At 41.8% G+C, this 576,716-nt stretch overlaps 6 protein-coding genes across 14 annotated transcripts; 2 read left to right on the top strand and 4 right to left on the bottom strand.

The window, feature by feature from the left end:
* Positions 1-5,726: 5,726 nt before the first annotated feature.
* On the bottom strand, positions 5,727-47,565 carry allc (allantoicase). Its single transcript, XM_072251186.1, has 12 exons — positions 47,309-47,565; positions 46,646-46,781; positions 40,507-40,557; positions 34,439-34,526; positions 32,262-32,387; positions 27,175-27,254; positions 18,230-18,362; positions 16,245-16,400; positions 15,248-15,321; positions 15,005-15,113; positions 12,585-12,712; positions 5,727-7,609 (listed from the first exon to the last, which is right to left on the bottom strand). Exons 2-12 carry the CDS (start codon positions 46,733-46,735, stop codon positions 7,475-7,477), a joined length of 1,170 nt encoding a protein of 389 aa, XP_072107287.1. The 5' UTR covers positions 46,736-46,781; positions 47,309-47,565; the 3' UTR covers positions 5,727-7,474.
* A 17,608-nt stretch (positions 47,566-65,173) lies between these two features.
* colec11 (collectin sub-family member 11) lies at positions 65,174-108,598 on the bottom strand. 2 transcript variants are annotated; one of them, XM_072251166.1, is made up of 7 exons: positions 108,488-108,598; positions 107,215-107,370; positions 101,877-101,948; positions 90,519-90,590; positions 79,686-79,739; positions 79,494-79,589; positions 65,174-67,249 (listed from the first exon to the last, which is right to left on the bottom strand). In XM_072251166.1, the coding sequence occupies exons 2-7, from the start codon at positions 107,342-107,344 to the stop codon at positions 66,840-66,842; spliced, it is 834 nt and encodes a 277-aa protein (XP_072107267.1). In that variant the 5' UTR covers positions 107,345-107,370; positions 108,488-108,598; the 3' UTR covers positions 65,174-66,839. The 2 variants fall into 2 exon arrangements, with proteins under 2 accessions (XP_072107267.1, XP_072107268.1); XM_072251167.1 differs by having other exon boundaries at positions 65,174-67,231; positions 108,488-108,597.
* Positions 108,599-156,305: 47,707 nt separating this feature from the next.
* On the bottom strand, positions 156,306-168,329 carry rps7 (ribosomal protein S7). The gene is made up of 7 exons (XM_072251165.1): positions 168,300-168,329; positions 167,658-167,741; positions 162,681-162,752; positions 161,570-161,713; positions 161,410-161,474; positions 157,797-157,947; positions 156,306-156,422 (listed from the first exon to the last, which is right to left on the bottom strand). Exons 2-7 carry the CDS (start codon positions 167,730-167,732, stop codon positions 156,345-156,347), a joined length of 585 nt encoding a protein of 194 aa, XP_072107266.1. The 5' UTR covers positions 167,733-167,741; positions 168,300-168,329; the 3' UTR covers positions 156,306-156,344.
* Positions 168,330-176,117: 7,788 nt separating this feature from the next.
* On the top strand, positions 176,118-203,023 carry rnaseh1 (ribonuclease H1). Its single transcript, XM_072251164.1, has 8 exons — positions 176,118-176,270; positions 181,300-181,421; positions 189,071-189,217; positions 190,425-190,524; positions 194,444-194,498; positions 196,550-196,634; positions 197,328-197,452; positions 202,121-203,023. Exons 1-8 carry the CDS (start codon positions 176,167-176,169, stop codon positions 202,205-202,207), a joined length of 825 nt encoding a protein of 274 aa, XP_072107265.1. The 5' UTR covers positions 176,118-176,166; the 3' UTR covers positions 202,208-203,023.
* A 32,552-nt stretch (positions 203,024-235,575) lies between these two features.
* On the bottom strand, positions 235,576-398,220 carry trappc12 (trafficking protein particle complex subunit 12). Of its 7 annotated transcripts, none has more exons than XM_072251157.1 (13): positions 398,157-398,220; positions 389,524-389,638; positions 385,297-386,547; positions 362,997-363,113; positions 348,539-348,652; positions 347,242-347,380; positions 327,222-327,334; positions 318,839-318,911; positions 296,316-296,389; positions 274,484-274,582; positions 258,673-258,776; positions 253,720-253,807; positions 235,576-238,745 (listed from the first exon to the last, which is right to left on the bottom strand). In XM_072251157.1, exons 3-13 carry the CDS (start codon positions 386,539-386,541, stop codon positions 238,503-238,505), a joined length of 2,409 nt encoding a protein of 802 aa, XP_072107258.1. In that variant the 5' UTR covers positions 386,542-386,547; positions 389,524-389,638; positions 398,157-398,220; the 3' UTR covers positions 235,576-238,502. The 7 variants fall into 7 exon arrangements, with proteins under 7 accessions (XP_072107258.1, XP_072107259.1, XP_072107260.1 ...); XM_072251158.1 differs by lacking the exon at positions 398,157-398,220 and adding an exon at positions 397,943-398,113; XM_072251162.1 differs by lacking the exon at positions 235,576-238,745 and adding an exon at positions 252,227-252,315.
* Positions 398,221-398,239: 19 nt separating this feature from the next.
* eipr1 (EARP complex and GARP complex interacting protein 1) lies at positions 398,240-518,352 on the top strand. 2 transcript variants are annotated; one of them, XM_072251155.1, is made up of 9 exons: positions 398,240-398,411; positions 411,784-411,867; positions 427,510-427,642; positions 462,487-462,643; positions 486,201-486,300; positions 489,408-489,544; positions 502,035-502,202; positions 509,135-509,302; positions 518,052-518,352. In XM_072251155.1, exons 1-9 carry the CDS (start codon positions 398,370-398,372, stop codon positions 518,221-518,223), a joined length of 1,161 nt encoding a protein of 386 aa, XP_072107256.1. In that variant the 5' UTR covers positions 398,240-398,369; the 3' UTR covers positions 518,224-518,352. The 2 variants fall into 2 exon arrangements, with proteins under 2 accessions (XP_072107256.1, XP_072107257.1); XM_072251156.1 differs by lacking the exons at positions 398,240-398,411; positions 411,784-411,867; positions 427,510-427,642 and adding an exon at positions 449,185-449,266.
* Positions 518,353-576,716: the final 58,364 nt, after the last annotated feature.

The raw sequence follows: 576,716 nt of genomic DNA, 5'->3' as shown, positions 1-576,716 counted from the left end.
CCATCAAGTGATGACACCAAGAATCAGTGGCATGGAGATCAATGTCTGATTTAGTTTCTTGCTAAACTAGTAAATCAGATTTTCATATATAAAATAGTACTAAGGGAGAAATTGTCAAAAGCTTAAATTAGCTTGTGGAAAATTGATGAGAAAATCCACAAAGAACAATATAGCAAAATGGAGGCAAAATTATCCCAGTTATAGAAATCAACCTGGTCAATGGGTGCAAAACATTGTTGCAGGTGGGCTCACTACCATGTCGTGACTGTCACTAAAGCCACTTTCAGATTCTTTAGATTGTTTCCAGAAAAACATGACATAAAGATCTCCAGCAAAGGGGGAGAAGCGTGCCCCCTGTACAACCTATGTCCCAATGGCTACCTTCATCAAGCTGTGAATAGACCCTGGATAAGCAAACACCAAGTGCTACCACATGTTGAGGTTCTATCTAACAAAAAGTATGTTGTAAAGGATGGATTATTCCATTTTGCTGCACGTTTATTTTGTGGAAATATTTGGCCACAAATTAATGAAACAGCAGACTGCACAGAGTAGTCTCATGAACCAACAGGAATGAAGATGGTTGATCCTGTCAGATTATTCTCTAAACAGGTTTAGAGAGACAATAGATGAGTGCATTATTATTAAAATTTTTAACCTAGCTCCAATATCTTGCTTGACTTTTGGTGGGAAGAGCTTTCTCACTCAGATCCTTCACGAACAATCTGAGTCTACATCTCACCACATATTGTCACTGAGGCTATTGATATCATCCAGCAAAATGTCCATTTGCCAAAAAGATGTAGAAAGATGTGCCATGATCTTTGTTGAGGTCCATTCTGAACAGATGTGTAACACAGAACTCTCCGTACTAGGGGTTAGTCCCAGGAACACACATTGAGACAAACAGCAATTGCTGCTGGAAGATTCTTAATTTGGTGAAAGATGCACTTTGATCTGCTGGTCTTCCAGTGCATGGTGCTGTTCATGACCAAATGTGCAGATTGCTGTAGTAAAAGGTCCTCTACTCTGTAGAATCATATAACCATGAGAGCATTCAGTCCATCACATCAGTGCTATTTGAAAAAAAGAGTCACTCAACCTAATTCAGTCTTCCAGTTCTTGGCCTACAGCCCTGTGGGTCACAGATTTTAAATACATATCCTAGCATTACAGAGGTATGGATGAGAGTTTCTGACTCCATTGCACTCTCAAGAAATTACTTCCAACTTCTTTTTTTCATTTCCCCTTTAATTCTTTTAACAATCACTTTAAACAAGTGGTTTTTTTTGATTCCTTTGCTCAGGGAAATAGATCCTTCCTACTTACTCAATTTAGATATGTTGAAATTTTATACACCTTGGTTAAGTCTCATTTCAATCTGCCTTCTTACAAAGAAAACAAAATGCTACTCTATCAAATCCTTCCTCATTGCTATAATTTTCTACACCTAGAAACATTTCATAAATTTCTCTGGGTATTTTCCAGTGTAATTGTACTTTCCTGTAATTTAATACCAGAACTGTATGGATGAGGCTGTGGTCCAATTACTGTTATATTCTAGCGACATCTCTTTATGTTTGTATTTTTTGCCTCAGCTAATAAAGGAAAACATCTCTAGGCTTTTTTAACAATATTATCTACCTGGCCTGCTGCCTTTAAGGATGTATGGACATATAGTCTACAATCACCTGGCACTTTCCTTCACACTTGGCAAAATCATCCTACTTAATATATTTTGTTTCACCTCCCCAAATGTATTATTTCACATGTCTTTGATTAAAGTTTGTCTGTCAATTTTTCTGTACAACTGACCAACCATCTATATCTCCTTAAAGTCAAAATCCTTCATCCTCCTGGCAAACATAAGGCTAGGTTCCATACCACCTGCTGACTTCTTCATTATACTTCTCATGTGGGGAAGGTTGGTGTATTATCCACATAAGTTTGCTGATCTCAGTACATGAAGACCAAGAAGCCCACCACTTTAACTGGGACACTGTGGAAGTTTTGCCTCAGGCAGACATGAAGCATGCACAATAATTTTTAGAAACATGGTTGTCTTTTGATAACTCCATAAACAAACATAGCAAAATAAATGCCATCTACGGACCTTTAAAAGCCAAAGAAACATGAGCCAATAGAATTCAGAGCAACTGAAGGGGTAGCCAATCTGGACTGACGCAACCGTAAGGGAGCCTATATAAACGCGAGCACTTCCATGGAGAAACACCAACAACTGCACACTGAGGATGTCTCCTCAACTAGTGACGAAATGTCTGCAAGCTAATTGCCAAGCTCAATGAACACCACAACATCAAACACCTCAAACCAAGCTCCCAATATTCACCACCATCCTAAACATAAGTTCTGTGTAGAAAATCCAGTGTCTAGGATCCTCTTGTCATTACACACCTAGCAGCTGGAACCTATGCAAAACCCACTAACTGTTTGATGATAAAATTATATAGAGGAGATCTTGGTGACGTGCATATAAAATAGAAATATTGTACATTATTAGAGTGATCTGTCCTGCATTATAAATGATGGTATTTGAAGTTCTTGTATTATATAGAGTTGATTGCAGTGAAATGGAACACATCGGGACCAGTACATTTTGGGCCAATTTAGAGGCTAAACCAATTAGCCAAAGTATCATGGAAATAATTAAAAAGGTATAATAAAACAAAGTATGTATAAAATTAAATACAGAACAAATGATAACACTACCAATATTACTACAGTACTATTAAACTGTGTATTAATTCCTAATAGTTTTTGATGGAGAAATTCATCCAGTGTACACAATGAACAAAATCAGCAGATGCACCTAGTGCAGATAATAGACTGCCTTCATACAATGACTGCATCCTTAAAATCTTCATTTTCACTATCACATTCAAGAATGATTGTCAATACCTTCAAATTCTTTGTAGTTCCTAACTTGTTGAAGTAATAAAGTTGTTCACTCACAGTAGTTTCTAGAAGCTCCAAGCCTGAACGCTTGAAAACACAATGAACAAGACAGTTCTGAATTGTCTTACTGCTTATTTTTCACCAACTATCAGTGACAAAAATCACTGCTTTTTAAACACAAACATACGCAACTGATGTTACTTAAAAACTGTTTGCTCTAAGCGCAGTGTAGGGTCTAACAGTCACACAAGTGCGCGCGGCTGATGCTATTTAGTGTGCGCACACTTGTGTGACCAGTAGACAGTTCAGCAACAGTCTGCTGTCCTAATTAAGCAGCATGGTGTCCCAAATAAACAAAGGGAATCCTAATCAAGAATAACTTTCTCGATTAGTTTTTATTCTTTGTATTGTCACAAGTGTGGTTGCCCCAATTAACCGATAGCCCAATTAACTAGAATCCACTGTATTATAAAAAAAATGTGTATTTTTGATAACTGTGGCATTCTTAGTATCAAGAAGTCTTCCAGGAATTTGGGAGGATATCCCATTTGCAAACAAGTGTTTCTATTAATTAAAATGAATGGATAGGCATTTCTCTATCTTATGTGGAAAAAAAACATCGTCCTGAAACATCGAAGTTCTCAGTCTCCTACATATTCTGATTAACCTGCTGTGTGGCCACAGCAATTTTGTTTTTTTTTAATTTTGATCCTGAAAATATGCAGTATTTCACTCATCACTTGCTTTCAATTGCCAAGCCAGATTCAACACAGCAAGCTAAAGTGCATTTAAATCCAAGGTTCACTACCTTCTTTAATAGTTTGTGCTTGAGAACCTGATGAAATGTTTTCTGCAAGTTCAGGTACATTACACCCACTGGCAAACTGTGTTCTAATTTTAGTTACCTCCTCAAAGAATATCAGTGGATTAGTGAGGTGTGAGCAATTGCTTCAGAATCTCCGGTTGCCTCTTTTGGTTTCTCTGCTCTTTACAGGAATACTAAAATATCACATAAACACAAAAGCAATTTTCCACAGTTGATGTTTGTTATTCAGTACCTGATGCGGTTGTAAGTCTCCATTTAGAATAGTGCTCAAGGTTATTTCCATACATCGAGTCGGGGAAATTTCTTAATCCTACCAGATCAAATGTAGCTGATTAATTCTCAAAATATAGATGCAGCAACTTTTGTTGTTTGATATATATCCAAAGTGAGTTTGGCAGAGTGGTCCATTAAAGCTCCAGGATGCTGACTTCAGTCCTAATGAATGGTGCAGCCTGCAGTACGTTCTCCCTGTGGCTGCATAGGCATCATGGTTTCCTTCCACATCCCAAAGATGGGCAGATTGATAAGCAAATTGGCTGCTGTAAATAACTCCAGAATAGACAGGAGAATCAGAGTGGAGTTGACTACCATATGAGAAAGAAAAGTTTGCGGTGAAATAAATGAGGGATTGGGATTAATGAGATTGCTCTAACGGTGGGATGAATAACCTTTTTTATGTAGTGAGGAATGTGAAAGACATGTTGATCTTGAAATGAGCACTCTTAGCGTGCAAGGCGTCCTCCCAACTAATCTGGTTGTTACATTGAACATTCAGTCAAAGTTCATTCAAAACATGGTGACCATCCAGCTCAATATCTAATCTATGTTTCTTTTCATGTAAATATGCTGCTGAGATCTGGGACAAAATTCCTTCTAGACTCCTGAAAGCCACAAGAATAATTAAGATTCTGCATTGTTCTTCACCACTTAACACTGGATAACATAAATAAAAATCTATCTTACTTCACTTGGATGAATACAGTACAGTGCAGTGCAGTGGTTAAGATACTCATCTCATAATATTGAGGCCAGATGTATGGATCCAAGTTCCATCACAGTAGCTGGGGAATTTCAATGCAGTTTATTGATTAAATTAAATTAGATAACATCTAGATTTTAAAACCTGTGTAAGTAATGGTGATAGTGAAGCTGCTGGATTGTCATAAAAAATAATATAATTCACTCTTCTCCTGCTGGCATAGAATCGTGCCATCTTTTCCCAGCTCTGACCTATATGTGATTCTACTACCACTGCATCATAGTTCTCCAGTAACTACCCTCTAAAATCAGTTACTTAGTTCAGGAGTATTTAAATATTATCATTGCCTGTAACATACACATCCAGTGAATAAATCCTAAAATAAAAATTATAGTTCCTGCATTATTTAGCACAGCACACCCTCACTCAATAAATAATTCCTGAGCATACACTTTCCGAGGTTTTTTTTCCACCCTGGAGACAAACATGATATTTTTAGCATAAACAAAGGGAGCATCCAATTCTTCAGTAAACCTGAAACACAATCAGTGAAACTCCGCCTTCCATTCTTATTTTTAAAGATAAATCAGGCACGGACTTAGGTGAGCCTCACACCATGGAAAAAAATATATTTGATATGACTTCTCTCATATCTTTGTCCCTTTTCTTAAGTGTGAAATCCATTTGAAGTGTCATCATTGGTCTAATGTGGAAAATACAGAAGTCTCCCACAAAACATCAATGTGATAATGAACCAAATATCATGTTCATGTGTTAGTTCTTATAAAAGCTTTAACAACAACAATGCCTCTGCACTTCTTCAGAACAGTGGCATGGGAGTATTATGCCTATCTGTCAAAGTCCCAGTTCAATGTCCAGGTCAAAAAGCACCCATCTGAGATGATTTATCCCATCTTATTAATCCAGAAAACATTCACATAATATGTAAAACATCTTTAATTTAAGATAAATGTAAAAACACAATGGACTCTGAACTGAGATTTTTACTTTTTTTCTAATTTTCAAATATTTATTTGACTCCTCTCCCCTGCAATGGTACAGGGCTGGCATTTAAAGAGGAAAATAACACAAGTAACTAAGAAGTTTTACTACACAAATTTCCGCCACAAATTATGGTTACATACTCTTATAGGGAAGAAATAAACTAAAGTTGGTTAGAAATGTTTATTATTTCACAAACTCACTTGTGTAATTTTCTCTGATAGTTTAGTAGAGCCATTGGCGTTATCATCTCATATTAAATAACAGAGGTAACTTTGTTACAGGTACATTGCTTGTTCATATAGTAACATTACTGATAGCAATTATATACTACAACATGGCAAATTTATATTTTATATACATTACAGTAATTCTAATTGTGTTACTCAATCATGAGAAATTGTCTCAAAAAACTGCTGACTGCTCAACTCAATGCTAGGCTAAATATGACAACGGTGAAGAGAGGCCTGTGCTTTAAATAAAACTCTCAAGTCTATCTTTCACTTCCATCATGAATACAGCTCATTTAGGTATTCCTCAATATCTCCATGGATGGAAGAAAGGTCACCCAGACACAACATCTTCCAACAAGTAGAAGTGGGAATCACTGTGGAATTCTAGTCATTTGGGGATCTGATTTCTATGCAGAAGGTTTAATATTCCCATTCAATATTAAATTTAGAGGCAGGGCCAGTGTAGCCCAACTAAGCAGCAAATTCTGCTGCATTTACTTGTCCTTCTTGATGCAGGAGGTGTTCAACATGGCATAGATACCCCTTGGTTTTACTTCAATGAGGGAACTTCCCTGATACAAAGACTTCGTGGAGGTTCCCTCGTTATAAAGTGACCAAGAGGCATTTTTGGATTTTATTTTATCCAATAAGTACAAACACTATGAAATTAGAAAAAAATTGCTTTTTAAAACTATCTTCATCAATAAAGTTGTACATTGTCAATAAGTGTGAAGCATGCAGATTTACATTTTACTAGATTTTGCTTTCGGACTGCTGCATAGGATTTTCAAAGTGCTCATCTAGACATCCGACCCAAACCATTTACCTGTGAGATATGTTGGCCCATGATGATCTGATGGACTCAGATAAATATTAGTGCTGATGTGACTTTAAATGTGTATGCTTGGTTATTAATAGCACAATCAAGAGAAAATCGGCAGATGCTGGAAATCCAAGCAACACACACAAAATTCAGGAGGAACTTATATCAGGCGGCATCCATGGAAAAAAGTACAGTCAACGTTTCAGGCCAAGACCCTTTGGCAGGACTAAATTGTTTATTAGCACTTTCAATTTGTTATGCTTTATATAGACTACAAGCTGATACATTTCAGTTTCTAATGACCAAAAGAGACTCATTTTGTCGAACACCTAAAACAAACTGAGCCAAAAATTACAGTTCAAAATTAAAACCCTACAAAGAATTCAGCCAAGGCAGGGAAAATGCTGACACCAAGACATGCATCTGAATCTGGATCTTTGATTTATATTTAGAATCACAAGATCAGGTCTGCTAATGCCTGCATATAACATCAGTGCCTCCACAGTCCATATATTTGTAGAGGGTAAATGTCATTGATCAATTTATGAGAGAAGACTTTTTTCATAGCATTATTAGCGTCAATGACATAAGACATTCTGCAATAAAGATAAGTTTGTAGTCTATCATAGTCTAACAAAGCTGAAATGGTACCTAAGAGAAGAATTTACAAAATATTTATGAGAAACTTCACAGATTCATCGAGGGAAGGAACATGGGTGTCCCATTAGCCGCATCCTACTAATCCCACCATCTGGTTTAATCGTCAGCCTCACATGAGTTATGACATCTTGCATTTTGATGGAGAAGAAATGCTGCTGGTGTGGTTTCAGCTAAAATTGAAAGAGAAAGGATTATGAAAGGAAGGGACATTCTTTCCAAGGGAAACTGATTAAACACTTTTGTGGAGATGAGGAAGAACAGGAAAATTTCTTTCACCGTGTCACTCTCTGCAAGTGGAAAGTGCTTTCACACACAGTCAGTGAAATCACTACTTGGTCCTATATCCCTGCATTATCTCATTATCTTTTAATTTTATCATTATCCTTTACAAATTTTACACCAATAAACCAAAATGGTTAGTTAAAATATTTTACTGTTAACAATGCCCCATTAATTGAAATAATTGTATAGCAATGCTTTGATTTTACATAAATATAATGCTTTACATCATCGGCAATCAGAAGATCGGGGCTCAATTCCCAATACCCTCTGTAAGGAGCTTGCACCTTCTCCCTGTGACAATGTGGATTTCTTCACGGTGCTCCGGTTTCCCCTCATCCCTCCACATATTCCCAAAAAAACGTGCAGTTAAGTTTAGTAAGTTGTGGGCATGCTAAGTAGGCCAGAACCATGGCGACATTTGCAGGCTGCCCCCAGCATATTCTTGGATGGTGTTGGTCATTGACACAAACATCACATTTCACTGTGTGTCTTGATGTACATGTGACAAATAAAGCTAACCTTTCTTTACCAAAGGAATTAATGATGTTGAGTCACATTTCAGGGAGAATTAAAAGTGAGAAATTATAATTGTAGGCTTGGAACATAGACTATTCCATGTACAGTAGCTGGGGGACATGCAGGTGCCCATGGCTACTCCTTTGGTTTGGAGAAAGAGGGAGGAGCTGAAAGAGAAATTATTCAAGGGCAAGAAACAGTTCCAGAAGATAGAGGAGGGAGGTTGGGGGGGACTAGATAGGTCTATAATGTACAAAGAAACAGAGAGCTTCCTGGTGGGCAATGGAATTATATAGGGACTGGAGGTTCTTAAAGAAAATAAGGCAATCAGGGCCAGGAAACTGAAAGAAATTGGAGTAATGGAGACCATCCAAAGTATCCCAGATGGAGGTAGGAAGGGACTGAGCCAAGAGGGACAAAATAGACTCGAGGTATGTGGACACACATGCTGTAGGGCAACAGGCAGAAACAATGGGCTTCCTGGGGTAATTAGGTTTATGTGGATCTAAGGGTGGGAGGTAGAAACTAGCAGAGCACTCTCCATAAATGCTGCCTAACCTACTGAGTTCCTCTAGCTTTTTCCAGCATCTGCAGTCTCTCTTGTCCCTGAGAAATTAGAATAATATCTTAGAACAACAAGTAAGGAAACGGACATTAAAATTCATTGGGAGTAAACAAGCAGTAGACGAAGATGCTCAGAATGAGTGGCAAGCAGCGACAATATGGAAGTTCATTGTTCTGCCCCATCATCTTTCAGTGGATCATAACATACCAATTAATCAATAGAGGGCACAGATTGTGGAGGACAATGAAACACCTTCCTCCACAAACAATGTATAGACATAGTAATAGGTGACTGACTGCAAATTGATTCACAAACAGTTGGAGGCAATCTCAGGAAGTAGAAACTGAGCTCAGAGATGGCAGTACATATGAAAGAGAATTCTCTTCGGCAATAAAGTCCAGGAGCAGTGACCTACCACTTAAAACAGAAATAATTCACATAGCAAACCTGAACACTAAATAATTGACTATAGCTGATGTTGTTAAAACTTGGCCTCCAGAAAGTGAACAGTGGCCTGTGGTCTGTGGTTTGCCATAGAGTTTTTCAGTCTGTGCTGTCGGCATGAAACTGTAATGGTTAAAGGAGCTGTTAATCAAAAGCAGACTTTAACAATCCCTGGCACATCTGAGCTGAGTCTTGCTCTTCAAGGAAAGTGAAAGGGCATAGCCAAAGGGGAACAAATGCTAAAGTCATGTGAATTGAGCAGTTAGCGATTATATTTTAACAAAGCAACTGAATTCTTCCTTATTCATACTGATATAGAATTAGCCAAACTGCTGACCCCAGCAAAGTAAATTTATATTTTTCTAGCTCCCCCATCCACAATTATGGGAAGGAATGTTTATTTAAATATTAACCTGTTCCTTATATGAAACTAATCATTAACCACCTCAACTAACCAAATCAGCTTTACAGCCGTGAGGAAGACATAAATTTGTGAAAGCCCTTAAGTGCTTACATCAAGCAGAAACTTCCAAACAGAACAAACAACTGCAAAAACAATCTATTCTTATCCTGAAAAAGATATATTTTACACAGTTTAAATAAATCAATAATGTGTTACCTCTGTCAAGGATTCTCAATATGTAAATCAGTTAAAATTTGATAAGATTCTGAAGAATTTCTACTCTTTTTGTAATATGTAAATGAACTTTGAACCTTACAATTAGCCCATTAATGGGACATCAAAAACATTCCTACTGAGGATTGACAAAAGCAGGGCAGTGGACATTGTCTCCATCGAGTTTAGTAAGGCACTTAACAAGATCCCCCATGGTGGCTCCTGTTCAGAGCAGAGAAATTTAGAACATTGAACAGTACAGCACTGGACTCTGTTGTAGTGCCCTATTTCTCTAGAAACAATCCTTTGGCCCACAATGTTGTGCTGAACTAATTAAATTAGTAACAAAATGCAACTAAGCTAATCTCTTCTGCCAATACAATGTCTATATCACTCCATTCTCTATACATTCATATGCCTAACTAAGAGGCTAAATACGTCTATTATATTTGCCTCCACCACCACCTTTGTGAATGTATTCCAGGCACTCACTATTCCCTCTGTAAAAATCTTGCCCCTCACATCTCCTTTGAACTTACGAAAGAGATTCGGCAGATGCTGGAAATCTTGAGCAACGCACAAAAATTGCTGGAGGATCTCAGCAAGTCAGGCAGCATCTATGGAGAGGAATAAGCAGTTGATGAGTTGGGCTGAGAGCCTGAAGGAGGTCTGTCAGCCCAAATCATCGACTGCTTATTCCCCTCCGTCAATGTTGCCTGACTTGTTGAGTTCCTCCAGCATTTTGTGAACTTACCTCCTCTCATCTGAAATGCATGCCCTCTGGTATTAGACATTTAAACCTTGGGAAAAGGATACCAACTATCCACTCTATGCCTCTCATAATCTTATAAACTTATATCATATCTACCTCAGTCTCTGCTGTCCCAGAGAAAACAACCCAAGTTTGTCTAGCCTCTCTGTATTTGCAAGTATATCCCCTCTAATCCAATCAGCATCCTTGTAAAAATCTTCTGCACCTAATATACAATATAAAAATATACAGGAAACTAAAAATAAACAAATAATTAATTAAATATTTTTAAAATTCACATAAATGGGGGTCTAGTCCCAAAATTAAGGGGCCATACACAACGTGCAACAAGCTCCTTTGTTCAGCAATTTACAGAGCACCTTTGATTTAATGGTAAACCCAGCAGCAGAGAAACATTCAGATCCCGGTGTAGCCTAATCTGGATTGCTGTCAAATTAAGGTATCACACTGATTTCTTCTACGTAAATGGTTTTTGAGTCTTTCGAATATTCTACCCCAAAATACAATGGAAACAATCTTTGAACAAGGTACATTCAGATAGATTCTTGATAAGGGCCCTATCACTGATCCCTGCAGTACACCACTGATCACAGCAGCCAATCAGTAAAGCATCCTTCCATTTTATGCCAATTTATATTGCAATTAGCCTAAAAAATTCAACAAATTACTGAGGCAGGATTTTGCCCTTACAGGGTCCTCGTCAACTCTTGCCTTTCAAAATGTATCTAAATCTGATCCTTTAGACATTTCTGCAATAATTTTCCTACCTCAAATGTAAAGCTCACTAATCCTATAGTTACCTGGCTTATGCTAGCTATACTGCTTAAATAAAGGAATATTAGCTCTCCTTCATGCTTCTACCACCTTACATGTGGCCAAAAAACACACTCTAGGCTCCATCAGCAATCCAGCTATGGAGTACTAGCACAGAAATAGGCCCTTGGGCCCACTAAGTCCATGCTGAAGCATTTTAAACTGCCTACTCCCATCGACCTGCACTGGGACCATGGCACTCCATACCCCTTCCATCCATGTACTTATCTAAACTTCTCTTCCCCTATCTCCTCCCTTACTTCGCATAGCGTACTAGCATTTATCTCATCTGGCCCTGAGGGTTTATCAAATTTTATGCATTTCACATCATCTAAAACATCCTCAATGCTAACCTGCTCTAAATTATCCACATATTATCCACAAACTTATTATCTTGGTGAAGTCAGCTGAGAAATATTTAGATAAGATCTCACCTGCATTCTCTGGCTCCTCACATACTTATTGAATGGCAGGTCCAAGTGGCCTATTTATGTTTTTATGTCAAATGCTTGTACATTTGAACACACCTGCATCATACAGTTAACTTATTCCTAACTTCCAAGTTACACTGCAGAGGGGCAGGTCTGCAATACGTTAGTCATCAGCCCACTCTGGCTCTATGGTTCATGTAGCCATTGATTAATGGAACACAAATTACCCTACAACCAATAGGCTCCTGATCCAGCGTGGAGAACTTCATTCACCACTACTCTGAGCTGATTCTGTGACCTACAGACCCAATTTCAAGGACTCTTTACAGACTCCTGTTGTCAGTATTATTCTTATTCACAGTTTGTCTTCTATCTATGTTTATGTAATTTTTTTTCAAAAAGTTCTATTCTTTTGTAGGTACCTGCATGAAAATGAATCTCATGGTAGTAAAATCTCATGTTTTTATTTTGAACTTTGAACTTAAATGGTTCAGCCTATTGTGCCTACTTTAGTTCTTTGAAAAGTTAGACTCAAATCCCACTCCTTCCAAATAGCCCTGAAATGTTCTCCTTTGATCATGAATAAATACTAATTCATGTAGTCTTCACTCCTCCATGATCACTAATTTTGAGCTCCCATATAGCTCTATAGTCTTAAATGCACATCATTCTGAAGCCGACTAATTAAGGTCTTCACACCACATACCTTAGTAATTGGCAGCAGTATTTTCCATTTCAAGCTCGTGCAGCTTTTCCACTCTGCTTTGATGCTTTCTCTCTCCTTCTCTGGACTGATGACACACCCTTCAATTAGGCAACTATCTGGAAAGTTACCTAGTGACAGAAAGCTTTTTGCTTAACAATGCCATTCACGTTCATGTCCAATAAAACAATTCTACTCATCTGAGGTTAGCTGTTGAAATATATTGGAATAAACTTTAACATCCAGCTGGACTGGCGGGGGTGGTGGGGGTGAGGTGTTGGAAGAATAAAATCCTCCTCAAATTGTAACATTTGGTAGAGTTACAAATGCAACTCTACCAAGGTGAATTGGAGGTCAGGGAACTGGTCCATTCAGAAACACAAGAGATCCTGCAGGTGCCAAAAATCTTGAGCAACACACACAAAATGGTGGACAGCCCAGCAGGTTGGGTGCAGCATCTATGGGGGGAAGTGAACAGCTGACATTTCGGGCCAAAACCCTTCATCAACACTGGGAAGGTGGTGGGAGAAGCTAGAATATAAGGTTAGGGGAGGGGCACATGCTGGCAGGTAATAGGTGAATCGAGGCAAGAGGGGAAGATCAGTGGGTGGGGGGAGAGGGATGAAAGGGAATGATGTGAGAAACTAGGAGGTGATAGGTAGGAAAGATGAGGGAGGAAGAAACCGATAGGAGAACAAGGAATAAAGGAAAGGAGGTGGGGAACTAGAGGGAGGTGATGAGTACATTGTGAGGATGAGAAGGGGAAGTGAAGGAGTGAGAGGGCCACCAGAATGAGGGAAAACTGGGGGGGGGGGCGTGGCATGAAGCAAGGCAACCAGAGGGGAGTAGTTACCGGAAGTTAGTGGTTACCTTTTCTCTCACTACTATTCAGGGCCATAAACAATCCTTCCAGGTGACATGGTGACCTGAAAGTGTTATTTCTTGCATCCAGTCCTCCCAATATGGCTCCTCTCTATCAGTGGGACCATAAACATATTGGGGGACTACTTTGTCAAGCACCTTTGCTCAGTTCTCCTCAACAGCCGGGATCTCCCAGTGGCTGCTCGTTTCAATTCTGAATGCTCCCTATGTATTTCTGATGATTTGCTTGGATGAAATATCTAACTGGTCACATCTACCCTTTTAGGTAAATCGAAAGGACTCTATGAAATTAATTTCATGGTGTCAGCAGGATCCTTTCAGTGCCCTGGCCACCATGCATCTCTCAATCAGGTTAACACAGATTATTCAGTTATGTTGGGACAGAACCAATAAATTTAGCCCCCTGAACCTGGTCTGCCATTCATGACTGATCAGTGTCTCAATGCATAGGACTGGCTGACTAAGTGGTAGCACAATAACAACCTTACACTCATCAGTAAGTCCAAGGAATTGACTGTGGAGTTCTGGAAGAGAAAGTCAAATGAGCACACATCAGACTTCATTGATGGGACAGCAGTGGAAAGGGTGAGCAGTTTCAAGCTCCTGGGTGTCAACATCTCTGAAAATCTATCCTGGACCGAATATATTGCTGCAATCAGGATAAAGGCATGTAGCAGCTATAGTTTATTAGGAGTTTGGGGAGATTGGGTATGTCAGCAAATACTCTAGCAAATTTCTACAGATGTACCACGGAGAACATTCCAACTAGTTGCTTCATCATCTGGTATGGAGGGGTCATTTCACAGGATTGGTAAAAGCTACAGAGGGATGCCAGCTCCATCATGAGCACTAGCCTTCGTACATCTTCAAAAAGTGATGTCTCAAAAAGGCAGCATCCGTCATTAAGGACTCTCGCTATCCAGAACATGACCTCTTCTCATTAATACCATCAGAGAGAAGGTACAGGAGCCTGAAAATGTACTCTCAGCATTTTAGGAACAGCTTCTTTCACACCGCCATCAGATTTCTATATTATCTCACTATTTTTGCGCTATTTGTTTAATCTTTGTGTATATACTGTATATATTTCTCACTAATTTATAGTACATTTTATGTATGATACTATACTGCAACTGCACAATTTTCACTGAGATATGTCAGTGATAATAGACCTGATGCTGAACTATATTTACCCACTGAACCATCAAAACCTTTTCAGATTTTAGGAAATTGTCATCAGCAAGCAGTTGCCAAGTTACTTACATAACAAGAATTTCAATTCAAAACCAATTTACTGGCAGTAAAACTGCTTCAAGACATTCTGAGATCTTGGCAGATGTCCAATTAATATAATTCTATCTTTCATTAAACTGGAAATGAGAGAACATAATTATATAAAGTTTCTTTAAATGCAAAATAGGCATTACAGTTTTAAAGAAGTGTGTTGGTTAGGAAATATGATGCAACTTAAGTAGGCATGAAATGGATTTCAATATAATCATGGGAATCTTCTGGATTTCATTTTTGTCCTCTCATTATACCTTTAAAATGGTTTGTGTCAATCTCAATGTCTGTTATTAAGCCAGGATGCCCAAGCTTAAAAATGGCCCATTCACAGCCAGGTACCTGTAAAATACCCTGGTCATCTGCCTGGAAAACAAAATATAAAAAATCCAAATCAATTGATATGTATTTAGAAACTATGGGTCAGAAAATTACCTATGTGTGTAAAATGTCATGGGCTGCTATGAAGACTATCAACTGGCAAAATTTTGGTTTGCTACCTTTAATATTGCTGGTCGGTCCAGTCTCCGGGCAGTTTCCCATCCATCAGACATAACTTTGGATCTTCCAATACCTTCAAGTATAAGTCTTAAAATGTTAGGAATATTAAAATAGTTGAAAAAAATAAAACTTAAAATAGAGGAAGGATTACTTAAAACAAAAACAGAACATGCTGAAAAACCAGTAAGGCAGCAGCTGTAGAAACAGTTAATGTCCAAGTTCACTGACCATTTATAGAAGGCTTCATGTGAAAGATTAACTACCTGAAATATTAATACTGTTTCTTCCTTTACTGATGCTATCTAGCCTGCTTTTTGATAAAGGGTTATTTAATTTGCCTTTAAGAAGAGTATTACATGAAAAGTATGCCTCCAATTACGAAGTAACATGATGTTACATCTGCAAATTCTGCTGTTAATTTGTGTCATACACATTATTGCCTAATTATATCTGGATATGTCCATCTTATTATCAAAACAATAAAGAAATTGCTGCATGTACAAAAATGAATTTTTGGAAACTTTACATAATGGACACTGGATATTGGTTCTTTTAATGAAATGAATGCTTTGTTGATAGAACTAATTGCTACTATCGTTGATAGGATTAATTCTACTAGTAATTAGTTGCATAAAATTAAGCAAGTCATTTTAAATAATATAAATAGATATAGTGTAAGGTGCCTATTTTGTGTGACAAAATTGCAATGTTAAGGGCTGTAGCTCCAAACTTCCACCCCCTGCCTCTTATTATGTTTAATTTTCCAGACAGTAGAGCATCTACATGAAACTGATGATAATGTGAGTAAAGTTGGGTTGGGCAGTTGGGGATTCGATACTCAAAGTTATTCTATCTGAAAATTTCTTCTAAGAAGAATAAGAATATTAAATATATATCTCAGAACTTTAGATAAACATTTCATTAAACTGAATAAAGTAAATCATCCTGCTCCTTTAATAAAATTCCTTGAAATGAAATGTGTTGTAACTATATTACCTATAATGTTGTTAGGAAGTCCAAAATGAGCATTGCTGAATCCCATGCATACACCTCCGTTGGTCATTGCAACCAAATCTATTGTTTGCCCCTGTGAAATTGATGACCAATCATTGTGGCCTATGCCATAAACCCTCAGCCGTGCAATCCCGCCATCTAAAGAAAGAAAGTATAGTATTACATGATGTTTGCTTAGATTTACTGCAAAGCTGCCAATATCACCAAATAAAATTATTGCATGACAAATCTATTCGACAAAGCATGCCCTGCTACCTGTAAGCAAATTTTCCAAGTGGCACGCTATAAGTAAAGTTGGTATTTCCTATTTTTCAGAATGGTCAAGTCTCTGAGATGTCTCTGACCTTAGTCTGTTGCTCAATATCCTCCCTCATTAAGTTGCACTGTACTCAGCCAGTTGCCTGCCTAAAGTTGTATATGAAATGCCAATAGTATGCAACTGCTATCCTAGTTCTTTCACCACAGTCATCCTTCTGCTGTGGTGCTAAGACCAAGTGAGCAATTCTAATTCAAGATTGAAGTAGATAACTGATATATGGTTGTGCTGTGTCATGGTTTATGGAAGAGTCAGGATGATAATGTAGCTGTTTAGTCAACCGCCTGGCAGCAAACAATGTCCAGTGAGCTCATCATGTCAATCTTGCTGCCTCCTACAGCAGATAGAATAAGTCCTCTGTAACACACATCAAAGTTTCAGGTCCTGACGAAGGGTCTCGGCCTGAAACGTCGACTGCACCTCTTCCTAGAGATGCTGCCTGGCCTGCTGCGTTCACCAGCAACTTTGATGTGTGTTGCTTGAATTTCCAGCATCTGCAGAATTCCTGTTGTTTGCGTTTAAGAACTCTGTAAGCAAGTTTCATGGTAGATTGGATGTTAGAGTGGACGATGAGACTATTAAAATATATAAAGCAGTTTTAAAGCTGCTCATACAAGTCGCTATTTCTAGGGGAATGGTATCCATGATTAGAGTCACACCTATCCACTTTTAAAGGATAATTATGTGTTGAATTGCCGTGCTGTGTACTAAGGGACTTTTTTTTGTGCAGAAGGAGGAGGAAGAAATTAGATATCACTGAGAGTCCTGTGGAGCCACACCAGGGATTCTTGCTTCTGCTTTCTGCCTGTCTATTTAGTTTCTAGTTAGCCCTGTTGGAATTTACTATGTCACCACAAGAAAAGCCCTCTCACCATTGAGCACATCTACAAAGAGCACAGTCACAGTAAAGCAGTATCCATCATCAAGGTCTCCCATCGTCCAGGCCACACTCTCATCTCATTACTGCCATTGTGAAGGAGGTACAGGAGCCTTAGGTCCCATACCACCAGGTTCAGGAGCAGTTATTACCCTTCAACCATCAGGTTCCTGAACCAGAGTGGATAACTTCACTCACCTCAACACTGAACTAATTCCACATTTCAAAGACTCTACAACTCACATTATCAATATTATTTATTACTTATTTATTATTTTTTTTCTTTTGTATTTGCACAATTTGTTGTCTTTGGCACATTGGTTGTTTGTTATTGTGTAGTTGAATCTATTGTGTTTCTTTGTATCTACTGTGAATGTCTACAAGAAAATGAATTTCAAGGTAGTATATGGTGCTATATATGTACTTTGATAACAAATTTACCCTGAATTTTGAAGACTTGAGAAGTACGGTTTTGAGAGATACATTTCAAATCAAAGATGGTTTTTCGTTAACTTGAGAAACATTCAATTCATTGGAACAGGAATTTAAATTTTAGTTATGAGCTCTAATGCCTCATGATGCATAGCATTGCAGCTGACGCTGACAAAATCTCTTGTGCATCCTCAGACTATATCCTTTAAAAACACAAATTTGGAATCACCTACTTGGTCTTTTCTGATTTTACTTGCATTCTCATTTCAGCTTTGATATTCTAGGGAACACTGGATTACTCCACTACTGTGTTATTCAGTTAGAAAGCCTTTGAATGGTTACCTGGGTACATGTTAAGCCGGATATGAGTCCATCGCTTCTGCTGCTGAACAGGGAAGTAATGATGGCAGGTGTCAACATAACCTGGTTGTAGAATTGTCATTGGAACTAACTCAGTCCAGCACTCTGATTTCAACTGACATAGAAAGAGTAAAATGTGAAAGACTTGTCAACTTTTTCCTAATAGTCACCAACTTACTTGGCCTCTATAAAATGATGGTAAACCAAAAAAATATCAAATGAGCTTCCTAATATATTTCTGAACATAAGAACCCAAGAAAATTAGAGCAGAATTGGATCACTTATCTTTTCAGCCCTGTTCTAAAATTCTTTGCCAATCTGCCTCATTCTCCCCTTCTGCAACATTTCTCTGAAGTCCTCAGTTCATTGATAATCCAAAAATTTATCAGCTTCCTTTTTAAATACTACCAATGATCTAGCTTCTACAGCCCTCCATGGTAGAGAAATCCAGAGATTCTCTACCCTCTGTGAGAAGTACTTCCAATGTACCACACCTTTAAAAGACCGCCCTAATTTTGTAACAATGTTCCCTCACTTGAGATTCTCCCACCAATAGAAGCACCTCTACACCTATTCTGTCACAACTCTTCAAAATCATGTTTCAATAATGTTGCCCCTTATTCTTAAAAATTCCAAAGGAAAGAAAGATAATGGCAGAAATGTCTATATCTTTGTGGCAAAAGTATAACAGTTAAATAGTCAAATCAAGTTTATTGTCATGTGCAGTACAGTAAGGAACAAGTGCAACGAAAAATTTGCTTGCTGCAACATCACAGGAATATAGTGCTAGAAATGGTCCAAAGTATTCCATTGCTGAGGAATAATTTGGCTTTTGTAGGTTGGTTCAAGAAGCTGATGGTTTTTTGAAAACAGCTGTTCCTGAATCTGGTGGTGAGGGACTTCAAGTATCTGTACCTCTTGCCAAATGGTAGCAGAAAGAAGAGGGTGTGACCCAGATGGTTGGATTGCTTAATGATACATGCCACTTCTTGAGGCAGAACAACTCTACCATCTTGGTCAATAGAGAGGAGAGCTGTGCTTGTGATGAAACAAGCTGTGACTACTACTCTTTGCAGCCTCTTGTATAGAAAATGCCATAACACAATCAGTCAGGATACTGTCAAATGTGCCTCTGTAGAAATTAGAGCATTTGGCATACAACTGTACAATAATTTATATATGGCACAGACCTTGTTGTAGTGAGGCCTGCAACAGTTAAAGATTGAGCATGTTTCAGTCTCAATCTATATTGTGTGTTTGAAGGGATGCCAATGCTGTATGGTGAGGGGAAAAGAAAAAAAAGCAATAATTGTAAATTGCTTTGACTGATTGGATTGAGGACTTGAGAAATAAACAGCAAAAAGATTGGATTAAGATAAAGGGCAGAATATGAAACTATAATTGAAGGGAAAATCAGAGAAAAGTCTTAATTTTATATCTTTGTGTTTCCAGTAACAATTTCTGTAAGAATAAGTTTCCTCACCAGTTTATTTTCAATAACAGAGAAGTTGATTAACATAGCAATTGTCACATTTTTTAAAAATTGTAATGACAAGACAATTCACTGAGACATGATCATGTCAATAAAATATGCAAATGCAGGACAATTTGATACAGTTATGGGAGTTCCATTCTTATCAGGAATACTATTGTTATAAAGCTAATATTGCAGTAGTATAAATCAGGGAGACATTTTTGATATATAAATGTATTTGTGCAACTTTCCTCAAAGTGGATGTGCCATTTACTACTAAATGATCATGAACAATATTAACCTCACAGTTTCAAATCCACCCACTGATTTTGTGCTAATGCATCACTGAATTTGACAACTGGTTGAGGAAAGGGAGAGAGAGTTTAACAGAAGCATGTAGCGGCAGTCGGCACTTTTTGCATGCCACTGTCCCGAAGAGATACCAGATTGGGTGAACAGAGAGCAAGTTTAAAAGAAGTGAGCAGGGACAATTTTGCATGCCACAGTTCCTGAGGAGACTTTGGATTGGCATAATTAAGCACTTGGCAAGGACCAATAAACGAAGTTAGGTTTACGCAGAGCGGTCATTACGTGAGTGGGCCTTTGTTAGAGTGAGGAGCTGAACTTCAGCTCATCGAGGCTTAGGAGAGGTGAAAGCTAAAGGTAATTTTTTTTTCTTCATTATCTAGTCTTTACTTCTTTCTCCTTGCACATTTAGAGCAGTGGGGATACCAGACAGGATTCTGGAATCCTCCTCCTGTGGGATGTAGGAAGTCAGGGAGGTGTCCTGTGTCCCTGATAACTACACCTGCAACAAGTGCATCCAGCTGCAGCTTCTAACAGACTGTGTTAAGAAATTGATAAACTCCAGATCATTGGGGAGTCCGAGAGGTTGATTGACAGGAGATAAAGGGATGTAGTTATACTTGGGTGCAGGACACAGGTAACTGGTGACTGTCAGTAGGGAGAAAGGGATAGACAGCCAATGCATAGTACCTCTTTTGTTGTTTCCCTCAACAACAGGTATAGTATTTTGGATACTATTGGGACGAATGACCTAGCAGAAGAAAGCCACATGAGTCAGGTCTCTGTTACTGAATCTGGCTCTGTGGCTCAGAAGGGAAGAGGGGGAAGAAGAAGCGAGCTGTAATGATAGAGGATTTGTAGGTTAAGGGAAGAAAAAGGAGCTTTTGTGGACGAGAATGATGTTCCCAGATGGTTTATTACCTTCTGGGTGCCAGGATAAGGGACATTTTTGATTGAGTCCATGGCATTCTTAAGTGGAAGGGTGAACAGCCAGAGGTCATGGCCCATGTTGGTACCAATGACATGGGTAGGATGGGTGGTGAGGTTCTACAAAGTGAGTTCAGGGAGTTAAGTGCTATATAAAGGATAGGATTTCCAGGGCTGTGATCTCAGGATTGCTGTTCAGACCATGTGCGGAAGGGGCCAGAAGTAGGAAGATCATACAGTTTAAAACATGGGTAAGGAGTTGGTGCAGAGGGAGGGCTTCATATTTTTTGATCATTGGGCTCACTTCCAGGGAAGGTTGAACCTGTACTGAAGGGATGTTTTTCATTTCAATTTGGGAGGTACTAATATCCTAGCTGTAAGGTTTGCTGGTGCTGCACGGGGATGGGGAGTGGGTTAATCTAGAGTTGCAGGGGGATGGGAACCAAAGCAACAGAACAGATAGTGGAGTGGTTGTGAAGAAATATGTTGTTAGCCTCCATACAAAGTCAGGAATCAAAAGGACAAGCATGGTGGGATTAATGTTTTGAGCTGCGTATATTTCAATGCAAAGAATATAGGAAAGGTAGATGAGCTCAGGCATGGAATTATGACATTGTAGCCATTAGCAAGACTTGTTTGCAGGAGGGGCAGGACTGACAGCTCAATCTTCCAGGCTTCCATCGTTTTAGACCTGATAGGGCAGGAGGGATTAAAGGGGGAGGGGTGGTGTTCCTACTTAGGAAAAATGTCACGGCAATGCTCTGTCAGGACAGACTGGAGAGCTCTTCTAGTGAGGCTTTACGGGTATAACTGAGGAATAATAAAGATAATGACCACTTTAATGAGACTATATTATACACCACCCAACAGTCCGCAGGACTTGGAGGAGCAAACCTATAGAGAGATCACAGGCTGTTGCAAGAAACTTAAGATTGTGATAGACGGTGATTTTAATTTTCCAAATGTTGACTGGTATTCACATACTGTGAGAATGCTGGAAGGGAAAGTTTGTCAAATGTGTTCAGAAAAGTTTCTTTAATCAGTACATAGAGGTCCCAACAACAGAGAGTGTGATACTAGATCTCCTATCAGGGGCTGAGATAAGATAGGTGATAGAAGTTTGTATTGGAGAACACTTAGCTCTATTCATCATAATGCCATAAATTTCAGGATAATTATGCAAAAGGATAGATCTAGTCCTCAAATTGAGATTCTAAATTGGAGAAAAGCCAATTTTGATGATATCAGAAAGGATCTGGCAAGTGTGGATTGGGCCCAGTTATTTTAGGACAAAGCTGTACTTGGAAAGTGGGAGGCCTTCAAGAGTGAAGTTTTGAGAGTACAAAGCTTGTACATGCCTGTAGAATAAAAGGCAAGGACAATACATTTCAGGAACCTTGGTTTTCGAGAGATATTGATGCTCTGAAAGGAAAAAAGGAGATGCATAGCAGATATAGACAGGTAGGAACAAATGACTTGAAGAGTACAAGTAGTACAAGAGAACACCATAAGACCATAAGACAAAGGAGCAGAAGTCGGGAATTCGGCCCATCGAGTCTGCTCCACCATTTTATCATGAGCTGATCCATTCTCCAATTTAGTCCCACTCCCCCACCTTCTCACCATAACCTTTGATGCCCTGGCTACTCAGATACCTATCAATCTCTGCCTTAAATACACCCAATGACTTGGCCTCCACTGCTGCCCGTGGCAACAAATTCCATAAATCTACCACCCTCTGGCTAAAAAAATTTCTTCGCATCTCCGTTCTGAATGGGCGCCCTTCAATCCTTAAGTCATGCCCTCTCATACTAGAGTCCCCCATCATTGGAAACAACTTTGCCACATCCACTCTGTCCATGCCTTTCAACATTCGAAATGTTTCTATGAGGTCCCCCCTCATTCTTCTAAACTCCAAGGAATACAGTCCAAGAGCGGACAAACGTTCCTCATACATTAACCCTCTCATTCCTGGAATCATTCCAGTGAATATTCTCTGTACCCTCCCAATGTCAGCACATCCTTTCTTAAATAAGGAGACCAAAACTGCCCACAGTACTCCAAGTGAGGTCTTACCAGCGCCTTATGGAGCCTCAACATCACATCCCTGCTCCTATACTCTATTCCTCTAGAAATGAATGCCGACATTGCATTCGCCTTCTTCACCACCAACTCAACCTAGAGGTTAACCTTAAGGGTATCCTGCATGAGGACTCCCAAGTCCCGTTGCATCTCAGAACTTTGAATTCTCTCCCCATTTAAATAATAGTCTGCCCATTTATTTCTTCTGCCAAAGTGCATAACCATACACTTTCCAACATTGTATTTCATTTGCCACTTCTTTGTCCATTCTTCCAATCTATCCAAGTCTCTCTGCAGACTCTGTTTCCTCAGCATTACTGGCCCCTCCACCTATCTTTGTATCATCAGCAAACGTAGCCACAAAGCCATCTATTTCATAATCCAAATCGTTGATGTACAACGTAAAAAGAAGCGGCCCCAACACGGTCCCCTGTGGAACACCACTGGTAACCAGCAGCCAATTCAGAATAGGATCCCTTAATTCCCACTCTCTGTTTCCTGCCAATCAGCCAACGCCCTATCCACTATGTAACTTTCCCGTAATTCCATGGGCTCTTATCTTGTTAAGCAGCTTCATGTGTGGCACCTTGTCAAAGGCCTCTGAAAATCCAAATGTACAACATCCACTGCATCTCCCTTGTCTAGCCTACTTGTAATTTCCTCAAAAAATTGTATTAGGTTTGTCAGGCAGGATTTTCCTTTAAGGAAACCATGCTGAGTTCTGCCTATCTTGTCATATGCCTCCAGGTACTCCGTAACCTCATTCTTGACAATCGACTCCAACAACTTCCCAACCACCGATGTCAAGCTAACAGGTCTATAATTTCCTTTTTGCTTCCTTGCCCCCTTCTTAAATAGCGGAGTGACATTTGCAATCTTCCAGTCCTCCGGAACCATGCCAGGATCTATTGACTTTTGAAAGATCATTGCTATTGCCTCCGCAAGCTCCACAGCTACTTTCTTCAGAACATGAGGGTGCATTCCATCTGGTCCGGGAGATTTATCTATCCTTAGACTTCCTCTGTGAAGACTGATGCAAAATGCTCGTTCTTTTCCTCCGCCATCTCCTTATCTCCCATTACAATTTCTCCAGTATCATCTTCTATCAGTCCTATATCTACTCTCACCTGTCTTTTACTCTTGATATACTTGAAAAAGCTTTTAGTGTCCTCTTTGTTATTATCTGCTAGCTTCCTTTCATAGTTCATCTTTTCCCTCTTAATTACCTTCTTAGTTTCCTTTTGTAAGCTTTTTAAAAACTTCCCAATCCTCTGTCTTCCCACTAATTTTTGCTTCCTTGTATGCCCTCTCCTTGTTAACTTTGGCTTTGACTTCTCTTGTCAGCCACAGTTGCATCCTTTTTCCATTCGAAAATTTCTTCTTTTTTGGAATATACCTGTCTTGCACCCTCCTCACTTCTCATATAAACTCCAGCAAGTGCTGCTCCGCCATCCTTCCCGCTAGTGTCCCTTTCCAGTCAACTTTGGCCAGTTCCTCTCTCACGCCACTGTAATTTCCTTTACTTCACTGAAATACCGACACATCAGATTTCAGCTTCTCTTTTTCAAATTTCACAGTGAACTCAATCATGCTATGATCACTGCCTCCTAAGGGTTCCTTCACCTCAATCTCTCTAATCACCTCCAGTTCATTACACAATACCCAATCCAGTACAGCCGATCCCCTAGTGGGCTCAACAACAAGCTATTCTAAAAAGCCATCTCGCAGACTTTCTACAAATTCTCTCTCTTGAGATCCAGTGCCGACCTGATTTTCCCAATCCACTTGCATGTTAAAATCCCCCACAATTATCATAACACTGCCCTTCTGACAAGCTTTTTCTATTCCCTGTTGTAATTTGTAGTCCACATCACTGCAGCTGTTTGGAGGAACACGTAAGAAGGAAATCAGAAGGGCTAAAAGAAGTCATGAGGTTGCTCTAGAAGACAAGGTGAAAGAGATTCTTAGGGCCTTCTACAGATATATTAAGAGTAAAAGAATAGCAGGGGTCAAAATTGATCCTCTGGAAGATCAGAGTGGTAATCTATGTATAGAGCCAAAAGAGATGGGGGATATCTAATATATTTTTTGCATCTGTATTTACTCAGGAGATGGACACAGAGTCTATAGATGTTAGTAATCCAGCAGTGAGGTCCTGGACCCAATACAGATTACAGAGAAGGAGGTGTTTGCTGTCTTGAGACAGATTACAGTGGATAAATCCCCAGGGCCTGAAAATGTGCTCCCTTGGACCCTGTGGGAGGCAAGTGCAGAAATTGCAAGGAGATAACAGAGATTTTTCAAACTTTAAGAGTAAGAGTTCTAAAAGGAAAAGCTCTAAGAGTAAACTAGGGAATTGTACGCTGGTGAACCTGACAGCAGAAGTGGGAAAGATATTGGGAAGTATTTTAAGGGACCGAATATATGTGGGTAAATATTTGGACAGACAGGGATAGATTAGGAATAGTCAGCATGGCTTTGTGCATGGTAAGTTGATGAAGGCAAGGCAGTGGATGTTAAGTCCACATGGACTTTAGCAAGGCCTTTGACAAAGTCCCGCATGTGAGCTTGGTCAAAAGTTTCAGTCATTTGGCATGCAAGTTGAAGTGGTACGTTGGATTAAACATTGGTTTCCCAGAAGACTTCAGAGTAGCGGTAGATGGTTGCCTCTCTGACTGGAGGTCAGTGATTATTGGTGTGCTCAGAGATCAATGCTGGGTCAGTTGTTGTTCGTCATGTATATTAACGATCTTGATGAGAATGTGGTAAATTTATGAATTAAACAAATGGGGGTGTAGTGGACAGTGAGGAAGACTATCAAAGCTTGCAGCAGGATCTGAACCAGCTGGAAAAATGGACTGAAAAATGGCAGTGGCAATTTAATGCAGACACGTGTGTGGTATTGCATTTTGTGAGAACCAGCCAGGGTAGGTTTTAACCTGTGAACAGTAGGGCACTGAGGAGTACAGTAGAACAAAGGAATCTGGGAATACAGATCCATAATTCTTTGAAAGTGGCATCACAAGTAGATATCGCTGTAAAGAAAGCTTCTGGAATATTGGCCTTCATAAATCAATGTATTGAGTTCAGGAATTGGAATGTTATGTTGAAATTTTATATGATGTTAGTAAGACCTAATTTGGAGTATTGTGTGCAGTTTTGGTCACCTACCTACAAAAAAGACATAAATAAGATTGAAAGAGTGCAGAGAAAATTTAGAAGCATGTTGCCAGGACTTGAGTTACAGGGAAAGGTTGAATAGGTTAGGACTTTATTTCCCAGAACATTGAAGATTGAGGGGAGATTTGATAGAGGTACACAAAATTAGGAGGAGTATAGATAGGGTAAATGCAAGCAAGCTTTTCCCACTGGGGTTAGGTGAGAATATAACTAAAGCCTATTTATCCACTGTAATCTGTCTCAAGACAGCAAACGCCTCCTTCTCTGTAATCTGTATTGGGTCCAGGACCTCACTGCTGGATTACTAACATCTATAGACTCTGTGTCCATCTCCTGAGTAAATACAGATGCAGATTAAGGGTGAAATGCTTAAGAGAAACATGAGGGGGAATGGCTTCACTCAGAAGGAGGTGAGAGTATGAAACAAGTTGCCAGCACAAGTGGTGGATATGGAATTTTAAGTGAAATTTGGATATGTACATGGATGGGAGGTGTGTGGAGAGCTACGATCAGGGTGAAGGTCGACGGAACTAGGGAGATTAATGATTCAGCACAGGTTAGGTGGGCTGAAGGGCCTGTTTCTATGCTGTAGAGTTCTATGACTCTTCCTGGCTTGAGTATCCAGAAGATACGTTTCCTTCAAACTCTACACCAGTGACATTGAAAAATTTACAGCACTATCTTTTAGTGCTCTGCTTTATTAGAAAAGAAATATCTTGATGTTACAGAATATATTTTCTGAAGTTTAATGTGTGATAATGTACTTGACCCACTGGTTATACAGTGTGAATATTTGCAGACCATTCACGATATTGACCTACTCACACACACAGCAAAAAGGCACTTCAATGGAACAGTCTTTACTATTTTATAACTTGGTCAAGACTTTAACCAAGATTGCCAAACGGAGGTCATGGTTATCTACAATAAGGAGATTGCAAAAACATCTTTGACAAACCTTTCCAATAGCTTCATATTCCTCCTCTGAAGCTGCAGTTCCAATTTTCTCTCCTCTTGAAGGTAGGTCTGGAACAGCATCTAGTAAGATAGATAGATATGCTATCATATTGTAGACAAGATGCAAAGAACACATGATTCATAGGTGTAAGGTAAGGGAGATTACAGACCATGCCTAGTGATGGAAAATGGTAGCTCTGGACTCTTCTTACCATTCAGATTGACATCGGAGACTACTCATGTAAGGCTGAACACAGTAAAGATTTTCCCTCAAATATTTAATCCTATCATCTATTGTGCACATACAGATCAACACTACATATTTGAGGAGTTAAAGTTGGACATTATATCCATGTGGGTATAAGAAGCTGAGGAATTCTGAGGAACTTGGTGTGGAAGGGAACAATTGGTAATAACACATGCTCAAGGGAGCAGAGTTAGAAAGCTACATGTCAAACCACACTTTAGTACTTGCAAGTTAGACTGAGTGATACTGAGAACGTGAACAGGTAATCCCAGTCCAGTTTATTCTCTCAGGCAGACACAAAAGAAAATGGGTTGGTAGCTGTAACACTTTATTCTGCATTCTGTTTTCGTTTTCCTTAGTACGACCTCAATGCACTGATCTGGTGAAATGATCCAAATGGATGGGCATGCAAAACAAAGTTTTCACTGCACCTCAGTACATGTGGCAACAATAAACCAATTAACCAAAGATCCCACGGTTCCATTCAGAAAAGTGCAGGCAGGAGCTTCTCACAGTTCCTGAGCTAACGCTCACTAAAAGAAACAGATTAGTTTATTATTCTTGTTTACAGGACCTTGCAGTTTGCAAGTTGTTTGGGAAGGGCTTCCGACTGTTCTGCAAATGGAAGAAGCAATAAGCAGAATGCAATTTCTACTATTTTTGAAGTACAAACTTAATCATAGTAATTAGGAATTAAGAAAAATAAGCTATTATGAACATGAGATACATAATGTAGGAATGTGTGCCTGTTTAATTCTTTTTTCTGAAATTCAGTTCTTTTCACATTCCTGGAACTAAATTACAGAAGCAGGGTTCAAGGACCATATTTCACAACATCACATTAGACGAGGAGTACTTAGCATGTACAATGAAGGACATCAGCTCCCTGTGCCACATGTCTGCAACAGTGGAAGATAAATAAACTGGGAGAAGTGACAATTAATTGTAAAATCAGAAACAACTTGGGCAACGGAGGTGTAATATGTAAAATCCGCTCATACAAACCTGATTTGACCCTGACCTCAGATGCTATGTGGACGTTTTATTTTCCCTCTGTGATTGCATGAGTTTCCTGACATGTCACAAGTCTCACTGGTTGGTAGGTTAATTTGGCACTCTAAATTGTCTCAAGGCTGCGTGCTTTGCCTCCTCCACTATTTTTGAGTGGTGTTACTACAACAACGTCTTACTTAACGTCAGTACAACTAAAAAAACTGGTTGTTGACTTCAGGAAGTGGAAGGAGAGTGAGCATGAGCCCGTCTACATTAGCGGATTGATAGCAGAGAGGGTCAGCAGCTATAAATTTCTGAGCATTAACATATCAGATGACCTGTCCTGGGCCCAGAACGTACTGTAGATGTAGTATAATCACAAGTAAGGTGTGCCAGGGTCTTTGCTTTCTTAGAAGGTTCAGAATATCACCAAACACTATCAAACGTCTACATGTGTACTGTTGAAAGTATCCTGACTGGTTGCATCAAGGTACAGCAATTTGAATGTGCAGGAACATGAAAAACTGCAGAGAGAAAATGACTCAGCCCAATGCATCAAGACACATCCCTTCCCACCATTGGTATTATCTACACGAGGCACATCCCCACCAACTGGGCTATGGCTTCTTTTCGCAGCTACCAGGAGATACAGAAACCTGAAATGCCAACAGCTACTTCTCTTCAACAATTAAGTTCATGAACCAACCTGCACAAGATTGGAAAGGTCATGTATGGGCTGAACTGAGCCAATAGGGCCCAGGCCCGAGAGTGTACCAAAGCAGCAGGGCCTGGGACAAGAGCGAGGAATGACCAGCTGTTGTCCGATTTAAATGCCAGGCCAAATTGAATAGGTTGGCTATGGCCCAATCGAGGTAGCAGAGCCCGGGTCTGAGAGCAAGGAACAAACCCAGTTTGCCCGATTTAAGTGTCAGAGAAGATTAAAGAGGTCTGTGTGTCAGGGCCGGAGAGAGGGACAGGCCTGTATTCAGCTCGCTGCTCCATGAGGTTTACACATCTCTGCACTGAACCGAGGCTGTGGTCTGCAATAACAGGCCCCTGGATGACTGGCTACGAGCTGTGGGCTCACTTTCATGATCTTCAGTTCTGAATGTTATTTGCTTACTTTTACTGTTTGCACAATTTTTTTTCTGCACATTGGGTGTTTGATGGTCTTTTTTTCAAGCGGGCTCTGTTGGGTTTCTTTATTTTGTGGCTGCCTGTAAGGAGATGAATCTCAAAATTGTATACTTGATAATAATGTGCTTGAACTTTGAATAGTCCTAATCACTATGACCACTTTCATCACTTAGCACTAAAATGGACCTCATGATTTTTTGCTAATTGTGTCCTTTCTTTTAAAAATAGTGTATAATTTATGTTTTGCTTGTTAATGATGTGTATCTGATGCTCTGTGCCTGTCATGCTGCTGAAAGTGCATTTTTCATTGCACCTGCGCACACATGGACTTGTGCAGATGACAATAAACTCAACTTTGACTTTGTTTTTTTTGTGTAGGGTGAATTAGGGAAGAGTTGACAAGCATGTGGATCTATTGAACTGAATAATCTTATTCCATATGATATAACTCAGAGTTCCTTTTGGCCACATAGCTTTGCCATAGATGTCCCAGTTTCCTCCAATAAGCCAAGGGCAAGCTGACAGTTTAAATTGTCCCTTATACACTGGGCAACAGGGAGGTTAATGGATACGTGAAGGAGAACTGACTGGGGGAAATAAGCTGGGCAACTGGCCTGGCAGGATTTCTCCGAGAGCCTGCATAACCCTTCATGGCAAAGAGACCTGTGGGATGCTGGTGAGGCAACACCTGGAGCATTGTGAATGGATATGGTCATCCTCTCCCCTGCCATAGGAGTCATGTGATTAAGCGAGAGAGGGTGTTGAAAAGATTCATAAAGATGTTGTCAGGGGTTGATTTGCGAAGAAAAACAGGATAGACAGGGACTGTTTTCCCCAGAGAGCAGGAAGCTACAAATGAACTTACATAAGTTTGTAAAATCATGAGTGGATTAGATAAAGTGGATGTTCACAGTCTTTTTCCCAGGACAGGGAAGCCCAAAACTAGAGGGCATGGGTTTAACGTGAGAAGCGAGTGATTTAAACAGGATCAGAGCAGCAAGCGTGATAGGTGTATGGAATGAGCTGCCAAAGAAAGTGGTAGAGGTAGGGTACGATTACAACAGCAGAAAAACACTTAGGCAGGTGCATATCCGTCGATAGGAAAGATTTAGAGGGTTCAGGTAAATACACTCTTTGGCATGGACAAGTTGGGCCAAAGGGCCTGTTTCTGTTTTGTATAATTCTAGGACTCTATAACTGTTGGTTCATACGTCACAGAAACAAACCTTCAGTTCACTGAGTCTGCAACATCCATTAAACACTCACTTATACTATTTACTAGAGCACAGAACAGTGTACCACAAAGGATAGGCCCTTTGCCCACAGTGTTGAGCTGAACTGATTAAATTAGTGAATCCCAAACTAAATCGGGACTGCCTACACAATGTTTACTGTTCTCACATTCCTATCAAGATCTCCCAGTTTCTTCCACCCAGCTATACCCTAAGGGTAATTTACATGGGCTATTTAACCTGACAACATGCATATATTTGGGATGTTGGAGGAGACCCATGTAGTGTTAGAGAGAACATACAAACACCCACCCATTGAAAGTATGGGAGGCCTGGATTGAACTTGTGTTGCTGGAGTTGTGAATCAGCAGCACTACTAGCTGTGCGATTGTGCCGCTCACTGTCATAAGGAGAGCTTTAAAAACTTAGAAGGACATTGTATACAGCTCATTCCATATTGCAAGTAAGTTGTTAGTTGTTACAGTCGGTATCTTTTTTGATGTCTCAGAACTTGTTTTATGGTTATACATATTTGATTGTTCAGTATGTGTGGTCACATTCTGAAATTATTAAAATATTGACAAATAGTACCACTGAATGTTTATTTTGTGCTTTAAACCAAAAATACATTGGTCAAAAAGGTTAAATAGATACTTCACCATATGTGACATCCATTGTTGAGAATAGAAAATAACTTAAATATGTGTGAAGCACAGAAGTCAGTGGCAGATTTAAAATAAGTTACAAGTATTGTAAACTCTAAATTTTACCCATAATGTATCTAAACCAGTTCACTTGATGATTAAGTATACGCCAATGAATTAGGCAAACACATTGATGCACCATATCAGTACAATGATTGTCACAGCAGGAGTTCATGATTTCAAATGGTGAAGGTCTAGGAGAAGCAAAGGGGTATCTCAGAGTTCAAGTTCAAAATATTTATTATCAAATTATGTATACATTATACAACTTTGAGATTTGTCTCCTTACAGGGAGCCACAAAACAAAGAAACCCAAAAGAACCCATAAAAAAGACCATCAAGCACCCAATGTGCAGAAAGGAAAAAAAAACAAATCATGCAAATAGTAAGAGTAAGCAAATAGCATTCAGAACAAAAATGAGTCCATAGGCACAAAGCCCAGTGCAGATCACAACCTCAGTCTCAGTTCAGCGCAGAGCCAAGTACACATTGCTGAGCCCACAGGCACAAAGCCCAGAGCAGTTATAACAGGCCACAACTTGGAATCTCAGAGATACCTTGGGAAATCAGGCTGGCCTATAGTCTACCAGTGTCATATGCAAAGGTGTGTCTCTAACCATTTTCCCACCCATCTGCACAGGAAATGGCACATACTTTTTAGAGGTCCAAAACATAGTAAGGAATAAATGAAAACTATAATTAGTGTGCAGAACTTTCATTGCTTTTCAATGTCTTAAGACTATGTAGGAGTTTTAGTAAATTACAGCTTACTAACCAGTACTTAAGCACGCTGCTTGAATTGACATACGCGGCGCATAATTGCCAGTGAAGTAGGAAGTATCTACATCAATTCCATGTATGACTCCAGGCACACCCAGCTGGATAACACACCAGTCGTGACCTATGAAATACAAACATGTACTGATGTATAAAGGTTAGGCTTCAATACACTGGAAGGAAAAAAAGTCAAGAATATGCTCGGAATCAAGCACAGTTTGAAGGATTCAACTTTTTGAATGATGTGAACTCTTGGAAAGCCAGTATCAAGACACAACTTTCTGTCTGAAAATAAAATTGGCTACATGAAAATTGGCTATTACATTATTTACATATTGGAGGAAAAATCTATAAGATTGTCCAATTCTGATCAATTTTAATTAATAAATAAATATTTGTCTTGGAGGGCTTGTGCTAAACAAGTACAATTGTTCAACTTTACTTCCAAAACTAACTTACTATGACTACAACTGAACACATAAAAGAGCGCTTAGCACTGCTAACCAGAGCTGAATTTCTATTACATTCAAGTCAAATAGAAAAATAGTCCTTCAAGAAAAATGCAGTGCAGGTCATTGACAAATAAAAATGTGGAGAGTAAATTTAACCCTTTAAAATGGGGTACATGGTTGGTTAAGAAGTATAGAAATTACTGGCCTATTTCTGCTAAGCAGCTCATTTCCAATTCATTTTCCAGAGAGTGGTTGTTGAAAACTCTTTAGAGAAGCTCTTTTCCTTCAATTTAAGTGTTTCTACATCTCATTTGAAAAGAACTGGAACCATCATCTCAGTGCCGTACAGCTGTATTTTTGGGTCTGAAGGAACTTCCTCCTGGTCTGACAAATAAACTGGCAAAACTGGATCTCAACTTTCTAATTTCATTGTTCTTTTCTGGAGCATTCACCACCCAACCAGGAGCTAAATTTATCAATCAGACAAGCCTCCAGGCAGGGAATCAGCTTAAAGGAAAACATGTACATTGTGGAGACTTAGGTTTCCAGAAACTTCATAGCTGTTTTACAGTACATCAAAAGAACACCAGATGAAGTTGGACGTCAGGATGCCAGGGATGTGAATGCAGAGTAAGGGAAGGTTAAAGAAAGCAAAATGGTCAGCTGATGATCTGAACCTTCCTGAGGAGTGATGCACGACCTCCTACTGTCTTATGTACTCAAGAATTCAAGGTAGGATTGGAGTCATGGCAACAGGGCACAGTGTACTTGCCTTTCATCAGCCACAAATTCTCCTCATACTCACATTAATGTCTCTCCAGTTAACCTCTCACATGCACACTATGGATAATTTAAAGTTCCCAGTTAAACTGCCAACCCACATATCTTTCAGATGTGGAAGGAAACTGGAACATCCAGAGAAAATCAATCCAGTCACAAGAGGAACCGAAAGGAAGTACCCAAGGGCAGAATTGCTCTCGGGTTGCTGGTGTTATGACATAGTCACTCTCCTAGATGCACTACTGTGCCATCCTCAGGTTTATTCACAGGGACAAGAGAGAGTCTGTCTCTTCAACCAGTCTCCACCCCGAACGGCCTGAACAATTAGCTTCTGCCGTAATATGAGGCATCACCTTGTTTGAAGCTTTCAAAAACCATGATCCAGATTCAACTGTATTTCATTGGCTTTGTATCTGTACTTGGCACAATGACAATAAAGTTGAATCTAATCTATTCTAAAAAGCTGTCATTGTGATCAAATGTCCATTTGAAATGCAGTCATATTGTGCTTTACCAGAAGCAAAGAGCTCTGCTGTATTGATTGAAGATATTTCATATTTGTAATGCTAAATAGTATTTCTTCTCCGACTTCAAAACACTAGATCACACAATACTCCATCGTGCATTTAACAGATGACTGGAGCATGAATCTTTATTCCCGATTCTGCCTGATCGTTGTCTTTATATTCTACTTAGTGCCTACCCAAATGGGCCATAAGAGGCAATCTTTTCTCACCCCTGTACTTTCCGGCCTGTTATCTGCAAAGTCTAAAGCATTTGTCATGCTGCTGTCCTTTAGATTAAATAAGAATTCCTGTTTTATCAGTTAAATATACAGTATGTCAAATTAATGGGTCTGCTTTTACAGAGTTCTACCTGGTAAGATTCTAGTAGGATATATATTGATTAGTTTTAAATGTGTATATTCTAGACTTTGACCCACCTGGAATTCGCTTTCTCCTCGTTTCCCATCCATCCATCCATTTGCCAAAATTTGTAAATTCTTGGGCCTTCCATTGCGTTGCTTCAGGCTAAAAATATGTTTTAAAAATTAAGATATACAGTCTGAGTGTGTGGTATTCAATATATTTCCCTTGTACCCAGCTCTGCTCATAGAATGAAGTTATCATCTTTAAGAACTGTTTGTCCAACAGTTTGGTTGCCTGCTCCTATTGCAATAAATGGCTGGTGGACAGATGTCAAAGGTAGTCTAGGGGAGTACCCTCAGAAATTTTTGCCAATACTCCCACTAATCAGAGGCATAGAGAACAACAAAATCTTCATCTATATTGACGAGGAAGTATTGATGGGCATGGGGCAAGGGAATATCACTCGGGTGGGCTGTTCTCCTGAGGTGAATGTTCACCGTGTTCAATTTTAGTTTTGTGAGCAGAGGATTCAGGCCAGCACCAGAACAGCACTGACTCTCCAACGTACTTTTCTCAAAGCTCAGGTGAGTTATCCCTAGTGTCCATTCAGTCAGCATCACCAGTACATTTATTTGTTGCCACGCTCTAGATTTTGCTTCTGGTTTCTCGCCTAAGACTCTGAACTGAGGAGCAATTACTGGTTTACTCTGGGGTCACATACAGACAGAGAGTGTAAGGATGGGAGATCTCTGAAGGACATTAGTAACACAGGCAGATTTTTGCAATATTTTAGCAACTCCATGTTATTGAGATTAGCTTCTTGTTAATTCCAGGTTTGTTCATTATTTGAACTTAAATACCTGTGCCTGGTTTCACCAGTAGTTTTTGTTTTCCTCATCTGTTTGCACCTGTCACCTATCAGTCTGTGTCTTAACAATCCCCTCTCCGTATCCCCTACTATCTGTGTATCGATGTATCATTCCCGTATCTTGTCTGGTTCCACCTATCACCTACCAGCCTCTGTCACATCCCTTCTTCTCACATCTATATACTGGCTATCGTCCCTCTACAGTTTCAGTCTATATACAGGTCTGGATGAGAAACGTCAACTAGCTGATGTTGCTTAACATCCCCCACCCCCAAACCCAAATTCCTCCAGCAGTGCTTTTCTACTTCAGATTTCAGCACCTGCCAGTGGTGGAATTGAAACCGAACCTTTGAGTCAACTGTCCAAATCTCTTACGGCTCTTTCATTAACAGTCACTATGCTACTGTACCCAGTATTAGTATGTGTACAATATTATATTGATGTCCAATGAACAAAAATAGCCCCTATGTTTTCTGCACTTGTAAATATATTTCTGTGACAGTTGTTCCAATTTGATGTTTACATTTTTGTTCAGTGCTGAGAAATTGCTACAATGTCAGAAGTGCAGTTTTCTGAAAGCGATGTCATACTGGAATATTCTCTTTTTGTTCCAGAGATTTACGAAAATGGTAAAAGCTTCAAGGGATATTTTTCTTGTTAGAACTTGGGAAGTACGATGTTAAAACAGCCCAGGTCTTTTTTTTTAGTTTAGATGATTAATTCTGTTTAGATTAGTTTTTTTAGCGTTTTTTTTGGTTTTTTTTCTTTTTTCATGATTTTTGTCCAGATTTTTTTTGTTCTGTATTATTCATTGGTATCCTATATGATTAGGAGTTTTGTTAATTAAGTACTATTTGGTTCTATAATTATTCATGTTAAGTACAGCAATGTATTCCCAATAACTTTTTACTATTATTATGTTATGTTTATATTTTATGAAACTAATAAAAAGATTAAAAAAGAAAGAACTTGGGAAATAAATCATTGTACAGGGAGAACACTCATGAAATAACTGAGAAGTTTGGAATGCACACCTTTAATATATGCCACCAAATTTTTGGTCATCTTGAAACAATGAAAATCAAACTGTCTCTGTTACTGTCACTCTGCACTCATAACACTTTGGACAAATAGAGTTCATCTTAAATCTACCACTCCTTGTAGCAAAGAGGTAAGTAGATATGCTGAAGGAGGAACAATAGGTGGGTGCAAGTTTTAGGCACTATGGTTAACATAATGCTTCAGACAAAGTTAGGAATCAAAAGGTTGAGCCTGGTGTGACAGAATCGAAAAGAGTGAAACAGGACTGAAGGTGTTGTACTGTATCTGAATATGTGCAGAATAAGGTAGATGAACTTGCAGAACAGTTGCAGTTTGGAAGATATGATGTTGTAGGCATTACAGAATCATGGCTGAAAGATTATAACTGGGAGCTTAATGTCCAAGGATACACATTGTTTTGTAAGGATAGGCAAGAAGGCAAAGGGCACGAGATTGCTCTGCTGTTAAAAAATGAAATCAATTCATTAGAAAGAGGTGACATAAGATCAGAAGGTATTTAATCTTTGTGGATAGGGCTGAGGAACTGCAAAGGTAAAAAGACTCGGATGGGAGTTATACACAGACCCCCAAACAATAGTAATGATGTGGCTGACAAATTAAATGGGATATAGAAAATGCATGCCAAAAGGACAACGTTACAATAGTCATGGAGGACTTCAATATGCAGGTAGACTGGGAAAATCAGGTTGGTGCTGATTTACAGGAGGGGGAATTTCTAGAGTGCCTACGAGATGGCTTTTTAGAGCAGCCCGTGGTTGAACCCAGTAGAGGATCGACTATTCTGAATTGGGTGTTGTGCAATGAATTAGAATTGATTAGAGAACTTAAGGTAAAAGACCCCTTCGGGATAAGTGATCATAATATGATCAAATTCACCCTGAAATGTGAGAAGGAGAAGCTAAAGTCAGATGTATCAATATTACAGTGGAGTAAAGAAATTTACAGGGGCATGAGAGGAGTTGGTCGGAATTGATTGGAAAAGAACACTGGCAGGGATGACAGCAGAGCAGCAATGCCTGGAATTTCTGAAAGCAGTTCAGAAGGCTCTCGATACATACATTCCAGGGAGAAGTATTCTAGAGGAAAGATGACAACCATGGCTAGCAAGAGAGGTCAAAGCCAACATAAAAGCCAAAGAGAGGGCATATAATAGAGCAAAGATTCTTGGAGATTAGAGGATTGGGAACCTTTTAAAAACTAACAGAAGGCAACAATAAAAGTCATTAAGAAGGTACAGATGGAATACAAAATTAATACCCAATAATATTAAAGAGAATACCAAAAGTTTCTTCAGATACACAAAGTGTAAAAGAGAGGTGAGAGTGTATTTTGGACTGCTGGAAAACAATGCCAGAGAGGTAATAATGGAGGACAATGAAATAGCAGATGGACTGAATAAGTATTTTGCATCAGTCTTCACTTTGGATGATAGTAGCAGTATGGTGAAAGTTCCAGGTGTCGGGGGCATGAAGAGATTCTTTGGAAACTGAAAGTTCTGAAGTCACCTGAAACAGCTTGCTGTCCTCGTGACAAGACCTTGGTGGTGCCAGGGTATTCATTAGTCCCACAGCCTGGGGAAGAAGCTGTTACCCAATCTGGCAATCCTATGCTTCTGTACCTCCTTTCTGATGGTAGTGGGTGGGTGAAAGAGATTGTGAGATGGGTGATAGGGATCATCAACAATGCTTCCGGCCTTTTGTATGCAAAGTAAATGTCACAAGTGGGGAGTGGGGGATGAGAGAGACAGACACTGGTGATTTTCACTATCCTCTCTGGGGTCTTGTAGTCCAATACCTTACAACATCCGTGACGTACAATGATGCAGCCAGACAAGATGCTGTCAATGATGGTCCTGTAGAAAGCTGTTGGAATGTTGTCAGAAAGTGTAGACAAACGCTGTGCCTTCTTGTGCAATGAGGAGGTGTTGTGGGACAGTTAGATCATCTATTAAGTACACACCAAGGAACTTTGTGCTCTTCACTCCCTCCGCAGCAGAGCTATTGATGTGCAATGGAGCGTGGTCAACCTGTACCTCCCTAAAATACACAATTACCTCTCTTGCCTAGTCTATGTTAAGACTCAGGTTGTCGTCCTCACACTTGACAAGCTTCCCTATATCTCCCTATATGCCGACTCATCGTTGATGTTGATGTTGTATCATCACTGAACTTGATGGTGTGGTTTGAGCTGAATCTGGCAGTGCAGTCACAAGCAGGCAAGATAACCAGCAGCAGGCTGAGTACACAGCCCTGGGGGTGGGGTGGGGCAGTGCTCAGCAAGATGTTGCTGCAAGGTTGGACAATCTGTCAAAAAGTCCAAGAATCAGTTACAGAGAGGGATGTTGAATCCCACTGAGGACAGCTTACCCACCAGCCTCTGAGGGATGACCATGTTAACCCCGGAGCTGAAGTCAATGAACAACATCCTGGTGTATGAGGCACCATTTTCTTGGTGGGACATGAGAAAGTGGAGGGTCGAGGCTGTGGCATCATCAGTGGACTGGTTTAAGTGGTAGTAAACTGGAAAGGGTCCAATAAAGCACTGCATTAATGTCGAGGTCAGTGCAACTGGCTGGTAATTGTTTAGGCCAGTTGCCGTCCCTCCCTTAGGAACCAGAATGATGGTGGCTGCCTTGAAGCCTGCGGGGACAGTGAACTGTTGTAAAGAAATGTGAGAGATGTTTGTTAAGACCCCTTTTAGATGGGCCACACAATCCCTCTGCACCTGACCACAGCTAGACCCAAAACTTTGTGGGGTTTACCCTAGCTTGGATCCTCCTCACCTCAGCTGTGGCCTGACAGGAAGCCTGCCCCTCTGTGGGGGTGGGGATGGGGGGCTTTCCTCGACGTAAGACCATAAGATCATAAGATATAGGAGCAGAGGTAGGCCATTCAGCCCATCAAGTCTGCTCCGCCATTCAATTATGGGCTGATCCAATTCTTCCAGTCATCCCCATACCCCTGCCTTCTCCTCATAGCATTGATGCCCTGGCTAATCATGAACTCATCTATCTCCGCCTTAAATGACTTGGCCTCCACAGCTGCTTGTGGTAACAAATTCCACAGATTTACCACCCTCTGACTAAAGTAATTTCTCCGCACCTCTGGCTAAATGGATGTCCTTCATTCCTGAAGTTGTGCCCTCTTGTCCTAGACTCCGCTACCACGGGAAATAACTTTGTAATCTTTTCAGGCCCTTTAACATTCAGAATGTCAATGAAAGTCATGTCATTCATTGTGTCAAATTGTGCTTAGAAGGAATTCAGCCTATCAGGAAGGATGGTATCACTGTCGTTGACGTGTAGGGTGAAATTGGACTTCCACATGGAATACAGTGTAGGGAAGTAAATGGCCATGCACTTTGGCCGAAGGAATAAAGCCGCAAGCTATTTTCTAATCAGGGAGCAAATTTAGAAAATGGAAGTGCAGAGGAATGTGGAAATCCTACTGCTAGTTCTCTAAAGGTTAACTTGTAGGCTGAATGTTTAGTAAGGAAGGCAAATGCAATGTTAGTATTCACATCCAGAGGCCTAGCATATAAAAGCAAGGATGTAATGCTGAGGCTTTATAAGGAATTTGTCAGATAACATGTGGAGGACTGTGAGCAGCCTAGGCCATGTATTGAAGAAAGGAAGTGTTGGCATTGGAGAGGGTCCAGAGGAGGTTAACTAGAAAGACCCCTAAATGTATGAGGAACATTTGACGGCTTTGGGCCTGTATTCACTGTAGTCTAGAATAATAAGGAGAAATCTCATTGAAACCTACTGAATATTGAAAAGCCTATAGAGAGTGGACATGGAGAGTATATTTCCAATAATAGGAGAGTCCAGAACCAGACAGCACAGCTTCAGAATGAAAGGATGTTCCTTCAGAACAGAGATGAGGAGGAATTTTTTTTTCTTTTTGAGATAGCGGGTAGTGAATCCATGGAATTCATTGCCACAGAAGGCTGTGGAGGCCATGTCATTGGAATTGAAGGTAGACAGGTTCTTGATTATTTAGGGTGTCAAAGTTTATGGGGAGAGAGCAGGATGAATAATAAATCAGCCATGATCGAAAGGCAGAGCTGGCTCGCTGGTCCAAATGCTGAATTCTACTTCTATGATTTACTACCTCATTGTAATACAGGGCACAAAGGGTAAAGGAATTGCTTCAATGTACAGCCATTTCAGCACCATAAAATAAACCAATATGTTCCATGCCTTTCACTTACCTTCAAAAGATTCTCTGCAGCTGCGAACCAATCATCTGTTGCAAATAGGACCTGGAAGACAGAAAAGTGGAAAAAGTGAATTTGTCCCTAATGTATCAAGATTTTTTTAAATCTATCAACAAGGGAAGAGACTGAACAGGGTAAGACATTTTCCTGTGGGTGGTGGGAAGTATCTGCCAGAGTCTCTGCAGACTGTAACAAACAATCTGCTAGAGGGACTCAACGAGTCAAGCTGCATCCTTGGGAGAAATTAAATATCGACGTTTCAGATGTAGTGCTTGTCAGCATTGGCCTTCCTCCCATAGATGCTACTCAATCCATTGAGATCCTTCAGCAGATGGATGGTTGGTCCACATTCCAGCATCTGCAGTCTCCTGGATCTCCATTCCAAGCTACTCTCATTATAAGCACTAGAGCTCTCTAGGAGATTCTTGGAAAAGGTCACATGCAGACTAATGTGTCTTGAAGTTAGCAGTGAAAATTAAATGGACCAAAATAGAGAAAGGAAAAGGCACAAAAAAATGGGAAAGAGAATCAAAAAGGGTTAGGGTTAGGATTCAGGTTAAAATAATGGTTTAAGTAAGCTAATACAGCAGGGAGAATGGGAACCAGTATGATAGAGCTGAGGATGAGCCGGCAGGTTTACAAGTAGATGATGGGAGTAATATGAATGTAAAGGAGGACAAGCCAATGATTGGGTGCAAATGCAAACAGTGCAAGGGGTTAAGTTGTACCACAGAGGCATAATCTAAAAGGTTGACGAATGCAGGACTGAAGGTGTTGTATTTAAATGCACGTAGCACTCGGAATAAGGTGGATGAACTCGTGCCACAGTTAGAAATTAAATGGTATGATGTTGTGGGCATCACTGAGTCATGGCTGAAAGGAGGTCATAGTTGAGAGTTTAACATCAAAGGATATACTTTGCATTGAAAGGAGAGGCAGGAAGGCACAGGCAATGGTGTGGCTCTGTTGGGAAGGGATGGAATTACATCTTTAGAAAGAGGTGACATAGGGGCAGAAAATGTTGAATCTTTGTAGGTGGAGTTAAGAAACTGCAAGGGTAAAAAGCCATTTTGGGAATCATTTATGGGCCTCCAAATAGTAGCCAAGATGTGGGGTTGAGATTGCAAAGGGAGCTGGAAAGGGCATGTAATGGAGGGCTTATATGTAAGGGAATTGGAAACATTAGGTTGGTGTCAGATTGCAAGAGGGGGAATTTGTTGAATGCCTATGAGCTGTGTTTTTAGAACAGCTTGTTTCATGAGCTACAAGGGGAAAGGTGATCTTAGATTGAGTGTAGTGTAATAATCCAGATTCTATTTGGGAGCTTACAGTAAAGGAACCCTTAGGATGCAGTGATCATAATGTGATTGAATTCATACTGCAATTTGAGAGGCGGAAGGAATAAAGGGAATTGCAGAGGCATGAGAAAGGAGCTTGCCCAGGTGGATTGGATGCGGTACTGGCGGGGAAGAAGGCAGAAAAGAGATGGCTGAAGTTTCTGGGAATAGTTCACAAGGCGCAGAATAGATATGTCCCACAGAATAAGTTGTTCTCAAATGGCAGGGGCAGGCAACTGTGGCTGACAAGGGAAGTTAAGGACGCCAAAAAAGCCAAGGAAAGGGCATATAATGCCCCAAAAGTGAGTGAGAAGTTGGACAATTGGGAAGCTTTTAAAATCTAACAAAAGGCAACTAAAAAAGCCATAAGGGAAAAGATGAAATACGAGGGAAAACTATCCAATAATATAAAGCAGGATATTAAAATGTTTTCAGTTTTATAAAGAGTAAAAAGGAGGTGAGAGTTGATATTGGACCACTGAAAAATGATGCTGGTGAGGTAGTAATGGGGGGAAAAGAAATGGCAGATGAGCTAAATAAGTACTTAGCATCAGTCTTCACCATGGAAGACACTAAGAATGTGCCAGAGGTCCGTGAGTGTCAGGGAGAGGAGTGAGTACCATTGCTATTACAAAGGAAAAAGTGCTAAGCAAACTCAAAGGTCTTAAGGTGGATAAGTCACTTGGACCAGACTGATTTCATCCTGGAGTTCTGAAAAAGGTTACTGAAGAGATAGCAGATGCATTGGTTATGATCTTTCAAGAATCACTTGATTCTGGTATGGTTCCAGAGAACTGGAAAATTGCAAATATCATTCCACTCTTTAAGAAGGGAGGAAAGCAAAAGAAAGGTAATTATCGGCCAGTAAGCCTTACCTCAGTGGTTAGGGAAGTGTTGGAGTCCATTATTAAGGATGAGGTTTCGGGGTACTTAGAGATTAATGATAAAATAAGTCAAAGTCAGCATGGTTTTTGTAAAGGGAAATCTTGCCTGACAAATCTGAGAGCTCTTCGAGGAAGTTACAAGCAGGATGGACAAAGGAGAGACAGTGGATGTCATTTACTTGGATTTTCAGAAGGAATTTGATAAGGTACCACTCATGAGGCTGCTAACAAGATAAAATCATGTGGTGTTACAAAAAATATATTGGCATGAATAGAGGAATGGCTGACAGGCAGGAGGCAGCAAGTGGGAATAAAGGGGGCCTTTTCTCATTGGCTGCCAGTGACTAGTGGTGTTCTTCAGGGGTCAGTATTGGGACCGCATCTTTTCACATTGTTTGTCAGTGATTTAGATAATGGAATTGATGGCTTTGTGAGAAAGTTTTCAGATGATATGAAGATAGATGGAAGGGTCGGCAGTGCTGAGGAACTTATGCGATTGCAGAGGACTTAGACAAGTTGGAATAATGGGCAAGAAAGTAGCAGATGGAATATATCATTGGGAAATGTATGATTATGCATTTTGGTAAAAGGAACAAAAGTGAAGACCATTATCTAAATGGGGAGAAAATTCAAACATCAGAGGTACAAAGGGACTTAGGAGTCCTCATGCAAGACTTCCAGAAGGTTAATTTACAGGTTGAGTCTATGGTAAAGAAGGCAACTGCAATGTTGACATTCATTTCAAGGGGACTAGAATATAAAAACAAAGGAATAATGCTGAGGTTTTATAAGAATCCAGTCAGGCCACACTTGGAGAATTGTCAACGGTTTTGGGCCTCATATTTCAGAAAGGATGTGTTGTCTTTGAAGAGAGTCTAGAGGAGGTTCATGAGGATTATTCTGGGAATGAATGGTAAACATATGAGGGGCATTTGGCAGCTTTGGGCCTGTACTCAATGGAATTTTGAAGAATGTGGGGGGATCACATTGAAACCTACCGAATGTTGAAAGGACTAGATAAGGTGTATGTGGAGAGGATGTTTCCTATGGTAGGGGTATCCAGAACTAGAGGGCACAGCCTCAAAATTAAGGGGCAACCTTTTAGAACAGAGGTAAGGAGGATACTTTTAGCCAGAGAATGTTGAATCTGTGGAATGGTGGTGGCCGAGTCCGTAGGTATATTTAAGGCGGAAATGGATCATTTCCTGATTGATCAGGGTATCAAAGGATATGACAAGAAGGTAGGTGTATGGGTTTGAATGGGATCCGGGATCAGCCATGATGGAATGACAGAGCAGACTCGATGGGCTAAATGGCCTAATCCTGCTCCTATATCTTATGGGCTAGGAGCACCACAGTGTGTGGAGTTAACTTTCATTTATTAGGTGCTTTCAGTGTGGCATTTGTTTCACATAGTTTCACCCTTCTTCTATGCTGGAAATAATTTTACAATGAAAGCACCAGGAATAACTCAGTGTGATCTGAGGTCTCAGAACATCATTAATGTATCTTAAAACAACACATAGTAGTGCAATATTGTATAAGCTGGCCAACTCATCTAAATCTTGTCATTCAAATTATCTTGGAATTTTATAGATCATATATTGATATGCTGTTTGTGAAATTTAGAGTGAAAGTCTTAGAATCAGACAACACAGAAACATGTCATTCTGTCCAATAATCCATGCCACTGTCAATTACCCATCCAACTAATCCCATTCAAATCAATTTGACAATTTAATTCAATCATTGTCCTGAGGCTAACTCATTGGGAATGATAGAATGAATTGGCAATGAAATTACACACATAAAAGTTGCTGCCTGGCCTGCTGCGTTCACCAGCAACATTTATGTGTGTTGCTTGAATTTCCAGCATCTGCAGAATTCCTGTTGTTGGCAATGAAATTAATTGTATTTGTACCATTCTGAATCTGGTTATCTTGATTTTGAGAGATTGGGACCATAAACTCCAAATGTTCATTACAATAGAAACAACTTGTGTCTATGCACCATCTTTAACGTAATAAAATATTCAGGAAAAAAAACAGAGCCATAGGCAGATAACTAAAAGCTTGAGCACAGTGATAGATAATAAGGAATGTCTTAAAGTAGAGAAGTTGGTGCAAGGTGGAACGATCTCACATTAGAAAAGGCAAACAGTTACTGTGGACATTAAGAAGAAAAAAGAATGAAATGAAGTCTACTCAAGCTTATGTGACATGCTTTTTTCTGCAAAAAAAAACATTGCAAGTCATTATCTTTTACACGATTAATTATTGTAAATAATTACTGACAATAATTCCTCTGACTATTGACATAAATGCAATGAATCCTGTAAATTTTCAGCAATAATATAAACCTGTAAGAATTTCCATTCTCTATCACCACATTTGAATACATCAATTGGCAAACTTTCCCTTGTTGTCTACTGACTTTGGATTTACTAAAATTCTTGGCACTATACTCAGCCAACATCTGCTGTAAAAGCAAAGGCATTCAAGATCATCATTTCTCTGGAATAAAATTGGTTTTATCCACATTTAGATCACTTGTAATGAGTTCTGGGAAAAGTGCCCCAGTGAGACCCAGTGTAGGTTATATGGTGAATGTGCACTTTGAAAAAAATTGCTGTTAATTTCAGCTATCATTTTCCTGATGATTGACAGAGTATCAATTGGGATGAAAAGTCATTAGCCTGAAACATTAACTCCTCAGATCCTGAAACAAAAGATTGAAGATACTGGAATCAGGAGCAACAATCAATACACTGGAGGAACTCAGCTGGTCAAGCAGAGACTGTGGGTGGAAAGGAATTGTTGACATTTCACTGTTGATGAATCTTGATGCAGGGTTTTGACTAAAAACAACAGCAATTCCTTTCCTCTTACAGATGCCATTTGCCACTTGACGTTCTGAGTATCTCCTACAGATTGCTTGCTTCTCCACAAACAATGCCTAACCTGTAGAGATTTTTTTTTTCCTCATTTTCTGGTTTTGTTTCTGATTTCTGACATCTGCATTATTTTTATTCCTTTTCTGTTTCTGTCAATTCCACCAGGGCAATTTTCATATGGTCAATAATTATCAATGTTATTACTGATCGAGAACAACTTCACAGAAAATATGGGGTGCCTAATTCTAGGACACATGTTTCATTACTAGAGCCTTTTCCTCATCTTTGCTGTGTAGGCTCATTGTCACAGCATAAATTGGATTATCTAAATGTTGGCACCTGTGAAGATAAACTCAGAAGGTAAATTCTCTAAGCCTAAATTTGCCAAAGCTTCAGGCTTATGTTTGATCCTCATGTTAATTTAAAACTTATCTAAATTAAAATGTTGGTAGAAAATTTGCTTTATTGACAGAAGTGCTTATCTTTTGAATGAGACATTAAACCAAGATATTTAAATATTAAAAATTCCATTCCATAAATTGACCTATCCAACATTCTAATAGCACATTATTTAAAAATTTATTCATTGATCTGACATTAAGCTAAGTAGTTGACCCATTTCTCTATATAGCAATAAATGCCCTTCCACATTATTCCAGTTAAATCACTTTGGGAAATTGAGGACATGAAAGCACCTGTGTAAGTGCAACTTATAGCGCAGAATAGGCCCTTCCAGCCCTTCGAGCCATGCTGCCCGCCAATCCCCCGATTTAATCCTAGCCTAATCAAGGGACAATTTACAATGACCAATTAACCTACCTACCAGTATGCCTTTGGACAGTGGGAGGAAACCAAGGTGTCCAAAGGAAACAGACATGGTCCCGGAGGGAATTTACAAACTTCTTACAGGCAGCGGCAGGAACTGAACCCAGGTTGCCTGTACTGTAACGTTGTGCTAACTACTACACTACCATGCTGCTCTAAGTCCTTCCAAATTTCACTTGTGCCATGTAGCTTACCTTTGCTCCAGTTACTTCACAAGCCAAGTCATTCATATGGACAAAGTCTGGAAGTTTTTCGATGTTGCCCTGGATTGGACGAGCTGCCATTCTTCAATCTATTCTAACAGATTAAGTGCTGTTTTTTTTTTGTTTGCTGAAATACAAAGATTGTGACAAAGGAACCTTTTAAAAATGCATGGACACTTTCTGGCTGAGCATGCCTTTTATACAACCCTCTCCATGAAACAACTTTTCACCTTAAAAGTAGTATCCACATGCAGGCTTTCTTACCTAATATATCAATATCACTTTCCACAGTATTTCACAGCTGTTTCTAAGTTTTTTTACTCTTTAATTATGAATTAACCAAAATATGAAATGCAATTCAAATATAAGCTGTAATATTCAGCAGGTGCTGTTTCAAGAAAAATAGAATTCAAATAGTTTTTTACAACTTTCTATAAAAGTAGGGTGCTTATAAATCTAAATAAAAGTAAAACAAAGGAACAGAATTAAACAAAGGTTTTGCATCACTCAAAATCCTAAATAAAGAAAAATCACATCACTAGTTCAAAGCCTAGTGTTTAGTTATATTTGGATATTTGCAAATTGCAAGTCCACTCACTCTCAATTAAGTTATTAATCTGAAACTTGCAATTGCACATTTGATCAATGACTTACCAATTTTCCTTCTGACAAGCCAGTTTGCAGCTGTAGCAAGCAGCCAGTGAGTTTAAAGTGCAAAACAAATGTTGAACAGCAAAACTGTAAACCTGCAGATTGAACTTAAGATCACAAAGTTGATGACGTAAATGTAGCTAGCTGCATTATTGGGCATTTCAAATTTCTAAATGGAAAACAGATTAGTTTTCTTATGCAGGTTCAAAATGTATGCCCAGGAATTGAATGGGAACTCGTTCTGATAATAAAATGGCAGTTTTTGCCAAATCAGAAAACACCAATAAAATCTACTATGATAGTGTGAGTTATCCATCAAGGTCTTGAGCGGCAACCTTTGGATCCAATTTCTATCTATGAGCTATTAGTGTATGTTGATAACATTATCATGGATGACATACACAGAAGATGACTTTCACGTTCAGCCGAATTACACCAGGAAGTGACCAGTCCAGTTTCTCAACAGACAGGCTTCAAAATATATACAGTCACATTATTTATGCAATTTGCATATAAAAATTGGGAGTAAATGTTCTTCTAATACAACTTCGTCTACATAAGTGTATTATTAACCTTCATCAAATGATATGGTAGTAGCTTTGTATATGATAGGTTTATACATAAATATTTTGCTTACACATTCAAACACAGAAACTTCCATGATGCTAGGTCCCTCATTTTCATCAAATATTTTAATTAAAGTTGTGTGATATTAAAACTTCTCACCAACTGCCCAATTACAATGAAGAGGCAATTTCTCTGCAGCAAGATTCTTGCAGGGTTAATTTATCATTTAAACAAGGAGACTGTATCTGCATAATACCAGTCCTGACTGATGGTATCTGTTCAAATATTTCTGAAGCTTTTTGGAAGTTAGGGTTGAAATAGAAGAATTGGTGATACCTACATCTGATCAGCAGTTGCCAGGAAAATCATGAAATTTGGGATTTTCTTGCTTTAAGGAATTATTAACATTGGTTCACAGATTGAGAGGTCTGTGACCTGTGGTTATTAATTTACAGATCTCTCAGTCATACAATGACAGACAGCAACATAATTTTAGACAAGTGAAAGTTACTTGGCATCATTTTTTACACACAAAAAAAAAGTTTTATCTAGGCTGGGAAGAGAGAGTTCACTATTTTAACAGATGTACTCTTCGATGATTTTTTAGGGATTATGAAGTTCTAAGTTGTGAACTTTTGATCCAGTTTCTATATGCAAGAAATTAATGGGCATGTACACATGGTGGTTTCATGCACAAAGTATGATGGGGAATTATGCAATGTTTACATTGCACAAAACATTAACAATTTGTTGAGTTGAGAGTTGACAGATGTTTTAATGCCAAGAGTATTCATTTTGCAGTTCCACAAATTCCTAGGCTCTGCAAAATTAATTTTGTGTATGGGGTTCTAGTTTCTCAAATATGACAGTTAAAATCTCATGACTTTTAAAAGACATTTTATAATTAGATTTGTTTATTTAAATTCCATATACATGACCGGTTTATTTCATTTTTCAGAAACGTTATTAATCGTTATGCTCTCTGAGTTCCTAATTTCCTTATCCTTGAGGATTCTTCACAGATTGGCTGCTGAGTTTGTTTGATGGCTTCACTCATCTGACAACGGGGCTCCCATTAATAGGGCAGGAGTGACAGCCAGGTTAGAAAGGGGAAATTCTGTGGCTCATACATCAGAAAATCTCTGTGAATGGTGAAGAGCAGATTTAATTGCAAAATCATTGCCAAAATATTACGGCTGAAATAATAAGACTAGAAGGTATAAGAGCAAAACTAAGTCATTTGGCCCATCAAATTTGCTCTACTGATCATGACTGATTTATTATTTCTCTTAATCCCATTCTTCTGCTTTCTCCTCATTATCTTCAACATCCTGACTAACCCTGACTATCAATCTCCACTTTAAATAATTCCAATGACGTAGCCTCCACAGTTGTCTGTGGGAATGAACTCCACAGACTCACAACTCTCTGACTAAAGAAATTCCTCCTCATTCCTTCCATGTCCTCTCTATCATGGACTTTCAATATTTGATAGGTTTCAGTGAGCTTCCACCACCGCCCCCCCCCACCGCATTCTTCTAAACTCCATTGAGTACAGGCCTAGAGCAACAAGCACTCCTCATTTACTAGCTAAGTCTTTCATTCCTGGGATCATTCTCATGGATCTCTTCTGGACTCTCTCTAATGCCAACACATCCGTTCTTAGACAAGGGGCCCAAAACTGCACATAATACTCCAAGTGCAGCCTGACCAATACCTTATAAAGCTTCATGATTACATTCTTGCTTTTATATTCTAGACCTCTCGAAATAACTGATAACATTGTATCGCATACCTTACCGCCAACTCAACCTGCATGTTAACCTTTAGGGAACTCTGCACGAGGACTCCCAAGTCGTTTTGCACCTTTGATTTCCGAATTTTCTGCCCATTTAGGAAATAGCTTATGCCTTCTATCAAAGTGCATGACCAACCACTCTGCATTTCCCTACACTGTATTCCATCTGCCATTTTTTTGCCCATTCTCCTAATCTGACTAAGTCCTTCTGCAGACTCACCCCTCCAACTATCTTCATATCATCTGCAATCTTGGCTAAAAATACCGTCAATTCAATCATCTCAATCATTGGCACGTAACATGAGTAGAAGCAGTCCTAACACTAACCCTGTGGAACACCACTAGTCACCAGTCCAAAAAAGACCCCTTTATTCCCACCCTTTGCCTCCAGACAGTCAGTCAATCTTCTATCCATGCTAGTATCTTTCCTGTAATACCATGGGTTCTTATCTTGTTCAGCAGCCTCAAGTGTGATACCTTGTCAAAAGCCTTCTGAAAATCAAAATAAACAACCTCCACTGATTCACCTTTGTCTCTATCCTCCCTGTTATTTCCTCAAAGAATTCTAACAGGTTTGTTAGGCAAGATTTCCCTTTACAGAAACCTTACTGACTTCAGCCTCTTTTATCATGTACCTCCAAGTACCCCTATACTTCATCCTAAATAATGGACTCTAAAATCTTACCAACCACTGAAGTCAAGCTAACTGATCTATAATTTCTTGCTTTTTGACTCCCTCCCTTCTTAAATAGTGGGGTGACAATTTTCCAGTCCTCCAGAAGCATTCCAGAACCTAGTGATCATAAACATTTGATTCTGCAGATGCTGGAAATCCAGAGCAATATACTGGAGGAATTCAGCAGGCCAGGCTGTATCAATGAAAAAAATGAATAAACAGTCGACATTTTGGGCTGAGACCCTTCATCAGGACTGGAAAGAAATGAGAAAGATGCCAGAATAAGAAGGAAGAAAAGCTAGAAAGTGGGAGGTAAATCAAGGTGAACAACAGGAATTCTGCAGATGCTAGAAATTCAAGCAACACACATAAAAGTTGCTGGTGAACGCAGCAGGCCAGGCAGCATCTCTAGGAAGAGGTACAGTCGACGTTTCAGGCCGAGACCCTTCGTCAGGACTAACTGAAGGAAGTTAGTAAGAGATTTGAAAGTGGGAGGGGGAGATCCAAAATGATAGGAGAAGACAGGAAGGGGAGGGATGGAGCCAAGAGCTGGACAGGTGATTGGCAAAGGGGATATGAGAGGACCATGGGACAGGAGGCCCGGGGAGAAAGACAAGGTGGGGGGGGGGGAACCCAGAGGATGTGCAAGGGGTATAGTCAGAGGGACAGAGGGAGAAAAAGGAGAGTGAAAGAAAGAATGTGTGTATAAAAATAAATAACTGATGGGGTACGAGGGGGAGGTGGGGCATTAGCGGAAGTTAGAGAAGTCAATGTTCATGCCATCAGGTTGGAGGCTACCCAGATGGAATATAAGGTGTTGTTCCTCCAACCTGAGTGTGGCTTCATCTTTCCAGTAGAGGAGGCCGTGGACAGACATGTTAGAATAGGAATGGGATGTGGAATTAAAATGTGTGGCCACTGGGAGATCCTGCTTTCTCTGGTGGACAGAGTGTAGGTGTTCAGCAAAGCAGTCTCCCAGTCTGCGTTGGGTCTCGCCAATATATAAAAGGCTACATCGGGAGCACCGGATGCAGTATATCACCCCAGCCGACTCACAGGTGAAGTGTCGCCTCACCTGGAAGGACGGTCTGGGGCCCTGATTGGTGGTAAGGGAGGAAGTGTAAGGGCACGTGTAGCACTTGTTCTGCTTACAAGGATAAGTGCCAGGAGGGAGATCAGTGGGGAGGGATGGGTGGGGGGCGCGAATGGACAAGGGAGTTGCATAGGGAGCGATCCCTGTGGAAAGCGCGGGGGGGGAGGGAAAGATGTGCTTAGTGGTGGGATCCCGTTGGAGGTGGCGGAAGTTACAGAGAATTATATGTTGGACCCGGAGGCTGGTGGGGTGGTAGGTGAGGACCAGGGGAAACCTATTCCTAGTGGGGTGGCGGGAGGATGGAGTGAGAGCAGATGTGCATGAAATGGGGGAGATGCGTTTAAGAGCAGAGTTGATGGTGGAGGAAGGGAAGCCCCTTTCTTTAAAAAAGGAGGACATCTCCCTTGTGCTGGAATGAAAAGCCTCATCCTGACAGCAGATGCGGCAGAGACGGAGGAATTGCGAGAAGGGGATGGCATTTTTGCAAGAGACAGGGTGAGAAGAGGAAAGCAAGGAGGGTGAGTGAGGCTGGATGAAGTAAGAAGTTGGGATGTGATAAGTGGAAAAGACACAGGGATGATAGGAGAGGAGAATGAATCATTGGAGAAAGGGAAGAGGGAGGGTTGGGGGGGGCGAGGTGATAGACAGGTGAAGAGAAGCAGTGTGTGTCATATGGGGGGCATTGATGGTGGACCCAAATGCAAGACACAGACACTGAAGTATTAGGAACAGGACTAGGACTAGAGTTTGGGACGTGACTGGATGCAGACTAGGAGCTGGGACAAGAGCACAGACTTGGGCTCGGACTTTGGATAGGAAAGCAGGACCAGGACCAGGAACTGGGAACTAGGAGCCTGGGCATGGACTCCGAGCCAGAGTCCGGACAAAGACCCAGTACCTGGGTCTTGATTTGGACTCGGACCCCGGAACTAGGTGAGGACAAGACATGGCTACAGGACTAGATGCGGAACTCCTGCATAGGATGAGGCACATGGACAGGACAAGAACCCAAAGGCTTGACTTGGTCTTGGGAGAACAGGGAACACAGAGCCGAGATCTTGGCAGAACAGGAACACAGAGCCATGGTCTTGAGAGAGACAGGAACACAGAGGCATGGAACATAGAGCCAGAACCAGGACTTGGGAACAGGACTTGGGGCCAGGGCTCTACACAGAACACTGAGAGACAGTTCTCCACTCAAGGTAGTGGCAAACAGCCGGATCTACCCAGCGGAGGCGAGGGCACAAAGAGATGGTTCCCAACACAAGGTAGCAACAAATGGCCGGACCTACCTAGCGAAGGCGAGGACACAAAGAGACAGTTCCATACACCAAAAGACAATTCCTTATCTAGACACACCAAGGATCCGGTCTTGCTCCAGCGGTAGAACCTGACAGCGATACAGGCGAGGACACAGGCGAGGTTGCAGGCAAGGCTTCAGGAGGAAGGGGAAGGGAAGGGAACAGTCCAGCAACTGAAGCTGAACTCAAGAGCTGTTTATGTAGCCAGCCCAAAATGAGAATCATGTGCCACAATTAAGGCACACAACAGGACAAGGGAAAACCGGAAAACCTGGAATAAGGAACGATAGACCAGACCGCGAATCGGAATGCGGACTTCACGGACCGGACCACGACACTGTGAGGCCCAACTGGGGAATAGAAGAAGAGGGAAGGGGGAGGAAGAGAATTGCCCAATATTGGAAAATTCAATGTTCATACCATCAGGTTGGAGGCTACCTAGACAGAATATGAGGTGTTGCTTCTCCTAACTGAGATTGGCCTCATCGTGGCAGAAGAGATTATAAGATATAGGGACAGAATTAGGCCATTTGGCCCAATGACTCTTCTCCGCTATTTCATCATAGCTGATCCAATTTTCCTCTCAACTCCAATCTCCTGCCTACTTCCCATCCATACCCCTTCCTGCCAAGAATCTATCAACTCTGCCTTAAATATACATAAAGACTTGGCCTCCACAGCTGCCTGTGACAACAAATTCCACAGATTCACCACTCTCTGGCTAAAGAAATTCCTCCTTATCTCCATCCTAAAATGGCGCCCCTCTATACTGAGGCTGTTTCCTCTGTTTTTAGCCTCTTCCATCATAGGAAATATCCTCTCCACATTCACTCAAGATTCTGGAACCATTCCAGAATCTAGTGGTCATAATCACTAGATTCTGCCTTTCACAATTTGGTAGGCTTCAATGAGGTCACCCCTTATTGAATACAAGCTCACAAGCAATGAAGAGCTTGTCCTATGAATCCTGAAATCATTGTCATAATAGTGGACTGACGTGTCAGAATGGGAATGGGCATAGAGTTAAAATGGTTGGCCAACAGGAAATTCTGCTTTTTGAAGATGGAACAGATGTGCTCAACAATGTGGTCCCCCAATCCATGCCGTGTCTTACCAACTGAGAGGAGACTACATCAGAAGCACCAGATACGGTAGATAACCCCAACAGATTCACAGGTATAAAGTGTTGCCTAACCTGGAAGGATTATTATGGACCCTAAATGGAGATGCAGGAGGTGGAGAATGGGCAGGTGCAGCATTTCTGCTGCTTGCAGGGATAAGTGCCAGGTTGGAGATTAGTTGGGAGGGACAAATGGACAAGTAATGAAGGAGGAAATGATCCCTGCAGTAAGTGGAAAATGGGAGAGGGAGAGGTAATTTGTGTTTGGTGGTAGGTGTATAAGAAATAATATTAAATCATTAGAAAGGGAAGATACAGAATCAGAAGGTGTCGAGTCTCTATGGGTTGAGTTAAGAAATGGCAAGGGTAAAAGAACCCTATTTGCAGTTGTATACAAGCCTCCAAACAGCAGCCAGGATGTGGATTACAAATTACAGCAGGATAGAAGAGGCATGGGAGAAGGGCAATGACATGATAACCATTGGAGATTTTAACATGAAAGTGGATTGAGAAAACTAGGCCAGTACTGGACCTCAAGAGAGAGAATTTGTAGAATGTATAAGGGATGGCTTTTTAAAACAGCTTGTAGTTGAGCCCACCAGGGGATTGGCTGTGCTGGATTGGGTGTTCTGCAACGAGGTGATAAGAGAGCTTAAGGTTAAGAAACCCTTAGGGAACAGTGATCACAATATGATCAAGTTCACTTTGAAATTTGAGAAGGGGAAACTAAATTCCAATCTGTCGGTATTTCAGTGGAATAAAGGAAATTACAATGGCATGAGAGGGGAACTGACCAAGGTTAACTGGAAAGGTACACTAGCAGGAAGGACAGCAGAGCAGTAATGGCTGGAGTTTCTGCAAAAAGTGAGGGAAGTGCAAGAAAGATATATTCCAAATAATAAGAAATTTTCAAATGGAAGAAGGACACTACCGTGGCTGACAAGTGAGGTCGGAGCCAAAGTAAAAGCAAATGAGAGGACATACGAGGAAGCCAAAGCTCGTGGCAAGATAGAGGATTGGGAAGCTTTTAAAAACTTGCAGAAGGAGACAAAGAAGGTCATTAGGAAGGAAAAGATGAATTATGAAAGGAAGTTGGCGACTAATATCAAAGAAGATACTAAAAGATTTTTTAAGTATATAAAGGGTAAAAGAGAGTTGAGGGTAGATATAAGACGAAGAGAAAATGACACTAGAGATATTGTAATGAGAGACGTAGAGATGGCAGAGGAACTGAATGCATATTTTGCATCAGTCTTCACAGTGGAAAACATCTGGAGTATACCAGACATTCAACAGTGTCAGGGAAGTGAAACATGTGCAGTGAAAATTATGACTGAGAAGGTGCTCAGGAAGCTTAATGGTCTGAGAGTGGATAAATCTCCTGGACCTGATAGAATACAGCCTTGGGTTCTGAAGGAAGTAGCTGGAGAGATTGCGGAGGCATTAGCAATGACCTTTCAAGAATCGACAAATTCTGTCATTGAACCGGATGACTGGAAAATTGCAAATGTTACTCCGCTATTTAAGAAGGGTGGGAGGCAGCAGAAAGGAAACTATAGACCTGTCAGCCCAACATCAGTGGTTGGGAAGTTGTTGGAATCGATTGTTAGGGATGAGATTACAGAATACCTGGAGGCACATGACAAGATATACTAGAACCAGCATGGTTTCCTGAAAGGAAAATCCTGCCTGATAAACGTACTGCAATTTTTTGAGGAAGTTACAAGTAGGGTAGACAAAGGAGATGCAGTAGATGTAGTGTACTTGGATTTTCAGAAGGCCTTTGACAAGGTGCCGCACATGAGGATGCTTAGTAAGATAAGAGCCCATGGAATTACAGGGAAGTTACTAGCATGGGTGGGGCATTGGCTGATCGGCAGAAAACAGAGAGAGGGAATAAAGGGATCCTATTCTGGCTGGCTGCAGGTTACCAGTGGGGTTCCACAAGGGTCGGTGTTTCAACTGCTGCTTTTTACAATGTATGTCAATGATTTGGACTGTGGGATTAATGGATTTGTGGCTAAATTTGCCGATGATACAAAGATAGATGGAGGAACGGGTAGTGTTGAGGAAACAGAGAGCCTGCAGAGAGACTTTGATAGTTTAGGGGAATGCGCAAAGAAGTGGCAAATGAAATACAATGTTGGAAGTGTATGGTCATGCACTTTGGTGGAAGAAATAAACAGGCAGACTATTATTTAGATGGGGAGAGAATTCAAAATGCAGAGATGCAAAGGGACTTGGGAGACCTTGTGCAGAATACCCTAAAGGTTAACCTCCAGGTTGAGTTGGTGGTGATGGAGGAGAATGCAACGTTGGTAGTCATTTCTAGAGGTATAGAATATAAGAGCAGGGATGTGATGTTGAAGCTCTATAAGATGCTCGTGAGACCACACTTGGAATATTGTGTGCAGTTTTGAGCTCCTTATTTTAGAAAGGATATACTGCCATTGGAGAGGGTTCGCAAAAGATTCACGAGAATGATTCCAGGAATGAAAGGATCATCTGGCAGCTCTTGGGCTGTATTCCCTGGAGTTCAGGAGAATGAGGGGGATCTCCTAGAAACATTCCGAACATTAGAAGGCCTGAACAGATTAGATATGGCAAAGTTATTTCCCATGGTAGGGGAGTCTAGGACAGGAGGACACAACTTCAGGATTGAAGGACGTCCATTTAGAACAGAGATGCAGAGAAATTACCTTAGTTAGAGGGTGGTAAATCTGTGAAATTTGTTGCCCCAAGCAGCTATGGAGGCCAAGTCACTGGGTGCATTTAAGGCAGAGTTAGACAGGGTCTTGATTAGCCTGGGCATCAAAGGGAACAGGGAAAAGACAGGGGAGTGGGGATGACTGGAAGAATTGGATCAGCCCATGATTGAATGGCGGAGCAGACTTGATGGGCCGAATGGCCTACTTCTGCTCTTATATCTTATGGTCTTATCTTATGGGTCCCATTGAAGGTGTTGGAAGTTGTGGAGAACGATGTGTTGTTTGTGGCAGTTCATGGAGTGGTAGGTAAGGACAAGAGGAACTGTATCCCTGTTGAGGCGGTGGGAAAATGGAGTGAGGATCACATTAACATTGCTTCCTTTCCAGTCCTGATGAAGGGTCTCAACCCTAGGCATCAACTGTTTATTCATTTTCGTAGTTGCTGCCTGGCCTGCTGAGTTCCTCCAGCATTTTGTGTGTATTGTTTGGATTTCTAGCATCTGCAAATTTTCTCTTGTTTGTGATTTGACTCACTTCTCTTTTATTCCTTATACTATATCTGAAAACACTTTTGGTATCATCTTGTCATGTATTGGCTAGCTTGCCTTCATATATCATCTTTTCCCTCCTTATTGCTTTTCAGTTGCTTTCTGTTGTTTTTAAAATCTTACCAATTTTCCAGTTTTCTAGATTCCCACTAATTTTTGCTATTTATATGCTCTCTCTTTTTGCTTAAATGCTGTCCTGGACTTCCTTCATCAGCCACAATTCCCTTTAAGATAGTTCTTCTTTGAGATGTGCCTGTATCTATCCTGCATTTTCTCAACTGCTCCCAAAAACTCCAGCCATTGCTGTTCTGCTGTCATGCCCGATAATGTCCCCATCCCATCAACTTTGGCGAACTCCTCTCTCATGCCTCTGTAATTCCCTTCACTCCACTGTAATACTGTTACATCTTATTTTAGCTTCTCCATCTCAAACTGCAGAGTGAATTCTATCATATTATGATCACTCCTTCCTAATAAGCTCCCTCATCAAATCTGGTACACGACTCAACACCCAATCCAAAATTGCCTTTTCCCTAGTGGGCTCAACTACGACCTCCTCTAAAAAGCCACCTTGTAGGCATTCTACAAATTTCTTCTCTTGGGATCAAACACCAATCTGATTTTCCCAATCACTGGCATATTTAAAACCCCTCTAACTGTCACTGTGGAAGATACTAGCAGTATTCCTGATGTGATGTGGTGTGTTTAAGAAGAGATGTGGGTGCAGTTGCTGTTACAAGAGAGAAGGAGCTCAAAAAACTGAAAGACCTAAAGGCACATAAGTCACCCGGACCAGAGGAACTGCACCCTAGGGTTCTGAAAGAGGTAGCATTAGAGATTGTGATGGCATTAGAAATGATCTTTCAAAAATCATTGGACTCAGGCATGATGCCAGAGGACTAGAAAATTGCAAATGTTATTCCACTCTTTAAGAAAGGAGGAAGGCAGCAGAAAGGAAATTATAGACCATTTAGCCTGACTTCAATGGTTGGGAAGATGTTAGAGTCAATTGTTAAGGATGAGGTAATGGAGTACTTGGTGACACAGAACAGATAGCACAAAGTCAGCATGGTTCCTTTCAGGGAAAATCCTGCCTGATGAACCTGTTGGAATCCTTAGAGGAGATTACAAGTAGAATAGATAAAGGGGATGCATTGGATGTTGTATATTTGGACTTTCAGAAGGCACTTGACAAGGTGCCACACATGAGGCTGCTTACCAAGTTAAGAGCCCATGGTATTACAGGAAAGTTACTAAGTTAGAACATTGGCTGATTGGTAGGAGGCAGTGAGTGGGAATAAAAGGATTATTTTCTGGTTGGCTGCCTGTGACTAGTAGTGTTCCACAGGGGTCGGTGTTGGGACCACTTCTTTTTATGCTGTATAGAAATGATTTAGATGATGAAATAGATGGCTTTGTTGCCAAGTTTGTAGATGATACAAAGATTGGTGGAGGGGCAGGTAGTGTTGAGGAAACAGGTAGGATGAAGAAGGACTTTAAAAGGTTCGGGGAATGGGCAAGAAAGTGGCAAATGAAATACAACGTTGGAAAATGCGTGGTCATGCACTTTGGTAGTAAAAATTAAAGTGTGGACTATTTTCTAAACAGGGAGAAAATCCAAATATCTGAGATGCAAAGGGACTTGGGGGTCCTTGAGTAGAACACCCTGAAGGTTAACTTGCAAGTTGAATCAGTGGTGAGTAAGGCAAATGCCACGTTAGTATTCATTTCAAGAGGTCTTGAATACAAGAGCAAGGATGTGATGCTGAGGCTTTGTAAAGCACTGGTGAGGCCTCACCTTGAGTATTGAGAACAGTTTTGGGCCCCTCATTTTAGAAAAGATGTGCTGGCATTGGAGAGGGTCCAGAGGAGGTTCACAAGGATGATTCCAGGAATGAAAGGGTTATCATACGAGAAACGTTTGATGGCTCTGGGTCTATACTTGCTGGAATTCAGAAGGATGGGGGGAGGGTTCTCATTTAAATGTTTTGAATGTTGAAAGACCTAGACAGAGTAGATGTGGAAAGGATGTATCCCATGGTGGGAGAGTCTACGACAGGAGGGCACAGCCTCAGAATAGAGGGGCACCCTTTCAAAACAGAGATGCAGAGAAATTTCTTTAGCCAAAGGTTTGTGAATTTGTGGAATTTGTTACCACAGGCAGCTGTGGAGGCCAGGTCGTTAGGTGTATTTAAGGCAGAGATTGGTAGGTTCTTGATTGGAGATGGCATTAAAGGTTACAGGAGAAGGCCAGGAAATGGGTTTGAGGAGGAGATAGAAAAAAAGGATCGGCCATGATTGGGTGGCGGAGCAGACTCGATGGGCCAGATGGCCTAATTCTGATCCTATGTCTTATGGTATTATGGTCTTATCATAACATTGCCCTTTTTACATGTTTTTTTTTTAATCTCCCGTTGTAATTTGTGCCCCATATCCTGGTTACTCTTCAGAGTTCTGTTTATAACTCCCATCAGGGTCATTTTATCCTTGCATTTTCTTAACTCTATCCACAAAGATACTGTATCTTCTGATTCTATGCCATCTTTTTCTAAAGGTTTGATTTCATTTTTTGCCAACAGAGCCACCCGATCCACGCTGGCTACCTGCCTGTCATTTTGATACACCGTGTAACCTTGAATGTTAAGCTCCCATCTATGATCTTCTTTCAGCCATGAATCAGTGATGCTGATAACATCATACCTGCCAATTTCTAAAGGCACTACAAGATCGTTTTCGTAATCCCATACATTGCTTGCATTCAAATGTAACAGCTTCAGTCCTGTATTCACCAGCCTTTTCTATTTTGCCCCCATGTTGCCCTACTTGTATAATAATTGCCTTATCCCCTGCTCTATCACTCCCGTTCCCATCTCCTTACCAAATTAGTTTAAACCCTCCCCAACAACTCTAGCAAACCTGCCCGCAGGGCTATTGGTCCCACTCTAGTTCAGGTGTAACCCATTCTTTTTGTATAGGTCCTACCTTCCCCAGAAGAAATTCCAATGATCCAGAAATCTGAAACACTGTCCCCTGCACCAGTTCCTCAGCTATTCATTCATCTGCCAAATTATCCTGTTCGTACTCTCACTGGAGTATGACACAGTAGCAATGTAAATTACCACCTTTGTGATTCTTTTCAGCCATCTACCTAACTCCCTGCATTCTCTCTTCAGGACCTCCTCCCTTTTCCTACCCATATCATTGGTACCAATATATACCACAACTTCTGGTAATTTGCTCTTCCCCTTTAGAATGCTATAGACCCAATCTGAGACATCCTTGACCCTAGCACCTGGAAGGCAACATACCATCCAGTTATCTCTTTCACGTCCACAAAATCATCTGTCTGTTCCTCTAGTTATGGAAACCCCCATCACCACTGAACCCCTCAGGTCTTCCCTTCTGAGCCACAGAACAAGGCTCAGAACCACAGTCGCTGCAGCTTTCCCCTGGTAGGCCCCTCCCCTCCAGTACCCAAAGCAGTATGCTTATTATTAAGGGGAGGTATCACAGAGGTACTCAACACTGTCTTCCTACGCTCCTTCCCTCTTCCGAAAGTCTCTCCTGCAACTCGGGGCAGCTACCTCCCTGTTCCTTCTATCTATCACCTCCTCATTCTTCTGTATGAGCTGAAGGTCATCCAGCTGCAGCTCCTAGTCCCCAACACAATGGAGCTCCCACAATGGCCGCTCCACTTAAAACTAACTTCTTTTTGTTGGTCTTTGTAAAGTGCCTAATAAATAGTTATGATTGAAGACCACTGAAAAGTCTCAAAAGGCTCCAGGCTCTTTTTAAATTTCGTGTTGCTTCACCAGCAAGTGACTGCTCCTGATGATTGAAGTCCACGAAAAGTACTGAAAGGTCCCAAGCTCTGTTTAAATCTCATGCCGTCGCACCAACAAGTGTCTGCCCATGATGAACGAAGCCCGCTGAAAAGTCCCGGAAGCCCCCAAGCTCTTTTTAAGTCTCACGCTCACTCACCAACAAGCATCTGCTGGAAATGATGGAAGCCTGCTGAAGCAGACAGACTGATGAGGTCTAGGGTGAGGGATATTATGCAGGGGGGACAGGAAGGGGCTGAACTCAGAAGCTCATCAATAAAATACATGACAGGGGAATTGAAGTGTGATAGAATGGAAGTAAAACTTTAATAGAATATTAAAGTCAAAGGGTTATACAGCAAGAAACAGTCCCTTCTGAACATCCTGTCCAAGCTGACCACCAATTATCCATCCATGCTAATCAATTTACCAGGCTTTGGTTTATAGCCTTCAATGCACTGCTGATTCAAGCATTCATAATTCTTAAATATCAACAGTCTCTGGCACTTATCCAGATTTATGTTCATGAAGATATCTGATACTTCCCCTCTTTTCATGATAATATGCTCTAAAATCACCATTTCCCTCTTCAAATCCTCCAGCTGCAATGTCCAAATTCTTAGTGAATACAGAAGAGAAATATTCATTTAAGACCTTGCCCACTTCCTTTGTGGCTCCATGCACAGATTACGTCTTTGGCTCCTCATGAGCTGCACTCTTACCCTGGCTTGCTCCTTAGATACATAAAGTGCCTTGAGATTTTCTTTAATCGTACCAGCATGTGATATTTCATGGTCTCTATCTGCTCTCTGAGCTTCTTTCTTAAGCACACACCTACAAGTCCGTACTTCTGAAAGACCTCTCCCAGTTTTAGTACTCTATGCCCACGTGATCAGTTCTTCAATGCTCCTTGAATTCAGCACCCCCTGGAATTACCCGTCATCCTTATGGAAAAACATTGGTTTTCACTTTGAAAGGAATCCCTAATAGCTTGCTCTCCATATCATACTGCCCTGAATTGGGTAGACAGCTAGGAAGCAATATTCTTGGTTGACCCTGATCTAATTCAAAAGACTCCCACCTCCAAATATATATCTACCAATAATTAACTGCTCCCCATCTACATTTGCAAAGTGATATTTACTGATTTTGAAATTGATCTTTCCGATTCATTAATTTCTAGACCATCCTTTTTACTTACTTCCTCTGACACTTCAATCAGGGGCCCCAGTTTCATTCCCTTAGATTCAGTCTGGCCCCATTCCCACTAAGACTAGTCTATCAAGGTTGCACAGATGAAAAACTGCTGAATGTAGCTCTCTAGGTAATTCGATCCATCTTCCTCACCAGTATATATTGCTGTTGGTTACCCAAAGTATCCATCCATCCTCTGACTTTGTCCATACTTCATTTAGTTATAATCCTTCAATACCTCTATTGGACCTACTCATTTTGCAGTCTGCCCTTCTCATCCACTATCCCACAATTTGTACTCTCATTGTTCATTATTTCCTGCCTGACATTGTTTCCCCTCTTCTTTCTTTACAATCCAATGTCAAAGTATATCTACTGTATACATACTTGAGATTCATCTTCTTGCAAGCAGCCACTAAATGAGAAACACAATATAACACATTAAAAAAAAACCCTATGTAACAGACACTGTCAAACACCCAATGTGCAAAAAGAACAAATTGTGCAATCAATAAGAAAGTAGACAAATAACACAGAGAACATTAACCACGGAGTCCCCAAATGCAAGTCCACAACCGCAGAGCCGGTTCAGAGCTGAGGCGAGCACGAGTGGTTGAAGGGCACAGCTGCAGAATCAGTTCAGTGCCTCGCAAAGCAGAGAGCTGAACTCTGGTTTGTCCTTCACCCTCAGCCTTGATCAAACTCTGCAAATAGTGAAAAAATTGTCAATAAAGCACATGGGACATGAACTGCAGCGTCCCTGAAAGAGAGCCGGCAGCTGCGGACCCCTTCAGCATTAAGGCAAGAGAGGCCCATTCAGGAACCTGATGGCTGCAGGGCAAAAGCTGCTCCTGAACCTTCTGTCAGTTGCACTATTTGCAACTTTTATTACCCTTTACTATCTGCTTTAGACCATACACCAGAGCAGGTCCAAGCAGCACAGCTGAACATTCCACTGGGTCAGGGTGGAAAAAAAAAATGCAATGGAATTCCTGCTAGAACTTTCCTAGCCCTGGGATGTCCCTAAGTGATTCACAGCCAATGATGTATATTTTAAATATACTGCACTTACCGTTGTAATGTGGGAAAATATTTCAGCCTGCTTTTGCCCACCAAGCTCCTGGAACCAGAATGATGTAAACATCCAGAAAGTCTATTCTTGGTGACATTAGTTGGGGAATAAAAAGTGCTGGCCAAGACATCAGAAAAGCTCTTTTGCTCTTCTTTACCAAGTGTCATATGACCTTTAAATTCCACTCATGAGGACACTTTATTTGAGGCCAACTTGTACCTGGCCCACATCCAAAAAAAAACAAAATTTTGCTACTTCAAGCACAAGAGTGATGATTCATCCCAATAGCATAATTGTCACAGAAACTTCAAAAACATTTTCTCACCCTGGTTGAAGATACTGACTGTGCCTTCAGTATAGGAAAGGAGGCTGTGATTGCTAGTTGGTGTTATACAATAGCTAAAGGCTCCTCTGTGAAAAAGGTTCCAGAATCCTCTCTAATTTTTTCTTTCTTCTTTTAAGCTGCTTCTTAAAAAAATGCTTTTTCAACTTCATCTAACCTAGTAACTCATACACTTTCATGTCCAATTTTGTTTAGTAATGCCTCTGTTATACATTCTGTTTTCATTATCTTAAGTAAGCTGTGGTTCCCTCAGGTCATCACATTCAGTATTAAAGCCATAGTTATTTTCTGTTTGCTCCATTGGGTAGGCCACGTTGCTTGCTTGCCCAACACCAGCATCTGAAACCGACTATCTCACAGGAAGAGAGAACTACATGAACTAAGGAAGTATTCCAGTGTTTAAAGCGTCAAAGAAAGCACATCCTTGATTTATGGAATCCTCTGTCTCTGACAACTCAAACTGGAGAAGGATCATTTGGGAATGGTCCAGAGTATTTCAGATCCATGCATCAGGAGTTCACAGAAGCCTGCTATGCACCTGGAACTTACTGCACCATGCAGCATGTGGAAGGATCTCGTTCACAGATTGGTCTCTTGGAAGCAACAAATTCTAACTGGAATCAAATCATCCTCAGTCCTGAGAGGCTGCTTAAGAAGAGCAATATTTTTGTTGTGTATGCTTTTTCTTATGCATGCTACAATACATATTTCTATTAAAATGAATATTAAAAGATGATAAAGCACTTTGGCCGGCTGGTGGTGCAGTGACATCAGCGCTGGACTCCGGAGTGAAGATTCCTGAGTTCAAACCCAGTCGGGCTGCTCCCGGGCGCGCTTTCCATCCATGCTGGGTTGAGTGTCGAGCTTGCAACTTGGCCTCATAAAAAAAATAAAGACTGAGCTGTGAGAAAGACCTGGGGAACCACCCACAGAATCTTTCCTCCAATGTGGTCGCCGAGGCTCTGGCAGAGTATGGCACACAAAAAAAACACTTTGGTGAAGCACTTAAATGTCTATTCAAAGAACTGGGAATTATGAGGTGTCAACAAAAGCTCAATCTACTTAAAGAGATGCAGTTTGAAAATTCTTGGAACAATAACAAAAGATTTTCCAAACTTAGAACTATGGAGCTGAATTGAGGGTTGAAAAGAGAGCTAAATGAGTAAAGAGTGGAATGGGAACTCTCAGGGTGGGGTGGGAACAATAAAACAGAGGAACCAAGAAGGGGCAAAGACAGGTGCAAACAATTTCTACCAAAAAACTCTAGCAGTGTCTGCAACTCTTCTTCAAATTCCATCTTCCTCTCACCTGTCAACACAGCCCTTAATCACAGTAAACAGAAATAGCAAATTGATGCTGGCAATTTGAAGTTTCATCAGAAAGTGGAAAGTGACCTTGAAGGCAGCTTTAGCAGTTACAGGGTATATACATTTTATTTGAGTAAGAATACTAGTGAATGTAAGATGAAAAATTAAAAATCAATCTATCAAATAAAAGTGATGATAGCTGGTTGTGAACGCAGTGGAGTGTAAAGGTATAACAGTTCTGAGACAACTTTACATTCAGAAAGCATATAATAGTATTTTTCCACGTTACACAAAGTAAAATCATACATTTCTGAAAAGTATAACAATAAAAGAAAGAACAGCTTTTATTTCCATTTTTTGAAATAAATACAGAATAAAGACAGTATTTTAGTGTATTTATAGTATTCAGTACATGTTTCTTTTGCGTTTATTTTACCTTGTACATTTTGTCTTACCCAATTCTCAAATGCTATTGGACAATACAGATATAGTCTTGGCTGGATGTCAGTTTTTGTTATTCCATGCCCATTACATACGCTGAGCAGCTCTTGGTCTATTATGAATGCACCATAGTTTGTGCTAGTTTTTGATTTCTGGATTTCTTTGTTTGGATTGCAGTTCACATCTAATTAGAAGCATGTTTAGTTGAGCTATTTCAGTAATTGAGTAAACCACATCACCTCAATCAAATAATCTAATATAACAATAGTTTCAGCTGTGTACTAAATATTTGTTAGTATTGCTGGTGTAGGAGATCAGCAATGAATCAGTGGCACTGACCATAATGAAAGCGAGATTACATAATGCCAGCAACACAGTGGAATTTAGATAAAATGGAGAGATATCAAGCTGCCAAATCTTTTGCAGGAGTAGAGTGTAGGTGTATGAAGGGAAGTTCAATAAGAGATTTAATTTACGGGGGAAATGATGAATCTACATCAAGCCCATGATTGTCACGTGTATGCTGAGCTCTGAAGGTAAAACATGACATTAGAAAATTCAGAGGGAACAGATTTGAACTGGAGGAGGCCCAAGAACTGACAAACCTTTAATTTCCTTTTAAAAAGTTAATTGCTTATTGCGCATTGTGAGACTATAGAAGTTCACTGAATAACAAAATGGTTATAACACAGGATAAGGCCATACAACCTTCCTATTTTGCACCAGCTGTGGATAGAATTAATCCTATTAGTCTCACTGCCCTGCCTTTCCCCAATGAATTACCCTGCAAATCATTTCATTTTAACTATCTGTTCTCTTTTCAATGCTACATGTCAGACCCTAGCCATTTGCGCAGTAAAACAAATATTCTTTGTGACTTTTTTTTTCTGTTGCCATCTTCATTCCATGTTCCTCCTGTTCTTGAACCCTCAATGAATAGGCAAGTTTTTCTTGATCTACTCTGTCCATTCTCTTCATAATTTTAAATGCCCTTCCCAGATTTCCACGCAACCACTTCTGTTCCAAGGATAACAACTGCAGATTCTTCAGTCTGTTCACAAAACTAAACCCCTCATTTCTCACATTATTTGTAATACAAATTTAAATACCAAAAGTCGTACCATTTTGGCTACCTTTGTGTTTAAATTTGTATTACAAACAATACAATTAGTTATTTTAATGTATTTCAATAAAAAAGTGCTATTTTGACTTGATACAATATTGTGAAACAAATGATTTTATATCAGTCTCTGCTTATATGCACCTCTCATTTTTTATTACTTGACATTCCAGAAAGCTTTGCCGTTAAACACTATTCTGTAAAGTCCAAATTATCTTCAGTATTCTTTTCAGTAAGGATAAAGAAGAAGAAATCTGTTCTGCTAATAGTTTAATACATTTATCTTAGTTGTGCTGTATATCTAATAATAGTGAGAAACAAAATTTAGACTGAAACTCTGGTGGTTTTATCATTTTTCATTGAGGTATCATAGCTTATAAAACCAATACCAATTTATCCATTGCAGTACTACTGTACATCAGGAATTAAGGTGCATCTTTGTCAAATTCACAGACAAAATACATTGTAATATGACAGGCAACATCATTCCATCCCCCAGAAGATACCATTTCTGCACAATCTTCTTCATCGTAGGCATTGTTTGGCTCTCCATTCCGCCACTTGTTGAAGGACAGCAGGGGTGACCCATCTGAAAAGGTGAACTGGCCTTCCTCCTCCAGATCATTTATGCCAATAAATACTCTGCTGAGCCCTGCTTCTCTGACATAGGATGCAATCAGGCTATTGGTTGCCTCATCTTTAGGCATTGTGAGAAGTCCTCCTCGATCACGACAATACACATGGGCATCAGCGTACCTTTTCTCTTCCTTCACCAGCAGGTAAATCTTATTTTCTACCTCTCGTACTCCAGCAACAGCTGCAGGGGAGGGCAGTGCTGAAAAGTGAGCACTTTGATTTCTGTTATATTTAATAAGACATAAACAGCTTTATAAAGACACGTTTCCCCCATACAAATTATTACGTGACCTAACGTGACTACTCACGTGTTCAAATGAATTTATGCAAATGCTACTGGAGAGGTAATGTGAAAAGATTTCACCACCGTTGCAATGTTTGTTCATCTGTAATAAATCCAAACCTTGATGTTGCATAATTTTAATTGTGAATGAGATTAAGTATTAGAAACATAGAAAACCTACAGCACAATGCAGGCCATTCAGCCCACAATGCTGTGCCGAACATGTACTTACCTTAGAAGTTACTGAGGGTTACCCATAGCCCTCTTTTTTCCTAAGCACCATGACCTATCCAGGAGTCTCTTAAGTATCGTATCTGCCTCCACCATTGTTGCTGGCAGCCCATTCCACACACTCACCACTCTCTGCGTAAAATACATCTGACATCTCTTCCGTACCTACTTCCAAGCACCTTAAAACTGTGCCCCCTTGTGTTAGCCATTTTAGCCCTGGGAAAAAGCCTGACTATCCACATGATCAATGCCTCTCATCACCTTATACACCTCTGTCAGGTCACCTCTCATCCTCTGACGCTCCAAGGAGAAAAGGCCAAGTTCACACAACCTATAAGGCATACTCCCCAATCCAGGCAACATCCTTGTAAATCCCCTCTGCACCCTTTCTATAGTTTTCACATCTTTCTTGTAGTGAGGTGACCAGAACTGAGTGCAGTACTCCAAGTGGGGTCTGACCAGGGTCCTATATAGCTGTAACATTACCTCTCAAACTCAGTCCCACGATTGATGAAGGCCAATGCACCATATGCCTTCTTACTACAGAGTCAACCTGCGCAGCAGCTTTGAGTGTCCTATGGACTCAGACCCCAAGATCCCTCTGATCCTCCACACTGCCAAGAGTCTTACCATTAATACGATATTCTGCCATCATAGTTGACCTACCAAAATGAACCACCTCACACTTATCTGGGTTGAACTCCATCTGCCACTACTTAGCCCAGTTTTGCATCCTATCAATGTCCCACTGGAACCTCTGACAGCCCTCCACACTATCCACAACACCCCCAACCTTTGTGTCATCAGCAGATTTACTAACCCATCCCTCCACTTCCTCATCCAGGTCATTTATAAAAATTATGAAGAGTAGGGGTCCCAGAACAGATCCCTGATGCACACCACTGGTCACCAACCTCCATGCAGAATATGACCCGTCTGCAACCACTCTTTGCCTTCTGTGGGCAAGCCAGTTCTGGATTCACAAAGCAAGGTCCCCTTGGATTCCATGCTTTCTCAATAAGCCTTGCATGGGGTACCTTATCAAATGCCTTGCTGAAATCCATATACACTACATCTACTGCTTCACCTTCATCAATGTGTTTAGTCACATCTGCAGAAAATTCAATCAGGCTCGTAAGGCACAATCTGCCTTTGACAAAGCCATGCCGGCTATTCCTAATCATATTATGCCTCTCCAAATGTTCATAAATCCTGCCTCTCAGGATCTTCTCCATCAACTTGCAGATGGGGCCAAGTCATTGGGTGCATTTAAGGCAGATAGGTATCTGATTAGCCAGGGCATCAAAGGTTATGGTGAGAAGGCGGGGGAGTGGAACTAAATGGGAGAATGGATCAGCTCATGATAAAATGGTGGAGCAGACTCAATGGGCTGTATGGCCGACTTCTGCTCCTTTGTCTTATGGAACTTAGTAACCACTGAAGTAAGACTCATTGGTCTATAATTTCCTGGGCTATCTCTACTCCCGTTCTTGAATAAGGGAACATCCGCAACCCTTCAATCCTCCGGAACCTCTCCCGTCCCCATTGATGAGTCCAAAATCATCGCCAGAGGCTCAGCAATCTCCTCCCTTGCCTCCCACAGTAGCCTAGGGTACATGTCGTCCAGTCCCAGAGACTTATCCAACTTGATGCTTTCCAAAAGCTCCAGCACATCCTCTTTCTTACTGTCTTTTTGCTCAAGCTTTTCAATCCACTGTGTCATCCCTACAATTGCCAAGATCCTTTTCCATAGTGATGGTGACATCGCATAAAATCACATGAATGGAGGCAGCCATCTAGCACACTGTGACAAAAACCTAAAAAAATGGACCAGGTTATTCACATTTCCCAGCATTCCCTTCATAACCTTGAGGCTTATCACTTTTCAAGTGCTGATTTGGGTAGCCTTTAAACATAAAGAAAGTTTCTGTCTTCACCATCCCTTCAGTGGTGAAAATAGTTTTCCTCAGGACCCTTTGAATTTTTTGACCAATTGCTAGTTAGACCATAAGACCATCAGATATAGGCCCATCAAGTCTGCTCTGCCATTTTCCTTCTCAGCCCAGTCTCCTGCCTTCTCCCCATATCCCTTCATGCCCTGATTAATCAAGAATCTATCAACCTCTGCCTTAAATATACTGAGTTACGTGGCCACCTGTGGCAATAAATTCCACAGATTCACCACTCTTTGGCTAAAGAAATTCCTTCTCATCTCCATTCTGAAAGGATGTCCCTCTATTCTGAGTCTGTGCCATCTGGTACCGGATAGTAGTTTAATAAGTCATTGTAAATTCTCCTGTGATCAAGCTAGTTATTGACCTTACTGCAAAAGAAAGTATGTTTCTCTTATTTATCTTGTGTATCGCTGTCATAAACTTAAAAGATTTCTGCTTCAAAAATAAGTGAATCTGAGCCCAGCCATTTTTTTTCCACTCATCACAATTCACCAACTTTGCCAATATCCTCATATCTTTCTCTACACTATTTCCAGTGTTATCACATCCACCAATGTGGTGACAAACCTCTCACATATTTTGCAGTCTTAAAATACAGCATACAGTTTTAACCAGGTTTTAAAAGGGTTGCTGTTTATCATTTCCTTGATAAACAAATTTTTAAAAGCAGGATACTTTTCTTCCAGCCCCTTTGACTATATAATAAACAGAAAGTAATATTGAATTGGACAGCTAGTTAGACTGTGCAGGGACAATGTCCTGTTTGAAGTATATAACAAGTCCAAGGTCCAGCCTTTTATATTTAAAAAGGACAAAACTTCTTGCACGTGGCCACCAGTGGTCCCTAAAAATATTGTGGTCCAACAGCAATGTGGCAATGTTCCTCTTGCATATCAAGTGTAACAATCCTAGGCTTGATATCAAACCCTTCAATGGACATCAGTATCAAAACTAAGTTAAACATCCCTTGTCAGTGTACAATAAATGTAAACGATGCAAAGTGCCTGTGTATTTGGAGAGATGTGACTGAAAATTCAGAATTGCTGGAATTGCTCAGGTTTATGAACTTCACTCAGTAATTAGTTCTGGAGACGGAAGGGACAATAACAGGTAGCACATGCAAATACAGCAATACACAAGTATTTCTGGTTTGGTAAAGAGAATGAATAACATCCATGGTGTTTACAATACAACTCCTCTCCTCACCTCACCCTGGATGCTCTAACCATTTATCTTTTGTGCTAATCCCTGCATACAGACCACTCATTAAATGAGTCAAACCAATTCAAAGGGAGGTAAGGGCCTGACCAGAAGGACTATGTTGAATATATGGACTGGAGCATGTTGAGGGAGGCGGCTACCTAAGACCATCACATTAGCATCAATGAATATGCAGAATCTGTGACCGGCTACGTAGAGAAGTGCACTGAGGACATCACTATTATTAAACACATCTCTGTGAAGACAAATCAGTAGATAGGGTTGAGAGCAAAGGTCCAGGCTCTGCTGATACACTGGGATGCTGCCTTCAGATCAGAGGATAAGACAGCTCTCAGGTCAGCAAGAGTTGCACTTTCCCATGCCATCAGGAAAGCAAAACAGAGAATATGCAGCCATTTCTATGACACCAGAGACAGAAGGTGATGTAGCAGGGCATTCAGACTATTATGGACTACAAGTGCAGCCAGTGAATCAACGATAGAGGCACCTCTGTTCCTGATGGGCTGAATGTCCTTTACACACAGGTTGATGAACAGAATGATGTGCTGGTGAGCAGGGACCCCTCCACCCCAAGGAGCAGCATTCTGTCTGGGCACACACTTCTGGTTTAAGATGACACGATGACTTGCTGGCAGCAAAAACTATAAATGACTGTTAATTGCATTTTTTTTCTCAAAAATGATCATTTCAATCAATAGCCTGTAAGAATATAAGAAATAGGAGCAGGAGTAGGCCATCCGGCCCATTGAACCTGCCCTGCCATTCAATAAAATCATGGCTGATCTGTCCATAAACTCAGCTTCATCTATCTGCCTTTTCCCCATAACCCTTAATTCCCCTACTATGTAAAAATCTATCTAACTGCATCTTAAATATATTTAGTAAAGAAGCCTCAACTGTTTCCCTGGGCAGAGAATTACACAGATTCACCACTCTCTGGGAAAAACAGTTTCTCCTCATCTCTGTCCTAAGTCTTCTCCCCTGAATCTTGAGGCAATGTCCCCTAGTTTTAGTCTCACCTACCAATGGAAACAACTTTTCTACTTCTATCTTATCTATCCCTTTCAAAATTTCATATGTTTCTATAAGATCCCCTCTCATTCTTCTGAATTCCAGAGTATAGTCCCAGGCCACTCAATCTCTCCTCATAGGTTAACCCCTTCATCTCTGGAATCAACCTGGTGAACCTCTTCTGCACTGCCTCCAAAGCCAGTATATCCTTCCTCAAGTATGGAGACCAGAACTGTACACAGTACTCCAGGTGCGGTCTCACCAGTACCCTGTATATTTGCAGCATGACCTCCCTGCTCTTGAATACAATCCCTCTAGCAATGAAGGCCAACATTCCGTTTGCCTTCTTAATAACCTGTTGTACCTGCAAACCAACTTTTTGCGATTCATGCACAAGCACTCCCAAGTCCCTCTGCACAACAGCATGCTGCAATCTTTCACCACTTAAATAATAATCTGCTCTTCTATTATTCCTTCCAAAGTGGATGATCTCTCATTTACCAACATTGTATTCCATCTGCCAGACCTTGGCCCACTCACTTAACCTATCTATATCCCTCTGCGCAGACTCTCCACGTCCTCTGTACAATTTGCTTTTCCACTCAGATTAGTGTCATCAACAAATTTTGCTACGCTACACTCAGTCCCCTCTTCCAAATCATCAATGTGAATGGTAAACAGCTGCGGGCCCAGCACTGACCCCTGCGGCACCCCACTCACCACAGACTGCCAACCAGAGAAACACCCATTTATACCAACTCTGCCTTCTATTGGTTAACCAATCCACTATCCATGCCAATACACTTCCTCTGACTCCATGCATCCGTATCTTATTTATAAGTCTCTTGTGCGGCACCTTATCGAATGCCTTCTGAAAATCCAAGTATACGACATCCACCTGTTCCCCTCTATTCACTGCACTCATTATGTCCTCAAAGAACTCCAGTAAGTTTGTCAAACAGGACCTGCCCTTTCTGAATCCATGCTGTGTCTGTCTAATGGAACCACTCCTTTCTAAATGTTTCACTATTTCTTCCTTAATGACAGCTTCAAGCATTTTCCCGACTACAGATGTTAAGTTAACTGGCCTATAGTTGCCCATCTTTTGCCTACATCCTTTCTTAAAAAGTGGCATGATATTTGCTGTCTTCCAATCTGCCGGGACCTGCCTAGAGACTAGAGGGTTTTGGTAAATGATTACCAACACGTCTCCTGTAACCGCCGCCATTTCCCTCAGCACCCTGGGATGCATCCCATCAGGACCAGGGGACATATCTACCTTCAGGCCCTCTAGTTTGTTCATCACTATCTCTTTAGTGACAGTTATTTTATCAGGATCCTCACCTCCCATTTCATCCATAACATTATTCTCTGGCATATTATATGTGTCCTCCACCGTGAAGACCACACAAAATAGTTGTTCAATGTCTCAGCCATTTCCTTATTACCCAATATCAATTTCCCCTTCTTATCTTTCAGGGGACCTATGTTGACTTCAACCATCCTCTTCCGCTTTATATATTTATAAAAGCTTTTGCTACCTGTTTTTATATTTTGTGCTAATTTACTTCTATGGTCCATCTTCCCTTTCCTTATTTCTCGTTTAGTTGTTCTTTGTTGCTTTTTAAAGTTTTCCCAATCTTCCAGTCTCCCACTACTCTTTGTGACTTTGTACACATGAGCTTTTAATTTGATATTATCTTTTATTTCCTTAGTTATCCAAGGCTGGCTCTCCCCACACTTACTGTCCTTACTTTTGACTGGAATATACTTTTGTTGAGCACCACGAAAAACCTCTTTGGAAATATTCCACTGTTCCTCAATTGTCCTACCAGATAGCCTGTGCTCCCAATCCACATTAGCCAACTCCTCCCTCATCCTGTTGTGTTCTCCCTTGTTCAAGCATAATACACTAGTTTTAGATCTAACTATTTCATCCTCCATCTGTATGCGAAATTCAATCATACTATGATCACCCTTTCCAAGAGGATCCCTGACTACAAGATCATTAATCTTACCTGGCTCATTGCACAGGACTAGATCTAAGATAATATTTTCCCTTGTAAGTTCACTAACATGCTGCTCAAGAAAGTCATCACGGATGCATTTTATGAAGTCCTCCTCAAGACTTCCTTGACCAACCTGATTCACCCAATCTATGTAGAAGTTAAAATCCCCCATGACAACTGCCATTCCGTTCTTACAAGCCTCAGTTATTTCTTGGTTAATTGCCTCTGCCACTGCAATATTTTTTTATTAGGCGGCCTATAGACAACTCCCACCGGTGATTTTTTCCCCCTTTACTATTCTTAATCTCTACCCAGACGGACTCAACATTCTGCTCTGTGGATCTTATATCATCTCTCACAATCGCCCTGATCTCATCCTTAATTAAGAGCGCCACCCCACCTCCTTTGCCTTCCTGCCTATCTTTCCATATTACCTGATACCCTTTGATATTTAATTCCCAGTCATCTCCACCTTGCAAACAGGTTTCTGTAACTTTCCTTTTGGAGTTGAGATTTTGAACCTTCTATACTGACCTCAACAATAATGAAGAACTTGGTTGTGGATTGCCATAAATCCCATCTTCCTGCTACGTTGCACCCTTTTCCAGCTCGCACTGCTCAAATTGGTCCACTGATGATGACATAGCCTCTGCACTCCACTCTGTCCTGTCCCACTTGGAAAATGGTGCCTCATATGCCAGGATGCTGGTTATAAATGTCATCTCAGCAGTTAATACCATCATTCTCAGAAGCTGCTGCGTAAACTGTCCTCACTGGGTCTCAACACCCCTCTCCGTAATTGGATCTTGGACTTCTTGGCAGAAAGACCACCATGAGATCATGTTGACAGAAACATCTCTAACTCAATCATACTGCACACCGGCACTCCCCAGGGCTGCATGCTCAGCCCACTGCAGGTCAAATGGTTCAGAGAACATATAAAATAATCAACCTGAAATTCTTACTCTTCACGGAGATAGGTACATGGATCTTTGAAAAATAGAGTGCTATGGGTAAACCTAGGTAATTTCTAAGGTAAGGACATGGTCAGCACAGCTTTGTGGGCTGAAGGGCCTGTATTTGCTGTAGGTTTTCTATGTTTCTCTGGTTTCTATCCACAAAACAAGGGACACTAAAGAATGAATGATAGTAACATCAGAACCACAAAGCCTGACACATGACTGTACTGCTAGATTCAGTTCAAACCGAATCAAGTTTGCTAATGACACAACAGTGCCTTATCAACAACAACGATGAGGCGGCGTGCAGAGGGGCGGCAGAGCAGCTAATAGAATGGTGCAAGCACAACAACTTGAGTCTTAATGTGAACAAGACTAAAAAGATATTTGTGGATTTTAGAAATATACAGACTGACCATTCCTCACTCACCCCTTACGTGGAGAGAGTTAGGAGCACCAAGTTTCTGGGAGTGCGCATAACAGACAATCTCACCTGTCCCTCAACATCACCTCTTTAGCCAAGAGAGAACAGCAGTATCTCTACTTCCTGGGCAGATTGAGGTGAATGAAGCTCCCCCTTCCCCCACTTCTAACCGATTTTTACAGGAGCACTATTGAGAGTGTACTGACCAGTACTATCACTATCACCGTCTGGAATGGGAATTGCAAAGCATCTGACCACAAGACCCCACAAACAAAGGGTTGTGAGTACTGCTGAGACGATTATCAGAGTCTCTCTTCCACCCATCCGAGATACTTACCAGGAGCGATGCATTTCAGGCAGGGCCCTTAGCATTGTCAGTCATCCCTCCCATCAGTCCAACTAACTCTTTGCCTTTTACCATTAGGTAGGAGGTACTGTAGCATTAGGACAAAAACTTTTTGGATGGGAAAGAGCATCTTCCCCCGGCCATGAGAGTACTGAACTCCCTGCCACCACCCAGGTCTCACCATGTTTGAAGCATCAGTAGCATTATACTGTTTATTTCTTAACTTGTGATGTAAATGCACCTTATTATATGTTAATTTATTTGTTGTAATTTTACCTTGTGTTGTGTGCAAGTTATACGTACTGTGTCGTGCACCTTAGCCAGAAGGAACATTATTTTGTTTGGTGGTAAATATGTATAATGTTGAAATGACAATAAACTTATACTTGAACTTGAACCTAATCATCATGTTAATTGATTTTCAGTACAAAAGAAAAAGGCCAGACCACAATGTTTCAAAGTTCATTCAGTGTGGTATCAGGCTATGTGTCTGGAAGGATGAATAGGGTAGAGCTGCATTCTGGGGGGGAGAAGGGAATCAAGCATATGTCAAGGACTGTCAGAATGGGAAACAGTTTCTTCCCCAGGCTGTGAGACTATGAACTCGCTGTCACCGTCCAGTCAGGTCATGGCTCATATGCTGGCGCTGGGCCAAGTACTCGCTGGAGTTTAGAAGAATGAGGAGTGATAGAGGGAGTGAATGTGGAGAGGCTGTTTCCAATAGTAGGTGAGTCTAGGAACATAGGGCACAGCTTTAGGTTAGAGGGACGTCCATTTAGAACAGAGATGAGAAGGAATTTCTTTAGTCAGAGAGCGGTAAATCTGTGCAATTCCTTGTCATGGATGGCAGTGGAGGGAAAGTCATTGAGTATATTTAAAGCAGAGGTTGATAGGCTTTTGATTAGTCAGGGCATCAACGTTACAGGGAGAAGTCAGGAGAATGGAGTTGAGAAGGAAAATAAATCACCATGATGGAATCTCAAAGCAGATTTAATGTGCCGAATTGCCTAATTCTGCTCTCATGTTTTATGGTCTTATAGATTTAGAATATACTTACATTAGTTCTTAAGTTTCTCAGTACAATGACAATTATCAGGCATATTACAGATTAACTGAACAAAACATAGCTTTTCAAAAAGATACAATGGAAAATAAGATAAAGGAATGCCTGTTTAAATTGCCTCTGTAAATTTAAAATAGCATTTGATAATGTGTCTCATTGGCATCCTGATTTTAAAAAAAATGAAGGGATGTGACGCTAATAGAGTAAATAGATAGATAAATATAATGGACTGAGCTTACTGGAAAGTTTTCTTTGAATCAGTGTTTCCCAAAACACCAGTACTTAAATGTATACACATTTGCAAAGTGAACTTGGATATAGGATGCAAGACTAAATACTAAGGGTAACAAGCGTGAATGCAAAATTTCATTAAAAGACAATTAATGAAATATTTTAGAAAGAAGAGAGGGTTATTGGCATTGTGGATAGTGTAGAGGATTGCCAAAGGATACAACAAGATATAAATCATTGCAGATATCGATGGAGAAACGGCAGATGGAGTTCAACACATCCAAATATGACTTGCAGCATTTTGGGAGATCAAATGTAAAAAGTCAGTACGCTGTTAATGGCAAGAGCTTTAACAGTACAGAGGGATCCTTGGGGTCCAGATCCATAGCTCCCTGCAAGCAGTTTCCTGAAAGGTTGATAATGTGGAAGAGAAGGTGTACGGCACGATTGTCTTTATTAGTCTAAGCACTGAGTTCAAGAGTAGGAAGTTATGTTGCAGCTTTACAAAACTCTGGTTAAGCTGCATCTGGAGCATTTCATTCAATTGTGGGCACTCTATTGTAGGGCTTTGGAGAGAGTTCAGAAGGGATTTACCAGCATGTTTTCTGGATTAGATGTCATGTGCTATAAGAGGTTAGGCAAACTTAGGTTGTTTTCTCAAGAGTTGTGGAGGCTGAGGGAGATTGGATGGAGGTTTATAAAATTATGAGATCATAGACAGAGTAGACATCTGGTTTCTTTATCCCCAGTATTGTAATATCTAATATTAGAGTGCATGCATTTAAGATGAAAGTGGGCAAGTTTTAAGGAGTTGTGCAGGGCAAGTCTTTTTTTGATGCAGAGAATAGTGGGTGCCTGGAATCCACTGCCAATGGGTGGTTGTGGAGGTAGATATGACAGAGGTATCTAAGAGGCTCTTAGACAGGCACATGGATGTGCAGTGACTGGAAAGACAATAGACAATAGGTGCAGGAGTATGCCATTCAGCCCTTTGAGCCAGCACCACCATTCACTGTGATCATGGCTGATCATCCACAATCAGTACCCTTTTCCTCCCTTCTCCCCATATCCCTTCGCTCCGCTATCTTTAAGAGCTCTATCTAACTCTTTTTTGAAAGAATCCGGAGAATTGACCTCCACTGCCTTCTGAGGCAGAGCATTCCACAGAACCACAACCCTCTGTGTGAAAAAGTTTTTCCTCAACTCCTTTCTAAATTGTCTACCCCTTATTCTTAAACTGTGGCTTCTGGTTCTGGACTCCCCACATCAGGAACATGTTGACAGGCATATTATGTAGGTAGACTGGATTATTTTCATAAACCATTGAATTACCACTTTAAATAGTTTCGCACAACATTGTGGGTCAATAATCCAATTTATGTCCTGTGCTGTACTGCTATGATGAAGAAGAACATAAAAAGAGACAAGTATTTAACATAATGAATGGGGAAGCAATGTTTCTATTGCTACGGGCCATCACTTCAAAACTGCTTTACTGATCAAACAACATGGTAAATATTTGCATTTGTGAAAGATATTACGGCTGCAGGATGATATTCACTGTGTACACAAACCTTTTTAAATTGCAGAAACAAAGATTATAAATGATTATCAATTTTTTTGATTGCTGCATAGAATCCAAAGATAAAGAGTTAAAACATTAAACATATTCAGACAAATGATCAGGTCAGAATCAAGACATTTATTTAAGAAACACATGAGGTAATTCTTCAGAAGAAATAGCTTAGGAAGGCTAAAAGATGAGAGGCATGATATGTAGAGAAACTAAATATTTCTCATCAGACCAAACAAGTTTAAGTTAGGATTTGTTTGAGATATTTTAAATGATGGAGCTTCGTTTAGAATCAGAATCAGATTTATTATCATTGGCATGTGTCGTGAAATTTGTTAACTTAGCAGCAGCAGCTCAATGCAAAATCAAGTAAGATTGTTTGCAGAAATCAGCAAGTCTCCATTGATAAAAGTGAAGAAAAGAAGAGATTGATTTTACATATCCATAAGCAAGATATGGAATACGGGTCTAAATACAGCACCATGGTTAAAATGGAAGCTTCAGGTATCAGAGCTATGAAAGTGAGATGGATAAATAATTGAAACAAGCAAAAAAGGCTATGGCTAATCAGTATAGGTGCCAGTGTTAATGTATCAGGCCAAGTGGCCTTTTCTACGTTGTCACTTTTATTTTTTTTTCAGTGAGGAAAATTAATAAAATACCTCTACACTTAAATTCAACTTTATTGGCAATAGAATACACAAGTGCGTGATGAATATGGTCAAACTAATGGAAAGGAACATGGAGTGCTGAACATATTATATAGGCACATGTCAAATTTCCATAACCTTCAATCTTATTTAGAAAAATAAGTTTGAAGCAGATTCTATCACAAACTAGCCAAGACCTGAGGCTGAATAAATGAGTATGAAACTGCTGCAGGAAGTTCTTTAAGTTAATCTTAGTTACTAGAGTTAGGTCACTCAGCCATATTATAATGGAGTTTAAATATTCATAATTTCCTGATTTAAAATGGACCTGAATTAGTGAACACCTATTGAACTATTAAATGTGTTTGTATAATATTTTTGTTAAATCATTTTCAGTGATTCAAAATCAATTTACCTACAGCTAATGGAAAAGGAAATGAAAAATGTGTGAAATGAATTCTTTGTTAATGTAAATGATCAAACTTACCATTTTTGATGAAATTGAGTTCATTGGTTAGCTTCGTCACAAGGATATCCATTTCTCCAATTACTTTTCTTAGTTGGCCACATTCACAGGGTAAGCCTGAGGATATTATATAAAAAAGCATTCAGGCATAGAATAAAATCAACAGATTAAAATAATGTGGACTATAACCAAGAGAAGAATTTATGACTCTACCTGGAACACCAGCTTCCCCTTTCAAGCCCATATCGCCAGCATCCCCTTTGCTTCCTAATAATTGATTAAAAAATAAGGTTCGGAAGTTATCAATGTTCTAATCAGAACTACAACCTCTCAACAATAAGAGCACATTTTTTCTCAATTGTTCCTCAGCCATAACACAGCTCCAAGGGTTAATACCCACTCTAATTAAGGTGTAATCACAGCTGAATTTAAATGATGATATAGCAAGTAAAAGATCTATTTCTTTGATATCACATCTTCATACTCTTTCTGACTAAAAAGCTGCATTTCCTTTTGTCAACTTATCTCATCATGAGGTTTTTGTCCACATTTATGATGGGAACTGTCTTTGATAATGGGCACTGGGTACATCCTCTCACCAGCAGTGATATTCTGCCACCTGAGACTTCAATTTTGTTGTTCATCAATAAAAAGTGTTATGTTTTATAACTTAAAAACATTAAACTAATTCAAAAGAAGTCATGGGTATCCGGGAATGTGGGTCTAACTTCGAGTTTGCTTTTAGTGAGGTGTGCGTATCATGTGGTAGCGTGATGATTTGTGCAATCCACATATTTTTACATATAATCCATAATGAATTATTTAAACAAACAAGAATGCTTAATCAAACATTGTATATATTACTCAATTATTACTTAAATATTAAATACACAATGATTAGCTATAAACTCCAAATCAATAGAGAATAAATCACATAAATACATAGTATGTTATATTATACAACTACTATATACAGATATCCATAATAAACTGTCCCTTCAGAGCTAAAAGATTTAATGGCTGTGGAGGCTTTCTTGCTCTTATTGGATAACATCTTTTCTGACAAGAGTTTGACAGGCAAGACTTGTGGCTGTGAAAACAATCTCAAATTCTGGGCTTCCTCCGTGGTAGTTGTAGGAGTTGACCTTGAGACTGCAGGAACTGATTCTGAGAGCTTTGGACACCTTTCTTCTTCCTTTTTCTTCTAGTTTGGGCATCTTGATCTAGGTTTTTAGTTCACTATAGTATTCTCTTATTAATCCTTCTATTGCTCCCTTTATAATCTAATCTCTCCTCTTGGTATTTTAGATTTCGATTTTGACAAATCTTCTGTTTTGACATTTCCATTGACTCCTTTCTTTTTGGCCTCCCATTCATCCAGCTGGGCTTTGGTCTTTGTATCTACTTTACAAGCAGCTTTTTGTTTCCCACTTGAAGTTCATGCACACAGAGTAGATTCTGGTTCTTTATACTCACAAAAGCTGAAAGCTTTCAAGTTTCCTTAAGCTCCTTGAACTCTCTTCCAGCTTAAAACATAATCACATTTTGCAAGTAATTGCCTGATTAACATATCAGAACCTTTCTCAGATATGTTATCTACAAAAACTGTTGTAGCTGGACCACTGCTTTTGTCACTTTCATGATTCTTCTGAGCAGCATGGTCCTTCCTAGGGCCAACATCTAGAGACACGAAGGCTGGTACCAACACCTGTTTGCCCTCTGTTGGGGAACAGTTGATGGCGTATAGCATGGAGGCAGTTGTGGCATCATCCAGTGCCTTTCTTAATTACCCTTCATTGGGCTTCATTGTAGGGGGCATGGCATGCAAATGGAGGATGGATCTCCAGTCAAGTTGTAGTTCTCTCAGCCACTCACATCTGCACAATACTGGTCATCCCGTTTTTACAACATACAAGCCCAATGTAGCTTCTTGGTTGTTATATTTCACTGTTACAAATCTCATTCCCAAAGGAATTATCTTTTCTCCAGTATAAGTTCTTAGTTGGATAACTGCGGGCTTCGGTTTAGTATCTGTGAAATCCATAAGACCATAAGATATAGGATATAGGCCATTTAGCCCATCAAGTTTGCACCACCACTTCATCATGGCCGATCCTTTTTCCCTTTCAGCCCCAATCTTGTGCCTTCTCCCTGTCCGTTCATTCCCTGATTAATCAAGTATCTCAACTTCTGCCTTAAATATACTCAATGACTTAGGCTCCAAAGCTGGCAATCACTCTCTGGCTAAAGAAATTCCTCCTCATCTCTGTTTGAAAAGGACACCTCTGTATTCTAAGGCTGTATCTTCAGTTCTCAGACCACCCCCCCACCATAGGAAACATCCTCTCCACATCTACTCTATCACGGTCTTTCACCATCTGATCAGTTTCAATAGGTCACCTCTCATTTTTCTGAACTCCAGTGAGTAGAGGCCATCAAACGCTCATGTGAGAAGCCTTTCAGTCCTGGATTCATTTTCACGAAAATTTTCACAAATGTTAGCGAACATCATTTCTAAGTTAATAGACCCAAACCTGCTCACAATACTCCAAGTATTGCTTTATAAAATCTCAACATTATATCCTTGTTTTTATATTCTAGTCCTCTTGAAATCAATGCTAACATCGTATTTGCCTTTCTCACCACTGACTCAACCTGCAAATTAACCTTGAGGGAATCCTGGACAAGGATAACCAAGTCCCTTATCACCTCAGATTTTTGAATGTTCTCACCATTTAGAAAGTAGTGTACCATTTTATTTCTTCTACCAAAGCGCAGGAGAACATACTTCCCAAAAGTGTATTCTACCTGCCACTTCTTTGCCCAATTTCCTAATCGGTCTAAGTCCTTCTGTAGCCTCCCTACCTCCTCACAACTTCCTGCCACTCTACCTATCTTCATATCGTTCACAAATTTGGCCACAAAACCATTTATTCCATCAAAGTTATTGACATATAATGTAAAAAGCAGTCCCAACACAGACCCCGGTGGAAAACCATTAGTCACTTTGTGGAATGACTGAAACAACTGAACGAGTGTCCAATTCCAGTTTAATTAATTTGCCATTCATTTCTGGTGCAAGCCTTATTACTTGTCTATTGTTAGCATTCACATTATAAATTTCGAGGCTGTGCAGTTCTGTGACATTCTCATCATTGCATTTTTCATCAACAGCATGCACTTTTTGAAACTTGTCTTTTTATATTGTTCTCATCTGGGAATGTACCCAAATGCAAGGCAGACACTGAAGCACAAGGAACAGGACTTGACTAGAGTAAGGACGTGACAGGTTTCAGGCAAGGAGCAGGGACAAGAGCGCAGACTTGGGCTAGGGAAAGCGGGACCAGGGCTAGAAACCATGGGCTAGGAGACAAGGCTTCGACTCTGAGCCCGAGACTGGACAAGGATTCAGAACCTGGGTCTTGCCTCGGGCTCAGACCCCGGAACCAGGCAAGGTCATGACATGGCTTCAGGACAGGACGTGGCTGGGGTCTAGAGGCCTGAGCTTGGAGACAAGACAAGGCTCGGACTCCGAACCCGAGACTGGACAAGGACCCAGAACCTGGGTCTTGTCTCGGGCTCAGACCCCCAGAACCAGGCAAGGACATGACATGGCTTGAGGCTGGGATCTTGGCTTGGGGTCCTCAAGGCTTGGCGTCTTGGGTCGAGCTTGGCTTGGGCATCTTGGGTCGAGCTTGGCTTGGGGTCCTCGAGGCTTGGCGTCTTGTGTCTTGAGCTTGGCTTGGGGTCCTCGAGGCTTGGCGTCTTGGGTCTTGAGCTTGGCTTGGGGTCCTCGAGGCTTGGCGTCTTGAGCTTGGCTTGGGGTCCTCGAGGCTTGGCGTCTTGGGTCTTGAGCTTGGCTTGGGGTCCTCGAGGCTTGGCGTCTTGTGTCTTGAGCCTGGCTTGGGAACCTCGAGGCTTGGAGTCTTGGGTCTTGAGCTTGGCTTGGGATCCTCGAGGCTTGGGGTCTTAGAGTCTTGGAGCTTGGCTGAGGGATCTTCGAGGCTTGGGTTCTTGGAGCCTGGCTGCGGGATCTTCGTCTTGAAATGCGGAGGCTGATAACTCGGAGGCTGGAGCTGAGAGACAGACTGGGAACTGAACATCTACATAGAGCCAGGACTTATCCTTCAACAAGCCAGAACTCATCTTTAACACAATACAAAATGAGACAGGACAGAACATAAGCATAGAGCCGGGACTTTATCCTACGACAAGCCGGGACTCAACTTCATTTCCACACCAAGGTGGGACAGGTCCCCCTGTTGGGTAACAGCAGGACAGCCAGACTTACCCAACAGAGGCAAAGACAAGACGTGTCCCCCCCCACAGGGCAATGGCAAGATGGCTTGACTTACGCCACAGAGGCAAGGACAAGGCAAGACATGACCCCCCGCAGGGCAACAGCAAGACGGCCTGACTTACTCCACGGAGGTGAGGACAAGACATGACCCCCTCCCCCACCACAGAGCAATGGCAAGACGGCCTGACTTACCCCACGGAGGCGAGGACAAGACAAGACATGACCCTCCGCGGGGCAACAACAAGGCAGCCTGACTTACCCCACAGAGGCAAGGACGAGAAGAGACAAACACCAAAGAACAACAGACAGTTCCATCTCTGCTCCGGAGTAGCTCCAAGTCTCAGTTCGGCCAGCAACCTCAGCTGGCTACGGAAACAGCCAGATCCCTATCTAGTTTGGAGTGGCTGGCAGCCACTCAGCTGGCCCAGGAAACAGCCAAATCCATACCGCAAAGACAGCTCCAACTACTGACAGCAAGGCTCCATGAGGGGATGGTTCACCAACGCAGCCTAAAGATGGCAATTGGCTGTTTTAGCCTTCCACCAGCAGGTTGCTCCACGGGGGACTGACAAGACAAACCAGCAGCCCACACTCAATCCCAAGGCTACTTATATTGCAAGCCCAAAGATAGGAATCAGGCGCCATTGATTTAGTCAAACAAGGGACAGCTGGAAGACCCAGAGTCCTGAGTCCATGGACCGGACCGTGAACCGGAATGGGGACGTTACGGACTGGACCATGACACTTCTCTATGCAGTCCATTTAATTTTATCTGCCCGAAATGCCCTTTGTTCTGTTTATGTCCTAGTTTGTTCCACAAACTAAGCAATCTCCTAGTGTATTATTAAATCCCTTACTGAACTGATAGTTAAAAAAGGCAGTAAACAGAAGAATTCGTGGGTTCATAAAGAGTGAATACTGGGTGATAATAATCATAAATAAAAGCAGAAATGGCTGGCTACATTGGAAAGGTTGACAACGTGGATTACATGAGTAATTGGCCCATATATACTGAGCTAACTCAACAAAACTTTGAAGCAAATGAAACAGGCAATGAGAAACAAGTACCATTTTTGCTGAGTGCATTGGTTTAAAGGCATACAGTTTGCCTTGAAGATTAAATGCTCCAACAAATCAGCAGAAATGAGCTTTGCAGATATTGTTGAAATAATGCAGGACCATTTTGAACCAAAGCCATTGTTGATTGCAGAATGCCTTAGGTTTCAAAAGTGAAATCAAAAGAAGGGGAAGTCCATTTCAGCATATGTGGTTGAATTAAAATGATTGTCTGAGTATTGTCACTTCAGTAATGGGCTTAATGATGCTTTGAGAGATCAGTTAGTTTGTGGAATCTTACAAGAGGGCAGTCAAAAATAGATCCTAACTGAATTATTTTTTTGTTTGTGCATGTGTATTCAATAGGTCGGTGCTGTCTCTGGGTCATTTTAAAAATACCTTGTCACCAATGTTTTGTTTTGAAGTTACAAAACATTAAACTAATTCAAAGGAAGACACAGGAGTCTGGGAATGCAGGTCTAACTTCAATCTTACTTTTAGCAATTCACATATTTTTACATATAACCTGTAATTAATTATTTAAATGAACAAGGATGCTTACTCAAACAATATATGAGGGGTGATTGATAAGTTTGTGGCCTAAGGTAAAAAGAGGTGAGTTAGTAACTTCAAACTTTCTGCATAATCACTCAGAGAGTGGAACTGCATGTGCATGTAGCGAGAGCTGTATAACTCATCTCTTTCTACCGTAGGCCACGAATTTATCAATCACCCCTGCTGTGGACACTTTCTGGAGGTCCAAGATCCAATACGCTCCACTACTGTTGGACTAAGTGTGTAAATGTACAAGGGGACAATGTTGAAAAATAAATTTGCTAGGTTTTCTAAAATTGACTCCTTCTACCTTAGGCCACGAACTTATCAATCACCCTTCATATATCTATATATATACAAGCTTACCCAAATATTATTTAAATATTAAAAACACAACAGAAGGGCCTCATTCTTTAATCAACTCAGCTTTTCTTTCTAAATTTCTCTTGCTTTTATTCTTTACCAATAAATTATGTTGTAACCTCAAATCTTTGTATAAAGATAAGGCCAAATTGCATAGATTTTAATCAGGGCCAATTTTGATCTGTGCATCGTAGTCTGTTTTCAAACCTTTCCCCATCTGAAGATAGTATTTTGTCTTCACACCATGTGTGACACATAATCAAAGATTCTGCCCACCCTGGACGTTTTCTCTTCTCCCTCTATGCACTGGGAAGAAGATACAAAAGCCTGAAAGGACATAACACTATGCTCAAGGACAGTTTCTGTAATGTATGGATCTATTTCTTTTAGAGCAATGCTATGCGTGTGTCTTGATCTGTTGTTTGTGCATGTGTATAGCGCTCTCTCTTGCTGCAATGTGAATACATCAGTTAAAGCCATCTCCAGCATGTGTGCCTTTATTTAACTTAATATTGCACAGACACAATAAATTGGCAACAAGTATGAACTTGAATGTCAGAAAATATCACAAACCGTTACAGGACGAGACAGTGAGAGGTAAGTGTTGAATAGTCACAGATCCTAATAAAGGGACGCACGAGTACAGCACAGTAGACAGTGAAAGACACACAACTAGCAAAGGTAAAGTGAAAATAATGTGAAGATAGCTTTAGTTGAGTAAGTTGATGAATTTGATAGTGCTAATGAAGACTGGGAATCATATATTGAAAGGGTGGAACTGTGTTGTAATGTGAACAACATGGAGGAACAAAAGAAATCCCCCACACTTAGCTTAATGGGTCCTAGGACGTATGGACTCTCACACAACCCAGCAAGCAAGACATTCAACAAAATTGTTACAGTTTTACAAAATCACTTGAGCCTTAAACCATTGGTAGAACACTGGTAATGGCTGAGAGATGTAGATTCTGCAAAAGAAACCAGTCAAAGGATGAAACTATTTCTGAATATAACTGCAAACTTTCCCAGTACTGTGATTTTAGAGATGGCCTTCTGATGAATTAAGGAACAGCCCTTGTATGTGGCATGCCATAGTCAAAGCACTGAGAAGAGGCTACTGGCAAAAAGAGACCTAATGTTAGAATGGGCATTGGTCATAGCAATACTGTTAGAGACTGCAGCAGAATTACAGAAAAGGAGGTTAGTATGTGAAATGCACAAGATGTCCCCGAATGGTGCAAAGAGCCAAAAATGTTATCGATGGAGCAAATCTTCCCATGATGCAAATGACCAATGTTTCAAGGAAAAAGCTTGCAGAAAGTGTCACAGAGGAGGTCACATAGAGTGAGTGTGCACAATAGAAAAAAAGCATAACCAAGTGAAAATTTTGGAACTCAAAACTAAAGAAATGCATAAAATGACCGAATGTGAAACAGAATCAGACAAAACAGAGCCTGACGAATGTGATGTGTCATGTATAGTATTACTGAAGCAGATCACAATATAATATGTATCACAATAGATGTGCCTGGTATAAAACTGAAAATGGAGCTCGATAATTCCAAAGGCTGACTAAAACAGATTGTTTTCTAAGATACCATTAGAGACGATGTGAATGGTTGAGAAAAATCCAACTAGATTGACACTAAGTCAAAGCTCTCAGCATGGCATCAACAGGCAACTTCAGCCCAAATGTTAGCTCTAACCAGAGACTTGTCACAGCTGTGTGATGCTAATGAGAAGGTGCTTGAGAAGGGAATAGATGGGCCGGCTGTTGGCACAATGACATCGGTGCCAGACCCGGAAGCAAAGGTTCCCAGGTTCGAAACCAGTCGGGTCCACTCCCGAGTATGCTTTCCATCCGTGCCAGGTTGAGTGTAGAGATCGCAACTCGACCTCGTAAAATAAAAGGAAAAAATACTGCGAAAAAGTCTGTGTGAGGAGTGGTGTGCCACACAGTCTCTCTCTTGCTCTGCGCCTTATAAAAAGCCAGGAAAAAGATATCATCACGGACGACACACAGACTCGCACACACGCAGGCACACACAAAAAAAAGAGAAGGGAATAGATAAACAGATTGAAGACTTGGCCAAAAGCTGTTCAGGATGCCAAAAGGTTCAAAATGCACCCCTACAGTCATCGTTACACCCATGGAAGTGGCCAGCTTCACCATGGCAAAGAGTACATATTGACTTTGCTATTCCATTCATGGACTCCATGTTTCTGGTTGCTGTGGACCCTCATCCAAAGTGGCCAGAGGTGATACCAATGAAGTCAACTTTTATGTGTGTAACTCAGCAAAGATTGGTTCCACCCTGAGGACCATTTTTACCAGAAATGGCTTACCAGAACAAATTGTGAGTGACAACGAACCACAATACAAGTCAGAAGAATTCCAACTGTTCATGAAGAAAAATAGCATCAGACATTTCAAATCAGCTCCTCGCCATCCAGCAATGAATGGGTTAACTGAAAGGTTTATACAAACCTTCAAGAAGTCCATCCAAGCGATAGACAAGGCGGACATTTCTCTACAGCACAAGGTTGACATCTTCCTTTCTGTGTATCAGAACTCAGTTAATGCGATGACTTCCTTTCTGTTCATGAGCAGAAATCTGAGATCTCGCACAGTCCTCCAGAAACCAAACCGACGGGGGGAAGTACAGAATAAATAGTTCATCTAGTTGTCATGCATCAGCCAGGAGCTTTGAGGTTGGACGGGAAATCCTAGCATCTGATTACTGAGAAGACAAGTAGACACCAGATATGATAACTACAAGAACTGCACCACTCAGTGGATGTTGGAGATCACACATGGGGACATCATGTGGACCAGATCCTGGATGTTCAACCAAAGAACACACCTTAGTTGAGTGCATCCAACAAGATGGACACATTATAGCCACCGGACTTACCTCTCAGTGATGGCCATGTCACCGACAGCAACGTGACTCTGACAGCTGAGAACGTTGTCTGAGACAAGACACTTACTAAACCTGAGGCCACTCCACAGGTCCAGAGGCACTACAAGAACGCTGATGTTGACAAGACACCTTTCAAACCTGATGGCACTCCACAAGTCCAGAGGTGTTATCCTGGAAGAAACAGAGCACCACCCAGAAGACTGTATCTTTAGTATAGTGAAATTAGTTATGGACCGTAATTGTGAAAACATGTTTATTTGGAACATGGTTTACAAAAGGGAAATTCTAAGTTTTGTACATATACAGTTTTATGTTGCATTAATCTAAAGGGGAAGGAAGTATAATATATAGATCTATTTCTTTTAGAGCAATGTTCTGCATGCGTGTTGATCTGTTGTCTGCGCATGTGCATTGCTCTCTCTCTCTCTCACACTCTTTCTCTCTCTCTCTGTAATGTGAATACACCAGTTAAAGCCATCTTCTGTGTGCATGCCTTCATTTAATTGATATGTAGTTGTGCACAGACACAATAGTTTCCATCCTGGCCTGCTGAGTTCCTCCAGCATTTTGTGTGTGTTACTTGGATTTCCAGCAGCTGCAGATTTTCTCTTGTTTGTTATAGGACTATTGAACGTTTTTCTAGTACTACAAGGTAGACACTAGACCACATGAACTACCTTGATGTGATCTTTTACCTTACTGCTCAGCTGCACTGCATTCCTCTGTACTGTAACACCTTATTCTGCAATCTGCGGTCGTTTTACCTTGCATTACTGCAATTCAACATTGTAATGAATTGATCTGCATGGATGGTATGCAAGAACAATTTTTTACTGTACCTTGATACTTACCAATAATAAACCAATTTACCAATTTTAGAAAAATTCTCCGGATAACCGTCACAGATCAATCAGGATACTTTAAAATCTGACATAAAGCATTTTCATGGTTTTCTGAAAAAAAATTGATTGAAAAATCTTGGAAAACATAACAAGATGGAAATCATCCCATGTTGGATGAGAAGTTCCTTCATCTCAGTAAATTTGATGGAAAATATGCTTAAAGGTCAAGTCTCTAATTAGGACAGAGAGGGTCTTAAATTTATCCGTATTAGTTCAATATTGCATATAGAGGCGACACTATATAGTCTAATTATTATCAAACTGTCCTGTAATGACCCAGTACAGACCATTCCACATAGATTGAGAGAAGTCATGAACTGTTCCTCGTTCATATTAAGTTTAATAATCTCTAGGGTACTAATGTTGACAGCAGTATCATATCAGTTTCTTTTACAAGGATGGCAAGACATGCAATGCAAAAACACTTACAGAAAAAGTGTTTTTCTTTATGGAGGCTGGTGGAAGGAGGAATGAACTCTGATGGCACAATGGGGTTAACAGCCTCAAATACTCGAGGTTAGGCTTGTCATGAGAGGCAATTTGAATGAGATAGCAGAGAACAGCTGGTATCTTTCAAACAAAACTTCACCACAAGTGGAGAAAAGGATAATGTAAAAACTAGTGAGTGAACATTGCCAACAAGTGTCATCCCAACATAACTTTCACTCTGGGAACAAAGCTTAGCAGATTCTGTTTGTGTTTTTACACATCATTTTCACCAACTCCAGCCAAGCTATGAGTGAGACAGAGGTTTAATCATTAGAATGGATAGCAGTTGAGAGAGTGAAAATTGTCACTTTGACAGAAATAAATCGATGACCAATGTAGCAAAAATGATTTGAGAAAGTTTATAGCTAAGAGGATCACATCGCTTAGCAGAGGTAATAATATAGTCGGTGTTCAGCCCAATGTTGTGTCTATGACCTCGACGTAATAAATAAAGTACCTTTTAAGCCAGCTGGGCCAATTTTACCATGGCGACCAACCATGCCTTTAGAGCCTTTTTCACCCATAGGTCCTGGAAAGAAAAAGTCATAGGTTATTCAATATAATCTTTCCAGTTCAGGGGATTAAATTTCTTCATTCTTCAAAAATTTCAGAAATGTTTATCAAGAGCATGAAGAGATGAGGAGGAATCTCTTTAGTCTTTATGTATGTTTAAGGCAGAGATGTATATTTAAGATTCTTGATTGTTCAGGGCATGAAGGGATACAGGGAGAAGGGAGGAGATTGGGGCTGAGAGGAAAATTGGATCAGCTATGATGAAATGGCACAGCAGACTTGACGGGCCAAATGGCCTAATTCTGCTCCTATACATTGTGGTCTAGCATATTTAGTGTGTTTGTGCTTTTTTTTTTACAAAAACTCTCCAAGCTCTTGAGGTAAATTTGGAAGATAAATCTACATTTCTGATTACTAGCACCCTAAACTTCTGGGGTATGTACACACAGGCATAATCAATGAGATGGGTATTCTGGTCTTTACAAAGAATAGGTACATCACAAAACTAAAGTTGGAGGTGTCTGTAAATTATGTACATGAATATAGATTCATTTTAGAGTTATAGAGTCATTAAAAGGGAGAGCACAGAAACAGGCCCTTCAACTCACTTAGTCCGTGCCGAGACATTTTACTAACAATAAATCCTGTCAAAGCCATATCCTTTAAGTCAGAGGTTCCCAACCTGTGATCCACAGATCCCTTGCTTAATGGTATTGGTCCATGGCATAAAAAATGTTGGAAACCCCTGCTTTAGGTGATCTTAACTGACTCAGTTAAGAACTAATGAAAGATGTTTTCATAGCCAGACTTCTATTTCCCTTTCTTCAGTATGTGGAAAAACAACCCAATGAACTTCTCTTACACTTGTGCTGGAAGTGTTCATACAATTATAACAGAGGGAGAATTTTAGAACAATGACTTAGAAGAAACTGGAGTTGATGGTAGTCCCTAGTTCTTTGAAATGGCTAAACACTTTCACTAACAGTATCTTAGGACTTTACAGAAACAGGGTTAATGATCACGCCTCTGCCAGAGCCTCACCACTTCTGTTAAAAAGTAGCTATAGCTGAGGTTTGAACTTTTGTTCCAAAACTTTGGAGGTCCACACAGATTTAAACAGAAATAATTCAAAAACTGACATTTGATCCATAAATACAAATACATATAAACACATGGAATAACCAGCTAGTCATAAAAAAATTCATTCTCTGGCTATGTTAGTGACGACTTCCTGTCCTTTGTTTGAAACAGAGTGCCAGACCACTTACAAGCAGTGTTCTCTAAAACAAGCTCTTGTTATAGCTGGTGAGCTAATGACCTTTGAAGATTAATTTATGTTCAGATGACATGCAGTGGTGGTTAGACTGCTTGGGAGGTACAAACAAAGAGGCACAGTTTGTGGGAATTTGTTGATATATCAAAATTCAAAAGGCACTGAAAAATAATTATTTGCTAATGAACTAGGCTGCAAGTAGATTTAAATATCCCAACTCTTCCATATGTACGAAGGATTCATACTCATTCAGTGTAAATAGTTACAATGGGATCAGTGCCCTCCCGTTTAGAACATAGAACGTAGAATAGTACAGCACAGTACAGGCCCTTCGGCCCACAATGTTGTGCCGACCCTCAAACCCTGCTTCCCGTATAAGCCCCCACCTTAAATTCCTCTATATACCTGTCTAGTAGTCTCTTAAACTCCACTAGTGTATCTGCCTCCACCACTGACTCAGGCAGTGCAGTCCATGCACCAACCATTCTCTGAGTAAAAAACCTTCCTCTAATATCCCCTTTGAACTTCCCACCCCTTACCTTAAAGCTATGTCCTCTTGTATTGAGCAGTGGTGCCCTGGGAAAGAGGTGCTGGCTATCCACTCTATCTATTCCTTTTATTATCTTGTACACCTATATAATGTCTCATCCCCCTTCTCTCCAAAGAGTAAAGCCCTAGCTCCCTTAATCTCTGATCATAATGCATACTCTCTAAACCAGGCAGCATCCTGGTAAATCTCCTCTATACCCTTTCCAATGCTTCCACATCCTTCCTATAGTGAGGCGACCAGAAATGGACACAGTACTCCAAGTATGGCCTAACCAGAGTTTTATAGAGCTGCATCATTACATCGCAACTCTTTATCTCTATCCCTCAATTTATGAAAGCTAGCACCCCATAAGCTTTCTTAACTACCCTATCCACCTGTGAGGCAACTTGCAGGGATCTGTGGACATGTACCCCTAGATCCCTCTGCTCCTCCACACTACCAAGTATCCTGTCATTTACTTTGTACTCTGCTTTGGAGTTTGTCCTTCCAAAGTGTACCACCTCACATTTCTCCGGGTTGAACTCCATCTGCCACTTCTCAGCCCACTTCTGCATCTTATCAATGTCTCTCTGCAATCTTCGACAATCCTCTGCACTATCTACAACACCGCCAACCTTTGTGGCGTCTGCAAACTTGCCAACCCACCCTACTACCCCCACATCCAGGTCATTAATAAAAATCACAAAAAGTAGAGGTGCCAGAACAGTTCCTTGTGGGACACCACTAGTCAGGATCCTCCAATCTGAATGTACTCCCTCCACCATGACCCTCTGCCTTCTGCAGGCAAGCTAATTCTGAATCCACTTGGCCAAACTTCCCTGGATCCCATGCCTTCTGGCTTTCTGAATAAGCCTACTGTGTGGAACCTTGTCAAATGCCTTATTAAAATCCATATAGATCACATCCACTGCACTACTCTCATCTGTATGCCTGGTCACCTCCTCAAAGAACTCTATCAGGCTTGTTAGACACAATCTGCCCTTCACAAAGCCACGCTGACTGTCCCTGATCAGATCATGATTCTCTAAATGACCATAGATCCTCTCTCTATGAATCTTTTCCAACAGCTTTCCCACCACAGATGTAAGGCTCACTGGTCTATAATTACCCGGCCTATCCCTACTACCTTTTTTGAACAAGGGGACAACATTCGCCTCCCTCCAATCCTCTGGTACCATTCCCGTGGACAACGAGGACATAAAGATCCTAGCCAGAGGCTGAGCAATCTTTTGCAGCCTGGGGAATATTCCATCAAGTCCCGGGGACTTATCCGTCCTAATGTATTTTAACAACTCCAACACCTCCTCTCTCTTAATATCAACATGCTCCAGAACATCATCCTCACTCATATTGTCCTCACCATCATCAAGTTCCTTCTCATTGGTGAATACCGAAGAGAAGTATTCATTGAGGACCTCGCTCATTTCCACAGCCTCCAGGCACATCTTCCCACCTTTATCTCTAATTGGTCCTACCTTCACTCCTGTCATCTTTTTTTTCTTCACATAATTGAAGAATGCCTTGGGGTTTTCCTTTACCCTACTCGCCAAGGCCTTCTCATGCCCCCTTCTTGCTCTTCTCAGCCTCTTCTTAAGCTCCTTTCTTGCTTCCCTATATTCCTCAATAGACCCATCTGATCCCTGCTTCCTAAACCTCATGTATGCTGCCTTCTTCCTCCTGAGTAGATTTTCCACCTCACTTGTCACCCATGGTTCCTTCACCCTACCACTCTTTATCTTCCTCACTGGGACAAGTTTATCCTTAACATCCTGCAAGAGATCTCTAAACATCGACCACAGGTCCATAGTACATTTCCTTGCAAAAACATCATCCCAATTCACACCTGCAAGTTCTAGCCTTATAGCCTCATAATTTGCCTTTCCCCAATTAAAAATCTTCCTGTCCTCTCTGATTCTATCCTTTTCCATGATAATGCTAAAGGCCAGGGAGCGGTGGTCATTGTCCCCCAGATGCTCACCCACTGAGAGATCTATGACCTGACCTGGTTCATTACCTAGTACTAGATCTAGTATGGCATTCCCCCTAGTCGGCCTGTCCACATACTGTGACAGGAATCCGTTCTGGACACACAAACTCTGCCCCATCTAAACCCTTGGAACTAATCAGGTGCCAAACAATTTTAGGGAAGTTAAAGTCACCCATGATAACAACCCTGTTATTTTTGCACCTTTCCAAAATCTGCCTCCCAATCTGCTCCTCTGTATCTCTGCTGCTACCAGGGGGCCTATAGAATACCCCCAGTAGAGTAACTGCTCCCTTCCTGTTCCTGACTTCCACCCATTCTGACTCAATTTCAATTAATTTTATATTTTCTTTAGTTACTAACAAGAAACTCATGATTTTCTGCTCTGGCCCTGAAAAAATCGGGAACAGATAAAACGGAATTTCTGACTCTGCTTCTGACTCAAACTCTGTAGTTTGATCATGGCTGACACATATCTCAACTCCAACCTAACTTAGATTCATGCTTCCTAATACCTGGGACCTAACAACAAAAATTGTGTCAATCCTAAAAATTGGATTAGTGTAGAATTAGTGCAAATGAGTGGTTGACGGCCTGCAGACACGTTCAGTGAAGGTTCCAATTACCCCAACAAACCCAACTCTGCACAGGTTCCAGTGGAGATTCACAGGAATAACCCCAGAAATGAAAAACTCAAAATATGTGGAGTATTTGATGTCTCTGAGGATGTACTCGATGGAATTCAAACCAATGAGGGGGAAATCTCATGGAAACTTCCCGGGTACTGAAAGGCATGGATTGAGTGGATGTGGAGACAAGGTTTCCATTGGTTGGAGATAATAGGATCTGAGGGCACTACGTCAGAATAAGGGCAGATCCCTTTAAAACTGAGATAAGGAGGAATTTCTTCAGAGGTTGATGAATGGCTAATATGAGAAGGCAGCAGAATGAGTTAGAAAACATTGGGCTTGACTGAATAGTGGAGCAAAATTGATGGGCCAAGTGTCCTGGCTCTTTGGTTATATCTTAAGGTCTTATAACCGTTCATGGGGATAGTCTTCAGGGCCCAAAACTGTGAACTTCTATTCGATTTTGCAGAAGAAGGTATCCCTTTCTCTTTATTGATCTAATTCCAGTTTGATGATTTACCCCTCATTCCCAGCTCTACACCAGACAAAATATTTGGCAACTGTGTTATTGTGGATTAAAATAAACCTGAAATTGACTTGGTTTTCTTCTCTACTTTTGTTAACAATCATATACTTTATGTACACTTTATGCACACTTTATGCAAGTTAGGTTTGCGAACTCAAAAATGGCTACCCTCAGAGACGAGAAGCAACATCTTATATTCCGTCTGGGTGGCCTCCAACCCAATGGCATGACACCGATTTCTCCTTCTGGTGGTTTTCCCCCCCCCCCTTCTGCTTTTCATCTTGTCCCTTCTCTGGCTTTTTACTTCTTCTCTCCTGCTTATCAATTCTACCTGGTCTCCCTCCTCCTTCCCTTTCTCCTACGATCCACTCTCCTCTCCTATCAGATTCTTTCTTCTTTAGCTCTTCACTTTTCCCAACCACATAGATTCTAGCTAACTTCCTACACCTTCCCCCCCCCCACCTTTATATTCTGGTGTCTTTCCCGTCCTTTTCTGCCCGAAATATCGACCTGATTATTCATTTCCATAGATACTGACTGACACACTGAGATCCCCCAGCATTTTGTGTGTAATCTTTGGCAAATGACCACATTTGGAAGACAAATTGTTCCAGGCACTATTTTGATGAAGGTGTGTACGTAATGAATATCTGCCTGAACTAATGCTGATCTGATGCCAATTCTATCCTGGAGCTCAGCACTCCATAAGTACCTTCTGTTAACACTGCATGCTGGACAAAGCAGCACCACCAGTGTTTAAAGTACAATGTAGTTGTTGGTTGGGATCTTCTGGCTGTAGCTACTGTGCAACAGTCGAGTTTGCTGTGCATCAGGAAAAATTTGCTATTTTTGTGGGGATACTTAGATTTGCAAAGCTCTGCATCTCATGCGGATGCCAAGGCTTCTCCAGAAATGAACTGCTCCGGCTTAAGGAAAGCCCGTGACTGAGAAAAAGGCAGAACAATTGCACAGAGGAAAAGGTGGGAGATTGGTCTAGTAGAGGTATTCTCCACCGGCAACCACAACCACACAGCATGATTGCCAAAACTTCAGCTAGGAACATTTGCACTTCATTAAGGACAACCTTAGCGAGCTCTTCCAAAGGCCATAGTTACAAGGATCAATAATAGTCAGCTTTCATCTGGAATATGATATGATTTCATGGAGTCAGCAACAGGCCCTGGTTCGTGGAGTTTGCACCACACCAGTCCTACACCTGTATCATATTTTATTCCCTTCACATTCCCACCAACTCCCCCCACCCACCCACAACCCCACCGGATCTACCATTCACCCACACATAATTTACAGTGGCCAGTTTATCAGTGGTCTTTGAGATGCGGGAGGAATCCAAACAACTGGGTGGAACCCACACAATTAGAAGAATGTGCAAACTCCACAGAGACAGCGCCTGAAATCAGGGTTGAACCCAGCTCTCTGTAGAATGCGACAGCAGCTCTACTTGCTCTTCCACACTCATTTACACGTTCTAAGAAATAAATTTGCTTCGGAATATTTATTTGAGGTTACCTTTTTTTGTATTGTGACAAAACAGATGCTGGAGAGAAGTAGATCACAGGGCTGCTAGTGGCAGGGAAATAGTGCTGTTGTTCCTGCTATTACATTTATAATAGTCATTCAAAGATAACCTAGGCAAATGGTGCTTGTTATTCTACCCTTACTGCTTCCACTGCCAACTCTACCTCTTTGGCCTTCTCTCTGTTCCTCTTGTCTTCACTGCATCTGTTCTCAGGATGATGCTTTGAATTCAAGAATAACCAAAATGCCCTCTTTTTTCAAAGAACAGTGTTTCCCTTCTACCACCATGAGAGCTGCCTCACCCACATCTCCTCCATTTCCCACATGTCGTCCCTCAGCCCATCCACCCGCCATCATAGCAGGGACAAGGCTGCCCTTGTCCTTACCTACCAATCACGAGAAGGGTGCTATCACAAAGTAAATCACACACCCACCCCCACCGCGGCTTTTCATAGGGATCACTCTCTATGTGACTCCCTTGTCCACTCATTCCTCCCCACTGATCTCCCTCCTGGCACTCATCCCTGCAAGCATGACAATGTCACACCTGCCCCTACACCTCTCTCTTACCATCATTCGGCACCCCTAAAAGTCCTTCCAGATAAGGTGGCATTTCATTGCGAGTCTGTCCGGGTTGCCCACTGTATCCGGTGTTCCCATTGCAGCTTCTTCTGCATCGGTGAAACCCAACATAGATTGGAGGACCTTTGCGCTGTCTGTCACAAAAGGCGGGATCTCATGATGGCTACCCAATTGGATTTGTCTTCCTGTTCCCATTCTGACATGTCAGTCCCTGACCTCCTCTACTGCCATGATGAGGCCACACTCAGGCTGGAGGAACAATGCCTGATGTTCCGTCCGAATAGCCTCCAACCCAATGGCATGAACATCAATTCTCTGAGTTCTAGTAACTACTCCGCCCTTCTCTTTTTCCATTTTCCATTCTGGTTACTGTCTCACCCCTTCCCTTTCTTCTATGGTATGTCATCCTCTCCTACTCGATCTTGTCCTGTTTCAGCTCTTTACTTCTTCCACCTATCACCTCCCAGCTTCTTACTTTAGCTCCACCCCCCCGCCCACCTATCTTCCCCTTCACCTGGTCTCTCCCATCACCTGCCAGCTTGTACTCCTTCCCCTTGCCCCACCTCCTTATTCTGGCTTCTACCCCCTTCCTTTCCACTCCTGAGTAAGGGCCTCAGACTAATATGTTGACACTGTATTCCCTCCATTCATGCTGCCTGATGTGCTGAGCTCTTCCAGCATTTGTGTATGTTGCACAAACCTTTCTCCTGAACAGCACAAACAGTAGTTAATTTCAGTGAGCCAATCATCTACTTCACTACATTCTCTGTGGCTTTTGATGTATGCCATGGGCATAAGAGATGAAAATCAAATTCATCAGGCACACTTTCAGTCCTGGTTGCCCAAGAGCAGCCCTTTCGTTTGTTGTGCCAAATGAAATCAAGCTGGTCCAGTGTTCTTCCTGAGAATAAGGACAATACCCTGTGCCTGCACTTTGGTAATTGAGCTGCATTATCATCGGACATTATAACGCACCTGCTGAGTACACCGATAGAGGAATCCTTACCCTTTCCAGAACTAAGCAGTGTGGATAAACTCCCTATAATCCAGGTCCTCTCGTCCTGTCAACATCCTCATAAATATGTCCTGCACTCTGTCCGGTTTAACCACATCTTGCCTCTAACAAGGTGCTAAAACTGTAAACAGTGCTCCAAGTGCAGCCTCACTACTTGGTAATTTAGACAACTGCAACATGTCTCAACTCCTATGCTCAATGTCCTGACCGATGAAGGCCAGCATACAAAACATTTTTTGCACCAACCTGTCTACCGGTGATGTTGCTTTCAACAAAACATCCATTTGTATTCCTAGGTCCGGCTTTTCCATTACATTCCCTGGTGCCCTACTATTCATACCATAAGTCCTACATTGGTTTAGCTTTCCAAGATGCATCATCTTACACTTAACTGTAATGAAATCCATTTGTCACTTGTCGGCCCACTTCCCTAATTGATCAAGGCTCCTTTGCAATCAGTGATAACCTTCTTTGATAATCAAGGAACTTGGGACTGTATATTAGGAACTAGTATTCTCAGGGAAAGGTGGAGGTTGCTTAGGGAGCACTTGCATGGGATTACAGATAGGTTTGTTCCATTGAAGCAGGAAAAAGATGGAAGCATAAAGGAACCATGGTTAATAAGAGAAGTGGAACATCTACTCAAGAGAAAGAAGGAAGCATACTTAAGGTTTAGGAAACAAAGATTAAACATGGCTCTTGAAACTTATAAGGAGAGTGAGAAGGGGACATATGAAGGCTTTTTGAGGATGATTAAGAAAAATCCTAATGGTTCCTGCACATACATGGAGAACAGGAGGATGACTAGAGTGAGGGTAGGACCAAACAGGGATTAAAAAAAACCTTCTGGATTCAGAGGTTCTTACTGAATACTTCAATGTATATCTTGTTGACTAAACCAGTGAGTCTTACATCAATGGTGGGCAAAATATTGGAGGGGATTGTTAGATTCAGGATTTACAGGCATTTGGAGAAACGTAATCTGATTAGGGATACTCAGCGTGGCTTTGTGAGGAGCAGGTTGTGCCTCACGAGCCTTTTTTGACATTTTTGAGGAAGTGAAAAAACCTAACTGATGTACAATGGATGTGATGTATGTGAATTTTAGTAAGGTGTTTGACAAGCTTCCCCATGGTAGGCTCATTTAAAGTCAGAAGGCATAGGATCCAGGGAAACTTGGCTGCATGGGCTCAGAACTGGCTTGTCCACAAAAGTCAGAGGGTGCTAACTGATGGAACACATTCTGGCTGCAGGTCTGTGACCAGTGCTCTTCTGCAGGGATCTGCTCTGGAACTACTGCTCTTTCTGATTGTTATAAATAGCTTGGATGAGGAAGTGGAAGGGTGGGTTAGTAAGACTGCAGAGGACACAAAGTTTGGGGTGTTGTGGATGGTGTGGAAGGTTGTCATGGGTTACAGTGGGACATTGAAAGGGATGCAGAACTGGGCTGAGAAGTGACAGATGGAGTTCAATACAAAGAAGTGTGAAGAGATGCACTTTGGAAAGTTGAACTTGAAGGCAGAGTACAAGGTTAATGCCAAACAAGAGAAAATCTGCAGATGCTGGAAATCAAAGTAATACAGACAACATGCTGGAGGAACTCAGCAGGCCAGGAAGCATCCATGGAAAGGTGTGAACAGTGGGCATTTCAGGCCAAGACTCTTTATCAGGACTGGAAAAAAAGAGATGAGAAGTCAGAGCAAGAAGGTGGGGGAGGAAAGGAAGACGTACAAAGTAGTGGTAGGTCAATTCAGGAGAGGGGGAGGGGTGAAGTAAAGAGCCGGGAAGTTGATTGGTGAAAGAAATAAAAAGATAAGTTTCCAGCATCTACAAAATCTCTTGCGTGCCTCAAATTAACTCTTTGTTTTAAATTCCAAAAATAGACTTTATTGAGGCTGAATAGATGCAATGATTAGAACTACCTTTATGTGCTAAAATGTTTCCATACTCAGTTATACATTGTACATCATGGAATATACATTAACATGTTACATATTTTTTATATATATAGACAAATTTCCTGTCAATGTAGTTGGGTATGTTATGCCAAAATTGGAGAAATGAAAGTCCATGTATCAGTATTTAACTTCAAACAGGGAGAGGACCCCATCATAAGTCACAGAAATCTGAATGTGATATCTTATGTCCAGAAAATAATGTACCCTTCCATTGAAGTTGGCACCAACACTCACGGATTTCATTTTTAGTTCTCTGAATCTTTGATTTGAACCAGTTCTGCACAGAAAGGGTTATATTGTGTTTTCAGTTAGTAACAGCTTTAATAAAAAATAACAAATTTGCCCAGAGGAATTTACAACTCAATTAATTAACTTGCATCAACAATTCTGATGGCAACTCATTTTCAACAGACGGGGATAATTAACTTTCTTAATAAGAAAGACTTGCTCACAAATATTTGGATTTATATCACCTGTCAATCAAAACAAATCCTCCTGTCAATATGTAAAACAAAATCAATGTGTCTACAAAAGTGCAGACAATTTTATCTCATTTAAAGTGATGTATGTCGCATACTTATCCAGTTTTCTGGGCAAAATCAGAATGAATGAGTGAGCTTAAGGGAAATCACAAAAGCATTTTGAAAATCTACAATCTAGCCAGGTTCCAGATGGAATTTGATCTTACCCACACCACATTTGGATGTCAATGTGGGTGTGGACAATGATTTATGCTTAAATTTATACTGGAAAAATATTATAAGTTCCTCATCTTCTTCACTTGTTAGCTCTCTGATCATTCAATTGAACTTTCTTTGAGACTCGAGTTAGACAAACTTATCATTCATTCTTAGAGTAAAGCACACCCAAATTTTCTTTATTTACCCATGAGGCCAGTTACCCCCTCCACTCAGATCCCAACTGGAAACATGACAAAAGAAAAAAATTACAAGCTTGAAATTACACCCAGTTTCCTTTACACCTTTTGTTTCCTTTCTTGTTCTTTTTATTCCAATGTAAGTTTTTTACTAATCTTAGAGCAGCTTAAAAAGAAACAAGAATCCGTATCAACTTGGTATGATATTTCACTCCAAAGCAAAGTATTACGGTAGGGTAGCTTTGCATCAGATAGATTCTGGTAATTTTAAACTAGGTATCCAGTGTAATGGAGGCAGCATGCTGAATGATATACAGAGTATTTGTGAATTAATTATTCACCCAACTGCAGGTGAGCCGGTTTAATTACCTGGTTGTCCAACTGGGCCAACTTTCCCTATCCTTCCAGGTTCTCCTTTCTCCCCTTTTTCTCCTGGTTCACCTGCAACAGAATGTAAATAGTGATTGTACCCATTGTTTGTAGAGTCGCTGCAAGGAAATAATGTTCTTCCATATGTAGATGGAACTATTTCAACCTCTAACCCTGATGGACTACCAATCATTCCATGTCAATTCAAGCTGCAGCGTAGCCAGCCTGATGACTGACTGAAAATTCACAATAATACTGTTTATTTTCTGGGCTGAGGGTTGGATTCAGAATCAAATGTATATTGTCAAGGAAAGAGTATCAGGAACTTTACATCTTGAGGTAAAAGACTGATTCTGATTGGCCTTGATGCTGGCATACCCTACCTAAAAATGGAAAGAGCTCCATTCTCTAGTGCTGGGCTTCTTCACTTCCAGGCAATGAAAAGGAATAATAATGAAGATTTCGAAAGGTATGGATTAACTGGGAAGATGAATTGTGTAGCTGCAAAAGGCATTTGAATGGCATTCTCCAAAAGTGCTCCAGCTCTGCCTTTGTGCCTCAGTCAGATCCCAGCTCTCAGCACCAGACAGAACCACTGGTAGCAGTCTATGCTAAACACTTCCTTTCCACCACTAATAGTTTCCACAATCCATGGAAGTGCTTCCAACCACAGGGAACCATTTCCAAAAACACTTTTTCACTAGGAAACTATTTTATTTAGATTAGTGTGCTTAAAAAATGGTCTCTTAAATGAACCTACCACTTGAGAAATCTTCCCACAACATATTAAGATAACATGATAGCATTTCTACCTTGTGAAGTGAATTCCAAACAAAATGATATTGGTCAAAAACACTTCCACTTCATTTGGAAAATTAAAGTCCCTCTTCTTCTCATGAAAAGATAGCTTTAACTTTTTGCCTGAATGTCTCTTTTTGTTGATCTATGAATCATCTCGGGTGTTTATCATATAAAAGCAAGCTGCAATTTTTGCTTCAATTGTTGTTTTGCTTAGTCTTTCCTCCAAAGTGACATTGACTTTGCTAAGAGGCAGGATATTAATTCTTCTCTTTTTCAAGGAGCTGGATTTTGACTGGCCCGGAAACACTTCCTCACATCATTGGTGAATATAAATATAATTACTGCTAAATCTGTTGTTTACACTGTTCATCGTTTAAAGAGATAGCTAATACCCTAAATCAGATTTAGCTCTGTCAGTACCTTTCTATAGATTGAATTCTCTCTTTTAGATCATCCCTGTTGCATTTCTTTGAACTGTTCACCAAAGCATTTATATCCTTTCAAGGCTAGTGGTTTTGACTTGGATACAGTGGTAGCCCTTATTGCTTTGAGCTTAAGGACTTCAACTCAAGGTTTCTGACACTTTACTGAGTCATTACAGGAGAAATTTCAGAGGTGCTATCCTTCAGATGAAACATCAGTTTGCCCGTTCAATAGGGATTTTAAACACCTCATTAAACTATCTGAAAAAGCAGCCAATAACAGGCTAACTCATCTCATCAGTATTTACAGGACTTGGTTATGCACAACTGACACCCATCTCCACATCTGTCTTCCTTTCATCAACCACAAATCTAATTGCTCTAGCATCAGTCCCCATGCCTTCAGTTACCTAGGTCTGGAATTTTCTTTCTAATTCTTTCTACCCCATTAATTCCCCCCACCTTATAAAATGATCCTCAAAACGTACCTGTTGTCCAACTTTTTGTCATCTGCCCTTAATTTTTCCATGTGTTGCTCTGTGGCAAATGCTACTCTGAATGACTCAGGATGTTTCACTTCTATAAAGGTAAGGTATAAATATTCATTTCTGTTTTTGCTTTTACTAATGTAAGAATCGCTACACAAGATATCACTATCTGAAAATGAAGTTCCTTAAGATTTGTTGTGTATGTTCTACATAAATACAATTCCTCCCTTCGAGGGTATAGTAAACTACTCCATGAAACTTCTATGGTGAAGACTAATTTTTATTCATAATCGCTTGTACTTAAGATACAGTTATTACTCAATTACTCATACAATAATTTTCATTAATTGGATATTTTATTTTATTATTAGCGAACATCTTTCCAGTGCATTTCTACATTGCTGAAATACGTTTTCACACTTGAGTTCCAAAACACATTTGTACATGTTAAAATTCAGATTCAAAATACATTTATTATCAAAGAATATTTATATTATACAACCTTGAGATTGGTTTGCTTACAGGTAGCCACAAAGCAAGAAACCAAAAGAATCTAATTAAAGAAAAATAAAATAAAAATAAAAATACCAACACCTGATGCACAAGAGAAAGGAAAAAAAATACAAATCATGCAAACGATTGAAGCAAACAACAAGATTCCAAACTAAATTGCATCCTCAGATCCAACCCGCAAAGCAACCTAGAGTAGGCCCAAAGACTCGCGGCCAGGGCAGCCTTCATAGCCTCAGTGGCACAGAGAGGAGTGCCAATCACGGACAGCGAGTGAAATCGGCTCTTGTCCCATTCCTTCGTCTATTGTATAATAGTTCCAGGTAACACTATCTGGACCACAGTCATATCACTAGTCACATGATCTCACAGCTTGCTACGTGCAGCATATTTCATTGTGATAATAGAAAAGGGATGAAGAGAAGGAGCATAATTCCACTCAGTTACTATTAGCAGTGTAATTTTGAATGTATTAGACGAAGATAGTACTTATCTTCTATGGAGTACTATGGATAGTATGGATAGTACTATGGAGCCAGCACCATCAAACAAAACCCAAAAAGATTCAACCGGTTCCAGAGATGTGGTAAGAGAAAACTAAACAATAAACATGTCTGGTTTAAGCTCAATCTAATTGTTGATCTTCACTGGAACAATGAAATTTAAAGATTATAGATTACAATTCCTTGCACTGATTTAATGTACTCTAATCAATGTGCTAGGAATCAAATGAAAATTAGGAAATAAATTAGTTTACATATCACACCTTTCCACAATTGCAAGACTTCAAAATTACTTTATCAGCTCTGCATTTAGTGCTAGAGGATGTTTTTGTCCTTTTGTTTAGTTGCAGGACATTGGAGTTCTTTGTCACCTCTGTGGTGCTGTTCCAGTAGTATCAAAGTCAAATTATTACCATGATATAGGTCCTTGACTAATTAATGCAACCTATAGGTGTCATGTTGAGGATGAGGACTTGGGGCTATATCTAACATATGCCAGTTGTGCCAGTAAATGAAACTTTTCCTATCCATCACAACTCAGAATACTATTAGTACTAAGTCATGCATGTATGCAATCACAGAACACACACCATCATATGCATGAATATTCATGCGGAGTTCTATGGTGTGACAAAGCACGTAATCCATAGAGCGCAGTTAGAGCTTGAAAATTTGACTTTAAAATTGCAAGCTTCATGATCATGAATAATCTTACATGTTTGCCGGGTAGTAACTTCTGGATTGCTGCCTGTGCCACACACAAGAGAGTGTAGAAACAGGATGATTTGGCAAATAAATGCATGGCTGAAAAGCTGGTGGGGTGGCAGGGATCCCTTCTGGTGAGGTATGATTTGTTCAACAGTTATGAGTTGCTCCAAAATCCAAGGGGAGCCAATATTCTCATGGACAGGTTTGTTAGAGCTGTTGGGGAGGGTTTAAACTAATTTTGTGGGGGGCGGGTGGGAATTGAAGTGAAGGGACTCAGGATAGGACAGATTGTCAGGAAGGGCAGGCAGAAGATAGGATATAATTGCAGCCAGCAGGGTGAGTATCATTGCATTAGGGATACAGAATCAAAAAGGGTAGCAAATACAGCACTCAAAGTGTTATATCTCAATGCCTGGAGAAAAAGAAATAAGGTGGATGATCTTGTTGCACTTTTACAGTTTGTTGGGTATGATGTTGTGGCCGTCACTGAATCTTGGCTGAAGGATGGTTGTGGTTGGGAGATGAATGTCCAAGGCTTTATAAGGCACTGGTGAGACATCAGCTTGAGTATTATGAACAGTTTTGGTCTCCTCATCTAAGAAAAGATGTGTTAGCATTGGAGAGGGTTTAGAGAAGGTTCACATGGATGATTTTGGGAATGAAAGGATTATCAAACAGAGAATGTTTGATGGTTCTGGTTCTGTACTCGCTGAAATTTCAGATGGGGGGGGGGATCTCACTGAAACTTTTTGAATCTTGAAAGGCCTAGATAGAATAGATGTGGATAGGATGTTTCCGATGGTGGGGGAGTCTAGGACAAGAGGGCACAACCTCAGGAGAGGGGGCATCCATTTAAAACAGAGATGCGAAGAAATTTCTTCAGCCGGAGAGTAGTGAAATTGTGGAATTTATTACCACAGGCAGATGTGGAGGCCAGTACATAAGGCAGAGCTTGACCGGTTCTTGATTGAACATGACATCAAAGGTTACGGGGAGAAGGCTGGGAAGTGGAGCTGAGGAGGGGAAAAAACGATCAGCCATGATTGAATGGCAGAGTAGACTCGATGGACCAAATGGCCTAATTCTGCTCCTCTGTATTATGGTCTTATAATTTATGTTTTTCTTGTGAATGTTGTATATCCGATGCCATGTGCCCAGGTTGCTGATACAAGTCAGTTTTTCATTGCATCTATGCAAACATATACCTATGCCTATGACGGTAAATTCAGTTTTGATTTTGGCTGATGTTTCTTGTCTCAAGTAACTTTAATTTAACAAAGGCAATGCCCTAGTAAACTCACCTTTCCCTTATTAGTATTTGAGTTTATAGTCACTGTTTTGGCACTGCATCATTATACAAATGTGACTTTAACTAAACATTGCAGCATTGTAATTTTTTTTACCATGTTTCCCAATACTTTTACCTCAGATTAATGACTTACAGTATGATGGTCTGACAGAGCATCAATATTTTGCTCTGAGGTAAGCACCAGCAGGGTGTTCAATGTCGAGAGGGCCTTGCAGCTAATTAATCCTAGTCCTCATCCAACATGAATCTATCTTCCATCAAGCCTCATTGAGCAGTGAGAAGAAACAGGATTCAGCAACTTAACTAACTCCACGATGCACTGTGGTAAGTTTAAAATCAAATAATTCAGCACAGATAAGGAACTGGTGTGTTTAGTTTACAGATGGGCATTGAATTAACTAAACAGGCACTCTGATAATCTCCATCCATCTTGCTGCACCATGGAATAATCCTGCACCATTGTTAATTAAGTATTATATTGCACCCAATAAACTGCAAGGATAGCACTAACATAATTTAATGTAATAAAAATGTGCAACAGTAATAATAAGCAGTCTACAGTAATTCACAAATGATAAAGGTTTGAATTGAATCTACCTTTTAGACCAGGGACTAGGATCTGCACTGAGCATGATTCATCAGCTATGTGTTGAGATTCTCCAGATCTGAGCAAGGACAGGAACAGCAGGCCAATTAGCAACACCAGTAAAAACAGTCCACTGTTCATAATGTCCACAAGAAGTTCATTGACTCCTAAAGACAGAAATTCCTTTTATAAATAATTACAATTAAGACAAAACAATATTTCTTAAATTAAAAATAAGTAATGTGAAAAATTATGCTCAAAACTATGTCTTCCTGCACCCTCAATGTGTTAGGAATGAGACCATCCATTCCAGCTTCTGTTTCAATTTATATCCCCCACACCACCCACAGCTATCACCCAAAGCAAACTCAAGTCTCTTTTTAATCTTCCAGCTCTTGCTTGTCCAGTTTGAAGTTACCTAGTTCTGGGTTATGCAAGTAAATGTGGGAGAAGGAAGAAATGGGATTCAGTTTTGCTGGATCTTTATTCCAATTTCTTTCAATTAACATTCCAGAATAAATGTTGGCATTTTCTCCCTGAGCTTGGCCCCATCAGAGAAGATGTGACAGCATGAGAAAGGACTGGGGAGATGATGTCATCGACCAGAATTCCCGCTAGTCACACATTTAACCAAACCCCCCTCCCCCAGCCCTCCCACTCAGCCTTATCCAATGCTATGTGTGTCTGTACAACATGAACAGAAGCTCCGCACCACCCAAGACTGTGTCCCACAGGAGAATCTGTAAGGAATTTCCAGAGGCTAATAGTTATTCTGAATTTCTCTGACCTTAGCTCATATCAACCAGTGCCATGCACAATGGATTTCACTCTTCATGTTGAATTTAGAAAGAAATGCATGTTCGTGCTGGCTGGCAAACATTAATAGATTAATGATAATTGCTAAATTGAAGCCATACCTTAATCAATCTCCGTACTCCACTTTAAAAATTCGATGGTTAACAATCGCTACTTGCGATGCAGATCTGAATTACATTTTACTGATTAGAGTTCAGCACATTCCATTAGTTTGCTAAATGATTTGTACAATTGTTGAAAAAAATTAAGTCCATCATCAGTCAATTCTTGGTCAGCAGCTGATGCTTCAACAGAACAAAATTCTGAAGCATTTTAAGAGTTAAATGATGCACTCTAATACAGTTCATTTGCTGAGCTCTTTCTCCCCATTTATTAACAGATGGTAGTAAGGACTGTCATTTGGGATGTAATACAGCAGGGTTTTAACTAAGAATGGAGTCAAAAATCAGACTGAAAAATTCCCCTTACCTTATGATGGAAGATGGAACAGTGAGCAAGGAATCATCCTGAGCTTGTTCTCCCATCGCACAGATGAACTTTATTGCTGTTCTTGTTTACCAATGCTTGACAGATTTTTTTTAGGTTGACTGGTTGATATAGCCTGCCCAAGGAATCGGCTCAGCAAATCAAGAGAGAAAAATTGTAAGTATGACCCATAAATAACATCCTGTTTGACAAATGTCAGCTGGGGAACTTGCAGCTGTAAGAGATAGCTATGGGAAAATCCAAGATAGAATAGTGCAAAAATAAAATCCTCAATATTTGTTTAATTTTTGTTTTTTTTAAGAATAAAACAAACTTTTCTGCATGCAACATATAAAGGTCTCCAGCAATATGAACAGTAGAGAACTCTGAGGTTTTCCAAGTCACATGAGCTTTGAATTGAGTTTTTTTTAATCTCTCAGTAATCAAACTTTCTGGCTTTTTGGAACATTCTGTTATGATTATCTAGAAACAATTGTTTTGCCAGTATCTTATTTGTATGGTGTGGCTTCAGAACATCACACTGCAGCTGATCGATACAAACTACCTTTAAGAGAGCAGTGCCTCATCTCAATAAAATACCGAGAGGACTAAGAGGTCTGTGCTCTAGACTTCCATTTTCAGAAAGTTACTGAAGAATTTGCCCGTTTATTCTTCCTAAGACATCTGGAAAAATGCATACTTTGTGTATACCCTTTCCTGATGTAAAATTAATGTTCCATAACACAGGGATTGAAAATCACATACATAACATAACTTGAAATGTGAGACTCCTAATCCCAATCACATTCTGCAAATAATTTCTTGGTAAAAGGAGGAAAAGAATTGCACTCGTTTAGGCTCCCCAAATAGACATCATAAAAATCCATCATAACATCATAAAAGTCCAAAATTAAAGCATTCAGCCCCAAAGTTCTTAGCTTGATTCCTACTTTATTCTAATTTGGTTATAGAGTCATACAGCTGAGAAACAAGCCCTTCAGCCCACTAACGCCACACTAACTATCAACCACCCATCTTACACCAATCCTACATTAACCCTGTTTTTTTTATTCTCCCCAGATTCTACCATCCAGCTGTGAGCTAGGAACGATTTACAGTGGCTAACTAGCTAGAAAGCTTCTGGGGTGGGGCAGAAAACCAGAGCAGTCAAGGGAAAATAGGCACAGTCAGAGAGAGAGAATGTGCAAACTCCACGCAGACAGTGTGGGATTAAACACGGGGAAGTGGACCCGTGAGCCAGCAGCTCCACTAGCTGCACAATTATGCTGCAGGCTATACACTCCAAATTAAATCCTACAATTGATTTCTGCAGCTCACGCTGGGACGGGGAGAGATAATTGAAGGCTCTTGTATATAGGGATCGACTAGTAAGAGCCACTGTACTGTTAAAACTCAGGCATGACTGCCTTTCACAATCAAATAACCCACTGTCAGTAACTATCTATCCATTGATGAGGACTAGAGCCCAGTCGGAGTCCTTTGGCAGCTAAGAGGCAACACTTATATATATATATATATATATATATAGAGAGAGAGAGAGAGAGAGAGAGAGAGAGAGAGAGAGAGTATATAATCAAATATTTTTACTATATTTCCCAGCATGTTTGGCACCTTCATCATTCATGATCATTTGTGCAGACAAATGAAAGAAGAAAACTGTTAATTGTAGACAAATGATCTTGGTAAGATGTACAAAATCTACCCAATCTTGTAATGACTGCTTCTATTATATCTCTCGTCTTAGAAAGCAGAAAAGATGAATTTTCTCTGCTGTCAGACTGCAGGCATTCAGCTGAAGCAGTTCCGATCCATAGGAGAGTGAGAGACAGGAGAAGTAACTATGAACACCATTACCACTAATCAATGAACAGTCACCATAGAAACTGAACAGCCTCCATCTCAAAGCATAACTTCCACAGACATCTGGTCACATGTCTGACGTTACAAACAACACTCCTAATTGCTGAGGTGTTCTGAGACTAACCATAGGGGGAAAAAACTCAAGATTTCTATTCCTTCGGTGAGATCTTAGAATTTTCTTTCTTCTCATATTGTGCTCCTTGGTAGGCTCTTCTCCACACTACAAGTCTGTGTACATGCAAGTTGTCAGTAATTACTCTCTCTGGAACACACCCACTAGCATAGTTTAAATGTGACTGATTTAAACATTGATTTTAACAAATCATTAAACTCCTTAATTTTGTGTGTGCAAATTGACCACATACTAGAAATCTGTTTTTTTAAACACAACTTGCACAAGATAAGATTCAGAGAGGGGAAAATCAATAAAATAGTCTGGTAGGATTGGAGGGGAATACAGGACGTATAAAATAGGATTAGTGCAGATGAGTGCTTGATTATCTGTTCAAACTAGGTGTTCTATGGCATATGAATTAATAACCAAAGGATAAAGACAAAAGACTAAAAATAATATTGAAGGACAAGTTCAACTTGGATTGAATTAAATGTCAAGATAGGACAGAGGGAACCAGAAAAAATGCTGAGCACTGGGAGGACTCAGAGTATTAAAGTCATTGAGTATTACAGCACTGAAACAGGCCCTTTGGCCCATCTGGCCCATGCCGAACAGTTATTTTGCCTAGTCCCACTGACTCATACCTGGATCATAGCTCTCCATACTCCTCCTATCCAAGAGGAAATATATGGTCATAGAGTCATACATAGGCATGGCACGAAACAGGCCTTTCAGCACACTAACTCACTGTTGATCATCATCCATGGCTTTACATTCATCCTACTTTTTCTTTTAATTCTCCCCAAACTCACAGCAACTCCCTCCTGTTTTACCAGTCAGCTACACGCTAGAGGCAACTTACATGGCCAACTTTGGGATGTGGGAGGTGACTGAAGCACCTGGAGTACACCCACGTAGTCAGAGGGAGAAAAGTAATCTCCACACAGATAGCACCCAAGGTCAGTACTGAACCTGGCTCTCTGTTGCTGTGTGACTGCAGCTTTATTAGCTCTGTCACTGGTCTATTTCTACTTCCATCTTTCTAATAACTAAACACAAGGAAGTCTGCAGATGCTGGAAATCCAAAGCAACACACACAAAATGTTGGAGGAACTTAACAGGTCAGATAGCATCTATGGAAAAGAATGAACAGTCAATATTTAGGGCTAAGACCCTTCATCCGGACTGGAAAGGGGGAAGCTGCAAGAATAAAAAGGTTGGGGGAGGGGAAAGAGGCTGGCTGGAAGGTGGTAGGTGAAGCCAGGTGGGTGGGTAACGTCAACAGCTGGAGAAGTAAGAATCTAATATGAGAGGAGAGTGGACCATAGGAGAAAGGGAAGGAGGAGGGGACCCTAGGGGAAGTAATAGGCAGATGAGAAGAAATGAAAGGTCAGAGTGGGAAATAGAGGAAGGGGGTGGGAGGAGGGGTAGAGAAGTTTATTTACTGAAATTTATTTAATTGATTTTCATGCAATCAGGTTATGGCAATCCAGGTGGAATACAAGGTGTTGCTCCTGTGCCCTAAGGGTGGTCTCATCTTGGCACAAGAGGAGATCATGGACCAACATGCTGGAACGGGAATGGGAATCAGAATTAAAATGTTTGGCCACCAAGAAGTCCCACTTGTGGTGGATGTTGTAGTTTGATGAAGTGGTCCCCCAATTTACCCCAGTCTAATGACATACCCGATCAAAGCGTTTCCATAGAGGGCTTCCAGACCGTTCGAGCTGACCGGAATTGCACTGAGAACGGTAAGCGTAAAGGAGGGGGGCTGGCGGTTCTGGTAAATAACAGATGGTGCAATCCTGGGCATATTATGATCAAGGAACGTGTCTGTAGCCCGGATATTGAACTTTTTGCTGTTGGACTCCAGTCATATTATTTGCCAAGGGAAATCTCGCATGCAATTGTAGTTGTTGTGTACATCCCTCCCTCTGCCAACCCGACGTCGGCGTGTAACATCATTTACACCGTCATAGCACCGGAGTGCCTTCATTACCATCTCGGGTGACTTCAACCAGGTTACCATGGCTAGAACACTGCCCAACTTCATGCAGTATGTGAGCTGTACAACCAGAGGGGAGACAAGTCTGGATTTGATGTATGCTAACATTAAGGATGCATACAGTTCCTCTCCCCTCCCCCCACTGGGAAGGTCAGATCACAACCTGGTGCATCTAAAACCCTGCTCCGTGCCTCTGGTGAAGAGTAAACCTGCAACCTGGAGGACAGTGAGGAAATGGTCGGAGGAGGCTTATGAGGCGCTCCAGGGTTGTTTTGAGGTGACAGACTGGCAGGCACTCTGTGAGCCACATGGGGAGGATATTGATGGGCTCACAGAGTGCATCACTGATTACATCAACTTCTGTGTGGACTGCAGTGTTCCGACAAGAACTGTCCTTTGTTATTCAAATAACAAGCCATGGGTGACAAAAGACATTAAGGACATCCTGAACGCTAAAAAGAGGGTGTTTATGATGGAAATAGGGAGGAGCTGGGGGCAATACAGAGGGACCTGAAAGCCAGGATCAGGGAGGCTAAAGACCGGAGGAAGCTTGAGTGGAAACTCCAGCAGAACAACATGAGAGAGGTCTGGAGGGGGATGAGGACCATCACTGGGTTCCGGCAAACTAGCAACAGAGGAGCTGGGGGCAGTGTGGACAGGGCCAACAAACTTAACCTGTTCTTTAACAGATTTGAAATTGTGACCCCTGCCCATCCCCCACATGAGCCATCTGTTGTTGGCCCCCAACCAACACATATTCCACTCTCCCCTCCTACCACTCCTCACAGTCCCCCACCCTGCTCTCATGACTATACCCCTCCCCCACACAAAACCACCATGGTGGGCTTCATGGCTGAACAGGTGAGAAGACAGCTGAAACGTCTCAACCCAAGCAAGGCTGCAGGACTGGATGGTGTCAGTACCAGGGTGCTCAAAGCCTGTGCCCCTCAGCTATGTGGAGTACTTCGCCATGTATTCAACCTGAGCCTGAGGCTCTGGAAGGTTCCTGTAGTGTGGAAGACATCCCGCCTCGTCCCTGTGCCGAAGACGCCGCGCCCCAGCGGCCTCAATGACTACAGACCGGTGGCATTGACCTCCCACATCATGAAGACCCTGGAGAGACTTGTTCTGGAGCTGCTCCGGCCTATGGTCAGGCCACACTTGGATCCCCTCCAGTTCGCCTACCAGCCCCGACTAGGAGTTGAGGATGCCATCGTCTACCTGCTGAACCGTGTCTACGCCCACCTGGGCAAGCCAGCGAGTACTGTGAGGGTCATGTTTTTTGACTTCTCCAGTGCGTTCAACACCATCCACCCTGCTCTGCTGGGGGAGAAGCTGACAGCGATGCAGGTGGATGCTTCCCTGGTGTCATGGATTCTTGATTACCTGACTGGCAGACCACAGTACGTGTGCTTGCAACACTGTGTGTCCAACAGAGTAATCAGCAGCACTGGGGCTCCACAGGGGACTGTCTTGTCTCCCTTTCTCTTCACCATTTACACCTTGGACTTCAACTACTGCACACAGTCTTGTCATCTTCAGAAGTTTTCTGATGACTCTGCCATAGTTGGATGCGTCAGCAAGGGAGATGAGGTTGAGTACAGGGCTATGGTAGGAAACTTTGTCACATGGTGTGAACAGAATTACCTGCAGCTTAATGTGAAAAAGACTATGGAGCTGGTGGTAGACCTGAGGAGAGCTAAGGTACCGGTGACCCCTATTTCCATCTAGGGGGTCAGTGTGGACATAGTGGAGGATTACAAATACCTGGGGATACGAATTGACAATAAACTGGACAAGTCAAAGAACACTGAGGCTGTCTACAAGAAGGGTCAGAGCCGTCCCTATTTCCTGAGGAGACTGAGGTCCTTTAACATCTGCCAGATAATGCTGAGGATGTTCTACGAGTCTGTGGTGGCCAGTGCTATCATGTTTGCTGTTGTGTGCTGGGGCAGCAGGCTGAGGGTAGCAGACACCAACAGAATCAACAAACTTATTCGTAAGGCCAATGATGTTGTGGGGGTGGAACTGGACTCTCTCACTGTGGTATCTGAAAAGAGGATGCTGTCTAAGTTGCATGCCATCTTGGTCAATGTCTCCCATCTACTACATAATGTACTGGGTGGGCACAGGAGTACATTCAGCCAGAGATTCATTCCTCTGAGATGCAGCACAGAGCATCATAGGAAGTCATTCCTGTCTGTGGCCATCAAACTTTACAACTCCTCCTTTGGAGGGTCAGACACCCTGTGCCGATAGGCTGGTCCTGGACTTATTTCATAATTTACTGGCATAATTTACATATTTACATATTACTATTTAACTATTTATGGTTCTATTGCTATTTATTATTTATGGTGCAACTGTAACGAAAACCAGTTTCCCCCTGGGATCAATAAAGTATGACTATGACTATGTTAAGGCTGCCATTTTACTGGGTTTTTTGTATCAGTGTAAGATGGTTTGGGGTGCATGCTTGATTTTGACATCAGATTTCCAAACCACAAGATACCCCAGAACTTTTCATGGCAATTTCAACATGGTTATTATCTTAAATAGCCAGCTGGTGGCATAGTGGCATCAGCTCTGGACTTCAGAGTGAAGGCTTCCGAGTTCGAATCCAGCCGGCTCCTTGCACATTTTCCATCCATGCTGGGTTGAGTATCGAGTTAGCAACTCGGCCTCGTAAAAATAAGAAAGCCTGCAAAAAAAAAGCGCCGTCATGATGGCGTCCCAATGACTCCACTCGGAGTTAAGGGCTTTCTTCTTCTTCTTTCTTCTATTATCTTAAAAGAAAAACTGACACTGAAAGATGAGACCAGATTGCCTATGTCATTCAGAAGATGGTATGATTTCTTCAGGTTCTCTTCCTGACCTCAGACAAGTGACTGTTAAACAACAACCATTTCCAGGTCCCTGCTAACTTTGGCTAAAAGTTATCTGAGAAAATGTAATTGTAGAGTGGAAAAGAAAGGTAGGGTGAAACAAATCATCATCCCAACACCCAGTCTTTACCATAATCCTTGAAGAATCAGACTAGTTACAAGTGAAGACCTGTGTTAATGTTAACAACAGGAATGAATTGCTAAACAATGCAGAGTATTATATTCATACAAAGCCAAAATACAGTCAAGGAATCAAATCAAATGTGATATACAAAAAGGTGAATGAGCTTCAATCAAGAATTAGGAAATGCTAATTTGGAATAATTTTACAATATAGTGCCTATTGCTAATGTTGAAAAGCAAAGATATCTCAGATGGGTAGATTCATTTTATGTAATGGAGTTAAAAGTTATATGTTATATTTTTCAATTAGAGCTCTCCCGTGGGTCCTAAACTCCTATCAGCTTCAAACACAGGCAAGCATCTTATCTGCCAAAGCAGCCTCCTGACTGACTTACTGCCAATCATATTACTTAGCTTCCAGCTACTCCAGCTTCATTCTCAGGAGACCAAGTTGCACAACCACGCTCAGGAGATTACATGCAGCATCTCATTTAATTCTTCTGCTGATGTGTGTCGAGGAGTGGTGAAATGATGAGAGGCATGAAATGATCCAACACCACAAAAAAAAACATATGGTTACCAATAGAAAATATGAAATCACTGCACTCTTAGTGACTGGGCTTCCAGGAAAAAAAATGCAATTAAACTTATAGCAGTCTGCAAAAGCAATTGAAATGCAGCTGACCATGCATTACTAAGACTAGACACCAGAGGGCACACAAGAACCATCCCTTGACCTCAGGTGTATTTAAAGGAATTTTCACACTTTTTCTGTAACCCCTTTGTTTTCTTTCACCTTGGGGGAGCTTTGATTCTGCATTTACGTTGCCCTTGATATCCACTCTCTCTTTTATTTTGGCCCCTTATTTCTCTTTTTTTTCAGGGGAGGGGATAGGCTGCACACAACTGATTTTCACAATACATTTGGAAGAGCTTCAGGATATTTGACAATGCATTCTGGTCACATTGCAGAAAAACAAAAATATCAAACCAAAGTAGAAATCAACAAGGCCAATGGATTATTCAATCCATTCTGAGGGGAAAACAAAAGACTGAGGCATGATGCCTGAACAGCAGAGTGGGTGTTCACTCCATAGAAAGGATGTGACTAAGCTAGAGCAGGTGCAGAAAAGCTTCACAAGGATGCTGCCTGGATGGAGAGCTTGAGTTATGAGGAGAGGCTGGAGACTGTTTTCACCGAAACTAAGGAGACTGAGAAGTGAATTTACAGAGATCTTTGAAATTATTGGAGGCATAAATAGAGTATATGTATGTAAGGGGTTTCTTCTTTTATGTTACTGCTGAGGCTAATCAAAATGGCTTCTTTGTTATGTTAGAATAAAATGACTTTTCTGTAATAATAACTGCGATGTAAGGAGCTCTTGCTCTGCTTGTTTGGGTTATATTATTGGTAAGAGAGGGAACAAACCAATTGGGATAGATGTTATTCTTTCTTGTGTGTCTGTAAGCTATTGTGTTGTGTGGGCTTTGGCGCAGAAAGAACGATGGGGACAGAGAGAGGAGACGCGATGCTGTAAGCTAGGCAGTGGGACCGACCCTGAGCGGGAGTCCGAGGCCCAGGGTTTTCGGCGAGGAGAGGAGACGAAGACAGACTCGTGTGGAGCATCAGGTCGACCACCATGGTTGGTCCCAGGCGGTGGGTCGAGGGGGTTGGAAGGGATCGAATGGTGGAAAGACGCCGCCGTTAATTGAGCTCCAACTATTGTGCACGAAGTGGTTGAACTTTGATAAATTTGGCACTTTTTATTTTCCTTTTATATTTTATCTCTAATAATTACATAGTTCCAGCAAGATCTATAAAGTGTAATCATTTAATCACATATGGTGTATTGTCTGTTATTTGGCGTGGTGGGGTACATCACACAGCATCCACACAAACTTGATTACCCAGTTTGGCGGGGCCGGAGGCTGCTCCCCCTAGACAAAAGCGAGTTGAATGAGCCTGAGGCTTACCAGGGAGGCTACATGTATAGTCAGTCTTTTTCTAGGGTAAGAGAGTCCAAAACTATAAGTTTAAGGTGAAAGGAGAAAGATTAAAAGGAGACCTGAGGGTTAAACTTTACATACAGAGGGTAGTGAAAAGTTTCAGAGGAAATGGGACAAATCCAGGAAAATGGAATGACCTAGGATATGCATCTTGGTTAGCATAGACAAGAAGGGCTGAAGGATCTGTTTCCGTGCTGCGTAAATCTATGAATCTACATACAGAACATGAAAATGGGAACACATGAGGCATGCTTGCCTTCATTGGCTGAGGTATTGAGTACAAGAGTTGATGAAAATACACCTGGAATAATGAGTGCATTTCTGATAGGAAGGATGTAATTAACTCAGGAGGGTGCAGATAAGATTAATAGAAATGTTTCCTGGACTGGAGGCCTTGTCTGGATAGGCTGGGCCTGTCTTCCCCAGAGCAAAGGAGGCAGAGGGGTGACATTATAGAACTTTAATAAAATCATAAAGGGCATAGATAGGGTAAATAGTCACAGTATTATTCCTATGTAGTGGAGTATGAAACTCAAGGGCATAGGATTAAGGTGAGAGGGGAAAGATTTAAAGGGAATCTGAGGAGAATGTGCTTCCACACAGAGGGCGGTGGGCAGATGGAATGAGCAGCCAGAGGAAGTGATTGAGGTGGGTACAATTATAAAGCTTAAAAGATATGTGGGCAAGTACAAGGATAGGGAAGTTTTAATGGGATATGGGCCCAAATGTAGACAAGTGGGACCTCCTACATAGCTAGGCATCGTGGTCTGCATGGGTTGTGTTGAAGGGCCTGTTTGTATGAATCACTAGTGTCCTGCCAAACAAGAGGCTGCAGATGCTGGAATCTGGAGCTTCAAAGAAAATGTTGGGGGAGCTCAAAGCATCTGTGGAGGGAAACGGGCCATCAGTGTTTCAGGCTGACTGGAAAGATCATTGACTGTCCGTTTCCCTTCCCAAATGCTGCCTGATCTGCTGATTTCCTCCAGCAGTTTGTTTTTCATCACCAAAAAACAATTCTGGTCATAAAAATAGGAAGTGCAGGAAACATTCATCAGGTCAGTCAGCATCTGTGGAGAAAGAAACCAAAGGTTCCATTCTGAAAACTCCATTTGTTTCCAGAAATGCATTTCCTCTTTTTTTCATTTCAGATTTCCAACATCTGCAGACTTTTGATACTCAGCAATTCTGGTCAATTTCCACATCGTTCTTGGCTTAACACAGAATACACATCAGTGCATTTGCTGGAAGTTTAGATGAGCTCAAGGAAGACCTCAACTCCAGCCTTGAAAAAAGTATCATCTAAGCAAGGGATGCCCACATCAGTAGTGCTACAGGAGGCACTGATGGCGATCGGAGAAACAAACTAGATGCTGAAGCAACTTGGCCAGTCAAGCAGAATCTGTAGATGGAATCCAGATGAAGGGGCTTGATCCAATGTGGGTCCATCTCACCCCACAGATGCTGCCTGACCCACAGACCTCCTCCAACAGCTTACTTGTTGCTGCATATTTCAGCATCTGCAGTCTCTGTATCTCCATTAATGACTTCCAAACCACCAGTATTGCTCCATTCTATTATGTCCATCAATCAGATTTATTTAATTTTATTTTGTTTGGTGATACAGCATGGAGTAGGCCATTCCAGACCTTTGAGCCACACTACCTAACCTAACCGGTACATCTTTGAACTGTGGGAGGAAACCTGGGGAATATCCATGTATTCCACGGGGAGAACGCACAGAGACTCCTTACAGAGAGGTGCTGGAATTCAACTTCAACTCCGGAAAGCCCTAGGATGCAACATGTCCCACTAACTGCTATGCTACTGAGGCACCCGAATTGTAATCCAAAAACATTAATATGTTACCCCAAAAAAAAATCAAACTTGAAGCTCTGAAGAATCCTACAATGGTAGCTCTTCTCAAACAGCATCTTACTGTTGACTCACAGTTCAAAGGAGCTATAGTGTTGTCAGTATAAGGTGCGCCCTTGTTCACCATATTTATTATATTTATAGAAACAGCTCTATAGGCACCTGAGGCAGAGGTTCAGCAGAAATCCAGTCACCTAAAGAATAGATAGTGCAAGTTCATGTATTCAACCACACGAGGGGTGATTGATATGTTCGTGGCCGAAGGTAGAAGGAGTCAATTTTAGAAAACCTAGCACATTTATTTTTCAACATAGTCCCCTCCTACACTTACACACTTAGTCCAGCGGTTGTGGAGCATACGGATCTTGGACCCCCAGAAAGTGTCCACAGCAGGGGTGATTGATAAGTTCGTGGTCTAAGGTAGAAGGAGATGAGTAATACAGCTCTCGTTACATGCACATGCAGGTCAACTCTGAGTGATTATGCAGAAAGTTTGAAGATAATAACTTATCTCCTTCCACCTTAGGCCACAAACTTATCATCACCCCTGATGAGTGTTTAACCTCAAACTGCAGGAGATCTGACCAACCATTGGTAAAGCAGGCACCTCCAAAACAAAAATGAGGCACTGGAACACAGGATGAACCATAGCTCAACAGGCACACACATATGAAATTCCAAACTGAATTCAGAATGATGAGAAGCAAAAATGTTTTTCAAAAATGTTGGCTTTTGTGGTATGTGGCTACACTATCATATAAAGTTTCCTGGTCTTTGGAGAAGAGCCAAACTTCTCTTCATTGCATTTCCATCCTCCTACCTTGTTGAAAGTGGCTTCAGTGCAGTGAACCACGTACTCACAAAACAAAAAATGCTTGGATATTGTTACACTGTCACAATTTGAACCAGATATTTCAACTCCTGCTAAAAACTATCAAGCTCAAGGATCATATTGATATGGAAGCTGCTGTACTGCTCACAGATACTGTGTAAGCTAGGGTTAAAGACAAATAAAAATTTAAAAGCAGAATCATTTTTCTGCTTTACATGTTAGCATAAGGTAGACATGTTTTTACATTATGGGGTCACTGGAAAGTATGTACTAAGACTTTCGGCTGTTCACCCTCCCCCTTTAGAATGTTGCAGCAGTCTGCAGTCAAACACAATACAGTTTGCTTTCTTCCAAGCGAACACTGAGGAGGCAGCATCGACTCCATCTTGGCCACATCACAATGGCTCTGGTTGAATGCACCAAATCAGATGCTACTCTGTTGGGTGGCTGTAAACTGGCAACACAACAGCTTGAGGCCTAGTCCTTACTACGATCAAAGTGATGCAGCTTCCGCACCGTCGCCAATAAATCAGACTTGCTGCTTTCCACATTAACACATCCAACAGCATCTTGCAACCACAAGAAAGGCATTGTTAGACTACACACAGCCTTTGTACATCAACTCCTCCAAAACCTTTCTGACACAGGAGGCAGCACAATCTGCACCAAGTCCAGCTCCATCCCTTTCTCTGCTAATGAGCAACTCACTGATGGGGTAGACCAGCAGTACTTTCAGTTCCTAATGTCCAGCAGGGCCTTGTGATTGTAAAAAAATACATTTAAACAAGACAATAACACCTTTGATTGACCCCATAGAAAGCCACTGCAATTAAATATGCCACTATCTTACTGGAACAGTCGGTAGATGGAGAGACCACATTAAGTTCACTAAATCACCAAAGATTATGAAATGTACAAGCTCTCAAGCACTGTCAAGGTTATCAATAGCCCAGATATCCAGGACACCATTTCATTGAGGGTAAAGGATGGCAATGAATTTATCACAAGCCAATTAGCAATCTATCAAGGCTTGCTGGAAGGAATCTTTTATAACTTCCTTGATGCAATCCTGCCATAGCCTATTCAAACCAGCCTTGCTGCCATTTCTGATTGCCAAGTCAAAAAGATCCTACCCCAACTAAGAAATAAGTCTTCAGGAACAGGTGATACTCCAACTGAAGCTCTAAAACTCAGTAGTGAAGTTGATTATGTTTCTCTTCCCACAGTGCTGATGAGCATTTCCAGAACTTTCTGCAAAAACAAATGATGGGGCATCCACTGGTTAAGAACAGCACTGCATAATTACAAGATTTTCTTTTCACTATATTGTAAAACAAAGTTACAGTAAGTCCAAGTCAGACAAATCCTGATCAAACAGTAATGTTCGTATCAGAGCACTGAGACTATTGCACCTGTGGGTGCTAAAGCTGAATGACAAGGGAAGTTGAGTGTAGGTTCTGTCAACCCTATAGCAATATGTAAACGTGTTTGATCAAAACTGCGGTTAGTGGAGACCAAAAGACAATATTACAGCAGCTAGCAAAGTAAAAGATGAAAAGTGCTGCTGTTGAATTTCAATCATTATGGAATTCTTGCAGGAAGGTCATCAGACTATGTGGAACCACACCTTCCCAATTATTTTCAGCTTCTTCTTCAAGGGTTCGTAGCGCGCCAACGTTTAAAAAGAGAAATTTTCAATGGTTCTTGTTTCAGTCGAAGCAAGCAGCTAAGGAGTGGAAGAAATCGGGTAGAAAAAGACATTTTTTTTTTCTAAACACTGCTCGGGGAGAAGGGTCTGCACTGCGCAGGCGCGTGACGTAGCGCGCCAAGGTTTAAAAAGCAGACCACCATATACAGCGGCCATCGTTGGAGTGGACTGAGTCAGAGTGGGATGGCTTTGGCTCAAACAGGCTTCGACGGGAACAGGCAAAGGCCAGGGTAGGGTTTTCTGTTCAGGTTCTTTAGCGTAGAGAGAATGCCAGGCAGGATGTTGGAATGCTCCTCTCGCAGGATGTGGGAAGTCAGGGAGCCCTCCGGTGTCCCTGACAACGACACCTGCAAGAAGTGCATCCAGCTGCAGCTCCTGACAAACCGCGTTAGGGAACTGGAGCAGGAGCTGGATGACCTGCGGATAATTCGGGAGAATGAGGAGATTATAGATAGTAGCTACAGGGAGGTAGTTATGCCAAGGGAGCAGAGGACAGGAAATTGGGTCACTGTCAGGCGAGAGAAGAGGAAAGGGCAGGCAGAGCAGGGTTCCCCTGTGGCCATTCCCCTCAACAACAAGTATACCGCATTGGATATTGTTGGGGGGATGACTTACCTGGGACAAGCTGCAGTAGCCGGATCTCTGGCACTGAGTCTGGCTCTGCAGTGCAGAAGGGAGGATGGAAGAAGAGGAGAGCGGTAGTGATAGGGGATTCGATAGTTAGAGGTGCAGATAGGAGGTTCTGTGGTCGTGACAGAGAATCCAGGATGGTTTGTTGCCTCCCGGGTGCCAGGGTCAAGAATGTCTCTAATCGATTGCATGACATTCTGAAGTTGGAGGGTGACCAGCCAGATGTCGTGGTGCACATCAGTACCAATGACATAGCAAGGAAGAGTGAGGAGGTCCTGGACAGTGAGTATAGAAAGCTTGGTAGGAAGTTGAAAAGCAGGACCTCAAGGGTGGTAATCTCAGGATTGCTACCTGTGCTAGGTGCCAGTGAGGGTAGGAATAGGATGCTCTGGAGGAGGAACAAGTGGCTGAGGAACTGGCGTAGGGGGCAGGGTTTCAGATTTCAGGATCATTGGGACCTCTTCTGGGGCAGGTGGGACCTGTACAAGAGGGACGGGTTACACTTGAACTACAGGGGGACCAATATCCTTTCAGGGAGGTTTGTTAGTGCTATTGGGGAGGCTTTAAACTAGATTTGCAGGGGGATGGGAACCAGAGTGCCAGAGCTGACAGTGTGGCTGGGGTGAAAATAAATGATGTTGAAAGTTTAAGCAAATCCGTTGATAGAAAGGTTGTGACTGGTGGCAAAAATCTTCTGAGGTGTATATATTTCAATGCTAGGAGCATTGCGGGGAAGGCGGATGAGTTGAGGGCGTGGATTGACACGTGGAATTATGACGTTATAGCAATTAGTGAAACTTGGCTACAGGAGGGGCAGGACTGGCAGCTTAATATTCCGGTGTTCCGATGTTTCAGATGTGATGGAGGCAGAGGAATGAAAGGTGGGGGAGTAGCATTGCTTGTTAGGGAAAATATTACAGCAGTGCTCAGGCAGGACAGATTAGAGGGCTTGTCTACTGAGTCCTTATGGGTGGAGCTGAGAAACAGGAAAGGTATGGCCACATTAGTGGGATTGTATTACAGACCACCCAATAGTCAACGAGACTTGGAAGAACAAATCTGCAGAGAGATAGCAGGCAACTGCAGGAAACATAAAGTTGTGGTGGTAGGGGATTTTAATTTTCCATACATTGATTGGGACTCCCATACTGTTAGGGGTCTAGGTGGTTTAGAGTTTGTAAAATGTGTTCAGGAAAGTTTTCTAAATCAATATATAGAGGGACCAACTAGAAGGGATGCAATATTGGATCTCCTGTTAGGAAACAAATTAGGGCAAGTGACAGAAGTCTGTGCAGGGGAGCACTTTGGTTCCAGTGATCATAACACCATTAGTTTCAATTTGATCATGGACAAGGATAGATCTGGTCCTAGGGTTGAGGTTCTGAACTGGAAGAAGGCCAAATTTGAAGAAATGAGAAAGGATCTAAAATGCATGGATTGGGACAGGTTGTTCTCTGGCAAAGATGTGTTTGGTAGGTGGGAAGCCTTCAAAGAGGAAATTTTGAGAGTGCAGAGTTTGTATGCTCCTGTCAGGATTAAAGGCAAATTGAATAGGAATAAGGAACCTTGGTTCTCAAGGGATATTGCAACTCTGATAAAGAAGAAGAGGGAGTTGTATGAAATGTATAGGAAACAGGGAGTAAATCAGGTGCTTGAGGAGTATAAGTAGTGCAAGAAAATACTTAAGAAGGAAATCAGGAGGGCTAAAAGAAGACATGAGGTTGCCTTGGCAGTCAAAGTGAAGGATAATCCAAAGAGCTTTTACAGGTATATTAAGAGCAAAAGGATTGTAAGGGATAAAATTGGTCCTCTTGAAGATCAGAGTGGTCGGCTATGTGCGGAACCGAAGGAAATGGGGGAGATCTTAAACAGGTTTTTTGCGTCTGTATTTACTAAGGAAACTGGCATGAAGTCTATGGAATTGAGGGAATCAAGTAGTGAGATCATGGACACTGTACAGATTGAAAAGGAGGAGGTGCTTGCTGTCTTGAGGAAAATTAAAGTGGATAAATCCCCAGGACCTGACAGAGTGTTCCCTCGGACCTTAAAGGAGACTAGTGTTGAAATTGCAGGGGCCCTGGCAGAAATATTTAAAACGTCGCTGTCTATGGGTGAAGTGCCGGAGGATTGGAGAGTGGCTCATGTTGTTCCGTTGTTTAAAAAAGGATCGAAAAGTAATCCGGGAAATTATAGGCCGGTGAGTTTAATGTTGGTAGTAGGTAAGTTATTGGAGGGAGTACTAAGAGACAGAATCTACAAGCATTTGGATAGACAGGGACTTATTAGGGAGAGTCAACATGGCTTTGTGCGTGGTAGGTCATGTTTGACCAATCCATTGGAGTTTTTCGAGGAGGTTACCAGGAAAGTGGATGAAGGGAAGGCAGTGGATATTGTCTACATGGACTTCAGTAAGGCCTTTGACAAGGTCCCGCATGGGAAGTTAGTTAGGAAAATTCAGTTGCTAGGTATACATGGAGAGGTGGTAAATTGGATTAGACATTGGCTCAATGGAAGAAGCCAGAGAGTGGTAGTAGAGAATAGCTTCTCTGAGTGGAGGCCTGTGACTAGTGGTGTGCCACAGGGATCAGTGCTGGGTCCATTGTTATTTGTCATCTATATCAATGATCTGGATGATAATGTGGTAAATTGGATCAACAATTTTGCTGATGATACAAAGATTGGAGGTGTAGTAGACAGTGAGGAAGGTTTTCAGAGCCTGCTGAGGGACTTGGACCAGCTGGAAAAATGGGCTGAAAAATGGCAGATGGAGTTTAATACTGACAAGTGTAACGTTCCGTTATTTTGGCTCGTGTATGTCTAGGGGAAATCCCGCCCAGCACCTGCTTCAGCAGTCCCCTCAGGGTCAATCGTCGCCCGAATCAATCACAAACATCAATCATCAGCCAGCACACCCAGTAAATTTTAACACATACACTTTATAGATATTACTAATTCTAGGGCATTAATATACATGTGATACAGAGAGGAAAGTAATGAAAAAAAAAGGCGCCAACACTTATTCAAAGTCCAAGTTCTTCGCGCGCTACCGTTGGAGCTCAAGTTCGACGTCAGACGACCACCCGAATTCCGTCGACCCACGGCTCGGGACCACCCGAAGTGATCGACCGGAGCCTCTCCGCACGTCCGCCGTCCTCCTCGTCTCTCCTCCCGACTCCCCGCCAAAACTCAGTCCACAGTCATATCATACAGCATGGCATCCGAAAACAAAACGATACATAACCACCCATTGGCTAATAGCACCCTCTTATCACCCTCTAAACCACAATAAACTGCTAGCGCAAACTCTCTGCAGCGTTAAAACACAACAAAGCCGCATTCCACAGATTAACATAACAAAAATCGCCATTTTAAATGTAACAAAAGAAAGACCCCGTACACTCTCCCCCCACCTAAAAAAAGTCATGCCCTCATGACGTTAACAGAATTCACTAGTACTCCTTGTAAAACACAAAACCCAACCCAGGTGCATAAAGCAGTGACATAACTTTGCAGGGCAGTAGAGATTACACCCTGCTCTCCCGGCGCTATATAAGTGAGTCTTTCCGGGGGATGCCTACTCCTCTGAGGCCTCAGGACTTCCTCTGTGGACTCTCCCTGTTCAGACACCCCAGGTGACCCCTCGAGCCGATCTGTCGGACCTTCCCCTTCACCGGGATCCCTCTGCCCCGGTGAGCCCTCTGGCTCGGGTTCTGCCTCCACCCTCTCCTCCCCCAATGCCGGCTGTAATACAGGCGGCTCTGCAACACCCTCCCTCGGTCCCCCTGACTCAGTGATGGAAGGGCCAAGAGTCTCTTCTCCTGGCACCGGGGAATCAGCGAACGGAAGCAGGTACCACACGTCCGAATCATCATCTTCCGATGACGTATCCCTTCTCGAGGTGGGGACCGGCCCCGTTTTCTTCGCAGCGGCCTCTTCCCGCGCCCCGCGCCCTCGCAGAGTCCTCGTACTAGGAGTAAACTCCCATTCGGACTCTAGGTCCATCTTCACCTCTCGACCCAGAGGCAACAGGTGGTTCCGATGGAGTACCTTGACAGGCCCCTGCCCGCCCTCAGGTCTCACCCGGTAAACCGGGAGATTCGGCATCTGACTCTCCACCACATATGGGGTGGCTGCCCAACGGTCCGCCAACTTGTGCTTACCCTGTAGTCCTAAATTCCGGATGAGGACTCGGTCTCCCGGCAATAGCTGGACGAACTTTACCTTCTGATCATACCTCCTTTTATTCCGCTGGTTCTGCTTGGTGGCTGCTGCCTCAGCCAACTCGTACGCCCTTTTCAACTCTCTCCTCATATCGGACACGTACTTCAGACATGGCTTCGAAGGTATTTCCCCCGCTTCAGTCCCAAAACACAGATCAATGGGCAACCTCGCTTCCCGTCCGAACATCAGATAGTAGGGCGAGTACCCCGTAGCATCATTGCGAGTACAATTGTAACAATGAACCAAATGGGCGATGTGCTGACTCCACTTACTCTTCCGTCCAATCTCCAAGGTGCCGAGCATGTCCAGCAGGGTCCGGTTAAACCTCTCGGGCTGAGGATCACCCTGAGGGTGATAGGGGGTGGTTCTGGACTTTTCAACCCCAAGCATATCCAGCAATTCATGGATAAGCCTGCTCTCGAAGTCCCGTCCCTGATCACTGTGGATCCGCCGGGGAAGGCCATAATGAACAAAGTACTTCTCCCATAACACCTTCGCCACTGTAGTCGCTTTCTGATCCTTAGTAGGAAAAGCCTGCGCATATCTAGTGTAGTGATCCGTGAGGACCAAAACATTCGCGGTATTGCTGGTGTCCGGCTCAATAGACAGGAAATCCATACACACCAGGTCCATGGGTCCTGCACTCTGCAAGTGGGATAACGGAGCCGCCTGCGCAGGCAAGGTCTTCCTCCTGACGCAACGGCTACAGGTCTTACAGTATTCTTCCACCTCCCCCCTCATCCGGGGCCAGTAAAACCGGTCCTTGACTAATCCATAGGTCTTCTCTACCCCTAAGTGCCCGGAATCATCATGTAGAGCCTGAAGCACAGCCTTTCGATACTTCTCGGGCATGACCAGCTGCCAGCGCCGGGGGTGGTCCGGAGGCGAAGTGACTCGGTACAGGACGTGGTTCTTCAGCTTCAACCGGGGCCACTCCTTCAGTAGTAGAGGAACGGAGGCATGTTTCGCCTTCTCCACCTGCCCCATATCACCCTGGCTAACCGCGTACCAGATAGTGCCAAGGCTTGGGTCATCACGCTGAGCCGCCTGTACTTCCTGGTGACTCAACTCCGGCAGCTGCCGGTTCCTCAGAGCAGTCACATTACAGTAACCAGTGGGCAGCGCGTCACCGTCAGCCCCCAGTTGATCTACTGCCCGATCCGTTCCCATCTGTGCTCCTACTTCCCCGTCGCTCCCAACTTGACACATGGCCTTTACTCCCTGGGCAGGGACACTCTTCCACTCCTCGGCCGTGCCCGACTCGTCGTGCGCCCGACGAGACAGGGCATCTGCATCGATGTTCCGACTCCCCGGGCGGTACTTCAGGCTGAACTCATAGGCAGACAAGGCTGCTACCCACCGGTGCCCAGTAGCGTCCAGCTTCGCCGAAGTCAGGATATAAGTGAGGGGGTTGTTATCAGTTCTCACTTCAAACTGGGCCCCGTATAGGTAGTCACTCAACTTGTCTACCACCGCCCATTTCAATGCCAAGAACTCCAGCTTGTGAGTGGGATAGTTTCTCTCAGATGGCGACAAGCTCCGACTGACAAACGCCACTGGCCTCAATCCGTTTCCCTGTTCCTGGTACAGAACAGCCCCAAGACCCTCGTGACTGGCATCAGTGTGTAGAACATACGGCTTCCGGGGATCAGCAAAAGCCAACACTGGGGCCTGTGTCAGCGCCCTTTTTAGAGATTGGAACGCCTCCTCACATTGAGCATCCCACCTCACTCCAAAAGGCTCCCCCGGGTTCAAGTATCCTCCTACCTCCGACCCTCGGTCTCCCTTCCTCCTCCTCCCCCCCATAGGTGGATAGCCACACAACAGCTGGTTCAATGGATGACTCATTTTCGCATATCCTTTCACGAATCGCCGGTAATATCCGCAAAACCCCAAAAACGAGCGTAAGGCGCTCACCTTCTGAGGTCTCGGCCAGGTGGTGACTGCGGCTATCTTATCCGGATCGGTGGCCACTCCATTTCGCGAGATTATGTGCCCAACATAACTGACTGACGTCTTACAGAACTGGCATTTATCCAGGGAAAGTTTTAACCCTTCCTCTTTCAGCCGACTCAGCACCTTCAGCAGCCGCTCCTCATGTTCCTCCAACGTAGATCCGAACACTATCAGGTCGTCCAGGTACACCAATACCTCCAGCAGGTTCATGTCCCCCACTGTCCGCTCCATGAGCCGCTGGAAGGTGGCTGGGGCCCCCGAGATACCTTGGGGCATTCGTTCGAACTGGAAAAACCCCAGGGGACAGATAAAGGCTGTCTTCTCCTTATCAGTCTCGCTCATCGGAATCTGGTAATACCCACTCCGCAAATCCAATACACTGAACCACTGTGCACCACTTAGACAGGCCAATGCATCTTCCACCCTCGGGACCGTATATTGGTCGGGAACAGTGCGGCGGTTCAGGGTCCTATAGTCCACGCACATGCGTACCTTCCCATTTTTCTTCCTTGCCACCACTATGGGGGACGCATATGGGCTTCGGGCCTCCGCAATAATCCCGGCATCTTTCAACTGCCGCAAGTGCTGCCGCACATCCTCCACATCTGCTGGGGCCAACCGCCGCGACCTCTCCCTAAACGGGGTGTCATTTGTTACCCGAATGGTGTGCCGAGTGCTCTTGGAAAACCCTACATCAAACTCGCCCTGAGAAAAGACATCCCCTAACTTCAGCATCTTCTCCACCAGCCTGCTCTTATACGCCGGCGGTACAGGGGAGTTTTCAAAATTAAAGGCCTCCTCGGTCAGCCGCCCCCCGTCTCCCAATAGTTCTCTTCCAGTGGGCTTCACAGGGGCACTGGACATCACCGTCACCGGGAACAAGTGCGCGAGGGGCATCCCGCGCTTAAAGGTGATCTCCCTCTCCGTTATGTTCCGTATCATCACCCCCATCCGCCGTGCCTGTACAGCTGAGGGCCTCTGCAATTCAGGTCTCACCAGCGCCCCAGCCGGGAACCAGAACTCCCTTTCCAGGTCGTCGGGGGCGTCTACTAGCAGGGCCTCTCCCGGCGGCAATCCGGGGAATCTGGGGGTTCCCATCACTAATGCCGCCTCCCCTGGCTGTATCACCTTAGGCCTCGCCTGAGTGCACCACACCGTCCCTCGTTTGCACTCCGGGTCCAGCCCCTGGGGGTCACTCACTCCTTCGTACACTCCTCGGAACACGGGGTGTACCGAGAGGGTCTCCAAAAAGTTCTCCCCCCCCTTCTTCTTACAGGCTCCCAAGAGCCGTCGCACCAGAGGGGAGTTAGTCCCCACCAACAGGGCAGCACCACCGGTCTCCACCGGATCCGGACAAACCAACACCAGCGTCTCAAAGGCTTCCGATACTCCTACATCTCCCTCTGAAAATTCCACTCTCACTGACAAGTATCCATCGTACGGGTAATCACCATCACTTATGCCCCAAATCTCCAATGCGTTAAACGGAGTTACTGCCAAATGCTTCAGATATTGGTTGTAGAACGACCGGTACAGTAAGGTAACCTGCGACCCGGTGTCAAGGATGGCTTTCGCAAAGATCCCCTCTATCCGTAGGGACACGCTGGAACGGGGTCCCACCAGCCCATCAGGAATTTGGGCTTGTTTGTTCCGGGGTTCCATAGGGGTTTTCTGGGAACGTGTTCCTCCCGAGACTCCAGTCCGTTCCCTCACTGAGCCTCTCTTAAGTTTCCCGACACCTCTCCCTTCTTGGTGGCCTGGGGGCCCTCCCCCCTCGGCGCATTTCGTCTCTCACAATCCTTCCGTAAGTGGCCAGCTTCCCCACAGTGGTAGCACGCCCCCGGCCACTCACATTCCCGGCGGAAATGCCCCTCTCTCCCACAGTTATAGCACCCACTACTCGCCGCCTCTCTCCTCCCGATACGGGCCCCCGAGGACCCCTTGGATTTCTCTGGTCTCATCCCGGCTACCACCTCCTGAACCGCTGAAGACCGTCCCTGAGGGTCCGAGCCCCCTGGTCGGCCCAAAGCACACTCCTCGGCCCGTACCTCTCGGATCAGCCGTCCGAATGATGGAGGGGAGCTCTGCTTAAATGACTGCCGTACACTCCAAGCCACCCTGTCATCCTCCCGGGAACCGCTACATATCTGGCTCATCCTTAACTCCGCCACATCGTCCTCCCTCACTATACCTCGTCGCAGCAACCCCGTAAGCTTTCCTTCCAGCCTGAAAGCATAGTCGGAGAGCTTTTCCCCTCTTCTCTGCCCCATCCGTTGAAACTCTGCTAAATGCCGCCAGGGATCCCCTGACAGTCCAAACACTTCCTCCAAAGCGTCTAAACACTCCGATAGGGAAGCCAAGGGGCGTGCCGCTCTCAGATCGCGGACCACCCGGGCTGCCCCGCCCCTTAAGCTTTCCACCAATCGCTGTCTCTTTTCCTCATCCGAAACTGGCCACACCTCTAACAATTGGGATGTATCTTCAACCCAGGTCTCATAGTCATCCTCCCCTTCCGGGGTGGGCTTGGCTCCCGAGAAAATTCTCAGCTTCGGGCGGTGCACCTCAACCCTTCTCGCCAGGGAGATAATGGCAGCCGTTAACTCGGCAGTCTCCTCAAGCCCATGGGGGCGAAGCCTGGCCAAACCTTCCCACTCCGCACCTCTACCTCTTGCTACGGGCACCCGGCCGGGGGCCTCAACTAGCTCCTCCGGCACCTCCTCACTTGCGTCCTCGGGGAGGGTATGGAGACCCCACGGCCCCGCCTCCCCCTGGACATGGACTGTCGCTGGTAATTCTAAAGCCATGACGTCGGCACTCGCCCGCACCAACATCCAGCTAGCTTCCAGTTCTTTCCCACCCCTTCTAGCTACAAGTTCTACCTGCCCGATACCTTTAATCAAACTCAACCCTCGCACCAGTACCTCTGCCGGAATGCGATAATCGACCCCGCTTACCACACACGCATGATTCACCGGTACCTCCTCCATTTCACACCAACTTACAATCTTATCTCGCTCCATCTTCACACCACTTACCGCAACCACAAGTACAACTTTCCCGAAAAAAAAATCCAAATCCCGGACGGTAGCCCCCACTTGTAACGTTCCGTTATTTTGGCTCGTGTATGTCTAGGGGAAATCCCGCCCAGCACCTGCTTCAGCAGTCCCCTCAGGGTCAATCGTCGCCCGAATCAATCACAAACATCAATCATCAGCCAGCACACCCAGTAAATTTTAACACATACACTTTATAGATATTACTAATTCTAGGGCATTAATATACATGTGATACAGAGAGGAAAGTAATGAAAAAAAAAGGCGCCAACACTTATTCAAAGTCCAAGTTCTTCGCGCGCTACCGTTGGAGCTCAAGTTCGACGTCAGACGACCACCCGAATTCCGTCGACCCACGGCTCGGGACCACCCGAAGTGATCGACCGGAGCCTCTCCGCACGTCCGCCGTCCTCCTCGTCTCTCCTCCCGACTCCCCGCCAAAACTCAGTCCACAGTCATATCATACAGCATGGCATCCGAAAACAAAACGATACATAACCACCCATTGGCTAATAGCACCCTCTTATCACCCTCTAAACCACAATAAACTGCTAGCGCAAACTCTCTGCAGCGTTAAAACACAACAAAGCCGCATTCCACAGATTAACATAACAAAAATCGCCATTTTAAATGTAACAAAAGAAAGACCCCGTACACAAGTGTGAGGTATTGCATGTTGGACGGACAAACCAACATAGAACATATAGGGTTAATGGTAAGGCACTGAGGAGTGCAGTGGAACAGAGGGATCTGGGAATACAGATACAAAATTCCCTAAAAGTGTCGTCACAGGTAGATAGGGTCATGAAGTGGGCTTTTGGTACATTGGCCTTTATTAATCAAAGTATTGAGTATAAGAGCTGGAATGTTATGATCAGGTTGTATAAGGTATTGGTAAGGCCGAATCTGGAGTATTGTGTTCAGTTTTGGTCACCAAATTACAGGAAGGATATAAATAAGGTTGAAAGAGTGCAGAGAAGGTTTACAAGGATGTTGCCGGGACTTGAGAAACTCTGTTACAGAGAAAGTTGAATAGGTTAGGACTTTATTCCCTGGAGCGTAGAAGAATGAGGGGAGATCTCATAGAGGTATATAAAATGGGTATAGATAGAGTGAATGCAAGCAGGCTTTTTCCACTGAGGCAAGGGGAGAAAAAAACCAAAGGACATGGGTTAAGGGTGAGCGGGGAAAGGATTAAAGGGAACATTAGGGGGAGCTTCTTCACACAGAGAGTGGTGGGAGTATGGAATGAGCTGCCAGAAGAGGTGGTAAACGCGGGTTCTTTTTTAACATTTAAGAATAAATTAGACAGATACATGGTTGGGAGGTGTATGGAGGGATATGGTCCGTGTGCATGTCAGTGGGACTAGGCAGAAAATGGTTCAGCACAGCCAAGAAGGGCCAAAAGGCCTGTTTCTGTGCTGTAATTTCTATGGTATGGTTTCTATGGTATCCTTTGTTAGCAGGTAATGAAAGGATCTGCCACTGCTTGTGTTCAGCTCCCTTACCACAGATAATGAAGCTGCCCATACTAACGCATATCAGAAGCTGGATATCGTGAGCTGATAAGAAGCAATTAACACTCATACCACATTATTAACAAGTAATGGTCTTCTGAAGCAAGAGAAACCCCAGTTGTTTCCCAGTTTGCCGAGCACTTGTTACCAAGTAATCCACCAACAGCACATTTGGGGTGGTCAAGCTCAACTATCCTAACCACATCAGTGCTCTCCCATACCACCAGAGAGCTAAATAGTCTTTCAGAGAATGGCTGGCTCAGTAGAACTAGTCAGGTCACTTGTCTGAGTGCTACTGGTACCATGTAACCCAGTAACTACCTGTCGGGTGGTCGGCAACTAAACCGGCTCCCCCACCGGGCCTGCCTGTTGAGGAGGGTGGCTAGACACTCTGCAGGATGAAAAACAAGACCTGTCAAAGGGCGGAGGAACCCTCTCGTAGGGTCAACAGCCAACTAGCAAACATGTGCCGTGAAACATGGAAAAGGCATCCCTTGCATCGAAGCTTGGTCTGGCCATTCACTGCAACAGAACTTTCCCCAGCCATCTTGGACCGAACCATGCTGCTGGATCTGGGAGAGGATGATGAGAAGATGCGTCTGGGCCTGTGCAACTCCCTACTCACCTAAAATCCATCCACGCACACGCTGTTCCTTTCTGAGGAGAGGGGTATCCTCAACACACCCAAGACGGACGAGTGGCGAAGCGGTAGGCTTGACCAGCTGGGAGCCATCGTCACAAGTCTGCATGCAGGCGGCAGGGGGATAGTGGTGGCACGTGGATTACAGAGCGGAGATCCAGTGAGGCAGCACCCTCTGCGTCTGAGCAGCCCTGTTTAGGGAGGCACTGCTCACCCTATAATTAGGGAAGGGCCTAGAAAAGGTGGCTCAAACAAAGCCCACTCACACCACCCTGGCCAGTCTGCCACTACCACTAGAACTGAACGACCCGCCAGCCAAGAATCACAAGCAGAATCTTGTGAATCGTATATGCCTCATGGAACATATGAACTCTGTTGGACAATGCTAACTCAGATCGCCCAGAGAGACGCACTGCACTTGTTGCTCGTGTGCTCAAGGACTACAGAGTGGACATTGCGGCTCTCCAGGAGTCCCGACTCGCTTTGTGAAGAGAAAGGAGAGCACACATTCTTCTGGTCTGGCAGGCCTGAAGAAGAACGAAGAGAATCTGGTGTGTGCTTGGTTATCAAGAACTGCCTCGCAGCAAAGCTACCAACCCTGTCTGTTGCTGCAAATAGATTGATAGATAGATAGTTATACTTTATTGATCCCGAGGGAAATTTGGTTTCGTTACAGCCGCACCAACCAAGAATAGAGCATAAATATAGCAATACAAAAACCACAAACAATCAAACAACAATATGCAGACTATGCCAGATGGAAATAAGTCCAGGACCAGCCTATTGGCTCAGAGTGTCTGACCCTCCACGGGAGGAGCTGCAAAGTTCGATGGCCACAGGCAGGAACAACCTCCCATGACGCCCAGAGTTGTATCTCGGTGGAATATGGCCGAAGTCCAACAGCAAAAAGTTCAATATCCGGTCTACAAACACATTTCTCGATCGTAATATGACCAGGATTGCACCATCCGTTGTTAACCAGAACAGCAAGCCCCCAACTCCTTTACGCTTACCGCTTTCAGTGCACTTCTTGTCAGCCTGAACGGTCTGGAAGCCCTCCATGGAAACGTTTTGGTTGGGTATGTCCTCCTGCAGCCCCGTTTCAGTAAAACAATCCAGACCTTGCGTATACCTTTGCAAGGAAGATGCCACCTCACCATAGTCAATGTTTATGCCCCAAATCTGACTAATCCCAGTGAAGTCAAGGAGGCATTCTACAGTGAGCTGCAAACCACCATCAGTAGCGTGGTAACTCCCAATAAGCTGCTGTTGCTGGCAGACTTTAATGCTCGGGTTGGCAAGGAGTCCACTGTGTGGCCTGGTGTGATTAGTCACCAAGGGGTTGGCAACGGTAACGGTAACGGTCTACTGCTCCTCTCGAAGTGCACAGAATTCAAACTGTGCATTACTAACACACTGTTCAGATTGCTAGATGAGCTCAAATGTACATGGATGCATCCATGATCTAAAAGCTGGCACCTCATTGACTATGTCATCACCTGACAACAAGGCATCTCTGACGTTTGTATCACCAGAGTTAAGTGTGCTTAACTGATCATCAAATGGTATGATCAGATCTATGTCTATCGATCAAACCTCCATGCAGACTGAATGCTGCCAAACCACCCAAAAAGCTGAACACCACCAAATTGAAACATCGCGAGTGTGCTGATGCCCTGAAATCCTCTATGGAAACTGCTCTAAGCAAATGATATTACTGAGCACTGGAATGCCTTCACAGAAACGGTCTACAGCGCTGCCCAGGACACCTTGGGGAAAATCAAACACAAGCATCAGGACTGGTTTGATGAGAGCAACCAACCTGTGCAAGACCTTCTAAGAGCTAAGGCAACTGTACACCAGGTTTTCCTTCGACACCCAAACTCAAGTTCCATAAAACGTGCCTTTTTGAGTGCAAAATCAACTTTGCAGAGGCAGCTCAGAGCTAGGAAAGACCAGTGGTGGGCGAACAAGGCCAAGGAGTTACAAGCCTTTGCTGACTGTAATGACTCAAGCATCTTCAATGAAGCAATCAAGGTTGTGTATGGTCCCTCAAAACAAGGCACCTCACAACTCCTGAGCAAGGACAGTACATCCATCTTCACTGAGAAGTCAAAGCACATGAAAAGATGGCAAGAACACTTCCACAAGCTGCTGAACAGACCAGGAACCATCACCGATGAAGCACTGGGCAGAGTACACCCTCGACCCATACTGTTCGAGCTAGATGCTCCCCCTACTCTTCACGAAAGCCATCAAACAGCTAAAGCCCAACAAAGCACCAGGGCCTGACGGTATTGCAGCTGAGATCTACCAGTATGGTGGTCACACACTGACATCATGCCTGCACCAGCTGTTCACAAAGTTGTGGGGAGCTGCAGAACTACCACAAGACTTCAAAGACGCATCAATCATGACCATCTACAAGAACAAGGGAGACAAGGAAGACTGCAACAATTACCGTGGCATCTCTCTTCTGTCAGTTGCAGGAAAATGCCTCGTGAAGATCATTCTTAGATGCTTGGTATCCAACATCAGTGACAACATCCTTCCAGAAAGCCAGTGTGGTTTTCAAACAGGCTGTAGTACAGTGGACATGATCTCTTCACTGAGGCAGCTCCAAGAGAAATGTGTTAAGCAGCAAAGAAGTCTCTATGTCACATTTGTTGATCTAACCAAAGCGTTTGACACTGTTGGTAGAGATGGGCTGTGGAGGCTCCTACCAAAATTCAGTTGCCCCCCACGCCTAACCAACATCATCCATCAGTTCCACGAAGGCATGGAAGGCCGTATCAACATGTGTGGTGAGTTGTCAGACCCATTTTCCATCAGCAATGGCGTAAAACAGGGCTGTGTTCTGGCTCCTACTCTGTTTGGACTATTCTTTGCTGCTCTTCTTCAGGATGCCACATCAGACCTGAAGTTAGGGGTCTTCCTACAAACGAGGGCTGATGGCGAGCTCCTCAACCTCGCAAGATTGAGAACAAAAACAAAAGTCAGGGACATTGTGGCGCATGAGCTACAGTTTGCTGACGACTGTGCACTGGTTGCCCACTCTCTCGAAGACTTACAGGAGATCACCAGTCGCTTTGCCAGTGCAGGCAAAAGCTTCGGACTGACAATCAGCCTGAAAAAGACAGAAGTTTTGCACCAACCGGCTCCTGGCTGAAGCTACAAAGAACCAATTGTCCTCATTGATGACACTCATCTCAATGCTGTCAACAAGTTTTGCTACCTGGGCAGCATAACAACATTCTCAGCTTCTCTGGATGTAGAGATTGAGTCAAGAACCAGAAAAGCCTGCTTTGCCTTTGGTCAGCTGAAAGATTGAGCTTGGTCACAGAACATCAGGTTGGCCACCAAGTGCAATGTATACAGAGCCGTTGTCATATCAACCTTGTTCTTTCTTTCTTTATTAAACTTTTTATTGATTTAAAAAGAGCATATATACAAACAAGAGGAGAATTATCTCAAATATATATATCAATAACAATACAAACAGAAAGTGAAATAGACATTATCAAAATCATACATAGTATTAAGCTAATATGTAGTATATAATAAAAAAGACAGCTAATTCTCCTCTTATCAATTCATAGAGAGAGAAAAACACTTTAAATTTTTAAAATGAGAAGAAAAAAAAACACTACATTATATGAAAAAGGGAAAAAAAAGGGACTGGGCAGTCCATTCTGAGGATATGGCCAAAACAAAAGGAAAGACTTTCTAATCAAATCTAAAACTTCAAAAAAAAATAATTGGAAGAGTAATAAATCAAATCAAATGAAAATATTGAATAAAAGGTTGCCAGATTTGCTCAACTTTAAAGGATGTAACAAATGTCGGACTTCTTATTTTCCCTAAACTTAAACGGGACATAATGGAGGAAAGCTAATAAAAGACAATAGGTTGATTAGAATCCTTCCACTTCAATAAAATGGATCTCCTGCTTCCGATGGGATAATCCCAAAGATTGCCATAAGTAAATTAGGTTGTAGGTCCAGATCCAAGACTATTCATAGTGTTTTAAAAACATCTCTCCAAAAATTATGTAGCTTTATGCAAAACCAAAACATATGAGTTAAAGTAGCCACCTCACTATTACATCTGTCACAAATAGGATTAATGTTGGAAAAAATATGCGCTAGTTTATCCTTTGACATATGGGCCCGATGCACCACCTTGAACTGTATCAAGGAATGGTGGGCACCAATAGATGAGTTATTAACCAAATGAAAAATTTTACTGCGTTGATTATCTGAAAATGACTCTTGAAATTCCAATTCCCAAGCACGTTTAATTTTATTGTTAGATATCATTCGTAAAGTCAGTAACCGTTTATAAATTATAGCTATCAACCTTTTTTGAAGTGGTTTAAGCTGAAAGAGAGCATCTGTCATATTAGGTGGATGAGCAGAAGGGTAATTTGGCAGCAAACCATGTAAAAAATTCCTAATTTGTAAATATCTAAAAAAGTGTACATTAGATAAATCATATTTATCCACTAACTGAGTAAAAGACATTAAACAATTCCCTAAAAACAAATCCGAAAAATTTGATATTCCCTTGGTTTTCCAAATTTAAAAGGCCTTATCCAAAATTGATGGTTTAAAAAAACAATTGAGATAGATATTACAAGAAAGAATAAAATCATTTAACTCAAAAAATCTACGAAACTGAAACCAAATTCTTAATGTATGTTTAATAATGGGATTAAAGTCGTCCACTAATCTTAGAAAATAAAAAGGGAAGAGGAGCTCCTAGTAAAGAGGCCAAAAGAACACCTTCGCCGAGTTTTCCTCCAAATCCAACCATGAACGACATTCATGTATGAATAATGAATCCAAAAAGTAATGTATTGAATATTAGTTGCCCAATAATACATTTTAAAATTTGGCAAAGCCATACCACCATCCTTTTTTAATTTCTGCAATAAGGATTTACTTAATCTAGGAGTTTTATTATTCCAAATATAAGATAAGATTATAAGAGTCTATTCTGTCAAAAAAACATTTTAGGAACAAAGGAAGGAACTGCCAGAAATATATATAAGAATTTCGGTAGAACTATCATTTTAATAGCATTAATTCGACCTATTAATGATAATGTCATAGGTGACCACTTAGAAAGCATTTGTTGGGTGCAATCAATTAATGGGGGAAAATTATATTTATACAGGTCCTTAAAATTTTTAGCAATTTTAATACCAAGATAAGTAAAGTAATTTTTAGCAACACTAAAATGTACTTGATGATATTGATCCTAGTAATTATTAATGGTAAATAACTCACTTTTATGTAACTTTAATTTATATCCAGAAAAACTACTGAATTCAGAAAATATAGTTAACATAGAAGGAATAGTTTTCCTAGGTTCTGAAATATAAACTAACAGGTCATCTGCATACAATGAAACCCTGGGTACTTTGTCCCCTCTCTTAATACCCTGAACTGTATTGGAATCTCTAAGAGCAATAGCAAGGGGTTCTAAAGCCAAGTTAAATAAAAGGGCTAAGAGGACACCCCTGCTGAGTACCTCTGTATAATCTAAAGTAAGGAGATTTTTGATTATTAGTTATAACCACAGCTATAGGGGCTAGATAGATCATTTTGATCCAGGAAATAAATCCTGGACCAAAATTAAATCTTTCCAAAACCTCAAATAAGTAAGACCACTCCACCCTATCAAAGGCTTTCTCTGCATCGAGAGAAACAACACATTCAGATGCTTTGGATAGAGAAAAGTGAATAATGTTTAATAATCTTTGTATGTTAAAATGTGAATATCTATTTTTAATAAATCCAGTTTGATCATTGGAAATAACACTAGGTAGAATACTCTCAAGTCTATTAGCCAAGATCTCAAAAAGAATTTTAAAATCCACATTCAGTAGAGAGATTGGTCTATAGGAAGCGCATTCAGATAAATCTTTTTCTTTTTTAGGAATTAATGAGATTGATGCTTCATAAAAAGTTTTCGGGAGATTCCCAGAGGATATAGAATCAGTGAAAATTTGACATAAATGAGGTGTAGGTATTTCAGTGAAAGTCTTATAAAATTCCACTCTATATCCATCTGGTCCCGGAGCCGATATCAACCTTCTTATACGAATGTGAGACATGGTGCCCATATCAGAGACACTTACGCCAGCTTGACCAACTGCAGCAGCGTCACCTACGTTCTCGGATGAAGATCACCTGGTGAGACAAGGTCTCCAATACCGAGGTCCTCTCTCGAGCCGGAATGCCAGCTGTTTCAAGCTTGGTGATGTCAGCCCAACTGCGCTGGGCAGGACACGTAGTCGGAATGCCTGACGGAAGACTGTCCAAGGACATCTTGTACGGCCAACTGTCCAGTGGTACCTAAAAACGAGGAGGCCAGTGACTACGGTACAAGGATATTCTGCACAGGAGCCTCAAGAAAGCTGACATTGCCCCATCAGCATGGGAGGATCCAGTTCAAGATTGCTCACAGTGGAGGGACACCATCAGAAAAGGTGTGGACGCTGCTGAGAACAAGCTCAACGAGGCAACAGAGGAAAGGCACAGGAAGCACCACAACAGAGCTTCTGCCCCTGCTGCCCCTCCAGGCCTCACCTGCCAAGTATGTGGCTAGCAGTGTCTGTCAAAGATCAGCTTGTACAGCCACTCCAGGACGCACATATCAAACCCCACTAACTGACTGAGAACCATCATCATCCTATGGGATGGGTAGCCAGAGAGAGAGAGAGAACCTTGAAACTCTCACTGTGATGCATATATACTTTCCAGGGCCTAAGAGGCTTATTACTAACCCCGGTTTACCAGCGCAGCAGCATGACCCTTCCAAAGGGTCTGAGCTGTTTTTATTAAACAAAGTAAACAGTGAGATCTTGTAGGCCTAAATTTAATCAACGTAAGACAATGGGGTTATGTAGACTGTTCTGCATTAAAACCAGATAACACTGGCTAAGTTATTTGCACCATTGAGACTGAGTTCAAAAATGCTTGTACAGCAGACTGATTTTGTCACTTAACACATGAAACATGATCACATGTATACAGTAGTTGATAAATCCATAGTTGGGATATCTGTGTACTCGGAGTCAAACCTCACATTATCTTTGGGTGCCTGGGATCTCTGTCCCCAGAAACTTTTAGGCCACCTGTGTGAATTACTTTGTCCAAGCAAAAGTATTTGAAAAATGTCACTTGCAGTTTATGTCAACCAGCAGCAAAACAGTATAAAATGTTAGAAAACATTGGGGATTGTTCGGAAAGACTGGGAGAATAACAGAGATGGGGTGACAGAAAGATCTAGAATTCATTCCTCAACCTTCAGCTCCTGTGATAGATTCTTGCTCCTCTGCAACTCATCGGTAAGTTCTTCTAGTTCATATGAATTGTACTTGTGTTTGGAAATCATTTGTAGTTTGTAAATCTTTTGTAATTCAGAAATATTCTTTAAATCAGAAATCATCTGTAGTGTAAAATGTGTATTAAGAACAATGTCTAAATTCAAATATGCATTATCAAAAGGAAAATAAATTGTGTTTAAACAACTTTGTTCAACGGACAACTTTGTATCTCCTCCTTGGTAGGGAGGGGAGACCCACCACTCACATGCTGCATATTGGCCATTAAATTTCACCACAGAGTCTAGACAAGGAAAAAAGCTAGGCTTTGAAGAGTAGGTGGATACAGTACAATCTCCCTATCGGGATGGTACCCTTAGATATCTGTATCAGGTAGGGCTTAAAATCTTCTCTTGTTTAGGGCTTTGTGGACGATAAACCCAATACCATCACTTTTGGCATTCAACATGGTCGTATTTAACCAAAGATATTCTAGAAAGAATAAGTATTTAGTAGTAGTTCAACTCAGAACATGCTGGACAAGTGCTGCAGCACTTAGTACAAAAAAATGGCTGATGTTATGATGGTCGATATTATGAATGTTTTGATAGTATAACAGAAATATGAGTTAATACCCTGATGGCTCCTCAAATTGAACATAAGACCATAAGATATAGGAGCAGAAGTGGGCCATTCGGCCCATCGAGTCAGTTCCGCCATTCAATTATGGCTAATCCAATTTTTCCAGTCATCCCAACTTCGCTGCCTTCTCCCCATACCTTTTGATGCCCTGGTTAATCAGGAACTCTGCCTTAAATGCATTCAATAACTTGGCCTCCACAGCTGCTCTGGCAACAAATTCCACAGATTTACCACCCTCTGACTAAAGTAATTTCTCCGCATCTCTGTTCTAAATAGATGTCCTTCAATCATGAAGTCGTGCCCTCTTGTCCTAGAATCCCCTACCATGGGAAATAACTTTGCCATATCTAATCTGTTCAGGCCTTTTAACATTCGGAATGTTTCTTTGAGATCCCCCCACCATTCTCCTGAACTCCAGGGAACACAGCCCAAGAGCTGCCAGACGTTCCTCATATGGTAACCCTTTCAATCCTGGAATAATTCTCATGAATCTTCTCTGAACCCTCTCCAATGTCATTAAATCCTTTCTAAAATGAGGAACCCAAAACTGCACACAATACTCCAAGTGTGGTCTCACGAGTGCCTTATAGATCCTCAACATCACATTCCTGCTCTTATATTCTATACCTCTAGAAATGAATGTAAACATTGCATTCGCCTTCTTTACAACCGACTCAACCTGGAGGTTAACCTTTCGGGTATCCTGCACAAGAACTCCCAAGGCCTTTTGCATCTCTGCATTTTGAATTCGCTCCCCACCTAAATAATAGTCTGCTCATTTATTTCTTCCACCAAAGTGCATGACCAAACAATTTCCAACATTGCATTTCATTTGCCACTTCTTTACACATTCCCTTAAACTCAATGTCGCCAACTCGTCGATCGCGATCGACCGGTCGATCTTGAGACTTTCCCAGTAGATCCTGAAAAAAATCAAAAATAAATACACAAATGTTGTTGTGATGTGACCATTATAAAAATAAGTAACACTAATTAGGGTAATGGTAATATAGCAATACTTTTGCTACTGAAAGCTGTTTGTAAAGAGAGATTGTTTCCAGGTTGCAGGGTTTTTGTTCTGTTCTTTCTGCCCAGTGCACATGTGCATAGCTCCCCCGCCACGCAATGCATTTTCAGTGTAGCTTGTGCTGCATCAAAGTGACCAATTAGATTAGATAAGAGTACAGACTGTTGCAAACATCAATATACGGCAGTGGTCCCCAACCTCTGGGCCGCGGACCGATACCTTGCGATGAAGAATGCAGCAGTGCAGCGTAGTCAGGATGCACCCAGCACATCTTTAAGAAAAAAGCCGAAATAAACAAGCTAACTAATTAGGTGCCGCCCAGCACGTAAATGTCAGCCCAGATCGCCTCTGATCGACATTTATGTGCCGGGCAGCACCTAATTAATTAGCTTGTTTATTTCAGCTTTTTTCTTGAAGATGTGCTGGGCGTGTTCCGACCACCACTGCATTCTTCGCAGCAATGTATCAGTCCGCGGCCCAGAGGATGGGGACCACTGATCTACGGCACTCACTGTTGATATCCTGATAGCACAGCGGAGGCTCCATGAAAGAAGGCGAAAACGTACAAATTCCATCCAGAATGGGAAGAGGAATTTCTATTTACCTTGGTGAAAGACAAGTGTGTATGTATGTTGTGCCACCAAACACAAGCACTAACTAAAAGAGGGAATCTGGAGCAGCATCACAACACCAACCACCAGAAATTTAAAGACATCTACCCCCCAAAGAGCGCAATTCGTGCCAGGAAAGTTGAGGAGCTGAAATCGGAGTTGAAGGCCCAGCAATCATTTTTCACAAAACATGCTGCTCAAAATAAGGCTGCTATTGAAGCATCATTTCATATAAGTCACCTTTTGGCTAAACAAAAGAAGCCTTTTACAGATGGCGATTTATTCAAGGAAGCAATGGCCATTAACGCAGAGACTATTTTTAATGACTTTAAAAACAAAAACGACATCACTACTGTTTGGCCCTGCAACAGTGACAAGGAGGGTAGAGTCATTGTAGAAGACGTGGATCGACAAGTGTTAAAGGACTTGTTACTCTGTGAATATTTTTCTCTACAGTTCGATGAATCCCGGGATGTAATGCAAACAGCTCAGCTTGTTGTATTTGTCAGAATGGCTTTCCAGGATTTTACAACAAAGGAGGACTTCCTCACTCTTTTGCAATTAAAGGAGAAAACGAGAAATGAGGATATTTACAATGAGTTTAAAAAATGTCCAGGAAAATGACACCCCCATTCATAAACTGGTGGCAATTACTACTGATGGGGCCAAGCAATGCGCGGTGTGCGCGTTGGTTTTATAGCACTAAAAGTCAGTGCCTACTTCGGGTCAATTTATCTCTGTGAAGTTGTATTTTCACAGATGAAAATTATTAAATCTAAGTACAGGAGCTGTCTTACTGACAGACACCTCACAGAGTGTCTCAGACTGGCTGTCTGTAGTTATGAGCCAAATTTCAGGGAACTAGCAGAAAGTATTCAGCCCCAGTCATCACACTGAGAGCAACAGTCAATTTTTTTTCATTTATTTTTCATGTTGAAATAAAATTAAATAATGAAACAGAATTAAAGGTGTGAAGTGTTGCAATATTCTTAAAGGAAGACAGCTATGGCTTGTTTGATATGCTAGTTACGGTGTTTTCTTGTTTGAATTAATTTGAAAGTTTGACAAAAGTATTTTGTGTAATTCAAATACAATTAGCCCAAATAAAAAGCCTCAATTGGAAGTACAATCTGAGCTGTTTTTTCTCTAAACGATTTAGTAGGTAGATCTTGCCTTTCACTAAGGTTGAGGTAGGGGATCTTGGGCTTAAAAAGGTTGGTGACCACTACCCTAAACTACCTCAGTGTCTCTGCAGGCTCTCTGTTTCCTCAACACTACCCGCTCCTCAACCTATCTTTGTATCATCGGCAAATTTACCCACAAATCCATTAATCCCACAGTCCAAATCATTGACGTACATCGTAAAAAGCAGTAATCGCAACACTGGCCCCTGTGGAACTCCACTGGCAACCTGCAGCCAGCCAGAATAGGATCCCTTTATTCCCACTCTCTGTTTTCTGCCAATCAGCCAATGCTCCACCCATGCTCGTAACTTCCCTGTAATTCCATGGGCTCTTATCTTACTAAGCAGCCTCATGTGAAGCACCTTGTCAAAGGCCTTCTGAAAATCCAAGTTCATCACATTCAGTGCATCTCCTTTGTCTACCCTGCTTGTAATTTCCTCAAAATTTGCAGTATGTTAGTCAGGCAGTATTTTCCTTTCAAGAAACCATGCTGGCTTTGGCCTATCCTGTCATGTGCCTCCAGGTAATCCATAATCTCATCCCTAACAATCAATTCCAACAACTTCCCAACCACTGATGTCAGGCTGACAGGTCTGTAGTTTCCTTTCTGCTGCCTCCCAACCTTCTTAAATAGCGGAGTAACTTTGCAATTTTCCAGTCATCTGGTACAACGCCTGGAATATGTTGAATACTTTATCCTTCAAGTCAGATACTGGAATGATGTCACATATTATGGACACATGTTGGTGATAATAAACCCGATTCTGAAAGGATAGAATTAGTCAGACCAAACCCCACTCTATGACCTACTGGAGTCAGAGCATCGTTTGTACCAGATCCCAACAATGTAGCACAACAACCTTTAAAGCACTATGCTGAAATATGGTACTATGATGGGCCAGCAATGAAAATGCAGAGAAATTAGTCCACACAATTACAGACAGCAGGGATTATAAAGGGATTGATTTTAAATCAGAAATAGAACTTGAAACTCATGAGTTATAAGCTTATCCTTTAGGAAATCATACTGCTCAATTTACAGAGGCTAAAGCCCTAGAATTATGATTAAAACAACAGAACCAGTCCTATATGTACCAAATCTAATTATGCTAGAAATGCAGTAGAAAGATCTTCCTCCTGGTCAACTGCTGGATAGGTAACACACACAGGTAATCTACTTCTACCTTTGTCCACGTGGAAGGATATTTATGGATTATTATTGATTCTACCATTAGTGCAGATGTTACACATCTCCGGATATACTACAGGTCACTTACACATCTATGGTAACAGGCTCACTGATGAACAGGCAAAAAGCTGCTGGGATTGACTTTATGCAGTAGAGGAGGCTAGGGTTTTGGTAGTTACTAAGCAACAAATAAGAAATAACTAGAACGATGTTTTAAGAATTCTCCTAGATACTACTAAATCCAATCCCAAAAGATTTCCAACACAGTGCAAGTATGAAGCTGATGGTGAAGGTTTGATGGGGTTTGCCTAAAGGAGCAGTTAAAAGAATATACCAAAATTACCAATACAGGTACCAATTCTGCTGCTGCTACTACGTGGTCCAGAATCTCCGGAGGAGAAGGCCTCGAGTCCTCGGCTTTGCTTGTTACTCAGCAGCCGGGGCGGGGTCAAAGTGCTTGGCAGAGGATGGTGCTCGCAGAGGCTGTGTCGGAGGGGCTGGTCGGAGACTCGAAGTTTTCGAACAGACTCAGAGTCTGCTGCGGCCGGGTGCTTCCAATGGTGCTGCATCGGCAAGTTGGTGACGCTTGGAAGTTCATGGCAGGGAGAGTTTCTCCCTTCTGCTGCCTGCGTGAGATGATGAGTCTACCGGGACTTTGAGACTTTTTTTTTTACCATGCCCAGGGTCTGCTCTTTATCAAATTATGGTATTGCTTTGCACTGTTGTAACTATATGTTATAATCATGTGGTTTTGTCAGTTTCAGTCTTGGTTTGTCCTGTGTTTTCTTGTGATATCATTCTGGAGGAACGCTGCATCATTTTTTAAGGCATGCATTTCTAAATGACAATAAACAAGGACTGAGTGTCCTCATAATCTAAAAAAATCTAAAGTGTTGTTGCTTTCAGAATAAGAAAGGCACAAACTATAAACAAATGTTGTTCTAGCTATACTTTTTTATACTTATTATAATATTTTGCAGTGCTGCCTTACTTTTTAGCAGCCAAAGGAGCATCTGCAATGGAAATTGTTTTATCTGGCTTGGGCATTCCTGTACTTAATGATTCAGAAAATGTTAGAGTAAGGAGATCTGCATACAATGATGATTCCAATGTAAATATCATCAAATGGCCCTTACCCCTTGCCCATATGTGTACTAATACACTAGAACCCTTAATTCTTACCTCTGACAAAATGATTGATCCTGTCCAGTTAAACATTTACTCTGAGTGCATCGCAGAAGAAATGAACATAGAATCATGGGAAGGCAAAGAAGCACTCAAGAATGATTGATGACCCCTTAATAAACTGAAAGATTCCAGCCTAAATATTGAAGGTAAACTAATAGAGGAATCCCATAACATGGATCCCTCAACAGTTGAAGAAACATGACATTTACACAATTAGACTAGAACATTGCAAAAAATATTTTTAACGATGATTCTTCTACATTAGATGGATATCTTATTGCACTCTCTCTTTATGGTCAATAAGTACACGCGCAATTTTTTTACAAAGATTTTAGACGATTCCATTTTGCAGATTATGCCCACTATTCTACTCCTTTGTCAAATGTTGAGGGTAACATGACAATTTTCTGCACTACTGGTTTACATTCTAAATGGCTTAAAGGAGCCCTTGATCCAGTTTTATGCATGGGAAGATAAGATGGAAAGATGCACTGAAGCAGGAGGTAAGATAAAATGGAAATGCATTACTCCCTAGTCAACTGGAACTGACAACTCCAATAAAACTTCGAGATTTTACTCCCATGGACTGGTGTATCTACCTAGATTTCCTATTTACCCTTAATCAGACATGAGCAAACACAAACGTAGTTTGTGCCGTGGCACGGATCATAGCTTACAACAAAAATTACTTCCAAACTATTGGTGTCCTTATGAATCCAATTATATTTCAGATACATTACGATCACAAGTTGTAAAACTAGAAGACAAGCATATGACAAGTTTTACTGTTGGATGCCAATTGATAATACTAAATCTTTGGGGTTGCGTTGATATCAACACCCCAAGTGGCTAACATTACACACAAAGACAAACCTGTAATAATTGGTATGTATTCAATTAGTTGGTATTATTATCAACAGGGAAAGTAACTATTCAGCCTCAAAATTGTTTCATGTTTTAAAGATACAAGAGTAAATCTACCTGCATTGCCTTGGATTTATTTCTTGCTTGTCATTTTTGATATACAGTGCCTTGTACTAGTCTTTTGCCAATTCTCCCAGTTTGTCCTTGACCCCGGAAGAATGAATAGCAGGACTACTATTATCATCTTATCTGGTAACATGTCTGAATGAGGGGCGTCCTATTGCACTCCACTCAATAATAAGCAAATGCTTTGAGAGGCTGGTCGAGGATTACACCTGCAGCATGCTACCACTCACACTGGACCTCCTACAATTCACCTACTGACACAGCCGATCGACAGGTGACACAATAGCCACAGCTTTACACACCGTCCTTACACATCTGGAGAAGAGGGACGCTTATGTGAGAATGCTGTTCTTGGACTACAGCTCAGCATTCAACAGCATAAGTCCCTCCAGGCTTGACAAGAAGTTCAGAGACCTCGGCCTTAACCCTACCTTCTGCAGCTGGATTCTGGACTTCCTGCCAGATCACCAGCAGATAGTAAGAGCAGGCTCCCTCACCTCTGCTCCTCAGGGCTGTGTACTAAGCCCCCTCGTTTACTCTCTGTTTGCCCATGACTGTCACCACCCACAGCTCCAATCTGCTAATGAAATTTGCTGACGACACTACACTGATTGAAGCAGCCTAGAGAGGAAGTCATCACCCTGACACGGTGGTGTTAAGAAAACAACCTCTCCCTCAAGGTCGCAAAACCAAAGGAGCTGGTTGTGGACTACAGAAGGAATGGAGACGGGCTAACCCCTATAGATATCAGTGGATCTGGGTTTGAGAGGATAAACAGCTTTAAGTTCCTCGGCATAAACATCAGCAAGGAACTCGCGTGGTCTGTACATACTCGCGTGGCTGTGAGGTGAAAAAGGCTCATACGGTTGAAGAAGTTTGGTGTGGGCCCCCAAATCTTAAGAACTTTCTATAGGGGCACGATTGAGAGCATTCTGACTGGCTGCATCACCACCTGGTATGGGAACTGTACTTCCCCCAATTGTAGATATGAACTTCTCACTATTCAGTACACTTACAAAGACAGGTGCGTAAAAAGGGCCGTAGGATCACTGGAGACCCAAGTTACCCCAACCACAAACTGTTCCAGCTGCTACCATCCAGGAAACGTTACCGCAGCATAACAGCCACGACCATCAGGCTCCTGGACAGTTTCCCCCAGGCCATCAGACTGATTAATTTATGCTGACGCAACTGTATTTCTATGTTATACATAATATCATTTTGTACATATTATAAATTACTATAGTTGCACTTTTGAATGGAGACAAAGATTTTTACTCATGCATATTGAATCGGTGGACTGGACTGTATTCAGGGATTCATCTTTGAGTCTGGATGAGTATACTGCAGTTGTTACCGACTTTATTAAAACCTGTGTAGATGAGTGTGTGCCTGCAAAGACTTACTGTACACTCCCGAATCAAAAGCCGTGGATAAACCAGGAGGTGCATCATCTGCTGGAGGCTAGATCTGTGCACTCAACTCTGGCAACCCAGGTCTGTACCAGAAAACCAGGTATGATTTGTGGAGCAACACACATCAAAGTTGCTGGTGAACGCAGCAGGCCAGGCAGCATCTCTAGGAAGAGGTGCAGTCGACGTTTCAGGCCGAGACCCTTCGTCAGGACTAACTGAAGGAAGAGTGAGTAAGGGATTTGAAAGTTGGAGAGGGAGGGGGAGATCCAAAATGATAGGAGAAGACTGGAGGGGGAGGGATAGAGCCAAGAGCTGGACAGGTGATAGGCAAAAGGGATACAAGAGGATCATGGGACAGGAGGTCCGGGAAAAAAGACAAGGGGGTGGAGGAGGCCGTGGATAGACATGTCAGAATGGGAATGGGATGTGGAATTAAAATGTGTGGCCACTGGGAGATCCTGCTTTCTCTGGCGGACAGAGCATAGATGTTCAGCAAAACGGTCTCCCAGTCTGCGTTGGGTCTCACCAATATATAAAAGGCCACATCGGGAGCACCGGACGCAGTATATTACCCCAGTCGACTCACAGGTGAAGTGTTGCCTCACCTGGAAGGACTGTTTGGGGCCCTGAGTGGTGGTAAGGGAGGAAGTGTAAGGGCATGTGTAGCACTTGCTCTACGCTCTGTCCGCCAGAGAAAGCAGGATCTCCCAGTAGCCACACATTTTAATTCCACATCCCATTCCCATTCTGACATGTCTATCCACGGCCTCTTCTACTGTAAAGATGAAGCCACACTCAGGTTGGAGGAACAACACCTTATATTCCGTCTGGGTAGCCTCCAACCTGATGGCATGAACATCGACTTCTCTAACTTCCGCTAGGTCCCACCTCCCCCTCGTACCCCATCTGTTACTTATTTTTATGCACACATTCTTTCTCTCACTCTCTTTTTTTCTCCCTCTGTCCCTCTGAATATACCCCTTGCCCATTCTCTGGGTCCCCCCCCCCTCCTAGTCTTTCTTCCCGGACCTCCTGTCCCATAATCCTCTCGTATCCCCTTTTGCCTATCACCTGTCCAGCTCCTGGCTCTATCCCTCCCCCTCCTGTCTTCTCCTATCATTTTGGATCTCCACCTCCCCCTCCAACTTTCAAATCCCTTACTCACTGTTCCTTCAGTTAGTCCTGACGAAGGGTCTCGGCCTGAAACGTCGACTGCACCTCTTCCTACAGATGCTGCCTGGCCTGCTGCGTTCACCAGCAACTTTGATATGTGTTGCTTGAATTTCCAGCATCTGCAGAATTCCTGTTGTTTATGATTTGTGGAGGGCTATTTCAAAGGCGGAGGGCAATTTTGAAAGAGTTTGGAGGTGATAACAGATGCACAGCAACTCTGGTAGGGACTGCAAGACATTACTTCTGACAAAGCAAAACCCAGTAGTATGAACAGCAGCGATGCTTTGCTACTAGATGAACTCAATGCCTTCTATGCACACTTTGAAAGGGAGAACTCAACTACAGCTGTAAGGATTCCTGCTGCACCTGATGACCCTGTGATCTTCATCTCAGAGGCTGATGTTAGACTGTCTTTAAAGAGAGTGAACCCTCACAAGGCAGAAGGTCCCGATGGAGTACCTGGTAAGGCTCTGAAAACCTGTACCGACCAACTAGCGGGAATATTCAAAGATATTTTCAACCTCACTGCTACGGGCAGAAGTTCCCACTTGCTTCAAAAAGGCAATAATTATATCATTGCTTAAGAAGAATAATGTGGGCTGCCTTAATAACTTTGCCCGGTATCACTCACATCAACAGTGATGAAATGCTTTGAGTTGGTCATGACTGGGCTGAACTCCTGCCTCAGCAAGGACCTGGACCCATTGCAGTTTGCCTATCACCACAATAGGTCAACAGCAGACACAATCTCCATGGCTCTTCACAGGGCTTTAGGCCACCTGGACAACACAAACACCTACGTCAGGATGCAGTTCATCAACTATAGCTCAGCATTTAATACCATCATTCCCACAATCCTGATTGAGAAGTTGCAGAACCTGGGCCTTTGTACCTCCCTCTGTAATTGGATCCTCAACCTCCTTACCGGAAGACCACAGTCTGTGTGGATTGGTGATAACATATCCTCTTCGCTGACGAACAACACTGGTGCATCTCAGGGGTGTGTGCTTATCCCACTGCTCTACTCTCTATATACACGTCTGTGTGGCTAGGCTTAGCTCAAACACCATCTACAAATTTGCTGATGATACAATTGTTGTTAGAATCGCAGGTGGTGATGAGAGAGCGTACAGGAGTGAGATATGCTAACTAGTGGAATGGTGCCACAGTAACAACCTGGTATTCAACATCAGTAACATGAAAGAGCTGATTGTGGACTTCAGGAAGGGTAAGACGAAGGAACACATACCAATCCTCAAAGGGTTCAGAAGTGGAGAGAGTGAGCAGCTTCAAGTTCCTGGATGTCAAGATCTCTGAGGATCTAACCTGGTCCCAACACACTGATGTCGTCATAAAGGCGGCAAGACAGCAGCTATACTTCATTAGGAGTTTGAAGCAATTTGGCATGTCAAGAAATAGACTCAGAAACTTCTATAAGTTGTACCATGGACAGCATTCTGACAGGCTGCGTCACTGTCTGGTATGGAGGGACTACTGCACAGGACCGAAAGCTGCAGAAGGTTGTAATTCTAGTCAGCTCCATCTTGGGCACTAGCCTACAAAGTACCCAGGACATCTTTAGGGAGCGGTGTCTCGGAAAGGCAGTGTCTATTATTAAAGACCTCCAGCACCCAGGATATACCTTTTCTTACCGTTAGCATCAGATAGGAGATACAGAAGCCTGAAGGCACACACTCAGCAATTCAGGAACAGCTTCTTCCCCTCTGCCATCCGATTCCTGAATGGACATTGAACCCTTGGATACTACCTAATTGATTTAATTGTTTCTTTATTATGATGTTTTATTTTATTTATTATTTTTTCTCTCTGCTGGATTATGTATTGCTATGAACTGCTGCTGCTAAGTTAACAAATTTCACATCACATGGAATAAACCTGATTCTGAGGATGTAATAATGAATTTAATTCAATTTTCCTATTCATGATCAGCAATGTTGCTTATAGATGTGCATGTTTCTTAACTCATTTTAAGGGGGTTTCAGGGTGAGTCCCACAGAACAATCCCACAGAAAGCCAAGCGAATGAATATTTTTCATTCACGTATTTGAATATTATATTTACTTTCTAACTGGGTAACTCATACAATATAGTTCTTAAGACTTGATACAATGCACTTTGTAAATACGGTCATTATTGATGATGCTATTAATGTGGTTTACAACTTTGACTTTTATATTCAAACCAAATTGTCTTATTGTATCTTGTCTGTTACGTTAAACTCTGGTAAGGGACTTAACCAGGAGATAGGTGGTTATCCCTAAGGAATGCTATACTGTACTGTACTCCCGATAACCCTTCTTTAAACTACTTTGTTGCACCTTTTTCAGAAAGTGGTGTAATCCAGGAGGCTCCGAGGAATACAAGCATTATGTTGTCACAAGGTTGAACTATTTGGTTGTGTTTTGTTATTCAGTTACTATCTGGGTATAAGCATATAAAGTATTGCAACTTTGGTATTCCTAGAATTAGGACCACTACTGCTACCAATACTGCCATTTGTATTACATTTAATGTTATAAGAACAATCTATGTATTTGTTGGGGGGAAGAAAACCACATGGTCTGCAAGGACAGGTTGGGTAAATCTTGCTCAGTTACTTTTCTAGAAAAATAGTAAAGATGGGAAGATGTGACACTTCATAAGTCATAGGAGCAGAATTAGGCCTTTTGGCCCATTGAGTCTGCTCCACCATTCAATCATGGCTGATTCTTTTTAATCCCCCTTCTCAGCCCCACTCTCCATAACCTTTGATGCTGTGGCCAGTCAAGAACCACCAATCTCTGCTTTAAATACACCCAACGACCTGGCCTCCACAGCTGCCTGTGGTAACAAATTCCTCAAGTTCACCACCCTCTGGCATCTGTTTTAAATGGACGCCCCTCTATCCTGAGGCTGTGCCCTCTTGCCCGAGACTCCCCCATTACAGGAACCATCCTTTCCACATCTACTGTCTAAGCCTTTCAACATGCGAAAGGTTTCAATGAGATCTCGCCCTCATCCTTAATTCCAAAGAGTACAGACCCAGAGCCATTCCTCGTATATAACTTTCATTCCAAAATAGTCCTTATGAACCTCCTCTGAACCCTCTCCAATGCCAGCATATCTTTTCTTCGAAGACCAAAACTATTCACAATACTTGAGGAGAGTTATAAAGCCTCAGTATCACATCCCTGCTCTTGTATTATATTAGATTCAACTTTGTCATTGTGCCGAGTACAGATACAAAACCAATAAAATGCATGTAGCATCTGACCAGAAATGCAAAGAATAGTGTTATTTACAAAATAACTGTGAATAAGTGCTACAGCACACAAATATAAAAGTATTGAGACTGTACAATATGGGTGCAATACTGCTTAGTGCTGTGATATGAGGTTCAGCAGTGTCACAGCCTCAGGGAAGAAGCTCTTCCCATGCCTGCTGGTGTGGGAGTGGAGGCTCCTGTAGCTCCTACCAGATGGGAGGAGAGTAAAAAGCCCATGGTTAGGGTGAGATGCATCCTTGATAATGCTTTTCGCCCTCTCCAGGCAGCATTTATGGTAGATGCTCTCAATGATGGGCAATTGAGTGCCAATAATCCACTGGACAGTTTTCACAACACGCTGGACTGCTTTGTGGTCCGATACGGGACAATTGCCATACCACACTGATATGCAGTTGGTGAGTATGCTCTCAGTGGTACAGCGGTAAAAGTCCATCAGTATCCTGGGACAGAGGTGAGCTTTCTTGATGCTCCACAGGAAATAAAGGCACTGTTGCGCCTTTTTAATCAAGATGGAGGAGTTCAGGGACCAGGTGAGATCCACGGAAATGTGGACACCAAGGAATTTGAAGCTTGATACACGCTCCACTACAGCTCTGTTGATGTAGATGGGGACATGAGTGTGGCTCCTAGCGTGCTTGAAGACCACAATGATCTCCTTGGTCTTCTGGGTGTTAAGGACCAGGTTGTTGTCAGTATACCACACAGCCAGGTGCTGGACCTCGTCCCTGTAGGCCATCTCATCATCCCCTCTGATCAGGCCAACCACCGTGGTGTTGTCTGCAAACTTGATTATGGAGATAGGACCATCTACAGGAACGCAGTCATAGGTGAAAAGGGAGTACAGAAGAGGGCTCAGCACACAGCCTTGAGGCACGCCGATGTTCAGGGTGAGAGTGGTGGAGAGTTTGTCTAACTTAACATACCAAGCTGGCGAAGTTTGGCGATCACTTTGGAGGGGATCACAGTATTGAATGCCGAACTAAAAGTCAATGAACAGCATTCTGATGTAAGAGTTGGAGCTTATATGCTAGACATCTTAAATACTAACACTGCATTTGCCTTCCTCGCCATCAACTCTTCCTGCAAGTTAAACTTTAGGGTATTCTGCAGGACTCAAGTCCCTTGGCATCACAGATTTTTGGATTTTCTCCCTATTTAGAAAACAGTTTGCATTTATCTATATTACCAAAGTGTAGACAATTGGAACAAGACCTGAGAGAACATGGTCCTTCAAGAAAGCAGGATGGCAAGTGCAAAAAATGTTAACGTGTCTAAAATTACCCATTGCTAAAAATATAAAAATCTTGGAATGAAGTCAGACATGTGCCATGCCAATGACAGATGGAAATTGAGGCAAAGTTGACAAAATCTTTCATTTCCATGCAGCAGTAAGCAGCAAGGATAATACATCAAGAGCAAGATCAGAATAAGGTCAATCAAAACTATAATCAAAAATAACATACACATCCCACACAAAAAACACACAGAATTAGCCTCTCAATATTTACATTTCAGAGAAGGTGGATTTCTTCAATGCAACAACATCTTCGATCAAGCAGGACAGATGAAATGGCCCTCCATTCCACAGACCTCTTAACTAGCAGAGACCTAGGGTGAGGTTAGTTTGTTAGAATGAAGACCTTTAAATGTCAGTTTTGTGGCTCTGCAGGCCAAGGGAACCAGAAGATGGGCAAAAAGAAAACAAGACAATGGGAAGAATAGCTTTCCATGAAAAAAGAAAATGGAAACAATGAATCTCTGATCTGTTAAATTAGGGCCATGAGGTCAAGAAACAAACATCTTGAAACAAAGTTGGTAAGTTTCGGAAAACGTTGGCTTGATCTTCAGTGGTGAGGATTCATGAGGGGAAGTTACAAAGTGTCTGATTCAGCTGCCTCAAATTTATTTGCCCAATATCACCATGCTTTGAAACAGGTAGCAAAATTGATGGCAGAGGTGCAAATTGTTGCTAGTGTTAATCAGCAACTTGGAAAATTCTGATTTAATGATCATGATTTAACGTTACTTAATTTAGCATTAGAGAATGTTTACAAAGCTTCATTGACACAAGGAGAAACAAACAAAGCTCTCAGAATGAGGGGACAGCTACTGAATAGCAAGCGCAATCTTCTGGAGGCTGAGCAGTAATGCATCAAACATGTAGCTGCTGTATAAACAGGGTGGGCACAGGGAAGTCATATACCACAACCAACAATTCCCAACAAAACTTAAAATAAGCGCCAGAATCGACAGAATTATTCACCGCCAGTCCCCAATTTTTTTTAGCCTGCCGTCTCCATGAAAGAACAGCAATAAAGAAGTCAATCTCCATTCGAAGTTATGTCCAAATTGTTTTATTTAAATCATTCTGCAGCATTTACAGCTGGAACTCTGGGAATTCATATATAACATCTTTGCCTGTTAGTTTCTTGTATACAGCAGAAAATGTATCCACCTGTGGGAAGAGAAAAAAAGATGTTTCAAACCCTTTCAATACTTGTACACAGTAGTGCACATTACAATACAAAACTACCATTTCCAATGCAGACTGCAGGTTATAAGTTTGGAATACTCAAGAAAAAGTCTCCCAATTATCACCTAATATCTAGTAACTACCACCTTTGAGTGAAAGAAATTGAAAGGATTAAAATTTAACACCAGTTCTGTAGCAAAAACATCACATTGCAAATGCTCTGGAATACAAAAATACTGATCTCCAGATCACATTTTACTCTAGAATTAAATCAGTATTTTTCACAATACAGTAACAATTCAATATCAAAGGCTCCGCATTTAGAACATAATAGATTCATTAAGGAAAGTCTACAGGGCAGATCCCATCTCAAACTGAAATATTTGAGGAAGTGACAGGGATAGGGCAGGTGAATGCTAACTGTGTGGACTTTAGCATTTGGCTAATGCGAAAGATTGCAATATGGCTGATTAGTCACACGAAGATCAAGACAGAGGAACCTTTCTGACGAACTGGCTGATTAGTAAGTCTGCAGACTACACAAAAACTAGAATTGTGGATAATGAGTAAGGTTGTCAAAGGATACAGTAGAACTTAGATCCGGGAGTTTTGTTCCAAAGATATACAGGTTAATAAGGGTTAGTAAGTTTTACACATGCTACGTTGATGCTGGGAGAATGGTGACACTTGAAGGCTGCCTACAGCACATCCTTGGACTGAGTTGATTAACAGAAACGAAGCATTTCACTGCATGCTTCGATGTACATGTGACAAACAAAGCCAATTTTTATCTTTAGATGGAGTTTAATCTGGACTAGTGAGAGGAGCATGTTTAGTGAGGTCAAAAGCAAGAGGGTGTTGCCTGCATTGGAAAGCAATGGCTACAAGTTGCACACGGTGGATTGTTTTCTCTGGAACATCAAAGGAAAAGCAGTAACCAGATAGAAGCATACAAATACAAGTTTATTAGGCATGTGTAAGGTAGGTGGTCAGTATTTATGTCAACCATCAGATATTAAAGGATGTTAAATTTAAGGTGAGGGCAGAAGTTTGAAGATGAAGTTAAATTTTTATCATATGGAGCACTAATTGCCTGGAATGTGCTGCCGGGGTGGTATTGGAAGCAGACACAATAGCAACATTAAAAAAAAATTAAATAGAACAGAAACAGGAAGGGAAGAAAGGGATACAGACCATGTGCATGTAGATAGGATTAGACTGGCATTATAATTGGGACAGATATGGTGTGGCAAAGGGCCTGCTCCCAAGTTATTCTATGTTCATTTGCAACACTGCTGGGGGGATCCATGGTAATATAAGAATATCTTGCCATGCAAGGGCACAAATTAAACTCACTTTATGTTCTACATTGTTCTGTTGTGCCTTGTCCAAGTGGACTTTGATGAGCCTTGTTCCATCCAGTTTCACACGGATTCTTTTGCCCACAATTTCACTAGGGAATACCAGGTCTTCAAGAATTGCATCATGCACTGCAGTCAATGTACGGCTGAAAGTGAACATTAAAATGTTCAGAACAATTTTATTTTAGAACAGTTTGCATGCAAATTTGGCTCATTTGAACACACTTAAAAATTAGATCTTCAGTATACTGTTTATTAATGCACAGTATACCGCTCATTAATACAAGAGCTCTGTCACTTCTTGGTGCAATGTGCAATAACAAAGGTATTGCGAATTCTACCTGTGCCCAATATTGCAAGAGTAACTAATGCAACAAATACATTTTCTCTTTGTCTCATTTGTCAGAATTTTCAGTGGATACACCCAAAGACTGTAGAAAATAAAATTACTTCAGCTACAAGAACCTAAAACCAAAAAATGTGAACTTCACTTTTCCAACTGAACATTGGCATAACTGCTGTCTTTAGTCTTCAAATCTCTGCATACACAAATCTTTAAGATTATTTTGAAGACATTATGCAAGATTGGTCAACCATTTCTGTTTCAGTTCTATGCTCTTCAAAATGACACCATTCATTTTCTCTTCCCCTATAGTACCAGGCTGCTATAGTCAAGCAGAGGTGCAATCATGAAGATGGCACACCAGCAGCCTCTACTTTAAGAAACTGAAGCGATTTTGCACATCACCAAATACTCTACAAACTTATTCAGATGCACTGTTGGAAGTATTCCAGCTGGCTGTATCATTGTCCAGTACAATTTGAACACAGGAACGCAAGCACCTGCTGAGTGTGCAGAGGGCAGCACAGTCCATCGTAGGCACAGCCCTCCCAAGTTTCTACACGAGTCGCTGCCTCAATAGTTGAATCTATTATCAATGATACCCACCATCTAGTTCATACCCTCTTTGCTGCTACCAAGTAGTACAGAAGTCTAAAGTCCCACACCACTAAGTTCAGGAACAGCTACTTTCCTACAACTATCAGATTCTGAGCTCAATTACACAACATTCCGCCTCAGCAATGAAACACCATGGACCACCTTCTTGCATAACTATAAACTTGTCTCCAATTAATGCACTGTTTCTCTTCTTCACTGGCTTATAGAATTTATAGTTATGTATGCTGTCTGAATCTGTTACTGTGATGCTACAGTAAGCAAGTTTTTCCCACTGTCCCCAAGCCTCTCAGTACTTCATTATGACAATAAAATCAACTGTTTAACTATCACAAATAAATAAAATTTCCACAAAAGTTTAAAACTAAAATCCTTACTTAAAAACTTAGTGGAACACTAATTGAATGCAAACCCATATCGGTGTTTTGTACTCTACTGAGACGTAATAAGCTTTCTACCTGATCCAGCATGTTGATTTATCTCTCTCCTTACCAGAGCTTTCCTCCAAGAGGACAACCTTGTCGCTGGGTTTAAAGACTAGCATGCCTTAATGACCCAGACAGCCATGTTGGCTGAAGTCAGGGCCTTGTGCTTTGATTCTTGGTAGGCTCACCCATGCCAAACAGGTCAAAGGGTACAGGCCAGACTAAGAGTGGCCCACTGCCCTCCAGGTTTGGGGGTTCAGCTCAGGACCAACGACTCCATCTGGTGAAATAAATTGTTATGGAAACAGCAATGAAGTATCCTTCTATACCTGTGTGTGATGGTATTCCTAAGTTTCCACCAGGACTGACAGTAATGAAAACCATGAGGAAACTACTGACTGCCACAATGAAGGAAACCCTGAACCCAAGACCAAAATACCTTTTTTGAATGTACAAACCATGTGCAACAGTGGTAAGCTACCACAAGTACAGAAATGCTTCATTACAACCTTCATATTTTGGGCATCAATGAAAGCAGATGGACAGTGGCTGGCAGGCTAAAGGCAGCAACTGGTGAAACAGTTTTATACTCAGGAAGGGAAGCCTATCTGTCAGCATTATGGTGTAGCTGCCATTTTGAAGAAAAGCACTGAGAAGTGCTGAGTGAAGTGGAAACCAATCAACATTAGGCTCATGAGTCAAGACTGAAAGGAAAGCAAGTGAACATGACTGATCCAATACTGCACTCCAACTAATGATAGAGACATTGAAGAAAAGGATGTCTCCTATGAACAGCTGCAATCACAGGTAGAGTTAAGCTGTTATAGTATAGTCATGGGTATCTAACCACTGAAGAGGGAAATAACAATGCACTAGGGTTATGAGCACATGTGGATGGGGAACGATGAATAATAAGAGTGAAAGACTGTTGGGATTCTGTACCGTGAACAATCTGGTCATAGGAAGTACACTTTCCACACACTGAAATCCACAAACTAGCATGGTGCTTACGCAAGGACCATGACAAAAACCAGACTGACCATGGGATGATCAACGATATGTGCAGACAATCCTTGCAGGATGTAAAAGTGAAGAGAGGAGCACAGAAAGGAAATCACCACCTTGTTGTAGCAGTGACGAAACTCAAGCTAAGAGCACTGTGACCAAAACCTTTTGACGTTCAGAAGCTCAAGGATACCAGTGCAAGATCTGCCTTCACCATTCAGCTTAAGAATCACCATCTCAGAAATTTGAGATCCCTTCCAAAATTATTCAGGTTATCTAGAGTTTCTATGCTAAATTTACCTGCGCATTTGGGGACTACAATTTGAGCTTTCAAATCAAGACACGAGTCAGGCAAGGCTGTGAGATGTTGGTAATATTGTTTAATCCAGTGACTGACTGGGTTATGAAGCAGAAACATTAGGTGGTCTCTATACTCTACTTGACTTTGTGGATGACCGCATTACTATCACAAACACACCAGCATAAGCACGAAAGCATGTACCTTTGATGGACAGGTTTGACTTAGTCACTCAGAGAAAGACTGAGGCCATGATCCTCAATATAAGATTTTCCCCCTCCTATCAAGGCAAATGGCGTCAACTTACTTGGCACTGGCTGATTCACCTACGTGGGTAGCATCACTCAGTAAGATGGCAAGACCAAGGAGGACATCCAGTTCAGACGCAAAGCTGGAAATGCTTTCCATGAGCAACATATGGGGATTAACCAAGTACAGCACCCTCACCAAGCTGAAACTGTACCAGAGCTGAGTTCTGTCCACTCTTGCATTGGGCAGATTGCTGGCACATGACAAGAGAGCAACCTTGCTAAGCTGTCATCATTCCTTACCATGAGCTTCCAGAAGGTGTCTATTTTCTAGCCAATGAAGATCTCCAACTATGCCCTACTCTTTCAGTGTCATCAAGAGGACATGGCCTTAATCATCATGAGGAAATGCTGGGAGATGGATTCCGTACGTGATGAGAAGAGGCCAATTCTATCAAGACAGCACTTCACTGGACCCCCGAAGGGCAGAGGAAATGTGAAATACCAAAGACAACTTGGCAACATACTGTAGAGTCAGAAGTGAGGACCTTTATTGCTGCCCAAGTGCCAGCAGTGAAACGGGCAGGAAGTAATACCAGTTTTAAATCTTCCACATTAAGCCACAGATGTGGAACAATAAAAGCAAATGTGATTTCAGTATACAAGTCATTTACCTTCTGGGACGCTTCTGCTTATTCTTGTTTCTGCTTTTTCTGGTTGGCTTTGGTAGAATTCTCCTCTGTGTACAGAAACAAATTTCACATTTTAAAACAACACATGAAATACTAAATATTATAATCGAAGGATTTGTCATTCAAAAGAATCAGGTTTTACCTGTGCAATGAAGACAACGTGTTTACCGCTGAATTTCTTTTCAAGTTCACGCACAAGTCGCACTTGGATCTTTTGAAAGGATTTCAGTTGGGGCACAGGCACAAAGATGATGATTGCCTTTCTGCCACTGCCAACTTCAATTTCCTAAAATGAAAGCAAGTCAGTCCATAAATAATCTACTTTGTATTAAGATGTATTCAAAAAAGTCAACATGTATCCTTTTAAAAGATTGGTTATAAACATTTCATCTAAGGAAAACAGGTTTTCTATTTTCAGAATATACAATCTGCATTTCAAGTAAAAGCATTCTAAGCCACAAGATCTTCAATCAACAGTGAACATCAAAAACTATGGCAATTTTCCAAGGACACAGCAGAAACTCAACTCATTCTAAACAGATGTGGTACTCCCCATTACAACATTGAGTCAAAAGTGTCTTTAATGAAATCTACTATCAGTAACACATGATGGACAGGTGATATCCCTCACCTCTTACTAGTTCAATCTTTCAGTTACAACTTACCATCCCCTCTACTGAGAAGACTAAATTATAGAAAACCAATAAGATTGAAAAAGTAATGCAACTGGCCATCTACCATCAGACTGCAACCAACTAGCTCACGTTGGGAACCCAACAGACAACTTCAAGTTATGTTAGAGCAATTTGAACAAGCATTTTTGTTACCAGGAGGGGGAAAAAAAATCACAACTCTTTCTTTCAATGTGAAACACAAGCTTAGTCTAGTAAGTTTCATATCAAACCCACAGAACACTTCAGTTAGAAGGTATGAAGTTTTGACCACCTTACAGACAAGGACATAACAAGTTTACCAGGAAATGAGGGATATGTACATGTTTTATTCAGATGCAGCACTGATGAAGGGCTTTAAAAGATCAACCAAGACAATTCCCCGATGAGTCCATAGGGCAACTAACCAGAATTGTGTGCCTTTTAAAAAGATGTGACAGGGTTCTGTTGGCAGGGATACTGAAAACTAAAAATTTAAAACCTTGCATACTAGAAATTACCAGAACTTGCACTATACTGAAGGGTATGATTCTTTCTCCATCACAAGCAAAATCCCAGCCATAGAGATTGTAGAAAACTCACCTTAGCAGCTGTAATGTTCAATTCCCTTAACTGTGCCTTTAGGTCAGAGTTCATTTCTAGCTCCAAAAGAGCCTAGGGATACAAGATAAATCAAAGTTAAATTACCAATATTTTGGCAAGTCATAAACTACCCAAAATAAAAGAAAAAGCATTTTTTAATTAAAACACCTCCACATCAACACCACTTCCCATTATACACAACCCTGAGTTTGGTTAAAAAAAGCACCTGGTACCCACATCCAAATCGTGGTCAAAAAGGTAGGATATTATTTCAAGGAAAGCAGAATATTTTAAGGTAATTTGAGAAAATTCCTTCCGACTCACTTTACTGACAGTAAATGGTCAAATGTGGTAGGAGTGATTACATACAGCAGTATTCTCAGTTCACATTACCGAAAAGCAAACTGCTTGTGAAAGAGAGCAAAACAGGACTTAGAGGAACAGTCTAGGAATGCAAAAGACCTTGAGGACAAAAGACTGCAGATGTCAGAATCTGGTGCAAAACAGCTGAAAAATCCCACAGGGACAAAGGTATGGGCAACACTTCAGGTTCTGAAGCAGGGCCTCAATCTGAGATGTGCACCACCCATACAATGCCTGTTTAATGAAAGCCTCGATTGGCAATTCTCTAAACATAGCTATAACCAGTAATGGAACCAAGCAAATACAGTCCCACCCAAATTAAAGGATACAGACTCTGCAGCAGGATAACAAGGCCAACCATCTTAAAGACCACAAATTAAATATAGAACAGAACAACATAGTGCAGGCACTTCAGCCCACCACGTTGTGTCAACCTTTTAACCTACTCCAAGATCAATCTAACCCTTCCCTCTCTCATAACCCTCCAGTTTTTCTATCATCCATGTGCCCATCCAAGTTTCCTAAATGCCCCAAAGAGGAGACTTAGCAATGAAACCAAATCCTTGACCTTAATTTTTTTTAATTCACTATAATATTTCAAATTTAATACGACTATTTAACTCAGCTATATTTAATCAAAAGTCCATGAAACATTTATGGTTGAGGGATAAATCTGATAAATATTAAGCAAATGTTCCAGACACTCTTGGAAGAAGCATCCTCACAGGATTTATACAATACAAAAACCTCAGAATCTTACGGAGACAAAATTCTGAGGTGAGGAACAAAATCATGTCAAAAGCACCAATGGGGAGGGAAACAAAAGGTCAAAAGTGGCAAAACGAATCAGTTTTAAGTTGCAGAAAATAAGGAAGTGGTGAGACCAGAGGTAATGGCTGTGATATGTAAACAATGTACTTTTCAAAAACTACAACTGGACAGAAAAAAAACAATTGAAACAAATCTAAGGCCACATCTGTGGAGAGGAACAAAAACAAAAGAGCAGGTATCTTGGTAGGACTGACTAGAGATAAATGTGGGAAGATGTGCCTGGAGGCTGTGGAAGTGAGCGAGGTCCTCAATGAATACTACTCTTTGGTATTCACCAATAAGAGGGAACTTGATGACGGTCAGGACAATATGAGTGAGGTTGATGTTCTGGAGCATGTTGCTATTAAGGGAGAGGTGGTGTTGGGAGTTATTAAAATACATTAGGACGGACAAGTCCCCAGGGCCTGACAGAATATTCCCCAGGCTGCTCCACGAGTTCAGGGAAGAGATTGCTGAGCCTCTGGCTAGGATTTTTTTATGTCCTCGTTGTCCACGGGAATAGTACCGGAGGACTGGAGGGAGGCGAATGTTGTCCCCTTATTCAAAAAAGGCAGTAGGGATAGTCCGGGTAATTATAGACCAGTGAGCCTTACGTCTGTGGTGGGAAAGCTGTTGGAAAAGATTCTTAGAGATTGGATCTATGGGCATTTAGAGAATCATGGTCTGACCAGGGACAGTCAGCATGGCTTTGTGAAGGCCAGATCATGTCTAACAAGCCTGATAGAGTTCTTTGAGGAGGTGACCAGGCATATAGATGAGGGTAGTGTAGTGGATGTGATCTATATGGATTTTAGTAAGGCATTTGACAAGGTTCCACACGGTCGGCTTATTCAGAAAGTCAGAAGGCATGGGATCCAGGGATGTTTGGCCAGAATTGGCTTGCCTGCAGAAGGCAGAGGGTCGTGGTGGAGGGAGTACATTTGGATCGGAGGGTTGTGACTAGTAGCATCGCACAAGAATCAGTTCTGGGACCTCTACTTTTCGTGATTTTTATTAACAACCTGGATGTGGGCATAGAAGGGTGGATTGGCAAATTTGCAGATGACACAAGAGTTGGTGATGTTGTGGATAGTGTACAAGATTGTGGAAGATTGCAGAGACACATTGATAGAATGCAGAAGTGGGCTGAGAAGTGGCAGATGGAGTTCAACCCGGAGAAGTGTGAGGTGGTACACTTTGGAAGGACAAACTCCAAGGCAGAGTACAAAGTAAATGGTAGGATACTTGGTAGAGTGGAGGAGCAGAGGGATCTCGGGGTACATGTCCACAGATCCCTGACAGTTGCCTCACAGGTAGATAGGGTAGTTAAGAAAGCTTATGGGGTGTTAGCTTTCATAAGTCGAGGGATAGAGTTTAAGAGTCGCGATGTAATGATGCAGCTCTATAAAACTCTGGTTAGGCCACACTTGGAGTACTGTGTCCAGTTCTGGTCACCTCACTATAGGAAGGATGTGGAAGCATTGGAAAGGGTACAGAGATTTACCAGGATGCAGCCTGGTTTAGAGAGTATGGATTATGATCAGAGATTAAGGGAGCTAGGGCTTTACTCTTTGGAGAGAAGGAGGATGACAGGAGACATGATAGAGGTGTACAAGATAATAAGAGGAATAGATAGAGTGGATAGCCAGCACCTCTTCCCCAGGGCACCACTGCTCAATACAAGAAGACATGGCTTTAAGGTAAGGGGTGGGGGTGGGGGGGTTCAAGGGGGATATTAGAGGAAGGTTTTTTATTCGGAGACTGGTTGGTGCATGGAATGCCCTGCCTGAGTCAGTGGTGGAGGCAGATACACTAGTGCAGTTTAAGAGACTACTAGACAGGTATATGGAGGAATTTCAGGTGGTGTTATATGAACGATATTGTGGGCTGAAGGGCCTGTACTGTGCTGTACTACTCTGTGTTCTTAAAACTATTCAATTAAATATCAATTCCTAAGGACTAAAGTACACCCAGAAGTATCAGTCCTGCTCTTGGAACTTATGCTAGACACTGATGGAACGATGAAAGAGAATCAAATGGAATGGGTTATTGAAGTTTCAGTGATCGTGCACCCAACAGCAGTGTTCTGCAAACTGATTACCAAATCTGCTTTCAACCTCTCCAATTATGGATGTCATCACATTATGAACACCAAATACATCAAATACTGGCATTTCATCTGCTCTGCTTCTCTCCCTCTAATGCTGCTCGACCTGATGAATCTTCGTAGCATTCCTGTTCTTGTTTCAGATTTCCAACACCTGCAGTTTTTGTTGCAGATTCTGAAGGCAGGTGTCAAGATAGATCGTCAGACCTCACCTATGCAAGGTGTAAATGAGATGGAATTTCTTTTTTCAGGAATCAACCCGAGTTAGGATACTAAGACACTGATCTCATTTTTGAGTTTTTTTTTTGGACTGCAGAGAAATTAGTTACATGAAAATTGCAGGAAACTGGAATTGAGGTGAGGATCAATTATGGCCTTATTGAATAGTAGCCCAAGTGTGTAGGTGCACCTTATATTTTGCACATAACCACTTAGTTTCATTTCCAGGTCTCCAAAGGCACCAAATTTTTCACTGGTTACATATCAATGCAAGTTAGTTTGTAGCCAACATCTCATTTCCATCACATAACAGATAGAGGCAAATTATGAATTCTGCAATTAATCTTCTAGTAGGAATATCCTCCGATATTCTTTCCTTCTGACCTACAAGCACTGCTTCACAATCAGAGCTTTCAGTGCAACCCAAGTTTTAACATTTCACCAGCCTCTCAAAACTAATAAAACTTCACAAACTGGGCCTCTGTAGCTCCCTCTGCAAACGGATCCTTGACAATTCACACAGGTGCATCTCCAGGATGCACTGTCCGCTCTCTCCACACTCACGACCGTGTGGCTAAGCACCATCTGCAAACTCACTAACGCCACGTGGTAGAATCTCACTTGGCACAGAGGAGGCATACAGATGTCTGGCTGAGTAGTGTCTCAACAACCATCTTGTACTTAATGTCAAGATCCAAGAGTTGACGGTAGACTTCACAGAAAGGAAAATTCAGAACACACCAGTCCTCATTAAGGAGTCAGCAGTACAAAGGGTGACAACTTCAAATTCATGGGTGTCAACATCTGATGATCTATCTTGCACCCGAAACATTGATATAATCACCTTTGCCAAAATCACATTAAGCATTAGCAATGAATTATCAAAAGTTTCTCTACTGTAAGCAGTTGTAGAGGAAAGAAAACAATTTGAGGCAGTCAAGCAATAAATTCAGATAAGGTGGGCAGAAATACTTGGAGAATATAGGTCCTCAAGAATGCCAAGACAGGGAGGTAGGAGTGGGGTGCTGCATTATTTACATAGCTCAGCTTCACTTTTCTGAAGGCAGGTGATGATTACAATCCAGAACCACTTAAAATGACCAGAATCTAAAATAAGTTGAAGACAGTTAGATAGGGGAGCAAGAGCTAGGCATTGCATGCATTTCATCAACTTGACAAGCATGCAACAGCGTTGGACAAAATTTGAAAAACAGTGCAACTTTGGGACTAACAGATTATCAGTTTTTTTGTTAAACATTGAAGTTAGTTACTGGGTATGGGGAAGGAAGTAAAGCATATAGTGACAAATCTGTTTGTGTAGAAGTTAAGATTGTTTACAGTACAGAAACCATCACCACAGTGTTATAGCTCATAAATCTAAAAGATTAAGTCTTTAAGACCATTATAAATCCCAGAATACTTATAACTTCAATGAAAACTCAACATATGATCTATGATGGACATGCCTACCGACTTACCTGAGAAATGCCAGACTCGAATTCATCTGGCTTTTCGCCATTAGGCTTCACTATCTTGGCGCTGCTGCTAAACATGGCCTATCACTTAAGAGGAAAAAAAACAATTAACCACTATACGTGCCCATAATCAGCAAATTAGCTAAAGGACCGAATACCGCAGATAGGCATGCCGTGATGGGAAGAGTGCGAGATACAGCGCTTACAAGGCTGGAACAAAACGTGCAGCAGCAAATCATGGTTGAGTACTAGAGCTGCTGCTGGAAATGGCACTACCGCCCCATCACACTAACGGCCTACATGGTTCCGGGGTACTTCCCGGGGTCGGTCGCGGTAACAGGAGCTGCAAGCCTCACACCCGGTCACGGACAAGAGCCCCAGCCTGCACACAACAGAACACGGCCCGGAATCGCCAGCTTGAACCCCCAGGGTCAACCCTGCCCGCGCAGCCGCTCACAGCCCCCTCCCCGCCTGGCATTAAATAACCTTTCTCCCCCGTCATAGCCGCCATCCGGCTGCCCGACCACTTCAATCCGAACCATCACAACCCCATCGCCTGATGCCCGCCACCTTGCCGCTGATATCAGGTGAAAAGACGCCATAATTTGACAAAAACACCGAACCGCCACAAATGCTGACACCAACCTGAGCTAACAGCGGCCGAGGAAGAGGGTCAGGTATCGCGAGACTTGGCTTTAATAGAACGCCACCGCTCTCGCGCGGCGAAGCGTCATGGGAAGTACCCTGTGAGTGTTGCCATGGCAACCACGCGCCGCGAGTCACTCCATCAGCGAGGGGAACTTCGTGCATTCATTGTGACAAGGAGACAGAGAGTCCATGACGAAAGATTAACCGTGGCTTTCGCTCCTGTCGGATATGACCCAGGTTGTAGCACGTTGCCTATGAATCCAGAAGTCGCGTACTGTATTGACAAAATGTCCAGAACAAAGAATCAAATTAAAACACAATAAATTATGCAGATGCTGGAAATTTTGAACACCACATCCTGATACATTTTGCGTTCACCAGCAACTTTGATGTGTGTTGCTTGGATCCTGATAGATTTCCCATCATTTGGGGGGTTTTAACTGGGTCAGCTTGAAAAAGTCTCTAAATAATTATTACCAAGAAATCACTTGTATTAGCAGAGGAACTGAGATACTGGACCACTGTCACACTACCATTAAGGACACTGTGCTGTCCCATGCCCACACGTTGAAAAATCTGATCACCTGGCTGTACTTCTACTCCCTGAGTATAGGCAGAGACTGAAGACTGCAGCACCAGTTATGAAGACCAGGAAGATATGGACAAGGGAAGCACAGGAGTGTTTACAGGACTGTTTTGAATCAGTGGACTGGATTGTATTCAGGGATTCATCTTTGAGTCTGAATGAGTATGCCACAGCTGTCACTGACTTCATTGAAACCTGTGTGGATGAGTGTGTGCCTACAAGAACTTAATGTACATACCCAAAGAAAAAGCCATGGATGAACCAGGAGGGTTGTAGTCTGCTGAAGACAAAATCTGTGGCATTCAAGTCTGGTGACCCAGGCCTGTAGAAGAAAACCAGGTATGACTTGCAGAGGGCTATTTCAAGAGCTAAGGAACAATTTGGAGTGAGGTTGGAGGAAACATTAGATGCAAGTCAACTCTGGCAGAGTTTGCAGGACATTACCTCCTACAAAGCAAAACCCAACATCGTGAAAGATAGTGATGCTTCAATCAAGATGAGCTCAATGCCTTTTTTGCTTGCTTTGAAAGGGAGAATAAAACTACAGTTATGAGGATTCCTGCAGCACCCAGTGATCCTGTAATCTCTGTCTCTCTGACATCAGGTTGTCTTTCAAGAGGGTGAACCCTCGCAAGGTGACAGGCCCCAGTGGAGTATCTGGTAAGGCTCTGAAAACCTCTGTCAACCAAGTGGCGGGGGCATTCAAAGTAATTTTCAATCTCTCATTGTTACAGTTGTAAGTTCCCATCTGCTTCAAAAGGGCAGCAATTACACCAGTGCCCAAGAAGAGTAGGATGAGCTGCCTTAATGTCTATCCAGTAGCACTTACATCTACAGTGATGAAGGGCTTTGAGAGATTGGTTATGGCTTGAATCAACTCCTGTCTCAACAAGGACCTGGATCCGTTGAAATCTGCCTATCGCCACAACAAATGTGTACGGTGGATGTGATCTCATTTGCTCTTCGCTTGGCCTTGGGTCACCTGGTCAATACAAATACTTATGTCAGGATGCTGTTCATTTTCTACAGTTCAGTGTTTAACACTATCATTCCTACAGTTCTGATCAAAAAGCTCCAGGACCTTGGCCTCTGTACCTCCCTCTGCAACTGGATCCTCGACTTCCTAACTGGAAGACCACAATCTGTGCAGATTGGAAAAATAATTTCCACCTCACAGATGATCAACACTGGTGCACCTCAGGGATGTGTGCTTAGCCCACTACTCTACTCTCTCTACGCTCATAACTGTATGGGCAGGCACAGCACAAATGCCATCTGTAAATTTACTGAATCTCATTGTTGGCAGGATCTCAGGTGCTGATGAGAGGGGTTACAGGAGCGAGGTATATCAGCTAGTGGAGTGGTCTTGTAGCAGCAGCCTTGCACTCAACATCAGTGTCAGAGCGATTTTTGGGTTTAGCAGATCAAGCAACTGGCTTCAAACATCAGTCTTCAAATCTGAATAAACTATAGATTGTAGATTTAATTTAAAATGTACCTCTGAAAAATAGGTTCCTAAAAGCCTTGAATCAAAGACTAGACAATGCAGATTAAAATTCATTTAGATGTCTGTGGTGTGGGTGCAAATCGGGAGTTGGTGTGAAGTTTGGGTGTAGTTTTAAAGAAATCATTGTGGATGCATTGTAAAGCTGGAATTGGCCTTTGATATTTAGCACATAAAATAGCATGGGCCAGCCAGACGTTTCCACTGAACGTGTCTCCATATCATGTCTGCTGTATCCTTCATGCAACCCATTGTGTGGCCTGTGATCTTAGCAGTCTAAGTGGGTGAATATTTTTAAAATTAGTACTCACACTTGGATCTGTTCAGGTCTGTAATACATGGGAACACAAGGTATCATGAGCCCAGAGAGCTGAACTGGTAGATATAAAAGTGGTGTGTACACGTGCATGTGCGTTTATGCAGAAGACAAAAGTTTGTGTGTTAATTTGGTGAGATGAAGCCACCAGTTGTGAAGGGTAGTTATCGAAGGTCCGGGACATCAGTGGGGGTGTGTACACTCATTCCGGAAAATGCATTTTGTGAGTGTGATGCAAATGAATACAGCAGGCATCATGAGTTCAGGGAACCCCAGCAATGAAGAAAGATATTGGTCTTTTAAAGGGGAAGTGAGGGGACAGAATAACTGGGGAATGATAATAGCAGTGATTCAAAGAGCTGATGAGAAAGCCATGGATTATGCAGAATGTAAATATCGGTTGTATGAGGAGTATTCAGGGTTGGATAATCCAGGGAGGGATGACCCAGTCTTCCCGAAAATGATGAAGGAAGGCCTGAGCTCAGCTCTCCAGGAAGTTTTAGATTTAGGGATAATGGTGGGTCAACCAACTCAGTGATAGTTTCGTGGGTCAGTGAGATAGATCAAAGGAAGTACAAGAGAAATCATAAAGAGGCTATAGTGGATGCAGCTGCTGTGACATTCCCGAGAGAAAAAAGAAGATATCGGTGTGAAGGAAAAACCTCTGAAGGGAAGCAGAGGAAATTTTTATAGATGGGAAGCCACAGACTGGATGAGCCTTGGTGAAGGAAACAGATGAAGAATTAGCTTCAGGAGCACTACCAGGGGGGCAGAACTGGTGGCCCTGATAGAAGCACTGCACTACAGTAAAGGGATATGATTAAGTATATATACAGACAAGTAGTATGCCTTTGGGGTGGTGCATGATTATTAGATGGCATGGGCATGACGAGAATTTGTAACTTCAACAAGGGCAGGTATTCAGCACAAACACCTAATACAACAACTGCCTAATACAACAGTGTGTCTGCCAGCAGAGGTGGAAGTAATTAAAGTTAAAAGTGAGTGTAAGGAGCAGAAAGGAAATGAGTGGGTAGACATCAGTGTGAAGAAGTCAACAGAGGAACAAGAGGCAATTGAAATTACAAGTGTACAGGAAGAAACAACTGAAACCAATTTTGTAAAATTATGTGACGAGGTGGAGGCAGAAAAGAAGGAGCAATGGAGGAGAAGGGGGCAAAGGAGGGACCAGATGGGAGCTGGAGCCACAGGGAGGAAGGAGTCACAGTGGTTCCACCATGTATTAGGCAGAAATTATTTCATGAGGTGATGCAACAGGGAATGCAGAGCATAATCACAATCCTCAGGCAGGTCTGGTGGTGGCCAGGGATGAGCTGTGATATTGAGAAATTCTGCTGCTGTATAATTTCTGCCAAGCATAACCCTGGTAAGGGCATAAAGATGCAGCTGGCAAACTGGCCATAGCCAAGGGGACTCTTGGGAAAACATCCAGAGAGACTTCACAGGGGCCCTACCCAAAAGCAGGGGGAAAAGCAACTGTCTAGTAATTATGGATCACTTCACCCATGGTAGAGGCTTTCCCAACAAGGGACTGCACCACCAGCACCGCTGCATGGATCCTAGTTCAGGAAATCCTCCCAAGGTGGGGAACCCCTGTCCAGGTGAGCACATTTTATGGGAAAAGTGATGAGGGGAATGTGCCAACTGTGGGGGATTCCACAACGATTCCACATACCCTACCACTCTCAGAGTTCAGAGATGGTAAAAAGAATCAACTGAACAATCAAGAATGCCTTAGCCCAAGCTATAGCTGAGACGGGAAAGACTATAGGTTGATGTGTTACCAGGAATCCCGATGAGATTACAAGCAAGCCCAAACTGCAAGCTGGGTCTCAGCCCCTACGGATTATTGATGGGGTGAGCAATGCAACTCCCTTATGGGGTAATTACAGGTTGCGGTGAGCCTGGGGTTTACATGGATACAATAACAGTATGTGAAAGACCTTTGTAACCAACTTGTTATCAATGTTTTGAAGGACCAAGCAAAACAACAGTAGCACATTGCTGATCAGAGAAAGCCGGAGGGAAAGGAGGTGGTCCTTCCACAGCCCAGTGGCCAAGGCATAATGAAGGTGCTGCATGAAGTTGCCCCCAGATGGATAGAACCACAGGTGGTATTTTTAGAAAGTGACACGTGTCTGTGTGTAGACGTGACGAGGCAGCCAAAGCAAACACTGGACTCAGGTTAAACCATATGACTCACCTTTGCGTTGCTCATTCAGACAGAGTGGGGGATCAAGTGTCCCCAGTAACCATAGAATTACAGAGAGCCTAAGAGATGAACATTAGCCGGCCACACCAGACCTGACCACAGCTGATGAAAACAGACCCACAGCAAATGCGAAGGCAGAAGACACCAAAAGCATGACAGAAACCCATGAATAGCATGAGAAAGTGTGATGGTAACAGTACTCTGTAATGAAGGCTGGTTGCTGAAGGTAGATGATTAGCTGAATATCATAGAATAGAAAAGATATTGGGGAACATAGATGGGGAGGGATTTAATTTAAAGCAGATATCAGGTTCCACAACTTTGAAAGAATGTTTGACTGAGAAAGATCAGACATGCCATCCGATGGCAGTCACCCCCAACCTGAACAGGGTGTGAATACAAGTGAACTGGATCCTTTCAGCAGCTGAGGCCAATGATCGACTGGACAGTTTGGAATGGGGTGCCACCGGGGAAAGATCCTCACAGTCATTGAAATGGAGACCACCGCAACCCCTTCCTGTACATTGATGAGAGGGCCTGTGAGCCTGATGCACTTACAGTACCTTGCTGCTGCCCCTGGAAAGAGAGAGTTTTAGCTACCAGAGAATGAAGGGGTGAAGACAAACTGTCAGTCAGTAGGGAAAGAACCACCAGGAGACTGTTGTTCATATCTGTAGAACAATCTCTCTGCTGAGAATTTTTAGGTAGCAATTAGGGATGACAAGGTAGAAGTGGATTCACATAAAGTAATGGGGGGGGGGCGGTTGGAATTCCGGGGCAGGCTATGGATCCTCCCTAAGGTTGGCCTTTCCTGATACAAATTTATTTTTATCCAGGAGGGCCAAGAGAAGGGACTGTTAGAGTGAGTTTTGGGTTTAGCACATTTAGCAAATGATTTCGGACACCAATCTTCAAATCTGAATATAGATTGTAGATTTAATTTAAAATGCAGCTCTGAGCAATAGGTTCCTAAAAGCTTTGAATCACAGACTAGACAGTGCTGATTAAAATTCATTTAGATGTCTGCGATGTGGGTATGAATCAGGAGGCGTGAAGTTTGTGTGTAGTTCCAAAGAAGGCATTGTAGATGCATTGTAAATACTGTATGGAGTTGTCCTTTGATGTTCAGCACATAAGGTATCAAGTAGCGAGGGCCAGCCAGACCTTTCCACTGAAAGTGTCTCCATATGATGCTTGCTGTATTTTGTTTTGTCAAATAAAGAGGCTGCTTCAAATCTACCAGTACTTTTCTCCGGTGACTTCATTCACACAACAACAGTCATTAAGCCCAAAGAATTGATTGTGGACTTAAGAAAGGGTAAAATGAGGGAACACACACCAATCCTCGTAGAAGGATTGAGTGGAAAGAGTGAGCAATTTCAAGTTCCTGGGTGTCAATATCTCCGAGGATCTAACCTGGACCCAACATATCAATGCAGCTACAAAGAAGGCACAACAGCAGCTCTTTTCCTTTAGGTGTTTGAGGAGATTTGGTACGTCACCTAAAACACTCACAAATTTGTTCAGATGTACTGTGGAGAGCATTCTAACTGGTATGGGGGGGGGCTACTGCACAGGATCAAAGTCAGTTGCAGAGAGTTGTAAACTTAGTTAACTCTATCATGAACACTAGCCTCCATAGTATCCAGGACATCTTCAAGGAGCAGTGCCTCAAAAAGGTGGTGTTCATCATTAAGAACCCCCTATCACCCAGGACAGACCCTTTGCTCATTACTACCATCAGAAAGGCAGTACAGAAACCTGAAGGCACACACTCACAGTTAAGGACAGCCTCTTTGCCCCACCATCTGATTTCTGAATGGGCATGAACACTACCTCAGTTCTTTTTTAATTACTATTTTTTGCACAAGTTATTTAATTTAATTATTTATATAAACTTACTACAATCCGCATTTTTTCCCTCTATTTTTATAACAGAGGCAGCATTGTACTGCTGCCATAAGGTTAACAAAATTCACGACATACGCTGGTGATATTAAACCTGATTCTGATTCAGTATCTAACAGCGAGAGGAGAAATAGTAACTTTTCAACTCTTTAAACTCATCATATACTGGAAGTTTGCAGCAGAGAGATTATCTTACATGTGAATGCTGTAGCAAAAAACATTCCAGCATCAAAATCAGATTTATTACAGTATCACTGACTTAAACTGTATGTAGTTAAATTGATATTGAAGCAGCAGTACAATGCAAGATATACAATAACAAATAAAAAGTGCATCATGGATCTATGATGTATTCAGAGATCTGCTGGTAGACTGTGGGCTTTTACACTCATTCCCTCCTCCCCAATGATAGTAACAAGGTGTGTCCTGGGTGGTGAGGATCCTATGTGATGAATGCAGCCTTCTTGAGGCACATAATGTTAAAGAGGTCCTTGATGGAGGAGAGGATTTAACCATCTACAACTACAGCCACTTTTCATCCTTTGCATTGTAACCTCAATACCAGGCTGTGATAGAATCAGTCAAAATGCTATCCACACAGTTACAGAAATTTAAGTCTTTGGTGACATAGCAAATCTCTTTATACTCCAAACAAAATAAAGCCAGCACCATATATTTTTTTTTGCAATTGCATCAATGTGCTGAGCCCAGGATCGGTCTTTCAAGATGTTGACACACAGAAACTTGAAGCTGCCTTCTCAAGGAATTTTGGCATACAAAACTTCGAACATATTGGTTCGATAGGTATACGGATAAATCACGCAGCTTTCTTATTAATACAACAATCTATCTGCTGGAAGAATGCACTGGGTCGAGCAGCATTAACAGGAGGAAAGGGATTGTTGACATTTTGGTTCGAAACCCTGCATCAGGAACGAGCTCTGTCACGGGAAAAAGATTTTAAGGAGAATTGAAATGCCACTTCAAGAACGTTCTCGAAGTTCTTTTTGACTTTTTCTCTTGCACAGATGCTGCTCAACCTGGAGAGTTCCTCCAGCCAGATTCATTGTTTTTTTCAGTATCTGTAACTTCCAACGTAGTCGTACTGCTTTTCCCCGGACTGAACGCCGGCGCCAGAGAATCAAAAGCGGAGTGGGCGGGACGAGTACGGAGCGTCACTCGATTGACGTGCGTAGCTACCAAAAGGCTCTCCCGTGCAATATCGGCCAGCTTTCACTCGTCCTATCCGCTCGCGGAGTGGCAGCGCCTACGCGCTCCCGGCAGGCAATCGGGAGGGGGGCGTCAATAAAGGGCCGGATGTGGAAGTTGGGCGGTTTGGCTGTGCCGCTTATTTGTCGAATGAAGGGTCGGTTTTACTATGCGGTGCGGGCAGGGAGGAACCCCGGGGTGTATGGGACTTGGTGAGTGTGGGGACCGGGGTCAGCCGGGGCTTCCGCGGTACATTCCACTCCCCTCCCTTCCCCCTCCGCTCTGGCTCGGAAGTAGGTACTTCAGCCTTCGTCGAGTGTGGCTCTGTAGGATGACGGGTTCAGATACAAAGTCGGTGGGGTCGTTTTGCTCTCAGTCTGAGTCTGTGGGTTATATTGGATTGGGGTGAGGTTGGATTGCGTGGCCTGGTCATGTCGGAATAGGTGTACTGTTTGGAGACATGTTCCCACTCGGTGTTCACCGGGAAAATTGAAATAGGGGTATGGTCAACTTGGAATACTTCGATCATGTGAGAGGGTAAGATGAAAAGTGTTGCATACCAATAACCGGTAGTTGTTGTTTGCCATCTAAAACCTCATAAAGCCTTAGAATTTCAGTAGAAATACATCCAAAACTTAGTGGAAAGGAGCTAGTCACAAGTTCACACCTCTGTCAGGGAGTTCAGGTATAATCAGTTATTTTTTAGCAAGGAAAACAGCCAGTCCTAATTGCAGGGGTTGTTTGAACATTTGTCAATCATTGTTGTCACTGTGTTGATCAAACAGGTCCTCAGAGTTGCCAAAGTGCTGTAATGTGAATCACATAAACACCTATGTCAGGATGCTGTTCGTCATAGCTCAGCATTTGACACGATCATTCCTACAGTCCTGATTGAGAATTTACAGAACCTGGGCCTCTGTACCTCCCTCTGCAATTGAATCCTCGACTTCTTAATTGGAAGACCACAATCTCTGCGGATTGCAGGTAGTGTTGAGGAACCAGAGGGCCTGCCGAGAGACTTAGATAGTTTAGGAGAATGGGCAAAGAAGTGGCAAATGAAGTACAATGTTGGAAAGTATATGGTCATGCACTTTGGTGGAAGAAATAAATGGGCAGACAATTATTTAGATGGGGAGAGAATTCAAAATGCAGAGATGCAAAAGGACTTGGGAGTCCTTGTGCAGGATTCCCTTAAGGTTAACCTCCATGTTGAGTCGATGGTGAAGAAGGCGAATGCAATGTTGGCATTATTTTCTAGAGGTATAGGATATAAGCTGGGATGTGATGTTGAGGCTCTAAAAGGCACCGGTGAGACCACATTTGGAGTATTGTGTGCAGTTTTGGGCTCCTTATTTTAGAAAGGATTTAATGGCATTGGAGAGGGTTCAGAGAAGATTCACGAGAATGATTCCAGCAATGAAGGAGTTACTGTATGAAGAACATCTGGCAGCTCTTGGGCTGTATTCCCTGGAGTTCGGGGGGGAGGGCGGAATCTCATAGAAACATTCTGAATGTTAAAAAGCCTGAATAGATTAGATATGGCAAAGTTATTTCCCATGGTAGGGGTGTCTAGGACAAGAGGACACGACTTAAGGATTGAAGGATGTCTATTTAGAACAGAGATGTGGAGAAATTACTTTAGTCAGAGGGTGGCAAATCTGTGGAATTTGTTGCCACGAGCAACCGTGGAGGCCAAGTCATTGGGTGCATTTAAGGCAGAGATAGATAGGTTCTCAATTAGCCAGAGCATCAAAGGGTATGGGGAGAAGGCAGGGGAGTTGGGGTGACTAGAAGAATTAGATCAGCCCACGATTGAATGGTGGAGTGGACTCAATGGGCTGAATGGCCTACTTCTGCTCCTATATCTTATGGTCTTAACATCTCCTCGCTGACAATCAACACTGGTGCACCTCGGGTATGTGCTTAGCCCACTGCTCTACTTTCTCTATACCTGTGACTGGCTAGGCATAGCTCAAATACCATCTATAAATTTGCAGATGATACAACCATTGTTGGTGGAATCTCAGATGGAGATGAGAGGGTGTGCAGGAGCAAGATATGCCAACTGGTAGAGTGGTGTCGCAGCAACAAGCTGGCACTCAATGTCAGTAAGATGAAAGAGCTGATTGTGGACTTCAAGGAGGGTAAGACGAAGGAACATTTACCAATTCTCGTAGTGCGATCAGAAGTTGAGAGACTGAGCAGTTTCAAGTTCCTGTGTGTCAAGATCTCTGAAGACCGAACCTGGTCGCAACATATTGATGCAGTTGTAAAGAAGGCAAGACAGCGACTATACTTCATTAGGAATTTGAAGAGATTTGGCATGTCACAAATACACTCAAACTTCTATAGATTTACCGTGGAGAGCACTCTGGCAGGCTGCATCACAATTTGGTACGAGGGGTGGGGATGCTATTGCATAGGACTGAAAGAAGCTGCAGAGTGTTGTGAATTTAGTTGGCTCCATCTTGGGTACTGTCCTACAAAGTACCTAAGAGATTGTCAAGGAATGGTGTCTCAGAAAGGTAGCATCCATTATTAAGGACTTCCAGCATCTAGGGCATGCCCTTTTCTCACAGTTACCATCAGGTAGGAGGTACAGAAGCCTGAAGGCACACACTCAGCAATTCAGGAACAGCTGTCTCCCCCCTGCCATTGGATTCCTAAATGGACATTCAACTGTTGAGCACTACCTCACTTTTAAAATATATATTATTTCCATTTTTTTGCACAATTTTTAATTTTTTTTCTTCTACATTATGTAGTGCTTTGAACTGCTGCTGCTAAGTTAACAAATTTCATGTCACATGCCAGTGATAATAAATCTGATTCTGATGTGCATTAGAGGCATGGTGGTGGCGGAGAGTGTACTGATAAGTTGCATTACAGCCTGGTATGGAAACACCAATGCCCTTGAATGGAAAAGCCTGCAAAAAGTATTAGATTTCTCCCAGTGCCCTCTCCTCCAGTGAGCACATCTACAAGAAGCTCCATTGCAAGAAAGCAGCATCCATCATCAAGGACCCCCCCACCCCTACCACCACCATTTAGGCCACACTTTCTTCTTGCTAATCCTATCAGGAAAGATTAACAGGAGCCTTGGGACTCTCACCGCCAGGGTTTGGATACAGTTATTACCCCTCAGCCATCAGGCTTTTGAACTGGAGTTTGTTGTGTTTTGCATATTGTTTGTCTTGTGTGCCGTTTTCATTGACTCTGCTCTTTGCATTTACTGTGAATGCCCGCAAGTAAATGAATTTCATTGTAGAGTCCTGCTGAAGAGTCTTTGCCTGAAATGTCAACTGTATTCTTTTCCAGATGCCAGGCATCTCCAGCATTTTGTGTATGTTGCTTGGATTTCCAGCATCTGTAGAATTTCTCTTGTATCTCATTGTAGTATATGGTGACATATATAGACTTTGATAATAAATTTACTTTGAATTTGAAGTTTAAAAATTTGGACAGACTAGGCATGTTTCTACTGTAGTTCAGAAACATTGGGGGGAGCTAGTTTCTGAGGCATCTTCTCATGCATGGAGTGGGTAGGATGGTTTCCTTTTGTTGGAGAATCCAGAACTAGGGGTCACTTTTTTAAAAATAAAGGGTCACCTGTTTAAGACAGGTGTGGCAAATTTTCTGAGAACAGTAAGGTTTTGTAACTTTTTCTGAGGTCTGTGACTGAGTATTTTTAAAACCTGTGATAGGTGATATGCAAGGGGTTATCTGGTGGAATGTGATGTACAGTTTACAGTTATCAGCCATGGTGTAAATGGTGCTATAGGCTTGAGTTCAGTGACTTCCTCAAGCTCCTAATTGGTATGCTTCCTATACATAGGGTTTTTTTAATTCAAAATTGATAAAGTCTGACTATGTCATGTTGCTTGTGTAGCATTCCTGTTCTTTGGATTCCTGCAGAAAATCATCTCCACTGAGATTGAATTTGTTACGGACCCATCTGTTAGGATCTTTGTGAAGCAAACACAACCCTTGGTGGAGAATAGCTAAGGAAGGTTGGTAATATATAGACCATAAGACATAGCAGCAGAATTGGGCCATTTGGTCGTCTTGATTCTGCTCTGCCATTTCATAATGGCTGATCCGTTTTCCCCCTCAACCCCGTTCTTCTCCCTTCTCCCCATAACCTTTCATGCCCTAATTAATCAAGAACCTATCAACCTGCCTTAAATACACTCAATGATTTGGCCTCCACGGCCACATGTGACAGCGAGTTCCACAGATTCAACACCCTCTGGCTTAAGAAATTCCTCATCTCCATTCTAAATGGACATCCCTCTTTTGAGGCTGTGCCCTCTGGTTCTAGGCTGCCCCACCATGGGAAACATCCTCTCCACATTCAGCTTTTCAAGATTCAATGGGTTTCAATGTGATTTCCACCCCCCCCCGCCCCCAGTATTCTAAATTCCAGCAAGTACAGGCCCAAAGCCATCAGTCGCTCCTCAAAAGATAAGCCTTTCATTCTCGTGTACCTCTGAACTCTCCAATGTCAGCACATCCTTCCTTAAATAAGAGGCCCAAAACCTCTCTCTTAAGGAAACCATGCTGACTTTGGTCTATATTATCTTGTCTCTCCAAGTACCCTGAAATCACATCTTTAACATTTGACTCCAATATCTTCCCAACCTCTAACTTTTCTATAATTTCCTTTCTTCTGCCCCCTTCCCTTCAAGAGTTGAGTGACATTTGCTATTTTTAGTCCTCCAGAACAATTCCAGAATCTAGTGATTCTTGAAAGATCGTTACTAATGCCTACACAATTTCTACAGTTCTGCTGGAGGGTTTTGGCCCAAAACATCGACTGTACTTTTTTTCCATAGATGCTGCCCGGCCTGCTGAGTTCCTCCAGCACTTTGTGTGTTACAGTTCAGAACTGACATCATGAAAGCTGCCAAACGGGAACCGTGCTTTGTGCCATGTTCTCTGCTGCAGTGAGTTAGCAGGATGATGTGCAGTTTATATTGGCAATATCAATTGAATTTAAGAACTTCAATTGAAAGAAAGTTGGCTTGATTGTGGGGGGGGGGACATTTCGCTGTACATTGTGGATGCATACGAAGATGTAATTGGGGGAATTAAACAGGAGGAGAATTCTTGGAAAGTTCTGACGATGAGTGGATTGATTTCTTATTTGTACTGTTTCTTCTTGTTTTGTTTGCTCCAATTAATCTTTATTGAAGAATAAAAGTATTAGATTTTCTGAAATTAGATATATTCTCTTCCTAGGGATGAATGTAAAAAGCAAGTTGACAGATTTCCTAATGCCATTTTCAAGAAGTTTGCAACAGAAGATGAAGCATGGGCTTTTGTAGGTACTGCAGCTATAAATTCACAAACTGCATCATCAGGTAAAGTATAATATTTGAGTTGCATAATAAATGGATGACTCTAGGCAATACTGTAGAAGAATATAAGAAACTGACATTGTTCCTTGGGTGAACACATGGATTTTTATTAATGTATTGGCTTTTTAAATGGGCTAACTTGCAAATAGTGAGGGATTGGGGAGAGTATAAAGAATAAAAATTGCAGCTTAGCAAAACTTGTGACAGAAGTAAATGCAGGAGTGTGAAATTATGTGAGTTAAGTCGTGCATTATTCTAACATTTCAGTTGAGAGGGCAGCTGATGTATGTATCTGTGTAATCAACTCCTGCCTGAGCAGCGACTTGGATCTACTCCAGTTTGCTTATTGTCACAACAGGTCAAAAGTGGATGCTTTTTCATTGGCTCTTCACTCAAACCCTGGAACATCTGGACAATGAAGATGCATACATTAGGATGCTCTTCACTGACTATAGCTCTGCATTCATTGCTATCATCCCCTCAAAACAAATCAATGAACTCCAGGACTTGGGTCTCAATATTTCCTTCTGCAGTTGGATCATCAATATCCTCACTTGTAGGCCCCAGTCAGTTTGGATTGGTAACAATTTGAACAACCACTATTTCCATCAGTACAAGTGCACCAATGTGCTTAGCCCCCTGCCTGCTCACTTTATATGTGACTTTGAAACCAAACACAGCTCTATAGTATCATATTTAAGTTTGCTAATGATCCCACGGTCGTTGGCCAAATCAAAGGTAGTGACGAATCAGCATAAAGGATGGTGATTGAAAATCTGACTGAATGGTGCCACAAAACCACTTCTCTCTCAAGGTGAGAAAAGCCAAAGAGCTGATTATTGACTACAAGATGAGGAAATTGGAGGTCTGTGAGCCAGGCCTCATCAGGGGATGAGAAGTGAAGAGTGTCAATAATTTTAACTTCCTTGGCATTATCATTTCAGAGGATCTGCCTGGACCCACCACGCAATTGCCATTAGGTGGCAGCACCTCTTCTTTCTCAGAAGTTTGTGAACATCAGAATCAGGTTTATTATCACTGGCATGTGACGTGAAATTTGTTAACTTAGCAGCAGCAGTTCAATGCAATATAGCAGAGAGAAAAAAAACAAATAAATAAAAATAAAGCGTAATAAACAGGTAAATCAATTATGTATATTGAAAAGATTTTTAAAAAGTGCAAAAAACAGAAATACTGTATATTAACAGAATGTGCCAAAAACAGAAATACTGTACATGTGGCATGTCAACTAAAACTTTCACAAACTACTATAGATGCCTGGTGGAGAATATACTGACTGGTTGCATCATGGCCTGGTATGGAAACACTAAAGGCTGATTTATACTTGTGCATACTAGGCTACGGCATTGTGAGCATTTATACTTGTGTGTTGGTGTGGGTGTGTTTGCATTGCTCTGCAATTCACCACCAAAACACTAGTTGGCGGTGGGGTTTCTATGCCACAGTGTTGAGTTTCTTCGTGTTGAAACTCAACACGAAGGAACTCAAACTTCAAACAATGGTGACTGAAACTGAAGGAGGGTGAATTTTCTGTGCTTGTCCGGCCACTGAGAGACATGGAAGAGCAAATGCATTTGAAATATTTTCGGATGTCGGCAGGTGGATTTGACGATTTGGTTCATCGTTCCCAACCATTTATTTCGCATCAGTGTACGCACAATATATTAAGAGACTGGCAATCACCATTCGAGTTTTAGCTTCAGGTGGAAGTCAACAGACTGTAACAGCTAGCCACAAACTGGCGTTAAGCACAGGGTCCTCCATAATTTCGGAGGTCTGTAAAGCTTTTTGGAAAGCATTACAGCCAGAGTTCCTTCCCTGCCCTTCAGTCGCCCAATGGCAAGCTATTGCAGTGTTGGAGGAAATGCGATGCAACCAAGCGGACCAATCACAGTTGTTGAGGTCTGCGATGCCGCGACGCATAGTTACATTTTTGGGGAGGTGCGTATCAGGCTATGGCGTAGGGTACGCTGCTACGCCGTACCTACAGTGTACATTTGACGCACAAGTATAAATCACCCTGAATGCTCTTGAACAGAAAAGCATACAAAAGGTAGTGGACGTAGCCCAGTCCGTCACAGGTAAAGCCCTCCCCATCAATGAGCTGTCGCAGGGAAGCAGCATCCATTATCAAGGACCCTTGCCATCCAGGCCATACTCTTTTTGTGCCGCTGCCATTAGGAAGGAGGTATAGAGCCTCAGGACCCACGCCACCAGCTTTAGGAACAGTTATTACCACTCAGCTATCAGGCTTTTGAACCAGAGGAGATAGTTTCACTCAGCCCAATGGTGAGCTGTTCCCACAACCTATGGACTCAATTTCAAGGACTCCTTAACTCATGTTCTCGATATTTGCTTGTCTATTAATTATTTTTTCTTTATGTACAGTACTGTGTAAAAGTCCAGGGTGTGTATATGTACCCAAGGCTTTTACACAGTACTGTAGTAATTATATGTATTGCACTGTACTGCTGCCACAAAAAAACAAGTTTTGTGACATGAGTGATAAACCTGATTTTGACATGGGTCTTTATTGTGGACTGAGTGAGAAGGGAGCAGGGAGAGGGGAAATCTAAATTGAAGGAAGGGCTGGGAACACCAGAGAGATATTTTGTAACGATCAATAAATCAATTCTTTGAAATTGCATGATCTTGCCTCGGGTGTTTCAGGGCTGTGTGTGTCTGCCACCCCTGCCCCTGGCACTCCTTATCTGCCAACTGTCCCACACCCCTATCGCAGCACTCCACCTTCAGCAGTTCCAACATCCTTTGCCCCCACCAGATTTACAAACTACCTCTCTCCTGTCTGTAGTTCTATCTTCTTTCTGTACTCTGACTCAGCTTTTTTTTGTTACTTCAGAAACCTTGAAGGGTCAGAAACTAAATGCTTTTTTATCATGTGGTGAACATGACTGTTTTGACATTAAATTGGATTATATTGTCACACAAAGAAAATCAACTTTAAGACTAATATACTTTCTGTTCAAAATATGTCAAGTTTGACACAATATTTCAATTTCAGAATCAAGTATGATTCTGTTTTACCTGAAAAGCTCTGTCAAAATATAATAGCCTCATAGATTTTATAAAAATTATAACCATTTCTTAAAATGTAAAATCTCAAACCTGTCTCATTGTTGATACTTGTTTACAACCTACAGCAGCAGGTTATGTGGTGTATTCTGAAACACCCTTTTACTGCCATCTGTGAAGTAGCATTGAATAACACGAACCTTTTGAATAAATGAGAAAAAAAAGTTCTATTCTAACTCCATCAGTCCACAAGGCTTGTTTCCAAAATGCATCAGGTTTGTTTAGATGTTCCTTTGAACCTTTTGAATAGAATTTTTTGGCCACAATTAGCAAAGCTATGTTTGGAGGAAAAAGGGTGCAGAATTTCATGAAAACGGCCCCTTTCCAACTGTTAAGCATGGAGGTGGATCGATCATGCTTTGGGCTTGTGTTGTAGTCAGTGGCACGGGGAACATTTAGTGGTAGAGGGAAGAATGAATTCAATTAAATACTAGCAAATCCTGGAAGCAAACATCATCCCATCTGTAAAAATAAAAGAAGAAGGAAAAAAAAGCTGAAGATGAAAAGAGGATGGCTTCTACAACAGGATAATGATCCTAAACACACCCCAAAATCCAAGGTGGACTACCTCAAGAGGCGCAAGCTGAAGGTTTTGCCATGGCCCTCACAGTCCCCTGTCCTAAACATCATCGAGAATCTGTGGATAGACCTCAAAAGAGCAGTGCATGCAAGACGGCCCAAGAATCTCACAGAACTAGAAGCCTTTTGCAAGGAAGAATGGGTGAAAATCCCCTAAACAAGAATTGAAAGACTATTGGCAGGCTACAGAAAGCGTTTACAAGCTGTGATACTTGCCAAATGGGCTGTTACTAAGTACTGCCATGCAGGGTGCCCAAACTTTTGCTTCGGGCCCTTTTCCTTTTTTGTTATTTTGAAACTGTAAAAGGTGGAAATAAAATGTTTTCTTAAAATATTAAGGAAATGTGTCATCTTTAACTTTATGCCTTTTGGAAATCAGTTCATCTTTTACTCGCTTAGCTATTCACAGTAACAGAAATTTTGACCGGGGTACCCAAACTTTTGCATACCACTGTGTATGTGTATATGCGTGCGTGTGTGTGTGTGTGTGTGTATATATATCTATATCAATCACTGAATGAATCGAGCTATGGAATACATAGAGATCATTTATTAAGCTTGTTTAATTTGCTTCAGTTTTTAAACTAATTTTAACATAAATCTGGTATTTGTAAATAAAAATCATTGCTAATAAAGCAGAGTTTGTTTGGTGTGTTCACAAAAGCTTCTTAACACAATTTGTGGATATGCTGACCAGAGGAGAGGCCATTACTGGATCCAGTACCGTGCAGTAAAGCTGGTCAGGTGATAGAATCTCTTGGTGGGTAAGCATGTGGGAGACAGTGACCACAACTCCCTGACCCTTAGCATAACCTTGGACAAGGGTAGGAGCAGATGGCACGGGAAAGTATTTAATTGGGTTGGGGAGGGGGTGAATTATAGTGCTGTTAGGCAGGAACTTAGCATAAATTTGGAGCAGATGTACTTGAGGAAATGCACAATGGAAATGTAGAGGTTATTAAGGGTGCTGTTGCATGGGATTCTAGATGGCTTTGTCCCATTGAGGCAGCAAAAAGGCTGGCAGTGTGGAGGAACCATGGTTGACGAGATGTGGAACATCTAGTTAAGAGGAAGGAGGCATACTTAAGGTTTAGGACGCAAGGATCAGATGGGGCTCTGGAGAGTTGCACAGTAGCCAAGAAGGACCTGAAGAAGGGACTTAAAACTAGAAGGGCAAAGCATTGACAAGTTGGATCAAGGAAAACCCCAAGGTGTTCTACATGTACGTGAAGAAAAGTTGGATTACTTGAGTGAGGATCAGACCAATCACGGGTAAGAGGAAAGGTACGTGAAGTTGGAGGAGGTAGGGGAGTTGCTTAATGAATACTTTGCTTCAGTATTCATCAGTGAGAGGGATCTTGCCTATTGTGAGATCAGCGTACAGCAGGTTATTATGCAGGAACGTGTCAAGTTTATAAAAGAGGATGTCTGAAACTTCTGGGGAAAAAAACACTAGGATAATATCATGGGGTGGGACAGGATATACTCAGGTTACTACAGGAAGTGAGGGAAGAGATTGCTGTGCCCTTGGTGATTATCTTTGCATGGGCTCGGGAGCAGTACCAGAAGATTGGAGGGTGTCAAATGTTAATTAATTTGTTCAGGGAAGGGATAATCCTGGGAATTGTAGACCAGTGAGTCTTGCATCAGTGAGTGGGCAAACTATTGGAGAACAAGATGTATGAGCATTTGGAAAAGCATAGTCTGATTAGGTATAGTCAACATGCCTTTGCTAGGGTCAGTTTGTGCCTCACAAGCCTGATTGACCACTTCAAGGAAGTGACAAAACAAATTGATGGATGTAGTGTATATGGATTTTTAGTAGGGTATTCAACAAGTTACCCATTTTAGGCACGTTCAGAAAATCAGAAGGCATGGAATCAGTGGAAACCTGGTTGTGGGTCATCCATGATGTTTGTTGTTACACAAGGATCTGTTTTGGGACCCCTGCTCATTGTGATTTATATACATGGCTGGGATGAGGGAGTAGATGTGTGGGTTAGTAAGTTTGCAGATGATATGGAGGTTGTCATAGGTTACAGTGGGACATTGATAGAATGTAGAGCTAGGCTGAGAAGTGGCAGATGGAGTTTCATCTGGAAAAGTGTGAAGTGATACACTTCGTGAAAGTTGAACAAGAAGGCAGAGTGCAAGATCAATAGCAGAATTCTTAGTAATGTACAGAAACTGAGGGAAATTGGGATGCAAGTGCATAGATCCCTCAAAGTTTGTGTGCAAGCCAATAGGGTTGTTAAGGTGTTGTGTGTTGGTCCTCATTTAGATGGGGATTAAGTTCAAGAGACAGAAGGTAATATTGCAGTTCTTTAAATTTCTGGTTAGATCAATGTTCAGTACTGGCCGCCTCATTATTAGAAGGTTGTGAATGTAGAGGAGGTTTGCCAGGATGTTGTTTGGATTACAGAGCATGTCTTATGAGGCTTTTCACTTTGGAGTGAAGGATAATGAGAGATGACTTGATAAAAGTATATAAGACAGCAGTCCCCAACCACTGGGCCGCGGACCGGTACCGGGCTGCGAGGAACTGATATGAATCGGCTGCATCTTTCCTCATTCCCTGTCGCGCACTGTTGAACTCGAACATAGGGTTGCCAACTGTCCTGTATATTGGGTTAAACTGGTTTGTCCCATACGGGACCACTCTTGTCCCGTATTTACCCCGCTAATGTAGAGCATTCCTATGAAACCTTTCGTGCCGAAATGGCATGAAGCGAATAAACAATTACCATTAATTTATATGGGAAAATTTTTTGAGCATTCCCAGACCCAAAAAATAACCTAACAAATCATACCAAATAACACATAAAACCAAAAATAAGTAACACTAACATATAGTAAAAGCAGGAATGATATGATAAATACACAGCCTATATAAAGTAGAAATAATGTATGTACAGTGTAGTCAGAAAGATGAAGGCAAAGCCGATTTGTGGGGAAAAAATCAGCAGGTACGCACATGCGCACATCACGTGCAGTCACACGTGCAGTCACACATGCGTGCACAGATGCCCGCGCAGGGCTTCATGGTCATGGTAGTCTTTCCTGGGGTAAAGTGTCCCGGGATTTGACTGCTGCTTTTGTCCCTTATTTGTGAGTGAGAAAGTTGGCAACCCTAACTGTAAAAGACATGTTGAGGTGAGTGTAACCCTACTTGAACATCCCCCCCCCCCCCCCCCAGGTCGCCCGGTCCGCAAGAATATTGTCAATATTAAACTGGTCCGTGGTGCAAAAAAAGGTTGGGGACCCCTGATATAAGATAAGAGGTTCGTATTAGATTGGACAGCCAGCACCTTTTTCCCCACTGCAGCAATGGCTGATAAAAGAAGGCATAATTTAAGGTAATTGAAGGAACGTATTGGGGGGTACGGTAGAGGGAATGTCAGAGGTAGGTTTTTTTTAGAGTAAGTTTCTGGAATGCACTGCCAGGTTAGTGTTAGAAACAGATACATTAGGGACATTTGGGAGACTATTGATCACATGTAATATAGAAGCAATAGTGGGACTGGTGATGTGGCATATGGTTGCTGCATAGATACCAGAAAGTTGAGCTCAGACTTGTTTCAATCACATCTTGCATTCTCAGTCTGAGATACTCCTGAAATCATGGATAAAGTTTACTTGCTCGAGCTTGGGGTCTATACTCTTTGATCCACAAAATTTTGTAATTCACTTCCTTTTCTCTGCTTCATGATATTAAAATGGGGGTTGAGGCATGGCTGTAAGTACTCTCATGTACACTGTGATTATTTTATCGTTTTCTATAAATATCCTTAAAATGGTGGAATCTGCTGTTTATATTTTATGCCATTTATTATCACTATTCTGAACCTTATTTCTATCTTACAACTGAATTGTATTTCTGGAGAATCACATTTTGAAATGTACATCCTTTCCTTGACTTCTTAAAAAAAAACAATTAATCATTTATTTGAAACTTTTAGAATGCGGTGGCCAAAGTAAGACTGCTGATGAGTCTGATGATGATGATGACGACAGCAATGACGATGACAATGAGGATGAGCCATGCAGCAAAAGGTTCAAAAGTACAAAACCATTCATTGACTTGGAACATAAGTTCACATATATGGGTAGGTAAATGTATTGTGTACTTCATTGTATTGGTCATGTACACATGATTATATTAAAGTTGTTTCTCTGATTAGATGTTATCTTTTACGATGTTAATGTTAAAATTCTAAGAAAGTGTTTGAATTCCATTTACCAATGTGAATAATGAAAATAAGATGATATATGCATGCATATTTATTGCTTACCATTATTTGCAGTTTGTTTCAATGTTTTCTGTTTGAGTGACTAGTGAACTACTTTGGGAAACAAAGGGTATTGATATTGTTACCAGTTTGCCAGTTAAAACATTCTAAATGTTAGTACTTTTTCTCTTTGTTATGAAGCTGAAGTTGAGTTGATGGCTGTAAGCAGGTAGAGAGAATAAATTTAGTGACTCCTTTTAGACGCAGAATATCAAAGCAATTGGAAAATAGATGGAAGTGGTAATGGAAATGTTTTTAATCTTTTGGTAAGACTAGGATACTAAATGTATACAATTGTCTCTTGTTTTACTGTGATCTTGAGTGACCACAAAATACAAAATTCTTCAGTTATGTATTTTGTCCCGTCAGCCTGAATTCATTTTTGATTGGTGCGGATGCATACCCATAAACTGGCACTTGACAGCAATAAGCGTCCATTTGTTCATTCTGCAGTGCTATAATTTTAAAACCTATGAGCTGTTCATGGCAGTTTAGTTTATTTGAAATTAATTTTCTTTATCATTTGTTAAACAACGTGTAAGTAGGTGAAATCTTGAAACAGTGCCTGCTTTAAATATCTCACCAAATATAATTGACCTCAGTATCAAACTTTTCCTTGCTCAGTCATGGCAGCCCCTAGTTGCACAATGCTTCAGACTTAAAATCTCATCAATGTTTTAATTCATTGTCTCCTCATCTCTAATCTCATTAGCAGAACATTTTCCTGTTTTCTTGATCTCATCCACCTATGCAGACCTCGGTGCAGAATTTCTACACCAAGACTTTAATCTACTTAAGATGCTCCTTAAAATGATTTTTATCAAGGCTAGGGTCACCATTCCTAGAATTTAATCCTTCAGTTTGGATTGCGTTTTCACACTAATCAACTAATTTGATACAGTAAATTTGCTGGAATTTAGCTCAAGAAGTTTAACATTAATATTGGGAATAACTGAATAATATTGGTCTGTTAAGGTATCAAATATTCTTTGGATAAAATAAGTGCTTCTGCTTTTACGTCCAGGAGATGCTGTTGCAGTTTATACTGATGGCTGCTGTACAAGTAATGGGAAAAAACATCCTCGAGCTGGAATCGGTGTGTACTGGGGTCCTGGTCACTCCCTGTAAGTAATGAACTTCATTTATAAAATTCATTTTAAAATTTTAATGGTTTGTAACAAACTTTTAAAAGTTAGAAACACAGTACAGCAATAAGATCCATAGAGAAAGTCTTAACATTTCAATTCGGGTCTCTTCATCAGACCTGAAATGTGTGTACATGTGTTCGCGCGTGTGTGTGACAGCGATGGCAAGGTTCAGGTATCTTATATGGTAAGCACATTAAGGTGGTGATGCGAGAAGCTGGGAGGTGATTGGTGAAGAGTGAAATGGAATTGGGGAGGAGAGACAGTTAATGATGGAATAAAGGGAAGGAGGTGTGGAACCAGAGGGAGGAATTTGGAAATGATGGCCATGTCTTGAGTCCTAATAGGGGAAAGAGAAGGGGTAAATGGGCCACGGGGGGAGGGCAGTGGGAGCGGGAGGAAATAGAGGAATGGTAACAGGAAGTTAAAGAAATTGCTCCTGATATGGACAGGTTGGAGATTACCAAGATGGAATATGAAGTATTGCTCCTCCACTCTGCACCTGACCATTGGCTGTAGAGGAGGCCATGAGCAGCCAGGATCTCCTGGTGGTCAGATGTTTCATTTCCCTTTCCATTGTGGGAATGGGAAGTGGAATTAAAATGCCTAGCCATCAGGAGATCCTAGCTGTTGCAGTGGATGAGTGAAGATGCTCAATGAAGCAGTTTTTTCTTTTCTCCCTTCTCTTGCCCTCCACCCCCCCCACCCCCCGCCCCGGTGCTCTTGCCTACCACCCCACAAACCTCTGCATCCAACACATCATTCTCCACAACTCCTCCATCTCCAACGTTATCCCAACATCGGGCACATCTTTGCCTCCCTTCCCTTCTCCACAGCTCTCTTGTCCACTCTTCGCTCCCCCCTGATACCCCTCCAGGCACTTATACCTGCAATCATGCTAAATGTGGCACTTGCCCCTATTCTGTCTCCCATTCAAGGTCCTAAGAAGATCTCCCAGTGGCCAGCCATTTTAATTCCACTTCCCATTTCCACACTGACATATCTGTCCATGGTCTCCTCTCCTGTCACGTTGAGGCCAGATGCAGATTGGAGGAGCAACATCTTGTGTTGGTAGTCTCCAACCTGACGGTATCAACATGAATTTTTCTAATTTCGAGTAACCACATCCCTCTTTTTCAAACCCCTCTGCCCCAGTGGGCCACTTTACCCCCTTCTCTTTCCTTTTTCATCTCAGTTTCATGACCATCACCTTCACATTCCTCTCTGGTTCCCTACCTCCTCCCTTATTCCATGGTGTACTGTCCTTTGCTATAAGGTTCCTTTTTCAGCCCTTTGCCTCTTCCACCTATCATCTCCCAGCTTCCACCATCTTTCCCTTCCTTTCGTCACCCATCTGCCTGCCTTCTCTCCTCACTGAATTCACCTATCACATGTGAGCTCGTGCTCCTCCACTTGTTTTCCCAATGGCTTCTGCCCTCTTGCAGTCCTGATGAAGGCCTTTGACTTGAAATGCCATCTTTTTTTTTCCCCTCCAGAGATGCTGCCTGATCTAATGTGTCCTCCAGAAGTTTGTGTTGCTCCAAATGTCCTTGACAAGTAAAATAAAGAAAAATGCCAATATATTTAAACAAAGGGTAGCTAAGAAGAAGATAGCACCAAACAAGGACAAAGAAGGGAATCTATGCCTTGAGCTTGAGGAAGTGGCAATATACTAATTTAGCATTTTGGATCAGTATTCACTAAGGAGGTGTTCATTATTCTCCTCCCCCCCCCCCCCCCCACCCCACAACTCCATTCTTTCCCTTCTCCCCATAACCTTTGACATTCATGCTCATCAAGAACTTGTTAAGCTCTGCTTTAAATATGCTCCATGACTTGGCCTCCACAACCATCCATGGCAATGCTACAGATGCACCAACCTCTGCCTAAAGAAATTGCTCCTCTCTGTTCTAAAGGGATGTCCTTGTTTTCTGAGGCTGTGCCTTCTGGTCCTAGACTCCCCCACTATAGGTAACACCCTCTTCCTCATCTACTGTCTATGTCTTTCAATATTCAATAGGTTTTAATGACAACCCCCCCCCCCCCCCCAAAATTCTTTTAAACTCCAGGCACTACAGGTCCAGAGTCATCAAGCACTCATACTCTAACTCTTTTGTTCCTGGAATCATTCTCGTGAATTCTGTCTGGACCCTGTCCAATGCCAGAACATCCCTTATTACATAAGAGGCCCAATGCTGCTCTGCATATTTCAAGTGTGTTCTGACTATCGCTTTATAAAGCCTCAACATTACATCCTTGCTTTTATATTCTCGTCCTCTTGAAATGAATGTTAATGTTGCATTTGCTTTCCTCACCATAGACTCAACCTGCAAATTAACCTTTAGGAAATTCCGAGCCAGCGATTGGGAAATGAAACTATATTTGGCCATTGCTGCAGTGGACTTGGAGATGATTTGATGTGGCTGAACCAAAGCGAGGCAGAGTTGAGGCAGCAGGGCCCAGGGCCCAGGGCCTGAGAACAAAGAAAGACCCAAGCTTTGATCAATTTAAGTGCTGGGTTTAATAGGATAGGACAGGTACAGACCCAATCGAGGCAGCAGGGCCCAGGACTGACAGCAAGGAATGACTTGAGGTTTGGACAATTTAAGTGCCGGGCCAGATTGAAAAGGTCAGGGTGTCAGGGCTGGAAATGAGGGATGGGCCAGTTCAGCTTGCTGCTCTGTGAGATTTACTCATCTCTGCGCTGAACAGAACTGCTTGCAACTAGCTGGCTCTGAATCAGCTGCAGTGATGACTGGCTTTGTAGCTGTGGACGCACTTTTATGAGCTTCAGTCCTGAATATTTGGCAGTGTTTGCAGCTTCGTGCATTCCTGCACGTTCACATTACCTTGCCTAGACCATGGTGCAATCAGTCAGGATACTTGCAACAGTACTCCTGTAGAAGGCAGTGTCCAATGTCAAGCGGAGCCTCCTCACTTTCTATGAAAGTAATCTCTTCCTTATGATTGCATACAGTATATTGTATGTGCTGGGCCCAAGGTAAGTCAGCTAATATACTAAAGTTCAAGAATTTAAAGCTGCTGCTCTCTAAGTTCAAATTTAATTGTCAGTCAACCATTCATATGAATACAGCCAAATGAAACGGCGTTCCTCTGAAGCAAAGATCCACCGCTGATTTTCCCCCAATGTTTTTATTTCTCAAGTTTACACTGGGTTTTGTTGTGAGAGTGTAGGAGGCACAGACAGATGGGAATGGGATGATTAATTAAAATGGCAAGAAACTGAGGGTCGCTCCTACATATTGAGAGCAAGTGATCCCCAAAGTAATCGCCCAATCTAGAAGGGCCGAGATGGCCTGTTTCCGTGATGTAATTGTTATATGGTTATATATTTGGTTTCTCCAACTGTCTGCCTTTACCTTGTCTGTTCTTCAGCCTGTGTAGGTGTTGTCGGCCATTACTGTCTTGTTAGCCTGAAATATTTAGGCTTTTTGCCCAATTTAAGTTTTTGTCGTAGTCATGTGCAAGCTCCGATCCATGAGAAATTCGTTCTTGTTTGGAGGAACAACAGTCACTTTTTTTATTTTTCTACCTTTACACCTGTTTCTAATCCTACAGACCATATAATTCCATCAGGTTTCAACTTTGCTAACTAATCTCTTAACTGGGACTTTATCAAATACCTTTACCATGTAAGTCTTCAGTACTCATTTTTGGATTTGTTTGACAACCAAGATTACCTTTCCAGATGTAGACAACTTCAAAGGTGATCAGTATTATTTCATAATATCCATTTTAATTTCAGTATCCTGTGATTCTTAATGCACCACACCATGGATTCCACTGCAAAGTGCTTTTCTTTCTCATGAAAATATAACGGTATTCTGAAGGAAGCTGCATGGTGCTGTTTCCTGCTAATTATTCTTTCTTCTATCAGAAATTTGAGTGAACGACTTTCAGGAAGACAAACCAACCAAAGAGCAGAAATAGTTGTGAGTATTTTGTGTGAATAGATGTACATAAAAATGTTGCACAATCTTATCTGCCTGGTAAAAATAACACTTTTCATTAAGTAATACCTAACTTAAATATGATTACTCTGGGAATTATAATTAGAGGATTAAAATTGTCATTTAATGTTATTAAGAAAAATAAACATACTGAAAATCCATAAATTGCATTTAATGTATTCTCTTTAGGTAGGTATGTACCTTTGCACAATGCCATAGGATCGTAGAGCAGTACAGCACAGAAGCAAGCCCATCTGGTCCATGCCAAACCATTAATGTTGCAGTCCCTTTGACCTGCATCTGGACCGGAGCCTTCATCACATCGATGTACCTGTCCAAATTTCTCTCAGATGTTGAAATTAAACCTGCATCCTGTACTTGCACTGGAAGCTTGTTCCACACTCCAATTTACTTGATTTTAAAATGTTGAAATGTTTCAGGGTGCACCTCTTTCCGATGCGTGTAAGAAAGCAGTGCATTGTGCTTCATTCCTCTCCGCGCCTTGTGGCACATCGGGCAGCAACCTTGCCTTTTCTTTAGCACGTTAATGTAATTTCCAGTACACAAAGGTAAAAGAGAACAAAAGCATTGTTACCCAAGATCTAATGCAGCACAAAAAAGAACAATAAGATTAAAGAACACAAAATATAAATACATGGGATATCTTCTGTGCATTGTATGTCCATAAAATGATGCTAGGCACAGGAGTGCATAAGTAATTCTGACAGGAAATGATAAAGTGGTGGTGGAGGGGTGGATTAGTGTATGAGGTGTTGGTCAGTCTTGCTGCTTGGGAAAAGTAACTTTTTTTGAGTCTGGTGGTCCTGGCGTATATGCAACGTAGCCTCCCTGATGGGAATGGTACAAACTGTCCATGAGCAGGGTGGGTAGGAATTTCCACGATGTTTCTGGCTGTTTTCCAGCACATTTCTGTATACCTGTTTCAGACAGGCTAGTACCAGTGTGTTGGACAGTTTTGACTACCCATTGTAAAGCCTTTCTGTCCTTTACCCTGCTGCTTCTGTACCATGCAGTGATGCAGCATGTTAGGGTGCTTGCTACTGTGCATTTGTAGATGGATGTGAGTATAGATATGCGTAGTCCAGCTCTCTTCAGCCTCTTTTTTTTTTTTAAAAAAGTAGAGACGTTGGTGAGCTTTCCTGAATGTATAGGATATGATTTGAGACCATGAGAGGTTGTGTGAGATGTACACTCCCAGGAGTTTGAAACTGCTTGCATTTTCCACTGCTGTGTCGCCCATGTAAAGAAGGGTGCGAGTGGTGCAAGTTCTCCTGAAGTTGATAACCACTTTTTTTTTTTTCTCTCTTGTTAATATTTAAGAAGAGGGTCCAGGCCTTGTGCTCTTCCACCTTTTATCTGTAGGCCATTTATTGTTGATGACCCCCACCACTGTTAGGCCATCAGCGAACTTCACAACGTGATTACTTGGCTGTTTGGCTGTGCTCTCGTATTTGAGCAGGGTGTATAACAGTGGGCTCAGCACACAGCCTTGGGGACCACCTGTGTGAAGGATGATGTCAAGGAAAACTAGTTTGTAGAAGGATTGCATGTGCATATTATTCACAGGAAAAGCAAATTACACTATTTTTACCCAAAAAACAATTAAAATTTAAAAAAAAATAGAAATTCCATTTTAGTGCAAAGTCGCCATAAAGCTGCTAAACTGTAGTGATGAGAAATGTACCGGTTGGTTCAAGTACTAGGTGGCTGAAGGGACATAAATGTTCTTGACCCTGGTGATGTATCTTCTGCCTGATGATAGCAGTGAGAAAGTGGCGTGGCTCAGATAGAGGAGAATCTCGGATCAAAGTTTTGTCATTGAGGCAGTACCATTGTACGACCAGTGGTGTGTAGGGATATGTATTGGGCTGAGTTTGCTACTCTGCAGGTGCTTGCATTCCTGTGTATTCAACTTGCCCTACCAAACCATGATACTTTCAATTCTCCATCTGTTAAATATTTTAAACAAAAGCTACCACAATTTATTGTATTTTTAAAAATTCTTTTGTTAGGCTGCTTGTCGGGCGCTTGAACAGGCAAAGGAACTCAATATTGAAAAGCTGGTTATTTTCACTGATAGCATGTTTACAATTAATGGTGAGTAGCTAAAGACATTTAGTATACTATATAGAAATTTCTTCTGTGTACTTTTCACTGACTTCTTTTGGGAAGTTTGATCATGATTATGCTTCTGCTGCTTCCTAATGCTTTTGAATGGCCTGCTAATGCTAATTGCATTGTTGTCATGTTTGACCTGCTGATGAGGGAAGAGTAATGAAAGATTATACTCTTGGGTTGATTTAATGCTAAGGACTGCATTCCAAATTTGCTGTCGTGATTCTTGCTACGTTCAATGCTTCAATCGTTCCATTTAATATCAGAATGTATACAGTATACAACCTGAAATTCTAACTCTTTGCAGACATCCCTGAAACAGAAAAACCCCAAAGAATGAATGATAGGAAAAAGATTAGAACCCCAAAGCGCTCCCTCTCCCACCTGCCTCAACAAAAAGCATCAGCCGCCCTTCTCCACCACCCGCCATTCATGGAATAGCAAAGCCACCAAAGAGACTCTGACCTAGGGTACATTGAAGACCACTGTTTATTCCAGCAGTTCAACCTGCCACACACTCTCTGTCACTAGCAAGGGCGAGAGGTTTTGCTCGTGCCCCAATGAGAGTAAGAGTAAGCATGTGTGTTCACTTTATAAAAGTAATTCTCTGGCTGCAAAGGTGATGGGACATTAAGACCATGGAAGGTTATTAAAAATAAAAGTTTGTTCTTTTAGGTATTACAAAGTGGATTAAATCCTGGAAGACTAATGGTTGGAAGCTTAGTTCAGGAGGATCTGTAATCAACAAAGAGGACTTCAAAAGGCTTGACAAATTGACTTCTGGTATCAATATCGAATGGGTATGCAACTTTTAATTTCTGTGGACAAACCCCAAGAAAAATGATTCCAAATCAATGCTTTGTTTCACCTTTCCTGATGGGTTCAATTTAAGGGTGAAGTGAATATTAACAAAACTGGACATCCCTCAATTATTTGTGATACTCATTTGTGAATTTCCAAAATCCTGACAATTGAGTCATGAAGAACTAACTGATTGCAATCTGTACAAATTTATGCAATGTGTACAAATTTATGTAAGGTTGCAATGAGCTTTTGAAATGTTAATATTTAAATCTTATTATCAAAGTATGTTTGTTACCTTACACTTTGATTAGTTTGTTCAAGCATTTACAGGACGACTCCTCCTGACTTACAAACAGAAACTGAAGCAGAAGGTCATGGTGTCAAAAGTAGTGTCGCGTTGGACGGAGGAAACGGATGAGGTCCTCCATGACTGCTTTGAATCGGTGGACTGGTTAGTATTCAAGGACTCAGCAGCTAACCTCGATGAGTATGCCTCAGCTGTCACGGACTTTATTTGGAAATGCACGGAGGACTGTGTGTCTCACAAGACGATCCAGGTATTCCCTAACCGGAAACCTTGGATGAATTATGAGGTCAAGTCCCCTTTGAAGGCTAGAGCTGCGGCCTTTAGTTCCGGGGATACCAGTTGCTACATGGAATCCAGGCGTGAACTCTGGAAAGCCATTAAGGGCGCCAAGAGGCAATATCGAGCCAAGTTGGAAGCCCAGGCTAACCAAAGGGATGCCAGTAGACTATGGTAGGGTCTAAATGAGATCACTGGGCGCAAAGAAAAGGATGGGAATATCAATAACTGTGGCGCTTCTCTTCCTGATGAACTTAACGTATTCTACGCAAGATTCGAACAGAAGAGGAGCGTCCCGCTCCCTCTGGATGAACCACACCTGGTGGCATCGAGATTTCATTGTCACCAAGGAGGACGTTAGAAGGGCCTTCCTGAAGATAAATCCAAGGAAGGCGACGGGCCCGGATGGCGTCCCAGGACGGGTTCTCCGGGCCTGTGCAAGCGAGCTAGCTGGTGTGTTTGCTGACATCTTCAACTGCTCCTTGCTTCAGTCTAAGATCCCCTCGTGTTTTAAGAAGGTAACGATAATTCCAGTGCCGAAGAAGAGCAAGGTGGCATGCCTGAATGACTATTGACCTGTGGCTCTGACATCAATTGCTATGAAGTGCTTTGAGAGATTGGTTATGGCACACATCAACCACAGCCTACCGGTCAACCTCGACACTTTGCAATTCGCCTACTGGAGCAACAGGTCAACATCAGATGCCATCTCTCTGGCCCTACATTCCTCTTTAGGACACCTGGAGAATAAAGACGCATACATAAGGCTCCTTTTCATTGACTGCAGCTCTGCCTTTAATACCATCATTCCAAATAAATTGATTCCTAAGCTCTGGAACCTGGGCCTTAGCACTCAGATCTGCAGCTGGATCTTCAGCTTCCTCACAGACAGGACCCAGGCTGTAAAAATAGGGGACAAGCTCTCCTCTACAATCACTCTGAGCACCGGTGCCCCACAAGGCTGTGTACTCAGCCCCCTGCTGTACTCACTGTACACCCACGATTGTGTAGCAAAGTTTCCATCAAACTCAATATATAAGTTTGCTGATGACACAACAATTGTAGGCCGTATCTCGGGTGATGATGAGTTTGAGTACAGAGAGGAAATTAAGAACGTGATGGCATGCTGCGAAGCCAATAACCTATCCCTCAATGTTAGCAAGACGAAGGAATTGGTTGTTGACTTCAGGAGGAGTAGCGGACCGCACGACCCAATTTACATCTGTGGTGCACAAGTGGAACAGGTCAAAAACTTTAAGTTCCTTGGGGTCAATATCACAAATGACCTGACTTATAGACAATAGGTGCAGGCGTTGGCCATTCGGCCCTTCGAGCCAGCACCACCATTCACTGTGATCGTGGCTGATCATCCACAATCAGTATCCAGTTCCTGCCTTATCCCCCATAACCTTTCATTCCGCTATCTTTAAGAGCTCTATCCATCTCTTTCTTGAAAGCATCCAGAGACTTGGCCTCCACAGCCTTCTGGGGCAGAGCATTCCATATATCCACCACTCCGTTCTAAATGGCCTACCCCTTATTCTTAAACTGTGGCCTCTGGTTCTGGACTCACCCATCAGCGGGAACATGCTTCCTGCCTCCAGCGTGTTCAATCCCTTAATAATCTTACATGTTTCAATAAGATCCCCTCTCAGCCTTCTAAATTTCAGAGTATACAAGCCCAGTCGCTCCAATCTTTCAACATATGACAGTCCCGCCATCCCGGGAATTAACCTTGTGAACCTACGCTGCACTCCCTCAATAGTAAGAATGTCCTTCCTCAAATTTAGAGACCAAAACTGCACACAGTACTCCAGGTGTGGTCTCACCACGGCCCTGTACAACTGCAGAAGGACCTCTTTGCTCTTATACTCCAACCAAGGAGAGTTCACTGCCAAGAAGGCCCATCAGCGCCTTTACTTCCTGAGAAAACTAAAGAAATTTGGCCTGTCCCCTAAAACCCTCACTAATTTTTATAGATGCACCGTAGAAAGCATTCTTCTAGGGTGCATCACAACCTGGTATGGAAGTTGTCCTGTCCAAGACTGAAAGAAGCTGCAGAAGATCGTGAACAAGGCGCAGCACATCACACAAACCCATCTTCCGTCTGTGGACTCACTTTACACCGCATACTGTCGGAGCAGTGCTGCCAGGATAATCAAGAACAGGACCCACCCAGCCAGCACACTGTTCGTTCCTCTTCCCTCTGGGAGAAGGCTCAGGAGCTTGAAGACTCATACGGCCAGATTTGGGAACAGCTTCTTTTCAGCTGTGATAAGACTGCTGAATGGATCCTGACCCAGATCTGGGCCGTACCCTCCAAATATCCGGACCTGCCTCTCGGTTTTTTTGCACTATCTTACTTTACATTTTTCTATTTTGTATTTATGATTTATAATTTAATTTTTTAATATTTACTAATTCTTACTATTTTTAATATTTAATATTTGTAATCCAGGGAGTGGGAAGCGCAGAATCAAATATCGCTGTGATGATTGTAGTTTCTAGTACCAATTGTTTGGCGACAATAAAGTAAAGTAAAAGTAAAAATGAAATCAATTTTACAAGCTAAACACAAAGACTGACAAACAACCAATGTAGAAACAAAGACAAAACTGCAAATAAATTAATACTGAACAAGTTGTAGAGTCATAGCATCAATTTAAAGTAGTGGTGAATGAAGTTATTCACATTTGTTCAGGAGCCTGGTTGTAGCATAATTGTTCCTTAACTTGGTGGTGTGGGTCCTAAGGCTTCTGTACCTCTCATCCCAATGCTAGTAGTGAGAAAATGGCATAGACTGAATGGTGAGATCTTTGATGGATGCTGCTTTCTTGTAAATGCATTCAGTGGATGGTAGGACTTTGCCTGTGATGGACTGGGCTGTATCCACCACTTTGTATTGCCCTTTCCATTCCTGGGCATTGGTATTTCCATACCAGGCTGTGAGGATGTTAGGATGCTCTCCACTGTGCATCTATAGAAGTTTGTCAAAGATTTGGTGACATGCCAAATCTATGTGAATGTCTATGAAAGTAGAGATGCTGTCATGCCTTATTTGTGATAATACTTTTATGTGCTAGTCCCAGGGAAGATCTTCTGATATTGTCATTAGTTCATGATGCCATTGGATATCATTATCATTTTGTATAAGATTTTCAACTTCCTGCATTGAAAGTTAGATGAAGGAGCACTTTCCCACTGTCACATCGCACCCTTTTATTTGTTATATTTTGTACAACAGATGACCAGAATGCTAAAATCAGGTGGTAAAGTCTTATTTTCCTAAAACTCAAAAGGATCTGCCTTTTGAGGCATTTTGTTGTCCATACGTGCAGCAGGAGACTGTTACATTTCCGAAAACGTGATAAATTGGCACGTGATTTTAGATTAGATTAGATTCAACTTTATTGTCATTGTGCCGAGTATAGATACAAAGTCAATGAAATGCATGTAGCATCTGACCAGAAATGTAAAGAATAGTGTTATTTACAAAATAACTGCGAATTTAAAGAAAGTGCTACAGCACACAAATATAAAAGTACTGAGACAGTACAATACGGATGCAATACTGTTTAGCGCTGTGATGAGAGGTTCAGCAGTGTCACAGCCTCGGAAGAAGCTCTTCCTGTGCCTACTGGTGTGGGAGCGGAGGCTCCTGTAGCGCCTACCGGATGGGAGGAAAGTAAAATGTCTATGGTTAGGGTGAGTTGCATTCCTGATAATGCTTTTTTGCCCTGCCCAGGCAGGGTTTATGGTAGATGTTCTCAATGGTGGGCAATTGGGTGCCGATAATCCGTTGGGCAGTTCTCACCACACGCTGGAGTGCTTTGTGGTCCGATACGGGACAATTGCCATACCATGCTGAGATGCAGTTGGTGAGTATTCTCTCAATGATACAGCGGTAAAAGTCCGTCAGTATCTTGGGACAGAGGTGAGCTTTCTTCATGCTCTGCAGGAAATAAAGGCACTGTTGCGCCTTTTTGATATTTAAGATAATAATGAAGTGCCATGAGGTTAGTGTTTTTAATGCTTAAAATATGAATATTTCTTGTAATGCATCTTTTGATCTTCATTTCAGGTGCATGTACCAGGTCATGCAGGTTTCACAGGAAATGAAGCAGCAGACAGTCTTGCAAAGGATGGAGCATCCAAACCACTATGCTGATGATCACACTCAAGAATGCACTATCTAGAGTACCATTCTGCGATGCATATGTGTGTGCCAAATGTTTACCAAGCAAAGTTAATTTAATCGTTTCATTTTGGTAAAGCTTCATATTACTGACTGCTGGCTGTTACTGACAGTTGTTTAACCATGCACTAATGTAGTGTTCGACCTACTGTTGCATCCTGCATTGACAATTCATATTTATTGTATCTACTGGCCATGATTTTCGAACGATTGGTTCAAATTCTAGGTTACGTATCTGAATTTCCAATATCCACTGCTATCATAGAGATTCCTTGCTAATAAAATGTACTGATAGAAATATGAAGGTTGATTTAAAATCAGAATAACAAATTTACTTTTCATTCTCTCTGGACTGCATGTCTATATTTAGAAGATGTTCTTTAATTTTCTAAGACACTTGCTGTTTATTTGAGGTAAGTAATAACTAATAAAAGCTTTACCTCCTTGATCCTCTTGGTACCTGCATAACAAATGTTTCCATGACAGCATCACGTCTGGGATTTGATCCTTTTATCATAATACTGCAGACATTTTAGTCTTAATGTAAGTTGTACTCATAACTTTTTAATGACCATTTGCATTGAGCATATTGCTGCAGGAATGTCTCTGTACATTACCAATTCACACAAATTGAGTTGATTGTCTATATAGGGTGCAAGATATTTAATTTCAAGATGGTGAACCTGGCCAGAATAAGACTCAGTTTGTGCATATGATCGTTTTGTAAAGCAAAGATTACACTGAATAAATTTTGTTCCAGTTTTGTACATACATTTTAAGGAGTTTTTGCTCTATTTGTTCACAAACTCAATAACAATGAAGTAACTCAGCAGCACATTCTACTTTTGTTGTCTTAATTATTTCTGACACAATTGAAATATGATCCTGATATACCTTGTTATTAGTTTTCAAGCATTGGCTGGAAAGCTGTGTTTAAGGACAGATTCTTTTGATTTGGGTCAATTAATCCAAAATCTGATCCCAGTGTATAAATGAGGCTTGTATTTGATTGCTTTTTGACAAGATGGGAGAATTACTATAAAATTTTAATTGGATTAAATTGGCACACAGTTAAATCAGGATTATTAAATTGGATTTCTGGCAAATATAAATTTAATGTATACTCAATATTTATTATGATGTTAGAACTAACTCCTTAATCATGGACAAAGATTCAAACCTGTCACTAGTTATCTGCAGTTAGTGCATTTAGGTTGAATGTAAAAACCTCTCATCCTTCTTTCTACTGAATCCACACTGATTCTAGCTGTAAAGCATCAAAAGTATCTTTGTAAAGTCATCTTGGTAACATTCTACTGAATGGTGCTGCCTGGGTTGGGGAATTTTCAGTGATATGCTACAATGAAGGGAATAGATTTCTCCCTGTTTTGTTTCAGTTCGTCAGATGCATGCCTGTAAATAAAAATCAGTATTTTGAATGCTGAGTCATTCTATGGCAGCAAAGAAGGAAAACCTGCTGCAGTCTTGGCAGGTTTCTTGCGGGTGGTTCCTCAACAAGAACTTAGGTTTATCACTCTCCATTGTGGTCTTCTTCCACCCCAAGCCCTCAGCAAAATTTAGGGCCTTGCCTGCCGAATAAAATTCTATGTCACTAGCTGCATGTTCTCATGTAGATGACCCTTTGCTGGTGCCTGTTGAAACATTACGCTAGTGTATTTACTGAGTAAGTGGCACCTAATGAGGTTGCAGACAACGTGGTAGGCCCATCAGCAAATTAGGAAGTGGCCAAGACAAAGTTCAAAGGGGTTAATTTAAGGTTAACAATTTGACCAAGAAATTTAGGTTGCTTTTTCTGCCTGTAGAACAGGGGTTTCCAACCTGGGCTCCATGACCCCTTGCTTAATGGTATTTTAAAAATAAGGCTGGAACTCCTGATGAAGGTATTTCAATAGAAGATCATTGTGAGATTGGCTGAGTTTTTTCCCTTTAGCTTCATATACACTTGTTTTCAGTGGAATACAGATGTCCCCTGTTTTCTGAACGTTTGCTTTACGACACCTCACTGTTACAAAAAAAGGCAGGGCACGCCGGACAGCCAAGCTCCTCCCCCAGAACTGTGCTCTAGCCGGCGTTGCTTAAACACATGCTTTATCTCGATTTATTTTGTGCATCCGTTAGCAAGATGAGTTCTAAGGTATCAGAAAAGCCTAAAAGAGCTCGTAAGGGTGTTACACTTAGCGTAAAACTAGACATAATTAAGCGTTTTGATCGTGGTGGACGAAGTAAGGAGATTGTCTGCACGTTGAACTTGCCTGCGTCCACCATTTGCACTATTTATACGCACAGAGAGAGAGAATCCTGGAAGCTGCCGATGTTACCGTTGGTTCTGCTCGTAGCAAAGTGGTCTCTCTTAGTCAGCATCCAGTAATGGATAAAATGGAAAGTCTGTTGCTTGAGTGGATTGATGGGTGTACAAAGCATGGTGTTCCATTAAGTTTTCTTACACTTAAGGAGAAATCAGTCTTTTTAATAAGCTGAAACAGAAAGCACTGGCTGATGGTGATGAAAGTGTTGCGAAAGTGGAATTTAAAGGTAGTCATGAGTGGTTTGATCGGTTTCTGAGGCGAGGGTAGCTTCATAGTTTAAGCAGTGGTCCCCAACCTCTGGGCCGCGGACCGATACATTGCCGCGAAGGGTGCAGCGGTAGTCGGAACGCACCCAGCACATCTTTAAGAAAAAAGCCAAAATAAACAAGCTAATTAATTAGATGCCCCCCGGCACGTAAATCTCAGCTCAGATCAGAGGCGATTGCCAATTGCATCAGATGGTTATTTGTATAAGCAAGTGTTTAACTGTGATGAAACTGCAACTTATTGGAGTCTTCCCGATTCCGGTAAGTGAAACTGCCCTGTACATTATCTCTACTTTATATTGTTGTGTATTTTTATGTGTTATTTGGTATGATTTGACAGCTTCATAGCTTAAAGAGTTTCTGCTGAGAGCACTTCTGTGAGATTTTCGCTGTGCTAGACAGTGCTGCAGAAAAGTATTTCTACTTTATATAGGCTGTGTATTTATCATATCATTCCTGCTTTGGCTAGGTTTTATGTGTTATTTGGCATGATTTTGTAGGTTATTTTTTGGGTCTGGGAACGCTCAAAAATTTTTCCCATATTAGTAAATGATAATTGCTTATTCACTTTACAACATTCCAGCTTACGAACTGTTTCATAGGAATGCTCTACCTTCGGATAGCGGGGGAAATCTATATAGGTTCAGATGCCACTACCTGCAGGCCAGTAAAGAGCAAGAGAAAAAATGTGACTGGCAGTAAGATCTGGAAGACCATTGTCCCTTTAACTGAAGAGTTCTTCAAATCTTGCAGTACAAATCCTTGGGATGAAATGGCACAGGCTGTTCATTAACTATTAAAGTTATGGCAGGGATAAAGTTCAGCAGTTGGTTATGGGTGTCCCCCTCCAGCATGAGAGATGTTTGCGGAATGGAAATGTTACTCTAGCGATTTAACAAATCACTCACCAAAAATCTGATGCAGAGTAAAATCTGTTACAGAATTTAATATGGAAAAATAAATGCAAACGAAACAAATTTTGATATTTATTGTTAGTTACAATATTGTAGGGCAATAAGGTTTGAATATAACATCATGTTGATTGGATTGACAGTCACTTCTGAAACCCACCTTTGCCATGCCCTCTCCAGTCCAAGGACATGTGAATAGATGTCTGTGTTTAGCACTGCCAAGCTCATATCTCCAAGGCATTTTCTCTGATATCCATCATTATGGGGAGCCCCAGTAGCCATATCCAACTCACATCAGTTTCTTCAAGTCATCTTTTGGCCTTACTCCATTTCTAGATCATTTTGCTTTCATTCTTTAGCCCCTGAACACCTACACCATCTTTCTCCCATTAGCACTGTCCTCGTATCCTATCCTTCCCAAACTTTTCCTAATCCAACACCCTCGCCCATCCATGTTTAATGTTGGTCTTGTCTGTTAGACAATGATGGAAGTCCCTTTGTCAATTCTGATGAAATAGTTTTAATATGTGGTAGCTGGGAGTGGGGAAGAGGTTCATCCAGATAGAAAGGAAGTACAGGGATGAGCCTTTGAATTGCTGGCCTGGAATTTGCAATTGGCAGGGAAGTGGAGGCATATTGCTGACCTTGAAGGCAACAAACACCTACATATTTCTGGATTTCCCATTTCCAAATACCATGCATTTTTAGTTGCCATCAGTTCAATGGGATCCATTGATGTCCAAAACAGTAATTGTATTGAATAGCAAACCATATTGAAGAATTCTAACACAGTAAACCAAGAAGGTGGGGGGTGGTGGGAAAGTTTGAATTTCAACAATACAAGAGATTCTGGAGATCCTGGAAATCCAGAGCAACACACACAAAATGCTGGAGGAACACAGCAGGTCTGACAGCATCTATGGAAATGAATAAACAGTCAACATTTCAGGCCAAGCCCTCCTTCAGTAAAGGAAGGGGAAATATGTCACAATAACAAAAGGGGTGAGGAGAAGCTAGAAGGTAATAGGTGAAGCCAGGTGGATGGGCAAGGTAAAGGCTGGCGCAGAAGGAATCTGATATGGGAGGAGAGGACAGTGGACTATCGACAAAAAGGGAAGAAGGAACGGCACCTGGGGGGGGGGGGAGGTGATAGGTGGGTAAAGAGAGAGATAAGAAGCCAGAATAGGGATGGGGTGGGGGGGTGAGAATTACCTGATGGAGAAATCAATGGTCATGCCATCAGGTTGGAGGGTACTTGGATAGAAAACAAGTTACTGCTCCTCCACCCTGAGAGTGGTCTCATCGTGGCAAAAGGGGAGGCCACGTCAAAATGAGAAGGAGGAAAGGAATTAAGTTGGTTGGCCACTGGGGAACATCACTTTTAGCAGATAAAGTGGAAGTATTTGACAAAGCAGCCCCCTGATTTAAGTTGTGTCTCACCAATGTAGAGGAGGCTGCACCAGGAATACTGGAAACAATAGACAACCCCAGTAGATTTGCAGATGATGTGTTGCCTAATCTGGAAGGACTGTTTGGGTCTTGAATGGAGGTAAAGGGAGGAGGCGAATGCTCAGGTGCAGCATTTCTGTCACTCGAAGGGACATGACAAGAGCGAGATTAGTGTGGCAGGGTGGATGGACAAGGGAATTGAGGGAGCTGGGGAAAACAGCGGGCGGGTGGTTAATATATGTTTAATAGTAGGATCTTGTTAAAGGTGGTGGAGGTTGCAAAGAATGATGTGTTGGATGCAGAGGCTCATGAGGTTGTAGGTGAGACAAGGAAATCTATCCCTGTTAAAGTGGTAGAAAGATAGGGTGAGCAGGAAATGAAGGAGATGTAGGTGAGGACAGCATGAATGGTGGAGGAAGGGAGGACATTTCCAGTGTTCTGGATAGGAAGGCTTCATCCTGGGTACAGATTGGATTGAATTGACTTTATTTCTTGCATCCTTCACATACATGAGTAGAAATCTTTATGTTACATCTCCATCTGAATGTTCAATTTATAGTAATTTGTCATAATTAGTATGTACAACAGAATAGTCAATATAGCATAGAAGTACAATTGCATCTGCATGAATTAATCATTCTGATGGTCTGGTGGAAGAAGCTGTCCTGGAGCTTGTCAGTCCTGGCTTTAATGCTATGGTACAGTACCGTTTCCCAGATGGTAGCAGCTGGAACAGTTTGTGGTTGGGGTGACTCGGGTCCCCAATGATGGTTCGGATACTTTTTATGCACCTGTTGCTGTAGATGTCCTGAATAGTGGGAAAATCACATCTACAGATGTGCTGGGCTATCTGCACTACTCTCTGCAGAGTCCTGCGATTGAGGGAAGTACAGTTCCCATAACAGGCAGTGATACAGCTGCTCAGGATGCTCTCAATTGTGCTCCTGTAGAAAGTCCTTAGGATTTGGAGGGCCATACCAAACTACTTCAATCGTCTGAGGTGAGAGAGGCGTTGTTGTGCTTTTCTTCACCACACAGCCATGTTTGTACACTGCATCTATAACATATCTGGCATGTTATACATGTCCTCCACTATGAAGACCAACAGAAAATAGTCATTCAAAGTTTCTACCATTTCCTCATTACCCAATAACAATTCCCTTTTCTCATCCTCTAAGGGACCTATGTTCACTTTAGACGCCCTTTTCTGCTTTATGTAATTGTAATAACTTTTACTATCAATATTTATATTTTGTGCTAGTTCATTTTCATAATCTAGCTTCCCTTTCTTCATTGCTTGCTTACTGGTTCTTTGTTGCTTTTTAAAGTTTTTCCAATGTTCCAGTTTCCCACTACTCTTGACGACCTTGTATGCACAAGCTTTTAGTTTGATGCCTTTTTTTATTCATTTATGGGATGTGGGTGTCACCAGCTAAGCCAGCATTTATTGCCTAACCCTAGTTGCCCTTGAGAAGGTGGTGATGCGCTGCCTCCTTGAACCGCTGCAGTCCCTGAGGTGTAGGTACACCCACAGTGCTGTTACGGAGGGAATTCCATGATTTTGACCCAGCGACAATGAAGGAACGGCGACATGTTTCCAAGTCAGGATGGTGAGTGACTTGGAGGGGGATTTCCAAGTAGTTCCCAGGTATCTGCTGTTCTTGTCTTTCTAAATGGTAGTGGTCGTGGGTCTGGAAGGTGCTGCCTTAGGAACTTCGTGTTTTTGCAGTGCACCTTGTAGATAGTACACGCTGCTGCAGCTGTTCCTCAATGGTGGGGGTTGATGCTTGTGAAAGGGGTTGCTGATCAATTGGGCTGCCTTGTACTGGATGGTGCCGAGCTTCTTGAGTGTTGATGGAGCTGCATTCAGTCAGACGAGTGGCGAGTATACCATTACACTCCTGACCTGAGCCTTGTAGATGGTGGACAGGCTTTGGGGAGTCAGGAGGTGAGTTACATGCCACAGGATTCCTAGCCTTTGACCTGCTCTGGTAGCCACAGTGTCTATATGGCTAGACCAGTTCAGTTTCCTGTCAATGGTAACCCCTGGGATGTTGATGGTAGGGGATTCAGTGATGGTGATGCCACTGAATGTCAAGGGATGATGGTTAGAGCCTCTCTTGTTAGGGATGGTCATTGCCTTGCACTTGCGTGGCTTGGATGTTACTTGCCACTTGTCAGCCCAAGCCTGGATATTGTCCAGGTCCAGCTGTAATAGGGTATGAACTCCTCTATCTGAGGAGTCATGAATGGTGCAGAACATTGTGCAGCCATCTGTGAAAATCCCCACTTCTGACCTTATGATGGGTGGAAGGTCATTGATGAAGCAGCTGAAAATGGTTGATCCTAGGACACTTCCCTGAGGAACTGCTGCAGGAGCTTCCCCGAGGAATTCCTGATGTCCTGAGGATGAGATGATTGACCTGTGACAACCACAATCACCTTCCTTTGTGTCAAGTATGATTCCAACCGGCAGAGGGTTTTTCCCCCTAATTCCCATTGACTCCATTTTAGCTAGGGCACCTTGCTGCCATACTTGGTCAAATGCTGCCTTGATGTCGAGGGCTATCACTCTCGCCTCACCTCTGATATTTAGCTCTTTGGTCCATGTTTGGACGGAGGAGGTGATGAGGTTAGGAGCCGGGTGGCCTTGATGGAACCCAAACTGGGCAGTCATAAGCAGGTTATTGCTGAGTCGGTGTTGCATGATAGCACTGTTGATGACTCCTTCCATTACCTTGCTGACGATTGAGAGTAGGCTGATAGGGCGGTAATTGGCTGGGTTGGACTTGTCCTGTTTCTTGTGTGCAGGACATACCTGAGCAATTTTCCACATTGCCGGGTAGATGCCAGTGTTGTAGCTGTACAGGACCAGTTTTTATTTCCTTAGTTATCCAAGGCTGGCTCTACCCACTCTTACTGTCCTTGCTATTAACTGGAATACACTTTTGTTGAGCACCGTGAAAAATCTCTTTGAAAGTCTTCCACTGTTCCTCAACTGTCCCACCATAAAGCATGTGTTCCCAGTCTACACTAGGCAAATCCTCCCTCATGCCATTGTTTCAGCATAATACACTGGTTTAGACTGAACTATTGCACCCTCCATTTGTATGAGAAATTCAATCATACTGTGATCACTCTTTCCAAGAGGATCCCTAATTACAAGATCATCAATTTTACCCGTCTCATTGCACAGGACCAGATCTAAGATAGCACGTTCCCTTGTAGGTTCAGTAACATGCTGTTCAAGAAAGCCATCATGGATGCATTCTATGAAGTCCTCCTCAAGACTGCCTCGACCAACTTGATTCGCCCAATCTATGTGCAGGTTAAAGTCCCCCATGATAACTGCTGTTCCATTCTTACATGCCTCAGATATTTCTCTGTTTATTGCCTGTGCCACTGTAATGCTATTATTCAGTGGCCGATAGACAACTCCCAGCAGTGATTTTTTTTTTCACTTTACTATTCCCAATCTCTACCCAAATGGATTCGGCATTCTGCTCCCTATATCGTCTCTCTTTGTCACCCTGACCTCACCTTTAATTAACAGCACTACCCCACCTCCCTTACCGTCCTGCCCATCCTTCCGTATTACCTGATATCTTTGGATATTTAATTCCCAATCCTCTCCTCCCTGCAACCATGTCTCTGTAATGGCCACTAAATCATACCCCTTTGTACTGATATGTGCTGCAAGTTCACTGAGCTTGTTTTGAATACTACGGGCGATCAGGTAAAGTTCTATTACACTCATTGTGCTCTTAAAATCTTGTAATCTTTTACTCTTTTGCACTTGACTTTTCTTCACTCCACTCTTACTCCACTCTTTTTTTTTCTTTATCTTTATCCACAGTTTTCTTTTTTGCTTTATCCATACTTCTCCAATCTGTTGAACCCACCCCCTACTATTTTGTTTAAAGCCCTATCCACAGCCCCAGTTATGCGATTCGCTGGGATCCAGGTCCCATCATGGTTCAGGTGGAGCCTGTCCCAATGGTACAGCTCCCTCCTTCCACAATACTGGTGCCAATTTCCCATGAATCCAAACCCACTTCTCCCACACCAGCCACGCATTTAACTTTCTAACACTGCTGTGCGGAAGGCTTTGGGAGTGCTTGTGCATGAATCACAAAAGGTTGGTTTGCAGGTACTGCAGGCTATCAAGAAGGCAAATGGGATGTCGGCCTTTATTACTAGATGGATTGAATTTAAGAGTAGGGAGGTTATGCTGCAACTGTACAGGGTACTGATGAGGCCACACCTGGAGTGCTGCATGCAGTTCTGGTCTCATTACTTGAGAAAGGATATACTGGCTTTGGTGGTGGTGCAGAGGAGGTTCACCAGGTTGATTCCAGAGATGAGGGAGTTAGACTGTGGGGAGAGATTGAGTCGCCTGGGACTGTACTCGCTGGAATTCAGAAGAATGAGAGGAGATCTTAGAGAAACATATAAAATTATGAACGGGATAATGAAGATAGAGGCAGGAAAGTTGTTTCCAATGATAGGTAAGACTAGATCTAGGGGTCATAGCCTCAAATTTATACCATCCATAAATTTGCTGATGATACATCCATAAGAGGGTGTGCAGGAGTGAGATATGCCAATGAATGGAGTGGTGCCGCAGCAACAACCTGGCATTCAACATCAGTAAGACGAAAGAGCTGATTGTGGACTTCAGGAAGGGTAAGATAAAGGAACACATACCAATCCTCATAGAGGGATCAGAAGTGGAGAGAGTGAGCAGCTTCAAGTTCCTGGGTGTCAAGATCTCTGAGGATCTAACCTGGTCCCAACATAGTGATGTATTTATAAAGAAAGCAAGACAGTGGCTATACCTTAATAGGAGTTTGAAGAGATTTGGTGTGTCAACAAATACACTCAGTTAGTCCTGACGAAGGTTCTCGGCCTGAAACGTTGACTGTACCTCTTCCTAGAGATGTTGCCTGACCTGCTGCGTTCACCAGCAACTTTGATGTGTTTTGCTTGAATTTCCAGTATCTGCAGAATTCCTGTTGTTTGCACTCAAAAACTTCTGTAGTTGTACTATGGAGAGCATTCTGACAGGCTGGAGGTATAGAGCGGCAACTGCACAAGATTGAAAGAAGCTGCATATGGTTGTAAATCTAGTCAGCTCCATCTTGGGTACTAGCCTACAAAGTACCCAGGACATCTTTAGGGAGTGTTGTCTCAGAAATGCAGCGTCCATTATTAAAGACCTCCAGCACCCAGGGCATGCCCTTTTTTCATTGTTACCATCAGGTAGGAGGTACAGAAGCCCGAGGCACACACTCAGCGATTCAGGAACAGCTTCTTCCCCTCTGCCACCTGATTCCTAAATGGACATTGAATCTTTGGACACTACACCACTTTTTAATAAACATATACAGTATTTCTGTTTTTGCACATTTTTTTTGTAATCTATTCAATATACTTAATTGATTTACTTGTTTATTTTTATTATTTTGTCTCTGCTAGATTATGTATTGCATTGAACTGCTGCTGCTAACGTAACAAATTTCACATCACATGCCAGTGATCATAAACCTGATTCTGATTCTGAAAATTCCGGAGAGTAGATTTAGGACAGAGTGAGGAGGAACTGCTTTTCCCAGAGGGTGGTGAATCTGTGGAATTCTCAGCCCTATGAAGCAGTGGAGGCTACCTCAGTAAATATTTTTAAGACATTATTAGATGTTTGCAGAGTAGGGGAATTAAGGGTTATGGGGAAAAGGCTGGTAAGTGAAAATGAATCCATGGTCAGATCAGCCATGATCTTATTGAATGGCAGAACAGGTTGGATGGGCAAATGGCCTACTCTTGCTCCTATTTGTTATCATCTTATGCTCACAAGTAGTATCTGTGAGGGGAAATGGACAGTCCACCAGTCCTTTTTTTTTGTCCTGAGTGCCACTATCTTATGCTTGTTTGCAATAAATTGATCAAACCTGATTTCTCTTTCTCTAAACCATGTGGACCTATCTGATTACCTTGAACATTTCTTTGGGCCCTACAAAGTCTTCCCCAAGATGCTCAGATTCCTGGCTTGAACATGCTGTTGCTCCTTCATTGTCCCTGAGTACATTTTACTTTCGTTGGTCAATCCTGGAGTTGAATATTCGCGCAGGTCTCCCAACTTGAGTGGCAAGGAATTGCCAAAACTTTGGGCTCCCTTGCTGAATTCCATCAGGAGACCATTCAGAAGGACTGGGCAAACTTCCAGATTTCCTTGTTTCCTGAAGAGTTGTGGCTGAATATTCCCATCATCATGGTGGGTACTGCGAACATTAATGTATTTCTCAAAGCCAATTCTGGTTAATGAAGTTTGTACGTGCCACTTTTTAAATTTCAATTGATTAGTCACAAAAGGTTGCAATAAGCAATTGTAAATATTTGTTTTTTTTTCCGTTTTATTTTAGAACGGGGAACTTAAATGATATACACTGAAACAAACAAAATCAATAAAAGGCACAAACAGATAAGATTAGTGTTGCCACGCTTCTGGTCCCCACATAGTATGTCTACAACTTTCTAACCCTAAACCATACCATTTGGAATGTGGGAGGAAACTGGAGCACCTGGACGAAATCTATGCAGTCACAGGGAGAATGTCAAGTCAAATCAAGTCGCTTTTATTGTCATTTCAACCATAACTGTTGGTACAGTACACAGTAAAAATGAAACAACGTCCCTCCAGGACCATGGTACTACATGAAACAACACAAAACTACACTAGACTACATTAGACTTCAGGCCTACATGGGACTACATAAAGTGCACAAAACAGTGCAAGACGGTCCAATAATTAATAAACAAGACAATAGGCACAGTAAAGGACAAATTACAATATAATAATAAATGATGTAAATGTAAACAATGTTTTCGCAGGAATTGAGAAAGAAATGAGCAAAAATTGCAAAGGGAGTGGAGTAGTGTTCAGTTGAGTGTGTGTGTGTGTGTTGGTGTCAGACTAGACTCTGGGGAATTGAGGATTCTAATGCCTCAGGGGAAGAAACTGTTACGCTATCTGGTCGTGAGAGCCTGAATGCCTCGGTAACTTTTGCCAGATGGCAGGAGGGAGAAGAGTTTGTATGAGGGGTGCGTGGGGTCCTTCATAATGCTGTTTGCCTTACGGATGCAAAGCGTGTAGTGTAAGACTTCTTACAGATAGCAGTGGGAGTCGAACTCTGAACAGGGATGACTGGTGTTGTAAAGCAATTACACTAGCTACCACACTATCGTGCCACCCCCATATTATCTGATGCAGATCAGATCAGCTTATTGTACTGGACACCAGAGTGCAATGAAATATCTCACTAGTGTAAAGAGCTGTTTGTTTATTCCGAAATGTGTAAGAAAATTTCGCGTCAGGGAACATCAGCATGCAGACAGACAATAGGGTGTGAGAAGTATGACAAAGAAATTAAAGAGGTCATGCCCAGGATAAACTATTGTCATCTTTATAACAGGAGGCAATGCTTAAAAAGAAGCAAGATCAGTGAGGTTCAGCCTGGCATAAGCAATGTCGAACTTCCATTTTTCTCCACAGACTGTGCTCGACTCTGAGTTCCTCCAGCAGTTTGCTCCAGGTTCCAGCATCTGCAGTATCTTGTGTCTCCATATCCAGTTTCGCCCAGGCATGGAATGTAAAGTCTGTAAGTGTAAAGCCTCTCTTTCGTTATTCTCTTGGGCATGTGACCCTTCAGACATTTGGGTGTCTAAGTTCAGGTTGTATGGAATCCTGATATTTAGAGGTGTTATCGACTGGTCAGAGTGAGCCTGGGGTAACTGCAGCCACTTGGCGTAATTTACTGGGAGATGTGCATCAGGTGGTGCAGGGTGACCACTCGCTTACCACTGCCCAGTTCCTAATTCCTTGTTCCTTGTCCCCTCACTGCAGTTGATAGTTAACTCTCTCACCCTCTCTCTTGCCCCCCCCTTGCCCTCTGTCTCACCCTCTCATCCTCTCTCTCTCTCTCTCTCTCGCCCTCTCTCTTTCTCCCTCTCGCCCTCTCTTTCTCCCTCTCGCCCTCTCTTTCTCCCTCTCGCCCTCTTTCTCCCTCTCGCCCACTCTCTCCCGCTCTCGCCCCTCTCTCTCTCTCTCGCTCTCACCCTCTATTTCTTTCTCTCTCTCTCTCTCTCTCTCTCTCTCTCTCTCTCTCTCTCACTCTCTCCCTCTCTCCCTACCCTTTGCCAGTTTCCAGTTGAAAAGTCCTCAGTGTGCTTCACACAAGCTTGTTGGTTTTCTGTAGATCAAAGGGAGGATGTCCAGTTCAAAGCCATAGAAGTTTAAAAACATTGTAACCTGTTGCATCTTCACCAACATCCCTCATCTGCCCTGGTCCTTTTGATTGTTTTAACATCTCAGCTCCTCCTCTCTGTATCCCAAAGACGTGGGCTTAGTTGGTAAGATGATGGGAGGATCTGGAGGAGATTATAGATATGAAGAGAAGGGAACACAGGGAAAATTAGTGGGGAAATGGCAGAGGCTCCATGTCCCTGTGAGTGTGCTGTATGAGATGTGGAGACTATCTACAAAAAATGCAAAGTTCCTCAATTACAGATCAAGGCCCTGATGAGCAGTTCCCTCAACACCTTCATTTTTCCCCCTGTCGTCTTCCCCAAACTGCCACCCTGGTTTGCTTCTCCCCCCACCACTTGCTTAGTTGTTCTCCTTTCTGCCTCTGTTCATCCCTTCTCCCATAGTTCACATTCTATTCCTGTTTGCTTCCTTCCTCCAACCCCCTTCCCACCACTCTAATTCCTCAGTCCCTCTGCAGTGCATTCTGTCCTTTCCTCTCCCCATTTCTCACCACCTTCCCCCTCTCTTCCCCCCTTCTCCCTCTCTTCCTCTCCTTCCTTCTTCCTTTTGAACCCCCTCCCCCATCTCTGACGTTCTATCTCTTTCAATTTTTGTGTTTCTTTACCTTTCAATTCCCTGCTGTTTCCAGCTGCCAGCCGCTCTTGGTCTCAACCCATTGCCTGAGAGAGATGAGAGAGCAAATCCCTACCCAGCATGAAAGGTTATGATCAGATGGTCATCTTAAACCTGTATGTAAAAATAGAAAAAGCTTGCATTTATTTAGTACCTTTCACACTTTCAACATATCTCCAAGCGCTTTACAATAATGAAGTGATAAATCCCATTTCCTGAGAAGGATTATTTTAACAAAACTCAGCCACAAGGCAGCATTTTGTTAGAATGTATGTGCTGCCTGATACATTTTTACACTGTTTTTTTCACATAAGCCACTAAAGCCACCCACTGCAGTCCAGAAGACATGAGGGGAATTGTAAAGAAGAGAGAAAGATCGGAAGCTTATTGAAGGAATTTGAACCTGAAAATAATGAGAACAAGGATGAGAGTTTCAGCTATAGATAGATTATTGAAGTAAACCAAAATAAGAAACAAAACATAATGCTGGAAGAACTCCGTGAGTTGAACAGCACTGGTAGCGGCAAAAGATGTAACTGAACATTTTGAGTCAAGACTCTGCGTCTGGACTGAGAAGGAAGAGGATAGATTGCCAGTGTATAACAGTACAAGGGGGACAGAATAAGGCTGGTTGATAATAGGTGGAACCAGATGGGATCAGATGGTGGAGGGGAAGTGGGAGAGGTGAGCAAAGTGAGAAGAAAACTTGGTGGATTGGATGAGCGTGTGTGAGAGAGGGACGCCAGGAGTGAGGGCTACCTGCAATTATGTGCCTAGAGGACCGAGTATGTGTTGGAAGGTGAAGGAAATGGCATCAGCCTACTCAGCAAGTAATTGAAGCCCATCCAGGCACTGACAACAGAAACAGTGGTGGTATTCAGAACGTTAGTGGTAAAGTGAAGCTGGGTTTTGGAAGTATAATTGAGGAACCTGTTGTTAAACAGATGATGTCTCCATTTCATTCCAAACTTCCTATGTTGATGTTTTCCTCCACAAGAGCTGCAGCCCTAACCCTTTGTGTATGCTTTCTTGTCGTCTTATTCTCTGTTCAGCTATTTCAGTCATTATTTCTGGTACAATATTTTGTAATCTGAAGGCTGTGTAAAACTTAAATCTATCTTCGAATTCTGGTACTTAATATTATATCTGTACCCATTTCTCTAAACCCCATTCAGGGTAAAGTCTACTTGTGTCTTCTCCACGCCATTCCTTTAACTTTCTCTTTATTTTCTCATTGTTACTGAATTAAAAACAAAATGTCCTTTTCAGACCATAAGACCATAAGACATAGGAGCAGAATTAGGCCATTCAGCTCATCAAGTCTGCTCTGCCATTCCATCATTGTTGATCCCAGATCCCACTCAATCCCATACACCTACCTTCTTGCCAGATCTTTTGATGCCCTGCTCAATCAGGAAGCTATCAACCTCCGCTTTAAATATACCCGTGGACTTTGCCTCCACCGCAGTCTATGGCAGAGCTTTCCACAGATTCATCAGACTCTGGCTAAAAAAAATTCCTCCTTATCTCTGTTCTAAAAGATCAGCCCTCAATTTTGAGGCTGTACCCTCTAGTTCTGAATACCCCCACCATTGGAAACATCCTCTCCACATCTACCTTATCTGGTCCTTTCAGTATTTGGTAGGTTTCAATGAGATCCCCACGTATTCTTCTAAATTCCAGTGAGTACAGGCCCAAAGCTGCCAAACACACCTCATATTTTAACCCCTTCATTCCTGGAATCATCCTCATGAACCTCCTCTGGACTCTCTCCAATGACAACACATTCTTTCTGAGATATGGGGCTCCAGCACCCAGGGCATGCCTTTTCTCACTGTTATCATCAGGTAGGAGGTACAGAAGCCTGAAGGCACACACTCAACGATTCAGGAACAACTTCTTCCCCTCTATCATCGATTCCTAAATGGACGTTGACTCTTTGGACACTACCTCACTTTTTTTTAATATACAGTATTTGTTTTTGCACGTTTTTTAATCTATTCAATATATGTAATTGATTATTATTATTTTTATTTTATTTTATTTTTCTCTGCTATATTATGTATTGCATTGAACTGCTGCTGCTAAGTTAACAAATTTCACGTCACATGCCGGTGATAATAAACCTGATTCTGATTCTGAACTGTTGACAATACTCCAAGTGCGGCCTGACTCGTGTCTTATAAAACCTCACCATTAACTCCTTGTGTGTGTATATTCTATTCCCCTTGAAATAAATCCTCACATTGCATTTGCCTCCTTTAGCACAGACTCAACCTATAAATTAACCTTCTGGGAGTTTTGCATGAGAACTCCCTAAGTCCATCTGCACCTCTGATGTTTGAATTTTCTCCCCATTTAGATAGTAGTCTATAGTCTGCACTATTGTCCTTTTTACCAAAATGCGTTATCATACATTTCCCAACACTGTATTCCTTCTTTATACTTTATACTTTGTTGTCGCTGAACAATTGATACTAGAACATACAATCATCACAGCGATATTTGATTCTGCGCTTCCCGCTCCCTGGATTAAAAATCAATAGTAAATATTAACAATTTAAATTATAAATCATAAACAGAAAATAGAAAAATGGAAGGTAAGGTAGTGCAAAAAAAAAACCAAGAGGCAGGTCCAGATATTTGGAGGGTACGGCCCAGGTCCGGGTCAGGATCCGTTCAGCCGTACGAGTCTTCAAGCTCCTGAGCCTTCTCCCAGAGGGAAGAGGGACAAAAAGTGTGTTGGCTGGGTGGGTCATGTCCTTGATTATCTTGGCAGCACTGCTCCGACAGCGTGCGGTGTAAAGTGAGTCCAAGGATGGAAGATTAGTTTGTGTGATGTGCTGGGGGGTGTTCACGATCTTCTGCAGCTTCTTCTGGTCTCGGACAGGACAACTTCCATACCAGGTTGTGATGCACCCTAGAAGAATGCTAGGAAAATTAATGAGGGTTTTAGGGGACAGACCAAATTTCTTCAGTTTTCTCAGGAAGTAAAGGTGCTGGTGGGCCTTCTTGGCAGTGGACTCTGCTTGGTTGGACCGAGTCAGGTCATTTGTGATGTTCACCCAAATGCCACTTTTTTTGTCCATTCTTCCAATTTGTCGAAGTCCTGCTGCAATTGCATTGCTTGCTCAGCACTACCTACCCCTCCACCTATCTTCATATCATGCGCAAACTTTGCCATAATGCTATCAATTCAATTATCTCAATCTTTGACAAACTATCTGAAAAGTAGCAATCCCAATACTGACCCCTGAGGAACACCACCAGTCACTGGCAGCTAACCAGAAAAGGCCCCACTTTATTCCCACTTGCTGCCTCCTGCCTGTCAGCCATTCCTCTATCCATGCCAGTATCTTTCCAGTAATACCATGCTTTATCTTATTAAGCAGCCTCATGTGTGGCGCCTTATCAAGTGCCTTCTGAAAATCCAACTGAGTGACATCCACTGTCTCTCCTTCGTCCACCCTGCTTGTAACTTCCTCAAAGAACTCTAACAGATTTGTCAAGCAATTTTACAGAAACATAAGAACATAAGAAATAGGAGCAGGAGTAGGCCATCCGGCCCATTGAGCCTGCCCTGTCATTCAATAAGATCATGGCTGATCTGTCCGTAAACTCAGCTCCATCTACCTGCCTTTCCCCCATAACCCTTAATTCCCCAACTATGTAAAAATCTATCTCACTGTATCTTTAATATATTTTGTGAGGAAGCCTCAACTGCTTCCCTGGGCAGGGAATTCCACAGATTTACCACTCTCTGGGAAAAACAGTTTCTCCTCACCTCAGTCCTAAATCTTCTCCCCTGAATCTTGAGGCAAAGTCCCAAGCTGACTTTAACTTATTTTATCATTTGTCTCCGAATACCCTGAAATCTCATCCTTAATAATAGACTCCAACACTTTCCCAGCACTGAGGTTAGGTGAACTGGCCTATAATTTCCTTTCTTTTGCCTTCCTCCCTTCTTAGAGAGTGGAGTGATATTTGCAATTTTTCAGCCCTCTGGGCAATGCCAGAATCAAGTGATTCTTGAAAGATCATAACCAATGCATCCATGATCTCTTCAGCAACTTCTCTCAGGATTCTGGAATGTAGTCCATCTGGTCCAGGTGACTTATCCACCTTAAGACCTTTGAGTTTGCCTAACACCTTTTCCTTTGTACTAGCAATGGCACTCACTCCTGCTCCCTGATACTCATGGACCTCTGGCTCACTGCTAATGTCTTCCACAGTGAAGACTGATGCCAAGTTCATCTTGCCATTTCTTTGTCCCCTATTACTGCCTCACCAGCTTAATGTTCCAGTGGTCCAATATCAACTATCATCTCCCTTTTACTCTTTATCAAATTGATAAAACTTTTTGCATCCTTCTTTATATCATTGGCTAGTTTGCTCTCATATTTAATCTTTTCTCTTCTTATAGCTTTGTTAGTTGCCTTTCGCTGGATTTTAAAAGCCTCCCACTCCCTCCTGGTATTTTATATGCCCTTTCCTTGCCTTTTATGTGGTCCTTTACTTGTCTTGTCAGCCACAGTTGCCTACCCCTGCCATTTCAGAACTTATTCTGTGGGACATATCTATCCTGCGCCTTGTGAACTATTCCCAGAAACTTCAGCCACATCAGCTCTGCCATCATCCCCACCAGTGTCCTCCTCCAAGCCACCTGGGCAAGCTCCTCTCCAATGCTCCTGTAATTCCCCTTATTGCGTTGCGATACTGATAGGAAGTGCCTATTACTGCTGCCATCCTCCTCGGCTCCCAACCTTTCTAAGCCACAGGGCCAGATTCAGTGCCAGAGGCATGGCCACTGTTGCTTCCCCCAGGTAGAGCAACCTCCACAACAGTACTCAAAATGGAGTATTATTGTTGAGGAGGGGTGGCCACAGGGTGCTCTTCACTATCTGATGTTCTTCCTTCCCTCTCCTGACAGTCACCCATTTATCTGTCTGCTGTAGCCTTAGCATGACAACCTCCCTGTCGTTAACCATATTAAACTAAGACTTATTGTACATGCACTGTTTCTATAAATTAATCAATTGCATTATCAAACAATTTGTCTCAGATCACTCATTTTCCCCTGTTTTAACTTAGTGCTTCTGTTTTGTGTGGTATCTTCATCACATTGTGGTCATTACATCCAAAGTGCTCATCCACGTCTAATTTCTCACAACCAGATCTGGTAATGTCCATTCCTTTGTAAGCACAGAGCTGTCCCAATTTTCCATGAATTTGGCCAATTAAGGGGTCAGTCTTTGTTGAAGTTAGCCCTACCTAAATTTACAATTTTTTGACTCTTTTTCTTTTAAGGATAACATCAGTTGTATTATGGTCATTCTTAGGTAAATGACCCCAGACCAATAGGATCGTAACTATTTTTATTTTATTTTGAGATGCAGCTCGGTAAGAGGCCGTTCTGGTCCAACAATCCCATGCTATCTGATTACACCCTTTGAAACAATTAACCTAGTAGCTTGTACGTCTTTGGAAAATGGGGGGAAACCGGAGCACCAGGGGGAAACCCACGCACTCATGAGAAGAATGCACAAATTGTTTACAGACAGTGGCGCAAATTTAAATACGGGTTGGTGGCACTGCAATAGTATTCTACTAACCGCTAAACTACTGTGTCACCCCCAAGTTATATCTAACTCGGTGCTCATTACTATGTCCACTACAGCTTGTCTGCTGGTAGTTCTAGGATGTAATGTTGAGGAAAACTGTACCGAATACATTCAAGAGAAGTTTCTTTCTGATGTGAGCTTGTCAGCTTAGGTAAATGTATAAGGAAGTTTAAAAACCCCAAATAAAATCCAATGCATCTTTGCTGCAAGCATATCTGATCACTGAATTTCTGTACTCTGTCATTTCACAGCAATTACAAGGGGAAGATTTATACACAACTGCTGCTGTTGTTTTAAATCATATCTACTTATTCCACCCATAAAATCTTAAGTGTCTGCTTTCATTACTTGTTATCCTTGGCAACAGAATTAATTTTGTTCTCAAGTCATTAATTCTGCTCCTCCTACTCTGCGAGGTTTTCTTGTAGCCTTTCTGTTTCTTATTCATTATCCATTTCTGCTAGCCTGCCAGCCATACTCCTGTAATGCCAACACGTTTGATACGTAGAATTTGAGCCTGTATCTTAACAACAGCTTCTATTTATGTAACACCTTAAATGTGATAGGATGATATCACCGAGGAGTAGCGTGCGGGAAGGAAGTAAGGAGGATTGCTGCCAGAGCTTGGCTGAGCAGGAACTAAATGTGGGTAAGAATGAGAACAATGTGATCCCACCTAGCTGAAACAGGATACTCTGATCACTTGTGTTTGAAGGATGCATGAAAGCTGAGAGAAAAGTCAGTTTACCTTTATCAAATTAAAATTGGATGCCATTGTGATTTTCATTAGAGTGGCTTCCATGGCGTGGTTGTTGAATGGGAGGAAGACCTGAACTGAGGAATTCTAACATGAATTTGTGCTCTGCTTTGGAAGGAGAAAGCCATATTTGAGGAAAGGTTGGCAGGGGATGGGTGATAAACGATCCACTGAAGAGAGAGTCAGTATTTGAGGGAGAAGATAACAATTTCAGCCAATATGGGAGCCAGAGAGGTGTGGTAGGTGGGGAGCTGTTTAATTCCAAGAGAGCTGATAGTGGCACTTGTGAACCAGGTGAGATGGAGGGAGTTTGAGGGAAGATGGGAAAGGAACTGGGGAAATACAGTAGGTAATTTCCAGGCAGGGACTAGAATAACCTCAACGTTTGGAAGGGAACCAGAAAAAGGAGGGGGAGCAGTAATGAGTTTTACAGGGTGAGCTAATTTACCATTTTTGCTGCATGTCTCCTTTACCGAATAATTGTAAATAATGTGTCTCCTACAACAGTCTCTATAGATTTCTTTACTACTTCCACACCTGCTGTATCCTGCATCTTTATTTCTGCGGCTTTGTTTTTCAGTTTTATCAATTATATTTGGTAGATTCACCTTTCTCCAGATATCCCTGTGATCAGTACACTTCTGACATCCTATCTGTTTTTTGTATTTATTTCACTTCCAAACATTTCCCTCTTTGAACTTTTGAACCTTTAGTTTTGATTGATTATGTAATTATTTGTTTATGTAATTGTGTGTGTGAAATTTGTAGTTTTGGGCATCGTCTTATTTTGAATGACTCTGTGTAATGAATTGCTTACTACCGGCTGAGTGGACAGACTCTAAAAGGAGAGTTGAGGACTAGGGTGAGTTTGAAAGGGTGCCTGAGATTGGCACCATTTCTCATCAGGCATCTATCTTATTTGGAGTACTGAAGCAAGTTCCAATAAAAGGTGAAGAATGTTGAAATAATGGTTGAAATTTACATTGAATATGCTTTCAAATGTTGTTTTCCTGTTTTAATATTAACCTGTAAAATAGTCCTGTTATCGACATTTAGAGGCAGCTGTACAAATTCTGTTCTGTAATTACCAGCTGGTGCTCAGGACCATTTTGTAAATGAACATCAAAGAAAACCTGACATAACACATATTTTGCAAGTTTCTTCAAATTAATTTTGGACTGCAGTTTGCTTTCTAGCCACAATCAATTATTCCAGGCAGGTTTTTTTGGGTGTTTATAAATTTACTGGGTGATTGAAAGAGGATCTAGTGCTTTCCCGGTATGTACAACGAATGAAACTCTTGTTGGGCTTCCAGCCAGGTACAGGTACCCCTGTTTCCATCCAGGGGGTCAGTGTGGACATGGTGGAGGATTACAAATACCTGGGGATACGAATTGACAATAAACTGGACTGGTCAAAGAACACTGAGGCTGTCTACAAGAAGGGTCAGAGCCGTCTCTGTTTCCTGAGGAGACTGAGGTCCTTTAACATCTGCCTGACGATGCTGAGGATGTTCTACGAGTCTGTGGTGGCCAGTGCTATCATGTTTGCTGTTGTGTGCTGGGGCAGCAGGCTGAGGGTAGCAGACACCAACAGAATCAACAAACTCATTCGTAAGGCCAGTGATGTTGTGGGGATGGAACTGGACTCTCTGACGGTGGTGTCTGAAAAGAGGATGCTGTCTAAGTTGCATGCCATCTTGGTCAATGTCTCCCATCCACTACATAATGTACTGGGTGGGCACAGGAGTACATTCAGCCAGCGACTCATTCCTCCGAGATGCAGCATGGAGCGTCATAGGAAGTCATTCCTGCCTGTGGCCATCAAACTTTACAACTCCTCCCTTGGAGGGTCAGAAACCCTGTGCCGATAGGTTGGTCCTGGACTTATTTCATAATTTACTGGCATAATTTACATATTACTATTTAACTACTTATGGTTCTATTACTATTTATTATTTATGGTGCAACTGTAATGAAAACCAATTTCCCCCTGGGATCAATAAAGTATGACTATGACTATGTATCGATTACAACCGATGTTTCGATGACAAGCCCTGCCATCTTCTTCAGAGCTGATACAGCATCATGCCTGAAGAAGATGGCAGAGTTGGTCATTGTAACGTTGGTTATAATTGATACTTGTACCCGGTTGGAAGCCTGAGAAGAGTTTATTTGTTACTGGGTGATGTCCTGTTGCTTATCAACATAACTTACCTCTGTTACCTTGTTCCACAGATGGATGCTGATAGATGAGAAAATGATCCAGAGCTGTAGAAGATTCACAAGGAGAGAAATAGATGGACAGAACCAGCAGATGGAAAGATATGTTGCCATATAAGGTCAGTATTCATGTTTTGTAAGACTTGTTTTATGTAACTTAAAATAGGTGCTGGTGTAGGGCACATATCCCCGTGAGTGTGCTAAATTATTCAGTAAGATTGTACCTGATCCTTCACTTCCAGTCCACTTTTCTATCTAATTTTCATATTCTTTGATTCCCCAAGAGTCCCAAGCTGTGTTGGTTTCACCTTGGATTGACTCATCTGCTGGATGTTAAGAGTAAAAAGCCTCCCCACCATTTTTAATTAGATTCATTAGATTAGATTCAACTTTATTGTCATTGTGCTGAGTATAGATACAAAGCCAATGAAATGCAGTTAGCAACAGGAATTCTGCAGATGCTGGAAATTCAAGCAACACACATCAAAGTTGCTGGTGAACGCAGCAGGCCAGGCAGCATCTGTAGGAAGAGGTGCAGTCGACATTTCAGGCTGAGACCCTTCGTCAGGACTAACTGAAGGAAGAGTGAGTAAGGGATTTGAAAGTTGGAGGGGGAGGGGGAGATCCAAAATGATAGGAGAAGACAGGAGGGGAAGGGATAGAGTCAAGAGCTGGACAGGTGATAGGCGAAAGGGGATACGAGAGGATCATGGGACAGGAGGTCCGGGAAGAAAGACAAGGGGGGGCGGACCCAGAGGATGGGCAAGAGGTATATTCAGAGGGACAGAGGGAGAAAAAGGAGAGTGAGAGAAAGAATGTGTGCATAAAAATAAGTAACAGATGGGGTACGAGGGGGAGGTGGGGCCTTAGCGGAAGTTAGAGAAGTCGATGTTCATGCCATCAGGTTGGAGGCTACCCAGACGGAATATAAGGTGTTGTTCCTCCAGCCTGAGTGTGGCTTCATCTTTACAGTAGAGGAGGCCGTGGATAGACATGTCAGAATGGGAATGGGATGTGGAATTAAAATGTGTGGTGCTCCCGATGTGATATACTGCGTCCGGTGCTCCCAATGTGACTTCCCTTCCTCCACTATCAACTCTGCTCTTAAACGCATCTCCCCCATTTCACGTACATCTGCTCTCACTCCATCCTCCCGCCACCCCACTAGGAATAGGGCTCCCCTGGTCCTCACCTACCACCCCACCAGCCTCCGGGTCCAACATATTATTCTCCGTAACTTCCGCCACCTCCAACGGGATCCCACCACAAAGCACATCTTTCCCTCCCCCCCTCTCTCTGCATTCCGCAGGGATCGCTCCCTACACAACTCCCTTGTCCATTCGTCCCCCCCATCCCTCCCCACTGATCTCCCTCCTGGCACTTATCCGTGTAAGCGGAACAAGTGCTACACATGCCCTTACACTTCCTCCCTTACCACCATTCAGGGCCCCAAACAGTCCTTCCAGGTGAGGCAACACTTCACCTGTGAGTCGACTGGGGTGATATACTGTGTCCGGTGCTCCCGATGTGGCCTTTTATATATTGGCGAGACCCGACGCAGACTGGGAGACCGCTTTGCTGAACATCTACGCTCTGTCTGCCAGAGAAAGCAGGATCTCCCAGTGGCCACACATTTTAATTCCACATCCCATTCCCATTCTGACATGTCTATCCACGGCCTCCTCTACTGTAAAGATGAAGCCACACTCAGGCTGGAGGAACAACACCTTATATTCCGTCTGGGTAGCTTCCAACCTGATGGCATGAACATTGACTTCTCTAACTTCTGCTAAGGCCCCACCTCCCCCTCATACCCCATCTGTTACTTATTTTTATGCACACATTCTTTCTTTCACTCTCCTTTTTCTCCCTCTGTCCCTCTGAATATACCTCTTGCCCATCCTCTGGGTCCCCCCCCCCCCCGTCTTTCTTCCCGTACCTCCTGTCCCATGATCCTCTCGTATCCCCTTTTGCTTATCACCTGTCCAGTTCTTGGCTCTATCCCGCCCCCTCCTGTCATCTCCTATCATTTTGGATCTCCCCCTCCCCCTCCAACTTTCAAATCCCTTACTCACTCTTCCTTCAGTTAGTCCTGACGAAGGGTCTCGGCCTGAAACATCGACTGCACCTCTTCCTACAGATGCTGCCTGGCCTGCTGCGTTCACCAGCAACTTTGATGTGAAATGCAGTTAGCATCCGACCAGAAATGCAAAGAATAGTGTTATTTACAAAATAACTGCAAATAAAAAGTAAGTGCTACAGCACACAAATATAAAAGTACTGAGACAGTACAATATGGGTGCAATACTGCTTAGTGCTGTGATCTGAGGTTCAGCAGGGTCAAGGCTTCAGGGAAGAAGCTCTTCCTGTGCCTGCTGGTGCAGGAGCGGAGGCTCCTGTAGCGCCTACCGGATGGGAGGAGAGTAAAAAGTTCATGGTTGGGGTGAGATGCATCCTTGATAATGCTTTTCGCCCTGCCCAGGCAGCATTTATGGTAGATGTTCTCAATGGTGGGCAATTGGGTGCTGATATTCCACTGGGCATGGGTAAGTAAGTACAGTAAATTGATGTTGGCCCTGTCAGCTGTGTCTGTATCCTTAAAAAATAAAGTTTGAAAATTATTACAGCCCTCTGGGATGCAGAATTGCATTTGAGTGAAAAAGAAGTCTTTGATGGACTTTTCATCTGAGTCTTAGTCCTTTAAATCTGAACTCTCCAGCTTGGGAACCAGCCTTGAACATCTATCTACCTTGTACATCTTAGTGGGAATATATCTCATTTTTATAGGCACATGAAGTGTTTACACCTATCCTCTTCAAACATTACCTACAGGACAACTGCTTGACCTAGAATCCAACCTGGTGAGCATATATTGCAATGTCATCAAGTCAAGTAGATCCTTCCTTAGAGTTGACATCAAAACTCCAGTTCTGTTACCAGGACTCTGTGCAAACACAACAATTCCTCAGTCTAGTACTCCAGTAAAGGACAGCATATATTGTGCCTTTGCAATTAGTGGCAGTACCTGCACATTGACATGAGGGAGAACCATCAACTGCAAAAGCTGTTTTGGATGAAATTTAAACTGGAGACCCATTATTGTACCATTTACTACATTTCAATCACAATATACACTTTTAATTATCTTATTATTAATTGCCCTTTGTGGAGATCTTCTGTTGGAAAATTACCTGTTTTGTTCCATACATTATCAAAAGCACTTACTTTCCCGAGGTCAGTATTTATTGTCCATGCCCTGTGCCCTGGGTTGGGCAGCTTAGCTGGGATTTTTCAGGAGATAATTAAGAGACAATCCCATTTGAGTTGGAGTGATAAACGGATCAAGCATAGGTTAGGGTGGCAGCTGTCCCTCCCAAAATACCTTAACACCAATGTAGCAGGTGAGCTTTTGCAACAATTGAACTTCACCAGCTTTTATTCCCAGTTAATTAAACCACTGAGTTTCAGTTCCTGCTGCGGAAACATTGCAGCAGGTATTGCTGAAATAGTAACTTTAACATGGTACTGCCATGTTCATGTAAATCCTTAGAGACCTTTCAGATTGACCTGAAATGTTCGAATGTGAATGTGATCAGCAAGTTTGCGGATTTCACAAAATTAGGAGGTGTTGTTGATTGTGAGGAAGGTTATTGAAGATTGCAGGGATAGCTGGATCAGTTAGGGAAGTAGGTTGAGAAGTGATAAAAAGATTTCAATACAGAAAAGTATGAGGTGATGCACTTTGGAAAGTCAAACCAACGTATGCCTTGTATTGAGAATGGTAGGTGATAAAGGAGTGTAATAGAACAGAGACTCTTAGGTGTACAAGTGTATAATTCATCGAAACTGGTGACACAGGCTGACAACGTGATGACAAGGGTGCTGAGGATGCTGGTCTTCATCAGTCAGGATATGAAGAAGGACTGGTCTTTGTCAGTCAGGGCTGCCAGAGCTTGGGTGAGCAGGAACTAAATCTGGGTAGGAATGATATCTGTGTGATCCCACCTAGCTGAAGCAGGATACTCTGATCACTTGTATTTGAAGCATGCATGAAAACTGGGAGAAAAGCCAGTTCACCTTCATTAAATTAAAATTGAATGCCATTGTGATCTTCTTTAGAGTGGCTTCCATGGCGTGGTTGTTGAATGGGAGGAAACCCTGCACTGAGGAATTCTAACGTGGATTTGTGCTCTGCTTTGGAAGCATTAAGCATACTTGAGGAAAGGCTGGCTGGAAATGGGTGATAGTTGGCAAGGAAGGAGGGAGACATGATCCATTGAAGAGCGAGTCAGTATTTGAGGGAGAAGATAACAATTTCAGGCAGAGAAGTATGGTAGGTGGGGATATTTTTAATTCCAAGAGAGCAGATAGTGGCACTTGTGAACCAGGTGAGATGGAGGGAGTTTGAGGTAAGATGGGAAAGGAACTGTGAAAATACAGTTGGTAATTTCCAGGCAGGGACTAGAATAACCTCAACGTTTGGAAAGAGACTAGACAAAGGAAGGGGAGTTGGGGCAAATTGCAGTTCTAGTCATATGATGATGCTGCATTTAGGGTACTGTGCCTAGTTATGGTCTCCCTGTTATAGGAAAGATGTGATTAAAAAGGAAAGATGTGGTTAAACTGTAAAGAGAGCAGAAAAGATTTATGAGGATATTGCCAGAACTAGAGGGCCTGAGCTATAGGGAGACTCTTGCCAGTCTGGGTATTTATTTATTGGTTTGTAGAATGAGGGATGATTTTATATAATTATGGGGGTCATAGGTAAGGTGGATTGTAACAGTCTTTTCTCCAGGATAGTGCAGTCCAAATCTAGGTTTAGGTTGGAGGTGGGGGAGATTGAAAGGAGACTCTACCCAAAAGATTTAAAAGGTCTCAACACACTTCCTATGGCACCTCATTGCATACAATAATCACCCAGAGGGTGGTGATGGTATGGAATGAGCTGCCAGAGGAAGTGGGTTGATGCAGATGCAATAATGTTATATAAGAAGCACTTGGATTGGTATTTGTAAGGCATGGGCTGAATGCAAGAAATTTGGACTATCTGGGTGGGCACCATGGACTCTTTGGTCTGAAGGGCTTGTATCTGTGCTGTGCTGCTCTATGCCTCTATGATGTCAAGATCAATGAGCAAACCTTCAAAAACCTCCATGCATAGGGTGTTATGTATATGGAACAACCCACTCAAAATGATGGAGGAACTCAACATGTCAGGCACCATCTATGGAGGAAATAAACAGTTGACGTTTCATGCCAAGACCCCTCATCCGGACTGGAATGGGCAGAAGCCAGAGTAAGAAGGTGGAGGGAGGGAGGAACACAAGCAGGTAGGTGATAGGTGAGACCAGGTGAAGGAGAATGTGGATATAAGGGGAGGAGGGGAGATGGTGTGAGCTGATGGGAGGTGATGGTGGAAGATGTAAAGGGCTGAAGAAGAAGGAATCCAATAGGAGAGGATAGTAGACGATGGAATAAAGGGATGGGGATCTGGAGGGAAGTGATGAGCTGTTCATGAGGGTGGAGATGGGAGAGAAGAGGTGGAAAGGCCACCAGAAAGGGGGAAAATAAAGTGTTGAAACTAGAGGGGAGTGATTACCACAAGTTAGAGAAATTAATGCTCATACTGACAGGTTGGATATTACTAAGACAGAATTCTCTTCCAGTCTGTGTTTGGCCTCATCGTGGCAATAGAGAAGGCAATGGACAGACATGTCTTTGTGGTAATGGGAAGGTGAGTTGAAATGTGAGGACTTTAAGAGATGGATGGAAAGAAGGTGCCCAACAAAGTGATCTCCCAGTCTGTGTCACCTCCCATTAGTGTGGAGGAGGCCACACTGGGAGCACTGGATGCAATAAACAGGCCCAATGGTCTTGCAAATGAAGCACTGCCTCACCTGGGAAAGCTTTTTAGGGCCCTGAATGATGATAAAGGAGATGGTTTAGGGGCAAGTCTAGCACTTGTCCTGCTTGCAGGGGTAAGTGCCAGGAGGGATGCGTAGACAAGGAAGTCGAGAAAGAAATCCCTATGGAAAGTGGAGAGTGGATGGGAAGAAAATATTTACCTGGTGGTGGCATTCTGTTGGAGATGGCAGAAGCTGTGGAGGATGATGTGTGGGATAGTATGTGAAGACAAGGGGAGCTCTATATGACCAAAAGACATAGGGGCAGTATTAGGCCATTTGGTTTTTCAAATCTGCTTGCCATTCAGTCATGGCTGATTTATTATCCCATCCAACTGCATCTCCTGCCTTCTCCTTGTAACTTTTGATGTGCTGACTAATCAATAACCTATCAACCTTCACTGTAAATAAAATCAATGTCTTGGCCTCTACAGCTGTCTATGGCGATGAATTCCAAATGACTCCTTATCTCTATTCTAAAGGGATGTCTTTGTATTCTGAGGATATGTCTTCTGGTCCTAGACTCCCCCACAACTGGAAACATCCTCTCCATGTCTGCTGTATCTAGGCCTTTCAATATTTGAAACGTAGAAACATAGAAAATAGGTGCAGGAGTAGGCCATTCAGCCCTTCGAGCCTGCACCGCCATTCAGTATGATCATGGCTGATCATCCAACTCAGAACCCTGTACCTGCCTTCTCTCCATACCCTCTGATCCCTTTAGCCACAAGGACCATATCTAACTCCCTCTTAAATATAGCCAATGAACTGGTCTCAACTGTTTCCTGTGGCAGAGAATTCCACAGATTCACCACTCTCTGTGTGAAGAAGTTTTTCCTCATCTCGGTCCTAAAAGGCTTCCCCTTTACCTTTAAACTGTAACCCCTCATTCTGGACTTCCCCAACATCGGGAGCAATCTTCCTACATCTAGCCTGTCCAATCCCTTTAGAATTTTATACGTTTCAATAAGATCCCCCCTCAATCTTCTAAATTCCAGAGACTATAAGCCTAGCCGATCCAGTCTTTCATCATATGAAAGTCCTGCCATCCCAGGAATCAATCTGGTGAACCTTCTTTGTACTCCTTCTATGGCAAGAATGTCTTTCCTCAGATTAGGGGACCAAAACTGCACACAGTACTCCAGGTATGGTCTCACCAAGGCCTTGTACAACTGCAGTAGTACCTCCCTGCTCCTGTACTCAAATCCTCTTGCTATGAATGCCAGCATACCATTCGCCTTTTTCACCGCCTGCTGTACCTGCATGCCCACTTTCAATGACTGGTGTATAATGACACCCAGGTCTCGTTGCACCTCCTCTTTTCCTAATCGGCCACCATTCAGATAATAATCTGTTTTCCTGTTCTTGCCACCAAAATGGATAACCTCACATTTATCCACATTAAATTGCATCTACCATGAATTTGCCCACTCACCTAACCTATCCAAGTCACCCTGCATCCTCTTAGCATCCTCCTCACAGCTAACACTGCCACCCAGCTTTGTGTCATCAGCAAACTGTTTTGAGTTTGCAAATTTGTTGAGTTGCTGCATTTAATTCTCTCGTCAAAGTCATTAATATATATTTGTTAGGTTTCAATGAGACCACCTCCCCCCACTCCCACCATTCTTCTAAAATTCAGCAAGTACAGGCCCAGGGGATAAAACTCTCCTCATATGTTAATCCTTTCATTCAGGGAATCCTGTACTAGGACTCCCATTTCCCTGTGCTCCTTCATTTTCTAAATTCCCTGTTGTGTTGGGGAGGGGGTTGGGAATGGGTTGAGGGCAGTGCAGGAAATGGAGGAGTTATGGGTGGGGACAGCACTGATAATGGTGGAATTAAAACCCATTTTCTGAAAAAAGAGAAGACATCTTGGTATTCTTGAATGGAAAGCATCATTCTGACAATAGATGTGGCGAAGGTGGAGAAACTGAGAGAAGGGAATAATATTCTTACAAGTGACCAAATGGGAAGAGGTATAGTCAAAATAACTGTGGGAGTCAGCGGGTTTGTAAAAGATGTTGGTAGATAATCTGTCACTGGAGATGGAGACTTTGAGAGCTCAAGAAAGAAGAGACAGGTATTGGGGATGGACCAAGTAAATCTGAAGCAGGGTGAAAATTGGAGGCAACATTGATGAAATTGATGAGTTCCACATGGGTGCAGGAAGCAGCACCCCTGTGTAGGCTTGAAACATGGATTGCTCCACTTAGCTACGAAAAGGCAGGCAAAGCTGAGTCCCATGTTAATACCCATGACTACATCTTTAGTTTGGAGAAAGTGGGAGGAGCCAAAAGAGAATTTGTTGAGAATAAGTACTGGTTCTGTCAGTTGGAGGAGAGTGACATTGGAAGGGATCTTGTTAAGAAAGAAGCAGAGAGCCTTATGGGCTTTCTGATGGGGATTGAAGTATACAAAGACTAGATGTCCATAGTGAAAATAAGGTGATCAGAGTCAGAGTGCTGAAAGTTGGTGAAGCGATTAAGAGCATATGAAGTGTCATGGGTGTAGGTGGGAAGAGCCTGAACCAAGGGGGACAAAATAGCATTCTGATATGCAGATATGAGTTCAGTGGGGTAGGAGCAGCCAGAAACAATGGGGCATTTGGGTTTGTGGTTCTTGGGTAGGAGCTCATTTCAGTGACCCTCTCACTCCTTCTCTTCCCCTCGCTGACCTCATTATCTATCCATCACCTCCTTCTGGTCCCCTCCTTATATTTATTCAATCGTACATTATCCTCTCATATCAGATTACTTCTTCTTTAGCTTTTTGCCTCTCCACCCTTTATTGCCTCCTATCTTCTCATGTAGTTCCCTTTCAACCCTCCTTCCCCACCCACGTACCTTACCCCTCTCACCTGGACTCCCCTATTTACTGCTAGCCTGTGCTTCTCTCTTGTCCCCAACCTTTTTATTCTGGCTTCTGCCTCTTCCCAGTCCAGATGAAGGGTCTCAGCCAAAAATGTCGACTGTTCATTTTCCCTCATAGATGGTACCTGACCTGTTGAACTCTTCCAGCATCTTGTGTCTGTTGCTCAAGATTTCCAGCATCTGCAGAACGTTTTGTGTGTCTGAGTACATGGAACGAGGTGTCAGAGGAAGTGGTTGAGGCAGGTGCAATGGTATAATTTAAGAAGCACTTGGACAGGTACATTGAGGGATGAGGCTTGGAGCGATATGGGCCAAGTGCAGGGATTGGGACTAGCTGAGTGAACAATGCATTTGGCTCCAACAAAGTTTGGCTTATTTTATAAGGGATAATAAATTTGAAAATTGAGAGCTGGTGGCTTGAAGTGAAGAAGATTGCTGTTTCTTTGTGTGGTCAGTAGATGCCAGCACTCTGCTTTAAAAAGATGAACATCACACCAAACGTTGATGGCTTGTCAAACATTACGGTGCTTTCTTCAATGCTCTTTGTAAAAAGATTTATTTTGGCTGTTCTGAATTGGGGGAAAATAAGGTAATTGTTTTGAAAGGAAATATTTATAATAAAGGACACCTTTTTTACTGAAATGCTGCCTGTATGTTCATGTGTTTCACAAAATAAGAAGAAAATATAATGATAAAAAATTCCCAGAAGGGCCTGAATTACAGATTCACTAACACTTGAGCTGGCCTCTCCTCACTGGATCTGCATGGTTCTTAGGTGGACTTACGCACTACCGTGCTTCAAACTCCCTTCTGGGAAATGAAAAAGATGAGCTACTCTCCAGCCACACAACAACATCCTGCTGTCAGCACAATGTCAAAAGTGATTAATTCAGATTTTTGTACTCCTTACTGAGAAGACAATAATCCTGGGAAATTACTTTTTTTACACTCTATGCATTAGGAAGACTGTCATTAATAAATAAAATGTCTTTTTCGTTAAAGTGGCATTAGTTGGTACATTAGTGGCATTTGTTTTAGCTTAGATCCTTTTTCTGGGAACACATTCACTTGGATGAAGAGATTCACTACGTTCTTGATGGCTGTGGGTACTTTGATGTGTGAGATAAAGATGTCAAATAGATCAGAATTGCCACAGTAAAGGGAGGCATGATAACCCATCATGCAGGGATCTATCATCAATTCTCACTGGATGAAAATGGAAATTCTAACAGCATCTTTTGGGTTTATTGATCACTGCAGAGGTAAAGCAGGTGATGCAAATGCATTGATGGTGGGGAGTATTTCACAGGTCACATGTTACACTGGTATGCAACAGCTTTCTCACAAAAGAATCAAATGACCCACTTGTAAGTTTTCCCCATGAAACCGGTCTCCCCTATGGCCTGTAATTCTCATCTAAATATCTTTATGGATGCCCAATATCTTAAGGAGAGGGGAGCTGCAAAACGGGAGCATGATTTTACCATATGCAAGAGTGGAAAGACATGCATTTATTTTAGACACACCAAATCCATCTTGTCTAGTTTTACACAGTGTATTGAAACATACTTTTCTTTGCACCTACAAATATGGGAAACAAATTGGTGCTCCAAATTAGGACTCCACCACAGATAATTGCCAGCACTGTGGTTTTACATGACGCTGATATTGTTAGATGGTACACCCAAAACTGGAAACTCTTAATGATACCTTCGTCATCCATCCCTCCTGATTGATTAGGACAGTGGAAACGTGATTGGATGAGGACTAATCGATCAGGAGGGACAGATAATGAAGATATAAATACCACCGGACTAGACATGCCCAGGCATCAACCCTGATGAAGGTAGCAGTTATCAAAATGTCGGTTAAAATCCACACCTGTATGCAGATGGAAGTCTGAGAAGAGGTTATTCGTCATATACACCAGGAAAGCACGAGATCCTTTCTCTGTTATTTGGTCGACATGTAACTTAGTGGTGGCTGACCAAGACTGGAACCTCAAAGTACACACAGAAATTTTTTTTTAATCCTTTTGGAAATTGTTTAATAAGGAATAGATAATTTAAGACAGAGTTGAGGCTTTTTTTTCTTACAGCATATTGTGCATCATGGGCAATGGAAGCAGAGTCTTTAGAATTTTTAAAGTAAGGGTAGATAGATACTTGATTAAAGAATGAAATTTACAGAGAATGTAGAGTTACAATCAGATTAGTCTTAATTTGTATGTTCATATGTGTGTTTGTTACCTCTTAAGGCCTTAATCATGTGCTCTTAAAATCCATCGTTTTCTTACTTTCCCTAGTTCTGATGAAAGATCATTGACTTGAAACATTTGCTGTTTCTCTTATTTGCAGATGTTGACTGTACCTGCTGAGTATTTCTAGCATTTTATTTTGTTTTTCTTTTAACCAGTCAATTGTTTCCACACTACTTAAGATGTTAACATTGTAACTGAAAATGGATTTCCAACTTATACAACCAGATTGTATGGTAACTGGAGGTTTTATATTGCAGAAGTATATGGAAACCATGAGGCTGTCAGAAAGCTTGTTTGAACACTTTACAACCCAGCGGATGAAATGGAAGCTTGCCGAATTATGTTCAATTTCTTAACCAAGCAGCAAAAAATTCTACAAGTTTCAGTTAACTCTGCATTTTCAAGTTATGTCTTTCAAATTAGTTTTAATTTAATAAAGGGAAAGTAGCATCACTAAGATTAGAGTGCCATTACAGAAACTTTAATATATTCAACAATTACCTTAGAAAATCATTCATTATCTGTTGAAGAAAATATATTTATCTTGCAGTTCACTTCTGTTTAACTAAAATTTTATAGTGTCAAATTTTAATGCCGTCTGTTCCTCATGTATTAATTTACCATGTTCAGGAAATATGCATCCTCTTTCTAATCCTAAAATTTGTGCTGTAAATAAACCTTTTTAAACTACTCCTTAATCAAGGATACTTGTTCTAAATGTTCAACTGAAAACTTTATAATTTTATTCAGGGATTTGTAAGGATTTATTGAATTTTAAGGTGCAGCTGATCTGGTTCATTCTAGTTGATGTAACACAATAGATGAAGCTTCTAAAATAGAAATTTTACATACTAATACTCAAATAGTAACAAATGGGTGAAGCTTTTATATCATCAAAATTTTCATTGTCTTACTAAAATTTGATATCAGTTACAGGTTTATATAAAATGCAATCAAAATCTGTTACATGCTGTAGTTTACAAATATTCTGATTCTTTCTCATTCTTCTAAAGAATAATATTTGTATTTCTTGTGCAGAAAAATATTCTTAGGATGTTTGGATGTGAAAATTCTCTTGTCCTACTGTGTTTTAGTCCAGTTTCTTTCCTTCTGCTTTCAGCAGTACAGTTCAGGACGTTACTTAGCACACGTGTGACTGTCATGCAAATGATGAGGTCTACTCCCACTAGTATTTCATTTCTACTTTAGCATGTTATTCAGTACCATTCCTGGGTTTTTATAATCTCAATCTGAATGACACAGAGAAAGCTAGTCTCCATTTTTCTGAAGGGAGTGATTGGACTTATTTCATATTGATTAACTATAATCTAATTAATCAGAGTTCAATCTGATTGGCCTAGATTTTTTTTTCTAGTTCATGTACCGATGGTGTCAATTATTGAATTTCCAGATCTTACTGAAAACTTGATTGAGAAATACCAAGAAACCACTGTTGGTCCTGGAAATCTAGAAATAAGCAGAATATGCTGGGAATACTTGCATCAATTACAGCTTCTGCACCAATCATTTTTTCACCATAACTAGAAAGAGTTAGAATTAAAATTAATATTTTTGCTTTCTTTTAAAGATACTTTATGTGTAACAAGCTGCTGCAGTAAACTATTTTAGTTAATTTCATTTTACATTATCCACGCAGCTAACAGCAACATACAAAATAAAAGACCTAATGTGAAATTGAAATTCCTAAACAATTTCTATATTGTTGAATGCATTTCAATTTCTCACTATGCTGAGAGTTCTAGATGTTCTCAAGATACCAGATAAACTATCCCTTTAAATAGAAAATGCTGTTACAAGCCTGAGATGTTAACTCTTTTTCTCTTTCCACCGTCGTTGCTGATCTGTTAATAATACTGTCATTTTCTGTTTCTATTTCAGATTTCCAATATCTGCCGTTCAATGTTGGCTGGAACAATGGAGTAATATTTAATAAATTCAGAGTGTAACAGCAAGCAGTCATGTATATTTATAACAGGAAATGACAGACAGAGTCTCTATGGAAAGATGAAACTTTGCATACCTGATGGTCAGCTGCAGAGCATATGTAGAAAATAAGCTAGCAACTTGTGCCATGTATCCTGCTGTTGTTTGTGGCATGTGTAAACCTATCCCCTAAACACGGTGATGCTTCACAGCTCCTTGACCTAATACAATTTTGACCTCCAATCTTAACTGTGTGGAGTTTGCACATTTTTCGTTGACAGAATGGGTGTCATACAGTGCTATGCTTTCTTCAAACAGCATAAAGCTATATAGATTGGTGGGTTAACTGTCCCTGGTGTATTGCTGAATAGTGGAATGTGGAGAGAATAAACTGGGATTTGTGTTGATGGATGCTTAATGGGCAGTGGGGGAAAAAAGGCCTGCTTCTATGCTACATTATTCTAGTTTGCCTGTAAGCTTATTTCTGCTGCTTGAGTCTAATGTACTTTGGAATAAATAAATTCCATGTGATTATATGGGTTTATTTAAAATCACAAAACAGGAATCACATTATCTAACAGCTCTGGCCAGGTTGCATGAACCAGCAGGAGCAAAAAAAAATTACAATCAGTTGGGTTAATTGAAATTCATACTGTTCCCTTATCCCTAACAGAAGCAAGTTGTGAAAGGAAAAACAAATTATTTACTCCAAATATAGACACATTAAAGTTCAGTAAAATATTTACATATTTACATATTAAGTTACAATAATAATTACAAACAGGAGAACATGGATGGTTTCACAGTAGTTTTAGACACTGAATATTAAAGCTGTCTCCTTCACGACAGGCTACTGACTCCAGCAAGCTCTGTTTCTTCTGCATGCTGCGAGATGATTCAAGCTCATACATAGTGGTCAGGTTAAACAGAACACTTTCGTGCAGGTAGTGTTTTGGATCTTGCTGTACGAGTCCTTCCAGCTGCTTGAGGGAGTCTTTCAGTTTGCCCAAGTATAGTAAGCACACCGCAGCATTGTTATTTGCCTAAATTGGAGGGAGCATATTAGTTGATACATTTTAAATACCAAATACATATGTAGCCGTGTGCCTAAGCTGTCAAATAGCTGCCAAAATCAAAGGGCCAGTAGCTTGCTAGTAAATGCTGGTGGTTCTGAACAGAATTGCTGGCATTTCCTTAGTTTTTAATTATTTTTACATGCTTTAAAGTCAGAGACACTTAAAATCTATTACAAATCCAAGATGGAGCTTCCTGAGGGCACAATTGGAGGCCCTGCTTCTGCTCAAGCAATGCCCTTTGAATCCAGCTCAATACAAGTCAATAAGACAGAGTCTCTACATCCAAAGCGGCTATGTGTGAGAATGGGGGGACCTTGGGCTCTGAATACAGTCCAATTATATTTGATGTTTAGTTGCACAATGCTTCCAAAAAAAAACTACTTCAAAAACCTGAAGGTTTTCATTTAAACACAATCATGCCTTGCTTGAGAAATCTGTAGTCTGTTATCTGCAGCAATGTAACAGAGCTTTACTGTCAGCTTCATTGTGTACTGCAGTGTTTACAATGTAGCCTCTACAGTGGAGAAACCAAATACAAATCAGGTGTTTGCTTTGCATAGCACGTGTTCTGTCTGCAGTAGGAACCCTGACCTTAATTACTGGAAGTTAGAGAAATTAGCAGCCTCCTCTACTTTGGTCTGACTGATGTAGAGGAGGCCGCACTGGATACAAAAGAGACCATGACAGACTTGATTTACCTAGGACAATTTGAAGCCCTGAATGGTGGTGAGGACAGGGGCAGATGTAGCACTTGTTATGCTTGCAGGGATAAGTGCCAGGAGGGAAATTAATGGCAAGGGATAAGGGAACAAGTTGTCATGTAGAAACTGAGCTCTACAGAAAGCGGAGAGTGAGGGAAGCCAAAGATGTGCTTAGCGGTAGGATCCTGTTATTGATGGTAGAAGTTATAGAGAATGATGTGCTGGATACGGAGATTCGACAAGGGGAACCCTATCCCTGTTTATAGCAGCGGATGGCTTAAGTGAGTGCAGATGTTCGGGAAATAGAGGAGATGCAGGTGAAGGCAGCAACGATGGTGGTGGAAGGGAAGCTGTCTTCTTTGAAAGAGGATGATATCTCAGGTGTTCTAGAATGGAAAACCTCATCCTGAGAACAGATGCAGCAGAGTTGGAGAAACTGAGAAAAGGGAACAGCATGTTTACAAGTGACAGGATGAAAAGCGGTATAGTCGTTAACCATAAAGTTAGTAGTTTTGTAAAAGATATCAAAAGATAATCTGTCTTCATCTCTGGAAAGAGAGGGATCGAGAAAGGGGAGAGAGGTATCAGAGATGAACCAAGTAAATTTAAGGGCAAGGTGGAAGTCGGTTGCAAAGTGCCGTCCTTTTTACCTATCGTTGAAGATTTCCGGGATCATTTTAGTAGCAGAATACATTCCACCTCAGGCCAATGTCAATCAGGCTTTAGATGATCTGAGTAATGGGATCAACAGGCATGAAACAGTGCACCCTAATGCCTTCACCATTGTTTTGGGGGATTTTAACCAGGCCAGTCTGGAAAAAAATCACTATGCAATTACCTTCAATAGATCACTTGCAATACTAGGGGGAAAAAAAACACACTGGACCATTATTACATCACCATCAAGAATGCCTACCGTGCTAAATCAAAAATTTAATGCTGTGCCTTTTCTTAAATTTCTAAGCTTGCTGAATATTCACAATTACCTTCAATTTTCAGTTTGTTGTGATAGATCTTTGCTTGTTTTATGTTAAGTGGATATGTTCACTCCAAAACTGATGAATCCACTCTTTCAATACACTATTGTGATCTTCAATTTTCACTTTATGCAGTTTTTTCTATTGTTCATTAACTTCTCTTCATTACATTTGTGAAGGTCACTTCTCAGAACTGTCCGTGATGCACAGAGCCCTGCGCATTGCCTGGGAACCTTCCCAATGCTTTGTGGAATTTCCCATTTCTGACGTTATGTCAATACTCAAAAAAATTTTGGATTTAACAAGTTTTCAGATTTTGGAATTTCAGATAAGGGATACTCAACCAGTATATGTATCAGAACTTGCTACTCTTGACATCATATTCACTTGTTTTTTAAATTCTGAACATAGTGTCTGGTCTGCTGGGCAAGTCCTGGAATCTCACCATTTATAACACATTACAAAGATAAAGAAGATTATTTGCTGCCATCAAATCATTTGTACTCACTGCAGCAGATATATTCCTCTTGTTTTATATATCTCTTTCCCCCTTTCTCTGACTGAAAACACTGACTTGTTTCTTCCAGACCCAAACTACTTCACCTTTCATAAATGGTACATGACTGCTGACGGTTAATAAATTATGGGGACTTTAGGGAAAATAATCATATCATGATTTGAAGTGATTTAATTCCATATGAAACCAAGGCCTTAAATCTAAAAAAATCATACAAAGAAAGTATGAAGTGTGAATTGTCTATGGTAGACAGAGAAGCAACATAAAAAATTGCGATAGTAAACAATGGCTAACAGAAAGAATACATAATTTACAGCAAATAAATGTCCTTCAAAAGGCATAAAATTGTAACAGAAAGTGGCTGAAGTTCAACATTGTATTAGATTAAAAAAAAAATGCCAAGAAAGGGAAAATTCAGAGGATTGGGAAGGTTTCAGATTTTAAAGGCAGATTAAGAAATTGATATGGAACTTGTAGCAAGAAATCTAAGAGATTTGAAAGCATCAATAGGTACTCTAGATGAAAAGCCAATATGGGTCCCTTATAGACAAATGTACGAAGGAGGAATTGAATAAGGAAAAGACAAGTTTACTATGTTCATGGAAGATACAGCATCTAAAAAAGTATTCACCCCTCTTTGGAAGTTTTCATGTTTTATTGTTTTGCAACATTGAATCACACTGGATTTAATTTAGCTTTCTTGACACTGATCAACAGAAAAAGACACTTTCGTGTCAAAGTGAAAACAGATCTCTACAAAGTGATCTAAATTAGTTACAAATATAAAATACAAAATTATTGATTGCAGAAGTATTCACACCCCTTTAATATGACACACCAAATCAACACTGGTGCAGCCAGATGGTTTTAGAAATCACATAATTAGTTAAATGGAGATCCAATTTTGGAGACCTGTGTGCAGTTATGGTGTTTCAATTGATTCCGGTAAAAATACACCTGTATCTGGAAGGTCCAGCTGCTGGTGAGTCAGTATCCTGGCAAAAGCTACACCATGAAAACAAACGAACACTCCAAGCAACACCGCAAAAAAGTTATTGAAAAGCACAGAAGATGGATACAAGAAAATTTCCAAGTCACTGAATATCCCTTGGAGTACAGTGAAATCAATTATCAAGAAATGGAAAGAATATAGAAACATAGAAAATAGGTGCAGGAGTAGGCCATTCGGCCCTTCGAGCCTGCACCGCCATTTATTATGATCATGGCTGATCATCCAACTCAGAACCCCGCCCCAGCCTTCCCTCCATACCCCCTGATCCCCGTAGCCACAAGGGCCATATCTAACATATGGAGATGAACATACAGGGTATGTGGAAGACACTAGCAGTGTACCAGAGGTCTGTGAGTACCAAATGCATTACAAAGGAAAAAGTGCTAAGCAAACTCAAAGGTCTCAAGGTGGATAAGTCACCTGGACCAGATGGCCTACCTCCCAGAGTCCTGACAGAGGTTGCTGAAGAGCTGATGGATGCATTGGTTATGAACTTTCAAGAATCACTTGATTCTGGCATGGTCCCAGAGAACTGGGAGATGGTAAATGTTACTGCACTCTTTAAGAAGGGAGGAAGGCAAAAGAAAGGAAATTATAGGCCAGTCAGCCTAACCTCAGTGGCTGGGAAAGTGTTGGAATCGATTATTTCGGATGAGGTTTCAAGGTACTAACAGACTAATGATAAAATAAGTCAAAATCAGCATGGTTTCTGTAAAGGAACAAGCAGCGTGGGCAAAGAAGAGGCAGCGGATGTCACTTACTTAGACTTTCAGAAGGCATTTGATAAGGTGTTACACATGAGCCTGCTTAACAAGATGAAATCCTATGGCATTACGGGAAAGACACAGACATGAATAGCAGAATGGCTGACAGGCAGGAGGCAGTGCGCGGTGTCATGTGTGACACCAAGCAGAGGTACCGGACGGATGATGCTAATGAGAGAGATAAGAAAGACAGTGGAGAAACATCCAAAATGCTAATAAGACAGAAGAGAGGGATTAACGGGAAAGAAACACAATTCAGATATTGACAGACCGGTTGTTTTGAACCAGAGCTGTTTGAAGTTTAATGGACAGGTGATACCCCAGCAGGGGGATAAAAGGAGCAGGTTTGCTAAGGCACGAGACACACCACGAGACCCTGGAAAGAGCAGTGTGCCCCCACAAGTTGGTGGGAGTTTGGAGGACTGGTTCGCGGGAACCGACCAGAGGCTCACAGGGTGTAAAGGTATGATCGGTGGGAACCTGGGGTGTGTGTCCGCCCTTGCCTGGGTGCTGGGTTCACCATGGAAGAACGATCGTATCCGGAACGGAGGGGTCACAGTTGGTGACCACAGCAGGATTAGAAGACATCAAAATCATTAATATATATTGTAAACAGCTGTGGTCCCAGCACTGAACCCTGCGGTACACCACTGGTCACCGCCTGCCATTCCGAAAGGGACCCGTTAATCGCTACTCTTTGTTTTCTGTCAGCCAGCCAATTTTCAATCCATGTCAGTACTCTGCCCCCTATACCATGTGCCCTAATTTTGCCCACTAATCTCTTATGTGGCTTTCTGAAAGTCCAGGTACACTACATCCACTGGCTCTCCCTTGTCCATTTTCATAGTTACATCCTCAAAAAATTCCAGAAGATTAGTCAAGCACGATTTCCGCTTCATAAATCCATGCTGACTCGGCATGGTATATGGTTATATATATGATTTAGATGAGGGAATTAAAAGTAATATTAGCAAATTTGCCAATGACACAAAGCTGGGTGGCAGTGTGAAATGTGAGGAGGATGTTATGAGAATGCAGGGTGACTTGGACAGGCTGGGTGAGTGGGCAGATGCAGTTTAATGTGGATAAATGTGAGGTTATTCACTTTGGTGGTAAGAATGGGAAGGCAGATTATTATCTAAATGGAGTCAAGTTAGGAAAAGGGGAAGTACAATTGATCTAGGTGTTCTTGTACATCAGTCACTGAAAGCAAGCATGCAAGTACAGCAGGCAGTGAAGAAAGCTAATGGCATGCTGGCCTTCATAACAAGGGGAATTGAGTATAAGAGCAAAGAGGTCCTTCTGCAGCTGTACAGGGCCCTGGTGAGACCACACCTGGAGTACTGTGTGCAGTTTTGGTCTCCAAATTTGAGGAAGGACATTCTTGCTATTGAGGGAGTGCAGCGTAGGTTCACAAGGTTAATTCCTGGCATGGCGGGACTGTCATATGTTGAAAGATTGGAGCAACTGGGCTTGTATACTCTGGAATTTAGAAGGCTGAGAAGGGATCTTATTGAAACATATAAGATTATTAAGGGATTGGACATGCTGAAGGCAGGAAGCATGTTCCCGCTGATGAGTGAGTCCAGAACCAGAGGCCACAGTTTAAGAATAAGGGGTAGGCCATTTAGAACAGAGTTGAGGAAAAACTTTTTCACCCAGAGTGGTGGATATATGGAATGCTCTGCCCCAGAAGGCTGTGGAGGCCAACTCTCTGGATGCTTTCAAGAAAGAGATGGATGGAGATCTTAAAGATAATGGAATCAATGGTTATGGGGGATAAGGCGGGAACTGGATACTGATTGTGGATGATCAGCCATGATCACAGTGAATGTTGGTGCTGGCTCGAAGGGCCGAATGGCCTACTCCTGCACCTATTGTCTATTGTCTATTATCATGCACACAGCACACTGAATCAGCCTAGTGGTCACCTCTTCACCACTTCTCTCCCTCTCCAACTGTGGCGTAGTCTCCTCTCTCAGCCTCCTAGCCGAAGACCCTCGAGCCAAAAACTTGCACTTTTCTCACAAGGCACTTCCCTCGACAAGGCTGCTCCTCGACGGGACACTCCCTTAGAGCAAACCTTGCTTATGTTAGCTCATAATTTGAGTAACTAGCTTCACCTGCCGCGCCTCCTCCGACCTGGAAGGCCAAAGCTACACAGGAATGGCTTAAAAACAACAAAGCTAATGTCCTGGACTGGACTAGTCAGACAAGGACAAGATCCAAACACAATTCTCCACCAACACACGCAGATTATGGCAAGGTCTGGCAAAGCTAAGGGCAGTGGTGCTGCCAACATTGCTGCCTCTCTCCTAGATGTGCTAAATGTTTTTTTTTTACGCTCAGTTCGATGTCGCCAACACTGAGCCCCTGAGGAGAGTTGCCAGAGCGAGGTTGTCATGTGGTCTGTACATAGAGGCTGTGTGGTGAAAAAAGCACAACAGCTCCTTTATCACCTCAGACAGTTGAAGAAGTTGGGCATGAATCCCCAAATCATAAGGATTTTTGACATGGGCACAATTGAGAGTATCGTGACTGGCTGCATCACTGCCTGGTGTGGGAACTGTAATTCCCTCAATTGCAGGACTCTGCAGAGAGTGGTGCAGACAGGCCAGCACATTTGTAAACGTGAACTTCCCACTATTCAGGACACTTACAGAGCCAGGCGCATAAAAAGGGCCCGAAGGATCTTTGGGGACCTGAGTTACTCCAACCACAAACTTTTCCAGCTGCAACCATCTGGGAAACGGTACTGCAGTATTAAAGCTAGGACTAACAGGCTCCGGTTCAGCTTCTTCCACCAGGTTGTCAGACTGATTAATTCACGATGATACAATTGTATTTCTATGCTATATTGACTGTGCTGTTGTACATACTATTTATTACAAATTACCATAAATTGCACATTGTACACTTAGACGGAGATGTAAAGATTTTTACTCCTCTTGCATGTGAAAGATGCAAGAAATGAAGTTAACGCAATTCAATTCTTATGCAATTATTTTGTGTTTTATATTTGTAATTCATTTACATCACTTCGTAGGGATCCGTTCTCACTTTGACACGAGTCTTTTTCTGTTGATCAGTAAAACGGATCAGAGAATCGGAGCGGGAGTGCAGAGGAAGCCATTTTTGAATTTTTCGGCTTTTTTCCCATCGGCGTTCACAGAGGTGGGACTGCGCAGGCGTGTGGCGTCGGGCATTGAAGCGCGGAAGATTAAAAAGGAACAGAGCCTCAAACAGTGGGCAGCGTAGTTTGCGGGCGGCGGAGTGAGCTGGGAGCAGAGTGAAGGCTTAAGGGCTTCGGCTCAACGGGCTTAGGCGGAAACGGGCAAGGCGAGGAAGGTTTGGTATTCATTTTTTGTTGTTATTTGAGGAGAGGGGCAGTATGAGTGTGAGGGCAGTTTGTTGTTCTCGGTGCCGGATGTGGGAGGTCCTGGAGTCTCCAAGCCTCCCGGACGTCCACATCTGTGCCAGGTGCACCGAGATGCAGCTCCTAAGGGACTGCGTTAGGGAACTGGAGCTGCAACTCGATGACCTTCGTCTGGTCAGGAAGAGTGAGGAGTTGATAGAGAGGAGTTACAGGCAGGTGGTCACACCGGGGCCACGGGAGGCAGACAAGTGGGTCACGGTTAGGGGGGGGAAGGGGAAGAGTCAGGTAATAGAGAGTACCCCAGTGGCTGTGCCCCTTGACAATAGGTACTCCTGTTTGAGTACTGTTGGGGAGGACAGCTTACCTGGGGGAAGCGACAGTGGCCGTGCCTCCGGCACAGAGTCCGGTCCTGTAGCTCAGAAGGGTAGGGAAAGGAAGAGGAGCGCAGTTGTAACAGGGGACTCGATAGTAAGGGGGTCAGATAGGCGAGTCTGAGGATGCAGTCCAGAGACCCAGATGGTAGTTTGCCTCCCTGGTGCCAGGGTCCGGGATATTTCTGATCGCGTCCAAGATATCCTGAAGTGGGAGGGTGAGAAGCCAGAGGTTGTGGTACATATAGATACCAATGACATAGGTAGGAAAAGGGAAGAGGTCCTGAAAGGAGAATATAGGGAGTTAGGAAGGGAGTTGAGAAAAAGGACTGCAAAGATAGTAATCTCGGGATTACTGCCTGTGCCACGCGACAGTGAGAGTAGGAATGCGATGAGGTGGAGGATAAATGGGTGGCTGAGGGATTGGAGCAGGGGGCAGGGATTCAAGTTTTTGGATCATTGGGACCACTTTTGGCGCAGGTGTGACCTGTACAAAAAGGACAGGTTACACTTGAATCCTAGGGGGACCAATATCTTGGTGGGGAGATCTGCGAGGGCTACTGAGGTGACTTTAAACTAGAATGGTTGGGGGGTGGGAATCAAATTAAAGAGACTAGGAGAGAGGAGGTTAGTTCACAATAGGGGGATGGGAACAAGTGCAGAGAGACAGAGGGGTGTAAAATGAGGGTAGAAGCAAAAAGTAGTAAGGTGAAAAGAAAAAGTGGCAGGCCGGCAAATCCAGGGCAAAAATCAAAACGGGCCACTTTTCAACATAATTGTATAAGGGCTAAGAGTGTTGTAAAAGCGAGCCTGAAGGCTTTGTGTGTCAATGCAAGGAGCATTCGTAACAAGGTGGATGAATTAAAAGTGCAGATTGTTATTAATGAATATGATATAGTTGGAGCAACACACATTAAAGTTGCTGGTGAACACAGCAGGCCAGGCAGCATCTCTAGGAAGAGGTACAGTTGACGTTTCAGGCCGAGACCCTTCGTCCTGACGAAGGGTCTCGGCCTGAAACGTCGACTGTACCTCTTTCTAGAGCTGCTGACTGGCCTGCTGCGTTCATCAGCAACTTAGATGTGTGTTGCTTGAATTTCCAGCATCTGCAGAATTCCTGTTGTTTGCGGTGACATAGTTGGGATCACAGAGACATGGCTCCAGGGTGACCAAGGATGGGAGCTCAACATTCAGGGATATTCAATAATCAGGAGGGATAGACATGAAAGAAAAGAAGGTGGGGTAGCATTGCTGGTTAGAGAGGAGATTAACGCAATAGAAAGGAAGGACATTAGTCGGGAGGATGTGGAATCAATATGGGTAGAGCTGCATAACACTGAGGGGCAGAAAACGCTGGTGGGAGTTGTGTACAGGCCACCTAACAGTAGTAGTGAGGTTGGGGATGGTATTAAACAGGAAATTAGAAATGCGTGCAATAAAGGAACAGCAGTTATAATGGGTGACTTCAATCTTGATTGGGTGAACCAAACTGGTAAGGGTGCTGAGGAAGAAGATTTCTTGGATCGTATGCGGGATGGTTTTTTGAACCAACATGTTGAGGAACCAAGTAGAGAGCAGGCTATTCTAGACTGGGTATTGAGCAATGAGGAAGGGTTAATTAGCAATCTTGTCGTGAGCGGCCCTTTGGGTAAGAGTGACCATAATATGGTGGAATTCTTCATTAAGATGGAGAGTGACATAGTTAATTCAGAAACAAAGGTTCTGAACTTAAAGAAGGGTAACTTTGAAGGTATGAGAAGTGAATTAGCTAGGATAGACTGGCAAATGACACTTGAAGGGTTGACGGTGGATATGCAATGGCAAGCATTTAAAGATCGCATGGATGAACTACAACAATTGTTCATCCCAGTTTAGCAAAAGAATAAATCAGGGAAGGTAGTGCACCCGTGGCTGACAAGGGAAATTAGGGATAGTATCAATTCCAAAGAAGAAGCATACAAATTAGCCAGAAAAAGTGGCTCACCTGAGGACTGGGAGAAATTCAGAGTCCAGCAGAGGAGCACAAAGGGCTTAATTAGGAAAGGGAAAAAAGATTTTTGAGAGAAAACTGGCAGGGAACATAAAAACTGACTGTAAAAGCTTTTATAGATATGTGAAAAGAAAAAGATTGGTTAAGACAAATATAGGTCCCCTACAGACAGAAACAGGTGAATTGATTATGGGGAACAAAGACATGGCAGACCAATTGAATAACTACTTTGGTTCTGTCTTCACTAAGGAGGACATAAATAATCTTCCAGAAGTAGTAGGGAACAGAGGGTCCAGTGAGATGGAGGAACTGAGGGAAATACATGTTAGTAGGGAAGAGGTGTTAGGTAAATTGAAGGGATTAAAGGCAGATAAATCCCCAGGGCCAGATGGTCTGCATCCCAGAGTGCATAAGGAACTAGCTCAAGAAATAGTGAATGCATTAGTGATAATTTTTCAAAACTCTTTAGATTCTGGACTAGTTCCTGAGCATTGGAGGGTGGCTAATGTAACCCCACTTTTTAAAAAAGGAGGGAGAGAGAAACCGGGGAACTATAGACCGGTTACCCTAACATCGGTGGTGGGGAAAATGCTAGAGTCAGTTATCAAAGATGTGATAACAGCACATTTGGAAAGTGGTGAAGTCATCGGACAAAGTCAGCATGGATTTGTGAAAGGAAAATCCATGTTTGACGAATCTCATAGAATTTTATGAGGATTAACTAGTAGAGTGGATAGGAGAGAACCAGTGGATGTGGTATATTTGGATTTTCAAAAGGCTTTTGACAAGGTCCCACACAGGAGATTAGTGTGCAAACTTAAAGCACACGATATTGGGGGTAAGGTATTGATGTGGATAGAGAATTGGTTGGCAGACAGGAAGCAAAGAGTGGGAATAAACGGGACCTTTTCAGAATGGCAGGCAGTGACTAGTGGAGTACCGCAAGGCTCAGTGCTGGGACCCCAGTTGTTTACAATATATATTAATGACTTGGATGAGGGAATTAAATGCAGCATCTCCAAGTTTGCGGAAGACACGAAGCTGGGCGGCAGTGTTAGCTGTGAGGAGGATGCTAAGAGGATGCAGGGTGACTTGGATAGGTTAGGTGAGTGGGCAAATTCATGGCAGATGCAATTTAATGTGGATAAATGTGAAGTTATCCACTTTGGTGGCAAAAACAGGAAAACAGTTTATTACCTGAATGGTGGCCGATTAGGAAAAGAGGAGGTGCAACGAGACTTGGGTGTCATTATACACCAGTCATTGAAAGTGGGCATGCAGGTACAGCAGGCGGTGAAAAAGGCGAATGGTATGCTGGCATTCATAGCAAGAGGATTTGAGTACAGGAGCAGGGAGGTACTACTGCAGTTGTACAAGGCCTTGGTGAGACCACACCTGGAGTATTGTGTGCAGTTTTGGTCCCCTAATCTGAGGAAAGACATTCTTGCCATAGGAGTACAAAGAAGGTTCACCAGATTGATTCCTGGGATGGCAGGACTTTCATATGATGAAAGACTGGATCGACTAGGCTTATACTCGTTGGAATTTAGAAGATTGAGGGGGGATCTTATTGAAACGTATAAAATCCTAAAGGGATTAGACAGGCTAGATGCAGGAAGATTGGTCCTGATGTTGGGGAAGTCCAGAACGAGGTGTCACAATTTGAGGATAAAGGGAAGCCTTTTAGGACCGAGATTAGGAAAAACTTCTTCACACAGAGAGTGGTGAATCTGTGGAATTCTCTGCCACAGGAAACAGTTGAGGCCAGTTCATTGGCTATATTTAAGAGGGAGTTAGATATGGCCCTTGTGGCTAAAGGGATCAGGGGGTATGGAGAGAAGGCAGGTACAGGGTCCTGAGTTGGATGATCAGCCATGATTATACTGAATGGCAGTGCAGGCTCGAAGGGCCAAATGCCCTACTCCTGCACTTATTTTCTATGTTTCTTATGAAGGATCTTTGAAGTGAAATGTTGATACTGTTTGTTTATTCCATTGATTTCTTACATGCTGAATGTTTCTCCCATTTTCTGTTCTAATTATTGGCAAGTGAGTCTCATCTGATAGCAGGACCCACGAGCTTTCATCATTTTGTTGACGATCTGAGAGTAGGTTTGATGCAGTAGCAATTGGTCAGTCTATATTTGTCTTGCTTTCCACCAGTCGCAGTCTTCCAACTTGAGAACAATCCAGATGGATTTCAACCCAGATAAGTGTGAGGTAGTTCAGTTTGGTAGGTCAAATATGATGGCAGAATATAGTATTAATGGTAAGACTCTTGGCAGTGTGGAGGCTCAGAGGGATCTTGGGGTCCAAGTCCATAGGACACTCAAAGCTGCTACACAGGTTGATTCTTTGGTTAAAAAGGCATACAGTGCATTGGCCTTCATCAACCGTGGTATTGAGTTTAAGAGCCGATAGGTAATGTTGCAGCTATATAGGACCCTGGTCAGACCCCACTTAAGAGTATTGTGCTCAATTCTGGTCGCCTCACTACAGGAAGGATGTGGAAACCACAGAAAGGGTGTAGAGGAGATTTACAAGGATGTTGCCTGGATTGGGGAGCATGCCTTATGAGAATAGGTTAAGTGAACTCAGCCTTTTCTCCTTGGAGTGACGGAGGATGAGAGGTGTATAAGATAATGTGAGGCATTGATCGTGTGGATAGTCAGAGGGTTTTTTTTCCAGGGCTGCAATGGCTAGCATGAGAGGTGCTTGGAAGTAGGTACAGAGGAGATGTCAGGGTTAAGTTTTTTTTTTACGCAGAGAGTGGTGAGTGCGCGGAATGGGCTGCTGGTGGCGGTGGTGGAGGCAGAAACAATAGGGTCTTTTAAGAGACTCCTGGATAGGTACATGGAGCTTAGAAAAATAGAGGGCTATGGACTAGCCTAGGTAGTTCTAAGAAAAGGACATGTTCGGCACAGCTTTGTTGGCCGAAGGGCCTGTATTGTGCTGTGCTTTCTATGTTTCATTTGTTACACTGCTCAATGTCAGTATGTTATTCCAATATCAAATACTCTTAACTTTTTTTAAAGCCAATTTCTGATATAGTTTCTTATCAGAAAATAGTTGTGGCATTGGGTAGAGTCAACATGGACCCAAGAAAGGGAAATCATATTCGACATATCATTTTGAAGGTGTAGCGAACAAAACAGATGAGAGGAAACCAATGGTTTTGGTAGTTTTGGACTTTCACATGGCTATCAATGAATGCTGTAGAAAATGTTATTAAATAAATCATGGTGCATGGTGTATGTTATTCCTAATAGTAGGAATAAATAGATAAGATTATTTTTGGATTGGGTGTGACTATCAGGTTTCTGCAACAATTAATGCTGGACAATGATTTACATGAAGGGATTAGGTGCTCATTATAGAAATCTGGATGATAATGAGGTTTGGGTGGAGGATACAGAGAGGTTTAAGAGAACACAGTAAACAAGTAGTCAAGGATATGTCAGATGGAATAATGTGAAAATATGCGAGGTCATCCAATTTGGTAGGAAAAAAATAGAAAGATGCAGTTATTTTTAAATGGCGAGAGACTGAAAACTAATGGTATTCACTGAAATTTAATATAGAGGTACAAATAATTAGGAAGTCAAGTGGGATATTGGCTCTTAGTGCAAGAGCAGAAGAATAACGATGCACTACTGCAATTAAACAGAGTTCTGCTTCACCTGGTCTAATCTCCTTATTAATGAATTGATGTACTTACGATAGAAATAGAATGAGGGTTCACTGATTGATTCCAGAGACTTGTTCTTTGCAGAGAGATTGAACAGACCGTGTCTTTGCTTATTTGAAAAACTGAATGAGAAGTAATCTCACTGAAACACATAGAAGCATATGATGCTCAACAGAAATGATGTTTAGTTTGGCTGAGGTATCCAGAACTACAGTTTGCCATTCAAAGTGGAGAGGAGAATAAATTTCAGGTATGGATATTTGAATTTGTATTCACAGGATTAATGTAGACCATAAGATATAGGAACAGAAATAGGCCATTTTGGCCCAATGAGTCTGCTCCGCCATTTTATCATGGCTGGTCCAATTTTCCTCTCAGTTCCAAACTCTTGCCTTCTCCCCGTATCCCTTTATGCCCTGACCAATCAAGGATCCATCAACCTCTGCCTTAAATATACAGTACATAAAGACTTGGCCTCCACAGCTGCCTGTGGCGAAGAATTCTGCACATTCACCACTCCAAAAAACCCCTCCCCATCTTCATTCTAAAAGGATGCCCCTCTATTCTGAGGCTGTGTCCTCTGGTGTTAGGCTCTCTTACCATAGGAAACATCCTCTCCACATCCACTCTATTAAGGCCTTTCACCATTCGATAGGTTTCAATGAGGTCACCCCCCATTTTTCTGAATTTTATTGAATATAGACCCAGGGCCATCAAGCACTCTTCATATGACAAGCCATTCAATCCTGGAATCATTTTTGTGAGCCTCCTTTAAACCCTCTCCAGTTTCCGCACATCCTTTCTATGATCAGAGGCCCAAAATTGCTCTCAATACTCCAAGTGAGGCCTCACCAGTGCTTTATAACGTCTCAACATTACATCCTTACTTTTATATTCTAGTCCTCTTGAAAAGAATGCTAACATTGCATTTGTCTTCTTCACCACAGACTCAACCTGAAAATTAACCTTTAGGGAATCCTACATAATGACTCCCAAGTCCCTTTGCACCTCAGTTTTTTTTGTACTTTCTCTCCATTTAGAAAATAGTCAACCCTTTCATTTCTTCTACCAAAGTGCATGACAGTACACTTCCCAACACTGTATTCCACCTGCCACTTCTTTGTCCATTCTCCTAATCTGTCTAAGTCCTTTTGTGGCCTCTCTATTTCCTAAAAACTACCTGCCCTTGCATCTATCTTCATATCATCTGCAAACTTTGCAACAAAGCCACCAATTCCATCATCCAAATCATGTAGGAAAATAACACTGATATCAGCCATGATCTTAGTGAACAGTGGAGAATCAATGAGGGACAAAATAGGCTACCCCTGTTTCTATTTCTTAAGTCAGAAGTCTCAAGTCAAAAGAACCATTAACAATTGAGTCAGGAATGATTGAATGGCTGCATAAAAAGATTTGCAACTACATGATGAGTATTGGGAAAGCAACAGGAAAAAAACATGCAATATATTGAAAATGACAACTGTATTCTATTAAACTAGAACTACACTACATAATGGCAACTACGCATGACAAGGTTACTCACCACCGGATTGCTTGGATCTAATTTGGTAACTTCTGTGAAGAATTTATGGGCTTCAGCAAAGTTATTCTGACCAAGGTGCAGGAATGCCCTGATGACAGAAATAATATACTTTCAATTTCTTAATGCTGCTTGCTATAAATAATATGCACCTAAATTAAAACCAATAAAATGAAAACAAATTATTATCAAACTAAAATGAAACACAACATGCTATAGTCAGAATTAGAAGATATTTCTCTCAAGAGTGGAGCAAAATGTTTTCACTTTATGGATTTGCTTTTTGTTGTAGTGCCTACCCAAAACTGCAGGATGAAATACTTTAAAAATAAAGCACCTTCTGGGGCTTGAAACAAACAATATTCAGCACCATACAGGGCGATAATGTCATGTAATTACTTCAACCCATGCCCTACTGTGCACTGTCATTCTTTAGCTGTTGCCAAATTTTAAATTTATTTTAGTACAAAAATAGAAAATTCACAAGAGTAATCCAGAAATTGTTTCAAGCAGAGAGCAAAATATGGTTTAGGAGAACGGATTCCCCTGTGATGCTAAGATGCATATTGGGAGGTAGCCAGAATGAATTAATTTATTAATTTGACTGTTAAGCAAACCAACATCTCAAAGACTTTGTCCCTCCCTCAGGAAGATGATTTCTTGGGGTTGGACTCACATGTTCACACAAAGCCACATTGGCATTGAATTCTAAAAACCAAACAAGATTTCACATAGCTTTAATTAGGCATGAACAAACCAGCATTAATTTACAGTTAGGCTTCCCCCACACAATGATGGAGATAAACAGAATGCTGCTAGACCTTCACCAACACTCTTCATATATATGAAAAAAAAGCTGTCAAAATGAATTATTCTGCATGTTTCCTCCTCTGATGAGATTAGTCTCTTATCAGAAGACTGCCTTTGTGGATTTTATGTTTTACCACTAATTTGCAGAATGCAACAAACTACATTTACACGTACACAAGACATTCAGGCTGAAATATATTAAAATAAACATTATGAAAGATCAAAAAATCAAAATAGAAGAACAATATAGATAGAATCATAAAAAAAATAACTGTTTCAGATCTAATCTGCATCAAAGAACTGGTGTCAAAATATACTCTGACATGATGCTGTGTGCCACAGTTCCCATGAGATGTTAGATTACATAGCAGGAGAGAGAATTTAATGAAGCAAGCAGGGATGGTCAGGACATTCTGTGACACAGTTCCTGAGGAGAGGTTGGATTGCATAGCAGGGGAAAGAGTTGAGCGGGAGCAGTTGGGACATTCTGCATGCCATAGTTACCGAGGAAATGTTGGATTGTGCATAAGAAGGCTTTCCGCAAGGGCCAATAAAAAGAAGGTAGGTTTAAGTGAAATGGTGATTGTGGGAGTGGCCATAGTGTGAGCGGGCCAGTGTTAAGAGTGGGAAGTTTATGCTTTGGTTTATAAAGGTTTTGGCAAGGAGAAGCACAGGCTGGAAGTAGATTTTTTCCATTTATTTTTTCACAGAGTTAGAGCAATGGGGATGCCAGGCAGGATAGTGGAATGTGGAAGGCAGGGAAACTTCCTGTGTCCCTGATGACTACGTCTGCAAGAAGGAAATGCATCCAGCTGCAGCTTATTTCAGACCATGTTAAGGAATTGATGCTGGAGCTGGATAAACTTTGGATCATTTGAGAGGCTGAGGGGTTGCGTGACAGGACATACAGGGGGGTAGTTATACTTATGGTACAGGATACAGATAGCTCCTGACAGCAAAGAGAATGAAAATGGTTAAACAGATAGTGCAGAGTACTCCTGTGGCTATCACCCTCAACATCAGGTATACCACTTTGGATATAGTTGGTAGGGATGACCTATCAGAGGAAAGTCACAATGATCAGGTCCCTGGCACTAAGTCCGCCTCTGTGGCTCAGAAGGGAAGAGGGAGGGAAGAGGGGGAGAAGAGGCGAGCTATAGTGATAGGAGAACAGACAGGAGGCTTTGTGGATGAGAATGAAATTCCTGGATGGTATTTATCTCCCAGATACCAGGGTCAGGACATCTCAGATGAAGCTTACAACATTCTTAAGTGGGAGGAAGAGCACCAGAGATGGTGTTGTACATCAATATCAATGACATGGCAAGGAGGGGTGATGAGGTCCTGCAAAGTGAGTTCATAGAGTTAGGTGCCAAGTTAAAGGACAAGACCTCCACGGTTGTGATCTCAGGATTGCTACTTGTGCCAGAAGCCAGTGAGGTCAGAAATAAGAAGATCATACTGTTTAAAATGTGGCTAAGGAGATGGTGCCAGGGGTGGGGTGGGGTGGGGTGGGGGGGGGGCTTCAGATTTTCAGATTATTGGACCCTCTTTCAGGGAAAGTGGGACCTGTACAGAAGGGATGGTCAATGGTTGGGGAGGGGGCGAGGTGTGAGGTTAAAATAGAGTTACAGGGGAATGGGAACCAGATCACCGGAGCAGATAGTGGTGTGGTTGTGGGGAAAGATGTTAAGCCTACATACAAAAGCAGGAATCAAAAGGTTGAACATGGTAGGACTAATGTTCTGAATTGTGTATACTTCAATACAAGTAGGAAAGGTGAATGAACTTAAGGCATGGATTAGCATGTGGAATTCTGATATTGTAGTTATTAGTGACACTTGGCTGCAGGAGGGGCAGGACTGGCAGCTTAATATTTCAGGGATCCATTGTTCTTAATGTGATAAAGTGGGAGGGTCATGATTACTGGTCAGGGAAAATTTCACAGTAGTGCTCAGACAAGACAGATTGGAGAGCTCGTCTACTGAGGCTATATGGGTGGAACTGAGGAGTAAGAAAGGGATGACCACATTAATGGGATTATCTTATTGACCACCCAACAGTTTGTGCAATTTACAGAAGCAAATATGTAGAGATTGCAAGAAACACAAGACTGTGAGAGCAAGTAATTTTAACTTTCCACCTATTGACTGGGACACCCAGTCTGTAAAAACACAGGATAGAATAGTGTTTGTCAAATGTGTTCAGAAAAGTTTCCTTAATCAGAATATAGAGGTTCTAATTAGAGAAAGAGCGATACTAGATCTCCTATTAGGAAATGAGACAGAGGTGAGGTATGTTTACGTAGGTTAGATTTCGACATTTAAGAGAAAAGACTGGATAAGTACACGGATGGGATGGTTATGGAGGGCAATGGTTTGGGTGCAGGTCAATGGGATTCCACAGATTAACAGATGGCTGAAGGGCCTGTTTCTGTGCGACAGTAGTCTATGACTCTGTGATTCTATGTATCTTCATTGAAACAAAATAAATAGAGGAAGAAAGCAGTTAAGAGGTGTGTGGAATACAGAAAAGGAAAATCTCAAAAGTGCAAGAATGTGCCATGGTCATTTCTATCACAGGCTAAGACACTGGTGGCTTGAGCAACAAACTATTCACTTTTATCAAGGACAGTGGGATGGATTTAGTAAAATTAAACAGCCCTCTTCTGGGTCATCAAGCAGATTTATAACTTATCCCCTTATATCCTTCGGGAAGAATTTTTTTTTTTTATGGATAGCAGGTTAATGGTCCAGATTTAATTGTAGGAATAATGATTTAGTTTGACTGGAGTGTGTCAGATGGAAATCTCTGTGGTTAAACTTCGACATCAGAAGTTGATGTAGGATTTGCCCTGAACCTTTATAAGGAACTCAAACGCACGTTGCAGTTCTTACTATGAAACAAACTAGAATTCCTACCATTGCCTGTAAGGCGTTTGTACGTTCTCCCCGTGACTGCAAGGGTTTCCTCCAGGTGCTCCAGCTTCTTCCCACAGTCCAAAGGCATACTGGTAGTTAGGTTAATTGGTCAGTGTAAATTGTTCTGTGATTAGGCTAGGGTTAAATTGGGGTTGCAGCTTGGAGGGCCGGAAGGGCCTGTTCTGTGCTGTATCTCAATCAATCAATCAATCAATAGAAGCCTGGGCTTTCCATTTAAAGCCCAATTATATTTTTAAAAGCAAAAAACCTTAAAAGCAACAAACAATTTTCCTGACACTGAAAATGAATATTTTAAATATAAAAATACAGTATTTAATTTGTTTAAATATTAATTATTCTTGGAGATAAGTAAATAATCAGTTCCTTCTGGTTCTTCATCCTCTGTACTATTTTTCTTTACCTATCTTTTTAGAACATGACTTTATACTGGTGTTATAAATTAGCTTTAGAGTATTATTTTAAATACACTGCAATGATTATTTCATTGGATTAATTGAGAAGGCATGCTGTTGCTTTCCTTGCTTTAAAATCAGAATCAGAATCATGCTTATTATCACTGACATACTGTATGTCATGACATTTGTTGTTTTGTAGCAGCAAAATAGTGAAGTAGTGTTCATGGACACAAGGATTGTTCAGAAATATGATGGCGGAGTGGAAAGAAGCTGATTCTAAAACATTGTGTCTCCAGGAACCTGTACATCCTCCCTACTGAGAAGAGGGCATGTCCTTAGGGGTGGGGGTCCTTAACGATGGACGCTACCTTCTTGACGCATCATTTTTGAAGATATCCCCGATGGAAGCGGGAATATGCAGCCGGCTGAGTTTACAACCCTTTGCAGCTTTTTCCTGATCCTGTACACTGGTGCTTCCATACCCAATACTGATGTAAGCAGTCAGAATGCTCTCCGCAGTATGTCTGTAGAAATCTGTGAGTCTTTGATGACATAGACTTTATGTGTCCCGGATCTGTATCAGCAGTCTGCTACAACATAATCTGCTAGGCTCATACATCCTTCACACATGGTAGATTTTGTTGCCCAGCAGTTATGCCATCACTAGCCGCTGTGAAATAGGAAAGCCATAAGCCATACTTCATGATCTCCTCCCCATTTAGCACAAAGATTTTGAACACTTTGTGACAATGTCTGATAACAGCAACCAGCCAAATCACATATTTGAATATGTATTTTCTGTGTCTTACCTGTTCATGTGAATGATTATATTCTGCTGCAATTCATTTCCTAATTTCGGAATCACTTTCTCTACTTTTTGAAAATATTTCTCAGCTGTTTTGATGTCACCAATCTAGATATAAAGAAATACAATATTAAAAATTTTGAAGTACAAGCAAGTCTTAATTTAAGGAGAAAGTAGTGGGCAAGTAGTGTTAAGGAAGCAGAGGTTCTTCAGAAGGACTTAGACAGATTAAGAGAATCGGCAAAGAAGTGGCAGATAAAATATATCCAACATATAATTCCCCGTAACTTCCACCACCTCCAACGGGATCCCACCACTAAGCACATCTTTTCCTCCCCCCCACCCTGCTTTCTGCTGGGATCGCTCCCTACGCGACTCCCTTGTCCATTTGTCCCCTCATCCCTCTCCACTGATTTCCCTCATGGCACTTATCTTTGTAAGCTAAACAAGTGCTACACATGCCCTTACACTTCCTCCCTCACCACCATTCAGGGCCCCAGACAGTCCTTCCAGGTGACGTGACACTTCACCTGTGAGTCGGCAGGGGTGATATACTGCATCCAGTGTTCCCGATGCAGCCTTCCATATATTGGTGAGACCCGACACAGGCTGGGAGATCATTTCGCTGGACACCTAAACTCTGTCCGCCAGAGAAAGCAGGATCACCCAGTGGCCACACATTTTAATTCCACATCCCATTCCCATTCTGATATGTCTATCCACGGCCTCCTCTACTGTCAAGATGAAGCCACACTCAGGTTGGAGGAACAACACCTTATACTCCGTCTGGGTAGCCTCCAACCTGATGCGATGAACATTGACTTCTCTAACTTCTGTTAATGCCCCACCTCCCCCTCGTACCCCATCCGTTATTTATTTATTTTATATTTTCTCTCTTTTTCTCCCTCTGTCCCTCTCACTATACTCCTTGCCCATCCTCTGGGTTCCCCCCTCCCCCGTTCTTTCTCCCTAGGCCGCCTGTCCCATGATCCTCTTATATCCCTTTTGCCAACCAACTTTCCAGTTCTTAGCTTCATCCCTCCCCCTCCTGTCTTCTCCTATCATTTCGGACCTCCCCCTCCCACTTTCTAATCTCTTACTATCTCTTCTTTCAGTTAGTCCTGACGAAGGGTCTCGGCTGAAACATCGACTGTACCACTTCCTAGAGATGCTGCCTGGCCTGCTGCGTTCACCAGCAATTTTTATGTTGTTGCGTGATAAAATATAGTGTAGGATAGTGTGTACAGTAGAAGGGATAAAGATGCAGACTATTTTTTAAATGGGGAAAAAAATCAGAAATCAGAGGTGTAACAGGAATCGGGAATCCTCGTGCAGGGTTCCTTTAAGGGTTACTTGCAGGTTGAGTTGGTGTTAAGAAAGGCAAATGCAATGTTAGAATTCATTTCATGAGGACTAGAGAGGACCCGGCTCATGAACTGTTCGTTCCACTGCCATCAAGGAGGAGGCCATGTAGCACCTATGCCAGGACCACCAGACTCAAAAACAGCTACTTTCCACAAGCAGTAAGGCAGATCAACACCTCCACCCACTAACCCCCCCTTCCACGCCCCCACCACCACTACTTTATCATTTCCTATCAGTCATCTTACGTACAGACACTCCTATGCCTAGCGTTACTTTATAGACATACAATCTATGTAAAGAGATTATCTTATATGTATTTATAAGTTCCTTAAGATCGTTGAAGCTGGGGGTGGTAGTGGGGATAAGCTCCCACAACATATTAAATGCTACCAATGGCGTGTGTCTCAAATAGCCTCTGACAACCAAGTCCAGCTCCTGGCCTTTACATGTGGCTTAGCTACTAAGCCCGGTGGAACCGTTTCTACTGACAGAAGAAGGGGCAAAGATGGGTTACTGGCACCTTAAAACCAGTCACTTCAGGCAGAAGGGGCTCACCAGCTGTGGTTAGCAGCTCATCTAGGAGAAGGAAAACTCTGATCTTAAACTTCCGCTGCCTTGCGCCTATACCCTCTCATGGGGAAGGCTTTGGCAGTAAACCCCAAGGAAAAATCAGAGCTGGAGTCCCTAAGGCAGTTGTATATTGAGTTCAATGCTAACTGTTATATCCTGCAACTGTTATATCTTGAAACTGTATCGATCTCTGCCGCTCCTTTGGATTCGTCAGCCATGAGCAGATGGGGAGCCTGCTACATGAGCAAGAGATTGCTCTCCATATTGTACTACCCTGGCTTGTGTATCATGTAGACAGCTGGGAAGCCACATCAATGTGTTGACTGTGTTGCCACGCACAGCTCCAATCTGCTGATCAAATTTGCAGATGACACGAGATTGATAGACCTTATTTCCAACAATGGTGAGACAGCCTACAGAGGAGAAGCCAATGCCCTGACACAGTGGTGCCAAGAAAATAACCTCTCCCTCAATGTTGAAAAAATGAAGGAGTTGATCATGGATTACAAGAGGAATGGAGACAGGTTAGCCCCTGTTGACATCAATAGGACTGTAGTTAAGAGGGTGAGTAGTTTCAAGTTTCTCGGTATACACATCAAGGATCTCACCTGCACTGTACATACCGGCTCTGTGGTGAAAAAAGCACAACAGCAACTCTTTCATCTCAAATAGACAATAGACAATAGGTGCAGAAGTAGACCATTCGGCCCTTCGAGCCTGCACCGCCATTCTGAGATCATGGCTGATCATCTACTATCAATACCCGGTTCCTGCCTTGTCCCCATAACCCTTGATTCCCCTATCCATAAGATACCTATCTAGCTCCTTCTTGAAAGCATCCAGAGAATTGGCCTCCACTGCCTTCTGAGGCAGCGCGTTCCACACCTCCACAACTCTCTGGGAGAAGTTGTTCCTCCTCAACTCTGTCCTAAATGACCTACCCCTTATTCTTAAACCATGCCCTCTGGTACTGGACTCTCCCAGCATCTGGAACATATTTCCTGCATCTATTTTGTCCAATCCCTTAATAATCTTATATGTTTCAATCAGATCCCCCCCTCAATCTCCTTAATTCCAGCGTGTACAAGCCCAGTCTCTCTAACCTCTCTGCGTAAGACAGTCCGGACGTCCCAGGAATTAACCTAGTGAACCTACGCTGCACCTCCTCCACAGCCAGGATGTCCTTCCTTAACCCTGGAGACCAAAACTGCACACAATACTCCAGGTGTGGTCTCACCAGGGCCCTGTACAAATGCAAAAAGATTTCCTTGCTCTTGTACTCAATTCCCTTTGTAATAAAGGCCAACATTCCATTAGCCTTCTTCACTGCCTGCTGCACTTGCTCATTCACCTTCAGAGACTGATGAACTAAGTACTTCTAGATCTCTTTGTATTTCTCCCTTACCTAACTCCACACCGTTCAGATAATAATCTGCCTTCCTGTGCTTGCTCCCAAAGTGAATAACCTCACACTTATTCACGCTATCTGCCAAGTTTCTGCCCACTCACCCAGCCTATCCAAGTCACCTTGAATTCTCCTAACATCCTCATCACATGTCACACTGCCACCCAGCTTAGTATCATCAGCAAACTTGCCTTCCTCTAAATCATTGACGTAAATTGTAAACAGCTGTGGTCCTGTGGCACCCCACTAGTCACCACCTGCCATTCCCAGAAACACCCATTCACTGCTACCCTTTGCTTTCTATCTGCCAACCAGTTTTCTATCCATGTCAATATCCTCCCCCCAACGCCATGAGCTCTGATTTTACCCACCAATCTCCTATGTGGTACCTTATCAAATGCCTTCTGAAAGTCAAGGTACACCACATCCACTGGATCTCCCGCACCTATCTTCCTGGTTACATCCTCGAAAAACTCCAACAGATTAGTCAAGCATGATTTGCCCCTGGTAAATCCATGCTGGCTCGGCCCAATCTTATCACTGCTATCAAGATATGCCGCTATTTCATATTTAATAATGGACTCTAGCATCTTTCCCACTACTGATGTTAGGCTAACAGGGCGATAGTTCTCTGTTTTCTCCCTCCCCCCTTTCTTAAAAAGTGGGATAACATTAGCCATTCGCCAATCCTCAGGAACTGATCCTGAATCTAAGGAACATTGGAAAATGATCACCAATGCATCCGCAATTTCCAGAGCCACCTCCTTTAGTACCCTAGGATGCGGACCATCTAGACCTGAGGATTTGTTAGCCTTCAGTCCCATCAGTCTACTCATCACTGTTTCCTTCCTAATGTCAATCTGTTTCAGTTCCTCTGTTACCCTATGTCCTTGGCCCATCCATACATCTGGGAGATTGCTTGTGTCTTCCCTAGTGAAGACAGATCCAAAGTACTTATTAAATTCGTCTGCCATTTCTCTGTTTCCCATAACAATTTCTCCCAATTCATTCTTCAAGGGCCCAACATTGTTCTTAACTATCTTCCTTCTCTTCACATACCTAAAAAGAAAAATGGCTCTAGAAGTTTGGCACAAGTCCCCAAATCATCCAGACTTTCTACAGGGGCACCATCGAGAGCATCCTGACTGGCTGTGTTACCGTCTGGTACAGGAACTGTACCACACTCAACCTCAGGGCACTGCAGAGAGATGTGCAGACAGCCCAGTGCATCTGTGGATGTGAACTTTCCTCTATTCAGGACATATACAGCAGCAGGTGTGTAAAAAGGGCCCAGGGGATCATGGACTCCAGCCACCCCAACCAGAAACTGTTTCTGCTCACAACATACAGGATACTGCACCGTGTCGGATCTCACAACGTACCAGAGACTGCACTGTGTCAGGTCTCACAATGTACAGGAGACTGCACTGTGTCAGGTCTCACAATGTACAGGAGACTGCACTGTGTCAGGTCTCACAATGTACAGGAGACTGCACTGTGTCAGGTCTCACAATGTACAGGAGACTGCACTGTGTCAGGTCTCACAATGTACAGGAGACTGCACCGTGTCGGATCTCACAATGTACAGGAGACGGCACTGTGTCAGGTCTCACAATGTACAGGAGACTGCACTGTGTCAGGTCTCACAATGTACAGGAGACTGCACTGTGTCAGGTCTCACAATGTACAGGAGACTGCACCGTGTCGGATCTCACAATGTACAGGAGACGGCACTGTGTCAATTCTCTCCAACTTACACTAGGCTGCACTGGGAGCGCTGGATGCAATAAAATTTATTGAATAAATAACACTGATGGATTCACAAGCGAAGTGCTGCCTCAGCTGGAAGGGCTGTTTAGGGCCCTGAATGGTGGTGAGGGCAGTGGTGTGTGGGCAGGATAGGGTTACGATAGGAAAGATTTTAAAGGTTATGAACCAAATAGGACAAGCTTGGAAGGGCATCTTGGTTGGCCAGGAGCAGTTGGGCCAAGAGACCTGTTTTCATGCCATATGACTCCATGACATGCAAGTCAGTTTGATATGTAAATTTTCCTTTGTGGGTCAGACACCCTGAGCCAATAGGCTGGTCCTGGACTTATTTCCATCTGGCATAATTTACATATTATTATTTAATTATTTATGGTTTATATTGCTATATTTATACTCTATTCTTGGTTGGTGCAACTGTAATGAAACCCAATTTCCCTCAGGATCAGTAAAGTATGACTACGATTATGAAATGGCAGAAGCTGATGAAGCTTCAGTGGGGAGAATAACAAATGGGATTAATGCAAGAATAGTTTAAGCAGGAATTATTACCAAGCAGGAATATTTGGCAACCATTTCCACCACTTTTGTTTAAACCAAGTATTATTACCAAGACACAATAATCTTTTAGGTTAATTGCATATGCTATTCACCAATGTTTACCATTTCTTGTTATGTATTTGGACTGTAATTCTATTTTAGAGCTTTTTCCACTCTCTTTACCTAGTCCCAACTTCATATATTTTCCACTATTCTGTTCTGCAATCCGTCTTGTAGATTTTTTCTCCTCTTCCATGCTATCTTCCACGTGCTCCTGCCCCGATCTCATTACTATATTTCCATCTGGCATAGTTTGCATTTTGTTGTTTGATTGTTTGTGGTTTTTGTATTGCTATATTTATGCTCTATTCTCGGTTGGTGCGGCTGTAACGAAACCCAATTTCCCTTGGGATCAATGAAGTATATCTATCTATAAAACTAACCCCCCCCCCACCCTGGCACTGCCAAACTTTTTATCAAGGACAGCAATCCCATCTCTATTCAGGTGCAATTCTTCCAGCCTTCTCGTCCTCGCCTGCGCCACCCACTCTGGCACACTACTCTCTCTCGTGCCACGCTCTTTGACACACTGTCTTTCACAACTCTCACTTCTTTTGAAAGCAGCTGAAAACACAAAAAATCTACAACAAATTAAGAACCAAGAAATAATGCAAGTACTGGGAACAACCGAATGAAATCTAATGCAACTTGTTCATAAAAATCATAAATACAATCCAATCTCAGAAAAATGGCAATTAACGTGATCTCTGCAAATGAATACGGTCCTTTACTATACTTTGTCTGAGCATTACCTCACAAACTTAGTGCAGTTTGTTGCTTAGGACCAGTATTTTCTAGACTCAGTGAAAATTTACCATGCAAGTTGAAAAGGCACTGGAGCGTACCCCACATTTCAGTATTTGCTCCATTGGTATAGTTCTGCAGGTCACACCTTTAAGTAAACATTCAGGCACTTTTTTGATACAGTGAGAGCTTTTGGTATGCTGGCCTTTATAAATCAGAGCATTGAGTATAGGAGTTGGGATGTAATGTTAAAATTGTACAAGGCCAGATTTGGAGTATTGTGTACAGTTCTGGTCACCGACTTACAGGAAAGATGTCAACAAAATAGAGAGAGTACAGAGAAGATTTACCAGAATGTTACCTGGGTTTCAGCACCTAAGTTACAGAGAAAGGCTGAACAAGTTGGGTCATTATTCTTTGGAGCGTAGAAGTTTGAGGGGGGACTTGATAGAGGTATTTAAAATTATGAGGGGGATAGATAGAGTTGACGTGGATAGGCTTTTTCCATTAAGAGCAGGGGAGATTCAAACAAGAGGACGTGAGTTGAGAGTTAGGGGGCAAAAGTTTAGGGGTAACACGAGGGGGAACTTCTTTACTCAGAGAATTGTAGCTGTGTGGAACAAGCTTCCAGTAGAAGTTGTAGAGGCAGGCTCAATATTGTCATTTAAAGTAAAATTGGATAGCTATATGGACAGGAAAGGAATGGAGGGTTATGGGCTGAGTGCAGGTCGGTGGGACTAGGTGAGAGTAAGCATTCGGCATGGACTAGAAGGGCTGAGATGGCCTGTTTCCATGCTGTAGTTGTTATATGGTTATGGAACTGACACTCAGACTACTATGATAAAGCAATATACTCTTTTACCAACTACACAAAATTAGTGGGTAAAAGGGGAGTGCAATCTGGTCCACAAGCAAATGATTAAACTACGTAATAAATTGTTCTCTGCGTAGTTATGAAGGTGAGCAATGCAGCAAAGTTTTGTTACAAAAATAGAGTCACTTGATTTACAGATTTTAGGTCCAATCTGTTGAAAAGTGAATTATTACTAATAAAAGAACCAAGCAAACTAGATAAGTGGATTAGGTGTAATTGACAGCTATGTCTCAGACCTGCAAGAAAGAATACGATCAATGATTGGCTCTAGGCCAGGTTGACAGATTATTCTGTGATTGGCAGTACCAATTATAGGCATTTATTGATGCTCCTCTGGCTATAGACCAATTTCATATGCAGGGAGCCTAACAAAGAAGTCAGTTGTGGATAAGTTACCAGAGGGGATTCTGAGGAACAGGATCTATCAAACAGAGACAAGTCTAATTAGATAAAGTCTAATTAGGGATAGCCAACATGCCTTTGCGCATGGGAAATCATATCTTGACAAATTTCTTGGAGTTTTTGAAGAGATAACCAAGACAACAAATGAAGGTAGGGCAGTGGACATTTTCTATGGACTTCATCAAAACCTTTGACAAGATTCTGCGTGGCAGGCGAGTCTGAAATGTTAGATCACATGAGATCCAGAGAAGGATAGTGAATTGGATTGATATTGGCTGGATGGTAGAAAGTGGGAAACAATGGTCAAAGGTTGTTTGTCAGACTGGAAGCCTTTTACAAATGATCTGCCACAGGGTTGGTGCTGGGACTTCTGTTGTTCATTATTTACATGAGCAATTTGTACAAGGCAAGGTAGTAACTTTGTGGGTAATAAAATAGGTGGTATTGAAGACCGTAATGAAGGTTATCAAAAATGATAGGAGAGGATCTTGATCAGCTAGGTATGTGGGCTGAGGATTAGCAAACTGTTTCCAATTCAGTTAGGTATGAAGTGCTGCATTTTGGAAATTTAAACAAGGACAGGACCTCATACAGTGAACAGTTGGCCCCTGGTGAGCGTGGAACAGAGGAACCTAGGTATATACCTTGACCGCCAACATCTCCAGGCTGAGATTTTACGCACTGCTGCTGGACCTCCAGTCTTCCCTTTCTCCACCACCAATCTGCAACCCTGTGTCGCTCAGGCCACATCCACCCCGACTCCATCAGCTCTTGTGTCCTTGGAGCCTCCATCTTTTTCCCACCCCGCCTTCCCTGACACCCCGACCTTCCTCCCTCCTCTGACACCACCAGCTCGCTTCCTCCCTCTAGTCACAGCTCTCATCCATGGTAAATCACACTAAACAGTGGAGGAACACAGCATCTATGGAAAAGAGTAAACTGTTGACATTTTGGGCTGAGACCCTTCTTCGAGACTGACTTTTTCCACACAGAGAGTGCTACATATATGGAATGAGCTGCCAGAGAAAGTCATCTAGACATTTGTGATCAAAAGACATTTAGATAAGTACATAGACAGGAGGGATTAAGAGGATATGGGCCAAACACAGGCAAGTAGGACAGGTCTGCATGGATGAGTTGAACTGAAAGGTCCATTTCCATGTGGTATTACTCTATGACTCCAGTTGCTGGAAGAACACAAACACGAGGAATTCTGCAGATGCTGGAAATTCAAGCAACACACAGCAAAGTTGCTGGTGAACACAGCAGGCCAGGCAGCATCTCTAGGAAGAGGTACAGTGAACGTTTCGGGCTGAGACCCTTCGTCAGGACTAACTGAAAGACGAGCTAGTAAGAGATTTGAAAGTGGGAGGGGGAGGGGGAGATCCAAAATGATAGGAGAAGACAGGAGGGGGGGGGATGGAGACAAGAGCTGGACAGTTGATTGGCAAAGGGGATATGAGAGGATGATGGAAACAACAGGAATTCTGCAGATGCTGGAAATTCAAGCAACACACATCAAAGTTGCTGGTGAACGCAGCAGGCCAGGCAGCATCTCTAGGAAGAGTTGCAGTCGACGTTTCAGGCCGAGACCCTTCGTCAGGACCTGGGTACGAGGGGGAGGTGGGGCACTAGCGGAAGTTTGAGAAGTCAATGTTCATGCCATCAGGTTGGAGGTTACCCAGACGGAATATAAGATGTTGTTCCTCCAACCTATGGCTTCATCTTTACAGTAGTATAATGCCCCACCTCCCCCTTGTACCCCATCCATTATTTATTTATATACACACATTCTTGTTTTCTCTCTCTCCTTTTTCTCCCTCTGTCCCTCTCACCATACCCCTTGCCCATCCTCTGGGTTTTCCCTTCCCTCCCCCTTTTCTTTCTCCCTGGGCCTCCTGTCCCATGATCCTCTCATTTCCCTTTTCCAATCACCTGACCAGCTCTTGGCTCCATCCCTCCCCCTCCTGTCTTCTCCTATCATTTTGGATCTCCCCCTCCCCCTCCCATCTTCAAATCCCTTACTAGTTCTTCTTTCAGTTAGTCCTGACGAAGGGTCTCGGCCCGAAACGTTGACTGTATCTCCTCCTAGAGATGCTGCCTGGCCTGCTGCATTCACCAGCAACTTTGACGTGTGTTGCTGGAAGATCTCAGTGGATCAGGCAGCATTTATGAAATGGAAAGTCAAGTTTCAGGTCAAGTTCAATCATCTGGAATGCAACAGCAGAGGAGAAATAGCCAGAGCAAATAGAGGAGCGGGAGGGTGGAGCAAAAGTCAGTGATGAAGGTCTTAAAGTGCACCCACATCATAATCACAAGAGGTTCTGCAGATACTGTAAATATTGTGGAACATGCACAGAGTGGTGGTGGAGCTCAGTAGGTCAGGCAGCATCTATGAAGAGGAATAAACAGTTGATGTTTCAGGTCGAAACCTTTTATCAGGTGCAGACATAAGAAGTTCTTCAAATGAGAGGGGGTCTCGCAGAAATCATTTACCACAGAGGGGAGCGATTTGAGATGGTCCGCATAAGTACTGTGGCTGGATATTATGCAGCAAATGGCTCATCATCTGACATTTTAAACCCTTTCAACCATGTACAATATATTAGAAGCATGATAGGATACTTTCCACTTTCCCAGAACACTGTAGCTCTAACAACACTCGAGAAGCTTGATACATCCAGTACAAATGAGCCCAACTGTCTCGTAATCCCACTCACTATCCTACAGATTTATGCCCTCATCAAGCGTTGCACCTTGGGAGCAATGTGGTTTACCTACAAAATGTTCTGTAGTTACTCACTTCCAGTCCTCCAACAGAATGTATCAAACACATAATCTGTACTATTATGAAAGCTATGAGCAGCAAGCACAAGGGCATACTACACAACTAAAGAGTTCATACATCACTAGTCATTCAATGCTGCATTGACATTTTAAAATCCCCCACCCAGCAGCACGGTGGGAGTGCCGTCATCAAATGCACTGCAGAGTTCAAGGAAGTGTCTCACCAACTCTTTATCAAGGGGAAATGGGGATAAGCCCGAAATGCTGATGTTGCCAATTACACACACATCCCAAATTAATAAAACAGGTTTTCACATAACAACCATTTTAACTTTTATTCCACTGATATTTTAGCCTTATTATTATATTACTAATTTTTTAAAAAAAGATACAAACAGACAAAGAGAGAAGAGTTAAGCGGAAGAAATGAAAACAACAAATGAGACTTAGTCAGCGTGAAGTTGAAGAGATGAGGTCATACTAGCATTTGAGCATTTGGTCACTATTAGTGTGGGATTGCAGCTGCAGTAATTTTCCATCTGACAGCATGTAACATTGTTGTGTTTTCCCCCTACTATTACCAATACCAGAAAGATGGGAAATTTGGGTATCAAGGAGAGTATTGTACAAGTCTAAACTCTGATAATTATGGAGTAGATGGCTAAGGTGATTATGAAACAGACAAAGTTCTAAGTAGTTTAAAGTAAATGTATTATCAAAGTACACACAGGTCACCATTTACAATGAGATTTGTTTTCTTGGGGGCATACATAGTAAAGCCAAGAAGCACAACAGAATCAATGAAAGACCCCACCCAACAGGATGGATAAACAATCAGTGTGCAAAAGACAACAATCTGTGCAAATGCAAAAGAAAAAAAAGCAATAAATATCAAGAACATGTAATGAAGAGTCCTTGAAAGTGAGTCCACAGATTGTGGGAACAGTTCAGTGATGGGCCATTGAAATTGAATGAAGTTATCCCTCTGGTGCAAGAGCCTGATGGTTGAGAGGTAATAATTGTTCCTAAATCTGATGGTATGGGTCCTGAGGCTCCTGTAGTTTCTTCCTGATGGCAGCAGCTAGGAGAGAGCATGACCTTTGTGGCAAATCCTTGATGATAGATGCTGCCTTCTTGCGACAGCACTTTGTGTAGATGTGCTTAATGATAAGGAGGATTTTACCCGTAATGGAATGGACCACATCTATTACTTAGTATCCACTGCAGGAGTGTGAGTATATCAAAACAAGTACATGTATGGAAAAGCAAACACGAGGAAATCTGTAGATGCTGGAATTTCAAGCAACACACATAAAAGTTGCCGGTGAATGCAGTTGGCCAGGCAGCATCTCCAGGAAGAGGTACAGTTGATGTTTCGGCAGAGACCCTTCGTCAGGACTAACTGAAAGAAGAGCTAGTAAGAGATTTGAAAGTGGGAGGGGGAGGGGGAGATCCGAAATGATAGGAGAAGACAGGAGGGGGAGGGATGGAGCCAAGAGCTGGACAGTTGATTGGCAAAAGGGATATGAGAGGATCATGGGACAGGAGGCCCAGGGAGAAAGAAAAGGGGGAGGGGGGAAACCCAGAGGATGGGCAAGGGGTATAGTGAGAGGGACAGAGGGAGAAAAAGGAGAGAGAGAGAAAAAGAATATGTGTATATAAATAAATAAATAAATAAATAACGGATGGGGGAGGAGGGGCATTAGCGGAAGTTTGAGAAGTCAATCTTTGTGCCATCAGGCTGGAGGCTACCCAGATGGAATACCTAAGATGCTGTTCCTCCAACCTGAGTGTGGCCCCATTTTTATATCAGAGGAGGCCGTGGATAGACATATCAGAATGGGAATGGGACGTGGAATTAAAATGTGTGGCCACTGGGAGATCCTGCTTTCCCTAGCGGACAGAGTGTAGGTGTTCAGCGAAATGCTCTATGTTCCAAACCTATTCTGGTATCTGTCTCCCACTTTTTCTTTGCTACATCGACGATTGCATTGGCGCTGCTTCCTGCACGCATGCTGAGCTTGTTGACTTCATTAACTTTGCCTCCAACTTTCATCCTGCCCTCAAGTTTACTTGGTCCATTTCCGACACCTCCCTCCCTTATCTTTATCTTTCTGTCTCTATCTCTGGAGACAGCTTATCTACTGATGTCTACTATAAGCCTACTGATTCTCACAGCTATCTGGACTATTCCTCTTCTCACCCTGTCTCTTGCAAAAATGCCACCCCCTTCTCGCAATTCCTCCGTCTCCACCGCATCTGCTCTCAGGATGAGGCTTTTCATTCCAGGACGAAGGAGTTGTCCTCCTTTTTTAAAGAAAGGGGCTTCCCTTCCTCCACCATCAACTCTGCTCTCAAACGCATCTCCCCCATTTCACGCACATCTGCTCTCACTTCATCCTCCCTCCACCCCACTAGGAATAGGGTTCCCCTTGTCCTCACCTACCACTCCAACAGCCTCCAGGTCCAACATATAATTCTCCCTGACTTCCGCCACCTCCAACGCGATCCCACCACCAAGCACATCTTTCCCTCTTCCCCCCTCTGCTTTCCGCAGGGATCGCTCCCTACACGACTCCCTTGTCCATTCGTCCCTCCCATCCCTCCCCACCGATCTCCCTCCTGGCACTTATCCTTGTAAGTGGAACAAGTGCTACACATGCCCTTACACTTCCTCCCTCACTATCATTCAGGGCTCCAGACAGTCCTTCCAGGTGAGGCGACACTTCACCTGTGAGTCAGCTGGGGTGATATACTGCGTCTGGTGCTCCCGTTGTGGCTTTCTATATATATTGGCAAGACCCGACGCAGACTGGGAGACCATTTCGCTGAACACCTACGCTCTGTCCACCAGAGAAAGCCGGATCTCCCAATGGCCACACATTTTAATTCCACATCCCATTCCCATTCTGATATGTCTATCCACAGCCTCCTCTACTGTAAAGATGAAGCCACACTCAGGTTGGAGGAACGACACCTTATATTTCGTCTGGATAGCCTCCAACCTGATGACATGAACATTGACTTCTCTAACTTCCGCTAATGCCCCCCCCCCCGGCCCCCGTATCCCATGGTTATTAATTAATTAATTAATTAATTTATATACACATATTCTTTTTCTCTCTCTCCTTTTTCTCCCTCTGTCCCTCTCACTATACCCCCTTGCCCATCCTCTGGGTTTCCCCCCTCCCCCTTTTCTTTCTCCCTTGACCTCCTGTCCCATGATCCTCTCATATCCCTTTTGCCAATCACCTGTCCAGCTCTTGGCTCCCCCTTTCAAATCTCTTACTAGCTCTTCTTTCAGTTAGTCCTGACGAAGGGTCTCAGCCCAAAACGTTGACTGTACCTCTTCTTAGAGATGCTGCCTGGCCTGCAGTGTTCATCAGCAACTTATATGTGTGTTGCATGTATGGAAAAGTGGGGGTTAGTAAGTTTGCTGATGACACAAAGGTTGGGGGTGTTTGGATAGTCTGGAGGGTTGTCAGAGGTTACAGTGGGACATCAATAGGATGCAGAACTAGGCTGAGAAGTGGCAGATGGACTTCAACCCAGGTAAGTGTGAAGTGGTTTATTTTGGCAGGTCCAATTTGAAGACACAATATAATATTAATGGTAAGACTCTTGGCAGTGTGGAGGATTTGAGAGATCTTGGGGTCTGTGTCCCACTCAAAGCTGCAGTTTGACAGTGCTGTTAAGAAATCATATGGTGTGTTGGGATTGAGTTCAAGAGCTGTGAAGTAATGTTACAGTTATATAAGACCTCGGTCAGACCCCGCTTGGAGTACTGTGTGCAGTTCTGATCACCTCACTACAGGAAGGATGTGGATACTATAGAGAGAGTGCAGAGGAGATTTACAAAGATATTACCTGGATTGGAAGGCATACCTTATGAGAATAAGTTGAGTGAACTTGGCCTTTTTCCCTTGGAGTGATGGTGACCTAATAGAGGTCTACAAGATAATGAGGGGCATTGATCGTGCGAATAGCCAGAGGCTTTTTCCCTAGCGCTGAAACAGCTAACTTGACAGGGTATAGTTTTAAGGTGCTTGGAAATGGGTACCGAGGGGATGTCAGGGGCAAGTTTTTCCATACAGAGAGTGGTGGGTGTGTGGAATGCACTATGGGTGGCAGTGGTGGAAACGGATACCAAAGGGTCTTTTAAGAGCCTCTTAGATGGGTACATAGAGCTTAGAAAAATAGAGGGCTATGCACTAGTGAAATTCTAGGCAAGTTCTAGCATAGGTTATATGGTCAGCACAACATCGTGGGCTGATGGGCCTGTAATGTGCTGTAGATCTCTATGTTCTATGAGTCACTTACAACCAGGTGATTGGCTATAACATCAAAGCTACAGCTGGAAACTTTACAAAGTTGTCTCAGAAAAGAATCAATAGTAATAACTCTGCAGAGTAAACATTGCAGAAGATGGTTCTAAGTCTGACTCAGAGAGGAGCTCACACCTTGAAGCTGAGTGGGTAAATATCTGAAAAGTCTTAATCAGTGTTGGAAGCTGCGAAGTTAACTAAAAGAGTTGTGTAACTAAAAGTTTTTTTTTCTGGTACATAGTGAATCATTAGGTTGTTTGAACTGATCATGATTAATAAAGAAATACAGCTAATAGGAAAACTCATTGGTTTGTCATGTGCTGCATCTAATCTGATTAACAGTACTGTCCCAAAGTCTTAAGCACATATATATAGCTGGGGTGCCAAAGCCTTCTGTACAGTACTGTATTTGTCCATTTGGAGCACAGAGTGAGGTTGTAAATCTGGTGGGAGCAAAAAATGTTGGGAATAGCAAGGTGGTGCACAGTGGGAGGGGTGAGGGACAGGTGGCAGAGGAGGAGTGCCAGAGGTGGGGGGGGGGGGGTGGCACAGGTGCAGACACACCCAACCCTGAGACACCAGGCAAGGCCATTTGATTCCAAACAATTGATTCATTGATCATTACAGAATGTCTCTCTGGTGCTTCCCGGCCCCCTCCCCTCTCTCTTTCCCTTTTCCCAATCATGATTCCCCTCTCAATGTCCTCTTCCCACTATCAGTCCACAATCACAAAACTTGTTTTTCTTTTGTTATGTACATGTGCCTAAGACTTTTGCACAGTTCTGTAGTTGGCAACATAGGATTCATTCTCATTGCATTGTTTGAAAACATGAAAACCATGATTTTTGACCCTCCAAGTCAATACTACATAAGTTCAGCCAATACATTGTAAAACTCATTAAATTAGGGTCAAATGATAATGTCTAAAGGGTAAGACATTGAACGAAATACATTTGAGTTATCATAGTGATCATACCTGCAAAAGAAGCCTTCCTATCCCACTTAAAAGCTGTGGTTCTTGTTCTGGTTGGTACTGAATGACTGAATGATACATGTCAACTGCAAGCACATAGTCCTAGGAAGAAGTGAGAGAGGAGTAAATAGCTAGCTCATTTCAGCAAACTCAATTTTTTTTCGTTTTTTCTATTTGCAGTTTGTCGGTCTTACGTGCAGTTTTTCATTGATTTTATTGCGTTTCTTTGTATTTACTGAGAATACCAGCAAGAAAATGAATCTTAGGATAGTATATAGTGACATACATGTACTTTGATAATAAATTTATTTTGAATTTTTAGGTTGTGACCTAAAATGTCAATCATGCCTTTGCCTCCACAGATGTTGTTTGACCTGCCGAGGTCCTCCAGTATATTTTTCTTGCTACAAACTGCGGCAGCTGCAGTCTCTCATGTTATGACTCATTGCACATAACACCCAAAGTGACTGCAGATACTCAGTACTCAGGTTATAGCATGGCAGCTGGCCAAATGAATACGATACAGAATCACGTCTGGCAGCAGTGTTAGCTTCAAGAGTTACCCCACTGATTCCAAGCAACTTCAGTTTCACAGGGGCTCCTTACTAGAACAATAGGTAAAATGTTACCTTACTGTTGAGGGAAAGCATCACCTCTGGAGGACCAATGTCAGCAAGTAAATGAAAAACAAATTGTCATTACTGTGAATTTAGAATAAAAAGAGAAAATGCTGGACAGAATCTAAGAAAAAGAGGAACAGAATTACTGTTTAAAGATTCCATCAGTACTGAGAAAGTGGGAAAATAAGTTTGTTTCAAGTTACAAAATGAGTAGGGTAGGAATAGAGATGGAATTATACAGGATAAAAAGGGGCTTTTCAACAACATGTCCATGCCAATTATTTTGCCCAAATACACTAATCCCATTTGCCCACATTGGGTCTATTTACTTCACTTATTCAAATACATGTTTCATTGTACCTGATTCCACTAGCAGCTATCAATGCCTGTGCAAACAATCTTCTTAAATGTACATAAATCCTATCCCTTACTGGTTATGTTTCTTGGCTTGCTTTCCCAGTCCACCTTCGGCAACTCCACCATCAGACACAAAACTGGTTTTGGTCCTGTGGTTTTCACCCTCAAACTGTATTTTGAATTCTATCATATTGTGGTTACTACATCTTAGGGGATGTTTAGCCACAGGATCTCTTATTAATCCTTATTACTTATGACCTACTTTAAAATAGCCATGTTCCTTGGGAGTTCTGTACAATCTACTCTAAGAACCAATCTTTAACTTGTTCCATGAATTCCATAATATCCTCACCACTTTGGTTTGTCCAATCAATAGGAAAGGAAAGGTACGTTGCATCCAGAGTTTCTCCGGTTAGCAGATGATTTCCCTCCACGCCTTCGTGACGTAGTGGGGAACCGCGTACGAGGCAAGTTACAGCAGTGGTTTGCCATTGCCTTCTGCCAGGTGAGTTTCCAAAGAGATCACCAGCTCGTAACCCAGCACGGATGGAAAGCTAGATTCGAACTCGGGACCTTTCGCCCCAAAGTCTGACACTGATGCCACTACGCCACCAGCCGGGTCTGTAGATTAAAATCTCCCATGCAAGTTGCAGTTCCTTTCAAACATGCCCTAGATATTTCTCCATTTATGTCCCAATTTATCAAGAGGTCATATTTTAGGGTTCTATCTACTTTGCCCAACCACATCTTTATTACACCACTATCTTGATTTCAAGTCAAACCATGTTTGCACTACTATCTACTGTCCATATATCATACTCGACAATGCACTGATACTTTCTTTGATTGATAACACCTTCCCACTTCCTTTCCCTTAACGACACTTTTGATCTGCAGAAAGTTAATGGAGCTGAAGTTGTTCAATACAAAAATAAATTCATCGGTGAATGAGAAGAGGAGAACTGATTGGGCCTTTTAAAAGGAGGAAGCAGACAGTCTTCAGACCATCCTGGTCTGGAATGAAGCTGTCGAGGGACTTAATATCCAGGCTTTAGATGGTTGTGGCCTGGAAACTGTTGAAGAGGTGGAGGGCCTTAGGGCTGTCATGTCTTTAAAGAGGAAGGAACTGGACAAAAGAAAAAACATGAGTTACAGTTGGAGGAAATAATCTCAGTGGGACAAGAATGAATCTGCCCAGCAAAAAAAAAATGTTTGTGGATCTTGAGGAAGAGGTAGAAGTGAGCTGAGAAAAATTTATTGACTATAAGGCTGGAGGAACTTGGAGGATCACCTGTGTAAATGAGCTCAATGACTGTCTGGCATACAATGACTGTAATAGTGGAGGAGTCCTGATCCAAAGGACAGTAGAGAAAAGTCTGAAGCTGATGCTGGGCCACTGCAGAAGGCCACAATCACAGACCACAACAGTTCAACCCTCTAAAAAAAAAAAATCAGGTCTCATAACATTCTCAGGGTTGACTTTAGAGTGTGCTCTGCTGTAAATAAGGGGGTAGTTTATACTATCTATGGGGACATAGTCCTAAGGGGGTGTTGAGATGATCAATATCAAGCAGTCAGGTTTCATGTTCAGTAGCAGCTCTAACCTGCATTTCACAGAACAACACACAAAATGCTGGAGGAACTTAGCAGGCCAGGCAGCACCTATGGAAAAAAGTAGTCTAATTTTCTGGCCAAGACCCTTCCTGGCCCCAAACGTCGACTGTACTTTTTTTCCCATAGATGTTGCCTGGCCTGCTGAGGTCCTCCAGCATTTTGTGTGTGTTGCTTGGATTTCCAGCATCTGCAGATTTTCTCTTGTTTGTGGTTTCACAGGACAACACTGTCCTTTTGTATGTTGCCAATCTTACTGCTCTTATTAACTTATTAATATGATGGGGTCTCTAAATATTGCAATCACACGGGCAACCCTTATCTAGTTCTAAAAGAGATAACCCTTTTAACCTTTCTATTTCTCCATGTTCTCTGCAACTTAAAACTTAAAACAACTTAAAGCTAAGATGCTGGACCTCCAGGGTAGTAACTTCTGGACTGCTACCCGTACCATGCGCCAGTGAGGATAGAAACAAGATGATCTGGCAGATAAATGCATGGCTGAGAAGCTGGTGCAGGGGGAAGGGCTTCAGGTTCTTTGATTATTAGGATCTCTTCTGGGGGCGGTATGACCTGTACAAAAGGGGGGGGGGGGGTTCCACCTGAACCTGAATGGGACCAATATTCTCACGGGTAAGTTTGTTGGAGCTGTTGGGGAAGGTTTAAGCTAATTTGGCAGAGAGATGGAAACCAGAGTGAAGGGACTCAGGATAAGATGGATGGTAACAAAGCAAAGATAGCATGCAGTCAGAATATCAGGAAGGTCAGACAGATGATAGGACAAAATTGTAGCCAGCAGGGTGAGTATCAGTGCATTAGGGATACAGAATCAAAAACTCGAAGTGTTATATCTCAATGCACAAAGTACAAGAAATAAGGTGGATGCACTTTTACAGATTGTTTGGTATGAGGTTGTGGCCGTCACTGAATCGTGGCTGTAGGATGGTTGTAGTTGGGAGCTGAATGTCCCAGGTTACATGTTATATCAGAGGGATAGGAAGGTAGGCAGAGGGGGTGGTGTGGCTCTACTGGTAAAGAATGGCATCAAATCAGTAGAAAGATGTGACATAGGATTGCAAGATGTTGAATCCTTGTGGGTTGAGTCAAGAAACTGCAAGGGTAAAAGCACTCTGATGGCAGTTATATACAGGCCTTCAAAGAGTAACTGGGATGTGGACTATAGAATACAATGGGAAATAGAAAAAGCATGTCAAAAGGGCAATGTTATGATAGTTAAGGGAGATTTTAACATGCAAGTAGATTGGGAAAATCAGGTTGGTAATGGATCTCGAGAGAGGGAGTTTGTTGAATGCCTACAAGATGGCTTTTAGAGCAGCTTGTTGTTGAGCCTACTAGCGGATCAGCTATTCTGGATTGGGTGTTATGTAATGAACCAGAAGCGATTAGAGAGCTTAAGGTAAAGGAACCCTTTGAAGACAGTGATCACTATATGATTGAGTTTAACTTGGAATTTGATAGGGAGAAAGTAAAGTCTGATGTAGCAGTATTTCAGTGGAGTAAAGGAAATTACAGTGGTATCAGAGGAGTTGGCCAAAGTAAATTGGAAGGAGATGCTGGCAGAGATGACAACAGAGCAGTAATTGCTTCAATTTCTGGGAAAAATGAGGAAGGTTCAGGATAGGTGTATTCCAAAAACAAAGAAGGGGCTGAGAAGAGCAAGAAGGGGGCATGAGAAGGCCTTGGCAAGTAGGCAAGTAGGGTAAAGGAAAACCCCAAGGCATTCTTCAATTATGTGAAGAGAAAAAGGATGACAGGAGTGAAGGTAGGACCGATTAGAGATAAAGGTGAGAAGATGTGCCTGGAGGCTGTGGAAGTGAGCGAAGTCCTCAATGAATACTTCCCTTCGGTATTCACCAATAAGAGGGAACTTGATGATGGTGAGGACAATATGACTGAGGTTGATGTTCTGGATCATGTTGATATTAAGGGAGAGGTGGTGCTGGAGTTGTTAAAATACATTAGGACGGATAAGTCCCCGGGGCCTGACGGAATATTCCCCAGGCTGCTCCACGAGGTGAGGGAAGAGATTGCTGAGCCTCTGGCTAGGATCTTTATGTCCTCGTTGTCCACGGGAATAGTACCGGAGGACTGGAGGGAAGCGAATGTTGTCCCCTTGTTCAAAAAAGGTAGTAGGGATAGTCCGGGTAATTATAGACCAGTGAGCCTTACGCCCGTGGTGGGAAAGCTGTTGGAAAAGATTCTTAGAGATAGGATCTATGGGCATTTCGAGAATCATGGTCTGATCAGGGACAGTCAGCATGGCTTTGTGAAGGGCAAATCGTGTCTAACAAGCCTGATAGGGTTCTTTGAGGAGGTGACCAGGCATATAGATGAGGGTAGTGCAGTGGATGTGATCTATATGAATTTTAGTAAGGCATTTGACAAGGTTCCACATGGCAGGCTTATTCAGAAAGTCAGAAGGCATGGGATCCAGGGAAGTTTGGCCAGGTGGATTCAGAATTGGCTTGCCTGCAGAAGGCAGAGGGTCATGGTGGAAGGAGTACATTCAGATTGGAGGGTTGTGACTAGTGGTGTCCCACAAGGATCTGTTCTGGGACCTCTACTTTTCGTGATTTTTATTAACGACCTGGATGTGGGGATAGATGGGTGGGTTGGCAAGTTTGCAGATGACATAAAGGTTGGTGGTGTTGCAGATAGTGTAGAGGATTGCCAAAGATTGCAGAGAGACATTGATAGGATGCAGAAGTGGGCTGAGAAGTGGCAGATGGAGTTCAACCCGGAGAAATGTGAGGTGGTACACTTTGGAAAGACAAACTCGAAGGCAGAGTACAAAGTAAATGGCAGGATATTTGGTAGTGTGGAGGAGCAGAGGGATCTGGGTATATGTCCACAGATCCCTGAAAGTTGCCTCACAGGTAGATAGGGTAGTTAAGAAAGCTTATGGGGTGTTAGCTTTCATAAGTCGAGGAATAGAGTTTAAGAGTGGCGATGTAATGATGCAGCTCTATAAAACTCTGGTTAGGCCACACTTGGAGTACTGTGTCCAGTTCTGGTCGCCTCACTATAGGAAGGATGTGGAAGCATTGGAAAGGGTACAGAGGAGATTTACCAGGATGCTGCCTGGTTTAGAGCATATGCATTATGATCAGAGATTAAGGGAGCTAGGGCTTTACTCTTTGGAGAGGAGGAGGATGAGAGGAGACATGATAGAGGTGTACAAGATAATAAGAGGAACAGATAGTGTGGATCGCCAGCGGCTCTTCCCCAGGGCACCACTGCTCAATACAAGAGGACATGGCTTTACGGTAAGGGGTGGGAAGTTCAAGGGAGATATTAGAGTAAGGTTTTTTACTCAGAGAGTGGTTGGTGCGTGGAATGCACTGCCTGAGTCAGTGGTGAAGGCAGATACACTCGTGAAGTTTAAGACACTACTAGACAGGTATATGAAGGAATTTAAGGTGGGGGGTTATATGGGAGGCAGGGTTTGAGGGTCGGCACAACTTTGTGGGCCAAAGGGCCTGTAATGAACTGTACTATTCTATGTTCTATGTTCTAAATAAATACTCAAATAGTAAAACAGTAAAACTGTGGCTGACAAGGGAAGTCAAAGCTAATGTAAAGACAAAAGAGAGGTCACACAACAAAGCAAAAATTACTGGGAAGAAAGTGGATTGGGAAGCTTTTAAAAACCTACAGAAAGCAACTAAAAGAATCATTAAGAGGGAAAAGATGAAATATAATAGCAAGCTAGCAAACAGTATCAAGATGGATAGAAAAAGCCTTTTCAAATATATGAAAAATAAAAGAGAGGACAGGGAGGATGTAGAACTGCTAGAAAATGAGGTTGGAGAAATAATAACTGGGGACAAGAAGATGGCAGATGAACTAAGAGTACAGTGCTTTCCATCAGTCTTCACTGTAGAAGACACTAAAAGTGTGCCAGGTTTCAAAGGGTGTGAGGGAAGAGAAGTGAGTGCAGTTACTATTATGAGGGAGAAGACGCTCAAAAAGCTGAAAGACCTAAACGTACATAAGTCACCCGGACCAGATGAGCTGCACCCTGGGGTTCTGAAAGAGATAGCAGTAGAGATTGTGGAGCCATTAGCAATGATCTTTCAAGAAACATCGGACTCTGGCATGGTTCCGGAGGACTGGAAAATTGTAAATATCACTCCACTCTTAAAGAAAGGAGGGAGGCAGCAGAAAGGAAATTATAGACCGGTTAGCCTGACCTCAGTAGCTGGGAAGACGTTGGAGTTAATTGTTAAGGATGAAGTTATGGAGTACTTGGTGACACAGACACAATAGGACGAAGTCACCATGGCTTCCTTAAGGGAAAATCTTGCCTGACTAACTTGTTGGAATTCTTAAAGAGATAACAAGTGGGATAGATAAAGGGGATGCAGAGGACGTTGTATATTTGGATTTTCAGAAGGCCTTTGACAAGGTGCCACACATAAGGCTGCTTACTAAGTTAAGAGCTCATTGTATTACAGGAAAGTTACTGGCATGGTTACAGCATTGGCTGATTGGTAGGAGGCAGTGAGTGGGAGTAAAAGGATCCTTTTCTGGTTGGCTGCCAGTAACTGGTAGTGTTCCACACGAGTTGGTCTTGGGACCACTTCTTTTTATGCTGTATATCAATGACTTAGTTGCTGGAATAGATGGCTTTGTTGCAAAGTTTGCAGATGATATGAAGATTGGTGAAGGGGCAGGTAGTGTTGAGGAAACAGGTAGGCTGCAGAAGGAATTAGACAGATTACGAGAATGGGCAAGGAAGTGGCAAATGAAATACAATGTTGGAAAATGCATGATCATGCACTTTGGTAGAAGTAATCAATGTGCAAATTATTTTCTAAAATTCAAAAATCTGAGATGCAAAGGGACTTGGGAGTCCTTGTGCAGAACACCCAAAAGGTTAACTTGCAGGTTGAGTCAGTGGTGAAGAAGGCAAAGGCAACGTTAGCATTCATTTCAGAGGTAGAATAGAAGAGCAGGGATGTGATGCTGAGGCTTTATAAGGCACTGTTCAGGCCTCATCTTGAGTATTGTGAACAGTTTTGAGCTCCTTATTGAAGAAAAGATGTGCTGGCATTGGAGAGAGCTCAGAAGAGGTTCACAAGGATGATTCCAGGAATGAAAGCCCTGTCATATGATGAACGTTTGATAGTTCTGGGCCTGTACTCATGGCTTTTAAAGAATGAGGGGGGAATTTAATTGAAACCTTTGGAATGTTGAAATGCCTAGACAAGTAGATGTGGAAAGGATGTTTCCCATGGTGGGGGAGTCAAGGACAAGAGGGCACAGCCTAGGGATAGAGGGGTGTTCATTTAAAACAGAGATGTGGAGAAATTTCTTTAGCCAGAGGGTGGTGGAATTTTGGAACTTGTTACCACAGGCAGCTGTGGAGGCCAGATCGTTGTATGTATTTAAGGTGGAGATTGATAGATTCTTGTTTGGCCATGGCATCAAAGGTTACAGGGAGAAGGCCGAGAAATGGAGCTGAGGAGGGAAAAAAGGATCAGCCATGATTGAATGGTGGAGCAGACTCGTTGGCCAAATGGTCCAATTCTGCTCCCATGTCTTATGGTCTAATCATGTCCTCACTTTGCAATGGCATAGGTAGGAAAAGGGAAGAGGTCCTGAAAGGAGAATATAGAGAGTTAGGAAGGGAGTTGAGAAAAAGGACCGCAAAGGTAGTAATCTCGGCTGTGCCACGCGGCAGTGAGAGTAGGAATGCAATGAGGTGGAAGATAAATGCGTGGCTGAGGGATTGGAGCAGGGGGCAGGGATTCAAGTTTTTGGATCATTGGGACCTCTTTTGGCACAGCTGTGACCTGTACAAAAAGGACAGGTTACACTTGAATCCTAGGGGGACCAATATCCTGGCGGGGAGATTTGCGAGGGCTACTGAGGTGACTTTAAACTAGAATGGTTGGGGGGTGGGAATCAAATTAAAGAGACTAAGAGAGAGGAGGTTAGTTCACAACAGGGGGATGGGAACAGTGCAGAGAGACAGAGGGGTGTGAAATGAGGGTAGAAGCAAAAAGCAGTAAGGTGAAAAGTAAAAGTGGCAGGCCGGCAAATCCAGGGCAAAAATCAAAAAGGGCCACTTTTCAACATAATTGTATAAGGTCTAAGAGTGTTGTAAAAGCGAGCCTGAAGGCTTTGTGTGTCAATGCAAGGAGCATTTGTAACAAGGTGGATGAATTAAAAGTGCAGATTGTTATTAATGAATATGATATAGTTGGGATCACAGAGACATGGCTCCAGGGTGACCAAGGATGGGAGCTCAACATTCAGGGATATTCAATATTCAGGAGGGATAGACATGAAAGAAAAGGAGGTGGGGTAACATTGCCAGTTAGATAGATAGACAGATGGATACATAGATAGATATACTTTATTAATCCCGAGGGAAATTTGGTTTCGTTACAGCCGCACCAACCAAGAATAGAGCATTAATATAGCAATACAAAAACCACAAACAAGAGCGGAGATTAACGCAACAGAACAAGAGAGGAGATTAACGGAATAGAAAGGAAGGACATTAGCTGGGAGGATGTGGAATCGATATGAGTAGAGCTGCATAACACTAAGGGGCAGAAAACACTGGTGGGAGTTGTGTACAGGCCACCTAACAGTAGTAGTGAGGTTGGGGATGGTATTAAACAGGAAGTTAGAAATGCGTGCAATAAAGGAACAGCAGTTATAATGGGTGACTTCAATCTACATATAGATTGGGTGAACTAAACTCGTAAGGGTACTGAGGAAGAGGATTTCTTGGAATGTATGTGGGATGGTTTTTTGAACCAACATGTTAAAGAACCAACTAGAGAGCAGGCTATTCTAGACTGGGTATTGAGCAATGAGGAAGGGTTAATTAGCAATCTTGTCGTGAGAGGCCCCTTGGGTACAGTGACCATATTATGGTGGAATTCTTCATTAAGATGGAGAGTGACATGGTTAATTCAGAAACAAAGGTTCTGAACTTAAAGAAGGGTAACTTTGAAGGTATGAGAAGTGAATTAGCTAAGACAGACTGGCAAATGACACTTGAAGGGTTGACGGTGGATATTCAATGGCAAGCATTTAAATATCGCATGGATGAACTACAACAATTGTTCATCCCAGTTTGGCAAAAGAATAAATCAGGGAAGGTAGTGCACCCGTGGCTGACAAGGGAAATTAGGGATAGTATCAATTCCAAAGAAGAAACATACAAATTAGCCAGAAAAAGTGGCTCACCTGAGGACTGGGAGAAATTCGGAGTCCAGCAGAGGAGGACAAAGGGCTTAATTAGGAAAGGGAAAAAAGATTATGAGAGAAAACTGGCAGTGAACATAAAAACTGACTGTAAAAGCTTTTATAGATATATGAAAAGAAAAAGATTGGTTAAGACAAATGTAGGTCCCCTACAGACAGAAACAGGTGAATTGATTATGGGGAGCAAGGACATGGCAGACCAATTGAATAAATACTTTGGTTCTGTCTTCACTAAGGAGGACATAAATAATCTCCCAGAAATAGTAGGGGACAGAGGGTCCAGTGAGATGGAGGAACTGAGGGAAATACATGTTAGTAGGAAAGTGGTGTTAGGTAAATTGAAGGGATTAAAGGCAGATAAATCTCCAGGGCCAGATGGTCTGCATCCCAGAGTGCTTAAGGAAGTAGCCCAAGAAATAGTGGATGCATTAGTGATAATTTTTCAAAACTCTTTAGATTCTGGACTAGTTCCTGAGAATTGGAGGGTGGCTAATGTAACCCCGCTGTTTTAAAAAGGAGGGAGAGAGAAACCGAGGAATTATAGACCGGTTAGCCTAATATCGGTGGTGGGGAAAATGCTAGAGTCAGTTATCAAAGATGTGATAACAGCACATTTGGAAAGCGGTGAAATCATCGGACAAAGACATCATGGACTTGTGAAAGGAAAATCATGTCTGACGAATCTCATAGAATTTTTGAGGATGTAACTAGTAGAGTGGATAGGGGAGAACCAGTGGATGTGGTATATTTGGATTTTCAAAAGGCTTTTGACAAGGTCCCACACAGGAGATTAGTGTGCAAACTTAAAGCACATGGTATTGGGGGTATGGTATTGATGTGGATAGAGAATTGGTTGGCAGACAGGAAGCAAAGGGAATAAACGGGAACTTTTCAGAATGGCAGGCAGTGACTAGAGGGGTACCGCAAGGCTCAGTGCTGGGACCCCAGTTGTTTACAATATATATTAATGACTTAGATGAGGGAATTAAATGCAGCATCTCCAAGTTTGCGGATGACACGAAGCTGGGCGGCAGTGTTAGCTGTGAGGAGGATGCTAAGAGGATGCAGGGTGACTTGGATAGGTTAGGTGAGTGGGCAAATTCATGGCAGATGCAATTTAATGTGGATAAATGTGAAGTTATCCACTTTGGTGGCAAAAACAGGAAAAGTTTATTATCTGAATGGTGGCCGATTAGGAAAAGGGGAGGTGCAACGAGACCTGGGTGTCATTATACACCAGTCATTGAAAGTGGGCATGCAGGTACAGCAGGTGGTGAAAAAGGCGAATGGTATGCTGGCATTCATAGCAAGAGGATTTGAGTACAGGAGCAGGGAGGTACTACTGCAGTTGTACAAGGCCTTGGTGAGACCACACCTGGAGTACTGTGTGCAGTTTTGGTCCCCTAATCTGAGGAAAGACATCCTTGCCATAGAGGGAGTACAAAGAAGGTTCACCAGATTGATTCCTGGGATGGCAGGACTTTCATATGATGAAAGACTGGATTGACTAGGCTTATACTCGTTGGAATTTAGAAGATTGGGGGGGGATCTTATTGAAACATATAAAATCCTAAAGGGATTAGACAGGCTAGATGCAGGAAGATTGTTCCCGATGTTGGGGAAGTCCAGAACGAGGGGTCACAGTTTGAGGATAAAGGGGAAGCCTTTTAGGACCGAGATTAGGAAAAACTTCTTCACACAGAGAGTGGTGAATCTGTGGAATTCTCTGCCACAGGAAACAGTTGAGGCCAGTTCATTGGCTATATTTAGAGGGAGTTAGATATGGCCCTTGTGGCTAAAGGGATCAGGGGGTATGGAGGGAAGGCCGGTACAGGGTTCTGAGTTGGATGATCAGTCATGATCATACTGAATGGCGGTGCAGGCTCGAAGGGCCGAATGGCCTACTCCTGCACTTATTTTCTATGTTTCTGTGTTTCTTATGAAGGATCTTTGAAGTGAAATGTTGATACTGTTTGTTATTCCATTGATTTCTTACATGCTGAATGTTTCTCCCATTTTCTGTTCTAATTATTGCCAAGTGAGTCTCATCTGATAGCAGGACCCACGAGCTTTCGTCATTTTGTTGACGATCTGAGAGTAGGTTTGATGCAGTAGCAATTTGTCAGTCTATATTTGTCTTGCTTTCCACTGAGAGAATATGGTCAAGCTATTTTTTCCCCCTTGTTGGTTTGATGGACACATTACAGCTGAAACAAGTTGGTTGCATACATGGTTAACTATGCTGTAGTTGAGCACTACTGCCAGGATGATTTTTTTTTGGCCTCAGTAACATTTTCTATAAACAACACATTCAACCATTTGTTACTATCAAATGGAGTGAATTAAGTTGCATGAATACAGTCTGCTTTGGCAGAAACTTGAAGAGAAAAGGCATGCCATTTCCTACATTGCCATGCATGTGTTGTGGTTTTGCTAAATTGGTAGCTTAATTTTGGATATGCTTGATATTGCTCAATCAATGCTCACTTACACTCCTGTTGAACCAGAGTTGGTTCGATGGCTTAACGATGATGGTAAAGGGAATGAAAATCAAAAATAAAGCAAACGGCAGAAATTTGAAATAAAGGAATAAAATGCTAGAAACACCCAACACATCAGGTAGATCCATAGAAAGAAAAGCCATTGATATTTCTGGTTTAAGGTCCTTTATCATGACCTTAAGAAGAGAAATATGAAATATTAACTCTACTTCTCCTGCTAAATACTTCGCCTTAACTGCTGAGCATTTCCAGCATTTTGTTTTTATAGTAGAAAAAAAAGCATGTTTCAGGTCATGAGATTATAGATAAAGAAGACTACAATTTGGTTGATATGTCACTACCCTTATAGATGCCATGGTTTAAATAGCTATATCCAGTATTAATTGAACTCACTTGGCATTGGGTGTAATATTACAGACTCTGTGTGTTGGTCTTTTCTGCATAGATGGCAGATTGGTGAGCACATATCAGCTTGAAAAAGGATCTAGTGCTTCCCCAGTGTATATAATGAATAAACTCTTTGTGTTTCCAGCTGGGTACAGGTACCAATTATAATCGATATTTCAATGACAAACTCTGACAACTTTTTCAGGATCAATGCCTGGACATGTCTAGTCTTGGTACTTATAACCCATATTCCATTCCTCCTGATTGATTAGTCCTCATCCAATCAGGATTCCTATCTCCCACCATGCTTACAATCAAATTCCAGTTCTTTCTTAGAGAGAGACCTTCGTCTATGTTAAAATTTTTTTTCCTCTAGTTTTATTTCAATAGCTTTCTTTACCAGGTGGTTCCAAAGGCTATTGGCACAGTACAGTAGTTTTGTGTCGCAGTCAATCCTATGGCCATTGCGAATGCAGTTTTCTGCTACCGCCGACTTCTCTGGGTAATCCAAATGGATACACCTCCTGTGCTCCTTGATGTGGACTTGCACCGTCTGGCCAATACACGCTGCTCTGCATTCACAGGGAATCCTGTAAGTGCCAGCCGACTTGAGTCCCAGGTCATTTTTGATTTGCATAAGCTGTGACTTGAGTTTCCTTACGGGTTTGTGGATGGTATTAATCTGGCATTTCTTTGGGATCCTGGCGATCCTACCAGAAACCATGGAAATATAGGGAAGACTGGTGTGGAAAGTTACGCTTCACAAATCTATTAGAGCTTATTAGAGAGATAACAAAATGGTAGATGAGGGTAAGGCAGTGCAGGTTGTCTGTCTGGACTTTAGCAAGCTCTTCGCCGAGGTTCTGCATGGTAGCCTTGTCTGGAAGGTTAGATCCCAGGGAAGCCAGAGAGAGCTAGTGAGGTGGATTCAAAATTGGCTCCGAGGTTGGAAGCAAAGGGCCGTGGTTCAAGGTTCAAGGTTGTTTCTTGGAATTGAGGCTGGTGATTAGTGGTGAACTGCAGTGATCAATTTTGGGGCACTTTGTTACTCGTTATTTATACAAATAATTTGGATGCAAATACACAAGGCTTGACAGTAAGTTGCAGATGACTTGAAATTAGGTTGGGCAGTGGGCAGAAGAGTGGCAAGTGGATTTCAATACAGGAGAGTGAGAGGTATTGTATTTTGGCAAGTCAAATTAGCAAAGGATTTGTACCATATATGGTAAGGCACTAGGCAGTGGCACAAAGGGACCTTGGAGCACAAGTGCATTGTGGTTGAAAGCAGCATCATTAAAATTGTCATTAAATGTTTTCAGCATGCAGCCTTCATCAGTCAGGGCATTGAGTGTAGGAGCTGGGACATTTATGTTACAATTGTACAAGTCATCTGTGAGATTGCACTTGGAAATACTGTGTATAGTTTAGGTCATTGTTATCAGAAGGGGGTGTATGGGGCATCAGAGAGGGATAGCACCTCTGGTGGGGGAACATGTTGCGTCCTTTTCAGGGCGGTTTGTCCACCTTTGGTCCCCATCTGGAACTCAGCTCTCACCTATGGCTCCCCGTAGCTGTTTGCATGCAATAGCAGCTACACCCCGGGCAACGGCTTCATCAAGCCGGCTAAACCAGGTGAGGGTAGCCGACAGATCTCAAACCCTCAGTGAGATAGGGAGTTGTCTATCCCAGCATGTGAAGACAGACTCTGGCTGATTGAGCGGACGAGACCAATGGAAGGTCCAACGGTCAAGAAGGCAGTCTCTGCAAGCGTCGTGGAACGCGTAGAGCACGACAAGACACAGATGTCCTAGTCATCCACTGTACCTAGTCCCATCTCCAGCCATCTCGACTCTTGTCTTGCCACTGGATCCAGATGGGAATTGGGAAGGGAGAGTGAGGCTGACGCTGCGCAACTCTCCCTCACTTAAATCCAAACCAAGCGCTAATCTCGACACCATCAGTTGGCTGGTGGCGCAGTGACATCAGCGCTGGACTCCAGGAGTGAAGGTTTCCAAGTTCGAATCCAGTCAAGCCGCTCCTGGGCACGCTTTCCATCCATGCCAGGTTGAGTGTCGAGTTTGCAACTCGACTTCATAAAAAGTACTAACGGTGTCGAGGTCTTCATGGATGACAATGGACGAACCTTAGGAGAAAGGCATGCTTAAAGTGGTAAAGAGTGCAGAGAAGATTTAATTTTCCTCCAGGGTAGGGGTCACTAGCTTCCATGGTAAGAAACAACATTAAACCACCATCTTCTGCTTACTGCAGTGAGGGGCATAGGTTTAGGGCAAGAGGGGAGGTTTAAAAGGAACTTGTGGGGCAACTTTTTGACACAGAGGGTGGCGAGTACATGGAGTGAGCTGAGAAAGTAGTGGAGTCAGGTACAATAAATGTTATTTAAGAAACACTTGGATACGGTACACGGAGGGGCAGGGCTCAGAGGAAAATGGGCTGAACCCAGGAAGATTGGACTGGCTGGATACACACAGGAGTCAGCTTGAACTGGTTGGGCCGAAGAGCCTCTATCCTTACTATATCTCTCTATCACTCTACGCTTTGATTTATATCAAGGGATGGCAACTTTAGAAATCATCCTTAAGTAGCTAGTCTCTGTGGATCTGTCCCTCAATTTCAGGAAAGAAAAAGAACTACAGTAAACAAATCTGATAATGAATCACAAGGGGCCAGAATGTTATTTTTGTATTGGAACAGATTAATGGATCTGATCAGTGACAACACAAAGTAATTAATTCACTCAGTGGTGAATTAATTCAAATACTAATGACAACAATATTAATTCACATACCAGTGATAAGATAATAATATTTATAAAGTATACCTAGCTGCAAGATGAAAAGATCTTGATACATTTCTGAAGTTTTCATTATTCATTTTCAGGAGGTGCGCACCAGCAGCAAAGCCAGCATTTCTCTTTCCTAACTACCTTTTCATGATTGGTACCTTCATGCTTAAGTACAGCAACACTACTGTTTGATGGGGAGCTTCAGGATTTAGATGGTGGAGAAAAGATGATGGGATCTCTCGAACGGAATTGCACTGCTGTGGCAGCACAGATCCAATGAGCTAAGTTTGATCACATGCTGTTAGAGTGGAGTCCGCATATCCTCCTTGTAACTGAATCAGCTTCCTCCAGAGGCTCCAATTCCCTCCTAGATCTAAAAGACCGACTTGCCTTATAGTCTTTAAGCTCTTTGACTAAGGTTTTGGTCATATACACTAAGATGATCTTTCGTGTCAAATTTTGTTTGATATCATGAAGTACATTGAGAGACTTGGCTATATTAAAGATGCATGTTATCGTCTCAGTTTTCCCCATTAGCAAACATCATCTAACATTTATCTACGTAAAACTTAATTTGCCTTTTTAAGGTCAGGAGGGGGAAAAGGCAACAGGTAGAGAGGGCAGAGTACCCCTGTGGTTGTTTCCTTCAATAATAAGCATATCACTTTGGATACTGCTGGGAGAGACAACCTACCAGGGAAAGCCACAGTGACCAGGTACCTGGCACCGAGTCTGGCTCTGTGGCTCAGAGGGAAGGGGGAAGACGAGGAAAGCAGTGTTTAAAGGGGATTCAATAGCTAGGATGAACAGACAGGAAATTCTGTGGACATGAAAAAGAGACTCCCTGATCGTATGTTGCCTTCCAGGTGTCAGAGTCAGGGATGTCTCCGATGGAATCCACACAATTCTTAAGAGGGAGGTAGAGCAGCCAGAGGACATGGTACACATTGGTGCCAACAACATGGGTAGCAAAAGGGATGTTGTCCTGAATAGCAAATGTAGGAAGCTGGGTAGGAAGTTAAAAAACAGGACCTCAAGGGTAGTAATCTCTGGATTGCTGCCTTTGCCAAGTGCTTGTGAGAGTAAGAATAGGATGATTTAGCAGTTGAATGCATAGCTGAAGAATTGGTGCAGGAGACAGAGCTTCAGATTTGTGGATTAATGGGATTTCTTCTGGAGAAGTAATGATCTGAACAAAAGGGAAGGTTATTCCTGAACTCAAGGGGGACCAATGTCCTTTGAGGACAGGTTTGCTAGAACTGTTGGGTAGAGTTTAAGCTAGGTTTGTAGGGGGATTGGAACGAGAACAATCGGTCATAGGATGGAGCAGTTACTGTAAAAATAGCTATAAAGGGTAGAGTACCTAAAGAAGGATAGTCAATGGATTGGTGATAAAGGCTGTCTGCTGATTGATTGAATGCATTTACTTCAATATAATGTATCAGGAACGAGGGTGGTGAACTTAAGAGCATGGAAGAGTACTTGAGGTACGACATTGTGGCCATTACAGAGATTTGGCTATCATTAGCACAGAAATGACTGTTGGATATTTCGGGGTTTATAAGACCATAAAATATAGGAGCAGAAGCAGGCCGTTCGGCTTATTGAGTCTGCTCCGCCATTCAATCATGCGCTGATCCAATTCTTCCAGTCATCCCCACTCCCCTGCTTTCACCCCATATCCTTTGATGCCCTGGCTAATCAAGAACCTATCTATCTCTGCCTTAAACACACCCAGTGACTTGGTCTCCATAGCCGCTCGTTCCACAGATTTACCACCATTTGACTGAAGTAATTTCTCCGCATCTCAGTTCTAAAAGGACGTCCTTTAATCCTGAAGTCGTGCCCTCTTATCCTAGACTCCCCTACCATGGGAAGTAACTTTGCCGTATCTAATCTGTTCAGGTCTTTTAACATTCAGAATGTTTCTATGAGATTCCCCCCCTCATTCTCCTGAACTCCAGGGAATACAGCCCAAGAGCTACCAGACATTCCTCATATGGTAACACTTTCATTCCTGGAATCATTCTCGTGAATCTTCTCTGAAACCTCTCCAATGTCAGTGTATCCTTTCTAAAATAGAAAGTGTGCAGGGGAGCCGGCTGGCTGCATTTGAACTGGGATCTTTTGTCCCGAAGTCCGACGCCGATGCCACTACACCACCAACCGGGTCCTTTCTAAAATAAGGAGCCCAGAACTACACCCAATACTCCAAGCATGGTCTCACGAGTGCCTTATAGAGCCTTGACATCACATCTCTGCTCTTATATTCTATACCTCTAGAAAGGAATGCAAATATTGCGTTCACCTTCTTCACGACCGACTCAACCTGGAGGTTAACCTTCAGGGTATCTTGCACAAGGACTCCCAAATCCCTTTGCATTTCTGCATTTTGAATTATCTCCCCATCTAAATAATAGTCTTCTCGTTTATTTCTTCCTCCAAAGTGCATGACCATACACTTCTAACATTAGATTTCCTTTGGCATTTTGCCCATTCTCCTAAACTATCTAAGTCTCTCTGCAGGCTCTCTGTTTCTTCAATACTACCCACTCCTCCACCTATCTTTGTATCATCGGCAAATTTAGCCACAAATCCATTAATACTGTAGTCCAAATCATTAACATACATCATTAAAAAGCAGCAGTCCCAACACCGACCCCTGTGGAACTCCACTGGTAACCGGCAGCCAGCCAGAATAGGATCCCTTTATTCCCACTCTCTGTTTCTGCCGACCAGCCAATGCTCCAGCCATGCTAGTTTAGATGTTTCAAAAGAGACAGTGAAGTAGGTAAAATAGGTGGGGAAGTGGCTTTGCTAATCAGTGACAATATCAGGCTGCAGAAAAGTATCATCTACTGAATTAGTGCAGGTGGAAGTTAGAAACAGGAAGGGAGCAGTCACTCTTTCGATTATTCTAGACACCCCAATTGCAACAGAGACACCAAGGAGCAGATTGTGATACAGATTTCGAGAGGTGCAAAAATAACAGGGTTGTTGTCATGGTTGACTTCAACTTCTCTACTTGGCACCTCTTTATTGCAGAAGGTTTAAATAGTGCAGAGTTTGTTAGGTGTTTCCAGGAAGGGTTTCTGACACAATATGTGGACGGAGGAGGGACCATACTGGATCTAGTACTAGACAATGGACCTGGTCAAGTGGCAGATCTCTCCATGTATAAGTACTTCAGAGTCAGTACTCCCTGATCTTTAGCATAGCCTTGGACAGATGTAGGGGCAGATGGTATGGGAGGGTAATTAATTGGGAAAGGGCGAATTATGATGCTATTAGGCAGGAACTTGGGTGTGTAAATTGGGAACTGATGTTCTTGGGAGATGTACAATGGAAATGTGGAGGTTGCTTAGGGAGCACTTGCATGGGGTTCTAGGTAGGTTTGCCCCATTGAGGTAGGGAAAAGATCCTAGGCTGAAGGAATCATTGTGACGACATATTGTCAAGAGGAAAAAGGAAGCATACTTAAAGTTAAGGTAGCAAATATTAGACAGGGTCCTTGACAGTTACAAAGGTAACCAGGAAGGAACTTAAGAAGGGAAATAAGAGAGCTAGAAGGGGAAGGCTTTGATGAATAGGAATAAGGAAACCTCAAAGCATTCTACAGGAGGATGACTAAGGTGAGGATAGGACTGATCAGTGATAAAAGAGGAAACATGCGCCTGCAGTTGGAGGCGGCGGGAAGGTATTAAAGAATATTTTGCTTTAGTATTCACCAGTGAGAGGGACCTTGACAAATGTGAGGTCAGTGTAGAACAGGCTAATATGCCGGAACATGTCAATGAGGATTGCTGGATGAAAGAGGATGTGCTGGAACTTCTAAAATAATATTAGGATCGATAAATCCCTGGAATCATACAGAATATACCACATGTTACTGCAGGAAACGAGAGAAGAAATTGCTACACACATAAAAGTTGCTGGTGAACGCAGCAGGCCAGGCAGCATCTCTAGGAAGAGATACAGTCGACGTTTCAGGCCGAGACCTTTTGCGATGATCTTTACATTGTCACTAGCTACAGGATCAGGACTGGAAGATTGGAAAGCAGCAAATGTTATTCCTTTGTTTAAGAAAGGTAATAGGAGTATAGAAGGTTGAGGGGGGACTTGCTAGAGGTGTTTAAAATTATGAGGGGGATTGATAGGGTTGACGTGGATAGGTTTTTTCCATTGAGAATGGGGGAGATTCAAACAAGAGGACATGAGTTGAGAGTTAAAGGGCAAAAGTTTAGGGGTAACATGAGCAGGAACTTCTTTACTCAGAGAGTGGCAGCTGTGTGGAACGAGCTTCCAGCAGAAGTGGTTGAGGCAGGTTCGATGTTGTCGTTTAAAGTTAAATTGGACAGATATATGGACAGGAAAGGAATGGAGGGTTATGGGCTGAGTGCAGGTCGGTGGGACTAGGTGAGAGTAAGAGTTTGGCAAGGACCAGAAGGGCCGAGATGGCCTGTTTCTGTGTTGTAATTGTTATATGGTTATATAGGGATAATCCTGGGAATAATAGATCAGTGAGTTTTACAATAGTGGTGGGCAAATCAGTGTTATTCAGTTGCTCGTTTTCAAGTCCAGTGGACAGCACAGTGTTGTAACATGTAATGCTGATATCTCACAGCTCCGGCAAATAGGTGCTGTCTATATGCAGTTTGCAGGTTCATCCCAAGACTTCATGGATTTCCCTCTGCTGCTCCAAGTTGATCACTGATCCCAAAGATATGCTGGTAGGTGAATTGGCTACCACAAAATGATGTCTGGTCCAGGTGGGGAGGGGTGGTTGTTCCCCTCTGCAATCAGAGTTCTGAATTGTCTATGAATGCTAGCTTGTTATTCCTTTTTTGCATTTTTTTTGTAATTTATACCAAGTTTTATTTTTTCACTGAATTGCCACGACAAAACAAATTTCCCGTCATATAAATTAGTGATAATAATCCTAATTTTAGGGGAATCAAGCAGGCATTTACAGTAATGTGAGAGAAGAGATTTACAGTAAAGAGGGAAATGGTATGACAGGAACATCTGAAAAGCTGCATAGGTTCTATCCAATTCAGTACTGATGCAACGATTCTAACAGCAGAGGGCAATGTTCTACACAATAATAAACTGACCTATATAGATCCCTACTAATTTTTCCATGCAGAATACTACACAGCTGGTGCCTAGGCACAAATCTGTAGCATCTTTAATAGGAAATTTAAGCATGCTTGGAAGAGGAATTTTAGATAACCTTCTCCTTTGACTAATCAATTGGATTGATTGGGATCTCAGGTAACTTTTCTAAAAGGTAAATGATTGTTGCTTCAATAAATTAAAATTATTATTAGTTCAATTGGCAAATGCATCATACTACTTAATTAGTATTATTAGTTTCCTAAATTTAAACAGTTAATAGTTCTTGTTCCTTGGCTATTTTAAAAACAGCAAATAGCCTATTAATATGCATTTCTTATTGTATAGGAAAGCATAATGAACAAAAGTAACAAATAAAAACACAAATGAGATAGATAACTGACATGCTGAGTCAAAATGAGATAGATAACTGACATGTTGGATCAAACATATGGCTTAGAAGTAATAATAATCTTATTTATGGAGCATTTTTCATACAAACCATGCAATTCAAATTGCTTTAAATGGGACAAATTGCAGACATGAAAATAAAATACACAAAGATGTTGGTTAAAAGCAACAAACTCAAAAAGATTCTAGTTAAATAGGCTTTGAGCTGGCGTTTAAGTGTAAACTGAGTCTGCATCCCTTATAGTTTTAGGTATTGAGTTTCAGTATAGGAGCATAATTCAAGAAACCTGACCTGCTAGTTATCTTAAAATGTAAATATTATTGAAAGTTATAATTGAAGTATCTTTGATGTTCTTGCCCCTTAATATTTATTTTGTAAACTTGTTATAATTGTTGTAACCATTATTCAATCTTATACCCAGTAAGGAAAAACAATTTTCAGATATATTATGGTTTATTCATCTCTTGAATATCTAGTGCAGCACGTTAGATATTGGTTCATAGGTGCATGTGTTGCTAGAAATAGTAACCCTAGAACAAGGCATTTAGTATGTGAACAAGGTGTTGCTTTAGATTTTATAAAAGGCTAGGAAAGGACCTTTCTGTGTAAAAAGAAATCTTAACTATCCAATATGTCTGTCTGATTTAAATCATTTGCACAATCCAGTTTCTTTCACCTGCTGCAATACACTTCTTTAGGAATAAACTGGTGCAATGCCTACAGAAGTGCTCAGATTATCAGATATATACGGTAATCCTGCAGCTCACAGCCACCCACGTACCTTCATCATCAGCAGGCAGTTTGCCATCGAGTACATCACACGCCCCAGACGTGACCTCCACAACTGCATAGAAGCTGCAAGATACAGGAGAGTCTCATAAAAAATATGGCAGACAAATAACTGCTTTCTGTTACTAGCTTCACTGATTTAACTACCAATTAGCATTACCAATGTATTTCATTAATTTATGAATTTTATTATTACTATCCTGAAGAAATATTGCCTATGCAGTCTTCCTGTAATGCAGCAAGGACTGTAAAAGGACAAAGATTTATTTTGAAAATTCTTAATAGAAGAGGCTTTGTATATTTTTGTTAACATTTTAGAAGTCAGTTAGAACATCTGCTTACAAAGAAGAATATATTTTATGGAAATTCTGTTACATTTTCACAATAGTTAATTTTTAAAAATTTGATTGCAATAATTGGTACTCAGTTCAGAATACATATAAAACAAGAAATAATGTAAATCTATACAAAATCAATCTGAAGAACCATATTCCATGTTTTGATCACATGCCTTGACTCAGGTGGAAATGGCAAATCTTTAAACTGGGACACTAACATGACTAGGACTGTTCAGGCAGCCGCTGTATAACATTATTTATATACATACAGGGTCTATATTTCATAACAGGCTTAAAATTTTGTATTTCCTCACTCCCAATTTCACCCTCCAATTTCTCATGCAATATTTTCCAGTGGATTTCCAGACATGATCCATATTGGAAGAACACTAACCCTTCTTATGGTCAAAAAAAACAAGTGATTATTCTTTTCAGAGGCATAAGAGACTGCATATGCTGGATCTGGATCTAATAGAAAACAATCTGCTGGAGGAACTCAGCCGATCAAAGAGCACCTGAAGTAGCAAACGGATAGTCAATAATTTTCATTAAGACAATGCATTAGGACAGATCTCGTACCAAAATGTCAACTATCATTTTGTCTTCACAAACGCCACTTGACTTGCTGAAGTCCTCTAATAGTTTGCCTTTTGTTCATTCTTTTTGTTGAAAAAAGGAACAATGATTAAGGAGACATATAACTGGGATGACTCCTCCCACTAGAAAATCTGAAAATAATAACTTTATTCATCTAGCACTTTTCAAAGTGCTTTACAAGATCGTAAAGCTAAATCAATATAGTCAAAAAATGAGACAAAATTATAAATCATAAGGTAAACATTACGTAGAATAAAATGTAAATGAATATCCCAGATTTTTAAATATAATCAACAGGCATTAAGTAGTCCTATAACGAGGCCAAATTCAAAAAGTAAGTTTTTAAAGAAGTGATTTGAAATGCTCCACAGTATTAAACTAGTGTATCTCAGTCAGTAGAAAATTCCAGAATTTTGGTGCATAAGAGCAAAATGCTGCATCACCAGTTCTTATATGCTCAGCTCTAGGAACACTAAACAGACCAGTATTCACAGATCTAAGATTATGATCAGGGATGTAAGTGTGTGGGGTCTTTCTTTTTTTTTGTGTGTTAAATTTAAAATGGCTTCTTTGTTATGTTATACTGGGGAATGCTTCTTTGTTATGTTAAATGCTGAGAAAGTCTCTAGCTAGACAGTTGCTTTGGTTAATACAGATAGCAGGGTGCTATTAGCCAATGGGTGGTCATGTATCATTTTGTTTTTGGATGATAATGCTGTATCATATGACTGGGCACGGAGTATTTGGCAGGGAGTCGGAGGAGAGACGGGGAGGACGGCGGACGTGCTGAAAAGCTCCGGTCGATCACTTCAGGTGGTCCCGAGCTGTGAGTCGACAGGATTCGGGTGGTCGTCAGGAATCGATTGAGCTCCAATGGTTGTGCGTGAAGAACTTGGACTTTGATAAGACTTGGCGCCTTTTTTTCATTACTTCCTTTTCTGTATCCAATTTATATTAATGTCATAGAAGTAGTAATATCTATAAAGTTTACTTGGTAAAAAGTACTGGGTGCGCTGGCTGACGATTGATGTTTGGGATTGATTCAGGCGGCAACTGACACCGTGGGAAGCGTTGAGGCAGGTGCTGGGTGGGATTTCCCCTAGACATATACAAGCCAAAATAACTGAGCGTTACATAAGGAGATAGGTGGACGAGCTAGATTATTCAGAGCCTCATATACCATAGAAATCCATAGAAAAACTACAGCAGAGAAACAGGCCTTTTGGCCCTTCTTGGCTGTGCCGAACCATTTTCTGCCTAGTTCCACTAACCTGCACACAGACCATATCCCTCCATACACCTCCCATCCATGTATCTGTCCAATTTATTCTCAAATGTTAAAAAAGAACCCGCATTTACCACCTCATCTGGCAGCTCATTCCATACTCCCACCACTCTCTGTGTGAAGATGCACCCCCCCCATGTTCCTTTTAAACTTTCCCCCCTCACCTTTAAACAATGTCCTCTGTTTTTTTTCACCCCTTGCCTCAGTGGAAAAAGACAGCTTGCATTCACTCTATCTATACCCATCATAATTTTATATACCTCTATCAAATCTCCCCTCATTCTTCTACGCTCCAGGGAATAAAGTCCTAACCTATTCAACCTTTCTCTGTAACTGAGTTTCTCAAGTCCTGGCAACATCCTTGTAAACCTTCTCTGCACTCTTTCAACCTTAATAAAATCCTTCCTGTAATTTGGTGACCAAAACTGAACACAATACTCCAGATTCGGCCTCACCAATGCCTTATACAACCCCATCATAACATTCCAGCTCTTATACTCAATACTTTGATTAATAAAGGCCAATGTACTGAAAGCTCTCTTTACAACCCTATCTACCTGTGACACCACTTTTAGGGAATTTTGTATCTGTATTCCCAGATCCCTCTGTTCTACTGCACTCGTCAGTGCCTTACCATTAACCCTGTATGTTCTACCTTGGTTTGTCCTTCCAACATGCAATACCTCACATTTGTCTGTATTAAACTCCATCTGCCATTTTTCAGCCCATTTTTCCAGCTGGTCCAAGTCCCGCTGCAGGCTCTGAAAAACTTCCTCACTGTCTACTACACCTCCAATCTTTGTATCATCAGCAAATTTGCTGATCCAATTTACCACATTATCATCCAGATCATTGATATAGATGACAAATAACAATGGACCCAGCACTGATCCCTGTGGCACACCACTAGTCACAGGCCTCCACTCAGAGAAGCAATTCTCTACTACCACTCTTTGGCTTCTTCCATTGAGCCAATGTGTAATCCAATTTACCACCTCTCCATGTATACCTAGCGACTGAATTTTCCTAACTAACCTCCCATGCGGGACCTTGTCAAAGGCCTTACTGAAGTCTATGTAGACAATATCCACTGCCTTCCCTTCATCCACTTTCCTGGTAACCTCCTCGAAAAACTCCAATAGATTGGTCAAACATGACCTACCACGCACAAAGCCATGTTGACTCTCCCTAATAAGTTCCTGTCTATCCAAATGCTTGTAGATTCTGTCTCTTAGTACTCCCTCCAATAACTTACCTACTACCGATGTTAAATTTACTGGCCTATAATTTCCCGGATTACTTTTTGATCCTCTTTTAAACAACGGAACAACATGAGCCACTCTCCAATCCTCCGGCACCTCACCTGTAGACAGCGACATTTTAAATATTTCTGCCAGGGCCCCTGCAATTTCAACACTAGTCTCCTTCAAGGTCCGAGGGAACACCCTGTCAGGTCCTGGGGATTTATCCACTTTAATTTTCCTCAAGGCAGCAAGCACCTCCTTCTTTTCAATCTGTACGGTTTCCATGATCTCAATACTTGTTTCCCTTAATTCCATAGACTTCATGCCAGTTTCCTTAGTAAGTACAGATGCAAAAAACCTATTTAAGATCTCCCCCAGTTCCTTTGGTTCTGCACATAGCCGACCACTCTGATCTTCAAGAGGACCAATTTTATCCCTTACAATCCTTTTGCTCTTAATATACCTGTAAAAGCACTTTGGATTATCCTTCACTTTGACTGCCAAGGCAACCTCATGTCTTCTTTTAGCCCTCCTGATTTCTTTCTTAAGTATTTTCTTGCACTTCTTATACTCCTCAAGCACCTTATTTACTCCCTGTTTTCTATACATGTCATACAACTCCCATTTCTTCTTTATCAGAGTTGCGATATCCCTTGAGAACCAAGGTTCCTTATTCCTATTCACTTTGTCTTTAATTCTGACAGGAACATACAAACTCTGCACTCTCAAAATTTCTCCTTTGAAGGCTTCCCACCTACCAATCACATCTTTGCCAGAGAACAACCTGTCCCAATCCACGCTTTTTAGATCCTTTCTCATTTCTTCAAATTTGGCCTTCTTCCAGTTCAGGACCTCAACCCTAGGACCAGATCTATCCTTGTCCATGATCAAGTTGAAACCAATGGTGTTATGATCACTGGAACCAAAGTGCTCCTCTACACAGACTTCCGTCACTTGTCCTAACTCGTTTCCTAACAGGAGACCCAATATTGCATCCCTTCTAGTTGGTCCCAACTATATATTGATTTAGAAAACTTTCTTGAACACATTTTACAAACTCTAAACCATCTAGACCCCTAACAGTATGGAAGTCCCAATTAATATATGGAAAATTAAAATTCCCTACTACCACAACTTTATGTTTCCTGCAGTTGCCTGCTATCTCTCTGCAGATTTGCTCTTCCAAGTCTCCTTGACTATTGGGTGGTCTGTAATACAATCCCACTAATGTGGCCATACCTTTCCTGTTTCTCAGCTCCACCCATAAGGACTCAGTAGACAAGCCCTCTAATCTGTCCTGCCTGAGCACTGCTGTAATATTTTCCCTAACAAGCAATGCTACTTCCCCACCTTTCATTCCTCTGCCTCCATCACATCTGAAACATCGGATCCCTCGAATATTAAGCTGCCAGTCCCGCCCCTCCTGTAGCCAAGTTTCACTAATTGCTATAACGTCATAATTCCACGTGTCAATCCACGCCCTCAACTCATCCGCCTTCCCCGCAATACTCCTAGCATTGAAATATATATACCTCAGAAGATTTTTACCACCACTCACAACCTTTCTATTAGCGGATTTGCTTGAACTTTTAACATCATTTATTTTCACCCCAGCCACACTGTCAGCTCTGGCACTCTGGTTCCCATCCCCCTTCAAATCTAGTTTAAAGCCTCCCCAATAGCACTAACAAAGAGTGCAATTAAGAGTAATTAAGAGTATTTTAAAATTGACCCAAAAGGGCATAGGCAGCCAGTGGAATGATGTAAAAACTGCTTAAATGCCCTCAGATTTTCTTTTTTTGGTTAAAATTTATACTGAATAAATTACTGAGAAGTTGCTTAATACTTAGTGCACAATGACAATCACACAACACAAACCCAGAATGGAAATACCAGTAGAATATTTGAATGTGGTTATCACAGCCAAACCCAATTTTGTTCTTTCGCAAGATTTAAGCAAATATTTTTCCCAGGCTTCATAGAATTTTATTGACTACTAAATGTAACACTGGCTGACCTCCTTTCATTAATCCTAAAAAAAAATCATGCACTAGTATTGAACCTCTATTACTATGTTCAGTTGAAGTCAGTTACTGCGAACTAGAACTGCTATAGCCTGTCTTATTCAGCAAATCAATACACAAATCCCATGTATGAAGAACAAGATAAAATTAGCACATGTTCTATTGAACAAAATCTGTAATCAATTTGGATTCAATGAGCTGCTGAATATATAAACTTCTAGATGCTGCCACCTTTTTCAGTTATGATAATTTTTGATCTCATCCTTCTGTATCTTTGATATTTGTGATTCATGTGACTCTTCTTTGCTGAGCATATATCCAATCCACTGGAAACCATTTCCCCAACATTTATTTTGAAAACCCAAACTGTTGGCCCTGCCATAACATATATGCGAGACTGAATTTGAAAATTATCCTAGAAGAGGCTTATTTTTCTATTTAGTTATATGTTGCCTTGCGCTACATATCCAAGTGAGGGCAAAATAAAAAAGGAAATAGTACTTAGGTGAATATTTCAGTTAAAATGAATATAACTGTCTATGGTTGCAAAGTAATATTCTAAGATTTGCTTTTATCATATTAATATCAAAGTTAGCTGCCACTTTGTTAAATTTACAACTTATATTCTACTTTCACCAGTATGGCACTCAAATCTAGCAACCTGTAGCATACTTTAAGTCTTTTCCAGATTATAGTTTAATAAGCATTTTGAACAGAGCCAAGCCTTAACTTATCCTGCAAAAAATTTCATAATTTTAAAACGATACTTCTGAAAGGCGCTTATAAGTTGTAGCAATTAGCAAAAATTGCAGTTTCTGAATGTCTACTGTTATTAAAGAAAAAGTGTAGGTCCATATACAATATATTCTCAACTAAGTAAAAATGTCAGTGAAAAATGGGAAATTTAGTGCAAATCTAGCATTTCAAAGCTGAGAATCCACAAGGCACTTTGAACCATCAGCAGGGTTAGTGTTATTCAACTATGATCTGGAACTTCGTCACTTTTAGCATTTGCCATTAACATTATTATTAAATTGAAGGAACTACACTTGACTCGGTGAGCAGTTCAAACAAGGAATGGCAGTTGCACCTGAAGGTAAATGGGCAAACTGAAACTACAATACATCCAGGCCATGGAGCAAAAGCTAAGTAATTCAAAACCAAGACTGTAGATGACACCGCCGTAGTGGGCCACATCTCTACTGATGAAAAGCTGAAGTATAGGAAGGAGATAGAGAATTTAGTAACATGGTATCACGACAACAACCTTTCCCTCAATATTAGCAAAATGAGACAACTGGTCATTGACTTAAGCAGGTAATGCACATTCTCATCTACATCAATGGTGTTGAGTTTAAGAGTTAAGAACTTTAGGTTTAAAGGAGAGAACATCACCAAAAGCCTGTTCTGGTCCAAGCATGTCGACACCATGGCAAAGAAAGCTCAGCAATGCCTTTACTTTCTCAAGCGGCTGAAGAAATATTGTCCCATTCATCCCTTACCAATTTTTTAAAATTGATGCACCATAGAACACATTCCATCTGGATGCATAACTGCTTGGAAGGACACCTGCTCTGTATGTCAGCGCAAGAAACTACAGAGTTGTGGACACAGCTCATCACATCATAGATTGCAGCCTCCCCTCTATAGATTCAGTTTATTCTTTTCACTTCCTCAGTAAATCAAACAGCATAATCAAAGATACCACCCATGCTGGACATTCTCCCTTCTCCCCTCTTCCACAGGGCGGAAGATACAAAAGCCTGAAAACATGAACCACCAGGCTCAAGCACAGCTTCTCAGGCTGTTACAAGATTATTGAGTAGCTTCTTAGTATGATAAAACACATTCTTGACCTCACAATATACCCACTTATTGTTTACCTGCACTGCACTTTCTTTGTAGCTGTTACACTTTATTCTGTATTCTATGGTTATTTACCTTGTTCTACTCAATGCACTGTAATGATATGCTTTTCACTGTATCTCAATACCTGAATTGAATTGACTTTATTACTTACATCCTTCATATACGAGTAAAAAATCTTTACGTTACATCTCCGTCCAAATGTGTAATTCATAGTAATTTATAATAAATAGTATGTACAACAGGACGGTCATATAACATAGAAATACAGTTGTGTTAGCATGAATTCAGCAGTCTGATGGCCTGGTGGAAGAAGCTGTCCCAGAGCCTGTTGGTCCTGGGTTTTATGCTGTAGTACCATTTCCCAGATGGTAGCAGCTGGAACAGATTGTGGGTGACTTGGATCTCCAATGATCCTTCAGGCCCTTTTTACACACCTGTCTTTGTAAATGTCCTCAATAATGGGAAGTTCACACCTACAGATGCGCTGGGCTGTCTGCACCACTCTCTGCAGAGTCCAGGCAGTGATGCAGCCAGTCAGGATGCTCTCAATTGTACCCCTATAGAAAGTTCTTAGGATTTGGGGGCCCACACCAAACTTCTTCAGCCATCTGAAGTGAAAGAGGCGCTATTGTGCCTTTTTCACCACACAGCCTGTATGTAAAGACCACGTGAGATCCTCAGTGACGCTTATGCCGAGGAACTTAAAGCTGTTCACCCTCTCAACCCCAGATCCATTGATTTCAATAGGGGCTAGTCTGTCTCCATTCCTCCTGATTGTTGTCCACCATCAGCTACTTTGTTTTAGTGACATTGAGGGAGAGGTTGTTTTCTTGACACCATTTTGTCAAGGTGGTGACTTCTTCTCTGTAGGCTGCCTCATTATTATTTGAGATCAGGCTAATCAGTGTAGTGTGGCCAGCAAATTTAATTAGCAGATTGGAGCTGTGGGTGGTGACACAGTCATGGATATACAGAGAGTAAAGGAGGGGGCTTAGTACACAGCCCTGGGGGCCCCTGTGTTGAGGGTCAGAGGGGACAATAATAAATCAATTCCAATGAAACAGATGAAGGCCTTGCAGATTTATAAAAAACTGTGGTGAACGATGACAAATAATTAAACAAGTCAGAAGAAAAAGACCTTTGAATATTCCCACATTTAATAATGGTACATCCAGAATGAAAAGATCAAAGCTGCAGTGCTAGTAAACATCTGCAGTCAAAACTGCAAAGTAGATTATGTATCATTTCCCACTCCTGAGATTCCCACCATCACAATTCCTCTATAGTAATGAAGAAACAGCTGAGTGCACTGAATACAACAGAGATCCAACAACACACTGGACTTCTTACAGCATAGTGGATAGAGATTTGAAACTTTGTCTTCTAAACTTAGTTGTCGAGTCTTGCCCTATACACAAAAGACACAAATAAGATGATCTACTTAAATGAACCCTCAATCAACTTCTGATCATCAGCAGGTGATGGAAGGTGTTGTGGATGGTACAATTAAGTGACACTTACTTATCAGTAACCTACTCATTAATGCCCTACTTGACTTCCACAAAAATCAGAGTGGATTTACAAAATATAAATACTACCATTGCTGGAAATTGACAAAAAAAAATATAAAGTCCTACAAATATTCAGCACGTGTGAAGAAACAGAGTTAATCTTAACTGTTTCAGGTCAATTTTAACTGTTCAGATGTTGCCTGGCCTCCTGAATATTTAGAGTAATTAAACATGAAATTGGGATCTTTGGCACAACTTGTCCAAGCTGACCATTTCTCTCTGGCATTTTGTTCTTACTTTTCATTTTAGCCTTGGCCAGATATGGACAAAGGAGCAGAATCTAGAGCTGATATGAGAACGAAAATCCCTGGTATCAAGAAACCAGAGGAAAACTGCAGTCAACATGTATCTGGAGGAGGGGTAGGCTTGCAAAAACTGGACTCATATCAAATAATAAGGATGATAACTATGATTGTTAGTGGCAATCATCTGAGTCCAGGCCAACAACCTAGACCTAAACAGCATCAATTATATACCCCCATTTTTAATTGGGAGATGGATATTTGCTGATGATTATACAGTGTTCTGCTCCAACAATAACTTCTCAGATAACAAATCAATCCATTCTCACTGCCAGAAAGACAACAATTACGTCTGGACTGATGAGGTAGCAAGGAAAATGTATATCCATTATATGTAGGACAAAATTCAAAATTCATTCTCATGAGAGAGTGGAATCACTTTCGACTGGAAGTGTATCACCAGAATCTTAGCGTCAGCATTGACTGGAAACATAATTGGAACTGCCACATACATACTTGTATAAATGTATAAAGTACGTCCTATATATGACAGTATATTCTCCAATTGCCTAAAAAAAAATTAAGAAATTGGATGTCACCATCAACAAAACAGCCTATATCATTTTATTTTCAAAATTGCAATGGAGTTGTAAAATGGGAGGACTCTAACAAAAGAAAGAAAACTTGGACATAGTTTATCGCTTGTATTAGTTGTCATGGCCAAGTCATTGGGTGTATTTAAGGCAGAGATTGATAGGTATCTGAGTAGCCAGGGCATCAAAGGTTATGGTGAGAAGGCAGGGGAGTGGGACTAAATAGGAGAATGGATCAGGTCATGATAAAACGGTGGCGCAGACACGATGGGCCGAATGGCCTACTTCTGCTCCTTTGTCTTATGGTCTTATGTTTCAGGAACTGATTGAGTGAATATTTGTAACATAGGCAACATTTAGATTTGGTATTACTTTTCATTTACTCGTAAATTCTGGTGTATAAGCCCAGAATGTGGCCCTAAATTTTGGTCCTAAAATTAGGGCGTCAGTTTATACAGAGGGTGCCAACTTTGGAAAAACGAATACACAGAAGACAGGTTGTATTTACTGGCTGTTTTTGAGTCAAATACAAAAGAAAATACAAACGCTTATGAAATCTACACAAAAGATCTACAAAACACATTCTGTTTCTCAATTTACTTGTACACACTGTTGTCGTCAAACGTTCAGAGCTTGAAACTCTCACACTCTTCATTATCTGACTCTCCAAAAATCACGTCCCATTCTTCGACAGTCACCGTATCATCATAAGGAATGTCAATTTCTGCTTTGACATCGTCATTTGCAGCTTTACTGGCTGCCAAATCTCCATTGTCTTCTTCTAAAAGCAAATGATCTTCGGTGCCATCCAAAGCATTGCTGATGCTGCACCTCTTGAAGGCCTTCACAATGCACTCGGCCTTCATTTCCTCCCACGATTGCACTACCACTCGCAAACTGTAGCTAGAGATGCGGCCCTCATATTTCCCGCTGGAGAGAATGACTGATTTCCAGACATCATCAATTCATTCCACTGTTGACGCATGAATTCTTTGAATGGCTTGTTTAAACTCACATCTAGTGGCTGGAGCACGGACGTCAATCAAACCACTGGGGATGACTGCAATGTCCGTATTTTCAGCTTTCAATGCTGCTTTTGTCTCACCTGACAAGTGCACTTTGAACATATCCCAGCCAAGTAGCGACTTTTCCTTCCTGAAACCTTCGGGACGTCAATGCAACACCTCTTTAACCCACTTCAAGCAACCCGCTTCGCTCATCCAGCCGCGTTCTTGAACATAAACAACACCCCGCGGCAATTTTTCTTTCTTTGGGAATGTTTTCCTCTTAAAAATCACCATCAATGGTAGTTTGGTCCCATCAGCCATACACATTAACACAACAGTAAGATGTTGCTTTCTCCTCCTTCTGATTGACAGTGCGGTTGCCAGCAAAATCAAAGAACATTGGTGTCTCGTCCATGTTACCAATCAGTGAGAGCGGGTAAGAATGTGCCTTTTGATGCTTGATTACAAAGGATTGGAAGGCTGTAATCTTATTCTCAAGGTTGCTTGGCAACTTCTGAGCAATCTTTGTTTTTTGTCTCAGCACAAGAAAACGCCTATTCATAAATTGGGGGCACCAACTTCGCGCAGCTTTGAAATTTTCACTGACCTCACGGTGTTTCTCGGCCCATTTCAGCGCTTGAACTCCAACTGTTTCTCTGGTAACAATGTATCCAGACGATCGCTGGCGATTCACCCACTCTAAAACTTTTTCTTCCAGTTCTGGCCACTGGCATGTTTTCTCGTGGTTTGCTCATTTCGACTTTGGCCCCTCAGCGTGTCCTCTGCCTTTCTCCACCCTCTCACTTGTTTCTCGTTTACACTAAACTTCTTAGCAGCTGCAGAATTATTTGTTCCTTTAGCAAAATCAACAACCTTCAGCTTGAAGCCAGCATCATATCGCATTCATTTTAATCTTTTGTACATGGTGGTCACAAACTCAATACTGAGTACAAGTACTGATCCTGCCACCCCGTGTTATGTTTTAACAAGATTACGATGGGCACTAAATGGTTTCATGGGGGTTACATTTCAGAGGATTCTTTAACATTGGGAACCTAATCCAAAACTTCCCTCCCTGATTTATTTATTAAGAATTTGCTTATAACGCTCTACAATGTGCAGGCCTATTTTCTTAGCAGATACTGGTTCACAAAATTTCCACATTCCAGACCCAGCAAAGCTGAGTACCAGCATGTGAGATCTTGTGATCTTTTCTGGTTAAATCAAAAACCTCTACAAAAGAGGTCGGCTTATACAAAGGTGACATGAAAAAGTCACTTTTTTAACCTTGAAAATGGAGGGTCATCTTATACTCTGGGTCAGCTTATACACTGGAATTTACGGTACTTGCAAAGCATTAGAGTATTATTATTGTTTAAACAGTTTATCTCAAAGTTGTGCATTATTTGATGATTACAAATTGGGAATGTATTATTTTACTACTACTAAAAAGATGCACCATTCCATATTTGAAATATTAACCGAAACTTTGCACAACGCTGCATTTTCCAGCATAGTACTTAAGAGCTACCATTTTGCAAGATATCTAGTGTGTGTAGATAAGTGCTGCATCTAAGAAAACATTAGCAAGCTGTTTTAGTTAAAATATTAAGTTCGCTATTTTAGAAACATCTTCAATGCTGTTAATCCAAGATAAAGATCAAAAGCGACAGAAACCCATGGCAGGGTAGGCACCATCGGTGGTGAAAAAAAGATAGGTTAATGTTTTGACTAAAACTGGTAAAGATTAAAGAAAAAATAAAGATCAATGGAAAGTATTGTGATTGTGTGGAAGGAAGGGAGCATAAATCACAAAATTATTATACATAATGAGCAAAAGTTTGTTTTGAAGGAGGCAAAAGTGGAAAAAGAGCTGAATGCTAAATGTAGAAGGCTTTAATGTGTCTAGACTAAAGCTGAGGTATTATTCCTTATTTTAAGTTCAGTCTTACTGCAAATGAAGGACACTGAAGAGAATAAAATATAATTTGCCTGCATGTAGAATTAAGGTGACAGGGAATTAGAAGCTTCATCCCCTTGTCCTCAGCTTCTACTTCACCATTTTCCATTTTCAACTGATTATCTTGCATTTCTGGCAAACGGAGAAGTATTTCCTTATTGTCAAGGAACTCCAAATGGAATTTTCCCCTGAGAGTGCAATCAATTACTATCAACAGCGCCTCCACTTTCCATGACACGTTCAGAATCACTGGCATACAGTACGTCGTGAAATTTCTTGTTTGCTGCAGCAGTGGATGCAATACATAATCTTTAAAAACAATAAATAACAATAAGCAACATGTATATTAAAATTAAATTACATAAGTTGTGCAAAAAGAGCAAAAACGAAGTGAGGTAGTTGAAGACCATTCAGAACTTTGATGGCGGAAGGGAAGAACATGTTCCTAAAATGTTGAGTGAGTTTCCTCAGGCTCCTGTAGCTCCTCCTTGTTGGTAGTAATGTGCAGAGGGCATGCACTGGGTGATGAATGTCCTTAATGATAGATGCAGCCTTTTTGAGGCATTGCCTTTTGAAGATGTCCTCAATGCTGGGGAGGCCAGTGCCCATGATGAATCTGAATGAGTTTACAACTTCCTGCAGCTTTTTCCTGATCCTGTGAAGTGGCCTCTTCATACCAGACAGTGATGCAACCAGTTAGAATGCCCTCCATGGTATATCTGCAGAAATTTGTAAGAATTTTTGGTGACATACCAAGCCTCTACAAACTCCTTGTGAAATATAACCTCTGTCATACCTCCTTTGTAATTCCATCAATATGTTGGTCCCAAAACAGATCTTCAGAGATGTTAATACTCAGGAACTTGAAACTGCTCACCTTTTTCACTGCTGATCCGTCGATGAGGACTGGTATGCACTCCCTCGACTCCACTTTCATGAAGTTCACAATCAATTCCTTGGCTTTACTGAGCTTGAGTGTAAGGGTGCAAGATCATTAATTTTACCTGAAAGCTTTCCATACTGTGGTATCCCAAACACAGTTTCAGGTAAAACAAATGTTGGCTTGTAAAGTTACTTTATTGTATTTGCTTAACAATACAATCACCTCTGCACTGATAAGATTGTGTGCAGACTGAGTGACTATTTTGCGTAATAGCTAAAACCTTGGAACGTTGGCTGCACCTATCAGCTTCCATGCTACAGGACTGCTTTGATGACGTTGACTGGAATGTCTCCCATGAAGAGGATGTCCGAGTTCACGGATGGGGTCACGAGTTTCATTTGGAAGTGCATTGAGGATGTTGTCCCCCAGAAGATGTCAGGGTCTATCCAAACCAGAAACCCTGGATCAACAGTTCTGTGCGAACAGCACTTACCATGCGACACAGAGCTTACATTGCTGGTAATCAGCAGGAGCTCAAGAGATGCAGCTACGATCTGTGCAAAGTCATCAAGGCAGCGAAACAATACTATAGGGACAAGATCCAGACACAACTTTCAACCAACAACACACGCAGCTTATGGCAACGTTTGCACGCCATCACAGACTTCAAAGCTAAATGTAGTGGAGTTTCCAACATTCATACCTCTCTCCCAGATGAACTAAATCTTTTTTACGTTCAATTTGACGTTGCCAACACTGAGCCCCTGAGGAGACCTACAGCTGATGCGACCTACAGCTTGGTCATCTCTGAGGCCAAAGTACATAGGTGTTTCCAACGAGTGGACGGTTGCAAGGCTGCGGGACTGGACAGCATTCCAGGGCGGGTACTCAGGATGCTTATGTGAGAATGCTGTTCTTGGATAACAGCTCAGCATTCAACACCATAATTCCCTTTAAGCTCAAAAAGTAGCTCAGGGACCTCGGCCTTCAACCTGCCTTGTGCAGCTGGATCCTGGACTTCCTGTCAGATCGCCAGCAGGTGGTAAGAGTGGGCTCCCTCACCTCTGCCCCTCAACACAGGTGCCCCTCAGGGCTGTGTACTAAGCCCCTCCCCCCAAATCTGACATACCTTTGCATCTTCTAGCTCTGGTCTGATTTTATTACTTCACCATTGTGAGGTTACCAAAAACCTTGTAGTCCTATCATAAGTCTCTCTGACCTTTACTTTTCTTTTAAGCTATCCCTTAAAACCAATCTCTGACCAAGCTTCAGATTATCTCAGACTTACACGGCATGAAAACAGGCCCTTTTCCCCAACCCTTCCATGCTGATCAAGGCACCTTCCTGAATTAATTACATTTGGCGCATATCCTTCTACAACTTTCCTATCCATTAACCTATCCAAATAACTTAAGTTCACTAAAATTCACTGGGTGCATTTCTGACATCTCCCTCCCCTTTTTTGACCTTTAGGGACAAACTGCCTACCAATATCTTTTATAAATCTGCTGATTCATACACTGTCTCCTGTAAAAATGCCATTCCCTTTTCTCAGTTCTTTTGTCTCTGCCGCATCTGTTCCCAGGATGAGGCTTTCCCTTCTGGGACATCAAAGATGTCCTCCTCCTTCAAAGAATCTCCCTGGACATCTGATCTCATCCGATCTTCTCACAGCCTTAACAGGGATAGAATTCCTCTTGTCCTCACCTACCATCCACAAGCCCCTGCATCCAACATATAATTCTCCACAACTTCCACCATCTTCAACAAGACCCCACCACCAAACACATCTTTACTTTCCCCCCACCACTTTCTGCCTTCCACAGGGATTGCTCCCTCCATGATTCCCAAGTCCATTAGTTCTTCCTCATTAATCACCATCCCAGAACTTATCCCAAGCGGCAAAAGTGCTAAACCTGTCCATTCACCTGTCCCTGCAAGTGAGGCAACACTTCATCTGTGGGGTCATCTACTGTATCCAGTGCTCCCAATGTAGCCTCCTTTACTTTGGTGAGACCTGACATAGATTGGGGGACTGGTTTGTCAAGCACCTTCCCTCCATCCACAAAAAGCAGGGTTTCCTGGTAGCCAACTATTTCAATTCCATTTCCTATTCCTATTCTGACATGTCGATCCATTGCTTCCTCGTCTGCCACACTGAGGGTGCTCTCAGGTTGGTCTAGGTAGCTCCAACCTGATGCCATGAACATCGATTTCTCCAAGGTCTGATAACTTTTCCTCCTCCTCTTTCCTCTTCATTTCCCCACTCTGGCCCCTCTTTTATCTCTTCTCCTCCCATCCTCTATCCTTTCTAGTCCTGATGAAAGGTCTCGGCTCGAAGTGTTGAACGTTCATTCATTTCCACAGATGCTGCTTGACCTCCTGAGTTTTTCCAGCATTTTGTGTGTGTTGCTCTGGGTTTCCAGCATCTGCAGAATCTCGTGTTTACAAGTAACTAAAGTACTGTAATTAGACCTGCCTCTACCACTCAACCGACAATTTCACATGGTCCCTTAACAGCACAGTTATAGCCAAGGGAACCCAGCAGCATCTCCACTTTTTGAGGAGGTTGAAGCAAGAGAGGCTTCCCCTCCTCATTCCAACCAATTTTTATGTTTATTATAATATATAGTTTACTTTTTAAACTTGTGTCGTAAATGCACCTTATGCTAAATGTCAATCTTCTAGAATATATTTTATCATTTAAAAAAGTTATTTGTTATAATTTTACTTTATGTATTGTGTGTGTTATATGTACTGTGTTGTGCACTTTGGTCCGGAGGAACGTTGTTTCGTTTGGTGGTATGTGTGTATATGGTTGAATAACAATAAACTTGAAATTCTTCAGAAGATTATTCCATATACCCACCTCTGACCTTGAGACTGGTTGTATGTGTTCTCAAGCTTTTCTGTCTTCTGCCTAAAGGGTAGGGGCAGGAGAATGACAGGGGCAGAGGGGTTCTTAATTACATTAGCTGTTTTACTTGGGCAGTGAGATATAGACAGAGGCCACTGAGGGAAAGTTGGTTTTAGTCATGTGCTGAGCTGTGTTCACAACTCTGCAGTTTGTTGTGGTCTTCTAGTTGCCACACTAATCCACAATGCATCTGTATAGGATGTTTTTTATGGTGCATCTGTAAAAATTGGTTAGAATCATCAGGGACATGCTGTATTTCAGCCTTCTGAAGGAAGAAGTGTTGATAGGTTTTCTTGGTCATTTTTGGACTGTTGGACCTGGCAAACTTGACCTGCTGGATCTATGAACTTGAAGGTTTCAACTGTCTGCACCTCAGCATAATTGACATAGGCAGGTGCGTGTCTTATGCCCTGTTTCTTGAAGTGGATGACCAGTTCTTTAGTTCTGGTGAAAATTTTACTGACACCATGCTATTAGGCTCACTGTATTATGTTTTATTTGCTTAAAAACATGGGAAGTTGTTCTGGAACATTTGTTAAAGGTTCCCTCTCGATACAGGGTTTTCTTGTATCAGTTTGACTATAAATGGTGTTAGGCTAATCAAGTGAATATCACATATCCAACTTTTTTTTTGTGGACGTTAACAAATCCAAGCTGACATTCTGAATGACTGATTTACTGTCAATTATAGCGCACTTATCAATGAACCCGAGACCAACTAAAGGATAAAACATAGCCCCAGGATTAAACTACTGCATTCTCTTCAATCTTAACTGGACAATGTATAAAAGTCACTGAACCATCAATTGCAATGATCAATATGCGCCTGCCAAAACCAAATTTTGTATGTTTTTGTTATTGCTATCACTAATATTAATTGTCAATCTACAGCTGCACTGCTCAAATTAACAATATTACACAGAAGACAAAATAGTGAAGTTAATTTTTGAACTGAAGAAACAGATTTGGAGGATTAAGTTACATGAGAAACAGACTTTCTCCCGGTCTGTGCAAAGCTTACAACAGCAATATTTTCTGCGATTAAACTGCACAGTTTCCCCCATCTTCTTCATTGTTGCTTCTACACAGCTGACTTGGTCCTTAAGGCTGATTTATACTTCTGCGTAGGCTCTACGCCGTAGCCTACGCAAGTGGCCTACGCCGTTGTGAGCATTTATACTTGTGCGTTGGTGTGTCTGTGTCGCTCTGCAATTCACCACCAAAACGCTAGTTGGTGGTGGGGTTTCTATGCCACTGTGTTGAGTTTCTTTGTGTACTTCAAACAATGGCGACTGAAACTGAGTGCATCATGTTGGAGTTGGAGCTAATAAATATTGAACAAGAGTTAATTTTATTGAAATTACTCCAACGCAGAAAACAGAAAAGGTGTCGGAGCAGATGGTGTGTACGACCATTGAATGGATTGAGGCAGAAGGAGGGTGAATTTTCTATGCTTGCCGGCCACTGAGAGACATGGATGAGGAAATGCATTTCAAATATTTTCGGATATCGGCAGGTAAATTTGATGATTTGGTTCATCGTCTCCAAGCAATGCTACCAAGCCGATCAATCACAGTTGTTGCGGTCTGCGTCGCCGCGACACGTAGTTACATTTTTGGGAAGGTGCGCGTCAGGTTACAGTGTAGGGTACACGGCTAGATTTAACACAGAAGTATAAATTGGCCTTTATTCAGCTGCTTCTACAAGTCCTATTGTTCTTGTTTCTCTTCTACTTACGTAACGATTTTGCCTCTCTTGCCCATATTTTAATGCATAATCTCTTCCTTTCCCCAATCCTTAATTAAAAGGAAATAAAAGAAATAATAAAAAGTGAAAGGAGTTTAGAAAGCCATAAGATATTCTGTTTTTACGAGGGGTGCTTGATAAGTTCGTGGCCTAAGGTAGAAGGAGTCAATTTTAGAAAACCTAGCACATTTACTTTTTTCTACATTTACACACTTAGTCCAGCGGTCATGGAGCATACGGATCCCTTCCCTGTAGAAGTTGGCGTCTTGGACCTCCAGAAGTGGTTCGCAGCAGGGGTGATTGATAAGTTTGTGGCCTAAAGTAGAAGGAGATGAACAGAAACTTCAAACTTTCTGCATTTTCACTCAGAGTTGAAATGCACGTGCATGTAATGAGAGCTGTATAACTCATCTCCTTTTGCCTTAGGCCACTCACATCAATTACCCCTGCTGTGGACCACCTGGAGGTCCAAGACGCTCTTGTTACATGCATGTGCAGTTCAACTCTTTGAGTGATAATGCAGAAAGTTTGAAGTTAATAACTCATTTCCTTCTACCTTAGGCCACGAACTTAGCAGTCACCCCTGCTGTGGACCACTTCTACAAAGAAGGAATCCGTATGCTCCACGACCGTTGGACTAAGTGTGTACTTGTAGGAGGGGACTACGTTGAAAAATAAATGTGCTAGGTTTTCTAAAATTGACTCCTTTTACCTTAGACAACAAGCTTATCAATCACCCCTCGTACATTCTGACTTTATATTATAGAGTCAAAAAGATAAAAACAGAAACAGGATCTTTGACCCACCGAGTCTCAATCATCCATCATATCACTCATCTATACCAATTCTACATTAATCCCAATTTAATTCTCCACACATTCTGATCATCCCCTTTTTGATTCTACCACTCAGTAGGAAATTTATGATGGTCAGTTAACTTAACAAACTACATTTTTGGGACATGGAGGAAAATAGAGCATTGGCAGGAAACTTACTCAGTCATAGTAGAACTTGCAAATTCCGCAGTGTAGCAGAAGTTAGTAGTGAACTTCTGATTCTGGCATTGTACTAGTTGTACCACTGTGTCACCATAAAATTGATAGATACTCTCTGTATTCTACAATTTTCTATAGCAGAGCATTGTAACTGGCTGTATCACCTTCTGGTATGGGGAGCGGGGGGGAGAACCAATTTGAAAACTAGTATTAAATGGCCTATTACTTAGTCACAGTAGCTTATGACATTACAGATTGCCACAAGTTCCAAAGCACCAAATAAATGAGTATATTTGAGGATCTTAATCCGTTTGTAAGCTGCAGAGAGCCACAAAATTAGTCAGCTCTGTTATGGGCACTAGCCTCCATAGTATCCAAGACATCTTCATGGAGAGGTGCCTCAAAAAGGCAGCACCCATTATTAAAGACACCCACCACCCAGGACATGCCCTGTTCTTATTGCTATCATCAGGAAGGAGGTACAGAAGCCTGATGGCACACTCAATGATTCAGGAACAGATATATTAAGAGCAAAAGGATTGTAAGGGATAAAATTGGTCCTCTTGAAGATCAGAGTGGTCGGCTATGTGTGGAACCAAAGGAAATGGGGGAGATCTTAAATAGGTTTTTTTGCGTCTGTATTTACTAAGGAAACTGGCATGAAGTCTACGGAATTAAGGGAAACTAGTAATGAGATCACGGAAACTGTACAGATCGAAAAGGAGGAGGTCCTTGCTGTCTTGAGGAAAATTAAAGTGGATAAATCCCTGGGACCTGACAGGGTGTTCCCTCGGACCTTGAAGGAGACTAGTGTTGAAATTGCAGGGGCCCTGGCAGAAATATTTAAAATGTCGCTGTCTACAGGTGAGGTGCCGGAGGATTGGAGAGTGGCTCATGTTGTTCCGTTGTTTAAAAAAGGATCGTAAAGTAATCTGGGAAATTATAGGTCAGTAAGTTTAACGTCAGTAGTAGATAAGTCATTGGAGGGAGTACTAAGAGACAGAATCGACAAGCATTTGGATAGACAGGGACTTACTAGGGAGAGTCAACATGGCTTTGTGCGTGGTAGGTCATGTTTGACCATTAATGGTAAGGCACTGAGGAGTGCAGTGGAACAGAGGGATCTGGGAATACAGATACAAAATTCCCTAAAAGTGGCGTCACAGGTAGATAGGGTCGTAAAGAGAGCTTTTGGTACATTGGTCTTTATTAATCAAAGTATTGAGTATAAGAGCTGGAATGTTATGATGAGGTTGTATAAGGCATTAGTGAGGCCGAATCTGGAGTATTGTGTTCAGTTTTGGTCACCAAATTACAGGAAGGATATAAATAAGGTTGAAAGAGTGCAGAGAAGGTTTACAAGGATGTTGCCGGGACTTGAGAAACTCAGTTACAGAGAAAGGTTGAATAGGTTAGGATTTTATTCCCTGGAGCGTAGAAGAATGAGGGGAGATTTGATAGAGGTATATAAAATTATGATGGGTATAGATAGAGTGAATGCAAGCAGGCTTTTTCCACTGAGGCAAGGGGAGAAAAAAATCAGAGGATGTGGGTTAAGGGTGAGGGGGGAAAAGTTTAAAAGGAACATTGGGGGGGCTTCTTCACACAGAGAGTGGTGGGAGTATGGAATGAGCTGCCAGACGAGGTGGTAAATGTGGGTTCTTTTTTAACATTTAAGAATAAATTGGACAGATACATGGATGGGAGGTGTATGGAGGGATATGGTCCGTGTGCAGGTCAGTGGGACTAGGCAGAAAATGGTTCGGCACAGCCAAGAAGGGCCAAAAGGCCTGCTTCTGTGCTGTAGTTTCTATGGTTTCCCCTTCTACTATCATTTCTGAATGAATATTGAACCTATGAACACTACCTCACTACATTTTAGATTTCTGTTTTTACATTATTTAACTATTACATATTTACTGCAATTCAGTTTTTTTCTAATGTCATCATGCATGCATTGTACAGCTGCCACAAGGTTAGCAAATTTCATGACATGTGCTGGTGATATTAAACCAGATTCTGAACCTGTCAATAACAACATTAAAGTATTTCAGAAACAAGAGAAAATCTACAGATGCTGGAAATCCAAGCACCACACACAAAATGCTGGAGGAACTCAGCATTGTGTGTGTTGCTTGAAGTATTTCAGTAAAAGATTTCACTAAAGTCTTTCTAGGATTCAGAAGGATGTTGGAAATCCCTGGAGTGCTTCTATCGTAGCAAATATTCAGCTAGAATCAAAATATGAACCTGATTAAACCAATCATGTTTGATCTGTTACAGGATATTTTTCCTAAAATTATTTTTATTTGCAATCCTGAAGGATGAACTACCACCTGCTCCTGTAATGTTTCATATTCCTGCAGCCACTCACCAGAACTAGCTTTTTCTTCCACCACCCTCTTCCCCACCAACCCCCCTCCCCCTCCAATTCCACTGCTGGATCTCAGCCTCAGTACCTCCTCAGTTGATTTAACTGAGATCACATGCACCATGCATAATCCTGCTCAAGATCCTCTGCTGGTTTAATTCCAAGAGCAGCAAGGAGGAGAATGTTAACATGTTTCACCAGGGAAATGCTGTTTCTTTAACATGTCAAAATAGCGAAAACACACTCAATATTAGCACATTAATGAATTTGAAATATTTTAAGTCAAGCAGTAAAAATCAAATGCAAATGACAGGGATAAACAATATCTGAAATCCCACAAAGTCAGATCAACTGCGTTCAGACCTACAGTCATGCTTGTCAGCTCTGCCAGTGTCCCTTGATGCATAATTGGTGAAAATATGTGCATCCAGTACTTCACAGATATGCACAAGACAGTCAAATCTTGGCCATACTAAATTATCTGCCCCATGCAGCTGTGGGATGTTTTTAACTTAAGCTAAGATTGATGTACAATTACAGACTTTATAGGCAGGTGAGAGCAAAACCTTCAAATTGCAAGTTAGCTCTTATGAAGGTTTCAATTCTCAGCAATGCAGAATTTCTTGCACAGTTTACACAAAGTACGGTTCTTGTAAGTTACTATCTACATATTAAGAAATGTCTGAAAAATTCAAGTTTTTGAACTAAAATTTAAGCTTAGTGCTAATTCTGAGGGGCAGTGACAGTATTTAAGTTCTTGTATGGCTGCTCTTCATTTCAAAATAAAGTCAAATTGTTATTTATAAAACACTGAAACCTGAAAAAAAAGATGTATTACTCTTCATGAGAAAATAGTACTATGAAAATTCATACCTTGTCTATTCTCAGAGGATATGCTGATCATACTTCCATCTTCAGCTAGTCCATTTTCCAAGTTATTATGAACCTGCATGAAACACAGTTCAAATTTTAAAGATTCATGAGAATAGATGGTGCCAATAACCGGCTACACTGCATGCAACACTGAAGGGAACACCGAATATTCCTGTTTAGCACTACAACAGCTGGGATCTAGTCAGAATCATGGGTACTTCTGTAAGCAATAATGTTTTAAAACAGTTAAAAAAAAATCTATCGATACTGAAAATTGGAGTACCCTGGACTGCAGACTAAGGTTACGAGTGCAGTTCGCATTTAAGAAAAAGGAAATGAAGAAAGAGTATGGATTTGTAAGTAAACTTGCAATGCAGAGTTCTTAGATTCACCACTCCCAACTATCCTGCTGGTGTACGTACAGGTCTCTGATAAGTAAAATTGAAGACCCCAGTGCAAGTCTGCTGTAACAGACAGACATCAGGAACTGCTGTGGTCTTTGCCTCATGGAAACACGGTTCACCACCACCATTTCAAGCTGCAGCCCAAGGGCTTCACCATCCAACGTAAAGAAAGGAGAGCTGAGGCTTTTAAAAGTAAAGGAGGTGGAGTATGCTTCATGACTAACTCATTGTGGTGCAGAGACATGGTGATTCTATCTCAGTTCTGCTTACCAAATCTGGGTAAATCAGTGTGCATTTCACCCCAACCAACAGGCTATGAAGGAGCTGAAGAGTGTGATTAGCAGTCACAAAACAGCACCCCCTGATGCTTTCCCTATCATTGCAGGGAATTTCAACCAAGGAAGCTTGAAGAAGTCTCTGACCAACTACCACAAACAAAACCTGTAGAACCAGAGGAGCCAACACACTTGACCACTGTTACACCACCATCAGTATTTGGCGAGCCACACAAAAGAATGAACGCTTAAATAAATATTATTTTTGAAAATTGAAAATTCAAGACACAACTACATTACAAGCACCTTTGTTTTACTAAGAAATGATGCAGAAAATGTCTTCAGTTTTCAAAACAAGTAACCAATTGAATTTACTGAAGGAAATATACAGTACCTGTAAAAAGCATTCACCCCGCCCACCTCCCACCCCACCAGAAGTTTACATGTTCTGTTGTTTTACAACGTTGAATCACAGAGGATTTAATTTGGCTTTTTTGACATTGATCCACAGAAAAAGACTCTTTCATGTCAAAGTGAAAAAGACCTCTACAAAGTGATCTAAATTAATTACAAAGAAAAAACACAAAATAATTGATTGCAGAAGTATTCACCCCCTTTAATATAACACACCAAATCATCATTGGTGCAGCCAATGGGTTTTAGAAGTCACATAATTAGTTAAACAGAGATCTGTTTTTGGAGACTTGTGTGCAGTCAAGGTGGTTCAATTGACTGTAGTGAAAATACATCTATAGCTGGAAGGTCCAACTGCTTGTGAGCCAGTGTCATGGCAAAATCTACACCATGAAGACAAAAAAAAAAACACTGAGAAAATCCGCAAAAAAGGTTATTGAAAGGCATAAGCCAGGAGATGGATACAAGAAAATTTCCAAGTCACTGAATATCCCTTGGAGTACAGATACGTCAATCATCAAGAAATGGAAAGAATATGGCACAGCTGTAACTCTGCCTAGAGCAGGCGATCCTCAAAAACTGAGTGACCATGCAAGAAGGGGGCGAGTGAGGGAGACAACCATGAGATCTGGAGGACTTACAAGCTTCAGTAGCTGAGATGGGACAGACAGCACATACAACAACTGTGGCCCAGGTGCTACACCATTTGCAGCTTTATGGGAGAGTGACAAAGAAAAAGTCACTGTTGAAAAAAAAAACTCACATGAAATCTCAGCTAGAGTTTGCAAGAAAGCATGTGGGAGACCCTGAAGTCAGCTGGAAGGTGGTTCTCTGGTCTGATAAAACCAAAATTGTGCTTCTTGGTCATCAGACTAAATGCTATGTTTGATGTAAGCTGAACACCGCACATCATCAAAAACACACCATCCCTACTGTAAAGCATGGTGGTGGCTACATCTGCTGTGGGGGTGCTTCACTGCAGCATGTCCTGGAAGGCCTATGAAGGTAGAGGGCAAAATCCTGTAGGAAAACCTGATGTAGTTTGCAAGAGATCTGCAAAGTGGAAGAAGATTTGTTTTCTAGCAAGACAATGACCCCAAGCATAAAGCCAAAGCTACACAGGAATGGCTTAAAAACAACAAAGTCAATGTCCTGAAGTGGCCAAGTCAGAGTCCAGGCTTCAATTTAATTGAGAATTTGCAGCTGAACTTGAAAATGGCTGTTCTCTCACAATCCCCATGCAGTGTGACAGAGCTTGAGCAATTTTGTCAAAAAATATTGGGGAAAACTTGCAGTGTCCAGATGTGCAAAGCTGACAGAGACTTATCCATACAGACTCAAAGCTATAATTGCTGCCAAAGGAGCAGCCACTATATACTGACTTGAAAGGGTGAGTAATTATGCAAATCAATTACTTTGTGTTTAATAATTGTAATAAATTTAGAACAATTTTTAGAAATTTGTTTTTACTTTGACACAAAAGTATCTTTTCTGTTGATCAGAGTCAAAAAAGCCAAATTAAATCAAGTGTGACTCAATGTAAAACAATAAAACATGAAAACTTCCAGGGTGGGGGGGAGGGGGTGAATAGTTTTTATAGGCACTAAATTGAAATCAATGCACATAATGCATTAGGCACAAGCAACCTCCAGAATCAGATTTATTATCCCTGACATACATCATGAAATTAGTTACTTTCTGGCCACAGTATAGTGCAACACATAAATAGCATGCTACAATAACTAATACACATATAAAAAATAACTAATACACATACAATAAGTAAGTAGTGCAAGAAGAGAGCAACATAGTCAGTTACTATTGAAGGGTTCATAGACCGTTCAGAAATCTGATGGTGGAGGGGAAGAAGCTGTTCCTAAAATATTTAGGGTTTGTTTCCAGACTCCTGTACTGCCTCCCTGATGGTAGCGATGAAAAGAGGGCACATCCTGGATGGCTAGAATCTTCAATGATGAATGTCATCTTTTTGAGGTATTGCCTTTCAAAGATGTCCTTAATAGTGGGGGAGGCTTGTGCCCATGATGGAGCTGTTTGAGCTTACAACCCTCTGCAGTTTTTTCCAATCCTGTGCATTTGCACCTCCACACCAAACTGTGATGCAACTAGTTAGAATGCATCTAAGGCCATCTGTAGAAATTTGCTAGTCTTAGGCGATATACCAAATCTCCTCAAACTCCTAAAATATAGTCACAGGCATGCCTTCTTTGTAATTAGTATGTTGGATCCTGGATAGATGTTCAAAGATGTCGACACCTAGAAATTTGAAACTGTTCACTGTTTCCACTGCTGACCCCTTGGTGAGGACTGGTGTATGTTCTCCCAGCTTCCTCTTCCTGGAATCCACAATCAATTCCTTGGTGATACTGACACTGAGTGCAAAGTTGTTGCAAGACCTCTCAAACAGCCGATCTATCTCACTCTTGCATCACTCTCTCACTCAATGCTTTTCCAGAGGGAGGTGTAGCGGCCCAGGTTTTGAAGCTTGTTGATTGGTACTGAGGGGATAGTGGTGTTGAATGCTGAGCTGTAATCAATAAACAACAGCTTGACTGGCTATTGTCCAGGTGGTCCAAGATTGAATGGAGACCCAGTGAGATTGAATCTGCTGAAGACCTATTGCAGCAGTAGGCAAAATGCAGCAGGTCCATCCCTTGCTTAGGCAGTTAATTCTATCCATGACCAATCTCTCAAAGCACTTCATCACAGAAGGTGCAGAGTACTATTGGGCAATAATCATTGAGACAGCTTCCCTTGCTCTTATTGGACACTAGTATAATTGATACCCTTTTGAAGCAGTTGGGAACCTCTGGCTGCAGCTGTGAGAGATTAAAGATGTCCTTGAACTCCTAAGCAGTTAGTTGGCACAGGCTGTCACTGCCTTGCCAAATTCACTATTGGGGCCTGATTCCTTGTGAGGGTTCACCCTCTTGAAAGATGTTCTGATGTCAGCCTCCGGGACAGTTATCACATCTCTGCCAGATGCTGCAAGGATTCACAGATAGTTTTATTCTCCCTTTCAAAGCTTGCAGAAAAGGCGTTCAACTCAGCCATTTATCAGCATCACAGCCGTTCATGATGTTAATTTTTGTCTCTTAGGAAGTAAAGGCCTGCAAACCCTGCCTTAGCTGATGTGCATCCAATTCCATCTCTAACTTCACTGGGAATTAGCTTTTTTTTGTTTTTAAGACCGCCTTCCTTAGGTTGTACCTGGTCTTCTGGTGGAGCTCTGGATCATGGTCTTGAGTGCCGCATTTCTAGCCCTCTGCAGACTGCGAATCTCATAGCTCATCAAAGGCTTCTGGTTTGGGTTATGTGAGGCATATTCTTGAAGGCACACTCCATTCACACAGGTCTTCATGAATTTGGTGAAAACTGCAGAATATACATTCAGATCTGAAGAAGAATTGCTGAATCTAGTCCAGTGCAATGTTTCAAAGCAGTCCTGTAAGTTCCCTTCTGCCTTCCTTAACCATACCTTTGCTGTCCTTACCTCTGCTGCTGTGGTCCTCAGTCTCTGTACACTGGGAATAGAAGTACAGCCAGGTGAATCGACTTGCCAAAGTCCATACTTCTGATGGCACAGCATGCATTCTTGATGGAGGTGTAACAGTGGTCAAGTGTGTTGCCTCTACTTTTTCCACGGGTGACATGTTGGTGGCAGTTAAGTCAAAATCTTCCTCAAGCTGGCCTTATTCAAGTCCCCCACAATGATCACGAAGGCTTCAGGGTATGTTCTCTTGTGAATATGCTCAGCTCCTCCAGTGCCAGCCTGACATTGTCTAAGGTTGCAAACAGGATGATAGCAGAAAACTCCCACAGCAGATAGAATGGACACTTGACTGTCAGATATTCCAGGCTGGGATAGTAGCACTGAGAACAGAACAGGGGCGAACCACCATGTTTGTGCACCATGACAAGTTAATCACGAAGCAAACGGTGTCCCCTCTGTCTTTACCTGACGCTGCTGTCTGGTCCATGCAGCGGAAGGCAAAGCTCTCACGCAAAATGCTGTCCATTGAACACTGGAGGTTAGCCATGTCGCTGTGAAGCAAAGTACAGACAGTGCCTGATGTTCCTCTGGTACTGCAATCTTGCTTTGATGTCTACAGTTTTACTTTCCTGGCACTGTTCCTTAGTCAGGAGGATGGTAGTAACTGAGATTTTAGCTTCAGCCCAGCATATTGGGCATGTTTTCCTAAAAGGAAAGTGCATTTCCTGCATGGGTGATCTGCAGTCCAGAGCCTGCAGATGGAGGATCGACATATTTTTTAAATGCCTTAAAACAATGTTGCTTACTGAGGTACCTATGGTTGTGAATGTAGATTTCAGTTATGCTTAGAAACCAAAAATAAGAATATTTAATATTTCCTTCAGAGCTGCACACAAAGGGTTGCCACTCTCCTGCGTCATCTTGCTCCATGTTAAGGGGAGGCAATTGCATTCCTTGAAATTTTTCCATAACATGGAGCTGCATCATCTGTACATTCACCAGGAAATGAGTGCTGAATTTCGAGTTTATTTATTTATTTTTCTCCCTCACAAATGTCATAAGAGCAAATTTTTATTTTGTGTCCCCAATTTTTTGGCAGTAATTTGTAAATTCTGACAGGGCATTTCTGTTACCCAGGGTAATTTCCATTACCCAAACTCCCATAATACAGGGATTGTCTGTTTACAAGCACAGACAACTCCTGGGATAAATCTGAATCCACAATCGCTCCCCTAGAGTTTGAGATACAGATTAGAATTCACTCTCATGGAAGTTATATGTAAATAAATCTACACAGTTTTCTTTTACACGAATATTTTTTGATGCATGTGCAGTTAAGGAAAATAATGACATTGCGGTTTTCCAGGAATGCAACCTGACTGTGATGTGGGAATCACTTAAACTCACGGTCCTTCAACAAATCATTGAGAACTTACAAAATTAAACTGAGGAAAGATTTTATCTATATTTCAACTAAAACGTAACCCGAATAGTATAATCATTTGTTTAAGGTTTGCCACTGTTTCTTTCTGTGCCATCAAAATTAAATGTTGCTTCTTGGAGCTAAAGCAGCAAGCCAGATTGTGTCTTAATAGCCATAAGCAACATTTAAGGATATTAAAGACATACTTGATGTAATCTATGTGACCCAAGGGGAGACAATTTAGAATTTAGAACCAGGGAACTGCAGTCAATACTATTTTTATTGTACCCATGATCTAGTTAATTTTAAGAAACTGGATAAGAGTCCTCCCAATGAGGTCGATGTTATTCATAGGCTAACAAACTAGATTAGTTACATGCTTTTCAGCCAACCCTGGTCAGCATTTTGATCCTATAATGCACAGTCTGCTTGGGATAATTCAGCCATTTCTATGCTAACAACTTTAATCATCTAATAAGCTGAGCAACCAGAGTAACAGTGTTTAGAAAACAGTTCAAAGAAAACAATTTTGATAAGAATATTTTGCAATTTTACCAATTTGTGCGATGGATGCTAACAACTTTTAAAAGCTATTTTTAAAGGGACACAAGGTGGTTTAAGTATAAAAAATGTACCCTATCAATAGAATTCCTAAAAATTTCAAGAACAGCCACTAACTCTCAAATGCTAATATACCAACAGTAACACTGTCTATGGAAAACACAATAGCTTAGTGCACTAAAAATCAATCACCATCACAGACAGGCAGTCTAATTATTCCCAATCCAGCAAGAGATTGATCTCTCCTGTGCTGTTGTGGAAGTTAGTAAATGGAAGATAAAAACAGAGGAGGAGGGCAAGGAAAGTGGCCTCAATCTCATCTCTAAAGGGCCACAAAATATCTGCCACTATCATCACCTACTCTCACATTCATCAAACTTTACTCAGCTGCCAAGATACAGTATAAGCCTCCGTAAAAATGTTAACTGGACATTTCATTGTAGAGATTGTCAAATACAGTAAGATTTTTTTTTAAACAGATTTCAGATTGAGACTCCATATTTGTAAAGCTTTATTAAAAGGTACTAATGATAAATTCAGAACATACAGAGCTCACTGTCAGATTTACACAAACCAGAAGGATGAATTACCACCTGCTCCTGTAATGTTTCATATTTCTGCAGCCACCACCAGAACTGGCTTTTTTCTCTGCCCTGCACATTTCCACCGCTGGATTGAGAACCCAAACCTTTTTATTCACCAAATTCCAACAGCTTTAGGTCTTCTTTAATGATATTACGATTTCAGTGATTTAACAAATATAGTGAATATTCATTGTTTCAAAATAACTGTTGATCATAAGACTGGAATAAATAGCTTACATGTTTTATACCATGCATCACAGAGCTAAAAGAAAATTGGGAAAAAAACTGCAGATGTTAAAAATCTGAAACAGTCAAGCAGATGAGGCAGCATTTGTGGGACGTTAGAGTCAACATATTGGGTCAATGACACTTTGTCAGAACTTGGAAAGAGCAAGATGAAAATTAGTTTTTAATTGAAGAGAAGGTGGTGGAGCAAAACTCAGAGCAACAAAAATGTCTCCAATAGGATAAGACAGCATGTTAAGGTGGTGATTTTCCCTTTCCTGTTTTGATAGCCTGTTGGCTCATTTGTTTCTCCCCACCTGTCTAAGTTTAGCTTGCCAGGAGGATCTCATCACTAGAATACTAACTTGCATCTCTTTCACAAACCTAAAACATTGAAAGTTTCCCTTTCCACAAATGCTGCTCGATTAATATATATATTTCAATTGTGAATTTGCATTTCCGGTGTGTGAAGATAGCCTGTCCTGAAATTAGTATGATGCTCAGACCAATATTTTTCATTGAGAGTAGTGGCATTTTAAGTCCATGGACCAATTTCATAGCAGCAACACATTACACTGGTTGATTGCAATAGGAAAAACAAGTCACACACTTCACCATACAATACACAAAGTATTTGTAGAACTCCGGTTTGCACTGCAGGGCTGGTAATCGTTGAGGGGCAGCAAACCATCAGCTTTTGAAACCTCATAATAGCTTTGAAGTAGTCACAAGGAGATACCGCCTTTTCACAATGTCAAGAACAATCATGACAAATGAAAGAACAGTTAGAAATAAAATAAAATTTTAAGTACTAAAGAATTTGAAGGGAAGAGAGAATCGGCCTACAGAGATATAATAACATGTAGGCAGCTTATTATAGGAGTCATACATATCTGAACTGATGAATATGGTCAAACAGACTATTTCACAAATCATATGTTCAATTGGACTAAGCACAAGTACATTTTTAAATCTCAAGTTCATACCTTTTGGCAAATTACTTTCAGGCCATGTAGCCTATCCAATGATTCCTGTGGTTTCCCCAAGTACTGTGGCAGCTCAGCATGAAGGACTCTCATTGAAAATGGTATCATGGACCCTACAAATCGGATCAAAAGAAGTTATGACTACGTAAGCGAATCAACTATTTCTTAAATACGAGAGATTCTGCAGGAGCTGTAAATCCAAACCAACACGCACAAAATGCTGAAAGAACTCAGCAAGTCAGGCAGCAGCAATGGAAATAAACAATTAATCTTTTAGGACTGCAAAGGAAGAGGAAGATTCCAGAATAAAATGGTTGGGGGAGGGGAATGAGGCTAGCTAGAAGGTGATAGGTGAAACCAGGTGGGTAGGAATGGTCAAGGACTAGAGAAGGAGGAATCTGATAGGAGAGGAGAGTGGGAGAAAGAGATGGAAGAGGGGAGCCAGGGGAAAGTAGTTGATAGGTGAGAAGTAAAAGGTCAGAGAGGGGAATAGAGGTGGGGGGGGGGGAAGAGGGGAAATTTGTTTACAGGAAGGAGAAATCGATATTCAAGTCTTGTCTAAAGTTAAGTGATGTAAGCACCCAGTTCCAGTCCTCATCTAATTGATTAATCTGTTGCTGTCTGCACCCACAATCCAAGAAATTAAAAAAGTTAAAAATGGAGCAACCTACACACTAAAGCTACTCGCTAATGACAACTAATATAAACACCCAGAAATAGGCAATTTAGCAGAAGTACTTTCTTATATAAGGCTAACATTTAATGCCCACACCGCTATGCTTTGGGCTGAGCAGTTTGGCTGAGCATTTTCAGGAAACAGTTAAGGGTCAACGCCATTTGAGTTGGTGTGATAAAGAGATCAAACGCAGGTTAGGATAGCAGATCTTCCTCCCTAAATACAATGCCTCAACGAATCAGGTGAGCTTTTACAATAGTTGAACTAAACTAGCTTTTTATTCCCAGTTAATTAAATCACTGGGTTTAAATTCCTGCTGATGAACCATTGGTACAGATATTGCTGAAATAGTAACTTTACTAAGATTCTGCCTTGTTCATGTAAATCCTTTTGGACTAACCTGTAGTGTTGGATGCAAATGTGCAAGGCTTAATCAGTAAATTTGAAAATTAAATGAGGAGGTGTTGTTGATTGTTAAGATTGGGAAGGATTAAAGACTACAGGGGGATTTTGATCAGTTAGGGAAGTAGACTGAGGAGTGGTAAATGGATTTCAACACAGGAAAGTCTGAGGTGATGCATTTTGGAAAGTCAAACCAGAATAAGACTTGGACTACGCATGGTCAGGGTCAAGGGAGTGTAATGGACCAGAGAACTCTCAGAGTACATGTGCATAGTTTGTTGAAAGTGGCAACAAAGCTAGATTAGGTATGAAAAATGTACTTAGCCTTCATCAGTCATAGGGCATGTTGCAGTTGTACAATTCATATGGTGAGGCTAAACTTGGGGCATTATGTTCAGACTGCAGAATACTAAAAAGATTCATTAGGATGTTACAAGAACTGGAGGGCCTGAGTTGTAGGGAGAGGCTAGTCAGGCAAGGTCTTTATTCTTTAGAACAAAGAATGAGGTATGACCTTACCAAGTAGTTTAAAGTTACGAGTCATAGATAACGTAGATGGTAACAGTCTTTTTCCGAGGGTAGGGGGAAAGTGATATATGTTTAATATTTTGCCTGCTTAGTTTATATTACTTCATTAGCAATTATTCAAGCCTGAAAATGTTTCACTAATTGTGCCCTTCATTCTGAGACTTGGAAACTAAAATACTTTGTCCTCAGCATACATAGTAAATGAGAAAGAATGTCTATGTTATGAATTTGCACCCAGCTGGTCTCAATTCTATTCCAACTTCTCTGTTTTATTAAAACAAAATAGTGCACAACTTTCTTTGCAATAACAAGGGTATCCCATAATAATAACAGTTGTAATTGTGAACTAGAATACTGTGGATTATGATTAATTGGGACACATTGAGACCAGTATATTTTGGCCCAATTAGCAAAAATTTCATGGAAATAGTTAAAAAGGTATTAAAAAAAGACAAACTTAATAAAAATTATGTATTTAAATGAACTACAGAATAAAATGAAACACTACAGTGCTAAAAAAAACTGTGCACTAGTTCCTAAGTGTTATCAACAGAGAAATTCTAAATTCATCCAGTGTATGCAATGAACAAAATCAGTGCAGACACCTAGTGCTGATAATGCAGTGACTTTGTACAATGTTATCAACAATTGCTTCCTCCAAATCTTTATTTTCTTTGTGACATTCAAGATGACTGTCGATGCTTTCAAATTCTTTGTAGCTCCTTACTTGTTGAAGTAATGAAATAGTTTCATTTTCACTCCAAGCCATTTCTGGCATCTCCAAACCTTAATGCTTGACACCACAATTCCGAATTGTCTACTGCTTTTTCATCTCCATGACCTTGATATTTATTGCTTATTGATTTATTATTTTTCTTTCTCTTTGTATTTGCTGTTTGTTTTTTTTTGCACTCTTTCACAACCACATTCTTTCAGTAGTGTTGCAACCAGAATAGGAGCAGAATTAGGCTCCACAATTCCATTTCTGCAAATTTATTCTCTCTCTCAAACCCATTCCCCTTCCTTCTCCCTATAACTTTTGACACCCTGACTGATCAAGAATCTACCACTCTCTGCTTTAAATATACACAGTAACTTATCCTCCACAGCTGTTTGTGGCAATGAATACTACAGATTCACTGCCCTCTGGCTAAAGAAATTCCTCTTCATCTGTTTTAAATGGATGTCCCTCTATTCGGAGGCTGACTCAACCTGCAAGCTAACCTTCAGGGAATCTTACTGAAGGACTCAAGTCCCTTTGCACCTCTGATTTTGGAATTTTCTCTCCCTATAGAAAATAGTGCACCTTTATTACTTCTACTAAAGTGTATTATTGTAAATTTCCCATCACTGTATTCCATCTTCTACCTCCTTGCTCATTTTCCCTATCGAAATCCTTCTGTAGATCCCCTACAGAACACCACTAGTCACCAGCAGCCAACTAGAAAAGGCCCCCTTTACTCCCACTCCTTGGCTTCTACCAGTCAGCTGACCTATCCTTGCCAGTATCTTTCTGATAATACTATGGGCTCTTATCTCGTTAAGCTACCTCCTTCAGAACCCTGAGGTGTAATCCATCTGGTCCAAGTGTCTTACCTATCTTCAGACCTTTCAGTTTCCAAGCACCTTCTCCTTAGTAAAAGAGCACCTACTGCTCACTGACACCCTCAAATTTCTGGTATACTGCTAGTGTCTTCCACAGTGAAAACTGTCACAGTATATTTAAATTTTTCTGCCATTTCTTTGTCCCCCATTACTACCCATCTAGCATCATTTCTGGCATTCTGATATTCACTCTCACCTCTCTTTTACTTTTTATATTTCTGAAAAAAACTTTTGGTATCCTCTTTTATTTTATTGGCCAGCTTACCTTCATATTTCTTGTTTTTCCTTTCGAAATTTTTAAAAATGGCTTTCTGTTGGTTTTAAAAGTTTCTCAATGCCCTAACTTCCCAGTAGTTTTCGCTTTATTAAATGACCTTTTTATTTTTTGTTTTTGTGCTGCCTTTTGACTTCTGTTTCCTGCCACAGTTGCATCATCCTCTCTCTGGAATACTTCATCTTTGGGATGTATCTATCCTGCATCTTCCAAATTGCTCCCAGACACTCCAGCCATTGCTGTTTTGCTGTTGTCCCTGCTACTGTCCGCTTCATAGAAACATAGAAAATAGGTGCAGGAGTAGGCCATTCAGCCCTTCGAGGCTGCACCGCCATTTATTATGATCATGGCTGATCATCCAACTCAGAACCCCGCCCCAGCCTTCCCTCCATACCCCCTGATCCTCGTAGCCACAAGGGCCATATCTAACTCCCTCTTAAATATAGCCAATGTACTGGCCTCAACTGCTTCCTGTGGCAGAGAATTCCACAGATTCACCACTCTCTGAGTGAAGAAGTTTTTCCTAATCTCGGTCCTAAAAGGCTTCCCCTTTATCCTCAAACTGTGACCCCTTGTTCTGGACTTCCCCAACATCGGGAACAATCTTCCTGCATCTAACCTGTCCAATCCCTTTAGGATTTTATACGTTTCAATCAGATCCCCCCTCAATCTTCTAAATTCCAACGAGTACAAGCCCAGTTCATCCAGTCTTTCTTCATATGAAAGTCCTGCCATCCCAGGAATCAATCTGGTGAACCTTCTTTGTACTCCCTCTATGGCAAGGATGTCTTTCCTCAGATTAGGGGACCAAAACTGCACACAATACTCCAGGTGTGGTCTCACCAAGACCTTGTACAACTGCAGTAGTACCTCCCTGCTCCTGTACTCAAATACTCTCGCTATAAATGCCAGCATACCATTCGCCTTTTTCACCGCCTGCTGTACCTGCATGCCCACTTTCAATGACTGGTGTATAATGACACCTAGGTCTCGTTGCACCTCCCCTTTTCCTAATCGGCCACCATTCAGATAATAATCTGTTTTCCTATTTTTGCTACCAAAGTGGATAACTTCACATTTATCCACATTAAATTGCATCTGCCATGAATTTGCCCACTCACCCAACCTATCCAAGTCACTCTGCATCCTCTTAGCATCCTCCTCACAGCTAACACTGCCACCCAACTTCGTGTCATCCGCAAACTTGGAGATGCTGCATTTAATTCCCTCATCCAAGTCATTAATATATATTGTAAACAACTGGGGTCCCAGCACTGAGCCTTGCGGTACCCCACTAGTCACCGCCTGCCATTCTGAAAAGGTCCCGTTTATTCCCACTCTTTGCTTCCTGTCTGCCAACCAATTCTCCATCCACATCAATACCTTACCCCCAATACCATGTGCTTTAAGTTTGCACACTAATCTCCTGTGTGGGACCTTGTCAAAAGCCTTTTGAAAATCCAAATATACCACATCCACTGGTTCTCCCCTATCCACTCTACTAGCTACATCCTCAAAAAATTCAATGACATTCGTCAGACATGACTTTCCCTTCACAAATCCATGTTGACTTTGTCCGATGATTTCACCGCTTTCCAAATGTGCTGTTATCACATCTTTGATAACTGACTCCAGCAGTTTCCCCACCACTGACGTTAGGCTAACTGGTCTATAATTCCCCGGTTTCTCTCTCCCTCCTTTTTTAAAAGGTGGGGTTACATTAGCCACCCTCCAATCCTCAGGAACTAGTCCAGAATCTAATGAGTTTTGAAAATTATCACTAATGCATCCACTATTTCTTGGGCTACTTCCTTAAGCACTCTAGGATGCAGACCATCTGGCCCTGGGGATTTATCTGCCTTCAATCCCTTCAATTTACCTAACACCACTTCCTTACTAACAAATATTTCGCTCAGTTCCTCCATCTCACTGGACCCTCTGTCCCCTACTATTTCTGGAAGATTATTTATGTCCTCCTTAGTGAAGACAGAACCAAAGTAATTATTCAATTGGTCTGCCATGTCCTTGCTCCCCATAATCAATTCACCTGTTTCTGTCTGTAGGGGACCTACATTTGTCTTTACCAGTCTTTTCCTTTTTACATACCTATAAAAGCTTTTACAGTCAGTTATGTTCCCTGCCAGTTTTCTCTCATAATTTTTCCCCTTCCTAATTAAGCCCTTTGTCCTCCTCTGCTGAACTCTGAATTTCTCCCAGTCCTCAAGTGAGCCACTTTCTCTGGCTAACTTGTATGCTGCTTCTTTGGAATTGATACTATCCCTAATTTATCTTGTCAGCCACGGGTGCACTACCTTCCTTGATGTATTCTTTTGCCAAACTGGGATGAACAATTGTTTCCTGATCGGTCAGGGCATCAAAGGATATGGTGAGATGGCAGGTATGGGGTTGAATGGGATCCGGGATCAGCCATGGTGGAATGGCAGAGCAGACTCAATGAGCTGAATGGCCTAATTCTGCTTCTATATCGTATGATCTTAAGGCCTTATTTAAATGCATGCTGTAAACTGAATAAGGTAGATGATCAAATCAACTTTGGCTCGCTCCTCTCTCATGCCTCTGTAATTCCCTTTTCTCCGTTGTAATACTGATGCATCTGGCTTTAGCTTCTCCCTCTCAGACGGCAGGGTGAATTCTATCATATTATAATCACTGCCTCCCATGTATTCCTTTACCTTAAGCTCCCAAATCAAGTCCGGTTATTACACAACACCCAAATGAGAATTGCCTTTCCCCCAAGTGGACTCAACCACAAGCTACTCTTAAAAAGCCATCTCATAGGCATTCTACAAATTCCTTCTATTGGGATAATGCACCAACCTGCCTGCATATTGAAATCCCCATGACTACTGTAAAACTGCCCTTTTTACATGCTTTTTAAAAAAACTGATTTCATTTTTAACCAACAGAGCCAGCCCACTCCCTCGGCCTACCAGCCTGTCATTTCAATACAAAGTGAATCCTTGGATGTTAAGCTCCCAACAATGATCTTCTTTCAGCCATGACTCAGTGATGCTCAGAACGTCATACCTGCCAATCTCAAAGATCATCTACCTTATTCAGTTTACAGCATGCATTTAAATAAGACCTTAAGATATAGAAGCAGAATTAGGCCATTCAGCTCATTGAGTCTGCTCTGCCATTCCACCATGGCTGATCCCGGATCCCATTCAACCCCATACCTGCCATCTCACCATATCCTTTGATGCCCTGACCGATCAGGAAACTATCAACTTCCACCTTAAATACAAGGCCATAAGACATGCAGCAGAATGAAGCCATTTGGCTCATCGAGTCTGCTCCGCCATTCAATCATGGTTGGTCCTTTTTTCCCCTCCTCAGCCCACTCCCCTGGACTTGGCTCCACTGCAGTCTGTTGCAGAAGATTCCAGAGATTCACCACTCTGGTTAAGAAAAAATCTTCCTTACCTCTGTTCCAAAAGGTTGCCCCTCAATTTTGAGGCGGTGCCCTCTAGTTCTGGATAGCCCCACTAGAGGAAAAATCCTCTCCACATCTACCTTATCTAGTCCTTTCAACAATTGGTAGGTTTCAATGAGATCACCCTGCATTCTTCTAAATTCTAGAGAGTACAGGCACAAAGCTGCCAAATGCTCCTCATGTTAACCCCTTAATTCCTGGAATCATCCTTTTGAACCTCCTCTGGACTGTCTCCAATGACAACACATCCTTTCTGAGATATAGGGCTAAAAACAGTCGACAATAGTCCAAGTGTGGCCTAACTAGTGTCTTAGAAAACCTCTGCATTATCTCCTTGCTGTTATGTTCTATTCCCCTTGAAATAAATGCCAACATTGCATTTGCCTTCTTTACCACAGACTCAATCTGTAAATTAACCATCTGGGAGTCTTGCATGAGGACTCCTAGGTCTCTCTGCAGCTCTGATGTTTGAACCTTCTCCTTATTTAGATAATAGTCATAGAAATATAGAACATAGAAAACCTACAGCACAATACAGGCCCTTCGGCCCATGATGCTGTGCCAAATATGTCCTTACGTTAGAAATTACCTAGGGTTCCCCACAGCCCTCTATTTTTCTAAGCTATTGTACCTATCCAGGAGTCTCTTAAAAGACCCTATCGTATCCGCCTCCACCACCATCGCTGGCAGCCAATTCCACGTACTCACCACTCACTACATTAAAAAAACTTATCCCTGACATCTCTTCTGTAGCTTCTTCCAAGCACCTTAAAACTGTGCCCTCTCGTGATAGCCACTTCAGCCCTGGGGGGAAAAAGCCTCTGACTATCCACACGATCAATGCCCCTCAGCATCTTATACCTCTCTATCAGGTCACCTGTCATCCTTTGTTGATACAAGGAGAAAAGGCCAAATTCACTCAACCTATTCTCATAGGGCATGCTCCCCAATCCAGGCAACATCCTTGTAAGTCTCCTCTGCACCCTTTCTATGGCTTCCACATCCTTCCTGTAGTGAGGTGACCAGAACTGAGCACAATACTCCAAGTGGGGTCTGACCAGGGTCCTATATAGCTGCAACATTACCTCTCCGCTCTTAAACTCAATCCCACGATTGTTGAAGGCCAATGCACCATATGCCTTTTTATCCACAGAGTCAACCTGCGCAGCAGCTTTGAATGTCCTATGGACTCGGACCTCAAGATCCCTCTGATCCTCCACACTGCCAAGAGTCTTACCATTAATTCTGCCATCATATTTGATCTACCAAAATGAACCAGCTCACACTTACCTGGGTTAAACTCCATCTGTCACTTCTCAGTCCAGTTTTTCATCCTACCAATGTCCCGTTGTAACCTCTGACAGCCACCCACACTATCCACAACACCCCCAATCTTTGTGTCATCAGCAAATTTACTAACCCATCCCTCCACTTCCTCATCCAGGTCATTTATAAAAATCACGAAGAGAAGGGGTCTCAGAACAGATCCCTGAGGCACACCACTGGCCACCGACCTCCATGCAGAATATGACCCGCCTACAACCACTCTTTGACTTCCGTCCGCAAGCCAATTCCGGATCCACAAAGCACTGTCCCCTTGGATCCCATGCCTCCTTACTTTCTCAATAAGCCTTGCATGGGGTACCTTATCAAATACCATGCTGAAATCCATAGTCACTATATCTACTGCTCCACCTTCATCAATGTGTTTAATCACATCCTCAAAAAATTCAATCAGGCTCGTAAGGCACGACCTGCCTTTGACAAAGCCATGCTGACTATTCCTAATCAGATTATGCCTCTCTAAATGTTCATAAATCCTGCCTCTCAAGACCTTCTCCATCAACTTACCAACAACTGAAGTAAGACTCACTGGTCTATAGTTTCCTGGACTATCTCTACTCCCTTTCTTGAATCAGGGAACAACAGTGAATACTGAAGCAAAGTATTCATTAAGTACCTCTGCTACCTCCTCCGGTTCCATACACACTTTTCCACTGTCACACTTGATTGGTCCTATTCTCTTACGTCTTACCCTCTTGTTCTTCACATACTTGTAGAATGCCTTGGGATTTTCCTTAATCCTGCTCGCCATGGCCTTCTCAAGGCCCCTTCTGGCTCTCCTAATTTCATTCTTAAGCTCCTTCCTGCTAGCCTTATAATCTTCTAGATCTCTATCGTTACCTAGTGTTTTGAAACTTTCATAAGCTTTTCTTTTCTTCTTGACTAGATTTTCAACTGCCTTTGTACACCATGGTTCCTGTACCCTACCATCCTTTCCCTGTCTTATTGGAACGTACCTATGCAGAACGCCACGCAAATATCCCCTGAACATTTGCCATATTTCTGCTGTACATTTCCCTGAGAACATCTGTTCCCAATTTAAGCTTCTAAGTTCCTGTTTGATAGTTTCATATTTCCCCTTCCTCTAATTAAACGCTTTCTTAACTTGTCTGTTCCTGTCTCTCTCCACTGCTATGGTAAAGGAGATAGAATTGTGATCACTATCTCCAAAATGCTCTCCCACTGAGAGATCTGACACCTGACCAGGTTCATTTCCCAATACCAAATCAAGTACAGACTCTCCTCTTGCAGGCTTATCTACATATTGTGTCAGAAAACCTTCCTGAACACACCTAACAAACTCCACCCCATCTAAACCCCCCTTGCTCTAGGGAGATGCCAATCAATACTTGGGAAATTAAAACCTCCCACTATGACAACCCTGTTATTATTACACCTTTCCAGAATCTGTCTCCCTATCTGCTCCTCGATGTCCCTGTTACTACTGGGTGGTCTATAAAAAACACCCAGTAGAGTCATTGACCCCTTCCTGTTCCTAACTTCCACCTACAGAGACTCAGTAGACAATCCCTCCATGACTTCCCCTTTTCTGTAGCTGTGACAGTATCTCTGATCATCAGTGCCACGCCCCCACCTCTTTTGCCTCCCTCCTTGTCCTTTCTGAAACATCTTAAGCCTGGCACTCGAAGTAACCATTCTTGCCCTTGAGCCATCCAAGTCTCTGTAATGGCCACATCATAGCTCCAAGTACTGATCCACACTCAAAGCTCATCCACTTTCTTCATGATGCTTCTTTTATTAAAATAGACATACAGTGGCATGCAAAAGTTTGGGCACCCCAATCAAAATTTCTGTTACTGTGAATAGCTAAGCAAGTATAAGATGACCTGATTTCCAAAAGGCATAAAGTTAAAGATGACACATTTCTTTAATATCTTAAGCAAGATTACTTTTTTATTTCCATCTTTTACAGTTTCAAAATAACAAAAAAGGAAAAGGGCCTTAAGCAAAAGCTTGGGCACCCTGCATGGTCAGTACTTAGTAACACCTCCTTTGGCAAGTAAACACTTTCTGTAGCCAGCTAAGAGTCTTTCAATGGGGGATTTTCACCCATTCTTCCTTGCAAAAGGCTTCTAGTTCTGTGAGATTCTTGGGCCGTCTTGCATGTACTGCTCTTTTGAGGTCTATCCACAGAGTTTTGATGATGTTTAGGTCGGGGGACTGTGAGGGCCATGGCAAAACCTTCAGCTTGCACCTCTCGAGGTAGTCCATTGTGGATTTTGAGGTGTGTTTAGGATCATTATCCTGTTGTAGAAACCATCCTTTTTTCATCTTCAGCTATTTAACAGATGGTGTGTTGTTTGCTTCCAGAATTTGCTGGTATTTAATTGAATTAATTCTTTCCTCTACCAATGAAATGTCCCCCGTGCCACTGGCTGCAACACAAGCCCAATGGATGCTCGATCTACCCCCGTGCTTAACAGTTGGAGAGGTGTTCTTTTCATGAAATTCTGCACCCTTTTTTCTCCAAACATACCTTTGCTCATTGTGGCCAAAAATAACTTCATCAGTCCACAGGACTTGTTTCCAAAATGCATCAGGCTTGTTTAGATTTTCCTTTGCAAATTTTTGATGTTGAACTTTGTGGTGAGGATGCAGGAAAGGTTTTCTTCTGATGACTCTTCCATGAAGGTTATATTCGTGCAGGTTTCGCTGCACAGCAGTACATTGCACCACCACTCCAGCGTCTGCTAAGTCTTCCTGAAGGTCTTTTGCAGTCAAATGGGGGGTTTTGATTTTCCTTTCTAGCAATCCTATGGGCAGTTCTCTCGGAAAGTTTTCTTGGTCTTCCGGACCTCAACGACCTCCACAGTTCCGGTTAACTGCCATTTCTTAATTACATTACGAATGGAGGAAACAGCTACCTGAAAACACTTTGCCATCTTCTTATAGCCTTCTCCTGCTTTGTGGGCATCATTTATTTTAATTTTCAGAGTGCTAGTCAGCTGCTTAGAGGAGCCCATGGCTGCTGATTGTTGGGACAAGGTTTGAGGAGTCAGGGTATTTATAAAACTTTGAAATTTGCATCACCTGGCCTTTCCTAACGATGACCGTGAACAAGCCATAGCCCTAACAAGTTAATTAAGGTTTGAGACCTTGGTAAAAGTTATCTGAGAGCTCAAATCTCTTGGGGTGCCCAAACTTTTGCATGGTGCTCCTTTCCTTTTTTCCACTCTAAAATTGTACAAAACAAAAATAATACACTAATCTCGCTTAAAATGTTGAAAAGAATGTTTCATCTTTAACTTTATAACTTTTGGAGATCAGTTCATCTTCTACTCACTTAACTATTCACAGTAACAGAAATTTTGACCAAGGGTGCCCAAACTTTTGCATGCCACTATATCTCAAACCATCAGCCTGAGTGCATCCTTTTTCCCTATCACCTGTCCATCCTCCCTCTCAACCTGCCTACAAGCTTTCTTTATTTGTGAGCCAACCGCCCCTTTCTCCGTCTCTTCAGTTTGGTTCCCATTCCCCAGCAATTCTGGAGTAAACAGCTTTAGCAAAATGCACTATTGTTCCTTTTAGAAAAATGCATTATCATACATTTCCTAACACTGTATTCTATCTGCCACTTTTTTTGCTCATTCTTCCAATTTGTCTAAGTCCTGCTGCAATCACATTGCTTCCTCAGCACTACCTACCCCTCCACCTATCTTTGTATCATCCGCAAACTTTGCCACAAAGCCATCAATTCCACTATCGAAATCACTGACAATGTGAAAAGTAGCGGTCCCTGAGGAACAACACTAGTCACTGACAGCCAACCAGAAAAGGCCCTCTTTATTCCCACTCGCTGCCTCCTGCCTGTCAGCCATTCTGCTATCCAGGTCAGTATCTTTTCTGTAAAGCCATGAGATTTTATCTTGTTCAGTAGCCTCGTGTGGTGCCTTATCAAATGCTTTTTGAAAATCCAAGTAAAATACATCCACTTCCTCACCTTTGTCCACTCTGCTTGTTACTTCCTCGAAGAACTCTAACAAGATTTGCCAGGCAAGATTTCCCTTTACAGAAACCATGCTGACCTTGACTTATTTTGTCATTAATCTCCAGGTAGTCCCAAATCTCATTCTTAATAATAGACTCCAACACTTGCCCAACCACTGATGTTAGGCTAACTGGCCTCAATCCTGTATTCAGTTTTACCTTATGTAACACTTCAACTCATCCCACTGAATGCAATTAGTTCTAATTAGTGCTTTGTACAGCTGTACATGGTGTCCAAACAATTGTACTCTTACACCTCAGCCAATGAAAGCATGCATAACAAATGTCTTCTTTACTACCCCATCCACCTGTGTCACTACTTTCAACATGCTGTGGACTTGCATCACAAAGTCCTTCTGTATATCAATACACCTGAAGTTCTTGACATTTACTTTCCAAAGTGCATGGATAAAAATTTCATCTGCTACCCCTCTACCCAAATTTCCAGCTGATTCTTCTGTAATCTTGGAGAACCTTCCTCACTATCCGGAATTCCACCGGTTTTGCCTGATTTTATTAATTAGAGTGGCTGGCTATATTTTAATCCAAGTCATTTACATACATTACAAACAGCAGAACTTAATCTTCTGGGCCTGCCTACCATTTGAGACCTTGTCAAAAGCCTTACAGTAGTTTACGTAAATCATATCAAACATCTGGTGGAAGAGTATTATTTTATTTTCATCCCTAAATCAATACCAAGTTGAAAAGTTCAACTGTTTCATGTGAAAGCTTCTTGTGGGTAGAATCAATTCAAATCATTGGTGAGTATCAACACAAGGACAATCAGACAGTCTATGATTGTACTTCATAACTTGCCTGTGTAAATTGGGTTAGCCATGAACACAGTCACCAGATTATTTGAGTTGAAGTGAATTGGTACAGAATATTTTCTGGTAACACTGCAACTGGAATAAATATAGTTTCATATTTTTGTCATAGTAAACTACATACGAATTTTCTCCTTTTCACAACTATTCATACAACTTTCTGCATAAGATGCAAGGTAAAAAAAGTTAGTTATGAATTTGTTTAGCTGTAGATTTACAGTGCATTTGGTAGAATTTCAATAATCCAGCACCTGATTGTTTGGAAATCCTGAAAGTTTGGAATCTGGCTCATTCTTTTGTTTGGAACATGGACAGGGTTTTCAGTCAGGTCTAAAGTTTAGATGGCGAGCTGGGACTTCAGCTGCAGATGAGGTGCAACGCAGCAGAGACCAGTAACGTAGGTAGGTTTGCAGCTGTAGCCAAGGTGCAGAGTGCTTGCACACTTCCTGCACCCTTTAATTTCAGTCAGTTCACTGGAAAATTTATTGTACTAATGTGTAAAAGTGAAATAAAAGCATGTTGGGGTATTACTAGGAATAGCATCTGACAGTCCAACACCACCAAAGTTCCAAGTGTGCTGGATTATAAGTTTTATTGCATTATCTTCTTTGAGTACATGCATATTTAAGGCCCTTGCATTTCCTCTGGAGATAAATTTTGCCTAATAAAAAGAAGTGGAATTCCAAAAAGGACAGCAGAGAATTATTTTGAAAAGTAATTACCATTGCTAATTAGAAAACAGAAGGTGACAGTAATGGTAAGAATTGGAGGAGATGGCACTTGAATGCGTGGCTGAGGAGTTGGTGCAGGGGGCAGGGTTTTAGATTTTTGGATCATTGGGATCTCTTCTGGGGAAGGTGGGACCTGTACAGATTGGATGGGTTGCACCTGAACTCGAGGGGAAGCAATATCCTTGCAGGTAGGTTTGCTAGCATGGTTCAGGAGGGTTTAAACTAATTTGCAAGGGGGATGGGACCCGGAGCGATAGAGCAGTGAAAGAAGTGCATGGAGTAAAGCCAGATCTAACATACAGAGAGGTTTTGAGGAAAGAGAAGCAGAATAAACGGTGTAAAGGTAGGAAGGTAGAAGGGCTGAAATGTGTGTACCTCAATGCAAGAAGCATCAGGAACAAAGGTGATGAACTGAGAGCTTGGATATATGCATGGAATTATGATGTAGTGGCCATTACAGAGACTTGGCTGGCACCAGGGCAGGAATGGATTCTCAATATTCCTGGATTTCAGTGCTTTAAAAGGGATGGGGGGGGAGGGGAGGGGAGGAGGGGTGGCATTATTGGTCAGGGATACTATTACAGCTACAGAAAGGGTGGGTAATGTAGCAGGATCCTCTTTTGAGCCAGTATGGGTGGAAGTCAGGAACAGGAAGGGAGCAGTTACTCTACTGGGGGTATTCTATAGGCCCCCTGGTAGCAGCAGAGATACCGAGGAGCAGATTAGGAGGCAGATTTTGGAAAGGTGCAAAAATAACAGGGTTGTTATCATGGGTGACTTTAATTTCCCTAATATTGATTGGCAACTGATTAATTCCAAGGGTTTAGATGGGGCAGAGTTTGTTAAGTGTGTCCAGGATGGATTCCTGTCACAGTATGTGGACAGGCTGACTAGATCTAGTACTGGGTAATGGATCGGGTCAGGTCACAGATCTCTCAGTGGGTGAGCATCTGGGGGACAGTGACCACCGCTCCCTGGCCTTTAGCATTAACATGGAAAAGGATAGAATCAGAGAGGACAGGAAAATTTTTAATTGGGGAAGGGCAAACTATGAGGGTATAAGGCTACAACTTCAGGGTGTGAACTGGGATGATGTTTTTGCAGGGAAATGTACAATGGACATGTGGTCAATGTTTAGAGTTCTCTTGCAGGAGGTTAGGGATAAATTTATCCCAGTGAGGAAGATAAAGAATGGTAGGGTGAAGGAACCATGGGTGACAAGTGAGGTGGAAAATCTAGTCAGGTGGAAGGAGGCAGCATACATGAGGTTTAGGAAGCAAGGATCAGATGGGTCTATTGAGGAATATAGGGAAGCAAGAAAGGAACTTAAGAAGGGGCTGAGAAGAGCAAGAAGGGGGCATGAGAAGGCCTTGGCGAGTAGGGTAAAGGAAATCCCCAAGACATTCTTCAATTATGTGAAGAACAAAAGGATGACAGGAGTGAAGGTAGGACCGATTAGAGATAAAGGTGGGAAGATGTGCCTGGAAGCTGTGGAAGTGAGCAAAGTCCTCAAAGAATACGTCGCTTCGGTATTCACTAATGAGAGGGAACTTGATGACAGTGAGGACAATATAAGTGAGGTTGACGTTCTGGAGCATGTTGCTATTAAGGGAGAAGAGGTGTTGGAGTTGTTAAAATACATTAGGACAGATAAGTCCCCGGGGCCTGACGGAATATTCCCCAGGCTGCTCCATGAGGCGAGGGAAGAGATTGCTGAGCCTCTGGCTAGGATCTTTATGTCCTCGTTGTCCACGGGAATGGTACCGGAGGATTGGAGGGAGGCAAATGTTGTCCCCTTGTTCAAAAAAGGTGATAGGGATAGTCCGGGTAATTATAGACCAGTGAGCCTTACGTCTGTGGTGGGAAAGCTGTTGGAAAAGATTCTTAGAGATAGGATCTATGGGCATTTAGAGAATCATGGTCTGATCAGGGACAGTCAGCACGGCTTTGTGAAGGGCAGATCGTGTCTAACAAGCCTGATAGAGTTCTTTGAGGAGGTGACCAGGCATATAGATGAGGGTAGTGCAGTGGATGTGATCTATATGGATTTTGGTAAGGCATTTGACAAGGTTCCACACGGTAGGCTTATTCAGAAAGTCAGAAGGCATGGGATCTGGGGAAGTTTGGCCAGGTGGATTCAGAATTGGCTTGCCTGCAGAAAGCAGAGGGTCATGGTGGAGGGAGTACATTCAGATTGGAGGATTGTGACTAGTGGTATCCCACAAGGATCTGTTCTGGGACCTCTACTTTTCGTGATTTTTATTAACGACCTGGATGTGGGGGTAGAAGGGCGGGTTGCCAAGTTTGCAGACAACACAAAGGTTGGTGGTGTTGTAGATAGTGTAGCGGATTGTTGAAGATTGCAGAGGGACATTGCTAGGATGCAGAAGTGGGCTGAGAAGTGGCAGATGGAGTTCAACCCAGAGAAGTGTGAGGTGGTACACTTTGGAAGGACGAACTCCAAGGCAGAGTACAAAGTAAATGCAGGATACTTGGCAGTATGGAGGAAAAGAGGGATCTCGGGGTACATGTCCACAGATCCCTGAAAGTTGCCTCACAGATAGATACCGTAGTTAAGAAAGCTTATGGGGTGTTAGCTTTCATAAGTCGAGGGATAGAGTTTAAGAGTTGCGATGTAATGATGCAGCTCTATAAAACTCTGGTTAGGCCACACTTGGAGTACTGTGTCCAGTTCTGGTCGCCTCACTATAGGAAGGATGTGGAAGCATTGGAAAGGGTACAGAGGAGATTTACCAGGATGCTTCTTGGTTTAGAGAGTATGCATTATGATCAGAGATTAAGGGAGCTAGGGCTTTACTCTGGAGAGAAGGAGGATGAGAGGAGGCATGATAGAGGTGTACAAGATAATAAGAGGAATAGATAGAGTGGATAGCCAGTGCCTCTTCCCCAGGGCACCACTGCTCAATACAAGAGTACATGGCTTTAAGGTAAGGGGTGGGAAGTTCAAGGGGAATATAAGAGGAAGGTTTTTTGCTCAGAGAGTGGTTGGTGCATGGAATGCACTGCCTGAGTCAGTGGTGGAGGCAGGTACACTCGTGAAGTCTAAGAGACTACTAGACAGGTACATGGAGGAATTTAAGGTGGGGGTTATATGGGTGGCAGGGTTTGAGGGTCAGTACAACATTGTGGGCCAAAGGGCCTGTAATGTGCTGTACTATTCTATGTCCTATGTTTGTTCTATGAAAACCTTGCCTGGTAGGATCAAGGAAGATTTTGGAAGCCTACTTTAATGTATTTCATTTAAGTAACAGTAGAAAAAGACTTTTACCTGTGCGGTTCAAAACATTGAAGGGTACTATGAATTCATTAAGTACAAAATTCATAATCAAGAACACTTCACATTGTAGCACCAAAGTGTACACCGGCAAATGGTTCATCATTGAGCTGAAGCAGTCAACTGAGCCACACCTCAAGAATGTTGTAATAAGTATGGGAGAATAAAAAATACTGGATAATCGGCATGGATATTAAATTTTGCCTTTTGCTTTTTTTATATTTACTTGTTTACTTGATACTTGCATTGTTGCCAAGGCCAACATTCATAGTCCATTCCTTGTTGCCCTATAAAAAGTGAAAATAAGCCTCTTCATGCATTGTTATAGTCCACAGAGTGAAAATACAGTTATGCAGGGAGCTTCAGGATTTTTATCCAGTCGTGGACAGCAACAGATGTCATAGACTGGCAGGTGTATCACTTGGAGGAACTGAGAATATTACCTGAATAAAATTTTAACCATTTTGACAATAATTACACCGCAAACATTCTCACTGGCAGCAAAACACTTCAAAATATTTTCAGTCATAAATGACATCATAGAAATGTAAGTTTTTTTATTCCTTTTTAAATGAACATCACTTAATGTGCAGTTTCAAAAGCTTGCAGCTTTGAAATTGACCTGGTACTCTGCTTAGGAGGCAGTGTGATGGGACAAATTGATCAGACAGAATTCGTAAAGAGCCATTAAACAGTCATAGCTCATTATTCTTAGCAGATGCTGAAGAGTGCTGATTAAGCTTCTCTGCTCACTTAGTATTCTTGCTCCACAGTAATAATTTTTTCCAAAGCTTATTGCGTTTCATAGCGAAGCTGCACCATGTGGCAAATTTTGATGGACAAATTAAATAATTCAAGATGGCCACATAATAGTACTTAAAAGATGCAGTAAACAAAGCCTAGTGTATTCAGCAGCCATTGATTTTCTTGGTTGCCTGATAAAAACAAGCACCCTGTGGTTTGTGAAATATGGCAAGGGGAGTCGATTGTTGACACAATACAATTAAAAAAAATCCAAAAGCAATTCTCAAGATTATTTTAAAATTAAAAAACTACTTGCTTCCTTAACACAAATCATTTTTAGCCCCTTACCTAAGACACCCGACGCTGGCCCCCTAGGCCTGTGTCGACGTAGTAGTAGTAGTACTACCTAAGAAAGCATGTGCTGGAATTGGAGATAATCCAGATGAGGTTCACAAGAATTATCCTGGGAGTGGAAGTGTTAATATGAGTATTTGATGGCTTTGGGTCAGTACTCACTGGAGCTTAGAAGAATGGACGGGGGGGGGGGGGGGGAGGGGGTTGGCTTTTACGGAAACCTACCAAACATTGAAGACAGTAGACATGGTGAGGATGTTTCAAATAATGAGAGTGTCTGGGTCTTAGAGGAGAAAGATGTCCCTTTAGAACGGAGAAGGGGAAGAATTTCTTTAGCCAGAGGGTGGTGAATCTGTGGAGGCCAAGTCATTGCGTACATTTAAAGTGGCAGTTGACAGGTTTTTGATTAGTAAGGGTGTCAAGGGTTATGGGAGAAGGTAGGAGAATGGGGTTGAAAGAGTAAATAAATCAGTCATGATCAAATGGTGCGCAGACTCAATGGCCTAATTTTGCTCCAATGTCTTATGGTATTACATAAAATAATTAAGACTTCTAACATATTTAAATTATGTCTTCTCTGTAACAAAGCATAATCTGAAACTCATATTGAGTGTGAATAGAGAATGAGGAAAAATATTCCTACCAGCAAAAAGATCAGCTAATTTCCATGGTATTATCCTAATCAAAAGTTTGTAGGTTCAAGTTCCATTTTGGATACTTGAGCAGAAAGATATAGGTTGATACTGCAGTTTTTGTTCTGCTGTTATAAGAACATTGAATGGTTCGTTACCACAATACAATGGACTCTTAACCTCACAATCTACCTCTCACTATGATCTTGTACCTTACTATTTACTAACATTGCACTGTATAGCTATTGCACTCTATTCATATAACAATAAAACACCGATTCTATTTCCTATGGATGGATCAATACAATGCAATAGCTTATCTTTTTGAGAAAATAGCGAGTTGAGGCACAATTTGCATTTAACCACTTCTGGCTTCCTTCCCATCTCAGACATTCTATTTTGTTCTATTCTCCCTCTTGGGTTTTCCCTCCCACCATTTTTAATTTAAAATTTATCACATTTTTAACTTCTACTCATCACCTACCATAATTGGCTCAAGGGATTAATTCTGTTCCTCTCATCATAGATGCTGTCCAAAATGCTGAATATTTTTACAATCTGTTTCAGATTACCAGTCAGTGTCTATAATATTTTTATTTTTAGCCAAGGAAACTATGTTTTGTATTATTGGTTCAAGATAACAAAGGCTTATTCTGCCTTCCTTACAGATTAAATTTCCCTTTAATAATTCATTCAATTTTTACCGAACCTGTTTCACTGTCTGTTCCAGATCAATAAATTCAAGTTGCTAAGCAACTTACATTTACTTTCTATGTTTACCAACTCTCCAGTTAATGAAAACTTCCCCGCTTATTGTGTCAAAATTGTCCCTTTAATATTCTCTGATATAACAACCCTAGTTTTCCTTCATCTTTGGCAATAGCTCCAACAAAACCTTCATCAACCCCTTTCTAGAATTCCTAAACTTTTTGTTTTTAACTATGTAAAAGATATGACAGAAATTCTAGCTCCTGAGAAAATTAAATTTTGAATATATATGAAAGAGAAGTTGAATTAAAAAAAACTTAAAACAATGGAAATAAAAAAATATTAAAGCTGGATTTACTGATCTTTTCTCTCCGTTAAAATGACATTATTTCATACAGTATATATTAACTGAATATAACAAAAAATAACCTCTGCGTCCAGGGTATACATGAGGATAGTATTCATAGTACAAATCTGGCTGATCAAGGTTCCCGAATGACTCAAATTCCATCTCAGCATTTTGGAATAAACTTAGCTTCATCAACAAGGCTAGTCGCACAAACCATAGCTGCAAGAATGAACACAATATTGTTATTTAGTCTGTACCATATTAAATTACACCTGTAAACTATAATTGTTTAAACACTGACATTTTGAATCTAAACACTCTGTTATACATACAATTAAATACGAGGGATGATTGATAAGTTCGTGGCCTAAGGTAGAAGGAATCAATTTTAGAAAACTAGCACATTTATTTTTCAACATAGTCCCCTCCTACATTTACACACTTAGTCCAGTGGTCGTGGAGCATATGGATCCCTTCTTTGTAGAAGTCAGCGTCTTGGACCTCCAGAAGTGGCCCACAGCAGGGGTGATTGATAAGTTTGTGGCCTAAGGTAGAAGGAGATGAGTTATTAACTTCAAACTTTCTGCATAATTACTCAAAGAGTTGAACTGCATGTGCATGTAACGAGAGCTGTATAACTCATATCCTTCTACCTTAGGCCACAAACTTATCAATCACCCCTGCTGTGGACCACTTCTGGAGATCCAAGACGCCGACTTCTACAAAGGGATCAATATGCACCACGACCGCTAGAATAAGTGTGTAAATGTAGGAGGGGGCTATGTTGAAAAATAAATGTGCCAGGTTTTCTAAAATTGACTCCTTCTACCTTAGGCCACGAACTTATCAATCACCCCTTGTAATAATAGCAGATCCACAATTGAAATGCAGAGGAGTATATTTTTTATTCCAGATTACAATAAAGTACTTACAAAAATTAGGAATGAGTAACTTAGTTCATGGTGTTGAAAAGTGATTTAGCATCCAAATCTTAAATATATGTCTTAGCCATTTCCAACATTGTGCATTGATATACCTTTACATTTACATCGTTATAACAATACTGATGGAGAGTTTTATGTAGATCACAACATAACAAAGTTAGACTCAAGTGATGCTGGTCATGAACAAAATGAGCTTCAAAATACAAATTTGAATCACATGCTGTATTTGAAATATATATCAATTGCACTTTTACCCCAAATGCTATTTAAAACAAATACTTTTAAAATAATTTGATTGTTATAGTAATTATCACATAATTTTCCTGCGAGGTCCATATTATTTAAAAAAAAAGAAACCAATGTTTTCTGATTCACAAGTTAGGCATCATCACGAGAGGATCAGAAAACAAAATTAATTTGCACAACTATCTACCTGCACAGAATCTGTCGTGTGGTTTGTTGGTTGACCACTTTTGCCATAGCCTTGACCATGTGCTGTGAGTAATCTTCCACAGAGATCAACAGCAGCTCTCCAATTCTTAGTATTCTGTTTGGAAAAGAAAATAAAATAGTGAATCCACCAATTACTTTTAGTAGAACAGTGATGAATGTCACTTTGAAAAAGGGACTAAAATTAATAAACAGCTATAATAGGATTTAATTCAGGGTAACAATGCAAATGGGAATGGCAAGAGGTGAACTAACTTCAAAGTAAATCAATTAAAAATTCTAGATTTCTGGTAAAGTTGCGGTCAGAGGGAGACCTGTACTGCTGGAGATCTCTATTCCAATGAAGCCAAGAACACTGAGATAAAAACTTGCTTCAAGAACACAGTGATATTAATATACATGATGCCTAAACCATTTCTGGAGGCTATGAAAGTGCTTATATTTCAAGACTTAATCCTAAAATGACACACTGATAAAAATCATTTTATTTTGCAGGAAGTATTCTCAATCTTCTAATTGCTGCCTTTAAGATGTGACTATAATTTACCAATATTTTAAATACGATGCCCAAAACATGATATTTATTGGGAACAGCCACAAGAAATGCTGGAAATACTCAGTAAGTTAGGCTAGATTTTGTGGGTAGAGGAAGAGAAATAAAGCTTCAGATAAAAGAGTCTTTGTTATAACTGGGAAGGAGACTAAAGAAGGGTGGGGAAGGCGATGTCTCTAAAAAAAATAAATTTTCAGAATAGCATTGGGATAAACTAAACAAGGTTATTTGGTCAATTAGTGAATGGAAGCAGGTAGAAAGGAAGAATGTGGACAAAAGAACATATACAAAAAATAGCAGAATTGTGAAATGCAGAGCAGAAATACATGTCCAGTAGGTCAGACTGGCTAAGACTACCTTCAGAAGAAAAAAGGCTAAGTGTTGTTGATGATGGTCTAACAGTGAACAAGTGTGTTGGCTCCTCTCACTTCACAGGTGTCATGTTGGTGGTAGTTTGTCAACTGGCCTGGTTGAAGTCCCCTGCAATGAGCAGGAAGCGATCAGGGTGTGATGTCTTGTGGCCGCTGATCATTGTGCTCAGTTTCTCCAGTACCAGCCTGACACTGGCCAATGGTGGACTGGACATTGCAACTAGGATGTTGGCATAAAACTCCCTTGGCAAAGAGAATGGATGGTACTTGTCCGTCAGATGTTCCAGGTAGGAGGAGCAGGACTGCGACAGAACTGCCACATCTATGCACCATGATGAGTTAATCATGAAGAAAGCATTGCTTCCTCCGTCTTTACCTGATGCTTCTGTCCAGTCCATGCGCTGGAAGGTGAAGCCCTCAGGTTAAAGCACTAGAATACTAAGGGTGAGGCAGGTCTCCGTGAAGCAAAATCCACAGGAGTCCCAGATATACCTCTGATACTGTAACCTTGCAATCTGAATGTCTTCAATTTTATTTTCCAAAGATTCTACATTAGGCAGGGGGGTGATAGGGAGTGGGGTCCTCAGAGCCCCACGTTTCAATTTTACCTATAGCTCAGCCTGGTGGCTAAGCTTTGTTAAGTGGAGACTGCACTCACTGCCTGGATGATCTGCAGTTCGGAGTCTGTTGATTTTGAAGATTGAGACATATTTTAAAAATCTAGCTGAAGTCCCCATGGCTGTGACTGTAGATTTCAGATGTAGTAGTCCGAAAAGGGAATATTTCGTAATTTCCTTCAAAGCTGCACACAAAGTCACCATTCTCCAGTGCCGTCTTAGCTATGCTTTGCCTTTTATAGGTGGATGACAACTATCTTCTGAGTGCAAAATTTTTCAATCTTATGTTATGGCTCTGTGTTTCTCAAGTTTGTCTTTTTTTTCCCCCCTTTAGAATTTGTGTGTCGCTGTAAAGGACATCATTCTTGTTCCTGGTAGCTTTCTGATAGGTTGAGTCAAATGATAAAGTCAACTCACCTGCCTATATCAGTGCCTCAAAACCATCAGAAAGTCTGATATCTAAGGTTGTAAATAAGAAAGCAGAACAAAAAAAAAAAAAAACAGGATCCCAATCCATTTGGTCCAACATTCCGCTTGAAAGAAGAAGGTGTAAAATACAGAACTATGTTTCAGTAACGATAACACTTACTTATGGAGAAGCAAGGAAACATACAAAGAAAATAGAAGCACAAACTAATCTAAACTCAACACCATTTTCTTGGGCACTGTATTACCTATTAGTTCCTCAAGGTTCCATTAATATAGGTTCATAAATCATGCAAAATTTGGGGAAGCAGACGATGCTCAGGAAATTATCAAGAACTATGTCTTATCGATTGTTGATAAAAAAAAAAGCTTTCATTTACATTCCAGTGGGAGTTTGCAGAGTAAGTTGGAGGCAGCTCCTTGTGGACATGACGCATCAGGTTTAAAAAGTAACTGGGATCAGTCGAGACTTTCAGTGGACTGCAATCATTGTGTGAAGTCATTCGTTGGTAAGGCAGAGTGAGGTTTAAAGAGACCTTGGAGCCTTTTGGAACTTTTTGGTAGGCTGCAATCATAACTATCTCTGAGTACTCGACAAGGACCAATAAAAAGAAGTGGGGTGCAAGTGGAGCAACCATTGTCGGAGCTGCCAGTGTGTGAGTGAATAATGTTAGAGTGGTCATGCTTTGGCTCAACAGGATTAACTGAGAACAGATGCAGGTTAGAACTTAAGCTTGAGAAGTTAGAGGTATAACCAGTGTAGGCCATATGGTAGTTCAGGCAGTGGAATGCTCCGCCTATGAGATGTGGAATTTCAGGGTACCTGATAGTCTCCCTGATGACTACATCTGCTGAAAGTGCATCCCACTGCAGCTCCTGATTGACAAGGTCGAGGAAGTGGATCTGGAGCTGGATGTACTGATGTCCATCTGGGAGGCTGAGAACATCATAGATTTGACTTTTGCTGAGGAGGTCACACCCAGAGTGCAGACTTCAGATAGTAGATGGGTGATCACCAGAAGTAAATGGAGAAAGTAGTCAGTGCAGGGCTCCCCTGTGGCCATTTCCCCCAGCAACAAGTATACCCCCTTCGGCTACTGCTGGGGGTAGGGCCAGATGATCTATCAAGGCCTGCAGCAGCAGCCAGCCCAGTGGTAATGTGGCTAGTTCTGAGGCTCAGCAGGGAAGGGAAAAGTCAGGTAGAGTGTTACTAATAGGAGACTCGATAGTTGAGGGGACAGAGAGGAAATTCTGTGGCTGCGAAAAAGACATCAGGATGGAGTGCTGCCTCCCAGGTGCTAGAGTCCAGGATGTCTGAGTGTCTGCAGAAGATGCTAAAGAGGGAGGATGAGCAGACCGAGGTCCTGGTGCACATTGATACAGGTAGAAAGGGGGAAAGAGGTCTTGTGAGTAGATGGAGTTAGGGAAGGGGCTGAAGAGATCTCTGGATTACTCCCAGTACCACGTGCTAGTCAGGGATATCATGATAGTACAGGTGAATGAGAGGCTGAGGAAGTGGTGTAGGGTTTCAGATCTCTGGAACTTCAAGATCTCTTCTGGAGAAGGTACGATCTGTACAAAAAGGAAAGGTTACACCTGAACCTGAGGGGATTAAGATCCTTGTGGGCAGGTTTATTACAGCTGTTAGGGAAGGTTTAAACTAATTTGGCAGGTGGATGGGAACCAGAGTGAGAGGACTGAGGATGGGGCAGTTGGTAGGCAGTGTGTAGTGGGACCGTGAGGAAAGACAGGAAGTTGATAGGCCATAATTGCAGATAGTGGGATAAGCTGAAGTGTAACATGGGGACAATATCTAAAAGGGTGATGAATACAGGACTGACTATATTATAATTGAATGCACACAGTATACGGAATAAGGTAGATGATTATGTAGTGCAGTCAGAGACTGGCAGATATGATGTTGTGGGCATCACTGAGTCGTGAATGAAAGAAGGTCATAGTTGGGAGCTTAACATCCAATGATACATATTGCATCAAAAGGACAGGCAGGTAGGCTGAGAGCATGGGGTGGCCCTGTTAGTAAAAAATAAATTCAAATCCTCAGGAAGAGATGACATAGGATCTGAAGATGTAGAGTCCTTCTGGGTAAAATTAAGAAACTGTAAGGGTAAAAAGCCCTAATGGAGTGAAACACAGGCCTCCAAACAGAAGCCAGGATGTGGGATATACAGTAAATAACAATGGGAGATAGAAAATGCATGAAAAAAGGTCAATGTTACAATAGTAGTGGGGGACATTTCAACATGCAGATGGATTGGGAAAATCAGGTTGGTGTTGGATACTAAGAGAGGGAATCCGTAGAATGCCTATAAGATGGCTTTTTTAGAGCAGGTTCTGGTTGAACCCATTGGGGGAAAGGCAATTCTGGATTGGGTGTTGTGTAATGAATCAGATTAGATTAGGGAGCTTAAGGTAAAGGAACTCTTGGGAGGCAGTGATCATAATATGATAGAATTCACACTGCAGTCTGAGAGGGAGATGATAAAGCCAGATGTATCAGTATTACAGTGTAAAGGCAATTACGGAGGCATGAGCGGAGCTGGCCAAAGTTGACTGAAAAGGGGACAATAGCAGGGATGATGGCAGAACAACAAGGGCTGGAATTTCTGGGAGTAATTCATAAGGTGCAGGAAAGATACTTCCCAAAGATGAAGAATTCTGAAGGGAAGATGAGGATATTGAACATTGCTAATGGAATGCTGCAAATCCAATTCATTGATTTGTTGGCAGATAATGGGGGAGCTGCATGGCCTCGATTACAGCAAGGACCATGCCTGAAACCACAGTGTCAGCTGTTTACAGCTGCTGAGAAAAGAGGCATCTGAGTTGTTGCACTACACCAGAGGCAGTGTGCTGTGGCATGCAAGCTGGAGTGAATGCTTCCACCCAGTGTTGACTGGTGTTTGAATGCAGATTTCTGCAACATTCATGGACTTAAGGTCTTGGACTACACTTCTGTGTGTGTCTGTGTTTTCCTGATATCTTATATGTGTTTGCTGTGCCTTGTGCTGTGTGTGACTATTGGTACTGTTCTTTGCACCTTGGCCCAGAGGAATGCTGTATTGTTAGGCCGTATTCATGGGTAGTCATGTATGGTTGAATGACAATTAAACTTGAACTATTAGTAATGATCTTTGAAGGCTCACTAAATTCTGGAATAGTTATAGAGGACTGGAAAATTGCAAATGTCACTCAACTCATTAAGAAAGGAGGAGAGAGAAGCAAGGAACTTATAGGCCAGTTAGCCTGACTTCAGTGGTCGGGAAAATTTTGGAGTTGATTATTAAAGATAAGGTTTTGGGGTACTTGGAGGTGCATGATAAAGAGGCCAAAGACAGGATGGTTTCCTTAAGGGGAAATCTTGCCTGACAAATCTGTTGGACTTCTCTAAGGAAATAACAGACATGATAGACAAAGTAGAGTTAGTGGATGTTGTATACTTGGACTTTCAGAAAGCCTTTGACAAGGCGCTGCACATGAAGCTGCTGAACACGATAAGAGCCCACTGTATTGCAGGAAAGATACCAGCATAAATATAAGATTGACGGACTGGCAGGAAGCAAAGAGTGGACATAAAGGGGGCTTTTTCTGGTTGGCTGCCAATGACTAATGGTGTTCTGTAGTGGTCAGTATTGGGACCACTCCTTTCATTATATGTCAACTATTTGAATGATGAAATTGACGGCTTTGCAGCCTAGTTTGCAGATGATACAAAGATAGGTGGAGAAGCAGGTAGTCTTGAGGAAGCAGAGTCTGCAGAAGGTCTTGGTCCGAGGGAGAATGGGCAATGAAATGGCAGATGGAATAGAGTGTCAGGAAATGTATGGCCATGCACTTTGATAGAAAGAATAAATGGCGAGAAAACTTAAATATCGGAGATGCAAAGGGGCTTGTGAGTCCTTGTACTGGATTCCCTAAAGATTAACTTGCAGGCTGAGTCAGTGGTAATGAATGCAAATACAATGTCAGCATTCATTTCGAGAAGACTAGAATATAACAGCAAGGATGTAATGCTGAAAATTTATAAGGCATTGGTCAGACTGCACTTGGAGTATTGTGAGCAGCTTTGGGTCACATATCTAAGAAATGATGTGCTGGCATTGAGAGGGTCCAGGAGGCTCACGAGAATCATTCTGGGAATGAAAGGGTTAATGTATGAGGAATATTTGATGCTGCTGGGCCTGTACTCACTGGGGTTTAGAAGTAAAGGCAGGATCTCACAAAACCTATTGACTATTGAAAGGCCTAGATAGATTTGATGTGGAGAGGATGTTTCCAAAATTGGGAGAGTCTAGAACAAGACTTCAGAGCAACAGAATAGAGCGATGTCCATTCAGAACACAGATAAGGAGGGATTTCTTTAGCCAGCAGGTGGTAAATCTGTGGAATTCACAGGAGAATGGGGTTGACAGGGATAATAAATCAGCCATGTGTCATTTGGATAACTTCAGTGTTTCAGGAACTTCCTTCTATCCTTCATATAGATATCTCAGCAATTGTTTGTCTTTGATGTATTTACCTCATTTCCCCTTTCTGGACAAACTTGCACTGGAAGGCTGATGCATTCTAATGTCTCTGGGTGACCTTCTTGGGTTTATTGTTTAGTCACATTACAATTGGAATCAACTTCTTCATATCTACCTTCTTAAATTCCTTTATAATTAGGCCACTCTTTAAAACCGGTCTGTCCAATCCAGGTGTGATACAAGGAAATCTTTTATTGCAACTTCCTTAGCTCTTTCAAGCACACATTGGTAACATGGACAGGTGAAATATATTCAGACTTTAGCAGCTTTACTCTAAAATCCCAATATAATCCTTTTGCTTTCAAAACCTATCCCGTTTTATTCTTTTTTATATATTTATTTACCTGTGGGAATACATATAGTTATTAGCAATTGTATTTATTAGCATTTCTGTGCCAGAAGATTATTTTCTAACCACGTATCTAATTAGTTTACAAATGTCTTCTTCATTTGCCTACAAAATATACAACACTTGACATTTATCCATATTTTCCTCACTCTATACAGAAATCTTATTTCCAATAGCCTTTTAACATAATATCCTAATTCAAGTAAAATACACTTCTTTACGTTACAATTGATTTGTAATTCTAATTGCATCCTAGAATTAGCAACTTTATTTTTTAGAAACTCTATTTAAATTCAATGATTCAATGATAGAATATCTGCAGCAAAAACAAAACCCAACGGCAAATCACCAATCATCACCTTATACATATAACAAGAAGGCATTTTTATATATTGTTAATAATTTTGTGTATTAAACGATAATGTGTACATTGAACCAGTAGGAAGGTAAGCTATCACTATCTCAGCTGCCCAAGTGGATAGTAAGTGGCTGTTTGGCATTGAGAGCTACAGGGAGATAGTCACACCTAGGCTGCTGGAAACAGATCGTTAGGTAACAGTCAGGGGGGGGAAAGCAAAGGTGAGTAGACAGGTAGTGCAGAGCACATCTGTAGCCATTCCCCTGAATAATAAGTTTACCGTCCTGGATACTGTTGGCGGGGACGACCGACCAGGTGTGAGCCACAGTGGCAGGGCCTCTGGCACTGAGTCTGACCCTGTGGTGCAGAAGGGTAGGACGGAGAAGAGGAGAACTGTCGTCATTGGAGACTCTATAGTCAGGGGAGCAGACAGGAGATGTTGTGGACGTGAGAAGGACACCCGCATGGTTTGTTGCCTCCCAGGTGCCAGGGTCCGGGATGTCTCTGACTGGGTGCACGACATCCTGGTACGAGAGAGAAAGCAACCAGAAGTCGTGACACATGTTGGGACCAACGACATAGGCAGGAAGAGGGATGAGGTCTTGAAGTGTGAGGTTCGGGAACTAGGCAGAAGGCTGAAGAACAGGACCTCAAGGGTGGCATTCTCAGGATTGCTGCCAGTGCTACGTGACAGTGATGGTAAGAATTGGAGGAGATGGCAGTTGAACGCGTGGCTGAGGAGTTGGTGCGGGGGGCAGGGTTTTAGATTTTTGGATCATTGGGATCTCTTCTGGGGAAGATGGGACCTGTACAGATTGGATGAGTTGCACCTGAACTCGGGGAGCAATATCCTTGCAGGTAGGTTTGCTGGAATGGTTCAGGAGGATTTAAACTAATTTGCAAGGGGGATGGGACCCAGAGGGATAGAGCAGTGAAAGAAGTGCATGGAGTAAAGCCAGATCCAACATATAGAGAGGTTTTGAGGAAAGAGAAGCAGAATAAAGGGTGTAAAAGTAGTAAGGTAGAAGGGCTAAAGTGCGTGTACTTCAATGCAAGAAGCATCAGGAACAAAGGTGATGAACTGAGAGCTTGGATACATACATGGAATTATGATGTAGTGGCCATTACAGAGACTTGGCTGGCACCAGAGCAGGAATGGATTCTCAATATTCCTAGATTTCAGTGCTTTAAAAGAGATAGAGAGGTGGGAAAAGGGGAGGAAGGGTAGCATTACTGGTCAGAGATACTATTAAAGCTGCAGAAAGGGTGGGTAATATAGCAGGATCCTCTTTTGAGTCAATATGGGTGGAAGTCAGGAACAAGAAGGGAGTAGTTACTCTATTGGGAGTATCCTACAGGCCCCCTGGTAGCAGCAGAGATACCGAGGAGCAAATTGGGAAGCAGATTTTGGAAAGGTGCAAAAATAACAGGGTTGTTATCATGGGTGACTTCAACCTCCCTAAAATTGATTGGCAGCTGATTAGTTCCAAGAGTTTAGACGAGGCAGAGTTTCTTAAGTGTGTCCAGGACGGATTCCCCCAGGCCGACCAGGGGGAATGCATACTAGATCTAGTATTAGGTAATGAACTGGGTCAGGTCACAGATCTCTCAGTGGGTGAGCATCTGGGGGACAGTGACCACCGCTCCCTGGCCTTGAGCATTATCATGTAAAAGGACAGAATCAGAGACGACAGGAAAATTTTTAATTGGAGAAGGGCAAATTATGAGGCTATAAGGCTAGAACTTCCCGGTGTGAATTGGGATGATGTTTTTGCAGGGAAATGTACTATGGACACGTGGTCGATGTTTGGGGATCTCTTGCAGGATGTTAGGGATAAATTTGTCCTGGTGAGGAAGATAAAGAATGGTAGGGTGAAGGAACCATGGGTGACAAGTAAGGTGGAAAATCTAGTTAGGTGGAAGAAGGCAGCATACATGACGTTTAGGAATCAAGGGTCAGATGGGTCTATTGAGGAATATAGGGTAGCAAGAAAGGAGCTTAAGAAGGGTCTGAGAAGAGCAAGAAGGGGGCATGAGAAGGCCTTGGCGAGTAGGGTAAAGGAAAACCCCAAGGCATTCTTCAATTATGTGAAGAACAAAAGGATGATAGGAGTGAAGGTAGGACCAATTAGAGATAAAGATGGGAAGATATGCCTGGAGGGTGTGGAAGTGAGCAAGGTCCTCAATGAATACTTCTCTTCAGTATTCACCAATGAGAGGGAACTTGATGACAGTGAGGACAATATGAGTGAGGTTGATGTTCAGAAGCATGTTGATATTAAGGGAGAGGAGGTGTTGGGTGTTGTTAAAATACATTAGGATGGATAAGTCCCCGAGGCCTGACGGAATATTCCCCAGGCTGATCCAGGAGGCGACGGAAGAGATTGCTGAAGCCTCTGGCTAGGATCTTTATGTCAGCAGAGGCTGATCTGGGATCCATATATTTGCTCTTGAACAGATTTCCTCTAGGTTTATCTATTGACTGCAATGTCTTTTCATTTCCTAGGTGTGGTGTTTAATTTCTTCAGGCCAATTTTAATGTTATCTTTGAAGCATTTTCTTTGCATACCAAGAGCTTGCTGACCTTCCTTCAACTGGGAGTAAAGGATCTGTTTTGGAAGGTGTGAATTAGGCATCTGGATGACATGACATTCCATTGCAGTTGGTGTTCCTTTATCATGATAGAGATGGTTTTCACGTTGGCCTCTTCCAGTATACTTTTTCGATTCACAGCAAGCAGGCAGCGGAGTAAGTCGCCGTTTATTGGGAGAAAATTCAGATTTTTTTAAAAACTACTTGGGATAAAAGAGGCACGACTGTGCAGGCGTGTGACCTCAGAGCGCAGAAGGCTTAAACAGAACACCGCCATATCCAGCGGGCAGCAGAGTGAGAGGGTGCAGAGTGATAGGGCTTTGGCGGAAACAAGAAGAGACTTCCTGTGACCGTTGAGTCTCATAGTAAAGGGGTAAGTTACAGGTTTATTTATTTAGGAATAACAGTAGCTTTAGAGGTATGCATCTAGGATTAGTGTTGTGCTTGGAGTGCCAGATGTGGAGTCTCTGGGAGACTCCCTGCCTCCCTAAGGATTACATCTGCACCAGGTGCATTGAGATGCGGCTCCTTAAGGACTGTGTTAGGGATTTGGAGCTGCAACTTGATGACCTGCAGCTAATTAGGGAAAGTGAGGAAGTGATTGATAATACCTATAGAGAAATAGTGGACAGCACCTCTGTGACAGTCCCCCTCAGAAATCAATATATGGTTTTAGATACTGTTGGAGAGGTTGACCTGACAGAAGAAGACCACAGCGAACGGGACTCTGGCACTCTGCCCAGTGCCATGATCAAGAGAGCAAGGAGAAATGCAGTAGTTATAGGGGATTCCATAGTGAGCGGAACAGACAAGAGATTCTACGAGCCGGACAAGGATACCCAGATGGTGTGTTGCCTCCCTGGTGCCAGGGTACGGGATGTCTCAGATCGGGTCCAGAGTATTCTGAGGAGAGAGGGCTAGCAGCCAGAAGTCTTGGTACATGTTGCTACCAATGACATAGACAGAAAAAGAGAGGAGGTCCTGGAAGAAGATTACCGGGAGATAGGAAGAAAATTGAAAAGCTGGACCTCCAGAGTAATAATCTCAGGATTACTGCCCGAGCCATGCGCTAATGAAGGTAAGAATAGCAGAATTAAGCAGATGAATGTGTGGCTAAGTAACTGGTGCAGGGGGCAAGGCTTCAAATTCTTGGATCATTGGGATCTATTTTGGCGGAGGTATGACTTATATAAAAACAATAGGTTACACCTGAACTCAAAGGGTACTGATATCCTGGGGTGATTGTTTAATATAGCTGTTAGGGAGGGTTTAAACTAAATTGGCAGGGAAAGGAAACCAGGGTGTTAGGGTCGAGGAAGAGGAAAATAAAAATAAGTCATAGATACTGTGAAGCAAAGATAGCAAGGAGGACAGGCAGGTGAATAGACAGGATAATTTGCTGTGCGACAGAAATATAGCAAAATTCGGTAACAGATACTGATCTAATGCATGCAGCATTAGAAATAAAGTGGATGACCTTGTTGTACAGCTACAGGTTAAAAGATATGATGACATTGTGGCCATCACCGAGTCATGGCTAAATGATGGATGTGATTGGGAGCTGAATGTCCAAGGATACACAGTATATAGGAAAGATAGGAAGGTAGGTAAAGGGGGTGGTGTGGCCTTGATGGTAAGCAATGATATCAAATCACTAGAAAGAAGGGAAACAGAAAAGGTAGAATCCTTATGGGTTAAGTTAAGATATGGCAAGGGTAAAAAGACACTAATAGCAGTTATGTACAGGCCTCCAAACAGCAGCCGGGATGTGGACTACAAGTTACAGCTGGAAATAGAAAAAGCGTGTCAGAAGGAAAATGTCAAGATAATTATGGGGGATTTTATTATGAAATTGGATTGGAATAGTTAGTTGGATTGGATCTCAGTAGAGGGAGTTTGCAGAATGCCTACGGGATGGCTTTTTGGAGCAGCTTGTCCATAAGCCCACCAGGGGATCGGCTGTTTTGAATTGGGTGCTGTGTAGTGAACCTGAGGCGATTAGGGAGCTGGAGGCAATGGAACCCCTTGGAAGTAGAGATCATAATATGATTGAGTTCAGTTTCAAATTTGAAAAGCAGAAGCTGATATCAGGTGTATCAATATTTCAGTGGAACAAAGGAAATTACAGTGGTATGAGAGAGGAACTGGCCGAAGTCGATTGGGAAAGTAAGCTAGACGGAGGGACGGTAGAGCAGAATTGGATGAAATTCCTACAAGAAATAAGGAAAGTGCAGGAAAAATATATTCCAAGAAAAAAGGCACAAATGAGGCTAATGAGAGAGGTTAAGTCTAAAATAAAAGCAAAAGAGACAGCGTATAAGGAAGCAAAAATTAGTGGCAAAACTGAGGACTGGATGACTTTTAAAAACTTACAGAAGGAAACTAAGGAAGTCATTAGGAAAGAAAAGATGAATTATGAAAGGAAGTTGGCAATTAACATTAAAAAAGGATACTAAGAGTTTTAAAAAATATATGAAGAGTAAAAGAGTGACACGGGTAGATATAGGACCAATTGAAAATGATGCTGGAGAAATTACAATGGGTAACAAAGAGATGGCAGAGGAACTGAATGAGTATTTTGTATCGGTCTTCACAGTGGAAGATATTAGCAACATACCTGATAGCCAGAGGTCTCAGGGAATAGAATTAGGTACAGTCAAGATTACTGGAGAGAAAGTGCTTGGGAAGCTAAATGGACTAAGAACAGATAGGTCTTCCGGACCGGATGAGGTGCACCCATGGGTTCTGAGGGAGGTGGCTTTGGAGATTGTGGAGGCATTGGAAATGATCTTTCAGGAATCAATAGACTCTGGCATGGTTCCGGAGGACTGGAAGGTCGCAAATGTAGTTCCACTGTTTAAGAAAGGAGGGAGGCAGCAAAAAGAAAATTACAGACCTATTAACCTGACATCCGTAGTTGGAAAGTTATTGGAGTCGATCCTCAAGGACGAGGTTATGAAATACCTCTAGGTGTATGCCAAGATAGGCCCAAGCCAGCATGGTTTCATGAAGGGAAGATCCTGCCTCACCAACCTATTGGGATTTTTTGAGGTAATCTCAAATAAGATTGACAAGGGAGAGGCTGTGGATGTTGTGTATTTGGATTTTCCAAAGGCCTTCAATAAGGTGCTGCATAAGAGGCTGCTTAATAAGATGAGAGCCCGTGGAATTACAGGAAAGATATTGGAATGGGTGGAGCATTAGCTGATAGGCAGAAAGCAAAGGGTGGGAATAAAGGGATCCTATTCTGGTTGGTTGCCGGTTACTAGTGGTGATCCGCAGGGGTCGGTGTTGGGGCCGCTCCTTTTTACAATGTATATTGGTGATTTAGATTATGGATTAAATAGTTTTGTGGCTAAGTTTGCGGATGACACCAAGATAGATGGAGGAGCAGGAAGTGTTGAAGAAGCGGAAAGGTTGCAGAGAGACTTGGTCAGTTTAGGAGAGTGGCAAAGAAATGGCAGATGTGATACAATGTTGAGAAATGTACGGTTGTACATTTTGGAAGAAGAAATAATTGGGCAGATTATTATTTAGGTGGGGAGAAAATTCAAAAATCAGAAGTGCCAAGGGACCTGGGGGTCCTCGTACAGGATACCCTAAAGGTTAACCTTCTCCTCCTTAAACACCTGTGGTTGGATTGGCAGTAAGGAAAGCGAATGCTGTGTTGGCATTCATTTCAAGAGCAATAATGTATAAGAGGAAGGAGGTGTTGATGAGGCTCTATGGGGCACTGGTGAGGCCTCTTTTGGAATACTGTGTGCAGTTTTGGGCCCCCTATCTTAGAAAAGATGTACTGATGTTGGAGAGAATTCAGAGAAGATTTACGAGGAGGATTCCTGGAATGCAGGGGCTAACATATGAAGAGCATTTGTTGGCTCTCGGATTGTATTCATTAGAGTATAGAAGAATGAGAGGGGATCTCATAGAAACATTTCGAATGTTGAAATGGTTGGACAGGGTAGACGTGGAAAGGCTGGGAGAGTCCAGGACAAGAGGCCACAGTCTTAAAACAGAGATGAGGAGAAATTTTTTTAGCCAGAGGGTCGTGGGTTTATGGAATTCATTGCCACATACAGCTGTGGAGGCCTGATCATTAAGGGTGTTTAAGGAGGAGATTGATAGGTATCTATTTAGTCAGGGTATCAAGGGATACGGGGGAAAAAGCCAGGAGTTGGAACGAGATGGGAGAATAGTTTAGCTCATGGTGGAGTGGCAGAGCAGACTTGAAGGGCCGAATGGCCTACTTCTGCTCCTTTGTCTTGTGATCTTGTGATTATAAATTTGATCTTTGAGCTTTGAAATGAAAACATTTATTTATATTTCTCCTGCAACCAATTTCTCCCATTAATTTGAAATGGGTCCAACGAGAGCTGGAAGATCCATTGGAGCTCCCTCTGCCCAATCTGACGAGGCAACGTGGAACTGCTCTGCTGAGCAGAAGGCTGCACTACAATTTTCACTTGGGAAATAGCTAGTGGCTGGTAGATTAACCTGTAGATTAGTTTACAGATCTTTCCCCTTTGGGATTCCTTCTCTTTTGCACAGCATTTCCAGCAGAAGTGCCATCCATGGGAATGCCCTTATATTTGTTTGTTAAGACTATGCACAGAAAATCCTTTACTTACTATTAATTGCTTGAGTCCCACAAAGGACTGTTCTACAGCATTTGCAGTCAAAGCTTGTCTCTTCATTGCAGCCTCTTCTCCCAAAAACCGCAGCATTACTTCCTTGACAGCATCACCCTGAAAGAATCAAAACAGACCCATGTTCAGTTTGTTTAATGGGTTTTTTGCAGCAAGCCAAAAAGATTTTTTAAATCTCCCTCTCCAATTGGTCCTAGTGCTTTCAATTATGCAATATAACATAACATAAACAGATGAGTAAAGCTGCATGGAAATATTTTAGATAATTCCAATGCTATTGAAATAGTTATAGTTGAATACAAGTAAATATACACAAATGATCCGTACAAAACTATAGAAATTTTGATCTTATAGTTCATTTATTTATTCTAAACCCACAGTAATTTTTGCTGTTGGCATTTATACGGCAAATAACCAATGTAACCATGTTATGGTGCAATACGAAGGGTGATTGATAACTTCGTGGCCTAAGGTAGAAGGAGTCAATTTTAGAAAACCTAGCACATTTATTTTTCCTACATTTACACGCTTAGTCCAGCGGTCATGGAGCATACGGATCCCTTCTTTGTAGAAGTCGGCGTCTTGGACCTCCAGAGGTGGTCCACAGCAGGGGTGATTGATAAGTTTGTGGCCTAAGGTAGAAGGAGATGAGTTATACAGCTCTCGTCACATGCATGTGCAGTTCAACTCTGGGTGATTATGCAGAAAGTTTGAAGTTAATAACTCATATCCTTCTACCCCAGGCCACGAACTTATCAATCACCCCTGCTGTGGACCACTCTCTGGAGGTCCAAGATGCCGACTTCTACAAAGAAGGGATGCATATGCACCACGACCGCTGGACTAAGTATGTAAATGTAGGAAAAATAAATGTGCTAAGTCTTCCAAAATTGACTCCTTCTACCTTAGGCCACGAACTTCTCAATCACCCCTTGTAAATCCTCCTGACTGGTGGTATGATTGTATTAACATTGCGTTTAAGATTTTTATACGTTTCCAAAAGTGTCATACAGTTTACTATTTACATGTGAAATCCAAATCATATAAAGAGGACAGAATATATAATTTCAAAATCTTTAATGAATTAAATGTTCCAGTCCAAGCATTCCTTTTGTATAATCTGGGTGTTTACAAACTAAAAAACCTGGATGAACTGGGAGGTTCACCCTCTTAAGTCTAGGTCTGCAGTATTCAAATCAGGTGAGCCTGACTTTTATAAAAGGTCAGGATATGACTTCCGTAAAGCTATCAAACATTCTAAGAGATAGTATCAGTCCAAAATTAAGTCTAGATCCAGCCATCAGCTGTGGCAAGGTTTACATATTCTAACAGATTACAAAATTAAGTCAGGCAGCATTGCTGACAACAGTACATCTCCTCCCAATGAGCCTAACACATTTAGAACAGAAGGGAATGTATGTCACCACACTCTCTGACAGTGTCCAGTACACCTGAATCTACAATCGTGCATGCAAGATCAGTCTTCTGGAGGGTAAGCCCAAAGAAAGTATCAGGGCTGGATGATAGAAAAAAACCACAGAAAACCATAGAAACTACAGCACAGAAACAGGCCCTTTGGCCCTTCTAGGCTGTGCCGAACTATTTTCTGCCTAGTCCCACTGACCTGCACACGGACCATATCCCTCCATACACCTCCCATCCATGTATCTGTCCAATTATTCTTAAGTGTTAAAAAAGAACCCGCATTTACCACCTCGTCTGGCAGCTCATTCCATACTCCCACCACTCTCTGTGTGAAGAAGCCCCCCCCTAATGTTCCCTTTAAACTTTTCCCCCCTCACCCTTAACCCATGTCCTCTGGTTTTTTTCTCCCCTTGCCTCAGTGGAAAAAGCTTGCTTGCATTCACTCTATCTGTACCCATCATAATTTTATATACCTCTATCAAATCTCCCCTCATTCTTCTACGCTCCAGGGAATAAAGTCCTAACCTATTCAACCTTTCTCTGTAACTGAGTTTCTCAAGTCCCGGAAACATCCTTGTAAACCTTCTCTGCACTCTTTCAACCTTATTTATATCCTTCCTGTAATTTGGTGACCAAAACTGAACACAATACTCCAGATTCGGCCTCACCAATGCCTTATACAACCTCATCATAACATTCCAGCTCTTATACTCAATACTTTGATTAATAAAGGCCAATGTACCAAAGGCTCTCGTTACGACCCTATCTACCTGTGACGACACTTTTAGGGAATTTTGTATCTGTATTTCCAGATCCCTCTGTTCCACTGCACTCCTCAGTGCCTTACCATTAACCCTGTATGTTCTACATTGGTTTGTCCTTCCAACGTGCAATACCTCACACTTGTCAGTATTAAACTCCATCTGCCATTTTTCAGCCCATTTTTCCAGCTGGTCCAAGTCCCTCAGCAGGCTCTGAAAACCTTCCTCACTGTCTACTACACCTCCAATCTTTGTATCATCAGCAAACTTGCTGATCCAATTTACCACATTATCATCCAGATCATTGATATAGATGACAAATAACAATGGACCCAGCACTGATCCCTGTGGCACAACACTAGTCACAGGCCTCCACTCAGAGAAGCAAATCTCTACCACCACTCTCTGGCTTCTTCCATCAAGCCAATGTCAAATCCAATTTACCACCTCTCCATGTATACCTAGCGACTGAATTTTCCTAACTAACCTCCCATGCAGAACCTTGTCAAAGGCCTTACTGAAGTCCATGTAGACAATATCCACTGCCTTCCCTTCATCCACTTGCACTTCACCCGTAGACAGCGACATTTTAAATATTTCTGCCAGGGCCCCTGCAATTTCAGCACTAGTCTCCTTCAAGGTCCGAGGGAACACTCTGTCAGGTCCCGGGGATTTATCCACTTTAATTTTCCTCAAGACAGCAAGCACCTCCTCCTTTTCAATCTGTACAGTTTCCATGGTCTCACTACTTGATTCCCTCAATTCCATAGATTTCATGCCAGCTTCTTTAGTAAATACAGACGCAAAAAATCTATTTAAGATCTCCCCCATTTCCTTCGGTTCCGCACAAAGCCGACCACTCTGATCTTCAAGAGGACCAATTTTATCCCTTACAATCCTTTTGCTCTTAATATACTTGTAAAAGCTCTTTGGATTATCCTTCACTTTGACTGCCAAGGCAACCTCATGTCTTCTTTTTGCCCTCCTGATTTCTTTCTTAAGTATTTTCTTGCACTTCTTATACTCCTCAAGCACCTGATTTACCCCCTGTTTCCTATACATTTCATACAACTCCCTCTTCTTCTTTATCAGAGTTGCAATATCCCTTGAGAACCAAGGTTCCTTATTCCTATTCAATTTGCCTTTAATCCTGACAGGAACATACAAACTCTGCACTCTCAAAATTTCCCCTTTGAAGGCTTCCCACCTACCAATCACATCTTTGCCAGAGAACAACCTGTCCCAATCCACGCTTTTTAGATCCTTTCTCATTTCTTCAAATTTGGCCTTCTTCCAGTTCAGAACCTCAACCCTAGGACCAGATCGATCCCTGTCCATGATCAAATTGAAACTAATGGTGCTATGATCACTGGAACCAAAGTGCTCCCCTACACAGACTTCTGTCACTTGCCCTAATTCGTTTCCTAACAGGAGATCCAATATTGCATCCCCTCTAGTTGGTCCCTCTATATACTGATTTAGAAAACTTTCCTGAACACATTTTACAAACTCTAAACCATCTAGACCCCTAACAGTATGGGAGTCCCAATCAATGTATGGAAAATTAAAATCCCCTACCACCACAACTTTATGTTTCCTGCAGTTGCCTGCTATCTCTCTGCAGATTTGCTCTTCCAAGTCTCGTTGACTATTGGGTGGTCTGTAATACAATCCCACTAATGTGGCCATACCTTTCCTGTTTCTCAGCTCCACCCATAAGGACTCAGTAGACAAGCCCTCTAATCTGTCTTGCCTGAGCACTGCTGTAATATTTTCCCTAACAAGCAATGCTTCTCCCCCACCTTTCATTCCTCTGCCTCGATCACATCTGAAACATCGGAACCCTCGAATATTAAGCTGCCAGTCCTGCCCCTCCTGTAGCCAAGTTTCACTAATCGCTACATCATAATTCCACGTGTCAATCCACGCCCTCAACTCATCCGCCTTCCCCGCAATACTCCTAGCATTGAAATATATACACCTCAGAAGATTTTTACCACCAGTCACAACCTTTCTATCAGCGGATTTGCTTAAACTTTCAATATCATTTATTTTCACCCCAGCCACACTGTCAGCTCTGGCACTCTGGTTCCCAGCCCCCTGCAAATCTAGTTTAAAGCCTCCCCAATAGCACTAACAAACCTCCCTGAAAGGATATTGGTCCCCCTGTGGTTCAAGTGTAACCCGTCTCTCTTGTACAGGTCCCACCTGCCCCAGAAGAGGTCCCAATGATCCTGAAATCTGAAACCCTGCCCCCTACACCAGTTCCTCAGCCACTTGTTCCTCCTCCAGAGCATCCTATTCCTACCCTCACTGGCACCTAGCACAGGTAGCAATCCTGAGATTACCACCCTGGAGGTCCTGCTTTTCAACTTCCTACCAAGCTCTCTATACTCACTGTCCAGGACCTCTTCGCTCTTCCTTGCTATGTCATTGGTACCGATGTGCACCACGACATCCAGCTGGTCACCCTCCCACTTCAGGATGTCATGCAATCGATCAGAGACATCCTTGACCCTGGCACCTGGGAGGCAACAAACCATCCTGGATTCTCTGTCACGACCACAGAACCTTCTGTCTGCACCTCTAACTATTGAGTCCCCTATCACTACCACTCTCCTCTGTTCCCCCCTCCCTTCTGCACTGCAGAATGATGTCACTGGTCATGTCCTTAGATCCTGTGCAGATCAGCTGGCTGGGTATGACCTCTCTCTGCTTCAGGCTGTGGTTTCTTCCTGCTTTAGAAGACCGCTATCATCCTGGTACAAAAGAAAATCAAGATTGCCCAGTGGCTCTAACATCTATCATCCCAAAGTGATTTGGGAGGTTGACCATGGCATTAATCAACTCTGGTTTTCCAGGCAATGTAGTATCTGGACAGTAAATAACCTACATCAGGCCATTGTTTATTGACTCCTGTTCAGCCTCAAATACTATCATTCTAAGCAAACTCATCACCAAACTCCAGACCGTGGGAATTAGTGCTTTCCATGGCAAATAGAACCTTGGCTTTCTGATCAACAAACTTCAATCAGTAAAGATAGGAAGCAACACCTCCGTCATGATTGTTCTAAACACTGGTGCTCCACAAGGTTGCATCCTCATCCCCCTACTCTACTCCCTGTACACTCATGACTGTATGACCAGATTGTGCTGCAACTCCATTTATAAATTTGCAGATTATACTATTGTACTAGGCTACATCTCAAATAATGATGAGTTGAGAATACGGGAAGGGATAGTGAGCTTAATGACATGGCGTCACGACAACCTTTCCCACAATGTCAATGAAACAAGAGCTGGTCATTGACTTCAGAATTAGGGGTTGTGCATATGCTCCTGCCTACATCAAAGGTGTTAAGGTTGAGAGCTTCAAGTTCCTAGGTGTGAACATCAGCAGTAGTCTGTCCTGGTCCAACCACATTGATGTCATGGTCAAGAAAGTACACCAATGCCTCTACTTCCTCAGGAAGCTTAAAAAAAAAAAAAATCGGCATATCCCTGTTGACTTTCACCAATTTTTAATCACTGCATCATAGAAAGCATTCTGTCTCGATGCATAATGGCTTGGTATGGCATTTGCTCCGCATGTGACTGGAAGAAGTTGTAGAGAGTTGTGGATGCAGCTCAGCACATCAGAGGAACTAATCTCTCCTCTATGGATTCAGTCTAAACTTCTCATTGCCTCAGTAAAGCAAAGACCCCACTAAGCTCAAACTTTCTCTCTTTTCCCCTCTCCCATAAAGCAGAATTTACAAAAGCCTGAAAGCACATACACCAGGCTCAAGGATAAATCTATTACATCCTTATCAGACTATTGAATAAGCCTTTCATACAGACTTCTTGTATAAGATGGACACTTGGCCTCACAATCTACATCCTTATGATCTTGCAGTTCATCATTCATCTGCACTGTACTGTCTTAGTAGCTTTTACACATTATTCTGTGTTATTATTGTAATACTTTACCTCAATCCACTATGTAATGATTTGATCTCTATAAACAGTGTGCAAGACAGGCTTTTCACTGTATTTTGGCACATGCGACAAAACAACACAAATTGTATTTTACTTTAAGGCTAACTTGGTTTTGAATGCAAATGTCTTGTACTTTTTCTAGTTAATTGCATTTACCTGTTCTTGAGCACGTTTAAGTTCTCTACCTGAGAGTCGAAGCAAAATCAAGATCAATTTTTTCACTAACAATTAGGCTCATCACATAACTTGCAGCCTCTTGGGATACAGGATCTCTTACTTCACTAGAGCACTGTTGGCAGAATTTCAGATGGTGACAAAAATGCATACAGGAGTGAGATATACCATTTAGTTGAGTGGTGTCGCGGCAACAAACTTGCACTCAATGTCAGCAAGACCAAAAAGCTGATTGTGGACTTTAAGAAGGGCAAGATGAGGGAACATAAACCAATACTCATAAAGGGATCAGAAGTGGAGAGAGTGAGTAATTTAAAGTTCCTGGGTGTCAATATCTCTGAGGACCTAACCTGGACACAACAGATCGATAAAGCTATAAAGAAAGCAAGACAGCAGCTATATTTCATTAAGAGTTTGAGAAGATTTGGGTTATCAACTCCAACACTCAAATTTCTGCAAATGTGCCATGGAGAGCATTCAAGCTGGCTGCATCACCGTCTGGAATGTGGGGGTGGGGAGGCTACTGCACAAGATCAAAATAAGTTGCAGAAACTTGTAAAATTAGTTAACTTTATCATGGGTACCAGCCTCTGTAGCATCCAAGACACCTTCAAGGAGCAGTGCCTTAGGAAGGTAATGTCCATCATTAAGGATCCCCACCAATCAGGACATACCCTCGTCACACAGTTAGCATCGGGAAGGAGGTGCAGAAGCCTGAAGACACATTTAGCAATTCAGGAACAGCTTCTTCCCCTCTGCTATCTGATTTAAAAATTGACATTGAACCCAAGAACATGACCTCACTATAACTTTTTAAAATTTCTGTTATTTTGCTCTAGTTACTTTAACTACTTAATAGACCTATACACACTCAATGTAACTCAGTTTTTTCCTCTATATTTATTTACCATGTATTTCATTGTACTGCTGCTGTAAAGTTTACAAATTTCACGACATATTCCAGTGACATTAAACCTGATTCTGACTTTGATTTCTGACGTGATTGATGTGACCATTTTGGGTCTACATATACTGTCATGAATGGGGGAATGGAGTGGGGAAGCTGGAAGGAGGATTGGCTGTATGAGACGTCGTACACTCATCCGATGCACTTGCTTGGGCTTTCGCATGTTCCTGAAGCTACCTCAGGTTCTAAATGCCTATCTTGTATACTTTTGCTCTATTTTCATCTTTTCAGCCAATATTGGTCAGGTACAGGTATAGGCCAATAGTGATGTTACATTTTTTCAAAGCACAGTTTAAGAATATTCATGAATTACTTAATTTTATCTTCCTATTAAACTACTGCTATGATAGAAATAGTAGAACTTATTTTGAGATTTTGCTGTCAAGTATGTAAATGCTTTTCCATCAAGGCTGAGTAAATGTAAGTCGGGTCCCAATCCTTGTGATATTCACCAGGGAGAGTTTGGTTATATTGTCAACAGATTCAGAGGATTTTGTGGTGACAGCATTGGTACCGTTTCTCTAGTACTTTGCTATAGGTGGTCCACATCAAGGACGGTGCCCGATAGACCGCAACCTTTCTACAGAGATGAGATTTGGATCTTCAAACCTTATTTTCCCCAAATGGCCAAAGGTTGTACTGAGATTTTTGAGGTGATGACTCATCAGATCTCTGCTTTAGTTTAGACGTGGCTAGAGATCTGGGAAGTGATCCATGATCCTGCTGTAAACCTTTATTGTTGGGTGTCAGTGTTCTGCCACAGGGAAAGATTGATAGAGAATCTCATTTTGTAGATGTCACTGATTCTTTCAACACTTCACTAAACACATACTGTAAATGATTTGGAGTTTAGCCTTTGATCACTGTGTAGACAAGCATCATTGGCTTACAATAGTTCAATATCTGAGAATGCAGTGAGGTGAATTGTAGAACAGCTTTCCATTTACCCTGAAGATTAGTTTCACTGCAGTGGGAACCTTGGTGGAGACGAGATACAAAATTCTGATGGGAAAGTCTACTGGATGTGTTTAGAATAATTATACAGGCTGATAAATAGACTGTACTCAGATTGGGTCTGTTGCCAATTCACTCATTAAAATTGTAGTTTCCAAACCATCAAGTAGAATGAAGTCAAAATTCTAAGAGTAGTCAAATTTGAGAAGCATACACCACAGTCCCTCTCAATTGACAGAATCAAAGACTTCGGTGACATTTAAAAGATGGCATGCGTAATGTTTGATACTGCTTCCTGCATCCCTCTTGGAATTGTCATGAGGTGAAGATCATGTCCATCACATATCTAGATAAATGGAATCCACATCCCACGATTACAGGAGCAACTGTTTCACCATTGGGAGAAGGCTGAGTAGGACTACTCTTGTGCTGAATTTCCAAAGGCAGACAGCAAAGATATCTGTAATAACTACAATTTCTTTCTCCTTTCCTGAATATGGCCATAATTAAAGTGTAACTGATTGAACCGACCACATGCTCCTTTTCCTGCATTTAGGAGATGAATTTGTGAACATATCAAAAGTTCCTCCTTGCTAGGTTTTAAAATCTTAGCAGGGATAATATTTGCTTCTGAAGCTTCATTTTTTTTCCAGACTGAGGTGTTGGCAAGATTGAATCAAATGGTTTGCTGTAGGATCCTTCAAGCATCATCACATAAGACAAGGGAGCAGAAGTCAGCCATTCGGCCCATCGAGTCTGCTCCGCCATTTTATCATGAGCTTATCCATTCTCCCATTTAGTCCCACTCCCCCGCCTTCTCACCATAATCTGTGATGCCCTGGCTACTCAGATACCTATCAATCTCTGCTTTAAATACACCCAATGACTTGGCCTCCACTGCTGCCCGTGGCAACAAATTCCATAGATTCACCGCCCTCTGATTAAAAAAATGTCTTCACATTTCTGTTCTGAATGGGCGCCCTTCAATCCTTAAGTCATGCCCTCTTGTACTAGACTCCCCCATCATGGGAAACAACTCTGCCACACCCACTCTGTCCATGCCTTTCAACATTCAAAATGTTTCTATGAGGTCTCCCCTCATTCTTCTAAACTCCAAGGAATACAGTCCAAGAGCGGACAAACGTTCCTCATATGTTAACTCTCTAATTCCCGGAATCATTCCAGTGAATCTTCTCTGTACCCTCTCCAATGTCAGCACATCCTTTCTTAAATAAGGAGACCAAAACTGCCCACAGTACTCCAAGTGAGGTCTCACCAGCTCCTTATAGAGCCTCAACATCACATCCCTGCTCCTATACTCTATTCCTCTAGAAATGAATGCCAACATTGCATTCGCCTTCTTCACTACTGACTCAACCTGGAGGTTAACCTTAAGGGTATCCTGTACGAGGACTCCCAAGTCCCGTTGCATCTCAGAACTTCGAATTCTTTCTCCATTTAAATAATAGTCTGCCCGTTTATTTCTTCTGCCAAAGTGCATAACCATACACTTTCCAACATTGTATTTCATTTGTCACTTCTTTGCCCATTCTTCCAATCTATCCAAGTCTCTCTGCAGACTCTCCGTCTCCTCAGGAAGGATGGATCCACTATTAAGTACTTTTAAATACTCCTTTTAGCATGCACTGACTGCCTTTCTATTTGTTCATGAAGGAAGAATTAGGTTTTTAGCACCGTTGTTCTGAGGTAGCAGTACATTGCAAGGCATAACAATCACTATAAATCACAAAATAAACAGGTAAATAGCACAAAGATAGCAGTCATGGACTGCTTGGAAATCTGATAGCAGAGGGAAAGAATCAGTTCCTAAAATGTTGAGTTTTGAGTCTTCACCTTCCTGTACCTCCTCCCTAATGGCAATAATGAGAAGGGGGAATGTCCCAGATAATGATGGTCCTTAATGATGGATACTGCCTTCTTGAGCCAACACCTTTTGAAGATGTCCTCTTTGAAAAGTAAAGAAAAAGTTTGAAAAACTTCCTTCCAATATTTTTCAAGACATGGACAAGTCCAAAACATATGAATTAATGGAGCTTCTCCATTATTGCATCTACCACAGTAGGGAGATATATCGGAATAAAAATGAGATAGCTTATCTTTAGTCGTATGGGCTCTAAGTACCGCCTTAAATTGTATGAAGGAATAGTGAGCACATAGCGATGAAGTATTAACCAGTTTAAAAATTTCATTCCAAGTTTCCTCAGATATTGATGTCTGTAAATCTTGTTCCTAGAGATTCTTAGTTTTGTCTAAAGGAACATACCTCATCTCCAGTAACATACCATAAATATTAGATATTGAACCATTATAAAAAGGTGTCAAATTAAAAACTACGTCCAGTAAGTTCTTATCTGAGCTTATAGGAAACGTGCATAATTGAGATCTTAGAAAGTCTCTGATTTGTAGATATCTAAAGAAGTGAGTTTACTTTTCAAAGTCAATTTTAAGCCTAACCCTCTGATGGCCCTATTCGGTATTGTTGCAGGACAAGATATCAAGTTGAAGACATCTGATTTACATATTTTGGCCTTTAGCTCTCTTATAGCTAGGAGGGTGCTTTTGTTTAAATGGAAAGATGTTTCTCCTCCTACTCATGCTCAATGGTTATGTGATGTTATGTCATGCTTAGATTTAGAGAAGATTTGTTGTTCAATTTCTGAATCACATCAAGACTTTCAAACATCGTGGGGACCCTTTCTGAATTTTTTTCAAAACTTTCAAAACCCTCAATTCGTTGTTCAAATTAGATGTTGGCTATTATTAATTTTTATTATACGAGAAGGTATCTTACCATTTTTTCTCCTTAATAAACAGCTTTGGTCTTGGTCGGGGTTAGACTTTTTTTGTAATAAGTTGGTGTATTTCAATATAACTTTGCCTAATCTACATGAGTACGGGGTAATGAGATTGTTATTATGAATAGATATAATGTAATTGGTAGTTGGTTTTTTTTGACCTTTATGTATACTTTCTTGTATTCTGTATTCATCTATGTAGAAACTAATAAAAATATTGAAAAAAAAAAGGTGCCCTCTATGGTGGGAAGGGTTATACCCATGATGGAGCTGGCTGAATTGACAATGCTCTGCAGCCTCTTTCTATCCTGCACATTGGAGCCTCCATACTGGGTGGTGACATGATCAGTCAGAATGCTCTCCACTGTACATCTAGAGATTTGCTAGTTTTTTGCTGACATACAAAATCTCCTCAAGCTACAAATGAAGTACAACCTCTTGATGCCTTCTTCGCGATTGCATCAATGTGTTGGGCCCAGGATAGATCCTCTGACATATTCATGCTAAGAAACTTGAATCTACTCTTCCTTTCCATTGCTGACTAAATTACTATTGGTGGTTGATCTCCTGACTTTCCATTCCTGAAATCCACAATTAATACCTTGGTCTTGCTGACATTGATTAAAAAGATTGTTATTATGACACTTTAAGACCATAAGATATAGGAACAGAATTAAATCATTTGGTCCATCAAGTCTTTCATGGCTGATTTATAGTCTCCCCCCACCAACCCCATTCTCCTGCCTTCTTCCTGTAATCTTTAACATGTTTACTAAATAAGAAACTATCCACCTCCCTTTAAATATACCCAATGACTGGACCTCCAAAGATGTCTGTGGCAATGAATTCCACAGATTCACTACCAACTGGCTAAAGAAATTCTTCTTCATCTCTGTTCTAAGTGGACATCTGTCTATTCTGTGGCTCTACCCTCTGGTCCAAGACTCACCCACTACAGGAAACATCTCCACATCCACTCTATCTAGGCCTTTCAATATTCGATAGTTTTCAATGAGATCCTCTCTCATTCTTCTAAACTCCAGTGAGGACAGGCCCAGCGGTAACAAATGCTCCTCATACATTAACTCTTTTATTCCTGGAATCATTTTGAATCTCCTGTGGATCCTCATCTTCATAAGCAGCTCAAAACTGTTCACAATCCTCCAAGTGCGGTCCAAGCAGTGCCTTATAAATCCTGGGAATTATATCTTTGCTCATATTTTCTAGACCTCCTGAAATGAATGCAAGCATTACATTTTCCTTCCTTACTACTGACTCATCCTGCAAGTAAACCTTCAGGGAATCCTGTAGAGGCTGTTGCAAGAAACATAAGAATTTGATGGTCAGTGATTTTAACTTTCCACATATCGACTGCACCTCCCATACTGTAAAAGGGCTGGATAGGAAAGAGTTTGTCAAATGTGTTCAGGAAAGTTTCCTAAATCAGTACCTAGAAGTCCTAACTGGAGAGAGTGTGATACTAGATTTCCTATTAGGGAATGAGACAGATCAGGTGACAGGAGTTTGTGCAGGGGAACACTTTGCATCTCGTGATCATAATGGCATCAGTTTCAAGGTAATTATGAAAAATGATATCTCTGGTCCTCCTGTTGAGATTCTAAATTGGAGAAAGGCCAACTTTGATGGCATCAGAAAGAATCTGGCAAGTGTGGATTGGGACAGGCTGTTTTCTGGCAAAGATGTACTTGGTAAGTGGGAAACTTTCAGAAGTGAAATTTTGAGAGTAAAGAGTTTGTATGTTCCTTTCAGAATAAAAGGCAAGGATAACAGGTTTAGAGAAACTCAAGTTTCTGAGAGATATTGAGACTCTGGTCATGAAAAAAAGGAGCATAGCAGTATAGGCAAGTAGGAACAAATGAGGTACTTGAATACAGAAGTGCAAAAGAACACTTGAGGAGGAAATCAGGAGGGTTAAAAAAGCCATGAGGTTGCTCTAGCGGACAAGGTGAAGGAGAATCCTCAGGGCTTCTAGATGTATTAAGAGCAAAAGGACAGCAAGCAACAAAATTGATCCTCTGGAAGATCGAAGTGGTAATTCATGGATGGGGCCAAAAGAGATGGGGGAAGATCTTAAGTGGAATTTTTTGCATCTGTACTTCTTGGGAGATGGACACAGAGTCTATTGATAGGAGGCAATGTAGCAGTGAGGTCATGGACTCTAAACAGCTTGCAAAGAAGAAGGTGTTTGCTGTTTTGAGGTATATTAGGGTGGATATATCCGGACAGGGTGTTCCCTCAGAACCTGTGGCAGGCTAGTGCAGAAACTGCAGGGGCCCTAGAACAGATATTTAAAACATCCTTAGGGGTGCTGGAGGATAGCTAATGTTGTTATGTTGTTAAAGAAAGGAATTTATAGGCCTGTGAGTCTGACATCAGTAGTGGATTAGTTATTGGAATGTATTCTAAGGGACTGGAGTATTTGGATAGATAGTCAACATGGTTTTGTGTGTGGTAAGTTGTGTCTAACCAATCTTATAGAGCTTTCTGAGGAAATTACCAGGGAAGTTGATGAGGCAAGGACTACATGGCCTTTAGCAAAGCCTTTGACAAGGTGCCACATTGGAGGTTAGGCAAGAAGGTTCAGTTGCTTGGCATTCAAGATGAGGTAGTAAATTGGATTAGACATTGGCTTTGAGGAAGAAGCCACAGAGTGATTGTAGATGGTTGCCTCTCTGACTGGAGGCCCATGACTGCTGGTGTGCATGCCACTGGCTCTGTTGCTGTATGTCATCCATAATCAAAGATCTTTATAATTATACGGTAAACTGGATCAGTAAATTTGTGGATAACTGCAAGATTGGGAGTGTCGTGGACATCAAGGTAGTCTAGCAAAGCCTGCAGCAGCATCTGAACCAGCAGAAAAAAAGGACTGTCAAATGGCCGATAGAATTTAATGCAGACAAAGGTGAAGGTTTACACTTTGGGAGGATCAACCAGTGTAGGTCTTATAGTGAGCTAGAGGGCATTGAGGAGTGCGGTTGAACACAGGGATCTGGGAATACAGATCCACAATTCTTTGAAAGTGGTGTCATAGGTAGATAGGGTCGGAAAGAAAGCTTGTGGAACATTCACCTTCATAAATCAATGTATTGAGTACAGGAGATGTGATGCTATGTTGAAATTGTTGTGCAAGATATTGGTGAGGCCTAATTTGGAGTATTGTGCTCTGCTTTGGTCACCTGCCTACAGAAAAGATGTGAATACAATTGAAAGAGTGCAAAAAAAATGTACAGGGATATTACCAGTACTTGAGGACCTGAGTTATTGGGAAAGATTGAAAATGTTAGAACTTTATTCCTTGGAATGTAGAAGATGATAAGACCATAGACCATAAGACAAAGGAGCAGAAGTAGGCCATTCGGCCCATTGAGCCTGCTCCGCCATTTTATCATGAGCTGATCCATTTTCTCCAATTTAGTCCCACTGTCCCGCCTTCTCACCATAACCTTTGATGCCCTGGCTACTCAGATACCTATCAATCCCTGCTTTAAATACATCCAATGACTTGGCCTCCCCTGCTGCCCGTGGCAACAAATTCCATAGATTCACCACCCTCTGACTAAAAAAATTTTTTCGCATTTCTGCTCTGAAAGGGCGCCCTTCAATCCTGAAGTCATGCCCTCTTGTACTAGACTCCCCCATCATGGGAAACAACTTTGCCACATCCACTCTGTCCATGCCTTTTAACATTTGAAATGTTTCTATGAGGTCTCCCCTCATTCTTCAAAACTCCAAGGAGTACAGTCCAAGAGCGGACAAACGTTCCTCATATGTTAACCCTCTCGTTCCCGGAATCATTCTAGTGAATCTTCTCTGTACCCTCTCCAACGTCAGCACATCCTTTCTTAAATAAGGAGACCAAAACTGCCCACAGTACTCCAAGTGAGGTCTCACCAGCGCCTTATAGAGCCTCAACATCACATCCCTGCTCCTATACTCTATTCCTCTAGAAATGAATGCCAACATTGCATTCGCCTTCTTCACTACCGACTCAACCTGGAGGTTAACTTTAAGGGAATCCTGTACGAGGACTCCCAAGTCCCGTTGCATCTCAGAACTTTGAATTCTTTCCCCATTTAAATAATAGTCTGCCCATTTATTTTTTCTGCCAAAGTTCATAACCATACACTTTCCAACATTGTACTTCATTTGCCACTTCTTTGCCCATTCTTCCAATCTATCCAAGTCTCTCTGCAGATTCTCCATTTCCGCAGCACTACCGGCCCCTCCACCTATCTTCATATCGTCAGCAAACTTAGCCACAAAGCCATCTATTCCATAATCCAAATCGTTGATGTACAATGTAAAAAGAAGCGGCCCCAACACTGATCCCTGTGGAACACCACTGGTAACCGGCAGCCAACCAGAATAGGATCCCTTTATTCCCACTCTCTGTTTCCTGCCAATCAGCCAATGCTCTATCCACATATGTAACTTTCCTGTAATTCCATGGGCTCTTATCTTGTTAAGCAGCCTCATGTGTGGCACCTTGTCAAAGACCTTCTGAAAATCCAAATATACAACATCCACTGCATCTCCCTTATCTAGCCTACTGGTAATTTCCTCAAAAAATTGTAATAGGTTTGTCAGGCAGGATTTTCCTTTAAGGAATCCATGCTGAGTTCTGCCTATCTTGTCATATGCCTCCAGGTACTCTGTAACCTCATCCTTGACAATCAACTCCAACAACTTCCCAACCACCAACGTCAAGCTAACAGGTCTATAATTTCCTTTTTGCTTCCTTGCCCCCTTCTTAAATAGCGGAGTGACATTTGCAATCTTCCAGTCTTCCGGAACCATGTCAGAATCTATCGACTTTTGAAAGATCATCGCTAATGCCTCTGCAATCTCCACAGCTACTTCCTTCAGAACACGAGGGTGCATTCCATCTGGTCCAGGAGATTTATCGACCTTTAGCCTATTCAGCTTCCTGAGTACTTTCTCTGTTGTAATTGTGACTGCGCACACTTCTCTTCCCTGCCACCCTTGAGTGTCCGGTATCCTGCTGTCTTCCTCAGTGAAGACTGATGCAAAATACTTGTTCAGTTCCTCTGCCATCTCCTCATCTCCCATTACAATTTCTCCAGCATCATTTTCTATCGGTCCTACATCTACTCTCACCTGTCTTTTACTCTTTATATACTTGAAAAAGCTTTTAGTATCCTCTTTGATATTATTTGCTAGTTTCCTTTCATAGTTAATCTTTTCTCTCTTAATGACCTTCTTGTTTTCCTTTTGTAAGGTTTTAAAGACTTCCCAATCCTCTGTCTTCTCACTAATTTTTGCTTCCTTGTATGCCCTCTCCTTAGCTTTAACTTTGGCTTTGACTTCTCTAGTCAACCACGGTTGCATCCTTCTTCTACTCGAAAATTTCTTCTTTGTTGGAATATACCTGTCTTGCACATTCCTCATTTCTCACATAAACTCCAGCCACTGCTGCTGTGCCGTCTTTCCCGCCAGTGTCTCTTTCCAGTCAACTTTGGCCAGTTCCTCTCTCATACCACTGTAGTTTCCTTTACTCCACTGAAACACTGACACATCAGATTTCGGCTTCTCTTTTTCTAATTTCACAGTGAACTCAATCATGTTATGATCACTGCCTCTTAAGGGTTCTTTCACCTCAATCTCTCCAATCACCTCCGGTTCATTACACAATACCCAATCCAGTACAGCCGATCCCCTAGTGGGCTCAACAACAAGCTGTTCTAAAAAGCCATCTCGCAGACACTCTACAAATTCTCTCTCTTGAGATCCAGTGCCGACCTGATTTTTCCAATCTACTCGCATGTTAAAATCCCCCACAATTATCATAACACTGCCCTTCTGACAAGCCTTTTCTATTTCCAGTTGTAATTTGTAGTCCACATCCCTGCAGCTGTTTGGAGGCCTATAAATAACTGCCATCAGGGTCCTTTTACCCCTGCTATTCCTTAGCTCAACCCATAAAGATTCTGCACCTTCCAATCCTATATCACCTCTTTCTAATGATTTAATATCATTTCTTACCAATAAAGCCACGCCTCCCCCTCTGCCTACTTTCCTATCCTTCTGATACACTGTGTATCCTTGGACGTTCAGCTCCCAGAGACATGTATCCTTTAGCCAGGTCTCAGTGATGGCCACAATATCATACCTGCCAATCTGTAGCTGTACAACAAGATCATCCACCTTATTTCTTATGCTGCGTACATCTAAGTATAACACCTTAAGACCAGTATTTGATACTTTTTGCTTTGATTTCACTGCAACTTTATTGCACTGCAACTCATCCCAATGGCTACACATTTGCCCCATCACCTGCCTGTCTTTCCTGACATCTTTAGTGCTCTGCTATGATGGAGGTATACAAGGGTGAGGAGTGTGTGGAATGAGCTGCCAGCACAAGTGATGGATGTGGGGTTGATTTCAATGTTTAAGAGAAATTTGAAAAAGTACATGGAGGGCTATGGTCTAGGTGCAGGTTGATGGGACTAGGCAGGTTGATGGTTCAGCACAGATTAGATGGGTTGAAAGGTCTATTTTGGTGCTGTAGTGTTCTATGACTATTTTCCGATATTCATCTGGAATTATTACAAACTATATTCATAAAATTATAAATGAGAGTCATATAATTTCCCAAGTATTAACTCAGTCCTTACAACCAACATAACATTTTTAGGGAACGTTATAGCAAGGTGGTTTCTAAGTAAGTAAACAGAAATTTGGTTGGGTTACATTTAAAGTATTGTATATCTTTATGTTACCCCATTACGGAAAGGACGTGGAAGCTTTCAGAAGGGTACAGATGAGTTTTACCAGGATGCTGCCTGGATTAGAAAGGTATGAACTACAAAGGTAGTGACAAACTTGATTTTTTTCCTCTCTCTGACGCATTGGAGGCTGAAGAGAAACCCGTTAGGAGTTAATAAAATTATGAGAGACACAGACAGTGTTGGCAGAATCTTTCTACCTAGGGAGACATACCAAATGCATCCATTTAAGATGAGACGGGGGTGAAGTTTAAAGGAGATATGCAGGGTTCTTTTGTAGAGAGAGAATGGAAGGTGCCCTAAATTGGCTGCCAGTGGTTGCGGTGGAAGCTGTTATGACGAGGGTATTTAAGAAGCTTTTAGATAGGCACTTGAAAATGCAGGAAATGGAGAGATATAGATCATGTGCAGCAGGAAGAGATTTAATTTAATTAGGTATCATGTTTGGCACAGATGTCATGGGCAAAATGGTCTGATCCTGTTTTATGTGTCCTCCAGCACAGCACAATGATTGACACCGCATGCTTGTTGTGGCCAATTTCCTCACATCCAGCTTAACCCAACAAGTGTTGAGCCTGTACACTTTGCCAGTGGAAGAGTTATCAATACCCTTTTTTAGCATCTCCCTTCAATAGATCACTCACTTGCAAAAGAAAACAAAGGTCTTCACAACTCTTTAGTCTATCGTGAATGATTGTATTAGCATTATGGCCACAGAAGAAATTTGGATGTAATAATGACAAGAATTTGTTCTACATGAAGCATCTTCAACTTAGGTTTTCATTTTCATACTTATGTCAATCTTACTGATGTACTAACACTGGCTCTCATCACCAAATCACACCTTGATCTAACCCCCAAACATGTTCTCCTTCAACATGCTCACTATACTACTCCATCTTGACTTTCATTTAAAATAGCATTTTACCAACTGTAATAAAAAATTTCTTATCAAGCTATTTTCATTGCATTCTTCCCCTGGCCTTTGCACTAAGAAACTTATTATCTAGTGCAAATTCAAACTCCATCACAATTCCTCTCTTAATCTTACTTAGCCTTTTAAGCCTCCATTATTGGTCATCACTGATTCACCTCCACGACCTCACTATTCCCATCAAAGGTGTTGCTCCACAAATGAAAACTAACAGCAAAATATTATGACATCTCATATTTTTATAAAACCACAGCTGTAGATCATAAAAAAAATAACAGCATAGTACAGGCACTTCAGACCATGATGTTGTACTGACCATTTAACCTACTCCTAGATAAATCTAATCCCTCCTTCCCACATTAGCTTCCATTTTTCTATCATGCATGTGCCTATTAAATGTCCCCAATGTATCTGCCTGGCAGCAAGTTCACACCCATTGCTCTGTGTAAGAACCATATCTCTGCAAACACCCCTCTGCTTTCCTGGAATCACCTGAAAATTATGTCCACTCCTATTAGCCATTTCTACACTGGGATAAAAAGTTTCTGGTGTCCATTCAATCTAAGTCCCTTATCATCTCTCATCTGCTTCCAATCCAAAGAGAAAAGCTTTAGCTTGCTCAACCAATCCTCATAAGACAATCTAATTTAGGCAGCATCCTAGTAAATCTCCCCTACACCCTCTCAAAAGTTTCCATATCCTTCATTTAATGAGAAGACCAGGAATGAACATAATATTCCACGTGGTCTAACCAGAATTTTATAAAGCCACAACACTTCTTCACAGCCCTGAACTCAAATCCACAGACTAATGCAGGCCAATACACCAAACACTTTCTTACAACCCTATCAACAACTTTGCAAGATCTAGGTTTCCTATAAACAGTATATTATATTATATGGAAAATAAACAATATTTCCTCCAGTGAAAGATCTATGTGGCAGGATCCCTCTGTTCCTCTGTACTGCCTTGAATCCTGCCATTAACTCTATATTCTGTCTTCAGTTCGACCTTCCAAAGTGAATCACTTCAGAATTTTCCTGGTTGAACTCCATCTGTCACTTTACAAGCCCAGCTCTACACCCCAACAATGTCCCATCATAATCCTCAACAACCTTTTATATAAGGAGTTCCCAACTCTCTTTGGGTTACTGCTTTATTGGGTCCCATATCGTGTCCTGAGTGTCTGCTCTCCCTCTACTGCCATTACATAAAAATGATAAAGAACTTTGATTTATGATGCACAGTTTAAACTGTCCTTTACTTAGCACCTAACTCTCAGAACTCACTTTGCAAAACCTCATCCCTCTTGCTATCCATGTCATTGGAGCCTACATGGACCACAACCTCTGGCCGCTCACCGTCCCACTTAATAATGCTGGGAACTTAATCCGAGATGCCCCAGGCCCCATCACCTGGGAAGTGACACACTATCCAGGGATCGCATTCTCTTCCACAGAACCTCCTTTCTATTCCGCTAACTAACAAATCCCTTACCACCACTGTGTGCCTCTTCTCCTCCCTTCCCTTCTGAGCCAGAGCCAGACCTGGTGACAGGGACCTGATCACTGTGACTTTCCTCTGCAAAGTCACCCCCTATCAGTATCCAAAGTGGTGTTCTTGTTGTTTAGGGGATGGCTCCACTGGCTGGTTAATCCCTTTCATCCTCCTGACTGTCACCAGTTTCCAGTCTCCTGTACCTTGAGTGTAACTATATGTCCTATCTATCATCCCCTCAGCCTCCCGAATGATCTGGAGTTCATCCAGTTTCAGTTCCAACTCCTTAAATGTGCAGTACTAGAAGCTGCAGCTGGATGCACTTCTTTCAGTTGAAGTCGTCAGGGACACTGGATGTCTTCCTGCCTTCCCACATCCCACAAGAAGAGAATTGGACTGTCCTACCTTGCATACCTACTGTTCTAACTGTGTAATTATAAAGAAGGAAACAATAAATAAATTGACAAAAAAAAATCTACCTGCAGCTTTTCACCTTCTCTTATTCGACTCTTTCCTTGCTAAAGCTTCAAGGAACTAAAGTCTCAAAACCCCACCCTAACAAAGGCCACCTCATTTCTCATTTACCCCTGCCTTATTTTAATTTGATCTTTGATTGGTCACTGTGCAAAGGTCCGTTTGAACTTTTTTTATGTTCTTGAATTTGTTCAAGAACATTTTGACCCAATCTTATATAAAATAAATCCTCTTGTTGAAAAGTCAATAACAGCATTTTCAAGATTAGCAGTTTGCAAACTGCAAGGCCATAGTAGATGGAAACTCCAGTCTGAACAGTTTTTCCATTACCCTATAACTTATTACAATACCCTAACAATTTTTCAGTGATCTTTTCTACAGCAGCTCTAAATACGTGAGTTTTCCAAATAGGTTGTGCTTAATTAAAGGGGGCAGCAGTAAAAGGAACATCAACAAATTAATAAAGTTTACTACATTGTGAAAGATGTTTGGCAGGGCTATCAACTTTGAACCCAGATGATAAATAAATGTGTATTCTAAATGATAAGAAGCCGAAAACAGACTATCACAGACAGAATTAGAAGTCCAGGTATGGAAATCACCAAAAAGTAGCACAGATATAATAAATAATTAAAAACAATTTATTCACAATTATATCAGGAATAAATATTAAATGATGATAAAATCCATTGCCTGGTACTCTTTTGAAAGGCAGAAAATTAAGAAAGAAGATCTAATTGATGTATTTCAAATAGTTAACAGAAAGCCTATTTACTCTGGTGAGAGAGTGATAACCTTCAAATTAGAGGCAAATCACTGATGTTAAGATGTTCACAGAAAAACTGATGGAAATGTTCTACTCAAAAGCAGTACAAACACACTGAAGTTAGAAAACAGAAAAATTCTGTTCAATGCAAAGAGACTAGAACTTGCAGCTCTATCCCAATATACTCACCCTTTCCTTTAGCTACCACTATAATCAATCTTAAATGATCTGGTCTCTGCTTCCGTCACTAACTTTGGATGTGATATCTTCACAACACAAGCAGTAAAAACTTCTTGCTACTGCACCTTAAATTTTTCACATTTTCAAAGCTATACCTTTGTCTGAAACTATTCTATTGTGTAATTTTTCATAATTTAATGCACCAGCTTTAAACACCTCACAACTCATGGTCTATTCTTCAAAGGGTTAGGGTTAATTGACCCTGAATTTTTAAGTATTTAATGTTGGTTTCTCTTCTTATCTAAGCCTAGGAGTTTAAACTGCACTTATGAAAGGGTGATCTATTACTTAATAGAATAAATTACTTTTGTAAAGAACAGACTTTACATAGCTTTCAGTAGGGAAAAGACCCTAGAAAGAAAAGTAAATATAATATATACTATATACAGCATTTGTATTCATCCAAAGAAACATTATTTTATTCCCTTATGAAATGCATACCTGGATCTAGCAGGCTCAATATTAGAAATGCTGTCAAATTAACAACTGCCAGCATTTTCATGACACAGAAATGACACGGACTTACTTGTACATTGTCAAACTTTAAACCAGGCATGGTCAACTTCTCCTTGTCAATGAATACTGTGTTGTACTGTTGAGTAGCTACAGAAATTAGAATTTTCCTAGTCTCTTCAGATGGAAGCCAAGCATCATACCGCCTGTCTATCTCACTCATATTTAATGCTGTTGCAAAGGGATCGTCACTTCCTGCAAATGCTGCTTGGAGCTGAGTGAAGGGCTTGGGTGACAGAGATGTTTCTGTAGATGATGCTGCCGAAGGTGTTATACCATTTCCTATAATGAAGGATTTGTCTGTGGGGCTAGATGGACTCGTTATCCCTGGAGCAGAAAGTGAGGACAATCGATCAGGCACTGAAGCACTAGCATTTGGATTGCTAACAGAAATTAAAGATGTTGACGTAAATGAGTCAAAAAATTCTGCTGCTGATGAACTTGAACAGACATCGTCTGTGAAAAATTTGCTTAGGCTAGGACTTGGATGAACTCCAAATAGTGGTTTATTTGGAGCATCAATGATAGTTCCAAAGCTGGGAGATTTTACCATCTGCGGTTCATAGCCATCTGCTTTCAAAGGAGTATTGACCTGGTCTTTGTCTTGCTTGTCCTGATTAAAAATTGTGCACACTGGCAGATTTTCCTCCTTTGCTGAATGAGTGGTTACTGGCACCTGACCCTGTTTCTCCTGCAATTCTAAGTCAACCTGGCCATCTGATCCATTTTCAGGACTTTCTTCTGGAACTTGATCATCTTCTGATCCGACTGCAAGTTCCAGATTCTGTGTGGCAGACGTTTCATCCTGCATTGGAGTTTTATCATCATCAGCATTATGTACAGATGTTACATGTTCAATTTGTTGAGCAGAAGCCTCTTTATAATCCTCCTTTTCAGAACGTACTGGTGGAACATCACCACATTCCATGTCTAAAGCCTCTTCACAGTCATGCAGCATTGCTAGGTCTCCAACATCACCCTCACTATTACTAGGTGAGTCAGATATTATTACACTCTCCATCATCTGTTCATTAAGCTTGTCCATTAGATTCATTTGACAGGTATCAGGCAATTTATCTGTGGGCTCTGATACAAATGTATCAGCATGTAGGTCAATATTTTCTGTTCCAAATAGCAATTGCTGCTGCTGAGTATGAGATTCCTGGAGCTCTGTTTTCATATTCTCTTTATTCATCTCCTCACCAATACTTAACGCTACAGTATCAGTAACCTTGGAGCCTAGTTGAAGATTTTCCATATTTTCCTGCAACCAAAATTCATAATTTTAGTGCGTTGCATATTAAAATTCTGCTCCAACATTATGGCCAATCTGCAGCCTCCACATAATTCACATATGTTAACATTAGTAGGAGAATGGAATGGCTAGTTTAAATTAAATTATTTTCTTTGCTGGCAACTTATTGTCACACTTGTACCTCCACATTGATTGTGCGTCCACCCTTTTGGTGCGGTCTTTCATTGATTCTACTATGGTCCTTGGAGCTACTGTGTATGCCCACAAGAAAAAGAAAATGAATCTTAGGGTTGTATTTAATGGCATATATTTACTTTGAATTTTGAAATTATATTGATTTAAATGTCTAACCCTTAATAAAAAAGTTACTTCCTCCAAGCCACGTATTATTCCTTGACTTAAAAAAATGACGACAATGTTGCATTAGTTGTTAAAAATGCAATGCTAATATACCTTTGTTGGAACTACTATCCCCCACACACTTACAAATAATAGGTATTAACAGCAATTTTATAGGCATGGTTGAATTTTACAACAATAATTTGCACCATCTGAACAGATGATCTAATTTGGTACAAGTACTATGCTATATGCTTTCAGAACTGCAGGAAAACATTAAAAGATTTGGCATAACAATCTGTTCAAAACACTCTGATAAAAATTATATGAAAGAGCTAGAACTTTGCAACTTTTTTTTGTCAACTATCTGTTTGTCAATGATAGGACAATCCCTAAAGGTATATATGCACCACTGATTCTGTCGTCTTCAAGCAGGCTTTAATGGTTAGCTTAAGCTGCTATGTTGAACACAACTTCCAGATCCTGTACTAGAGAACACAAATAATTGTCTGACATACAGAAAATAAACATTCATCAGCAGCTTTAGCAATTAATCTTTTCATCAGATGGATATTCATATATGTAGTCTGGGCTGCTTCCAAATATTTAAACATCTAATTAACAGTAAGATTATATAACATGCAAGAAAGACAGATTTAGCTTTTTTGTTAATTATAGGGCAACCTTTAACCCAATACAAAGGTTTGATATGAAGACAATTATGGACTGCAGTAGACTAGTGGAAACTAATATAATCCATCATTATAAAAATTAATTATGTTGTCAACAAGTTACATCAACAATTCCGCACATAATTTGCTTTAGTAATTCAGTCTCAAAAGTAGTTAAAATAATTTTCATTCCTACATGGTGTTAAATATTAAAATTCTTTTCCAGGTCATTTGATGACATTAAAGTTATATTGATTCAGTGAGCTCCGTGCTTGCCATGACGCTGAGCTCTTCTTCCACCGCCTCCATCTCCGTGCCTACTTCTTTGGCAAAGGCTCTCCAGCTCTCACCAAGGACCCCTTCTCCTGTCTTCAACCCTGCTTCTCTTCCTGGACACCCCGCTCCGGTCTTCTGCCTGCCCTGGATCTTTTCATTGCTAACTACTGACGAGACATCGACCGTCTTGACTTCATCAATCCTCTCTCCAATTCTAACCTCACTTCTTCCAAATACATTGTTCTCCACTCTCAGACACCTTCTCTAATTTAGCTCTTGAAAAGCGGTCTACAAACAACCAGGCCATTCTCTACCATACCATCACCATTGATTCTGAGGATCTCTCAACCACTGCCATCTACCTCATAGTTTCCTTACCCCGCACCCAAGATCCACAAACCTGTCTGTCCAGGTAGACCCATTGTCTCTACTTGTTCCTGCCCCACCAGACTTAAATCTGCAGACCCGACTCATTTTTAGCCCCCCTAGTTCAGTCCCTTCCTACTTACATCCATGATAATTCACACACTCTTACTCTTTTCAGTAATTTCAAGTTCCCTGAGCTCAATCATCTTATTTTCACTCTGGATGTCCAGTCCCTATATACTTCTATCCCCTAGTCAGGAAGACTTCAAAGCTCTGTTTCTTTTTGGACACCAGACCCAACCAATTCTCCTCCACCACCATTCTCCTCCATCTGGTGAAACTGGTCCTGGCCAATTCTCTGGACTCTTTCAAGAAAGAGTTAGATAGAGCTCTTAAGGATAGCAGAGTCAAGGGATACGGGGAGAAGGCAGGAACAGGGTACTGATCATAGATGATCAGCCATGATCATAGTGAATGGCAGTGCTGGCTTAAAGGGCCGAAGGGCCTACTCCTGCACCTATTGTCCTCACACTCAATAATTTCTCCTTCTGCTCCTCCCACATCCTTCAAACAAAAGGTTTGGGCACTCTCATGGGTTCCAGTTATGCCTGTTTTCTGGCTATGTGCAACAGTCAATGTTCCAAGCCTAAACTGATATCACTCCCCAACTTTTCCTCCACTATATCGATGACTGCATTGGTGCTGTTTCCTGCAACCGCGCTGAGCTCATGGACTTCATCAACTTTGCCTGCAACTTCCACCCTGCCCTCAAATTTAACTAGTCCATTTCTGACAACTCCCTGCCCTCTACCCATCACTGTGTCCCTATCTCTGGAGACAGCTTATCTACTGATATTTTTTTTTTTATAAACCCACTGATTCTCAAAGCTACCTGGACTATACATCTTCCCATCTTATTACTTGTAAAAATGCCATCCCTTTCTCTTAATTCCTCTGTCTCTGCAGAAGACTCTAGAACTAGTCTCTAGAACTATGGAGATGTCCCCCTCCTTCAAAGAAAGAGGCTTCCCTTCCTCCACCATCAACGCTGCCCTCACTGGCATCTCTTCTGATTCGCACACATTTGCCTGCCCTCACCTCATCCACCTGCCAACCTACTAGTGATAGGGTTCCTCTTGTCCTCAACTACCATCCCACCAGCCTCTGCGTCCAGCACATAATTATCTGTAACTTCTGCCACCTCCAAAGGGATCCCACCACCAAGCACATCTTCCACTCCCCCACTCTCCACAGGGATCTCTCCCTGAACAACCCCCCTCTCCACTGATCTCTCTCCTGGCATTTAACCTTGCAAGCGGAACAAATACTACACCTGTCTCTACACCACAACCATTCAGGGCCCCGAACAGTTGTTCCAGGTGAGGTGACACTTCATCTGTGAGTCTGTTGGGGTCATCTATGGTATCCGGTGCTGCCAGTGTGGCCACCTGTATAATGGTGAGACCCAACATAGATTAGGAGATTGCTTCGCCGAGCACCTACGAAGCCACACTCAGGTTGGAGGAGCATTCCCATTCTGATATGTCAATCCATAGCCTCCTCTATTGTCACGATGAGGCCACAGCTAGGTTAGAGGAAGAACACCTTATATTTCATCTGTGTAGCCTCTAACTAGATGGCTTGAACACCGATTACTTGAACTTCCAGTAATTTCTCTCTCCTCCCCCCTCAACTTTACCATTACCCATTTAAACTTCCCTCTCTCACCTCATCTCCTTAACTGTTCATCAACTCCCTCTTCCTTTACTTGCATGGCCTTCTGTCCTCGTAAATCTCCTCTGCACCCTTTGACGGAGTAGATGGTAAGTTGATGGAGAAGATGGTAAGTTGATGGAGAAGATCCTGAGAGGCAGGATTTATGAACATTTGGAGAGGCATAATATGATTAGGAATAGTCACCATGGCTTTGTCAAAGGCAGGTCGCGCCTTACGAGCCTGATTGAATTTTTTGAGGATGTGACTAAACACATTGATGAAGAAAGAGCAGTAGATGTAGAGTATATGGATTTCAGTAAGGCATTTGATGAGTACCCCATGCAAGGCTTATTGAGAAAGTAAGGAGGCATGGGATCCAAGGGGACATTGCTTTGTGGATCCAGAACTGGCTTGCCCACAGAAGGCAAAGAGTGGTTGTAGATGGGTCATATTCTGCATGGAGGTTGGTGACCAGTGGTGTGCCTCAGGGATCTGTTCTAGGACCCTTACTCTTCGTGATTTTTATAAATGACCTGGATGAGGAAGTGGAAGGATGGTCTAGTAAGTTTGCTGATAACACAAAGGTTGGAGGTGTTGTGGATAGTGTGGAGGGCAGTCAGAGGTTACAGCGGGACATTGATAGGATGCAAAACTGGGCTGAGAGGTGGCAGATGGAGTTCAACCCGGATAAGTGTGAAGTGGTTCATTTTGGTAGGTCAAATATGATGGCAGAATATAGTATTAATGGTAAGACTCTTGGCAGTGTGAAGGATCAGTGGGATTTTGGGGTCTGAGCTCATAGGACGCTCAAAGCAGCTGCGCAGGTTGACTGTGGATAAGAAGGCATACGGTGTATTGGCCGTCATTAACAGTGGAATTGAATTTAGGAGCCGAGAGGTAATGTAGCAGCTATACAGGACCCTGGTCAGACCCCACTTGGAGTACTGTGCTCAGTTCTGGTCACCTCACTACAGGAAGGATGTGGAAGCCATAGAAAGGGTGCAGAGGAGATTTACAAGGATGTTGCCTGGATTGGGGAGCATGCCTTATGAGAATAGGTTGAGTGAACTCGATCTTTTCTCCTTGGAGCGATGGAGGATGAGAGGTGACCTGATAGAGGTGTATAAGATGATGAGAGGCATTGATTGTGTGGATAGGCAGAGGCTTTTTCCCAGGGCTGAAGTGGTTGCCACAAGAGGACACAGGTTTAAGGTGCAGGAAAGTAGGTACAGAGGAGATGTCAGGGATAAGTTTTTTACTCAGAGAGTGGTGAGTGCGTGGAATGGACTGCCGGCAACGGTGGTGGAGGTAGATACGATAGGGTCTTTCAAGAGCTATTTGGATAGGTACCTAGAGCTTAGAAAAACAGAGGACTATGGGTAAGCCTAGTAATTTCTAAGGTAGGGACATGTTCGACGTAACTTTGAGGGCCAAAGGGCCTGTATTGTGCTGTATGCTTTCTATGTTTCTATGTTTTCAATGTCCTCTCCTATCAGATCCCCCCGCCCTTCTCCAGCCCTTTATCTCTTTCACTATTCGACCTCCCAGTTCTCCTACCACCTTGTACTTCTTCCTACCCTTCCCCCCACCTTGTTTTTCTGACTTCTCATCTTTTTTTCTCTAGTCCTGATGAAGGGTCTTGGTCTGAAATATCAACTGTTTACTCTTTTCCATCAATGCTGTCTGGCCTGCTGAGTTCCTCCAGCATTTTGTGCATGCTATATTAATTTGCCAACTCTTTAAACATTTTTATCTTCCTATGCTCAAACACAGTATAAGAAAGAAATACTTATCTTTAATGAAAGACTGTATATAAATTTTCCCCTCAAAATAGTCATGATCATCTCCGAACTATTCTAGTCACCTATTCATTATGAAACAATTGTTCGAAGGCAAATTATGTTTAATTCATGTTGCACATTTAGATTTCCATTGTGTTTCTGAATATTCATTCATGACTTCTTTCATCCCTTTCCAAACCTAAAATTGTTTATTTTCCAAACCCTAAAATTTATCTGCTCCTTTGCTTCAAACCCTTGAACATCACCACTTTTAAATGCTCCAGCACCAATAGCTTCAGCTTCAATACCCTCCTTCAACATTTCCACTTGAATCAACGTTTTCAGATACCATCCATGTGGGAAAAAAATTGGCTACCACTGGCAGTTTAAGGTCAAACACGAGGAAATCTGCAGATGCTGGAATTTCAAGCAACACCTATAAAAGTTGTTGGTGAACGCAGCAGGCCAGGCAGCATCTCTAGGAAGAGGTACAGTCGAAGTTTCGGGCTGAGACCCTTCATCAGGACTAACTGAAAGAAGAGCTAGTAAGAGATTTGAAAGTGGGAAGGGGAGGGGGAGGGGGACATCCGAAATGATAGGAGAAGACAGGAGGGGGAGGGATGGAGCCAAGAGCTGGACAGTTGATTGGCAAAAGGGATATGAGAGGATCATGGGACAGGAGGCCTAGGGAGAAAGAAAACGGGGAAGGGGGAAAAAAGTTTAAGATCAGATTTAGCTTTATAAGGGTCATTGTATAATGCCTCCAAATACATTTTTTTTTTAGTGAAGGCAAAATCGATATGGACAAGGTTACACTTACTGAACCACAGAATGAGATCCATACAGGGTGTTGCCATTCAGCCCTTTACAGGCACATGGGCTTTCTGTTAACAGTGAAGCTTATTACCTTCACCAACATCAACTGTCCTTTTTTCTTTTTTGGAAGGCAAAAGTCTGTCCTTATATTTCAGTTCGGCCAAAAATTCCAGAGGTTAGTCACTAACTGAATAAAAATAGTTCTTTGTGTTTTTTTTGCCATTTACTTTGTTTCTGAACTCACACCGTACTAAAGGCAGGTTCATTCTATCAACTGTACTTAGCCCACTGTGATTTTGAACATACTCATATCATTCTACTTTGCATTCTCTAACCCTCCACATTTCCATTCTCCTGCCTGGAACTGTTCTATTTTTAATTTCTGTGACTTCTACAGATGTTCACATACTTCTTCAAGTTCAGGAACTAGAACTGGAGGTGATACTTCGTGTGTCAAAATTCGGGAACGAAAAGGTCATCATACGAGGAACCTTTAATGGCTCTGGGTTGGTACTCGCTGGATGGGGAGATCTCATTGAAACCTTTCCAATGTTAAAAGTTCTAGTCAGAGTAGATGTGAAAAGGACATTTCCCATGATGAGGGAGTCTTCAACAAGAAGGCACAGCCTAAGTTTGGTGGGGTGTCCATTTAAACAGAGATGTGGAGAAACTTCCTTAGTCACAGGGTGGCGAATTTGAGGAACTTGTTAGCACAGGCAGCTGTGTGGGCCAGGTCTTAGAAACATAGAAACAAAGAAAAACTACAGCACAATGCAGGCCCTTCAGCCCACAATGCTGTGCCGAAAATGTCCTTACCTGAGAAATTACCTAGGGTTACCCATAGCCCTCTATTTTTCAAAGCTCCATGTACCTACCCAGGAGCCTCCGAAAAGACCCTATTGTATCCACCTCCACCACCATCCCGGCAGCCCATTCCACTCACTGCGTAAACAAATTACCCCTGACATCTCCTCTGCACCACTTCTAAGCACTTTAAAACCATGAACTCTTCTGCTAGCCAATTCAGCCCTGAGGAAAAGCCTCTGACTATCCACACAATCAATACCTCTCATCATCTTATACAGCTCTATCAGGTCACCTCTCATCCTCTGTTGCTCCAAGGAGGAAAGGCCAAGTTCATGCAACCTGTTCTCAGAAGGCATTTTTCCCAATCCAGGCAACATCCTTGTAAATCTCCTCCGCACCCTTTCTATAGTTTCTACATCCTTCCTGTAGTGAAGTGACCAGAACTGAGCACAGCAAGTGGGGTCTGACCAGGGTCCAATATAACTGTAACATTACTTCTTGGCTCCTAAACTCAATCCCATGGTTGATGAAGGCCAATGCACCGTATGCCTTCTTAACCACATTTGGTATGCCTTCTTGCCTTCCAACCTGCCATAGTGTCCTATGGACTCAGACCCCAAGATCTCTCTGATCCTCCACACTGCCAAGAGTCTTACCGTTAATGCTATATTCTGCCATCATATTTGACCTACCAAAATACCTGGGATGAACTCCATCTGCCACTTCTCAGCCCAGTTTTGCATCCTATCACTGTCCTGCTGTAACCTCTGACAGCCTTCCACACTATCCACAACACCTCCAACCTTTGTGTCATCAGCAAACACACAAACCCATCCCTCCACTTCCTCATCCAGGTCATTTATAAAAATCACAAAGAGTAAGGGTCCCAGAACACATCCCTGAGGCACACCACTGGTCACCGACCTCCATGCAGAATATGACCCATTTACAACCACCCTCTGCCTTTTGTGGGCAAGCCAGTTCTGGATCCACAAAGCAAGGTCCCCTTGGATCCCATGCCTCCTTACTTTCTCAATACGTCTTGCATTGGGGTACCTTATCAAATGCCTTGCTGAAATCCGTATAGACTACATCTACTGCTCTACCTTCATCAACGTGTTTAGTCACAATTGCGTAAGGCACAACCTGCCTTTGACAAAGCCATGCTGACTATTTCTAATCATATTATATTTCTCCAAATGTTCATAAATCCTGCCTCTCAGGATCTTCTCCTCCATCAACTTACCAACCACTGATGTAATACTCACTGGTCTATAATTTCCTGGGCTATCTCCACTCCCTTTCTTGAATAAGGGAAAACATCTGCAACCCTCCAATCCTCTAGAACCTTCCCCGTCCCCATTGATGATGCAAAGATCATTGCTAGAGGCTCCCTCGCCTCCCACAGTAGCCTGGGATACATGTCGTCCGGTCCCAGAGACTTATCCAACTTGATGCTTTCCAAAACCTCCAGCACACCCTCTTTCTTAATGTCTATACGTTCAAGCTTTTCAATCCACTGTAAGTCATCCCTATAATTGCCAAGATTCTTTTCCGTAGTGAATACTGAAGCAAAGTATTCATTAAGTATCTCCTCCAGTTCCATACACACTTTTCCACTGTAATATTTGATTAATCCCATTCCCTCATATCTTATCCTCTTGCCCTTTACCTACTTGTAGAACGCCTTGGGGTTTTCTTTAATTCTCCTCGCCAAGGCCTTCTCATTGCCCCTTTGGCTCTCCTAATCTAATTCTTAAGCTCCTTCCTGCTAGCCTTATAATTTTCTAGATTTCTGTCATTACCTAGTATTTTGATCCTTTCGTAAGCTTTTCTTTTCTTCATGACTAGATTTACAACAGCCTTTGTACACCACAGTTCTTGTACCCTACCATTATTTCCCTCTCATTGGAATGTACCTATACAGAATGCCACGCAAATATCCCCTGAACATTTGCCACATTTCTGCCATACCTTTCCCTAAGAACATCTGTTCCCAATTTATGTTTCCAACTTCCTCCCTGATAGCTTCATATTTCCCCTTACTCCAATTAAATGCTTTCCTAACTTGTTAGTTCCTGTCTCGCTCCAATGCTATGTTACAGGAGATAGAATTGTGATCATTCTCTCCAAAATGCTCTCCCACTGAGAGACCTGACAAATGACCAGGTTCATTTCCCAATACCAGATCAAGTACAGCCTCTTCCCTTGTAGGCTTAGCTACATATTGTGTCAAGAAACCTTCCTGAGCACACCTAAAAAACTCCACCCCATCTAAACCCCTCACTCTAGGGATATGCCAATCAATATTTGGGAAATTAAAATCTCCCACGACAACTCTGTTATTATTACACCTTTCCAGAATCTGCCTTCTTATCAGCACCTCGATGTCCCTGTTACTATAGGGTGGTCTATAAAAAACACACAGTTGAGTTATTGACCCCCTCCTGTTTCTAACTTCCACTCACAGAGACTTAGTAAACAATCCCTCCATGACTTCCACCTTTTCTGTAGCTGTGACACTATCTCAAATCAAGAGTGCCACACGCCCACCTCTTTTGCCTCCCTCCCTGTCCTTTCTGCAGACACCTAAAGCCGGCACTCGAAGTAACCATTCCTGCCCCCGAGTCATCCAAGTCTCTGTAATGGTCACAACATCAAAGCTCCAAGTACTGATCCACGCTCAAAGCTCATCTGCTTTGGGTGTATTTAAGGCTGAGATTGATAAGTTTTTGATTGGACACAGCATCAAAGGTTATGGGGAGAAGGCTGGGGAGTGAGGCTAAGGAGGGGAAAATAAATCAGACATAATTAAATGGTGGAGCAGACACAATGAGCCAAAGGCCTAATTCTGCTCCAAGGCCTTTCGGTCTTAATTTTTAAAGTTTATTTCAATTTCCTTCTTCCGTACTGAATACATAGGGTCCTGTATCATAAGGTCCTTTATCTTTGGAAATATGCTTTCTCAACCAGCCCTAATACTTAGAAAAAGATTTATGCACATATACCACAGCTACACCCACATCTCTCAATTCCTTTCCTCTTGCAGAACTATCTACTTCAACATGCTGTTTGCCTGGACTTTTGATGTTGTGTTTTATATTGTTTTTCCTCTAATTTTTTTGTCTGGGGAAGGGGTCAATGTTTTTCTTTGAACTGGCTCCATGGTTTTCTTTGTTTCATGGCTGTCTGAAGAAAGATGAATCTTAGCACTGCATACATACTTTGATAATAAATGTACTCTGAATCTTTGAATCATTCATGCTACACTTTACTAAACACCGCTTATGACCCTTGAGAACTCTTTGCCCCAGATAATGTCACAATTCTTATTTTTGTTGCTATGCTATTTCCTACCCATACTTCCACTACTCCTCTAATTGATTTAGGCTTTTAGCCATGCTGCCAAGTCCACTACATTGCGCTTTAAGAAATAGCTCTTAGAAGTTCACGGTAACCACATAGCCCTCAAAAGAAAACCCCCATCTGCTTACTTGAACAAGAAGGGTCTTTGACCTGTACATGCTAATTCTGCTATCCACAGATACTGGTTAATCACCTGGACATTTGCATTGTTTTCTTTCTTACCTAAACATGAATTACCTTTTCCATATTTATGCAGGCTCCCTTTAATTAGTCCATACTTGCACAAACGACTGTTAATTTTGTTTTGGAGTATTGTTCGATACCCAATTCAAAAATTTAACTGGCCTGAAGTTGCCATTGAAGAAATCCAAGAACTCACAACTGAAGTTAAGGACTAAACCCTAGCCACATAATTGATGTACTCTATACGAGGACTGAAATAGTAGAAACATAGAAAATAGGTGCAGGAGTAGGCCATTTGGCCCTTTGAGCCTGCACTGCCATTCAGTATGATCATGGCTGATCATCCAACTCAGAACCCTGTACCTGCCTTCTCTCCATACCCCCGATCCCTTTAGCCACAAGGGCCATATCTAACTCCCTCAAGTAGGTCATGATCCTTTAAACTTTCTATCATTGTCTCATACATGTCTCTCTAAAATCTTATTTGGGTCACCTCATAGTCTGTCAAATTCAAGATCTATATTCAGCGATTTCTTGAATGGGGTGGGGCAGGGTTGGCTGGAGAGGAAAGTAAGAAGTGAAGAATATGGATATTAGAATACTGAAACACTCACAAAATGTTGGAGAAAATCAGCAGGCCAGGTAGCATACATGGAAAAAGGGTAATGTCGACTGTACTCTTTTCCATAGATGCTGCCTGGCCTGCTGGGTTCTTCCAGCATTTTGTGTGTGTTGCTCGGATTTCCAGCATCTCCAGATTTTCTCTTGTTTGTGATTAGAACACAGAAACCAAAAGCCGGATTTGTATTTATAGTCTTCAGGTGGTCGCGAAGTGGTTGAGAAACAATAACTCTTATGCCGCAAAAAATACGCAATTTACACAACAAGATCCCACGATAAAAGCAGTCTGATAATAACAAGATATTGTGGGGTTCACTTGGGTCAGGTCAGCAGAACAATTCCTCCCCTATAAACCTGTCACGAGATCTCTATTCACCAGAAAGACAGGGACCTGTCTCAGCTGCAAGACGGCATCTCCACCGCCACATCACACCCTCTGCACTGCAACCAGCGATCGCATACCTGCAGTACACAACGACTAATAACGGAGCGGCCGTCAACCCCGTCCAGGAGGGAAGGCCCTGCTTTTCGGTTCTCGGTGCAAGGCAACAGCAAACACGGCTGCCCAAGCGCTGAGTAATTACAGCCTCGCCTCCTGCCCTGTGCCCTCGCCGATGAGGTGCTCACAAGGCCAACTGACCTTTCGCACCTTAGCTTCGCACTCCCACTTCCTCACCTTCGTCTCTCCAACAGGTCCCCTCCCGCTATCACCGGCTTGCGCTTTGCGCCTGCGCCGTTCACACCGGAAATGTACGGACGGCAAGTCACAGGGTCACTTTCGCGAACTGTCAGAGTCGAAGGATCTGAGTGTTTTCAGCGTGTGTTGTTTGTCGTTTTGTTTCCTCCCTCTCTTTTGCATACTCACCAACGTTTATATGAGATAGGGAAAATGGAAGACGACGCACCTGTTATTTATGGGCTTGAATTTCAGGTAGGGGAATTGAAACATGTTAAGGTGGATCTTTGTGGGAGAGGCCGGCGTTGGCATTTTGGGGTAAAGGTGCCGAGTGCAACCTGTTGTGCTGCCTGTGCCATGCAGGTGACTACTAGATTTTATTGGCTGTAAACCTCTTTTTTTAAGACAAGGACTTGAACGGAAGTGATAAGTGCACGTCTTTTAACAAATCCAACCCACTTCAGCGGTGCATGTAATCTGCAGTCGGAGTTGTTGTTTCTCCAATGGGGTATTAAACTAAGGCTCGGTCTGTTGAGTAGGTGTACTGATCCATGAGAAAAGGAGTTTCCACCAATAATTATCCCTCAGCCAAACAAATAAGTTACTTTATCGTTTGTGGGAGATATTTCTGGCCAAATTGACGGCGATGGTGGAAATACTTCATTGGCTATAAAGTGGTTTGCAGTAACATGCGAGTTGCTATATAAATGTAAATTATTAAGCCTAGTGCTTAGGACCTGTCCATAACCGGTGTGAGTCACCAATGAAGAAGAGACGAGACATATCAAGATAATTTTAAAAACAAAATACATGCACACTAATCAAAAAAGTGAAATCTTAAAGAGGGAGGTGAGGGAGCTAGAATGAAAGATGATGAGGTCTAGCATACATTTCCTTAAGTCCAAGCCACAGCTGTCAATTTTTCTCACTATATCCCTTTCCCATTTCTGGAAATGCATTGGTTTTCCTCTTCAACCCTATTTGTCCAAAAATACAGCTCACAAACACGGTGTATAAAGGGAATTTGTACAGGATAAGATTTGTCAGTGTCTCTTGGATAGTATCCTCAAATCATGGGGATCCAAGCATAGATGGGATAATTTTTATGCCAATGATAGCTTTGTCAATGATTAGTGCAGGATCACTATCAACTAATTCAAAAGCATGAATTAGAAATTCTGCACTGTACGAATGCTTCTCTTTCCTGAAAATTAATCTACTTTCAATTCACGTTGCTTTCCCTTTTATTCCATGAGCTTCAATTTTCATGACCAGGCAGCTTATTCGAATGACTGAATAACCAAAGAACTGATTGTGGACTTTAGGAAGGGGAGTCAGTGGTAGAAAGGGTGAACAGATTCCAGTTCCTGCTTATCAATCTCTCAGAGGATCTACTCTGGACCCAACACACTATTGTAGTCAGGAAGAATACATGCCAGCGGCTATACTTTGTTAGGAGTTTGAGGAGATTTGGTATGTCTCCAAAGACCTTTACAAAGTTCTATATATGTATGGTGGAGAGCACTTTGGCTGGTTGCATGACAGCCTGGGATGGAGCCTTCAACGCTCAGAATTGCAATAGAATGGAGAAGGTTATGAATTCAGCCAACTCCCTCATGAGCACAAACCTTTCCACCATTGTGTGTGCTCAATAAGGTAGCATCCATCATTAAAGACAGTCATCCATCTGGGATATGCCCTGCTCTTGTCATTACCATCAAGGAGAGGTACAGGAGCCTTGGGAGCCATACTGAATGATTCAGGAACAGCTTCATCCTCTCTGCCATCAGAATTCTGAGTGGTCAATGAACACTGCTTCATTATTCCTTTTTTAGCACTATTTATTTCTGTAATTCATAGATTATTATGTCTTTGCACTGCACTGCTGCTGTAAAACACATTTTACTTCATATGTCAGTGATTATAAATCTGAAACTCTTTAACATCACATCACCTACATTTTCCTCATTGGCCCTTTCTGTTACATCAACAGAATTCTGTTTTCAAGTGAGTCAGATGTGATTTCTTCCAACAAATCCATGCTGACCTTGCCTTATCAATGCTAACCTATCCAAATGATGGTATTTCGAAAAGTTTCTCCATCATTGACATTAAATTGGACTGTCGTCATGTAGATTGGTGGTCTGTCTTGTAGATTGTAATTATGAAGTGCTTTGACTGACTAGTAATGGATCATATAAAATCCCACCTTTCAGTTACATCGGACCCTTTCCAGTTCACATACTACTCAAACTGGTAAATTGATGCTGCTGTAGCCTCAGTTCTCCACTCTGTCCTGTCCCACCTAGAAAATGATGCCTCATATGTGGGGTTGTTGTTCATCAACTTCAGCTCGACATTTATGGTCGTCCCTCAGATGCTGATGGGTAAACTGTCCTCACTGGGACTTAACACCCCTCCTTGTAACTGGGTCTTGTACTTCTTGATGGAAAGACCCCAGTCAGTCCAAGTTGGCAGCAACATGTCAAGCTCCGTCATGCTCAGCCCACATCATCAAGTTTGCAGATGATACAACATTGGCTGGCCTTATCAGTGACATTGATCAGTTGGCATACAGAGAGGTCGTAGAGAAGCTTGTTAAATGGTGTGAGAACAGCAACCTGAGTCTCAATGGGGACAAGACAAAAGACTGTGGACTTCAGAAAGGCACAAGTCGACCACTCTCCATTGCACATCCATGGCTCTGCCGTGGAGAGAGTGAAGAGTACAAAACGGATGATCTAACTTGGACTTGCAACACATTCACCTTTGTCAGGAAGGAACAATGGCGTCCACACTTTCTGGGAAGATTGAGCCATGCAAGGCTCCCCACCCCCATTCTAACACCATTCTTCAGGAGCACCACTGAAGATGTCCTGTCTGACTGTATCATTGTGTGGTACGGAAGCTGAAAGGTACTGGACCTCTGGACCCAACAGAGGATAGTAAAAACCACCTTGAGGATCAGCGGGGTCTCAAGAGGTTCAATTTCAACAGGTTCAATTTAATGTCAGAGAAATGTATACAATATGCATACTGAAATTCTTTTCCTTCGCAAACATCCACGAAAACAGAGGGGTGCCCAAAGAAACAGAGCTGTTTCCGAAGATGCAAGCAAAGGGGCTACTGTTAGGCGCCATCATTCTGAGCTCCACCCTCCACCAATTCCGAGTGAGCTGGTCTCACTCCCTTTTGTGATATTTATCAGGAACATTGTATACAAAGGGCCTGATGCATTGTTGAGGATCTCTACCAGCCATCCCACATTCTCTGACCAACTACTGTCAGGAAGGAGGTACTGGTACTGGATAACAGCTTCAACTCTCAGGCTGCTAAACTAATGAATACCCTGCCACCATCGAGGTCTTGTCACTAGGACAGCGAGCTGTTTACTGTTTACCTGTGCTGTGCACTAAATGCACTTTGAATTATATTTTATTAACTTATTTCTGGTAATAATTTGTCTTGTGTGCTGCATGTGATATGTGTTTCGTGGGCACCTCGTGGTCCAGAGGAGCATTGTTTCGTTTTGTTGTATATATGTTATCAGATGTCAATAAACTTGAAAATTGTATTTTTACTTGAGTTGATGGGCTTATGTCAATTCCTTTTTTTGAACAAGGTTGCAACAGCTGCAGCCCTCCATTCCTTAGTACTAACCCAGATTCATAGAGATTTATAAGATTAAGATCAATAGCTCTGTAGTTTCTATCATTTGTCAGCATCATAGGTTGCATTGCATCAGGTTGAAGTGACCTATCAGCTGAAAGTACAGTTATCTTTTCTGGTAAATGAGAATCTAAAAACTTAGTGATGATGGATATCTGAAATAAGGGGACATGTTGGAAACACTCTGCAGGTCAGGCAGCATCTGTGGAAGAGAATCAATTGACATTTCAGATTGACAATGCTTTGTCAGCTCTTTTGAAAATTTCTCTTTATCAGTTTTTGACCAGTACAGCACCGCAGCTACATCTTTGCTCAAACTCCAGCAACATTTTCTTCCTTAAGATCGATTGATGTCAAGTGTTCATTTGGTACCTCAGCTATGAACTGAGCTGCTTATTTGACCCTCAATTTTCTTACTGCCTGTTTACTGATGAGGGCTACTACCTTAATCCCATCTGTTTGTTTTAAACCAATGGTAAACCAGTCCAGGGTCATTAAAGACATGTCATTCTGTTGGAAGATTGATCGTGGTGTAATAGTATCTCTATGAAAGAAATTGTACATTTATTGACATTTTGAGGAGTGACTGAATGACTTTACTCTCGCAACAATTGGAACGTTAACTTTAATGTAGGCTTTTGCAGTATGAATCCAGACTTGGTGGAGCCAAGGTTGCTGATTTTCTACAGATTTTTGAAGTCTAGTTCACTAGGTCACAGGGATTCAAAGAAAATCAACTGAGTACAAGAAGGGCCAGAGTAGCCTCTACTTCCTGAGAAGACTGAGGTCCTTTGGAGTATAGAACATAGAATAGTACAGCACAGTACAGGCCCTTCGGCCCACAATGTTGTGCTGACCGTCAAACCCTGCATCCCATATAAGCCCCCACCTTAGATTCCTCCGTATACCTGTCTAGTAGTCTCTTAAACTTAACTAGTGTATCTGCCTCCACCACTGACTCAGGCAGTGCATTCCACGCACCAACCACTCTCTGAGTAAAAAACCTTCCTCTAATATCCTCCTTGAACTTCCCACCCCTTACTTTAAAGCCATGTCCTCTTGTATTGAGCAGTGGTGCCCTGGGGAAGAGGCACTGGCTATCCACTCTATCTATTCCTCTTATTATCTTGTACACCTCTATCATATCTCCTCTCATCCTCCTTCTCTTCAAAGAGTAAAGCCCTAGCTCCCTTAATCTCTATTCATAATGCATACTTTCTAAACCAGGCAGCATCCTGGTAAATCTCCTCTGTACCCTTTCCAATACTTCCACATCCTTCCTATAGTGAGGTGACCAGAACTGGACACAGTACTCCAAGTGTGGCCTAATCAGAGTTTTATAGAGCTGCATCATTACATCGCGACTCTTAAACTCTATCCCTCAACTTATGAAAGCTAACACCCCATAAGCTTTCTTAACTACCCTATCCACCTGTGAGGCAACTTTCAGGGATCTGTGGACATGTACCCCGAGATCCCTCTGCTCCTCCACACTACCAAGTATCCTGCCATTTACTTTGTACTCTGCCTTGGAGTTTGTCCTTCCAAAGTGTACCACCTCACACTTCTCTGGGTTGAACTCCATCTGCCACTTCTCAGCCCACTTCTGCATCCTATCAATGTCTCTCTGCAATCTTTGACAATCCTCTACACTATCTACAACATCACCAACCTTTGTGTCCTCTACAAACTTGCCAACCCACCCTTCTACCCCCACATCCAGGTCATTAATAAAAATCACGAAAAGTAGAGGTCCCAGAACAGATCCTTGTGGGACACCACTAGTCACAATCCTCCAATCTGAATGTACTCCCTCCACCACCACCCTCTGCCTTCTGCAGGCAAGCCAATTCTGAATCTCCTTGGCCAAACTTCCCTGGATCCCATGCCTTCTAACTTTCTGAATAAGCCTACCGTGTGGAACCTTGTCACATGCCTTACTGAAATCCATATAGATCACATCCACTGCACTACCCTCATCTATATGCCTGGTCACCTCCTCAAAGAACTCTTATCAGGCTTGTTAGACACGATCTGCCCTTCACAAAGCCATGCTGATTGTCCCTGATCAGACCATGATTCTCTAAATGCCTATAGATCCTATCTCTAAGAATCTTTTCCAACAGTTTTTCCACCACAGACGTAAGGCTCACTGGTCTATAATTACCTGGACTATCCCTACTACCTTTTTTGAACAAGGGAACAACATTCACCTCCTTCCAGTCCTCCGGTACCATTCCCGTGGACAACGAGGACATAAAGATCCTAGCCAGAGGCTCAGCAATCTCTTCTCTCGCCTCATGGAGCAGCCTGGGGAATATTCCATCAGGCCCCAGGGACTTATCTGTCCTAATGTATTTTAACAACTCCAACACCTCCTCTCCCTTAATATCAACATGCTCCAGAACATCAACCTCACTCATATTGTCCTCACCATCATCAAGTTCCCTCTCATTGGTGAATACCGAAGAGAAGTATTCATTGAGGACCTCGCTCACTTCCACACCCTCCAGGCACATCTTCCCACCTTTATCTCTAATCGGTCCTACCTTCACTCTTGTAATCCTTTTTTTCTTCACATAACTGAAGAATGCCTTGGGGTTTTCCTTTACTCTACTCGCCAAGGCCTTCTCATGCCCCCTTCTTGCTCTTCTCAGCCCCTTCTTAAGCTCCTTTCTTGCTTCCCTATATTCCTCAATAGACCCATCTGATCCTTGCTTCCTAAACCTCATGTATGCTGCCTTCTTCCACCTGACTAGATTTCCCACCTCACTTGTCACCCATGGTTCCTTCACCCTACCATTCTTTATCTTCCTCACCGGGACAAATTTATCCCTTACATCCCGCAAGAGATCTCTAAACATCGACCACATGTCCATAGTACATTTCTCTGCAAAAACATCATCCCAATTCACACCCGCAAGTTCTAGCCTTATAGCCTCATAATTTGCCTTTCCCCAATTAAAAATTTTCCTGTCCTCTTTGATTCTATCCTTTTCCATGATAATTATAAAGGCCAGGGAGCAGTGGTCACTGTCCTCCAGATGCTCACCCACTGAGAGATCTGTGACCTGACCCGGTTCAATATATATTAATGACTTGGATGAGGGAATTAAATGCAGCATCTCCAAGTTTGCGGATGACACGAAGCTGGGTGGCAGTGTTAGCTGTGAGGAGGATGTTAAGAGGATGCAGGGTGACTTGGATAGGTTGGGTGAGTGGGCAAATTCATGGCAGATGCAATTTAATGTGGATAAATGTGAAGTTATCCACTTTGGTGGCAAAAATAGGAAAACAGATTATTATCTGAATGGTGGCCGATTAGGAAAAGGGGAGGTGCAACGTGACCTGGGTGTCATTATACACCAGTCATTGAAAGTGGGCATGTAGGTACAGCAGGCGGTGAAAAAGGCGAATGGTATGCTGGCATTTATAGCGAGAGGATTTGAGTACAGGAGCAGGGAGGTACTACTGCAGTTGTACAAGGCCTTGGTGAGACCGCACCTGGAGTATTGTGTGCAGTTTTGGTCCCCTAATCTGAGGAAAGACATCCTTGCCATAGAGGGAGTACAGAGAAGGTTCACCAGATTGATTCCTGGGATGGCAGGACTTTCATATGAAGAAAGAATGGATGAACTGGGCTTGTACTCGTTGGAATTTAGAAGATTGAGGGGGGATCTGATTGAAACGTATAAGATCCTAAAGGGATTGGACAGGCTAGATGCAGGAAGATCGTTCCCGATGTTGGGGAAGTCCAGAACGAGGGGTCACAGTTTGAGGATAGAGGGGAAGCCTTTTAGGACCGAGATTAGGAAAAACTTCTTCACACAGAGAGTGGTGAATCTGTGGAATTCTCTGCCACAGGAAACAGTTGAGGCCAGTTCATTGGCTATATTTAAGAGGGAGTTAGATATGGCCCTTGTGGCTACGGGGGTCAGGGGGTATGGAGGGAAGGCTGGGGCGGTGTTCTGAGTTGGATGATCAGCCATGATCATAATAAATGGCGGTGCAGGCTCGAAGGGCCGAATGGCCTACTCCTGCACCTATTTTCTATGTTTCTATGTTTCTATTACCTAATACTAGATCTAGTATGGCATTCCCCCTAGACGGCCTGTCCACATACTGTGACAGGAATCCATCCCGGACATACTTAACAAACTCTGCCCCATCTAAACCCTTGGAACTAATCAGGTGCCAATCAATATTAGGGAAGTTAATGTCACCCATGATAACGACCCTGTTATTTTTGCACCTTTCCAAAATCTGCCTCCCAATCTGCTCCTCTGTATCTCTGCTGCTATCAGGGGGTCTATAGAATACCCCCAGTAGAGTAACTGCTCCCTTCTTGTTCCTGACTTCCACCCATATTGACTCAAAAGAGGATCCTGCTACATTACCCACCCTTTCTGTAGCTGTAATAGTATCCCTGCCCAGTAATGCCACCCCTCCTCCCCTTTTTCTGCCCTCTCTATCCCTTTTAAAGCACTGAAATCCAGGAATATTGAGAATCCATTCCTGCCCTGGTGCCAGCCAAGTCCCTGTAATGGCCACTACATCATAATTCCATGTATGTATCCAAGCTCTCAGTTCATCACCTTTGTTCCTGATGCTTCTTGCATTGAGGTACACACATTTCAGCCCTTCTACCTTACTGTCTTTATTCTGCTTCTCTTTCCTCAAAGCCTCTCTGTATGTTAGATCTGGCTTTCCTCCATGCACTTCTTTCACTGCTCTATCGCTCTGGGTCCCATCCCCCTCGCAAATTAGTTTAAACCCTCCCGAACCATGCTAGCAAACCTACCTGCAAGGATATTGCTCCCCCTCGTGTTCAGGTGCAACCCATCCAATCTGTACAGGTCCCACCTTCTCCAGAAGAGATCCCAATGATCTAAAAATCTAAAACCCTGCTCCCTGCACCAACTCCTCAGCCACGCATTGAACTGCCATCTCCTCCAATTCTTACCATCATTGTCACGTAGCACTGGCAGCAATCCTGAGAACGTCACCCTTGAGGTCCTGTTCTTCAGCTTTCTGCCTAATTCCCGAAACTCACACTTCAGGACCTCATCCCTCTTCCTGCCTATGTCGTTGGTCCCAACATGTATCACTACTTCTGGTTGCTTTCCCTCTCGTACCAGGATGTCGTGCACCGGGTCAGAGACATCCCAGACCCTGGCACCCGGGAGGCAACAAACCATGCGGGTGTCCTTCTCATGTCCACAACATCTCCTCTCTGCTCCCCTGACTATAGAGTCTCCAATGACAACAGTTCTCCTCTTCTCCGTCCCACCCTTCTGCACCACAGGGTCAGACTCAGTGCTGGAGGCCCTGCCACCGTGGTTCACACCTGGTCGGTCATCCCCACCAACAGTATCCAGGATGGTAAACTTATTATACAGGGGAATGGCTACAGGGGTGCTCTGCACTACCTGTCTGCTCACCTTCGCTTTCCCCCCTCTGACTGTCACCCAACGACCTGCTTCCGACAGCCTAGGTGTGACTACCTCCCTGTAGCTCTCATCTATGACTGCCTCATTCTCCCTTATGAGTCGAAGGTCATCCAGCTGCTGCTCCAGATTCCTTACACGGTCTTCCAGATCACCCAGCCGTATGCACTTCTGGCAGATGTGACTCTGCGGGAGAGGGGAGTTCCCCCAAGACTGGCAGGCCTCTCCTTCACCTTTCTGCCAGGCTGTTGTTGCCAGTACAATCTTTTATGCGGTGATGTGCTGGGGCAATGGCATGAACATAAGTGATGCCAACAACCTCAATAAACTGATTAGAAAGGCTGGTTCTGTTATTAGGAGTCAAACTGGACACATTGGAGGCTGTGGTAAAACAAAGGACCCTACGGAAAATCCTGGCAGTTCTGGACAATGTTTCTCACCCTCTGCGTGCTAACTTGGCTGAACAGAGGAGCACTTTTAGTAATAGACTAAGACAACTGTGGTGCTCCCAAGAGCGCTATATGGGGCTATTCTTACCCTTTACCATTAGATTCTATAATGAGTCAACCTGCAGCTGGGGAAGTGATGACCCCCTCCTGTTAGACTGTGTGTGGTAACTTATTTTTTGTTCTTTCTTATTTCTCTTCTAATATTGAATTGAATTGACTTTATTACTTAACGTCTCCGTCTAAATGTGCAATGTGCAATTTATAGTAATTTGTAATAAATAGTATGTACACAAGGACAGTCAATATAACACAGAAATACAATTGTATCAGAGTGAATTAATCAGTCTGATGGCCTGTTGGAAGAAGCTGTCCCGGAGTCTGTTAGTTCTGGCTTTTATGCTGCAGCTGCAGTACCATTTCCCAGATGGTAGCAGCTGGAACAGCTTGTGGTTGGGGTGACTCAGGTCTCCAGTGATCCTTCTGGCCCTTTTTACGCACCTGTCTCTGTAAATGTCTGAATAGTGGGAAGTTCACATCGCTGGGCTGTCCTGTACACACCACTCTCGGCAGACACCTGGGATTAAGGAAAGTACATTTCCCATACCAGGCAGTGATGCAGCCAGTCAGGGTGCTCTCAATTGTGCCCCTGTAGAAAGTCCTTAGGATTTGGGGACCATACCAAACTTCTTCAACTGTCTGAGGTGAAAGAGGCGCTGCTGTGCTTTTTTCACACAGCCGGTAGGTACAGACTACGTGAGATCCTCAGTGATGTGTATGTCAAGGAACTTGAAGCTGTTCACCCTCTCAACCCCAGATCCATTTATGTCAATAGGGGTTAGCCTGTCTCCATTTCTCCTGTAGTCCACAACCATTTCCTTTGTTTTTGTGACATTGAGGGAAAGGTTGTTTTCTTGACACCACTGTGTCAGGGTGATGACTTCTTCTCTGCAGGCTGCCTCGTTTTTATTTGAGATTAAGCCAATCAATGTAGTATTGTCAGCACATTGAATTAGCAGATTGGAGCTGTGGGTGGCAACACAGACATGGGTATACAGAAAGTAAAGGAGGGGGCTTAAGACGCAACCCTGAGGGGCACCTGTGTTGAGGATCAGTGGGGTAGAGGTGAGGGAGCCCACTCTTACCACCTGCTGGTGATCTGACAAGAAGGCCAGGATCCAGCTGCGCAAGGCAGGGTGAAGGCCGAGGTCTCTGAGCTTCTTGTCAACCCTGGAGGGAATTATGGTGTTGAATGCTGAACTGTAGTCCAAGAACAGCATTCTCACATAAGCATCCTCCTTCTCCAGATGTGTAAGAATGGTATGCAGAGCTGTGGCTATTGCGTCATCTATCGATCGGTTCTATAATATTTGTATGTCTGTGCACTTGTAATGCTCCTGAGACACTGTAATTTTCTTTGGGATCATTAAAGTATGTATCTATCTATCTAAAACAGGCAGTTAACCTTTGACAGATGTATGTCAGCTCCTCCTACAATTCTTTTAGCTGTGTTTTGTATTAATTTTGGTCAGTTTGTGTATGTAGATTTTTACACCTTCCTGGTTCTGATAATATCGTTAATTTGCTGCAATTTTGTTTTCATCTCTTGACTTGCGCTTTGTGGTGCTGTAATGGTTTTAGAAACGAGAAGGTATATTATTCCTGCAAAATACCCAGTCTCCGACTGCATTTTTATTGATATGCCTGATCCAGATACGTTTCTCATCCCAGCTTACTCCCATGGTGTTGATGTGAAGCAGTTAACAATGGTAATACCATTGAATGTCAAGGATGGATAGATGGTCATCTGTCGCAGATGGTTAGTTTCTGTGGGATGTGCATTTTACTTTCCCTGTATCAGCACATGAGGGAATGTTATCTGGGCAAAGAAATGATAAAAAGCAGAAGAAAAGTGCCATAAAGCCAGCTATCTCTCAATGTGATTAAGTTTGTTTATCACTGTAGAAATATTTGATATCTGGTATATAGAAGACGTAATGTTCCATTTGAAAACAAATTTACAGAATATTTTACCTTAAATTTGTGAATGGGCTGGATTAAATTGGTTAGAAAATTACAAGCCTACTTGTTCTGAATCATGCCTCTGTGACAGGCTGAATAATTCAACGCTTTTGTCAAACAAGTCCACGTTTTACCTGATAGGCTATCGGAAGCTGATGCTTAAATAATTCCTGGCACAAGGCATTAATGCCCATTTTTTGACTGAATTTTGCCCGAATTTCTCTTGCTTTGTTTGCCTCCATCACAATTTTGAGTGCTTCAAAAGTGATGGGAAATCATGAAGGTTTACAGTTAATTTCAAAACCTTAAGGCACAGCAGAATTATAAAATTAAAACAATTATAAAATAGACCAATTTGTATATTAATTCCTCTATCAGAATACCTCAGTGGACATTTTGTAATTGTTTTATCCATTCTTTATCCATCTCTCAATGCAGTGTTTGGTCCATCAGCATGTAGATTAAATGACCATCCCTTTGCCCCCAGAAATGCTGCTTGACCCACTGTGTTCTTTTGGCTGTTTATTTTTTCTAAATCCAGATTTCAGCATCTACAGTCTCTTGTGTCAAATGTATTTCTTGGTTCCATATTTCCAGCTTTTTACAGTAGCTCAGCTGTGAACAGTTGTTTTGTACAAACCCCATTTCCAGAAAAGTTGGGATATTTTCCAAAATGCAATAAAAACAAAAATCTGTGATATGTTAATTCACGTGAACCTTTATTTAACTGACAAAAGTACAATGAAGAGATTTTCAATAGTTTTACTGACCAACTTAATTGTATTTTGTAAATATACACAAATTTAGAATTTGATGGCTGCAACACACTCAACAAAAGTTGGGACAGAGTTAAAATAAGATTGAAAAGTGCACAGAAAAGTCATGCTACTGTGACAATTACGGCCACCTGGGCTCAGGAGTACTTCGGAAAGCCATTGTCACTCAACACAGTCCGTCACTGCATCCAGAAATGCAACTTGAAACTGTATTACGCAAGGAGGAAGCCATACTCAGCTCTATGCAGAAATGCCGGCGAGTTCTCTGGGCCCGAGCTCATCTCAGATGGACCGAAAGACTGTGGAACTGTGTGCTGTGGTCAGATGAGTCCACATTTCAGCTATTTTTTAGAAAAAACGGGCGTCGAGTTCTCCATGCCAAAGATGAAAACGACCATCCAGATTGTTATCAGCGAAAGGTGCAAAAGCCGGCATCTGTGATGGTATGGGGGTACATCAGTGCCCACGGCATGGGTGAGTTGCATGTATGTGAAGGTACCATTGACTCTGAGGCGTATATTAGGATTTTAGAGAGACATATGTCGCCATCAAGGTGACGTCTCTGCCCGGGACGTCCATGCTTATTTCAGCAGGACAATGCCAGACCACATTCTGCACGGGCTACAACAGCGTGGCTTTGTTGACACAGAATGCGTGTGCTTGACTGGCCTGCTGCCAGTCCAGATCTATCTCCTATTGAAAAGGTATGGCGCATCATGAAGAGGAGAATCAGACGACGGAGACCACGGACTGTTGAGCAGCTGAAGTCTTATATCAAGCAAGAATGGACAAAATTTCCAATTGCGAATCTACTACAATTAGTATCCTCAGTTCCAAAACAATTAAAAAGTGTTGTTAAAAGGAAAGGTGATATAACACAATGGTAAACATGCCTCTGTCCCAACTTTTGTTGAGTGTCTTGCAGCCATCAAATTCTAAATTTGTGTATGTTTACAAAATACAATTAAGTTGGTCAGTAAAACTATTGAAAATCTTTTCTTTGTACTTTTGTCAGTTAAATAAAGGTTCACGTGAATTAACATATCACAGATTTTTGTTTTTATTGCATTTTGGAAAATATCCCAACTTTTCTGGAAATGGGGTTTGTAATTAGGTGTGCCTTTTAGTGCCAAATAGTTTCTTTCTTCTTGATTTGTGGAAATTGTGATTGGGGTAACTTTAAATCCATGATTGGCATATAACAAATACATGAGGTAATGTAATGACAAGACCAAAAAAACAGATCTGTGCAATTTTTATTTTACAGGCACGTGCTTTAGCACCACAGACTGCAGAAACAGATGCAATTAGGTTCTTGGTTGGCACCCAGTCTCTGAAGTATGATAATCAGGTAAATGTCGTTAACATCTTACAGCATAAACTGCAGTATATATATTTAGGAAAAATGATGGAATAATAAACAATCATGATGAAGATTTTTTTCCCAAGTATATATTTTTATAAATATATTTATGAAATGGAATACTAATAAATGTTTATAAAATGTTGTTTATTTATATCATTTATGTAGTTCTAAATTATAATATTTTGAAGTGTTTTATTCATTGTAAAATAATTACATTATGTCAAGGTTGGGTTGCCTGAATACTTCATTCCAAATATTCCAGTAATGAACATTTGCTAAGTTATTACATAGAGCCCAGCCCCTCAGTGTACAGAATGATACCGTATTGTGGACTCACCCCACAGAGCCTTTACAATAGCTGTACCAAGCTTAGTATGTCCCTTAACTGGTGGGTGGTTCTGCACATTTGGTTGCAGCAACTTTTTGACCGACAATTTTTGAGCACATCAAGTTGATTCTTTCTTTGAACTATGATTTTCCAACATCAATGGATGTTTGTCTTGGTATGTGTCCCAAGGTACAACCAATGGAATCTTGTGGTTTGCGTCTTGAAACCCAAAAGCCACTGGGTTTCTCCTTCAGACCTTTCATTTCTTCAGTCAGCTCCATCCACACCGCAGATGGTGTTCAATGTTATTACGATTCTGGCTGTGTTTGAAGGTTTGATAGGCAGGGCCTTTTTTTGCCAGCAGCCAATCGATATTTCTGTACTTGTTTGTGGGTTCTAATGATAAGACATTCTGCCAAATGACTTCTATGTGAACATAATGAGGAGAATTATTTGACATAACAGATATGATAATATTTTGAGAATGAAAATGCTGATTTCAGTGTACAGGTGGGCGAAGGACTGAGTGTGCTGACAACTATCCTGTCATTGAGAAATAGGCAGATTTGGCTGCATAACTCAAATTTTAACATTTTAGATTTAACTGCTGTGAACTGAGTTTGCTGGGCTTTGAAGAATCTAACAGCTAAAGGAAGGCAAGCTTGATGATATCTATTAGCTCAGTGTCTGTAACATTTCATATGGACCAAGGCCTTCACTGTCCCGAACTGTACTCGGACCATCTGAACCATGGGTCTCCCCTCTCCCATGGCACATCCTGCCTTCTGAAAGTTTTATGATCTGTATTTTCAAGATGGCTTTCTCTGAGGATTGGCAAAAGGGGAAAGGGAGCCTTATGACTACTTTGAGAAATAATTGGCCAATGGAAAGCTGTCTTTGGAAAAGCAAAGCAAGGAGCGTCTCATATAAGCCTTCATTGCTTGGCTTTCTTACAATTTAACAAGATTGCCTAGTTCATAGCTTCACTGTTTGGGCCTGGAAAATTTAAGTTGGCTGAACTTAACTGGGGGGAGGAGGACCAAAGTAAATAGTATGGCATTGGGTGTTAGCCAAAGAAATTTGGTCCTGGTGTGCAGTTTGGACTGCTGTTAAGGAATCCCTATTGAAAGTAACTTGTTGAGTGCTTTATGTGAAGTTCATGTTAAATGCATTCTATCAAAAGGCTCATATGTAAACTCACATGAAACAATAAAAAGTAATTTGGCATTTTGACCTGGCACATCAGAAAGGATTCATTTCTTTAGGGAGAAGGAGTGGGTGAAACATTGAAGACAAATATAGTAGGAAATGGTCCTGAAGGTTTATTGTGGTATTTGGCTCAATGTTGGTAAATATTTCTTCTACAAGGATTAATGGTGGTAGGTGGGAGGTGGGGAGAGTGAAACTAAAAAAAAAATTGAAAAATAGGCAATTACAACTTCTTTTTAAGCAGTTTCCTCTACAACTTTATTTTCTTTATATAAATTTAATACTCTTGCATGGTAAGTTCTGAGTGGAGCAGTTAAATGTGAATACAGAATTGTCTATAATTTATTAATAAGAATCTGAAATATGCAAAATTGCATCTGGGTTCCCATAAATTTAAAATAAGTGAGCATATATAATTTAAAAGCTTGTACTTAGCTTCAGAAAGATTGTTTTACTTTGACATTATAAATTCTTAATCTGAAGGCAAGAATAAAAACGAGAGAGTCTGGGTGGATGCTGTTGAATATGCTGGCATCATACTGCCCTTGCCATTGTCTAATAATCTTTGCTGTTTCAATGTCCATAATCAGCTTCAGCTCTGTAATTTCCTTAAGAGTCCATTCTGCTTTATCTTTGGCCTTTTGCTCATTGTGAATTTAATTGCTCAACTTTCAGTGACCATGCTTTCTGCTGCCTTCCCTTCCTAAATTTCTCCACTCTTCTATCTCCATCCCACTAACCCTATATCTTTCTCTTTCTTTATGCTTCTAAAACCTATGTAGTAGTCCAAGTTTTTGATCACCTGTCCTTCCTTATGTTTTTTTTTGTGTGGCTTGGTCTTGAATAATTATTTAATAAAGATGCTTCCTGTGAAGCATCTTGGGTATGTTGGATGCAGTGAAAGAAACACTAAATAAAGTTGCTGTAATTCAAGTTTTTGCATCAAGAAATAATGTAGTTAATATCCAGTGCAGTAGTTTTTCAATGTAGAAAAATACAAAAATAAATTCAGTCCTTTGTCTGATAATTAATTGAGGACATCTTTATTCTTTAATATTGTTCTACAATGACATCTGGAGAAAGATTATGTCATAAAAAACTTTTTTTAGAGTAACTCACATAAGTGCTAGAGGAACTATGCAGATCAGGCAACATCTATAGAGAGGAATGAACAGTCACCATTTCAGACAGACCCTTCATCAAGTCACCAGGACAGATAAATTTCTAGCACCTACAGAATCTCTTGTGTTAGCCCTTCTATTGCTGCCTCTGTTTTCTCTACATAAACCATTTATTCTTCTATTGTCCTGTGTTGAGTTTAAGTGAATTCTTACTGAATTAGAAGTTAACAAACATCATGAAAATGATAATGCTGGTGCTTAGAACTGTATCTAATCTTTCTTCCCAAATTAGTTTGCTAATTCCTTGATCGTAAACTTTGCTTCACTACCACTGCCAAAGTTTATCTTCAAAAGTATATTTTTCATCAGAAAAATATCTAAGTGCGCATTCACCAGATGCATATCTCATTCCTTACAGCTACTAGAAGAATTAAGAATACACCATTCAGCTTGATCAGCTCGATCAGCTAGATCTGCGATTCATTTAGATAACGGCTGATTTTTCCCCTTTCTCATTTTCTGACTATTGATCTGTATCAACTTAAAGTTCAAAGTGAACATATTATGAGAAAAAATTTCAACCACCACCCTCTGTTTCATATCTTGGAGCCAATTATGAATCCACTTAACAAGCTCTCACTGGAATCCATGGTACCTAACCTTCTAGACCAGCTTACCTTGTGGGATCTTGGTGGATGCCTCACTGAAGTTCAAAGAGACAACATTTACCTTTTAGTTTACTACTTCAAAAATCTCTAAAAGTTTACTCAAGCAATACTTCTCATGTGCAAAGCCATTTATGACTCCTGATTAGACACTCTATCCAAATACTAGTAGATCCTGTCCCTCAGAATTCCCTCCAGCAACTTTCTCCACTACAGTTATCAGGTTGATTGGCCTGTGGTTCCGACTTGTAATTGCTAACCTTTTCAAAGGAAGAACAACATTAACCACCTTTCAGTTCTTGGAAACTTCACCAGTGGCTAACAATGAAGCAAATATCTCTATGAGGGCTTTCCACAGTTGTTTCTTTAGCTTACCAGAAAATTCAAGAATGCACTGGGGATTTATCAACCTTAATAATCTGTGACACTGCAAGTACCTCCTCCCTGGTAAAATGAATGTCCTCCAGAACATTTCCAACTTGATTTTCTAGTCTCTTGAACAACCATGTTTTTCTCAGAAAACATCAAGAACAATCCCACCTATGTCCTGCAGCTCCAAACATAAGACGAGCCAACTGATCTCTAAATTCAAAGATCAAAGATCTTGCGGCATATTTCCATAAATCCAGTAACCATAATAGAATGACTGAAAGACCGCATCAACAGGGCAGACAACCAGTGTGCAAAAGACAACAAACTGTGCAAATATAGAGAAAGAAAGAAAAATAAATAAGTAATAAATATTGAGAACGTGAGATGAAGAGTACCATAGGTTGTGGAAATAGTTCAGTGATGGGGCAAGTGAAGTGGAGTTTTTAAAGACAACTCCATGTATATGTGCTTGATAGTGGGGAGGGCTTTACCCATGGTGGATTGGGCTATTACTTTTTGTAGGATTTTCCATTCAAGTGCATTGTTGTTTCCATACCAGGCTGTGATGCAGCCGGTCAATATACTATCCACCACACATCTATAGAAGTTTGTCAAAGTTATAGATGTCATGCTGAATCTTCACTAACTCCTCAGGAGGTAGAGGCATTGCCATGCTTTGTTGTAATTCCACTTACGTGCTGGGCTCAGGGCGGTTCTCTGTAATGATAACACCAAGGAGTTTAAAGTCGCTGATACTCTTCACCTCTGATTCCCCAATGAGGGCTAGCTCATGTGCTTCTGCTTTCCTCCTGAAGTCAATAATCAGCTCCTTCTTGCTAACTTTGTTGTGGCATCACTGTGCCAGATTTTCAGTCTCCCTCCTATATGCTGATTCGTCGCCAGTTTTGATTTGGCAAATGACGGTGATATTATCAGCAAACATAAATATGGCATTGAAGCTGTATTTAGCTGCATAGTCATAAATGTAAAGTGAGTAGAGCAGGGGGCTAAGCACACAGCCTTATGGTGTACTGTGCTAATGGAGATTGTGGAAGAGATGTTGCCAATTTGAACTGACTGGGGTCTGCAAGTGATGAAATTGAGGATCCAGTTGCAAAGGAGGTATTAAGGCCGAAGTCTTGGAAGCTTATTAATTACTTTTGAGGGGATGATTGTATTGAATTCCAAGCTATAGTCAGTAAAGAGCATCCTGATGTATGCATCTTTGCTGTCCAGATGTTCCAGGATTGAGTGAAAAGCCAATGAAATGGCAACTGTTGTGCATCTGCTGTGCTGGTATGCAAGTTGGAGTGGATACAAGTCACTTCTCAGGCAGGAGTTAATATGTTTCATCACCAGCTTCTCGAAATACTTTATCATTGTGGATGTAGGTGTGACTGGATGTCATTGAGGCAGGTTACCACATTCTTCTCAGTCACCAGTATAATTGAAGCCTGCTTAACGTAGGCCTTAACCTTAGATTGTCAAAGTGAGAGGTTAAAGATTTCAAAGAACACGCCAGCCAGTTCTTTATTATTTGGCCAGGTGCCCTATATGGGTGGAATGCTTTCTGTGGGTTCACTGTCCTGAATGGTGCTTTCATGTCAACCTCAGGGACCGAAATAACAGGATTATTTTGGGCTGTGGGAGTTTGTGAGTTTTGTCAGTGAAAGTGAGCATAGAAGGCATTGAGCCCATCTGGAAGCAAAGCCCTGCAGTCGCCTATGTTGCTTGATTTTACCTTGAGCATTCAAGCCCTCCCATAACTGTTGAGCAAACTTCATTATTTCGAGTTCAGGCAGAGTTGCCACTTTGCCCGTGGGATAGCTTTCCGGAGGTCATACCTGGGCCTCTTGTAACTTCCTTGGTCGCCAGACTTGGATGCCTCTTTTCTGGTCCACAGCAGACTGCAGATCTCATGACTCATCCAAGGCTTCTAGTTGAGGAAAACTGAATGATTTTGTGGGGCCAAATTGATCTCCTATTGTTATTATGAAGTCCGTGACAACTGTGATGTATGCTTTCATATCCACAGAAGAATTCTTGAACACAGTCCAGTCCACTGACTTGAAACAATCCTACAGCTGCTCGTCAGCCTCACATGCCCCACTCTTTGTAGTCCTTGCCTGTGGAGTTTTCCTCTTTAGCCTCTGCCTGTATGCAGGTAGGAGAAGGTTAGCCAAGTGATCAGATTTCCCGAAATGTGGTCTAGGCATGGAACAGTAGGCATTCCTTATCTATAGCAGTGGTTCAAGGTTGGGGAAAAAAGACAATGACAAAGCTACCACATCCAAGTACCACAGAGAGTTTATCATGATACACACACATCCACCTTTTGCCTTTTCTAAATCAACTGTTCACTCCATCCTATGTACCAAGAAGCCTTTGGGTCTGATTGCCGTGTATGACATATTCTGAGTAAGCCATGTCTCAGTAAAATACCAAACACAACAATTCTCTTCAATCCAGCAATCTTGCCCTCAGGTCCTCAATTTTGTTCTCCAGTGATTGCATATTTGCTAACAAAATGCTGGGAAGAGGGGACCTCATCCCTCTATGTTTCAGCTTTGCTTAAGAGTCCACCATCCTTTTACTCGTAATAAAGCTGTAGAACCTCTTAGGATTTGCCAGATCCATCTCAGAGATGCAAAGGGATTTAAGAGGCCATCTCATATCCTAACTTGGCCCTCCTGATAAGAATGTTCTTAATCTTTCTATAATTAAACCCAGTGTAAGCTTCCTTCTTTTTATTGACCAGGGCCTCAATATCACTCATCAGCTAAGGTTCCCTAAACTTTCCAAGTTTACCTTCACCCTAACAAGGAACATGCTGCTTCTAGACACTTGTTATCACACTCTTAAAAACCTCCCACTTGCCATTCATTCTTTTCCTTTCAAACAGGCTCACCCATGTACTTCTGCTAGATCCTGCTAGATAATTCCATCAAAATTAGCCCTGCTGCAGTTTAGGACACTGACCCACTTGTGGTAGAAACCTGTGATACTGGTAATTTAAGGTAGACACATTTCTTTGCTTTGAATTGATGCAGCATCTTGTTGCCGACTGCATTCCCACAAAATTGGGATTGCACCCTTGCAGAAGTTTCCTTATTACTGCATTTTCTGTGTTTTTTTGTTCCAGGTTTCTAGCAAAGCCCAATGCAGTTCAGGGGAATCTAATCAAAATGGCAAGTTCTGCCCATAGAATGCCTTCGAAAACATGTTAGTCCATATCTGTAGGCATACTGACTGTTAAGACTCTCAAAGAACTTGGAATTATTTGAATGTCTCTGTCATATACAGAATTATGGAAATGTTGTATCATAGACTGAAGCCTTTCAGCTCATTGAATTTTTTTGTTGCCTCCAGGCCAGAGCAATTCTCATGCCCCTATAGTGTTCCCATTTTTACCTATTGTTGTCTTGAATGACCAACCTTTTATTTTAAGGCTCCGAGCTTTGTTTCTAGACACCCAAGCCAGGGGAATCATTAACCATACATCTTGCTATCAAATGCAGCTTTCAATGCAGTCCTTTGCTTTGAATTTTGAAACTTTGAACATTCTCTTCCAACTGCATCCTTGCTTAGGAAGGGAGAACAATATTTCAGCTGCAAGTCTCACAATGGCATGACTTTAGACAGGTCCTCAGATGATAATACAAATGATTGGTAATGTGCCTTCCTTTTCTTTCACATTTAATTCACTTTCTGATTAAATTTTGGGTTAATCTACACTTAGTGATGCAGCTCTATAAAACTCTAGTTAGGTCACACTTGGAGTATTGTGTCCAGTTCTGGTCACCTCACTATAGGAAGGATGTGGAAGTATTGGAAAGGGTACAGAGGAGATTTACCAGGATGCTGCCTGGTTTAGAAAGTATGCATTATGATCAGAGATTAAGGGAGCTAGGGCTTTACTCTTTGGAGAGAAGAAGGATGAGAGGAGACATGATAGAGGTGTACAAGATAATAAGAGGAATAGATAGAGTGGATAGCCAGTGCCTCTTCCCCAGGGCACCACTGCTCAATACAAGAGGACATGGCTTTAAGGTAAGGGGTGGGAAGTTCAAGGAGGATATTAGAGGAAGGTTTTTCACTCAGAGGGTGGTTGGTGCGTGGAATGCACTGCCAGAGTCAGTGGTGGAGGCAGATACACTAGCGAAGTTTAAGAGACTACTAGACAGGTATATGGAGGAATCTAAGGTGGGGGCTTATATGGGAGGCAGGGTTTGAGGGCCGGCACAACATTGTGGGCTGAAGGGCCTGTACTGTGCTGTACTATTCTATGTTCTATGTTAACAATCAGGCAAGCTGGCTAATTGGATCAAAAACTTGCTTGGTGAAAGGATGCAGAGAGTAGTGGTGGAAGGAAAATTTCCTGATCGGAAGTTTATGACTAGTGGTGTACCACAGGGATTGGTGCTGGGACTTTGACTGTGATATGCAGTGGCAAGAAAAAGTTCATGAACTCTGCAATTACCTGGTTTTCTGCACTAATTACTCATAAAATGTGATCTGTTCTTCCTCTTAAGTCACGATAATAGACAAACACAATCTGCCTAAACTAATAACATGCAAGCAATTGTACTTTTTCTCATCAATAGTGAGTACACCATTTAATCAATCACAGTCCAGTTTCAAACAAGTATGTGAACCTCTGGGGTAATGCCTTCTAAAAAAGGTATTTGGAGTCAAATGTTCTAAATAATGAGATGAGATTGGAGATGTGGATTGTAGAGGCATGATACCCTATAAAAAAGAAACACAAAGTCAGGTTACTGACAGAGCCTGCTCTTCTTAAGAAGAGTGAACAACATCAAACTGCCTTAGGGATCCTGGCTCCAGATTTCTTCCTTGGGGTTTACTCCCGAAGCCTTTCCCATGGGTGGGAATGGCTGCAAGGCAGTGGAGGTTTAAAATCAAAGTTTTCCTTCTCCTAAGCGGGCTGCTGTCCAAGGCTGATGAGCCCCTCCTGCCCTAAATACATACAGTATAACAGTAAAAGTATGAATCAGGTCATTACATATAGAAAATAGAGCTTGTTGTTGAATGGAGAGACCCAGGGAGGACAGTGTATATTTCCCTGAATGTGGCAACACAAGCAGATATGGTGGTGAAGAAGAACGATGGCAGGCTTGCCTTCATAGGTTAAAATACTTTATAAGGCATTGGTCAAACTGCAGTTGGAGTATTGTGAGCAGTTTCAGACCCCCATTGCTAAGAAAGGATTGGAGAGGGTCCAGAGGAGCTTCATGAGAATGACCCCGCAAGCGAAAGGGTTAATGTTTGAGGAGTGTTTGATGGCTTTGGGCCTGTACTCAGTGGACTTCAGAATATTGAGGGAGGATCTCTCACTGAAACCTGTCAAGTATTGAATGGCATAGATAGAGTGGATGTGGAGAGGACTTTTCCTATATTGGGGAGTCTAGGACCAGAAGGCACAGCCTCAGAACAAAGGGACATCCATTTAAGACAGAAATGAGGAGGAATTTCTATACCCAGAGTGTGGTGTATCTGTGGAACTCATTGCTACAAACAGCTGTAGAGACAAAGTGATTGGGTGTATTTAATGTGGAGGTTGATAGGTTCTTGGTTAGTAAGGGCATCAAACATTACGGGGAGAAGGCAGAAGAATGGGGTTAGAGGCATAATTAATCTGCCATGATTGAATGGCGGAGCAGACTCAATAGACCGAATGGCCTAATTTTGCTCGCATGTCTAAAGGTCTTTTGTAGAATATAAGATTTGGAATGTCATGTTGCAATCTTATAAGACATTGTCTAGGCTGCAATTTGAATACCATATGCTATTCTAGTTGCTACACTATAGGAAGGATGTGATTGAACTGAAGAAACTGCAGAAGAGATTCACCATGATGTTGCCTAATTGGAGGACTTTAATTATGAGGCAATATGACATAGACTTGTTGTCCCTGTAGTGAAGGAGGCTGAAGTGTGATCTGATATAATTACAGAAAAATATGAGAGACTTAGATAAGGTAGATAGTTGTTATTTTTCCCATGGTAGGGTATTATAACTTTACTATAAAAGGCCAAAGAGGAGAAGATGGCGACACGACGCAGCACGCAGGGGCCACTCCGGTGATGAATATCTGTTATCTGCCAAGTAGGGTGCTGTGCACAATTCTGATTTGATGGGGGCAAACGTGAGAGCTCAGAGGAACATCTGGTGAAACTTCTGAAATGCCTGCTTTGCTGCCGCTGCTACCGTGTGATCCGGAATCTCCGGAGGAGAAGGCCCCGATTTCTCGGCTTTGCTTGTTGCTCAGCGGTCGGGGCGGGGTTGAAGCCCTCGGCAGAGATGGTGCTCAGTGCTCAGTGTCGGAGGGCTGGTCGGAGGCTCGAAGTTTTTGGACGGACTCAGAGTCGGCTGTGGTTGGGTGCTTCCAGAGTGCTGCATCGGCAAGTTTGCAGCGCTGGAGGTTCATGGCAGGGAAAGTTTCTCCCTTCTACCGTCTGCGTGAGATGATGGGGCTATCGGGACTTTGAGACTTTTTTTTACTGTGCCCATGGTCTGCTCTTTATCAAATTATGGTATTGCTTTGCACTGTTGTAACTATATGTTATAATTATGTGGTTTTTGTCAGTTCTAGTCTTGGTCTGTCGTGTGTTTCTGTGATATCATACTGGAGGAACATTGTATCATTTCTTAACGCATGCATTTTTAAATGATAATAAACGAGGACTGAGTGTCCTCATAATCTGATCTGATCTAATCTAATCTAATTGTTAGGTAGAAGGTAGGGATTTTAAAGGGATTCTCAGGGATAAGTTTTTTAAACAGAAATGATTTATATTTGGAGCTTTCTTCTAGAGGAAGTGGTAGAATTGAGGAGAATAATTATGTTTTAGAAGTTTTTAGATATAAACTTAAATAAGCAAAGTATAGATGGATTCAGGGATACTATCAGAACAAGTTATTCAAGTGCAAAAAGATTTGTTTGTTTGTTTTATCGACTACACAAAAGCATTTGATAAAGTGAAGCACAATAAGTTATTTGAAATATTCTCTAGATCGAGATTCGAAAGACCTCCCCTAATCAGAAATCTGTACTGGGAACAAACTGCCGCTGTAAGAATAGATGGAGAAGTGAGTCAGTTTACGAAAATCAAGAGAGGAGTTAGACAAGGGTGTGTTTTCTCCCCTGATTTATTTAATGTGTACAGTGAAACGATATTACAAAAAATAAGAGACATCTTGGGAATCAAAGTTGGCAGTGAAAACATCAACAATTTCAGATATGCAGATGACACTGCGTTAATTGCAAGTACAGAGGAAAAACTACAAAACTTAATTGATATAATCATTATAGAAAGTGCAAAAATGGGTCTATCTATCAATTGCAAAAAGACAGAATGTATGGTGATATCCAAAAAGGAGAATCCTGTCTGCAGACTGCGAACAAATGGGGAAGACATAAAACAAGCACAGAACGTTTGCTACTTAGGAAGCTGGCCTGTTTCTGTGCTGTAATTGTTATATGGTTGACGTCAGATGGCAGGTGCAACTTGGATGTCAAAAGAAGAATAGGGGTGGCAAAAGACACCTTTACGAGAATGAAGAGTATACCGATCAACACTAAACTAGGCATGACAACCCGCCTCAGAGTACTGAAATGTTATGTTTATCCAGTTATGTTATATGGCTTGGAATGTTGGACAATATCTAGTAACATGATGAAACGAAGTGTAGCAGCAGAGATGTGGTTTTTGAGGAGGATGCAAAGAATATCATGGACAAAATGAATATCTAACGAGGTTGTCATGGACAGAGCAAACACAAAAAGAGAAATAATGTATGAGATCATGAAAAGGCAACATAACTTCATTGGACATGTGATTAGGAAAGAGGAGTTAGAATGCACGGTAATTATGGGAAAGATTGAAGGGAAAGAAGCAAGAGGAAGGCAAAGACAAATGATGATGGAGACAGCAGCCAGAGAACTGGAAATGAATACCAATGAATTGATCCACGTGACCTGAAACAGGAGTGTGTGGGCCATGGCAGTCAAAGCTCAAACTGGGCACGGCACCTGATGATGATGATGATAGATGGATGAGTAATAATGCAAGCAAATAGATTATGTAGTGGATGGGAGACATTGTCCAAGATGGCATGCAATTTGGATAGCATCCTCTTTTCAGACACCACCGTCAGAGAGTCCAGTTCCATCCCCACAACATTACTGGCCTTACGAATGAGTTTGTTGATTCTGTTGGTGTCTGCTACCCTCAGCCTGCTGCCCCAGCACACAACAGCAAACATGATAGCACTGGCCACCACAGACTTGTAGAACATCCTCAGCATCGTCTGGCAGATGTTAAAGGACCTCAGTCTCCTCAGGAAATAGAGATGGCTCTGACCCTTCTTGTAGACAGCCTCAGTGTTCTTTGACCCGTCCAGTTTGTTGTCAGTTCATATCCCCAGGTATTTGTAATCCTCCACCATGTCCACACTGACCCTCTGGATGGAAACAGGGGTCACGGGTACCTTAGCTCTCCTCAGGTCTACCACCAGCTCCTTAGTCTTTTTCACATTAAGCTGCAGATAATTCTGCTCACACCATGTGATAAAGTTTCCTACCGTAGCCCTGTACCCAGCCTCATCTCCCTTGCTGATGCATCCAACTATGGCAGAGTCATCCGAAAACTTCTGAAGATGACAAGACTCTGTGCAGTAGTTGAAGTCCTAGGTGTAAATGGTGAAGAGAAAGGGAGACAAGACAGTCCCCTGTGGAGCCCCAGTGCTGCTGATCACTCTGTCGGACACACAATGTTGCAAGCACACGTACTGTGGTCTGCCAGTCAGGTAATCAAGAATCCATGACACCAGGAAAGCATCCACCTGCATCGCTGTCAGCTTCTCCCCCAGCAGAGCAGGGCGGATGGTGTTGAATGCACTGGAGAAGTCAAAAAACATGACCCTCACAGTGCTCGCTGGCTTGTCCAGGTGGGCGTAGACACGGTTCAGCAGGTAGACGATGGCATCCTCAACTGCTAGTCGGGGCTGGTAGGCGAACTGGAGGGGATCTAAGTGTGGCCTGACCATAGGCCGGAGCAGCTCCAGAACAAGTCTCTCCAGGGTCTTCATGATGTGGGAGGTCAATGCCACCGGTCTGTAGTCATTGAGGCTGCTGGGGCGCGGCGTCTTCGGCACAGGGACGAGGCAGGACATCTTCCACAGTACAGGAACCCTCCGGAGCCTCAGGCTCAGGTTGAAGACATGGCGAAGTACTCCACATAGCTGAGGGGCACAGGCTTTGAGCACCCTGGTACTGACAGCATCCGGTCCTGCAGCCTTGCTTGGGTTGAGACGTTTCAGCTGTCTTCTCACCTGTTTCGTGTGGGGAAGGGGTATAATCATGAGAGCAAGGTTGGGGACTGTGATGATAACTTATGAAGGTAAGGGTAAAAACTACAGTAAATATCTAACTGAAGTATATCAATGCTCTCCACAGGTACTGTGGAGAGCATTGACAGGCTGCATCATTGTTTGGTATGGGGGTGGGGAAGCTACTGCACAGAACGAAAGAAGCTGCCAGAGGGTTGTAAATGCAAACATGAGGAAATCTTCAGATGCTGGAATTTCAAACAACACACATAAAAGTTGCTGGTGCACACAGCAGGCCAGGCAACATCTCTGGGAAGAGGTATAGTCGATGTTTTGGGCCGAGACCCTTCGTTTCGGGTCTCGGCCCAGAACGTCGACTGTACCTCTTCATAGGGATGCTGCCTGGCCTGCTGTTTTCACCAGCAACTTTTAAGAGGGTTGTAAATTTAGTCCGCTCCATCTTGGGTTAGCCTACAAAGTACCCAATGACCATGAAGCCTTGCGCGGACACCAGTGTGCATGCGTCTATGTGCCGATTTTTTTCTACAAATCATTTTTGGCGCTTCTGTTCGGTGGGGGGGGGTGTTAATCACAACCGGAATATAGGTGATAAGTGGCTAAAACACTCAATTTCGTTTCTAAAGGGGTTTATCTAACAAATTTAATATTAAACACACAGTGCATATTTTCCTCGCATGATTATAGTGATAAGTCAATTATCAGGGGAGGACAGGGGAGCTTGAAGTAAGTGTTGAATGAACTTCCAGTAGAAGTGGTAGAGGCAGATTCGATATTATCATTTAAAGAAAACTTGGATAGGTACATGGACAGGAAACGAATAGAAGGTTATGGGCTGAGTGCACGTCGGTGGGACTAGGTGAGAGTAAGCGTTCAGCACGGACTAGAAGGGCCGAGATGGCTTGTTTCCATGCTGTAATTATTATATGGTTATATAAGTCACTTATAAGTCAGTAGCATCATAACATTTTAAGTAACGTTTGGATATTAAACACACAGCACATATTTTCCCCATATGAACATATAAAATCATTGCAACACACCAATATTGCTGAATTAGTGGGAGCCCTGGGCTTGTTCCCTGCAACAAGACGGTCCTATCGAGGGGTGATGGGAGACAGCGATACTCGAAGGGGGTTCTTTATGTCCAGTCTATTCCACAATTTAGTTTCTGTTGCATTCATTGCAGAGATACGTTGGAAATGGAAGCCACATTTTCAGTGCTTTCGTGGCTATCTCAGGATATTTAGCCTTGACTTTGATCCAGAATGCCAGCAGAGATGTTATGTCAAACATACTTTTCAGCCTACCATCATTTGCAAGCTCAAGGAGTTGATCTCCTTCCCGCACTGATATGGATAACGCGTGGTTAATGACCTCGTGTGCGTTCAAGTTCAACAGTGGGCGTGACAGGGAATGAGGAAAGGTGCAGCTGACTCATATCGCCAAATCATATCGTTTTCTCGTGGCCCGGTAGCGCTTGCTTTGCGGCCCAGTGGTTGGGGACCGCTGCATTAAACTGCTGCTGCTAAGATAACAGATTTCAGGACATGTTCCGGATGATAGTAAACCTGATTCTGATTCTGAGTTTAACCAATGACACTCCGAATACGATGCAGTCGTGAGTTCAGAATCCCAAAGCCAGAGGGGATATCGGATATTACCATTGAAAGACAAATTGTGAAGTTATGAAATCAAAAGAATCAAATTCAAACAAATTCCAAAGTAGTAGCATGGTCTTAATTGCTAGATATAGGTGTTAATGATAATTAGAAATTTACCCGTTTGATGCATGAAATTTATCAATCTATTATTTATCTCCACTTTTGCTGTCAACTGGCATAAGCGGGGGCAGAAGGAGGATGTAAAGTGTTTATGGTGCCAAAGGTTTATAGATTGCACAATCAGCTTTTGCCTCAGTTACACTTTCTGGTCATCTGTCCCAGCTGGAAATAGTGACATCATCTGAGAACACAATTATGTATCCTGCCAAAGCAATCTGCCAAGGATTATATATAATGATAGATGATGTACTGTATCTACAGAGACAGTCCCTGCCCATGGAATTATATCTTACTAGTAAGTATTCTTCAGGAGGAGGGAAGAAAATACTGGATTGTACATAAGGGAAGAAAGTATTGGAAGGAAATAGGGAAAAAGAACCTGTTCCCTTGCTGTGCTATTGTATGTTCAATGAGCCATGGACAAGCATAGATTGCTTTTTGAAAAAAAAACGTACTTCACATTAGTGTTTCTAAAAAGCAAAACATATATATTGAATGAATGAATGTATTTAAGATGAAATTGTTTGATCAGATTGACAGTATCAGCCCTGTAATTGAATGTATGCTGGTTAAAATCACCCTTGAATGGATGACTGACTCTTACCTTCAATGTATAATCTCTTTTCTTTTAGACTGTTCTTGAACTACTCCTGCAATCCAAAGACACCATTGATCAAATTTCTTACCTCTATTCCTTCCTTAAATTAGTGCATTTTACAAAAAGCCTGACAGCCACTATTTCATCACTAATTTGTGGATGTGGATTACTTTGTTTTCAGATTCACGTCATAGACTTTGATGATGAAAATAACATTATTAACAAGAATGTCCTTCTGCACCAAGTAGGAGAAATATGGCACATGAGTACAAGCCCTGCAGATAAAGGTGTGCTGGCAACCTGTTACAATAAAAGTAAGTGTACTAACTTGATTTGACTATTGGTGGGGTGGATGGCATGAAATTGAGTAAACGGTAAAATTCATCCTGCTCATTTATATTATGTTCTAAATTGTTTAATTAAACCATTAAACGAAGGAACTTAAAACAATATTTTCCATTTCCTTTGTATTTTAAAAAATGTTTCTGCTTCACATTTGTATTTTTCTCTCAGGTTACTTTAATTTGCAATTACCTTTTAAAATATTGTATGTTAATTAAATAAATACAATTAATTTCTAATATCTAATTACCTGACTGATATTCAGACAAATGTTACTCCTAAAAAAATCCGTTATTTAATTAAAAACACTTAATGGTGTCAACAGCATAAACAATTTAGGCTTATTTTTAATTATGATAAAGATGTGACATAATGCATGCTTGTGTTCTTGTATGTAGGGTGATCAGCATTTAAACTGCACGAGTTGTGTAAGCTAAGCCAAGGCAAATCTCTTCATAAATTATAAAGAACAATGTAATCTCATTTCAGCATTAGTTGGTTACCAGAAATTCATTTCTGTCATATTGCACACATGTTTTATGTGCTACCTAACAGATGTGTAAAATGAATTATAAGACAAGGTCATCACTTCTGTGCACGTGGCACACCTATGCGTAAATGACAGCCGAGCCTGCGGTGGTTATATCAATGAGGGCACCTTAATTCCTCCTCTCTACTGATACAATTAAAATCTTTGACTACACTGACACAATTTTAAAAAGAATTATCTGCTACATTAGATTTTTAGACATGTTTTCCATTTCCAGCATTTATTTTGCTTTTATATAATCTTTTACTTTCCACCCCTTTTAATCATATTGTATACTTACACTTGTTGCCATCTTCTTAGTTCTCCAAGTTCCTAACCGTAATATATTTTGGAAATAAATGTTATTTTGGATATTATACTGAACTACTTACCAAGCTATTTGAACAATGTTTCCATACAAGCAGTTTACACATTTTAAAAACTAAAATACCTATCTTGCCATCAGAGACCAAAAGACAACTCTGGATGTTGGGTGAGGTGATGAAGGGTGGCCATCATAAGTATGTTTTAGTTGGATATCACTTCCATGACTCATAATATCACTTAACATTCCTTTTCTAGAATTTATTTTGAAGGGTTCCCCTTAGGTCGCAATGACAGCTCCATATACCCCTATTCAATTTATTAGAGGAAACATACAGCAAAGGAACAGGCACTTTGGCTCACAATACCAAATAAACTAAAGTTCTTATGCCTACACGTGATCCACATCCCTCTGGTCCCTACATATTCATGTGTCTGTCTAAGCATCTTAATTGCCAATATCATATCTGCTTATAACACTACACTGCAACCCATTCGAGGCACTTATCTCTCTCTGTGTTAAAAAAAAATTACCCATCATATAGACAAGATATTAAGAGGAATAAATAGAGTGGACAGACAGCGCCTCTTCCCTAGGGCACCACTGCTCAATACAAGAGGACATGCCTTTAAGGTAAGGGGTGGGAAGTTCAAGGGGGATATTAGAGGAAGGTTTTTTACTCAGAGAGTGGTTGGTGCATGGAATGCACTGCCTGAGTTGGTGGTGGAGGCAGATACACTAGTGAAATTTAAGAAACTACTAGACAGGTATATGGAGGAATTTAAGGTGGGGAGTTATATGGGAGGCAGGGTTTAAGGGTCGGCACAACATTGTGGGCCGAAAGGCCTGTACTGTGCTGTACTATTCTATGTTCTATGTTCTATATATCTTTAAAAACTTCGCCACTCATCTTAAGTACATGCCCTCTAGAATTTGGCTTTTAGGGAGCCTAAAACAGGTTTCAGATTTTTTAATTACAGGTAAAAGATTTAGAATTTAATTACAGGACAAAATTTTAGAATTTAGAAGAGGTATTGTTGATTTTCTCTGAAATTGAGATTGGCATATAGCATAAAATGAATTTTGTTATATAAAAACTTTTGAAATGTTTATTGATCTTGTATTTATAAAAAATATAGCATTATTGTTTTTAAGGATTTCAAGTAATATATTACCAGAAATTGAGATGGTGATATGTAATATCTTGATTTTTAAGATTTAAAACAATTCCTCCCTTTATCATTGTGACTGATAGATTCTTAGAGCTGTTACTTGGGGATTGTGGAAGATTGCTTCTTGGATATTTCAGTTGTTAAACCAGTTTCATAATTCAGATGAAGGATATTCAAGTAGAGCTGGTGAAGGAAACAGACCCTTTGGTCCAACTCATCCCTGCCAATCAAGTTGTCTATTTGAGCCAGTTCCAATTTTTCACATCTATAGGCTCTGAAGAGAAAACATCTCAGTTGCAAAGTTAATGAATAGTGAAAATGTCAGTCACTTTAATTTTCTTTCTTTCTTTTTCAATATTTTTATTGATTTCTATATAGAAAAATACAGAGTTCAAGAGAATACATATTATAAAACAAAAGACAAAATATAATAATACCAAATACAGTATAATGAATCACATTGATGAACTCGTTACTCTATATTCATATGGATTAGATTAATTCATATATTAGAATATAAACAATTTTATTAAAAAAAAAGTTCTACACCCACTACCAAAGTCAAAGCTGTTTGGGGCAAAAAAAAGAAAAAAACTTATCAGATAATAAAATATACTATTAACCAACTTCTGTACTTTAACAAGAAATCAAAGATTAAGAAAATAATTTAAAAATGGCCCCCACAAATTTTGAAAATCTTGATTAGATTCAGAAATTGAACAACAAATCTTTTCTAAATTTAGGCATGAACATAACATCCCGTAACCACTGAGCATGATTAGGCGGAACAGCATCCTTCCATTTAAACACAAGCGCCCTTCTAGCCATAAGAGAGATAAAAGCCAGAATGTGCAGATCAGATGTTTTCAAAATGATATCTTTCCTTCCAACAATACCAAATAGGACAGTCAAAGGATTAGGCTTAAAATTTACTTTAAATAGCACAGAAAAAGTTTGGAATACTTTCTTCCAATATTTTCCAAGACTTGGGCACGCCCAAAACATATGAATAAGTGAAGCTTCTCCATTGTTACACCTATCACAGTAGGGAGATATGTCCCTATAAAAACGCGATGATTTATCCTTGGTCATATAAACCTTATGAAGCACTGTAAATTGTAGGAGGGAATGACGAGCACATAGTGATGAAGTATTAATCAATTTAAAAATCTCATTCCAAGTTTCTTCAGATATTGAGGTCTGTAAATCTTGTTCCCAAAGATTTTTGATTTTGTCTAAAGAATCATTTCTCATTCTTAACAACATATCATAAATATTGGATATTGAACCATTATAGAATGTTTCATATTAAGAATTTCATCTCATATGTTCTTATCAGGTCTATTAGGAAATGTATCTAACTGAGATTGCAGAAAATCTCTAATTTGTAAGTACCGACAAAATGGGTCTTTGGTAAACTATATTTAGTTGACAATTGTTAAAACGAAGAAAGACTTCCTCCCACAAACAGATCCCAGAAGCATGTAATGCCCACTCTTTCCCATTGCCTAAAGACTACATCAGTCATAGAAGGCCGAAAAAAAATTTTAAAAAATGGGACTGGAGAGGGAGAACCTCAGTAAACCAAAGTGTTTTCTAAATTGTATCCAAATCCTTAAAGTATGTTTGACTACCACATTTTCAGTTATCTTACTTAAGGATAAAGGAAGTGAAGATCCCAATAGGGAGATAATAGAAAATTTATTAACCAAGTTAGCTTCTAAAGAAACCCACCCGGGACAGTCCTCGTGGTTAATATAGTATAACCAAAACATGAGATTCCGTATATTAGTTGCCCAGTAATAAAACCTAAAACTTGGTAAAGCTAAACCTCCATTCTTTTTAAATTTCTGGAGATGGACCTTATTCAGTCAAGGACGTTTATTTTTCTATATGTAGCAGGATAAAATAGAGTCCAGCGAGTCAAAAAAGGATTTAGGAATAAAAACGGGTAATTCCTGAATTTAGGTAAAACATTCATTTTAGTTCGACCAACCAATGATAACGAAAGGGGCGACCAATTTGATAATGTTCTTTTTATATAATTTAATAAAGTAAGAAAATTTTCTTCAAATAAATATTTATAATTCTTAGTAATTGTTACACCCAATAAGTGAATTGGTTTCTTCCAATTTTAAAAGGATGGTTAATATCAGTTAATGGCAAATTTTTCAAAGGAAAAAGTTCACCATTGCGTAGGTTCAGTTTATATACAGAAAATTGACTAAAACAAGATAGTAAAGAAAGCCCAGAAGGTAATGCAGTTTCAACATTAGAAATGTAAAGCAATAAATCATCTGCATAAAGTGAAACCTTGTGGATAGTACCCTTGCGTAAAATACCAGTGATATCGTTAGATTCTCGAAAAGCAATAGCTAAAGGTTCTAAAGCCGGGTCAAAGAGTAAAGGACTCAAAGGGCAACCTTGTCTGGTTCCACGTTGAAGTTTAAATGGTTTAGAATTTTGAGAATTAGTAAGAACCTGAGCAAAAGGGATATATACAGTAGTATATTCCATTGAATAAAGTGGATCCAAAATTAAATTTTTCTAAAATTTTAAATAAACAATGCCATTCAACCTGATCAAAAGCCTTCTCAGCATCTAAGGATATCACACACTCTGATATCTCCTTAGAAGGAGAATAAATAACATTTAATAATCGATGAATATTAAAATGAGAATATCGATTTTTATTAAAACCAGTCTGATCGTCAGAAATGATAGGTGGTAAGATATTTTCCATCCTACGGCCCAGAACTTTAGGTAAAATTTTAGCATCAATGTTAAGTAAAGAAATTGGTCTATATGAAGAACATTCAGTTGGATTCTTATTCTTTTTAAGGATAAGCGAAATAGAAGCTTCGTAAAAAAATTGCGGTAACCTACCTGACTTAAAAAAATCTGAAAAAACTGAACATAAATGGGGTATGAGCAAAGAAGAAAACGCCTTATAAAGTTCTCCAGAAAATCCGTCAAGACCTGGAGCTTTCCCTGAATGCAACAAACATACAGCCTCGGCTATTTCTTCATGAGAAATACATTGATCCAACTGTTTTCGGTCATCAACAGAAAGCGTAGGGATATTTATTTGGTCTAAAAAATTATCCATTACAGTATTATCTTTGAGAAGATCAGAGCTATAAAGTTTAGAATAATATTCTCTAAAAGTATTATTTATTTCTAAATGATCAGTTGTTCTAGTACCGTTAGCTTTATAAATTTCTTTAATCTGTCATTTAGCACTAGAGGTTTTAATTTGGTTAGCCAATAATTTACCTGTTTTACCTCTATGGATATAAAATTGACTTTTATCCTTTAAGAGTTCAGTTTCAATAGGGTAAGTTAATCAAAAATCATATTTAGCTTTAATTTCGACCTGCCTTTTATATACAACAGGATCTGAGCTCAAAGCATGTTCTTCATCTACTTGTTTCAGCTGATTGGCTAAATTAATTCTCTCTTTATTAGATTTTTTTCTTAACACTTGCAGTATAAGAAATGATTTGTCCTCTAATATATGCTTTAAGGACATCCCATATGACAAGGCTAGAAGTCTCCTCCACTGTATTCTCTTCAAAAAAAAGAGTGATTTGCCTCTCCAAGAACTTCAAGAAATCCTTGTCAGATAACAGAGTTAAACTAAAACGCCAGAATCTATTTGTCTGAGGAAAACCAGGAAGATTTATGGATAAAAGCGCAGAAGCATGGTCAGGGATAGCAATCTCTTTATGTTCACAAGATTGAACTAATGGAATCATTTGGTTATCAATAAAAAAAATAGTCAATTCTGGAATACGTATGATGAATATGAGAGAAAAACAAGTATTCTCTATCTGTTGGATTTAAGAAACGCCAATATCAACAATGCCACATTCCGTTAAAAATGAATGGATAAACAAAGCTGATTTATTAAGTGTCGCTGGTTTAGAAGAGGACCAATCTAAAACTGGGTCTAACCAGTAATTAGTCTCCTGCCATCACCAATGAATACACACTCAGATCAGGCAAAAACTAAAAAAATCACTCAAAGAATCCTGGATCATCTATATTTGGGGCATAAACATTGGCAAATACATACAATTTATTCTCTAATTTCCCTGACACTATAACAAATTACCCATTAGTATCAGAAACAACCTTGTGTTGAACAAAAGGAACTGTATTTTCTATAAAAATCGAGACACCTCTAGCTTTGGCCTGAAAACTTGAGTGAAAGTGTAATTCTTTCTATCAGCTAAAAAGGAGTCAATTATCAGAATTACATATGTGTGTTTCTTGTAAGAAAATAATTGGGACCTTAAATTTTTTAATATAGGCAAAGATTTTATTTTGTTTCAAAGGATGATTTAATCCTTTCACATTAAGATTAAGTAATTTAGTATTATAATCCATTTTATTATTATTTTAAAAAAGGAGTTAAAAGGATAACCCTTAAGCCGATTAATAAAACTAAACACTGACCTATGAGATAAGAAAACCAAACAACAGGTTTGGCTAAAAATCCCAAACAGCTTCCAAGAAAAAAAACCCAAACACCCTCCCCCCTCCCAAAGAGAGAAAGTCGACCAAAGAAAGTCAAAGCTTACAACTAATGACGACAACCCCCCAAAAATCCTGCTGGTTTAGCTCCAGATAAATTACAAGGTTAGAGTATTCCAACCTAGTCAAAACAACAGATAATAAAGAGACAGTTAATTCTGGTATCAAGAAAAAAAACTCTAGAAAAGTAAGTACAATATAAAATAATATGGACACACAGAATATTGGCTCATTAAAATTTTAATCTCAAAGTAAAACCTTAAGAGGTTCTGAAAGAAAATTGACTACAAGATTCACCAGAGGCAAAATACACAATTATTCATGTAAGTTTTTGTTAAACAGCTCTAACATGATGCTTTTAAATTTAACAAAGTAATAGCACATTATAGTCTTATTCACAAAATAAATCCTTAAAAAGTTCAAAAGGAAAGAGTTAAGTATAAAGTTTAGCAAAGGTAAACTAAACAGTTATTCATGTAGCAAATAATAAGCAGTCACTTTACTGACTCTAAATATTCCTGAGCCTGGAGACTGGAACGGAACCATTTTTGCGATCCCTCTTGCAGTGTAATTCTGAACTTCGCTGGGTACCGTAGAGAAGGTTTAAAATCTTTTTTGTAGAACCCTGACATGACGCTTCCGAACTTAGCATGTTCCCTCATAATATCTGCTGAGAAATCTTCAACGACTCTAATCTTTTTTTCCATTAAAGTCAATCATACCTTTCTGACAAGATTCACGAATTATACGGTCCTTTGTTTGAAACTCATGAAAAGCAATTAGACAATAGACAATAGGTGCAGGAGTAGGCCATTCAGCCCTTCGAGCCAGCACGGCCATTCACTGTGATCATGGCTGATCATCCACAGTCAGTGCCCTTTACCTGCCTTCTCCCCATATCCCTTGACTCTGCTATCTTTAAGAGCTCTATCTAAGATTAGCACTGAACGAGGTTTGCTTGTAAACATTCTGTTCCCAGGTATTCTATGTGCTGGGTGGATCATTGGTGTCGATCTTAAAGTATCAGGAAGTAGCTGAACCAGAAGGTTTGCAAAAAATTCCGTAGGATGACCGCCTTCAGTTAATTTTACAAGACCAAGAATTCATACGTTATTCCTTCTACTTCTGTTTTCTAAATCAATAATCTTCTATCTTAGTTCATTGTTAACCTTGGATTGTTTTTCATAACACTTTTGCAGGTCATCCATTTTCTCATCCAGAATCAACAGGATTTCTTCGTTCTCTTTTATTTGTTTATCATGCTCAGTTGCTCAGTTAGGGTTCCTTGAATAGGATCCAGTTTTGTAATTGCTTAATTTCAAAGCCAGGTTGTTGAAACTCTTTGGAGGATTCCTTTCTGAATCACTGAAATTTCTCGGAGGATTCTTTTCTGAATTGCTGCAATTCCTCGGACGCTTCCTTTCTGTGGTTTTGCATCAATTCAATAATAGAATCCAAAGATGTAGAAGAATCTTTTTTTTTTTACCTTTAGCAGTTCTCGTAGTCGTAGTGTCAGATCAGGTTGGAAAGTAGGAAAAGTAAAGTAAACTAGGAGCAGCTGTAAAATGCTGTTATTCCATCCACCGCCAACAGGAAGTCTCCTAATTTTCTAAGACAATTATACTTAATCATGTAGACAAAAATAAGGCCAACTCAGTCAAGATATTAGGCAGAGAGCAAATACAATCTTCCAGCTAATAAAAATACAAAGGCCCCACATAGGAGATTGGTCAAAAATGTTCAGTCACTTGGCAATTAGGATGAGGTAGTAAACTGGATTGAAACATTGGCATTGTGGGAGAAGCCAAAGAGTGTTAGTAGATGGTTGCCTCTTTGGCTGGATTCAAGATGCGCCACAGAGATTGGTGCTGAGTCCATTGTTGTTTGTTATCTATATCAGTGATCTAGATGATGATGTGGTAAACTGGATCAGCAGATTTGCAGTTGACATCAAGTTTGGGGGTGGGGGCATAGTGTACAATGAGGAAGGTTATCAAGCTTGCGACTAGATTTGTGCCAGCTGGAAAGCTGAGCTGAAAAATGGCAGATTGAATTTAGTGCAGACAAATGTGAGGTGTTGCTCTTTGAGGGGGCAAACCAGGCTAGGTTTTATACAGTGAACAGTAGAATGACAGTTCAGCATAGACTAGATTGGCTGAAGAGCCTGTTTCTGTCCTGTAGTACTCTGTGACTCTAAAACTGGATTTGATATTTTTGGCATGACAGGGCATTTGTTTTTGCACAATTTATGTACTTTATGCAATCATGAGTGCTACTTAAGGATATATTGCTTTGAAGATGGAGAGCCTGGGGCAGAACATTGGTAATGTGCTGCTATTGCTTTAATTCCTACCATTAGCTTGTCAACTCCACGTATCCCAGATAAGTAGGTCAGATAGGATTGGTAAAGAAAAGCGTTAGCATTTTAGATGAAGAATTTCATCAGGACTGGAAAATGAGAAAACAGTTTTGTTTAGGATGCAGAGAAGGTGATGGAAGAATGAATAGGACAAAGGGAATATCTCTGACTATGTGAAGACGGGGTTGCCATGGGAATACACTCTTCATGAAATTAATTAATTAATGAGGGAATCAGAGAGAAAGCAAACAGAAAAATGCAAAAGCTAAGAAATGCTGGTTGGAGTTGTTGCAGACAACTGAATCAGAGGAGACCCTTGGAAATGCCCAGCAAATCAGGCAGTGTTTGTGGGGAGAGAAAAAAATAATGCAGTTAATATTGCAGATGAATAAGCTTACAGCAGAACTGGCCAGTTCTGATACAAACAAAGAAAGTATTGAATCTGATAATGAGTCCGATGGCTGCATTGCATCTATTTAGAAGTGGGGCTGTTGTTCATCAGGCCTATGTTGGACTTTGTTGGAACCACAGGCTGATAGATCAGGATGGAATGGGATGGAGAAAATTAGTGGGCAGCAATAGGAAGCTCAGGTTTGCCTTTATGTTTGAACATGTTGTAGGTGTTCTGCAAAGTGGTTACTCAATTTGCATTTGATTTTCCTTATGTAGAGGAGACTATGTAGCATGATTTAATTTTCTGTCTGCCCTTTTTCTGTCTTTGGAACAGTATTACAAATACCATGGATGCTCAGACTGATCAGCGAACTGTTCCCAGGATCTTGCTCAGCCAGGGCCTTCCATTACTGTGCTGAAAAGTCTTGACAGAGCTTTGGTTGTTGCCAGCAGTTTTACAAACCAGTGCAAAAGCTGAAAGATTCTTCCCTCATGGTAGCACAGCAGCTCTGCTGGTCTGATCATCTTATGACCAAAAAGATGGCAAATGCTGGCTTTTATGGCAGTGTCTGCCAGTGAGGGTATGCAGGGATAACTACAATGCAAAGGCAGATATATTTAATAACGTTATGAAACCTACAATAAATATCATGTCTTGGAAAAATAAGGGAAAAGCAACTCTGTTTTATTCTACTTTCATAGTGCCACGGTAAGGAGAGGATTATTTTCATGATGGCTCAAAAATATTCTGTAAACAAATGCAATTAAACTGCAAAGAATCATGATATGTCTTTAATTATAGCACTTCTTTAAAACCATATGCTACAAATTGGTCTCCTCTGCATTCAGTTCTCATGGTCCAGGAAAAAGAGTCAAGGTCTGTAAGTTCTTTTACAGCACTGCATTTAGTTGCAGGAGAGCTTTTCCTCACTATAACAAACTGAGCATAGAAAGCACAATTCCCACCCTCTTGAAGGACTGCAAACCATCCCTGGCCATGATTTCCCCTGAAACCTATTATAAGATTCATGACCTCTATTATTATTCTGCTGCTACCAGTCTCTGCCTCCAAAATCCAAATAGCCTACAAAAGCTCACTAATCCTCACTGCTGTTCTTCCAACTCTACCCCCACAATTATCCTCATTATAAATTCATAGTAAAAAGAGATGTGAGTCCTATTTAGGATCAGGAAGGAGGGTACAGGCAGGTTTTCTTTTTGACCATTTTGTATATTTTTTAACCAATGAAGAAGTCGTTGCTAAAAGCTACGTTGAAAGATAAGTTAGTAAAGATAATGGGGTTTGAGGGGAGATACTATAAAGACTAGGTGTGCTGAATATAAATTGTTAATGCCCAAGGACAAATTTTTCTTTCGTTTAAACAACCTTACTTTCAACATCTTAGTTCAATACATGAGGTCTGCCCCCTTTTCTCCCCTGGTGTGCACGCGTGTACGTAACAGGGAAAGTGCACATGCCTACTAAATACTTACGTAGTCCAAATGACCAGAACTCAACAATCTCCCATCCTTTTTTATGTATATTTTTAAAAAATTAAAGACAATTCAAATGTCCATTAGAATATGAGAATTAATTTTAACCCTTGATGTTAATACAGCTTTAAAGGTATATGCCTTTGCTAGGTGTCTTTAACAGCATATGAGCTGGCACTCCCTTCTTTGTGAGACATCAACTAGTTTTCCTTTGTAGTTGACCATAACATGTGATGCATTTTCTGCGCTTGGACAAAGTTCTTGATGCTGCTTATCTCTAGATGAAGCCTCTTCTCTGTAACTGACTTGATGGATTTGATGGCATCAACCGAAGAGTAGTTGTCTGTGATATAAGCTATCTGTAGATACAAGTTAGCTGTAGACTGCCCTTCTTTGGGTCACCATGGAAAAGCTCAGAATAGAGTGTGACCAGAAAAACAGCATTGTTAATACCTTCAAGGCATTGCAAGGGTTTCTCCTTCTTGCGTACTCTGTACAACTCTTTGAATCCTTTTTGATTACTAATAGAGAGGTGAAAATCTTCCCTCTTCTCCCATCAGTGCAATAAAATGCTCCCCTTGAGTCCCACCATCAGGAAGGTTTCCAAGTGAGGCAATACTGAAGACAACGAGCCTCAATGAGTTATTTCTTCCAAGCTGTTGAAACTTTAAGACTACCTGTTCAGATTGAATTCTGCACACTATGTTGTTTGCTTCATGAAAGTTTGTACTGTGGCATTTTTCATGCTGGATGCCAGGTTCTAGGCATCAAACATGATGTCAGGTGTGCTCTGCCTTGCCACCCATAGAATCTGACCTATCTTTTACCTAAGTTGCTCAGTTTCGGTTTCACTGAGGGGTGCATCCCGTTGTGCGGCACATGAGGATTCCATGGGGGTTGTCTGAAGATTTCTAATGTAGCTTTCTTGGTGCAGTTGTACTGTTCTGTCAACAGCAAGGATGTCTGTCCGTACGTAGCAGAATCTGTCATGTTCCCTACGCCCAACCTGAAAGGCTGACTTTAGCTGAGAGGTCACTGTTGTGGCAAGGTTTTGTGAGCCTCCCCATATTAAGTCATCTACATTACAGGCAAGTATTCCAATCACATGATATCCTTAATATTGCCAGTAAGAAACAGTTGGATCCACTTGTGACATCTTTCCACCTGTTTTCAACTTTGTTTCCATGACCTTTTTATGGAGTGATGCGTCAGCTAGACCATACCCCACGTCTGAGTTTCCACTGTGTTCCTTTGCTTCTGCCTTCAGGTGGGGGTTTAATGTAAGTGTCATGTGACAGCCCCATTCCCTGTAAAAATACCGACTTTATGTCCATACGATGGGGTTGCCAATGCTTTTGACATATCACTAAGAGAAATAGTTGGATTGATTCTGATGCACATGTTGATGAGTCTTTTCGGATTTCTTTTATGTTCAGTTCCTCCAAACCTCTAGCCACCTGGTTTGCTTTTAGTATAATTCTTGTTGGGGTTTCTTTCAGAGTGCAGACCAATCTTGTTGTCCCTGTGTTTTGGCCAATATCTCTGGCTTCCTCAAACACTCCATTATTTCTCCAACACTAATTTCATCCTGTTTTGCAGATTCAAACAACACCTCTTTAGTTACTAGGACATCTTCATCTTGACATTTCTCAGATGGTCCAGCCTGGTCTATACTTGATTCAATATGTGTGCACGTGACATGTCAACTGACTCTGCTATGTCGGCGACCACGCCTGGTTCTACGTAATTCAAGTTGCACCAACTTTTGTTTCTCCCAGTGCTTTGCCAGCTGGTTCTGACTTCAGCTTTGTGTGAAATAGCAGTGTTTTTGATCTACAAATGGCATAATTTGTCCTGTTTTAAGACTGAAACTTCCATATTGTCTTTGCAATTGTGATCATTTCTGTTAATGCAAATCTGTTGGGTCTCCATGGAGTTCAGATACTCTTCAGTTTGTGCTTTACATCAGTGGTCCATAACCACTAGGCCGCGAGCATGTGCTATCGGGCCACGTGGAAACGATATGAGTCAGCTGCACTTTTCCTCATTCTCTGTCGCACACTGTTGAACTTGAACACCCCGTCCCCCATCGGCTGGTCAGCAAGAATATCGTCAATATTAAACCGGTCCACAGTGCGCGAAAGGTTAGGGACCGCTGCTTTACATAGTCTGGAATGATGCACTCTCACAATGTACCTCCATGTTGCATGAATACCCCAATTCCATCCTGACTAATGATAACTCCAGGACCTTTCCATTCTGTGCAGTCTGCTCTTTTGTAATACACTTTGTCCCTTGTGTCATATTTGTCATTTGTAGGATGGACCTGTACCCTTGAGTTATCTGTGAATGCTCTACTTCAGTTAAAGCTTTCCTTGATGCATACAGTGCTGAAATATGCTTCCCAACCCACTCGATCCTTGTAGTGCCCTCTCGAGCAAGTGGTCTATCAACCAGTACAGAAGGAAGGTTTGGATTCTGGCCGAACACCAATTGATACAGGCTATAGCCATGTACATTGTGTATGGTATTCTTTGCCATAAGGGCCCAGTCCAGGGCTATATTTCAATCACAGCCATTGCTTTTCTTTAACTTCAACATTATTTCAATGAGCATTTGATTGTGTTGCTCCAGAAGTTAATTGCTCCAAGGACTGTATACTGCTGCTGTCTTTGTTTCAATGTTAAAATTCTCTGCCATATACCTGAATTTATCATTATTAAATTCACCACCATTATCACTGAATACTTTATGAGGTGGGCCATGCACACTGATCCAGGAAGGGATGAAAGTTTTTTTAATCTATTTCTGGGGGTATCTTTGTATTTACAATGCTACCAGCACTGAAAGGTGTGAATTCATCAAAGATGTGGAGATATGACACTCTTTGCTCCAGTTCATGTAGGTCTACGGCTACGGTTTCATTGTATTCAGTTGCTAGTGGCAGAGCAACTGCAGGCTTGGGCTTGGGTTTTCCAAACTTTTGGAATGTCTCACTGTCAATTATCACTGCTTTAGAATGGAAAAATAATCTGCATATTTGTTTTCTGAATTCCTGAGCAGTTTCTGAAGTCTTATCAATTGAAGCGTGTCCAAACTGCTTGTGAAGTTTGAGCAACACTTTGCATTTCTCATCTATGGTCATGTCTTTGTAACAGTTCGCATTTCATTCGCACATTGATTCTCAGTGATATCTTTACCTGCAATGATCACACTGTAATGCCCAGAGCTTGTGAACTCAGGAGACACTGGCTGTTGAAATATCGTTGCTTGATTATTCTCCCTATCCAATACTGCTCTTGCTTTCTTGAGGAAAGTATTACTCAAAAATAATGGACTGTTCACTGGTACCACCTCTGTTTCAGTGTAACATTTTGTCAGCTCTATTTTTGCAGGAATTTTCACTTTTTTTGTGGAATGTACAATCTTTTCATCTCCAAATTTGAATGCTTTGTTACTAGGTGTATCTGCATTCACCAGTTCCTGCACTTCATCTGGTTCAGTTCACTTACATAACTTTCAAACCATTTTTCTCCACACACTGTGCCTGTGCATGCTGTATCAATAGCAGCAGATCCTGGAGATTCTATCATCAAAATCTCTGCCTCAGATATCTCTACATTAGAAAGTGATTCCTTTGCAAACAGTGTGATATGGCACTCTTCTACATCTTCAGATTTGTTATTTTCTTCTTTTAGTCTAACTTGTTCGGTTCTGTTCAGACAGCTTCTTGCCTAGTGGTAAATACTTCGGTATATGCACATTTTGATCTCCTGCCGTACTTTTTTATTGGATTTGTGCCAGGTAATGGTACCCTTGTCTGGTCACCCTATGCCTGCTATACTCTTGTTCCTGCTCAGTAAGTATGCCATTTCCTGACTCAAACAAGTTCCAACTGTTGTCTTAGCGTCCCTTTCTCCAAAAATCCACTTCAGTGCTGATTTCATAGATACAAATATAAGTTCTGTACATGCAGTTAATGCTAGCTGTATGTCCTTTATGTCCAGACGTGCAGTATTTAACAATTAAAAGCTAATACTGAAAGTTCTATTTGTATTTACGTATACGACAGTACTTTGTTCAAAATCAATAATATAATCAGCCATATTTTTAGAATTGTCTCTGTAAATTTTGTCAGTCTGAATATGCCTCATAAATCCGACCCTTTCCTTCCTTCAAAAAACCAGTCAAGCATATTTATTAGCATATTCATACCATCATTTTTATTCTAGTCTTCCACCAAAGTTCCCATCGCTGTTTCTCTTGCTCTTCCTGAAAGCGAAATCCAACAGCCAATGCTTGCTTCAGCTTCTCCAGTTCTGTAATACGAATCCATGTTCCAATTTCATTTTTCCAGCTTTCGTAAGGCTTGCTCTTGTCAAAATGCCGGTGGGATTCTATAATTGGAAGCTATCCTTTGCTATCACTGTTAACACCTAAACAACAAAGACAAGTTTTTCTTGTTGAAGCAATTTTACTTTCAATGTTTTAGTTTAATACAAGAGGACTGCCATCCTTTCATCCTACAATCCCCCTTTTCTCCCTGGCATACATGCATGTAACATATATAAGTCAGCTCATCTAGATCAGATGTATCCATTGTTGTTTAAAGGAAGTGGGAAGGCAAAATTGTAGAAAGACCTGCCATAATCTTCCAATGCTTCCTAAAGTTGCCAGAGGACTTTAGAATGGCTTATATGCATTATTATTTTGATATGGGTTGTACAAGCATCTCCAGTATCCATAGGCCAGTTATTTCAATTTTGGTGGTGGTAAAGCATCTGGGAAAATAATTCGAGAAAAAGTAATAGGCATAGAGAAGTTTAATTAACATTAATAAACTCTCAGATTAACATTGATTTATATACCAACTCTGTCCTAGAGCGCATCAACAAGTGTGTAGATAGAGTGACATCACAAAAACAAATAAAAGTTTTCCCCAATCAGAAACCATGGATGAACAGAGAAATTCACCTCCTGCTCAAAGCCAGAGATTCAGCCTTCAGGTCTGGAGACTGGGAGGCTTACAGCTCAGCCAGGGCCAACCTGAGGAGGGGAATCTCTCAGGCTAAACACACATACAAACAGAGAATCGAGGAGCGTTTCAACTCCTCGGACCCCCAGCGCATGTGGCATGGTGTGCATGGCATAGAGGTCATTACAGACTTCAAACCACCTAGTACTGTGCCCCCTTCCAGCTCTGCTTCCCTCCCTGATGAGCTCAATTACTTCTATGCTCGCTTTGACCGAGAGAACAAGGAGGTCACCCTCAAAGCGGATCTCCCACCTGGTGAACTGCCTCTCTCTCTTTCCATGTCCGACGTTTGCGCCACCCTGAGCAGGGGGAATGTACAAAAGGCAGCTGGTCCGGATGGAATACCTCGCCGTGTGCTCAGAGTCTTTACAGGGCAGTTGGCCGGGGTCTTCACGGACATGTTTAATCTGTCCCTGGCCCAGACAGTTGTCCCCTCAAGCTTCAAGATCGCCATCATCGTGCCAGTGCTGAAGCATTCCACTGGCATGGGCCTGAATGACTTCCGCCCAGTTGCACTCACCCCCATCGTTGCAAAGTGCTTTGAAAGACGGGTTCTATCACATCTGAAATCCTGTCTGCCCACTACCCTGGACCCCCATCAATTTGCCTATCGCACCAACAGGTCAACAGAGGACGCCATCTCCACGGCACTTCACTCTACCCTGACCCACCTGGACAGCCTCAACTCTTACGTCAGAATGCTGTTCATTGACTTTAGTTTGGTATTCCATACTGTGATCCCCTCCAAGCTGATCGCCAAACTTTGCCAGCTTGGTACCAGCTCATCCCTCTGCAATTTGACTTTGGACTTTGGACTTTCTGACAAACAGACCCCAACCAGTTAAGTTAGACAACCTTTCCTCCTCCACTCTCACCCTGAACACTAGCATGCCTCAAGGTTGTGTGCTGAACCCTCTTCTGTACTCCCTTTTCACCTGTGACTGCGTTCCGGTACATGGTTCTAACTCCATAATCAAGTTCGCAGACGACACCACGGTGGTTGGCCTGATCAGAGGGGATGACGAGACGGCCTACAGGGACGAGGTCCAGCACCTGGCCGCGTGGTGTGCCAACAACAACCTGGCCATTAACACCCAGAAGACCAAAGAGATCATTGTGGACTTCAGGCATGCTAGGAGCCGCACTCATAGAAACATAGGTGCAGGAGTAGGCCATTCGGCCCTTCGAGCCTGCACCGCCATTCAGTATGATCATGGCTGATCATCCAACTCAGAACCCTGTACCAGCCTTCCCTCCATACCCCCGATCCCTTTAGCCACAAGGGCCATATCTAACTCCCTCTTAAATATAGCCAATGAACTGGCCTCAACTGTTTCCTGTGGCAGAGAATTCCACAGATTCACCACTCTCTGTGTGAAGAAGTTTTTCCTAACCTCGGTCCTAAAAGGCTTCCCCTTTATCCTCAAACTGTGACCCCTGGTTCTGGACTTCCCCAACATCGGGAACAATCTTCCTGCATCTAGCCTGTCCAATCCCTTTAGGATTTTATACGTTTCAATCAGATCCCCCCTCAATCTTCTAAATTCCAACGAGTATAAGCCTAGTTTCATCATATGAAAGTCCTGCCATCCCAGGAATCAATCTGGTGAACCTTCTTTGTACTTCCTCTATGCCAAGGATGTCTTTCCTCAGATTAGGGGACCAAAACTGCACACAATACTCCAGGTGTGGTCTCACCAAGGCCTTGTGCAACTGCAGTAGTACCTCTCTGCTCCTGTACTCGAGTTCTCTTGCTATAAATGCCAGCATACCATTCGCCTTTTTCACCGCCTGCTGTACCTGCATGCCCACTTTCAATGACTGGTGTATAATGACACACAGGTCTCATTGCACCTCCCCTTTTCCTAATCGGCCACCATTCAGATAATAATCTGTTTTCCTGTTTTTGCCACCAAATTGGATAACTTCACATTTATCCACATTAAATTGCATCTGCCTTGAATTTGCCCACTCACCTAACCTATCCAAGTCACCCTGCATCCTCTTAGCATCCTCCTCACAGCTAACACTGCCGCCCAGCTTCGTGTCATCCGCAAACTTGGAGATGCTGCATTTAATTCCCTCATCCAATTCATTAATATATATTGTAAACAACTGGGGTCCCAGCACTGAGCCTTGCGGTACCCCACTAGTCACTGCCTGCCATTCTGAAAAGGTCCCGTTTATTCCCACTCTTTGCTTCCTGTCTGCCAACCAATTCTCTATCCACATCAATACCTTACCCCCAATACCATGTGCTTTAAGTTTGCACACTAATCTCCTGTGTGGGACCTTGTCAAAAGCCTTTTGAAAATCCAAATATACCACATCCACTGGTTCTCTCCTATCCACTCTACTAGTTACATCCTCAGAAAATTCTATGAGATTCGTCAGACATGATTTTCCTTTCACAAATCCATGCTGACTTTGTCCGATGATTTCACCGCTTTCCAAATGTGCTGTTATCACATCTTTGATAACTGACTCTAGCAGTTTCCCCACTACTGATGTTAGGCTAACCAGTCTATAATTCCCTGGTTTCTCTCTCCCTCCTTTTTTAAAAAGTGGGGTTACATTAGCCACCCTCCATCTACGTCATTGGAGCTGTAGTCCACAAGCGTGTATCAAGCTTCAAATTCCTTGGTGTTCACATTTCCGAGGATCTCACCTGGTCCCTGAACTCCTCCATCCTGATCAAAAAGGCGCAACAACGCCTTTATTTCTTGCAGAGCATCAAGAAAGCTCACCTCTGCCCCAGGATACTGACAGACTTTTACCGCTGTACCATTGAGAGCATATCCACCAACTGTATCTCAGTGTAGTATGGCAATTGTCTTGTATCGGACCGCAAAGCACTCCAGCGTGTGGTGAAAACTGCCCAGTGGATTATCGGCACCCAATTGCCCACCATTGAGAACATCTACCATAAACGCTGCCTGGGCAGGGTGAAAAGCATTATCAAAGATGCATCTCACCCTAACCATGGACTTTTTACTCTCCTCCCATCTGGTAGGCGCTACAAGAGCCTCCGCTCCCGCACCAGCAGGCACAGGAAGAGCTTCTTCCCTGAGGCTGTGACCCTGCTGAACCTCACATCACAGTGCTAAGCAGTATTGCATCCATGTTGTACTGTCTCAGTACTTTTATATTTGTGTGCTATAGCACTTACTTTTTATTCGCAGTTATTTTGTAAATAACACTATTCTTTGCATTTCTGGTCAGATGCTAACTGCATTTCCTTGGCTTTGTATCTGTGCTCGGCACAATGACAGTAAAGTTGAATCTAATCTAATCTAATCTAATTTGTGTGAGGAGGGATGGAAGGATTTGTCTGGGACAAATCTTGTTTTGACAAATGGAAATTTTAATGAGGCATCAGAGAAAGTTGATTAAAGGAATGTAAGAAGTGGATCTTCCGTTCACCCGAACTATCTATACGTTAAACTTTCCTACTGTGTTCTTTGGTATTTCTGTAAACACTCCCGATAAAGAAACTATTACAATAAAGGTAGTTCAGATGTTCACAGTGTTACAAGGGGGTGGTTCTTCAAAACTCTAGTTCGAAATTATTAGGAGGGAATTATAACAAACCCTCTTCCTGACTCCCCAGAGGTTTCAATACTATATTTTTATAGGGCATTAATTTGTATTTACCTTTTTATTTGCATTCAGTTGAATTTTTTTTTAAATTGTGCCTTATCATGACGAAAAGTTAATACCGAAGATCCTCAGCCTACAGAGATAAAAGTAGACCTATTACACCAGTTACACTGTGCTGGCTGGTAGAAGAGGCGCTTGGCTCCCAGTGAAGCATGAGCTATCGATGACCTCCCACCTCCATCGTCCTCTGAAGTCATGGTGTGGTTGAAGTTCTTCAGCACTTCTGCAACCCATTGCATCTATTGTACAGGGGACTGGCCTATACAGCTTCAACAGAGCCCTGGTGTCCAGACTTACCCATTTCCACCTCTCACTACAGGGATACAGGATTGGACTTTGAGAGGAAAGGAGGATGACAGTCACAGAGATTTGCTTCATTGTTCTGACAAATGTTCAAGTCTAATTGGAATGCTTTAAACATGTAGTGATGGCAAGGTGGATGTGGATTTGGAATTTATTTAAGGAACTAGAAGAAGAAACAGCTCGGAGAGGAATGATAACTTGCAAAATTTGGGTTGAAGTTAAAACCTGTCATGTCAGGTTAATAATCTAACAAACATTGAAATATTTATAACCATCTGCAGCCAGACCCTTCTTGGCGTCCTTCTAAGAGCACCATGCCCACAGATTCTAGTCTTTACTAATCAGGTTTCACCACAGCTGTGGCTTTTGTCTGAAACCTGCACTGTCTCCTGAAAGTTGTTGACTGACAAGAAAGTGGAAATATTTAAGGGGAAAATAAACTACAGTGTTAGTAGCACAACTGAATTGAAATAAAAATTGTGTTTAAATAGTTTAATTGGAATTGGGAAGAAAGAGGTGAGAGTCAAGGGAAAAAGATATAAAGCCTTTATTTTACAATGTTAAAACACATTTAGTTTTCTTTTTGCCCAGTGGTAAATATTTGGATATCTCTTCCAAATTTTATTGTCACATAAAATCATAGAAGAATGTGAAAGTAAACTATTTAGTGTTTCAAGACTGCTTCACCACAATAAAACTCAGAACAGTTCTTTTACCTTATTTCCGTCATCCTGTACTATATTTCTATACCTTGATCCAAATATCTAACAATCTTTGCCTTAAATATATTGAAGAATTGATCTATGAACCACTGTCTCTTAACCTTTGATGATCAATGGCCTTATGCAATTTTTTCTCATAAGACAAATTAATTTAATTATTGACATACAGTGCTTAGAGCTGTATTTTTATGTATTTTGTTTAAACAAATATAGTTGCTGTCTTGCCTTCATTGCATTGATATATTGTGTCCTGGTTAGGTCCTCGGAGATCTTGACACCTGGGAACTTAAAATTGCACACTCTCTCCACTTCTGATCCTTCTTTGAGGTTTGTTCCCTTGTCTTGCCCTTCCTGAAGTCCACAATCAGCTTTTTGGTCTTGCTGACGTTGAGTGCAAGATTGTTGCTGTGACACCGCTTAATTAACTGGTATATCTCGCTCCTGTATGTTCTCTGGTCACCATCTAAAATTCTGCCAACAATGTTTGTATCATCAGCAAATTTATTGATATATGCTTAGCCACATAGTTGTCTGTAGAGAGCATAGAACAATGGGCTAAGCACATATCCCTGTGTTGTGAAATTTGTTGTCTTTGTGGCAGCAGTACAATGTAAAACATAATAATAGAGAAAAAATGCATCAAATAAGTCATGATATATGGTATTAAGCAAGACTTCCTTTCTGCAAATCTGCTTTTTCAGAAAGATCTTTGTCACATCCTTAATAGATTCTAGTTCCTTTTCTTTAACAAGAGATTCTGCATAGCAACAAACACAATCGGAAAACCCTTCAAAACTGGTGGATACAGCCCAGTTCATCACAGGAGAAGCCCTCCCCAACATTGACTACATCTACAAGGAGCGCTGCCACAAGAAAGCAGCATCCATCATCGAGTTTATGCTCTCTTCTTGCCTCTACAGTAGCTTTAGCGCCCACACCACCAAGTTTAGAAATAATTACGACTCTACAACCATCAGGCACCTCAACCCACATAGATAACTTCACATTGAACTGATTTCACAGCCTAGGAACTCGCTTTCAAGAACTCTTCAACTCCCGTTCTCAGTAAGTATGTATGTATTTATTTATTTAATTAATATTTGCAGCTTATCTTTTGCACATTGGTTTAGGTTTTCATTGATTCTATTGTATTTCTTTGTTCTACTGTGAACACCTGCAAGAAAATGAATCTCAAGGTAATATTTGGTGACGTACACATATTTTGATAATAAATTTACTGTGAACTTTTAACAAAATTCTTGAGGAACCCAGCAGGTCAGGCAGCATCAATGGAGAGAAATAAACAGCAGACATTTTGAGCCGAAACCAGTCCCAATGAAGGTTCTTGACCAAAACATCGACTCTTTATTCCTCTCCATGTATGCTGCCTGACTTGCCAAGTTCCTGTGTGTGTTGCTTTAATATTTTTCCCTTCTAGTGATATTACACTAACTAATTTGTATTCACTATTTTCTCTTTCTTTTCCTTTCTTGAATTTGCTCCTTTTAATATGTGGGGATTATTGTAAAATCTAGGGAATTCAAAAAACATTTCTATATGTCGTAATGGTTGGCTTGGAGTTGCGTAGTGGGAAGGTGGGATGGTAACTAACTTTATACGATTCTACTATAGGTGCTTTTCCTTAACTGTTATGAACTGTACATTTGATATGTTTGTTTTGCACTGTATAAACCTTTTTTGTTTTTTTTTGTTGTTGCATTGTAGAAACTTATAAAAAATTAATTTAAAAAAACATTTCTAGTGAATTGTCCACAGGGTGGAGATTTGTGGTGTTTGGTACAATTAATTTCTTCAGTATTGTTCCTTGAGGAATACCAATTTTTTAAAGTTACTCAATCTTCAAATTTTTTTTTGGTTTTCTATTGTGAAGACATTCCTTTACCTATTTTATCTGCTTGTCCTTTTGCCAAATTCCTTCCTTTTTAGAGCTTTACGACCACATTTTTAAATTATGGCAGAACAGTGAGGGATTGAGTTTTAATATCCAAATTGGTGATGTTGATTTTGATCGATGTTTCAGTGCAATACTTCGTGCTAATGTGCTGGACGTACTACTTTCGAATAGGACATTGAACTATGACCCATGCGTTATTTCGAAAAGCATGAAGTTCTCTGGCACTTTCAATGATGGCAGAGCCCAATTTGCATTAAAAAAAATCACTCTGAAGCAATTGTTATCATTTTCTGCTGGAGAGTTTCCATCCTTTGCAACATCATTAGACTTACTCCACATGATATAAAGAAACAGTTAAGAGCACTGGATACCAGCGTGACTATGAGAGAACAACCTGGCTGTACCATTGAGGATTTGTGCTCCAAAACTAGAAATTATTCTATTATAGTTACAACATTGAAGTCTACCCGGCAATGTGGAAAATTGTCTAGGAATGTCCTGTCCACAGAAAGCAGAACAAATTTAATATCAGTAATTACTGTCCAGTCAGTCAACTCTTAGTCATCAGCAGGTAATGGAAGGAGTTGTGGACGGTGCTAATAAATAATGTTTACTTGCAGAGAGGGTAGTTGAATCTTTGGAATTGCCCTCCCTAAGGAGCTGTGAAGGGAATTAGGGGATAATAGGATAATGCAGGAACACTGTGTAGAGTTAGAAGATCATCTATAATCTTGATGAATGGTGAAGCAGACGTGAAGTGAAGGCTTCTCTGCTTCTCCCATTTCTCATGTTCTTTATAACCCACTCAGTGCTACTCAGTTTGATTTCACCAGGAGTGCTCTGCTGCAAAATTTGTTAAAGATCTTGAACCAAACATGAACCAAGGAGTTGAATTCCATGGATGAGCTGAGAGTGACTCCCTCATGACATCACCACAGTAATTGAGCAAGAGTGCCACCAGTGACTCTCATTAAAATTGAAGTTAAAGAGACAATAATAGGAAAGTACTCCAAGGGTTGGAATCAGACCTGACCCAAAGGAAGATAACGATAGTTGTTGGAAGCCAGTCACTTAATATTAGGCATTTCTCAGTGCAGTGCCTTGGGTCTGTAGAGCACAACTGCTTTGACAGTGAAGTTCCTTTAGAAAGGAGCCACCTGCTGGAATCTGCTGAAAAGGATTCCGAGGCAATTGTTGGCCTAAGAAGGGGTGTAAGATGGTAGGCAAGGTGATGCCACGTTGTGGATGTGAGTGGGGGTGGAGTTGGAGGACTGTGGCAGGTGGATAACGGAGGAAAATAAAAAAAAAATTAGTTGGAACAAGATGAGTGCCGGGGAGAAGATAGGAGACGGCTGCTGGAGGGAGGTAAGCTGGAGCAAAAAGTACTACAAGAGTTGGATTCAGATACAGTGAGAATGGGAGACATTAGTGGAGGGGGTAACAGTTGGAACCAGATGGGGGGGGAGCAAGGAAAACTTGTGAGTGAAGGTGAATGGAGCCAGGAGTGGGAAGGGGGATGAAGATTGGCAAAGGAGGGCAGGGGGAGGACAGGCAACGGGACAAAAATGGAATATTGGAGATTCAGAAGGAGGGAGAGGAAAATGGAAATAAATTGGAAAACTCAATATTCATCCCACGCAAGAGATTCTGCAGATGCTGGTAATCTTGAACAACACACAAAATGGTGGAGGAACACAGCAAATCTGAAAGCATCTATGGCGGGGAATAAGCATATTAATTTCATTGGAGCAGCACACCCAAAATGCTGGTGGAATGCAGCAGGCCAGGCAGCATCTATTGGAAGAGGTACAGTCGACATTTCAGGCCGAGACCCTTCGTCCTGACGAAGGGTCTCGGCCCGAAACATCGACTGTACCTCTTCCAATAGATGGTGCCTGGCCTGCTGCGTTCCACCAGCATTTTGGGTGTGTTGCTTGAATTTCCAGCGTCTGCAGATTTCCTCATGTTTGCGTTTTTAATTTCATTGGGTTGTAGATAACCCTGGCAGAATGCAAGGTGTTGCTTCTCCAATTTGCATTGGGCTTAATAGAGAAGGATATTGAATACTAAGTTTTCTAGTTTTAGATAACCACCACCCCCCATCACTTTTCCCACCTGGCATTAAATGCCTGTTATGTTACATCTCTCCTCAGGCCAGCAGTCACCCCAAAATCTCTTCTTGCCGTGCCCCTTCTCTTTATGCTAGCCATGTCATCTCTCCACTCTCAGCGCTGATGCAGGGTTTTAACCTGAAACATCGATAGTTTCTTTCCTCCCACAGATGCTGCATGACTCATGGTTTCCTCAGCACATTGTTGCTCCAGCTGTTTTTAGAAGCTGGGATGTCAGAATAGTTGCTGATTGTACACAGTTCTGTTTGTAATTCCTTAGAAAATGAAGGTCCATTGTGCAGGCAGCAAAATCGTGGTACCATTCAGTAACATTTGTATGCACAATAGACACCCAATTCAGGGATCTGCCATAGTTAGAGACTATGGGATAGTCTTAGAAAATGAAGATGTCCTCAAAACCTCCTTGAAGAAATACATCCCCTGTGACTCTTAGGAATTTCTTGTGTACGTTGCTCAAAATAGAGAAGAAATGTTCAGGATGTTGTTAGAACTCTGAGTCATACATCAAGAGCACAGACAGACCTTGCATAAATGACAGAATGTACCTTTACAAAACTCACCCACCTGTTTACCCTTTCAGCTACTACGAGCACCATCTGTGAAAGAGTCTGTATTTTTCACATTGGCCTCATCAGCTACCTCAGAACCCACAGAACTGGTGTGGAAGTAAATAACCCTTTGATACTGAGAAGCAGCCTAAGAAAACAAGCAGTTTTTAATTGCATTCCATTCTGTGATCTTTATACCTCTGGACAACTTAGTATTGTTGGTACATTCCATATCTGTGGATAGATAAATAACTGGGGGCCAGATTGGATGTACCCCAGGTTACTCCAGGAGGCAAGGGAGAAAATTGCTGCACCTTGGCGATGATCTTTGTGTCCTCACTGGACACAGCAGTGGTACCAGATGACCAGAGGGTTGCAAATGTTATTCCTTTGCTCAAGAGAGGGATTAGGGATAACCCTGGGAATTATAGACCAGTAAATCGTACTTCAGTGGTGGACAAATTATTGGAGAGGATTCATCAAGACAGGATTTACGAATATTCCGAGAAGCATAGTCTGATTAGGGATAGTCAGCATGGCTTTGTGAGGGACTGGTCAAGGCTCACAAGCCTGAATGAATTCTTTGAGGATGTGACAAAGCACTTTGATGAAGGCAGAGTATCAATGGATTTTAGTGAGATATTTGATACGTTTCCCAGTGGATTTTGGTAACGCAGTTGATAAATTTCCCCATGGTAGGCTCATTCAGGATTTTGGTAACGCAGTTGATAAATTTCCCCATGGTAGGCTCATTCAGAAAGTCAAGAGGCTTTGGATCCAGGGAAACTTGGCTGTGTGAATATAGAATCACACGCAAGAGAAAATCTGAAGGTGGTTGTGTGAATATAGAATTGGCTTGCCCATAGAATGCAGAGGGCAGTAGGAGGTGGAGAATATTCTGCTTGAAGGTTGATGACCAGTGGTGTTCCACATGTATTAGTTTTGGGTCCGCTGTTGTTTGTGATTTTTGTAAATGACTTAGATGAGGAAGTAGTTTGGGAGGTTTGCAGATGACACGAGTTGTGACTAGGCATAGCTCAAATACCATCTATAAATTTGCTGATGATACAGCTATTGTTGGTAGGATCTCAGTTGGAGATGAGAGGGCGTACAGGAATGATGTTTACCAACCAGTGGAGTGGTGTCGCAGCAACAACCTTGTACTCAACGTCAGTAAGACGAAAGAGCTGATTGTGGACTTCAGGAAGGGTAAGATGAAGGAACACATACCAATCCCCACAGTGGAATCAGAAATGGAGAGAGTGAGCAGTTTCAAGTTCCTTGTGTCAAGATCTCTGAGGATCTAACCTGGTCCTAACATATCGATGCAGCTATAAAGAAGGCAAGAGAGTGACCATACTTCATTAGGAGTTTGAAGAGATTTGGTATATCAACAAAAACACTCAAAAACTTCTATAGGTGTACCGTGGAAAGCATTCTGACAGGCTGCATCACTGTCTGGTATGGGGGGGTGGGGGTGCTACTGTACAAGACCGAAAGAAGCTGCAGAAGGTCATAAATTTTGGTCGGCTCCATCTTGGGTACTAGCCTACAAAGTACCCAGGACATCTTCAAGGAGCAGTGCCTCAGAAAGGCAGCGTCCATTACTAAGGACCCCAGCACCCAGGGCATGCCTTTTTCTCATTGTTACCATTAAGTAGGAGGTACAGAAGCCTGAAGGCACACACTCAGTGATTCGGGAACAGCTTCTTCCCCTCTGCCATCCGATTCCTAAATGGACTTTGAAGCCATGAACACAAACTCGCTTTTTTAATATATATTATTTCTGTTTTTGCACGATTTTTAATCTGTTCAATATACATGTACTGTAATTTATTTATTCTTTCTTTTTTCTCCTATGTTATGTGTTGCATTGAATTGCTGCTGCGAAGTTGACAAATTTTACAACATATGCCAGTGATAATAAACCTGATTCTCACTCCGATTCTGGATAGTGTGGAGGGTTGTCATAGATTGTAATGGAACATTTGAAAGATGCAGAGTTGGGCTGAGAAGTGGCATATGAAGTTCAACCTAGAAAAGTGTGAAGTGATTAATTTTGGAAGGTTGAATTTGAAGGAAGAATGCAAGGTCAATGGGAGGATTCTCAGCAGTGTGGAGAACAGAAGGATCTTGGGGTGTGTTGGCCTTCATTAGTCAGTGGATTGAGCTCAAGAGCCACGAGGTGATATTGCAGCTCTATAAAACCCTGGTTAGAGCATACTTGGAATATTGTGTTCATTTCTGATTACTTCATTATAGGAAGCATTGTTCCCTCTAAACTGTGTAGTTGTGCGGCCGCACAGTACCTCAAATGATCCCGTACACGTAACCTTCGTTGCTGCGCAACTGGAATAAAATTGTACGAGAAAAAGGTTATGAGCGCCTAGTGTGACTCGAGTAGCAGCAGTACTCTCAATGGATATAATTAAATATTCCCATTTCAGGCTGTTACAGCTAAAAAGCACAACTGCTTTCAAGGTCAGTACAGTCAACAAAGATGTCTTAATGCGTTTAAACGAACTATCGCTGCTTAAAACCAATGGAAACAACACGGTCTGTGGTCAGAAGGGCCCTTGGAGAAAACGTGGGCTAAGATCAGGATTACAAGTGCGTTCAAGGAAACGGGGTTTTAAACTCCTATACCAACCATCTTGCTGGCGAATGTGCAGTCTCTGGTGAACAAAATCAATGATCTCAGAGCCAGGGTGTTGAATCAGAGGGACATTAGGACCGTGTGTGTCCTTTGTTTCATGGAATCCTGGTTAACCCCTTCCATACTGGATGCAGCGATTCAGATCGACAGGTTTACTATACATCGTCAGGATAGATCTGTAGAGTCTCTCAAAAGCAGAGGTGGAGGAGTATGCCTCATGATCAACTCTTCTTGGTGCACGAATATATCAGTGCTGTCCCAATTCTGCTCACCGGACATGGAATATCTATCAGTAAGTGTCATCCTTTTTACTTACCTCGGGAGTTCTCTGGGGTCATTCTGGTTGCAGTTGACATTCCACCTCAGGCCAATGTCAAGCAGGCTTCGGATGATCTGAGCAATGGGATCAACATGCATGAGACAGCGCACCATCGTTTTGGGAGATTTTAACGAGGCCAGTCTGAAAAAATCACTAAGCAGTTACCATCAACAGATAACTTGCAATACCAGAGAAACAACACAGTGAACCATTGTTAAACCACCATCAAGAATACCTACTGTGCTATTCCATGCCCTCACTTCGGGAAGTCTGATCACCTGGTTGTACTTCTACTTCCTGAGTATAGGCAGAAACTGAAGACTGCAGCACCAGTAGTGAGGACCAAGAAGGTCTGGACAAGGGAAGCACAGGAGCGCCTACAGGACTGCTTTGAGTCAGTGGACTGGACTGTATTCAGGGATTCATCTTTGAATCTGGATGAGTGTGCTGCAGTTGTTACCGACTTCAATAAAACCTGTGTGGATGAGTGTGTGCCTACAAAGACTTACTGTACATTCCCAAACCAAAAGCCGTGGATGAACCAGGAGGTATGTCGTCTGCTGAAGGCTAGATCTGTGGCATTCAAGTCTGGCAACCCAGGCCTGTACCGGAAAACCAGGTACGATTTGTGGAGGGCTATTTCAAGGGGGAAGGGACAATTTTGAACGAAGTTGGAGCCGATATCAGATGTACGTCAACTCTGGCGGGACTGCAAGACATTACTTCCTACAAAGTGAAACCCAATAGCATAAATGGCAGCGATGCTTCACTACCAGATGAACTCAATGCCTTCTATGCATGCCTTGAAAGGGAGAATATAACTACAGCCGTGAAGATCCCTGTTGCACCTGATGACCCTGTGATCTCTGTCTCAGAGGCCCATGTTAGACTGTCTTTAAAGAGAGTGAACCCTCGCGAGACAGAAGATCCCAATGGAATACCTGGTAGGGCTCTGAAAACCTGTGCCAACCAACTAGTATTCAAGGACACTTTCAACCTCTCATTGCTACGGGCAGAAGTTCCCACTTGCTTCAAAAAGGCAACAATTATACCAATGCCAGGAAGAATAATGTGGGCTGCCTTGATGACTGTAGCCTGGTATCACTCACATTGACAGTGATGAAATGCTTTGAGGGGTTGGTTATGACTTGACTGAACTCCTGCTGCAGCAAGGACCTGGACCCATTGAAATTTGCCTGCTGTCACAATAGGTCAACGGCATACACAATCTCCATGGCTCTTCACATGGCTTTAGACCACCTAGACAACACAAACACCTATGTCAGGATGCTGTTCATCGACTGTGGCTCAGCATTTAATACCATCATTCCTACAATCTTGATTGAGAAGCTGCAGAACCTGGTCCTCTGTACGTCCCTCTGTAATTGGATCCTCGACTTCCTAACCAGAAGACTACAGTCTGTGCGGATTGGTGATAACATATCCTCTTCACTGACGATAAACATTGGCGCACCTCAGGGGTGTGTGCTTAGTCCACTGCTGTACTCCCTGTATACACATGACTGTGGCTAGGCACAGCTCAAATACCATCTACAAATTTGCTGACGATACAACCATTGTTGGTCGAATCTCAGGTGGTGACAAGAGTGAGATATGCCAACTAGTGGAATGGTGCCGCAGCAACAACCTGACACTCAACGTCAGTAAGAAAAAAGAGCTGATTGTGGACTTCAGGAAGGGTAAGACGAAGGAACACATACCAATCCTCATAGAGGGATTAGAAGGTGGAGAGAGTGAGCAGCTTCAAGTTCCTGGGTGTCAAGATCTTTGAGGGTCTAACCTGGTCCCAACACACTGATGTAGTCATAAAGAAGGCAAGGCAGCGGCAATGCTTTATTAGGAGTTTGAAGCAATTTAGCATGTCAACAAATACACTCAAAAACTTCTATAGTTGTACCGTGGAGAGCATTCTGACGGGCTGCGTCACTCTCTGGTATGGAGGGGCTACTACACAGGACCGAGAGAAGCTGCAGAAGGTAGTAAATCTAGTCAGCTCCATCTTGGGCACTAGCCTACAAAGTACTCAGGACATCTTTAGAGAGTGGTGTCTCAGAAAGGCAGCGTCCATTATTAAAGACCTCCAGCACCCAGGGCATGCCCTTTTCTCACTGTTACCATCAGGTAGGAGGTACAGAAGCCTGAAGGCACACACTCAGCGATTCAGGAACAGCTTCTTCCCCTCTGCCATCCGATTCCTGAATGGACTTTGAAGCTTTGGACAGTACCTCACTTTTTTTAATCTGCAGTATTTCTGTTTTTTTGCACATTTTTAAATAATTTTTCAATATATGTAATTGATTTGTTTATTTATTATGTTTTATTTTATTTATTATTATTATTATCTTTTTTCTCTCTCTCTGCTAGATTATGTATTGTGTTGAACTGCTGCTGCTAAGTTAACAAATTTCACGTCACATGCCAGTGATAATAGATCTGATTCTGATTCTGAAGATTTTTTTTGTTGTACTGTATTTCATTATACCCTTCAATTAATAAATAAAATCAAAGGTGTGTGATTTTAAAATTTTCATTCTAAATATTCATTGTATGCATATATAAAAAGAAATGTCACGCAGTTTTCAGGCCATGTAATAATTTTCTGCTCAAAGCAATGGTTGGTCTGTGCAGCTGGAAACTGGAAATTTGGGCTTCAGAGAAGTGTGTTTGTGCTGGAGTATGAAACTTAGTACTGTGAACTGCAGGCAGCAGGTGGTTTGAAAGTAATTGAATAAATTGGACTGCATAGGAGGAATATCCTGAGGAATTTCATGTGATGCTGTAAACTATCAATGTACTGGACAGGTACTGGGACCATTCATGGTGAGTATTTACATAGAATTGCATTGAATTTTATATCATTAAAATGCTCTAATTGGTGTAGTCATTCTGTGCTTTTTCTACTGCACACAAACCTCTTACTATTAGACATAGTTATCTCAATTTTTCTGCGTATATTATTCCTTTTTCCTTCATAGAAGTAATCCAGAACTCATTAGGTTGCATCACAAAGCTTGTAATCTTTAAGAAATATTCATTCAAATATTTACCAATTGAGTGTCTGGTGTAATTTGATTTGGTTAATTTTTTGCTGCATTAACACTATAGGTAGTGTTCATGGCAACACCTTGCATGTGTATCTTTTGGTGTCGTCTTCTGCATCTGGTGCTCATGGTGCCGCCCTCCTCTACATTGTTGAGACTCTAAAAGTAGATTGGGGAACTGCTTTGTCAGCTCTATTGGCAAAAAGCAAAATTTCCCGGTGGCCAACCATTTCAATTCCTATCCCCATTCTCTTTCTAACATATTGGTCCATAGACTCCTCTTCTGTTATAATAAGGCCACTCTCAGGCTGGAAGAGCAGCATCTCATATTCCGTCTAGGTAGCCTCCAACCTGATAGCATGAATATCAATATCTCCAACTTCCAATAATTTTTTCCTTCCCCCCTTCCCTCCTCTTCATTTCCCCATTCTGACCTCTTACCTCTTGTCCCTATCACCTTCGAGCTTGTCCTCCCTCCATCTTCATGTTCTGGCTTCTTCCCCCTTCTTTTCCAGTCCTGATACAGTAAAGAGTCTCAGCCCAAAACATCAACTGTTTATTCATTTCCATAGATGCTGTTTGACCTCCTGAGTTTCTCCAGCAATTTTGTGTATTGTACTTCTATTGACAGAATTTTGTTTACAATTGCTAATACTGAAAATATTTTTAGAAAAGTCAAAAATACAAAAAAGCAAGACATTTTAATTTGTATGTATTTCATAAATACAAAATTAAAAAAGTAATTTCATATTTCTCTTTTACTTGCCATTTATTCCAGTTCTCTTTTTTTGTCATTTTTCTATCCTTCCCAATCTCTGGCTCTATCTCATTTATTTGTGGGCTTCCTTCCAGGTGTATTCTTGTTCCATTTTGTCTTGTTTTCCATTTCTTTCTCCTTTGCCACTCAAGGCTCATTATCTCTGCAGCAGCATGGAGTCTCTCTGATCAGCTCTATTGATTATTTTTGCTGCTGCTAACACAAGGTTTCCTTCCACTAGAAAATCCACTATAAGTTGAGTGGATAGGGGATTTTTGAAAAAGAAGCAGGGAATTTGTTACGGGCATAATATGAAATACAGTAAGAGTGAGGGAGATGAACAGTCAATTTACTGGTCAAGTTACAGTAGCCAAATTAACAAATTACTTTTCTAAGCCTACATCTTCACATAAAGCAGTGACTTAATAAAAAAGCAACAATAGAAAGAAAAAAGTAACATTTAGAATGAAATGAGGCAGGACATCACACCCTACACATACCAAATGGAATTTGTATGTAGCTAATAGCTAAATTTTAAAAATGTGCAGTACATTATTTTGCCTGTAGCCATACCTGGATTCAGCAGGAAAACTGATGCACTGTGCAGATAAAGAATTCGGCAACATCTTAAGACTATTGATCATTATCCAAGCCAGAAAGGCATCAGTAAGAACTGTGACCATATCTTATTTGTTGAAAACTGATGTAAACTAGTAAAACCCACTCAAATGAAAAGCCTATGCAATAACTTCCTGAAAAAGAAATACATGGAGCTTGCACCATATCAGAATCAAAAAATATGTGAAACAAATGGTGTAAGGAATCGTGAAACATTAATTTTTGATTCAATGTGCATTAATTCCTGCAGATGCTAAAATAGTTTTGTGTTTTAATAAAAGCTTTCACTCAAATAAAAGGATGAACATTATCAATAAAAATGTATGGCACTTGCAAAGATACATGAACAAAACATATTGATAATGTTGTAGCTTATTTTTCTTCATTTGTCATTTTTAAGATTCAAACTGTAGTTCAAATTTGCAACATAATTGAGGCAAATCTGTTGGTTCTGTTTTTGCAATTATTAAAAAATACATGTACACTTAAACCACTTTAAAATATATAATCTTTGTAGCTTTAACTCTCCTTGAGTTAGAAATTGAACAGTATGTCTGGAACAGAGTGTTGTTGTTATAAGGATAGATTGTAGCCTGACTTTATTTCCACTGGAACATAGGAGGCTGAGCTTTGAACTTTTAGAGGCTTGTAATATGGTTAGCACAGGTAGGATATATAGTCATAATCTTTTTCCAAGGGCAGGGGAGTCTAATCCAAAAAGGCACAGTTTTATGGTAAGAAGGGATTAATTTAAAGGAGATCCAAGGGGTATGTTTTTCTACACAGAAGTTGATGAATAGTTCGAAGAAGTTGCCAAAAGAGATAATGGAAGTAGATACTGTTGTATTTAAAAGACATTTGGACAACAGGCCTGATGCAGTCAAATGGGATTAACATTATGAGTGCATGGTCAAGTTGTGCTGTAAGGACCTGTTACTGTATGTTTCTATGATTAAACCAGAGGAAAAAAGGATTGATCCAACTCAAGGCTTCCAATAATGTTGATTTTGAGCTGTGTTTTGATGATGGTATTAATCATCAGGACACTAATTATTTCTTCCCTGTTGGTCAAAATGTTCTTTAAGAATACACAAGATGAGGTTTTGAAAAGTGAAGGTAAAAGATCAGAAACTGAACCCGTTTTCTTTTTTTCTGTGATGGTATGCCTCTGAACTGTTACAGAGCAGTTCCCTATTCACATTCTGTCTGGTGGTTATCTGACAGATTCATTAATTTTTAATTCAAATCCAAGCAAGGTCTTTAAAACATTCAAGCACTAAAGTTAGCATTCAACTGCTTGATTTTGAGAGAATTCTCCTCAGCCAGGACTTCCATTTTAATCACACTTCAAGTTCCCTGTGCTATGTATCATACAGGAAATGGATGTGTACACGCTTCAGGTAAGGAAAGGATTGGTTTTGCACCCACAGTTCAAGAACTTGCAGACACTGACCATCAAAACTATTCATAAAAAATGTACCTGGATTCGGTTAGGGAACTGTCATCCCATTTTTAGTTTGCACTTTGAAGAGGGGGTGCGAGAGAGTTTATTAATAAGAACTTCGGAAAGGCTTTGAAGTGGAAGTTTTATTCTTTTCTTTTTAAATGTTTGCAAATGTTTTTAATGAAAATAAATGCTTAGCTAGATTCCAAGATACCAATTTTCAAGATTCTTACCAAGGTTATTAAAATTGCAATTAAGTAACCTCCAGTATAGAATCATTCTGTTCTTGTATAAGTAACTTCAGATAAAATGATGGTGTTGATGAGAGCTTCGATTATGATACCTATGTAGTGATTGTCACAAAGATCTTTTGAAAACACTGAGGGTGTCTAGAACACATAAAATATTAAATCTGTGTAGCCTCAGAAGCTGCTGTTTTGGATTGCAGCACATACCTACAGTTTTCTAAATGAAATCTGCTGTATTATTCTCTCTCTACCTCATCATTGGAATATGATAGTTAATATTTAATTAAAATGGTTAATTATATTTAACCCTGCTTTTTAGTTGCACATTGTCCAATTCAGAACTGGGAAAGTAAACACTGGCAAAAACAGTGATTATAAAAAGGGATTTTTCACATCGATCAACTTAGATTATTAATTACATTGTAAACACATTTTTTATATTTGTAACTATGCTGGTTAAATTATCAAATAATGAGGTTTCATTATGGTAAAGCTAGCTGCACCTGAGATTACAATGAGTTAAATGTTCAACACATTTATTAAAATATTTTTTGACAGCCAATTTTTTTTTTCCTTTGGTGCTTAGCTTCGGACAGCAAAGTCCTGACGTGTGCTGCTGTGTGGCGAATGCCGAAGGAATTGGAATCAGGCAGTCATGAATCTCCTGATGATTCATCAAGCAACCCACAGACCTTAGAGCTGCTTTGTCACCTTGACAACACAGCCCATGGCAACGTTTCATGGTAGGTTGCTCAGTTTTGATTTAAGAGATTTCAAATGCTTCCTTCAGAATGGAATTGTGTGAAATGTTTAATTGTAGCATCTAAACAATAAAAAAAACCTTAGAAATAAAATGAAGATCCTGTAGAAATAAAATGAAAATCCAGGAGAAATACATGGGAAAAATATAATATGTGTATGTGTTACATGAGTAAACGGTTTTATTTTATTTAAGTAATTATCCATCAGTTTTCTGCTCAGTTTAACAAGTTATTTTCTTTAATTTATTCTAACTTGCAGCTGATTAAGGTAAATGTTACTGGGGAATATGCATATCAAGATATGAAATGTGACTAAAATATTGCCAAATACAAAACAATAATTTTTGATATCCTTTACATTATATCCTTTACAAATCTGTTTAATCCATTAATAAATATGCAGCAATTATAATTGGCCAATTATGATAATCATTGAACATTAAATATATAGCTGAAAGGTGGTATGTTTTAACTTGTGTTTAATGAAAAAAATAATTTTCAGGTTTTGATAACACATGCAATCAAATCAATGCATTTTTTTTTAGGTCACTTTTTAAGGTGCATGTTTAATTCGAAGCTGCACCTACATTAGCCAGTACTCCCTGGAAATGGTACAGAAATGGCAGTTTACACACACGGGACCCAAGATGGCCATAAAATACTCTTTGTTCTCCTTGCCACACATCTAACAAGACTTTTATAAGAGATTTTGTGCTTATGCTAGCAATCAAAGCATCAAAATTAAGGCAACACTGACTTTTCAACACGTGTTTTAAGTCTCAGCATTTGTTGCACGTAACATGACAAGCTGCTACCAGCCAGAATAGAGCTTATGGGGAAGTTTTCTTGGCTACAATAAGATTCAAAATACACAAATCAGAGTGATTGCGATCAAAGTGATTGTTTCTGTTAAGTTATGTTAAGTTAAGTTAAGCTCCTTTCAAACTGCTGCAATGTGCAGTGTGCAGTCATCAGTTTATGAAGGAGGTCATTTGATCTGTCTGCACGCAAACAGCACTCAATATCATATTTCACCTCTCACTTTCAAGTAGGCAAAGTGAACATAACATTTTTCACAATGACTATCTTCTAATGGTGTAGGTTATGAACAACTTGGTTTGTATGAACTTGGCTATTTTCATGGGGGGGGGGGTTATTATTTCACAATGTTAAGGTGCAACCATAGGCAATGCACCATGCTGCCATTTGTCTTTGATAATCGAAGTAGACATCTAATTACTATTCATTCATTTTGTCCCATCCTCTCTTCTACTTATGTTTCAAACATCACTTCAATTCAAACACTAACTCTTAAAAATCTGGAATTAACTCCTCCTGACATGACTTAATGTGAAGCTACAGGGAGAGAGGTGGCTATGGAAATGAAGGAGTAGGAAGTACAACAGCAAGTAGAGAAGTAGTAAGGTAGTGAGGCATTCACCCTTCTTCTGTCCAAGCTCTTCAGTTCAAATTATTCCTTAGTAAGTAACCTCAGAAATGGCAACCCAATGTACCAATATGCCTTGCACTTCTTCAACAACTGACAACATATTAGTTTTTTTTTTCAGTTACACAAGAAATGAAAATGACCACAACATGTACGTTTAACCAAATTCAATCACTAGACAAAGTGGAATTAATCGCCTTTCTGTATTCTCATAGTCTCTCTATTCTATATGCACCCTCGTCTCTCCTTGTGCTCCCTTGAGGTACTTCCTCAATGGCTGCAGCAGACTGGTGCAAAGTTATTAACCTCCATTTGAGATTAAAAATAGCCTTGGAGAGTAACCTCAGAGTTCTGGGTGTGAGCAACGTGGCCTGAACAGCTCCTTGGCCTGAGCTACAGATGTGTACTCTGTTCAGCGCATGGGCAACAGCAAAGAGTCTGAAGAGTTTTGGGCTTGGGAGCAAAAATGGTAAGATTCTAGCAGAAAAAAGGCACAGCTCTTTATAGAGCTGCTGCATAGAACATAGAACAGTACAGAACAGTACAGGCCATTTGGCCCACAATGTTGTGCCAACCCTTAAACGGGACCCTCAGCTCAGAAGGGAAGGAGGGGAAAGAGGAGAGTAGTAGTGATAGGGGATTCAATAGTTAGGGGGACAGATAAGAGGTTTTGTGGAAGAGATCGAGAATCCCAGATGGCCAGTTGCCTCCCTGGTGCCAAGGTCCGCGATATCTCGGATCGAGTTCTTGGTATTCTCAAGAGGGAGGGTGAGCAGCCGGATGTCGTGGTCCATGTAGGGACCAATGACGTGGGTAGGAAGAGTGAGGAGGTCCTGAAAAGTGAGTTTAGGGAGTTAGATTAGATTAGATTAGGTTATGAGGAGTTAGGCGCCAAGTTAAAGGATAGGACCTCCAGGATAGCAATCTCAGGATTGCTACCAGTGCCACATGCAGGCGGGCTTAGAAATAGCAAGATAGCGCAGATCAACACGTGCCTGAAGACATGATGCAGGAGGGAGGGCTTCAGATTTATAGATAATTGGGCAGTTTTCCAGGGAAGTTGGGACCTGTTCCGGCGGGACGGTTTACGTCTGAACTGGAGGGGGACAAATATTCTTGCAGGTAGGTTTGCTAGAGGGGGTCCCGTGGATTTAAACTAGATACAAGGGGGGAGGGGAACCAGAGTGTAGGAACAGATGTAGGGGAGAAAGAAGAAAAAGAAAATAGTAAAGTTGTTTGCACCGTTAGTGGTTAACAGAGAGTAAGAGGTGGAAAATTTCTAAAATGTATTTATTTTAATTCTAGGAGCATTGTAAGAAAGGTGGATGAGCTTACAGCATGGATTGATAACTAGAAGTATGATGTTGTAGCTATTAGTGAAACATGGTTGCAGGAGGGGTGTGATTGGCAACTAAATATTCCTGGAGAATAGAAGTTCGAGAGAGCCATGGTTTTCAAGGGATATTGGAAACTTGGTTCAGAAAAAGAGAGATATCTACAATAAATGTAGGCAGTATGGAGTAAATGAGGTGCTCGAGGAATATGAAGAATGTAAAAAGAATCTTAAGGAAATTAGAAAAGCTAAAAAGATACGAGATTGCTTTGGCAAGTAAGTTGAAAATAAATCCAAAGGGTTTCTTCTGTTATATTAATAGCAAAAGGATAGTGAGGGATAAAATTGGTCCCTTAGAGAATCAGAGTGGACAGCTATGTGTGGAACCAAAAGAGATGGGGGAGATTTTGAACAATTTCTTTGGTATTCACTAAGGAGAAGGATATTTAATTGTGTAAGGTAAGGGAAACAGGTAGGGAAGTTATGGAAACTATGATGATTAAAGAAGAGGAAGTACTGGCACTTTTAAGGAATGTAAAAGTGGATAAGTCTCCGGGTCCAGACAAGATATTCCCTAGGACCTTGAGGGAAGTTGGTGTAGAAATAGCAAGGTCTCTGACAAAAATATTTCAAATGTTATTAGAAATAGGGATGGTGCCAGAGGATTGGCGTATTGCTCATGTTGTTCCATTGTTTAAAAAGGGTTCTAAGAGTAAACCTAGCAATTATCGGCCTGTGAGTTTGACGTCAGTGGTGGGTAAATAGATGGAAAGTATTCTTAGAGATGGTGTATATAATTATCTGGATAGACAGGGTCTGATTAGGAACAGTCAACATGGATTTGTGCGTGTAAGGTCATGTTTGACAAATCTTATTGAATTTTTTGAAGAGGTTACTAGGAAAGTTGACGAGGGTAAAGTGGTGGATGTTGTCTATATGGAGTTCAGAAAGGCCTTTGACAAGATTCCACACGGAAGGTTAGTTAGGAAGGTTCAATCGTCAGGTATTAATGTTGAAGTAGTAAAATGGATTCAGCAGTGGCTGGATGGCAGACACCAGAGAGTAGTGGTGGATAATTCTTTGTCAGATTGGAGGCTGGTGACTAGTGGTGTGCCTCAGGGATCTGTACTGGGTTCAATGTTGTTTGTCATATACATTAATGATCTGGATGATGGGGTGGTAAATTGGATTAGTAAGTATGCAGGTGATACTAAGATAGGTGGAGTTGTGGATAATGAAGTAGGTTTTTAAAGCTTGCAGAGAGATTTAGGCCACTTAGAAGAGTGGGCTGAAAGATGGCAGATGGAGTTTAATGCTGATAAATGTGAGGAGCTACATTTTGGTAGGACTAATCAAAATAGGACATACATGGTAAATGGTAGGGCATTGAAGAATGCAGTAGAACAGAGGGATCTAGGAATAATGGTGCATAGTTCCCTGAAGGTGGAATCTCATGTGGATAGGGTGGTGAAGAAAGCTTTTGGTATGCTGGCCTTTCTAAATCAGAGCATTGAGTATAGGAGTTGGGATGTAATGTTAAAATTATACAAGGCACTGGTAAGACCAATTTTGGAGTATTATGTACAGTTCTGGTCACTGAATTATTGGAAAGATGTCAACAAAATAGAGAGAGTACAGAGAAGATTTACCAGAATGTTACCTGGATTTCAGCACCTAAATTACAGAGAAAGGTTGATCAAGATGGGTCTTTATTCATTGGAACGTAGAAGGTTGAGGGGTACTTGACAGAGGTATTTAAAATTATGAGGGGGATAGATAGAGTTAACGTGGATAGGCTTTTTCCATTGAGAGTAGGGGAGATTGAAACAAGAGGACATGAGTTGAGAGTTAGGGGGCAAAAGTTTAGGGGTAATATGAGGGGAACTTCTTTACTCAGAGAGTGGTAGCCTAGTGGAACGAGCTTCCAGCAGAAGTGGTTGAGGCAGGTTCGATGTTGTCATTTTAAGTAAAATTAGATAGCTATATGGACAGGAAAGGGATGGAGGGTTATGGGCTGAGTGCAGGTCGGTGAGACTAGGTGAGAGTAAGCGTTCGGCATGGACTAGAAGGGCCAAGATGGCCTGTTTCTGTGCTGTAATTGTTATCTGGTTATATGGTTAAACCCTGCCTCCCATATAACCCCCCACCTTAAATTCCTCCATATACCTGTCTAGTAGTCTCTTAAATTTCCCCAGTGTATCTGCCTCCACCACTGACTCAGGTAGTGCATTCCACACACCAACCACTCTCTGAGTAAAAAACTTTCCTCTAATATCCCCCTTGAATTTCCCACCCCTTACCTTAAAGCCATGTACTCTTGTATTGAGTAGTGGTGCCCTGGGGAAGAGGCGCTGGCTGTCTACTCTATCTATTCCTTTTAATATCTTGTACACCTCTATCATGTCTCCTCTCATCCTCCTCCTCTCCAGAGAGAAAAGCCCTAGCTCCCTTAATCTCTGATCATAATGCATACTCTCTAAACCAGACAGCATCCTGGTAAATCTCCTCTGTACCCTTTCCAATGCTTCCACATCCTTCCTATAGTGAGGCGACCAGAACTGAACACAGTACTCCAAGTGTGGCCTAACCAGAGTTTTATAGAGCTGCATCATTACCCCGCGACTCTTAAACTCTGTCCCTCGACTTATGAAAGCTAACACTCCATAAGCTTTCTTAACTACCCTATCTACCTGTGAGTACCTGCTGTCACTTTCATAGTCTTGTTGATCTATTTATAACAATATGATGAACTAGATATTTCTAAGAACAGTGGTGGCAGCAGGGTGGACTTGCAAGCAGCATGAAAATCTTCTTTTGACATGGTAATTCACTATTGCAATGTGATAGTACCATGGTTGTGCAGCTCTTCCATATTATAAAGAACGTCCTAAGGTTTGGATTCAGCCCTATGTGGAATTGGTGCTGGATTTCTTCATGCTCTTTGACGTTGATAATAGGACTTCAGACAAGATTTGCAAATTCTTCACTGGATTGATTTGACAAATTTGTCTTTTTATTGTAATTTCTAAAATGGGCCTTGTGTTAGTCCCTGAGCTGGAGGTCAATACCATGAGATCAAATGACTTTATCTTCTCCCTCTTCCTCTCCTTTCTACTCTGAATAGAAAAGTTTTACTTTTTTAGTATTTGAAATGGGAAAGGGATGAGCTGAGTTTGGACCTTGTGAGAGGAAAAAGATAAAGGAACATTTGCAGCTCAATCAGAAGGAATAAAAGAGTGACAGGGGAATAAGTAAAACAATTTGATGCATAGATTACCCCATCAGCAATCCCTCCATTTCTGCTGGTGATCATGACTTTTAGCAATTCTGCTTTCTGTGTCAGCCAGCACTCTCTTCCACTCTGACAGGAATCTAGTTACTCAGTTGTTTTTTTTCGTATTCTGGTTTTCCTGGAAAAAAAAGAGAAACCAAATCAGTAATGTTTAGTAAAGAGGATGCTTGTTTATTCTGGATCTGCAGGAATGCCTAGTATTGGTGAATATTTGAAGTGTGTGGTATATATTGACATACCCAACAGCTAGAGGCATTAACAGCATCAGCAAATTCAGGTGATTCTTACAAGTATGCATTATGAGTCATCTCAATTGGGACATTGAGAATAGACAAATTGGCAAAAATATAATCAACAAATAATATTAGAGTAAACTTCATAACATCCAGTAGCTGTTGACTTTCTTTGAAGTCTTCTGACTGGTTGGTGATATGTTCACTGTATCTCAGCAGCGTAGACACTGGGTCAAGAGGTTACGAGCACACTTACCAGGGCACTTGTTGTCCTTGTCGTGTCTTGAACTGAAACATTGACTGTTCATTCCTATGGATCATGCCTGACCTGCTGAGTTCCTCCAGCATTTTGTGTGTGTACTTTACCTCACTTGCCATGGCTGGTATGTATCCACTTACTTTTACCATCTGCCTTCTCTGCTGAGTTGGTAATTAACAGCTCTTGATCAGGACCTTCCCATTGAGCTCCTAGTGGTTCCTTATATAGTTCCTTAATCAAGACCCACTCACCAGGAATCAGGGTGTGTCCTCCTGTTGGATTATTTGAAGTGGCAGAAATTTGTCAAGGAGCAGACTGTACAGCTTGGGTTAATTTCACACAACAGTTAACGACACTACCTGCCATGATATCAGCCTCTCTAAGATTGAGGGCTCCCAGCAGTGACACAGGATGCCCTGTTTCCAGCTCAAATGGACTTAGTTTAGTTTTCTCGTCAGAAGTTGCTCTGTCACATGAGACCATAGGAAGAGCCATAAACCGTGGTATGACTTCCTCGTGATACTTAGTTGTTGTTTGATGGTTCCATTCATTTGTTTGACTTGTTCTGCTGATTCTGGGTGATGTGGACAATGAAAAGACCATTCAATGTTCATCAGTCAGCAATTCCTGACAAACACTTCCAAACCCACTTCCTTGCACAGAGTTGATGTGACGTGATAACCCCAGTTAGGAATATAGCCCTTGATTACTGCTTTTGCTGTGTATGTGGCAGTGGCTTTCCTTGCTAGATTAGCTTCTACTCATCTTAAAAACTTGTCCACTATTACCAGTACGCCCGAGTATCCTTGACAGTTTGGTGAAGAAATGTAGTCCTCTTGTAAGTGTAGCAATGGTCAGGTGGGGCAGGAGAACTTAATTATCACAGCTTCTCTCCTGCTTCTGCATTTGTTTTCTGGCATGTCATGCATCTTTGAATCAGTTCTTGAACTTGTGCCCTGAACTTTGGATTCTGTCACCACTGGGGGAATCTGTCAATCTTTTGCACTCCAGTGGGTCCGAGGGAGTGTATCTGCTGTGCCAGATAAGGAAGCAATGTAGTTGGAGCTACCTGTCTATGACTAGTACCATATCTCCATACTCCATCACTGTTTGACCTCCCACCATTCTCCACCCAGAACCACTTTTGCCAGCTAGAGCTTGCACCTCTTGAATATCTTGTATGTTCGTCTGAGATACAGATTTCAACTTTGTTTTCATAATTCCTTTTGTCAGGTTCACTGCATTTGTTCTTGTTACTTCTTTTAGTTGTTTTACTTCTTTTACTTATTTTATTTGTTTCCGTGCTACCCTTTTTACAATTTCCTCTGTGATGCATTTCCATGGCTTTCCATTGTAATCATTTTGGAGTGGCTTTTTTACCAATTGATGACAATTGTATGACATCCATGAGTTTGTGTACCAGTTGGCCATTCTTGATTGGGGATCCTACCACTATAAGAAATCCTCTTTGTCTCCAGAAGTTTTTAAAATTATGAACAACTCCAAAAGCATAATGGGAATCAAAGTAGATTTTAGCTGATCTTCTTTCTGCGAACTTACAGGCTTCAATCAAACCTTTTAGCCTGTTTCACACAGGTATCAGGAGCCATGCTTCCTGATGCTGGTGCTTCGGGTCCAGAAACAACAGTCCATCCAGCCATTCAAATTCCTCTCTCTATTGCTGAGTAGCCATCGGTGTACAGAATCAGATCTTTGGAGGAGTAATAACCAACAGATGCGATCGGTCTTCATATTTAAGAGTTAAGACAGCCTTCATGTGTTTCTTGTTGACATACAGTGTAAATGGTGTACCTTTATCAAAGATACACTGCTTAGCAATGGTTTCATCTTCAGTGCTACGTGTCTTTACTTTCTTGGCCTTATTGGAGCAAGCTCTTGACAGAGCTGTCAATTTTTTTGTTTCATCACTGTTATCCTCACTTGAGTCACTAGGGGTCGCCATAGAGTCCTTGTCATGTCCACCTTGTAGTTCCTTGAAGTTCAGATGGTGTCGCTATTTCGGGAGACTGTCCAATGTACGCTGTAAATCTTTAGATTGGTGTTGCCCTAGGGGGACTGTCCAATGTAGAGCATGTTTCCCAGTGCAGAGTGCCAGAGGAGGCGTCATTAGCAGGACTGCCCCCTTGAAGTCCCTGCTTAGTTTCTCCATATTGTTTCAGTTGCTTCTCAGCCCCATACCATGCACTTCAATGTTTTTCTGTGTGATCAGTTAATGCAGATTTGTTCTTTAGACTTTTTAGTATCTATATCATAGTGTTTTTCTGTAGTTTATTGTAAGTTTCACATTTCTTTTCCAATTGATTAGAAGTCTTTACTCGGCCCATTAACTTTTTTATTCACTCCCATATTTGATCAAACTGATCACGAATTCTTATTTCTAAATCACAATTCCATGTTTTTCCATTCCCTCGAGCATTCTCTAGATCTTATTGCAGGTCTTATTAATAAACTTAACATTGACTTACCATCTAGACCATGCTGTCTTCTTGCTGTAGCCATCAGGAAGAAGGTACAGGAGCCTCAGGACTTATACCATCAGGTTCAGGAACATTTGTTACCCCTCAACCATCAGGCTGTGAACCAGAGCGGATAAATTCACTCAACTTCGCTCCCCCCGCCCCCCCCCCGTCACTGAACTGTTCCCACAACCTATAGACTCACTTTCAAAGACTCTTCATCACATGTTCTCGATATTTATTGCTTATTGATTTTCATTTCTTTTTGTATTTGAACAGCTTGTTACCTTTAGCACTCTAACATTCAGTTAGTGTGGTCTTTCATTGATTCTTTTGTGGTTATTATTCTATTATGGATTTATTAAGTATGCTTGCAAGAAAGTGAATCTCAGGCTTGTATATGGTGACATATGTACTTTGATAATTAATTTACTTCGAACTTTTCATTAACTTTATCAAACTAAGATGTTTTATTCAAGTAAGAGCTGTTAGTAGGTTTCAGGACTTTGACCATTGTTTTGATTCAATCCTAATTTGTATGTACTTTTTATTATTTTGTCTGCAATCTCAATGTATTAATAGGTTGCAGCCGAAGTTTAAAAAGATTGTCGAGCAACCAAATTAATAGATTGCACTTGAATGGATTACACAACTGAAGTTTCACTAGGTGCTGAAATAGGTCGTGTGCGATCGAAATTTTAAAAGATTGTCCTGCAACTGAAAATTCTTCCATACTCTACTGGCTTGTACTGCCGAGCCTGATATTAATTTCAGTGCTGCTCTTGATTTTTACAAATCTGTTCTTTCAAAATAGAAATGTAGCAATTTCCTCAATCCTACTTCTATCTGATGATGCATTGAAGCCAGACCTAATTTTCCTCTGGCAATTTGGAATTAGGGTGGAAGCTCTTACCTTCCGTTCAGTTTCGAGTCAGAAAATTTTCTACTTTGTCTGTGATTCTTCCAAGTCCTTAAAACTTCACAATCATGCTCTCTGACTACACCAATTGTTGGATTTTGATGTTTTAATCCAAGGTTCCTTCAGAAGTCAGGAAAGAAGCACAAAACCTCTTGCTTCACTACAGTTTTATTAAGTGTTAATAGAGCAAAGAGAGATGGAAAATAGACAGTGGTAGAGGGTTAACTAAGTGAAGCAAAAAGACATAAGGCAAAAAATGGTGTCCAACGTGGAGCAGCTCTTTTTATGCTACATAGGTAAAAGTTCCAGTCAAATTTGCGGATAAAAGCCAGCTAATCAGAAAATTCCTATTAAAGTACTGCAATACCAAGGGAAGCTTCTAGAACTTCTCAGAATCATGCAAATGTAATCACGATGGAACACACTGAACAACTGCATATTCATACTGTGACCACTAGGAAACCTACTGAACAGTCACATGCATATAAGAACTACGTGAAATTAACAGACAACTAGTTGTAAAACTGCAAAGTAAATATTAATTAAACAGTCAGATTCAACATCTGCGACTAAATGAGTTTATGCAGAGCGCTAACTTTGTCATATCCCAAAGGTAGGTTTTTGGCCACTGTTAATTCCCTCTAGTGTAGGTAAACGGCAAAGGAATCTAGAGGGATTAATATGAGATGGGTCAAGGTGCAAGGTACAGTGAAACACGGACAAAGAGTTTAGGACTGATACGATTATCATGCTGGGATGTGGATGACCTCCATCTATAATCTTAGTAAGTAATTAAGTAGTAAGTTATCATTAACAATAATCAGATATACAAATAAAAAATGAATGTAACAGGTCATTAGACATGTTATGATGAAATGTCACAGAGTCATTCGATAATACTATTACGTTTTGTAACTCTAAAACATAAAAACTAATTGGAAGAAACACTTTAAGCGAGGCATGCATGTATGATGAAGTGGTGTGGTAATTCATTATGGGTTATATATAAAAGTACATAAATGCCATTTATGTACTTTTATATATAATCCATAATGAATTATTTAAACAGAGAATGCTTCGTCAAACAATATATTTACAGTATTACTGAAATATTAAATTCATCTCAACTTGTATACATAATAATTGAAGAGTAAACCTGCAACCTCGAGGACAGTGAGAAAATGGTCGGAGGAGGCTTATGAGGCACTCCAGGGTTGTTTTGAGGTGACAGACTGGCAGGCACTCTGTGAGCCACATGGAGAGGATATTGATGGGCTCACAGAGTGCATCACTGATTACATCAGCTTCTATGTGGACTGCAATGTTCCGACAAGCACTGTCCTTTGTTATTCAAATAACAAACCATGGGTGACAAAGGACTTTAAGGACATCCTGAATGCTAAAAAGAGGGCGTTTAGAGATGGAAATAGGGAGGAGCTGAGGGCAATACAGAGGGACCTGAAAACCAGGATCAGGACAGGTACAGGAGGAAGTTTAAGTGGAAACTCCAGCAGAACAACATGAGAGAAGTCTGGAGGGGGATGAGGGCCATCACTGGGTTCCGGCAAACTAGCAACAGAGGAGCTGAAGGCAGTGTGGACAGGGCCAATGAACTTAACCTGTTCTTTAACAGATTTGACATTGTGGCCCCTGCCCATCCCCCACATGAGCCATCTGTTGTCGGCCCCCAACCAACACATATTCCACTCTCCCCTCCTACCCTTCCTCACAGTCCCTCACCCTGCTGTCATGACTATACCCCTCCCCCACACGAAACCACCACGGTGGGCTTCACAGCTGAACAGGTGAGAAGACAACTGAAACGTCTCAACCCAAGCAAGGCTGCAGGACCGGATGCTGTCATTACCAGGGTGCTCAAAGCCTGTGCCCCTCAGCTATGTGGAGTACTTCGCCATGTATTCAACCTGAGCCTGAGGCTCTGGAAGGTTCCTGTACTGTGGAAGACGTCCTGCCTCGTCCCTGTGCCGAAGACACCGCGCCCCAGCGGCCTCAATGACTACAGACTGGTGGCATTGACCTCCCACATCATGAAGATCCTGGAGAGACTTGTTCTGGAGCTGCTCCGGCCTATGGTCAGGCCACACTTAGTTCCCCTCCAGTTCCCCTACCAGCCCCTTAGGTGTTGAGGATGCCATCGTCTACCTGCTGAACCATGTCTACGCCCACCTGGACAAGCCAGCGAGCACTGTGAGGGTCATGTTTTTTGACTTCTCCAGTGCGTTCAACACCATCCGCCCTGCTCTGCTGGGGGAGAAGCTGACAGCGATGCAGGTGGATGCTTCTCTGGTATCATGGATTCTTGATTACCTGACTGGCAGACCGCAGTATGTGTGCTTGAAACACTGTGTGTCCGACAGAGTGATCAGCAGCACTGGGGCTCCACAGGGGACTGTCTTGTCTCCCTTTCTCTTCACCATTTTCACCTCGGACTTCAACTACTGCACAGAGTCTTGTCATCTTCAGAAGTTTTCGGATGACTCTGCCATAGTTGGATGCATCAGCAAGGGAGAGGAGGCTGAGTACAGGGCTACGGTAGGAAACTTTGTCACATGGTGTGAGCAGAATTATCTGCAGCTTAATGTGAAAAAGACTAAGGAGCTGGTGGTAGACCTGAGGAGAGCTAAGGTACCAGTGACCCCTGTTTCCATCCAGGGAGTCAGTGTGGACATGGTGGAGGATTACAAATACCTGGGGATACGAATTGACAATAAATTGGACTGGTGAAAGAACACTGAGGCTGTCTACAAGAAGGGTCAGAGCCGTCTCTATTTCCTGAGGAAACTGAGGTCCTTTAACATCTGCCGGACGATGCTGAGGATGTTCTACGAGTCTGTGGTGGCCAGTGCTATCATGTTTGCTGTTGTGTGCTGGGGCAGCAGGCTGAGGGTAGCAGACACCAACAGAATCAACAAACTCATTCGTAAGGCCAGTGATGTTGTGGGGATGGAACTGGACTCTCTCACAGTGGTGTCTGAAAAGAGGGTGCTGTCTAAGTTGCATGCCATCTTGGTCAATGTCTCCCATCCACTACATAATGTACTGGGTGGGCACAGGAGTACATTCAGCCAGAGACTCGTTCCTCCAAGATGCAACACAGAGCGTCATAGGAAGTCATTCCTGCCTGTGGCCATCAAACTTAACAACTCCTGCCTTGGAGGGTCAGACACCCTGAGCCAATAGGCTGGTCCTGGACTTATTTCATAATTTACTGGCATAATTTACATATTACTATTTAACTATTTATGGTTTTATTACTATTTATTATTTATGGTGCAACTAATGAAAACCAGTTTCCCCCGGGATCAATAAAGTATGACTATGACTATGATTAATACAACTGCTATATAGACATCCATGGCATAGTAAATTTTAAATTGTTCCATTCAGGCCTAAAGATTTAGTCGCTGTGGAGGATTTCTTACACTTATGGGAAAACGTATTTCTTGAAAAGAGAGGACCCTCTGCTTGGCAGATGAGATTTGTGGCTGTGGGCCTCTTCTGTGGTGGTTGTAGGAGTTAACTCTGAGACTGCAGGAAGTGATTTTGACAGGTCTGGACACCTTTCTTCTCTTTTTCTCTCCAGATCTACTTTAATCCTTGCTTCTTTCCCAGTCCCTGCTTCATTCTCACTCTTTATCATGCTCGCATGTTTCTTTTTTCTTTCATGCTTTTCTCTTTCTCGCTCACATTCTCCATTTCTTCTCCTTTTCAACTTCTTCGTTTTTTCACCCTTCTAGTTTCTTGTGAGTATCTTTGCATTTTCTAATTTCTTGAGAAATTGCATTTTGTTCATCCTCTTCCATTTCCATCATTATCAGATTTTTCACCAACAGGATCTGTGCTCTTTTTGAAACTGCAATTTGACTTTTTATCTTTTTCTCTTCCCTGAGCAGTCCATTTATTTTTGTCTGCCCAACATATTTTTTGTCTGTTGCGACTTCTGCCAGTTTTGCCTTTAAACCTGCATTGGTCTGGTATATGTGAGCCCCTGCCACAATGGTAACACAATTTGTCCAGATAGGCCAGTTTCTGTTTAGACACTGCAATTTTGTTCATGCTCACTTTCATTCCTGACTGTAACTCAATTATGTCTCTGCTGTTTCCGTTGATAAAGCTATTTCAACTGCTCTTTTAAATGAAGCCTTGCAGAGGGTGGTTAGGGGAGCAGAGAAGGTTATTGGGGTCTCTCTACCTTCTGTCCAAGACCTCTTTCAGAGTCGATGCCTCTAGAAGACATGGTACATCATTAAAGACCCCTCACACCCTCTCCATGAACTGTTTGTTCTTCTGCCATCAGGCAAATGTTACAGGAGCATCAGAACTAAAACCACAAGGCTACTAAACAGCTTCCTTCAACAGGCAGTCAGACTGCTAAGTAGCTGCTCTACCTGACTCTGCTTTGGACATTTTTAACTTGCACTGGACACTTATAACTGATTTTAACTGACATGTGGCTGTTGTGTTTTACTATTTATTGTTATGTTTATTATTTAGTGTTGCATTTGTTATGTTATGATTGCACTGCTCCTGAGAAACGCTGTCTCATTCTGCCCTGCAGAGCTGATGTACGGTTAGAATGACAAAGTTTTTTGAATCTTTGAAAGTTCATAGATCATAAGATCATAAGGTATAGGAGCAGAAGTAGGCCATTTGGTCAATCAAGTATGCTCCGCCATTCAATCATGGGCTGCTCCAATTCTTCCAGTCATCCCCCTCCCCTGCCTTCTCCCTATACCCTTTGATACCCTGGCTAATCAAGAAGCTACATATCTCTGCCTTAAATGCACCCAATGACTTAGCCTCCACAGCCGCTCATGGCAACAAATTCCACAGATTTACCACCCTCTGACTAAAGTAATTTCTCTGTATCTCTGTTCTAAGTGGACATCCTCCAATCCTGAAGTCATGCCCTAGACTACCCTACCATGGGAAACTTTGCCATATGTAATCTGTTTAGGCCTTTTAACATTCAAAATGTTTCTATGAGGTCTCCTCTCATTCTCCTGAACTCCAGGAAATAAACCCCAAGAGCTGCCAGACATTCCTTATACGGTAACTCTTTCATTCCTGGAATCATTCTCATGAATCTTCTCTGAACCATCTCCAGTGTCGGTATATCCTTTCTAAAATAAGGAGCTCAAGACTGCACACAATACTCCAAGTGTGGTCTCACGAGTGCCTTATAAAGCCTCAAAATCACATCCCTGCTCTTATATTCTATACCTCTAAAAATGAATGCCAACATTGCATTCGCCTTCTTCACCATCGACTCAACCCAGAGGTTAACCTTCAGGGCTTCCTACACCACTCCCAAATCCCTTTCCATCTCTGCATTTTGAATTCTCTCTCCATCTAAATAATAGTCTGCCTGTTTATTTCTTCCACCAAAGTGCATAACCAAACACTTTCCAACATTGTACTTCATTTGTCACTTCTGTGCCCCTAAACTATCTAAGTCTCTCTGCAGGCTGTCTGTTTTTGCAATACTACCTGCTCCTCCACCTATCTTCATATCATTGGCAAATTTAGCCACAAATCTATTAATCCCATTGTCCACATCATTGACATACATTGTAAAAAGCAATGGTCCCAACACTGACCCCTGTGGAATTCCACGGGTAACCGCCAGCCAGCCAGAATAGGATTCATTTATTCCCACTCTCTGTTTTCTGCTGGTCAGCCAATGCTCCACCCATGCTAGTAACTCCCCTGTAATTCCATGGGCTCTTACCTTGCTAAGCAGCCTCATGTGCGGCACTTTGTCAAACAACTACTACTACTACTACGTCAACTCAGGCCTAGGGGGCCAGCGTCAGGCACGATGACGGTCTCTCCACTTCTCCCTCTCCCTCATCAGTGTGTTCAGTTCATCTACGTTAGCCACACCGCTGTCTTCTAGGAGCGTGTTGACCGTAGTCTTGGGAGTGCTCCCAGGGTTCATCCTCCCGTGCTTGGGCTCCCATATGATGACTAGGCTGGCAGGTAGCTTGGGGTGGTGTAGACAGTGCCCCGCTAGTTGCAGTCTTCTTGCCTGGATTTTAGTGGTGAGCATCGGTAGGTTGTTATAGAGCTCGACGTTCGTCATGTGCCGTTGCCAACTGACGACAAGAGCCATCCAGAGCATTCGTGTATTGCAAGCATCTAGAGACTTCCGCATCGTCCTGGTGAGTGTCCACGTCTCGCATCCGTACGTGACAATGGACTCTATGATTGCTATGAAAATCCTCTTTTTAAGCCCTCTGGTCAGGTTCAACTTCCAGATTTCCTTCATGTCGTTCATAGCCCTCCACGCCAGCACCTTCTGTATCTTTATGTCCTTCTCCAAACTCATCATTCTTGACCTGAGGTACTTGCAGTCAAAGACTTTCTCAATGGTATCATTCTCTATGGTCTTGAGAGTACCTTCATCGCAGTTAAACGCCATGTACTCTGTCTTTTTAGACAGAAGGCCTTGTCAAAGGCCTTCTGAAAATCCAAGTCCACCATATCTACTGCATCTCCTTTGTCTACCCTGCTTGTAATTTCATCAAAAAACTGCAACAGGTTAGACAGGCAGGATTTTCCTTTCAGGAAACCATGCTGGCTTTGGCCTATCTTGTCATGTGCCTCCAGGTACTCTGTAATCTCATCCTTAACAGTCGATTCCAACAACTTCCCAACCACTGATGTCAGGCTAACAGGTCTGTAGTTTCCTTTCTGCTGCCTCACACCCTTCTTAAATAGTGAAGTAACATTTGCAATTTTCCAGTCACCTGATACAAAGCCAGAATCTATCGATTCTTGAAAGATCATTGTTAATGCCTCCGCAATCTCTCCAGCTACTTCCTTCAGAACCCGAGGGTGCATTCCATCAGTTCCAGGAGATTTATCCACCCACAGACCATTAAGCTTCCTGAGCACCTTTTCAGTTGCACCTACTCTGTTTCTATGTTTTTACTTCACTTCCCCAGCACTCTTGAATGTCTAGTATACTGCAGATGTCTTCCACTGTGAAGACTGATGCAAAATATGCATTCAGTTCCTCTGCCATCTCTGTGTTTTTCTTCACAGTATCTCCCTTTTCATTTTCTATTGGTCCTATATCTGCCCTCAACTCTCTTATACTCTTTATATACTTAAAAAAACTTTTAGAAACCATAGAAACTACAGCACAGAAACAGGCCTTTTGGCCCTTCTTGGTTGTGCCGAACCATTTTCTGCCTAGTCCCACTGACCTGCACACGGACCATATCCCTCCATACACCTCCCATCCATGTATCTGTCCAATTTATTCTCAAATGTTAAAAATGAACCCGCATTTACCACCTCATCTGGCAGCTCATTCCATACTCCCACCACTCTCTGTGTGAAGAAGCCCCCCCCAATGTTCCCTTTAAACTTTCCCCCCTCACCCTTAACCCATGTCCTCTGTTTTTTTTCTCCCCTTGCCTCAGTGGAAAAAGCCTGCTTGCATTCACTCTATCTATACCCATCATAATTTTATATACCTCTATCAAATCTCCCCTCATTCTTCTACGCTCCAAGGAATAAAGTCCTAAGCTATTCAACCTTTCTCTGTAACTGAGTTTCTCAAATCCTGGCAACATCCTTGTAAACCTTCTCTGCACTCTTTCAACCTTATTTATATCCTTCCTGTAATTTGTTGACCAAAACTGAACACAATACTCCAGATTCGGCCTCACCAATGCCTTATACAACCTCATCATAACATTCCAGTTCTTATACTCAATACTTCGATTAATAAAGGCCAATATACCAAAAGTTCTCCTTACGACCCTATCTACCTGTGACGCCACTTTTAGGGAATTTTTTATCCGTATTCCCAGATCCCTCTGTTCTACTGCACTCCTCAGTGCCTTACCATTAACCCTGTATGTTCTACATTGGTTTGTCCTTCCAACGTGCAATACCTCACACTTGTCTGTATTAAACTCCATCTGCCATTTTTCAGCCCGTTTTTCCAGCTGGTCTAAGTCCCTCTGCAGGCTCTGAAAATCTTCATCACTGTCTACTACACCTCCAATCTTTGTATCATCAGCAAATTTGCTGATCCAATTTACCACATTATCATCCAGATCAGTGATATAGATGACAAATAACAATGGACCCAGCACTGATCCCTGTGGCACACCACTAGTCACAGGCCTCCACTCAGAGAAGCAATTCTCTACTACCACTCTTTGGCTTCTTCCATTGAGCCAATGTGTAATCCAATTTACCACCTCTCCATGTATACCTAGCGACTGAATTTTCCTAACTAACCTCCCATGCGGGACCTTGTCAAAGGCCTTACTGAAGTCCATGTAGACAATATTCACTGCCTTCCCTTCATCCACTTTCCTGGTAACCTCCTCGAAAAACTCCAATAGATTGGTCAAGCATGACCTACCACACACAAACCCATGTTGACTCTCCCTAATAAGTCCCTGTCTATCTAAATGCTTGTAGATTCTGTCTCTTAGTACTCCCTCTAATAACTTACCTACTACCGATGTTAAACTTACCGGCCTATAATTTCCCGGATTACTTTACGATCCTTTTTTAAACAACAGAACAACATGAGCCACTCTCCAATCCTCCGGCACCTCACCCGTAGACAGCGACATTTTAAATATTTCTGCCAGGGCTCCCACAATTTCAACACTAGTCTCCTTCAAGGTCCGAGGGAACACCCTGTCAGGTCCCGGGGATTTATCCACTTTAATTTTCCTCAAGACAGCAAGCACCTCCTCCTTTTCAATCTGTACAGTTTCCATGATCTCACTACTTGATTCCCTTAATTCCATAGACTTCATGCCAGTTTCCTTAGTAAATACAGATGCAAAAAACCTATTTAAGATCTCCCCCATTTCCTTTGGTTCCGCACATAGCTGACCACTCTGATCCTCAAGAGGACCAATTTTATCCCTTACAATCCTTTTGCTCTTAATATACCTGTAAAAGCTCTTCGGATTATCCTTCACTTTGACTGCCAAGCCAACCTCATGTCTTCTTTTAGCCCTCCTGATTTCTTTCTTAAGTATTTTCTTGCACTTCTTATACTCCTCAAGCACCTGATTTACTCCCTGTTTCCTATTCATTTTATACAACTCCCTCTTCTGCACATACCTATCTTCTTTGACATTAGTCGCCAGCTTCCTTTCATAATTCATCTTTTCCTTCCTAGTGACCTTAGTTTCCTTCTGCAAGTTTGTGCTTCAGTTAGGAGCTGTTTTTGAATGCTTTTTCATAAGATTCCACAGACTAAACTACTTCTCGGTGCATCATTAAGTCCATTACCAAACTGACAATGCTCAGACAACTTCTTCAATTCAGTAATGTCTGCTGAAATGGACTCCCCTTCCGTTTGATTCTGCCAATGACACCAATGACACTTACAGCATTCTGCAATAAACAATGGATTTGGTTCTAAATGTTCCTGCGTTACTTTCACGATATCAGCAAAGCTTATTTTGGTTGGTTTGGTTGGAGCAGTTAAATTTCTAAGTAAACTTTATGGCTTTAAATCCAATGCACTTAGCAAAATTGGTACTTGTTTCTCATTGGCTATTCCATTTGCTTTAAAATACTGCTCAGTCTGTTCAGTATAGAAAATCTAGTTATCACTTGAGCAATTAAACGTATCTGTCTTTCTGATGTAGCCAGCCATTTCTGCCTTTTTATGATTATTATCACTGTTTATGAATCTGTGATTTCTTTCACTTTGTCTTTTTTTAATGATCATCTTTCCTGTTGCAAAGAAAACTTACTGCACTGTTTTTTTTAAACTGAAATATCTCACGGCACTTCAACAGATAGGTAGTCATCTTGGGTTCATTTTAAAAAATACCTATTCACCACTGTTATGTTTTGTAACTCCTAAATATAAAAATTTAGAAGAAACTCAAAGGATTCCAGAATGCAAGACTAACTTTGATTTTACTTTAAGGGAGGTGCACATATATGACATAGTGTCATGATGACATATGCCATTTACATACTTTTACATACAACCCGTAATGAATTATTTAAAGAAAGAATGTTCAATCAAGCAACAATTTACAGTATTACTCAAGTATTACTGAAATATTAAAAACACAACAAATATAGCACAGAAACAAATCCTTTGGCTCACCATATTATTACTGCTGATGAAATACCTATCTATTCTATTCCCATTTACTGACACTTGGTCCTTAGCAAACAAAGCCTTGGCAATTCAGATGTTCCCAGGTGCTTCTTAAATGATGTGAGAGTACTTTTCTCAGGCAGCACATTGCAGGTTTCAACGATGTTCTTGGTGAAGAAAAAGGTTATTGCTCAGATCCCCTTTAAGTCTTTTGCTCCTCACCTTAAATCTATGCTCTCTGGTCTTTGACACCTCTGCCATGGAGAACATTTTGATATCTACCTCTCAGTATTCTGTACCCGTCCATCAGGTATCTCATAAGCTTCCTCTTTCCTCTTCTCCAAGGAAAACAAACCCAGCCTGTGTAGTTTCTCATCATAACTGAACCTTTCCACCTTTGACAACATCTTGGTGAATCTCCTCAGAATGACTCCAGTGTGGTCACATCTTTCCTATAGCGTGGTACCAGATGCCTGCTTCACCACTCAATCTGCATGTGATACCACCCTCAAGGATCTTTGCATTAATACATATATGTCCAGAGCTTATTAAACTCCTAAAATATCTCATATCATATATAAATTAGGATTAATTTCCATTTGCCATTGTTCTGGCCAATTTACCAGCTGCTCAATATCATTCTGTGGCCTAAGACTATTCTTTTGACCGACAGCACCAACAATTTTTGTGTCATCACAAATATACTGATCATATCTCCTATATCACATCTAAGTCTTGAATGTATATAAAAACACAGTAAAGTACTTGGCTCAAATACCTGTGCACATAACAACCCACCATAACCACCATCCCCCATTGTCTCCTACTGGCAGATCAATTTTGGATCCATTTGCCACCTTGCCTTGGACTGGTCCATGTAAACAATTTCAACTGCACTGCTTTCATTAGTATATTTACCTCTTTAAAAAAAACTCAGTTACACTTGTTAGATAGGATCTTTCACCATTAAATCCATGATGATATCCTTATCAGTCACTGCCTTTCCTATTGTAGATTAATTACCTCTCTCAAGATATTTTCCAATGATTTTCATACCACTGATGTTAGATCCACTAACGTATAACTACCTGGCTTATCCCTCTTGTCTTTCAAAAGTAAAAGTACTGTACCACATTTGCTGCTTTCCAGTAATTTGGCATGGTACCTGTGCAGTAAATATTTAAATAGTCAGGGCAACAGCAACCTCCTCCCTTGCCACCCAAAACAACATAGGATACATCCCATCATTATTCAATTTTATACCTGTTAAGATATCAAAAACCTTTGTTTTTACCTTCATGTGCTCTAAATGTCCTAACAGAAATCTACACATACACTCTGCTTCTCGATGGTGAATTCAGGTGAAATGTATTCATTTAAAGTTTCACACATATCTTCTAGTTCCATTCATGCACTTTTTCCCAAATGAACTCCATTCTTTCCTTAGTTAACTTCTTGCTCTTAAATACTTTTTAAAAAAATGCCTTGGGATTTTCCATAATTTTATCTGCCAATGATATTTTGCAGTCTCATTTTTCTCTCTTAAATTCATTTTTTAAGTATTTCCTTACACTCTTTGTACTCCTGAAAGGCTTCCCCCCTTTGCAGGGTTCTGGACCTGCCATATGTTTCCTTTTACTCTTATCAAACCCACAATATCCCTTTATAAACTGCGTTCCTGGATTTGCTGTCCTTGCGTTTCACCATGAGAAGTTGGCTCTGGGATATTTCACATCCCAGATGTAGACTTAACCATAAGTAGCTGCTTGCAGTCTGTGTTTGCCAGCTTCTGTCAAATGATATTGAATTTGGCTTTTCCCCAATTCAGATATTAAATTTCAGAATTATCATTAATCCTCTTCATAACTACTCTGTAAGTTACCAGTTAAGGTTGCTGTCTTCAAAGCGATCGCTTACTGACATGTTGTCTACTTGTCTGGCTTCATTCCGTATGATTAGGTCTCACGCTATCCCATCTTTGTAAAGCAAAACTCTCTCCTGAATTAGGACAATTAGATATTAGGACAAAAACCCCTTCTGGGTGGCACTTAAAAAATTTAATTCTTTGTAATCCTTTCACACTAAGTGATCCATCTTCATATTGTGCAAGCTGAAATTCCCTTCTGTTACACCCACATACTTCCCTCTTGCAAGCGATTCTAATTTGATACACATTTACACCGCTGTCTCCTGTACTCCATTGGGAAACCTGTAGTGTAATCCCAGCAAAGTGATTGCATAATTTTATTTTTTTTTATTTAAATGGTCTCATTTGAAGAGTCTTATATTACATCCTCCCTTGTTACTACAGTGATGGCCTGCTTGACCAGTAATGCAATCCGCCCTGCATTTTAAATCCCTCTATCATACCTGAACATATCATGCAATGGACTTCTGTTGCTTTGTAGGTGCATTTTTTTGTTTCCTGCATTTAATGTACTTTACTTTGAATCAATAACTTTATATTAGAAAGAGTGATATTTGTGTTACTTAGTCATTGTAAATTAAATGTCCTGATTCTATCCATTCTGTGCAGTGACCATTCCTCTCACTAAACTATAACACACCAAAAGAATCTACCAGTAAAGCAATAGCTGAAAAGCTATTTGACAGCAGACAAGATTCCCAATTTGAATCCTCATAAATACACATTTGGTAGCTAAGTGTGCTTAGCTTTTACTTTAGACACGTTGAAATTAGATTTCAAAGTTTTTACATTGAATGTGAATGGCATTTTTATTAATTCTGATTTTACCTCATTCAAAATGAGATCATCTAAGGACATTAGAAGTAGTTATGTTTAAGTAAGGTGATAGCTACAGGTGCAATGAGTTTGAGCAGTCAAAATTATCTGCAAATATTTTCTTTCAGTGATGATGTGAAGCTTTGTAATCTATTGGAACATACTTACATACGTGCTCTAAGACATTATCATTCTTTCCATTAATAGGTTCCAATGATCTGGCATGCCTTCAGAAAAGTGTATTGTTTTGTTTGAAATTCTTTCCTCACCTTTAACCTCTTCTGCTTCATTCACTTCATAACTGTTCAGTGCGCTTAGAAGACAGAAACCTTGTTACGAAGTTTTACAATAGATAATCAAGAAACTACTGAGAGTATATTTCAGTGAACATTCTGTATTTAGCTTTACCAATGAGAAGTGTGAGGCATTCAGCCACCAATATTTGCAAGTTGCAACGAGTCCCCACATAGAACTTTTTTTGATAACTATGACTTTGCGATGTATTTTTCCTTTGTAAGTTAGCAAATTTAAATACAACAGGAACACAGTGCCTCAAAATCTCTCTACTGTTGTTCCAAATTGACTCCTGATGTTCTAAATTGCCCAAAGCTTCAGGCTTGTATGACATGGTTATTAATTACATTTTACTGTAAAACTGCATTGATCAGTATTGTTGAGATGGTTTTTAAAGGAGCTTTGTTCTACAGTGTACTATGGGAGCCAATGGGAGATGGTAAAAAGATAGCATCGTTGGCTGATAATCATCTTCTTCTTTGGGACTTGCAAGAAAGCTCAAGCAAGGCAGTGGTAAGTAATTTTAGAGTTTACCTTTGTGATTAAAAATTATGTTTTCCTATACAGAGTTGTTATTTTTGCATTTTTACTGGAAACATCCTTTGTAAACTTATTAAACAGTAATTACCAGCTTTTTCCATTGAATGTACATTGCCAAAATTGGCAACAAAATTGTAATGTGATAAATTTGTACTGTTGATTTCCTTTATAATTGTTAATATGCTAAAGTAAGGATAGAATGAATGGAAGTTGAAATAGCCCTTGTAAGGATTGTTGCCAGGTAGTACATATTGAGGGCCAAAATCCAGGGAGGAAGTGTGTATCTAGTTCTGATTGGATAAGGGCAGATAAGGTTCCTTGTTCCCCCGGAGCAAGGACTAGACCATTTGCAAATTTAAATAAAAGGGCTTAAAAATGCTCAAGACTCGAATTGAAAATCTGTTTTGGATTGCTGCTGAATGCCTTGGATCAAACAACCCCAAACACTGTCCCTGAAATGAGCTAAGTATTTAACACAAAAGCTCATGGTCCTGAGATTCTTCCAGCACAAGCTCTACACTGACCCACAGTCTCTTAGAATCCAATCTGCAAACTTACAGTTCCCTCCATTCACTCTGTCCTATCTTCCATTCCCTCCATCCTTGATCTTCCCAGAGTAAACCTATCTCCAAACCCATTCAATCCTCCTGTCAATCTCCAGAGTTCACATTAGCCATATTACTCATGACAGGCAATTTTGTGGCATCTTTATGACAGTATAATCTAAGGCACACATCCAGGTTTAAATACGTATGGATTGAAAACAAGCTAGACAGGAGATTGTCGACAATCTGTGTATGTGGCAACATCCTCCATTCTGTTTACAGGCTGTTTCTCTTTGATCCCACATTCAGGCAAGAATTATTTAAGAAAAATAAAGAAAACTATAGATGCGGTAAATTTGAAATAAAAACAGAAGTTGCTGGAAAAAGCAAATCAGGCAGCATCTGTGGAAAGAGAACCAGTTGAAGTTTCAGGTCAGGGATCCTTCACCTAAACTCTGCTTTTCTCTCTACAGATGTTCCTAGACCTGATGAGTATTTCAGAAATTTAACTTTTTCACAATGGCTCTGAGGATAAGTTCCAAGGATGGTCATGGGGCCTTTATTCACACTTGGAGCCTCATGCCAATTTCTCAAACAACAGCTGTAGTTATAGTCCTTTAAATCAGCACATTCTTCTTGGATCGTTAATTTTTATTAATCATATGTTTATGTGTATAGTGGAATTTCAATATGTTACGATTTAATTATAAACAAATTATACACATAATTCATAATTATGTATTTACATAACAAAATCTCTGTGTAAATTTTTAAGGTCAACAAGCAAAACACATGTTCTTGCATTGATGAGTTTTCACTTTTCACAGTGAACTCAAACAATACTGTGTATGCATCCCAATTTATTTTACTTCAAATGATCTCCGCCAGTTAGTCAAATCCTTTTGTGTTCTATCCATCAAGAGATGCTGATAGCAGTGGCTATCGTTAAGTCAATCTCATTTAGCCAATTTTCAAAAAATCATTAGCGCACTATTGTGAGAAGTGTTTTGGAGGTGGTACACAACCTGGTTTATTCAATTACATAATTTTCCCTTTCCACTTTCAACATCCTTTCAGCACTCCATTCCAGATCACATCTGCTGCATATTTTAAAAGCAATATTCTCCAGATCAACTGCTGATTCTGTGATTGATTACTTTGAATCTGTCCTCTAATAAATGTTACTTTTGCTAGTGGAAACTATTTCCCCCTTCAACTCTTTCAAAACTACTCATAACATTGAGTGTTTTATTAAATATCTATTAAACTTTTTTCTTAGAGAGACTAATCCCAGCACTTTTCTCTGTAAATTGAAATTCCTATTCCCTAATACCATTCTAGTAAGTGTTCACTGCATCAGAATCTATTAGCAAAATTGGTAAAAATGTGAAAAGAGTTCTCAGTAAAAGATAACATGTCAAGTTTCTCTCAGGACTTTTTAATTGTCTTGACTGTGCAGTGGCTAGTTTGCTTGATGGTATTAGCAGTAACCCTGCAGTTAAGTTCATACTTTACACAATGTATCGATCTACAGAGAACAGTGAGGTGTTGGGAATAGGAAAATAAGTTGAAAAGTAAAAAAAGAACAAATCAAATATAAAGTTTGTGTTAGTTAGGTTTGTATAATGCTTTAAATGAGGTTTAAACTTATGATGGTGTGTTTTGCTTTACAGTCTTTTTTATTATTGAGTTTGAGGTTACTAGATTCTTTCTAAGATTTAAAAGATAATAAAAGTACTTGAGCATGCTCTATTTATTAATCTGATATAAATTTTAAAAATCAATTTTACAGGCAAGTAATTCCCAATTGTTCATTATTTAATAGACTGTACAGGAAGTTACTAATTTTAGTTCTGCTTTACTTCCAGAGCATTGTAGCAAGGTAAAAACAGTGTAAAATTATTCTCATAAATTGTAACCAGCATAGTAGCATGGTTAAGAATGGAAGAAAAGTCATAAGCAGTATCATCACAAAATATCAGTATAATAATTGTGAAATCTATAATTTTGTTTCACTTGGATTTAATTTTATTTGTATGGTATCTTGAGATCTTAATGTGGTGGTAATTGGATTAGGTACAATTACTTGCTGTAAATCATAGTGAAAGGTTGAGCACTCGATAGTACAGCATTTTTAGGCCAAATATTTTTCACTGGACATAGTTTTAAGGAATACACATAAGAAAGACAGATGTTCTTGTGTGTTTACTTTTATTAAGTAGCTAATTATTGGTGGAATTAAAAGCAACTCTTGTTTGGTCTAAAGATTTGTTATAACTATTTAACTATTTTGGATTGACAAGAAACATACAAGAATGTTGAGATGTGGAATTAATATCGGATTACCATAAATGGATGTATTATGCTTAGTGCGGATCGTTGAGCTAAAAGGCCTGTGTCAGTGCTGCATTTCTCTGCGATTTTACAGTACTGATCTCTTGTTTATGAATTTCTGAACAGTTCATTAATTTACTTGCTCCTTGAATTGTTTTTCTTTCTTTTGTCACATCCATTTGTTTGGGTCATGTATCTTAGCTCTCAAATTCAGCAACCCTGGAAGGAAAAGGTCAGTTAAAGTTTACTTCTGGACAGTGGAGTCCTCACCACAACTGCACACAACTTGCCACAGCTAATGATACTGTGATTCGAGGCTGGGACACTAGGACCATGAGGTAAGTACAATGTGACCCTTGGTTAATGCTCCATTGTCTTTGTTATAATGCATAATCTAGAAATAGTTGCTATTTTAAACTTAAAATGCACCCTGTGTAAAGACAATCTTTAGGCATCCTTTCTTTTGATCTATTTAGTAAATCAATCTCTTTTCATTAACTAGCATTTTCATAATTGATATTACTGTAATTGAGTGTTGTTTCTATACAGGTAGCCTTTAAACAGGTTGTACTATATGTACAAATGTCTTATTCAGTTAGTAACGGGAAACCAGTTCATGCTACTTCATTGACCTACTTGTGCAACCCTGGTCCCAAAACTGTAACGTTATAATTCTTTGTCATGCCTCTGCAATCATTAAAATTCTATTGAACATACATAAACAGATAATAAAGTAATTAATACTATTTTCATAAAATCAAGCAGATTTTTGCAAGTGTTGCAGATAATCATCTTCAAAGCAATTCTGACTTCACTCCTTCACCTCATTGATCAGAAAGCGGCAGCAAATTTCCCTGCTAAGCTCCACTCATTGATTACTTGCATCAAAACAGTGATTAGACTTCAAAAATACTTAATCATCAGAAAAGATTTAAGAACATCTAAGGTTTTCGTACAAATGCAGGTTCTTTATTTCAAAAGGAGCTTTGCTAGTTCTCACGAGTCAAATCCGTTAATAAAGAGCAAGAAGATTTTCCCAAGGAAACCTGGAGTGGGGACATCAGCCAAAATTTGCTTTAGGGCCACATTCCCTTGTTCAAGTAATACTGAGTAACATTTAGTGGGGTTGGAAAAATGTGCAATTTCTGCTACAAAGATCCATACTTTTTATAAAAACCACATTTCTAGAAAATTCTGTGTATAAGGTATTACAAAATACACAGAAAATTATATAAAAATCTATTACTAATGTATAATACCGTTGAAAATATAATCTGTATAATTTTCAGTTATTTAATGATGCATACTTCAATTTCTCAATTTGAAAATTATGTGAGACTATTCTAATCATCTAATATTTTAATTAATTTTAGATGTTATGGAGAATTGTATCTATTTTACATTCATGGAATCAGAGGAATAGGTGTGAGCCATTAGGCACTAAAGCCTGTGTTCCCATTCAATAAATTCATACCTGACCCCAAAAACACAATTATCCCCTACTTTGGATAACAGTAATCTACCAATCTTAGATTTACATATTAATTATTGATGTGGCATCAATTTTCTTTTATGGGGGTGAGATTAAATTTGTAAGTCTGTGTGCAGATGTCATTCCTGAAATTCCTGTAAGTGTTTAGAGGTAATTGGTTTTCACAGCACTGTCGTAGGAAAGCAGCATCTATCATCAAAAGCCTCCATCATCCAGGCCATGCTCTCTTCTTGTTGTTGGCATCAGGAAGAGGTGCATGAGCTTCAGGATCCACACCACCAGGTCCAGGGACAGTTTTTACCTCTCAACTATCAGGCTCTTAAACCAGAGGGAATAACTTCACTCACCCCAACACTGAACTGAACACAACCAGTGGACTCACTTTCAAGGATTCGTCATCTCATGTTCTTGATAATTGCACACCTTGTTGTCTTTTGTACATCACTTTTTGTCCATTTTGTTGTGTGCAGTTTTTTATTGAGTTCTATTGTATTTCTTTCTATTGACAGTGTATGCCTGCAAGAAAATGAATCTCAGTGTAGTATTGAGTGATATATATACTTTGATAATAAATTTACTTTGAACTCTGTCTAACCTATTTCTTTCCCCTGTATTTTAATCCTTGGAACCCAATTATCATTTTCACAATTCTATTTTGCACTTTCCTCCAAGGCAAATAGATTCCATCCAAGGAATGATACTGATTATTTTTTAAAGAACATTCACTTTAATGATTTTATAAATGTAGCAGTATCTGCAAAAAGAACAGTCCCCTATTTTCTGTAAGATTGACAACATCTACTAATCTTGGAATTTCTTTTAACCATGTACCTAGAGCTAGAGCTACGTGTAGGTGTATGTATGTATGTATGGGTGGGTGTGTGTGTGTGTGTGTGTGTGTGTGTGTGTGTATATATATATATATATATATATAAAATAGTAAATTCTTAAAATCATTTGATACCTTATATTGAATAATTTGCAAAAGGTTGAGGATCATAGCAGGTAGTCAATGTTGGTTGCAAGGACAACACCAGTGATGTGACATCAGTCTTGAAAGTGAACTTCATTGCCTTGAGTCTCAGGTCTCAAATTATGCATTCACTTTCAACAAAATAAATTTTCTTCCTGAAGTAAAGTCAGAATTATAGCTGAAAGAATGGTGGGGAACTTGCATGTTTCTTTTCTACTTTTCAGTTGTTGGAACATGAATTATATATTTCCGTTAGTAAAAAGAAATAGTTAATTATTTAATAATAAGATTATAGATTTCTGGAAGGAGCAGAAAAATAATGTTATCATACTTGAAGAGTGATCACCAGAACAAATATAATCGGTTGGCAGTTTCTTCAAGGTCAAAATCCTATGATCTTATACTGGTAATCATAATATTGCCATTATTTACAAAATTATCCAAATAAAATTAAGATTTTTCAGTTTTAAATACATTTCTGTGGCATGAACTGCAACAAAGTGGCTGAATGCTAGTTGTAAAGCAAACTTTTCCTTAAAAAGGTGGGTCTCAATTTTCATAGAGTCCTGCTGAAGGGTCTCAGCCTAAAACGTCAACTGTACTTTTTTTCCATAGGTGCTGCCTGGCCTGCTGAGTTCCTCTAGCATTTTGTGTGTGTTGCTTGGATTTCCAGCATTTGCAGATTTTTTCTTATTTATTTCTCAAATTTGTTTAATATTTTAAAGATCACATATTTCATCATGTTTTGATGCATCTTTTGCATCTTTGAGTTTGGCAGTGGAATGGATTTTTGGATTTTGGGGTCAATAAAATTACCTTGTACTGCATGTTAATCCCTGTGTGTTATTTATAATTCCTTAAAATTTGAAATTTCTACTGTAGGCATCAATGCCAATCAAGCCATTGTTTTCATTTCCTCACGCTAATAAAAGCTGCGTATCTGTGGGTATTGTAAAAGACTGCATGATGTTGTGATTAGTTTCAGCAAATAGCTCAGTCTGGACCCAAAGAATGTGCTTTGACATTGGAACTGGTAATACATTGTAATACATTGTACTTGTGTGCATTAGGCTAATGGTCACATTGCCATTTACAACCAAATTTGTCAACAGAAAATTCTATTTCCATAAGGAAACTTTCCTATAGATGCTGCCTGGCCTGCTGCGTTCACCAGCAACTTTGATGTGTGTTGTTTACACATCATTTGATGCTTTTGTTGGGATTTAACCTTTGGGATTAAAAATTTAAAAATTGGGATTTTAGAGCTCAGAGGGATAAATAACTTTTGTGTAAGTTTTCCTCTTTGAGTAAAACAATGCTGTGAATGTTATACTCAAGCTTTGAAAAATGTATTGATCCTCAAATACAAAGTTTAATGAATTACAGTCGGCCCTCCTTATCCGTGAGGGATTGGTTCCGGGACCACTTGCGGATACCAAAAAACGCAGATGCTCAAGTCCCTTATTCAGCCTGTTCAATGTGGTGGACCTTAGGTCCCAGCGAAACCCCGGACTTTATTTAACCTGTCTCAGTGTGGTGGACATTAGGACCCAGCGGCGGAGCTCTGAATCCGCAGTGTTTCTGTTCACAAAAATAATCACGATCACAATTGAAAATAAAGTGGAAATAAAGCGAACGGGAAGAGGTGAAGCGCCATCGGTCATTGGAAAAGCGTTAGGCTGCAGTCGGTCAACGATCGGAGCAATTTTAAAAGATAAAGTGAGAACGGCCCTGTCCCGATGAAAGCTACAATTATTACTAAGCAACGCAGTGGTTTAATTATTGGGTTTTGGGGTTTTGGGTTTTTGATCCTCCACATCAACCCGGCACGGATGGAGAGTGTGCTCGGGAGTGATCAGTCACTGGATCGATCTCGGGAACTTCCGTTCCCGAGCCTGGTGCTGAAATATACATTCTTAAGTGTTTTATATGCATAGAAAGGTAAAATATATACTAAGAAAAACCTTTGACTAATTGATGCTAAATAATACCGGATGTACCTGTTCCGACTTACATAGTAAGAGAACTTACGTTTTTTTTTCCCAATCCTGATCCATGATAACCTTCGCACATCCTCCCGTATACCTTAAATCATCTCTAGATTAGTTATAATACCCAATACAATGTAAATGCTATGTAAAGTAGTTGTTATCAACACAAACAACAGGAATTCTGCAGATGCTGGAAATTCAAGCAACACACATCAAAGTTGCTGGTGAACGCAGCAGGCCAGGCAGCATCTGTAGGAAGAGGTGCAGTCGACGTTTCAGGTTGAGACCCTTTGTCAGGACTAACTGAAGGAAGAGTGAGTAAGGGATTTGAAAGTTGGAGGGGGAGGGGGAGATCCAAAATGATAGGAGAAGACAGGAGGGGGAGGGATGGAGCCAAGAGCTGGACAGGTGATAGGCAAAAGGGGATACGAGAGGATCATGGGATAGGAGGTCCAGGAAGAAAGACAAGGGGGGGGGGGAACCCAGAGGATGGGCAAGAGGTATATTCAGAGGGACAGAGGGAGAAAAAGGAGAGTGAGAGAAAGAATGTGTGCATAAAAATAAGTAACAGATGGGGCACGAGGGGGAGGTGGGGCCTTAGCGGAAGTTAGAGAAGTGGATGTTCATGCCATCAGGTTGGAGGCTACCCAGACGGAATATAATGTGTTGTTTCTCCAACCTGAGTGTGGCTTCATCTTTACAGTAGAGGAGGCCATGGATAGACATGTCAGAATGGGAATGGGATGTGGAATTAAAATGTGTGGCCAGTGGGAGATCCTGCTTTCTCTGGCGGACAGAGCGTAGATGTTCAGCAAAGCGGTCTCCCAGTCTGCGTCGGGTCTTGCCAATATATAAAAGGCCACATCGGGAGCAGATGTTCAGCAAAGCGGTCTCCCAGTCTGCGTCGGGTCTCGCCAATATATAAAAGGCCACATTGGGAGTAGATGTTCAGCAAAGTTGTTATACTGCATTGTTTAGGGACTAACGAGAAGAAAAAGAAGTCTGTACATGCTCGAACAACAAGTGCTGGAAGAGCACCTCCGGGTTTTTTCTATTCACGGTTGGTTGAATTCGCGTATGCGGAACTCGCGGATAAGGAGGGCCGACTGCACTCAACATAGTTTAATTTAAGTTTTGTCAGTAATTAATAAAATTTAAAAAGGAAAAAATTATGTACTAAGAAAATTGTAAATCCTATAAACTGGTCACTCTCTTTAAATTTTTAAATCATCTTGAACCTCTCCAACAGCAATTTCATTTTTCAAAGTTAAAGACACTTTAGCACAGGCATTGTAACCCGACCAGCTTTGATAGACTGACACACGGTGTAATATAGAAGTCAAATGTTCTTGGTCTATGGTTAGAGACTGCTTTGAACAGGTACCTTAAAGAAGCAGTTTTATCCCTGTAGGACAAATACATGTGTTCATCATTCCAACTGTCTAAAGGCTGCTTTATTCCAGTTAATGTTCTTGTGATGGAAGGATGGCTTGAATTGAACTGCACCATCATTGGAGTCTTGGATAAAATAAAATAAGCCTGCACCTGTCAACAGCTCAAATTTCAGAGTGATAACATGCCTTTGTAACCCTGTATTTTAGAAAATACTATGGATTTGGGAATTATAATGCCAAAATAAAAAAGAAAAGTTCATCAGTTTAATTTCTGACTTTCCCTCCATTAATACCATAAATATATGAATATCTTACTCTCTGAGTTTAGCAAAGTAGTTGACATCAAACTCTGCACATTGGATGGCTACATGTACACACACCCACACACATATGTGTGCTTGTATGCAGACGAAGCTTCCTAAACTAAGTTGCACTCCTGACTGATACAGTTGCAAGAATTTTTCATGTCTTTATTGAACATATTGTTTAATCATTCACAGTCCAGGCTGGAAAAAATATGTGAACCCTTGTATGAACATCGACTTCTCTAACTTCCGCTAATGCCCCACCTCCCCCTCGTACCCCTTCCGTTATTTATTTATATACACACATTCTTTCTCTCACTCTCCTTTTTCTCCCTCTGTCCCTCTGACTATTCCCCTTGCCCATCCTCTGGGTTCCCCCCCCCTTGTCTTTCTCCCCGGACCTCCTGTCCCATGATCCTCTCGTATCCCCTTTTGCCTATCACCTGTCCAGCTCTTGGCTCTATCCCTCCCCCTCCTGTCTTCCCCTATCATTTTGGATCTCCCCCTCCCCCTCCCACTTTCAAATCTCTTACTAACTCTTCCTTCGTTAGTCCTGACGAAGGGTCTCGGCCTGAAACGTCGACTGTACCTCTTCCTAGAGATGCTGCCTGGCCTGCTGCGTTCACCAGCAACTTTGATGTGTGTTGCTTGAATTTCCAGCATCTGCAGAATTCCTGTTATTTCCTGCAGCTGCTGATCAGACTTGCACAATGACGAGGAGGGATTTTAGACCATTCTTCCATACAAAACTGTTTCATTTCATCAATATTTCTGGGATACCTTGCACGAACAGCCCTTTTCAGGTCATGCCACAGCATCTCAATTGCGTTAAGATCTGTACTCTCATTTGGCTATTCTAAAGCACACATTTTCTTCTTTTTAAACCATTCTGTTGTTGATTTGCTCTTGTGTTTTGGATCATTGTCTTGTTGCATCATCCAATTTCTATTCAGCTTCAAGTGATGGACCGCTACACAGACATTTTCCTGTAAAATGTCTTGATACAATTTTGAATTCATTGTTCCCTCAGTGATTGCAAGCTGCCCAGGCCCTGAGGCAGCAAAGCAGCCCCAAACCATGATGCTCTTTCCACCATGCTTCACAGCTGGGATGAGGTTTTGTGTTGGTGTACAATGCCCTTTTCCTCCAAATGTAGCAGCGTGCATTTTTTCACCAAAAAGTTCAACTTTTCTCTCATCTGTTCATAGAACATTGTAGTAGAAGTGCTGTGGAACATCCAGGTGGTCTTTTGCAAACTTGAGATGTGCAGCAGTGTTTCTTTTGGAGAGCTGTGGTTTCCTCCATAGGTGTCCTTCCATGAACACCATTCTTCAGTGTTTTTCTCATGTGTACATCTTTTGCTGTTACTCTTGGGTTCATTTTCACCTCCAGTATTGCACACTGTGCTCTTGGTATAATCTTTGTAGGACACCCACTCCTAGGGAGAATAGCAACCGTACCAAATATCCTCCATTTCTAGACAATTTCTCATACTGTGGACTGATGAACACTCAGGTCTTTAGAAGTGCTTTTGTTGCCTTTTATAGTTTCATGCATCTCTACAATTCTTCTTCTAAGGTCCTCTGAAAGTTGTTTAGATCAAGGCATGGTGTACATAAATTGATTTTTCTTGAAGAGCAGGCTTTGTCAGTCACCTGCTTTGTGTGTCTTTTTTGTAGGGCAGGGCAGGGCACCTCTATAACCCACATCTCCAATCTCATCTCATTGATTGGAACACCTGACTCCAAATAGTTTTTGTAGAAGGCATTACCCCAGAGGTTCATGGACTTTTTTGAAGCTGGACTGTGATTGTTTAAATGGTGTACTTCGTATTAATGAGAAGAAGTACAATGGTTTGTTTGTTATCAGTTTAGGCAGATTGAGTTTGCCTATTGCGACTTGGATGAAGATCAGACCACATTTTATGTGTGTAACACTCTGGTTCCGTCGGCAGCATAAGTCCAGGGAGGACACCCTCAGGCCCCGCCAAATGTGAGAGATTGAAGTGCAAGCCCCCCAAATCCCCCTGTTTGTGTGGATGCTGCGTGATTTGTTACCCTGTTACAAATCAGTAGCACGAATTAACAGATAGTACACCACGTACAATTAAGAGATTTGGCTTTATAATTCTTAATTTGACTAAAGGGTTAGTAAAGAAAAAGCAAAAAAAGGAAAAGGGCCAATTTTAAATGAAGCAGTCTGATGTGTACAAGTTGGAGCTCACGGTTTCCCCTTCGTCAATCCTCCTTCGATCTCCCCGGGCTTCATCGCATCACAGCCCCACTCCGGGCCAACTCCTCCGACCTCTTCTCTCCGGCATCTTTTCTCTTCTCCCCTCTCAAAAGCTCCAAACCCAACCTTAGTGTCCCTCACCAGAGAAATCTCCCCTGAATCCATTCATACCAATTGGATAGCACACATTTCTCCTATCTCTTATCTTCAGCAGTAACCCAAACAAGCAGCATACACAGAGAACAGAAAAGTATAACAAAGAAAAAATATGAATCATGTGAACCAGGGCATTACATGAGTAATTAATGCAGAAGACCAGGTAATTGCTAAGGTTTTTCTTGCAACGATATAAGAAATACTAATTAAGTATAAAGCTAGATTTTCCTACACTGGCTGCCCCATCACTCTTTGTTGCCATTCCCAGATGGTGATGCCAGGGTTGTAGTCGAGTCAGACTTGAGTTTGGCTTATGAAGAGAGAGAAGGTATTTTCAGGTCATCCTCTCCCTTTATTTGGTTTTACCCCATCTAAGAAACTTCACTAGTGAGACAATGATCCTGCCAAACTACTACATTAAGGAGGAGTTGTACTTCAAGTCTGAGAGGGAATGTTGGCTTCAGATCTTTCATCTTGGCTTGGCACTAATGCAAATCTGAATAAAGATAATTAACAAGTCAGATTGTGGTTAGTTCATCCCCTTTTTAGATTTTTGTCTAACATAACTTTGTATGGCCAGTATTACAATAAGGCTAGAATTTTCTCCATTTTATGCCTGGAAAATATATCTACAACAATCAAGGCTCAATGTTGTCAAAGCTGATAGGACTTAATTGTTTTTTGACCGTGATCTTGGACTCCACATCTACCAATATGTACCATTGCTGGTGCGTTGTGGCTGCAGTACATGCAGAAAACCAAGATTATTTTGGTTGAAGCTTTCTCCCTGGAGACATCTAGTGTTGAGATGAACTGGAGTGTGAATGTTGTGGAAACAACCTTATGCAAATATCCTTCCAATTAATAGGCAACTGAATTTGGATATAACTTATTGTTCTTCCATTAGTGTAAGGTCAGTAGCAGAATTCATTACCTAATCTCTTTACGAAACACCTATCGTCCTGAAATTGTTCAGGTGCAAGAGAAAGGCCATTATCATCATCATCACAGCAATAAATACAGTCCTGTTAGTGTCAATTGCTCCCTGAGAATAAATGAAAAGTGCTAACTACTTAATTAATAATTTGTGTGATTTTGTTTAAAGGATGAATATTGCATAGGGATTTGCTCTTCTCCAAAATTGCCATCAGTTGTTTTACATCTGATGAGAAGATGGGATCTCATTCAAATGATTTCAGCTGTAACAATGCAACAATGTATCAATATTTGATAAACAGATGAATTGTCTGGTGATCCTCAGGGTTGTCTGTGGTAACAGATATCTGCTTTGACAATAAATTTACTTTGAATTTTCTTACATCAGTGCTTAGAGAAAATATTGGAGTAGAATCGTAGAGACAAGATTTACATGCATTTGGAAAAACACAGACTAATAGGGAATATCAGCATGGCTTTGCGTTTGGGTGGCCCTGACTCTCAAATTTAGAAACATAGAAACATAGAAAATAGGTGCAGGAGTAGGCCATTCGGCCCTTCGAGCCTGCACCACCATTTATTATGATCATGGCTGATCATCCAACTCAGAACACCGCCCCAGCCTTCCCTCCATACCCCCTAACCCCCGTAGCCACAAGGGCCATATCTAACTCCCTCTTAAATATAGCCAATGAACTGGCCTCAACTGTTTCCTGTGGCAGAGAATTCCGCAGATTCACCACTCTCTGTGTGAAGAAGTTTTTCCTAATCTCGGTCCTAAAAGGCTTCCCCTCTATCCTCAAACTGTGACCCCTCGTTCTGGACTTCCCCAACATCGGGAACAATCTTCCTGCATCTAGCCTGTCCAATCCCTTTAGGATCTTATACGTTTCAATCAGATCCCCCCTCAATCTTCTAAATTCCAACGAGTACAAGCCCAGTTCATCCATTCTTTCTTCATATGAAAGTCCTGCCATCCCAGGAATCAATCTGGTGAACCTTCTGTGTACTCCCTCTATGGCAAGGATGTCTTTCCTTATGGTAGTCTGGTGCAGAATAAGTAGCAAGTGTCTACCACCATTTGCAGCCCCTTGCAATCCTGCATGTTAACAGAGAGGTAAGGGGCTTGTTTTGCTGTAGTTTATTGTTGTTGTTGTGTTTGTGTATTCTCTGAACATGGTGGCCATGCTATGATGGCATCAGAATGTGTGATAACACTTGCAGGCTGCCCCCAGCACATCCTTAGGTTGTGTTGGTTGTTAATGCAAATGATATATTTCACTCTATTAGAGCAATTTTTTTGGGGTTAGCACATGTAGCAAATAACTGACTTCAGACACTCACCTTCAAATTCAAATATGAATTGTGGATTAAATCTAAAATGCAGCTCTGAACAATGGGTTCCTAAAATCCATGAACCAAATTAAAATTGAAAGGATAGAAAGTTGCTGATTTAAATTTGTTAGTTGTGTGTATTTGGGTATCTGTAATATAGGTGCAAACAGGGAGGTGTGATGGTGGGAAGATCCAGGCATTTGAAACTGTTACATACAGTTCAAAGGAAGCATTGTAAATATGGAATTGTCCTTTGATCCTTAGCATATAAAATTTTGTGTAGTATTGGGCCAAGCAGATCTCTTGCTCTAAAAGGGGGTCCCTCTCTTCCCCCCCTCTCTCCTCCAGGAACTAAAGGGATGGTCTGTTGAGTAAGTTTGCAGGACACCGTGAAAATTGGTGGAGTTGTGGAAAACGAGGAATGGTGTTAAATGGTACAGCAGGGATGATTTGAAAAATTTGGGCAGATGGCGTTTCATCTGGACAAGTACATTTTGGGAGATCAAATATATGAGGAAAATACACCATACAAGGCAGGACTCTTTGAAGCACTCATGTACAGAGGGATCTAAAGTTCAAGTCCATTGCATCCTGAAGGTGGGAACACAAGTAGCTAAGGTAATAATGAAGGCATACGGCATGCTTGTCTTCACCGGTTTGGCACTATAAAAGTTGGGAAGTTACATATTAACAACTGAATAAAACTTTAGTTGCTGTATATATGGTGTTGTAATTAATAGGGATAACTCAAAGTGGTGGGTTTGGTGGGGGTAGTGGGGATCTTGGTGTTTTGTGTGTGGATGTCAGTGATTGTACGTGGTGACCACAAGGTGAATAGATTTGTGTATCTTAAGCGAAACAAGACCAATGGGGTTAGTACAGGAAATCTGTACTAAGTAAAAAGATCAACCATGATTCAATGGTAGGGCAGGCACAAGAGTTTCAGTGGCTTATTGCTGTTATGTCTTTAAGTGCTTATGAATGTCCTCCAGGCTACAAATGATCTGACTTAAAGAACTCTGACTTTACAGAAATTCTGCAATATATTTTAATGCATTTTAAGATAATAATAGTAATATGCTTCATGATTTTCATTAATGACTGGATACAATATATATTCCATTAGTTTAATTATGGGTAGTGTTAAGGTGATTATTCAATGAAATGGCAGAATTCTCTCAAGTATATGTAGAGCAATACAATATGAGTAGCTATAGAAAACAGACATTTCTGAATGGGAAGAAATCAAATTATGAACAGTCCTCAGGAAGTGAATCATAATGTAACCTGAATACTGGCTGTATTCTTTATGCAATTACTATAAAGGATACAGACTCAGTTGACACTTTTAAATGCCAGCTCAAAATTTATTTGCTTAACCTTGCTTTTAACATTTTTATCTTTTATTTTCATGTTTGCACTTTATCTCATCGTAAAGCAATTCCTACATCATCTGGATGAAAAGTGTTCTATAAATAATATTATTATTATTATTATTATTATTGTTTTTATTACTTATAAAAAGCACGGAGTTGACTCATTTGGAACTTGAGCACCTAAAGAAAGATGGGACTATGTGCCCTGGTGCCCAAGGTCTTCCACAGTGTCTGGATAAACTGCCACGTTTCCAGGGTGTCCAAATACAGATTTCCATCGTAAAGTTAATGAATATAAGGATGCACATTTCTTAACCACAAGCTTTTCCTTAACTAGGTTTTTCAGACACATGATTTTGATAAAGGAAAATTCCCATGAAGGATAATTTGGAAAATTCCATCTCACAAAACATTGTCATTATCTATATCAGAGAAAAAAGCAGTTGTTTTGCACTTATCCATCTGAAAGCTTTGTTTAGATTTACAGATTTGCATGGTTATGACATGTTTTGAACAATTCTTCCTTACTGCCTCTGAATATTACTCTGAAGGTTATTATTTATCCGGAAAAAGAAAATATAAGTGCATATTCAGTGTGCTAGTTCAGAAGTGAACAACTTTATTTTATCTTTCTACAGTCAAGTCTACTGTGTGGAAAATGCCCATGGACAGTTGGTGCGAGACCTTGACTTCAATCCTAACAAGCAGTACTACTTAGCAAGCTGTGGTGATGATTGTAAAGTGAAATTTTGGGATATCAGAAATGTCCAGGAGCCAATCAAGGCTTTAGAAGAACACTCCCACTGGTAAACAAACAATTTTATTTTTTTTCAGACTGTGTTTCAGGCTCAATTAATTCATTCATTTCTTGAGGCATTTAATTCACTGTGTTACTTGATCTGTCTTCTCAGAGCTGTGCTTAAGTAGATTAGAATGGGAGGAGCTGATTTTTTCTTCTTTAGCAGGACTTGACATTTTCTCACTGAAATTGCATGTCTACTATTATGGAGACTGGGTAACTCCCCCGATAATGCCCTCAATAACCTCCCCACATCATCATCAACTACCCCCTCCCCCAGTCACAGTTTTAACCATCCATTTATGTAGGTTAATAGACATGGACCAACTTTCTACCAAGCTACCGCTCTTAGGGGTGTGGGAGAAAACCCTCGCAGTCATGAAAAATGTACAGCCACTACACTGAAGGATTGAATGAGGCAGCGGTTCCACTGGCCTCGCCACAGTGCTATGTGGACATGAGGGTGGGATTGTCTTGTTACTATCATATTCTTTGGATTTTTTTTTCTCTGATAATATGTTAACATTAGTTTGATTGTTCCTGATCTGATTGGCTTATCAAATTATAAAACTGGTCACTTTTAGTTCACGTACTCTGGCAAATGCAAGATAGTATTGTGCTCGTGCTGTGACTGAAGAGTTACAATTTCCATTTAAAACTTGTTCTGCTATTCAGGGTCCAAAGTGAGCTTATTCCTGTTGGACACCAGAACATCAACACTCCAGGTTTGCTCTTTAAGTACAAGCCAGTGATAACACAGCATCCCAGAGTTAACAAGGACAACTGACAACTGAGCTTGAGATAACAGTTACAATTTTTGTTGAGTAAATTCTGATGGAGGGTGTGTGTGTGTGAGGGTGTGTGTGTGTGTGTGTGTGTGTGTGTGTGTGTGTGTGTGTGCGCGCGCGCTTGCACCTGGCTGCCGTGGTTGCCTCTGCATATTAGATAAGGATGTACTCAGACTAAACTGCAGTATCCTTTTTGCCATTTAACAGTCTGTCAGTTCTCTAGAGTGAGAAAGCACATTGTAAACAACCTAACTTTCAGTTTCATTATTCAGAAAAATTACTTTTTTTTTGCTCATCGTAACAAAAATTACTTTTTTAACCAAAGTGTACTTTATTGTGCATAATACTTAGAAATATACAAATCATATAATGCATTGTGACTGAGAACTTTGATGGGTGGGTTAGTAAGTTTGCAGATTTTTTTATTTAAGTGCAATCGTGAACAATAGCCAGATCAGAAATGCTGATCAACTCAACTAGTTCCCAAAGAGAACTCCCAAAGATGGGCCAATCAGATGGTTCACTGCTAAAGATTGGTTTAAAGATTGGTTGCATTGTACAAATGTATAGTGTAGCAGATTTCCAAAGGATACAGCAGGATGCAAATCAATTGTAATATGGGTGGAGAAGTGGCCGTAGGAAATTAATCTGGCTAAGTTTGAGGTGCTGCTCTTTGGGATGTCAAATGTAAAGGGACACAGTAAATGGCAAGGTTGTTAACAGTGTTGTGCAGAGGGATCTCGAGGTCCAAGTCCATAGCTCCCTGAAGGTGGCTGAACAAGTTGGTCGGGTAGTAAAAGAAAGCATGCTTGCCTTTATTAGTTAAGGCATTGAGTTTAAAAGTCGGGAAGTTATTTTCTAGTTTTATAAAACTCTGGTTAGGCTGCATTTTTATTACTGTATTCAATGTTTGTCACTCTTTTATAGGAATGGAGTGGAGGCTTTGGAGAGGGTACGGAAGAAGATTACCAGAATGCTGCCTTGATTAGGGCGCATGTGCTAGGGGGAGAGGTTGGACAAACATGGTTTGTTTGAGCGGAGACTTGATAGAAGTTCATAAGATTATGAAGCGCATTGGTAGAGTAGACAGACAGTATCTTTTTCCGAGATTTGAAATGTCTAATACCAAAGGGCATGCATTTAAAGTGAGAGGATGTAAGTTCAAAGGAGATTTATAGACAATAGGTGCAGAAGTAGACCATTCGGCCCTTCAAGCCTGCACCGCCATTCTGAGATCATGGCTGATCATCTACTATCAATACCCGGTTTCTGCTTTGTCCCCATAACCCTTGATTCCCCTATCCATAAGATACCTATCTAGCTCCTTCTTGAAAGCATCCAGAGAATTGGCCTCCACTACCTTCTGAGGCAGCGCGTTCCACACCTCCACATCTCTCTGGGAGAAGAAGTTCCTCCTCAACTCTGTCCTAAATGACCTACTTAATCTTAAACCATGCCCTCTGGTACTGGACTCTCCCAGCATCTGGAACATATTTCCTGCCTCTATCTTGTCCAATCCCTTAATAATCTTATATGTCTCAATCAGATCCCCCCTCAATCTCCTTAATTCCAGAGTGTACAAGCCCAGTCTTTCTAACTTCTGTACGTAAGACAGTCTGGACATCCCAGGAATTAACCTAGTGAACCTACGCTGCACCTTCTCCACAGCCAGGATGTCCTTCCTTAACCCTAGAGACCAAAACTGCACACAATACTCCAGGTGTGGTCTCACCAGGGCCCTGTACAAATGCAAAAGGTTTTCCTTGCTCTTGTACTCAATTCCCTTTGTAATAAAGGCCAACATTCCATTAGCCTTCTTCACTGCCTGCTGCACTTGCTCATTCACCTTCAGAGACTGATGAACAAGTACTTCTAGATCTCTTTGTATTTCACCCTTACCTAACTCCACACCGTTCAGATAATAATCTGCCTTCCTGTTGTTGCTCCCAAAGTGAATAACCTCACACTTATTCACAATAAACGCCATCTGTCAAGTTTCTGCCCACTCACCCAGCCTATCCAAGTCACCTTGAATCCTCCTAACATCCTCATCACATGTCACACTGCCACCCAGCTTGGTATCATCAGCAAACTTGCTGATGTTATTCACAATGCCTTCCTCTAAATCATTGACATAAATCGTAAACAGCTGTGGTCCCAATACCGAGCCCTGTGGCACCCCACTAGTCACCACCTGCCATTCCGAGAAACACCCATTCACTGCTACCCTTTGCTTTCTATCTGCCAACCAAGCCAACCAGTTTTCTATCCATGTCAATATCCTCCCCCCAATGCCATGAGCTCTGATTTTACCCACCAGTCTCCTATGTTGTACCTTATCAAATGCCTTCTGAAAGTCAAGGTACACCACATCCACTGGATCTCCCGCGTCTATCTTCCTGGTTACATCCTCAAAAAACTCCAATAGATTAGTCAAGCATGATTTGCCCTTGGTAAATCCATGCTGGCTCGGCCCAATCTTATCACTGCTATCAAGATATGCTGCTATTTCATCTTTAATAATAGACTCTAGCATCATTCCCACTACTGATGTTAGGCTAACAGGGTGATAGTTCTCTGTTTTCTCCCTCCTTCCTTTCTTAAAAAGTGGGATAACATTAGCCATTCGCCAATCCTCAGGAACTGATACTGAATCTAAGGAACATTGGAAAATGGTCACCAATGCATCTGCAATTTCCAGAGCCACCTCCTTTAGTACCCTAGGATGCAGACCATCTGGACCTGGGGATTTGTTAGCCTTCAGTCCCATTAGTCTACTCATCACCATTTCCTTCCTAATGTCAATCTGTTTCAGTTCCTCTGTTACCCTATGTCCTTGCATACATCTGGGAGATTGCTTGTGTCTTCCCTAGTGAAGACAGATCCAAAGTACGTATTAAATTCGTGTGCCATTGCTCTGTTTCCCATAACAATTTCTCCCAATTCATTCTTCAAGGGCCCAACATTGTTCTTAACTATCTTCCTTCTCTTCACATACCTAAAAAAACTTTTGCTATCCTCCTTTATATTCCTAGCTAGCTTGCGTTCATACCTCATTTTTTCTCCCTGTATTGTCTTTTTAGTTAAGTTCTGTTGCTCCTTAAAAATTTCCCAATCATCCATCTTCCCACTCACCTTAGCTCTGTTATACTTCTTTTTTAATGCTATGCTATCTCTGACTTCCTTTGTCAACCACTGTGGCCACTTTCCCCCTTTGAATCCTTCCTTCTCCGGGGGATGAACTGATCTTGCACCTTGTGCATTATTCCCAAGAATACCTGCCATTGCTGTTCCACTGTCTTTTCTGCTAGGATATCCTACCAGTCAACTTTGGCCAGCTCCTCCCTCATGGCTCCATAGTCTCCTTTGTTCAACTGCAATACTGACACTTCTGATCTGCCCTTATCCCTCTCAACTTGCAGATAAAAACTTATCATATTATGGTCACTACCTCCTAATGGCTCCTTTACTTCAAGATCACTTACCAAATCCTGTTCATTGCACAACACTAAATCCAGAATAGCCTTATCCCTGGTTGGCTCTCGTACAAGCTGCTCCAAAAATGCATCCCGTAGGCACTCTACAAACTCCCTATCCTGGGGTCCAGTACCAGCCTGATTTTCCCAGTTCACCTGCATGTTGAAATCCCCCATAACTACTGCAACATTTCCTTTGCCACATGCCATTGTTAACTCCCTATTCAACTTGCACCCAATATCCATGCTACTGTTTGGGGGCCTGTAGATAACACCTATTAGGGTCTTTTTGCCCTTACTGTTCCTCAGTTCTATCCACACTGACTCTACTTCTCCTGATTCTATGTCCCCCCTTGCAAGGGACTGAATCTCATTCCTCACCAACAGGGCCACCCCACCCCCTCTGCCTACCTTTCTGTCCCTTCGATAGCACATATACCCTTGTACATTCAATTCCCAGGTCTGATCCCCCTGCAGCCATGTCTTCGTTATCCCAACAACATCATAGTACCCATTCGCACCTGAGCTTCAAGCTCATTTGTGGGTCAAGTATTTTATGCAGAGTGGTCGGGCCTGGAATGTGCTGTCAGGGATGTTAGTAGTGGCAAGTACTATAGAGGCATTTAAGACGTTCTTTGATAGGCATGTGAATATGGAGAGATACAGACTCTTGTAATCAGAAGAGACTGTTTAGACTTTTAGTTTAATTAATTTGGCATATCCTCGTCTGAAGGCCTTGTTCTTGTGCTGTTCTGCTCTGTGTTCAAAGGCCCAGATACCGGCACCGGAAAGTTAACTTTTACAGAATGAAATTCAGAGGGAAGTAACTGGTTTTATTTTCCTGAGATTGACTCTCTGCTTCTATCCCATCAGAGTTGCTTATTTGTTTTCTAACTTGGATGTTTGATGTGAAACTTGTAAAAATATCTTAAATGCTTTTGGAAGGATAAAAAATCTGGCACATGTATTTTCACACTTTGAATTTGACTGAATATACCCGTTGCTCTAAAGGTCCAGTGATCCAATATTCATTACCACACAATGTTCAAAGCAGCCAGTGTTTTTGGATGGGTACAAAATGTACTACAATCTTTGCCTCCATGATTTTTCAAAATAAGAGTAAGTGTAGAGACTAGATGAGGAAATTATGTGGGGGAAAATCAAAGTGGGGGTGGAGGATGGAAGAAAGTGATGGGGTAAGAGATCACGATGCAGTATGAGGATTACAGTAGGGTTAGGAAATGCAAGAAGGCCAGAATGACCAAGCAAAAACTGGGAATTGAATGGAGGGAGATGAAAAGATTGATGTCACAGTGAAACTGATTTTCTCTGTGTATGTGTATAGGACGGCACAGTAGCACAGTAGCTAGCACAATGCTTTACGGTACAGGCAACCTGGGTTCAATTCCCACCACTGCCTTCTCCCCATGACAGTGCGGGTTTCTTCCGGTTGCTCCAGTTTTCTCCCACAGTTCAAAGACGTACCGGTCGGTAGGTTAATTGGTCATTGTAAATTGTCCTGTGATTAGGCTACCATTTAATTGGAGGATTGCTGGGTGGCGTGGCCGGAAGGGCCGGAAGGGCTTATTCCACACTGTATCTCAATCATTCAATCAATAAATGAATAAATGATTGCTTGGGGAAGCTCTCAGTGATCTGTGGAAATGCTCTGTACATTCCCCAGTGATGTCAGCTTTCTCGTGAAAATTGGATCATACAATGCAAAGATTTTATATACTGTGATTCAAAGCATAATAATTGATTTTCCTTTGGGTATGTGTTAAACTACATGAGCAGTTAATAAATTTAAAGTTTTCAAATTATATGAAAAAATGCAATTAGTTAACTCAGAGAACGCTACTGTAACTTAAAGAAAACTTGGTGGTAGAAATGTCTTCATTTTTGTGTGATAAATGAGTATTACAGTAGTAGCTGACTTTTGTACTCTGCTTTCAAGCTTGAATTGCATCACTATTGTGCTCTCCTTTCCTTACCAAATCTTGTTTTCTTTATTGGTTTGTGTTTATTTAACACTTACTTTGTTATTAACTACAGAGTTCTTCTGCTGGAGATTAATACATGTATCAGTCTTTTTCCTTTTATTTTCTCCAATGAGCTTTAATTTTCAATAATACAATTTGTACTAGACAATTTTTTAAAAATACTGCCTGCAGGTAATACAATCCAGCACAGGTAGTGAAGGTGCCAAACAGTATTTCCTTCCCCTGTTCCTTCATATTCCTCACTAACCAAATTTATGATTTCAGCACTCATTTTTAAATGCTTTACAGCAGAGCTGTAGATTATTGCCATTTTAACTCATTTAATCTCTCCTGCTGGCCTCATAATTTCTGAACCTACCTGGAATTTAACATGGAGAGTGGCTTTGCAGATTTTCTAAAGGGTTCCACTGCCTGATTAGTCTGTGGCGTGCTGATCTGATGGACAGGAAGACTAAAGGTGAATTTGGAGCAAGTCATAATCTTAATGGTTAGGTAAACCTGTGCATAGCTAATTTCTTAGCTGTAATATCCAACCTTTGGCAAAATAATTAATCAGTCAACAGTACAGGCAAGTATATAGCTACACTGTGATCTCTTTTTATGTATTAAAAGTATTCAGCAAAGTTGTTCTCTATGATTTCTACAAAAATATTTCTCTCCTTCTGTATGCAGGGTCTGGAGTGTCCGATACAATCATTCACATGATCAGTTAGTGTTGACTGCCAGCAGTGACAGCAGAGTCATTCTTTCCAACATGGTGTCTATTTCGTCAGAGCCCTTCGGCCACTTAATGGATGATGATGATTTAAGTGACCAAGAGGAGAACCAGCATGAAGAGAAGTATGTCACTGTTCACATAATTATATCCTTTGAAAGACTGTCTTTTAAAGTGTATGAGAAGTTCTATAGTAATATCAACAACTACTGCATGTGAATAGTTTTGTAATATTTTGGTAATTTTCTGGCTATGGTTTAGAGAAGGAACTCCTGAAGAAACCTTCCCCATTTTCACAAAGAATGGTTCATGCTTTGGGAGAAGCAAGAATGATTACTGCCTTGCCTGTGTTACCCACACCACAAGATCCAAGAGAAAATTCCACGGATTATCACTGATCTTAATTCTACTCATACTTTCAATATGAGTTTGTGGGAATAGAAAATGTGGTTTCAAAAATAAAACTGTAAATTTTAGATGAATTTAAAATGTTCAAATCAATTTAAATTTTATATAAGACTGTACATGTGGAGCCTAGCCAAAAATCAAGTGGAAAAGTTAAGCTAGTAAACTTGTAGCCCTTCCTCTGTTGCTATTATCACGAGACCTTGGGCCAGGGCAGGGCAACTTATCGTCAATAAGTTGATAAAACCTACAATTAATTTCATTTGTAAATTACCTTCAATTAACCATTGTCATTTGTAACAGGTCGGTCACAAATACCCAAGACAAATTGAACTTGTGCTTTATTGCAGCAATTAAATCATACTGATCAGCTTTCGAGAGATAAGATAGCACAGCCAAGAAGTGTTGAGTTCATAGAACAAAGTTCTTCCATTTTAGGACTGGCATTGGACTTCAGATTGGTTCCTTCTGTTTCTGGAACCAGTTCCTCATGGTTGTGAAGATTACTGCTAAAGACTAATGTTTTGTATAAAGGTTTGCTAGCACTGGACAAAAGTCAGGTTCTGTCATCTCTTTTCATTCTGTGTTATCCATAATGCTAACAGCCGGATAAGATGTTTCTGCATCTTGGATTAATTTATGTTAGCCATTTCTCTATTTCCTGTTCACTGTGCCTTTGCACATGGAGCACAAAAAATAGAGAGCAGAACTGCGCAGGAACAGGCCTTTTGACCTTCGATGTGTGGGCCAAACATGACGCTGAATTAAACTAATCTCTTGTGCCTGTACATGAATCATATCCTTCCACTTGCTGCATATTCATGTGTCTATCAGTCTTGTAAATGCCACTGACAAATCTGTTTTCACCACTACTTTTGACAGCTGATTCCAGGCACCTACTATTCTCTGCATTTTTATAAAACAAAATCTCTCCCCTCCCCCACCTTGAATGGATGTCCTCTAATACTCAACATCTCTATAGTGGAAAGAAGTTTCTGACAGTCTACTATACCTTCCATAATTTTATAATCTTCAAAAGGTTCCCCCCTAGCTCCAAATTTGCACATGCTCTCCTTCCAGCTCATACCTTAACCAAGTAGCACTCTGGTGAACCTCCTCTACACCATTTCCAAAGCCTCCACATCAAGTGTGGTCTAACCAAAATTTTATCTTGCTGCAATATGACTTCAGATATGAGGTCAGATAGTAGAGAGCACCCCTGTGGCCATCCACCTCAGTAATCATTATCTCGTTTTGGATGCTGTTGTGGGGGGGGGGGGAGAGTGGGGGTGACCTGAGAGGATGACCACGGTGATTGGGTTTCTGGCACTGAGCCCGGTTTCCTGGTGCAGAAGGGAGAGAAGAAGATGAGGAATGCGGTAGTCATAGGGGATTCCATAGTAAGGGGAACAGACAGGAGGTTCTGTCAGCCTGATAGAGATACCCGCATGGTTTGTTGCCTCCCAGGTGCCAGGGTACGGGATGTCTTGGATCGGGTGCAGAGTATTCTGAAGGGAGAGAGTGAACAGCCAGAAGTCTTGTTACACATTGGTACTAATGACATAGGTAGAAAAGGGAGGAGGTCTGGAAGAGAGAATTCGGGGAGTTAGGTAGTAAACTGAAAAGCAGGACTTCCAGGGTAGTAATCTTGGGATTGCTGCCTGTGCCATCTGCTAACGAACGCACGAATAGCATGATCAGGCATATCAATGCATGGCTGAGAGAATGGTGTAAGGGGCAGGGCTTCGGGTTCCTGGATCACTGGGGCCTCTTCTGGGGGAGGTACGGCCTGTACAAAAAGGATGGGTTACACCTGAACCCAAAGGAGTCCAATATCCTAGCAGGCAGGTTTCATAGAGCTGTTAGGGAGGGTTTAAACGAATTTGGCAGGGGGATGGGAACCAGAGTGATAGGACTGAGGAAGGGGAAAACAGAAATAAATTGAAGATAGCGTGCAACAGAGATGATAGGAAGGATAGGCAGGAGATGAGGCATAATTACAACCAGTGGGATGATTTACAACAGAAAGCAACTGGACTGAAAGTGTTATATTTGAATGCACACAGCATAAAAAATAAAATGGATGATCTTGAAATTCAGCTGCAGAATGGCAGGTATGACGTTGTGGCCATCTCTGAAACTTGGCTAAAGGATGGCTCACATTGGGAGCTGAATGTCCAAGAATATATGGTGTATCGGAAATATAGGTTAGTAGGCAGAGGGGGTGGTGTTGCCCCGATTATAGGAAATAATACTAAATCATTAGAAAGGGATGATCGGTAGGTGTAGAGTCTCTATGGGTTGAGTTCAGAAATGGCAAGGGTAAAAGGACCCTATTGGCAGTTGTATACAGGCTCCAAACAGTAGCCAGGATGAGGATTACAAATTATAGTAGGAGATAGAAAAGGCATATCACAAGGGCAACGTCATGATAATCATTGGGGATTTTAACATGAAAGTGGATTGGGAAAACCAGGCCAGTACTGGACCTCAAGAGAGAGAATTTGTAGTATGTCTAAGGGATGGCTTTTTAGAACAGCTTGTTGTTGAGCCCACTAGGGGATCGGCTGTGCTGGATTGGGTGTTGTGCAACGATCCGGAGGTGATAAGAGAGCTTAAGGTTAAGAAACCCTGAGGGAACAGTGATCACAATATGATCGAGTTCTCTTTGAAATTTGAGAAGGAGAAACTAAATTCCAATGTGTAGGTATATCGATGGAATAAAGGAAATTGCAATGGCATGAGACATTGTACCGGACATTGTACCTGACATTGCACCGGACGTTCAAGAATGTCGGGAGAGTAAAGTAGAACCATAGAAACAAAGTAGGTGCAGTGAAAATTATGACTGAGAAGATGCTCAAGGAAGCTTAATGGACTGAGGGTAGATAAATCTTCTGGACCTGATGGAATGCACCCTCAAGTTCTGAAGGAAGTAGCTGGAGAGATTGTGGAGGTATTAACAATGATCTTTCAAGAATTGATAGATTCTGACATTGTACCGGATGACTAGAAAATAGCAAATGTTATTCCGCTACTTAAGAAGGGTGGGAGGCAGCAGAAAGGAAACTATAGACCTGTCAGCCTAACATCAGTGGTTGGGAAGTTGTTGGAATCGATTGTTAGGGATGAAATTATGGAGTACCTGGAGGCACATGACAAGATAGGCCAAAGCCAGCATGGCTTCCTGAAAGGAAAATCCTGCCTGACTAACTTACTGCGATTGTTTGAGGAAATTACAAGCAGGGTAGACAAAGGAGATGCAGTAGATGTGGTGTACTTGGATTTTGAGAAGGCCTTTGGCAAGGTGCCACATATGAGGCTGCTTAGTAAGATAAGAGCCCATGGAATTACAGGGAAGTTACTTGCATGGATGGAGCATTGGCTGATCAGCAGAAAACAGAGAGCAGGAATAAAGGGATTCTCTTCTGGCTGGCTGCCAGTTACCAGTGGAGTTCCACAGGGGTCGGTGTTGGGATCGCTGCTTTTTACGATGTATGTCAATGATGTGGACTATGGGATTAATCGATTTGTGGCTGAATTTGCAGATGATACAAAGATAGGTGGAGGAGAGAGACTTAGATAGTTTAGGGGAATTGGCAGAGAAGTGGCAAATGAAATACAATGTTAGAAAGTGTGTGGTCATGCACTTTGGTGGAAGAAATAAATGGGCAGACTATAATTTAGATGGGGAGAGAATTCAAAATGCAGAGATGCAAAGGGATTTGGGAGTCCTTGTGCAGGATTCCCTAAAGGTTAACCTCCAGGTTGAGCTGGTGGTGGAAGATGAATGCAATGTTGGGATTCATTTCTAGAGGTATAGAACATAAGAGCAGGGATGTGATGTTGAGGCTCTATAAGGCACTTGTGAAACCACACTTGGAGTATTGTGTGCGGTTTCGGGCTCCTTATTTTAGAAGGGATATACTGGCATTGGAGAGGGTTCAGAGAAGGTTCATGAGAATGATTCCAAGAATAAAGTGTTACTGTATGAGGAACGTCTCATTTAAACTGTGTAGTTTCATCGACCTGCACTCAGCCCATAGTCCTCAAAACCATCCTTGTACCTGTCCAAACAAATGTTGAAATTGAAATCGCATCCTCCACTTGTGCTGGAAGCTCGTTCCATACTCTCACCACCCTCTGAGTGAAGTTTCCCCATGTTCCCCTTAAACTTCTCGCCTTTCATCTTTAACCCATGACCACTAGTTCTAGTCCCATACAACCTCAGTGGAAGAGCCTTCTTGTATTTACCCTGTTTATACCCTTCATAATTTTGATTCCCTCTATCAAATCTCTCCTCAATCTTCTATGTTCTAGGGAATAATGTTCTATCCTATTCAATCATTCCTGATAACTCAGGTCCTCCAGTCCCAGCAACTTACTTGTAAAATTTCTTTGTACTGTTTCAACCTTATTTACATCATTTCTGTAGGGAGGTGACCAAAACTGCAGACAGTACTCCAAATTAGGCCTCACTAATGTCTTGTACAACTTCAACACAACATGCCAACACTTGTACTTTAATGTGCCAGAAGCTTTCTTTATGACCCTATCTACCTGTTATGTCGCTTCCATGAAATTATGGACCTGTATTCCCAGATCCCTTTGCTCCATGGATTCCTCAGTGCCCGACCGCTCACTGTGTAGGACCTACTGTGATTGATGCTCGCAAAGTGCAACACCTCACACTTGCCTGCATTAAATTCCATCTGCTATTTTTCAGCCCATTTTCCCAGATGATCCAAATCTCACTGCAAGCTTTGACGATCTTCCTCAGTCTACGGTGCCCCCGGTCTTGGTGTCATTTGCAAGCTTGCTGATTGGGTTTACTACATTATTATCCAGATTATTGATATAGATGACAAACAACAACGGACTAACCACTGATCTCTGTAGCACACAACTAGTCATAGGCCCCCAGTCAGAGAGGCAACCACTTACTGCTGCTACTTTCTGGCTTTCCCCACAAAGTCAGTATCAATCCTATGAGCACAGGAGGTGTATCCATTTGGGTTACCCGGAGAAGTTGGTGGTAGCAGAACATTGTGTTTACAAAGGCCATAGGATTGACTTCGATGCACAAAACTACTGTGCCGCGCCAATGGGTTTTTGGACCACCTGGTGAAAGAAGCCATTGAAATAAAACTAGAGGAAAAGAATTTTAACAAAGAGGAAGGTCTCACTCTAAGTAAGAACTGCAATTTGATTGTAAGCAAGGACAGCGGAAACCTGATTGGATGTGGATTAACCAATCAGGAGGGACGAATGACAGGGGTATATATACCACTGGACTAGATGTGTCTAGGCATCATCCCTGATGAAGATGGCTGAGTTTGTCATCGAAATATCGGCTAAATTCGATACCTGTACTAGGCTGGAAGCCCGAGGAGAGTTTATTCATCATATATACTGGGAAAGTACTAGAACCTTTTGCAATGCAGAGTAGGTGTAACAGCTACTCAGAAGGTGCTTTGTGAGTAACATTAAACTGCAAGATCATAACGAGACAGATTGTGAGGTCAAGACACTGCCACAACTGTACTTTCAAACTGCAGGGAATTAAAAACTAGACTTTGTGTTTCAGGGTTTTCCAATTAATTTTAAATAAGCACAACCTATCTAGATTAGCTACTGATTAAAAACACTCAGTGACCATTTTATTAGGTACCTCCTGTACCCAATAAAGTAGCCATTGAGTGTATGTTTGTGGTCTTGTGTTGCTGTAGCCCATCCACTTCAAGATTCAATGTGTTGTGCAGTCACAGATGCTCTTCTTTACATTCCTGTTGTAACGCATGGATATTTGAGTTACTGTCACCTTCCTGTCTGTTTAACCAGTCTGGCCATTCTCCTCTGATCTATTTCATTAGCAAAGCGTTTATGTCCAGAGAACTGCTGTTTACTGGATGTTTTTTGTTTGTCACACCATCCTCTGTAAACTCTAGAGATGGTTGAGCATGAAAATCCCAGGAGATTAGCAGTTTCTGAGATACTTAAACCACTCTACCTGGCATTAACCAGTTTTCTACAGCCAAAGTCACTTAGATCAAATTTCTTCCCCAATCTGATGTTTAATATGAATAACAATTGAAGCTCTTGACCATGTCTGCACCTTTTTATGCATAGAGTTGCTGTCACATGATTCATTGATTAGATATTTGCAGTAATGAGCAGGTGCACAGGTGTACCAAATAAAGTGGCATAATAGAGTGTACATGCTTGAGAAATGTTATTAACAGATGAAAACATTGATCTTTTGCATTAGTGTAAATGCTTTTAGTGTCATTGTTCAGATTTACTGATCCTTGAGGATGGCTTTTCACATTACTGTTAATGACATTTTTATAGCTAATAGTTCCAACTTAAATTTAATTAAGCTGTTTATCACTTAACATTTTGGCTATATAGGTGGTAACCTGCACAAAAACAAAAATTTTAGAAAGAAATACAGGAATGTCATATGGAAGGTTACTCTGTCATAAAAATGATCATGTTCATTTTTACTCTGAAGGTTACTTGTCACATAATGATGTTCCTTGAGCACGGTCCGAAGTTTAAAACTTAAAGCTAGTTGTCTACCTTGACTTTTCATTCAAAAATGGTTCCAGTAATCCTACAGGAAAAACTCAAATCTGTCATAATGAAGATCTGTTTGAAACTAAATTAAAGCATTAGGAAGAAAACTACAAAGAACAATTAAACACAAAAAATCTATTTAAATAGCTTCCATCATGGTACTGAAATATCCCAAAACCAATGAAGTACATTTCATGTATACTCACTATGAGAAAATAGTGTGGTCTTAACAATGAAATGAATAACTACATAATCTTCTTTATTGATGCCATTCAGTTGGTAAATGAATGTCAGCACACTGCAACAACCTTGCTGCTCTTCAAATAATGCCACAAGATTCTTTCTGTACACTTGAGTAGGTTGATGAGCCTTGGTTTAATAACACGTGAAAGTTGTTGCAGCACTCAATCTGTTCAAATATGCCAGGTTAGGTTTTGTGTTCAATTCGGAGAGCAGGATTTGAACCCCTATTCTTTGCGTGAGCATTTTCTTCACTTTAAGTATTCATTTAATTTTTTTTGGGGGGGATATATCTTGCGAGTTTATTTTCCTTCCAACTTAATGAAAAACAACTAACTAGTTCCTTTTGTTTATTGATTATCTCACTGCTAAATAAAAGATCATGGGGGGCATTGGTGGTTGTGCTTGTGAGAGATGCTGAGAATATTGGGTCTTTCTACCTTCGTCTTCATCAGGTAATAGTGCCCTATTAAGAGCAGCAAGAGCATCAGACTCCTCAATACCCAGAGCCTGGACTGACACCAACCTACTGCCCTCTACTGTGCCTGTTGTCTTGTTTATTATTTATTGTAATGCCTGCACTTGTGCACTTTATGCTATCCTGGGTAGGTCTGTAGTCTAGTGTAGTTTTTGTGTTGTTTTACGTAGTTCAGTGTAGTTTTTGTATTGTTTCATATAGCACCATGGTCCTGAAAAATGTCTCATTTTTACTGTGTACTGTACCAGCAGTAATGGTCGAAATGACAATAAAAAGTGACTTGACTTGAAAACAAAATTGCACATTGAATTTGTCTGCAATAAAAGGGCCAATGGTTATTTTGCTGTGGAGAAAGAAATTTAGGAATATGTTTTACAGGACATTAATAAGAAACAAAGGGAAGATTAAAAATGAGACAAAAGTAAAGAAAGTTAAAGGACATTGTATGTGGACATTGAACTCGAGAAGCTTGGATTCTCTCTCATTATACGAGGACCCATAGCATACTGTATTGTGCATGATTATTATATATAAAGGAATTTCTGCTGTTGGGGATAGAGTAATTTATTGGTGTGTGAGAAATGAAATAATTGCATACTTTGAGCTGAAAGTGTAATGTAAACTATATAACTCACAAACTTGTTCCTTAAGGTGGGTATTGGAGGAGCATATACTGATAATAATGATTGCAAAATTAGATGAAATTTCAGGAATTTACAGTGGGAAAGTTTTGTCCAAGTGTGACCATGCATTGCAACAAAATAAGTTATGGACAGGAAGTACAAACTTGTTAACTTTGGAAATACAAAGGGAAGGGAGCGCAGTAATTGCAGATGCATTTATTCCAGAGTAATTGCTCCTAATGGAAGTGGTTATGACAGATAATATCCATTAACATCCATTCATTGAATCAAAAATACAAAGAGGCTAAACAATTTGTCCTGAGTCACCTGTAGGAAAATTAATAACGTTGACTGTTTGAGTACACTGTGCAAGAAACTTGGTGGCTTTAATCACGCACCAACACGATTATGCAATAAGTACTACAAAATAATGTAATTGAAGGTAGTATTCCATTAGGTTGTATTTTTAAGCTATGTAGGCACCTACCAGGAGATATCTACCAGGTGCTAAAAGTATTTAGTGATTATTTTATTGATTTTTCTTCGTAGGAAAGAGCCACTACAGGATAGCATAATAGCTACGTATGAAGAACACGAGGATAGCGTCTATGCAGTGGAATGGTCCTCCGCTGATCCATGGTTGTTTGCATCTTTAAGCTATGATGGAAGACTTGTGATAAACCGGGTACCAAGAGCATTAAAGTATCGTATTTTGTTGTAATTTCGCAGTAAAGTAATTTCAGTTTTTGTTCTTAAACGATATAATTACAATTTTTGTTATATAAACTCTGAAAATAACAACATTGAACTGTAATATATCTGCTGCATTGCTGAGAAGAATAAATAATGGCAAACATAAATTTGATGTATTTGGCATTGGTATTAGTTTATTATCACATGTAACAATACAGTATAAAAGCTTGCCTTGCACACTGTTCATACAGATTAAATCATTAAACAGTGCAGAATGAAGTGTAAAATTTCTGAAAAAGTGCATTGCAGATAAATGATAAAGTGCAAGATCACAACAGATAGATTTACACTAATTTGTTAAGAAACTGAATAACATTCTAATGGTATATACTTCAGTGTCTTTCATAGACCACACTGAAATAGGTTTAGCTTGTATATTTAATCTCCATATGGGGGTTTTACAACTTATTCCCCACTCAGAAGAGGAGTATATTAGCCAGAATATCAGCCCAAACTTAACAATATAACATTCAACACTGACTGGCTCCTTTCCACATTCTCAGTAGCTTACGAAGCATTGTAGCAGAAAGTGATTAATCATCTCCAGTGTAGTAATCACTGGATTACTGCCTGTGCCACGTGCCAGTGAGGGTAAGAATAGAGTGATTTGTCAGATGAATTCAAGCAGGGGGGCAGGGTTTCAGAATTCTGGATCATTGTAATCTCTTCAGGCGAAGGTAAGACCAGTACGAAAAGAACAGGTTAGACCTGACCTCGAGGGGTACAATCCATAGAAGAATGAGGGGAGATTTGATAGAGGTATATAAAATTATGATGGGTATAGATAGAGTGAATGCAAGCAGGCTTTTTCCACTGAGGCAAGGGGAGAAAAAAAACAGAGGAAATGGGTTAAAGGTGAAGGGGGAAAAGTTTAAAGGGAACATTGGGGGGGGGGGCTTCTTCACACAGAGAGTGGTGGGAGTATGGAATGAGCTGCCAGACGAGGTGGTAAATGCGGGTTCTTTTTTAACATTTAAGAATAAATTGGACAGATACATGGATGGGAGGTGTATGGAGGGATATGGTCCGTGTGCAGGTCAGTGGGACTAGGCAGAAAATGGTTCAGCACAGCCAAGAAGGGCCAAAAGGCCTGTCGCTGTGCTGTAGTTTTTCTATGGTTTCTAACTATCCTTGAGGTAGGTTTGCTAGAACTGTTGGGGAGTGCTTAAACTTGCTGGAGTCTGCAGACCCAGGTCAGTTTGAATTGACAGCAACATTTCCTCCATGATATTCATCAGCACTGGTGCACCACAAGGCTGTGTGCGTAGTCCCCTGCTCAACTCACTTTACACTTACGACTGTGTGTCTAAGCACAACTTCAATGCCATATTCAAGTTTGCTGACAACACCATAGTGATAGGCCAAATCAAAGATGGTGATGAATCAGCATTTAGGAGGGTGATTGAAAATCTGGCTGAGGGGCCAGAACACCAACCTGTCACTCAATGTCAGCAAGACCAAAGAGCTGATTATTGACCAGGAAAAGGAAACCAGAGGTCCATGAACTAGTCCTTTTCAGGGGATCAGAGGTGGAGAGGGTCAGCAACTTTAAGTTCCTTGGTGTTATTATTTCAGAGGACCTGTCCTGGGCCCAGCACATAAGTGCAATGACGAAGAAAGCATGTCAGATTTTGCAAAGATTCGATATGACGTATAAAACGTTGACAACATTTTATAGATATGAAGTGGAGAGTATATCGACTGGCTACATCTCTGCCTGGTATGGAAACATCAATGCCCTTGAATGAAAAATCCTACAAAAGGTAGTGGATATGGCTCAGTCTATCACAGGTAAAACCCTTCTCACCGTTGAGCACATTAACTTGAAACATTGACACCGGAAAGCAGCATTCATCATCAGGGACCCCCACCACTCTGGTCATGCTCTTCTCACTGCTGCCTTTAGGAAGAAGGTACAGGAGCCTCAGGACTCACACCACCAGGTTCAGAAACAGTTAATACCTGTCAATCGTCAGGCTCTTGAACCAAAGGGGATAACTTCACTCAACTTCACTTGTGTCATCATTGAAATAATCCCCCAACCTGTCGACTCAATTTCAGGAACTCTTCATGTTCTCGATATTTATTATTATTGTTATTTATCGCTTTTTGTATTTGCACAGTGTATTTTTTTTACACATCGGTTGAACACCCAAGTTGATGTGGTCTTTCATTGAACTCTATGACAGTTATTTTGCTGTTATAGGTTTATTGAGTATGCCTACAAGAAAATGAATCTCAAGATTGTATATGGTGACATATATGTACTTTGATAATAAATTTACTTTGAACATTGAGCTAATTTAGCAGGGGAATGGGAACTGGAATGATAGCGCTGAGGATGGGTAGTTTGTTGTGTAAGTAATGCAATAGGTAGTGTGACTTTGAGGAAGGGCAGGCAGATGATAGGGCAAATTTGCAGTTAGTGGGATAAATTGAAGTGTTACATTTTATTAATTTGTTTGTTTATTTATTGAGATACAACACAGAATAGGCACTTCCAGCCCTTTGACCCCAGCCTAATCACTGGACAATATGCAGTTACCAATTAACCTCCTAATTGGTACGTACTTAAACTGTGGGAGGAAACTAGCGAAATCCCGCACATCCCGCAGGGAGGACGTACAGAATCTTTACAGGTGATGTTGGAATTCCACTCTGAACTTCCACGACCTGAGCTGTAAAATTGAAAAGGGTGATGAATACAAGACTGAAGGCATTATATTTGAATGCATGCAGTACTCAGAATAAAGTGGGTGATCTCATACTGCAGTTAGCGACGGAAGATATAACATGGGCATCATTGAATCAATGCTGAAAGAAGATCAGAGTTGGGAACTTAACATCCAAGGATATACATTGTATCAAAAAGACAGGCAGGTAGCCAGAGTGATTGTGGTGGCCTTGTTGGTAAAACATTAAATCAAATCCTTAGAAGAGGTAACATAGGATTGGAAGATGAAGAATGCTTGTTGGTAGATTTAAAAAACTGCAAGGCTAAAAAAGACCTTGATCAGGTTATATACAGGCCACCAACCAGTAGCCAGGCTATGTGATACAAATTACAACGTGGGACAGAAAAGGTATATAAAAAGAGCAATGTTACAATAGTCATAGAGGATTTTAATATGCATGTAAATTGGAAAAATCAGGTTGGTGCTAATTCCAAGAGAGGGAATTTGTAGAATGCCTATGAGATGGCTTTTTAGAACAGCTTATGATTGAGCCCACAATGGGAAAGGCATTTCTGGATAGGGTGCTGTGTAATGAAGCTGATTTGATTAGGGAGCTTAAGATAAAAGAACCCTTTGGAGACAGCAAGCACAATATGATAGAGTTCACCCTGCAGTTTGAGAATAAGAAGATAAAGTCAGATCTATCAGCATTAGAGTGGAGTAACGTGAATTACAGGGGCATGAGACAGGAGCTGGCCAAGGTTGATTGGAAGAGAACACCAGCAGGGTTGACAGCAGAACTGCCATGGCTGGGGTTTCTATGGGCTACTCTGAAGTCTCAGGATAGATACATCCCAAAGATGAAGACATATTCTAAAGGGAGAATGCAGCAACCATGGCTGACAAGGGAAGCCAAAGGCAGAATAAAAAGAAAAAGGAAGGGCATATAATAGCAAAAATTAGTGGGAAGTTAGGGACTAGGAAGCTTTCAAAAGGCAACTAAAAAGCCACAAGGAGAGAAAGATGAAATATGAAGGTAAGCTAAAGAATAACAGGAAAGAGGTATTCAAAAAGTTTTTTTTCAGATATTTAGAGTGAAAAAGAGGCAAGAGTGGATATTGGACTACTGGAAAATCACACTGGAGAGGTAGTAGTGGAGACAAAGAAATGGAAGAGGAACTGAATAAGTATTTTGTGACAGTCTTCATTGCAGAAGACACTAGTAGTATGCCAGAAATTCGAGAGCATCGGGGGCAGAAGTGAATGTAGTTGCTATTACTAAGAAGAAGGTCTGAATCTACAGCACATTACGGGCCCTTCGGCCCACAATGTTGTGCTGACCATGTAACCTACTCTAGAAACAGCCTAGAATTTCCCTACTGCATAGCTCTATTTTTCTAAGTTCCATGTACCTATCTAAGAGTCTCTTAAAAGACACAATCGTATATGCCTCCACCACCATCGTCGGCAGTGCATTCCATACCTCATTACTCCCTGTGTGAAAAACTTACCCTGACATCCCCTCTCTGCCTATTTCCAAGCACTTTAAAGCCCCCTCGTATTAGCCATTTCAGCCCTGGAAGAAAGCCTCTGGCTATCCACATGATCAATGCCTCTCATCTTCTTATACAGCTCTATCAGGTCACCTCCGTCACTCCAAGGAGAAAACGCCAAGTCCACTCAACCTATTCTCATGAAGCATGCTCTCCAATCCAGGCAAGATCCTTGTAAAATCTCCTCTGCATTCTCTCTATAGCATCCACATCCTTCCTGTAATATAGTGATCAGACTGAACACAGTACTCCAAGAGGGGTCTAACTAAGGTCTTGTATAGCTGTAACGTTACATCACAGCTCTTGAACTCAATCCCATGGTTGATGAAGGCCAAATGGGTTGAACTCCATCTGCCACTTCTCAGCCCAGTTCTGCATCCTATCAATGTCCCACTGTAACCTCTGCCAATCCTCCAGAGGGTCCCAGAATAGATCCCTGTGGAACACCACTGGTTACCGACCTCCATGCAGAGTACAAACCATCTACAACCACCCTTTGCCTTCTGTGAGCAAGCCAATTCTGGATCCACAGAGCAAGGTCTCCTCGGATCCTATGCCTCCTTACTTTCTGAATGAGTCTTGCATGGGAAACCTTATCAAATGCCTTACTGAAATACATATACACAACATCCACTGCTCTACCTTCATCAATAAGTTTCGTTACATCCTCAGAGAATTCAATCAAGCTCATAAGACATAACTGGTCCTTGACAAAGCCATTCTGACTATCCCTAATCAAATTATGTCTCTCCAAATGCTCATAAATCCTGCCTCTCAGGATCTTCTCCAACAACCCCATGGTTCTGAAAAAGAGGTAGCTGAAGAGATGGTGGATGTATTAGTAATGATCTTTCAAGGATGACAAGATTCTGGAATGTTTCTGGAGGACTAGAAAATTACAAATGGCACTTCACTCTTTAAGAAGGGAGTAACACAGAAGAAAGGAAATTATAGGCCAATTAGCCTAACTTCAGTGGTTAGGAAAGTGTTTGAGTCCACTATTAAGGATGAAGTTTTGGGGTACTTGGAGGCACATAATAAAATAGGCCAAAGAGTCGGCATGGTTCCCTTCAGGGGAAAACTTGCCTGATAAATCTGTTGGAATTCTTGGAGGAAGTAACAGGCAAGATAGACTAAGGAGAGTCAATGGATGTTGATTCCTTGGATTTCAGAAGGCCTTTGACAAGGTGTTGCACATGAGGTACAACCATAAAGAAATCCTAAAATTTGAAATAGGATTACAGTATAATTGACTGAAGTCTGCATCTGCAAAACAGACAGCTGTACAGCCTATTCAGAATGAGATTTAATATCAAAATTCAAATTTCAAAGTAAATTTATTGTCGAGGAACATATACGTTACAATGTACAACCCTGAAAATCGTTTTCTTGTGGGCATACTCATTTACTGCAACAACCATAATAGAATCAATGAAAGAGCAAACCAACAAGGCAGACAATCAGTGGGCAAAAGACAACAAACTGTAAATATAAGAAAAATAATATTTAATAAATAAACAAGAAATATCAAGAACATAGGCTGGGAATTGAGTTTGTAGACTGTGTGACCAGTTTTGTGATGGTGGGCAAGTGAAGTTGAGTGATATCCCCTTTAGTTCAAGAACCTGATGTTTGAGAGGCAATAACTTTTCCTGAACCTGGTGGTGTGTGTCCTCCTGTACCCTCTTCCAGGTGGCAGCAGCATAAACACTATAAGACATTACGATACAGGAGCAGAATTAGGCCATTTAGCCCGTCGGGTCTGCTCTGCCATTTCATCATTGCTGATCCAATTTTCCTCTCAGCCCCAATCTCCCGCTTTCTCCCTATATCCCTTCATGCCCTGACCAATCAAGAATCTATCAACCTCTGCCTTAAATATACATAAAGACTTGACCTCCACAGCTGTATGTAGCAAAGAATTCCACAGTTCTCTGCTCTCTGGATAAAGAAAAATGCCTCCTCTCCATTCTAAAAGGACAGCTGCGTAATCTGAAGCTGCCTCCTCTAGTCTTAGACACTCCCACCATTGGAAACGTCCTCTCCACATCCACTCTATGAAGCCCGTTCACCATTTGATAGGTTTCAATGTCATCCCTCATTTTCCTGAATTATAGTGAATACAGGCCCACAGTCATTTAATGCTCTTCATATGACAAGTTAATCAATCCTGGAATCATTTTCGTAAGCCTCTTTGAAACCTATCCCGTTTCAGCACATCATTTCTAAGTTAAGGGGCCCAAAACTACTGACAATACTTCAAATGAGGCCTCACCAGTGCTTTACAAAGTCTCAGCATTACATCCTTGCTTTTATATTCTAGTCCTCTTGAAATGAATGCTAACATTACATTTCCCTTCCTCACCACAGACTCAACCTGCAAGGTAATCTTTAGTGAATACTTCACAACGATTCTCAGTTTTTTTTTGTATTTTCTTTCCACTTAGAAAATAGTCAACCCTTTCATTTCTTCTACCAAAGTGCATGACCACACACTTCCCAACACTGTATTTCATCTGCCATTTCTTTGCTCATTCTCCTAATCAGTCAAAGTCCTTCTGTAGCCTCTCTACTTCCTCAAAACTACCTGCCCCTCGACATATCTTTGTATCATATGCATAGTTTGCAACAAAGCCATCATTCCTATTATCCAAATCATTGACATTTAATGTGAAAAGAATCGGTCCCAAAACAGACCACTGTGGAACTTCACTAAAGGGAAAAAGCTCCTTTTATTCACACTCTGTTCCTCCTGCCAATCAGCCACAGCTTTATCCATATTAGAATTTTTCCTGTAATACCATGGACTTGTAGCTTGTTAAGCAACCTCATGTGTGGCACCTTGTCAAAGGTTTCTGAAAATCCAAGTATACAATTTCAACCAATTCTCCTTTGTCTATCCTGCTTGTTATTTGGACAATAGATAATAGACAATAGGTGCAGGAGTAGGCGATTCGGCCCGTCGAGCCAGCACTGCCATTCACTGTGATCATGGCTGATCATCCACAATCAGTATCCAGTTCCTGCCTTATCCCCATAACCTTTGATTCCGCTATCTTTAAGAGCTCTATCCATCTCTTTCTTGAAAGCATCCAGAGACTTGGCCTCCACAGCCTTCTGGGGCAGAGCATTCCATATATCCACCACTCTCTGGGTGAAAAAGTTTTTCCTCAACTCTGTTCTAAATGGCCTACCCCTTATTCTTAAACTGTGGCCTCTGGTTCTGGACTCACTCATCAGCGGGAACATGCTTCCTGCCTCCAGCATGTCCAATCCCTTAATAATCTTATATGTTTCAATAAGATCCCCTCTCAGCCTTCTAAATTCCAGAGTATGCAAACCCAGTCGCTCCAATCTTTCGACATATGACAGTCCCACCATCCTGGGAATTAACCTTGTGAACCTACGCTGCACTCCCTCAATAGCAAGAATGTCCTTCCTCAAATTAGGAGACCAAAACTGCACACAGTACTCCAGGTGTGGTCTCACCAGGGCCCTGTACAGCTGCAGAAGGACCTCTTTGCTCTTATATTCAATTCCCCTTGTTATGAAGGCCAGGAGTTTCTTCAACGAATTCCATTGGATTTGTCAGGCAAGATTTTCCCTTGAGGAAACTATGCTGACTATGGCCTATTCTGGACCTCATCCTTGATAATCAACTCCAACATCTTCACAGCACTGTCAGATTAACTGGCCTATAGTTTCCTTTCTCCTGCCTTTCTCCCTTCTTGAAGAGTGGTTACATTTGCAATTTCCTTTCTTCCAGAACCATACCAGAATCTAGTGATTTTTGGAAGATCATTGCTAATGCCTCCACAATCTCTTCAGCCACCTTTTTCAGAACCCTGGTGTCTACACTATCTGGTTAAGGTGACATATCTACCTTCAGAATTTACAGTTTCCCAATAGTCTTCTCTCTGGTTATGGTAACTTCACACACCTCATGACCCCTGACACCTGGAACTTCCATTATACTGCTAGTGTCTTCCACAGTGGAGACCTATGCAAAATAGTTATTCATTTCATCTGACATTTCATTATCCACCATTATTACCTCTCCGGCATCATTTTCCAGCAGTCTGATATCCACTCTCACCTCTCTTTTACTCTTTAGGTATCTAAAGAATCTTTTGGTAGCCTCTTTAATATTATTGGCTAGCCTACTTTCATATTCCATCTTTACTTTCTTAATGATTTTTTAGTTGTCTTCCGTTGGTTTTTAAAAGCTTCCCAATTCTCTTACTTCCCACTAATTTTTGCTCTATCATATGCCGTCTCTTTGGCTTTTATGTTGGCTTTGACTTCACTTGTTAGCCACGGCTGTGTCATCTTTCCTTTAGAATATTTCTTCCTCTTTGTATATATCCTGTGCCTTCAGAATTGCTTCCATATATTCAACCATTGCTGCTCTGCTGTCATCCCTGCCAGTGTTCTTTTCCAATCAATTCTGGCCAACTCATCTCTCATGCCTTTGTAAATGCCATGAAGAAGAAGAAGAAAGCCCTTAACTCCGAGTGGAGTCATCAGGACGCTGTCATGACGGTGTTTTTTTTTTTAGCAGGCTTTCTTTTTTTATGAGGCCGAGTTGCTAGCTCGACGCTCAACCCAGCAGGCCTTTGTAATATACAGGCCATCTTCAGGGAATGGTGTCTCAAAAAGACGGCATCCATCATTAAGGACCCCCATCACCCAGGACATGGCCTATTCACATTGTTACCATCAGGAATAAGGCACATGAGTCTGACGGTACATACTCGATGATTCAGGAGCAGTTTCTTTCCCTCTGCCATTGATTTCTGAATGGACATTGAACCCATGAACACAACCTCACTACTTCTTTATTTTTATTTTTAAACTACTTACTTTATTTTACTATTATATAAAATATATACATACACCAATACCTACAGTGCATATAATAATGTGTTCGTGCTTTCCCCCCCGCACCCCCGGAAGTTTTCATGTTTTATGTTTTACAACATTGAATCACAGTGGATTTAATTTGTTTTTTTTTGACACTGATCAACAGAAAAGGACTCTTCGTGTCAAAGTGAAAATAGATCTCTACAAAGTGATCTAAATTAATTACAAATATAAAACAAAATAATTGATTGTATAAGTACACACCTCTTTTAATAATACCCACCAAGTCATCACTGGTGCAGCCAATTAGTTTTAGAAGTCATCTAATTAGTTAAATGGAGATCACCTGTGTGCAGTCAAGTTGTTTCAATTGATTCCAGAAAGATTTTCCAAGTCACTGAATTTCCCTTGGAGTACAGTAAAGTCAATCAAGAAATAGAAAACATATGGCACAGCTGTAAGTCTGCCTACTGCAGGTCATCCTCAAAATCTGAGTGACCATGCAAGAAGGGGATGAGTGAGGGACACCACCAAGAGACCTATGACAACTCTGCAGGAGTTACAAGCTTCACTGACTGAGATGGGAGAGACTGCACATACAACTGTTGCCTGGGTCCTTTACCAATTGCAGCTTTATGGGAAAGTGGCAAAGAAAAAGCCACTGTTGAAAAGAACTCATATGAAATCATATGGAGTTTACCAGAAGGCATGTGGGAGACTCTGAAGTCAGCTGGAAGAAGGTTCTATGTTCTGATGAAACCAAAACTGAGCTTCTTGACCATCAGACTAAACGTTATGTTTGGTGCAAGCCAAACACTGCACGTCAACAAGAACACACCATCCCTACAGTGACGAATGATGGTGGCTGCATCATGCTGTGGGGATGCTTCACTGTAGCAGGCCCTGGAAGGCTTGTGAACATAGAGGGTAAAATGAATGCAGCAAAATACAGGGAAATTGTGGAGGAAAATCTGATGCAATGTGCAAGAGAACTGTGACTTAGGAGAAGATTTGTTTTCCAGCAAGACAATGTCCCCAAGCATAAAGCCAAGGCTACACAGGAACGGCTTAAAAACAACAAGGTTAATGTCCTGGATTGGCCAAGTCAGTGTCCAGGCCTCAATCCAATTGAGAATTTGTGGTTGCACTTGAAAAGGTTTGTTCACTCACGATCCCCATACAATCTGGCAGAGCTTGAGCAGTTTTGTAAAGAAGAATGGGAAAAATTGCAGTGTTCAGCTGTGCAAAGCTGATAGAGACCTCTCCACACAGACTCAAGGCTGTAATTGCTGCCAAAGATGCATACAGGTGAGTAGTTATACAATCAATTATTTTGTTTTATATTTGTAATTAATTTAGATCACTTTGTAGAGATCTTTTTTCACTTTGACATTAATGAGTCTTGTTCTGTTGATCAGTGTCAAAAAGCCCAAATTAAATCCACTGATTCAATGTTGTAAAACAATAATCTTCCAAGACAGATGAATATATATATATTTATATTTTTTCTCTATTAATATATATTACATTGACATTACAAAGACAATACATTTCATGACATATGTTGGTGATATTAATTCCGGTTCTCATTTTCCTGTATGAGCCGAAGGTCATCCAACTGCAGCACCAGTTCCTAAACACAGTTTTTAGGTAGTTGCAGCAGGTTTGGCATGGACTAGAAGGGCCGAGATGGCCTGTTTCCGTGCTCTAATTGTTATATTGTTATATGTAGTTATCAGGTAGTCTGGAGGTCTGCCAAAGTTCCCACATCTCACACAAGGAACTTGCCACTAACTCCGGACCCATTCTCAGTGCACTAGCAATGCATTAACAGAAAAAGAACTTAATATAAACTTAGAAACTCCTCCTGTTCCCATCCAAACCTATAGAGCTAAATCCTGACCACTCTAACACTCTAAATTTCATCAAATTTAAGGATTGTTATAAATCAGTTGTTTTAAATTGCAGAGGAGGTGAGAGGGTTGAGAGAACTTCTCTCATAAAAGATGATGAGTGATGGTAGTGCTGGCTGAGAGAGGGTGAAGGCTTGTTAATTACAACTAATTGGTCTAGAAACAATGCAAACAAGAGATGACCTAAGGCAGGGATGGCCAACCTGTGGTGCATGCGCCAAAAGTGGTGAATTGGATGATTAGAAATGGCGCATTGCACCCCAGTGATAATAATAAAAAAGTAAACCTACTCATGCAAAAAGTATTAATCAAAACCCAATTTGTAGAATCTGCAACAGGAATTCAAGTAGCTTAGAGCTAGAAATGGGTTTTTACTGCGAATAAATCTAAAACTTGGCAATTATTTTTAGCGATTTTATTATTTCATGCACATCTTTTGGCGAATGTTATCTTCTTTCACCTTAATCTGTTTTTAATTTTTAAAAATGTTCAATGAGTCAAAATAGGAAAGAAGGACTTTTGTTCTGCAGTCGTTCCATAACTGTTCAATACACGTTTGGTACTTGTTTGATCCTGAGGCGCCAGGCGTCTGCACCAATGGTGCGTCGCAGGTTTTTGCCAGTCAGTTTACGATTGACGCTCTTGCGCTACGGAGTTGTGCTTTGTTTGTCCTTTGTGAACATTTGCAGTTTTGTACTTTTTTGAAAATTAAGCCTTGTTTTCACATTCAGTTACTCATCACAGTGCAAAAGAAAATGAGCAAAAGAAAAGCAGAAAGTGATAGTAAGCGTGAATTCAATGAACTCTGGGAAAATAAGTTCTTATTTATAGCAGGTCCGTCAGGAAAACCATTGTGCATTGTTTGTGAAAACATTTTCTCACATAATAGAAGACATGATCTTAATAGACACTATAAAACACAACATCAGACTGAAATAGAAGGAAAACTGAAGCTAATGCTTGGGTCTGGGTTACGGAAAGAATGTGATTAAGAAAATGGAAGAAATCAAAAGAAGACTAAATATATTTATTAAAAGAAGTCTCATTAATGTTTATCTTGTTTTTATATTAAATCAATATACCATGTAAAAATGCTAAATATGTCTATATTATATGTTATATAATGTATATTGATGAAGGAAGAGCAGTAGATGTAGTGTATATAGATTTCAGCAAGGCATTTGATAAGATACCCCAAGCAAGGCTTATTGAGAAAGTAAGAGGGCATGGGATCCAAGGGGACATTGCTTTGTGGATCCAGAACTGGCTTACCCGCAGACAGCTAAGAGTGGTTGTAGATGGGTCATATTCTGCATGGAGGTCGGTCACCAGTGGAGTGCCTCAGGGATCTGTTCTGGGACCCTTACTCTTTGTGATTTTTATAAATGACCTGGATGAGGAAGTGGAAGGATGGGTTAGTAAGTTTGCTGATGACACCAAGGTTGGACGTGTTGTAGATAGTGTGGAGGGCTGTCAGCGGTTACAGCAGGACATTGATAGGATGCAAAACTGGACTGAGAAGTGGCAGATGGACTTCAACCCGGATAAGTGTGAAGTGGTTCATTTTGGTGGGTCAAATATGATGGCAGGATATAGTATTAATGATAAGACTCTTGGCAGTGTGGAGGATCAGAGGGATCTTGGGGTCCGAGTCCATAGGACGCTCAAAGCAGCTGCGCAGGTTGACTCTGTGGTTAAGAAGGTGTATGGTGTATAGGCCTTCATCAATCATGGAGTTGAATTTAGGAGCCGAGAGGTAATGTTGCAGCTATATAGGACCCTGGACAGACCCCACTTGGAGTACTGTGTTCAGTTCTGGTCGCCTCACTACAGGAAGGATGTGGAACCATAGAAAGGGTGCAAAGGAGACTTACAAGGATGCTGCCTGGATTGGGGAGCATGCCTTCTGAAAACAGGTTGAGTGAACTTGGCCTTTTCTCTGTGGAGTGACAGAGGATGAGAGGTGACCTGATAGAGGTGTATAAGATGATGAGAGGCATTGATTGTGTGGATAGTCAGAGGCTTTTTCCCAGGGCTGAAATGGTTGCCACGAGGACACAGGTTTAAGGTGCTGGGGAGTAGGTACAGAGGAGCTGTCAGGGGTAAGTTTTTTACTCAGAGAGTGGTGAGTGTGTGGAATGGGCTGCCGGCAACGGTAGTGGAGGTGGATACGATAGGGTCTTTTAAGAGACTTTTGGATAGGTACATGGAGCTTAGAAGAATAGAGGGTTATAGGTAAGCCTAATAATTTCTAATGTAGGGACATGTTCGGCACAATTTTTTGGGCCGAAGGGCTTGTATTGTGCTGTAGATTTTCTATGTTTCTATTAATATATTTTTACAAGAATTGAATGGGGGTACAAGAGTTGTATGGCACATCTGAAATCATGCAAGAAAAAATTGATGCATGGAATGTTAAAGGTTGGCCATCCCTGACCTAAGGGATAGCAGAATAAAAGAGAAGCAATGCTGGATCAAAGGGATACAAACACTAGAGAAGCAACGTCCTGCAGATATTGGAAATACTTAGCTATACTCTTAAAATAAAAACAAAAAGTGCTGGAAAAACATAGCAGCTCAGATGGCATCTGCAGAAGTGGAAACAGTTAACATTACAGGTTGAAGACCTGAGAAAGAGAAAATAAGTTAATCTAGGTGGTAGAGAGGGATAATGGGTGGAACAAAGGCTATTTGCTCTGATAAGGTGAATTAATGTAGCCATCAAATTAACAGTTGATCTCCTTGGGTGGCACGGTAGTGTAGTGGTGGGTGTCACACTTTACAGCACCAGCTCTAAGATCTGGGTTCATTTCCACTACTGTCTGTAAGGACTCCCCATGACCACATAGGTTTCAGCCCATGATGTTGTGCCAAACTAATTAACATAGTAATTAAATGCCTAACTAAACTAATCCCTTCTAGCTACACAAGGTCCATATCCCCCCCATTGTCTGCACGTTCATGTGCCTATCTAAGAGCCTTTGAATGTCTTTATCATTCTTGTGTCCACTGCCACTTCCAGCAGTGCATTTCAGGCACCCACCACACTTTACATAAAACACTTGCCACACACCTCTCCTTTGATTTTATCTGTTCTCAGCATAAATGCATGCCCTTTAATATTAAGCATTTCAACTTTGGGAAAAAGATACCATCTGTCTACCCTATCTATGCGTCTCATAACCTTCTATCAGGTCTCCCCCGCAGCCTTCATCACTCCAGAGAAAACAACCCAAGTCTGTCTAACCTCTCCTTTTCGAACATGCTCTCTAATCCAGGCAGCATTCTGGTGAAACTCTTCTGCACCCTCTCCAAAGCTTCAACATACTTCCTATAATGCAATGACCAAAGCTGAATGTAATACCCCAGATGTGGCCCAATTAGAGCTTTATACAGCTGCAACACACCTGCCTGACTCCTGTACTGAATGGCTTGACTAATAAAATAAGCATGACAAATGCCTTCTTTACACCCTATTGATCTGTGCAGCCACTTTCAGAGAGTTATAGACTTGAACTCCAAGATGCCTCTCTATATCATTAATGTTAAGGGTCTTGCCTGTTGCAGTACAGAGGTTCTCATTGCACAGATTTTAATGTTAAGAAGTTTAATAGGCCAGAATATGCAAATGAAAACAAAAAGAAGGAATGACAGGCCAACCGGGTCCCAGACCGAAAGACAAACGAAGTTATCCAGTGTTGAAGAATTCTATTGACTTCTACAAGCTAGTGCTGTAAATATTGATGGTCCAAATGCATTACATTACCCTATTATCAATCTTGCTAGTTACATTCTCAAAGAACTTCAATAAATTGGCAAAACATGATTTTATTCAAATATACAAGTCTAGGTTTCTCAGCTGGAAATTGAATTGATTGATCATCCTAATTCATTGGACTCACATGACGATGCTGCAGTTCCAAATCCCTTCCTCAGTGTGACCGGGTTAAGTATCCAAACCTAGGAATTTGAGTCTTTATAAAGATGTATATTTGATAAGTTGACAAGGGTTGGGTTGTAAATGGCTGGTTCATAGGTTAAACATTGATAACTTCTTCCAGTCTTCTCAGTTGCAGGGTCAACGGCATGGATTACCAATCAAGTTTAAAGGGTTTTGTGCAAAGGGACTGATAAGTATAAACATCAAAATCCATTCTATCCCTGGAATACCTTCCAGCCAAATATGACATTAGTGTAGAGTGAACTATTCACCTGAGACATTTTTTTTCTTGTGTATCAGATTTCTCTATTTTTTTTTGTCCTTCTGAACCAGAACAATCAGCTCAATGTAAAAGTAGGAACGTGTTTATATAATATCTCATTAAACCTTGGAGAAATACCTCAAGATATTTTTCACATATAAAGTAATTACTTTGAAACATACATTTCTGAGGCATGGTAAATGGTGTCACAATGAAAGCTATTCATTGTTTTGAGTGGCAAAATCATTATTGCGACATGACTAATTTCATTTTAGTTGAAGTACATCCTCCAAGGGCACAACACATGAAAGATGCTGGGAAGTCTGTTTGCCACTTCTCCTGCACCAAAGTTACTGCAGGGTTGGACGAGCTCTCCTTGCAATGCCTTCTAATGCAGTGGAGCCTCCAGCTGCTGGCCCTCCTTTTGCCTCCAACATGTTCGTCATAAATCATCAGAATCCCTGAGGGAATCCCATTTTTCAAACTTCAGAAGATTATTCCCTTATACCACATCAGGTGATCTTGTTCCATAGGTTACAGAAATGGCTGGGGGAAGGCACCACAAGAACAGTGGAAAATAAATTTCTGTATCCCTGCAGAAAAGAAATTCCAAAGATATGATCATCCTGCCCCTGGAAGTAAAGATGCTGTTTAGTTTTACAGCAGTCTGAACAGTCGGCTCAGAGAAATGCACACTTACTTAATGCAAGAGCTTGCTTGGTAGATCAAGTAGGAAGTCAAATGTAATTTGATTTGAGACAGATGAAATCTATGTGTCTGGCATTTGAGGTTTGTACCCATGCAGTTTTGAGTATCTGGGCAACTTCTCATACTGTGCAGATATTTTCTGCAATTTATCACACAGCGCAAATAGAGTAGGAAGCAGGCAAGTCCGTGAGGCCACTGTCAAAACACACAGCCTTGATAATATTTTTGTTTCTTCTCTCATGTTCCTTTAACGTTCATTCTGTAGACCTCTGCTTGTCCTGTGTTTCTTGCTTTAAATTTGAATCACACAATTTCTTTAAGTCTCTATTTCTTTAGATATCATTGCTCGTATTTGTTAGTACTTCTTGCAACTTTTAACAATCTATCAGGATTTGTAAATTCACCTTATTTAAAACTCTGCGTTGCAATAACTTGAGTATCCTATTGGATCTGGTCAGAACTGAGAACATGGGCCTGAGAGGAAGAAACCTCCATTAAATGTAGCTCAGTTATTTGAAAGAAATTAGAAGATGGGCCTTTGCCTGGGAGAGAAACTCAGAAGGACTAGGTTGCATCATAACTTTAATAAAGTGATGGCTGGAATCTGGCACATAACTGAAACAATAATCATAAACTGATGCTTGCAAATTCTAATTTCTGTGATTTTTGCTAATTCTATGACTGATGCTTGCAAATTCTCAAAATACTGTACTGTATATGAACAAGTTCCCACCTGGGGATTTATTGTTGACTTCCTCACTTCGAGTGAATTACAACAAAGGGAGGAAAGTTAGCTACTCAAAAGGAAACCTCATAAAGGTTGTATCATCTTCACATCCCATTACCCTACCAAGCCCTATGGTATACATTTCTTACAGGCACAGAAGTTTACCTGTAAAGCTAAAGAGATCTGCAGATATCGCATATAAGAAATAAAAACAAAAATGTTGGAGATATTAAGCAGGCCAGGCAGCAACTGTGGAGAGAGAAACAGAATTACCATCTTCTGTTTAATAACCTGAATAATCCCAGCCTCTTCTGGATCAGACATTCCCTTCACTCCCCGCCCGTCACACACACAGCAATTTAAAACACACTAGTTTTTTCCCTGTTTTCAGTTCTCATGCAGGGCTATAGATCTGAAATATTAACTATTCCTTTTTCCATATATGCTTTCTAAGCTGCTGAGTATTTCCAGCATTTTCTAATCTTGCTACAGGATTATCTAGTTCCCTGCTTGTGGGTAAGCTTCCATACAAATTCATTGCTATTCAAAATTTCATCCATACCTTCCTCCTAAATTTCAGTGGCTTTTGGCATCTTCTGAAAATCCAACACCTGCTCATGGAGACATGATTTTTCTCACTCTCACAAAGTTCAAAGCAATCAAACATGATTGCTAAAGTAAAGGCAAAGTTTGCTAATCTCAGTTGAATCAAAGTCACAAGCCTTACAGTGGTATCTCTACCACTCACTGCAAGCTTAGTATTGACTCAAACAAACCAATTACATCCTGAAGAAGACACAAGATACATTGGAAGATTGTGATGATAAAAGGACTCATTCTGGGGCTGATAGGACTGCAAGTAGAAAGCAAATTGCTCAATAATCTGATGTCAATTTTAATTCCAAAATACAAACCAATTTTTATGCATGTGCCAAAAGAAGGATGACTGTTGAAAATATTGAGAATGCCTGTAGAGGATAGGGAATATAACTGAAGCTTACTGCTGGTGTAAACTCTGCCTGGACTTGAAATTGTTACTTCAGCCCAGGAGCAGCATGGTGCCCACACTGGAATTACCAGTCTGTCAAAGACTTAGGATCCAGGATCAGCCACGATGGAATGGCAGAGCAGACTCGATGGGCTGAATGGCCTAATTCTGCTCCTATGTCTTATGGTCTTAATGAATACTTGAGGGTACATACCTCAAATGGCTGCTGAAAGAACAAAACTTATAGTACTTAGTAGGAATTAAAAGAACAAGGATTATAGCCCTGGCTGGTGCCTCGATACTTCAAGAGAGTGCGGCTTTTGACAGACTAGATTATTTTTGGCTGGAAGATAACATAGCTCAAGGGACAAGATAAAAAGGTTTTATGGAGAAGAACCTCAATATTTTATCAGGATTCCCATGTACTTACTCAGAAAATACTTGTGTGCAGGTGATGATACTTAACTGAGGAAAGGTGAGCTTGCCCGTCTTTATGGTGGAAGTATTGACTGGTTTCCAAGCATATTGCATTGCAGAAAAAATTGTGCTGTGGCTTGTAAGCATAAACCCACTGATCAGACAAAGGGATTTTGGCATGGCTGAATATGCACAGTATAGCAGAATTATTTCGTCATCATCATCAGGTGCCATGCCCAGTTTGAGCTTTGACTGCCATGGCCCACACACTCCTGTTTTGGGTCAAGTGGATCAATTCATTGATATTCAGTTCCAGTTCTCTGGCTGCTGTCTCCATCATCAATTGTCTTTGTCTTCCTCTTGCTTTCTTCCCTTCAACCTTTCCCATAATTACCGTGCATTTAACTCCTCTTTCCTGATCACATGTCCAATGAAGTTACGTTGCCTTTTCATGATCTCATACATTATTTCTCTTTTTGTGTTTGCTCTGTTCATGACATCCTCTTTAGATATTCATTTCATCCAAGATATTCTTTGCATCCTCCTCAAAAACCACATCTCTGCTGCTACACTTCGTTTCCTCATGTTACTAGATATTGTCCAACATTCTGAGCCATATAACATAACTGGATAACTGGATGTTCAAGTCGCACCTGCCATCTGATGTCACCCAGCTTCCTAAGTAGCAAAAGTATTATTTACATTTAACTTTTCTTTCCCCCCATGGAGCTTAAACTAAAGGCCTGAACATCTTGCAGGAATGACAGCCAATAGTTACGTTCCTCTATCAGTATTTCATCTTCTAAGCAAAATGTCCTCTCTGTAAATTCATTATCAGTCATGAGCACTTAATCTAATTTAACTTGTTATTTGTCTCAATTCATTCACTGCACCTTTCATGCTTCAGTGATTCCTCTCGCCTATTCTTTTCTCCTATCTCCTGCCCTTTCTCAAAAGGTTCAATGGGAAAGAAGACCTAAAATTTGAAATACGATTATAATTGACTCATCTGGATCTGCAAAACACACAGCTGAACAGCCTAATCAGAATGAGATTTAATATCAAAATTCAAAGTAAATTTATCAAGATACATTTCACCATATTGCTGATTGTGTCGCCTCTGATCTGGGCCGACATTTATGTGCCGGGCGGCACCTAATTAATTAACTTGTTTATTTCAGCTTTTTTTCTTGAAGATGTGCTGGGTGCATTCTGGCTACCACTGCACCACTGGATTCTTCGCGGCAATGTATCGGTCCGCGGCCCGGAGGGTGGGGAACCACTGATTTAGGCCATCGAGTCTGCTCTGCCTATATCCCTTCATGTCCTGGCCAATCAAGAATCTATCAATCTCTGTCTTAAATATACTGTACATAAAGTCTTGGCCTCCACAGCTGTATGTGGCAAAGAATTCCGCGGATTCACCACTCTCTGGATAAAGAAAATTCCTCCTCATTTCCATTCTAAAAGGACACCCTTCCATTCTGAGGCTGTCTCCTCTGGTCTTAGACACTTCCACCGTAGGAAAATCCTCTCCATATCCACTCTATCATGACAGTTCACCATTTGATAGGCGGTCACCCCTCATTCTCCTGAATTATAGTGAATACAGGCCCACAGTCATTAACTGCTTTCCATATGACAAGTTGATCAATCCTGGAATCATTTTCGTAAACCCCTTTGAAACCTATCGCGTTTCAGCACATCTTTTCTCAGTAAAGGGTCCAAAACTGCTGACAATACTCCAAATGAGGCCTCACCAGTACTTTATAAAGTCTCAACATTACATCCTTGCTTTTATATTCTAGTCCTCTTGAAATGAATACTAACATTACATTAGCCTTCCTCACCACAGACTCAACCTGCAAGGTAACCTTTAGTGAATCCTGCACAATGACTCTGAAGTCCCTTTGGGTCTCAGTTTTTTGTATTTTCTCTCCATTTAGAAAATAGTCAGCCCTTTATTACTTCTACCAAAGTGCATGACCATACACTTCCCGACACTGTATTTCATCTACCATTTCTTTGCCCATTCTCCTAATCAGTCAAAGTCCTTCTGTAGCATCTCTATTTTCCTCAAAACTACCTGCCCCTCCACCTATCTTCATGTCATCTGCAAACTTTGCAACAGAGCCATCAATTCCATCATCCAAATCTTTGACATATAATGTAAAAAGAATTGGTCCCAACACTGACCAATGTGGAACTTCACTAGTCACCGCCAGCCAAAGGGAAAAAGCTCTTTTTATTCCCACTCTGTGCCTCCTGCCCATCAGCCATAACTTTATCTGTATTAGAATCTTTCCTATAACACCATGGGCTTGTAGCATGTTAAGCAGCCTCTTGTGTGGCACCTTGTCAAAAGTTTCTGAAAATCCAAGTACACGATTTCAACGAATTTTCCTTTGTCTAACAACAGGAATTCTGCAGATGCTGGAAATTCAAGCAATACACATCAAAGTTGCTGGTGAACGCAGCAGGCCAGGCACCTGTCCAGCTCTTGGCTCCATCCCTCCCTCTCCTGTCTTCTCCTATCATTTTGGATCTCCCCCTCCCCCTCCAACTTTCAAATCCCTTACTCACTCTTCCTTCAGTTAGTCCTGATGAAGGGTCTCGGCCTGAAACGTCGACTGCACCTCTTCCTACAGATGCTGCTTGGCCTGCTGCGTTCACCAGCAACTTTGATGTGTGTTCCTTTGTCTATCCTGCTTGTTATTTCTTCAATGAATTCCACTGCATTTCTCAGGCAAGATTTTCCCTTGAGGAAACCATGCTGACTACGCCCCATTTTAACATGTATGTCCAAGTATGTTGAGACCTCATCCTTGATAATTGACTCCAACATATTCGCAGCTGCTGAGGTCAGATTAACTAGCGTATAGTTTCCTTTCTTCTGCCTCTCTCCCTTCTTGAAGAGTGCAGTAAGCTTTGCAATTTCCAATCTCCCAGACCCATACCAGAATCTAGTGATTTTTGAAGGATCATTACTAATGCCTCCACGGTCCCGTCAGCTATCTTTTTCAGAACCCTGGTGGCTACACGATCTGGTTAAGGTGACTTACCTACCTTCAGAGTTTTCAGTTTCCCAAGAGCCTTCTCTCTAGTTATGGTAACTTTACACACTCCATGTCCCCTGACACCTGGAACTTCCACCATAGTGCAATTGGAGACTGATGCAAAATACTTAGTTATTTCATCTGATATTTTGTTATCCGCCATTATTACCTCTCCAGCATCATTTTCCAGCAGTCTGATATCCACTCTTGCCTCTCTTTTAAACTTTAGATTTCTGAAGAAACTTTTGGTATTCTCTTTAATTTTATTAACTAGCTTACTTTTGTATTCCATGTTTACCATAATGTCTTTTTAGTTGCCTTCTGTTGGTTTTTAAAAGCTTCCCAATCCTCTAACTTCCCGCTAATTTTTACTCTATTATATGGCTTCTCATTGGCTTTTTTGCTGGCTTTGACTTCTCTTGCTAGTCATGGTTATATCATGTTTCTTTTAGAACACTTCTTCCTCTGTGCCTTCCAAATTGCTCTCAGAAATTCTAGCCATTGCTGCTCTGCTGTCATCCCTGCCAGTGTTCTTTTCCAATCAATTCTGGCCAACTCCTCGCTCATGCCTCTTTAATTCCCTTTACTCTACTGTAATACTGATACATCTGACTTCAGCTTCTCCTTCCCAAATTTCAGCGTGAATTTGATCATATGTGGATAAATGTGAAGTTATCCACTTTGGTGGCAAGAATAGGAAAACAGATTATTATCTGAATGGTGGCCGATTAGGAAAAGGGGAGGCGCAACGGGACCTGGGTGTCATTATACACCAGTCATTGAAAGTGGGCATGCAGGTACAGCAGGCGGTGAAAAGGGCGAATGGTATGCTGGCATTTATAACGAGAGGATTCGAGTACAGGAGCAGGGAGGTACTACTGCAGTTGTACAAGGCCTTGGTGAGACCACACCTGGAGTATTGTGTGCAGTTTTGGTCCCCTAATCTGAGGAAAGACATCCTTGCCATAGAGGGAGTACAAAGAAGGTTCACCAGATTGATTCCTGGGATGGCAGGACTTTCATATGAAGAAAGACTGGATGAACTGGGCTTGTACTCGTTGGAATTTAGAAGATTGAGGGGGGATCTGATTGAAACGTATAAGATCCTAAAGGGATTGGACAGGCTAGATACAGGAAGATTGTTCCCGATGTTGGGGAAGTCCAGAACGAGGGGTCACAGTTTGAGGATAGAGGGGAAGCCTTTTAGGACTGAGATTAGGAAAAACTTCTTCACACAGAGAGTGGTGAATCCGTGGAATTCTCTGCCACAGGAAACAGTTGAGGACAGTTCATTGGCTATATTTAAGAGGGAGTTAGATATAGCCCTTGTGGCTACGGGGGTCAGGGGGTATGGAGGGAAGGCTGGGGCGGGGTTCTGAGTTGGATGATCAGCCATGATCATAATAAATGGTGGTGCAGGCTCGAAGGGCCGAATGGCCTACTCCTGCACCTATTTTCTATGTTTCTATGTTTCTATATTATGATCACTTCCCCTAAGGGTTCTTCTACTTTAAATCTCTAATCAATTGTGCTTCATTGCACAACACCCAATCCAGAATAACTGATCCTCTAGTTGGCTCAACCATGAGCTGCTCTTAAAAAAAAAAATCTCATAGGCACTCTAGAAACTCCCCCTCTTGGAATCCAGCACCAACCTGATTTTTCCAATCTAATTGCATATTGAAGTCCCCCATGATGATTGTAACATTGCCCTTTTGGCATGCATTTTCTACTTCCCATTGTAATTTGTAGGCCTCATCCTTACTACTGCCTGAGGGTCTGTATACAACTCCCATCAGGGTCTTTTTACCCTTGCAGTTGCTTAGCTCCATCCACAATGGATAAATATCTTTAGACCCTATGTCACCTACTTCTAATGGTTTGATTTACTTTTTTACCAGCAGAGCAATGCCACCCCCTCTGCCTGTTCTTTCGATACAATGTGTACCCTTGGACATTAAGCTCCCAGCTATAATCTTCTTCCAGCCATGATTCAGTGATGCCTACAACATCATACCTGCCATCATGCAACTGTTCTGCAAGTTCATCTATCTTATTCTGTGTACCGAGCGCATTCAAATATAACACCTGTATTCTCCCTTCTTGATTTTGTCTACCTTTTACGTTGCAACTCATCCTATTGACTGTAATTTTGCCCTGTCAACAGCCTGTCCTGACTATACATTGCTTCTGATTGTAAACCAGCTACTTCATCTTCAACACTATTATCTGCCTTTCCTACCATACCTCTTACATTGAAATATATGCGGCTCAGGACATTAGTCACACCATGCTCAACCTTTTGATTCCTGACTTTTTCTGAGGTCTTACCAACATCTGCCTCCACAACCTCTCCACTGACTGTTCTGGTGCTCTGTTTCCTATACCCCTGAAACTCTAGTTCAAACCCCACCATGCAGCATTAACAAACCTTCTTGCTAGAATATTAATCCCCTTCCAGTTTAGGTGCAAGCTGTCCTTTCTGCACAGGTCCCACCTTCCCTGGAAGAGAGCCCAATGATCCAAAAATCTTATGCCCTCCCTCCTACACCAACTCCTTAGTCACGTGTTAAACTGTACAATCTTTCTAGTTCTGGCCTGCTAGCACGTGATACGAGTAGCAATTCTGAGATCACAACCCTGGAGGTCTTGCCCTTTGACTTAGAACCTAACTCCCTATACTGAACCTCATCTTACACATGTCATTGGTGCCTACATGGATCACGACTTCTGGCTGTTCCTACTTAAGAATGCTGAGAACTCGATCCGATATCCCAGACCCTGGCACACAGGAGGGAACATACCTTCTGGGTATCTTATTCTCACCCACAGAAACTTCTGCCTGTTCCTCTAACTAATGAATCCCCTGTCATCACAGCATGCCCCTTCTTCCCTATTCCTATGTGAGCCATGAATACTCTGCATTGGCTCCGTAACCCCTTTCCCCATCCTGACTGTCACCCAGTTTCCTGTGTCCTGCACCTTGGGTGTTACTACGTCTCTATGTGTCCTGTCTATCGCTCCCTCTGCCTCCCAAGTGACATGGAGTTCATCCAGTTTCAGCTTAAACTCCTTAACGCAGATTGTTAGAAGCTGCAGCTGGATGTACTTCTCGCAGTTGTAGTCATTCCACTATCCTGCCTAACATCTCCGCTATCCTAGCTGAGCAGAAATAAAAAAGGGAGGGGAAAAAAAAACTTGAGCTTTTATTTTCTTTTGCTTTCTTTGACTGAAGCCTCACTTTGCTGAAGCTTCGAAGTTCTAAAGCCTCAAGATCACCACTCTGATTCTGTCCACTCAGACGACATCTGTTGCGCTTGGCCCTGCCTTCCTTTAATTTGCTCTTGCTAATTAATGTTAAGTGCCGATTGGTCACTGGTCAAAGCTCTTTTTTGCATTGGCGACCCACTATTGCCTTTTGTATTCGGGCAGTGGGACTGACTGAAGTCTCCTCCAGTCAAAGCCTCTGATGTCTGCTCAAAGAAAAGAGAGCACGACCTGGGTAGGGGGACCCTGGTGATTTATGCTGCTTTCTGCAACAATGCTTCATGTAGGTGTGCTCAGTGGTGGGGAGGGCTTTACCCATGATGGACTGGGCTTTATCCATTACTTTTTGAAGCATTTTCCATTCAAGGATTTTGGTGTTTCCATACCAGGCCATGATGCATCCAGTCAATATACTCTCCAACACATATCTATAGAACTTTGCCAAAGTTTTAGATATCATGCTGAATCTTCCCAAACTTCTAAAAAAGTAGAGGCGCTGGCGTACTTTCTTCATAATTGCATTTGTGTGCTGGGCCCAGATCAGATCCCATGAAACGATAACATCGAGGAATTTAACGTTACTGATTCTTTCCACCTCTGATCCCCTGATGAGCACTGGTTCATGGACTTCCAATTTCCTTCTCTGAAATCCACAATCAGCTGCTTGGTCTTGCTGACATTGAGTAAGAGGTTGTTGTTGTGGCACCATTATGCCAGATTTTTAGTCTCTCTCCTATATTCTGTTTTGTCACCACATTTGATTTTCACAATAATGGTGTCGTCAGCAAACTTAAATATGGCATTGTAGCTGTGCTAAGCCACACAGTCGTAAGTATAAAGTGAGTACAGCAGGGGCTAAGCACAGAGCCTTACCAGCACATGTTGTGAAATTAGTTGTTTACGGCAGTATATATCTAAATATATATCTAAAAATTAATAAATAGTGTAAAAAAAGAGAAGAATATTGAGATGTTCAATGTGTTCAATACTCATTCAGAAATTTGATGGCAGAGGAGAAGAAACTGTTCCTGAACCATTGAGTGTGTGACTTCAGGCTTCAGTATCTCCTCCTTGACGGTAGCAATGAGAAGAGGACATCTCCAGCATGGCGGGGCTCCTTAATAATGGATTTTGCCTTTTTGTGGCATTACCTTTTGAATGTGTCCAAGATGCTGGGGACACTGGTGTCATTGATGGAGCTGACTGAGTTTACAATTTTCTGCAGTTTATTCCAATCTTGTGGAGTGGCCCCTCCATACCAGAGAGTGATGCAACCAGTTAGAATGCTTTCTATCTGTAGAAATTGGTGAGTCTTTAGTGACATATCAATTCTCTTCAAACTCTGAATGTAATATTGAAGCACCTTCAATAACTCCAAAAGACTGAGGTTGGGTAAAATACTGAAAGGCTTTTATTCGCTGTACAATACAACCTCCATGCTGAGTGTCTGCCCCCGGACTGAGGGGGAGGAGCAAGGCAAAATCACCTTTATTCAGGAACTGTGGGAAGAGCCACAGGGGCAGTCAGCAGAGGGGCGTGTCCAAACAGTTAACCCAGTTACAACATATATACGGTTTACCATATTCACCCCTCCTTTTTTTAAAAAGAGTCCCGCAGGGTGAAGTGACTGACATTATTTAAAACAAGTATATTCTCAGGTCAAGTCTATCAGGCGGTCGAGTCTGTCACTATGATCTACGTAGCACCGATGGTGATTGCATTGGCTACGGCCATTGTGCTGGCTCTGGCCTGACTTGAGGTGCCAGCACGTTAGGCATTGGCAATCCCTCGTGCGTGTGCATTACGCCTGGTATGGGAGTGTCGTTTGGGGTCTGTGTAGGGCTTGGAGTGCGCTGTGTCTCGTGGGTACATATATCGGTGGGTACAGGGTCAATAGTCACCACGGAGTGTTCAGGGTAGGGGCCAGGTGCCCCCGCGGGGCGCCAGGTCGCGGATGGAGACTGTGTCCTCCTGCCCTTCAGGCAAAACCACATAGGCATACTGGGGGTTCGCATGAATTAAGTGAACCCACTTGACCATCAGGGAGTATTTATTGCTCCTCGCATGTTTCCGGAGCAGCACTGGCCCCGGGGACGTCAGCCAAGTTGGTAGGGTGGTCCCAGTGGTCGACTTTCTAGGAAAAGAAAACAGTCACTCATGAGGGGTGGCATTGGTGGCTGTGCATAACAGGGAGCGGATGGAGTGGAGTGCCTCGGGAAGGACCTCCTGCCAGTGGGAGACCGGCAGTCCCTTTGACCTGAGGGCTAAGAGTGTGGCTTTCCACACTGTGCCATTCTCCTTCTCCACCTGTGCAGGGCTTTTATAACTGACGTGGTAGTGGTGTCGGGGCAGCGGATGGCGAAGGGGAACCGTGACTCGTTGATAACGTTAAGAAAGTACACATTGCGGTTGGTGGAGGGAAGGGGGTCCTTAAAGTCAACACTCAGTCGCTCAAAGGGGCAGGTGGCCTTGATGAGTGGTGCCTTTTCGGGTCAGTAGAAGTGCGGTTTGCACTCTGCGCAGACTTGGCAGTCCCTGGTCATCGTCCTGATCTCCTCAAGGGAGTAAAGCAGGTTCCGGGCTTTCCCGGGTGGCAAAGATCTACATGTAGGGCGTATAGCAGGTCAATCTGTGCGCTGGCGTACGTTCCTCAGGATAGGGCATCGGAGGGCTTGTTAAGCTTCCCAGGCCTGTACATGATGCCATAGTTGTAGGTGACAAGTTCAATTCTCCACCTCCAGAATTTTATCATTTTTGATTTTGCCCCACTGTTGGTTTTTTAAACATGAATGCAACTGAATGCTGGTCAGTTAGCAGGGTGAACCTTTTGCCGGCGAGATAGTGTCTCCAGTGCCTAATAGCTTCCACTATGGCCTGGGCCGCTTTCTCTACCGCAGAATGCTGAATTTCAGGGCCTTGAAGAGTACAGGAGAAGAACGCCACTGGTCTTCCTGCCTGGTTGAGGGTAGCAGCCAGTGCAAAGTCGAAGGCGTCACTCTCTACTTGGAAGGGAATGGCCTCATCCACCGCATGCATTGCTGCTTTGGCAATGTCTCCTATTATGCGGCTGAAGGCCGCGCGGGCCTCAGCTGAGAGGGGGAATGTGGTGGACTTGACCAGGGGGCGGGCCTTGCCTGCGTAGTTAAAGACCAATTGGGCGTAATATGAAAAGAAGCCCAGGCACCTCTTGAGGGCTCTGAGGGTGTTGGGAAGAGGGAGTTCCAACAGGGGGCGCATACGGTCGGGGTCAGGGCCAATGACTCCATTCTCCACGACACACCCAAGGATAGCAAGTCGGGTGGTCCCAAATACGCACTTGTCCTTGTTATAGGTGAGATAGAGAGCTTTGGCCGCTTGGAGAAATTTTTGGAGGTAGTTGTCATGATCCTGCCGGTCGTGACCGCAGATGGTGATGTTATCCAGATATGGGAACGTGCCCTTCAGTTGGCACTGGTCCACCATCCGGTCCATTGCCCTCTGGAAGACAGATACGCCATTCGTGACACCGAAGGGGACGCGCAGGAATTGATAAAGCCTGCCGTCTGCCTCGAAGGCAGTGTAAGGGCGGCCCTGCCGGCGGATGGGGAGCTGATAGTAAGCGGATTTTAGGTCTATGGTTGAGTACACCTTGTACTGTGCTATCTGATTGACCATATCCACGATGGGGGGTAGAGGGTACGCGGCGAGCTGCGTGAACCTATTGATGGTCTGGCTCTAGTCCACGACCATCCTATTCTTCTCCCCGTTCCGAACAACCACCACCTGCGCCCTCCAAGGACTTGTGCTTGCCTCAGTGACCCCCTCCCTGAGCAGCCGCTGCACCTCTGACCTAATGAAAGCTCTGTCTCCCGCGCTGTACCTCCTGCTTTTAGTTGCCACAGGTTTACGGTCGGGGGTCAGGTTGGCGAACCTCGATGGGGGAGGGATCTTGAGGGTGGAGAGGCCGCGAGTGGCATCGATAGTGTGGCAGTTGGCATGATGTTGGGTGGGATGCGCGGGTCGGTGTGTGTGTGTGGTCAGTAGCGGGGTATGTGACGTATCCCTACAAAACTGGAGATTTATGACAGTAATTGGTGGGAGGGGCCCATCATACTTCATTGTCACGCTTTTCAGGTTGCTCTGGAAGTCGAGCCCCAATAGCACAGGGACACACAGTTGAGACATGAGCAGTAACATAAAGTCTCGATATTCTGTGCCCTGCACCACTAGTGTTGCTACACAACCTCCCCGGATGTCTGTTGTATGCGACCCGGAAGCCATGGTGACCCTCTGATTTACCGGCCATATCACGAGTCCGCAATGCTGCACTGTGTCCGGGTGGATAAAACTCTCCGTGCTGCCCGTGTCAAACAGGCAGCTTGTCCTGTGCCCCTCCACCAGGATGTCCATCATTGACCTTGCGAGCTGGTGGGGAGCGCTTTGGTCGAGGGTCACGGAAGTCAGGGTTGAGTCACTGTCTTGGTCCGGCGCGGTGGGGTTCCCCGTGAGCACCCGCTGGTCGTAGGCAGTGGGAGGTGGCGCTGACCAAGATGGCTGCCCCATGTCTCGCATGTGGTGGTGGCGTGCAGGGAAGACGGTGGCCCCCATGTCTCGCACGTGGTGGCGGCGTGCAGGGAAGATGACGGCAGGGAAGATGGCGACCCCCATGTCTCGCACGCGGCGCTGCTCAATCCCGCTTGTGGTTTGGACTTACAGACCTCGGCGAAGTGGCCCTTCTTTCTACAGCTGAAGCAGGTAGCTTGCCAGGCCGTGCAGTGTTTCCAGGGGTGCTTCTCAAGTCTGCAGAAGTAGCACTTCGTGGACTCGTGACTGGCAGCAGCTGTGGTCGATTCGCCGGCGGGTTGCGGGGTCTGCGGCGCCCACGAAGCCATCGGGGAATCGCGTGCCTGGAGAGCCTCAGAGTTATGCAGAGCGGCCTCCAGCATATCGGCCAGCTCGATCGCCGAACTTAAGGTAAGATTGGCTTTTTCCGACAGCCGCTGGCACACATACACTGACCTGGTCCCCGTGATGAAGGCGTTTCTCACTAGGAGTTCTGCACGCTGCGCTGCCGTCAGCTCCTGGCAATTGCAGGCTCGCACGAGCGTCCGTAGGGCCTGGATGAACTCAGCACTTGATTCCCCGGGGTGTTGTTACCGTGTCACTAAGCAATGTTGTGCGTAGACGCTGTTTATCGGCTGCAGGTATTGTCCTTTGAGGGCGCTCATCACGCCATTGTTGTTCGGCTGGTCTCTGATCAGCGATTAGACCCCTGGACTGACCCTGGAGGGTAGAACTCTGCTTCGCTACGGGGTCAGTCGCTTCAATCTCCTCTAGGTACACTTCGAAGCAGGCCAGCCAGAGTTCGAAAGCGTTTCCAGCTTCAGGCCTTTGCGGATCTTGGTCTAACTTGTCGAGTCTTAGTGTGTGTTCCATGCTTTAAAATTTACAGCGAATAAAATTGAAGCACCTTCAATAACTCCAAAAGACTGAGGTTGGGTAAAATACTGAAAGGCTTTTATCCGCTGTACAATACGACCTCCATGCTGAGTGTCTGCCCCCGCACTGAGGGGGAGGAGCAAGGCAAAATCACCTTTATTCAGGAACTGTGGGAGGAGCCACGGGGCAGTCAACAGAGGGGCGTGTCCAGACAGTTAACCCAGTTACAACATATATATGGTTTACCACAAATATAGCCACTGTCATGCCTTCTTTGTAATTGCATCACCATGTTTGGGCCCAGGGTAGATCATCAGAGATATTGACACCCAGGAACTTGAAACTGTTCACCCTTTCCACATCTGATCCATTAATGTGGACTGGTGTGTGTTCCCTCATCTTGCCCACCCTGGCGTCCACAATCTATTCTTTAGTCTTACTGATATAGGATGCAAGGTTGTTGCTGCAATACCACTCAACCAGCTGATCTTTGTCACTCCTGCCTCTTCAACACTAGCTGAAATTCTGCCAACAATAGATGTGTCATCAGCAAATTTATAGATGTGTTTGAGTTGTGCCCACCCACACAGTCGTGGGTGTAGAAAGAATAAAGTAGTGGGCTAAACATGCATCCTGGAGGTGTTGCACTGTTTGCTGTCAGTGAAGAGGTGATGTTATTTCAATTGTGGTCTCCCAGGGAGGAAGTCGAGGATCTTGTTGCAGAGGGAGGTGGAAAGGTCCAGGTTTTGGAGCTTTTGATTAGTACTGAGGGTATGACTGTGTTAAACGTTGAGCTGTAATCGATAGACAGGAGCCCAGCGTAGGTGCTACTATTGTCCAAGGCTGAGTGGAGAGCCAGTGAAATTGCATCCACCATGTTGTGGTGATAAGCAAATTGCAGTGACTCCAGGTCCTTGCTTAGGCAGGAGTTGATTCTAGCCATGACCAACCACTCAAAGCACTTCATCACAGCAGATAGTCATTGAGGCTGTTCACCTTGCTCTTCTCGGGCACTGGTATGATTGTCGCCCTTTTGAAGTTGGTGGAAACCTTCAACTACAGCAGTGAAAGATTGAATATGTCCTTGAACATTCCTGCCAGTTGGTTAGCATGGGTTTTCAGAGCCCTACCAGCTGCACCATCGGGGCCTGTAATACTATCCAAATAAGATTCATAATATCTAGGATAACAGTAACTTATTTAGAGTCATTTTGTACACCAACACAATTTTCTTTTTAAATAAACTATTATAATTTTCTGTAAATTACATCTCACTTGCATTGATTATAAATAACTCCAGTTTAAAATTCCTCCATGTGGTGAATGTCTGACATCATGCTGCCAGAGGAGACCCATGCCCACCCCCCCACCCCCACCCTCGCATGGTTAGACTGAACTCCTGCCTCAGCAAGGACCTGCGCCCATTGCAATTTGCCTATCGCCACAATAGGTCAACCGCAGATGCAATCTCAACGGCTCTTCACACGGCTTTAGACCACCTGGACAATACAAACATTTATGTCAGGGTGCTGTTCATTGACTATAGCTCAGCATCTAACACCATCATTCCCACAATCCTGATTGAGAAGTTGCAGAACCTGGGCCTCTGTACCTCCCTCTGCAATTGGATCCTCGACTTCCTAACTGGAAGACCACAATCTGTGCTGATTGGTGATAACATCTCCTCGCTGACAATCAACACTGATGCACCTCAGGGGTGTGTGCCTAACCCATTGCTCTACTCTCTCTATGCCCATGACTATGTAGCTAGCCATAGCTCAAATACCATCCATTGTAGGCAGAATCTCAGACAGAGACGAGAGGACGTACAGGATGAAGACATGCCAACTAGTGGAGTGGTGTCGCAGCAACAATCTTGCTCTCAACATCAGTAAGACAAAAGAGCTCATTGTGGACTTCAGGAAGGGTAAGGCAAAGGAACACATACCAATCCTCATAGAGGGATCAGAAGTGGAGAGAGTGAGCAGTTTCAAGGGTGTCAAGATCTCTAAGGATCTAACCTGGTCCCAACATATCGATGCAACTGTAAAGAAGTCAAGACAGTGACAATACTTCATTAGGAGTATGAAGATATTTGGTATGTCAAGAAATACACTCAAAAACTTCCATAGATGTACCATGGAGAGCGTTCTGACAGGCTGCATCTCTGTCTGGTATTCTGGGGGGGGGGGGGGGGGCGGGGTTGGTGCTACTGCACAGGACCAAAAGAAGCTGCGGAGGGTAGTAAATTTAGTTGGCTCCATTTTGGGTACTAGCCTATAAAGTACCCAGGACATCTTCAAGGAGTGGTGTCTCAAAAAGGCTGCGTCCATTTTTAAGGACCTCCAGCACCCAGGGCATGTCCTTTTCTCACTGTTATCATCAGGTAGGAGGTACAGAAGCCTGAAGGCTCACACTCAGCGATTCAGGAACAGCTTCTTCCCCTCTGCCATCTGATTCCAAAATGGACATTGAACCCATGAACACTACCTTACTTTTTTAATGTATATTATTTTGGTTTTTGCACAATTTTAATCTATTCAATATACATATATTGTAATTGATTTATTAATAATTATTATTTTATTATATTTTTCTTGTATATTATGTTTTGCTGCTGCTGCTAAGTTAACAAATTTCACAACACATGCCGGTGATAATAAACCTGATTCTGCTTCTGATATACAATTCAGAAAATCCCAAGAGCCACAAACCTCGGATTTTCACACTGGACAGATGGGAATCTGTGTCGGCACAGCAAGAGTGAGAATATATGTTTGGTTTTATTTGGTGCTATCTGCATTTTAAACTCTGATAGTCAGCTGGAATGAGAACTCAATCATAATGGGACAGATCAATCCTGATATCTCAAGCAAATCTAAATTTTGTGAGGTTAAGGGCTTTTTCCTTTTCCAAATGTAGCCAAGAATGTTCATTAATATCTTGATCAGGAACTGATATCTCCAAATTTGTAAGGCACTGCTTTTTTTTTGTTGAACAGAAGTACCTTAACTTCCAATACACAATATCCCTTTCAGTCTTTTAGACTATATTATTATTGTGGCTTGTTGATCACCAGAACTTAGTGTTAATTAGTGCAGAATTGAAAGGAACTCTGCCCTTGACACCACGGAAGCTGATCTAGGTGTGGGGAAGCTTTTAAATCAGTCAATAGTGTGCAGTGAGAGGTGGGCTGGAGATCCATAGTGGGATCTGTGGGGGATTCTGAGCTGGAAGTAGATGGAGGGAGTGATGATCAAGACCAGTCGTGGGTTGTAAATTCGAAGCAGGGTGAGGAAAGGGCTGGCTTTCTCAAATGGGAGATGCCACAACTGTTATGTTTTTACCTTAATACTTGCCAGAAATAGGTTCCTGCTGTCAAGGCAAAGTTTTGTTCGGCTCTACACTAATTGACAGGTGTAATGATTTTCTTTTGTAATTCTTTTTATATTGAAATTGAAGAACATTGCAATCTACTGTCCAATTTCAATTTCTATGTCTCTGTTTTAGGGGCAAAGTAAAATCGTAGTAATATCACTATTAAATGTCACCTTTCAGATGCCCAATCAACTGGGTGTTTGGAATCTGCTCCGTTATGATTCTATGATTCTGGAAATTGAGTCAGAAGTGAAAGGCTACATAAAGTTGCAGGATCACACAAAACAAAAGAATCACAGATTTCAGGACAATTTTTTAAAAAAATATATGAAAATGTTTGTAGGAGGTGTGAGGCACTATGAAAATAGATAACCCCAGACCTAATCCAAGTGACCTTCCTGGCACATTAGATGTTGAACCGACCAGCCTTCTTTAAGTTAACTGGGAGGCATGGATCTAATAGGAGGGAAGAGATTATCTAATGAGGAAATAAATCATTGTTTTGCTAATAATGGCAAAATCCTGAGTGGTATAAATGATGTGATCATTTTAATGAGAATATGTGCATGTGTTATTGCAGAGACCAATAGAGAATTTAAATAGTGGGTTTAAACAATATTATTTTAGTCCAGGAAAACAGTGCTGAGTTAAAAGATTACTCATGTTTTTATTCAAATACAGAGCAGATACACATGGCCAAACTGCCTATACCTGGTTCTATTTTTTATGCTCTTACTGTGGACAAATTTATTTTGAAAGTCATATTGTATTACCTTAAGCAACCCACTTCAAAGTTGCTGGTGAATGCAGCAGGCCAGGCAGCATCTCTAGGAAGAGGTACAGTCGACGTTTCGGGCCGAGACCCTTCGTCAGGACTAACTGAAAGAAGAGCTCTGTCCACCAGAGAAAGCAGGATCTCCCAGTGGCCACACATTTTAATTCCACGTCCCATTCCCATTCTGATATGTCTATCCACGGCCTCTTCTACTGTAAAGATGAAGCCACACTCAGGTTGGAGGAACAACACCTTATATTCCGTCTGGGTAGCCTCCAACCTGATGGCAGGAACATTGACTTCTCTAACTTCTGCCAATGCCCCACCTCCCCCTCGTACCCCATCCGTTATTTATTTATATACACACATTCTTTCTCTCTCTCTCTCCTTTTTCTCCCTCTGTCCCTCTCAATATACCCCTTGCCCATCCTCTGGGGTTCTCCCCTCCCTCCCCTTTTCTTTCTTCCTGGGCCTCCTGTCTCATGATCCTCTCATATCCCTTTTGCCAATCACCTGTCCAGCTCTTGGCTCCATCCCTCCCCCTCCTGTCTTCTCCTATCATTTTGGATCTCCCCCTCCCCCTCCCACTTTCAAATCTCTTACTAGCTCTTTCTTCAGTTAGTCCTGACGAAGGGTCTCGGTCCAAAACGTGGACTGTACCTCTTCCTAGAGATGCTGCCTGGCCTGCTGCGTTCACCAGCAACTTTGATGTGTGTTGCTTGAACTTCCAGCATCTGCAGAATTCCTCGTGTTTGTATTACCTTATTTCATTCAGTAAACAAATCCTATGTATGTATGCGTGTATGTATATGTATGTGGTGTGTGTATGTGTATGTGGGGTGTATGGGGTGTCAGGGAGGGGTAGCACCTCTGGTGGGGGAACATGTCACTTCCTTTTCAAGGTGGTTAGTCCACCTTTGGTCCCCGCCGGCACTCAGCTCTCATCAGTGGCTCCCCGTAGCTGTTTGCATGCGACAGTGGCCACACCCCGGGCAACGGCTTCGACAAGCTGGCTAAACCAGGTGAGGGTAGCCGATGGGTCTCAAACCCTCGGTGAGATAGGGAGTTGTCTATCCCAGCATGTAAAGACAGACTCCGGCGTATTGAGCGGATGAGACCAATGGAAGGTCCAATGGTCTCTGCAAGCGTCGTGGAATGTGTGGAGCAAGACAAGATACAGAAGACGTCCCGGTCACCCACTGCGCCTAGTCCCATCTCCAGCTGTCTTGACTCTGTCTTCCACTGGATCCAGATGGGAATTGGGAAGAGAGAGTGAGGCTGACGCTGTGCAACTCTCCTTAACTTAAATCCAAATCACGCGCTAGTCTTGACACCATCTGGTGTTGAGGTCCTCATCAACCTCGATGATGGATGAACAACAACAGTACGTATATATTTGCTTTTAAAGTTGATATGGAAGAAAGCCAAGATAATTTGAGATTGCTCATTTTGTTTTCCCTCTCTGGTCACAACATATCTTTAAGTAACTTCACATGCAGTCTTGTTGGATGCATTGTCCATTCTGCATGATATTTCCCAAATTAAAAAGATTGCATTTCCAAAGTTAAGTCACTGTTATTATAGAATGACAGAAAGACACAGTGTGGAAACAGGCCTTTTGGCCCATGGAATCCACACCAACAACAAACACCCATTTACACTAACCGTACAGTAAACAATTCTATTCTCCCACTCCATCAACCCACCTCTTTGGAATGTGGCAGGAAACTGGAGCATTTAGGAGAAAGACGTGTGGTCACACAGACCACATGCAAACTCCACACACAGCACCCAGGTCACCAAAACAATACCAATATGCCACCTGTGAAATGTGACAATACAAGAAGCTTAAGCCAGAGTTATAAGAGATGGATAAAATTGTATGACACAGATATTCCTCCAGGTACCTAATTTAAATGTTGAAACAATTGAGACTCTCTCTCTTTTTCTCTCTCACACACACACACACACACACACACACACACACACACACACACACACACACACACACACACACACACACCTCCCCCCGCCCCCAGAATCAAACAGCAAGGATATAAGTCCACACTAACCATCTAGCACCTACAAACGTGTATTTGCACTCGTCCCGCTGTGTTCTCCCCATATTCCTTTCAATATCACCGCCTCTTTTCCGCCAGTTTCTAAACTCACAACTAACTTGCTTACCCAAATCTTGGGGCTGTGGGAGGAGACATTCTACAAAGTATACTTAATGTATAAGGAACCCTTAAGATATTTAATTAGGAGTTTTAGATATTAAAACTAACTCACTTCACGTTAAAAAGTTGCTCATAAGGAATGTCAGTTAGGGCCTGCCCTTGTCAACATTATCACATTGAGAATGGTATTCTTACTTACACCACTGTGAACTTGTGAGCGTTGGTCATCTCTGGAAAATGAGCTGTAATTTTTAGATTGGGGTTTGGTTAAATCTGCCCTGATGTGTCACTAATTCAAGCCAAAAACAGAAAAACATAATATTCCGAGAAAAAATGAGATAAAGGCCTTTGTGGTAGATAATTCATTTTTAGACATTATTAGAAACATAGAAAATATAGAAAACCTACAGCACAATACAGACCCTTCGGCCCTCAAAGTTGTGCCGACCATGTCCCTACCTTAGAAATTACTAGGTTTACCCATAGCCCTCTTTTTCTAAGCTCCGTGCACCTATCCAAAAGTCTCTTAAAAGACCCTATCGTATCCGCCTCTACCACCGTTGCCGGCAGCCCATTCCATGCAATCACCACTCTCTGCATAAAGAGAACTTATTCCTGACACCTCCGCTGTACCTACTCCCTAGCACCTTAAACTTGTGGCCTCCTGTGGCAACCATTTCAGCCTTCGGGAAAAAGCCTCTGACTATCCACACAATCAATGCCTCTCATCATCTTATACACCTCTATCAGGTCACCTCTCACCCTCTGTCGCTCCAAGGAGAAAAGGCTGAGTTCACTCAACCTGTTTTCATAAGGCTTATTCCCCAATCCAGGCAACATCCTTGTAAATCTCCTCTGCACCTTTTCTATGGTTTCCACATCCTTCCCGTAGTGAGGCGACCAGAACTGAGCACAGTACTCCAACTGGGGTCTGACCAGGGTCCTATATAGCTGCAACATTACCTCTCAGCTCCTAAGTTCAATTCCACGATTAATGAAGGCCAATACACCATACACCTTCTTAACCACAGAGTCAACCTGCGCAGCTGCTTTGAGCATCCTATGGACTCGAATCACAAGATCCCTCTGATCCTCCACACTGCCAAGAGTCTTATCATTAATACTATATTCTGCCATCATATTTGACCTACAAAAATGAACCACTTCACACTTATCTGGGTTGAACTCCATCTGCCACTTCTCAGCCCAGTTTTGCATCCTATCAATGTCCTGCTGTAACATCTGACAGCCCTCCACACTATCCACAACACCTCCAACCTCTCTGTCATCAGTAAACTTACTAACTCATCCCTTCACTTCCTCATCCAGGTCATTTATAAAAATCACAAAGAGTAAGGGTCCCAGAACAGATCCCAGAGGCACTCCACTGGTGACCGACTTCCATGCAGAATATGACCTGTCTACAACCACTTTTTACCTTCTGTGGGCAAGCCAGTTCTGGATCCACAAAGCAATGTCCCCTTGGATCCCATGCCTCCTTACTTTCTCAATAAACCTTGCATGGGGTACTTATCAAATGCCTTGCTGAAATCCATATACACTACATCTACTGCTCTTCCTTCATCAATATGTTTAGACACATCCTCAAAAAATTAAATCAGGCTCGTGAGGCACAACCAACCTTTGACAAAGCCATGCTAACTATTCCTAATCATATCCAAGAAAGCCCAGCAGCGTCTCTACTTTCTGCGAAGGCTAAGAAAAGTCAATCTCCCACCCCCTCTCCTCACCACATTCTACAGAGGATGTATCGAGATCATCCTGAGCAGTCGCATCACTGCCTGGTTCGGGAATTGCACTGTCTTGGATTGCGAGACCCTGCAGTGGATAGTGAGGTCAGCTGAGAAGATCTTTGGGGTCTCTCTTCCTGCTATTACAGACATTTACACCACACGCTGTACCCGCAAAGCTAAAAGTATTGTGAAGGACCCCACACACCCGTCACACAAACTCTTCTCCCTCCTGCCATCTGGCAAAAGGTATAGAAGCATTCAAGCTCTCATGACCAGACTGTGCAACAGTTTCTTCCCCCAAGCCATCAGACTCCTCAACACCCAGAGACTAGACTGACATCTACACCATTTATTATTATACTGTAATTTGTCCTCCACTGTGCCTATTGTCTTGTTTATTAATTATTGTACTGCCCTGCACTGTTTTGTGCACTTTATGTAGTCCTGTGCAGGTCGGTAGTCTAGTGCAGTTTTTATGTTTGTTTTACGTAGTCTAGTGTAGCCTTGTGTTGTCTCACATAGTCTAGTGTAGTTTTGTGTTGTTTCATGTAGCACCATGGTCCTGGAGGAATGTTGTTTCATTTTTACTGTGTACTGTACCAGCAGCTTATGGTCGAAATGACAATAAACTTGACTTGACTTGACTTACACCTCTTCAAATGTTCATAATTCCTGCCTCTCAGGATCTTCTCCATCAACTCACCAACCACTGAACTAAGACTCACTGGTCTATAATTTCCTGGGCTATCTCTACTCCCGTTCTTGAATAAAGGAACAACATCCACAACCCTCCAATCCTCTGGAACCGCTCCATCCCCATTGATGATGCAAAGATCATCGCCAGAGGCTCAGCAATCTCCTCCCTCGCCTCCCACAGTAGCCCGGGGTACACCTCATCTGGTCCCAGCAACTTATCCAACTTGATGCTTTCCAAATCTCCAGCACATCCTCTTTCTTAATATCTTCATGGTCAGGCTTTTCAGTCTGCTGCAAGTCATCAATACAATCACCAAGATCCTTTTCCATTGTGAATACTGAAGTAAAGTATTCATTAAACAACACACATCAAAGTTGCTGGTGAACGCAGCAGGCCAGGCAGCATCTCAAGGAAGAGGTACAGTCAACATTTCGGGCTGAGACCCTTCGTGAGGACTAACTGAAAGAAGAGCTAGTAAGAGATTTGAAAGGGGGAGGGGGAGATCCAAAATGATAGGGGAAGACAGGAGGGGGAGGGATGGAGCCAAGAGCTGGACAGTTGATTGGCAAAAGGGATATGAGAGGATCATGGGACAGGAGGTCCAAGAAGAAAGAAAGTGAGGGGGGGGACCCAGAGGATGGGCAAGGGGTATAGTGAGAGGGACAGAGGGAGAAAAAGGAGAGAGAGAGAGAAAGAATGTGAGTATATAATGTCATGTGTGACACCAAGCAGAGGTACTGGACGGATGATGCTAATGAGAGAGATAAGAAAGACAATGGAGAAACATTCAAAATGCTAATAAGAGAGAAGAGAGGGATTAACGGGAAAGAAACACAATTCAGATATTGACAGACCAGTTGCTTTGAACCTGAACTGTTTGAAGTTTGATGGACAGGTGATACCCCAGCAGGGGGATAAAAGGAGCAGGCTTGCTAAGGCACGAGACACACCACGAGACCCTGGAAAGAGCAGTGTGCCCCCACAAGTTAATGGGAGTTTGGAGGACCGGTTCGCGGAAACTGACCAGAGGCTCACAGGGTGTAAAGGTACGATCGGTGGGAACCCCTGGAGTGTGTGTCCGCCCTTGCCTGGGTGCCGGGTTGACTGCAGAAGAACGATAGTATCTGGAATGGAGGGGTCACAGTCGGTGACCACAGTCTCTATCTGTCTCTCTCTCTCTCTCTCTCTCTCTCACAGTATGACAACAGCAATTACTGCGAACTGCACTAAACTGAACTGAACTCTGCTTCACTTAAGACTGATCATTTTACCACTAGACTGCGATAGAGCTTGGTTGATTCCTATTTCTCTAGTTCTGTGTATATGTGTATACTATCATTGCTAACCTGTTACATTTCTATCCTTGCGGTTAGTGTACTGTATTACTTATGTAAGGGGGTTTCGATTTTTATGTTACTGTGGCGGCTAATTAAAATGGCGTTTTTGTTATGTTAATCTGGGGAATGCGGCTTTGTTGTGCTTTAACGCTGAGAAAGTTTGCGCTAGCAGCTTATTGTGGTTTAGAGGGTGATAAGAGGGTGCTATTAACCAATTGGGATAGTTGTTATGTTTTTGGTGTATTTGAAGATACTGTATGCGCGGGGTTTTGGGGCAGAAGGCGGGAGAGCGAGACAGAGGATGGACCAGGTGCTGTGAGTCCGCTAACGGGGTCGGACCCCGAGTGGGACGTTTGGCACGGAGACGGAGACGGACTCGTGTGGAGCGTCTGGTCGACCACAGTTGTTGGTCCCAGGCGGCCGGTCGAGGTGGTCCGAGGGGGTCGCAGGGTGAAGAAGAAGGTCCTTGAGCTCCAACGGTTTTTGTGCACGAAGAGATTGAACTATGATAAGTGTGGTGCCTTTTATTTTCCTTTTATATTTTATTCTCTTTTAATTATATAGTTCCAGTAATATCTATAAACTGTAAATCATTTAATTGCATCTGGTGTAATGTCTGTTATTTGGGCGGGTTGGGGTACCTCACACAGCATCCACACAAACGAATTACCCAGTTTGGCGGGGCCGAGGCTGTTTCCCTAGACGACAGCGAGCCGAGCGACCCTGAGGGTGGCCAGGGGGGCTGCATTGTGGGGGCTCATCCGGGTTGCTTGAGTCTGTTGGTATGCTGTGTGGGTGCCCTGATTAAATCTGTAATGTGTGTCTCTGTGGGTTATTTGCTGTTGATTGCTGTATGCGTTGTGGGTGCGGTCTTTGTTCGAGTTCAGACTAGCATTGACAAGTTGGAGGTGGCACTCGGGGCTGTCCATGCTGTTGGGAGAGAGAGGAAAGAGTGGTCTGATTTGGAGGTAGAGTCTGCGAATAAATGTTCTAGCTCTGGCAGGCTCCGCCTGGCACTGGGGATAGTGTCCACCCCAGGAGAGGCGGAGACGTGTGAGACGTGGGCGGAGCGGATCTCTCAGTTGTTAGATGAGTGGCAGTGCTTGGTTGAGGGAGAGCGACAGGGATTGGTTGAAAGTTTGAGTAGGCGGGCTGGTGACGGTGTTAGAGCTGTCAGGTTCACTTACACCGTAGTGACAGCTGTCAGTTATTTGAAAGAGGGGGGAAAGTTTTCAGTGTGTCTTCTCTGGCGAGGAGGGCGGCTAAATTGCTTGTAGCGCCAGGGGGATCATTTCAGGGGATCAGTTGTTCAGCTGATCAGAGAGGTGTCGGGAAACTTAGTGGAGGCCCAGTGGGGGAATGGCTTGGGGTCTCTGGGGAAGCACGTTCCTAGCAATGTACCACTGAACTTCCGCAAGGAGAAGACCCTATTCCTGAAGGCTTAGAGGGACCACGCCCCAGGGTGTCGTTATGAATAGAGGGAAGCGATGCTAAAGGTATCCTCGACCCCGGGGCACAGATCAAGTTGTTGTACAGTTCGTTTTACAACCAGTGTCTGAAGCATTTATCCTTGACAACCACAAGGGCACCCGAGACTTTGGGTACCAGTGCCAGTAGTTATCCAGAAGATGATGATTGGTTAATGACCCTGGAGTTCATGGAGGCATTTTCTGGGCACCCAGCGTGTCGAGTTGCTTCTGAGGACGTGTGTAGCAGCCTTGAGCCAGTACCGAATTTAAACGAGACCCAGCGGTGGTACGGCTTGGGGAAAGTAGCTGAGGGTGAGACCCTCTTAGTAGATGCTCCGAACTACCACGAGGGAGGGGAGTTGACCGCTGAAGACACCTCAGTGCGAGAGAGGTCGTGGCAACTGGACCCTGGCGGCGTGGAAGATGAAGGCAGCGTGTGTGTGGATGATGCGACGTGGTTTAATGTGCTGCATCTGAGGGGTGGATGTTGCCAGATCCTGAGGAGTGCGGCTGTTGAGCCGAAGATGGCCTTTATTAGTTCCCTAGGATTCTTCCGATCCGAAAAGATGCCCAAGGGCATATCCGGAGCCCCTGCATCCTTCCTGCGGGGCATGAGGAAAATCATGGGGGAAATGAAGGTGTGTGGAGTTTTGACGAATGTGGATGACCGCCTAGAGCTTGGATTCGCCTGGGGGGACTATGAGGCGAGGCGAGTGGCTGAGCCCAGGCGACGGAAGCAAAGTGTCAAATGTGGAGGAGTTTTTGGCCGGAGGAGTTTGGTGCAATGTGAGGAAAATGACCCGACATACCAGTTGAACTTCCTGGTGTTGGGACAGACGGTGGTGGACCGGGGGATGGAAACCCAGGTCGTCAATCTGAATGAGACACAGGGAAGAGAGGGGATTTGCACCGCACTGCGGTCATATACTGACGAATTAATCCAGCGAGAAGAAACAATGACCCACCTTCGAAGGGATCAGCAGAAACTCAAGACGTCCATTCAGAACAGATTGGAAGATTTACAAATTGGGGAAGATCAAGGAAGTGTTCTGACTAAGGTCAACAGAAAACCGAGAGCCCAGGGAGGGGAGTTTGACTACACTCCCGAGGAGGTAAAGAAATGGAGGACAGATCTCGGAAAAGGGAGGCGGACGCTTGAAAGGAACCTGAAGATGACTATCGCGAGTTTAAATGAAGTGGAAAAACTGAAAGTTGACCTGGAAGACGCCCTCAGGAAGAAACAACCGGAGGCTGAACATCCTTTAACTGCTGCTTTTCAGGTCAGGGAGGAAGAAGCTGGTGGGTTAACTGCGTCCCAGATTGAGATGGCCAGGAACCCTGAGTCAGAACTGCTGAGGCTGTGGTGAGAGTTGAAGGAGTCCCCGAAGAAGCTGACGTCTCATCTGCAGGAGGCTGAAGGGGTAGCCCCAGCTAAATGTTTCAGTGTGGAGAAACTCAAACAGCAGCTACCGATCGAAGGAATGAGGAAGAATACAGATTCGAAGGATGATGTGCTGCACATGTGGTACATGCTGCCTTTCGCTAACTTCCCCGTGATTGAGGAAGAGACCTTTGGCCCTTCTCCCACTGAGTCAGGTGCAGTGGGGAGGGCTAGCTGTGGGCAGTCTGAGTTACGGCAGGATCAGGAAGGAGGAGAGGCAGGGCCCTGGACAGGGGGCTCCGAGCTGTAGTGGTGGCCTGAGTGAGAGAGGAGTTGGCAAGCAGGTCAGAGGTATCCCTAATAGTGTCTGAGCCTTGTGGGTTTAGGTGAGGGGGTACAGAGGTCTCAGAGGGTTAAGAAGCTCCCAGATAGGTTGGCCTATTTAGCGCCCGTGGGACGGGAGTAAGGTCCACTGTTTGGGGAGCACTGTCACTGTGTATATCTGTGTATGTGTGTGTTGTGTGTCTGTAGGACTGGGTGGCGAGTTATTTAGAAGTCATGAGGACATGACTTTATTTGGTGGGGGGAGAGTGTAAGGGGGTTTCGATTTTTATGTTACTGCGGAGGCTAATTAAAATGGCGTTTTTGTTATGTTAATCTGGGGAATGCGGCTTTGTTGTGCTTTAACGCTGAGAAAGTTTGCGCTAGCAGCTTATTGTGGTTTAGAGGGTGATAAGAGGGTGCTATTAACCAATTGGGATAGTTATGGTTTTGGTGTATTTGAAGATACTGTTTGCGAGGGGTTTTGGGGCAGAAGGCGGGAGAGCGAGACAGAGGATGGACCAGGTGCTGTGAGTCCGCTAACGGGGTCGGACCCCGGGCGGGACGTTCGGCGAGGAGACGGAGACGGGCTCGTGTGGAGCGTCTGGTCGACCACCGTTGTTGGTCCCAGACGGCCGGTCGAGGTGGTCCGAGGGGTCGCAGGGTGAAGAAGAAGGTCCTTGAGCTCCAACGATTTTGTGCACGAAGAGATTGAACTATGATAAGTGTGGCGCCTTTTATTTTCCTTTTATATTTTATTCTCTTTTAATTATATAGTTCCAGTAATATCTATAAACTGTAAATCATTTAATTGCATCTGGTGTAATGTCTGTTATTTGGGCGGGGTGGGATACCTCACACAGCATCCACACAAACGAATTACCCAGTTTGGCGGGGCCGAGGCTGTTTCCCTAGACGACAGCGAGCTGAGCGACCCTGAGGGTGGCCAGGGGGGCTGCACTTATTTCTTTAATAAAACTTTATTAGTTCCTAGTAATCCAGACTCCAACGAGCGTTCCATTTCTACTGGTTTGGCAACCCAGTTACGGGGTACATAACAATAAATAAATAATGGATGGGGTACGAGGGGGAGGTGGGGCATTAACGGAAGTTTGAGAAGTCAGTGTTCATGCCATCATTCATTAAGTACCTCTGCTATTTCTCTCCGGTTCCATACACACTTTCCCATTGTTACACTTGATAGGTTCTATTCTTTCACGTCTTATCGTCTTGCTCTTCACATGCTTGTAGGATGCCTTGGGGTTTTCCTTAATCCTGCCTGCCAAGGCCTTCTCATGGCCCCTTCTGGCTCTCCTAAGTTCCTTTATAAACTCCTTCCTGTTAGCCTTATAATCTTCTAGATCTCTAACATTACCTAGCTTTCTGAACCTTTTATAAGCTTTTCTTTTCTTCTTGACTAGATTTATTACGGCCTTTGTACACCACAGTTCCTGTACCCTACCATAACTTCCCTGTCTCATTGGAATGTACCTATGCAGATCTCCACACAAATATCCCCTGAACATTTGCCACATCTCTTCCGTACTTTTCCCTGAGAACATCTGTTTCCAATTTAAGCTTCCAATTTCCTACCTGATAGCCTCATAATTCCCCTTACTCCAATTAAACACTTTTCTAACCTGTCTATTCCTATTTCTCTCCAATGCTATTGTAAAGGAGACAGAATTATGATCACTATCTCCAAAATGCTTTCCCACTGAGAGATCTGACACCTGACCAGGTTCATTTCCCAATACCAAATCAAGTACAGTCTCTGTCAAGAAACCTTCCTGAACACACCTAAACAAACTCCACCCCATCTAAACCCCTTGCTCTAGGGAGATGCCAATTGACATTTGGGAAATTAAAATCTCCCATCATGACAACTCTGTTATTATTACACCTTTCCCGGATCTGTTTCCCTATCTTCTCCTTGACATCCCTGTTACTATTGGGCAGCCTATGAAAAACACCCAGTAAAGTTATTGACCCCTTCCTGTTCCTATCCTCCACCAACAGAGACTCCGTAGACAATCCCTCCATGACGTCCACCTTCTATACAGCCGTGACACTATCACTGATCAACAGTGCCACACCCCCACCTCTTTTGCCTCCCTCCCTGTCCTTTCTGAAACATCTAAAACCTGGCACTTAAAGTAACCATTCCTGTCCCTGAGCCATCCAAGTCTCTATAATGGCCACCAAATCATATCTCCAAGTACTGATTCACGCTCTAAGCTCATCCGCTTTGTTCACAATACAGTACTCCTTGCGTTAAAATAGACACATCTCAAACCTTCGGTCTGAGCGCGTCCCTTCTCTATCACCTGCCTATCCTCCCTCTCCCACTGTCTACAAGCATTCTCTATTCGTGAGCCAACCACCTCTTCCCAGTCTCTTCAGTTCGGTTCCCACCCCCAACAATTCTAGTTTAAACTCTCCCCAGTAGCCGTAGCAAACCTACCCACCAGGATATTGGTCCCCCTGGGCTTCAAGTGCAACCTGTCCTTTTTGTACAGTTCACACCTGCCCCAAAAGAGGTCCCAATGATCCAGAAATCTGAATCCCTGCCCCCTGCTTCAATCCCTCAGTCACACATTTATCCTCCACCTCATTCTATTCCTATTCTCACTGTCGCGTGGCACAGGATGTAACCGAGACGACTACCTTTGCGGTCCTGCTTCTCAACTTCCTTCCTAACTCCCTGAAGTCTTTTTTCAGGGCCTCTTCCCTTTTCCTACCTATGTCATTGGTACCAATATGTACTACGACCTCTGGCTGTTCTCCCTCCCACTGCAGGATATCTTATTGATAAGATTGTTTGTCACTCTCTAATGGGAATATTAGTTTGGAAGAAAATGCTTGCATTTGAAATCACATTTCTATATTGGAATGTTTTAAAATAATCCCATTTGTAACAGCTAATACATTACTCAAAAAATACCGAATTCTGAAAAAAATGCATTGACTGAAACTACTAACCCCTTCATGAATATCTTCCTTTTAGACATCCAGTTAAGTTTTCAATCACATCATGTCATTGTGATTCTAAGCCTGCAAACATAGTCATAATCATAGTCATAGTCATACTTTATTGATCCCGGGGGAAATTGGTTTTCGTTACAGTTGCACCATAAATAATAAATAGTAATAAAACCATAAATAGTTAAATAGTAATATGTAAATTATGCCAGTAAATTATGAAATAAGTCCAGGACCAGCCTATTGGCTCAGGGTGTCTGACCCTCCAAGGGAGGAGTTGTAAAGTTTGATGGCCATAGGCAGGAATGACTTCCTATGATGCTCCGTGTTGCATCTCTGGCTGAGTGTACTCCTGTGCCCACCCAGTACATTATGTAGTGGATGGGAGACATTGTCCAAGATGGCATGCAACTTAGACAGCATCTTCTTTTCAAACACCACCGTGAGAGAGTCCAGTTCCTTCCCCACAACGTCACTGGCTTTACGAATGAGTTTGTTGATTCTGTTGGTGTCTGCTACCCTCAGCCTGCTGCCCCAGCACACAACAGCAAACATGATAGCACTGGCCACCACAGACTCGTAGAACATCCTCAGCATCTTCCGGCAGATGATAAAGGACCTCAGTCTCCTCAGGAAATAGAGATGGCTCTGACCCTTCTTGTAGTAAACCCAAAATCAAAGTTGCATTAGTTACCGTCTAATCTTTGGAATCATATAACAGACACCACAGTGATAAGTTTGCAATATCATGTGCTCCTTGCTGAGTCTGGGGCTTTTCCCTGTGACTTGTGTGGGGAATACAAAGAAACTGGATTGACCTAACACCCCTCCTAGTGGTTGATGGTAGAGAGCAGTGTCTTGGAAAAGAAATATTTGTTCTCTTGGAATTATAAGATATGTGATTGATATGTGAATTGTAAGATCTGTTAATTTGGAGAACTGCAACTTAGTTTTAAAAAAATTCAAAAGAGCACTATTTAAATTTGGTACAGTTGGAATTTCAATAATTTGCAAGTTAAATTTTGTTTTAAGAATATTTATTATAGATTTCATGACTGAGCAAAACAACGGAAGCAAATTAAATAATGTTTTTAAGAGGCTGTCAGTCACATGAATGCAGGGAATGGAAAAATATGGATCATGTTTAAACAGGAGAGATTTAGTTTAATTTGGCGTTGTGTTCTGCCAGACATTATGGGCTGAAGAACCTGCTCCTCTGTTGATCTCTTTTCTGTCCTAATGAATATAACCACGAGATACAATTTTCCACGGAACCAGATTGAACAAATGATTACCCATGTGTTACAGCCATGGGATTATGTTTGCCAACAACAACACAATGCTAAAATGAATTCTATGAAGGGTGATTATATAGAGGTGTTTAGAATTATGAAGGGCATAGATAGGGTTAAAATAACGAATCAGTTTTAAAAATAGGTAGATGAAGTGAGGTAGAAAGGTAAACAATTAAAACAATTAATTGCATCTGTGTTTGTGTGCACATTCATGCCAACAGTATGATTAAAAATCTTGCATCTTGCAACATTTTACTCCAACATATGTTTCAGCTGCATCCTTCAAAAATTGGCAAAATTGATTTGAAAGAATGTTAACTTTTCATGCACACGGGTTAAGGATAGTATAGGTGGTACTGTGATGGTCTTTTCCTATATTAAAAGACCTCTTGCCTCTACCACCTCCCAACTTGAACTGTCAACTGATCCTTGCATGTAATGACAGGACAATGGAACAGAGCTTCACAGGAAAATCTCAGACTACTTCCCCCATGAAAAGGACCCCATTCAAGACCATCAGGACATTGTTCTGGTACCATCACCAACCTCATCAAATCCAGAGATTGCCCATCCATGCCACCAGCCTCATGGTTCACTTACCCCACACTGCTTATTTTTTCCTCCTGCCCAAGATCCACAAACCTGACTGTCTGGGTAAGCCCATTATTTCTGCCTGCTCCTGCTTCACTGAACTTGTGTCCACATACCTTGACTCCATTTTGTCCTGCTTGGTTCAGTTCCTTTTCCCCTACATCCACGACACTTCACATGCTCTTGATCTCAACAGCTTTCAATCCCTTGGCCTTGATCACTGCATTTCCACGATGGATGTCCAGACTCTATACACATCTGTTCCCCATCAAGAAGGCCTTGTAGCTCCTTGCTTCTTTCTCGACAACAGGCCCAACCAGTTTCCGTCACCCTCTTTCATCTGACTGAACTTCTCTTCAAACTCAACAACTTCTCTGCAACACACACAAAAAATGCTGGTGAACGCAGCAGGCCAGGCAGCATCTATAGGAAGAGGTACAGTCGACGTTTCGGGCCGAGACCCTTCGTCAGGACTAACAGAAAGAAGAGATTTGAAAGTGGGAGGGGGAGATCCAAAATGATAGGAGTAGACAGGAGGGGGAGGGATGGAGCTAAGATCTGGAAAGTTGATTGGTAAAAGGGATACGAGGCTGGAGAAGGGAAAGGAACATGGGACGGGAGGCCTAGGGAGAAAGAAAGGGTGGGGGGGAGCCCAGAGGATGTGCAAGGAGTTATAGTGAGAGGGACAGAGGGAGAAAAAAGAGAGGGAAAAAAGGGCAAATAAATAAATAAGGGCTGGGGTATGAAGGGGAGGTGGGGCATTAATGGAAGTTAGAGAGGTCAATGTTCATGCCATCAGGTTGGAGGCTACCCAGACAGAGTATAAGGTGTTGTCCGTCCAGCCTAAGTGTGGCTTTATCTTGACAGTAGAGGAGGCCGTGGATAGACATATCAGAATGGGAATGGGATGTGGAATTAAAATGTGTGGCCACTGGGAGACAATTTCTGTTTTAGTTTCTTCCACTCTCTCCCAACTCAATGTGTAGCCATGAGCACCAATATGCGTCCCAGCTATGCATGCCTTCTTGTTGGCTATGTGAAGCAGTCCACGTTCCAAGCCTTTCCTGGTAATGCTTCCCAACTTTTTCTGCACTGCCCTGACAACTGCTTTGGTGCTGCACCATGTTGAGCTCATCAATTTCATCAACTTTGCCTTCAGCTTTCACCCTGCTCTTATATTTACTTGGTTCATTTCTGGCACCCCTCTCCCCTTTCTCGATCAGTCTATCTCCATCTACGGAGACAAAATGTCCACTGATATCTTTTATAAACCTACCTACTCCCATGGCTATCTTGACAATATCTCTTCCTACCCCATCTCCTCTAAAAATGCCAGTTCCTTCATCTATGTTGCATCTGTTCTCAGGATGAGGGTTTCCTTTCCAGGACATCAGAGATGTCTTCCTTCAAAGAATGAGGTTTCCCTTTCTCAACCATGTTCTCCATCTTCTGGACATCCACCCACACCTCATATTCCTGCTGCCTTAACAGAGATAGAGTTCTTTTTGTCCTCACCCACCACTCCATAAGCCTTCACATCCGGCACATCTTTGTCAGCAAATTCCTCCATCTTCAATGGCCCTATGACCAAACGCACTTTTATCTCGCTCTCCCACCCCTTCTCCTCTTTCTACAGAGATTTCTCCCTCCATGATTCCCTTGTCCGTTATTGCCCCCTCCTGCCAATTTTCTTTCTGGTACGTATTCCTGCAAGTGGAAAATGTGCCATACCTGCCCATTCACTTCCTCCCTCACTTCCATTCAAGGTCCTGAACAGTCCTTGCAGATGAGGCAACACTTCACCTGCAAGTCTGTTGGAGTCATCTACTGTATCTGGCATTCCTGGTGTGGCCTCCTCTACATCGGTGAGACCTGACATAGACTGAGGGACTGCTTTGTTGAAAACCTTCACTCCATCTGCACCAGGGAGGATTTTGCAGTGATTGAACATTAATTCCACTCTCCAATCCCATTCTAGCATGTTGGACCTTGGCCTCTTCTACTGCCATGGTGAGACCATTCTCAAATTGGAGAAGGAACACCCCCTTTTCCATCTGGGCTGTCTGCAACTTGATGGCATCGACATCAATTTCTCCAACCTCTGCTAATTTTTCCCTCCTTTCTGCAATACCCCCCCCCCAATATCTTTTCTCTTCTCCTCATCTGCCTATCACCTTCCCCTCATTCCCCCCTCCTCCTTCCCTTTTTCCTATGGTCCATTCTCCTCTCCTATTAGACTCCTTCTTCTCTAGCCCTTTAACTTTTCCATCTTTCACTTCCTAGTTTCTTACTTCATCCCCCCACCCTCCTACACCCACCTGACTTCACCTAGCTTGTACTCCTTCCTTCATCTTCCTTACTTCCCAGTCCTGTTGAAGGGTCACAGCCTGAAACATCAACTGTTTATTCATTTCCATAGATGCTACTTGATCTGCTGAGTTCCTTCAGCATTTTGTGTGTGTTGCAAAGAAAAATCTTAGACATTTTTTGTCATAAAGAACCAGTTGCTAGAAGAACTGAAACACATTTTAAATGTTAGTTTATTCCACTTTGAACTGGAAATGAGCACAGCAGAAAGTAAGTTCCAAAGCAAATTAACCTGTAACACATACATCCTCAAGCTCCCTATGGATCTTAGTGAGTTTTACAACTGCCACTCTGCTTTATCACCTTCCTGTCTGCAAATTTGTCTCTCTGAATCTATATGATACAGACTTGTGCTTTGGATATAAATCTGAAAACTAATGAAGTCTAAATAAGGAACTGAATAACTTTCATGATCAAGCATTCTTGTAAAAAATCTGTAACTTTTTCAAGTAGACAGGATGCATCACATCTCCTCTACCCACAACTTCAGAGGAGCCCCTAAAAAAATTCCGGATAATATCCTTCATTGATACTTACAAGAGGGTTGGATCCTTGAATTTACATAAAGAACACTGGACAATAATTTTTTTTGAAATTGTTGCTTCCTCAGAAATTTCTTTTGGTTTATGATAGATGACCTGAAGTTGAACACAAATATAATTTCAGACTACTTGTATCGCGTAGAAACAAGAAATTAACTTTTATTGAATATACAGTGTTTAATTGCGTAACAGTGCTGAGGCTTTGCTATAGTTCAGCTAAGCTAAAAATGTTTTGTTGAGGATTTTCATTTGTACACAGTGTCTGAAGCTTCTTGCTTAAGTGCCCAACAATAATCAGCCAACATCAATGGGTTCCATTTGCCTGGATACAGTTTCTCCATGACTGCAATGTTCTGGTGAAACCTTTCACCATGCTCATCACTGGCAGTGCTAAGATTTTCAGGGAAGAAATTTAAATGGGAATGCAGAAAATGAATCTTTAGTGATATGTTGCACTTCATGGTTTTGTATGCTTGAAGCATGTTGTTAACCAGCTGCACGTAATTTGGTGCTCTATAGTTGCCAAGAACATTTTCAACAAAATCCTTGAATGCCTTCCGAGCAGTTTTCTCCAGTCTCACTAGAAGTTCTTCAGATTGCCTGTCATTGATGACCTGTTTGATTTGTGGGCCAACAAAAAATGCCTGCCTTAATATTGGCATCAGTTATTCTGGGAAACATCTCCCTTAAATATCAAGATCCTTCATGGAAATTTATAGCTGTGGTGATATCACGTGCAATGATGTGCCAGTACATGATTGGACAGTGCGCTGAGCATGTGCGGGATTGCCAGAATGTTCTAGCACGTGGCTGGGTTAAGACGTGTTTGATTATTACTGTAAATGAAAGTACTCTAATTCTTTCAGAATATGATTCTGTACTGTTAACCCACTGTACGTTTAAACAGAAGTAACATAACATGGTGTCAGAAGTGGTTCTGGAAGAATAATACGGGAGAATCGAGAATCGAAGATGATCGAAAAAAAAGAGAAGAAGAAAAAAGTTCAAACTGTAAACAGTAAAATGGAAGGTTTACAACCCCCACCAAAACTTCAGCTGACAGGCAATGTAGCTGAGAATTGGAGGATATTCAAGCAACAGTTCGAACTGTACTTATCCGTGATCGACTATGAAGAAAAATCAGAAAAAAGCAAATCTGCGCTTTTGATCCATGTAATCGGGAACGACGTAGTAGAGGTATATAATAATTTTGTCTTTGAAGATGGAGATAATTTCAGTTTAAAGTTGATAATGGACAGATTTGAAGTATTTTGTATACCTGTGTAATTTAATATATGAGTGATATAATTTCTTCACGTGTGCAGAGAGCCGCTTAAACAATTGATCAGTATGTTACTGAGTTAAGAAAGTGTAGTAGAACATATGACTTTGGATTGCTCACGGACTCTCTCATTAAAGATAGACTTGTTTGTGGCACACAGGTCGGAGGAGGTGCGGCAGGTGAAGCTAATTACTCAAATTATCAGCTAATATAAGCAAGGCTTGCTCTAGGGGAGCGGCCTTGTTGAGGGAAGTGCCTTGTGAGAAAAGTGTGAGTCTTTGGCTCAGGAGTCTTCAGCGAGGAGACTGAGAGTGGAGACTATGCCACAGTTGGAGAGGGTGAGAAGTGAGATGACTGCTAGGCTGATTCAGTGTGCTGCGTGCATGATGTGGGAGGTCAGGGACACTGATAGTGCCTCTGGCTCCTACACCTGTGGAAAATGTGTCCAGATTCAGCTTCTGAAGGACCGTGTTGCAGCACTGGAGAGGCAACTGGATGATGTTAGGTTCATCGAGGAGAACGAGAGTTTTCTGGACAGGACCTATGGTGAGGTCGTTACACTCAGGATATAGGAAGAGAGAAGGAGGACGACGATGAGCAAGGAAAGGATGCTTGAAGTACAGGAGGCCCACGGAGATGTGCCTCTCGTAAACAGGTTCTCCCTCTTGGAAGCTGTCGGGACAGAGGACAGTGCCAGTCTGAGAGGTAGACGGGTCTGCGAGTCAACAATTGGTGCTGAGGCAAACCCGAGGAGACAGACGTCAGGCAGAGCCGTGGTAGTAGGGGACTCCATAGTGAGAGGTACAGAAAGTGGTTTCTGTGGCAACAGGCGAGATTTAAGGATGGTGTGTTGCCTGGTGCCTGGATCCAGGATGTCACAGACCGATTGCAGGGAACCCTCAAGAGTGAAGGTGAACATCCGGAAGTGGTGGTGCATGTCGGCACAAATGACGTTGGGAAGAAGAGGAAAGACATTCTACAGCGCGACTTCAGAGAACTTGGAAGAAGGCTGAAAAGCAGGACTTCCATGGTGGTTATCTCCGGTTTGCTTCCAGTTCCCTGTGCTGGAGTGGTCAAGAACAGGGAGATAATGGATTTGAATGTGTGGCTGAGGAACTGGTGCAGAAAGCAAGGATTTACATTCTTGGACCGCTGGGGTATGTTTCGGGGTAAGGATGAATTGTACAAAAGGGACGGGTTACACTTTAATAAGCGGGGCACCAGCATTCTGGCAGGCAGGTTTGCCTCTGCAACACGGGTGTGTTTAAACTAAGTCGTGGAGGGAGGGGACGAACTGGAAACATAAGGATGGAGATAAAGGGAAAGTGAGAATAAGAGAAGTTAAGAAAGACAGCAGAATCAACAGAGCAGAAAGCTCAAGAAGGGATCGTACAGTTTGGCCAAGTGAAATAGGAACTGATATGGGAGGTGAGGGGAGTAATGAATTAAAAGTATCGTATATGGATGCACGGAGTATAAGAAATAAAGTGGATGAGCTTGAGGCACAGTTGGAAATTGGTAAGTATGATGTTGTGGGAATAACAGAGACATGGCTTCAAATGGACAGGGCCTGGGAAATGAATATTCAAGGGTATACATCCTATCGAAAGGACAGACTGATGGGCAGAGGGGGTGGGGTGGCTCTGTTGGTGAGGAATGATATTCAGTCCCTTGCGAGGGGGGCCATAGAATCAGGAGACGTGGAGTCAGTATGGATAGAACTGAGAAATTCTAAGGGTAGAAAGACCCTAATGGGAGTTATCTACAGGCTCCCAAACAGTAGTCTGGATGTAGGGTGTAAGCTGAATCGAGTTAAATTGGCATGTCGCAAAGGTAATGCTACAGTTGTTATGGGGGATTTCAACATGCGGGTAGACTGGAGGAATCAGGTTGGTACTGAACCCCAAGAAAAGGAGTTTGTGGAATCCCTCCGAGATGGATTCTTAGAACAGCTTGTACTGGAGCCTACCAGAGAGAACACAATTCTAGATTTAGTGTTGTGCAATGAACTGGATTTGATCAGGGACCTCGAGGTAAAGGAGCCATTAGGGGGTAGTGACCATAATATGATAAGTTTTAATCTACAGTTTGAGAGGGAGAAGGGAAACTCGGAAGTGTCAGTATTACAGTTGAACAAGGGGAACTATGGTGCTATGAGGGAGGAGCTGGCCAAAATTCAATGGAACAATACCCTAGCAGGGATGAGAGTGGAACAGCAATGGCAAGTGTTTCTGGGAATAATGCGGAAGGTGCAGGATCAGTTCGTTCCAAAGAGGAAGAAAGATCCTAAGGGGAGTAAGGGGAGGCCGTGGCTGACAAGAGAAGTAATGGACAGTATAAAAATAAAAGAGAAGAAGTATAACATAGCAAAGACGAGTGGGAAGCCAGAGGATTGGGAAACTTTTAAAGAGCAACAGAAGGTAACTAAAAAGGCAATATGTGGAGAAAAAGGAGGCACGAAGGTAAACTAGCCAAGAATATAAAGGAGGATAGTAAAAGCTTCTTTAGGTATGTGAAAAGGAAAAAAATAGTTAAGACCAAAATTGGGCCCTTGAAGACAGAAGCGGGTGAATTTATTACGGGGAACAAGGAAATGGCAGACGAGTTGAACAGGTACTTTGGATCTGTCTTCACTAGGGAAGACACAAACGATCTCCCAGATGTAATAGTGGCCAAAGGATCTAGGGTAATGGATGAATTGAAGGAAATTTATATTAGGCAGGAAATGGTGTTGGATGGGCTGTTGGGTCTGAAGGCTAATAAGTCCCTGGGACCTGATGATCTGCATCCCAGGGTACTTAAGGAGGTGGCTTCAGAAATCGTGGATGCATTGGTAATCATTTTCTAATGTTCTATAGATTCAGGATCAGTCCTGTGGATTGGAGGGTGGCTAATGTTGTCCCTCTCTTCAAGAAGGGAGGAAGAGAGAAAACAGGGAATTATAGACCGGTTAGCCTGACGTCGGTGGTGGGAAAGATGCTGGAGTCAATTATAAAAGATGAAATTACGACATATCTGGATAGCAGTAACAGGATCGGTCCGACTCAGCATGGATCTACGAAGGGGAAATCGTGCTTTACTAATCTTCTGGAAGTTTTTGAGGATGTAACTATGAAAATGGACAAGGGAGAGCCAGTGGATGTAGTGTACCTGGACTTTCAGAAAGCCTTTGATAAAGTCCCACATAGGAGATTAGTGGGCAAAATTAGGGCACATGGTATTGGGGGCAGAGTACTGACATGGATTGAAAATTGGCTGGCTGATAGAAAACAAAGAGTAGCGATTAACGGGTCCCTTTCGGAATGGCAGGCGGTGACCAGTGGGGTACCACAGGGTTCAGTGCTGGGACCGCAGCTGTTTACAATATATATTAATGATTTAGATGGGGGAATTAAAAGTAACATCAGCAAATTTGCCGATGACACAAAGCTGGGTGGCAGTGTGAAATCTGAAGAGGATGTTATGAGAGTGCAGGGTGACTTGGACAGGCTGGGTGAGTGGGCAGATGCATGGCAGATACAGTTTAATGTGGATAAATGTGAGGTTATCCACTTTGGTGGTAAGAATGGGAAGGCAGATTATTATCTAAATGGAGTCAAGTTAGGAAAAGGGGAAGTACAACGACATCTAGGTGTTCTTGTACATCAGTCACTGAAAGCAAGTATGCAAGTACAGCAGGCAGTGAAGAAAGCTAATGGCATGCTGGCCTTCATAACAAGGGGAATTGAGTATAAGAGCAAAGAGGTCCTTCTGCAGCTGTACAGGGCCCTGGTGAGACCACACCTGGAGTACTGTGTGCAGTTTTGGTCTCCAAATTTGAGGAAGGACATTCTTGCTATTGAGGGAGTGCAGCGTAGGTTCACAAGGTTAATTCCCGGGATGGCGGGACTGTCATATGTCGAAAGATTGGAGCAACTGGGCTTGTATAATCTGGAATTTAGAAGGCTGAGAGGGGATCTTATCAAAACATATAAGATTATTAAGGGATTGGACACGCTGGAGGCAGGAAGCATGTTCCCGCTGATGGGTTAGTCCAAAACCAGAGGCCACAATTTAAGAATAAGGGGTAGGCCATTTAGAACAGAGTTGAGGAAAAACTTTTTCACCCAGAGAGTGGTGGATATATGGAATGCTCTGTCCTAGAAGACTGTGGAGGCCAAGTCTCTGGATGCTTTCAAGAAAGAGATGGATAGAGCTCTTAAAGATAGCAGAATCAAAGGTTATGGGGATAAGGCAGGAACTGGATACTGATTGTGGATGATCAGCCATGATCACAGTGAATAGCGGTGCTGGCTTGAAAGGCCGAATGGCCTACTCCTGCACCTATTGTTTATTGAAAGGCTGTTGAGAGAGCAAGATTTAAATTTTGAAAAAGCTTTGGCGCTTTGCAAAGCTTCTGAGACCGTGACTTTGCAGGCTGAAGAGCTTTTTGCCGAAAACTGCAATGTAAATGCTGTAAAAAAGTGCAAATACATCAAGAAATATAATAATACGTTAACAAAGCTGACAGAGAGCAAGATGGCATTGGAAAGAAAAAAGTAGTGATCGCTGTGCGCGGGAACATCGTCCAAATCAGTGTCCCTCATATGGCAAAATTTGCAATGGCTGCGGTAAGATTAATCATTTTTCACGCTGTTGCAAAAGTAGAAAGAAGGAAAATAAAATGAAACAAGTAAATGCTGTGCTTGAAGATGAACGTGAGGAATTTTATATAGATGTGCTTTGCGAAAATAAACAAAGTAGGAATGACTGGACTTTGCCGTTGCAAGTGAATCAAAACAATATTCTGTTTAAACTTGATACTGGAGCGCAAGTAAATGTTCTTGCAGAATCTGAGTTTAATGCTTTCAAGCCAAGACCGAAGTTACATCAGACAGATATAAAAGTGACTGTGTATTCAGGTGCAGACGCTCCAGTTAAAGGAACATGCATGGCAAAAGTATCACACAAAAATATTGTGCATACACTTCCATTTGTGGTTGTGCCAAAAAATGTACAGTCAATTCTGGGTTTATCTGCCTGTGAAAGACTTAATTTGGTGAAAAGAATTTTAGTCCTGGACAGTGACACAGAGTCAGAATACAGTGACTTGATGAAAGAGTATGTAGACTTGCTTAAAGGGCTTGGTTGTCTTCCAGGAGAGCACTCGATTAAAATTGACAATACAGTGCAACCGGTAATACATCTATGCAGCAAAGTACCTTTTGCATTACGTCATCAACTGAAAACAGAGCTAGACAGAATGGAAAGGCTAGGTGTCATATAAAAAGAAATTGATGAACCAACTGAATGGGTCAATTTGCTTGTCTTTGTTGGTAAGAAAAATGGAAAACTGAGGATTTGTTTAGATCCAAGAGACTTGAATCAGGCTATTAAAAGAGAGCATTTCAAATTGCCTACTCGTGAAGAAATTATGTCACAGTTTGCTAACGCAAAGTATTTTAGTAAATTAGATGCATCCTCCGGATCTTGGCAACTCAAATTAGATGAAACAAGTTCAACATTGTGTACCTTTAACACTCCTTTTGCCTGATACTGTTTTCTTAGGCTCCCTTTTGGAATTACATCAGCTCCTGAAGTGTACCATAAAACCATTCACATGTTATATGAGCACATTAAGGGTGTAGATAATCAATGGACGATATTATTATTTGGGGATGGCCTATACAAATGAATAAAGACAAATGTCAGCTAGGAGTGACTGAACTTACCTTTGTGGGTGATATCATCAGCAAAGGGGGTGTGCGTCCTAATCCATTGACAGTTTCTGCTATTGAGAACATGCCAAGACCGCAATGTAAAAAGGATGTTCAGAGGTTTATGGGAATGGTTAACTATATGGGAAAATTTATGCCCAATCTCTCGGAACAGCTTGCTCCATTGAGGCAGCTAACAGAAAAGAGAAATGAATGGAGCTGGAACCATGAACAGGAGAAGGCATGGCAAAATCTCAAGAAAGTACTCACAAAAGAACCTGTGTTGAAATTTTATGATGCTGAGAGACCCATCAAAATCTCATGTGGTGCATCTCAAGCAGGCTTAGGGGCAGTATTACTCCAGAAAGATGATCAGGAATGGCTACCAGTGGCATATGCATTTTGTTCATTATCCGATCCAGAAACAAGGTATGCCCAAATTGAAAAAGAATTGTTCAGTATTATGTTTGCTTGTGAGAGATTTCATCAGGTTGTGTCAGGGCAATCTATTGATGTTGAAACTGATCATAAACCATTGATTGCATTGTTTAACAAACCTTTAAGCAACTGTCCTTTGCGAATTCAGCGAATGATGATCAAATTGCAAAGATATGCGTTGAATGTGTC

This window comes from Mobula birostris, chromosome 2 (genome assembly GCF_030028105.1).
Source record: "Mobula birostris isolate sMobBir1 chromosome 2, sMobBir1.hap1, whole genome shotgun sequence".
Lineage (NCBI taxonomy): Eukaryota > Metazoa > Chordata > Chondrichthyes > Myliobatiformes > Myliobatidae > Mobula > Mobula birostris.
This window is presented reverse-complemented; position numbering and strand designations above follow the sequence as displayed.

Excerpts from the sequence above, each read along its gene's own strand:
- rnaseh1 (XM_072251164.1), top strand. The coding sequence starts at position 176,167 with ATGTGGAAGTTGGGCGGTTTGGCTGTGCCGCTTATTTGTCGAATGAAG. Across the intron at positions 190,525-194,443 it reads TGGGGTCCTGGTCACTCCCT|AAATTTGAGTGAACGACTTT; the intron begins GTAAGTAATGAA and ends TTCTTCTATCAG. Across the intron at positions 194,499-196,549 it reads ACCAAAGAGCAGAAATAGTT|GCTGCTTGTCGGGCGCTTGA; the intron begins GTGAGTATTTTG and ends TTCTTTTGTTAG.
- trappc12 (XM_072251157.1), bottom strand. The coding sequence starts at position 386,541 with ATGGAAAATCTTCAACTAGGCTCCAAGGTTACTGATACTGTAGCGTTA. Across the intron at positions 274,583-296,315 it reads ACTGCCTGCTGATGATGAAG|GACTATGTGCTTGCAGTTGA; the intron begins GTACGTGGGTGG and ends ACTTCTTCCTAG. Across the intron at positions 258,777-274,483 it reads TAGGAAGGCTTCTTTTGCAG|ATTGGTGACATCAAAACAGC; the intron begins GTATGATCACTA and ends CTTTATATCTAG.
- allc (XM_072251186.1), bottom strand. The coding sequence starts at position 46,735 with ATGGCAGCTCGTCCAATCCAGGGCAACATCGAAAAACTTCCAGACTTT. Across the intron at positions 34,527-40,506 it reads CTGCAGAGAATCTTTTGAAG|CCTGAAGCAACGCAATGGAA; the intron begins GTAAGTGAAAGG and ends ACATATTTTTAG. Across the intron at positions 18,363-27,174 it reads AATATGAAGCTATTGGAAAG|TTGAAATCAGAGTGCTGGAC; the intron begins GTTTGTCAAAGA and ends TTTCTATGTCAG.
- eipr1 (XM_072251155.1), top strand. The coding sequence starts at position 398,370 with ATGGAAGACGACGCACCTGTTATTTATGGGCTTGAATTTCAG. Across the intron at positions 502,203-509,134 it reads TTAGAAGAACACTCCCACTG|GGTCTGGAGTGTCCGATACA; the intron begins GTAAACAAACAA and ends TTCTGTATGCAG. Across the intron at positions 509,303-518,051 it reads GAGAACCAGCATGAAGAGAA|GAAAGAGCCACTACAGGATA; the intron begins GTATGTCACTGT and ends TTTTCTTCGTAG.
- colec11 (XM_072251166.1), bottom strand. The coding sequence starts at position 107,344 with ATGAACAGTGGACTGTTTTTACTGGTGTTGCTAATTGGCCTGCTGTTC. Across the intron at positions 101,949-107,214 it reads CCTAGTCCCTGGTCTAAAAG|GTGAACCAGGAGAAAAAGGG; the intron begins GTAGATTCAATT and ends ATTCTGTTGCAG. Across the intron at positions 79,590-79,685 it reads AGGGGAAGCTGGTGTTCCAG|GCTTACCCTGTGAATGTGGC; the intron begins GTAGAGTCATAA and ends TAATATCCTCAG.
- rps7 (XM_072251165.1), bottom strand. The coding sequence starts at position 167,732 with ATGTTTAGCAGCAGCGCCAAGATAGTGAAGCCTAATGGCGAAAAGCCA. Across the intron at positions 161,714-162,680 it reads TGAACATTACAGCTGCTAAG|GAAATTGAAGTTGGCAGTGG; the intron begins GTGAGTTTTCTA and ends CTTTCATTTTAG. Across the intron at positions 157,948-161,409 it reads AAGCAGAAGCGTCCCAGAAG|CCGTACATTGACTGCAGTGC; the intron begins GTAAATGACTTG and ends GTTCACTTTCAG.